The sequence below is a fragment of the Phalangium opilio genome, unplaced genomic scaffold (assembly GCF_054372755.1).
Source record: "Phalangium opilio isolate 3A_F unplaced genomic scaffold, DU_Popi_V2 ptg000042l_1, whole genome shotgun sequence".
In the NCBI taxonomy this organism is placed as follows: domain Eukaryota; kingdom Metazoa; phylum Arthropoda; class Arachnida; order Opiliones; family Phalangiidae; genus Phalangium; species Phalangium opilio.
The window spans coordinates 3,500,923-4,052,621 of record NW_028324166.1 but is presented as its reverse complement, the minus strand read 5'-3'; the positions used below and the strand labels follow the sequence as shown (position 1 = coordinate 4,052,621).

Sequence of the window (551,699 nt, the reverse complement as noted above, 5' to 3'; positions counted from 1 at the left end):
TAATTTTAATTAAAAAAGTTGTTATCTATCTCTATAAATATGTTATCATCCAATTTTTGTTAAGCCTTGGTACATTGCACGCTTTATTGCGCTAGCGTCATTTATAAAACGCCGATGACCGGAGAAAAGCTATGACGACATACCTCCCCCTTAAAATTTCCATATTCCGCTGTCTTTTTTGGTTAGCTCTGCTGAACGCAGCCCAGACCAGTGAAAGGTCTGATCGTAATCGGATAATATCTTCGTGTTTTCATGCTTTTTATGGTACGCATTTACTTTCAGTGTGTGTAGCCACAAATAAGCTTTGGTGTTATGTAACGTTAACAGTCATGTTGACAAACTAAGAAAATCGTTGAGATGAAACGAGAGGATAGTGTTTACATGGCAACCCTGTTGTGAATATGGCTTTGAACATAGAGGGCATACAGTTGAGGAGTAGAAAATTGGGCCTTTACAAACACGTAAAGGTAATATCCCTCCAAAGTTTTATCTCTTCATTTCCCGTTTTTCCCCCATCGGATGATTTTAATGTGTACAAGTATATCATTATTGGATGTAAAATGTCGTCTGATTTACAGTATATTTGCTATTCTTTGTATACTGCTTTAATATTTCATAAATTTTAACTTAAGAAACATTTCCATATCTGGGTAAATAAGTTTGTAAGTAGTCGTCTTGACTCGGAGAGGTAATATTTTGGTTTTCCCAACTTGTTTTATATAAAACAGATTTTATTGCATTTACACACGAAAAAGAACTATAAAGATTTACTTTCTAATATCGTTTCTCTGTTGATCGTTATAAAATTTTACCTTCGCCATAATTAAAAGCGCAATTAAAGCTTATAATTACCCTTTTATTCAGGGTGTTCCAAAAGGGGGTAGGGCCCAAGTAGAGCGGGTTCTATGGGCTATTTTGAGTTGAAAATGTTCTATGAAATTTTTCCCTAAAGATGACTGTATAATAAAACTAGCTTTCATTTGCATTTTCTTGCTTAAATTTCAGGGGTTAAACGTTAAACACTTCGATGAGAACTTGTTCACGGTGACCTTTAGGGCGAAACATCATCGAATATTTTATACTCAAAATCGTCCTACAACCCACTGCAAGGTTCATACAAACCTGGAAAACCTGGAAAAGTTTTTGAAATAAATTGTTTACTAAAGATTCGGGAGTAACTTAGGGAAATAATTTGTTGACTAGACTTTCAGGAGAAACTCAGGAAAATAAATCGTTGACTAAAATATCAGGGAAATAAATTGTTTAAAAATTCAGGGTAAGCTTAGGGAAACAAATTGTTGTCTAAAAATTCAGGGTAAGCTTAGGGAAACAAATTGTTGTCTAAAAATTCAGGGTAAGCTTAGAGAAATAAATTGTTGTTCAAAAATTCAGGAAAACTTAGGGAAATAAACTGTCGACTAAAAATTCAGGAGAAACTCAGGGAAATAAATTACTAAAAATTCAAGAGAAGCTCAGGGAGATAAATTTTTGACTAAAAATTCAAGAGAAGCTCAGGGAGATAAATTTTTGACTAAAAATTCAGGAGAAACTGAGGAAAATAATCCGTTGACAAAAAATTCAGGAGAAACTGAGGAAAATAATCCGTTGACTAAAAATTCCAAAAAAAAGCTCAAGAAAATTTGTCATTTTTAGTAAAATTCAGAGAAATCAGGGAAATTTCTCCAACTAAAAATAACCAATCCCTTAGTTATTATTGCTAACAATCACTTCATCAGTTACTAGGTGGGTGGTCTAGCACTTGGAACAGTCAGGGAAATCGGTTTTCCAAAAGTAGTTTGAACCCTGCACTGTACCACTGGGTATAAAAATTAAATTCAGACAATTTTTTTTAAACTTGCATCCATTTTTTATTGATCCAACAAAACAAATAATAATAAAATATTTTTATAATAATAATATATACAAAACATTTTAATTGACTTAAAAGACTCGCGGAAATCGGAACTTAAACCGAGAAATTATAACGAAAAAAACAAAAGGATATCGTTTACAGTTACAATACGCCTTGCCGAAGATATATGCGGGTGAACAGGTTGTAGTAGAGCGTACAAAAAAATAACCAGATGGAAATGAAAAATAACACCGAGGTTAAAGGTTTCCCTGATGTTAGTGTAGTGCGTAGCAGTAGTCGATGATTTGCGCGAATGAGTGTTAACTTAAAAACAAAATTCCCACGTTTATGAATATTTTACAGGCCGTTTATAACAAAACCCACATAACGAAGAGTACGTTAATGTTAAAACATATTAAGTATATTACAATTAAATGGCGCCATCTATGTTTAAACATTACGGCGTTACTATTGCCAATATCAAAAAGTCTTATTAAAAGTGATAACCTATAATGAACCGCGCCGTACCCCGAGCTGATGATTTTTTCGTTGTTTTAGCGAATAATAAAATTGTGTTAATTTTAGTCCGTTAATCGATTAATTCCGTTAATTGCTTGGTTCATTTATTTATTTGCCCGCTTGCTGTCTTCGGGCGGTCCTGGTTCCATAGGCGGCTTCGACAACTTGGTTACCTCGTGTAACATCATCGTCGGTTAAGAAGAGAGCATCTTCTTGTCCGATGTTTTGGTTAACGTAGTAAAAGTCTGGAGCTTGTTGGCAAGGGATTGATTCTTCGGGGAATCCGCAAGTGAGCGTCAATTGGTTGAAGATGGTTTGGTTTCCGCAGAAGAAACTCCATTGTAAAGTTTCTTGTTGTCCGTCAGCGTGGGTGACTGGGTGGCAAACGTGGAAGACTTTGCAGTCATTGGCGACATCGGCGTAATATCCGGTGTAAGTGTTTTGCGGGCAAGTGAAGGTTTGTTGGATGTTGCCAACGATCAATTCGGCTCCGTCTGGAAGGGCGTACGCTTGCCTTTTCGTCTGCAAGTACATTTGCGGAGTAACGAGTTAAATAGGTGTTCAATTTTTGAACTAAAATGTTTTCTGTTATTTACCCTAGTGACTGCCATGGCCAATGTGGACAAGCAGACAAAAACTATGATGAAGAGAAAAAACATGTTAGGATAATGGGTTCTTTCGTATTTTCAATGCAGCTACTTAACTACCATTCGATAAAATGGTAGTTGAAGTGATCATAAACTTAGTACTGTTGCGCGTTCCCTGGATATCTCTTCATAATTTTGTTTCGATTACGATTTAATCGATTATTATTTAAGCATTCGATTATTTATACCGATTATAATTTAGAAAGTATTTATCGTTAGGTAATAATTTTGCTTTAGTAAATATAAGTACTTCAAAAAAATTATGGCTAAAATAATTGAAAATCGTTGAAGAGAGCGTAGTTTTTAAAATTTTTAAACGCGTAGTCCGAAGTTTTAAATCTTAAACTGGTGCCAATATTATTATCCATCGTTAACTTCCTGGTTTTTAACCAACGGATGGTGAAAATATTTCAAAATGAAGCTGTCTAAAATATCTCTAATTTCTAACTCGATGAAAAAAGGTAGATCTAATCCTAAACCGTTTACAGGTAATATAGATTCAATACTAAAACTAAGTCCCTTTCGAGTAATTGTAAAAGTACTTACTGGCAAAGGCGAAATACTTCATCTTCAGTTGTATTTGTGGTTACTGAGGAATTTGAAAGAGAGAGTGGAAAGAATTAAAAAAAATGTTGATAAGTATCCAAGAAATTTCGATTTCGTTTAAATATTAATCCATGTATACCTAAAAAGTGCCCGAGGAGAGGTAAAAATCCAAGTGTTGTTTGAAGTTGGCACGTTTGCAAAACTGATAACTTTTTCCTTAAACATCTTCCTTTTTATACTCATCTTCCCGTTTCATCTTATTTGGCCTTTTTTATTTCGAGGTTACGTAAAATAATGGAAAGAAAAGAGAGAGAGAGAGAGAGAGAGAGAGAGAGAGAGAGAGAGAGAGAGAGAGAGAGAGAGGCAGAAGAAGATGATGTTGATGATGAAGAGTGGGAGGTGGAGTTGCAAGACCGGGAATGATTCCCTCTTAGGGAGGGGGCCACCTGGAGGGGATGGACCAACGTCAGGGAGGTAGGGGGGATATGGGGGTAAAGGGTCAAAGATAGTGAGAGAGAAAGAGAGAGAGGGAGGGTGACTAGAAAGAGAAAGTTGAAGGGTGAGATGCTCGCCGCCCGGAAAACTTCGTGACCTCATCCCTGCCTCTAAGTGTGTCACTACACGCGCGGATGCATCTTGGTGACCTCCGTACCGAGCAAGTCTTCTTTCTCGAATTTAGAGAACAGCTAAAGCATCTTCCTGAGAACTAGGATTAGGATTACTAGCCAAAAACTAACTTCACGTTTAACATGCAAAACAGCCTAAACAGGGAAAGCTAGTAACGGACTTCTATACTGTATAATTATGAAGTCCGAGTTTACAATCATAAACTGCTTTTGGGGAATAAATACATCAACGGATGATTTGTTTGCTTAATTTGATTGAATTTTAAGTCAGTCGTGACTCGAGTCAGATTTACGGCTACGGATGTATGTATGTATGTACATTTGGATGCTAGTAAATAGTGGCACCAATGACGTAACGTTTCGATTTTTTTTGGTTTTTAGAAAAAATTGAAATGATTTTTTTTTTTTGCAATAATTTGTCACTGAGGGTATTATATACTAAGGAAATAACAATGGGTGATACATCTTTTATGGTGGAATGTAAAGGACATGTCTTATAAGTCTGTCATAAATTGAAGGGTTTGTTCTTTGAGTCAAGATGAGCGGAAAGTGCCAAAGAATTTGGTTATGAAGATATGGGCTACCAAACATCTAGTAGTCCCTAATTGAAAGAAATAGTAACACATATGGAGTAAGACATAGCAGCCTTCAATTATCTTCAGTTTAAGAACGTTATTGGAACTTTAATCTAGCTGAAGTGTACTTTTAAATAAGTAGAAGTGTGCGTAAGCTTATTACTCCAAGGTTGGCTATTTTCATGCTTTAGGGGTCAATCTATGATTGGGGTCCGTACCACCGAAACAGTTCAAGACCGCATGTTCTTTAACGCTTTCCACTCAATTTGACCCAAAAAATAAACTTTAATTCATGGCAGACTTATCTGAAACATCCTGTATTGTAGACATTTTCTATTCTAGCTGTGTTCGAAGCTGTCCAAATATTTTGTCATTTTTTACATTGAAAATGGCTAACAATTTAAATACTTTGAATTTTATTTTTGATTAAAAGCAAAATCTTGTTATACATGTGTATTGAAGGATCACATTTTTCTGTATTTTTAGTAGACTTGAAACAAAATAACGGAATCAAGAGATACCAAGGGAAAGTTTGACATGGAAATGAGACGGAAACGTTTTTCAAAGGACAAGTTATTAAATTCTATTAAGTGTAAGAGCGAATGACATATAACTTCGTATGAAATATCCACTATTATTAAAAATGATATAATATAATCCGCGACGTAAAAAGTAATTGGTAAGGAATAACTATTAAGGGAACCCCAGTTCTCCGCAGCAGAGGGTAGATGGCGCGGTTAAAAGAGAGGCAGCGAGTATGACTTCAACTATTGAAGTTCAGCTTATTCTACGGATTAAAAAATTGGCCACTCCTCGAGTCTGCAATTTTTGAGAAAATCTGAACACAGCGGTAAAATACCAAACGGTACCCTGCTGTTGTATTATTACTATGTGAGCCTGGTCATAAATGAACACATTGAAGATGTAGAGCGTGTTGTTAATGGCGTTCAGCGAGCAAAACCAATGACGCATACCCAATCTCTTAGGTACGTGCAGTGAAGCCCCACCCCATGTGACGTCAACAAACACAGTAAGCCCATAGAAAAACAAACTGAGCTGTGCCCAAAAACATCTTTATTTATCATCAATTCGCCTTAATCCACGGAGAATACATTTGATTCTGACGCGCAAAACCCTAATTCGTAACAAACCATATATACCCTTAAAGTTGGATTATTACCTTGTGCTCCGTGTTATAAATGAACACATTCTTTGTGGCATCCCAAATGACGATTTCCCAATCCCAATTTCTCGGCCCGTTTCAATGGAATGTGAAAATAAACGTTTTTTATGCCAATAAGAAAGTGAATGCGTAGTTGCAGGCGGGAGATGTTTTTTGGTAAATAGTTTTTCCCCTTTTCATATAAAAGAGATTACCGCCGAGTATGAATAAGTCACGACGAGATAATGTGGGAAAATATTCTAAACTGGCCGCCGGTGAGCTTTGAATATATGTTAAGAGTGAGACGAAATTACCAAATGACCGGAGTTATTTTATTTAAAATATTTAAAATGCGGTAAAGAAAATATTTATTGTCTGGGGCTGAACTTTTTTTGGGGGGTTAACGGAGGAAAATTACATAGAAAAAGTTAGCAAATACTTTTTGAGCCTAATCATAATAAACAAGTGGTTTGCAAAACCGGCCGGAATACAGGATTTAAGTTTGAAATGGAAATTTCAAATTGGGTTTAGGGTACGAGCGACTTGCTTGCTGACCATTACTTTTATGTTAAACATAATACAATTGTTTTTGTTTTCGTTCGTACCACTGAGCTAGTTGGGTTTTTAATCACGTCGTGTATAAACGATGGTTCTTTTTCTTCAAAGTATATTAGTTGACAAAACATTTTATTGTTTTTGTTCAAAAGTAAATTAGTTGACTAAACATTTAATTGTTTTTGTTCAAAAGTAAATTAGTTTACTGAACAATTAATGGTTTTTCATCAAAAATAATTTAGTTGACTAATAAAATTAATAGATTTTCTTCAAAAATAATTTAGTTGACGAAACAATTAGTAGTTTGTTCCTAACGAATGGCTCAAAAGCAGACTTATTAGAGAAAAAACGAAACGTAATATCAGAAGTAAGATGAGACTAGAAGTGAAGGGCTCTAGCATTGGTAATAGATCCTGGCACTAGTGAACAAATTTGAGGATTTTATGCCGCTTCCATCGCGCCTTCACTACAGAGAAAAAAATTGGTCAAGTTCCAAAAATATTTCCTACCCCCTTCCCCTCAACCTAAAGCCGCGGAACACGGACGAAGCGGGTGCTTGAATCTAGTTCGGCCGTCTACGGCCACGAGCGTCTCACGTTTCGGAGGGAAAATTCAGAAACCGCTACTAGAGGGCCAACAGTTGGTGTGTTATCAAGAATATTCACTTTCGCCGAGTGAAGAATTTGCTTAGCTCAGTACTTCTAGTCTCATCTCATTTCTGGTAATATTAAAGTGGAACGCTGACGGGTCGACCAAAGAAACTGTTTCTAGTGAGATAAAGCGAGACTTTACGTTGTAAATTTCATTTGGTACACTACGGGGCTCACATATATCCCAATGCCTCACTTTACAACAAGCAAAATACTTTCAACGACAGTGCTTTGGCTTCTGGCATATTCCGTTTAAATGCACCATGAACATGTTTCATATTATTGGCCAAAACGTTTTCGTCATTATTCATTCAACGATAGTGCAAGGCTCCCTAACTTCTTATTGGCTTCTGGCATCTTCTGATCATATACATCATAATCATTGGCATAACTCTTAATTTTTCTTTAAGATTCATATTATTTGCCAATACTTTTTTCAAAATTAGTTATTCAACGATATGCCTTGGTGTATCAAAAATCTAACTTTTTACTTGCTTCTGGCATCATCATAAGTTTATAAGATATGTTCCATAAGAATGACACCTCCAATACTTCGCAATGCTAGAGACTTACAGCTCAAACTAATTCGAGAACGACAAGCAAGAATTCACTACACTCGGTGGTTAATTTTGCAGTCCATCTAGTTCCAATTTAGTCTGTACTAAGCCTTTGATAGCACCTCACCAGGCACCGCTTTACGAGAATCTATGACGTTTCACCTACGTCACTTTATGACAAACTCTAAGTAACCACTGACAAACTTATGCAACATAACTTATGACCTTTTGGCATCGTGAACTTATCTTGGTTTATACTCTAGCAACTTCTTCAATATTTTTAAAGAAATCCATATTATTTGCCAATACTTTTATGGCTTTCATAATACATCCTTTTAGTTTAATGTTTCTACTAGATTTTGATGCCTAATAGCTATAATTATTGAAATAGTTTTCGTATTGAATATCATTTCTTTATAATATACAGAATAAACGGGAATCTGGCAAGGTAAGTCGGTTTTTGCAAAAATAATAAAAAAAAAAAACCACAGTCGTTACCGTCGTAGCCTAGCATCTTCACGACGAAGCTCAAGAAGAACGCTGCCAAACAACTCTTCTATTGAGAAAAACCAGGGATCCAGGGCCATCCGCCTGTACGTTCATACTTTTACCCCATACCACCGAAGATTGCAAAAGTTTAATAAAGAATAAGGAGGGGGTGGAAACGCAACAGGATCAACAAATTCAACTTCGACGTCGAGCCAAAGTTGGCAATTAGTACTACCAAAAGAAAAAAAAACCGGTAATTTATATAAAATATTTTTGCGTTGAATAACTCCAGAAAAGAGAGGTCAAAAGTGGTAGTTTCTTCTCAGTTTCATATCAGAAGTCCATTATAAAACATTGAAAGATATTTGTTCATGCAGTATATTTCAATGATATTAATGGAGAAGTTCAGGTAACATAACATTATACCAGGGATAGATTTAATTTTAGAAGTAGGAATGGAGAACAGAGTAATCTAAGCGCGCGTCAAAGTCCCGGACCCCCTTCCCTATGACGGAGGGGTATGAAAGAAGATGCGGGTCATAGCGACAGAGGTAAAAAGGAATTACGTATTTTTCGCCGGCCCTGTCAGCAACGTCATCAAAACGTAGTTTAAGTGAGCCAATAAGAAAACTACCACTTCAGGGTATTGGCGCTGCAATCTCGCGGAAAACCAGGATTAGGTGTCCAGTCCCACTGCATGTAGAGTCTTTGTATCTTGTCATCACGTGGTGTCTGTGACGTATTCCAAATAATTTTCACCCACTCACCTAAAGATGCCTTCTTTACAGTCCCTTTTAGAGTATTGCCAGAAAAAAACAGCTAGAAAACATAATTAATCAAATTACTTCATGTAACGAACATCTTTTTTAATAAAAAACAATACGAATTAGGTGAATTGATACTAGAAATTTGATGTTTAAATATAAATATTTTTTTGCATCCTTTGGCAAGTAAAATAATACCTGAATATATTTTATTGGAACTGCCCATTAAACATTTAATTCGTGATTGAATTTAATTAGGTTAAGATAAGTCTTACCGTTTTATTCGACCATGGATGGATTATTAGATTGGCCCTAATAGTTTTAGAGAGAATCATTATGAAACGTAATCAAATATTTCTCAATAACTCTCTTTTAAAGTTTAAGTGTTCAAACTTCCATTTGAGAAAGTTACTTATCAAATGATTGAGCGGAAATATCTTTTAATGGTTAGTTAAGGAAATTATTATTTCAAATCAGATGAAACAAAACGAAGACATAAATATATTTCAAACCTTAATTTTTTCACTGTTCTAGTTGCTTTCGTTATTCAAGTTAATTCGCATCTACAATTATGCCAGGAGCTTCCAAAGGGAGAATGAAACAAAGTAATTTTGAAGAAAAACAATAAGATGGGTAAATATTTTTTAAAAGAAATATAACTAACCCTAACTCTAACCTTAAAGGCATGTTCAGACTAGACTAAAATATTACGGTCACTTTATTGAAGTTGCTTTGCTCGTTTAATTTGACTGTTCACAGAAAGATTCGCGGGGTTAGTTTGAAAATTTTCAATTTTGTTGGGCAGTGCAACTAGATGGCACCACAATAGCTCTAATGAGAGAGCTACGCTTTTAGCAGACGATATATGAAATGTTTTAGAATTATTGGCAGTATTTTTCATTTTGCATTCGGTATTTTTGCTTTTGCGGTCTAAAGACTGCGAAAGCGTTGTTGGTATTCATAAGTCTTAGTTCAATGCGAATCGTTTTATGTCGTCTGCTCTCAGGGAAATTAATCTACCAAGTGAAAATAAATTAACGAGGCGACCAACGGAAACGTAAGATTATACTCTAGCCTTAGCTATAACAACAACATAGAGGTGTCGTTTGTCTTAGGATATTGTCAAATATTACTTTAACTACATATTTTAAAATAAATATTTATATGAAAAGCATTAATTTTTAATATTTTATCCCATAAAAGAACCTTTGACCCGAAATTTGTATACTGATAAATACACTCCCTTCACACAATGTGTATCGTCATTCTTAAATTAATTCACATTATTATTGCTAACCTGGTAATTTAACTTTCATCTTTTTAAAACAGCGATTACAATTTTAACTTTGTTAAGTGTTGGAGGACTTATCAAATTAGTTTATTATATTAGATTAGGTTTGTTTAATTCTTCTTATAAACGCAAATTTAAATTTGACCTAAATATCTTAACACTTAGTTAATAGCTCCGGACGTCTTAATATTAGTTTATTAAATTAGTTTTATTTAATTTTAGAATTTGACCTAAATATCATAACACTTAATTCATAAAAACTCTTGAGGACTTTAATTTAGAATTAGTTTATTAAATTAGTTTTTATTTAATTAATTTATTGGATATTTATCCCCTTATATTCTTTTAAAATAGAGTTTAGCGTTTAGCAATTAGTATTTGATCTAAATATCATAACAATTAGTTCATAATAGCTCTGGAGGAATTTAGAATAAAATTACTTTATTAAATTAGTTTTGTTTATCGCGAAATGTGTTCGAGGGCCACCGTATAATTGCCAATTACAAGTTTAAATGGTTATAAACTTCCTTCTATTTCTCACGTGTTTTACCGTGTAGCGGTACTCAAACCATTAAAATGAAATATCGTCTTTTTTATATTGGCAAACCAGTAGTGGGTTTTTTTCGACTCTGCTTAAACACAGTTATCTAGTTTTCGTTGTTTCTTTTTCTGTTCGAGGTAATTTTTTTGGCCCTGACTTTTTGCCATAACGGATGTCAATCCGAGGGACCAGTCACTCAGCTCAAACGGTGCACCTTTCACTGAATTCGACGAAATTATAACTCGGTTCGATTAATCGATTAAAATAAATTTTCGAATATATTCGCAGTATTGTCAGTTTTCAGAATTCAAACCCTTTTCGATTAATCGATTAAACAATTCCAATTATATGCAGTATCATCAATTTTAGGAATTCAAACCCTAATCGATTAAAATAAATTTTCCAATTATATGCATTATCATCAATTCTTGGATTCAAACCCGGTTCGATTAACCGATTAAATTATACTTTCCAGGTATTCCCGATATTTTCAATTCTTGGAATTCTGACCCTTTTTGATTAATTGATTAATTTTTTTTTAATAATTCGTAGTATTGTCAATTCTTGGAATAAAAACCCGGTTCGATTAGGCCTAACCGATTAAAATAAATTTTCCAGTTACTCGCGATATTTTCAATTCTTGGAATTCAGACCCGGTTAGATTAATCGATTGAAATTTTTTTCCAATAATTCGCAGTATTATCAATTCTTGGAATTGAAACCCGGTTCGATTAATCGATTAAAGCAAATATAGCCTCCTGTGGCACCCGTAAAATTTTATCTAATCTTCTACACACCTATTTTACCTAGCCAACAGAACTCGTCCACCAGGGTGGAGCTAACCTTAGTGGGCAAGTTAACTCCACCCTTCGACTATAGGAGCATCTAGTGGCATTTGTTTAAACTAATTTACAGTCGAGAATTACTTTTGAGTCTCTGTCCTTGATAATGCGAAACTGTTTACTCGAAAACTCGTAATCGGAATACTAGGACTACGTGTGTGATTAGCCCCTCGTGCCAAGCTGCCATTCTGCCAGTCTTAATGGTAAATCGTCACTTCAACATTGACATAATGAAATAAGTAATTTAGGGTCAAACTTTAATATATTTTCAGTTACAGTGGCAACTTGACTATTTTGACAATAAATTTATGTTGAGTTAATAAATCACTGAAATGTTTTGCCTCATCGCATCGTTGTAAACGTTCAAGCCGGATCTTTATATGATGACGTAAAGGTATATGAATATGGTTTATTTACATGAAAAATTGGCAACCAGAAATTAATTTTGAAGTAAAGGTATTTTATCTTTTTAATTTATTCGAAAGAGCCTATTAAATATTCCTTCAAATTGAAACTTATCTATATATTTAAAAGTAGAGGTTTTGACTGACTGCCAGGGAGCCCAGTGGTCCTATAATTCCTATAAAATCTCTTATTTTTGAACCTGTCTTATATTATCCTATAATTTCAAGAACGGTCCCATCAAGAAGTGATGTCTAGTTTACTAGGGAGAAGGTATAAATTCGCCACATTTCTAGTTTTATCTCCAGTCCAAACATAGGTTAGGTCCGGAGTTAATCTCCGCCTCTAAATTACAACCAGCATCTCATTGGTTCTTGAAAACTCACGTCAGCGCAACGCGAATGACGAAAATTACGTATTTTCTGACTGAGGAGAGGCGAAATAGCTCGGCCTCCCCCCTTGTATTTTGAAAGGGGACTGGGACTATGGCGCGCGAATACTTAGACATCTTAAACCTTCTACCTAGTAAACTAGATATCGCTTCTTAACCAACAACGTGTCGTTAATTACGGGAGCCAGATGAAGTACCAAGTTTTCTTGCCTAATGAGGGAACGAAAAAAAAATTCAATTAATGGGACGCTATTTAAAGAGGATATAACATAATAAGTAACCACATCGTTCTCGTACTTCTCACAATTCGATTAAAATTCCACGATATCCCTCTTTTATCATGGCTTTTAACATTTTTAGCGATAGCTACTGAGTGGTTTATCGTGGTACTTCATCGCTAAAGGAGGATTACGTTTAATTCACTTAACTGTGTATAATGAATTAGGAAGATTTAAAAATATATCTTAACTTTTATTATTTTATTTAAGATTCCAGCATGTCCCAATCCAACTTGTAAATAGAATTGTAAGGCACAGACAATCTTAATTTGAAAACAGTGGCCCGGAGTCCCCAGTCTGGGAAATAAGGATACTTTTTAAACTAGTCCTTGGGGCCAGTGACCCCCTAGTGTCTGGAATTATAAACTGGTCTTCGGACTGGTCCTAGCCTTTGTTCTCCTATAGATTTGCAATTAATAAACTGGTCCCGAGGACCAGTAACCCCCACTTCTTGAATTAAAAAAACTAGTCCAAGCAATTAATAAACCGGTTTTGGACCAGATGAAGTGTGCTATTTCCCAGACTGTCCCGGACCGCAAAATGTCATAGACGTTACATTTTCCCCTCAAAACCACTCAAAGAACATACCCCTTAATTAATGCCAAACTTATCTGAAACAACCTACAGATAATAATAATATAACAATATTTCATTCATGTTTTAGATCATGGAAGATTGACATTGACCGTTATAAAACCATGTTGCGACAAAAACGAATACCCACTAAAGCTTCTTCCTGTAATTGCAACACCTTTAGACGTATCTCACGAGACCAGATTTTTAAGACCAAGAAAATGTGCTGTACATACAGCACTTACGGTCTCATTCGGGTCACTTTCAATTTAGCCAAGTTATTTCTAAACAATGCCCTTATAGGTTTTTCTCGTATCTGAATCTCTTTTGTCTTATTCAACAAGTAGGTTTTCTTAAATTTAAAAAGCATCTTGAAAAAAAGAAAAATAAGAAAATACTAACGAAAAGATTGTTTCCTTATCTCTCATCGCTTCACCTTAGAAAATGATGTTACAACGAGTAAGGTCAGAGTCAATACGTGAAGGCATGAAGATTCGACTAAATAAACCAAGTACTTTTGAGTTAACAAGAAGAGAAAATCTTGTTTAGCTATCCTAATTTCAATTATTCAAGCTTTAACACACAATGATTCGATATACTATTTATATAATTATTACCAGAAGCTGATAATAGAAGAAGGATGACACTCTGTATCCTTTTAATACTTCAGTTATGAAGCATGGTTCTTCCCAGGCTCATGCACTTTTTTGTTTTAGCTATTCTAATTTCAATTATTCAAGCGTTTAACACAATGATTCGATAGACTATTTGTATAATTATTGCCAGAAGCTGATAATAGAAGAAGGATGGCACTCTGTATCCTCTTAATACTTTAGTTTTGTAACATAATTCTTCCCAGGCTCATGCATGCACCATTTTGTTTGCTCTCATGCCTGCTCATCAAACTTCAGATGCATAGAAAATCGTAATGTGCTAGGGTGAATTTTATATCTGTTTGGTACTAAATCCTCAGAAATCAACCCACAAACCTTGTTTGTATTGACTCGGGACAAAAATCAACAAGCTTATAGATTAATGATAAGGGAACTATTTATCGCGTATGTGATTCGGTTTAGTAACCTTTTGCACTCCAAATGTAAAATGATGTTGGGAAGAATCGTGTTACAATTACCTCGCTTTGTGGTTGGTACACTTCTCTCCAAGAGAAGTATTATATACTTCAGTTTCAGTTATTACTTAAATAAACCGAAGAAGACCTCCGTGATGTTTGTTAGACATCGTGTTGTAACAATGAACGTGTTAAAGTATAACTAAATTTGGTTATGTTTACAGTTTAGTACAAAGAAAGTATCACGATGAGATGGTGCTATGGAAATTAGGGACTTTATTGCTATGTATTTAATTCCGATATGGCTCAGCTTTCCTAACTAAATCATCACATCGGAGATATTAATTAAAGTTTTGTAGTGATATCGAAAGTAGGCATGGGTTCAAAGTTTCTAGTTGATAGGATGACAATGAAAGTGGTTGGACGATTTTGAGTCAAATATGTTCTATGAAAATTTGCTTACAATGATTTCCAATTTAACTAAGGGGTCTTCCCTAAAACACTCAAATCATAACTCGAAAAGAGTGACCCGGACGGAAAAATGTTATCCAACGTTTTTGACTCAAAATCTCTCAGCGAACATTCCCCTTAATTTATGGCAGACTTATCAGAAACACCCTGTACATGAGATAAATATATGAAAATGAAATCAATAATGCATCTACGACCAATTAAGCTTCCTTAAGACACCTACGCCTTAAACCACTTTGCGAAGAGGGCTATAAAATTCAATAGAACGACTACTAACACCTGAGGCATTGGTTCAATAAAATTTTATGATCCTCTAACTTCAACTTCTAACGTGTAGGAGTCTTTAAGTTATGGTGAACCCCCAAAAAATAAAATATAAAACTCTTTACGTTAATAATACAAAAATGCAGCACAGCGTCGTCTTCTAACTAACAGTATCAGAAATACATAGATTTCTTCCACTTGGAATCTTTAACCTCCTTACTAATATCTGATTGAAGGTAAGGGGAAGGGCTTAAACCTTTGATAAATCGCCTGTTCCGCCTTCCTCGCGTTTCATTGGTTATTCACAAACACATAGGACTACCGTTGAGTTCATGACCTTTATAGCTGTCTCCTACTTCGGTTTGGGATAAGAACTTTAGAAAATTTTCCCGTTTTAGAAACTGTTCAACAATTCATGACTTAAGCGTTCAGGTATCACGTAATTGAAAATTGAAAAGAAATGTTATAAAAATTTCAAGAGAATATGACATTTATTCCCAACCAGGGATAGATTTAATTTTAGAAGTAGGAATGGAGAACGGTTAGTATTTACTTCAGTCCGACTCATAGCCCAGTATAGAGCCCCTCCTTCCAATCCGCCTCTTCTTCCATACCCCTCCGTCCGTGGAAGGGGGCCCGGGACTTTGAAGCGCGCCCACATTACTCTGTTCACCATTCCTACTTCTAAAATTAAATTTATCCCTGCAAACGGATTCTAATGTTTTGGATAACAATGTTGATGTTGGCATTAACATTTGGCTTTGACGCGCATAGGTCAAATGCCACGCGATTTCTAAGTTCAAATAAATTACACGTGACGTCAAGTTCGTCAACTCATGGGTGACGGATTCTATAACTCCTCCCCTTTAATTCAGGCAGAATGGCTCAGAAAATGACCTGTTAAGGATTCCAAGTGGAAGAACTCTTAAGTATTCCTGCTGTACATAGTTTGTTATAATACCATACTTTCAATGATTATGATGAGAGTGTAGAAGCAGGAAAAAAATAGCATTTATTTCCGACAAGTTTGTGGGAGGGGAGGCATTAAAATAAAAACCGGTCTTTTTTTTAGCCCCACGATTGCAAAGAGAAAGAAAAATTGGTAGAGAACAGAGAACAATTAAGTTTTTAAAAAGTCTTTATAATAAGGACTAACACTTACAACTACGGAAATAATAAAAAAAATCAACTCGTAATTACCGGTTTGGATGAGCAAATGTTAATATATATAAACTTACTAAGATATTTCTTTCTTTCTTTATTCTTCAATATGAATACGTGATTTTAGGCTTAACCCATTTATTCATTTTTCTAGAAGCCTATAGAACAGTTTTTTGGAAATTATTATAACTATCGTGGAATATTTGTTTTCAATATGGTAAATTGATATCATACTTCTATTGAAGTTAGGTTAACTGAAGAAATGAGTAGTTAAGAAATTGAAGTATCTATAAGGTAATTGTGACGTTATTTTTATCATAAGTATGATTATTCACATCAGAATTAAGGCTATTTTCATCAGAAGCAAGTTTGTTTTAACAAAACTAAGTTTATTTTTTGAAAACAAAGGTTATTTTCATCAGAAGCAAGTGTGATTTAACAAAACTAAGTTTATTTTTGGAAAACAAAGGTTATTTTCATCAGAAGCAAGTTTGTTTTAACAAAACTAAGTTTATTTTTTGAAAACAAAGGTTATTTTCATCAGAAGTAAGGCTTTTTAATAAAACGTAAGGTTATTTTCATATAAAGCAAGGTTATTTCCAAAAATAGCAAGGTTATTTTAAAAAATAGCAAGGTTATTTTAAAAAATAGCAAGGTTATTTTAAAAAATAGCAAGGTTATTTTAAAAAAAAGCAAGGTTATTTTCATAAAAAGCAAGGTTATTTTCATAAAAAGCAAGGTTATTTTCATAAAAAGCAAGGTTATTTTCATAAAAAGCAAGGTTATTTTCATAAAAAGCAAGGTTATTTTCATAAAAAGCAAGGTTATTTTCATAAAAAGCAAGGTTATTTTCATAAAAAGCAAGGTTATTTTCATAAAAAGCAAGGTTATTTTCATAAAAAGCAAGGTTATTTCCAAAAATAGCAAGGTTATTTTTAAAAAAAGGAAAAGCTATTTTCATAAAAAGCTACGTTATGTTCATACAAAGCAAGGTTATTTTCATAAAAAGCAAGGTTATTTTCATAAAGATCAAAGCTATTTTCATATAAAGCAAGGTTATGTTCATAAAAAGCAAGGTTATGTTCATAAAAAGCAAGGTTATTTTCATAAAAAGCAAGGTTATTTTCATAAAAAGCAAGGTTATTTTCATAAAAAGCAAGGTTACTCTCATAAAAGCAAAGCTATTTTCATAAAAAGCAAGGCTATGTTCATAAAAAGCAAGGTTACTTTCATAAATATCAAAGCTATTTTCTTAAAAAGCTACGATATTTTCATAAAATCAGAAGCGCATGACATACGAAGTGATTTTCTATTATGCATAACATAGCGGCCGTCTTATACGGAAAGCTTTTAACATCAAGGGGGGGAAAATGTCAGCCCCCTTTCCAACACTATTTTTCCTCTCGCGCCGAGAAATCCAAGCGGGTGGGGTTCGGGTGGCGTTTGTAGGAGCAGCCAAAACATTTCAGCGTATCTCGCCGCCTAGAAATAGTTCCCCTTATTCTCGCCAGACGGCAACCCTAATAAATCGATGCAGTTTTTGTCAGTATCCCCCCCATAGGTGGCTAGTGCCGACTCAAATAAAAATCTTTCCGTATGAGACGGGTCTACCAAAGAGTCTAGAAAATCACTTCGTATGTCATGCGCTTCTGATAAAATTAAGAGTTATTTTCATCAAAAGTAAGGTTGTTTTTATAAGTTTTACAAGAAGAAAGGTTAGTTTCATCATAGGATGTGGTTTAGTTAAGGGCTTGCTCATCTCGTTTTTAAATGAAGTTAATTGCTACGTTTGATAATTGAAATCTTCAAATTCGATAGATTGCGTTAGGAAACCAGTATGGCCGATGTCCAAAGGGACGTATCAGCGTAACAATCTGGAGCTCTTCGTTAACAACATAATATTCTATTTTAAACTCTCACAATGTACAGTCATACACTTGTATTTGAGTGCGTAACTTAGCCGTTATATTGTTCATTTGAAAATAGAAGGCTATTCTAATTAGGGAAATTCTTTCGCTTATAATGAGACACCCTAATTATCGATTCTTCCGCAATACCTTCCATTCTGTTTACGATGTCATTGTTAAGATAGAAATTATTTATGCATGATTATGCTTCATTCATTCATAATACATCATTAAATTGTTATACAACTAGACAGGTATATTTCCAAAATTCTTCATAGTGATAATTCCGGTTTCATTGCTATATGATAATCTCATTAACTAAAGGACCCTGTACAGGGTGTTTCTGAATGGTTTGTGAAAAATTAAGGGGGATTTTCTTTGGACGATTTTGAGTCGAAAATGTTTTATGACATTTTGTCGTCCGGCCCACCGTTTTCAAGTTATCTTTGGATCAACGTTTTGTGTAGCCGGACTACGTAATTAAATTACACCATTGTCTTTCAGTTTCTTTATAAATTAATTTGAAAACGGTTTCTCTTAGGTCAAAATGTCAAAGAACATTTTCCACTTCAAATCGTTCATAGAACATCCCTCCTAATAGATTAGACATAATGTTAATGCTAATGTTAATGTTGAAAGGGGTGACGCGTCACTGCGTCAAGCACCAATACCAAAGGGAAATTGTGCACCCCGAGCTAGTTAGACTGCGTAGTCTTGTAGCCTCGGTGAAACCGAGAATCCGATTGGCTGAGACAGTAGAGAACTGGTGAGGTTCCGTAGAATGCATGTCGAAATGCTCGAGCCTCAGGTCCGCGAGGTAGTCACAGCTGCAGAGGATGTGGGAGGAGGTTTCTTCTCCCTCCCTGCAGAATCTGCAGAGTGGGTCATCAACGATGCCCAATAAATGCAGGTTCCTATTAAGCCGACAGTGTCCAGCAAGGAAACTGGTAACCAGCCTGATTTTGTTTTTGGTGAGGGCAAGCACTTTCTTTGCCCTAGTAGTGGATGGTCCCGGGACAAACTCCTTGGCTTGTCCCGGGATATACAAGGGGTTGATACATTGCACTCACATGATACAAGAAGACTACAGCACAGGCGCCAAATAGCGAGATGGAGGGCGGAGTTTTACCCCCGTGTCTTTCCCTTGTAATCGACATCGAAATGCTCTATTTCGGACAGATCTTTTCAGAAACACCCTTTATAGCTGGCCACCCGAGCTCCCTTATAGCTGTTTCCTCTAATTAGACTTATCTTTAGTTATCGAATTAAATTTAGCATAATTTTTATTGTTTGATTATATATTAATATCTTATTGCCCCCGGGTGTTTTAAAGGACTAGAAACAGGGAAGTATTACAAAACACTAGATAGTCTTTGGGCCCACCCAAATGAAATATCTGCATGACGGATGTTCTTACTTTATTTACAGCTTTCACTTTCAATAAAATGACACTTAATTAGGTAGGAGTTAATTTTAAAACTAAAATTGGACGATCGAAATGGCTAGAGATTCGTCACCGTTCCAATTCTGAGAATAACTCAACCAAACCACGTCTAATGAACATGCATAATTTCCCTAATGTTCCTGATATCAACCGCGTAGTTTGGTGATGAAGATGTCCTGAACATAAGTGTTTTTGCCGTAAACATTCTCCTAGTTAATTTTTGTCAAATTGCAAAAATAGATAAACCATACTCTTATTTTAACTGAAAATGTATTCCGAGTGACGATGACGTCACGGAGAGGTATTACACTGGACGTGTCTGTGTGTCTGTCACCGCGTTAGCTGTTGACAAATCGGAGCAAACATGTTCGTGGAAAGCAATTACTGGCTACTACTCGTCTAGTCCCATCGTTAGGGTTAAGAAGTACATGGCGATGGGATACAGGGTTACGAGAATCGTCTAGCCTCCCAATTGCAGCGTTTTCCACCAAAGGTTCACGCAATTGAGGGTTTCCTTATCAATCGCCTTACATACCCTAAATTTTCAAAAATTGTTAAAGAGGCATACGCTTGAAACCAAAAGTCAACAATAGCTATGTTTAAAATGATAGTAGGAATTAAGTTTCTTAAAACGATTTAACTAGAATTAAGGAAAATTAATGATGATTAAAATAATCAATACCAACTATATTTATTTAATTATTTGAGAAAAATGTCTTTATTGCGTCTCAACTCGGAGAGGTATATTTTGGTTTCCCAGCTTGTTTTAATTTTAAATCTTTTTAACTGATATAAGAGATGCGTGTTTTTTAAAAAAAATCCGTGCAAGAGAGCGAGCTTTAAACGACACTCACAGGCGGCGCTAAATGATATCGCGTTCTAAATCACCTATCAGAAATCTCACTCGAGACTCGAGAGTCACTCCCTTGTTTTGTTTCCTTCTGAGTAATAAATTCCCGCGCTTTGTTCACGAATTATACTCTCGATAACTAAGACGATTCTCTAAAGGAAAGTCTATTATTTACTTGTATTATCATCGTATATATTTCTTTCATTTTCTTTAGTTGGGAAAACTTCATTTCAACATCCCCGTTTCATCCGCTTATAGAAAGGGAAATTTTACAAAAGATGGAGAATGTATACGCTATATCTTGTTTTACTAGTTTGCCTGAAAGCGAAAAGAAGATAGAAATTATGAGTTGGAGACAGCTCATCACTGAATGATTCGCCCTCATTGCTGAAAGAGGTTAAAGGGATAGTGGTGTCGTAATTCGACTATCTTAACGTTTGCATAAAGTTAAGTAGTTGAAAATGTCAAACTTCCGCAGCAAATATTATTATTATTATTATTATTATTACTATTTCAAAAAGTAAAATGTGCAAACAGGCACCGTTTCACTGAATGATGACGTGTTATCGGTGTCGACTTCTGGTGGTAACCAGATCTATAGCTCGGGACTGAGTTAGATCTCAGAGGGTAAGACACGTTTCCATCTCGCTTTCGGCGCCTGCGCTTTATGCACTTTGGGCCCAAAGAGTGCCCAGAGACGGCTATGGGTCACCCCCTTGTATGTCCTGAAACTGAGGGTTGCCTACCACCATTTTTACCCATGCCTCTGTACCTCCATCAAGTCTCCCCAACAGACTCGTAGCTTTCGGGGGGGTCGTACAATTTAGTCACCCTCCTTGTCATGAAAAAAAGCTAGTTCTTAAACAAAAAAATTGAAAACAGTTTTCAAAAATGACGCTACATGGCAGCTCTTGTCATATCCCTACTGAATCGCAAGGTACTCTGGGAGCCGTTCATCGCCGCTCATGGATGGCCCAGAAATATTTTTCTTCCAAACTTACATCATACCGCTTGCAATTACGTACTCGGTAAACATAGGAACGGTGTAGTTTTCTATAAGATTATTTAAATCACAAAAGATCCTTTTCAAAACATAGGATAATAGATAGCACCCCTCCATTATGGGAGTCGCCCTCTAGTGACATTTGTTTAAACTAAACCACAGCCAAGACTTGCTTTAATGCGCTTGCGGACCCAACCTTGAAAGACACTCACCAACTAAATACCACTTCTAAAACCGTCCCCTGGTGTTACTGATATGAACAGTTAAGTTTGGTAAAATTTGTAGGCGAGTTGTGACTGTGTATAAAGAAAACGAATGTTCAAACAAGCCATCCATGAAAGATATTATTTTCCAAGAGCTTGCGGATCCAACCCTGAAAGACTCTCACCAACTAAATAACACTTCTAAAAGCGTCCCCTGGTGTTAGTGATATGAAAAGTTTGGTCAAATTTGTAGCCTAGTTGTGACGGTGCATTAAGAAAACGAATGTTCAAACAAGCCATCTATGAAAGATATTCTTTTCCAATATTATATTCGACAAAAAATTTGATCTAAAAATTTATATATTCAAGTTATATGCTACTATCTCTTTAGAATCTTTAGGGCAGTGGGTATGTATACTTGTGGCCATAGTCTTTACGCTTCGGGTCAATCGAGGCCCGTAATTCTGAACCGCTTTTATGAAATAAACACGAAAAATATCTCTTTAATTCCGGGAAGAGAAGACCCCTCGATACAATCATTTAGTTGATGGCTACAACTGCTTGCGATTCTTGAAAACCAGTATTATATTTTGTTTTTCGTATCCGGAAGATATTGCGCTAATGTTAAACGATATGACCAAAATAACTCTACATTCTCTCTTTTATTCGTTGATGCGGGCTCCGCCCAACAGATAATTATAGAGTAATTTTCGTTATTTTGTAAAGAAACCTATTGTATTTTCAGGACAGAGATATGTAAATTGGGTACACCGATTTTGGCCATCTAAACGAAATAAAAATTTCGGACATCCGGTTCATTTTTATTTTAGGTCTGGCGCCATCTTGTAAATACAATGTGAAGAAATAATAAAAAAGAGAAAGTCGATGAAGGACTATCATGAAATACTTTTGCATTTAATTTATTTGATATCAAAATCGTTTTTACTATCAAATGTTTATGAAATATCTTCCATAAGTTTGACACTACCTGTACTTCGTACTGATAAAGACTTATTGAGAGCTAGTTCGAGAACGACAAGCGATTTGCAATAGATCTTCGTGTTAAGTCTGTACTAAGCCTAACACGTCTTGTGTCGTATGCCCTCAAACTTTGTCCCCCAGAAGCTTGGCTTACAAGAGTGCGTCACTCTCCAGACCGTGAAATAGGGGGTTTGGTATTGGGGAGCTAAATCTTTCGCCCAAGTTTCCACTCCCTCTCTTAATTCCCTCTGGTTTCAATATGATTAGTTTATGTTTAAAGAAGTGGTTTTAAATTTCAGAAATAGACAAAAAAATGCATATTTTGTAAAAGTCATCATGAGCGCAAAAGCTATAATTCCTAATGCCATTTTCAGTTGGCTAATAGCAATCTGCCACCATGGAGCAATATTACCATAAACAGTGATCCATTTAATGTAATTTTAAAGGAACTTATTTCTCAATCTAATAAGATTACTTCATAGAAAACGGCATAAGATAACCTTTTTTAAACATGACCTTTAAATCAACGCCCCTCTTCGCCACTATCTCCCTTTTTGGTGAATTGCAATTCTCTAAAAAGGTAGAATTTATCATGTTCGATGTTTTTTAAGGTGCCATACATCAACGTTATCTGACTCCATGCTGACTTTTAGAAAAGCACAAATTAGTTAATAACATCGAAGTTTATTGTCACGTCGTACTTGCTATTATCACATCGTTCATTAATAGCGCTGGCTTTGTTCAACATATTTTAAAATCATGATTCCTAGAGTTGTAGTATTTTTCGTTTTGTTGTCAGTTTTGATAAGTTTCGAACGAAGTGTTTGTTGCGATGGCTTATGGAACAATTTCATGACCTGGTTCGACCAGGCCTTCAACAACGCGTCCTTGGTTAAAAATGCTACTGACGACGACAACGCGACCATCAGGATGAATAGCAATGAAACATGGTCAAGTGTTATTTCGAGGCCGGCTCGAAATCCAGCTGAAGATTCTCTGGAAGCCTTGTTAGGTCCCATTGGCAACGCTAATAGACAATCTTCGAAGGAAGGCCACGAAGAAGATTGGACAACCTATTTCCAGTACATGCGTACCAAGGACAATGATACTTGCTTATCACGTTTCATTTGCGAGGTTGTGTCCAGGCCATGGAATTTTGGGGATTACGGATGGAAAGTTCAACGATTTTTCTTGTAAGTAGTTCGAGGTTTTCAATTATTTGGACGGGCTTTGTGCTATTCGCTCCTGATATTGTACAGAAATACTTAGGCAGTTAGAGTTACTAGGTATTCTAATTTAGAAAGAATTAGCTATATGTATTAGAGAAAGTACATAAAATTAGGGACCGTAGTTTCTTAATTTGTTAGAATTAAATGAAAGTGGAATTTTTTGAAGCTTCGCTGAGTTAAGTTTTCGGCGGTAGTTACGTAAATTTTTAGGTTTCAGACCAAAGTGTACATAAGGATATTAAAAGATGTGCTGGATCATCAAAAACCCCATGATAAATTTAACGAAAAACATTTTTTTTGTTTGTTTCTGTAACATTGCGTTAGGGTGTGGGTTCTTATCTACAAGGCCCTACCGGACCTCCTAGAATATCTATTTTTTGAAATAAAATCTTAGATACTTCGTTACTAGTTGACGAGTGGAGCAGGTTATTGAGTAATAGCTCGGACTGAAGTAACCGTGAAATGTTACTAGTTCTTGTAATGTTAAGTTGATAAATTCTCGATTCTATGAAATCCTGTGCAAATTTAATCTGACACGTTTTGAGTTTCGGTATTGAAATGGCTTGTCCAAAGTAATTTTACAGTATTAAGAACGCTAATTTATAAATTAAAGGTTGTACCTCCCGGATACTTCGGACGAAGCAGGCACGTATTACAAGAAAGTAGCGACACTTAGCGCCTTTACCTGGAACTGCGAATCCCAGTATCCAGTATGTGGTTTGAACCACACTGAAATTCATGCCCTGGGAACGGGACATATTTAGTCGAAAAATGTTTCCTTGACTCTCATTTTTATAAAGATTTCGTTTTATTCAATAAATAATTTAATAATTTCTGTAAATTCTAATAGTTTATTTTCTAAATTTCATATCTGCATTTGTTTTATTTATCAAATCATCTTCGTTTATGAGTTGTACTATAACCCTTTAATGCCTTAGTATGGGTCTGCCCTAGTGACTTATCGGCATTGTCCATGCCAGACGATAATCAAGAGACTGTTCCGCTCCCAAATGTGACTTTGTAGGTTCCACTTGTGTGTGACGTTAGTGTATGCTTCTAAAAACATGTGTTGCTGACGCAATACAATCATTTTTTTTTCATTATTTTAAATGCAAAGTAAATTGAACAAGAGACTAGATCTTGGGTAGAGGTCTCAAGTAAACTATATTTATTTTAAATTTTTACATGAGTAGAAATGATCTTAACGCTAACGAGTTTTAAGACGTACTAGGGGTGGTACTAGTAGTAGGAGATTGGCTTGAAGTTGCAACGGTTGATTCTGGTGCCTCGGTAGTTGTCTTGCTCTTTTTGCTATCCTTCTTGTCTTTCTTAGTAAAGAAATTCTTCACTTTCCCAGCTGCTTTGGACATTCCCTCTTTCATTGAATTCCAGCCTGATTTCACTTTCTCTGAAAAGTAAGAAGTTTTCAAACGTCAGCATCAGGTCAAAATTGTTGACTAATTAGGAATTGCCTCCAGAACCTGTTAATACTTACTTTTCACATCGCTGAAGAAAGATTTTGTTTTATCCATTATTCCCGGTTTTTCGGTTGAATTCTTGGGATTTCCAAAAGTTGCACTTCCTTTTTCATTTTCGGCAAAACTCGAGTTCATTGATTCCATAAAGTTGTCTCTCGACCCTCTTGCTGAAGCGGTTGTGGCAATTTGTAAAGTTATGAAAGCCACCAAAAGCACACAGATTGAGAAAAACAATTGCTTATTCATCTGCAAGAAAGCATATTATATTCCGGCGCAACAGAACGAGAAGGTGATAAATGAAATTGTTATTGTGTGACGTCAACATGTCCCAAGCGTCATGTCGTTTAACATAGTGCGGGTTTAGTGAATCCCGAACAAGGTGCCTTTCCTCCTGAACTCCGAGTCTAGTCAGGCGAGGGCAAGTGGGCGGGATTTATAATTGCACTCATAAATCCGTCCCACAAATGCCTTCTGCTTTCGCCAAGCCAAAACTGGAGTTAGTAAGGAGAGCCACCTAGTAGGGGATTCCCTGGACCCGCGCTATGCTTTAAATACTTGTACATGAAACTTTGATTGCGGACACAACACGGTTATCACTGGATATGTGGCTAAGTAATTTACAGACGATAAATTATCTGTAATTTACTAATTACCACAGTAAAATACTTTATTTTTTCCTTTAGTCAATGTTTTTTTGTAAAAATAACCAATGCGTTTTAGGTTCACTCGGGCAGGATTAAAGAAAAAGATTAGGAATTGTTATTTAAAATTATGGAAGGCAAACCTTATTTGTTGGCGGTTACGCTGTCGTTGTAAATCTAGAGGAAAGATTGACAGTGAAGTACTGGCGTTTTTCTGTTTGAAAAGTATAACTGTATAAATATGTATGTTAACTTTATTTAAACAGTTGTATTTACCAGCGGTTGGGAAACGTGATCTTAACATATCGTTAGTCTGTTAAGAACATTCTAGAACCTAATATTTTAGCTTAATCGTTGGTTAACCTCTAATTACGAGTCTTTTCGTTGAATTTGAAAGTTATAAAAAAAGGTTGGTTTCTTATGAAAAACATGATTTGGGTATCTCACCTAGTAATTATTGAACCAAATTCATTTTCATGATTAAATTCAGTTCAAAAGGTTTCTAATCGAGTTACAGGTAAAGGTAAAATTACCCAGAAATTTAGTCCTTCGACACAATAGGCCAAGCTGAATGAAATAATGTTGATGGATTTAATTTTTAAAATGAACCATAATTTTTAAGGACTCATGGTTATTTTGTTGTTGACCATTATCCACAGTGGGCAAGTGACCAGTACGAGTAATCCACAACTTTGTTTACAAATAATCGGTTATCCACCAATTTGTGGATAATGGATAGACAATGCCGAGCTCTCCTTGAACCAGACGGGGCATTCCAAGTCGTTACTCTTTCTCCAATTCAATAAAATGTAATTTCTTTCCAGATGGCTGACAGTACGCTACAACATCTTGGGCAATTGCTTGATGTTTTGCACAGCAGTTTTCATAATTTTGAGTAAAGGGTCTCTGACATCTGATTTTGTGGGATTGGTCTTGTCTAATGCTGATCGGGTAAGCGCTCCCAATGAGTCTTGAAGCGAGAAAATCAATATCTTTTCCGCTTTTGATACTAGAGTGATAGTGAAACGTCGCTAATCTAATTGACAAATGATAATTTCCCGTGAAATAATTTGTGCAGGTTTTCCTGTCAGGTGGAACAGTTAATTATTTTCCACTAATTAAGTGCTAATTTATTATTTTGATCTCACAGCTCTTGCAATATCTAAAACTTTTTATCGCTGCCACCACGGGTTTGGAATCAAATGTCGTCTCCATAGAAAGAGTTGACGAATACTATCGTTTGGAGTCCGAGGCCGAGTGGGAGATACCTGGATGCCAACCCCCATCTGACTGGCCTCAACGAGGACAAATCATATTCCAGGACTACAGCACCAGATACCGAGAAGGATTGGATTTGGTCTTGAAGAACATAAATGTCAGGATTGAAGCCGGAGAGAAGGTGGGCGTGGTGGGGCGGACAGGCGCGGGAAAGTCGTCGCTGACGCTGGCGCTCTTCCGTCTCATCGAGGGGGTTCGCGGTCAGATCGTCATAGACGGAGTGGAGGTGAAGGGATTGGCTTTGCCAGATTTGAGATCACTACTGACCATCATCCCCCAAGAGCCCGTTCTGTTCTCGGGCGCGCTCAGACTCAACCTGGATCCTTTTGGACAAAAAGATGACCAGCAACTGTGGTCCGCTCTAGAACACTCGCACCTGAAATCCTTCGTGGCGTCACTGGAGCAGGGACTAGATCACCCCGTGACCGAAGGAGGACAGAATCTGAGCGTTGGGCAGCGTCAGTTGGTGTGCTTGGCTCGTGCCTTGTTGAGGAACACCAAGATCCTGATCTTGGACGAAGCGACGGCCTCGGTCGACATGGACACCGACGATCTCATTCAAGAGACCATTAAGAAGGAATTTTCCAACTCTACCATCATCACCATCGCGCACAGAATAAACACCATCTTGGACTATGACAAGTTAGTTTACCTACCTGTTAAACCGACTTGCCAATGTGATTGCCTAATTTGACGTCTTTTAACTTTTCAAAGGGTGATGGTTCTCGATCAGGGCCGAATTGTGGAATTTGACTCTCCAGATGCTCTCTTGAGGAATGAACAATCAATGTTCTACGATTTGGCCAAAGATGCCAACATAATTTAGATCAAATATGCCTTACTTTTAATGTTCGTTACGAGTCTAACAAAACAATCTTTATAATTTATTTTATAACTAATAGCATAAGTCTACCTTACATAATAGACTTATGCTAATAGAGAAGCGTTACTTAGTGTTGTGTACTTAGGAAAAAAAGGACGTAATTTTTGGCTTGTTGAAGCTACTCGGTTCATAGATACTCTAGTATTATCATAATTCGTTGAGGTATAGACATTGTTATGTTAACGAAAGTTTGAACAACCCTTGGGTCATTTTGTCATAACGAAACTATACTGATAAAATTTATACACTTAAGTATAACGTGTAACGAGGAATTAAATATATGTATCTAGCATTAACATTCCTTTTGTACTTAAATTCTAGTTTAAACTTTTAATATAAAAGAGACACAGGGAGTCGTTATGGTGTCAAGATCATACTTGGATTGGATTGGATCTTAAGCTTATTTCAAAGTCCTCGTGGCGTCATGTAGTATTAGGGTATCCACCCACATTTCGAACTTTCATGCTTAATCAGTCGAAACAGAGGATAAACATTATCCGCGTCTTTTCTATTTGTTCCTGCTAAACGTTTCTATTTGAGTTAGATAAAAGTAAAATTATCCAGAAGCTTAGTACTTTGAGTCTTTGACACGATAGACTAATGCCGACGACATTGTATTTGTTCTTAAGATCGTTAAAAATTAAAGTAGCTTTTAGACCTGTTTGTTCAGACGACGGGCTGTTTAAATAGTGAATTTTCCTGTACATAATTTAACCTCAAGACTTAGGCCATAACGTAGTTACTTTCTGTGGAATTAAAATGGTTAAGTTAAGCTTCGTAATAATTTCTGTAGCTGTTGCTTGGGCCTTTGTGTTTGCCGATGACAAAGGCCCTTCATCAAGGGACATATTTTGTAGTAAGTAAAAGTAGTTTCCAAACAATAATTCATGTATATTTACAGTAGATAAAGTTTTTGTGTCAATGAATACAACTATGATTTTATTTTATGACATATGCTAGAAACTGAAAGTCTTTTGTTGTAATATCATTGGCTGAAAAATATCTAACCTCTTACAATGGAAAGGTTATGAGAAGTTGGATCGCCATTTATTGTCAAAGATCCTGTTCTCAAAGCTTATTTCATGCACTATGCCCCATATTTTGCTTGAAACCGATGTAGTAAAAGAAATTAAATTAACGACTTTACATTCTATAGAGCTATCTCAGTTGTGACGTCAGTGCCTTTGTAAAACGTCACGGGCTTAGCTTTGGCAGTGGGCGGCCATGTTTGGTACCCCTTTGGTTCTAAGGTCAAATATTAGGGGTGACGTCACACTAAGGCTTATGAAATAGCTTTATTCCAATGCTATTTTCTCTGTTAAAACTTTTTAAAATTGGTTTAATTGGGTGATTAGAATTTGTAAACGTTTACATATTCTAATCACCCAATTAAACCAATTTTCATCATATCATATCATATTTGTTCTAGGTTTCATAAGTGATGAAAAGAACCTGGATAGAATCGTGAAATGCGTCAAGACTTCCATGCCAGACGAAGTGACCACTAATTTTTAAATTACATTGCTCAAATGCTTTTCTTTTGAGTTGCAAGATTTATATGTAAACATCCATTTAGATAATGAAAATGAAGAAGGATTGCATGAAAGATGTGAATGAAGAAAATACGCCAAGAAGAGAGTTTTTGATTAAGAAGTGTAAACCTGAAAACAAAGAATTGTCAGACAAGGTAGGCCTAATATTTTCATTTGGAACTTCAGTTTCCGAGAGTTGTGCTCAGTGCTGGAATATTGTAGATTACAAGAAAGCAAGACGATAATGTTTATTATTGTTTGCTTTCAGTACGAACAATGCTCTCTCAGTGCATTCCAGGTAAACTTTTCTTTTGATCTGATTTATAATCGCGTATCCCTTCAGATTCTGAAAATTAGTTGAACCCAAATAATTGTTTTTACTAATTTTAAAACTGTCGAACCAAAATTCTAAATAAATTTATTCAACAGTTGATAGGGGAACCAAAGCTGAGGAATTTACTACGTCCATTTTATGTAAGTTGATTACCCAAGCTCGATCATTGTTGCTGTTTGAGCTATAATTAGAGAGAAGTATGTATCGAATGGATTTCGCGAGGCGTCCGAGTTATGGTTTTTGGCTGGAACTCGCGGATGAATACACTTCCCCGAAACATTTTTCTTCTCGTCTGTCCAATTTTAGTTAGATATATGACTGTAAGGTGACGCGTGTAAGAAAATTTCTCTCGATAAGTAGGCTCTTTTTAATAGGTTGAATTCAAATTTGGCGCCGAAAACCGTGTTTTTAGGGGGGAAAGGGACGCCGTACACTAGCTGGAGATACGTACTTCCCCCTATTTATCTCTGTTATAATGTTTAAAGTGTCCGTTATAAACAGCTAAATTTTTTGCCATCTAATTGTGACAACTTAAGGATCGTGTTGCTAAATGCTGAGCGCTACTTTTGATTATATTAATCTTTAAAATATTTTCAACAGGAATGTCTCGAGGGATAATTTTTAACCAAACATGCAATTTGAAATTTGTTGCTCAAACTTGAATGACAAATAAAGCCTGTAAGGCATGTCCGCATTTAACTTTTCTGATTATTTCACATATATTATTTTAGGCCTATTGAAATGTCAAAATGGACTTGACTATAAACAAAAGATTAGATGTTCTTCTAGATGTTCTAGATATCAATTTTACGTTAGTTGGACATTGATACAGTAAATCTGAAGAAATTCGATAAAATTTGTCTCATACACCCTTAGTTTCATTTTCGTATTTTTCGAATTTCGCCCTACAAATTGCTTCTGACGAAATTACTCTGCGCGATCGAGTTGGCTATGGCATACTCGATGGTGCTCAAACCCTGATGGTGCTAGGGTTAGCAGAGTGTCAAATCCAATCAAAGCGTTGTAAGCTAGTCCTTGTAATCAGTTAGCGGTGCGTGTTGATGCTGTACGTTCATTCATCATTTCGTTGGGACGTTTTTAAATCATAGTAGCGTGGTATGTAAACACAAATTCTTATAAATTAACAGATTTTATCCGAAAAATAATTTAATAAACCATAAAAGATGGCTTTGTGGGAAAGGAGTGTAGTTAATTTGACGGTTTTAAAATATTTTGTCCAAGGCTTAGCAGCATAATTCTTAGTAATGAATGATTTGAAGGTCCACCATGATACTGTCAGTCAGAAACAAATGTCTTGTGAAAGTTCGTTAAGTGATTTATTTTTGTAGTGGGCTAATTAGCGAGTTAGTTGCTCAAGGGCCATCTTGGTAGTACAATTTTAACAACCATATTTATTGCTGTTAGCTCATGGGCAATGTTACAGTAAGAAGTGTTGTTGTGGCAGGGTTCGGTGATAAGTTTGATTCTAGTCACAATCAGGCAGTTTGTTCTGTTCCAATATGAAATAAACGTGATAAAATAGTTGTAAAAATAGTTACGCAGTTCTAATATTCTCATATAAGCACCATTCTTTGCATATTAGTGGTGTTTCCCTGAAACCAACCTTATAGTTAATGATTGGTGGACCTTTACACTGTATAAATCGAAACTCATTACCACCACTATCTACAAACTGATTACCACCATCTTGACATAATCTTTAAGTTTAAAAGAGATACCACAACTTGGTTTTTACCATATCAGTAGAGATGACAGCTTAGTGATGTAAAGCAGCTAGACCATAATTTAAGGCCCACTGTTAGAAAGTCATTTCTTCCCACTTTGAAATGAATAATATTAAAAAATATAAGTAATCTCTTATTACAAAATAATTAGAATTTAATTAGTCTTAAAAACGAGGACTACTGCGCCGCCATTTTTAAAAGCGTCTGCTAGACAGAACCTCTTACCCTTATGTGATTGGTTAAAGCCAAACCCTTGTGGGTTCAGGCCAGTCTGGGAAATAAGGATATTTTTTTAAACTGGTCCTTGGGACCAGTGACCCCCCTAGCGTCCGAAATTATAAACTAGTCTCCGGACTGGTCCCAGCCTTGGTTCTCCTATAAATTTGTAATTAATAAAACTGGTCCCGAGGACCAGTAACCTCCACTTCTTGAATTCAAAAACTAGTCCAAGAAGGGCTTTTGTGGGCTCTTAACTTTGAATCCCTTTGGGTACACATATATTCAAAGTCGTATAGGACGATGATAGGGTCAAAGAAATTAATGTTGCTTTAGCCAGGATGTATAAACAACCCAATTGTCCACCTCCCATATTGGGGTGAGGGGACTTAAGGCCATTAGCAACTCATTTTACGCGGAATTGTAACCAAAGTCAAAGGCTACCTGGGTTTAGTGGCGCCATTTGTACTCCTATACCATCCTCCTGATACAATGTTGCAAAATCATTATGAAGTTTTAATGATTCTGTTTTCGTGAACATTTAAACAACTGTGAACATAAGACAGATTAGCAAATGTCTAAACGATTATTATGTATTTTTTAGGTTTTATTTGTCTTAGTAAGAACGATTTTGTAATGGCAAAAACGAAAAACGGTCATTATGGTTGAGGTGTACATTTTCGTTTTTATGGTGTTATAAGTTAATAAGATATGTTCCATAAGTATGACACTAATGCTAGAGCCTTACTGTAGTGTTCATTTTCGCGTTTATATGTAGTGTTCATTTTCGCGTTTATATGTAGTGTTCATTTTCGCGTTTATGCATAGTGGGTACTTTCGCGTTTATACGTAGTGTTAATATTCGCTTTTATACGTAGTGTTAATATTCGCTTTTATACGTAGTGTTAATATTCGCTTTTATACGTAGTGTTCATTTTCGCGTTTATACGTAGTGTTAATTTTCGCGTTTATACGTAGTGTTCATTTTCGCGTTTATGTATAGTGGGTACTTTCGCGTTTATACGTAGTGTTAATATTCGCTTTTATACGTAGTGTTCATTTTCGCGTTTATACGTAGTGTTAATTTTCGCGTTTATACGTTGTAACCTCCCGTAATAATCAAGGGACCTCCTGGGTTTCCACTCCAGGGGTGTACGGTTACATAGAGGATTAACACACAGTGTTACCTCTGACCTTTCCCCGTACTATATAAGCATCGACTGCTTATCCTATTAAGTCAGTCATTCTCCACTACTAGAATGTAGTAGTATGCTCGAGCATAGGGCGTCTTGCCCTGGTAATGGACTTCATCATTAATTAGTAATTATTATTATTATTTCTTTAATTGTATTAATGCAAGTCGGCATTATTTATTGTTTAATTAGTTAGTTAATAAAGTATGATTGAACCTAAGGAACAGTGTAGTTATTCTTAGTAGTAGCCAAAGCTTTTATGGCCACGTGGGGCGAGTTTATAAATATCGCAAGCGTGGTTACATAAATGGCGAGCTTGCCAGGACCGATCGACGGGTCCTAGTTTATTGTAACTTGCTTTGGCTATGCTAAGCCTTAGAGTGATCGGAGTTTGTAGTAATTAGTTGTTAGAGTAAAGTTAGGGTAGTGACGTTGCGGTTCCGCACTGCGGATTGGACTAGCCGTGACATGCACTATTGAGTCTGAGGGTCGCTCAAAACCTTCCTTTACAACAATTCACTGCGATCACAAAGTTCAACTCATACTCAACTTCTTCAGAAGCAAGTTATTACTTGGCTTATTTCCATGGGACATTCCCTACGGAGAGGAATCTACAGTCAGCAGTCAACGCCTACAGAGGACGATGCTGAGTCAAGCTCTTCAACGGAAGGTGGGAGTGCACACCACCAATCTGCGAAGACTTCCTCAACTACATCGTCTGATACGGCTGCTCCAGATCTGACTGGACGTATTCTAACATGGGAGGAAGAAAGCCAGGACGAGCCATCCGATGCTACAGTTCCTGCTTTCATCAAAACTCCTTATAACTTTAAATGATTAACCTAGTATGCTAGTTAACTGGAATCTTTTAACTATCTGTTACATTGTTTAAAGTTAATTACTATTATTTTGTTTTGTTAAAATTAGAAAATTTATGTAATTAAGTTTTCTGCCGATGAAGTCCAATCTTTGTCGTCTGGGGGGATGTAACCTCCCGTAATAATCAAGGGACCTCCTGGGTTTCCACTCCAGGGGTGTACGGTTACATAGAGGATTAACACACAGTGTTACCTCTGACCTTTCCCCGTACTATATAAGCATCGACTGCTTATCCTATTAAGTCAGTCATTCTCCACTACTAGAATGTAGTAGTATGCTCGAGCATAGGGCGTCTTGCCCTGGTAATGGACTTCATCATTAATTAGTAATTATTATTATTATTTCTTTAATTGTATTAATGCAAGTCGGCATTATTTATTGTTTAATTAGTTAGTTAATAAAGTATGATTGAACCTAAGGAACAGTGTAGTTATTCTTAGTAGTAGCCAAAGCTTTTATGGCCACGTGGGGCGAGTTTATAAATATCGCAAGCGTGGTTACAACGTAGTGTTCATTTTCGCGTTTATGTATAGTGGGTACTTTCGCGTTTATACGTAGTGTTAATATTCGCGTTTATACGTAGTGTTAATATTCGCGTTTATACGTAGTGTTAATATTCGCGTTTATACGTAGTGTTAATATTCGCGTTTATACGTGGTGTTAATATTCGCGTTTATACGTGGTGTTAATATTCGCGTTTATACGTGGTGTTCATTTTCGCGTTTATAGGTAGTGTTCATTTTCGCGTTTATAGGTAGTGTTCATTTTCGCGTTTATAGGTAGTGTTCATTTTCGCGTTTATACGTAGTGTCGTGTGCACCTTCGCGTTTATACGTAGTGTCGTGTGCACCTTCGCGTTTATACGTAGTGTCGTGTGCACCTTCGCGTTTATACGTAGTGTCGTGTGCACCTTCGCGTTTACACGTAGTGCCGTGTGCACCTTCGCGTTTACACGTTGTGTCGTGTGCACCTTCGCGTTTACACGTTGTGTCGTGTGCACCTTCGCGTTTACACGTTGTGTCGTGTGCACCTTCGCGTTTACACGTAGTGTCGTGTGCACCTTCGCGTTTACACGTTGTGTCGTGTGCACCTTCGCGTTTACACGTTGTGTCGTGTGCACCTTCGCGTTTACACGTAGTGTCGTGTGCACCTCCGCGTTTACACGTAGTGTCGTGTGCACCTTCGCGTTTACACGTAGTGCCGTGTGCACCTTCGCGTTTACACGTAGTGCCGTGTGCACCTTCGCGTTTACACGTAGTGCCGTGTGCACCTTCGCGTTTACACGTAGTGCCGTGTGCACCTTCGCGTTTACACGTAGTGCCGTGTGCACCTTCGCGTTTACACGTAGTGCCGTGTGCACCTTCGCGTTTACACGTAGTGCCGTGTGCACCTTCGCGTTTACACGTTGTGTCGTGTGCACCTTCGCGTTTATACATGGTGTCGTGTGCATTTTCTCGCTTGTAGTTCCGTTCGATTCAGATCATTCAGTTCAAAACCTGAGATGCTCTAATAACAAATTACTGGCAACCCTGAAGCTCGGTTAAAGTAAAGTAAGGGGGAAGGAAACTTCTCTAGCCCCCTTTAGCATTATTTGTTTTCGTTTTTGGCTGGAGTCCAAGGCGATAAACTTTTATACAGATGATTTTCAATGCATGCCGTACGTTTAAATGTTTGACAGGTGGCTTGACTACATGTACTAGCACATCATAATTTTCCTAACTGACACGAGGCACAATCTAACTGAACCGAATGATCTTCTTTTTCGTTAAAATTGCCTGAATAGAGTAGACTTCCGTTAGAGTAAGCGAGATTTAAGATTTAACGCACATTTAAGTTGAAAAGTACTTTAATTTGATACGATAATTGAAAATTGAATTTCAACAATAATGTAAGTTAATTATGCTCTAAATATTATGGGGAAACGTGTCGACCTTTGCCTGATGACTTTGGGTTCTCATTCGATTGTAGTTGAGTTGTTCATCTGCCTTAAATTATGTATTAGATTTGAGACGTAAGGTACACTTTTTCGTATTGGTCATGGTTACTATTAAAAAACCTTTTCAAAATAAGTGAAAGATTGAAAGGTTTTTAAACTTGCTGATTAGTCTAAATAAAAATTCGAACATTTTAAAATCAGATTTTTCTTATAACAGTAGTATTTAGAGGTTCATGGTTTTTCATGTGAAACCTTTCAATGTGTTTTTAAAAGTGATCTGTAGGGGAATTCGGGGTATTCTTATGTTTTTCATAATTCCCCCATTTCAAATTGATTTGTAATATTTGACTGAAATCACGCAAATATTATAAGATTTTATTATTTGATTTGAGCTTTTGTGTGTTCAATTGTGGATTCTTTAATCTGCCATATTTACTTCTTGATAATGTCACGAAAAACCTGTTTCAATGAATCAGAATTTTCGAAGATAATTTCAAATAACTAGAGTTTGATATATTTTTTAAAATTTTCGTATTGAAATCTTGGTGTTATAACTACCATTCTTACCCTTCAAATTTCAGTAAATATAATATATTGTCACACGTAGCCATTACATAAAATTACTTATCACTAGCTGCCAGAGATCAATTGATCTGATACCAATTGATTGAACAATCCGAATTTTGATTTTGAATGAAATACGGAAAGATTTTTAGTTTTCAAATCGCATCCAAAACTTTAACGGACCTCATTGGACCAGCGTTAAGTCTATGTCCCCATTCCACCGGGGTTGTTTTTTCTTTTGTCCAAATTGACCTTTGTTCGGAATAATTGCGCCCGTTGCAACGTCACAGTCACGTGACGGAGGGCACTCAAACCCCGCCCACAAAACCCACATAGAAGTTAACATGGATGGAAGATATGGGGGACAATGATTCTTATTAGCTTATGAATTCCGGTTAACTGTAGATTATTTTTGCTTTACAATTTCAGAATCAAAATGCAACCTGATCAAGATATAAATGCCGTAAAGTCTGGTGAGAAATATGTTCATATTCTGATTGGTTCTTTCTTCACAGGAATTTTAACATAATTGCGAATGTTTGAGCTAAATTAAGAATGAACTTTATTGTTTTTATTATTTTAGAAGAAAAGATGGAGGATGAAGCTAAGCCGACTGAGCTGGAGAAGTTCTGGCAAACGGTTCGAGACAATCCTTCTGATTTTACAGGCTGGACGTATCTGTTGCAATATGTGGAGCAAGAAGTAAGTTTGGTCTTAAACCAAGTCTCGGCATGCTGCAGTTTAGTTTAAAAAAATGCCACTAGATGACCCTATAATCGAGGGGTGGAGTTGACCGGCACTCTAAGCTTAGCAAAGGCTAGTTTTAGCTCCACCCTCGACATTAACGAGTTCTGATTGGCTCCTGCCTTGGCAATGGTTAAATTAGTGTGTAGAAGATGCAGTTTAGTTTAAATAAATGCCACTAGATGACCCTCTAATCGAGGGGTGGAGTTGACTGGCTTGTTAAGCTTAGCAAAGGCTAGTTTTAGCTCCGCCCTTGACATTAACGAGTTCTGATTGACTCCTGCCTTTGGTAACGGTAAAATTTGTGTGTTGAAGATGCAGTTAAATTTAAACAAATGCCACTAGATGACCCTATAATCGAGGGGTGGAGTTGACTGACCCTCTAAGGTTAGAAAAGGCTAGTTTTAGCTCCGCCCTCGACATTAACGAGTTCTGATTGGCTCCTGCCTTTGGCAATGGTTAAATTAGTGTGTAGAAGATCAGGGGTGCCACAGGAGCCAACATTTGGGTTTAACAATTAATTACTTTGATGTAATTAAGTTCTAAATAGGAATTTGATTTATATCTTACGCAGAATAATCTAACTGTGGCGAGGGAAGCTTTTGATGCATTTTTGGAAAATTATCCGTATTGTTATGGGTACTGGAAGAAATATGCGGATCTTGAGAAAAAGTTAAATACGCCTGAAAAGGCTGAAGAGGTGATTTTGACGATTTTTTGTGACAGGGGAGAGTCTATTTGCCTAAAACATTTTTAACGAATTTTATCTTGTGATTGTTATTGTTAGGTATTTGAACGAGGGTTGAAAGCTATTTCATTAAGCGTTGACTTGTGGGCGCATTTTATTAATTTCTACAAGACTCAAAAGAAAGATTGTGAGGATTACTATGAACAAGTCAAAGGGTAAGTTTCTAAACTCTTCTTTCATATTTTGTGAAATTTTAAATTTTATGACTGGGATTTTTAAATATTGCGAGCGGACTTTTGAAATTTTTTGAGCGGGTTTTTAAATATTTTGAGCGTTCTTTTAAATGTCGGGAACGCCTTTTTAAAATGTCGGAAACGCCTTTTTAAATGTCGGAAACGCCCTTTTTAAATGTCGGGAACGCCCTTTTTAAATGTCGGGAACGCCCTTTTTAAATGTCGGGAACGCCCTTTTTAAATGTCGGGAACGCCTTTTTAAGTGTCGGAAACGCCTTTTTAAGTGTCGGAAACGCCTTTTTAAATGTCCGAAACGCCTTTTTAAATGTCCGAAACGCCTTTTTAAATGTCGGGAACGGCCTTTTTAAATGTCGGGAACGGCCTTTTTAAATGTCGGGAACGGCCTTTTTAAATGTCGGGAACGGCCTTTTTAAATGTCGGGAACGCCCTTTTTAAATGTCGGGAACGCCCTTTTTAATGTCGGAAACGCCCTTTTTAAATTTGATTTGTCAATTTGAAGCAAAACTACAATGAATAATTTTAACTGCTAATATTAAAATGGCAATAGGATTTTTGAACGAGCGATAACGGCATGCGGAGGAGAATTTCGTTCGGACCGTTTATGGGATTTATACATAAGTTGGGAACAAGAGAATGGCAAATTGAAGGAAGTGACATCGATCTACGAGAGAGTTCTGAGTACACCGACGCAACTGTACATTCATCATTTTGAAAAGTATGTAACGATACTTAACATTCTTTTTTTATGATACTTTCACCTAGAATCAATCTCCTTCTCTCTGTCTCTCGATGTGTCAATTGAATTCAATCTCGGTATTCGATAAAAAAAATCTTTGGTCAGTGAGTCCTTTGTTTAAAAATAATTATGATAATCAAAGACTGTGAGACTGATTGTGATGGCTGGCTAAGTTTTATAATTATTCTGAGACCAAAAATATTAACGAGGAATCCGTGTAGGTATGTTTCCGTTTTGGTGCACATAACCCTGATTACAGCGTTATTGAATCGTAAACCCCGTTTAATAGACTTTAACCACGTGTCTTTAACACTTCTTTTCAGTGGTAATGTATGTGCAGATTTCAAGCAATTATTCAAAACTCCTAATTATGAATTTTATTAAATTTCCATGATCTATGTCATGTTAATCGTCTGCTCGTTTATGTGTAAAGGTTTCAGGACCACATCAATCTCAATCCTCCCAAAGACACACTAGCAACCGATGAGTTCTTACAACTACGACAAGAATTTCTTAACAGCAGAAAGAAACCGGTGGTAGGGTCCGATTCGACTCCCGATATTAATGCCGAAGAGGAAGAGACGGTTGGACTCGATTCGGGTGGTGACGCTTTGCCTCCTGGTGTCGATGCTGAAGATGTTCCTCCTGGTCTTACTACCACTGAACGAACCGAGAAAGATAAGGTATTAATGTATTGATGACGTGTTATTTTTAAGTTGAATGTGGTGTGAATTTATGACATTGGCTGGAAGTTTATTTGGGTGGGGTTTGTTTTATTGTTTTAGTCTAACAATGAAGAGACGGTTTACATCAGACGTAAAGCCATTCAGAAGAGGAGAGATCTCTTCAAGTTGAACGAAGAGGAAGTTGGAAAGAGATGGGTTTATGAAGAAGGGGTAAGCGTTTTATTGAAGGCTCCGCCCTCTGTAGTTCGTTTTATTGAAGGCTCCGCCCTAGTTGGTTTGTTTTATTGAAAGCTCCGCCCTAGTTGGGTTTTTTTTATTGAAGGCTCCTCCCTAGTTGATTTTTTTTATTGAAGGCTCGTCCCTAGTTGATTTTTTTTATTGAAGGCTCCTCCCTAGTTGATTTTTTTTATTGAAGGCTCCTCCCTAGTTGATTTTTTTTATTGAAGGCTCCTCCCTAGTTGGTTTTTTATTGAATTCTCCACCCGCTGTAGTTGGTTTTATTGAAGGCTCCGCCCGCTGTAGTTGGTTTTATTGAAGGCTCCTCCCTAGTTGGTTTTTTTATTGAAGGCTCCTCCCTAGTTGGTTTTTTTATTGAAAGCTCCGCCCTAGTTGGTTTTTTTTATTGAAAGCTCCGCCCTAGTTGGTTTTTTATTGAATTCGCCACCCGCTGTAGTTGGTTTTATTGAAGGCTCCTCCCTAGTTGGTTTTTTTATTGAAGGCTCCTCCCTAGTTGGTTTTTTTTATTGAAGGCTCCTCCCTAGTTGGTTTTTTTATTGAAGGCTCCTCCCTAGTTGGTTTTTTATTGAAGGCTCCGCCCTAGTTGGTTTTTTTTATTGAAGGCTCCTCCCTAGTTGGTTTTTTTATTGAAAGCTCCGCCCTAGTTGGTTTTTTTTTATTGAAAGCTCCGCCCTAGTTGGTTTTTTTATTGAAGGCTCCTCCCTAGTTGGTTTTTTTATTGAAGGCTCCGCCCTAGTTGGTTTTTTTATTGAAAGCTCCGCCCTAGTTGGTTTTTTTATTGAAAGCTCCGCCCTAGTTGGTTTTTTATTGAATTCGCCACCCGCTGTAGTTGGTTTTATTGAAGGCTCCTCCCTAGTTGGTTTTTTTTATTGAAGGCTCCGCCCTAGTTTTTTTTTATTGAAGGCTCCGCCCTAGTTGGTTTTTTTATTGAAGGCTCCGCCCTAGTTGGTTTTTTTTATTGAAAGCTCCGCCCTAGCTGGTTTTTTTTATTGAATTCTCCACCCGCTGTAGTTGGTTTTATTGAAGGCGGCGCGCTGTTGGTTTATTGCAGGTCGGACGCGTTAATGATTTGTTGGATATAATTTCACAAGTGCTATAAATACCAATTATTTTCAATGTTTGATAGTAAATCATGATTGGTTAAATTACAACTCTCGCGTGTTTAATTTCATTAGATCAAAAGACCGTACTTCCACGTTAAGCCTTTGGAGCGAGCCCAGCTTCGTAATTGGCGCGATTATTTGGATTTCGAAATTGAAAACAGCCCTCATGAAAAAGTTGTCATACTTTTTGAAAGATGTATGATCCCGTGCGCGTTATACGAAGATATGTGGATGAAGGTACGTTTTCGAAAAAAATGTGCATGTGCAAGTGAACGAAATGAATGTAAGCATGCAATTGTGTATGTTTTTTAGTATGCTAGATACATGGAAAAAATCAGCCCCGAAGCAGTTCGAAGCGTCTTTGAACGAGCTTGTCTGGTTCATTTGAAACAAAAGCCAACTGTTAACTTGGGATGGGTGGCCTACGAGGAAAGACATGGTTAGTTTAATTGTGTTTTTTTATGAGTAATTGGAAAGTTTTTCGCGAATCAGTTACCTTGTTAAGTTTGGCATATGAATACTACCCGATTAATCGCGAATACTACCCGATTAATCGCGAATACTACTCGATTATTCGCGAATACTACTCGATTAATCGCGAATACTACTCGATTAATCGCGAATACTACTCGATTAATCGCGAATACTACTCGATTAATCGCGAATACTACTCGATTAATCGAGCGAAACCTACCGGATTAATCGAGCGAATACTACCCGATTAATCGAGCGAATACTAGCCGATTAATCGAGCGAATACTAGCCGATTAATCGAGCGAATACTAGCCGATTAATCGAGCGAATACTACCCCCCGATTAATCGAGCGAATACTAGCCGATTAATCGAGCGAATACTAGCCGATTAATCGAGCGAATACTAGCCGATTAATCGAGCGAATACTAGCCGATTAATCGAGCGAATACTAGCCGATTAATCGAGCGAATACTAGCCGATTAATCGAGCGAATACTAGCCGATTAATCGAGCGAATACTAGCCGATTAATCGAGCGAATACTAGCCGATTAATCGAGCGAATACTAGCCGATTAATCGCGAATTCGTTATTCGATGCCAGAACCGATATTTTAGTGAAACATAACAAAATTTTCGTGTGTATTTTGTTAAGGTCATCACGACGAAGCATTGAAAGCGTTAGACAGAATTGAGAAGAATCACCCTGATCTTCTCGAAACAAAGCTAAGAAGGATAAACATAGAACGTCGCCGGGGCAATTACGATAATGTTGAAAAGGCCTACGCGGATTGCATCGAATCTGCCAGAACAGCGCACATGAGGAGTCATTTTTCCGTGAAACTTGCACGATTTTTGTACAAGGTATATCAAATATCAGATATTGGGCTGACGATAGCAAAATCTTCCTTCCGATATGTTATTTTTATCTTTTTTTCCCATAACCCCCAAACCACCAAAAATCCCGGAAACATTTTATCAGCTTCACGAGGAAGACACGAGAGGGACGAACCAAAATTTCGGGTTTTTTACATGATGAATAATCAAAAACACATGATATGAAATTTAGTTTCCGTTTTATTTGGTTATAACGCTAGGGTTTTTATGTGCAGCTTTTTTGGGTTTGTTCAAAAATGGCCCAGTTCAAACCAATGTTTCCGTACTTCTAGTACTACCACCCGCTTCTATCGTGAAAGGTAAAATGAGATAATAGAACAATTCGCGACAAAAAATATTTGGCTGGGGAAATTATCTACGAATTATAGGATATGGATTCTAATACCCCTTTTTAATTAATATTTATTTAATTATGTAAGGAGTGATTTTTTAATGTTGCGTTTTTTCTACTTTACTTTACGTTTTTTTGTAGGTCAGAAAAGATTTTGACAAGGCTGTAACGGTGCTTAAATCCGCCATTGAACGAGATCCGGTAAGAAATGAATATGTTATATTATAATTTAGTTTATTTTATATATTATTCTACTAACCATATTTTTCTAGCTGCAGTTTTATTTTATGAAATATTTATTTTTACGTGAAATTTGTATAGTTACATTAAAAATTAAAATTCAGTCGATGAGGTTTAATATTGGTGGTTTTCGCACTTTAACTTTGAAATTTATTTTAAAGGGAAATTAAATTTGCCATACAGACATTTTGCGAGCTAAATTTAATGAGGAATAGTTTCAAAATTTCAAATTTCTTTAGGTTTTGTAAATATCTATTGTCAGTTTGTAGAGTAAGCGTGCTCAGAATCTGAGGGTTTTTTTTTTGAGGCCATGTGGTAACGCAGCTTTACTATATTTTTTGGCGGTTAATATAATATCAGTGTTTATAGAAAATATACAAGCACCATAAGTCGACACAAATCAGTTATTTCTTCTTTTGTTCTATCAAAAAATAATCGCCTGTAGATGGCGCCCTGGTGACTGGGGGTTCACGTTTATAGAGTGTATTCTAGGGAATTAAATGGGCTGTTGATTAGTTATAGCTTTTTCATACTTAAGATATTAAAACCAGGGATTTTTGCCAATTTGCTTAGCGCCCTCTTGTGGCCTCTAGATGGCGCCCTGGTGACTGGGGGTTCACGTGGATAGGGTGTATTCTAGGGAATTAAATGGGCTGTTGATTAGTTATAGCTTCTTCATACCTAAGATATTAACACTGGCGATTTTTGCCAATTTGCTTAGCGCCCTCTTGTGGCCTCTAGATGGCACCCTGGTGACTGGGGGTTCACGTGGATAGGGTGTATTCTAGGGAATTAAATGGGCTGTTGATTAGTTATAGCTTTTTCATACTTGAGATATTAACACTGGCGATTTTTGCCAATTTGCTTAGCGCCCTCTTGTGGCCTCTAGATGGCGCCCTGGTGACTGGGGCTCACGTGGATAGGGTATATTCTAGGGAATTATATGGGCTGTTGATTAACTATAGCTTTTTCGTAATTAAAATATGAACGCCGGCGATTTTTGCCAATTTGTTTAGCGCCCTCTTGTGTAAATAACATTCGTAACTTTTCTATCAAACAGATTCTGAGTTCAGTAATCCCTTTCCTCGAGTTTTTAGACTTTAATTTAGATTTAACTTTAGGTTTAGAACGTAGTTTTGAAATGATTTTACTAAATTTGACACGAAAAAAGGATTGTAAAAGAGGTCTGGCAGTTTAATTTTCCCTTTAAGCATACGGAATTAAACAGTCGTGGTCTGTCGTTTTCCCGGACTTCAGTGTATAGCATTTAGACGCTAGCTGTTTGCAAAAGCATGGAAAGCGTAAGGTTATTCAATTAAAAAAATTATAATTATGTACAAGTATTGGTTACACATTCCGTTCTAAAATAGTTTGCTCTTTGTCAAATTGGTGGGTATTTTTGCTTCTCACAAATATTTACACGCAATTATACTTTTTTAAGCACGGAGAAATATTAATTTTTTGTTATTTTGTTTTGTTTCTTTGCCTTTGTGTTCTCTTTCTTATCTTTAGACCAATTCTCATCTACATATGCAACTTGTGGATGTGGCGTTTCAAAGACCGGAAATTGATGAGAAGGCTTTAGTGGAAGCGTTTGATGTTGCACTCAGCAGTGAAATGAACGAGGATGAAAAGCTCATTTTTGCCCAAAGGAAGTTGGAGTTTATGGAAGATTTTTCGATGGACCCCTTCAAGTAAGCAAGCATCTTGCTAACATTTTATGGTTTCAATGTTTAGTAATAAAACTGTTCTTAGGCAGTGTTATTGCTGTTTGAATAGTCCTAATTCTAGATAGGATTGAAATTTTTAGCCTCGATTCTTTTAGTCTGACATTTTTGATTTAATCTATTATTTTTATAGCCAAATATTCAGTATAGGATATTAATCGATTATTTTTATAGCCAAATATTCAATATAGTATATTAATCGATTATTTTTATAGCCAAATATTCAATATAATATATTAATCGATTATTTTTATAGCCAAATATTCAATATAATATATTAATCGATTATTTTTGTAGCCATATATTCAATATAGTATATTAATCGATTATTTTTTGTAGCCATATATTCAATATAGTATATTAATCGATTATTTTTGTAGCCATATATTCAATATAGTATATTAATCGATTATTTTATAGCCATATATTCAATATAGTATAATAATCGATTATTTTTATAGCCAAATATTCAATAGAGTATATTAATCGATTATTTTTAAACATATTTTAATCTAACATCCGGCTTCATCCTTTGATTATGCAGTTACCATAATTCCATTAGAACAAACCAGCTTTAAATTATGAATACTTTTAGAAAGTCTTTGCTTTTATTTATAGGATTCAGGAAGCTTTTGACGAATTTTACAAGTACTCTAAAAATTTGGGAGCATCAGTCAAAAAAAGGCAGTTGGATGGAGTGTAAGTTACGAACTTCAATGTTTTAGAGCCTAATTGAATGAACCCCATACCCTTATTACGTCGTTTATCTTCGTCGTTCCTTTGTTATTATGATTTGAAAGAACAGTACAAATTGCTGTCACTTTGAACTCGGTTTTCATAATTTTAACCATTGTTGATTAATTATTCTTAGTTTGGATGAATCGTTGACGAAAAAGGTGAAGGGCGAAGTTAATGGAAACACTGAAAGTGAGTCATTGATGTTAGCTGGAAATGTTAATGCAACTGGAGCAGCTGCGGCTGTACCACAAACTGCAGCTGTAGCCGGCGCTACAGCAGTGCCAACTGCAGACCCTAACAGTGCCGCTTATGCGGGCTATGCGCAATCTTGGGCAAATTATCCACAGGTAAGATAAAATGCCCAATATTTACGGGTAAAGCTTATAAGTTCAGTTACTTTATATAAGTTTTGGATTTTCTTAAATTTTGCAGTACTATAATCAGCAGGCATGGGGAAGTTATCCCGCTTCGTACTATCAGAGTCAATGAATATTTCTACCTCGTTCTGTTTAGGTGGCACTTTTTTATCACATACTTAGGTTATCATTCCACCTATTCTGTAAATTCCATTTTATTCAATAAAATTTCATTAAGTCATCTGAACTATTGAAGTTTCTTACGCTTGCTTCATCATCCCTAAAGAGACATGAAGCGGGAATATGTCTCTAAAGAGATCTTGCATAAAGCGAGAAAATTTCTGTAAAGAGACCTTGCATAAAGCGAGAAAATTTCTGTAAAGAGACCTTGCATAAAGCGGGAAAATGTCTATAAGGAGACCCAGCATAAAGCGGGGAAATGTCTCTAAGGAGACCTAGCATAAAGCGGGGAAATGTTCCTAATAAGACCTAGCATAAAGCGGGAAAATGTTCCTAATAAGGCCAAGCATAAAGCCGGGAAAATGTTCCTAAAGAGGCCAAGCATAAAGCCGGGAAAATGTTCCTAATAAGACCAAGCATAAAGTGGCAAAGTGTTCCTAAGGAGACCTAGCATAAAGCGGGAAAATATCTATAAGGAGACCCAGCATAAAGCGGGGAAATGTCTCTAAGGAGACCTAGCATAAAGCGGGAAAATGTTCCTAATAAGACCAAGCATAAAGCCGGGAAAATGTCCCTAAAGAGGCCAAGCATAAAGCCGGGAAAATGTCCCTAATGAGGCCTAGTATAAAGCGGCAAAATGTTCCTAATAAGACCAAGTATAAAGCGGCAAAATGTTCCTAATAAGACCAAGTATAAAGCGGCAAAATGTTCCTAATAAGACCTAGCATAAAGCGGCAAAATGGTCCTAATGAGACCTAGCATAAAGCGGCAAAATGGTCCTAATGAGACCTAGCATAAAGCGGCAAAATGGTCCTAATGAGACCTAGCATAAAGCGGCAAAATGTTCCTAATGAGACCTACCAAAATGTCCCTAAAGAGACTTAGCATAAAGCGGCAAAATGGTCCTAATGAGACCTAGCATAAAGCGGCAAAATGGTCCTAATGAGACCTAGCATAAAGCGGCAAAATGTTCCTAATGAGACCTACCAAAATGTCCCTAAAGAGACTTAGCATAAACCGGCAAAATGTTCCTAATGAGACCTACCAAACTGTCCCTAAAGAGACTTAGCATAAACCGGCAAAATATCTCTAAAGAGACCTAGCATAAAATGGCAAAATGTCTATAAAGAGATCCAGCATAAAGCGGGCAAAATGTCCCTGAAGAGACTTAGCATAAAATGGCAAAATGTCCCTGAAGAGACCTAGCATAAAGTGGCAAAATGTCCCTAAAGAGACCTTGCATAAAATGGCAAAATGTCCCTAAAGAGACCTTCCATAAAGTGGGGAGAAGGACCTTGCACAACTTACTATAAGGTAAGTTAATATTTCTGGATAGAAGATAAAACAATTAAGGTTAATGTTTGATGATGCATTTAATTACATTTTAACATTTTTGAGACACATTTTTTTCACAAAAAAGTTTTTTTTTAATATAATTTGTTTAAATACCACCTCATTGAAGGTTACAGATATATGTATAAATTTTAAAGAGTGAACATACCTATGTTACATTATGATTCAAATATACAATTACCAGGCGGCTAAGCCTATATCTTCATATAGTTAAATTTACTTTTAAATTATATAAAATTTCTTAAACATTATCATTAGTACGTACATTGTTAAGGATTGACTATGAATTAATTTGGTGGTGGAAATTTGGTAGTTCAGTTAACCCTTTGCATTAAGAGTCCATTGTTGACTGGGCATTCCTACTTTGCAGGATATAGCGGAGACGTATCCGTCTCGAGCCGTAGATCTGCTATCCAAGCACAAGCTGAAAGGAATATTCTGAAGGGCTCTTGTACTTTTAGACCAATGCCATTTCTGATTGATATAAGAAACATGATTTTAGAGATGCGTGTAACGAAAGTCGCGTATTTCCATGTATTAGCACATGCTAAAGTATATACCTGTGTGGGGTCACCAGTTTTACAAAGCGCCAGTATGACCAGGGAATGAGTTTGTGGCACTTGATTCGTACTAAGGGTTAAACATAGCTCTCCGTGCTTCAAGGTATTGTCTTTGGTTAAGGTCCAGTCCTAGATTTGAAAAATTTAGCTTCAAATGGACAGTTTAAGGCCACTTAATCCAGGGTTGCCACGGAATTTTCAGAACCATATTCCCTGACTTTTCCAGGTTTTCCCTGACTTTTCCAGATTTTCCCTGACCTTTTCAGGCCGAAAGTGTAAATGTTTACAGCACGTTTTAAGTGCTTATAATTAAATAAACTCGATCTACATTAAGTTTTCCAATGTATTTGTTGCACCAAAATGAATAAGAAACATTTTAACTATAAATAACAGTCTGAGAGATTTTTTTAAAGGCATTTACTTTATAAAAACAATTCTGGACATTTTTAAGGAGGGCTCTAGAGTTTTCTGTGTTAAGAGACGAGATGAGGAGAAACTTTCATTACTCTTTCAATAAAGACTTTTCCTTGACCTTTTCGGCCCATTTTTAAATTCCCTGACTTTTCCTTGACCTTTTCGGCCCATTTGTAAATTCCCTGACTTTTCCTTGACCTTTTCGGCCCATTTGTAAATTCCCTGACTTTTCCTTGACCTTTTCGGCCCATTTGTAAATTCCCTGACTTTTCCTTGACCTTTTCGGCCCATTTGTAAATTCCCTGACTTTTCCTTGACCTTTTCGGCCCATTTTTAAATTCCCTGACTTTTCCTTGACCTTTTCGGCCCATTTGTAAATTCCCTGACTTTTCCTTGACCTTTTCGGCCCATTTTTAAATTCCCTGACTTTTCCTTGACCTTTTCGGCCAATTTTTAAATTCCCTGACTTTTCCTTGACCTTTTCGGCCAATTTTTAAATTCCCTGACTTTTCCTTGACCTTTTCGGCCCATTTTTTAATTCCCTGACTTTTCCAGGTTTTCCCTGACCCGTGGCAACTTTGTAATCGTTTTCCAATGGAGTTTATAATGAGAGCAACAAATGTCTACTTAAAACCACCTATATTACCCTCAAAGTATAGGAATTTTTGCTTTGCGTGTACTATTGAAAACTAATTTAGATTTTATATCACAGTTAACGAACTATTTAAGCTTCCGAAACTTTCCAAAAGGTAAATGTAAATATTTGTAACCTCGATTTATTTACCTGGTTTCCGCCAGAACCATGGCAGTTAAATAAACCCACGCTTTGTCCATTTGTGTGTCCTAATGTGTCCAAGCACGTAAGCCCTTGTTGTATAGAACCATGGGCTAACACATTAGTTTGAGGAATTCTGTAAAGCATATTACACACTTCACATTCACTCAATTTTACCCAATGTTTGTTTTAAGGTTAAATTAATTGTGCTTTAATTGTTATTAAGATCGAGAAAGAAAATGTGCTTGAATTAAGTTAAGTGTTCATGCATTCACAAAAGAAGATATAGTAAAGATGCAGAAAATAGAATATTTCTTTATTAAACATGCGGTGTTTGAAATCACTTAACGTACTTAAGCTCAGGATAAACGTTTTCAAGATACCAGCTAAATGGTTTGCATTTTAGTTTTTCTCGTAATGCTATCCTTTGGCTTATGCTGAAAAGAAAAATTGTGTATAATCAAAAAATGTGTTCCTTCATTGTTAAAGAGTTCCACAAGTCCAGTAAGTCTTGCAAGCAACACGTGGAACCCTTGAAGAGTTCCACAAGTCCAGTAAGCAACACGTGGAACCCTTAAAGAGTTCCACAAGTCCAGTAAGTCTAGAAAGCAACACGTGGAACCCTTGAAGAGTTCCACAAGTCCAGTAAGCAACACGTGGAACCCTTAAAGAGTTCCACAAGTCCAGTAGGCAACACGTGGAACCCTTAAAGAGTTCCACGAGTCCAGTAAGCAACACGTGGAACCCTTAAAGAGTTCCACAAGTCCAGCAAGCAACACGTGGAACCCTTAAAGAGTTCCACAAGTCCAGTAAGCAACACGTGGAACCCTTAAAGAGCTCCACATGTCCAGTAAGCAACACGTGGAACCCTTGAAGAGTTCCACATGTCCAGTAAGCAAGACGTGGAACCCTTAAAGAGTTCCACAAGTACCGTAAGCAACACTTGGAACCCTTAAAGAGTTCCACAAGTCCAGTAAGCAACACGTGGAACCCTTAAAGAGTTCCGCAAGTCCAGTAAGCAACACTTGGAACCCTTAAAGAGTTCTACAAGTCCAGTAAGCAACACGTGGAACCCTTAAAGAGCTCCACGAGTCCAGTAAGCAACACGTGGAACCCTTAAAGAGTTCCACAAGTCCAGTAAGCAACACGCGGAACCCTTAAAGAGTTCCACGAGTCCAGTAAGCAACACGCGGAACCCTTAAAGAGTTCCACAAGTCCAGTAAGCAACACGTGGAACCCTTAAAAGAGTTCCACAAGTCCTTCAAGCAACACGTGGAACCCTTTAACCAGTTTCGGATGCTATACTTACTCCCCAATGTTGACCATTTTGGAAACAGGAACTGCTGAGTAATAATACTTCTTGTACTCGTCCATCCAAACTTCCGCTGCTCTTTTAGTATTTCTTAAGTACAAAATAATTAATCAATGACAAAAATTATTAGCCTAGGACTTAGGAGCATTTATTTTACCGTGCAAAAACGTTTCCACTACCACCAGGAAAGTTGTAAGGATGTTGCTTACGGAAAACGTGACCTACGCGACTGCAAGGAACAATTTCCATAGTTCCTCCGCATTGCCATACGCGAAAAGATATCTCTGTTGAATACACATAAATATGATTCGTATTTGTACAACCGATTTGATCCGCACTGCACGTCTTTACCTAAGTTTTCGCCTCCCCAGACATCCATTGCTGTATCGTATTTACCCAAGGTATTGAAGGATGTTTTGTTCATGACAAAAAGTCCACCCGCAATCATGGGGGTTCTAATTATTTAATGATACGGGTATGAATTTAATATCAATTTTGATAAAATATTGAATTTTGGGCCAAGTATCGATCAACTCACTTTATGGGTTTTGTTGGATCTTTACCTCTCGCTTGACGTTCTTCGGGAGACAAAAATTCCCATTTAAAGACAAGATTCCAATCAAAACCTAACGCAGGATAAAAAATCTGTTTTAAGTAACATAAGAACTATGACATTTCTATTGCCGTAATGCTAAATTTCTGAGGAGTTAATTTATTCCTGCAATCGTATCCCTTATTTTATGTTTCGATTAAAGCAAATATTGCAATTTTATGGCTTTGGTTTTCAATTTAGTTTATTGCTACTTTTTCCAAAATGTTGCAGTTTTTGACCGTTTTGTTTTCATCCTACTTTATTGCCATCTCTTCCAAAATATTGCAGTGTTATGCCATTTTGTCTTTAAACCAATTTACTGCCATCTTTTCCAAAATATTGCAGAGCTATGCCATTTTGTTTTCAAACTAATTTATTAACACCTTTTCCAAAATATTGCAGTTTTATGGCAACTAGCTGCTTTCATCCTAATTTATTGCAATCTTTTCCAAAACATTACAGTTTTATGGCTTGGCGAAAGCAGGGGGCATTGTGGGCGGGTTTTATAATTGCACTTATAAATCCCGTCCACTAGCCTTCGCCAAGGCTAAACCCGGACTCCCGGAGTTTGTAAGGAAAGTAAACTTGTAGGGGAACCACGTGACCCCGCGCTTTGCTTTAAATCAAAAACGTGAATCTGTTAAAGCTTTGAATAGGAATCATGTTCCGTGACTAACATGTCACAAATGTTATAAAACGCTAGCGTATGGATATTTATCGGATAGCTAAACGTACCTCCTCTTAAGTCTGAGGAAGCCCCATAGTATTTAAAATCATCCATGTTTATTACATCAATGACAGGACTAGCAATGCAAAATGGATTCTGGAAATTGAAATAATAAAAAAGAAGTTTTTGTGTTAAAAATGCGTTAAAAGGATACAGAAAACAGTATAGAAACCATCAATTATAATAAGAAGTGAGTACTGAGCAATATTTTCTGTTAGTTCATGAGAAGCAATTGTGTGATACGAAAAAAAATTACGTACCCTGCGGACTCTTTCCAACAATGGTTGTAGCCAATCAACATTGCACTCGCAATGACTATCAAGAAAAGTTAAAACCTCTGCTGTCGCTGCCTCAGCCCCTTTAACTCTCGATCTTACTAATCCTATGAGAATTAACAAAGAAAAATTAAGGTTGTTAGCCGGATGTGATTTATTCGACAAACAGAATAAGTTTTTTAATCGATTAATTCGACAGGGTTTGAGTTCCTAGAATTGACATAATTACGAATAATTTACTTTATTCGATTAATCAAACCAGGTTTGAATTGCGAGAATTGACAGTATGCTGAGAGTAATAAATTAATTTTAATCGATTAATCGAGCTGGGTTTCAATTCCAAGAATTGAGAATATTGGGAATAATTGGAGAATAAATTTTATTCGATTAATCGAAAATTGTTTAAAATCCAGGAATTGACAACTATGCGAATAATTGGATGATTTATTTTAATTGATTAACTTAGTTTGAATTCACAGTATGACGAATCATTAGAAAATTTATTTTAATCGATTAATCGAATTTGGATGAAATGCTCTGAACCAGTTTAAGGTGTTGTAGTATCATTTCATATGGGTTGTAGTTATTATACTTATATGCATCTTTTTGGCATAATATATAATTTTTTAAATGCCGCTGTGCCATTATAAATGTTGTATGTCTCAGCAGTGTTGAATGTACAATGAAATTTTACAAACCTTCCCGTTTATTGTTCCTTAAAATTCTGACTTTGTGAATCTTGGCTAGTTCTAGTCCATCACTTGCTGTGAAAAACATAATACGTTCATATGTGTTTTATATATTTCCATATAGTTCAGATGGTAAAAAAAAAAAGATTACCATCTCTACTGAAGTCATCAATCAGAATAATCTCTTTAATAAGCTTTTCTGGACTACGATTTAAGATGCTGTAATCGATTTTTAAAATCCTTGATTAAACTTTTATTATTATAACAATGTAAGGGAAACTAGATTTGGCAGCGACGAAACCTAAATTTAAATACTGAACTAAAATTTACCTGACTACTGTTCTTAATAATGTGGACCTCGCTTCATTATGAAAAGTAATTATCACACTTGTTGATGGTAAGTTATCAGGATACGATTTGGAAGAACATCTTAAAGAGAATTGTGCAGGTTATTTAGCTTTTTAACATGTCGCGCCTAATCTATACATGTGGCTAAATGTGCGCGTCAAAAGCAACTAAATTGCAATTGAATAACTTGAAATTAGATACATGGTGGTGCTAAGAGGGGAGGAGCTACGAGGATGTGACGTCTAAATTGTATGGCCTGACCTGACGACTTCCAATAAAGTCGCCAAAACCAAGGTGACGTCATGAGAAGGTTCGTAGCAGCAGACTATTTATTTGTTTCCATCCTAGTTTATTGCCACTGTTTCGAAAATATTAACGTTTTTGGCCATTTTGTTTTCATCCTATTTTATTCCCGTCTTTTTCCAAAATATTGCAGAGTTATGCCATTTTGTTCTCAAACTAATTTATTGCCATGCTTTCCAAAATATTGTAGTGTTATGGCTTTCGGTTTTCAACTTAGTTTATTGCTACTTTTTCCAAAATATTGCAGCTTTTGGCCTTTTGTTTTCATCCTAAAATATTGGCATCTTTTCCAAAATATTGCAGTGTAATGTCATTTTGTTTTCATCCGACTTTATTGCCTTATTTTCCAAAATTTTGCACTGTTGTGGCATTTTGTTTTCATCCGACTTTATTGCCATACTTTCCAAAATATTGCAGTGTTATACCATTTTGTTTTCAAACTAATTTGTTGCCATATTTTCCAAAATATTGCAGTGTTATGCCATTTTATTTTCAAACTAATTTATTGCCACCTTTTCCAAAATATGGCAGTTTTATGGCGACTGCTTTCATCCTAATTTATTGCAATCTTTTCCAAAACATTACAGTTTTACGGCTTTTGGTTTTCAACTTAGTTTATTGCTCCTTTTTCCCAAATTTTTCCACTTTTATTGCTCCTTTTCCCCAAATTTTTGAACTTTTATTGCATTTTTCTTTTCAGAAGCCTACAAAAATATATTACGCGAATACTTCCTGGGAGCAAAAGAATCTGCCCAAAGAAAAACAGCGCAACTCTCTTTCTGCACTTTTAGCCACTTGTCATTCAGTAGACGAAAACTGCAACAATATGTTTCCCCGTCTATTACCTTGCATGTCGTGTATCAGGAACATCTCTATTGCTGGGTATTTTGTCACTGGCAGCTTGGTTAAACTTATTTCTTATATAGGCATCACCACCGGGTTTGATGGCAGTTTTCTCAATGTAACCTTCTTCATCAAAATATTGCCAAGACACTCTCTTGTCTAAGCCAATAGGAGTTAATGCCTGAAAACTCCCAGTTTTCGCCTCTTCGGGAGAATATGTCAACTTCAAACGCAAACCTCTGTTTTCCGTGTCCTGAAAATTACACCAGTACAAAGAACATTTATTGAGACCAGGGATAGATTTAATTTTACGGGACGGAGGGGTATAAAAGAAGAGGCGGGTCCTTGTCGGCAATGTCATCAAAACATAGTTTAACTGAGCCAATAAGATAATTTAAACTTCTCGTTACGTGTTGGAGGGAGGAGCTCTAAACTGGGCTATGAGTCGGACTGAAGTAAAAACTAACCATTCTCCATTCCTACTTCTAAAATTAAATCGATCCCTGCTGGTGTTATTCTACTTAAAACCCAACTATCCAATTTAGCGTATCATAGAGGAAGTCTCAGCAGTGGTTTAGTTTAAAAAAATGCCACTAGATGGCTCCCATAGTCAATGGGAGGAGTTAAGCTTAGCAAAGGCTAGTTTTAGCTCTGAACATGCATGTTCTGATTGGTTCCTGCCTTTGGCGAGCTAAAATGGGTGTGTAGAAGATAAGCCTGCATAATATGGGTGCCACAGGAACCAGTATTTGCTTTAAGAACTGAGCCCCCCGCCCTCTCGTAAATGAAATCTAGCTTGACCTGATTTGACCTATGATGATATTAAAAATAACCATTACTATAAATTTCTATTGTCAGTGCATGCACTGTCGTCAGTGTGATAAATACATTAAAAAAGGGTGTTTTTAATTTCATTTCAACCTTCCCCTATTTCCTGAGTTCCCAATAAAAGCTTTTATTTATATATTTATATGCCCTCTCTAACCCTCAGAATGGTGCCTGGTCAAGCCCCTGTAAGTACCCATTTAAAAATTTCAGAGTCTAAGGGTTATGTACAGGCGCTTTGATGGTACAACATTATCAGTTGGACACTCAAAAGGGTATAAAATGTCAAGCACCATTTAAGGCAATTGCAGGTCATGTGATTCCCCTACAAGTTTACTTTCCTTACTAAGCCCCATATGACTAACCCCAGATCCTTGACAAAGGATTGTATCATAGTGGGCACCCACAAACGCCTCTTGCCTCACGCCAAGCCAAACTGGTGCTCGTAAGGAAAGCCAACTTGTAGGGGAACCACGTGACCCGCGCTTTGCTTTAAGGCTTTGGGATTGGAAAGGTATGAGACTGGTTTGGTGCAGAACTGAACCACCCCCTACATGTGATATTTTTGAAATTATTTTCCAATGTAATAACAAACCTGTACATTCCTCTTATGAAGATGAATATATGAAATCACAGTTATAATCCACGTGCTTAATCCAATTAGGAAAACCAAGTACTTTATTTTTCGCCTCATTTTTGACAAACCAAGGGTATTGCACAGTCATATCAGTAGCCTTCTTCAAAGCTTAACTCATTATATTATCAAATCAATAAGATTTATAATAGAGCACAATTGATGGACTAAAATTTCCATTATATATATGTAACAAAAAATTGTAATGATTAAAAAAAAAATCCTTTTTATTGTGGAGAAGCCAGTGCTTTAGCGTATTAAATAAAAAATATTTATATTTTTTTTTCTTCTGTGCGAGTGCGATGGCACATTAAAAAAACGCCATAAGTAACAGTGTCCCGCCTGGACCCGCGGCTCCCGCCTTCGTCTGTGGAAACATAGCTCACTCGATCACGCGCTCAACGATGCAACCTCCAACCAAGGTGCAAGTTTATAGCATTAATTTTGCTGGCAACTCTGTTACACTTTTGCTTGTAATTTTTTTTGGATAAATGCTTTAGAGTTTCTTCATATCATCTTTTCATATCTAAAAGTTTCTTCGTAACCCTTGCAGCACCGAGATAGTATAATGTGTTCCATCCCCTATCTTTGCTTACGAATTCTCACAGTTTATTTTTGAACTGCTCCACAACATAGCTCTGGAACAGTACACCCTTTGGAACAATATCGCCGGTTTCCATGGAGTAGTTTAGTTGAGTGAGAACAAAAGTTCCATTAAGAATGCCTTAATTGTACCTTGACTGGAAAATTTATTGAACATTGTCCACTGGCGTGTACATAAATAGTGTCCCATTTTCGTAGTCAAGCTTATGAAAACTTCGCAAAATATATTGGTCAAAATGTCTAGTGTCCCCCTTAGTTTAAAAAAAGTTATGGGACATTTTAAAATTTGTTGGACAATGCCCAGTGTCCTGTGCTTATTTCCGGCCCTGTTGAAAAATAACAGCCTTTAAACATAACCTCCGAATTGTTCTGCTACTGCCACGATTCACCTGAATAGGCTGAATCTCAAGCAGACAAGCATCGAAGCATCCGAATTCCGAAAACTGGAACTAAAAGCAGCGATGCACTACTGACCGACAGTATTTTATGAAGCTTTATAGGACTAATTGGAGTAAATTGCTTTTGCTGAATTTGAATTAATTGTGCCTTGTAAGTTTTACATTTAAAAATTTAATTTAATAATAATTTTTTTTATAAAGAGCCAGAAAGTAATTTTTTATTGTAAATTGGGCAAACGGGAAGTTTTCATTGTTATGGCGTACTGGTGTTGTTTGGGGCAGTCTGAGAAATAAGTATATTTTTTAAACTAGTCCTTGGGACCAGTGACCCCCCTAGTCCCCGAAATAATTAACTGGTCTCCGGACTGGTCCCAGGCTTTGTTCTCCTATAGATTTGCAATTAATAATCTGGTTTTGGACCAGAGGAAGTGTGCTATTTCCCAGACTGGTTTGGGGGGTTTCATCCCATCCAGCTCCAGGTCAAATGCCCTTGGCTGATGTTAATGCGAATCAAAAATTCCCCCCCTAAACATCATGACTCATTGGAAAACCCATGAGTTTATCAAACGCGCCATAAAAACACTATCTCAGCATTAGTCATGTTGAATTCATAGCATTAATAATTGGCTAGAGTTGTTAAGATAGCGTAGTTTTTTGTACTGTGATATTCTTTTTCGCGTATTGAAAGTGAACCATGTTCTCCTTACTCTTTCTTAATCCAAAAATGAATCATTGATTTCCTTTGTCCGCATTTACCCATTGAAGTGTTAGGTTAAGTGTCTGCAGGTGTGGTGTACCGTGTACCCAACATATTGTTGTATGGTTTTATCCAAACTTAGTATAGTTCAAATACAAATGTTTTGAAAGATGAGGTACGCATTTTGTTTTACGTAGGACACAAATTAAACCTTGTTTAGTAAAGGGTTAAAAGATGAAGAAATATAAACTTCGGGGTGCAAGTTACTCTCGGAGACTTTCATTGCAACACATGGCCAACCGACATTTTTACTTCATCCATCTCGCTTTGTTGTTGTTTTTAATTTGAGGGTCCTAAACCTAAACACGGGTATCAAAAATAGACCATCCCGTTAATTACGTGCAGAGAAGTCAATACACAGGGGCTGGGCTGCCATTTTAGATTATTTCACTGCTGCCAAGAGGCAATGCCAGATGGAGCCTGAGCTCACTACACATAAGAGCCGTATAGAGCTATCTCAGTTGTGAAGTCAGTGCCTTGGTGAAACGTCAATGGTTAGGTTTGGCAGTGGGTGGCCATGTTTGGTACCGCTTTGGTTCTATGGGCAAATAGCATGGGTGATGTCACACTAAGCCTTCTGAGATAGCTCTATTGCCTCTAGGGCCCGCCCCATGTTGTGTTTGTTTCTCCTCTGGGATTAATGGAATCAGTGTTTGAATAATAAAAACCACTTAATAATGAAACCCATCACTAAGATCTCCAATTTTGATGAATTTGAATTTTAGAATAATTTTATTTTAAAGATAGTTTAAGAAATTTATTGTTTCAACTTCAAAAGTATTGTTTAATAATATTTAATATTTTTTATGAAACATTTAAGAGCTCTTTTTTATTAATGACAATTTCTACAGTGCAAGCAACTGCTAAAGATAAAAACCCCAATAAAACCCGGTGGTCTGGGTATTTTTAATAAAACCCCGAATTTTTTAAAGAAACTCAATAAAACCCGGTGGGCTGGGTTGTTTTTAATAAAACCCCGATTTTCCCAATAAAACCCGGTGGACTGGGTTTTTTTAGTAAAACCCTAAATTTTTCAAAGAAACCCAATAAAACCCGGTGGGCTGGGTTTTTTTTATAAAACGTAGATTTTTTCAACAAAAACACCCCACTAAAACCCGAAGGGCTGGGTATTTTTAATAAAATCCCGATTCCCCCCCCCCTAAAAACCGGTGCGCTGGGTTTTTTTAATAAAACCCCAATTTTCCCAAAAAACCGAATTAAAACCGGGTGGACTGTGTTTTTTAATAAAACCCCGAATTATTTAAAGAAAAAACCAATAAAACCCGGTGGGCTGGGGGGGTTTTTTTTGTTAAATAAAACCCGGGTTTTTTCAAACCGGTGCGCTGGGTATTTTTAATAAATCTCCAATTTTCCCAAAAAAAATTCCAATAAAACCTGTTGGGCTGGGTATTTTTAATAAAATCCCAATTTTCCCAAAAAAAAACCTCTCAATAAAACCGGGTGGGCTGGGTTTTTTAATAAAACCTCGATTAAAAAAACCCAATAAAACCCAGTGGTGGACTGTTTTTTTTTTAATGAAACCCCAATTTTCCAAAAAAAACCCAATAAAACCCGGTGGGCTAGGTTTTTTTTTTTGTTAAATAAAACCCGGGGTTTTTTCAAAACCCTGAATGGAATAATCTACATGATAACATAAATATGTTTATTGATAATAACATTATGCCTTAAAACGTGCATGTTCTTCCAGATGATGGCTTTGGCTAATCCTTCCAAATTACTCAAAGTAAAGAAAAGAAAGCTAAAAGATAAAATTAAATTCTTGAATCAAGAAGATGAAAAACTTCAGCGAGTTATAACTCAATATCTTAACGAAGTAACTTAATTAATTAGCTAATTGTGAAAATTGAAAATTAGTGTTCAACCTGTAAAGAAATTTCCCCCGTTTAATCTTAGAGTCAAAAAAGAGCAAACACTTTACTAAACAGCGACAACATCACAGAGTTCAGTGAAAATTACGAAAACACTCTAATGTTGTTGGACACTTACCATAATGATCTCTTCTCAATACGATTGGCTCTTCTTGAAAAGCTCGAAAAACATTTTAAAATCCCTATCGAACTCGATACGGATTCTAGTGAAGAAGACAGTTACAAAACTGTTCCATCGAGGCAATTTTCTCCCGAAAGTACCAGTTCTTTGGTAAGTTCGTTGCTTAAGTCTTAATCTTCAAGCATAGCGGTGGTCCACTACAAGGTGACTCCAGTTTTGGCTTGGCGAAGGAAGGAGGCATTTGTGGGCGGGATTTATAAGTGGACTTATAAATCCCGCCCACTAGCCTTCGCCAAGCCAAACCCGGAGCTAGATCAGGAGAAATTTAACCTTGTAGGGGATCCACTGGACCCGTGATTTGCTTTAATTGTTTCGATTTCTCTATGCGGCTTTGGGACATAATTTACGTAAGACTTTTACAAAAGTGTTTTCTGATTAATAGTTCATTTTTAAAGTAATATGTAAGAGTGCAATTACCCCTTTACTTCTTGTAAAGTTACCACACATGTGGACCACTGTTGACACCCTTAAAAGCAAAGTGCGGCTCCAGTGGATCCCCTACCAGGAGACTTTCCTTAAGAACTCCAGTTTTGCCTTGGCGAAGGCAGGAGACATTAGTGGGCGGGATTTATAATCACACTTATAAATCCCGCCCCCGCCCACAAATGGCTTCGTCAAGCCAAAACTGGAGTTCGTAAGGAAAGTCACCTTGTAATGGATCCACTTGACCTGGCTCTTTGCTTTAACAATAGTTGTTTTGCACAAAGAACATTGTTAAATAACAAAATATTTAGTATCACATGTATGCTCTGCCCGATTTAGTATAACATTGTCATCTCTTTCATGATATCTTTAGCCTGCAAAAGAAAATGCCGCCACCAACAAATTCGCTAATTCTACCCTTAAGAATGAACCTCCTGAGGACAATACTTCAGCGGATGCTTCTCCGGAAACACACCTTAAGAATGAACCTCACGAAGACAATACTTCCGCTGATGCTTCACCGGAAAGACTTCAGTCAGACTCTATGCTCAATGCAAGAGAACCGGACTCGAATCACACGCAACCCAAAGAGGCGAACAGCAGCAGCTACCCAACAACCCCTCAACCTCAATACAATAATTTGAATTCGAGCAACGACTTGAACCTGGTTCAAGTTTCGTTCATCAACACCCATCATCAGAATCATTTCCATAGGTCTTTATCACCTGAGGAGAGAATTTCTCCGAATACATTTGTGAACAATGTGAACAGCATATTAGATGGTAATATGTTTGTTATTTTGATGCTTATTCGTCTGCTGTGCTACAAGGACCCTTCAATTTTCCCATTCGTCCAATCATATCGTGCTTTGTGCCGTCCGTTTTTACATGTGATCCCAATTTCCTTAACTCTTTCCAGAACCTCTTAGCTTCAATGAAGATGAAAACAATTATGAAGAAGTGCACGTCGCGCCGTTTAGCGAAGTAGCCGCTAGAGGCGCGACTATTGTAGAGGAATACCAGTATACCGTAGAAGAAGTTCCTAATGACGTTGGTGAAACCCCCCAGCTTAACCACGCCTCACCTAATAATTATGCTAATTATGAATTGCAATCAACCCATCAAACCGAGTTTCACACATCACCGCTAAATCCTAACGCACCCGCATTTAAAGCATCATTCACCTCTCTTCATATTGAAAGCGAACCTTTGCTAACAGGTACCAAGACTCTCTCTTTCATCCCTTCATTCAGTGGGCTACCCCTTAATAATCGATTTATGCAGGCTACCCCTTAATAATCGATTTATGCAGGCTACCCCTTAATAATCGATTAATACGTGCTACCCCTTAATAATCGATTTATACGTGCTATCCCTTAATAATCGATTTATACGTGCTATCCCTTAATAATCGATTTATACGTGCTACCCCTTAATAATCGATTTATACGTGCTACCCCTTAATAATCGATTTATACGTGCTATCCCTTAATAATCGATTTATACGTTCCATCCCTTAATGATCGATTAATACGTTCCATCCCTTAATGATCGATTAATACGTTCCATCCCTTAATGATCGATTAATACGTTCTATCCCTTAATAATCGATTTATACGTACCATCCCTTAATGATCGATTAATACGTTCCATCCCTTAATGATCGATTAATACGTTCTATCCCTTAATAATCGATTTATACGTACCATCCCTTAATAATCGATTTATGCGTGCCATCCCTTAATAATCGATATATACGTGCCATCCCTTAATAATCGATTTAAACATTCTACCCCTTTCAATTTATCATTTAAATTTGAATTCATTTCTGATACTCGGGTCCGCTAGCTTTAGTTAAGTTATTCAGTTCCAGTGTTATTTTACTTTATGCATGTATACATTTTTTTTAATGTTTTTTCAAAATGTTTTTCCAAATTGTAAAGAAAGCCAAAATTTAATGGAATGCGATGAATTTGTTTCGGATCTCGTCAGAGATGAACAAAATCCCGTGCCAGTTGTGACAAGTAAGTTAATATAGGCCTAGTTTTTTTAAAGTTTTGGTTAAGAATTGTTTTGCGCATTCCACTTAAGCCCTATCAGGGATAGATTTAATTTTAGAAGTAGGAATGGAGAACGGAACGGTTAGTATTTACTTCAGTCCGACTCATAGCCCCCCAGTATAGAGCCCCTCCCTTCAACACTTAACGAAAAGTTTAAATTATCTTATTGTCATGTCTCACTTTAACTACGTTTTGATGACGTTGCTGACGGGGACGGCGAAAGATATGTAATTCCTTTTTACCTCTGTCGCTATGACATTCCCGCCTCTTCTTTAATACCCCTCCGTCCCGTGGATGGGGGTCCGGCCGGGATTTTGACGCGCGCCCAGATTACTCTGTTCTCCATTCCTACTTCTAAAATTAAATCTATCCCTGGCCCTATTGAGCTGTTGTGATCTTTTTTCTCAATTGGTTTCCTAATACCACTGAGAAATTAATTATGATTATTCCTAATCAGATCAAACCGAAACAGTGACTAATGAAAATACTGTACCAAAAAGCACGGAAAAGAAAGTAGGGAAGAAACTTCGTGCCAAAGTAACTCACGTCAATAATCTTGTGGATTTTTACGTGAAATTCAAGCCAGACGAAGCAGACCGCCAGCTCAGTCAAATTTTGTAAGGCACCCATTTGACTTATAAATTGTAGTATTATTGTGTCAAAAAGTTGTTTCTAATTTCCAAATTCCAATTCAATATTTCTATATAAATAGGTCCAATTTTAGACCAACTCATCCTGCTAAGGAATTAAATGAAACATGGTTTTATATAGCGGTTATTCCACAACGCAAACCTTTTAGAGCTCAACTTATCTCTTGTAAGATTTTAATTTCTTCTATTTTATAGGCCAGTTTGAAAATGAAGGAAGAATACGGGGGCGGGGACTTAATTAAATTAACGAATGATTAAATTTACGTTCCAGATATTTCTGGTGATATTGCGAGGGTAAAGAATCTTGAATTGGGGCCCGAGTGTACAATTAGTATAAATCACTTATATGATGCTCCATCTGACGATATCTACAGTATTCCTTATGCTGGTCAATGTTCCTTGTACGAAGTGAGTATATCAAATTTGCGTCTACTCTATTTAATTCGAAGGAAAGGTTTAGGTAACTTAACATTATGCCTTAAAAGAATGGCCTTTTTCTAAATATAAAAGGAAATATATTTAAAACATCAAATTAAATTATCTCTTATTACAATATGATAATTAGCATTTAATTAGTCTTAAAGACGAGGGCTATTGCGCGATTTTCAAACTTGATTCTATTAATCGATTAATATGTTTTCCTATTGTTCACAAAATTGTCAACTCTTGGCAATCTAACCAGTTTCGATTAATCGATTAAAGGAAAAGTTTGGGTTACTTAACAAACCTTAAAAGAACGGCCATAATCTCTTATTGCAAAATGATTAGCATTTGATTATATTCGATTCGATTAATCGATTAATATACGTTTTTCTATTATTCACAAAATTGTCAACTCTTGGCAATCTAACCAGGTTCGATTAATCGATTAATATACGTTTTCCTGTTATTCACAAAATTGTCGACTCTTGGCAATCTAACCAGGTTCGATTAATCGAATAATATACGTTTTCCTATTATTCACAAAATTGTCGACTCTTGGCAATCTAACCAGGTTCGATTAATCGATTAATATACGTTTTCCTATTATTCACAAAATTGTCGACTCTTGGCAATCTAACCAGGTTCGATTAATCGATTAAAGGGAAAGGTTGGGTTACATAACGTACCTTAAAAGAACAGCCATAAAAAATTAAAAATAAATCTCTTCTTACGAAATAATTAGCATTTGATTAGATTCGATTAATCGATTAATATAAGTTTTTCTATTATTCACAAAATTGTCGACTCTTGGCAATCTAACCAGGTTCGATTAATCGATTAAAGGGAAAGGTTGGGTTACATAACGTACCTTAAAAGAACAGCCATAAAATATTAAAAAGATAAATCTCTTCTTACGAAATAATTAGCATTTGATTAGATTCGATTAATCGATTAATATAAGTTTTTCTATTATTCACAAAATTGTCGACTCTTGGCAATCTAACCAGGTTCGATTAATCGATTAATATAAGTTTTTCTATTATTCACAAAATTGTCGACTCTTGGCAATCTAACCAGGTTCGATTAATCGATTAATATACGTTTTCCTATTATTCACAAAATTGTCGACTCCTCGCAATCTAACCAGGTTCGATTAATCGATTAATATACGTTTTCCTATTATTCACAAAATTGTCGAATCTTGGCAATCTAACCAGGTTCGATTAATCGATTAAAGGAAAATTTTGGGTTACATAACGTACCTTAAAAGAACGGCCATAAAATATTAAAAAAAATAAATCTCTTAACAAAATAATTAGCATTTGTTGCTGTATTTGTGAAATAAATGTTAACACTCAAATTTGTAATTATCATTTAGTATAACTCTGTGCCTAATTGGAATACGCCTGAGCTTGTAGACACTTTCAAAGCAGTTGTGTGCGCAGATTATGTCTTCGTCCGACAATATAGGGAATTTGGTTTGGATCCGCTGATAGTAGATGTCTTTCTTCAGTTTAATGGTGTCAAAATTGACGTAAAAGAATACTGCAAAGTTAAGCACACGGAAAGGCCCCAGGCTTCATTAGTGCAGGATTCAAAGGTGCGCATGGAAAGGCCCCAGGCTTCATTAGTGGAGTCAAAGGTATGTAATGATTCGTGGTGTCCCGCGAGTCCCGCTTATTCGGTTTCGAGCTGAGTCCGAGTATCAAAAGAAATTTAATATCGTGTATCAAAAATTATTTTGAGCAACGAGTGTTTAGATTAAGTTAAAGGGAATGAGAAGCTTCGTTTGAAAAACCTCTGATTTATATAACAAAAGATAGAATTAATTAATTTCTGTGAATTCTAAAATATCAAGCTTTTAATTCTCCCTCCGATTTCTGCTGCTTATTTGGCCGCAATATGCATTTAAAAATACTTCATATGAAATGATTTGAAATCCACTTTTTATGAAAGGCTAAAACGTTTCCCCCTAGGCCGACGTCACATATATATTTTTCACTCGAGATGGTGCCACTCTCTGCTATCAGACCCAGAGTTTAGACTAGCTAGGAGCTCGAAACGCGTATAGGATTCCCGCGCTTTTTTTCCCCTCGCGTCATAGTGATGTCATCAAACGGGCGAACAAGCTCGACAAGACAAAATTATTGATACATCGAAACTGATATATCGAGTTTTCGTGATTTTTCAATGGATTTTAAAAATAGAAACTGGTTCAATTATATTAAAAACTTGATATTTTGAAAGAATTGACTCGAAAGTGTAACATAATACCACTTTCGTGCTAAAATACGATATGAAATTGTAAATTCGCATACCCTCTAATCGAATATATGAACTTTGCTCATAGTGTAATATAGGCTATTTCATTTTAATTTTACCAAATATTTTACACAATTTTTTTTTATTATTTAGGCTTTGGAAGCTCAACCAATTGAATCTCACGCATCAAGTATTACGCAAGGTCGAGATAGTAGCAGTGATAGGAGCACTCCCGAAAGCCAGTTTGATTGGAAAGCTGTGATTGATCCTGCATATTGGTAAGATATGAGCTTGTAGATGCAATAAATGCATCTATTGCGTTTACGTGCGATTAGGCGGCCCATCAAAAAATAAGTCGCGAGATTTTCCATCACAAAGCAATTAAGGCAAATGTTTGAATAGTGGTCCAGCTTAAGTGATTCAGTGTCCGAAGTATTTGATATTGAGTGTGTTCTATTACTTTTGAATGTACTTGTGAAAAGCATGGGATTCTTTTTAGTTTAACTTCGCGGTCTCCCAATTAGAGGACTTTCTAGTTTCTTTTATACAATATAGTATTTGTTTTTACTTTTGTGCTTTTGAGAGTTGCAAAAGTATTGGTTAGACCCTTCCTGGCTGGGTGCCGGCCATTTTCATCCCATTTTTTCGCGTGCAGTATTCGGAAACTTTTAAACAGTACTCAGAACATGTTTATTATAGAGATTATAAAATATTGAATGTTAGATATTGGAACTATGCATATTCTAGTATTCTATCATGTATTTTACTTTTGTGCTCTTTAGAGTCGCAAAAGTATTGGTAAGACCCTTCCTGGCTGGGCGCCATTTTCATCCCATTTTTTCGCGTGCTGTATTCGCAAATTTTTAAACAGTACTGAGAACATGTTTATTATAGAGATATTTAATGTTAGATAGAATACTATATTCTAGTATTCTATCATGTATTTTATGATTGAATATATCTTTTTCCGTATTCTCCCCCAGTCCACCTACCCATGGTAGAGATTCGAACCCAGTTACTTGCTTCGTGTCTTACGTTGAGAATCCCTCCTTTTTCTTCGTTCATCTTGTATTGGAAGAAAGTGGCGCTTTATTTTTGGATCAATTGCAAGACGATATGAACGAGTTTTACAACACCCTTCAGTTGCAAGAGCCAGTTTACAAACGAGCCGTCGTTCAATTAAGGAGTTTCTGGTGTTGTTTGAAACCAAATGACGTTGATGGTAGAAATTGGTACAGAGTTAAAGTTCTGTCATGCGTCAGCGAGGGTTGCAGCTCTTCCGATAGCAGTGGAACGCAAAAGGTATTCTAAAATATTACTATAGCATACTAACGAAAATGCGCGATTTAAAATTAACGGTTAGCAATTTTTAATTTCGCTTCTTAATTTTAAATGAAATTAATTTTAAATCGACAATCAGATGACATAATGTGTTTGTAAATTAAAATAATGTTATAGAGCGCCATCTGCTGACTATAATCTTAAGCAGGAACTTACAAGAAATATGAATTTTGTCGAAATTCGCGAGTCAATTGTTAAAATCCCAGAGAAACTTTTTCTCCAAATCTTTTAATCCAAAAACACTCGTGATTATATAACTTTATAAGGATATGTTCCATAAGTATAACACTACTATACTTCGTAATGCTAGAGACTTACAGCTCGAGCTTGTTCGAGAATGACAAGCGAGAATTGAAGTCCTACACTCGGTTAATTTTGCAGTCCATCTTCCTATTTAGTCTGTATTAAGCGTCTTACCAAAGGTATCAGGCATCGCTTTACGAGAATCTATGACTTTTCACCTACGTCACGGTCGTCACTTCATGACGAGCTCTCAGCAACCAGTGACAAATTTATGGAACATATCATAGGACCTTATGTTATTAGTATTGAGCTTAATAAGTTACTTTGGTTATTTGAAAACTAAGTGGGAAACGTTTATAGCTAGTGAGAGGCATTTGCTCTATAGAACACTGTAATTATAGCGCCAAAATAATGTAATTTTCTTCACCAAATGGTTATTTAAACTAGGCGGTCGTAATCATAAACTTAATTATGGATTATTTTGCCAGTTATTAATTGGCCTTATTCCTGATCAACGCCACCGAGGCGTAGCGGCGACTTTTGGAACTATAATAATACGGTAGCCAATTACAGGTGGCGCTGGAGTCGATGGACTCTGATGGAGATCCGTTATTTTCTATGTTTTGATTTTTACCGCTTCAACTTCAAAAAACATGTTTTAACTAATTATTATTATTAACCTAATAATCTCCAAATAGACCAAAATCGAATGAAAACTTACTCCGATAGTCTTATTTCATAATATTAGACAGAATAAGGAAGGTAAAATCAACTTTTAATACTTTCGAAACCATATCGCTTGTTAAGCCTTGGCTATTCACATGATTCAGAAAGATCAACAAAACATAGAAAATAACAGATCTCCATCAGAGTACATCGACTCCAGCGCCACCTGTAATTGGCTACCGTATTATTATAGTTCCAAAAGTCGCCGCTACGCCTCGGTGGCGTTGATCAGGAATAAGGCCAATTCACTTGTATTTATATTCAATTTCTCCGTTATGAAGTCGGTTACGAAGAAGTGGAAACGATGGAACATGGATCCTTCCACAATTCTGGAAGTGATGAGTGTGGATTATGGTTCAATATTCAGAGTTTCCTTGAAAGATTTATATCCTCTCGCAAAATCATTTGTACAACAACCAGCATTAGCTTTACCGTGTTCACTGCGTTATATTGCGCCGCCTAAAGGACATGATTGTTGGCCGAAACAATCCATCGATAATTTCATCTCGTTTGCAACGCTTGATTCACCCAGAAATCTAAAGATATTTCAAAAATACAGGTAAGAGTTTGAACCAAAGTGCCGGGTTAATTAATTTGGCTTGGCGAAGGTAGAGGTACCACGTGACTCGCGCTATGCTTGAAAACACGTTTTCACACGCTAGTGTTTTTGTTTTCAGCGCTGAATCAAACTGTATAGTAGATTTATTCAATGACAAGAATGAATCTGCCAGAATGTTTCTTATCCATTCTGAAGCAGCCACCGAAATAATTGAAGACCCAGGTAATTTTTATCGAACTGATGTTCAACTTAATTAATTTATCTATTTAATTAACTTCGCCTTTAAAATTATGCTCACTTTGATTGTGCACGCAGACATTGCCTTGCTTGACAACTTTGATCCGATGAAAACGGAGTACACGAGTGCTAGAAACAATTACGCCACTGACGTTGATGACGCTGGTGTTGCGCTAACAGGCTATCGTATGTGTTCATTTTAATTTTAATTTTAATTATTAACACCGGAATATATTAATTTGATTTGAAAACAATGCATATTCATCTGTTTAGTAACTTTTTTTAATCGGCAATTATTTTTCGTATTTGTTTTTCAAAATTATTTGAAATCAAATTTTCTTATCTCTTAATCGATTAAAATTTCCAAAAATCGATTTTTTTTTTTTTTTTATTAAAAATTTTTTTTTGAATTGGCTCAACGTGTTTGTTAAATATTTTAATTATGTTTGGTTTTTAGTGTTGACTTAAACTTTCTATTGGTATTTGAAGCAAATTGCGGGTCACGTGGATCTCCTACAAGTTGACTTTCCTCCTGAACTAGCTCCGGGTTTAAGCTTGGCGAAGGCTAGTGGGCGGGGTTTATAAGTGCACTTATAAATCCCGCCCACAAATGCTTCCTGCCTTCGCCAAGCCATAATTGGAGTTTGTAGGGAAAGCCACCTTGTAGGAGATCCACTGGACCCACGCTTTGCTTTAATCCATATCTTTTAAAAATTTGAAATGATCTTTTAAAAGGTGCCCAGGATGAGTCCTACATTTGTAAATACTACGCGAGAAATGGCAAGTGCTATAAAAGAAGCTGTCGTTACTATCACATCAAAACTTCCGGTGAGATAAAATTTAATTGTATTAATACTCGATTAATCTCGCCGTTTTTGACTATTAGAGAAATATTTAAATTAATCGCAGTGTTTGACTATTAGAGAATTATTCGATTTGTCGCGCAGTCTTAACTATTCGGTTAATCGATGAAATATTTGATTAACCTCGGAGTTTCGACTATTAGAGAAATATTCGATTAATCGCAGTTTTTGACTATTAGAGATATATTCGATTAATTGTAGTTTTGACTATTAGAGAAATATTCGATTAATCGTAGTTTTGACTATCAGAGAAGTATTCAATTAATCGTGGTTCTTGGCTAATAGAAAATTATTTGATTAACAGCGGAGTCTTGATTTATAGAGAAATATTCGATTAATCACAGTTTTTGGTCATTAGAGAATAATTCGATTAATCACAGTTTTTGGTCATTAGAGAATAATTCGATTAATTACAGTTTTTGACCATTAGAGAAAATATTCGATTACTCGTAGTTTTTTACTATTAGAAAATTATTTGATTAACAGCGGAGTCTTGACTTCTAGAGAAATATTCGATTAATCAAAGTTTTTGATCATTAGAGAAATATTCGATTAATTACAGTTTTTGATCATTAGAGAAATATTCGATTAATCGTAGTTTTTGATCATTAGAGAAATATTCGATTAATCGTAGTTTTTGATCATTAGAGAAATATTCGATTAATCGTAGTTTTTGATCATTAGAGAAATATTCGATTAATCGTAGTTTTTGATCATTAGAGAAATATTCGATTAATCGTAGTTTTTGACTATTTGAAAATTATTTGATTAACAGCGGAGTCTTAATTTCTAGAGAAATATTCGATTAATCACAGTTTTTGATCATTATAGAATAATTCGATTAATCACAGTTTTTGATCATTATAGAATAATTCGATTAATCACAGTTTTTGATCATTATAGAATAATTCGATTAATCACAGTTTTTGATCATTATAGAATAATTCGATTAATCGTAGTTTTTGACTATTAGAAAATTATTTGATTAACCACGGAGTCTTGACTTGAGAAATATTCGATTAATCGCAGTTTTTGACTATTAGAGAATTATTTGACTAACCACGGAGTCTTGACTATTCGATTAATCGACGAAATATTTGATTAATCGAATCCGGGGTTTTGAATACGGATTTACTAAGTGAGCTCTCTGAGCCTGGAGTAGCAATTTAAAATGCTACCTAGTTTTTGTTTTGACAGCAGTTATTTAGCAAGAGCATTATAGCGATCATATGTTCATGCCATGTATTAAAATCGGAAAAAATTCATATTTGACTGTTGCAGGAGATTGTACCGCCGATAAAGACATCCAGGCGGGTAGAATTCCTCTCGAATTACCTGCTGAAGGAATTCGAGTACTCGCGATGATTTCTTACGTTTACAATCCAGGATCTTTTTACATCATTTGTCCTTTCGGTGTAAATGACGCTAGCGTAATTACGAAGTCAACTGGTAAGTTTAATCTATCGAAAATTGAAATACATTCTGCATGGTTTAGCTGTGTTAGAGTTCAATAGCTACTATTCTCGCAATTAGGTATGGAACGAGTGGTAACATTTGAAAATTTAGGTATGACAATAATCACGCTGAACTGCTTTAAATAATTTGTATTTGCCGAAGTGTTTTGTTCAAGTATCGTATCATTTTCAAAAATTTCATGAATATTTTTATTTGTTTTCCAAATTTTATTATTTCACTACGTTAACACTTCATTCCCTTTAGAATCAGTCGAATTTGACCTGTTAATTAAACCAAGGCTTCATTTCATAATGGTTTCATAATTCACTAACATTTTTTAAAAAGGGACCGGTTTCCTTGTAGACGTTGACTACCATAACGTTTTGATAGCTTGAAATTTTAACATTATAACTTTGGTGTGTCTGTTTGGGAGTCGAAAGTATTTTGAAACTTGGCAATGAAAGGGGCTTTGTACAAAGGCTGCCGTTTGACTGGGTTTTGATATCATAACGGTGTTTCCATCTGGTGGAAAAGATCTGTAGCCCGCATGTGCCGTTGTAATTTTAGCAACAGCGCTACGTCAGTTTAATTGGAAAAAACTTAATCTATACATGATATGATTGATTTAAACGCTACTTTAAAACATTAAATATGACGGCTAGAACATGACAATCTGACCCCTTTGAGCCTAATCTCAACCTAGTCTAAACCTACCTACCCTAGCCCCCAAAATCTAAGCCTACCTACCTAAACTATAGCCCTAAAATCTAAGTCTGCCTACCCTAGCCCCAAAATCTAAGCCTTTGCCTACCAAAACTAGCCCTAAAATATAAGCCTACCTACCTAAACTAGCCCTAAAATATAAGCCTGCCTACCCTAGCCCCCGAAATGTAAGCCTGCCTACCCTAGCCCCCGAAATATAAGCTTACCTACCTAAAATATAAGCCTGCCTACCCTAGCCCCCGAAACATAAGCCTGCCTACCCTAGCCCCCGAAATATAAGCCTGCCTACCCTAGCCCCCGAAATATAAGCCTGCCTACCCTAGCCCCCGAAATATAAGCTTACCTACCTAAAATATAAGCCTGCCTACCCTAGCCCCCGAAATATAAGCCTGCCTACCCTAGCCCCCGAAATATAAGCCTGCCTACCTAAACTAGCCCTAAAATATAAGCCTGCCTACCCTAGCCCCCGAAATATAAGCCTGCCTACCTAAACTAGCCCTAAAATCTAAGCCTGCCTACCTAAACTAGCCCTAAAATCTAAGCCTGCCTACCTAAATTAGCCCTAAAATCTAAGCCTACTTACCTTACCTAACCCTGAATCCATAAGCCAACCTACCTACAGTAGCCCCAAATCTAAGCCTATCTAGTTTTTCTATCCGTCTATTGTAGTTGCTTAGAACATGTTAAAACTGCAATTACACAAATGCAATAATCTTACTTAGGTTATCCAGACAGACAAAAGAAGTACGACCACTTATCACAAGATTTGAAGTATGTTTGCGTGGGAAACACTTAAAGGGGCTGACCGGAGCTGTTGGGGTGAAGGGGGGTCAAACTGTTGGTTAGCATATTGCTTACCCGCCATTCCTTATGGCCAAAGAGCTGGGTGTTTTCCCCCTGAACTAAGGGCGGACTTCACCCCAACAGCGCCGGTTAGCCTATTTAACTATATTTTGACTAATAATTCTTCTAATGCTATTTTCAGCGAGTACTATCAAACTAGTTCATTTTTGGAGGACAATAATTTAGAACTGGCACTTTCGACTATTGTTGCGTGCAAATTTGAGGACACGAGCTCCTGGCATCGCGCGAAAGTCACTGGATTCACCGGTGACAATGTCAATGTGGTCTACCTTGATTATGGAAATGAAGCCTGCGTACCAAGGAGCAGTGTCAGACAAATAAAGCCTCAATTTATGAACCTACCTCAACTAGCTATTCATTGTGTCCTAGACAATGCCATTCCAGCTAATGGTAGCACTTGGACTAAAGAAGCCATGTAAGCTTGCTATTATATTTTTATTAGGATAAGATGTCTAATGTTTAATTAAATTTTAGGGAATGTTTCATCCAGAAAACTCAAGAAAAATTACTATACGCAAAGATCATGCGAATCATGTGAGTATTGGCATATAAGTTCGTAGGATATGTTCCATAAGTTTGTCACTGGTAACTTAGAAAATGGAGCTTGTTATGAAGTGAATGAGGTAGGTCATAGGTTAGAGGTATAGAGATGCCTGGTGAGGCGCTGACAAAGGCTTAGTAAGTTCAGACTAAATAGGAAGATGGAAGTCCTGCAAAATTATCCACCGTCTAACCATGGATAAAGAATGCGCGTGAGGAAATTTGTTTTCACGCTATAGGATCGGCAACTCCCTATCTCGAACGACAGATTATTCTGTATATACTCTGTTACAATATCGGTTGTCAGCACGCGCAAAGCTAGGTCTCTATGTAACGTAGCTTTGTACGTGCTGTCAAGAGACAAAAAAACTTCAGGATCTTCAGGATTTAAAATATCCGCGAGTTTTTTAGCTCGAGTGCATGCACGGACCTCTAGGCCTTAGTTTCAAATTCGTGTGAAATTAACTACAGCCTACAACACGTATTTGAAACTAAGGCCTGGAGGTCCGTGCACTCGAGCTAAAAAAACTCGCGGATATTTTAAATCCTGAAGATCCTGAAGTTTTTTGTCTCTTGACAGCACGTACAAAGCTACGTTACATAGAGAAATATATTTGCGCGTGCTGACAACCGATGTTGTAACAGAGTATATACAGGATAAGCTGTCGCCCGAGATAGGGAGTTTCCTATCCTGTAGAGTGAAAACAAATCTCCTGACGCGCATTCTTGATCCATGGTCTAACTAACTCGAGCTGTAAGTCTCTAGCATTACGAAGTATAGGAAGTGTCATACTGATGGAACATATATATCACTTATAAACTATTGAAAGATAGACAAACTCTGATAAACTTGTATTGTCTTTTTTGAACTCGGGAAATATTTCTCATAAAATGACTTCTAATTATTATTCTTATAGCAATAATACTTTATACGTGGATCTGTACACATCATCTGGCGAACACTATATCAATTTGAGCAACCTTCTAGTTAGTGAGGGGCACGCGAAATTGCCAAGATGCAATTCGCGTCTCAATGCCATGTTTATGTCAGATGAATACCGTAGCTCATCCGAGGAAGAAGGTGACTATTTTCCTGGTTAGGAGACAAAATAAAAGTTTAAAGACGTGTATTTAAATAACTTTGCAAGAAGAATGTTAATTGCTCCAATGGAGCCTGAATTAATAAATTTAAGCTGATTTTTAATGAAAATTCTTTATGTGCGAATTAAATATCTTTATTCTTTGATATATCTTGACTGGTTAATGAATGTATGTACATATTGGTAAATGCACTTTTGGAAGGGTCTGTCCGTCCGTAAAACTCAGCAGGACTGAGAATGAGTAGGCCTTAACTTTATTTTGTATTTTGGTCTAATATTTGGGAAAAGTGGAGTTGTTTCTAGTAACTCCACAACTAATATGTAGCAAATCGTAACATGAACATGAATGCACCGTGCAAGACAAAATTAAAGCAAGTCTCCCTAGATAGGATATCATTTTCGTCTAGTATTTGGGAAAAGTGGAGTTCTTTCTAGTAACTCCACAACTAATATGTAGCAAATCGTAACATGAACATGAATGCACCGTGCAAGACAAAATTAAAGCAAGTCTCAATAGATAGGATATCATTTTCGTCTAGTATTTGGGAAAAGTGGAGTTCTTTCTAGTAACTCCACAACTAATATGTAGCAAATCGTAACATGAACATGGATGCACCATGTAAGACAAAATTAAAGCAAGTCTCCCTAGATAGGATATCATTTTCGTCTAGTATTTGGGAAAAGTGGAGTTGTTTCTAGTAACTCCATAATTAATATGCATCAGATCGTAACATGAACACGGATGCACCGTGCAAGACGAAATTAAAGCAAGTCTCCCTAGATAGGATATCATTTTGGTCTTATATTTGGGAAAAGTGGAGTTGATTCTTGTAACTCCATAATTAATATGCATCAAATCGTAACATGAACATGGATGCACCATGTAAGACAAAATTAAAGCAAGTCTCCCTAGAAAGGATATTTATCTAAGGAGCCTTGATTAAAGGGACTCCCCCGTCATCTTTATTTGAACATTTATCCTTTAAACTTATGGAGAGTAACATGTATAAAGAATGCCCATGAGGAAATTTGTTTTTAAGTTATAGGATAGGCAACTCCCTATCTCCGACAGATTATTCAAGCTTCGGTCGTCAGCATGCGCAAACCACGGACTCTTATGTAACATGCGTGCTGACAAGAAACGAAAGAAATACTCAATTTTCAGGATTTAAAACTGTGCTGACAAATCTCGCCTAAACAGAGGTAAGGTGTGACGTCACAAGGAAGTTTGTATTAGCAGACAATAGGTGCCGCGGTCAAGCTAATGACGTCACGTATCTCTCTGTCTCCATGCTTTCTCACTTGCCTCTCTTTCTATATTTGACTAACAGGCAATAGAGCAGCAGTTCATAGCCAATTTCTATTCCCTTAAAGGGAGGGTGAAGTAGAAAATCAAGTGATTTTTAATCGATTCTTCTACTAATTATAAGACCAGTCTGCATAGTGAAACATTCAGGAAATACTTCTGAATGAATTTAAAATTCAAATTAGGTTCAGATTTTAAGGATCATTTTAAACAAGGACTGCCGACCAATCGCGTAACGCCCTGCCTTTTTATTAACAAAATTCTCGTGGCACGTTCCGTGTCTCGCGCCACGATTATCACGTTGCGCGCGAATTTTATCATATCTCGTGATAAATTTCATTCAACACGGAACGTACAACGTGAATTTTGTTAACAGGAAGGCAGGGCGTTACGCGATTGGTCGGAGGTGCTTATTTCAAATTATCCTTAAAATCTGAACCTAATTTGAATTTTAAAATCATTCGGAACTGGTATTTCCTGAATGTTTCACTATGCAGACTGGTCTTATAATTAGTAGAAGAATCGATAAAAAATTACTTGATTTTCCACTTAATAATAATAATCAAAGGATTTCCACACTAAGCCTTTGGCTTATTTACAGGTGGGTCCTTTTACAATGCATAGAGGGGTGGTGGCTAGCCCCTATGCCACAGCTAACCTACAGCGCCCTATACTAACTATTACCGTTAACCTCTGCAAGTTTTGATGGAAAGGAGAAACCGGGTTAGACCGCGGAGGAAAACTCCTTTAACCAGCGGGGAGAGAACTTGCAAACTCTACGCAGAAGGATTTGTTCCCAGACTTTCACCCGGTGCCACAGTCCGGGATCGAACCCGGGATCCTCTTGCTGCGAGGCGAAAGCGCTAACCGCTACGCCACCCCACCACTTCACCCTCCCTTTAATGAATTGTAGTGTTATGTTTTAATTTAATCAAATACACACGTGACAATAGTTTATAGAAAAATTTAATGCAGCAGAATAATTATACCTTGGATGGAAACATTACAAATGATAAGGTAGATATTTTTTTTCCAAATGGATTTTCTAAGACTGATTACTTAACGTAAGAGCGGCATGAATGTTTAAACCACGTATAATTAAAAAAAAACACATTTGATTAATTTGAAACAATCATCTATATTTTTACACTACTAAGGTACTCTTAATCCTTTCGTCTGGACTTGCTACTTCTATCCCGACTATCTTCAGTTGGTCTTTTACTGGCTTTCTTAGCTTCCGTTAAAAATTTATCCAAACCGAAAGGATCTTCTTCTTCTTCATCTTGTTTCTCGAACTGAACTGGACCATCGCGACGTGCGCTTCTATCGGTACCAGAGAACCCTTTATCGGGAACAAATCGACTCGTTTTAATCAAAGTATCAAGATCATTCTCGTAGGTTTCCTTTTCTTGAGTCGAACGAGTAGGTCTATATATATTTTGGCCAACAGTTTGATTGGACCTCCATGGTTTATCGTAAACGTTATAATCCTCCTCATCTCCGAATCCGCTATCCATTCCCTTTCTTTGGTTGAAAAGTCGTTGATCAAATTGAATTTCGTCAGCTCCGGAAGCCTTGGCACCGGGTAATCCCAAGGCGATTTGCTCGCTGATATCTCTTTCTCGTTGCTTCTCAATTTTGGATCTCTTATCAGGAGCGGCTCTTGCTAGGTTTCTTTCTCTTTGACGGTCCTTATGACGTTCGTATCGTAATTGACCCCTTTCACGGGCGTCATCGTCTTTATCATTACTTGAAGCGGCTTGAGATCGAATACCAACTCTCTCTTCTCGAGCTTTTTGAGCCAATTGTCTCAAATGTTCCTCTTTCTTCTCTTTCTCCTTTTGAGCTAGTTTCTTCTCTAATTGAGCCCTCATCTCCACGGCTTCTCTGGCTTTTCTATCAGCAATGTAAAGCGCTTCAGCGAGTTTAGCAAAGTTTTCGTTAATGTGGACTTGTTGTAACCCTCGGCCATCCGCAGCCAGACGTTTATCGAGAGGAATGGTGTAACCCTTGGCGTTTTTCCAGTTGGAAATGCAAGGAGGTATTCTCCATTCTTGTTGCTCCTTTACGGTTACTTTACGAGTAGGAGAATGCATCACCGGTGGAGGCGGAGATGGTGGTCCGCGAGGTATTTTCTTGTTAATTTTGAAACGTGGTGGTTCCATCGGATCTTTCTGCAGTTCGACCATTCGGACAATTCGCTGTTTAGCTCCCGAATTATAAGCCATTCCTTGTTGAGATGGAGTGTAACGGATGTATTGAGCCGGGCTTTGTTTTTCCGCGGCTCTTACTGGCATTGCAGCTGATATTTTAGATTGGGTCAGCTTCTCCAAAGCCAATCTGAAAAGAAAATATCGTAACGAATGATAAAAAATGCGTTTACCGGTCCAATATTCGTTTTTGTTATTAACCTAGTAGCTTCTGTGGTTTCTTCAACAACTTCGTCATCGGGTCTCTGCAGCTCGGGATCATTTTCATTTTTAATTTCGGATGGAAGTAGATCTTGAAACTTGTGGTATATAACTTTGTCCTTCTTCTGTCCTTGTCGGACAATTACGTCATACTTGATTTTTCCTGAAAAATTTCAAAATATTTTCTCCATTTCATTTCTACATAGATAATGTTGAAAGGGGTGGTGCAAGGTATATTGTGCACCATTATACTCTCTTTGGAAGATATGTAAAAATCTGGTTCAATAAACCAGAGTTTTTCCCATAAACTTAACTGGTTAATGTTTCATGTGAAACAGATTTATTATAATTTTCATTTTGGAATATTCTTTTTTTGTCTTAATTAGAGTAAAGGCACCTGCCCGCCTATGACTGTATTAAGCTTTATAGTTAGTTAACATTTAATGCCACTACTATAGTACTATTATTATTAAAGTAAAAGTCCAGGTAACATAATTAACATTGTACCTTAAAAGATAGGCCTTTTTCTAAATATAAAAGGAAAAATGTTGAAAAAAATTCTCTTATTTCAAAATAATTGGTCTTGCATTTAATTATTCTTAAAAATAACCCAAGGACTACTGCGCCATCCGACATTGGTTTAGTGGCGTCTGCTAGCCAGAACCTCTTACACCTATGGGATTGGTTGATTTCTCACACAGACTGAGATAGGTAAGGGCAGTCTGTGAAATAAGGATATTTGTTAAACTAGTCCTTGGGACCAGTGACCCCCTAGTGTCCGAAATAATAAAGTGGTCTCCGGAGTGGTCCCAGCCTTTGTTCTCCTATAGATTTGCAATTAATAAACTGGTCCCAAGGACCAGTGACCCCTAGTGTCCGAAATAATAAAGTGGTCTCCAGACTGGTCCCAGCCTTTGTTCTCCTATAGATTTGCAATTAATAAACTGGTCCCAAGGACCAGTGACCCCTAGTGTCCGAAATAATAAAGTGGTCTCCGGACTGGTCCCAGCCTTTGTTCTCCTATAGATTTGCAATTAATAAACTGGTCCCAACGACCAGTGACCCCTAGTGTCCGAAATAATAAAGTGGTCTCCGGAGTGGTCCCAGCCTTTGTTCTCCTATAGATTTGCAATTAATAAACTGGTCCCAAGGACCAGTAACCCCTCTTCTTGAATTAAAAAACTAGTCCAGTCAATTAATAACTGGTTTTGGACCAGAGGAAGTGTGCTATTTCCCAGACTGGGTAAGGGGTAAGAGTTTCTGAATAGCAGACGTCACAAAACTAATGGTGGATGGCGCAGTAGTCCTCGTTTTTTTGAGACTAATTAAATGTTAATTATTTTGTAACAAGAGATTATTCTTGTAGGCATAATGTTATGTAACCAAAACTTTTCCTTTAAGCTTGTGTTACCTATCAAAAAAATGAGATGTTAAAAGACCACAATCTAAACCATCTTATATCTTATTAGAATTAATGTTTTGTAATTAATTAATTAATGGGGTGGAATTAGGAATCCACATGGAGATTATACCTTGAGCGTCAAGTTGTACTGGAATAGCGTTGGATGATGTTTTCTTCTTTTTTCCAAGGTCTAATGGATGCTGGGCAACATGAACCTCAGGGTACGCTCCTCCATCACCATAATCTTCGTTAACTCGAGGTATCCATCCTTCTCGGGCTCCGTATGGCGGGATTACCCTGCTAGATGCCATCGTAATCAATTGTTTAGAAGCATTTTTATGGGATGCTTCTCTCTCAACATCTTCATAATCGAAAGATGGTTGAGTTGGAGGTGGTAAGAGGCTGTTTAACAATGCCATCTTGATTTCCGAGTCGTAAGAAAGACCAAGGATTTAAAAACCTAAAAATTACGGAATAAACCCAATAATAAACACACCATTGCATAAACCAAGGCCCATTATACCCAATCAACAAAAACTTACGAAAATGAATCCAATATTATGTTTATATATAGATGCTATTGAGTGCGTTTTTTAAAACGCACACAAAAAAGTTATTAAAAAATCGTAAAGATGATAGTTATTTAACTAATTACAAAAATAGCCTTAAAAAATAAGACCATAATCCAAATTATGAACCAATTCCATAGACCTAAATGGGCCAGAATCAGACTACGCTCCGTCATAGCCGACTTGATCATGCGTCGTGGTGTGCGTGATCGAGTGGGCTAAGGCTCAGCTCTGGACAGGTCCAACATAGCGCACTCAATCACACTTTCAGTGGATTCACCATGAATGCTGGATCCAGCTCAAAACAAGATGCAGCAAAGATAATATTTGTTATATTTTCTTTGTTCAAACTATTTGAATGTGTTTGGCCCGACGTTTGATCTTAGCTTTGACTATCATATCAAATGGACATGAACGAACAAAACAATGCCCCGGAGTCCGGAGCACCAAGTAGTACTACATTGGTGCATAGCCCACTCGATCACGTGCTAAACGACGCAAGTTGTATCGCGTGATCGAGTGGGCTATGATAGTTCTTAAACCTCTCTGTTGTCGGCACTACAGGCTCATTGCTTGTTCTGTGTAGTTTCTACTTGTTGTGTTGTGTATCTGTTACCGACGAGCCCGCAACGCAGCGTTGTGTGGGGCTGTGAGCCTGTGAGCGTACTGTCTGGGCATAATCCCATAGCATATGCAGTTTGTTTTCAATTCAAAGTATTCGGCGTTTGGCCTAACCTAGGCCTTGGCACAAGCTGAATAAATAATAGAATCGGTTGTTTTGTTGTTTTTATTTTTTAAAATTTAAATAATGGCTGCAAATATGTATAGAGTTGGTGGTATGTAATACTGTTTGTTATTTTTAATAGATATTTTCTTTATTATAATTGTAAGACTTTCCTGCGTAAGTTGTAACTGTTGAAATCTTGAAAAACCTTTGTGACAGAAGTGAACAATAGCATGTTTTACTGGCTATATTTAAATAAACATTTATTTTTTGGAGTCATTGCGAAATTATAATATACTGAATTTAATTTTGCAGATTATGTCTACTTTGAAATATCATCAACCTTACCTTATCAAATAAGGCGGATTGAAGAACTAATTAAGGTAGATTTTTATGCTTTGAAGTCATTTTAAACACTATCTGTGGCTCCTGATGAAAGCATTGAGAACGTTTTGTTTCTTTTAGACTCCAAATGGAAATGTTGAGGCCAAAGTCATGTGCTTCTATAGGCGGAGGGATATTTCAAGTTCATTAATGTCACTTGCTGATAAACATCAAAGTAATATATATAAGTTTTACAGAATGGAATAATAAATTATTTCCTGCTGGTTTTGTGTTTAGGGAAATATTAAAAATATTAAGGTGTCCTACCAAACACTAGTTTCCCAGGGGTAACAATATGTTCTTTACAAAATTCATATGTATATATGGATAGTTAACACACATTCTTGAAAACTGGGGAATTAATAATAAATGGCAAAGGGAGGGACTCTAAATCAGCCTTTCACTCTGTGAACTTTGCCACCATTATGATGGAAAGGGGAGGAGCCATCTTAAACGACATCTCCCTGGTCCCTCCCTCTTGTTTAGGGGAGGAGCCATCCCAAACTACATCTCTCTGGCCCTTCCCTATTGTTTAGGAGAGGAGACATCTCTCTGGCCCCTCCCTATTGTTTAGGGGAGGAGTCATTCTGAAACTACTTATCTCTGGCCCCTCCCTATTATTTGGAGGGGGAGCCATCTTAAACTACTTATCTCTGGCCCCTCCCTATTATTTGAAGGGGGAACCATCTTGAACTACTTATCTCTGGCCCCTCCCTATTATTTGGAGGGGGAACCATCTTGAACTACTTATCTCTGGCCACTCCCTATTATTTGGAGGGGGAACCATCTTAAACTACTTATCTCTGGCCCCTCCCTATTATTTGAAGGGGGAACCATCTTGAACTACTTATCTCTGGCCACTCCCTATTATTTGGAGGGGGAGCCATCTTAAACTACTTATCTCTGGCCACTCCCTATTATTTGGAGGGGGAGCCATCTTAAACTACTTATCTCTGGCCCCTCCCTATTATTTGGAGGGGGAGCCATTTTAGTGAAATGGGGAGGAGCCATATTCAACCACGCCCCTCTGGCCTTTCCCATTAACACAATAGGGAGCAGGCAAAGGGGTGAAAATCTCCCCTATTAAACATCAACATTCAGCTTATTCAATCAGATGCATTTCTCTACTAGCCTTCCACTCTGTTAAGCTTGTCGCCATTTTGGCGGAAAGGGGAGGAGCCTTATTAAACCACGCCCCTCTGGCCTCTCCCACTAACTCAATGTTGATCTCAATTTTGAAAACCAAAATATTTAGTGAACTGAAAACCAGTTAACGAAGATTACACTAAATTTTTGGCCCATTTAAATTTATTTATTCATAGGTGCCTTGGAAGAGGAGGAGGAACTTGATTTAGAGAGTCTATCTGAAGAAGAAAGGCACCAGTTGAATCATCGAGAGCTCTTCCTTTCTAGACAGGTTGAAGCCTTGCCAGCTACGCATATTCGCGGAAAATGCTCCGTTACTTTGCTTAATGAGACTGAATCACGATTGTCATACTTAAATAAAGATGTAAGGATAATAATCTGCTACCACGAACATTCTCGTGAGGTCACACATTCCTATATGTTGCCTCTGCTTTGGCGACCATATTGTCATAAGTCTTCAGCTTAGGCCATACAATTGACGTCATGTTCCCTTAACTCCTCACATCTCAGTACCACTTCATAGCCTCGAAAATGATGACCTTTGGAGTCTTATTTTTTTGTTACATTTACTCATGTAGGATGCGTTTTTCTACTCATTGGTGTACGATCCTCAGCAAAAAACCTTATTGGCTGATAGAGGTGAAATCAGAGTTGGACAAAGATACCAAGCTGAAGTTCCACCATCAACACTACCCAAACCAGGTTGTTATATACATCTTTCTTAAGAATCTAGGAGCAAGTTCAGAACTTGTTCAGGGTTTGTACTTAACCTAGATAAGTCACGGATTTGGAAAATAGAGGGATAACAGGGTTCATACAAACCTGGAAAACAGGGAAAACCTGGAAAAATCAGGGAAATAAATAGTTGACAAAAACCTCAGGGAAAACTCAGGGAAATTTTGGATTTTTAGTAAAATTCAGGGAAATCAGGGAAATTTGCGTCAAACAGGGGCCGAGTAATTAAGCAAAATGTTCATAAACATACCATCCATAGGAATAGCATTAGACCCAACTTTGGAGGCTCATAACTCTGGTTCAATTAGAGATACGGGGGTGTCCTTTGAGTATGTTATAGTCCAATTTATCCCCCATCCAACCATACTAAAACCTTACGGCTACGACAAACAGGGGCCGAGTAATTAAGCAAAATGTTCATAAACATACCATCCATAGGATTAACATTACACCCAACTTTGGAGGCTCGTAACTCTGGTTCTAGTATAGATACGAGGATGTCCTTTGAGTATGTTATAGTCCAATTTATCCCCCATCCAACCATACTAAAAACTTAGGGCTACGACAAACAGGGGCCGAGTAATTAAGCAAAATGTTCATAAACATACCATCCATAGGAATAGCATTAGACCCAACTTTGGAGGCTCATAACTCTGGTTCTACTAGAGATACGGGGGTGTCCTTTGAGTATGTTATAGTCCAATTTATCCCCCATCCAACCATACTAAAACCTTAGGGCTACGACAAACAGGGGCCGAGTAATTAAGCAAAATGTTCATAAACATACCATCCATAGGATTAACATTACACCCAACTTTGGAGGCTCGTAACTCTGGTTCTAGTATAGATACGAGGATGTCCTTTGAGTATGTTATAGTCCAATTTATCCCCCATCCAACCATACTAAAAACTTAGGGCTACGACAAACAGGGGCCGAGTAATTAAGGAAAATGTTCATAAACATACCTCCTTCCATAGGATTAACATTACACTATACTTTTTAGGTTCGTAACTCTGGTTCTACTAGAGATACCAGGATGCCCTTGGAGTATGTTATAGCCCTATTTGTCCCCCTCCTCCTTCGTTAACGGGAAAAACCTGGAAAATTCAGGGAAGTATATGGGGAAAAACCTGGAAATCTCAGGGAAATTGGTTTTCCAAAAGTTGTATGAACCCTGGATAAGTCAGGGATTTAAAGTTTTGTCCTAAAACGTCAGGGATATGCCAGGGATTTCGTTTGGTATATCAAACCATGCTTGGAGCAATGCTAAATATGGGCCAGGTGTAATTATGATGTGGTCTGTGTGGGTAAACACTTTAAAATGGTCAGGGATATTGGCAACATTTGGTCAGGGATAACCTGGAAAAGTCAGCTGGGATTTTCAATATAAAAAAGTGGGGTTATTTATACTAATGTTGATTTATATTCATTTAAAATGTGGTGAAGTTAGAAGCATTTTAATTTCTCGAAGCTCGCAACTTGTGGGTGTAAAGCTAAATTTGGAAAAGAGGAAATATCATCATCATTTATAAGGGATAATGTTGATTATTATTATAGCTGAGGATGACGACCGAAAACTGGAAGAGTTAGAAGAGCTGGTGTACAATCCTCATCACGGATTGCAAGATAGACAAATTGACCAATTTCTCATCATCTGCAGGTATTTATTTGTTCTATGGAGTAAACCCCTTTGTGACAAATTAACTAAAAACTGTAACAATATACTTTGTTCAATTTCATCATGAAGTTTCGCAATTTCAGCCATATTAATATCTGCAGAGTGTTGTTACATTATAGTTTGTTTTTATTCAAAAACTGATAGTATTCCTGTGTTTCGAAAATTGGCAATATTCAGTCCTTCAATGCTATATATTATTATAGTCTGTCAAACGAAAGAAGAGCCCTGAGAAATTCGTCCAAATTGGTGTCGCCACCATCGACCCCATAGTACTTTATCAACTTGTTTTGTTTTGTCAATAGTCGTCTGTAATATAGTCTGCTATAAACAGATAGGCTTAATCGCAATAGAACCAATACATTTTGCAATATATATTTAATATGTTTATGTTTCATGGTTTTTTACGATCATCGAGTATTAAAGAATATAAAACAAAATTAACGACAAGACACCAGTTTTATCTTTGTTGAACTAGCATTGCAATATATTTTAATGACATAAGTTAAAGTACTTGTCATATATTGCAAAATGTATTGGTTCTATTGCGATTAAGCCTATCTGTACATAGCGGACTATATTACAGCCGACTATTGACAAAACAAAACAAGTTGATAAGTAGTACTATGGGGTCGATGGTGGCGACACCAATTTGGACAAATTTCTCAGGGCTCTTCTTTCGTTTGACAGACTATAGTGTTAGAAATCGGTTTAATAAGTGATTATTTTTTAATTTTAATTTGATTAATCGACTTTCACGTTTTCATTTATCACTTTTCTCTCTCAGTCTCGGTTATTTAAATATTTTTCAATTAATCGAATTTGTTTTGACGAATGCGGTTTTCGATTGAACTTTTTAAAAGGAAAAGCGAACTTTTGATTAATTGAATTTGTTTGAGCTAAGGCAGTTTTCGGTTTATCGAAATTTACTATTCAAGTCGTATTCAAAACATTCTTCGAATATTTCTTATCTGAAACTTGTAGATCCGTCGGAACTTTCGCAAGGGCTTTGGACTGTTCAAGCTCAGTTAAGCAACCTAGTCTACATATGAGTGCAGCAGCGGCGTCTAGAGATATAACATTGGTGTGTTCTATTTTCCTCTTTATCATTTATTTGTATTTCCATTCATTACATGGCAAATGACAATTACATCGTTTTGAGAAACATGTTTCATAATAAGTAGAATGTGTTAAATTTGAAAGAACGAAAAACAATGTCTAAGATATTTACTGTTATTATAATTTGAAGTTTCACGCTATGGACCTATTACATAAACACAAATACAACATTACAAACGCAATTGCCAGCCTTGTTCCCGCAAGTGGTCCGGTGTTATGCAGAGATGAAATGGAAGAATGGTCAGCTTCAGAAGCTAATCTTTTCGAAGAAGCTCTTGAAAAATATGGCAAAGACTTCAACGATATTCGACAAGATTTTGTGAGTTTTCCACTTTTGTATACTGATCTTGTAGTATATTTCATTTAATATCGAGAGAAGTGTACCATAAAGCGGAGTAATTGTAACATGATTCTTCCCATCATCATTTTACATTTGGAGTGCACAAGGTTACTAAACCGAATCAAATACGCGATAATTAGTTCCCTACTCATCATTACTCTATTTGCGAAGGCTTAACTATTTGCCAAGGCCCATGTGCTTGTAGATTTTTTTGGTCCCACGTCAAGACAATCAAGGTTTGTGTAAGGTGATTGCTGGGAATTTAGTAAATACCAAACAGTTATAGAATTCACCCTAGCACGGTGTGGTAGTTGCCCATCTGAAGTGTGATGAGCATGGAGAGCAAACAAAATGGTGCCATGAGCCCGGGAATAATCATATTACATAAAACTTAAGCATTAAGAGGATACAGAGTGTCCTTCTATTATTAAGGGGTTAATTGTGATATAATGAAATCTGAAGGAAGAATTATGCTCTGATTTTAAACAGCTTCCGTGGAAAAGTCTGAAGAATATCGTAGAGTACTATTACATGTGGAAAACCACAGACCGCTATGTTCAGCAAAAGAGAGTAAAAGCTGTCGAAGCGGAAAGTAAACTGAAACAAGTTTACATTCCAAACTAGTACGTATCCCACTAACCACAAATATCATCCTAAGTAATATCATAAGATATGTTCCATAAGTTTGTCACTGGTAACTTAGCAATTGGAGTTTGTCATGAAGTGAATGAGGTAGGTCATAGATTCAGGGTAAAGCGAGGGAGGCCTGGTGAGGCGCTGTCAAAGGCTTAGTAATGCAGACTAAATAGGAGCTAGATGGAAGTCTTGCAAAATTAACCAACCGAGTGTAGGACTCAAATCCTCGCTTCCGAACTAGTTATCTCGAGCTGTAAGTCTCTCAGTAGCATTAGTGACGTCATACTTATGGAACATATCACTTATAAGCCTATGATCATAATCTTCAAAAACGCAACTACTTTAGCACAAAGACTTCAAATCTGGATGGCACTGGACCAGGTGCTGAAACTCCAGCTGTTGGTGGAAGACCCTGCGAGGGTTGTTGTGGTAAGACAATTAACATAAATGTGTTCATATATGTACCCACGCAGTTAGAGAGTAAGCTACTACTTCAAAAATTTGTTCGTTACTCTTTGTTTTAGCGACTAGTTCCAGTCAATGGTACGCTTGGGGACCGGCTCATGTGCAGTGTCGTCTTTGCCAGAACTGTTGGTCATTTTGGAAGAAATATGGCGGCTTGAAACTCCCGACACCGAGACTGGAGAGTCTGGATTTAAGCTGCGGAAACTCATCAGCTGATAAGGCTTCATCTTTATCCTCAATGCATTCGGGCTCGTCTCATAGACCACATCGATGCTCGGCAACAGGCTGTGGAAAAGTAAATTTACCAATAAATCTGCATGAATTGGCTAAAGAAGTGGTATGTTCTAAGACCTACTGAGTATCAATTAACACGCTTGAGTAAAGGTGGTGGTAGGTATTTGCATTGATAGTTTATTGCGAAATGACCAAGGCTTAAAATAAAAATATATGCCTTTTGGTACACTGCGTTGATAGTTTATTGCGAAATGACCAAGGCTTAAAATATATATGCCTTTCGGTACGCTGCGTTGATAGTTTATTGCGAAATGACCAAGGCTTAAATTATATATGGCTTTCGGTACACTGCGTTGATAGTTTATTGCGAAATGACCAAGGCTTAAATTATATATGCCTTTCGGTACACTGCGTTGATAGTTTATTGCGAAATGACCAAGGCTTAAATTATATATGCCTTTCGGTACACTGCGTTGATAGTTTATTGCGAAATGACCAAGGCTTAAAATATATATGCCTTTCGGTACACAAACTTTAAACAAGATTAAAAATGATATATCAGCAATTAGGACAGAGTCTCATTGGTTGAAACAACTCTGCAAAGGAGATTTAACACAGAAGATTCGTTTTTTATCATAGGAGTTCAAACTGAAAGCTCATTTAGCTCGACATTGCGCGACTGTTCATGGGATGGCGATTCGTTCTGGAAGTCCACGTCCGATTGTCAAAACTCGTGCCGCCTTTTATCTCTGCAGTACCAGACTGACTCGGTTTGCCAGAAGAATCTGTAGGACAATTCTCAAATCCAGAAGAGCAGCCAGAAATCCATTCCAACCCATTAATGTTGCAGCCATTAAGATTGAATGTGAGTTTTTCATTGATGACGTAGTTTTCTTTGAGGTTGGAACTTATTCAACTGGGTAAAAAAGTTGTTCTTGAACTGTTTGTTAACTTAGAAGCGGGTTTTTTGCTTTATCCTAGGTCAAAATAAAATCATTGAAGGTGTCGTACCAAGTTTCCCGAAGCTTCGAGAGCGAGAAAGAGGAAGAATTGTGGATATATCGCTTCGTCTTGGAACACCGAGTCTGCCGAGTCCTGATTGGTTAGTAGCAACCCCTAAAGACAAAATTCCGCAACCGGAGAGACTAGCGTTTCCACCACCTCCTAGAGGCGAAGGTAAGATTGTGTTTCAGCTGATGACCCAAGTCATTGTTCTTATAAACTAGCTTAAGCCATATTTAGCCTTACTCTAACCTAACTTAAGTTAACCTAGCCTGGGTCTAACTTGAGGTAGCTTAGCCTTATCTAGCCTGGCTCTAACTTGAGGTAGCTTAGCCTTATCTAGCCTGGCTCTAACTTGAGGTAGCTTAGCCTTATCTAGCCTGGCTCTAACTTGAGGTAGCTTAGCCTTATCTAGCCTGGCTCTAACTTGAGGTAGCTTAGCCTTATCTAGCCTGACTCTAACCTAAGGTAGCTTAGCCTTATCTAGCCTGACTCTAACCTAAGGTAGCTTAGCCTTATCTAGCCTGACTCTAACCTAAGGTAGCTTAGCCTTATCTAGCCTGACTCTAACTTAAGGTAGCTTAGCCTTATCTAGCCTGGCTCTAACTTGAGGTAGCTTAGCCTTATCTAGCCTGGCTCTAACCTGAGGTAGCTTAGCCTTATCTAGCCTGGCTCTAACCTAAGGTAGCTTAGCCTTATCTAGCCTGGCTCTAACCTATGGTAGCTTAGCCTTATCTAGCCTGACTCTAACCTATGGTAGCTTAGCCTTATCTAGCCTGACTCTAACCTATGGTAGCTTAGCCTTATCTAGCCTGACTCTAACCTAAGGTAGCTTAGCCTTATCTAGCCTGACTCTAACCTAAGGTAGCTTAGCCTTATCTAGCCTGACTCGAACCTAAGGTAGCTTAGCCTTATCTAGCCTGACTCGAACCTAAGGTAGCTTAGCCTTATCTAGCCTGACTCGAACCTAAGGTAGCTTAGCCTTATCTAGCCTGACTCTAACTTAAGGTAGCTTATTAAACCTTTAACCCGATTAAGCGATTTTCGCAGTTCTATTTCTCATTCATAGTTGGGTTTTGATGTACCCTACTCTGAATTGTTTCTCTGTACGATTTATTTTTTAGATGGACAGTTTCTTTTTCTGAGAACACCCGAGAAGGAAGAACCAAAGTTTTCAATCCACGGATCCCTGGGGAGCGCTTCCTCTTCAATCTTACGGAAACGGAACTATGAACAGAGTGGTCTATTAAGTGGAACAGCTGTCAATTTGGAACAGGAGTATACAATAGGTAAGGGGGAATATTTTTCTTTTTGTCGTTCTGTTAATTGTTATAGTTGTAAAGCGGCATTGCCTTCATTCACTCATTTTGATAAGAATGACTTTTGTTATGCTCATGCGTCATGCTAACCCTGGCACATACAATCCACAATTTTATTGAACAACTTTAAGTTATCGACTTTTAGATTGTTTACGCGTAAGTTAAAATATTTCAGAAAGTTTATATACTTTGTAATAGAGTTTAAGGCACTTCTTAAAACCGGCGACGTACGTTAGACAGTCTATGACGCTCGTTTCAAACATTTAAGCAAATTAACCGGCGAATACATACAAACTGTACGTCAAATCCTCGCCGATCCTTTCAAATCCGCGGTTAAAGTGTCATTTTTGGTGGCAGTGTAAAACTAGTTTTCCATTTTGATCATTGAGACTTGCCGGTGTCCAACTAATATATGAAATATGAACTGAAGACATTATATTACTTGAGGGCCAAAATCTTTAATGAACCAAATCCCCGAATGGAGGCTCAAATACTGATAAGTGTGGTATTGGGAAGTTTTTGCAACTTTTATTACTATTAGTGGGTCCAAGTTGTAGAAACAATTGTGGCTACTCCATCCATTAAAATGAAGTTAATCCTTACGAAATATCACAAAATTTTGATTTTCTATATTGCAATCTTGATGTCTTTGTTTTCATTCCTTGCTGGTGTATTGTACGCCTTTCATTATCTAATATATACGACTTAAAGTATTCGCTATAATCACGTGAAATCACATACACGCCCTCTTGACGCAAATGTTCAATTTTAGTATCACTAGATTATAGTAGCATAATTACTATCCTCAAATATTTAAGTGACCCCTGTATGTAGGAAGACATTTATGTTATGCAAAGTGAAAAAATCTGGGTTCAAGATAAATCAGTCGAGTAGCATATATAAGCGTCCATCGCAAATCAACGGCATTCAACAGTTAAGTGGCAAAGTTAGTAACTGCAACAAGCACTATAACTGCGAATTGCTTTTTTTTGTACGTAAATCATTTACCCTACACCAGGAAATAGAGAAGTGGTATTCGGAATCTTTTTTTCATGTCCACTGTGTAACGATGTTATTTCATCGTGGTAACGTAAAGATTCCCTGTCACTTCGATCTTTTCCTGTTTACATGTAATGCTTTAGCTTAATTCGCTATGCTCTAGACACAAATAAAACCTCACATATACTCCCTCATTTTTTGCTCTTAATTCGTAGATGTCAGACAATATACCCACCCCTACAAACATTTGATACGAACACATTTCTAATTACAGTTAAATCTTTAAAGAAAAAAAGGCGATCCACAATTCGAAATTAAAACATGTAAAAAACGTGTGAACCATAAAAATAAATCATAATTTTAACTCTTGAGCCCTATTTTCATTTTATGTTAGGTATAGGCTAACAAATTAGGCTTGTATACTAAGATAAGATGGACGGAATGAGTGTTTAACCTCTGCGCAAAGCATATGCGCACCACCGTCCCACTTTCCATAATTTTTAACTATAAAACAGAGCGTGTTTGTCTTTCTGGTAGCTAGTTGTGTTCTCGAACAAATTATGCTGGTATACTATGACGATAAGATGTACAGAACGAGAGTTTAACCTCTGCTCATAGAATATGCGCACCAGCGTCCCACTTTCCATAATTTTTAACTATAGAACAGAGCGTGTTTGTCTTTCTGGTAGCTAGTTGTGTTCTCGAACAAATTATGCTGGTATACTATGACGATAAGATGTACAGAACGAGAGTTTAACCTCTGCGCAAAGCATATGCGCACCAGCGTCCCACTTTCCATAATTTTTAACTATATAACAAAGCGTGCTGGTCTTTCTGGTAGCAGTTGTGTTCTTGGCAGCTTTTCGTGATGCCACTTGTTAATTCCACGAACAAATCTCAATACGTGATTGTTAGCTAGCAGAAACAGAGTTATATTGATAAATTCCTATCAGTTTTAAGCCTTGGCTGTTAGTTTTAATTCAATTGTCAAAGAGTCTCAAATCCTTGAAGATGCTAAGGTAATTGATATGTTTATGTGTAAATATTTGGGGTTTCTTTGTGAAAGACGACATTAAGTGAAACGATCATTGAACATTGACGCGCGACACAAATTTCATCATATTGTCAACTTTTACATCTCATTATGTCCCAGTGTTGCTCATAGCCTCTCTATATGAATTCTTGCGTCTATATTCTATCATAGGATCGACCTTTCCAAAACGTCGCCTAATGTCAAGCAGCGTTATAAAGTCTTCAGCTGGCGCAACTGCTCCTGATATATACAGCAATTTGGGAACCACAGTTCCAAGAGGTCCAAGCTCAACATTGTCACCCGGCCTTGTAATTGGTCGACCGACAACCCCAGTTAATGGAAGGGCCAAAGTTGCAACAATCACGAGAATCGGAGGTCGAAAGCAAATGATCTCTTGGGTTGATGCTCCTGATGATGTCTATTTTGTCGCTACAGAAACAACTAGGTAAATATTGGAATAGGGACTTGGCAGTACTACGTCAGGCTACCTCAGGGTTCATACAAACTTGGAAAACCTGGAAAAATCAGGGAAATAAATAGTTGACAAAAACCTCAGGGAAATTTAGAATTTTTAGTAAAATTCAGGCAAATCAGGGAAATTTGCGTCAAACAGGGGCCGAGTAGTAATTAAGCAAAATGTTCGTGAACATTCCCTCCATAGGATTAACATTACACTATAATTTGGAGGCTCATAACTCTGGTTCTACTAGAGATAGGGGGATGTCCTTCGAGTATGTTATTGTCCTATTTACCCCCCATCCAAGCATACTAAAAACGTAGGGCAATGACAAACAGGGGCCGAGTTATCAAGTAAAACGTAAACAAACATACCCTCTCCATAGGATTAACATTACACCCAACTTTGGAGGCTCATAACTCTGGTTCTACTAGAGATACGGGGATGTCCTTCGAGTATGTTATTGTCCTATTTTCCCCCCATCCAACCATACTAAAAACGTAGGGCAATGACAAACAGGGGCCGAGTTATCAAGTAAAACGTAAACAAACATACCCTCTCCATAGGATTAACATTACACCCAACTTTGGAGGCTCATAACTCTGGTTCTACTAGAGATACGGGGATGTCCTTCGAGTATGTTATTGTCCTATTTTCCCCCCATCCAACCATACTAAAAACGTAGGGCAATGACAAACAGGGGCCGAGTTATCAAGTAAAACGTAAACAAACATACCCTCTCCATAGGATTAACATTACACCCAACTTTGGAGGCTCATAACTCTGGTTCTACTAGAGATACGGGGATGTCCTTCGAGTATGTTATTGTCCTATTTACCCCCCACCCAACCATACTAAAACGTAGGGCTATGACAAACAGGGGCCGAGTAATCAAGTAAAACGTAAACAAACATACCCTCTCCATAGGATTAACATTACACCCAACTTTGGAGGCTCATAACTCTGGTTCTACTAGAGATAAAGGGATGTCCTTCGAGTATGTTATTGTCCTATTTACCCCCCACCCAACCATACTAAAAACGTAGGGCAATGACAAACAGGGGCCGAGTTATCAAGTAAAACGTAAACAAACATACCCTCTCCATAGGATTAACATTACACCCAACTTTGGAGGCTCATAACTCTGGTTCTACTAGAGATAAAGGGATGTCCTTCGAGTATGTTATTGTCCTATTTACCCCCCACCCAACCATACTAAAAACGTAGGGCTATGACAAACAGGGGCCGAGTAATCAAGTAAAACGTAAACAAACATACCCTCTCCATAGGATTAACATTACACCCAACTTTGGAGGCTCATAACTCTGGTTCTACTAGAGATAAGGGGATGTCCTTCGAGTATGTTATTGTCCTATTTACCCCCCATCCAACCATACTAAAAACGTAGGGCTATGACAAACAGGGGCCGAGTAATCAAGTAAAACGTAAACATACATACCCTCTCCATAGGATTAACATTACACCCAACTTTGGAGGCTCATAACTCTGGTTCTACTAGAGATAAGGGGATGTCCTTCGAGTATGTTATTGTCCTATTTACCCCCCATCCAACCATACTAAAAACGTAGGGCTATGACAAACAGGGGCCGAGTAATCAAGTAAAACGTAAACATACATACCCTCTCCATAGGATTAACATTACACCCAACTTTGGAGGCTCATAACTCTGGTTATATTGGCGTTACGGGGATGTCCTTCGAGTATGTTATTGTCCTATTTACCCCCCATCCAAGCATACTAAAACGTAGGGCAATGACAAACAGGGGCCGAGTTATCAAGTAAAACGTAAACAAACATACCCTCTCCATAGGATTAACATTACACCCAACTTTGGAGGCTCATAACTCTGGTTCTACTAGAGATAAAGGGATGTCCTTCGAGTATGTTATTGTCCTATTTACCCCCCACCCAACCATACTAAAAACGTAGGGCTATGACAAACAGGGGCCGAGTAATCAAGTAAAACGTAAACAAACATACCCTCTCCATAGGATTAACATTACACCCAACTTTGGAGGCTCATAACTCTGGTTCTACTAGAGATAAGGGGATGTCCTTCGAGTATGTTATTGTCCTATTTACCCCCCATCCAACCATACTAAAAACGTAGGGCTATGACAAACAGGGGCCGAGTAATCAAGTAAAACGTAAACATACATACCCTCTCCATAGGATTAACATTACACCCAACTTTGGAGGCTCATAACTCTGGTTCTACTAGAGATAAGGGGATGTCCTTCGAGTATGTTATTGTCCTATTTACCCCCCATCCAACCATACTAAAAACTTAGGGCTATGACAAACAGGGGCCGAGTAATCAAGTAAAACGTAAACATACATACCCTCTCCATAGGATTAACATTACACCCAACTTTGGAGGCTCATAACTCTGGTTATATTGGCGTTACGGGGATGTCCTTCGAGTATGTTATTGTCCTATTTACCCCCCATCCAAGCATACTAAAACGTAGGGGTATGACAAACAGGGGCCGAGTAATCAAGTAAAACGTAAACAAACATACCCTCTCCATAGGATTAACATTACACCCAACTTTGGAGGCTCATAACTCTGGTTATATTAGCGATACGGGGACGTCTTTTTAGTATGTTATAGTCCTATTTGCCCCCCCCCTCCTTCCTTAACATTTTCTCCATAGGATACTCCATATACGGGAAAAACCTGGAAAACTCAGGGAAGTATATGGGGAAAAACCTGGAAAACTCAGGGAAGTATATGGGGAAAAACCTGGAAATCTCAGGGAAATTTTTTTTAAAAAGTTGTATGAAACCTGTATCTTCCACTAGTGCTAAAAAACATACCAAACATGGCGCTGGGGGCGGAGTTAAGCCTGAATTGCCAAGTCCCTATTCCGCCAACCACCATAACTATGCTTGTTCAATTCTGGCAAGGCTTAACAAATATTTTAATTTATTATTTAGCTGTCCTACTACTACATATGGGTAATCATATTGCCGTTTTTATATTTTTCTCGTACAGATTAGTTCGAAAGCATTTAACAATCCCGGAGCTTCGCAGGGCTGCTCGTAGACCAACACGAAAACTGAACTTACGACTTCCATTCATCCCACCAAGTTCAACACTGGGCATGAGCAGTCGTATCGCTGGAATGGGCAATATAGTCTCATCAACGCTACCCCCTAGTTTAGGAGGTATTTTACCACCCGCTTTGAATTTGGGTGGTAGCATTGAGAGAGTTTCTAATCAGCTTTCGGATCCGGTTGTGGTTCTTGATTGAACTTTAATCCCTCCAAAAACCACGTGAATTTAAGAAAAAAAAATACTGAGAGAAATTGAACAAAATGCACTGACCTTTTCATATAATTTAACCAACATTTTTGATAGTATGTAAAGTGTATTAATTAACTTATATGGGTATCGTTAATTATACTTTAAAGTTCGTATTTTCACATTTCTTTCTTTGCTGGTTCGCAAAGGGTTATGATTTCCTGGCGGGTTTGCAAAGGGTTTTAATTTCTTTGCGAGTTTGCAAAGGGTTATGATTTCCTGGCGAGTTTGCAAAGGGTTATAATTTCCTGGCGAGTTTGCAAAGGGTTATAATTTCCTGGCGGGTTTGCAAAGGGTTATGATTTCCTTTGTGGGTTCGAAAAGGGTTATGATTTCCTGGCGGGTTTGCAAAGGGTTATGATTTCCTTTGTGGGTTCGAAAAGGGTTATGATTTCCTGGCGTGTTTGCAAGGGTTATAATTTCCTTGCGGGTTCGCAAAGGGTTATGATTTCCTTTGTGGGTTCGCAAAGGGTTATGATTTCCTTTGTGGGTTCGCAAAGGGTTATGATTTCCTTTGTGGGTTCGCAAAGGGTTATGATTTCCTTTGTGGGTTCGCAAAGGGTTATGATTTCCTTTGTGGGTTCGCAAAGGGTTATGATTTCCTTTGTGGGTTCCCAAAGGGTTACGATTTCCTCGCGGGTTCGCAAAGGGTTACGATTTCCCTGGCGGGTTTGCAAAGGCTTATAATTTCCTGGCGGGTTCGCAAAGGGTTTTAATTTTTTCTGAGTTTGCAGCAAAAGCGAAGGTTATGAAGACTGAAGGCATTTTTTTAAAAACTACGTATAGATGGCGACCATTTGAAACATCTCGTAATCTATAACTTAGATGTTTTTGCAAAAATTCTTCCGCGCAGCCTAGTTAAGTATTGTTCTTTTAATTCTTCAAACCTCGCGATGACGCTAAAAATGTGAAATATGAACATGTTTAAGTGAATCGAACATTAAAGCGATTATTAAATTACCTAAATTTGATACTGTGAGCTAAATATATCAGTTTAAAATAATATTCGGTGCTCAAGTCTTTCCCAAGCCCTTGTGCAAGTTTTAAGGACACTTGTATCTCATTAGTTTACTAGTTGAAATAAATTTATAACGTAATTAACTAAGACTACTCTAAAATTAAATTATAAGTTGGTTGGTCAAATACATATATGAAATGGTTTAAATTATTGGGTCGTTTTTGCAATTACACGCGAATCACGTTCGGTTCGCTACAAACCTTTTACTTCTTAATTTCCTCCCCCCCATTTTTTACGCATTTAATTAAATGAACTGAGAAGTATTTCAGTATAAGAATACACCCCTGTGCATGGTTTAATTTTATTATATATTATTGGTTTATAACATTTTATCAGAATGTATCGTGCACTAAGAATGGAACAATAAAATTTAAATAAAACTTACTTAATTGAAGTTTATATTATGGCGACTATAAGTCATAAGTATGGGTCTGTTGTAAGGCCTATACTATAAGCATTGTCCATGCCACTACGAAAAATACGCCGCCAGGAGACGCCCCTCTACCTTTTCCTGAAGGATGCTATGATAGCTTGCCTACAAGCAAGTATGGGACAGTCTGTTTTAAAGTAAGTCTCAATGTGGTTTAGTTCAAACAATTGTCACTAGATGCTCCCATAGTAAGCCTTTGCTGAGCCCACGCCTCTACGAAAAATACGCCGCCAGGAGACGCCCCTCTACCTTTTTCAAAAGGATGCTAGCTTGCCTACAAGCAAGTATGGGACCGTCTGTTTTAAAGTAAGTCTCGGATGAGCGGTTTAGTTTAAATAATTGTCACTAGATGCTCCCATAGTAAGCCTTTGCTGAGCCCACGCCTCTACGAAAAATAGGCCGCCAGGAGACGCCCCTCTACCTTTCTCTAAAGGATGCTAGCTTGCCTACAAGCAAGTATGGGACCGTCTGTTTTAAAGTAAGTCTCGGATGAGCGGTTTAGTTTAAACAATTGTCATTAGATGCTCCCATAGTAAGCCTTTGCTAAGCTTAGCAAAGGCTAGCTAGTTTTAGCACCGCCCTCATGGATGAGTTACGATTTGGTGTGGAGAATCTTCACACCTTGCCAACGCAGGATACAAATCAGAACTCGTCCACAAAGCCAGAGCTGAAATTAGCCTTTGCTATAAGCTTAGTGGCCCAGTTAGCTCCACCCCTCGACTTCAGGAGCATCTAGTGGCATTAAACTAAACCACAGCCGAGACCCAATTGCTTTAACAAGTGAATTTTCAATTGTGGATTACTATTTCAAGCTTAGCAATCTCTTAAAAAGTAAATAAATAATTTTAGTGTGTTTTTGAAACCAGGTTTTACCTTTTTATAATTTTAAATTAAATCAGAACATTTTGAATAATATTGTTTTATTTTTATGCAACAAAATCTCAACATTCTTAACGCTTGCATTGCGGAAGGAGAAGATATAAATAGCATGGGAGACATGTTTCATGCAATTTATTATACAAATATATCAAATATTGCATTTTTAAAACTTCATATTCTTAGGTAAACCACTTCTTCATTCGAGTCATTATCTTCATTTGTTGTTAATTGCATCATTGGAATGTGTGTATTCACTTGCATAATTTCACCCATAACTGAAGGAAGCTTTTGAACATGATCTACAGATTTGTACGCAATAACGTTTGGAATTATACTTTCATTAAAGTTCGCGCCTAATCCAATATTTTGTATCTCTTCATTGCAACTAGAGGAATGTGAATTTTGTTCATAGTGTATCGGGGAGTTAGAACCTAGGATTATTTCCGGCGGCGATTGCAATTCACGTTCGTGGTTTGTCATCAAAGTCTCGGTGTTTCCAGCAACAGCAATATCACGCGTCATACCTACCAATATCGGTAAATTAATGCCAGGAACACTTATCAATGTTGCAGACGCATTCAATTCCCCTCTTCTTGTATTTAGTTCTACTCTCTTGCACATTTTAATCCTACAACCATCTACTTTAATTGAACCATCAGGGTTTAGTCCTAATTTTGCCATTTGTTGCACAAATTTCTGTCGATTTTGCTCTTTTTTGCGGTAATCAGGGTCCATGCGCGCTCTTCGTTTACTTTCTGTATTTCTTTCTTGTTCCTTTTTCTTGTATTCGGGGTTCATTCTGGCATTTCTTTTCGACAATGTGTTTCGTTCCTGCTCTCGTTTACGATACTTGGGATCCATTCGTGCCCGTCTTTTTTGCGCAGTGTTTTTTTCTTGTCCTTTTCTCTTTAGTTCGGGATCTAAAAGTCTGCGTGATGTATTTGAGAAATAAATCAAGATAATTCTCTTACCCATAACACGCGTAAAAGCATTAAGAATTATTTTTTAATTAAGTTTAAAGCAAATGTTGGCTAATGTGGCGGCCCTACCATGCTGACTATTCTTCTACATGCATATTTTAATTTGCAAAAGACAGGAACCAATCAGAATTCGTTAATGTCGAGGGCGGAGCTAAAACTAGCCAATCCTAAGCTTAGAGGGCCAGTAAACTCCACCCACTCGACTATGGGAGCATCTAGCGGCATTTCCCTAAACTAAACAACAGCCGAGACTTGCTTTAAAGATAGAAGACAAACTATATGGGATGAGAGATTTAACTGCATGGCACATAATTTGAATGTGTAGGCATTTATTTTTAACGGAGGGAAGGGCATAAAGGCGCCATCTAGCGAATTTGGCGCCACCAATTATGTGAGTTCATACATAATGACCTATTGTGAGGAGGAGTTATTATGGAAGTGATCTCCAATTGGCTAATGTAAGGAATACAAAGGTGTGACTTCACAAGGTTCTTCCCAGTCACTGCAATTATTATTATTATTATTTCTTTTTAAATAGGTTAGTTTTTAGCCCATTTTAGCTCTTTATTGACAGATGATATAATTTTTCGGGATCAGGCAGATACCCCGTGAATTTTCAAGACGGAACCCAATTTACTTTTACCCACCTATTATTATTTCTTTTAGGTGTACATTTTTCCAATGTCACCACAGTTTGTGTCTGCTCATCTGACGTATTTTTGAAACCCTCTGTAATGCAACTTTGCTCCTTTGCCACATCGCGCAATTCTTCAACATAATGAAGCTCTTCTACCTCAGCAAAATAGTCATTAGCTGCAAAAGGCTGACCACTGTGACCAGTCACATTATCTCGTTGACAGCTAATTGCCACATTGGAGTCATCTACTATAGACGGTTTTTTACAAAATTTCGGTTGCTTAAGTCCCTTAATTTTAGAGTTATCAACTAATTTTGGGACACTACGTTTTTTACCCATGGAAAACTAAAATTAATTTTCAAAGTTCTAATCTGTTTCGCTCGGCCTATATATCTTAGTATTAATTTGTTGGACCACTTTTTTAATTCAAACCTCGGGCCTCACTGGTCCTAAGGACTACTTTAAAATACAGTAAGGGAAACTGGTCCTTCTGGCTAATTTAATTATAAAATTGAGGGCCAGTTTAATAATAAAAACCCCGGCTATTTTGCAGCTTGACAAAGCTTAGAAAATGTTCAGGAATAGAAATAAGTATAGAATAGTCAATGGTGTCTATGACCGATAACGATCGCCCGCTAGATATTCTGCTATTTTATTTTGAATTTGGCAAATTCTGGATGAATTGGGCGGCGTGTAGTGTTTAAAAACGATGTGATAAATTTTTTTTAATATAATGAACACCATTTTAATTAAAACGAAGTTTCTGGGAAACATCTATAGGTTATCAAATCCTGTAGAATCACTATCAAAATTATCATTTTCAAAGTTAGCCGTAAGTTGTGGTTGTTTTAATATTTTATCGGGGAAGATTCATATTCACATTGACAGTATATTCAAAACGCGCCCCGTTGCCAAAACCACGAAGTTATAGATATAATAGGGAATTAGTATCGTACGCCGCCATGATACTTATAGATGTATCATGAGCTTGTGTCATGTGACTTTATCGATATCAACGTCAGCGTCCCCTCCTTAGCCAATCAGGCTGTAAAGTTCGTGGCCATTTTGGCGGAAAGGGGAGGAGCTATCTTAAGTCTTATTCCAATGACCTTGCCCAATGGGGACTTGGCAGTACTACGTCATGCAACGTCAGGCTACCTTCCATTAGTGCTAAAAAACATACCAGGAGGAGGGGCTTATATAGCTTTCATTCTGTTAAAAAAACATACCATAATAGCGCTGGGGGCGGAGTTAAGCCCGAATTGCCAAGTCCCTATTCTGAAGTTCACGCCCACATCGCGAAGTCTCATTAATTGCACAATTGAGACGTGGAGATTAAAATTACCTCTGTAATCCCTTGGAAATTGTTAGTAAATTAAGTTAATGTCTTTAAATTAATTTAGGTTTTGAATGGGGAAATAGATTCAAATGATAAAGAGGCTGAATATGGCAAAATCCGCTCAACAAACATTAAGACCTACTATGAGACATTGCTCCAAAAAATACATCGAGGTGGCGGCGATAAATCGATCCATCGTCATACAGTCACCAATAAAAAAATTCTTATTCGAGAACGCCTTAAAATGATCTTTGACAAGGACTCTCCAACATTGGAGTTAGCTCCGTTAGCGGGAATGGAAATGGATTATGGGAGTGTACCAACTGCGGGTTCAGTTGCAAGTACGTTACTTAGGCTGAGAATTTGAATTAAAATTTAAAACTAATGAATAATAAATTAATATCCCAGTGGTTGGAAAAATTCACGGATTGTACTGTGCAGTGGGTGGCAATGACGCGACTGTTAAAGGCGGCGCAATATTTCCAATATCAGTCGTCAAAGGACTTAGAGGACACTCTTTATCATTTATAAACTATATTCCAAGTATCTATATAGTTGACAGTGCTGGGGCATTTCTACCTTTACAGGTAATTTTATATGCGTTTTAAATTAATTTATTTAATTACAATAGGGACTTGGCAAGTTGGCAGTACTACGTCATGCAACGTCACGCTACCTTCCACTAGTGCTAAAAAACATACCAGGAGGAGGGGCTTATATAGCTTTCATTCTGTTAAAAAGCATACCATAATGGCGCTGGGGGCGGAGTTAAGCCCGATTTGCCAAGTCCCTATAGTTTATTTGAAAAATTAATATTTTACATTAAATCTAGGCAGAAATTTTCCCAGATAGAAGACACGGTGGGAGAACTTTCCGTAACGAAGCTGTACTTTCATCCATAGGAGTGCCTCAGGTTAGTTGTATTTAAAATTTTCCCTTTATTTTGTGTGTCCACTATTTGAATAATTAATAAAACCGTTAGTTCATATTTCTAGCAATAGAGGGCGCCACTAATTTGTTTGGTGGCGCCACCTAGAGGCATACCTTATTTTACTTGGATATTAAAATTAGTTGTTTAAATCTCTCTCTGACTATGACGTGAGAATAAACACATTTATTTAAATGATTATTGTCACAGCTTTCCATAGTTGCTGGCAGCTGTACCGCTGGTGGTGCCTACGCGCCAACAATGACGGACGAATGCATTATTGTCAAAGACATTGGACTTATATATTTAGGGGGCCCACCCTTAGTAAAAGCTGCAACTGGCGAAATTGTAACAGATCAGGAGCTTGGTGGGGCTGATATGCACAGTCGGTATGTTTCATTATATTACGCCTTATTCCCGATATGTATGCCAAGGCTTAACGCGCTTTTTTAACTGAAAAATCGGGCTTCAGAGAAGGTTTTGAAATAACACAAGTCTACAAATCAAAAACCAGTTTATTAATTTGTTGGACCTCTTTTTTAATAGAGTTATATCGGTTACGGGGAGGGTGACATTAAACTCCGCCCATTCGCCATTTTGGAGGCAGAATTTAACATGAGCTCTATAGCCACCAGAAGGTGACTCCATCTGTTGGCTTGTTAATTTCATTGGCTGTAAAACCACTGACGTCTCACCCCCCTCAGCAAATATAACTCTATTCAAACCTCGAGCCTCTCTGGTCAGGTTCCATGGACTTCTTTAATAATTCCAGGGTAAAGGGACTCTGGTCTTTAGGACTAGTTTAATTATTCAAGACATTACGGGTCTTTAGTCTGGAGGATCAGTTTGGAAAAAAATGGTTATTTGGAAGCCTGCTTTAGAGTGGAAATGGTTTTGTAGCAGACGGGTATCATTTTGATCCAGAGTTGTCAGTTAAAAATCGCGCGTTAAGCCTTGGCACGTGTATCGAGAATAAGGTGGATTGCTTATCTTTACAGGAAAAATTTAATTTCATGCTAGAATTACATAAAAAACATGAATATTTCAAATAGGAACAATGTATCTATCTACAATATTAAAGAAGCTACAAGTTTTCTTACAGAAACCTTGGTGTAAGACTTTTCACAAAGGCTTAACGCGTGGTCCTGTAAGAAAACTTAATTGCTCATATCTTCTTTAATATTGTAGATAGACCTAAAGTTTCAATTTGAAATATTCATTATTTTATATGCTCCTTCGAATAAAAGAAATATTATTAGGCCTATAATCTAAAATTTTAATTTATAATTTAAGGATAAGTGGATGTACGGACCATTTTGCTGAAACTGAGGCTGAAGCTTACGATATGATCCGAGACATTATTTTGACACTGAATTTGGAAATGGATTATCCAGACGTTAGTAGTTGGAAGACTATTGTTGACCCACTGTTCGACCAAAGTGATCTGGGAGCCATTGCTGGAAAATTACTTATAACTAAAGAAGATACCTACAAGGTAAGTAATTACCAGCTCCTTTTACAAATACTGTATAGAAAATACCGGCAAATAAACTAAATTGCGTAGTTTGAGCAAGTTGCATGTCACTGATCAGAAAGTAGTACTTCGCGCCTTGGCAATCTCAGAGCAGTGAAAAGGGGAAACACTATTACAAAGGGTTCCTTGAGAAGTTGAGAGGTTCTTGTAGCTTAGTATTACTTCACCTTGCATTAAATATCTCCTTCATTTACCAGGAGCATGACGTTCGTTGTCTCTGACCTGTGGTTGTGGCGTTGTTCAAATTTTGTCCACCACGTGTCTGCCATCCATTGTCCGTTAAACTATCACTCTTGAGTCTTGAAGTGATCGTTTATCTACCTGGAGTTGTTTTTGACCAAAATTTGTGTCGTTTCTTTTCAGATTCTTGCGAGAATTGTAGATGGAAGTACTTTCAAGGAATTCAAAGCAAAATTTGGTGAAAATCTTATAACTGGATTTGCTTTTATCCACGGGTAATTTTCATTAAAATTAATTGCTGAGCTGACGTATGTCTGTTATCTCTCAGTTTTCGCAAATACATCCAATTTTCATGTAACAAAACTATTTCACGTATTTTGAAGAAGTATTAAAAACTTATAAGGGCCCAACTTAAACTGCACTAGGCCTATATACCTTTAATTAGCTGCAATCAAGAAGTGATATCTAGTTTACTAAGGAAAAGGTATAAAGTCGCCACATTACTAGCTTTATCTCCAGTCCAAACATAGGTAAGGAGTTACTTGTATATTGAAAGGGGGACTGGGACTATGGCGCGCGAATACTTGGCCATCTTATACCTTCTTTCTAGTAAACTAGATATCCCTTCTTGCTGCAATATAATAACATTTCGCGCTTGTTTTTAGCCATTTGGTTGGTATATTAGCAAATTGTGGTTCACTTTCGTCGGCGGATGGCGAAAAAGGAGCTCATTTTATCGAGTTATGTGACAGAAGAGGCATTCCCTTAATATTTCTTCAAAACTCAGGAACACAACAAAATCAAGAGGATATATCGAATAATGGTACAAGTACAAAAAAAGTCCCCCAAACTGTCTTAAACTTGGCATTCCGGTTTAGGTACTATATTAAAGAACCGGGCCAAAGTTATAGCTGCTCATTCGTGCGCATCTGTTCCGAAAATATCCGTTAATATTGGTGGTTGCTTTCAGGATGATAACTTTATTATGGTATGTGTTTTTTGGCCTATTTTTTAGCAGAACTGGGTCTAAAAGTCTATTGTTTGAATCAACTCAATCCTTCTTAAGGCTCTTTCAGACGATCCAACTTTTTGACTCAGCTTGATGAGTCAACTCGAGTTGAATCATCTAGTTGGATCGTGTGAATGGACGCTGGACGAGTTGAGTCACCAAAAAAGTTGGCTAGGAAAAATTGGATCAGTGATCCAATTTTTGCTGACCCAACTTTTTAAGTTCATTTCTCCAGCCAATCAAAATGAATTAGAAAAAAAGCCTTTTTCGCGGGTTATTTCGTAAGTGCCAAGGTAGGTGGCGCTTAAAAAGTTCCATTTGGCGGTAAAAGTTTAGTCCTGTGAATAGGAAGGATTTATTTGACTTTTCCCTTCAAAAGTTGGGCAAGTTGATACAACTTTTTGACCCATCGAGCTGAGTCAAAAAGTTGGATCGTCTGAAAGAGCCTTTATTCCCGATGCGTGGGTCGAGGCTTAACGGGCTATTTTTAAGTTTTAACAGACAAATCTGGGTCAAAATGATGCTAAGCCTTGTCACATGCATCGGAAATAACTATTCCTTATTACTTTTCCATTTTACTAGTGTGGTATGTCATTCAAGCCAAATTTCATATTTTCGTGGCCACTCGCTCAATGTTCCTTGGAATCTGTTAAGGACAACAATGTAATTACATGATTTCTTCTTGCTCTCATGATCGTTTTGTAATGTTTGGCTTTAGATCAGGTTACACAATTACTGTACAAATAAAGTACACTTTGATTTTGTATTTATCCATTTAGATCATGGAGCAGGTTACAAAACCCAGTGATTACACCGATGCTTTGTTTGAAGATACGTCGTCAGCTTTCTACAGAGCTTCTCGTGTTGAAATCGATGCAATAGTACTTCCTGAAGACACCAGAGAGGTAATTATGTCATTTTTTAATTTGAGAGGGAAAATACTGTATCTCTGAGATCACGTAAAAGAGTAATTTTTACCTCTCCGAGTGACGATGACGTTACGGAGAGGTGTTACATTGGTCGTATCTGTCTGTCTGTCTGTGTCAAAACAGTAATTTTTACCTCTCCGAGTGACGATGTCGTTACGGAGAGGTGTTACATTGGACGTGTCTGTCTGTCTGTCTGTGTCAAAACAGGAATTTTTACCTCTCCGAGTGACGATGTCGTTACGGAGAGGTGTTACGTTGGACGTCTCTGTCTGTCTGTGTCAAGACAGTAATTTTTACCTCTCCGAGTGACGATGTCGTTACGGAGAGGTGTTACATTGGACGTGTCTGTCTGTCTGTCTGTGTCAAAACAGGAATTTTTACCTCTCCGAGTGACGATGACGTCACGGAGAGGTGTTACATTTGACCTGTCTGTCTGTCTGTCTGTGTGTGTTTGCCTATGTTTGTTTCTGTCACCGCATTCGCAGTTGGTAATTAAATCGGAGCAAACGTGTTCGCAATTTCTGGACCACGTTCGCAGTTCACAGAAAGCAATATTGGCTTCTACTCCATTATCAATGTTAGTGTTAAGATGTACGCGGCAATCTGCTAGGGTTACATGAAATGTCTAGCCTCACAATGGCAGAGCTTCCACCAAGGTTTAAAATGATTTTAGGAATAATGTTTCTTGAAACGACTTAACTAGAATTAAGGTAAATTACTGACGATTAAAATAATTAATATCAGTTATATTTATTTAATTATTTAAGAAAAACCTCTTAATTGGGTCTCGACTTGGAGAGGTTTATTTTTGTTACCCAACTTGTTTTCAATTTACGCTTTCAGCTCACACTTCAACATTTGAAAAGGGATTTTGCAATTCATGTATTTAATAAAAATTAATCGCTAAGTTTGACGTAAATGTAATTACAGACACTCAATATCTGTCTACAAATCATCAAGTCAGGAGAGAATATTAAAAAACTATCAAGTCAGAGAAAAGTCAGACTTCCCGTCTTCAGAATGTAAATGACATAAAATTGTACGGGGAATCTTGCCTCCTCTGAAATGCAATCTATCATATTTGCTGCACCGTGGAGTTAATGCAGCAAATTTCAAGTGATTTATTGAATATTACAATATTCAGGTTAATTGGGAGAATATACATGATTACTTGAAGTACATAATTAATTGAGATTAATGGTTAAATAAAGAATGATACAATTTATTTTCTATACACTTTGGACTTGTGTTTCTTTTTTGTGCCGGTGTATGTTTACTCACTCTAATATGCAGGCTTATCTTCTAGGCTCAATTTTACTTTTTAAAGGGCGGGAACAAATGAGACTTAATGCGTTGGGGCGGAGCTAAAAGTAGCAGTTGCCAAGTTTAGTCCAATATACAGTATGAAGGGGCTGTGGGGCAACCGATCTTCTTTAGTTCAGCAAAGCGGGTGGGTAAATTGACTGTATGGAAGTCATCGGGGGGGGGGGGTAAAAATTATTTAAAATACGTCATTGGCACGTGACCTGACCAACGAGAGGCGTGGTTCAAAAAAAACTTTGTTGTTTTATTTCGAAAACAATCACTTCGGGGAATTTGCTCTGCACTGTCGCGGAGGACTAATTGTTCAGCCTCACTCCATGTAGAGTCTTTGGATCATGGCTTCGCGTGGAGCCTGTAACGTATTTCAAATAATCTTTACCCACCCGCCGATGCCTTTTTTACAGTCCTTTCAATGCATAATGTTAAACACCATAGCAAAGAAAACAGTGTTTCAAGGTGGATAAACGTAAGCATCGCATTACTAAAATTCGTTAAAATACCTTAGTTGTACGAAGCGGTGCTTTGTTTGAACTAAATAGCGAAAGTTGGGGCGCATTAATACATAATGTTAACCTCATATTGTTACCGTGGTTGTAATAAAGGGAATTTTCAAGTGAACACATAATTTTTTTAAGATCACACATTTTCAGTTGAAATCGGCCATATCATTTCAAATCATTGTTCTTAAAGAAGTTGAGATAGCTGTAACGTACGTAAGAGGCTCGCATTTCCCTGAGAAAAACCAAAATCGAAATCCCGTAACCCAATCCCAAGACGAAAAAGCCACTCGAGCATTGATAAAGTGTTAGAGGCGTGAATGAGGAATCTCTGTAGTTTTCAGCGTATTCTTCGTCTGTGAAATCATTATATCGCATGCCTTCAACTCGCGATCGAATTAATATATCATCCGTCCATTTTGAAATTAGTCCCGATTCAAGTTGAATGATAATCCTGTTTACAAATAAATAAAATGCAAGAATGTTTTCTTCTTGTGAAATTCATGAAATCTTGCCTTTAAACGAACAAACTTACACTTTATCAATTTTTCGTTTGAGGTTGGATTTTTGGGAGATTCCCAAAGCAAGCAGCATCGACATCAAACTATCGCTAGCGACGTGAAATCTGTGAAGAGCGTTTTCTCCCATCTCCAAGAAAATATCAGTAAACCAAAATCTCAGCCAAACAAAAGCGTAACGTTCGTTTAACATGCGTATAGGAGCGTCTTTGCGGTTTTTTGACGGTGATCTTGTGTGTGCTGGGTATTTGAGTTTTAAATTGTTGGTTCCAGCTGCTATCTACGGAAATAGCAAATTTTATCATTATCAATTTTTAATCCACCTTATTCCCGATGAATGCGTCAATGAAGGCTTATCGCTCGATTTTAACTGACAAATCAGGACCAAAATGAAGCGTCGTCTGCGTTATAGTCGAAAAAATAACCAGATTTATGAGTTAAATTGGCGCAATAAGCCTTGGCCCTCGCACTGGGAATAAAAAATAAGGACACCTTATTGGTAACTTTTGGTTAAGTTTGCTATTAATTGCTATCCAAAGTACATCAAAGCTATTTAAGGCGAATGCCCACTGGTGTCTCATGTGCCACATTGAGCTACCCTTGACATTTCGAGCTACCCTCTAGAGAATCTGCCTGAATGGCTAATTTGGCATTCGAGCATGCCCAATCAACTTACTTCTACGAGATAATTCATGACAAGCCCTGGAAGTGATCCAGCGTAGTAATGTTTCTCGTTCACCAACTCTACTAGTGTCTCGAGCTTATCAACGGGTTCGCCTTTGAACGGAGACGTCATAAAAGATATCAAAGTTCCACTGTACGTCACTGATAGAATTAGCATGAAAAACGACCACGAGAAAACTGCCATTCGCCATGACATTCTTTTAGTTTTTATTCTATCGTTGTACAGGCCTAAAATTAAAAAGTTTTTAATTACGCAAATTGGGCTCGCTGCGAACGAATCTTTACTTGCCTGGTGTTACAATCTTGTCAATTACATCCGGTATAAACGCGCGTGATTTTCTATTGGTTCGCTTTCTTCTCAGAATGGATGTCATATAGCTCATGAGAATACCGAAACATATCACCGTCAAAACGCAAAAACACCAAACCTATAAATAAAGATGTTTCCAGCATGTATGTGTTTAAATACTAACGTATTATTAATTCCCAACTAGGCTAAAAAGGTGGCCACCAAATATGTGATACATTCGCGGACGTTAGGGGGCTCTAAATCGAGTCGGAAGTATAGCCAGGTCACGTGGGGGAAACTATAGCTCTCAGGAGTATTCCCTGACTGGTTACTTTGAAATTTCGCCCATGCGCAGAGAGAAAAAATACAAATTGCCTCTCACTCACAAGGGGGGGATTACAAGTCATATTTTTTTTTCTCTAGTGAACGGGCGCCTAACAAAGCGAATGGCCTTCTGGAAAATAAGAGATGGGAATCCATAGTACGTTAGTGTCCATGTTTCCACTCAAATACGGTTTTCGTAAGTAATGAACGGATTTCAAATTCAATTTAGAAAAATTAATAGAATTAAGCATGTTTTTTTAAACTAGAGGTCCTTATGTGGCCAGTAAATTTAGTAAATTTAATAATTTAACTAGTTATTTAGTTAGTCGCAAGTGCAACTTACCGCTACGGAAAACGGCTTTATTATGATAAACATTTTGCTAAGGTATTCAGGAGCTCGTGTTGCAAATGTAACTTCTTCATAAAGTACAGGAATTGAGAATGGTGTCGCCAAACTTCTTTCGAGGGACATGTGAAAAGGAGGTGATATGTCGATTTCCTTTGAATTATACAATGATAATATTAATATTTTTCCCTGAACAAAATTAGAAACGCTATTTCGGCCCCTCATAGATAGAATGAGGTTGCATGACATAGTACTGACAAGTCTCTATTGCAAAGACTTGAATGGAGTATTCTTTCTATTCAAAATCTTTTCATACTTACATTTCTTGTCAATAATCCCATCACACTTGACCAAGATCCGTTTTCATCGCGAATTCCAAAGCCTTCTTCATCACTCATTATGAATTTTGCTCTGGAAGGAATTGCAGTATTCATAAGCAAAGTTTTTACCGGGAGGCAGAAAATGTTTTCAGTTGAATATGAAACAACGTGAATTACACGTCGCCCGCTCTCATGGGGCCACATATTCTGCAATTTTTATTTGTCTTTGTTTAAGACTTACTTCCAATTGTAATATTGCAGAATGGAATGTATTATTTCTCCATGGTTTCCAAGTAGACCCGTGATATTGCCGTTCGAATTAAACTTAGGAACGCAATATGGAGGAAGCTAAGGATGAACACACATCGTTATGAAAAACACCAATATTACAAGTATGGAGAGTGTTGGCTGAAGAGTTTTGTCAATTGGAAACCAGTGTATTAAAGTCTAGTATAGATTTGATTGTTTTTCAAACGCAACGAAAACTAAAAAGTGGTTTCTAGTCATAGATTCTGAACTGATTTGAATAATGTGAAACCATTTTCTCTATAGTGTTAAGTCAAAAGACGAATTTGTAATTCAACAAATTAACCAAATCATTATATAAGTTGAAATTTTACTGGTTTCTAAATGACACCTGTTAAATTCATTACTTTCGTTTGCGCTTAATACTGACCATTGAAAATCCAACTGTAAGTACATCATCATTGGCGGGAGCGTTTATGTTAGCCTCCATCCTTTAATTTAGCACAGACGTAATGGAACAAAAATCCAATGTTCCATTCAAAAAGTGTTCTGTGAACAATAGTCGCTTTAAAAAAGTATGAAAACTTCGAACAAGCAGATTTTATTCGCCTAATAACTATAAAATAGTAGGAAAACCATTTTAATACTTAGCAAAATCTTTGGGTTATTTTTTAATCGATTGTAAAAAGTTAAGTTAAGAAATTTAACTGAAAAATATCTCCATTATTCGCTGTTGATTGGCTCGAAAAAACCGTCATGTGCTCTTTTATTTTCAAGTTAGACATAACCACCTACTTATGTTTAGAACTTTCACCAGAAGTGGTATGAGACTAGAAGTATTGAGCTAACCAAATTCTTCACTCGGCATTAGTGAAAAGACTTGATAACGCAAGAGCGGTTGGCCCTCTAGTAGCGGTTTCTGAATTTTCCCTCCAAAACGGTGAGACGCTCGCGGTGGTAGACGGCCGAACTAGATTCAAGGAGCCGCGTCGTGTTCGGGCGCTTTAGGTTGAGGGGAAGGGGGTGGGAAATGTTTTTGGAACTCGACCAATTTTTCTCTCTCTAGTTTTAGCGCGTGGGAATCGGCATAAAATCCTCAAATTTGTTCACTAGTGCCAGGATGTACTATCAATGCTAGAGCCCTTCACTTCTAGTCTCATACCACTTCTGCTTTCACTAAACTCTGTATTGTCGCTATTCATTATCGACAAGACACTCAACCGCTATATTCACTAATTATTTCATAAAATCAAATAAAACTTACGGTTCTTTTAAGAAAATTATGGCAAACTTTAGAAACAAAAGTTCACCGTTGAAACTGCTCTCTCAAATGAAGCTGACTCCGTTATTTAACCGACGTCTGCATTATCGTCATTTTCATTATTAGAAATATGTTCGTTATTATTTATTAAATCTTCTCAATTTCTTTCATTAAGAATCTCTATATTTACGGTCACTAATAGCCTTATCATAAACAAAGAACTAATATAGTTATTTCCTAACATAAGTTTATTATAAAAGTTCAATAAGTTTGACTCTCGTTACTGAGACCTCGAATTTATTTATAACAAAGTTTTTCATTGTTTCTAGAAATATATTGGCCTAGTTGGTAATCCGAAATACGTTTGTATTTAATATTTATACATATCCATGGTTAAATCCGGCCACCCATATTGCTATGGAATATTAGGAGCTAGATTCTACAGCAAAACTGTCATTCCTATTAATTAATCTAAAAATTCCGTGCGTTACAACGAAACGTGAAATGCCAAACTTATGGAGCTAGTAATAGAAACTTACTTTCAATGGTCAACACTAAGAAGGAAAGACACCGAGACCAAAGCTACACGCGGTGATACAATAACACACTCTGTGGATTATTAATATGTTTTGCCAATTTTGTTTGCGAAAGAATAGAAAAAAACTTTTCCCAAGATTAAGTTGTTTCCAGATAAGTGAATGTAAATATACGTGATCGAAATAAAATCTCGATTCTAGTCAGGGCGCCCGCGTAATAAAAATGCACCACTTTTAGCCGAGCTGGATCGAGAAAATAGTAAGATGGAATTAAAAGTGAAGTACAATCAGGAGTTCATAATAACCCCCCTTCGGGGGGGAAGTACGAAACTTGCCATAGAGCTAATGGTAAAAATCGCGAACAACAAGATTTTGTCGTTGCGCATATAAAGGACTAGCCTGTTGATGGACATACAACTTTACAATTGATTGTAGTAGTATCTATACTCCTTGGTTTTCGTTCCAAAACTTGGCTGGGAGCCTGGGATCTCCGTCGGTAAGAAAAATGGCGAGTATGTGGACGTAGAAACACGATGGAATTCTTATATTAAAGATACTGCGAATAAATTTGTCCATACCGTTTTAATTTAACAACAAAACATTAATGACGATCGTTTAAATGTTTTTTAGAAAACTAGAAACCATCGCAAAGCCAACTTCTTAGCCAAGGCTTAATGTACACCGCGGCTGACAGCGCCGACAGACGCGACTCGCGAGCCATTTTCGCTCCCAACCCCAAAATCACAAGATAAAAATAGTGCTAACCCGGAATATGGGAAATTAATGCGCGTGGGGTAACTATTTCTTTGGGAGTTAAGCGGTGTATAAATCCGCTGAGCTTTACGGCAAAACTTTGTTGTTACGGGCTTTTTAACTAGTTTCGTACTTCCCCCCCCCCCGAAGGGGGGTTATTATGAACTCCTGGTACAATCCATTAAGTATGGGCGGGGCCTATATAAATTAGAGCTCTACTGGGTAGTGGGCATGCGTGAATTTCGTAGTCATTATCATTGTATTGGGAATGGGCAAAGTCTTTTCTGTTGAATCTCTCTGCTGAATCGTCCCTTGGTTGCAGTTACTTGGCATTGCCCAATCACTACTCCAGGAAATAGTAACACTACTACAAAATAAAGTTCTTGGCGAGCCCCTACATAAAGGATTGTACATCTCTACGAAAGATGAAGCCTAAATGGCGCGAAGGACATAGCTTCATCTCTATGGGGCATACTCTTCGAAGCATTCCATTATCAGAACGTATCACATGATCGTTGTTTAAAAGGCGGAGTAACGGCAACACCGTCACCATAGAATGATAAAATATGACCAAAAACGTCAATAAAACTTACCAAAACATCTGACTTGATTTTAAACCAATTTCCATTTGCCAAAATGATCGGAAATCATTTTGATAATTTCCACTCTTTATTTGGCGGTCTCATTGACTAAACCAAGTCAATCAGCCCAAACTACGTAATCTAAACCGGGACAGTTGCTCCTGCACTATGTATTGAATGACTGAAATGATATTAAGATAAAATTTATTAATGGAACATATTACGGGATTTTAACACGACGGAAATGGAATACCAATATTCCGAGAAATCAATATTGACTGGGGAGATAATGTACAAGACAGCAGAAAAACAATTTCAGTCAGTAAACGAGCTTGAAAGGGGGCGGAACTTAGAGAACAGTCCCATCTTCACTTTCTTGTCAACGGCCTTGTTGGTTCGAAAAATCTCGAGAGAATAATGTTAAACTCCATAGAGTGGTTATTGTTTTTCATTTCCCATTTAAAAGGTTTCAAAGATATTCTAATACTTAAAAAGATTCCTCTTGAAAATAAAGCTAATTTTTTAAGCTTTGATCGTTAAAAAGTTTAAGTTTTTATATCGGAACTATACATTTAAAAATTTATATTTTCACTTTGAAGTATTTGGGCTTAGAATATTATTTTTTCCAATGACCTTATATAAATGTAATAATTTTTTTCTGATAATATCAAAAGCAAATATAAAACCAACAAAAAGTGAATCAGTGGAAATTCCTAGTTTTATAGTTTTTAAAAGGCTGGTATATGTTGTTTACCTGTCCAACATTTCTGTTACACAACATCCCCGATGAAAATTTGGAGAACAGAATTGAAGAATAAAACTTTGTGTATCGAATAAATACATTTATTTATATATTACAGTTAATCTCCTTATTCTCTGCAGTTTGAAATGTCAGAAGACTGAAGTCCGTTTCTGCCCTTTTTGCACTGAAAATGTGGACATACATTATAAACTTCTTTAAGATAAAACCAAATGTATTAACTATGTAATCAGGTCTTTAATTTTAACTTAACTAACTTCATACTTTCCAATTAATCAATCTTACCTTAAAATTACTTCCTTTTCAACTTGTGTTAAAACAAATGGACTTAAAAGTCGAATATCAACTTCTTTTATTGGACCTAATTTTGAAAAGAACACAAACAACATCAGAGCGATAACTTTGGAGTACCTAGCACAAAGTAAGCGTATGCTATAAACTGACCAAGTATCGAAGAAAACACAACTACAAAAAGACACGCCAAACTGAATGAAACAACTGGAAACCAAAGTGAACTGATACCGTAAATGGAACCAGCAGTTGTTCTATCAAAATGGGTGGGAACGGAATAAGACACTAAATGTTGAAATTGAACTTAAAAAGATACGAACTCGTGTAATTTCTCGTAAGTTCCATTACTATCTGTATAGTAATCAAATGTAGTTGAACTGTTAAGAATTAAATCATCACAGAGTTGTGGCTTGGAGTGGACGAACTGGGGTTTGTGAGGATGGTACAGATAAGACCCAACAGCCATCCAAGTACTAAACACCAAGGCCAAAAATATCGATATCTTACACGCCTGTTAAAAATTCCGGAAGATTAAAAGACTTCGTCTATTAATGCTAAAAATATCGTATGTAAGGTATAAATTGCACATTGCACATATCTGTTATTTTTAATCCAAGGACTACTTATTAAAAGTATATTTATTTATCGTCCATGTAAATACTTTATTCGAAAATATTTCAGGGTAATTTGGCAATGTTTAATTTGATGCAAGAAATCGATAACATGGGTATAATCATAACTTCATAAGATATGTTCCATAAGTTTGTCACTGGTTACTGAGAGCTTGTCATGAAGTGACGTAGGTGTAACGTCATAGATTCTGGTGAGGCTGCTGTTAAAGGCTTAGTACAGACTAAATAGTAAAATGGACTAGAAAAACCGCGTGTAGTCTTATGAAACTTATCTTATAAACTTGCATTAAGGCGTTGAAAGAAGTGTCAGGGTTATTATGTTCAACTAAACTATGTCTTCAGTAAATAAATTTTTGTCAAATACTTTACCATCAAATTGCACTTTCTGTAAAAGAATCCGCAAAATAGAATTCCGGCTGTTGGTCCAACGAAGGCTCCCATGACTAACAGTAACACTGAAAGTACACCACCTATGAGTGGCACTACTGTTGCTATGATTACAGTTACAACTCCAAAGATTCCAGCTAAAATTATGAAAACAGTTAGTCATATTTATTTTAAAACACGATATTGACTTGAGACTTACTTAATATTTTGCATAGCAGGACGGTTTTCTTTTGGTCATTTTGAAGAGAGGGCTTCAGCGGAAGGATGAAGTCCTCAAGAGCATTCGCTGCTAAAGAGTTAATGACTGACGAAGCGGTACTTAGGGCCGCGCTGACAACCCCAGCTAATAAAAGACCCAACAATCCTGGGTAGTCTTTTAACTGTTTTGCAGCGACATAAACTAAAATCTACAAACAAAATAATGATTACGATTAAAGTTCAGAAGTAAAATTAATTATTCGACTTGAAATAATCAAGTGTCCTGCGTAAGCATTATAGACATATACTAATTTAAATTTTTAATTTTTGTCTAACATTGAAGCTAGAAATATTTATACAGACACATTTTGTCGCTGGCTATTTTTCACGTGACCTGATTAAGGTACCATAATTAAAGTTACAATAATTTCTAAATTGTGCACCAATTATTTACGAATTAATTGACAAGCGAATATGGATTTCATTGACACAAAAAGTCACAGCGCCATAAAACGTATTTACATCATAATGGTCTATCAGAGTTGTTGCAAAAATGTTCCATATACCTTGGGCATCTTGTTTATAAACTAAAATAGTAAAGTAATAACTCTGCCTTTTCTTTCTGCCTGGTTTGATTTTTTGGGGGCTTAGATTTTGATTGAGACAATTTGTACTAACCATTACAGTAATCTGTTATTTAACTAATTAATAAAGGTTTTACTTGATCGGGAAGACGAACTCCAGAGTTAGGTAGTTTGAACGGATTACATTGAGATATTTCAGCGAACACAGCGACACTGACCAATATCAAAAGACCCATAAGTATTAACACGAATACTTGGCTCAGTAAGAATGAACTTGAATAATCAAAAGAATAAGAGATGAAATTAACTATAGTTCTCAGACCACGCTAGACCAAGCAATAACTGAAGAAAACGCAATTTCACGCATGATCAGTGTGATAGAAAGAGAGTCTCCTTGGTTGATCTTTCCACTTACTTTCTAGCCGTTTTATAATCTTTGACGCAAAGGAATCGTTGAGCTGTAGCCTGAGAGCAGACGGACATAAAAAACCCAAACATGAGTCCGTAGGCAACATTACCCCACACTGAGTACTTGTTATTCAAGTCCTCGCTTATTCTAACAAAAATTTTAAAATAATTATTCATTAAATAGGTTAATAGTTAATAACAAAATAAAACCTGAAGTGTTGGTCCATTTCTCCACTGAAAGTTTGAACCCAAGCATTGCTAAAACCAAAATCCGTGTAGGCGAAAACTGTCACTAGAATGACGCTAGTAAACATTAGAGCACTCTGGAAAACGTCTGTGTACACCACTGCGCGGAAACCACCCTGTTAAACCGAATATGTTACTGTTGGGAACTTAAGGCATCTAGGTCATCGGAACTTACAATGACGCAGTACATAGAACAAACCAAGCCAGTAACCATTACCACGATCCAGTAAGATATCCCCGAAACGGTTGTGATTGTAATTGCAGGAACGTAAATATATGCCCCACATCGAACCAACTGAAAGATAGCGAATTGGTTGGCAAATGCATTTAAATTACAATTTTTCAATTGGTTCTTACATAGACTAAACAAAATATGAAGGAGTAAAATTTTCTTAAAGATCTGTCAAATCTCCACTCGATGTACTGTAAACAAAATGCCATATCGATATAAGTGAACTAAGTCTTTAAGCGGCTTGGTTTATTTTTAGTAGTTTTGATATAGGTAACTCACTTCGTACACACTAGTATAAGACATATTGTGAAAAACTGGTATAACGTAAAATGCCACTGGTATCTGCACTATTATGCTTGCAGCGTTCAAGAAGTAAACATTCATCCCATTGGCGCAGGCTTCACCGACCATCGAGGTGATACCATTGGCAGAGATCATGGTAGCGAACGTTGATAACGCTACTGGGATAGCGGACATTTTCCGATTGGCCAAAAGGAAGTCCTCAACTGTCTTCTTGTTACTACGTTTGGCCACCAAGCTGATAAGGACACAGATAATCACTGATCCAATCGCCACCACGATATCCACGCTCGACGCTTTCATCTCCTTTATCAAATACAATCAATGATCAATCTCAACTTTTATTACATTTTAATTTTAAAATATGGTCGTCATTGGATGGAACATTTGATGTTTTTACCTTAGATCTCACTAGAAAGTAGGATATATACAGGAGGTCTTGGTAAGTATAAATTAAGGGGGATGTTCTTTGGGCAATTTGAGTCAAGTTTTATGAATGGATTCCGAGAAACGCTAGTAAATTATAAATTCACTCACTTTAGTCTTCAATATTCTTTACTGTAGCTTGTAATAGTTTTACAGCTTTCACGTGAAAGCCTTTCATTATATTAAACATAAGCTTCACGGCGAAAAATGCAAGCCTACGCGATAAAGGTCTACAACAACAACATTTGATAAATTGTTTCGAAAATTTTGTAAATGTTCCGCTACATCTGATTTGCTCATGGTACAAGTACTTAGAAATGTTCTCTACTAGTACCACATGTAGTATAGGTAATATCGAAACACCTCGTCGCGACAATTTACCTTTAGGGAACTATTACATTGCGTTTTAATCAGATGGCCCACATCGTACCGTATTTGACAGGCGTACAAAAATATATGAGAATAACACTTCGTTGCGCTACATTTAACTGTGCTAAAATGATAACCCGTAATCCTAACTTCAATTTTTTTACCTCTGTTATAATAATAAATAATATAATTTACAAAGAGAAAAAGTGAGTGAGTAGCCCCTCGATGTTAAGCCCTTAACAGCGCAATCCTTAAGCAAGTAGTCCACTTAGCCTTGCGAAACCGTATCGTTACTGTTTTGAGTTCGTAAATCATCCGAAAGAGGGCGCCCATTACCTAAGTCCGAAAGCATCGTTTAAGAAACGTTATCAGATGGCGTTCTGTTCGTATTTGGATACGTGACGTTACGTTAACGATACGGTTTCGCAAGGCTTAGTGAACTACTTGCTTTACTTTAACAAATTTACATCTGTTATAATTATAATAGTGCGACCCAAACAAAAAACTTGAATGAGTAGCCTTTCGATGCGAAGACTACCAGAGCTAAAATGATGCCTAACCATTACCATCACTTTATAAATGCCACCTTAAAAATATCTCCTATGCAAAAATATTGGCATTTTTTAATTGTCTGGGTGCGCACGTGTATCGCAGGTAGCAATCACACGTGTAAATATGAATGAATGAATGAACGAATGATTTAATGACCTTTTGTTAAATACAATCCCTTTTAAATCAGGGAGGAAAATTCGTCCAATGTGACCACGATGCCGTTGTTAAATGGGGCCAGGCCACGGCTTAACCTTTAACATATCAAAATGCAAAGGCAGCAGGGCGACAGACTAGCACTCGATAGAATTTATGGTGACATTAACACACGCAACAAGCTATTTCATTACTCACAATTCTGAAGTGAAAGATGCGACGCGTATTTGATTTTGTTATGTTACATTACGTATATAGTATCTACACACGTACATCTGAACGGGGCTTATCCAATTTCCTCCGTTTCGTAACCAAATCTAATCAAAAATAAAATTGAAATCAATGACCTTTTGAAAATAGAATCTTTTTGATTATTGTCTCGTAATGCGATATTTCTTTTATCACAAAGCAATTATTATCTCTTATATCTGCGCAATGTAAGTGCGAAAGTGAAATTATTGTTTCCGATTACTGAGGGACAAAGTTTTTACTGCGACAAATTTGGTGTGAAAATATTGAACCTTGATATCAAAACAAACGAAGAAATGCCTTTTGTACCGATATCGTTTTCACTTAAAAAAATTTTGTTAAGCAAGGTTCAGACAAGATTCGGATAGGTCTACCTGCTTTTCAGTGACTAAGTTTGGTGGAAAAAGACATGTCGGTGACCCTACCCTATACGTTCTGACCACCCCGAGCTCGCCGCAGATGACGACCACCACGACCCTTCCGTCACCTCCAAGGTAATCCTCGTTGCCTTTCCTGCTTCATCATTAACCGAAATCACTGCCTCAGGCTACGTATGACTGGCAACACTTACCTGCACACTAATACACGTAATACAAACCGTGTAATGGATCTTCTGGAATACTTGTATCATTTCAAACATGGTTAAACAGACCTTGTTAAAATGCTTATTTCTTTTTGAACCCAAAGTTACCGAAAAAGATCAACCATAGCCTAAAAGAGGTTTGAAGTTTTCCTTACTATATCAGGAACAAGTCTTACAATTTCCTTTTTCAACCTCGGAGAAGAAGAGAATGAACGAAACGTTCAGTACAAGTGGGACTGAAACTACTAAACAATCCATGGAAGCCATAAGGGACCCATTATTTTGGCTCATGTGTTTAACTGCCTGAAGTTTAAATTAGGAAAACTTTTCAAGCTGACACCATTAGTGCGATTTTACGCGGTGAAGCTGTCATTTGATTTTGAAAATGTGCGCTACAACGTTTAGTAACCCACCTAATTTTAAAATTACCTTTTGGGCATTTTCACAGCATCTCCCTCACTCATCTCTGGTACAGCTTCGCTGAGATGGTCCTGCGTACTGAAATAAGGTAGGCCTAGGTTCCACGATTGAGAGTTTAAGGCAGTTCCCCCGAAATTGGGGCCATTTCGATCCCCATATTACACGTCTGAAGCAACCCCAAGACTGTCGTATAGGCAATAGAAATAATTGCAAAATATAATATTTATATATAGCAGTTCTTTATTTCACCCAAGAAGTTCTGTCTGGAAACACTATATCCATAGCACATTAAAATATATTATCACGTGTTGTTTTTACACTTTCCGTGACGCATAAACGAATAAAACAAATTACACCAGTGATGATGCAAACAGTAGTTGTGTTTTTTAAGTGCAATAGCGGTTGTTCATTTTCACAAATGAAACGAACAAAATCAGAATTTGCTTCTGTTTAATACCTTCTCGACTTAGGAACGAATTTGCGACATCTTTCGTAACTCTGTTGTTTAAGTTTCATCATTTCCAAGTGTCTTTTTTCGCTAAATTTTCTGATAAAGCTTGTGGCATTGATGATTAGTCTGTCCTCCTTTGATCTATAGCTTCTGTCAATGTTTCCCATGATGACATACTCGACGTTCTTACGTAATCTTGGACACGCGCAAGGGTTCGAGGACGGGATGAACAAATATTCTCTGGCGTTGAGAACCAAGTCTGTGGACACTTTATACGTTTCAATAACATTGACGTCGTACATCATTTCTTTCATTGTTGCTCGTTTGTCGGGATACCAGTTGGTGTTCAAAATTCTGCCTTGAATGACTGGAAAAGTAAAACAATTTCATGCGACTTGGGTTGAAATTTCTTGCCACAATAAAATGACTAAATGGTTACAGGGATAGATTTAATTTTAGAAGTAGGAATGAAGAACGGTTAGTATTTACTTCAGTCCGACTCATAGACAACCCAGTATAGAGCCCCTCCCTCCAACTCGTAACGAAAGTTTTAAATTATCTTATTGGCTCACTAAAACTGCGTTATGATGACGTTGCTGACGGGGACGGCGGAAAAAAAATTAGTTCCTTTTTACCTCTGGAGCTATGACCCGCCTCTTCTTTCATACCCCTCCGTCCCGTGGAAAGGGGTCCGGGGCTTTGACGCGCGACCAAAATTAAATTTATCCCTGATGGTTATTAGTGCAATTAGATCTTACCAAAATCACTAGTGCAAAAGTTTTTCAATCGATCTTTGACACGAACGCAGCGTGGACATTTTCCTGAAAATAAATATGTACAATGTGAATAAAATGAAAACCCACACTAACGTAGTCAAAACCAGTCTGGGAAATAAGAATATTTTTTAAACTTGGTCTTGGGACCAGTGATCCCCTATAGTGACCAAAATAATAAACTGATCGTTAAACTTGTCCCATCTTAGTTTTCCTGTAGATTTGCAAATAATAAACTGGTCCAGATGACCAGAAACCCAATTCTTGAATTTAAAAACTGGTCCAAGCAATTAAACTTATTATTCATTAAGACTCAGTTTGCGTACGATTCCTATTTGTTTCAAAAGCAAACCTAGCTGGCAGCCCATCAAAGATTGAAATATTTACCTTTCTTCTGGTCCTTGTTTCGATCACTATCAGGTCTATTTCGGTCCCGTTCATTTTTGATTTTCCACGTCGTTGTATTTTGCCCCGAAGCTGGAGGATACCGTTCATTCCATCTATTTTTGTAGGGATTTGGTGTTGTAACTTCAAATTGAGGTGGAGTTTGACGGTATGGTTTCTCGTAACCGCTTGATGCTGTGGTTCTTGGGATTGTGTTCCTTTCATAAAAAATACAACATATCTTAACATTTAACCTACAACGTCTGCAGGAGGCGAAAAAATTAAATGCATGATATAATTAAGGCACCTGGTGAAAGGACTGTATGGTAAAGAAAGCATGGGCAGATGGGTAAAAAAACTATTTGAAATAAGTCACAGGCCGGCACCACGTGAAGCCATGATACAAAGACTTAACATGAAGTGGGACCTGAACCTAGTCCTGGTTTTCGCGAGACTGAAGCGCCAATTCCTTGAAGTGGTTAGTAGTTTTCGAAATAAAACGAATGAAGCTTCTTTGAACCACGCCTTTTTTCGGTCACGTGCCTATGATGTACTTCAAATAATATCTACCCACACACCGATGCCATCTTTACGGACCCTTTAAATCGGTAAATGACTCGCATCTCTAGGTCTAATGTTTGTAACTGCGAAATCTTTATCAAAATAGCCCGGTTTAGTATGGGTAATTGCTTTCAAACCATTACTAACCTATCGGCGATTGATTTTGAATCAGGAATAACTTCATTATAACCTGGAGGTAAGTTAGGTTTCGACACGGTTGGACGAGACCTTGAGTTAGGTGTTGGCCTGTAAACTGGGTAGCCTCTACCTCCACCGTTGGCTTTAGTACGATACTAATAGAAAATTAGACGTGAATTGCTTTGAATACTACAGATTTGAAAGAAGAGGATTTAAACACACTTACTTTCCTTTGATTATATTTTGAAACTAAGTACTGATATTTAATTCCGTTTGTGCTGTCAACAATGAAGGTTGCGACAGTTAAGTTTTCAAGTATTGGTCCACTTATGAATATGCTCTCATCGTGTCCAACACGACTGTAGTTGGCGAAATAACCGCCCAGATCGTACGTCCCAGGCCAACCGACTGTCTTGTTGCCGTTGATTAAAAAATTTCCGTCACGGTCTTGAAGAGCTAAAAAATTATTGCGGAGTTAGTTCATTTTGAATAAATACCAAACATGATTTTTTTTTGGAACAGATTTTTAAAACTGCCAATATTAGGCCTAAACGATACTACTTAAAGACCAATTTGCGCTAAAACTAAGGCAGAACAGGTACTAATGTCTAACCAAAACAGAAAAGATTCCGAATTGGTAATCTCATGATACTTTTGCCAAGGCCTAAGTGTAATCACGCATATGTCTTGAAACATATCCTTTTTATCGCGTTCCCTACTCTAGTTCACTGAAACTTGGGCCAATGAGACCCGATGTCGTGTTTTGCGGGATAACTTTGAAAATACCAAATTAAAATGTTCTAATTCATTTTGGATATACAAGCCAATTTTCTATATTGGTTTAAAATGAAGACACACACTTAGTTGAGTTTTATGTACATTTTTACGATTCTTAACAAATAAAAAGTTTTTTCATCCACTCACACTTTCTTAAAATAAATAATCTAATTGTTTTTAACAAATAAACGAAAGAGATATATCAGGTAAGGCTAGTAAAAATCATAAAACTTACACAAATGATTTGACGTATTGTCAGTTATTAAAATGTCGTAAGCTCCTTCGGGAAGACGTACGATCTCTTGATAATTCTCGGCTGAAAAGTGGATCACTGAAGACCATTATGGTCGATTTTGGGTGAAAGCCATGCATTCTTGTGTATTAATAGCAGATAAGTAAACCATGGTAGAGAATACTTACCTGAATTCCACGAAATCGGCTTCTGCTTAAACGTTCCCCTAATTTGGTGACAAGTACTGTTGTGGCCACCACATACACCGCATTTGTCAAATTTACGATTTGAGCCGATGATTGAATCACAACCAACTGGCTTAAATACAGAAAATATAAGAGCATTAAGGATGCTTAATTTTAGAAAATAATACTAGATTAGTCTTCAAAACGAAAGGAATGAAAATAATTGAAGGTGAAAATCTCTCCAAAAAAATGAAAAATAAACCTAAGAAATTTTGAAGGAAGGGTTTGATGGCTATTTTGTGAGATTCATTCAATTTAGTGCTCATTCTAAAATAATTCGCACAGCTAATCTATTTCAATAGTGGTTTAGGGTGCTACAAGTTTCCGTATATGATTTCTGATCAATTTCTAAAACTCTGGTTTGTGACTTGAAAAGGTACACTTTGCACAAGACAATAACTACGAAACTGGTTGAGAACCATGGACAATGGTTCTAAAGAAGGCTTTCCATGTGCAGTTAAAATACAAAGCCCACGAGAGTGTGGCGAGCCCGGAACGCTTGCGGTAGTTTTTGTGACCTCTAAATCTTCCCAATTTTTCCAACCATGGTCTAGCTCGAAAAAAACCAACAACATCGATTCATTCTAAAACCCAACAATACCAAGCATCGACCATCCAAGCAGACATGGTTCGTTGGCCCACATTTGGTTCCGTCTTCCACTTTTCCAAAAACATACGTTTCAACGAGATCCACCGATTTACATTTTAACTGACAGTCGTTGTAATCTGCGTACGATAATTAAGGATAAATGCATCTTCTAAAATTTAACGAGACTTTCACTTGGTAAGGCACCTGGTAACGGAATCCATTTGTTGCTAACTTTCCCAGCTATGTTATGACCGTTTCGTCTCGCGCATTGTTCAACACGGTAATCGCCTTTTGAAAATTGACATGGCTGAAAAGAAAACGAACTTTCTTATAATTTTGTACTGAAGTAAAATTTGAAGCGTTCGTTCTTAAAATATTCAGATTGCAAATATCATAGGTTCCATAAGTATGACTCTTCCTATACTTCGTAATGCTAGACTCACTGAGAGCTAGTTCGAGAACAAACTTATGGAACATGTGACAAACTTATGGAACATGTCTTATGAAGTAATGGTAATTGGTAGGGTAATTGGAACCTGCCCTTGAGACAAGTTTAATTATTCATGACACCAGGGGTCACAAGTCTGGATGACCAGTTTGGAAATCCTTATTTAGAAGCCTGGACTTGTAAGTAGAATGACAAATGAACACTCACATTGGCGTTGCAAACGAGGAACTCTTGGGTTGGCCCATCACAGTTTCTGTGAAAGAAGATGGCGCATTCTTATCATTAATGTTGAAATCAGCATGCTAAGGACTATATAAACCAAGTTACCATACTTACATTCCATAACAAGTCCGTCTTCTGGTACTTATTCCTCCCTCGCAAGCTCTAGTACATTTTGACCAATAGGACCAAGAAGAAAAGTCTTTAGAAAGAGATTCACGAGGCTTCGTTATCGAATTACTCCTCGGTCGATATTGTCGATTGGCAGATTGCGCTTTCACGATAAGATGTTTATCACCTATCTGGTTACTGACACTAATGGGATCTGGAGCAGACTGTAATAAACCACCAATACAGTGATTAACTACTTCTATGGGGACAGTTGCTTAATAACTATCTTACAAATACATGCAAAATTAACAAAATACGCACTCACCAAAGTGAAATTGAAAATGATGAGAAAAGAGATCGAAAATGTGGCGAACCATTTTAAGAAATTCGTGCCAGACATGGCAAAGACTTTTAACTAAAGAAATGGGGAAAAAAATTATTTCATTAATCAACGCTTCAATATACTATTGGAAAAAATGAAAGAAAAACGTTTCCTCATTTTTTAACATATATTAGTCAGAATTAAAATTATTAGAATAAATAATTATTTTTTAAAAGGGTGTATATTGATTTTTAGTCGCGCTTAATCAAAGAGGGTATAAAGTGGGGGAGTAGAAGATTTGGGTGGAGTGTTCTCGCTTTGAAAATTTACCCCTAAGCTTCCGTTATGCGCGCGCATCTTTCTCTGCCCTCTTATTGGTTTAAATGCGGTGAACCGGATATTAGAAGGAAAATGTAACAAATAAATAAAAATGAAAAGCGAGAACTAGCAAAATGCCTTTCCAAAACTACTACCTTCTACTCCCCTTCTTTATACACTCTTTGGTTTAATTAATAAGACAGTAGTGTAACACTTTCAATTTGATCTATTTGAATCAATTTCCTGTATTCAGAATTGAAAAAAAAAAAATTTAGGATAGCGTTCAAAGATTACAAAATTACCGGTAAAAATTAGTAACATACTCAAGTTGATTTCTTAATAAAAAATACATAATTTTATCATTATATCTTTAATCTAAAAAATGAAATTCACACCGAAGGGCGAGATAGAGACGGTAGCTGTAAACCGATTAGGATTAGGCGTAATCATTTTAGCACTGTCAAGGGCAGGTTTATTTTATTTATTTATTTGCTAGCTAAGGCCAACCAGTATCAAATATCTGTGTGAGTTTTTTTAAGAAACGAACATTTTTTTTACAACTTTCGATATCAATAAAACTTCGCTTAATTAGGGGTACAGCGTTGTATACCGACTCCGCTGAGTGACTGGTCCCTCGCAATGATACTTCCAAATAAGTTCCAACCCAGCCGTAATACCAGAAGGGGATAATACAAGAAGGATGACACTCAGTATCCTCTTAATGCTTTAGTTATGTCAGAAGTAGGAATGGAGAACGGTGGTTAGTATTTACTTCAGTCCGACTCATAGCCCAGTATAGAGCCCCTCCCTCCAATGCGTAACGAAAAGTTTAAATTATCTTTTTGGCTCTCTTAAACTACGTTTTGATGACGTTGCTGACGGGGACGGTGAAAAATACGCAATTCCTTTTTACCTCTGTCGCTATGACCCGCCTCTTCTTTCATACTTTGACGCGCGCCCTGATTGCTATGTTCTCCATTCCTACTTCTAAAATTACATCTATCCCTGGTTATGTAACATGATTCTATAACAGGCTCACCCCTTTTTGTTTGCTCTCCTACTCATCAAACTTCAGAGGGGGTGAATTCTATAACTGTTTGGTGGTACCAAATCCTCAGCAATCAACCCATAAACCTTGATTGTCCTGACATGGGACAAAAACACACCAGCGCATGCGCCTTGGCAAATAGTTAAGCAGTGCTAATAGAGTAATGATGAGTAGGGAACTATTTATCGCGTATGTGATTCGGTTTAGTAAACTTGTGCACTCCAAATGTAAAATGATGTTCTGAATAATCATGTTACGATTACCAGACTTTGTGGTACACTTCTCTCGAAGAGAAGTATTATACACTTCTGGTAATAGATTCTGAAGACGCCATTTTTAATTCCCAAAATATACAGGACGATAAGAATGAAATCGTGAATCTTTTTTCGGCAATTAAGCTGCAGCGCCATCTTGGAGTGAAATTGGAACTTGCAAAATTACACAAAATTCCTTTAAAAATCAATTTCATTTATTGGATTTCAGTGGTGAATTTCACTTTCAGACCATTAATTCGGAAGAAAACCGTTCATCCGGTTGAAAGCTTTTCTTTCTCCGGATTTGGTTTTTTTATATTGGAAATGAGAACAGTAATTCTTTCAAGCCCATTTGCAAGCCTTTCCCCTCCGTGGCAAATTGAATTTGTTTTCTCGAATGTCGGAAAATGAGAGCGTGGTCCTTGAACAATGTTGCGGTCTTGTATTAACTGTAATGGATCGAGCGGAGTTGTCTTAGGGATTCGAAAACATTTAGAATACAAGATTGCTTCGCGATGCTTCGTTCCAACTATTCCCTTTTAAAATCCTTTCAACGTTAGAAATTTAACGTCTAAAATACATTAAAGTATAAGAAAGTAGTTAAATGAAAAGCGCTCTACAAAGCGGAATGACCCTTGAGTGTCAGATAGAGGTCTGCTACCTCACACAAAAAGCTTCCTCTGCAGAGCCTAAGTGACCAGTAACGTTTACGATTTATTCTCTAGTCTGAGGCATGGTTTTAGGCTCTCAGAGATTCCCATCGCTAAGCCTAAGCCACAGCAAAAAAACCCACACGTTATCTCATTGGCTAACTTTGATGTCGACACTTCCTAAAAACTATTCCTAGATTCTCGTAAAGCGACGCCTGGTGAGGCGCTGTCAAAGGCTTAGTACACACTAAATATGAAGATGTACTGCAAAATTAACCACCGAGTGTGGTCAATAGACCCAACCAACAAATCATTTGAATTTTCATAACGGCTCAGATGTTGTGTTTGGGTTTTGAGGCGAGAAAGGGATAACCCGATTGGCTTGATTTTGCCATGCGCAGAACCTGTTTTACCCCAAGAGTCAGTCTCTATCCAATCAGAAAGACAAGGGACTTATTTTCGTCGCTCAACGAGAGATGGTACTACAGTCAAAGTCGTTAGTCACGTGATCCTATCCCTTAGATGGAGACGAGACCTAGCCAACTTGCTTATTTGTTGGTTGGGTCTATTCTCCTTTGTCGTTCTCGAACTAGCTTGAGCTGCAAGTCTGTAGCATTACGAAGTATAGAAAGTTTCATACTATGGAACATACCTTATAAACTAACGTTAAAATTTATAGACCGGATCTATTTAAAATTAGATCTTTTGATGCCACCGAAAATATTGCATTTAATATTTCCAGCTTTGATAGCGTTTAATCAAGTAACGTTAGTGGGAGGTTTCTAATTAAAACCGGTCAAAATTGACTTTACCAGACATAATTTCAGTGATGAGAAAGCAACTTTAAATATAGAAGAGTCTTTACAAATTAAACTTGGCCACGGTTCTTTCCGTTCATTGACCTTATTTTTAAGAGCATCAATTTCTTCTTTGAGCCCCTGTACATACATACATACAAGCGACGTTGATTATGGCTTCCACTTTCCATACTTAATAGCTCTCTCTCTAATTTTGTTTACATAAGGAAGCGAGCGTCATTCAAGGTGCGTGGGTTTACTAAATAAAGCCAATATAATATGACTATGAAAGAAAGGTTTTTCACTAAAGTTTTATCCAAGTTCATGAAACAAGGACTAAGTGTATCTTATATTTCCATCACTAAGCGGTAATGAAATAATTCTATTATGTAAGGTCTCCGTAAGGAATAATCATAAATTATTAATATACCATTAAGTTTACATGTCTGAATGGGTTCTATGATGGACTAGTATGTCCCCCTGCAACCAAAAATATTTCACCCCATTTTGGAATTAAATTATATGAGACACTACCGCCGTGAAAGCGTTTCCTTAAGTTTACTCTAAGTATGACAAGAGAGATTGGTGATTCCTGGCGAGGTTTTGTTTCCATAATTTTCTACCCAAAATGCCCGCACAAGAGCATGATCTTTTACTCTGTTTTTCTTTCGAAATGTTAAAACATTATTTGCGTTAGGGGTGGAAAAATACCGCGTGATTCTTTTAAAAAAACTTAGGTTGGAGATAGCGGGAGGAAAATCCCACCATTGAAAGAGACACCCTAAACTAAAAATTCCTCCCAAGAGAGTTAGATCACCCCCATATATACTTCTCTTAGCCACTAGAGAAAGAAAAATCTCGCGTGGATTTTTGGCGCCCAATCTCTTAGAAGTGCTGAGGGGGCAGGAGTCGTTCCACCAAAGACCTAATGATGGCCACTTAAAGAGGTTTATTCGCTTATGATAACATGGAAATTAACCAAAATTCCTTAAGAAATTTAGCATAACGGCAAAGGGAAGTTTTATACTTATTGATAAGACGTAACCCCATTTGTGTCGCACAGACTACCATCTGTCGAACAAAAACATAATTATTACCCATCAAAGTAAAACATTTTTCAATCATTACGTAATACGCTTAAAGCTTAGAGTAAGTGAAAGCTGTTGGCAGCTGATCAGAGTACTTTTCCAAATTTTTGTATATATTTTTGGAAAACTTTGACAATTTGATTGACATTTTACGCAGCTATATTTTGTTTACTAATTACGTCTGTGTCCTATTTTCAAGACAATTTCCGTAAACTACTTCCGCGTATGATCACACTCCAGGAGATGGAAACTAATTTCGTTCCAAAGTCAACCCATTAATCAGAAATGCTATTCAAAATACGAATAAAAGAACTAAAATTTGTCAGCTGTATCATTAACCCTTAAATAGATATGAATGGGGTTTTATCTTGGTTAAAAATACAGGGTGTTTATGAAAGGTCTGGCAGAAATTAAGGGGGATGTTCTTCGAGCGATTTAGTGTCAAAAATGTTCTACGACATTTTGCCGTCCGGGTAACCGTTTTCAAGTTTGAAGTTACGTTTGGAATGCTTTACAGATGAGCCCTTAAATTTAATGAAGAAAGTGAAAGCCAACGTTAATTTAATTAAGGGATCATACGTAAAACACCCCAAACATAAGAGGTGTCCCGGACTGAAAATATCATTGAACATTTTCGACTCGCAATCATAACCTTAATATCTGATAGACCTTTCATCACCCTGTATATCTTTAATTCTGGCCAGTACTATTGTAACTTAAGTCTCGTATTTTTGACCTCATTCAAATGTTCAAAAGGTAACTTAATTAATTTCATTCATAAAAGAACTATAATAACTCAAAAACTGGCCAAGCTACCCGACGTTACCCGAGGGATTTAAGAGACTCGAAACCATGAAGAATATCTTGTCTTTGTAGACACTAAACACTAAATACTTATTCGGCCCAACCTTACCAAATATGCGCATGCATGATAATGTTTTATGAAGAATCCAGCCTTTTTTTACAACTTTTCAAAATGTACAAGAACATTTTCTACTCAAAATCCCCCAAAGAACATCCCCCCTAATTTATGTCAGATTTACCAGAATCATCCCGTTTATAAGAAAATAGATTTATCAAAAATAGTAACTATAATCTAATAAAACAAAAAGATTTAATAGGCGATTTAGTAGATCACCATTTTTATAATGACAAAGAAATGAAGTAATTTTACTTCACTGAATTTTAGTCTCGATATGTTATTGGCACAAAAATAGCCTTAGAATAGATCATTTCATTAATTACTTTTAGAGAAACCAACACTCTGGCGGGAGGCCCTTCTTCTTAGGTTATTTTTTTAATTAAAGTTTATTGGTGACTTTTCTGCCATTAACAAATACCGTGTACTACCTCTAGCGGTGCTTCTTGAAACTAGGGAAATTACCCAAGAAGGTTATCTCCCCCACCCCTGTGGTGTTCGCTTCTCATATGGAATTAATGGAATGGTCTACGGTACAATACCAATAGAAAATTCGATAAAGGCTGAATAACCTCTGTTACAAAAATAAACTAAGAACTATTAAAGTAAGAAGAGTCGATTCACAAACAGACTCCTTTGAGAATTTACGATGTTCACTCGATATCAGGCAGGGAAGCCTTCTAAAAATAATTTCACAGAGTCGTAGAAACCAAGACGTGGTACCAAAGTCGACAAAGGTAACGACTGTCTCGCCTATCACTTGAAAAACAATTTTTCTTTTTTAGATTTTTAAAAATTTCGCGATATCTGTGAAATCCAACGTCATTCCACAGTGGCAAACCACTTGCGCAAACTGAATTCAGACCAACCATACATTTAGGGAATGAACGAGTTCTCAGTTTTCGTACATACACGAGTTCTTAAGTATAGGCACTTTTGACAGAGACAACAATTACAAGAAACGAGCGCTTCCCATGCAGCTTCGAGGTTTCGGGTTATCTCTCAATGGGCACTTAAGCTTAGGCTTTTGAAATTCGCGTGCCAGCAATTTTTTAGATACGTGTTTTCAAATTTTGGGTTGCTACTGTTATAAGCTGCAAAGGGTTATGTGACATTCACCCATTGACAATAGTTTAAGAGATTTCACGAAAATTAATTTTTTTCGAGTCACGGCCATGTTGGAAAATGTCGAATAAAATTTTCTTTACGCTAACTTTTAACTATACCAGGGATAGATATAATTTTAGAAGTAGGAATGGAGAACAGAGTAATCTGTTTCGCGCCTCAAAGGGGGGGGGGAGTATGAAAGAAGAGGCGGGTCATAGCGACAGAGGTAAATAGGAATTACGTATTTTTCGCCGTCCCCGTCAGCAACGTCATAAAAACGTAGTTTAAGTGAGCCCATAAGGTAATTTAAAATTTTCGCTACGTGTTGGAAGGAGAGGCTCTGTACTGGGCTATGAGTCGGACATAAGTATATACTAACTATTCTCCATGCCTGCTTCTAAAATTGCATCTATCCCTGACTATACTTATTAACAGTAGTATATAATACTTCTCTTCGAAGGAAGTGTACCACAAAGCTGGGCAATTGTAACTTGATTCTTCCAACATCAGAGCATTGGAACAGAGTTTCTAAACCGAATCACATACGCGATAAATAGTTCTCTCATCGTTACTCTTATTACCGATTAACTGTTTGCCAATGCGCATGCGCTTGTGGATTTATGTCCCACGTCAAGACGAGGTTTGTGGGTAGAACGATTGCTGGAGATTTAGTACTAAGCACATGTGGAGGAGGACATATCAGAGTGCTCATCTTGTTTTGACAATTTCAATAGCCTCCAATCTAAGAACGGAAATGAGCCTTTATCTAGCATAAGTGTATGTGCGTTTAGAGGTAGAAGTGTGTCTAAACTGAAATTGTAAAGTAGTTCAAAGTGAAATAGCACAAGAGTGGACAATTTGAATGACAATACATTTAAATAACCATGTAAACTTGATACGAATAAAATAAACATTAACTTCAAACCCTTGTTTATGTTACCAAAAACAACTGATGGAACATTGCATATTACTTATTAAACCAATATACTGGCATTATACAACGGATATAATTATTCGTGTCACTTAAGTATACCTTCCTAAAGGACCCGGTAGCTTGACATCGTGAGAAAAAATAACCACACCGGGTTCCGTTTTGATCTTTATGGACCAATGACTTTTAAAGAAACATTGTATAGCCTAAGTCTCTCGACTTGCACCGAGTGTATTTCAAGGTTACAAAGCGCTATAACATCGAAAGTTCACTGCTACAATGTATTGAGACTGTCAGTTTGAATATTTTTTCATCGTTGAATCTTTGGGAAGAAACGTCTCTGATTTATACGTATTTTTCATTGGAAGTTAAGGAAACATCTTTTGAAAAGTGTTTACATTATAGTTGGCAACTGGGATGTTTTTTCTAGGTTATTTTTAGTTTTTTAAACTCAAATCTTTCGCTTATTCGACAGTTCCCGGGCCGCGCACGTGTGCGAAAGTAAGTCGTCAACTCACCAACCACATGATGATTCGGATTTATAAGCATATATACGATGATCAAGACCATATTAAATACATGCCACAACTCAAAGGGTCGGTTCAAAAATTGACATTGGATTTACTACTAGAGAACATTAAAATTGCATAACCTCACCACATTTTTGTATACAAGTGCTGTCAAAAATTAAGGGACAATTTAGAACTATATTTTGATTAACTCTGTACTATAATTTAAATGTTAAACAAGGTCATTATATTAGATTAATAAAGACTGATCCAATAACTATTTGTAGACCAACAATAAACTTAGCTACCACGTTGCAGTTATACTATATTAAGCCCATTTTCGAGTTTAAATGTTTTTGCTTTTGTAAAACTTATTTAACAAAAGAAATAAGTCAAATTTATATGAATTATTATTTATTTTTTATTTTTTTTCAAGTGAAACCGTTTAGAAAATTGCCTTTCATCAGCAGAATCCCATGAAAAAAATATTCTGAAAAGCAGAATTTATTTACTTTTGTTAAACGTATTTAACAAAAGAAATAAGTCAAATTCATATGAATTATTATTTCCTTTTTTATTTTTTTCAAGTCAAACCGTTTAGAAAATGGCCTTTCATCAGCAGAATCTTTTGAAAAAAATATTCTGAAAAGCAGAATTTATTTATTTTACACGTTTAATAAAATTTAACGTTCATCATAAACTTTTTCAAAAATTGCTTACAAAACTGCTAAACGGTAGCAGAGCGTGGTTCGAATATTATTAACGAGCCCGTTAAATATAAGGGAATTAGGCCTAACGTTGATAAGCTCCATATAAACTGTAGCTCAAAGTAGAGAATCAGTGTCGGGATTAGCTACTTATTTATCTGTCAAACGATAATTTGTACACTAATCTAGCAAATTAGTCGAACGTACGTTTCTATATTTGGACACAAGTTTATGCCTTCCATTTCACCGCGAGAAAATTTATAAACTTGGGAACTTTCCAAGACGTGCGCGTCTAGCGAATATAATATAAACACAGACGAAACATAAACAATTATAAAATTGAAGGTTTTTGGAGTTCGCCTATATCGATGAAGGTAAACTTAATTTATAAATATAATTTGAAATATTTATGGATTTAAAGTATAGTATAAAATCTCCGTACTCGCTACTTTGTAGTAAATTTCAATCTATGTAAGTCCTGACTGACTGAATCCAGCCCAAACGGCTTTACTTAGAAGGCTGAGATTATGCAGGGACGTTACTCTTAAGAAGTTGGCACGCAGTATGAAAGGTTTTTCGAATCCGTCACCATCTTGAAAAATGGCGGCCAGTAATGTAAATAACCTTTATGTAAAAAACGTGCGTGCGTTTCAACCGATTTCTCTAACATTTAGTACACTGGTTCTCCATTGCCTGTATATGGGCTTTGTGGCTTTTTGGCTTCGATTTAACGCCATCTTTTAAAATGGCGGCCTGAAGAGTAAAAACCTTTATTACGGAATATTGTCCGTGCGTATCAATCACTTTCACTAATATTTAGTACACTGGTTAACTATAACTTTTGGGGGTCAATTTTCCGTCATCTTTTAAAATGGCGACCATAAAAGTTATCAAAATATCCCGAACGAACTTACAGGCAACGCCAGGTGCCTTTTTTGCTCATTTAGTATAAAATCCCAGTGTTTCGCTACGGATTTTGTGAATATCGATGGTTGTATAAGAAAGTTAATGCAAATAAATAAAAACCTTTCGGTATAGGTTTAAGTAATTATGTTTGTTTTTTAGAACAACATACTAAAAGGCGAGAAAGATTTATATTTTTAAAGATAGTAATCTCTAACATAGACGATGAGGAAAAAATTACAGGGTGAAACAGATCAGACAAACACTTCTTGGGGAAAAGTGTTGCTGGACTGAAGACAGGAACACAGACCTAATCGGTATCATAAATGTCAGAGCTATGACACTGCTAAAACTAGCCTTTGCTAAGCTTAGAGGGCTAGTAAATTCCACCCCTCAATTATGGGAGCATCTAGTGACAATTGTTTAAACTAAACTACACCACAACCGAGACTTGCTTGAAAGCTTGTAATAAGAAATAAGAATGACGGATCTGACTTTACGAGTAGTACAGCGACGTTTACTCAAAATAAGTGTTCGTTTGATCTGTTCCAGCGTGTATACTGTATTAAGCCGTGTTTATATTGCAATTAGTGTCGTTGTACTTTAAACTATAAACAAAGGTAAGGAATAGCGTAGTTTAGAAGTTCAAGTAACTCGCAATTTTCAAAATGGCCTTGGATTAAATAAGCTTTCTTGGTACTTAATTAAGGGTGGCATGCTTTCAAACGAAGGTCAAATAGACCCGTAAACAGAATAAAAACCGCTCAGACTTTCACATCAAAATTAGTAATTTAATCTTATCTCAATTATGTACACCTTAGATATATTTTTTGGGAAAAGTGCTCCATTTGTTTGTTTTTTCTTTATGCACGCGGCCACAATTCATTACAGAATACCATCAAATTGCATGTTTGATATCAGTAACACTATAAATAATAATGATTATTTGTTTATCAATTTAAAATATTATCCTTGTACTTCTTGAAAGCTATATTAGCAACTTATACATTAGGCTTTAGGTCCGTTCACACTAGAGCAAAATCGTACGTTCATTTCACTGTTCAGAGGAGAGAGTGAGGGCTAAAAGAGCTCTTGGAAATTCTTAATAAGTCGTCGCTCTAATAATACGTTTTAAAACGTAATGAATTTGCCCGTCAGGGATTATTAAGGCATTTAGCGAAGAACGATTCGCTAATAGTTCGAGGCTACGTAATTGAAATTTGAAATATGTGATCATCATATTAACGATACATTCTTAATCACAATTTAGGTACCCATTAAAGGAATCAAGTCGTATTAGATAAAACCCTATGAACTGTATTAAATGTTTTTAGCTATCTATACGGTGAGGGTATTAGTTTGATCCGCGATGATGAAGAAGATGTAGTAGTAGTAGTAGTAGTTGTTGTTCGGAATTCCACGCAAAAATTCGTATTAGATAAAACCCTATGAACTTTATTAAATGTTTTAAGCCATCTATACGGTGAGGGTATTAGTTTGATGCACGATGAAGAAGATGCAGTAGTAGTAGTAGTTGTTCGGAATTCCACGCAAAATTGTGAGTGGAAATTATATTTATAACTTGAAAAGGGATTGTTTCAGCCTTGAAAAATTCATATTTACCAATTACAATTGAATTTTTTTTTATTTTAACTTGGATTAAAGCATCTTTTCTTATGTTTTCGGGCGTTGTAACATAACAGCATTAAGTATGACACTCAATAAAATAGTGTTTAAGAGTTAAGCATGATTCCTGCAAAACAGCTGCTTTTCTGAAGGATTATTTGACAAAACGTCAATAGAAGCCAAAACTCAGATAACAACAGCTATTGATGGAAGTGACCCCTGGTTATGTTAAACCAAGAGGTATATAGCGATTATTTAGCTAACTACTGACCATATAGGAATTAAATCGCATGAAAATTTATTGAAAATGGGGGAGTTTGCCATCTGAGTACATAAAATAATATTGATGGGATGATTTGGTTGGTAATGTCTTGCAATATCAGCAAATATTTTGTCTCTTGGTATCCGTTTTCGCTTGTAGAATCTATGGGGGTGTAATTAAGCACCAGGATTGTTGTGGCTGAGGCCGTCTTGTTTTTCAGAGATCTTAGGTTCAACTAACCCGCGCAATACCTTTAGAAACGGTTTCAGTTTTTATGCCCGGGGTTACTTCAAAAAACCACTACAGGAATATGAAATTACCAGCATTTATGTATCTTCATTTTAAATTAAGGGTATTTTAAATGAATATGTTAATTTAAATATTAGATAATTGGTTTATACCATTAAAATAAGCGTATAAAATAATTAATATTGAGATATTTAGTTGACTTACGGAATTTGATTACGTGATAGGCCTACAAGAGACAAATCCGTCACGTGGTACTAGTTCACCAATAGAATTTTATACCCCAACATCATCTGCTTCACAGATAGGCTTAAGTAAGTCATATCTTCTTTAATATCAACATAAGTTTTTAAGACATGTTCCATAAGTAATGACACTTCGTAATGCTAGAGACTAAATTACAGCTCGAGCTAGTTCGAGAACGACAAGTGAGAATTGACTACAATCGGTTAATTTTTGCAGTCCATCGATTCCTATTTAGTCTAAGCCTTAGACAGGCGTCGCTTTACGAGAATCTATGACCTACCTCCATCACTTCATGACAAGCCCTCATTAACCATTGGCAAACTTATGAAACATATCTCATGAAATTATGTATTGTGGATAGACACATTGTTCCAATTTCAAATATTCGTTATTTTAAATTATTTTTCAAAATTGAACATTTGATAAAACGTAGCGTAAGCGTTAACTTTAAACAAAGCTTTCCTCTATTTCTCTCTAGGTTCTATGTAGATCAAAATTATTTTGTAAGGCCTTCCTATATCAATTCATCTTTCTAGAATGCTTTGTATTTTGAGAAGTAGTTTTTACTTTTGACAAATTACTAGCTTCATTGCCTTATTACGGATTTCTCTGTTCACTCCCAAGTCATATCACGAAAAAATACGCTAGTTTTAATGGTTGTAGCTGATTTCAATAGAGGGCTTGTTTTTCGAGGTTTATATTCAAAACTTTTACAATATTTGTAGGGTAGCTATGCTATAACGCATTGTAAAATGCCTCAAGAAGTCCAGCCAGATAAGGAAGAGTTTCTAGTCCCTAATAAACGTGTCATAATTTGACAGCACCTCATTACTCGTCATCTATGAGGTACATTATTCTATGACAAGTTTGCGTTAAGCCTTGTCAAACATACATACTTTTAGAGAACTAGATTGAACTAAACTATACTAACCTTTATCTACATCAAGCTTGAGGCTTTTCTACAGGTGGGTCATTTTATAGTACCCAGTGTGCACCAAATGAAGCCACTATCGAAGTGTACGTCTAAAAACAAGATGCATTTGCAAGAGTTGAACTTTAGGAGTTTTAAATGCGTTGCTGACCCCTGTGACCCCGAAGTTAACACCAATCAATTAACAAAACCATTTGTCAAAATCGGAGATACCTGTACGCGAGCACGTACGAACCCAATGATTTATGAAACACCACCTAATGAATTAAAAGTTGTTAAAATTTTTATAGGTTTTTTTATGTGCTTTAGTTCTAGGCGATGCTAAATCTAAGAATGAAACCAAGAAGTGATATCTAGTTTATTAGGGAAAAGGTGTAAGATGCCTAAGTATTCGCGCGCCATAGTCCCAGTCCCCCTTTCAAAATACAAGGGGGGGGGCGTAAAAGGAGGCCGGGCTATTTCGTCTCTCCTCAGTCGGAAAATACGTAATTTTCCTCATTCGCGTCGCGCTGACGTGCACGAGTTTTCAAGAACCAATCAGATGCTGGTTGTAATTTAGAGGCGGGGATTAACTCCGGACCCTATACGTTTGGACTGGAGATAAAACCGGAAATGTGGCAAATTTTTACCTTCTCCCTAATAAACTAGATATCACTTCTCGATGAAACTAAATCTTTATCAAGTGTTCCTATGAAAAACTGCGAGAGGCTAGTCACTAGCTCAGAGTGACTGTACTAAAGCAATTATACGAAATATTTAAAAACCCAACCCCTTTTAACAGCACCATAATAGACCCTTTTGAAAAATCGGGGGTTGAAATAGAGTTTGATATCACTACACACAAAGAACTTTGGTGGACTGACAACTATCGTCTTTCGATCCATGCACACACCAATCAATACGTAACCCCTATGGGTAGCAGATTCTCTGAGAGTGATTATCCCCTCGGGAAACTGTTGAGCGCAACAGGAAGTTCGATTAATAATTTAGATTTAGTGGATTAAGTACCTCGGGCGGTTGACAATCATTATTTCTAAGAGGTAAGTCGATCCCCTCTAATTTAAATTGGGGTTTCAATGCGGAATTTCAAGCGGCCCCCGTTGCTTTGACTATAGCTCTCGAATAGAGAGTGGGGCCTCTCACTTATAATTCCCTCTCATTAATACATTCCGAAGGCATTCGTTCGTCGCTGTCTCTTTCAAGAAAGATCGACGCGGCAGCAAAAGAAAACCCGAAACCATAACGCGTCCTTTTAAGAATGAAACAAGAATGTTCTGACACTTCAAACGTTTCTCATATTCAATAGCAGCATTTAAAACTGCGTTGGAGGTCTGGCACATTAAACCTACTATCTAACTTTTTTCTGTCACTTTGCCAAACTACATATATATAAGCATCGTTTTCCAAAAAGTGTCGTAGGACCATTTTGAGTCGAAAATATTTTATGAGTGACATTTTGCCGACCGGAAAACCGTTTACAAGTTGTGAATGGAGTCTTTTACGGATGACCCCTTAAATTTAATTATGAAACTGAAAGACAATGGTAAATTAATTAAGGGGTTATCCCTAAAGCACTCAAATCATAACTCGAAAGCACGGGCCCTTGTGGCAAAATGGAAATAGAAGTTACATTTTCGACTCAAAACCGCCCAATGAACATCCCCCTTAATTTAAGGCACACTTATTAGAAACACCCTGTAAATGAAGAACTAATACCTAACATTAGAAGTATATAATACTTCTCTTTGAGAGAAGTGTACTGCACAAAGTAATTGTAACATGATTCTTCCCAACATCTGAACAGTTATAGATTTCACCCTGCACGGTGCGATGCCCATCTGAAGTTTGTTGAGCAGGAGAGCAAACAAAAAGGGTGCATGAGCCTGGGAAGAATCATGTTAAGAGGATACAGAGTGTCATCCTTCCTCTATTATCCCCTTCTTCTAACATGGGTGGTTTCGAATTTTATTATAATCTTATACTTCCCACGGTAGAGGTCGTAAACTGATGAGAAAACGGAAGATTTTGTGAGATTCTTAATATTTCTAAAAAATAATTTATCTTTATGTTTACGGATCATATCTAGTAATAATTGCATTTTACCAAAATTTCCGAGGAATTTTTTACACTAGCTACTATGAGTGTTAATACATTGCGATAAGGAAACTAACTCACTACACGTACTTAAAAATTACAGTTGAATCCATTTGGGCGCGAGTCTTGGGTGTAACTAAAAGGTTGAAATGAACAAAACCATATCGCGAGGCTAAAATGAAACCGTTATCACGAGAGCACGACCGAGAAACAGTAGGGAGACTCTATATAACGGAGTTTTTGAAGATACGTAAACTGTAATTTTGGTCCCTCGGTTATCGCTACATTTCTGCCATCAGAGACAGTCTTTCAGTTGTCTTTTTAGTAAGACCCGTATACCTTTCCAACAATTATCGGAACGCCTTGACCTAGATGCGCATAAAGCTGCGTTCACGAAATTACCAATATTTTTGAAAATTGTTTTACCAGAAGATGAACTACCGATGCAAATTTTGGGAGAAACAAATACTAAACCACAGTTCTATCAGAAATTCATGGTAATTTATTTTTTCACATGTATCTAGTCTATGAGACCATGTTGCTTTGTGAGCACATTATACTGCGTTTACGTGACTTAAAGGCCGGGAAACGGCGAGAAGGGTTCTTGTCAAACTGAAAACCGTGCATCGAACTAACAATGGGCGACCGTGCTTCAAACTTTTTAGGGGTTCTTGTCAAACTGAAAGCCGTTCAAAGCGGTTCTTGTCAAACTGAAGATAAACAATGGACAGTCTCTTAAATTGTGTTTCCCCGACTTTTTGCATCCCCCATTTAAGAGACTGTCCATTGTTTATCTTCAGTTTGACAAGAACCGCTTTGCACGGCTTTCAGTTTGACAAGAACCCCTAAAAAGTTTGAAGCACGGTCGCCCATTGTTAGTTCGATGCACGGTTTTCAGTTTGACAAGAACCCTTCTCGCCGTTTCCCGGCCTTTAAACAGCGTGAACTAATAAGAAATTGATGGAAAAATGGAAACCGAAGTAAAATTAGCTAGTGTTTATAGTCACTTGCAGTCTAGTAGTCTAAGTTTTACTCTAAAAGGTTTTGACTCTGAGGGCCAAAATTTGTTGGTAACTTACCATTGTACAATTACGGTATGATATCAATCGATAATTTACCGACTCACCACTCTAAGCCTATTTTCAGTGAAAACTCGGTTTAAGAGAAGGATCTATAGGCTTGGCATTCAACCTTCTGTAAAATTAAAACTCCCCATATAGTGTCTCCCTTTAAGATGGATGGATGGATGAAGAGCGGTTTCTTAGAGAAACGCAAAAAGTCGGCGCTCGACGGCGCGTGTCAAAATGTTAGAGGGGTGGGGTGGAGGGGGGAGAGGGAAATTGCAGATTGTGTGGGTTCGCAAAGAAAGCGGCACAAACTACTTTCAAGCCTTATCAAAACATCGCTTAAGATCGCACTTCCTAAAAAGAAAGACTTGAAAAATGAATTTTCAAACGATTAATGCTTCTCATTATTAGAAAAAAAATGTCACTGATAAAAACAACCTACGGGTTTATTAAAGGGCAATTTTTAAGATTTGAGATAAAACATTTATAGTGCAGTACATGACAGAACTTGTCAAAACTATTACTTGAATTGGACTTCTAAACCTAACATACAGTTAATAGTAATCATTGTGTAGACTTTATTCAACGTATCTAAGCGGACGAGCTATAAACTAATCATAATTCACGCCGAATTTTAGCTTATATCTCGCTTCGTTTTATATTGCGAACGCTCGACCAACCAATGAAATCACAATAAGAAAGGAGTCATAATTAATTAAGGTTTCCCACAGTTCGGTTCAAATCAGTTTTGGACTAAAACTGAAACTTTTCCCTAAACTAAAACGGAAAATAAACGGAACTGATCCGAAAACTGAACTGTGGGAAACCCTAATAGTTATAAAGCATGACGGATAGTAAGTTCTCAAGTCCGGCATACAAAACTCGCGTTTAAATTAACATGGTAGGTATTTGAGAACAATAATTTCTTTAGGGGATCATAGAAGAAGGATGACACTCTGTATCCTCTTAATACTTCAGTTATGTAATGTTCGTGATTCTTCCCGGGCTCATGGCACCATTTTGTTTGCTCTCCTGCTCATCAAACTTCAGATGGGCATCGCACCGTGCTAGGCTCAATTCTATAACTGTTTGGTTGTACTAAATCCTGAGCATGCAACCATCCCACAAACCTTGATTGTCTTGGCGTGGGGCAAAAACACACAAGAGCGCATGTGCCTTGACAAATATATAAGCACTAATAGAGTAATGATGATAAGGAAACTATTTATCGCGTATGTGATTCGGTTTAGTAACCTTGCTCCAAATGGTAAGGGATACTGGGAAGAATAATTTTGCATGTGATTTTGCTTTGAGATACACTTCTCTCGAAAAGAAGTATTTTATACTTCTGTTCAAATTTAAAATTTTTCCAATGTATCCATATTAGGAATGAATAATTATATAATAATTTAACTCCATTTTCAAGCGTATAGTTTTAATCTTCCGGGGCATATTTATATAACCATTTTGTCACGCTCTGTCAAATTTCTTTCTCTGTTTACTTTTTATCATTAGTTTTATAGTTTTGTTTTTTAGCTGTAGTCTACGCCATAGCCACTTTTAAATTTTATCAAGTAGATTTTTTTCATTCGTGAAGTCGTATATCATCTAATAAACGATAGTTTGAGAGAGGAAAAAAAAGCCTTCAACCAGCTGGGCCCTATAGGCAATTAATTGCGGAAACGTTCCCAGTACTTCGCCAACGCATCAACACCTACTCAAGTAACTAGAGATGTACTCAAGTTTGAACTTTCAAACACCAAAGTTTTAATTTCACAAATGTGTAAAAATGTCGTTCAAGATATATCTTAGGGCTACGAATACTTCACATGTCAAAAAATTCAACTTAATTCACTTTATTAATATCGTGGGTTTCTTTTTTCTGGTTGAACAGCGTTGTCATAAGTTCATAAGATATGTTGACCATAAGTTTGTCATTGGTTACTGAGAGCTTGTCATGAAGTGAATGAGGTAGGTCATGGATTCTTGTAAAGTGATGCCTGGTGAGGCTCTGTCAAAGGCTTAGTACAGACTAAATAGGAAGATGAAAGTCCTGCCAAATTAGCCACCGAGTGTAGTCAATTCTCGCTTGTCGTTCTCGAACTAACTCGAGCTGTAAGTCTCTAGCATACTTATGGAACATATCGTATAAACTTATGGTGTTGTATTTGAAACTTTCCAAGTTCAATACAGTTTCAATTTGCAATTTTACTAAATTTTCACGAAGGCGTAGGCGTTTTTTTTTCTTTTTAACAAAGTTTAATTAAACTTTTGTAATGATGAGCAAAATTTCAGTTGAACCTACCATGACAGCCTCTCTATAACTCACGGGGATTGAAGTTGTTGGGTAATTTAAAGTCAGTAACTTACAGGTACCACCATAAATTACCGACGCCAAGATACAAAGACCCCACATTGAGTGGGACTGGACACCTATTCATTGTTTTTCGCAAGATTGCAGTGCCAATTCCCCAAAGTGCTAGTTTTCGAAACCACGCCTTTCCCAAGTCACGTGCCTATGACGTGTTTCAAATAATCTCTACCCACAAAGCTTCACAGACCCTTTAAAACACCAGGTCATCGCCGGGTAGTTTTTGCTAGAAATAAATAAACGAAAACTCAAACTCATCGATAAAGGTGCCAATATTCCAATACAGGTGATTCACCTTTAGTTCACCGCAAAGGGCTTACATTTCTAAGAAAACTTAAAAAACAAATTATGAAATCCCAAATATGCCTCTTTTTTTTAAACTTTAAAAGTTCTGCAGGGATCAAGCGTCAAATTATTCACTAAAAGCCTTCAACTCTAAGCCGGTCTCCCCATATCGGTTTCCGACTTAAGCCTTGGTCTAGACGCTTACTATGGGAAGGGTGTAACCAATATTTCGGCTTTCCTTTAAGCAATATTGGGAGACATAATTGGATTCATTCTAAGAATAACACTCGAAAATATAACAGAGCCGAAGGGAAATACCTTCATTTATCAAAGAGCTAAAAGAGTACTGTTCAATGCACGTTCCCCTTTTGAGTTTAAGATCCATTTGAACCTTGAAAAGTTTTGGTGTATATAGTTAAAAGGGCACCATAGAGGTCAAGGGTGCGGTTGACGAATTATTTAAATTGCGAAGGTAGTTATTACCTGTTTTCACTTTTTAGTGTAGAGTAATTTACAAAGGGATTCTAGAGCATTCTGAATGGATCCCAGTGTCTTCAGAAAATACATTTCGGAAAATGGTTTGTTTTCGTTATGTACAGCCTTGGTACAGTACCAATTCATTTATTTCTGAATTTGACCCAACTGGATGATTGATATCAGTAATACCAGAAGTATGTAATACTTCTCTTCGAGAGAAGTGTACTGCACAAAATGGGGACTGTAATTGCAACATGATTCATTTTACATTTGGAGTGAACAAGGTTAATAAACCGAATCACTTACGCGATAAATAGTTCCCTCATCATTACCCTATTAGCACTGCTTAACTATTTTCCAAGGCGCATGCGTTTGTGTATATTTTGTCCCATGTCAAGACAAACAAGGTTTGTGGGTTGATTGCTAGGGATTTAGTACTAAACAGTTATAGAATTCACCCTATAGTACGGTGCGATTGTTACACATCTGAAGTTTGATGAGCAGGAGAGCAAACAAAAAGGAGTCTCTCGCCTGGGAAGAATCATACTACATAACTAAGGAATTAAGAGGATACAGAGTGTCATCCTTCTTCTATTATCCCCTTCTGGTGTCAAAAGGACCCGATATAAAATAAATTTATTTCAAAAAAGAAAGATAACGAAAGGTCTGACAACAAACAATTGAAATAACAAAAAAACTCCTAATTGCAATGCAAGTACAGCAACTATGACATGGTTCAAGTGTAAACGGATATTCCTTGGTATCATAAGTTCATAAGATATGTTCCATAAGTGTGTCACTGGTTACAAACTGGAGCAGGTGAAACATCATAGACTCTCTTAAAGCGACGCCTGGTAAGACGCTGTCAAAGGCTTAGTACAGAATAAATAGTAAGTTGAACTGCAAAACCGAGTGAAGGACTAACTATCGCTTGTCGTTCTCGAACTAGCTCGAGAAGTAAGTCTCTAGCATTACGAAGCATTACGAAGCATATGAAGTGTCATACTTATGGAACATAACTTGTGTTAGTATATTTTCCTTGCCCAAATTTAGGAAATCTTGATGAGAGAGAAAGAGCACCACGGGAGTCTTTGAAAAGAAAGTTCCGCAGGAAGCAACTAATTAGATTTTAAGTTGTGTAATTTAGGAACACTCTCGCCCCTGAATATTCAGTATCACGCAGTGTCGCGTGGTCATAATGAAGCCTTCGACACGACCGCCTAATTGCATTCCAGACAAACTAATTCACTCTTAAACACACAAATGAGAGTGTAATTCCATTTCCAGCTTAGTGTAAAATACTCGTAACTCCAAGTTGGTCATTTCATACCCGGAAGTCTGTGTTTTATCTAGTGAAGTTCTGACAGACTGACCGATACATGAACGTCCAGCTCAAAATAATTTTAATTTGTATTTGTATTATGGCTTTAGGTGTTTGATTTCCCGTCAACAAGTAAAAAAGATGTTTCTGACGGGCTAACGGGCAACACCGAGTGCCTTTGCTGTTAGCTAAGATTTTAATAATATACCCGAAATTTGGGAGTAACGTACTTTCTTCAATTAGATCGCAATTATTATTTTGTCCACGCGCACTTGATAACGCTAAAGCGGAAGAACATGCAATCTTAATACACGTAAGAATTAAAGTAGTGTTCAATAAGGACGTTTATTCACGACCATAATTGCGTTTCGGGGTCTTGTTACCTTCATAAGTTCATCTGAAAGTTTGGGTACTGGTAGCTTAGTGGTGAATAAACGTGGAGGTAACGTAACTAACACAGAAAACGTTTCCAACCAAGCATTGTCAGACTTAGAGAAAACGCATTATAAACTTAAGTCTCTAGCATGCACTAACCACTAAGTAGCACTTTACTCGAATCAACGCAGGCATTTCAGGCAAATCTAATTACTGCACCCCATCAGTGTTAGTCGCACTAGATGTAAGTGAAGTGACCTCCAATGTACGTGAACCGACTTCTTTTTTAAGGCCTTATTGGGACATATTCACGCGTTTCCTTTCTGCGACATTAATTTTAAAATCAAGGGTGTTTCTGAAACGTTCGTCAGAAATTAAGAGGGTGATTTCCTTCGTGCAATTTTGGGTCAAAAATGATCTATGACATTTTGCCGTCTGGGCCACCGTTTTCAAGTTATGTTTGGAGTATTTTACGGATGACCCCTTAAAGTTAGTCTCGGCTGTGGTTTAGTTTAAACAAATGCCACTAGATGCTCCCATAATCGAGTGGGTGGAGTTGACTGGCTCTGTAAGCTCAGAAAAGGCTTTAATCTCGCCCTCGACATTAATGAGTTCTGATTGGTTTCTGCCTTTGGCGAGTTGAAACGGGTGTGTAGAAGATCAGCCAAATGAGCAGACATTTGCTTTAAAATTAATTACTAAACTGATAGACAATGCAAATTAAATTAAGGGGTCTTCCCATCCGTAAAACAACTCTAATCATAACTTGAAAACGGAGACACTTAGAGCAAAATGTTTAAACTCATTATGCGTGACGTCAGGGGTGACGGATTTTACACGTCCTCCCTTTGAATTCAAGTAGAAAGGCTCAGAAAATGATCTGTTAAAGATTCCAAGTGGAAGAAGTCTATGTAGTCATGTAGATAATAACAACTAACAGTTATTGACAAGCCGCAAATGTGTGGCTCCATCTTTAGGTTATATAACGAGGCGTTAAATTATTTGTCTCCAAGTTTATTCCCGTAGCAATTTATCATTAAATAATAGCATAGTTGTAAGACGAGCGGAAAATTAGTCTTTATGTATTTAGCCTTAAATTTCGCTCGTTCACCTACTTGATGGATGGCTTTTTTCTATCTTTTTACCTCTCCGAGTGACTATGACGCCACGGAGAGGTACTACACTGGACGTGTCTGTGTGTCTGTGTCTCTGTCACCGCGTTCGCAGTTAGCAAATCGGAGTAAACGTGTTCGCAGAAAGCAATATTAGCTTCTACTCCATTATCATCGTTAGAGTTAAGATGTAGGCGGCGATCGGCTAGGGTTACGAGAAACGTCTAGCCTCCCAATCGTAGGGCTTCCACCAAAGGTTCAAGCAAATGCTGGTTTCTTATCATTTACAGCGAATCAATCGCCTTATAATATACCCTAAATTTCCAAAAATTGTTCAATTGAATTCAAACGTCAACAATAGCTATGTTTAAAATTGTTTTAGGAATAAAGTTTCTTAAAACGATTTAACTATAATTAAGCTAAATTAATGATGAATAATTATGTTTATTTAATTATTTAAGAAAAACCTCTCAATTGCGTCTCGACTCGGAGAGGTGTTCATTTTGGTTTCCCAACGTGTTTTTTTTTCAGGACGGAGAAACTAGGGTGCATTCAAGAAAAGAAGCGGTATACCAACTTTCATGATATTTTCGAAATATTTGGGATCTTTGTGTATTGCACCAAAGGCACCGTCTCTTTATAATTTATGTTAAGACTAGGAAAACAGTTTTCTTTCACGCCTTTCTATTGCAAAGGAATAAAAAAGGCAACAACAACAACAATAGAGATCTCTCTAATTTATTGACACGTGTCGGCGCCAGTTCTATTCTATTTTAACCAAGTGTTTTATATTAAGCTAAAGAATTATTACACATATCACTATAGAGGCTCTGACAAGGTGTCGGTCATTAAAGAGAGTATGAAATGGTCTGACAACCCATTTTTTAAGTAGATCTATATTGATAAAATAACACCAAATTCATTAAAACCCTTTTAAACTTTCAAAATTTGAATTCTAAGCCTAAGACATTTTTTTACGATAAAAGCTAAGGTAACGCTAGTGAACAATTAGCAACCAACACCTCACGTGCTTCATACCGCCATTTGATTTAAGTTTATCTTGTTTTAAACATAAATTAAGAGTGAATTTTGAGATCTAACGAAAAATCCACAAATCCATCAAAACCATGTATGCAAAATAGAGAAAGTAAGCAGAAAAACCAATGGAGTTAAAATTCCTGCACGTTTTATGTTGAATGGCCGTCCTCTCGGTTGGACTCTGTTGTTGCTTGTTTAGGAAAAGAGACTCCTTATGGCTAAGTAGCAGTAATATTTTTTCTATTGCCATGCATGATTAACTTTACTGTTTTATTTTAACACAAACCTACACATCTAATTGAGATATACAGAATATCATAAGCTAATAATACTCTTCATAAGTATAAGTTGAAAGGATGTTTGCCACGAAAACCCATCCTTTATGAGGGAGGGACAGGACCGGAAATAAGCACAGGACACTGGACATTGTCCAATACAAATTTTTAAATGTCCCATAATTTTTTTAAAAAACTAAGCGTCGAAAATCCGGAACAGAAACCATAGCCTTCTACGATCTCCATCTCAACCTGCAACTAAAGGTAGCGAATCGCAGTAGGCCTTTCTTCAAGTCCGCTCTAGTTTGAACTAAAACGTTTCAAACGAACGTAGAGCAAGCTAATTTTCTTTGCATGTACAACGCTGACAATATACCCCTACGGCAGACCAAAACTTATATATTATACGGTTATAATCATAAGACACCATGACTCAATTCGGTTCCGATTGAAGGAGAACCGTCAAAAAATATAAAACCACATAATTTTCTTCGCATAGAATATGACACCTACTATAGTCCCATACTTATATATATTATACGCTTATGGCGAGACAAATACGAAATGTTAACGGTACCACATTGTAAACAGTATATTTGGGAGCGTAAATAATTATCTCATTTAAAACTAACACAGTATAGGTCTTACCAAGAAGTGATATCTAGTTTACTAGGGAGAAGGTTTAAGATGCCTAAGTATTCGCGCGCTATAGTCCCAGTCCCAGTCCCCCTTTCAAAATACAAGGGGGGACGTAAAAAGAGGCCGGGCTATTTCGCCTCTCCTCAGTCAGTCGGAAAATATGATTGTAATTTTCGTCATTCGCATTGCACTGACGTGAGTTTTCAAGAACAATGAGATGCTGGCTGGTTGTAATTTAGAGGCGGGGATTAACTCTGGACCTACTATACGTTTGGACTGGAGATAAAGCCAGATTATAAATGTGGTACGAATTTATACCTTCTTCCTAATAAACTAGATATCACTTCTTGGTCTTACACGAGGTTAGAAAAACAGACAGACTTAACATGGTATATGATAAGGGAATAATTTGGTCGATATCTAGCAGACAGGTTTTACGTTTCGTACATTTACACATACGCCACAAATCCAAAATATCGGGTTTAAAGAGTATCAGCTTCTTCATTTAGATATGGTTAATTTATTAGACACTGAAAAGTCTTTAGAGGTCAACTTGTTTCGGATTTCCGAAATTTAGACTGAAAGGTGTAGTAAAATGATCCTAGAATTATTTGGGGTTCAATTTGTTGACATCTTCAAAAACGGCGGCTCAAAAATTGGAAAAACAATAGTCGCGACTGTCTGACGACTATCAACGCCGTGCGAACCTTTATTACTCGTATCAAAAGTATATGAATTTAAAAACCAAAGTACACTTCATTAACAATTCGCTGCCTTTGGCTGTAGACGACATGTATAGAGTAATGGCAAGTATTCAAACGTCATACCCTTCTATCTCATAGTTCATTGTCACCCCCTAATGGACGCTTACAGTATCCCTTTTTAGAAAGACGTGCGCAGAAGTAGGGATACTCCGTCTACACCCCTCTCTACCACCACTAATCTATATATACTGAGAAGAAAACTACCCCCACTCGACCCCCCTACACGAACTAACCAATCAGGGAATAGCTTCTTGACGTCATAGGTTTATAGAAAGTAGTATGTATATGATGCTGGCGATCCAAACGTTAACTTTTGGTACTAGAGCTAGCATCCGCTACTTTAAGAGCCTGTTTACGGCTTGTTCCCTGTGCCACGGCTGGGAGGGGGGTTGACACTATTCTGAGATAAAGGAGAGCATCTCTTATTACACAGAGCAAGCAAGTTTCAATGAAGTGCACTTTTTGATTTTAAATCCATATACCTTTGCTCGTATCCATATAAAAGCAAAACTTATTCGAACATTTAAGTATCTCTTCCATAAAACCCCTTTTCTACTGATAAATTGAAATCTTAAATACTCTTAGAGTACTCTGTAACCTAGTTTTACGGAATAAATTAGAATTGCGCGCCAAAAAATGTGACAAATTCAAGTTAAACCGGCAAAGATAAAATAAAAATATTTTTAAACAGTTTTGTGGTGAATAATTTTGTGTAGACTGGTGGTAGAAAAAGCCGGCCCTTTTAACATATCTATGACTGCAGACAATTATTAAAATTATTTATTTTTATTTATATCATTTATTCAGTAGAGATGGTACGTTTAATTTTAATCAATATTTCAGGTGTTTTATTTATTATGGCAATGCTAACTCTAGATTTTATTTTGTTTCACGAGCCAGGTTGAAGTGAATTGCACAAATGTTCCTTAGCTTCCCCACCTGGGTTCGACCAGATGGTTACAAAAAAGGGCTGAATGAATTTATTCAAGTGGTAGTACGCTGTGATGAAATTCTGGTGACAGTTATTGTATTTTGATTTTGATTGCGGGACTATATGTAGAGCCTTATCTAACATTGTGATGTCACTTAATATCAGATTTGACAGTGCATGGACGATACTAGGGAGTTTTAGAAGGTAACCGGAACAGTTGGATATGCGTTCTATAATCCGCAATGGGGATTGTTCGATTTTGAAGTGAGAATTCGGGATTTTTTAGATTTCGAAGTGAGATTTCGGGATTTTTTAGATTTCGAAGTGAGATTTCGGGATTTTTTCGAGATTTTGAATTGATATTTCGGAATTTTCAGATTTCTGACGAACTGTACGGATTTTGTATAACGTCCGACCCCTTTAGCAAGTGGTACATGAAATTTTGAGTCATTTTCGAATTATTCTATAGCGGTCTAAGTATAGAGAAAAATACTTTTATAAAAGTATGCCATTCTTTATGGAATTATACTTTTAATTTTGAGTAATGCAATGAGATTAAAAAAAGGCCAGGTCTGTTGTATAAAGATTAGCAAATAACCAAACGCATGATCTTATTATCAAGACAGTGCAATTCTTTCTTTCAGTTTCTAACATCAAGGTTGAACCTCGACCTTTCATCAATAAATTAACTAAAGCTTCTTAAAATGAAGGATTAAAATAACATCACATAAGTTGACGATATAATACCAAAGTTTTTGATAATATCCATTCATAGTATTAACTAAAAAATAATATCAAAACACCGACGGACATCTTTCTTATTTTTGTAGTCAGTTTGCGCATCGAGGTCGATGTAATTTGGTCTATTTTAAAAACCTTAAAGGCATCGGAACGTTCCTCAGACTGCAGGGGTGGGGGATTGTCTGGGGTTTAAGTAATGAAGGAGGGGGGGGGGGTATGAAACGTGAATAAGGTTTTACTTATGCATATTCATGGTTTAACTAGCTACGTTTTTGAAATTGAAAAATAATTGAATTGATTTTGTTTCTAGAATTCTTTTTCCGAAAACGGCTTGAGAGGTCCAGCGTGGTTTGGGCTCTTAGTGTTCCAGACTCCGGAGAAACTATTGTCTATTATAAGCGTGGGAATATTTTGGCAGCTTTGAACTTTAGACGTTTCCACTGATCTTAGACTGTTAGGCTAATCAATATTTTATTAAAAATCGGTATTTTTTATTGTTAACTATTAAATATAACAACAAGAACTGTGTTGACGGTGAAGAATAATACTGAGAAGTGAAAATTCAACATAACAAGAAATTATTGCAGAAGGGATTGCGCCTTGTACCAACGGCCCTGATTAAAAATTTAAGGTGGATCGTCCAATTACAGCATTTTTACACCCTGTTTTACAGAAACCAAACCACGTGTATTTTTGAACCACCAACTGCCTTCATTTAAAACAGAGAAAAGATGCCAAATATAGTCAAGATATAACTAAATTTAGACTCTTTCACCCGAGTTTTAACCCCTCAAATTTTGAATTTTCTTCATGCAAAACCGTGGGAAAGGTGCCAAATCTTAGCAATATCAAAAATATCATCATTCATTATCCTCTAAACACAAACCACTAAATAAAAATAAGAAAGAAATTGGAAGTAAAAACTCACCTTGAGCTAACTGACTTCAAATTAGTAGAAACTGTAGCATCAATATTAAAGTCATGAATATCTGTCCGAAATTAATTATATTAATCTATATCTGACGGCCGGATCACACACAAACACGCACAAGACGATAAACTTCCGAGTCCACCCTCTTATCGCGTGGTTTACAAGAAAATGTGCCTCTCAAAAATCTTTTCAATGTCGAAAAAATAAAAAAATTAAAAAAATAAAAACCAAAATCGAGTCTATTAATATTTTTTTAAGGGAAATGGTTCGACCTTATACGCGATGGATTCAGCTCGGTTTAAAGAGTTCTAATAAGTACTTTTTGACGTATAAATATCTGCACGTGTGTGCCCTTCTGATTCTCTTTCTTCTCACCGCGTTACGCCACGAGTCTCTCTTGAGACATCGGTGATCCCTCGTTCTCGAGATCGAAATAAAACTGGTTGAAGACTTCGTTTAAAAAAGAACACGAGATGTAAAAAGGCTTTTTGGTCTGTCAAGATTGAACCACACGCCGTTAGCGCCGCCTTACAGAGCATTTTTTTATTTTGTCCCATACGAATCTTCACGCCATGGACTTTGGAGTTAAAATGAGGACTGGTAAATTGCAATACTTTACTGTGACACGAAACAACTGTTGATTGTGTTGGTTATACAAGGTGTTTCTGAAAGGTTTAGGCCTATCTGGGGGGTGTTCTATGGTTGATTTCGAGTCGAAAATGTTGTATGACGATGGACTGTTTTCAAGCTGAGATTGTTGCATTTTACAGATAGCATTAAGGACAGTGTTCTTTGGATGATTTCAACTCGAAAATGTTGTATGATATTTTGCCGTCCGGGCTACCGTTTTCAAATTGAGATTGTTGAATTTTTGGGATGACTTTAAGGACAGTGTTCTTTGGACTATTTCGAGTCAAAATTGTTAAATGACAATTTGCCGTCCGACCATTGTTTTCAAGTTGATATTGTTGTATTTTAGGGATTACTTTAAGGACAGTGTTCTTTGGACGATTTTGAGTGGAAAATGTTCAATGACCGAGTGTTTTAACTTTAAGAAAGTGGAAAGTTGGACTAGTTTCCTGTCTATGTAGACACTGAACAGTCCCAGTCTCTGGGCTCGTGCATCATCATGTGGTTTTTTTAGAATCAAATATTTTTTAACTACTTTCAGATTCAATTAAACGATGCTTAATTAATAATTAGAGCTTAATCTAAAGCTAGGCTGCGTTCAGTAACCGGCATCAAAAACATCGATGACTAAAAGATGACATCGATGTCTTACTGAACGGTTTTTCGGGTCTTTGGGCGTGACGTCATGATGCTCATCGGATGCCCATCAGAAAAATCATCTGTGAGAGGAGGTTTTTTTGATGAGCATCGGATTCATGACGTAAATTTCGTCATTTTGCGCCGCGACAAAAAAATGGGGGGAACTACATCCCAACCTCCACCAATTTAAAGTAATGCAGAATTGACAAATATTATCCTTATGGATAATAATACTTAAAACCAATATATTATTTCGGTAAAAAAATGGATTCTGACAGAATTTTGATTTAATTGATAAATTGAAGTACAATATCTTTATAAATAGTTCGGATTTATTATTTAAGCCTCTGCGGTAACGTTATCATAATATCGTCGCCATTAAGAAAAGCATCGATTACACAAAATTGTGCCGTTCAACAACTGCAACGTCATCATGACGTCAAAAGAACACCGATTTCATTTTCCCAAACATCGATGTTTTTCCTGATGAGTGTTACTGAACGCAGCCCTAAACTGTTTCCCGGGTAAAGAATAGAACTTTATTTACAGGCTCAATGGCTAGGGGTTTGCCTCAGTCCCAACTTTGAGAAGAACTGAACCAAACCACTTCAAATTAACCTTTCCCCTAGTGTTAGGTCTACCAAAAACGGATTTATGGGATAAGAACGTCGGATCATAGCTTTAGCCTCTAGTACCATCCTCGCATACTTTATTGAGAAACTTCGTCTGCTTATATTTTGACTCCACCCACAAATTAGATCTCTAGAAGTAGCTATATACAGAATTTGTGGGTGGAGTCAAAATATAAGCAGACGAAGTTTCTCAATAAAGTATGCGAGGATGGGGAGTGAATTCGCTAACTCCGACGTTCTTATCCCATAAATCCGTTTTTGGGTCTACTGATATGAACCATGCAGTTCGATAAATGAAACTCGGAAATTAACGAATTGTGAAAGAACAAACATGCAGAAAAAACACTTTCTTTATAAAATGATGGAATTCAGCACCCCTGATATTATAAATCTGGATCAGTGCTACTCACTACTAAAGAAATCGCGGCTTAAAGTGAAGATAATAGAAACTGGTTTATAGTATCAATTTAGTTAGATAAGAAAGCTACGTTCAAAATTATTCCACGAAGGTGCCTTGCGACCGATACGAACGTGAAAGAGTTTGAACATAAGTTTGTCATACTTACTCTATAAGTGTGAAACTTACACTATTTTGAAATGCCTTACTGCGAGCTAATTTGAGAAGAATAAGGCTAGAAGACGGCAACCACCATTGAACCAAACCTAACTCTAACATAACCCAACCCAACCTAACCCTAACATCACGCAAACAAACCTAACCCTAACCTAACCAAACTTAACCCTAACTATAAACTAAACCTAACCACAACCTGAACCTAAACTTAAACATAACTCTAATCCTAACCATAACCTTACCTAAACGATGACACCATAAACACAATGAGGAGTCAAGTAGTTTTCTTACCCCCTACAACCATATTTAGATGGTACCAGAGACGGTACTAACCCTTTGAAAGTACCTCACCAAGCCTCACCTTACGAGTCTATGACGTACGACTAGCTCTCAGTAACTGGTTTCAAACTTATGGAACATACCTTATGAACTTCTGGTTTGAAAAATCCCTGAAAAATCCCTCCATCCGAGATAATACTAAATTTTTCTTCAAATTCTTTAATATTTGTTGCAGTTACAAATATAATATTTGAAATGCATGAATTATTCATCAGTGCCGGTCACACGAGCGAAACAAACCTATTAATAGAATATGAATGTTAATCGTGTATTATTAGTTAATTTTGAAGCGACACAGCATTTCACTTATTAACTATGTCTGATGTGTACATACAAGAGCTCGTTGAGTAGCTGTATACATTTCATTTTCCTAAAACCGAATTAAACTATGTGTAACAACAGAACAATTGCATAAAGGTAAAAATAGAAATCTTACATGAGCAGTTACGTGAGCCCTATTCTCATCAACACAAGTATCATCCTATGAAAAATGAAAGAATTTCTTAATATATTAATTTCGAAGCATTAATTGCCTACTTTTATCCATGGAAGTATTTACATACGTTTATGATCAAACATTAAGTTTATATGTCTGTATGGGATCTACAGAGGACTAATCTGTCTGTAATCCGTCTCCCTTAACATGGTATTAAATTATACGAGACACTACCTCAGTGAAAGCCTTTCCTTAAGTGTACTCCTAGTATGACATGCTAGAGGTGATAAAAAAAACCTTTCCTCGATTCCCGGCGAGGTTTTCTATACGTATTTTTCACCCCCGAAATGTCAATACAAGAATATGATTGCTTAAAATAGCATCGTAAAAACCCTAAACTGTCCTAACTGTCTTCTGCACAATTTTAAATTAACTTTTGACAATAATTACCGCAGGCCTTGATTCCCCACTGCAAGTTGATGCTATGTACTCTTCCATGTTAATTTCTCTACCAGTCTCACGTTTTAAACAATTCATGAATGTGTCAATATACTGAAATATAAAGAAATAATTTTAGAAATTAGATACTTGACTCAAGCATTTTTAACAGGAGTCTCATAAATAATTTCGGATTCCTTTGACACTTGAGGTCGGTTGCCCACTGAAATTATTTCGGTTAGCCCACACCAATGTCGAACTTTCCCCCAAAAACTCATAACTTTCCTCCCTCGGAAAATGCATTAATCAAAGAATATATAAAACAATAACAAACCATATCCAAATGAGGACCTAAAGTGGGAAAATGAACTTCTTGCAGCCTTAAAATGTTAAAACAGATTAACGTATTCATTATGTCCCTCGTCACAGTTACTGACCTTCTATCTAACAGCTTACAATCAAAAAATAAAAACCCTGCCTATAAATAAGAACCCTTTTAGCACAATTGTCATTTGCCTAACATCGACGAGTTGTTTAAAGTTGCTAAAATATTTCCAAGCCAAAAGGACAAATATGTAAATCAGTAAACACACCTCAGAAGGATAGTTATCAGTCTGACATTTGGCGATTTCTGTTAGGAGCGCTGGGTTTTTTGCAATTGGATCTAAGAAGTAAACCAACATAATAAACCGTGTTATTTCCATAAGCGTTTAATCTCATTTACACACATTAAAACAATCCAATTAACTGAAGCTATTTAACTTTACTTACCACATATGCCGCTGTAGCTGGCGTTAACTACAATTATTCCAATTAATAGTAGAAATATAACTCCAAAATTATTCATTATGCTAAATGTAAGGATGTATTATATCGCGACGTTGAGACAATTATAAATGATATGATATTAAGTTCTGGTTCTTTATATTTCTTGAAATTTCCTAATACCGGATGAAGTTTTATCAAGCCAAGAGGTGTCACCAGGAAACTGAGTTTTCCTTTTCCGTTGGAATTTTAATTTTTTTTTTTTTAGTTTTCAAGATTATGATTTGTTTGCATTAGCTTTCATCTAAAAACTATAACATTAAAGGGACTGTCTAGAAATTAAATTGAAATACGTCACAGGCACCACGTGACGCCAAGATCCAAAGACTCGATCGACATGGAGTGGGACAGAACACCTAGTCCTTGTTTTTCGCGAGATTGCAGCGCCAATGCCCCTAAGTGCTAGTTTTCGAAATAAGTCCAACTTAGTTTCTTTGAACCATGCCTTTTCTTAGCCATGTGCCTATGACGTATTTCAAATAATCTCTACCCGCTTTCTGGTGCCTTTTTGGAGACCCTTTATAATTTTATTTTGCTTCACAAAATGTTTGACAGATTACAATGTGAGCAATAGTTACATTTAATTAAGAATTGCGACATAGCTTTGACATGTTAAATTCAAAACTTAATGTATTCTTCTAAACCTATCTCATTTACAAAGATTAAAGGTAAGCAAACATATAGACAAAGCTTATACTGATACGTTAACTACAATGATGTTCCTAAAATATTGAACGAGGACAGCTTCTCGTACTGTTTTACATCATACATTTGAAAAGTCCTGAACGTGAACTAGGGGCTAAACACTATGAGTAAACGTTGCGAATGTTGTAACTTTTATCTTACTAAACGCAATACTACAATCCCTACTACATCGTGAAACTGTAACTTAAGAATTACAAGTTCAGTAGTGTCATGAATTAAGTTATGGGTAGGACATGGATAAGCCGTTACAAATTGTAGGTTCTTTTCTTTCAATCTGCATCATAGTTTCGACAAACAGCAAATACGAGACTGCGCTCATCACGACGCTACCGACAAATGCCGGTGTTATCGGAACGCACCTCAAAAAAGAGAATTCGCAAGAGATGGTATTCATTTTCGTGAACAAGAATATTTCAATCGCTTGACCATTTCGTGTTGATTTCTTGGGCATTAGTGTCCGGAGATGACAAGCGTTGACCAACCAATCACGACTGCAACTCATTATAGACAAGTACCCGAATAGGAGAGCCCAGATAAACATTGGTTGCAAGATTATCGAGGCGACACCGAAGGTCCACTCATTCCTCCAGCCGATCACTTTCTGGCAGATCAAGCTGAATGTGACCATCAGCCACAAGCATATCGGCCAAGTTAGTTTGTAGTCCAGTTCCAATACATTGGCGCACAAAAGTGTGTGTTGCTTCATTTCATACTCAATGTTTGGCTCGCCTTTCGATAAACGTTCAGCTAGATTTCTCAAGGAACATATCAAATTGTTGACAGCATAGAGAACAGTCATTTGAACCAAGGAATTCAACAAGATGCCGTAACGATAAATCAAGCTATTTGCAAGGGCTACAGTGAAAGCTAACGATTTGTGTGACTTCAAGAAAGATATGTTGGGCGCTTGTCTCTCCATGTAAATCATTAAATCATTATCGTCGTAAGAACAATGTTCCACCGTTCTAATAATAATGTTAATTAAGTTGTAAAATATCAGCATCGGTACGATAAAGTTCAGTGCCCGTAAATTAGCGTTACACGTCGGAAATGTTAAAGTTTTCAAAACGGTGACGATGAAGTTTTGGTTAAAAAGCGCCAAAGTAACGACGTAGGCCGTTGAAAACACTAGAAAGTTATTGAAAACTCCAACGAATATAACTTCCAAACGCCCCGTCGCTTTTTCATTTAAAAGTCTAATTACAGTTCTACACACGTAAAAAGCGCAATACAAATAAAGACTAAATGCAGTTGCGTATTTTGGGAACCAACATCTGTTCTTTCCGTAGCAAAACAGTCCTAACGCATTGTTGCATTTCAAAAAGAGATTGAGAAACTTATCTTTTACGACGAACATTTTCGAATCGACGCACTATCTATTCGGTAAACTTACACAAATTCGCTCGTTCAAGTCGAGCTATATGAGAAGTATTTTATTGAAATCGTTAATGGCCTATTTATGCTTCGAGGAAGGTTCTTCCAAAGGTTTTTGTTATTATCTTTTCCAGGACACGCCTAAGACAAATTTTAACAAAGACTGTATTTTTATTTCAATATATTTTCTCCATACACGTCACACGTATTATCAAATGCAAATAAAAATGCGAATAAGTGCTACGTGTGATTTATGCTGCCTCAGACACAATGAAACTGCATCGATCAGCTACCGTTAACCTCAGCAAGTTTTTTAATGAAATTGAAGCGAGACTTTGCGTGGTAAAAATCATACTGGGCACATTAGGCATTCATCCGAACCAGTGTACCACTTTCACTTATGCATATTTGCTATTGACACAATACAAATAAGTTTTGGATATTAAAACTGGGCGTAGTCAGGACCAAACATTTGTTATGACGTTAAATCAATAATAACTGAGATAAATGGGGGCGCATATTATAAGTGTATAAATGTTCAAAAGTCAGTAATTTATGGAAAACCATTATGACCCTACATAACAAGCTTATGGTTGAATGTAAAGGCAAATCCCTCGAGAAGGAATGTGCATTTCTTCATGGCTTTTACAAAAGCGCAGTTTCGAATAATGTACGCATGGCTGAGATCCGAATTGCGTACTGACACAATGCAGTACCATAAAGAAAGTGTATTCAATATTGCAAAGTTGATTAAATGGATTTTGTTAAGTTTCTCTGATTATGTACCGAGTGAATAGTAAACAGTGATGTTATTTGATCTTACTCAAATTTATTGAGGATAGATTAATGAACAAATTTTAAATACAATTTCAAAGTGGTAAAGATACAATTTCAAAGTGGTAAAGATACAATTTCAAAGTGGTAAAGATACAATTTCAAAGTGGTAAAGATACAATTTCAAAGTGGTAAAGATACAATTTCAAAGTGGTAAAGATACAATTTCAAAGTGGTAAAGATACAATTTCAAAGTGGTAAAGATACAATTTCAAAGTGGTAAAGATACAATTTCAAAGTGGTAAAGATACAATTTCAAAGTGGTAAAGATACAATTTCAAAGTGGTAAAGATACAATTTCAAAGTGGTAAAGATACAATTTCAAAGTGGTAAAGATACAATTTCAAAGTGGTAAAGATACAATTTCAAAGTGGTAAAGATGAAATTTCAATGTGGTAAAGTTACAATTTCAACACTTACTCTCCATTCTACTCTATCTCTTTGGTTAAGCTACGCTGTCATTGATCGCACTTAAAACTTAATCTATCAATTTACGCGAGCTTTAAATCATGTAAATATAGCAAGTACAAAAAGAAACATTAAAAATAATATTACCCATAAATACGTTAGTAACTACACAACTTGGATTGCAGAATAGCACAAGGGTACGACAATATATTACTAATTTCTTTCAATTTGCGTCATAGTTATAACAAACAACAAATACGAGACTGCGCCCATTACGAAGCTACCGAGAAATGCCGGTGTTATGGGAACACACTTCATGAAAGAAAATTCGGAAGAGATGGTATTCATTTTCGTGAACAGGAAGGTTTCGATGAATTGCTCATTTCTAGTGGAATTTTTCGGCGTTAGCGTTCGGAGATGACAAGCGTTGACCAACCAATCACGACTGCAACTCATTGTAGACAAATATACGAAAAGGATAGCCCAACTGAAAACCGGTTGCAGCGTTATCGAGGTGGTGGCAAAGGTCATCACTTGCCAGGAACCGATCATATACTGACAAATCAGGCAGAATGTCACGACAACCCATAAACATATCGGCCAAATTAGTTTGCAGTCCAGCTCCAAGACATTGACGCACAAAAATGTGTGTTGCTTCGATAAATTCAAAGTGTTTGGCTCTTTTTTCGATAAACCTTCTGCTAGATTTCTCAAGGACCATATTAAATTATCTACAGCAAAGGCAACAGTCATTTGAATTAGGGAATGCAACAAGATGCCGTAACGGTAAATCAAGCTAATTGCCATCGCTAAGATGAAAGCGAAAGACTTGTGCGATTTTAGGAACGTCATGTTTAACGCGCGATTTTCGATAAAAAGCATTATATCATTATCGTCGTAGTTCCCATGTTCCGTTATTCTAATTATAATGTTAATTAGATTGTAAATTATCAGCATCGGTACGATAAAGTTCAGTGTTCGTAATTTGTAGTTTGACGTCGATAATGTTAAATTTTTCATGATTGTGACGATGAAGCTTTGGCTAAATAGCCCCAAAGAAACGACGTAAGCGTTGGAAATGATGTGAAAGTTACTGAAAACTTCAAGGAACGTGACTTCCAAGAGCCCCTTCTCTCCAAAGTTTAAAATCCTATATACTGATCTACTCACGATAAAAGCGCAATGAGAGTAAATAGCCAACGCAGTTACGTATCCTACGAACCAAGTTCTATTCTTTCCGTAGCTCAACAACCCTAAGGCATTGATACATTTCAAATAAAGATTAAGAAACTTATCGTGAATTTCGAACATTTTCGTATCGGTTTAGTAACGAGGAATAGTGGTTCACTTTGAAAAGTATACTCGCTCAAGTCAAGATAAAAAAAACTCTTACTAAGTCGTTTATGAATCCAGAAAAGGTCTTCGAAAGCTTTTTTGTTATAGTGTTTACAAGACACGCCAAATACAAACATAATTTGTTTATGTTATATTTATTTGCCTTTGGTACTATTCCAATAAATTTAAGTTATTAAAATATGGACGTAGTCAAGATAAAACATTTGTTATTGAATAATAATGGATAAAAATAGATGGAAACAAAACAACACGATATTTCTACCTGAATTTTGCGTAAACAAAAATTAAAGGTCAATATTTTATGAAAGATCTAAATGAGCTTAAAAGTACAAGTCCTATGAAAAGGGTTTCCTATTGCGCAGTTTTTCATGACCATGTTTTATGAAAAGCCAAGTTTCATAAGAATGTCTGGCTCATATCCGAATAGACCATTTTGATGTAACTAAGTGGGGGAGATACGGGGTGAAACTCCGCCTTCTATCTGACTTTTTAACGCGTGCGCTGTAATCATTTTGTATCTTGAAAGTGCGCAGAGGCGGCAATGTATCAACCCCCTTGCATGTCCCGATACTAAGCTTTGCCCAGCCCTTTTTTACGTCGAAAAGGTCTATTGTGTTTTTTTACAAGGTAGGGTGTACTGTCATGGGCAGGAAAAGCAGTTACAAATTGCAGGTTCATTTCTTTCAATTCGTATCTGGGAGCACGGCAGTGCTTCCAGCCAAGTCGAGCACTGACATCCTTTTCTCGAAGCAACTCGTGGCACTTTTAAGCCCACTGTAACTTCGTGATGGTTATAGGTAAAAGTCTGAAATTTTGCTTGCCGCGAGGACTGTCAATCCTAGCCATAGTTTCCAAATTTCAAGATCCTACCCTATATACTTTTCGAAATATCGCAGGTTAAGTTTACCTTATTTTGTCACTCACTCACTCACTCACCGAGCATCAAAATTCTAAGGTACTTCTAGAGGAGATAGAAACTTAAAATTCATGATTTAGTTTTCATTTATTTTATAAAGCACAGAAAAATTAAAACATCCCGAAATTTTTATAAAATTGTTCTTTAGTTCTTTATTTTCAACAGAAATAGTGTGTGTTCTTGTTGGCCAAACATGAGCGTTTAGAAAAAGTCTCTCATGTTTTAATAAAATAAATTTTCTGATGAATCTACTTGGGCACGCCAGACGGCGCTCACAAGTTAACTTATATTTTTTGAAGACTCTTACTGCCAAGGCTACCCAACGCGATGTACTGATATCGATTGTCAACCACAAAGATGCTAACCACATCAATGGTGGTGACCATGGAATTGCATCTATTAATAACATAATTGTCTACTAGAAAAATAACACTGGAACTTAAACAGAATATAGTGGAAAGATCAATAAATGATTTTTTTTTGGTTATCTTATTAGGTTTCCATGTTTAGTGTGTATAAAATAACCCACTCGAAAATCATGACTTGTGATGGGTGGGTATATTAGATTTAATACATTTTTTGTTTGTTTATCCAACCAATATTTTATTTACGTTGCTTGTTGTGGACAGTTAAGAATAAAAGAAGATTTGCATGTCGTTTTACATATATAGTTTGTGTCAATGTATTTAGCTTTTGTAAGGATTGTTTTGAGCTTCATTTCTATATCGCTCTAACGTCTCTTGGATTACTCATCCTGATTCTGTCACGTCAGCCCTCAGTTTTGGACAATTTAAAATGTTACTACGTCGTCATCTCAATATTTAACTTAACTTATTTATTTACTTAATTCACTGTAAGACTTCATACTGCGTTTAATGTATAAGGGTGGTTTTTTGATTGGGTGCAATTGATTATTGTTTAACCCCCATTCTCCCTTGTCTCCAAAGCTGCGTGGCAAATTGCTCCTACTGGCCCAAGAACAAAAACAAAAAAAGCTTGTGTTAACGCTCAAGTTTCGACAGTTTGGCGAAAGCAACAGTTGGCAACAATAAACATTTTCCCTTGTATTTATCTAAATGATCCCTAGTCGGGGGATAAGCGTTTCCTTTGTATTATATTTTTTTCTAATGTGTTTCATATGGTGCTTTGCCACGAGCATTAATTCTCCAAGGAGGACTTACTATTGGATAGACCAAAGTATGTCTTTATTAAAACTGTCATCTCTTCAAGAGATCTAGTTGACATTGAACTCGTTAGCGTTTGACAACGTTACATTTTGACGAAAGAATCAATGACGTCATGTTACATCGTCCAATAGAAGTGTTTCCAATTCTACTGCTTTCTCCTATGATAACACCCTATGGTATATAAGAATTTATGTAGCGGCTCTAGTTTCTTGGCATTGGCTGTCTAAAATACTTAACTACTCAATTTGATTTGAACTCACGCAACAATTTCTACTCCGTTGGCAGTGCTCCTTGCTAGTTATATAACAAACTGAATATTGGTAAGTGTTGAACGATTTTGTTAGGCATTTGCTTGAAAAACTACAAAAATCCTACATTTTCATTTAATTTTTTGACGCCATGGGATACTCAGTTAGACTTGCCGTGACCGAAGTAAATTATTTCTATTAATTTTTTGTTCATTGATTGTTTAAATCGAAGTTTGATGTGCAAATTCGGAAAGTTAAATTTCTTGTGTTGAAAATATTTCAGGTTCTTCTTTGGTTGAACTTTGTCGAACATAATGATAAGCCATACTTTACGGAGGCATTTGGTAGTGTGTTGAACATTTTAGTTAGCAGACTAAAGTAAGAAGTAATAATTAACAAAATAATGCACTCTATGTTTACAAAATACCAATACAAATACAAATGACCTATTTATAACTTACAGTAGTTTAGTTATGATTACTCAATTACCTAGTAAATTACCAACCATTTTAGTCAGTGATCTTAATACCTAATTAACAAAAATTAAACCGTAATTAAGTATGCACAAATTTTTTATAGGTAATTAATTTGCTAAATTAACATATTAATTTTTTAGCTAATTTTTATTACGCTAACTTAAATGAAAGTTATATCACCAATTATGTTTCCATAACTATAATTGAACCCTAATTAAGTTTGCACAAAGTTTGAATAGTTCTTAAACCATTTTTGTAATTAATACTCGCCCAATAAACTCGAATTTATTTTTAACATTGTTTAGCACGACAATGGCTGATGTGAAAAGTACTGAAAATATCATGGACTTCGGCCAGATTACTGGTCCAAATAGTGGAACTGGATTGATTGGATTTATTATGAGAAATGTAATAGTTAAACTTTTATAATATACATTTATGTCAAATTAACAGCTAAAGATTTTTCTCCACACCATGGAAATAAATTAGTTTTTGGTTTATTGTTAAGAGTTAAGACCCATTCAGATTAAAGTAAAATCTTACGATCCCGTCGGTCGCCGCGTTAATATTGTTTCAGTCGCGTCATATATCGTCTGCTAAAGCATAACTCACTTGATCATATGTCAATAAGGCATGATCGAGTGAGGTATGGCTATGAAAAGGCACTAAGGAGGTGGTGCCATCTCGAAACTGGCCAAAAAAATTTCAATTTTCAAACTAAACCCGCGAATTTTTTACGCAGTCGTTGACACCGACGTGAACCCTAAGATTTTAGTCTCTTCTGAATGGGTTTTAAGGTTTAACCCTTATATTATCTGTTTATCTCAGGAATCTGATTTAGGTGCATTTCCACTGATTATGAGCTACGACACGTTCCAATATACGGACTTTCTCGGTTACATCACCGGCCCCATCTGGACGATATGTTCCGCAAAACCGATAAAGACAACCGATGTCAGATTTGCTGCAGCAACAATTTTTACAAATGAAGTAAATTATACTTTTTGGTTTGAAAACCGCACTTTATCTTTGATAATTAATTTTTATTTTAGATTTGGATCTGCATCATCGTAATAATACTAGCCGTTCCAATAATTTGGTACACTGTCTGCAAACTCTTCAACTATCGCCATGACAAATTTGGGGATATTTTATTCGAAACTTTCTCAATTTTCTTATGCCAAGGTACATGTATAATAAATAAATAAGCAGCAAAGGCACCCGGCGTTGCCCGTCAGCCCGTTGGAACATTAATTTCTCTTTGGGTCGCCATTTTTAAATATGGCAGCAAATCGAAGCCCAAAAGCCATAAAGCCCGAAGAAGCAGTGTACTAATTATTAGTGATATCGGTTGAAAAACGCGAACGTTATTTCATAAAGAATGTTTTTTAACATTTCCCCGCCGCCATTTTTCAAGATGACCACGAATTGGAAAAAAATATATCTTAGTGCATGCTTACCACTGCGGTGTTTGCTTCTCTGCGGGATTTAATGGAATTGTCTATAGTTCTAGCAATAATCTTTTTTTGGTTTATGTATTTTTTCTTAGGTTCCGATTATGTTCGATCCAATATTGTTCACATCTTTTTCTGGGGACTATTTTCAATTGCTTCTTTCTTGATTGTAATGAGCTACAGCGCCATCCTTCTGTCGAAGATACTTCTAAGTGATAAGCCAATATTCATAGAAAAAATTTCGGATATATTTCTAAATCCCAATTTGAAAGTTGCTGTGGGATCGGAAAATATGGGCAAATACGTAATGGTAAGAGAAAAAACATTTAGAGAGTGTTACCGGACGAAAAAAATCTGTTAGCATCTTATTTGGCGGTTAAACATCATGAGCTCAGCTCTCAAAGACCAGTTCATCACCTAATCCTGAGAGATAAAGGGAGTAGGCCACCAATGCTGACTGGATTGTAGGAAGAGAACATTGGGTCTTCAATGTTGGGTTCAGTGAACCTATGACCTCGTCTCAACACCCCATAAGAGTCCCACTGCGCAAGGGTCAACTAATGGGGCATATAGTTTAAAGAGATGCACAATGATTTATGTAGGGTGTTTCAAGAACTATATTTTGAATTAGTAGTGTTACTTTTTAGAGTAGTGGTTCGGTAAAATCACGTGACATTGTTCGTAGAACGATAGATTCAACGGAAATGCCAGTGTTCTGATAACGCTACGAATTTCACGCATGCCCAGTAGATAGATGGAAGATAAGCTTGATATAGGCCCGACCCTGCATAACATATTGTACAGTACATTCCGTTATTTTGAAGTCACCGAGTGACGTAAAATTTTAATTTTGCGCAATAGAGTTCACAATACAACCTAGCTGAATTTTACACGGCTAACTACTCCTAGCTTAACTAAAATGATAGTCATTAATTAACCTTATCAGAATTCTAAATCTGAAGAAATGATGAAGCTAGCGGAACAAATAAACAGGACAGTTGGATTTCTATCGCATAATGATGTACCCATAGGAGACATGATGGAAGAAAATAAGGAGGGGAAGCTAGTAGTAATCGTAGACAAAAATGTGCTACTATTTATCCACGATCTTTTGGATTTATGCGATCCCGAAAGCGACTTTCGATTTTCCAAAGAAGTCATTCACGAACCAATGTTCCCGTTTGTCATCAGAAGAGGAACACCCGAAAAGGAAAAACTTAAAATAAAAGGAATGTAAGTGTTACATCGTGTACCCTCCTACTGAAATAACAAATCATATTTGAGGTTTTTTTTACTTAATAATGCCCCCATAATAAAGTCGCTAGTCCATTTGACCAGGGAGAAATGAGGTAAAATGGAGTGGAAATGAGGATGGGCGGCCTGCAGTGACAAAACTCTTCCAGTGTACCTCACGCACGACCCTACCCTTCGGTAGGCGATTGTTAAGTGCTGTCGCGTAGCGCCATTGTATTTGTATGAGAACTAGCTTTATTTTTAAGGTACAGGGGGCGTCCTTTACGATTCCGTACTGTACGACCCTACCTAAACGCTTAGAATGCTGGGGGACTTCAGTGCCATTCCGTAGGTGGGGATACAGGGGCAACGATAAAGGTATGGGGTGACCACTCCATCCCTCTCTCCTTCAAGATTTGAATGTGACGTGGCAACGCAAGGTCCGGAGGTGGCGCAATGTTGAACACGACAAGAGATAAATTATTCGTGACGCAAAATTCATTATACATAATGATTAGTCTAGCTCCTCCCTCAAAGCCCGCCTAGATACGTCGATGAAATTGCTACACAATGATTCTTATTAGCTTATGAATTAATCAGAAGTAAATAGGGGAAAGTACGTTTCTCCAGCTTTAGCTAGTGTAAGGCGTCCCTTTATTGTAAAATCACGCTTTGCGGCCCAAAATTTGAATTCATCCAATCAGAGTGAGGCAACTTTTCCAGGGAAATTTTCTTTCATACGCCACCACTCGGTCATATAGTTAACCAAAATCGTTCAACTGGAAATTAGCATAGGCCTACATAATTTGAAATAGTTTTTCGAGATCGCCGTTTTCTTTAAGGTTCTGGAACATATTTTTCCAATTTTCATATAATGAGACCGACTTGAATTCCTCTTTAGCCTTTTCTATATTATTCAGGCTAGTTGTTAAGCTTAGGCAGAGGCTTAAGTTCATTTTAAAATTTTACGCATCTGATACTTATCACAAATAAATTAATATAACCAGTAAATATTAAGCTTTATTATTCTATTTTTTTATATAGAAAACATTCAGTTATTACTATTTTCTTTTGGTTATTATTAAAAACTTACGAGAACAGGATATCAAATTATACGCTGTTACCAGGGCCAGGCAGTCGGCTCCGTAGTCCGTAGCTGACCTGACTCTTGAGTTGAATATGCTAGAATGAACAGGAGCAGACGAAAAGAAAATAGTTTCGGGGAAGTGTATTCATCCGCGAGTTCCCGCCAAAAACGCGGTAGCGGAAAGGCGCGAAAAAAACCATAACTCGACGCCTCTCGAAACCCCCTTATTTACTTCTGATTAATGATATTATTAAACTCTTTCAGATTTGATAGATACAGAGATTCAGGTTGCATCCAGTGGGACATAAACATTCGGAGCATTATGGGAAGCTTGTGCACTAGCGATCCACCATATGAAGAGCCTGTTAACAAAATATACATCACCAACCTCATTTTCCCATTCATCATTTACGGTGCAGGCATTGCAATTTCAATACTTTCAATGGTGTTCACGCTGCTAACTTACTACTGCGCTTAGACGACTGCTAACAGAACATAGAAGAGCATTGCACTTCTCTATTTAAACTACATTGCATTATAGAACTAAGCTTATAACATTTATTCTATTATAATATCAAATTAAAATCACTGAACTGAATGATTAACTTAAAGAACATAATCTGCTGTACAAGTATGAATAAAGATAGCAAAATTTCTCCTTGAAAATATTGTTGAAGACTTATTTTCGTGGATCATTTGGGGTTAAACAAATGGATGAAGAATGCATAACATATCTAAGAATGTATAGTAATGTAATGCGTTCAATGGAAAAAATTATGAAGCTTTTGGTGTGACCAATTTGGATGCGCAAAACTCCTATATGGCCGGGGCCATCTTGTTAATTTTTTATTCGGCAGACAAGAATAGAAAATTTCGCATAAGCGCGCTGTAGTCGCAGCTATAAAAAAATTCATCACCACTGCCGAGCTTGGAGAGACTTCTAATGTGAACTTTGGTGGGATATAAGCTTCTGTTCTTAATTATCCTATGACAATTTAAGCTCAGTACCAAAACAACGCGAATAAAACCCAAAACATAGTTTAATCACCATAGCAACGGCGGTAAACATTTAACACGGACAGGTGCGGTTTTAAGTCAAAATTTCCCCAAACAATTACCCCAAACTGATCGATGCTCAAATGAAACAACACATACAGACAATCTTTGTTTGGATTATTTTATACTGCGCTTAAAATTAATTTCAGAATCGCTGTAGCCAGTAGGGTTCAGTGCAGTGTTTTCCATCCGGTTTGCAATAATCCTTAGTAAAAATCTATAATGAAGGGCCGTGTGCAAAGTTGATGTGGCGTTTCAATGTTTTCACGGCGAAAAGTGAACACATCGGTTCTAAATTATAAATTTATAAAACGTTCTGGGAAAAAAGCAATGTGTTACTAATCAAATAACGAAATAATAGTGCCGATCTTACGCAAAACTGTTATAGTTCAACCAATAACGTATTCAAGGAGACCACTTAGTTCCGACAGGTATACATAGAACGAATGGGACTCATTGTGCCGCAATATTTCCCATGTTAATTTCTATGCGGGTTTTGTGGGCCGGGCTTAGGTAATATCAGGCACACGTCATAATTCTGACGTCCTTTTAACTGTGATTTCATTGGTTGTTACCAACCAGGCGCGTCAACGCACGCAAGGTTCAATGTGCAGTGAGATAAAATATTCGCAAGGTAAAATTCATAATGCATAATGAATTGACTAGCTCCTCCTACAAAACCCGCCTAGATACGTTGAGACGTTGCCTACGGGATGAGAATTAAGGCCAGTTCTCCGTAGGGTTTTCAGACTGTATTTCTGACATTTTAGTTCGCCTTTAATATCCACTAGGCGAGCTCTTAGCTATCCCTTCGGTGACGCGACGCTTCCCCAACATATCTGTTTTAACTATAGGCGCCGAGCGAGGCGCAGCGTTCGCCACCTAGCGGATTTTAGAAGAACAAATTGGCGGGAAAATGACCGCGTCTTTAAATGAAGCCATAGGCTTCTTGTGTAGTTAGTTGTAGGAATTATTACTGAAATTTCCTAGAAAGGGTGAAATTTTAAGTTTTCGAAATTCTAGAATTCATTGCGTTAAAATAAATGAATGGATTAACGCGCTTAAAGAGAAAAAGTAACTTTTTAGACAATCTTATCTAATCCCAGCACCCAAATTCCCAAATTAAATGTATAGGTAAAGTACAGTTAACCTCAAAAATGTCTCTGTCTAGAAGCACTTGCTAGTTAATTTAATTAACTCACAACATAAACATTTACATAGATGGTAATATCATAAACTTGCTTGGTTACAGAAGTTTCCCTTGTACACTCTCCAGTGACTACGGTATTTCGTTTGGTTTACTAGTATCTCTTTACGTTAAAAATATGTTAATTTTTTTATTAGATTTTAGACTATTCGAAGAGTAGAATCCCTAAAATCATTTTGTAAACCTTCTAATGCTAAAAATCCGACGTATTTTACAATTGTAGCGCTCCCCATCTTTAAATTGCCAATCTACCATTCGCGAATTTCCCGCCAAGAGTTTTCAATTCAATCCGCTAGAGGCGCTGCTTGCTACTTTACCTCTCAATCCTCGGCGCGTATAAAGAGACGAATAGAATATAAAACCTCTCTGGTAAAACCTTTTAAAAAAAGGTGGGGGGTCTTTCAAAAAGAAATTTCGGTTGGCGTTCGTTTCATAGAAAACTATTCGGCTTTTGTTCTCGCGCTGTATACGATTGTCGATTCACTAGTAAAATTATTATATTAAAATTTCGTGTTATTTAAATCAGAATACATCTACATGTCTGCAATATAGTTCTGCAAGATAAAATCTAAGAACAATAATAAAATTCTTAAAACCTCAATGAACCAAAGCAAATTTGAATTTATGAATGACCCCTTTAAAGAAGGATAGCAAAGAGCGCCAGCACGCGAGGAAATATATCAAAGAACGATTCTTCCCGATAGGTTAAAATCCCCCACCTTCAGCCAAGCTTGAACTGGCATTAATTCTCATCCCGTAGGCAACGGTTAGTGGAAATCCCTTCGTAGACAAAGCTTAGATTATTATTATTATTATTATTATTATTAAATGACTACATAATAATTCCAATTAGCTGTATATATTCCTAGCTGGCTCCAATCAATATATTGCTACCATGAGCAGCCGGAAATAGAAGTTACTTATCTTTACAAGTTGGACGCTTTGTATTGCACTATGGGGTACTCGCTCAGATTAGCCGTGACTGATGTTTGTAAAATTTAATATATTTTAATTGCTTCCCATCTTTGCGGTGGGTACAATGATGGGACATGATATCATTTAACAAATTAATTCACTTTAAATCACAGGTCCTTCTATGGTTGAGTTTGACAGACCTTAATGGCAAGCCATTCTTCAATGACGTATTTAGTAGTGTCATGAACATATTAACAAAGAAAATGAAGTAAGGAGTACTGGGCTAGGCACTGTAAGGGCAATATTTTAAAATGCTTAATTTTTAATTTGTAAGCACGACAATGAAAGATGTAAAATGTACCGATGGTGCTCTGGACTATGGAGAAATTACTGGACCAAATGATGGCACCGGAATGATTGGCTTCATAATGCGAAATGCAAGAATTTAGAAGTGATAGATGTTATTCTTCAAATTAATAGATAATTTCATTTGTAGGAATCTGATTTGGGAGCATTTCCAATGCTAATGAGCTACGATTTGTTCAAATACATGGACTTTATTGGTTATATTGTTAGTGCCGATTGGACCATTTCCTCCGGACCACCAATAATGAAAACCGACGTCAGATTCGCGGCTGTAACAATTTTTGACAATGAGGTGCTTTTGTATACTATTATCAATCATACCTTTGTCAAGGAAAACTGTTCTGATTTTGACTATCAACTTTGTAAACCTCGACTTTCATTCATATAATGATAATATCTTACTTTCAGATATGGATCGGCATCATCATAACTCTATTTTCTCTGCCTTTTATTTGGTACACTGTGTGTAAACCTTTCAACTATCGCCATGACATATTTGGAAATGTTGTATTTGAAACTTTCGCAATTTTCATTTGCCAAGGTACCCCATTTTCATATTTTACAGTAACACAAGTTACGACCATAATAATAAGTTTCTAATATTGTCTATTATCGCATTATGTGTATCTTGCTCAGGTTCAGATTACGTTCGGTCCAAACTAGTTGAAGGATTATTCTGGGGTTTCTTTATGTTTTCTTCTTACATGATTGTACTAAGCTACAGCGCCATCCTCTTGTCAAAGATAATGTTAAGCGATAAACCAATCTTCATAGATAAAATCTCGGATGTATTCTTAAATCCAAATTTGAAAATTGTGTTGTCAACAGATAACATGTTGAAATACGTTAGGGTAAGAATAGTTCAGTTGTTATATTCAAGTTGAAAATCATTTGATAAATTATGGAACACCGTAGAGTATGAATAACTGTTGTAATATCTTACAAGGATGGAAAGTAGTGTTTATGAAGCGCTCCTAAACACGCTTAAGTTACAGCCCATAATCTACCTCATGCACGCAATTGACTATCATTCAATATAACAGGATGCACAAAGTGAAGAAATGATTAAGTTCAAAGAACAAGTCAACAGAACTGTTGGATTTCTGACATATCAAGACTTGCCAATAGGGGATATGATAGAAGAGAACGAAGCCGGCAAATTAGTGGCTGTAATGGACAAGAACACTCTCCTATTCCTTCACGAGGCTTTGGATATGTGCAAACCCACACGAAACCTAAGATTTTCAAAAGAAAGTATTCTAGAACCTCTGCTCCCGTATGTAATCAGAAAAGGAACGCCGGAAAACGTCAAGTTAACGGTCAAAAAATTGTAAGTACTATTATAACCTTATGGTTTACAATCATGGATATGCAGAAGTACTAACGTATTATGCTGGCGACCAAAAATATGCGGTATACCAGCGGATGTGAGGTGGTCAAATTTGAGCCGGAAGTAGCTGGATCACGTGGGGTAAAGGACTTATAGTCTCTGGAGAATCCTGAGTGGTGGGTTTGAAATTTCGGCCATGCGCAGAGAAAAAAAAACACGAATTTCCCTCTCACCCACAACAATGGTAGGAGGGGTGTTACAAGTCATATTTTTCTCTGCTTAACGGGCGCCTAAACGTAATGCCTTGTACTCCATTATACGTTAGTATTTCTATATAGGTCGATAATTAAGAAAATATTTTCACTGGTCACTCAAAGGTCACAAATATCACAGTTGTATGTTTCCCCTAATTAAAATATATTTACTTTAGCTTTGACCGGTACAGAGAATCAGGCTGCTTGCAGTGGGACATCACCATACCGAGTATCATGGGTAGATTGTGCACGAGCGACTTACCGTATGAGGAACCAGTAAACAAAATATACCTGACCAACCTGATTGTTCCCTTTATCATATACGGAGCGGGTACATCACTCTCGATACTGTCACTTGTTTTCACCTGGCTGACATATTGTCATACAGAAGAATGAACTGATTCATTCCTCATAAACACCATCTTGCAATTAACGTTAACGACTATCAGAAAGAGCCAATCCCCTAGTAAGATAACTAAAACATTACTTAGCCAAGAGACAGAACTGATACATAAATAATTATCTCAACTTAATCTCATAAACACCGACCGCTTTATCAAACCTCTCAATCAACGTTAACCATCTCGTTGTGATTAACATATCAACTTTTGCTTATCACTAAGAGCCGAGTCTAAAGTATCATTACTAAAAAAATTTTAAAAAATAGTCGGACGACCTTCAAAATTGTAAAAACAGAACTACATGAATTTCTTCCACTTGGAATCTTTAAGACCCTATACTATCTGATTGAAGGTAAGTGGAAGCCAACTAAAAAAATTTCAAGAATAATAATGCTCATATTTTGTAACGTTTTTCGTGATTGAATTTGATTAGACAATAAGTAAATTTTCCATTGTATTTTTATTTTCTGTAAAAGTGACTTGTTTCGACGATAGTCTAGAATTTAGTCACCATTGTTCCTTGCACGGTCACGGTATGGTTTAACTACAACATTGGCACATTCCTAAATGAAAAACCTTTACTTTAGAATTTGGAAGAAAAATAGGTGTCATTTAATTAAGTTCAAGCAAGTCAGGAAAAAAATTATTTTATCCTTATTGTCCCAACCAACAAATAAACAAGTTCGCTTGGTCTCGTCTCCATCTAAGGGATAGGATCACGTGACTAACGAAATTGAGTGTAGTACCATCTGTCGTTGAGCGACGAAAATAAATCTCTTATTTTTCTGATTGGATTAGAGTCTGACTCTAGGGGTAAAACAGGTTCTGCGCATGGCAACATCAAGCCAATCAGTTTATCCCTTTCTCGCCTCAAAACCCGCGAACGAGATCTGAGCCGTTATAAAAATTCAAAAGAATTGTTGGTTGGGTCTATTAGGTCTAATAATAGTAAATTTGTGTTGGCCATCACATGACCGGTGTTAGTTTTTTATAACATGCACATTATATTCTACATCACCCAGTCGTCTAATTTTCACACTAATCTTAAGTAATCTTCCTTTGTTTCTCAATTTTATGATTCCTTATTTCCACTCCTATCTTTGTTTGACTGTCCAATTCTGACTTACGAGGACCGACTTGTTATGAACTTATGATTATTTTTATAATATTCTTTAATAAGGACATGGCAATTCGGGCTAAGCTCTACCCCAGCGCCATTATGGTATGTTTTTAGCACTACTGGAAGGTAGAGTGACGTTGCATGACGTAGTACTGCCAAGTCCCTGTTAATCTAAACTGAAAAACACACAAACCTCTGATCTCTCGAATGACGCGCTGATATTCTCAAATTCCTGAAACAAAATGTTAAAATATTTTATGTGGTTATCATATTTTGATTTCTTGTTTCTTAAGAATTATTATGCAAATATTGTAATGTAATATTGGAAATTTCGTCTGAGAAGATAAGCATTTTTTTTGGATAGAAATAATCACGCATGCGTAGTTAGGGCTAAAATTCTATAACTAATTGTGACTGTGAATCAAGCACAAACAAATCACTTTCTGAAAGATTTAATACGCCGCAGTTCTTGAGAAACAAACTACTTTAATCGCAGTTAATAATGTTGAAGAAAATATAAATAAATAAAATTAACTCACACTAGGTGGAGCATTTTTTTCAAAGCATTTTCGAGCCTGTAATATTTATACAAAATTAAAATTGTTAATACATCTTTGCGGTAACAATTTCTAGAGAGTATGATATTTATCAAAAATAAAATATTAAAATGAAAAAAAAATGTTTTCAAAAAATGTAAATCTTCAATCCCAGTCAAAAATAAAAGCCACAAACGAATAAAATAAAATACCGTTAATTTTTCATTTACGAGAATCTTACAACTTATATTATGAAGTAAAATCAAAGGTACCTCGATAAAAAACAAAAGTATACTTCATTGAAGTTTGTTCTAGCTGTGTAATATGAGAAACCCCCATTTATCCCCAGAATAGTATCGACCCCCTCTGCGTATTGTTACCTTCACGACCGTAGCACAGGGAACATTCGTGAATAGGCTGAATATAGTACCAAGGATTAACGTTTGCATCGCCACAATAGAGTATTATTTCTTTATAAAAATTTAAACTCAAGAAAGCTCTTCACTGATTGGTCGGTTGGTGTAAGGGTTTAAAGAAGGGCTCATCGCTTTACGTGGCGTCTAGACTCTAGAGCCAAAGACTGGGAACTATGAACAAATCATACTTTTTGTTTTTATCTATGAACTTGGGTAATATTTGACCTACCTTGTCCATAAGTTCATCATCATTTGTGCAAAACTTGTTCAAGTATTCCTCCAGTGTAATTGTGCGTCCATGTGACTGGGTTGCGCAATTTAGAGCTATGTTCACAATCTGCGTAACGAAAATAGTCATTACAGTTAGAAATTGTAAAGAATGGAAATATTTGTTACATTTTGATGTTGGTGGAAATTAACTAAAGCATTTAATTATAGTTTAAGTTTCGCTTCACTTACACGGCTTTGTACATTTGCACGATAACAATCGGCAACACGTTTAAGCACATTCGCTTCGGCATTTATGTAAGCTGAAAAAAAAAATATGAAATTGTTGAAAAGATTTCGCGTAAAGATAATACAGCCATTGTCATTGATTTTATATCCGTAACTATGTTTTTAGCGACCTCTAACGAGCATTGTATGGCTGTTACGGAGACATAATTGAAAATCTAAAGGCTCATTAACTTTCTTAGATTGGAGTCTATTGAAACTGTCAAAACAAGATGGGCAGGCTGATATATCTTACTCCCCATGTGTGCCGATTTCCTTGTTTTAAGGGCCAATCAATGTTTGGGAACCCGTACCTCGGAAACTAAATGTTTCAGACCCCATATTCTTTGACACTTTTCACTCTGTCTGACCCAAAGAACACACTCTTTAAATTATGACAAAACTTATCAGAAGCGCATGGCTCGTGGATCAGAACTCTGCTAATTAAACATCAAAGGGGAACCATTTAGAGGGTGTGATGATTAAAATTCTCCAACGGGTACCCCCATTCAATAAACTGTTGGCAATAAAGACTGCGTGGGACAATTACTTAAAATTAATATCACATAATTTTAAATTGATATAATGATTTATAAATTAACCGTATATATTACATTTGTTGCAAATAATATTTCAACTTACTGCAATACGGAGACTGGGTTTGCACCATCCAGTTCTGCAGAATGAAAAGCATAGTACACGCAAACAAAATCAACTTCATTTTGTCTTCGTTAAGTTTAATAGCGAATCAAAAATGAGCCTTCACTATTGAAAAATGTCCTTATATAGTATACATATACCGGATGAAATAAAATGCAGGAAACAGCATAACACGATATTTAGGGTAATCTCGATTAAACACATTAGAAATTTTTAATGAAGTTTTAATCTACAAATTTATCGACAGTTTATTACCTTATCTTTGGAAGTAATTAAAATTATATAACCACTCAGAAACTTATCATTGTATTTTATAACGACCTTAGAAATAATAATGTTATTATATAAAGATAATTAAATAATTTTAAGCATTTAAAAACCTACCTCGTTAGAATTTTTCTTGAATGTATCGACAACAGAAAATTTATTGTAAAAGTAAAGATCGTTGCTTAACTTTGCGTAATATTAAGGCAGCTGTATAAATAATTTAAACAGCTGGGGACAGATTGAGACGACAATCTTAAGTACAATATAATTTATACTTCAGATTGTCATATGTATAAACAAACAATGTTCTAGTTTGACCACGAATACATACAGCTATATTTGGAATCATTATGCACAAAAATATAATGTATGTTCTGGCTTTGTCCACAACGCGTCACGCCTCATAATTTTGACGTATTTCTAACTATGATTTAATAGGTTGGTGTAGCAACACGAGGTCCTAAGCATGTGCAAGGTGCAAGGCGAAGGGAGATAGAATATTCACGAGATAAAATGTTTCACTGTATATAATTAGTACAAAAATCGAAAATGTCTTTATCTTTCCTCTTTAATCTACCTTTGAAGTGATACTGAACAGTAGGTATAAGTTATTTCAATTGACAAGCGTTAAGAATTTAGCCTAGTGATTTAGTTTTGCTTTGACCTTTACCACATCAAATTTTGATATTTGAAATCATAAGTTTATAAGATATTGTTCCATCAGAATGACACTTCCTATGCATCGTAATGCTAGAGATATACTGAGAGCTAGTTCAAGAACGACATAAGAATGACACTTCCTATACATCATAGTGCTAGAGACTTACAGCTCGAGCTAGTTCGAGAACGACGCGAGAATTGACTACACACGGTTAATTTTGCAGTCCATCATCCTATTTGGTCTGACCTAAGCCTTTGACAGCGCCTCACCCACATCACTTCATGACAAGCTCTCAATAACCAGTGACAAACTTATGAAACATATCTTATGAACTTATGTTAAAATCAGCCTAAAGTAAAGATGGGGCTGAATTTATTGGAAAACTGTCACTTCTTCTTCAGTTCAATTGCTATATCGCGAGATCAATTTACACAGTGTTTGCTTATTACACAGATTATAACATATCACCGAAGAAGGTTTTCTTAGCTAGGCTTAATATACACGTGCCAAATGGCTCATTGGGCAATGGCAAACACACTTCAGTTAATTAAGAAGGGTCGAAATTGCGTGTCAATGGGCACGTAATGATCTTAGTACAAGTGCATACATTTAAAGGGTTAACTCGATTTAGAAGGCGTTTTTATTTTCTCCGCTACGATCAATACTGAATAATAACGTGTTTCTTTTACCTTATGAAGAACCAGGCAAAATCATTTTCTTAGAACTTCGCGTATTAGAATGTTGTTTCTTAGTTGCACCTAAAAAAGACATAGTGATACTAAGGTTACGCGGTGTTGGTGCAGGTTTCATGACATGTTGAGGGTTTCAGTATACTTGATTCCAACTCTGCTATGCTTCACTTCATATTTTTTTACTTTGTAAGTATTGTAAAGAGAAAATTTATGCAAAAGAAATAAGAGATAGTGAGATTTTAAGAAGAGAGGGTAGGCGACTGTCCTTTGGGAAAAACAGGCGTATGGATACCAAAGTGTGTACGGTGGTAAACCGAATTGCATTCACCAGTTTTGCATAACAATCAATGTCTCAAAATCCGAACTATTTTCGTCAGAGAGAATTTAAAAAAGATTGGGCATAATTTTAAAGTAGAGCGATGATTGGTCGATCATAGATGCTAGATATAAAGCAAGAATTTTCGCAGTAAATATCATACCAAAAACTATACAGAATGTTTTTCATTAAACTCAGAGCTTCACTATCTGTTATTTTAATTTGATTTTGGCTAATGAAACTCAACAAATACTATTGAGCTGCGTGCAATCTCAGGGCAGTGCATTTTAATTAGCTACAAGTCTCTTTGACTTTTGTGGGTCAAACCAAGAACCCATGTAAGATCTGAGAACTTTCAAAGATAGAATTATACTGCAGAGATGTGATATCATGTTTTGTCCAAACTAATCGCGGTTTCAATATAATTCACCGCCATATCGGAAATTTAATGACACAGTGAAAGTATACGTTCTCATGGAAACTTAACATGCAGACCCACACGTTCTCAAGTCTTATACGGGTCCTTAGTCAAGTCCTTCAATTATAATATTATTTGACCAATATAAAATTAAAATTAATTCCTGGGTTATTACATGTTTTACATGATTATGTAAAATATGTAATAAATAATGTTTTATTATATCATGTTCTTAGGATACTCGCGAAAACCATAGCTTGGCAACAATACAAGCCTACCACATGCACCAGCGACGTAAACTACACTTTACCAAGTAAGAAATCTTATATATCCATTTCATCATTTGCACAGTTCATGTTTATTTATATACGTTTTATTTAATTATCTCACCAGGAAAGAGAATTGATTTGGACATTGCTCTATGGGTCAATGCAATATATGACATATCCGAAGGCAAAATGGTACGTCTTTATCGCTTAAAATTACTGAGCGATTCTTTTAGTCATCGATTGTTCAGAGTAACTCCATCGAGTAATCGTAATTAAATACCTTCATTTTTGTTAGCAATTTGGAATGCAAATAGATTTGCTTGAATTTTGGGAAGACCCGTTTATGAAATTCAACACTGATGAAGCGAAGAAAACACACGGTTCTCTGTTAGTTCCAAAGGAAGTGGTTGCCTGCATTTGGAAGCCCGATACGTTGTTTCAAAATGCCAAGGATGTCATGTTATACACGGATACAGCACCAAATATTGTTTATAAAGTAGTGTTGCCGGATGGATACCTCATGAGAAGAAGTAGGTGAGTGAGATTTGGCCACGCGCTATGTAGCCAAAGTTGGTCACAAGATACAGATCTTTTCCATAAGTTCATAAGATATGTTCCATAAGTTTGTCACTAGTTACAAACTGGAGCTTGTCATGAAGTGACGTAGGTCATAGATCAGAGATAAAGCGACGCCGGGTGAGGCGCTGTCAAAGGCTTAGTACAGGCAAAATAGTAAGATGAACTGCAAAATTAACCACCGAGTGTTGTCAATTCTCGCTTGTAGTTTTCGAACTAGCTTTCATACGAAGTGTCAAACTTATGGAACATATCTTATAAAATTATGGTGACACGGATATTATGTATTCATCCAGTCTAATTACTTTGCAAAAAGATAAACAAATGAACTTCACATTGAATCTTCACATTTTTTACTATTTAAAATCATCTGTTAAATTGTTTATAAATTAGCTGGCCCTCGTTAAGAGCTACCGTTACCAATGAGGTAGGTTTGTAAATCTAGGTATTTGTCTTACAATACAGGTACAAAATAACTGTAGCATGTCCTATGCGGTTTCATTATTACCCCATGGACTCGCAAGTGTGCAAACTTCAAATTTGTTTACGTAAGTAGCTTTATGAATGACCTTGTTTGACCTAGAATAGGCCTAATATAATTTAAGCAATCAGTTTTTCAGAAACTTCTCCCGAAAGCGGGTTAATCTTGTATATGTCCCTCTCTTCAGATCGCTCGAGAAAAAATCACGTGCATTTGAAATGGTCCGAAGACTTTAACATATTCGAACTCGATGATCCCCCTGTGAACTTCGCAATTAGTCCTTTGCCAAAGACAAAAAGTGAAAAGCTGAACGCCAGTGAGTTGGTTTTTTATAAATTGAACATTGTAATTAATTGTCAAGCAAACTAAACTAAGCGAAATAGATTAACGATGTTTAGGTTAGTTATTACGCCTATTATAGAAATAGAGAAGAGTAAATGATAGAGGTCATTGGATAGAAAGTCGGTTTTGAATTTCAGTTCCTATTATTTCTATAACTGACTTCCTCGTGATCACCATTTGAAGACATTTACTGAAACAAGTTTATTTCAGAGGTCAATGTCACAACAGAATTTCTCTTTGCCAACTTCCTTTTCGACCGCTCACTGAGTGCCAGCTTATTCAACACTTACCTCCCAAGTTTGTTAGTGGTGTCACTATCGATGGTATCCTTTTGGTAAGTGTAGTTATTGTATAAATTCCTAATGTTGGTGATCTATTCTGTCACATATTAAAATTATGCCTGATAATCACAGCTTCAACTCAGTTATAGACCATTCCATTAATGACATAAGAGAAGCAAACACAAACAGGATCGGAGACGCGTTGTTAGGTTATTTACCTGACGCCAAGAAGCACCGTTAGAGGCAGTGCGAGTAATGATCGAGCGCTCCGTCTGTTGTTGCTTCTTGGCACGAATGAAATAACTTCCGACGGCAGCACTGCCCTGGGCGTTGGTCTCATCACAAGGGTTTAATGGAATGGTCTATTGCTTTTTGTTGTACGTCACAGGTTGGACGTTGGTGCTGTGCCAGGTCGAGTAACATTGGGAGTTACATCGATTTTGACTTTATCAACTCAAATAGTAAGAGCGAGAAGTGGACTCCCAACTCTCAATTACATGACAGCGATGGATGTTTGGCTACTCTGCTGCCTCATCATGGTGTTCCTTTCTCTGATAGAGTTCACTTTAGCCAGCTCCTACGTCAGGAAAAAAGCAGCGGTAAATAATCCTAAAGAGATTTTGATATGGAATATCTTGTGACTTTGTATCGATTCTATCTGCATAGTGAAACATCCAGGAAATAGCTACGAATGATTTTAAAATTGAAATTTTTTTGAGATTTCATACATAATTTTAAATTAGCACCTACGACCAATCGCGTAACGCCCTGCCTTCTCGTAAACAAAATTCCCATGACTCGGTCCAGTGTCAACGAAAATTGGGTCTAAAACATTTAGTTTCGGAGGTACGGACCCCCAAAACATTGGCCCCTAAAATAACGAAATTGGTACACGTGAGGAGTAAGACATATCAGAGGGTTCATCTTGTTTAGCCATTTTAAGCACACTTGTACCTTTAAAAGTACATTTCAGTTGGATAAAGGCTCATTAACGGTCTTAGATTGGAGGTTATTGAAATTGTCTAAACAAGATTGGCAGGCTGATATGTCTTACTCCCCATGTGTGTCAATTTCTTTGTTTTAGGGGCCAATGTTTGGGGCTCGTACCTTCGTAACTAAATGATTTAGACCCCATGTTCTCAGACACATGTTCCCGGACTGTGGCACCGGGTGAAAATCTTGGAACAAATCCCTCTGCTTAGAGTTTGCAAGTTCTCTCCCCACTTGTTAAAAGGAGTTTTCCTCCGCGGTCTAACCCGGTTTCTCCTTTCCATCAAAACTTGCTGAGGTTAACGGTAATAGTTAGTATAGGGCGCTGTAGGTTAGCTGTGGCATAGGGGCTAGCCAACACCCCTCTATGCATTGTAAAGGGGCTCACCTGTAAATAAGTCGCGAGTTGACTTAGTGTGGACATCCCTTCCTAGACCAAGCTTAGAAAAAAAAAAACACTTTTCACTCTGTCAGACCCAAAGAATACACCCTTCATTTTGTGACAGACTTATTAGAAACACCCTATAGCATTAATTGTTTTGAATTATTACTCATTGCGATTATATTTCTTGATAGATGGCAAAACTTAAAGAAGCCAAGGAAGCACGGGAAAAGATACTAGCCTTACCACCACGTATTGAGGTGCCTAGAATCAAGTCAACCACAATTCGAAGCCGATATCTCAACCGTTTTTCGCTTCGTTTCAACTTGAATAAATTGCGGAAATTCAGGGATCCTAATGGGATACAGCCTACTAAGAAAAAGGCTACAGATAACATTTACGACCGAGCCTCGAGAATAATCTTCCCATTGACCATGGTTGTTTTTAGTTGCTGCTACTGGTTATACTATTTAAACATGGCTGAAAAAGAGAAACAAAGAATTCTTGGATCAAGCTGAATACCTTATAATTTATCAAATTGCTTAGCGTATAAAACAAGTAACGCAACTCAATATTTTCGTACTAGCTACAGTACTCATGTTTTTTTTTTGAAGTCGCTAAGGCCATATTAGAGATGGCACAATTGTTCAGGTACATTAAGTTCTTACCACACTATAGCTAAAAAGATCTTTTTGTGTATCCAATGTCCACCCACACTCGCATAATAGTAAAAGTGAAGCTTTTAGGAGTGGTTTGCTTCAGTTACTCAAGACTGGGTCCGTGAACCATTAGCCATTAAGCCTGCAAAGATAGTCCTATTCCAGACCCTTAACATTTTATCTTTATGGTTGATCCCCAATAAAGCACCACGTTTTGTTTAATTTGTCTTTAAAACAACATCACGCAGATAGTTGTTAGTAGAAGACTAGAGTTTAGTATCAACATAGACCCGAAACTTTTCCTGACACCTTTAAATTCAATTACGGTTGGAGGCCTAGCAACTTGAGCACTGTACAGCTATTAATAAATGAAAAAAATTTCCACGTAACGCATTATAAAATATGTAACTGAGAGACAACGCTGTATCACAAGGAAATGAAAAATATTAGAAACAGTCTTATCAGTGATTTTTAATTGTTCGTGCCGAACGTTTCGGGTATTGAACCCCGGAAGTGTTTAAATAGATTTTTCGACTTGAAACTATTTTTATCACTGCTTAACTTCCAGGAACATTGAACTTGGTGATTAACGTTTGATGAGAAATGAAGATTTCTTCACTATCCGATAACATTATTTCACGTATCAGAAAAAATCAACTAACGACTGAAGTTCAAATGTGAATAGCAAACCAGGCTGCCTAGAATAATTATGAAACCTAATTTTACCGGTTACATTAACATTATTTTTATTTACGTTAATTTGTAATGTTCTGATGACATAACGGAAGTGGCACAAGGAATCCCCATCTCCACTGTGTAAGAAAGAAACACCAACTGGGGGGAGGATAGTTAACTGTGCTCGCGAAGCTTGGCTTTGAAGCAAAATCTAACGCCTTGGATTCACATAAAGGACTTGTGTTCAAATCCTTTTTTTGCCTCTTTGAAAGATGTACAATTTAAAGATGTAAACATATTTGTCTTTTGTAGCACAATCAAATCCAATTCAAAATAAACTTATTTGCCAAAGAGTGTTTGTAGACTTACTGGCTTGTTTTGAGTATCAGCATAAGTAACCATATGTAATTAAATTCATGGATATAATGAATAAATTCATGGATATAATGAATAAATTCATGGATATAATGAATAAATTCATGGATATAATGAATGAATTCATGGATATAATGAATAAATTCATGGATATAATGAATAAATTCATGGATATAATGAATAAATTCATAGTGTTGAATATAAATGGTATTTTAAATGAAATAAATTCACTGAACAACAGCAAAAGTTTTATCATCAGTTCCAATCGTTTCCAAATGCGTAAATAGCTTTGAGCTGGATTCTCACTTAATTAAAAATCTGAACAGAATTTCGAATCTGAAGAAGAGATTTCTTACGTCTGATTCGCATTTGACTAAATTTTGCAGCGATGGATACTCAGATGGTGATTACGTGTCCTTGTATATTATCCATATAAAACAATTGCCATTACTCATGTATTCGAAAATGCATTATCATTGTTGGAGTTCAAGGTTTTACGCCGAACTAAAAAAAAAGAACAAAGAAAACGTCTATTTGTATTATAATACAGAGTGTGAATCAAGCTTAGAGATAAGATTGTCAAAATTGTCGACTTGAATATCGCAGATAATGAATTGTTGAACTTAGTTCTATTCACTTTAATTTTAAGTGCAAATAGCTTTTATATCTTCATTGTTTGTCAAGCTGGTTAGTTAACTAACGTGTGTTAAGATAGCGCGATTCGTCAAAATGGTAGGCGTTACGAACGGCAGTGAAGTTGAGGTCGGCCCGTATAGTATTTTTGATAATATAACCATTGGTAGCGATGAAGTCAGAGTGGCTTTGATCGCATTTCTTTTGACTACAATTGTACTCTACGTTACCAAAGAAATTAGGAAGAAGAAATATAATTTGCCACCTGGACCCCTTGGTTTACCCATTTTGGGATATATGCCCTTCATTGGGACGAAACCTCACAAAACCTACTACAAACTCAGCAAGAAATATGGAAACATATTTGGGTAAGGGATTTTTTCTTCTCAGTGTCTGTAGGAAAATTAGATAATTAATTGCGCAAGTCTTTTGCACCCTTCCTAAGTACTGGGCAAAAAGGGTATTAGCAGCTAAACATATTCCATGTTAATTTCTACGCGCATTTTGTGGGCTGGGCTTGAGTTTTCTCTGTCACGTGTCATAATTCTCACCTCTTTCTGTGATTTCATTGGTTGGTCGTCTGCTTATATTCCTATAAAGTCGCTTGCCCATATGACTGTTACGTAGCAAAGCTAGGTAACGCTCAGCGAGATACATACTGATTAGTCAGCTCCTCCCCTCAATGCCCGCATAGATATGTTGAGTAAATGAATACAAAATGTTTTCTATTAGCTGCATGCATTTCTTATAAACATATTTTTTAGAATGTATTTAGGAAGACAATACACCGTAATCCTGAACGACATTGGTTCAATAAAGGAAGCTTTTTCAAGCAATGACTTTTCAGGCAGACCTGTCGACGTCTTCAAATTTACTGATAAATACGACAGTATGTTCATCTGCGAAAATCCTAGCAGTACATGGAAAACGAGTTTAAACTGATTGTAATATATTGTAATTCAGATATTATAAACATGAATGGAAAGCCCTGGATTGAGCATATGAGATTTAACAAAACCATTTTGAGGGAACTTGGAATGGGAAAAGGCAAAGGAGAAGAAATTATGAAGGTAAAAGATAGTTTATAATTATAATTAGGACGGGTAAATAATGTTTGAGTGCAAGCGACGTCGTGATGAATTCAGCAATAGTGTGAAAAGTACTTTTCATACTCACCGTTGTTAGGTAATAACGAAAAGAGTTATGTTAGTTAGTTCGTTAGTTAGTGGGGTCGTCGGATGCACGCGAAAAACAAGCGGGGCTAGAAACGTGTTGAGAGAAGATCCGCAACCAGCTTCATATACTCTTATTGGTAATGGTGTTCACTTCCCTTTGCGAGGCGTCTGTCGATACTAAATTCTGATTGACTAATTCATGAGAAATCCATTATGCAACATACCTCTTAATTCCTATCACTAGGAAGAACTGCAGCGAACACTTTCTAAATTGGAGGCGCTATCACCGGAGCAAGACGTTGATCTTTGCCAGTTCTTGTCATCGGGTATGGACAACGTCATTTATTCCATGGTCTGTGGCAAACGTTACGATGAAGGAGAACCAATGGCCAAAATTCTCCACGATTACCAAATCTATATGCAGCGCTTCATTTCTTCATCGGCACTCCACGGTTATTTTCCATATTTGAAAAATCTGTGGTTACGGTTCGCCCCATTAATGAAAGGAGCTACTAAAGCAATTAACAACTTAGAAGATGCTTTGTGGTAACTTTGAATTTCATTACTATAAAGCTAGGCCTTGTGAAACAGTGTCATAAATGTAAAGTCACTTTCCAAAATCGTCCGTGATTTTGTCGTTTCAAAAATTGTGTTCCAACTAAATTTCATCTTCTCAATAAAATTTCAGTGACGAGATTGAAACTCACAGAAAATCATTGGATGAGAACAACTTAACCGATTTCATGGATTACTCGCTAGCCGAAATAAACAGAAGAAACGGCGAGGATTTGTTCAATTGTAAGATGAACTAGCCAAGGCTTATGATATCAGGATTTACTGATGATTTTCATTGCACAGACGACATACTGAATGGGACTTCGCAGATTTTGTTACTGGGTGGAAGTGAAACTACTCGCGTAACCTTGGAATGGAGTTTTATGCTATTGGCGAAACATCAAGACATCCAAGAGAAAACGTTTCAAGAAATTAAAAACGTTTGCGGAACAGAAAAGCTGATCGGTTGGAGTGACAGAGAGTCACTACCCTACCTTAACGCGCTAATTATGGAAATTCAAAGAAGGAAAATTCTTGTACCCCTAAATGCAGTAAGGAGGTAAGTATCAGCATAACCCGATAATGGTTAAGTGTGGGTCTAGCGCAGCCGGGGTTTATAGTAAACCGAGACCTCCTGCGATTTCCTTAAATGCTAAGAAAATAATCCACAGGATGGAGGCCGCCCTCTTAAGTTTTTCCCTCGCGCCAAGAAGCCACGCAAGACGGAGCCCGAGGTCTCTACACGCGGGAGGGTAGCCATCTCGCACTGCCTCTAGTGGTGGTTCTTGCCGCAAGGCAAATAACCCAAGAAGGCGGTGTTTGGTTATGAAATTGTTGGGATGGTCTATCACAGGAGGACATGTCGTTGGTTTGAGGCAAATTCTGTTTCAATGTTCTCTTCTTAATATTTCAGAACCCAACGAGACACTACGGTGGGAGGCTACGAAATACCCGAAAACACGACTGTTATTGCCAACTTTTGGGCCGTTCACATGGATCCAAATATGTGGGAAGATCCTAAACAATTCAAACCTGAACGTTTTTTAATCAAGAATGGAACCCAAGCCAAGGCTCCTGAAAATCATATTCCATTTTCTTATGGTAAAGAAATGTTTCTAAATCAGTTGATATTGTTCATTATAAAGAAATTCAAGATGTTTTGAAGTTTAATTTCATCTCGTTTCAGGTCAGAGAATGTGTCCGGGTGAAAGACTGGCCGCCATGCAGCTTTTCTTAAGCTTGAGTAATACTATTCAAAGATTTAAAATTAAGCCACCGAAATCTGGTGTGCAAGATTTTACTGGAGAATTGAGACTTGTTTACGTACCAAATCAACCGATTGTTCGATTTGAAAAACGTTGAATACACCTATATATCCTTAACATATCCTAGTTAATCAAGTGATGTACGACCAAATTTTAAATATTTAGCATTTTCCAACTTTATCTCTTAATGTGTCCAATTCAAAATGTATATGAAGTACTTTGCCTGTAGTAGTCAACTATTTATGTCAGTAGAGGTCAGTCCCATTTCGTTTTGATCTGTTCTGGCATAGAAGAGCTTATTTATCGACAAATATGTATATTTTAATTGCATTACTATGAAAAAATAAAAATGCAACGGAAGAAGCATGATGCTATACAGGTTTACAATTTTTCGGGCTTCCTATTCTAGGTTTTCAGTCAGGGATTATCCACTAGGCACTGTAGGCACGTGCGACAATCAGGTTTTAGTGTGTGATGTATCAGGCAAAGAAATGTGGCTTACATGGGAGGTGACGGTAGTGGTGTTGGGGTTAAGTTATATCCGGCGGACACAGGGGTCGGGGCAGTCGGCACCTATAGGGTAGATCTCCGACATGTGTCGTATTCACTGAAACTTTGTCGCCTAGAAGCATGGCTTACAAGAGTGCTCCACTCTCCCCACGTTTGGCTATTATCGGACCCCGTTTCGTTATCCAAAGTTCAAACTTTCCATATTATTTTAAAAGTGAGAAATCGAGAAGAAAAAAGTTACACAAAACAACAACAGATTTTATCTTCTGTCCCATTTGTCATTATTTGTTTAGATAAATCTAGATTTTCGAAATAGCCGATAAAAAAATCCTTGAACTTAGCCCTCCTCACTTGAATTTGGTGGATAAAATATTAAAAACATTTTGATCGCAGCATTTACTTCGAAATGGTTTGTTAGCGACTCCTTGTTGGAGATCAAGGAAACCACAGAAAACGTCTATTTGACGTTTCGTCGTGTTATGGGCGGAGTGTGAATCAAGCTTAAAGATAAGATTGTTAAAATTGTCGACTTGAATATTGCAGATAATGAATTGTTGAACTTAGCACTATTTACTTTTATTTCGACGATGCATCATTAAAAACAATTAGCAAATACCTTTAACATCATAATTGTGTGTCAAGCTGGTTAGTTAACTAACGTGTGTTAAAATATATCTCGACTCGTGAAAATGATAGGTGTTTCGAACGGTAGTGCAGTCGAGGTCGGCCCGTATAGTATTTTGCAAAATATAAGCATTTATAGCGGTGAAGTCAGAGTAGCTTTGATCGCGTTTCTTTTGACTACAATTGCACTCTACGTTACAAAAGAAATTAGAAAGAAGAAATCGAATTTGCCACCCGGTCCAGTGGGTTTACCCATTTTGGGATATATGCCCTTCATTGGGACGAAACCTCACAAAACTTACAACAAACTCAGGGAGAAGTATGGAAACATATTTGGGTAAGAGATCTTTCACGTTAAAAAGCAAATAATTAAGCAACTACTTATCGCGTATATGATTCGGTTTTGCAACCTTGTGCACTCCAAATGCAAAATGATATTGGGAAGAATCATGTTACAATTAATTCGCTTTGTATTACACTTCTCACGAAGAGAAGTATTATAGATTTACTGTGATATATCAGGGATAGATTTAATTTTAAAAGTAGGAATGGACAACGGTAAGTATTTACTTCAGTCCGACTCTTAACCCAGTAAAGAGCCCCTCCCTCCAACACGTAACGAAAGGTTCAAATTATCTTATTGGTTCACTTGAACTACGTTTTGATGACGTTGCTGACAGGGACGGCGAAAAATACGTAATTCCTTTTTACCTCTTTCGCTATAATACGCCTCTTCTTTCACACCCCTCCGTCTAGTGGAAGGGGGTCCGGAACTTTGACGCGCACCCAGATTATTCTGTTCTCCATTCCTACTTCTAAAATTAAATCTATCCCTGGATATATCAAGTACTTTCCATCGGGAAATCAACACAAAAATTAATAAAATACATTTTTCCCATTAGAATATATTTAGGAAGACAATACACCGTAATCTTGAACGACATTGCCTCAATTAAAGAAGCTTTTTCTAAAAATGACTTTTCAGGAAGACCTTCCGATGCCCTAAAATTTACCGATAAATACGACAGTGAGTTAAATAGATTTTAAAAATCTACGACCATAAATGAAAAAAAACTGAAGAAACTAATCGTTTTGATATTTCAATGCAGGTGTTTTTACTTTAAATGGAAAGCCCTGGATTGAGCACATGAGATTTCAAAAAACTATTCTGAGGGAACTTGGAATGGGAAAAGGCAAAGGAGAAGAAATTATGAAGGTAAAAGATAGTTTATCAATTAGGACGGGTGAACCACATCTGAAGAGTTACCTAGATTTTGTGAATTACGAGATTTGGCTATTACAAAGATAATTTTCTCAAAAAGAGAGGCCGGCGAAAAATTTTTCGTCAAGTTTTTATGTAGCCTATATACGTTATCATCAAATTGACTTTCATAAACCTAGACAGAGGCTCACAGTTCTAGCAAATTGTTGCGTTCGCTAGTTTAGTTCGAGCTAATAATGCGACAACGCAGGGTTTTAGCTTATTTTGTCAGTAGATAGGTTCCATAACTTTGTCACTGGTTACTGTGAGATTGTCATGAAGTTACGTAGGTGAAACGTCATAGATTCTCGTAAGTTCCAAGCAATTCATGAATGGGTCACGGAATATTAAATCTCCTTAGTTTTCTCACAACTCATGCTAAACTCTTCACGCTAAATGTTTTTCATTTCCAATTCCAGTTAGAGCTGCAGCGAACCCTTTCAAAATTGGACGCCCTATCACCGGAAGATGACGTTGATCTATACCGGTTCTTGTCATCGGGTATGGACAACGTCATTTACTCCATGGTTTGCGGTAAACGTTACGATGAAGGAGAACCAATGGCCAAAATTCTCCACGATTACCAAATATATATGCAACGCTACATTTCTGCGTCGGCAATACACGCTTACTTTCCTTCTTTGAAAAGTCTGTGGTTGAGGTTTGCTCCATTAATGAAAGGAGCTACGAAAGCAATTAACAATATGGAAGATGCTTTGTGGTAACTTACAATATTATCACTACTAAGCTTTTTGGTTTCACATATTCCATCAATATACAGTGCAGAGATTGAAGCTCATAAAACATCATTGGATGAAAATCACTTAACTGATTTCATGGACTACTCTTTGACAGAAATTAAAAGAAGAAATGGCGAGGATATGTTTACAGGTAAGTGATGTTTTTAGCTGTTTTGGTTTGCACTTTTCTTTACTGTTTATTTTCATGGCATAGACGACATCCTGAATGGAACCTCGCAAATTTTACTACTGGGTGGTAGTGAAACTACTCGCGTAACCTTGGAATGGAGTTTCATGTTATTGGCGAAACACCAAGACATCCAAGAGAAAACTTTTCAAGAAATTAAAAACGTTTGCGGAACAGAAAAGCTGATTGGCTGGAGTGACAGAGAGTCTCTACCCTACCTTAACGCGTTGATTATGGAAATTCAGAGAAAAAAGACCCTTTTTCCTCTAAATGCAGTAAGGAGGTAAGTATCAGCATAAGTTAGCACCGGGCTTTTTCCATGCGAGACAAAATTCAAGAGGCAGTTGAGCAGAATCGAGGCATTACCTGTGATTTCTCTCCGTTATCAAATCGGGTTACGGGTAGGGATAGAGATAAAAGTAAGCGATGGTATCTACTTCCGGTAAATTTGCCACCAGGAGAAGCTCACACATTATGCAGCGTTCAGGTATAGACCGGTTAGTATGCCCATGCGTATGTCAGCATTTCTGAAGACGTCCTCATCTCCTTCGTGCTAATGGACGGCACTTGTCACCTTAACTCCGTCTCTTAAATTTACTGTTAGCTTGTCGTGGAGTGTCTAAAGATCGTATGATGGTGAATTGACGCAAATTATATAGGAGAAAGCACGAAAACCCCTACTCTAGTGCTAGTAGTAGTAAACGAAGTTAACCGAAGTCCCATTGTCTTTTCAATAAACAAGTTACTCATAAGCCAACTTATTTAACCCACATTCTTCCACCCCGCTCTCAAACTGTCGAACCAAAGACGCCACCTAACGGTTGAATCGTCTGTCAGGTGATAATCACGTGGTTCTCATTTTAATGTTTCAGAACCGAACGAGACACTACGGTTGGTGGTTATGACATACCGGAAAACACCACTGTCATTGCCAACTTTTGGGCGGTTCATATGGATCCAAATACGTGGGAAAATCCCAAGCAATTCAAACCTGAACGATATTTTATCAAGGATGGAACCCAAGTCAAGACGCCTGAAAATCATATTCCATTTTCTTACGGTAATAAATACTTGATTAATTTTCTATACCTCAGTTAATGTTGTCATTTATAAAGTAATCCAAGATGTTTAGTTTAATAAATAATGTTCCATCCTATTTCAGGTCAGAGAATGTGTCCGGGTGAAAGACTGGCCGCAATGCAGCTTTTCTTAAGCCTGAGTAATATTATTCAAAGATTTAAAATTAAGCCACCTAAATCTGGTGTGCAAGATTTTACTGGCGAATTAAGACTCGCATACGTTCCAAAACATTCAATTGTTAGATTTGAAAAACGTTGAAACCGTCTAATTTTCCTGGTGAATCACATAATGCGCAACCATATTTTAATATTTAATATTTCTTTTTTCTTGGAATTATTTCTTTTAACAATATTAGTCTAAAACACTTGAGCTTTTGATTTGCCAAAATTTTGAAACTTTGTTGATTTCAGTTGTTTGACAGATTAACCATATACAAATTATAGTACACCTCGCTCACTACTTAATTTTCGAAAAGGTCACAACTGATGTAATTCATATTTTGAAGTTTATAAAAGTTTGGCGTCTTTTACCAATTCATAAAATAGTGATTGTTCGTTCTTCAGAAGATTTTTCGGAGAGTCCAATTCTGCTAGGCATCCTTGCTCCAGAACCAGGACCCTATTACGATACATTTATAAATACAGAATTCATGACTGCACAATTTACTCTAAACCCAAATCAGATTAATTTATGAAGAATGTCGGAGCATAGCTTTAATTTCTGATACCATTCTCGCATGCTTCATATAGAAACTTCGTCTGCTTATGTTTTGACTACTATGAAGTACGTATAACGCGACGTCGAGTGGTTAATAATGCATATCTTATCTCTTGGACAACAATGGATCCATATAACTCAAATAACATAAATTTTGGGGCCAACAACACTTAATTAGTTAAAAGCAAACAACTAGATGTATATTATTGTGTCATTCCCATCAAATAACATACCTGTCATAATCCATGATCGTATTGATTCTATGGGCGATGGTTATGATCGTCGACGATGCAAATTCCTTTCGAATCGTCGCTTGAATGAGAGCATCCGTGTCCATGTCCACCGAAGCCGTCGCTTCATCCAATATTAAAATCGTCGTGTTTCTCAACAGTGCACGAGCTAAGCACACCAACTGACGTTGACCAACACTAAAAGGAAACACGAATTCACCATTTCAGAACTTGAATCGAAAATTTCCTATAGAATTCTCGATGAATGTTTAGCAAATGTTGTCATTATGTATTTACCTCAAGTTTTGTCCACCTTCGCTGACCGCGAAATCGAGTCCATTTTCGAGACCTTTGACGAATGGTTTCAAATGGGAATGTTCGAGAGCGGACCAGAGACTTGGATCGTCGTACTTTCCAAAAGGATCGAGATTGATCCTCAATGTGCCGGAAAAGAGAACGGGGTCTTGGGGAATGATAGCTAAACGCGATCGCAAATCGAATAACCCGATATTAGCGATCTTCACTCCGTCGATTACGATTTCGCCAGTTGCTGCCTCGATCAGACGAAATAGGGCTAACGTCAGAGATGACTTTCCGGCTCCCGTTCTACCAACTACACCGACTTTTTCACCGGCCTCTATCGTGAAATTCAAATCTTTCAATACAAGATCCATTCCTTCACGATATCGGGTACAGTAGTTTCGAAAAATTATTTCTCCACGTTCAGGCCATTGGGGAGACAACGGAATGTTTGGCTTATGCCATTCCGCTTCGGACTCTAAATGACAGTACTCGTGAACTCGCTCCGCACACACGATCTGCGTTTCCAAACTGGTTATTTGGACCACACTGTACTTTAGAGTACTTACTTATTAGCTGATCAAAGAAAAAAATTGATAATTAAGTATAACATCCGATCCACATGTATAGAAACATATTTGAAAATGTTTTTATGGAATATAATATTAATTCAGAGAGGTGTATTTTCTTACACCTATTGATGCATTCAAGACAAATCCGACCAAACCAGGTGAAATAGTTCCTTTGCATAAAACAATAAATAGTGACGAAGAGAATACCAAGAAGTTTGCCAATATATTGAATCGAACTGCACACCACCTTTAAGGATTACCATTATTCAAATCGTGCGTAGTATCGCAACAAATCATTGAGTTAGTGTCATTAAATTTTGACAAACAATATTTACCTTTGACACATGCTCATCATGTAATTGGCTGCAGTACTCTCGTCTAGAAGCTGAAGAAACTTGGTGTCGTATTTATTGCTCGCGTTGCTAGCTCTGATGACTGAAGAGCCGGCAACGGATCCAGACACGTGGGAAAACAGAAATGAGTTCTTCGTTCCGTAAATTCTTTTCAATTGACGATTTGAAGCCATGAAAAAACGCTAAGTAAAATAATGTTCAATATTCACTCAAGAAGAAGTTTGTCAAATCCACAAAAATCTCAAAAAGGTAAAGGGCCGGAACCAGACTTAGAAATAGCACACGTCCACTGGTCCAAAACCAGTTTATTAATTGCTTGGACTAGTTTTTTAATTCAAAAAGTGGGGGTTACTGGTCCTCGGGACCAGTTTATTAATTGCAAATCTATAGGAGAACAAAGGCTGGGACCACTCCGGAGACCAGTTTATTATTTAGGACACTAGGGGGGTCACTGGTCCCAAGGACTAGTTTAAAAATTATCCTTATTTCTAAGTCTGGCCGGAACTGGCTTATGCTCTTTTCCTTTAATTTGCGTTCTTACCTGAAGCAACGTATTCGCAATAAAAACCACGGCAAATGCAATTATGAAAAGAGGCAGTCCAATTGAAGCTGAAACGGCCATTACAGCAGTGTTTATTATGATTAGCATGCAACTCCTCATCAAGTCCGGTATCTGTTGGTCCAGATCGTCGATATCTTGCGAGAATCGATTCAGTATTCTACCAGCAGGCGTCGTATCAAAAAATGAAATGGGACAGCGCAGAATGCATCTCAACATATCAGTGTGCAGCACTTTGGATGCCTTCAGAGTGGTAAACAAGGAGATAACACAAGCCAGGTGCAATGTAGCACTTACACAGAGATTTAACACGCCGTATACTGTAACACGGGTTGTTCTTAAATCGGGGTCAACAGCTTCGCCATTTTTAGAGTCATCCCCCCATAATGCGAGCCAGTAGACCATTGCCTGATATACCAATGGACAGACTAAATTGATGAGAAACAACCCGACACAGCCTACGATTCCCATGGCGTTCGCATAATGTCGGAAGACTGTAAGCGATGTCTATGAAAAGTATAATGATTAGGCCCGACTTGGGACCTTTACAACACTAAGGCCAAATTTGACCCCAGTGTAAAACAAACAAATAATTTGTCAATTCTTCAAAATGCATACATTTCCTTCTTTTAAGACCTCCTTAGTAATGAGTTTGGCTTTTTCATTATCTGTTCCCTTCTTTTTAACATCATCTGTCTTAGATACTTCCGAAATAATTCTGAAAACAAAAAATACATTCATTGAGGTCTGCACTTCAACGTGAAAGCTCGGAATGCACAAACTAATGGAAAGGAATTCACTAATATCAGACGTGTTTAGAGCGCAAGATTCGGGTGGGTCTTGTAGACAAGGACAACTCAAGTCCTCCACTCAAATCTTCTTCGAAGCTAATTTATCAACTTACTGCAGCTCTTCTTCTTCCGTTTCCTTACAATCTTTCATATGTTGAGCGAAAAAATCACTAACTAGACTGCTTCTGCTCATGATTTCATCAAAAGTGCCTTTTTCTATTATCTCTCCGTTGTTCATGAAAAATATTTGGTCCACATCTCGAAGAAATGTTAAGCTGTGTGTCACTAAAACTCTGGTCTTTGTATAAATGAATAAATTGACCAGATACTCGATAGAACCAAAGAGGGTAGAAAGAGGGGGAATAGAAGCTAGCGGCTTTGGCAAGGCATTTTGGGTGTTCTCGCTTTTCTTTTTTATTTATTTATTATATTTTCCCCCTAATATCCGGTTCACTGTATTTCAACCAATAAGAGGGCAGAGAAAGATGCGCGCGCACACCGGAAGCTTAGAGGTAAACTTTCAAAGCGAGAAGACTTCAGCCAAGACTTCCACTCCCCCTCTTTCTACCCTCTTTGATAGAACAGTTTTCTAAAGAAGTTTTTAAGTGTTGTAGGCCTACTTTGTTTTTAAGAAATCCATTTGGTCCAATCACTCTGTTGAAAATGTGTTTGCCAACGTGTGAATCAACAGCACCCAACGGGTCGTCCAGTAGATAAATATCATCATCGTGGTAAATTGCTCTCGCCACATTTACCCTTTGCTTTTGTCCACCACTCAAGTTGATACCCTTTGAAACGCGGGTTAATAATGATAAAATAATTGCATTGACCAACATACTCTTTCTCCAATCTCCGTGTCGTCTTGAGCGGGGAGGGTCTTGAGATCAAAATCTAAAGCGCAGCTCTCAATGACATTCTTATATTTGTCGTCGTCGAAATCGTCAATGAACAAGATATTTTTTCGAAACGAAGTGTTTTCAATCCACGGCTGCTGAGTGACGTACCCAACTTTACCGTTTACTTTCACTTGACCATCAATTTTATCCATTTCGTTAACCAACGCGGATAAGAGAGAAGACTTGCCAGAGCCCACTGGGCCCACAACGGCAACTAATGCCCTATGAGGCACTTGGAAGTTTATGTCCCTCAGACATGCTGGTTCATCTTCTTTCCAGCGGAATGATGCATTCGCAACTTCAATAGCTAAAAGAAGTTTACTTTTATTAATGCATCGCAATTTAATTTGAAGCGTAGTTGTAAACACTCGCATAACTCAGTACCAGTTTACTTAGTATGAAGCCACAGTGTTAAAAGCTAGCCGTAGAGAAGTAAAATATAACCTCTAATTAATTAACTGTATAGCAATTACAATTTTTTATTCTGAGGTAATATTCTAGTTTCACTTCAATGTGCATTGTTTGTTTTCCGTGAAGCTGATGAAAGATTATATTTACCGTATTTTCCATCATTTGAAGTTTTACTTTTGTCAGTATATTCATCGGATTCAGTGCAATTCAAAACTTTACTAATTCTTGAGATAGAAACTTTTGTCTAAAATAAATTTGAAAATAGAACGTTATGTAACATTCTCTATTTCTCAAACGAAGTAAAGCAGTGCCAGTGCAACAGTTTCTCGTGGTCAATCCCATTACCATGTTTGAAGCGAGTTTTATATGAATCAGGTGTTTTAGCCTGTCTCTGGCAGGCAAGGGAGGTAATGTTTAGTTGAGACATGGAGAAAGTAGAGAGAGTGTAGAGACAAAGCGGGAAAGAGAATGGCAACTTCTTCCAAAACCCTCAAAGTAACGACTTTCAACATTATATCTCACCCGTAAGTTGGATAAACAGCCTTGGAAAGAAAATCAGACTGACATCCCTCTCAGGGATTTTATAAATCCTATCTTTCCATACTGATGTTGTTATAAAACTGTAATTAAACTGTGCTGGCACTATTTTCCTTCTGAAAAGTGACATGTTCCGAGTTTAACTAACCAAAGCAAAAGTCTGAATTAATTGCGGTATATAATACACCATTACGGTTACTATGCGAAGTAACTGAAGTGAAACGAAGGCTTTCCTAGTAGTAAGAACGTTCGCATCGTCTATCAGAACAAAAGTGGCAAAACAGCATAGACCAGCCTTAAAACAAAATAATTAATAGGTCAGGATAATAACACAACTCCAAGGTATGAGCTTGCTATGCTATGGAATGTAGAAGGAATACATAGAATTCCTCTACTTGAAATCTAGACTTTGACTTTGAACCTTGGTGTCACGTGTTGCCTGTGACGTATTTCATTTAATTTTTAACCACCCACCGATGCCTCTTTACAGTCCCTTATAAGTGTCAGATTATCTCAGTTAAACCTTAGATTATTGAAGCCTACGATAAAGCCTACGATAATTTTTATTTTCCTCTTATATCGTTGCCTACGATAATTTTTATTTTCCTCTTATACCGTTGCCTACGATAATTTTTATTTTCCTCTTATATCGTTGCCTACGATAATTTTTATTTTCCTCTTATACCGTTGCCTACGATAATTTTTATTTTCCTCTTATACCGTTGCCTACGATAATTTTTATTTTCCTCTTATACCGTTGCCTACGATAATTTTTATTTTCCTCTTATATCGTTGCCTACGATAATTTTTATTTTCCTCTTATATCGTTGCCTACGATAATTTTTATTTTCCTCTTATACCGTTGCTTACGATAATTTTTATTTTCCTCTTATATCGTTGCCTACGATAATTTTTATTTTCCTCTTATACCGTTGCCTACGATAATTTTATTTTCCTCTTATATCGTTGCCTACGATAGATTTTATTTTTCGTTTGGCAATTTAAGTTGCCGAATTCTCTCACCCGAGAGCGCTGTTAGCTAGACTTAAGGAATTTGAAATATTCATTGTCGCGCGCGGTTTGGTTCAGCTCGCAATGCCATCTTACGGTAAAATAGAGCGAGAATAAGAAGTCGCGTTTTTTAAAAGTCGCCTCCTTCGAAAATAGCGCGCAATTTTAACGTAGGCAGCGCTTGTATGAACCTAAATATCTACCCATATATCCTTGTTGACTAAACTGAACTAGATTTTAAGGCAAAAAATGAGCTAGTCTGTTAGAGCTGCTCACTATATTGTGTTAAATAAACGAAAGAAAAAAACACATCCGAACCCATGCAAGTAAAGTGGAGTGTACACTCAATGAACCCACATGATAAACCCCTTCATTTGTGTCCTAAATGGGGACTTACTACAATAGGTGCAGTAGTCGAAAGCCCGAAACTGAATCCAAATAAATGTGCTCGTTTCTTCAAGAAAGAAATTTCTTCTTTCCTTAAACTGGAAACAATTTCTTGGAAGGAACTTTCCCAAGCGTACAGTTTCAAAACTCGAATTCCGTTCAGTATTTCACTCATCATTTTGACTCTCTTGTCAGTTATTTTCATTTGCAAAGTCTGTGAAATAAGGCAAGATATACGAGCTTAAATTGTTCAACAATAATTAGAAATGCAAATCTGATTTATCTTTATCTTACTTGAATGTTTTCAGATTTTCTGGTAATAAAAATAGAGATTGGAATAGTCAAGAGAAAAACCACTAGGCCTATGAAAGAAGAGACACCAATTTCATTGTACAATAAGTAAAAACATAGAAAAAGGTGGACAGGGATGGACCACAGAAATGGTATTTGCGTTGAAAGAACAATGAATCGACTTGTATCGATGTAAATTGTGTTCAAAATTTCTCCCATAGTCATATCACTTCGATCGATATTAGACAAACGTAAAACCTGCGATATAAATAAACTAAATCATTGATTGGTATTAACAGAAGTGAGATGAGACTAGAAGTGAAGGGCTCTAGCATTGATAGTAGATCCTGGCACTAGTGAACAAATTTGAGGATTTTATTCCGCTTCCCACGCGCTAAAACTATAGAGAAAAAAATTGGTCGAGTTCCAAAAACATTTCCTACCACCTTCCCCTCAACCTGAAGCCGCGTAACAGGGACGAGGGTGCGTGAATCTAGTTCGGCCGTCTACCGCCGCGAGCGTCTCACGTTTTGGAGGGGAAATTCAGAAACCGCTACCAGAGGGCCAACCGTTGGTGTGTTATCAAGAATATTCACTTTCGCCGAGTGAAGAATTTGGTTAGCTCAGTACTTCTGGTCTCATCTCACTTCTGGTATTAATGTACTACCTAGGAGATGTAAGCTGAAAATTGACCTTTTTGTAAAGGGCATGCATTGTTGCCGATTTCAGTCTTAGGCCAAATTTAGTTGAGACAATGCCCACACCTTCCAGTAACAAACAATTAGCCATTCCAGTGACTCCTATTAGGCATGCGTAGAATACACCCTTCCAAAGAGGTTCGTCGCTCGAAGCAAATGAAATAAGTAAACTAAAAGTATAGAGGTTTTCATTTGTCGTGGCATATACAAAGTAACTGAAAGTACCCTATTATGGATGGAGTGGTGTAAAGAAATATATCTGCCAAAACTTGCAAGATGGCGCCAGCCAAAACTAATTTCCAAACTGTTTTAAAACAGGCCATTTCGATGGAAATGAAACCTTGCTTATTAGTATTGCTTCGTCTTCCCTTCAGGAGGCTTTCCATTTCTACCTCTTCACAGTCACTAGAGATATAAGTTGAAATAACTAAGAAAAAAAGGCTAGAAAATGCCAATAGAATGAATCTTGACACGTACTTTTTGTTTGGTTTATATTTCAAATAGTTTTCAAATTTCCGCGACACAGTTAAAGTTTTGTCCGAATCGTTCAACTCATATACATCCGATGGTGTTAGAGTAGTCTTCCAACCATTCCATAAAGCCCTGAAAAAGATAGTTTCTTACAGTTAAAATGAGTAATTTATGACCTATGAACTTTCAAAGAATGTTTTTTAGAAGTGGTCGGATATAAGTGTTATCCCCGGCCCCAGGGTTCCTCAGATTGTAGCCACATTGGCTTGTGCACTATGACGCAATACAATAGTTTGAGCTCGTGGAAAACTAAATTGGCTGTTCATAGTTCTTTGGTTTCATATGGATCCTTGTAGTACATAATTGATGACTCGCAAAATATTTAGCGACAGCCTCAGACTCCAACCGGAATTATTTAGTTTTTAATAAATTTACCTGGTGAGCCACGAATACACGATACGTGAACAGAAAGACGCAGCTTCTTCCGGTGATTTCTAAATTTATGGAAAACGAAAACGTAAATAGTTGTGCAGAATTGAAAATGAGACGAAGGCAATTCCAAAAGAATTGCTCCACCGTTACATTTTTGGGTTTGTTTTCATCGGAAGAGCCCTCCGACATGGCGTTTAGGATAAGCATCGACAGTACCAAAGGGAGGTTAACTGATTTTATTACAAGACCGAAATCATCCTTTCTGCCACTCTGATGAAAGAGAGTACGGCCATTTAAATGGGCTTCTCAAAAGTAAGCTATTTACAGACCTCCAAGTAGTTATCCATGATGCTTGATCTGAAGATAATGACGTCACTAATTGCCGACAGGGACCAGAATAGAAGATGTATCCCAGACGAAACAAGCCCTCCTCTTCGACCAAAGCAAATTGCAACTAATAGTGCCAATACCTGGTAAAATAGTTTACGTTATATAACTGGCACCAGCAGGGCCAACGAATTTCTAGTAGTTGTAAATTGCTTTCTTAATTGCATATAATCTTACTAAAGTTCCAAATTTTATTGCCGCTGCCACGTTCTCAACCGTCTGAAAATCGTCGTGATAAACTTGATTTGCTAGCTTCATTGCACTTAGAGTTGCCAATAAAATCAAAAAAACCTGAAACATTCAAAGAGTATCATTAGTATTTTTTGGCAATTGATAAGGTGAACTTATCATACGTTTAGTTTTTTGTTTCAATGATTACTTTATTTAAGGACAGCTTATCATCAATGGACTTACTATTTTCGTAATAATGAGTATGGAATAGGGCAAAGGCTTCTGAATGGTTCTGGAAACTAGGCCTACTTCCAATGGAAACAAGAGCCATAATACTCCACATGGCACCCAGACTAAGACGGTGTTTTGGAAGCACGGCGTAAAATCAGGGTTGTCGGTGTACCATGTGATGTTGGCATCCTGAAATCGAAAAAAAAAAAGAAAATTGATAATCAACGCCCAGACCAAACCGCTTTACCTAGTAGGGTAAAATTTTGCAGGGACGCTAGCTACGTTTTAGTTGTAGGTACGCACTAAGAATACTATTTTCAATGCACCAGAAATGTAAGAAAATCTTCTTTATAGAATAAAGTTTACGCGTTTCAACCGATTTTAGTACGATTAGGCTATGTACGGGCCTTACGTCATCTTTTTAAATTAATGGACTTCTGATATAGGTTAACTACTAAGTTGAACCAGAAGTAGGATAAGGGACTAAAAGTATTGAGGTAACCAAATTCTTCACTTGGCGAAAGTGAATATTCTTCAATTCAACCAACAGTTGACCCTCTGGTAGCGGTTTCTGAGTTTTCCCTCCAAAACGTGAGACGCTCACGGCGGTAGACGGCCTTACTAGATTCAAGCACCGGCGTCCGTGTTCCGCGACTTTAGGATGAGGGGAAAGGGGCAGGAAATGTTTTTGGAACTCGGACAATTTTTTTCTCTAAGTGTAGGCGCGATGGAAGCAGCATAAAATCCTCAAATTTGTTCATTAATGCCAGAGCTAGAGCTCTTTACTTCTAGAATAATCCTACATCTAGTTGAACTTAATGCATTGAACGATTTTCAAATTTAATGCGTGCTCTTCCGTTTTGAAATCATTTTGTATTTTACATGTCAGGTAATACAGGCTTTAATGAGGGAAAGGAAAGCTTTCTCTGCAGCGAAGCATTACAATAAATATAATTTAAACAACGCTTATATTCGTTTAATTTACCCAAAAGGAAGATTGGCAAAAGTTATCCAAAAATTGCGACGACATTCTTGAAACCAAATTAAGCTTTATCCGTTAATGCAATTATTTTTATTATATTAAGAAGACTCTTACAGCCTTCTCCCAAGTTATAAGGCAAACTTCCCTTCCCCGAATCTTTTTATGGCATATCGCTTAAACTATCTTGGTTAACGTACATGATTTTATTTTATTTTATTTAGGTTATTCTGTTTGTAAGTGATAAATAGTTAACATAATAACGATAAGACGCTATCACACTTTCTACAAAAATACTTTCTATAGCGGTGAAGCGAAGCAAGAGTAGGGGTAAACAACCTTTCAAGCCAAATTTGCAACCGTGTTCTTGGAGAGGTAGATTCGATCACTAGCGCCACTACCGTGAGAAATTGCCTCTAGCAATAAAAGTAGTTTGCACGAACAATTGGAGAGTTGGTGGTACCGGTTAAGGGAACTTATGATCTTGACGAGTTCAGTATCTATAATACTTAAAACAAAAGGCATTCGTCAATTTTATGATTGTGATTTACCAAGAAGCGATATCTAGTTTATTAGGGAGAAGGTATAAGTTGCCTAAGTATTGGCACCCCATAGTCCCAGTCCCTCTTTCAAAATACGAAGGGGGACGTAAATGGAGGCCGGGCTATTTCGCCTCTCCTCAGTCGGAAAATACGTAATTTTCTTCGTCATTCGCGTCGCGCTGACGTGAGTTTTCAAGAACCAATGAGATGCTGGTTGTAATTTATAGGCGGGGATTAACTCCAGACCTACGTTTGGACTGGAGATAAAACTGGAAATGTGGCGAATTTATACCTTCTTCCTAATAAACTAGATATAAGTTCTTGGATTTACTCTTAGTGTGTTTGTTCTTTGTACAAAATATTAGGACAGATAACCCGGAAAGAACGGCGTTTCAACTGATTTTAATCTAACTTCTAGTTTGTTAGTTGAAGATATATGCACTTAAATTTTTTTGATATGCTTCAGCTTATATAATTTCTTACATAAGAGGTTCTTTATCATTTACAATTTTATCGAAAAACTACTGAGCCAATTCAATAATTCGATGCTTAACTTGGGGTTAATCATAAAGCTTAAATGTTAAGGTTAAGACTTAATTGCTAGGTATTCGCGAATCCAACCTTTTCGATATCAACCAAATAACTTCCAAAAATCTTCAGACGGTATAATATTCGATACAGATGCATAGAACGTGTTTTCATGGAATTTTAATTTTAATTCAGTCAGGACCAGATATAACTGAACTCAAAAACATTCCGATCACAGCAAATGAAATGGTTCTTTTGACCGCAGTATACATCTCAACATATCAGTGTGTAACCCTTTGGATGCCATCAGTGTCACAAACAAGGAGAGAAATTGTGACCCTGAAAATTCATGGTCTAGACACTTGAATGCAGAAAAATAACAATCGTTACGATTACGGATGTAAATAAGTTCCTGCGAGATAACCCGGAAAGAGCTGCGATCGACATAATTGTTATCTAATTTCTTGTTTTATTATTATGCAAATATATGCGAACTTGAAATATTGTTACAATCTATATTATGTTATTGAATAACTGCTGATAGAAATGTTACATTGTAGAAGAGTTTAAAGAATTATGGCAAATAGCATCAACACTTGAGATAAAAACTTGTTTTCGCAGTTTAGACATGCATTTTTATAAACAATTACATTTCTCTGTAAGCTTAAAGGTTAATTTTAGATTCATTGCTAATTTTTGTAAGTTGTGTAGTTTTAGGTGATATTTTCATGTTATATGTAATTATTACTTTGTTCAATTATTCAACTATGTAACAATTTACTTAACACTTTTCAAATATTTAGCGGACACCTTGCTACAACAAAATTTTACTTCTTCAAGTAAGAAAGTAGGCCCTTCTTGATAATAACCCACACCCTACCGTAATGTTAATGAAAAACAAATCACAGTTCTTTGCAAAATTCTGCAAATCCAATATATGATGCGTTGTAAATTGTATAATTACCACTGAGTTGGTGTGGCAAAAAAAAATTAAAAATTAAATAAATAATTCCTAATTTCCAAGAGGGATTTCTAAGAGATTTTTACACTCGTGGAGTGACCCGCCGCTCAGTCGACTTCAAATTCTGCAGCAACACGATTGCCAGGGCTATGCAATGACCAATTAAAATAATCCACACCGCAGCAGCAATGTTACTAAACGAAATTGGTTTCCTGCTCTGATCACGTATGATTTTGGGAACACACTGTCGACCTTTGTCTGATTCCTGCATTTTTAAGTGATGAAATATCCCTGATTCCGTAAACGCAAATAATCTGTAGCAGAAATATGAATTGCTTAAAAATATACGTAATAAGAAATACTGACAATTTTAAAAATTAAACTTTAAGCGTCAAATAGTGTTCAAAGGGTATGGGCAGCTTTTAGAATGTTTTATTTCACGTATGTCTTTCATATGGACCATAGTCAAATAGAGGGAATTATTGGGGGTTTTTGGCTTTTAAACATAATTTTCTAGGTTTCAGGAAAACCGCTTGAAGAATTTCAAACTTGAACCTTTGGATGCAAGTACAGACTGACATCTGTCTCAGGGATTTTTGGATTTTATAGATTTATAGTGCAAAATCTATTTTGTGATTTACACCAAAGGTCTGGCTGAGGTGAAACTGTTGAAAGCGACTTACATAAAAGTGAAAGCATTTTTAATGCTCGGTTTCAACCCTTTTCTTATGACGTACATATAGGCATTTGCAATGACACCTTTATCCGACAATCTCAATTGCTTCACATCCTCGCATATTCCATATTTATGAAAGCCCTCAAGCATCGGCAATTCTGGCAATAAACAGGCTGTCTCGCCCATTATCGTTGTCTCTATTATACTCATCATATCCACATTTTCAAAAGCTAGCACCAAATTGTTTTCGATTGAATGCTTCCAGACAGCCTGAACGTCCTCCGAAAGAGAGGTCTGTAAGCATATTTTCATTATGCAATAAATAATGTAAAAAGGGAATAATTTGCTGTGCTATTGTGTGTCAGATTCTCCCAGCCGAACGCTTCATCTCAACACGGGCCTCCGGGGCCTGTGATCTCAAGTTTTATAGGAATTGTAGTCTCTGAGGGGGGAGCGACAGTTCGGTACCGGTTTTGAAAGAGGTGCTGAAGGAGAATTCGGTCTCTCCGAGCATAGAGGATGAGACTTCGGAACCGGTTTTGAAAATAGTGCTGACGGAGAATTTGGTCTGGTCTCTCCGAGCATAGAGGATGAGGCTTCGGTGCCGTAGTTGAGGGTACAGAGCCAACTTTATAGGTATGGGGGTTTCAACTCCATCCCTCTCTCTGTCAAGCTCTTACACCCGCCTATCTTGGCGCATAGGCTCAGTCTTGTAAAGACATTTTTACCCATCCGATTGACACGGAGAGGTATCGCACTGGATGGTCGTGTCTGTCAGGGTGTGTGTATGTGTTGTTGAGTTTAAAGAAATGTTTCCCTTTTCCCGAATGAGTGGGTTTGAGGATCGATGCAATCTACGTCACAACTATCAGCTCTAGTCTATGGCGAACAGAAGGAGGGGTCTTATCTTATCAGGAAGTAAAAGACTGTGGAAGATTTAACTCCCTGTGCCTTCCTCAGTATGAAGTGTGCGCGTAAAAGGCGTTATCTAAAATTACTTTTACGGTTCTCTCTGATTTGGTAAATAAATTAGTGTCACTATATCAGTTTTGCCTGATACTTTCAATAGTTCTATTTTCCCAATAATTGTTTGCATGTTTTATAAATTTAAATTTAACTTTCTCTATTACGGCCCATGACTCCAGAGTTCGAGCAGACGATACTAGAGTAAGTAGCCAAAATTCAGACCTATTTCGAACTCCCCCAATTACCCCCTCTCTCTAGTTGCAGAGAAATTGTTACCAATTTCAATCTAACAAGGGTTTATTTTTCATCATGATCTTGTCAAAGGTTTTGCAGCTTAACTGACCTGCATTTCTAACGAAGCCGGGCTGTTATCCAAAATTAGAAGCGATACTTGAGGGTTAGCTAAGACATCAGAGAATGTTTCTAAAATTTTCGGTAAATGCGGAATCGTTAGTGATGACAGTAAACTAGAACAGCATGTCCATGTAAGAATAGCGGATGGAAAAATCCAGAAAATCCAAAATATCCTTTCGGTTGTGAAAGGTGAACTGTAAATTCCTGAAATTTACCAGTAGAAACATCCTTTGTTAATCCAGAAAATTTCAAATGGATGAGTGTCAAGTACCATTTTGTAATAGGACGGCTATTTCCTGGAAAAAAATTTCCTTGATGCGCCACTTCTTTTTGAAAGCGTTGCTCATCAACAAAGAAACGCGTTGAGCGAATTTTAAGGAAAAGTAGAAAAACATTATTGATCCAAGAATGTAAAACCAAACCTTAAAAAAATCAGAACAGAAAATAATTGTAAATTTTTTGGAATACTAAATTAATGGTTGACGGGTCCAACATTTTCAAAAAGGACCAGAATCTTTTGCTAAACTGAAATTTTTGCAAAAAAAAATTAAATTAAATAATAAAAAAATGTTAATATTGAAATATTAAATTAAACGCGAAATTTATAAAAAATAATTAGGTATATCTATTTTGAAATAAAATCCAATACTAAAATCATTAAAAAAATTAAGAAAACTTTGAAAAACGTTGCGCTTCATTTAAGAATATTGGACCCATCTAGACTAATTATGATAATATTTACTTCATTAGAAAATATAAATGAAGATCCACCTAAACGTTTTGTACCCTTTTTCAATTCAGTGGATAATATTTTCCAATCTTCGTAACCCACAGGAATTGTTATATCAGCAAAATCCAAATATTTCTCATTGGGACCAAGAGGGTTTAGACAAATATCCGACTCCTATCGTGGATTACGATTAAACAGGGTTTAAACACTATTGAATACACTTCTCAAATTAACTTACATTACGTAATATTTGCCCAATAACTCCTGTAAAAGTTCCATTTAAATAAGTCCCATAATCTAATGATTCCGACATTGATATGTTGTATCTGTGGATAGGTTTGGAACATTTTCTATGAAGCATTTTGGTATTAAAAAAACCCGCAAATTTAAAATGTTTTCTGAATGATTTAATCAAAAAAGCATTGAAAGCATTGACTTATTATAAGAAAGGACATGACTCGGGCATTTCTAGACACACAATAGTTCGTTCACTATCTATCTCACATTATCCCGTATATTAATAGAGAAGAAATCCTGAGTACTCGGAATGCTATGACACTAGTGTCTTCTTGTTTATTGATCAACGGTTATAGCGTGGAAATGGACTTTAATTCCCAGAGAAAGTTAACACTTCTAATAGCTATTTAAGTGTTTATCATCATCAAGTTCAATCACTTATCATTTACTAACAACGAAAGGAAAAATAATTGGGTAGGTAATATTTCTCTCAACTCGGAGAGGTAATATTAAGGTTTCTCAACTTCTTTGATTATTTCTGGTACTCGTACCGCTTTAAACCATTGATATTGACAAACGTTCATAGATAAAAACAAAAAGTAAACGTTGTTCTCAGTTCCCAGCCTTTGGCTGAAGACGCCATGTAAAATGAGAAGCAAAATACCCTCCTTTAAACCCCCACATGAACCAACCAGAGAAGAGATTTTTGGAGGTCCAATTTTTACGATGGCGATGCAAACGTTAATTTTTGGTAATAGAGCTAGCATCCGCTACTATAGTGACCCTATTTACGGGTGTTCCTTGTACTACTTTCGTAACACACTAGTAAGAGGGTAAATAACGGTTTCTTATATTACATGATGTGAGAAAACTTCCATGAAGTATACTTTTTGCTTTAATCTATGAACTTCTGTTACTGACTATAATTTATATGATATTTCAGGGTAAACTTCCTCAGCGTTTTGCAATGAGTTTTACTTTTAACTATTAGTAGTTATTGATATAATACTTTCCCCAATATAATTTTTTGCTTTTCATCTCTAGCAAAAGGAACTAAAATCCCATTCCCAAGCTGATTTTCTAAGAGAACTTGCCCTCCTTATAGTTAAAACAGTGAAAAACAGCTTACTGAAAAGAATATACTTGAACAAAGGCATTGAAGATTGTAGCTAAGTGTCCAACGTATTGTTGCGTTTCATCGTCGAAATCAAAGTAAAACGGCACCTATGAGATACAATTTAAAACGATTAAAAACTTGATTAGCGAAAGTAGATTTTGGAATTTTATTAAGATATCAATACCTGACAGGCTATGAACCTGACGAAATCCGACGGAAGTGGTTTTGAACTGAATTCCATCATTTTAATTAAGAAATGTCAATTAAATCGTTCAGTCTTGAGTCCCAATTTAATTTCTTTATCGATGTGAAATTGTTTTTAACATAATATCATTCCATTTAACACTTTCGAATGCAATATGTGGTCTTCAATGTTTAACAAAATTAACAAAGGTTCTTCACATTAATTTCGAGTCTCTCCTATTTAAAAACCTGGCATTTCGCTGCACTTAAAGCTTTCTTCCCAACACACCACGATCGTTGTTTATTCGAAAGCTGAAAATATTTTTCTACTTCTAGTACTAATAATTGATTTCGGAGAAAGTCGACCGTTTGCTAAAACTAATTATATTTTTGCCGTGTGTTATAATGCGGAAAGGGGTAACGCTTATAAACTTCTCAGATTATGGCTAGCTTAACTCAATTATAAGCCAAAGCGGTACGTTTTTGTTTAGCTATATTACTTTCTGCAATTACACGCTTCGTGAGACTCGTAATTAATCTCTTAACGACATTTTAATTGCAGCCTTAGTAAGTTTTCGAAAAGAACAAAATTATCTAGGACAATCATTGGTTGAAACTAGACTAATTTTCCCTATTCACACGCAGCTTTAGCTTACCACGCAAGATTTTACTTCCCTACTGCTAGTGCCCGCCTTCTTGCTGTTCATTCGTCATTTTCGGTGATGCTTTTACGATAAACTATTTTGGCAACATCGTCGTAATTAAAAAAGGCTAAAGGTCAAGACTGGTTCCCTCATTTTAAGAAATATGAACTAGACCTCATAGTATTGAGTTTCAAATTCCTTCATAACGAAACGTGGACTAATCGATGTAAGATTTATTTCCAAGTGATTCTATTGATCCCAAATGATTTTATACGACTCGTTCGTTAGGGTTACAAAGTCACACGAATTTATTCATTGTAATCATCAGTAGTAAATAAGCTAAGGCTAATGCCAGTTTAATTTTGAATTGTAAATAGAGTGATCAAGGATGCGCGTAACCAATGAAACTCGATCAGCGCGTCAGCGATCTATCTGAACCACAATTTGAGCTGTAAGAACAGACAGTCCAAGTCTTCTTAACTATTCCTTCTCAAATAAACAAACTTCTTAAACTACTATTTTTGCACGAAGAGAAATTGCACGACCTTATTAGTCATGGCTCGTTAAATCCGTCTTCATACGTTCAGCAGAAACCGTCTTCATATGTTCAGCAGCAACCGTCTTCATATGTTCAGCAGAAACCGTCTTCATATGTTCAGCAGCAACCGTCTTCATATGTTCAGCAGCAACCGTCTTCATATGTTCAGCAGCAACCGTCTTCATATGTTCAGCAGCAACCGTCTTCATATGTTCAGCAGAAACCGTCTTCATATGTTCAGCAGCAACCGTCTTCATATGTTCAGCAGCAACCGTCTTCATATGTTCAGCAGCAACCGTCTTCATATGTTCAGCAGAAACCGTCTTCATATGTTCAGCAGCAACCGTCTTCATATGTTCAGCAGAAACCGTCTTCATATGTTCAGCAGAAACCGTCTTCATATGTTCAGCAGAAACCGTCTTCATATGTTCAGCAGAAACCGTCTTCATATGTTCAGCAGAAACCGTCTTCATATGTTCAGCAGAAACCGTGTTATATTTTCCTCCTAATATCCGGTTCTCCGTATTTCAACCAATAAGAGGGCAGAGAAAGATGCGTGCGCACACCGGAAGCATAGAGGTAAACTTTCAAAGCTAGAACACTCCAGCCAAGGCTTCTACTCTCCCTTTTTCTACCCTCTTTGGCCCCTGTAATGTTATATTTCAGCCATTTCAAATCACTAGAAAACGTTTGAAACTGTCTAGTGTACTGTAAAAGTGCATGGTGTAACCGCGCTTGGGAGATTTCCAAACTCGCCCCACGTGGCCATAAAAACCTTGGCTAATACTAAAAATAAACTTCTCGTACCTTAGGCTCATTCATACTTTTATTAAACAAAATAATAATTAAATACCGACTTGTATTTACTGCAACTAAAGAAATTAAATGATAATTACTATTGAAGATGAAGATGAAGATGAAGTCCAATCAAAGCCCTAAGCTCGGGCGAACTACTACATTTTAGTAGTGGATATTGACTGACTGTTTAACACTAGCAGTCGACCCTTTCATATTTAGGGAAAGGTCAAAGGTAATACAGGGTGCTGATCCTCTACACCATGGAGTAGAAACTAGGGAGGTCCCTAAACCAGGCGGATGTGTATCATACTTACATAAAAGTGAACGCATTTTTTATGGTCGGTTTCAAGCCTTTCCTTATGACGTACATATAGGCGTTTGCGATGACGCCTTTATCCGATAATCTCAATTCATTCACCTCTTGGCATATTCCATATTTATGAAAACCCTCAAACATCGGCAGTGCAGGCAATAAACAGGCTGTCTCGCCCATTCTGGTTGACTCTAATATACTCATCATATCCACATTTTCATACGGTATTACCATGTTGTTTTCAAGTGAATTCTTATATACAGCTCTCACTTCCTCAGAAAGAGACGTCTGTAAATTGGTGAATAAATTTGCAGTTATTGTAAACCTTGTCAGACAAGGACTGGGTTCGACTAAAATTAGGATAAGGGACTAGTAAGATAAGGGGCTAGAAGTATCGAGGTTAAGGGACTAGTAAGATAAGGGGCTAGAAGTATCGAGGTAACCAAATTCTTCACTTGGCGAAAGTGAATATTCTTGATAACACACCAACGGTTGGCCCTCTGGGGGCGGTTTCAGAATTTCTCCTCCAAAACGTGAGACGCTCGCGGCGGTAGACGGCCGAACTAGATTCAAGCACCCACGTACGTGTTCCGCGGCTTTAGGTTGAGAGGAAGGTGGTAGGAAAGTTTTTTGGAACTCGACCAATTTTTTCTCTCTAGTGTAGGCGCTATGAAAGCGGCATAAAATCCTCAAATTTGTTGACTAGTGCCAGGATCTATTACGAATGCTTACTTCTAGTCCCTTATCTTACTTCTGATAATAACTAATACCAATTACACCACAATAATAACTATGTTTCAAAATTGATTCTATATTACTTGCTGTTATTGTCAAAAGTTTAAAACTTAACTGACCTGCATTTCTAACGAAGCTGGGCTGTTATCCAAAATTAGAAGGGATACTTCAGGGTTAGCTAAGACATCAGAGAATGTTTCTAAAATTTTCGGTAATTGCGGAATCGTTAGAGATGACAGCAAACTAGAAAAACATGTCCATGTAAGAACAGCGGACGGGAACATCCAAAAAACCCAAAACATCCTCTCCGTTGTAAAAGGTGAAGTGTAAATTCCTGAAATTTATCAATAGAAACATCAACTGTTAATACAGTACAGAAACTTTCTTGTAGATAACTGTTAAGTAGGCCTACCATTTTGTAATAGGACGGCTATTTCTTGCAAAAAAATGTCCTTGATGCACCACTTATTTTTGAAAACGTTGCTCATCAACAACGAAACGCGTTGAGTGATTTTTAAGGAAAAGTAGAAAAATAATATTGATCCAAGAATGTAAAACCAAACCTTCAAAAAAAATCAGAATAGAAAAACAATTGTACATTTAAAAAGAAAAAAAGGAAATTAATGGTTGACTGGTCCAACATTTATAAGAAATCCCAGAGGTTTAACCCATGTGGAAATGCTAATTATTTTATAAGAAGAATTAATTGATTTATTTGTCAATACATATCCTGTTATGTTTAGAAAAAGGATGTTCTTTTAAGGCATAATATTATGTTACCTGAACTTTTCCTTCAAATAAATTATGAAATTTCAAAATAAAATCCATAAGAAAATCTCGCTTTAAATCATAGAAAAATATTTGAAAACCGGTGCCCTTCATTTAATTAAGAATATGGGACCAGTCGAGAATAATTATGATAATATTTACTTCATTAGAAAATATGAATGAAGATCCACCTAAACGTTTTGTACCCTTTTTCAATTCAGTGGATAATATTTTCCAGTCTTCGTAACCCACAGGAATTGTTATATCAGCAAAATCCAAATATTTTTCATTGGGACCAAGAGGGTTTAGGCAAATATCTGACTCCTATTGTGTATTACGATAAAACAGGGTTGAAACATTATTCAACATACTTTTGAAATTAACGTACATTACGTAATATTTGTCCAATAACTCCTGTATAAGTTCCATTTAGATAATGGCCATAATCTAAAGATTCCGACATTGATATGTTGTATCTGAGGAAAAGTTTGAAACATTTTCACATGGGACAATAAGGGAGGGACATGAATGTAGCACCTCGACTTGTTTTTTTTTCGGTCTGCTACTACGAACACTTCCGTGACGTCACACCCCCCTTCCTCTTTCCTCGGTTTTGGCGCCCATATTGTCATAAGTCGTCAGCTCAGGCCATACAATTTAGAATACCAATATTGACGTCACGTCCCTGTAACTCCTCCCCTCCCAGTACTACTCTATATGATTTAAACACCCCCCTCCAATCAAGAATTATGAGCAATGATACGAAATCTGAGAGAAATAGGCGTGCTAACTGTGGAACAGCTCAGGTCCGGTGACCGCTAGAAAATGGGGGAGGAATACTCGGAAAAATGGCAGGTGGTCTACGTCAGACGAATCACGTAGACCATCCACCGTTTTTACGAGCATTCCTCCCCCATTTTTTAGCGGTCACCGGACCTGAGCCGTTCCACAGTTAACGTGCCTGTTTATCTCAGATTTCCAATTCTACAACATCATCCCTGCCCCAGTCTTGTGATAGACAATGAAACTCGTATTTTTCTCTTTGCTTATAGACAAACTTCAAACACATTAATTACCAAGTAATAACTTACTGAAAAGAATATACTTTAACAAATGCATTGAAGATTGTAGCCAAGTGTCCAACGTATTGCTGCGTTTCATCGTCGAAATCAAAGTAAAACGGCACCTATGAGATACGATTTAGCAGCTCGATTAATAACTTGATTAGCGAAACTAGATTTTTTAATTTTATAAAGAAATCAATACCTGACAGGCTATGAACCTGACGAAATCCGACGGAAGTGGTTTTGAATTGAGTTCCCTCATTTCAAGAAATGTCTATTAAATCGTTCAGTCTCGAGTAGCAAATTTAATTTTCTTATCGATGTGAAATTTCTTTTAAACATTATATGATTTCATTTAACACGTTCGATTGCATTGCGTGGTCATCAATGTTTAATAAAATGAAGAAAGCTTCTTCCCATTAATTTGGAGCATCTCTTCTTTCTAAAAGCTGGCATTTCGGTGCACTGACCTTCCTTTTCACCTCACCATGCACGGTCGTTGTTAATCCTAACCCTGCTAATATTCTTTAACCACTTATACTTAAAATAAGAGTTCAGAATGAAACGTTTCCAAAAACCAATTATATTTTTGTGGGAAAATGTAACGCTTTTAAACTTTTCAGATTTATGACTAACTTAACTCAATTATAAGTTCAAGTCAAGAAGCGATATCTAGTTTACTAGGGAGAAGATATAAGATGCCTAAGTACTCGCGCGCCGTAGTCCCAGTCCCTCTTTCAAAATACAAGGGGGGGACGTAAAAGGAGGCCGAGCTATTTCGCCTCTCCTCAGTCGGAAAATACACAATTTTCGTCATTCGCGTCGCGCTGACGTAAGTTTTCAAGAACCAATGAGATGCTGGTTGTAATTCAGAGGCGGGGATTAACTCCGGACCTACTATACGTTTGGACTAGAGATAAAGCTGGAAATGTGGCGAATTTTTTTTTTTTTACCTTTTCCCTTGTAAACTAGATATCGCTTCTTGCAAAAGTGGTACTTTTTCCCTAGCTATATTACTTTTGGCAATTACACGCTTCGTGGCACTCGAATATAACTTCTTACCGTCATTATAATGGCAGCCTTAATACGTTTTGGAAAAGAACTACAATAACTAGAACAATGTATGGTTAAAACTAGGAGTACCTTTTCACGTTCATTCGCAGCTTCATGCAGCTTACCACGTAAGATTTATTTTCCCTTCTGCTATTTCCCGCCCTCTTTCTGCTCATTCTTGTTCCTTGGTGGTGCTTTTATGCGCAACTATTTTGGCACCATCGTCGTAAGGAAAAAAGGCTACGGGCAAGGCCGGTTCCATCATTTTAAGAAATATGAACTAGTTCTCATTGTGTCGAGTCCCAATTTCCTTCTTAACAAAACGTGGTTTAATCGATGTAATTTTTTTAAGTGATCCTATTGATGCCAAATGATTTTATACGACTCGTTTGTTAGGGTTACGTAGTCACACGAATTTTTTCATTGTAATCATTGTAAATAAATTTTGAGTTTGATTAAACGACAGATTAAAACCCGGCACTTTGCTGAACTACTCTCACTACACATTGCTTCATTTAACCGATGTTGTTAGTGCTAGAATTGTGAATGGCTTGTTTAAATATAATACGTGTAACGAAGGTAAATCGTAGAAAGTCAGCGGTCCATCTTGCCTTAAACTAAACCCTTTATCCTCTAAAACATAGTGCGTGAAACATTATTTGATCACCTGTTTAGTATTGGCTTGTTAACTCGTGGTTAAGAAAGGTGATTGGCTTATCTTGGGTAAACTAAAACCCTAACTAATCATTAGGGCTTACAAGGACTTTCTCAAGCCTTTTATTGAAAAGTATCTGGTAGCACTGCTATTGTTGATTCCGCTCTCTTTATCGTGCTGAAATCTACTTTTTTCTAGGAGACTACAAATCAATTTGCCCCATCTGTTTTTGCAGTTAACCAAGGGGCACTTCGAAAACAGTTTTCACACACCATTTTAAGATATACTGATGTTTTTGAGTTTCGGAGTTTCGTTTCAGTTTTAGTAAAGTTGTTGTCGTAAAAACTTTGTAGTAAATATTAACAAAATAAAAATGCTTTCCACATCAGCAACGATAAACTTTTAGCGGGTAGAGTACGTGTTGTGGCTTTTAAACACGCGCGTGACTTGGAAAACGTAACATAATTATTGTACGCTTTTATTTAGCTTAACTTCTTGTCTGGGTCGAAATTTGTAAAAAATATTTAACCCACTTATCGAGCGATTTCTACCAAATTTGATGTGCCTTTTTAAATGTGATAACTAGGTATGCGTTGTTTTTAAATTTATTACTTAAGTTTAAGGGGTCTTCCGTAAAACACTCTAATCTTAATCTTAATTATAGTTTAAGGTGTCCCTTGAGGCAAAATTTTACAGAACATTTTGGGCTCAAAATCGCCCATAGAACCCACTGTAATTAATTAACTTCATGGTCTACTTACGTAAATTACGATAAATATTAGAAATACTGGTTTAAATTGGTTATATTATGCTATTATTATTCAAAAAATGTAAAATTTTCGTTACACGCCGTATGCTATCAGATCTATAAAGGTTTGAATTTATAGAGGTGAACTTTCACATCGCAATAACATCTGACCAAACTTTCCCACTCTTCTGAGGGATAACCTAAGCTTGCCAAGGATTATATTACGGCGAGTTGACAATACCTCACGCGACACGATCACTAGGCACAATTTAAAAAATTTTCATCGTTCTAAACATGAAAACCTTGTAGTAGTCGTAATTAACGAAGTGCTTTAATTATAGGTGACGCGTTGTCCAAACGTATCACGTCAATTCAACTCATTTAGATCAGCACGTGCGTGATAACTCATATTTCAGTTTCGCTTTCTGTTCTTGAAACTTTACAGGTGTTTTAATAAAGTCCATTAAAAGAATTAGCGGAAGTTATAGTTAATTAATTAAAGTGGTTTAGTATTTTCAAATTGCGGAGTTCGAGAAAACAGTAATTAAAATCAAGTTTTCTTCTAGTACTTTGAATAAAAATAGAGCGTAAATGTTTAATAAGGCTGGTTTAGTTCTTTAAGAATTACCAATAGTTTTCAACCTAGCTTCACCAACTGAACTCAAGATGTATAATATTGTTCTAGGATCAAAGTTTACTTTGACTTTGGTTTCTGCATGGATATGTACAATGCTAACGTAATATGGATTCCCAACTAGGCCTAAAAGTAGGCAACCAAATATGCGTTACATCCGGCTGTTAATTGAGCCGGGAATAGCTATGACACTTGGGAAATTGGAACTACATCTCCAAGCACTGTTGAGAGTATAAACACGTGAAAGCTATGCTACGATGTGTAGAGACACTGGTCCAAAGGCCCAATTAATTATTTTAGATGCTAGAGGTCACTGGTGCAAAGAATAGTTGAAAGAGTCCTTATTTCTAAGACAAAATCCAAGTGAATTTCACTCGCGTGGGGTGGTGACCCGCTGCACAGTCGATTTTAAAGTCTGCAACAACAGCATTACTACGCATTACTAGTGCTAAACATTGACCAATCAAAAGGATCCACATGGCAACACTAATGTTGCTAATCGAAATTGGTTTTAGGCTCTCATCACGAGTGATTTTGGGAACACACTGTCGACCTTTATCTGATTCCTGCATCTTTAAATGACGATATATGCCTGATTCCGTAAACGAATATAATCTATAATTGAAATCCAATTAAAATTTATTACTTAAAAGGTTAAAAATACTTAATATGAGAAAGCGAATAAGCCAAGCGTAATAACTTCGTTTTCTGCCAATTTTTCATAATGTAGCCTCAACAAATCACGTAGTACCAGAGTAGTGACGTTTACTTCCTCTTAAACCGCGTTCACACCAGAAAATAGACAATTCACCGCAAAATGTTACATTTCAACCATTCTAAATCACTAGAAAACTGCTTGAAACTATCTAGTGTAAACGTGGTTTTGACGAAGTAGCGCGAATTTTAAACAATTTCATGTCATATTTTACCCCGAAAGTGGTATTATGTTACACTTTCAAGTCTCTACTTTCAAAATATCAACTTTTTAATATATTTGAACCAAAGTTTCTATTTTTAAAATCCATTGAAAAATCACAAAAAGTCAGTTTCGATATATCAACAATTTTGTCTTATCGAGCTTGTTTTTCCGTTTCATGACATCACTATGACGCGAGGAAAAAAAGCTCGGGAATCGTATAGGCGTCTCGAGCTTCTCGCTAGCCTAAACTCTGGGTCTGATAGCGGAGAGAGTGGCACCATCTCACGTGAAAAATATATCTGTGACGTTAGACTACGGGAAACGTTTCAGCCTTTCATAAAAAGAGGATTTCGAATAATACACCACTTTGACATTACCTAGGGCGCCACAGCGGGCTACTGCGAACTAGTACTTATTAAGATGGGCAGGGAAAAAAACCGCGAGGGGTTGCGCTTTTGCTAGTAGGGGTAACAAAGAGCAGTTTCTAGTCTTTCCCCTTGCGGCGCTTCGAGCGCGGGGCATCGGGCATGCGCGCAACAGAATGTCGAAGTGGTGTATTGAAAATGAAGCTTTTTCAAATGCATATTGCCAAATAAGCAGAAATCGGAGAATTAAAAGCTTGATAATTTTGAATTCACTGAAATTAATTCTCTCCTTTGTTATATAAATCATAGGTTTTTGAAACGAAGCTTCTCATTCCCTTTTATAGCCCAACTTTCAATACATCAATTTATTTTTAAAATAATTTTTTTTACTAGAACGAAAACCCCACGGACGTGGAACATACTTACATAAAAGTGAAGGCGTTTTTAATGGTCGGCTTCAAGCCTTTCCTAATGACGTACATATAGGCGTTTGCAATGTCGACGCCTTTATCCGACATTCTCAAGTCCTTCACTTCCTCGCATACTCCAAATTTATGAAAACCCTCAAACATTGTCAGTTCAGGCAATAAACAGGCTGTCTCGCCCATTCTGGTCGACTCTAATATATCCATCATATTCATATTTTCCATTGTTTGTACCAAATGGTTTTCGAGTGAATGCTTCCAGACAGCCCTAACTTCCTCAGAAAGAGATGTCTGTAAAATGGTGAATATATTTTCACAATTTGTTAAGCCTGTCAGGCAAGGGAGGTAATGTTGTCGAGTTAAATTTTTTTAAATGTATACAGTCTCGAAGAGTTTGATGAAGAAGTTCGGTTTAATCAAAGTCCTGACTGACTGATAATCAACGCCCAGCCCAAACCGCTTGCCCTACAAGGCTGAAAATTTGCAGGAACGTTACTCATAAGTAGTAGGCGCGTACTAAGAAAGATTTTTCCAATCCGCCGCTATCTTAACAAATGGCGCCCAGAAATGTAAAAAATCTTCTCTATGCAACAAAGTCCGCGCGTTTCAACCGATTTCATAAATACTTAGTACACTGGTTTCCTTTAACCTATAGACCGGCTGAATGGTCTTTTGGGTTCGATTTGTTGCCATCTTTTTAAATGGTGGCCAGAAACTTAAAAACCCTTCTTTATGGAATAATGTCCGCGTGAAAACAACTAGTCAATTATATTTATTTAATTATTTAAGAAAAACCTCTTAATTGCGTCCTGACTCAGGGAGGTTTATTTTGGTTATTTGTTCAATTTTCTACACTATTGGCCGAATTTCAATCTTGTACCTGCCCCCCTCCCTCCCTCCCCGGAAGAACAAAGGACCACCTACATTTATTACAGTTGGCCGCGTGAAAACAACTAGTCAATTATATTTATTTAATTATTTAAGAAAAACCTCTTAATTGCGTCCTGACTCAGGGAGGTTTATTTTGGTTATTTGTTCAATTTTCTACACTATTGGCCGAATTTCAATCTTGTACCTGCCCCCCTCCCTCCCTCCCCGGAAGAACAAAGGACCACCTACATTTATTACAGTTGGAGGTATTGTCTGTCAGATTTGATTCAATTATACACGCTGTAATTATAAAAAGTTAACTGACCTGCATTTCTAACGAAGCCGGGCTGTTATCCACAATTAGAAGCGATACTTGAGGGTTAGCTAAGACATCAGAGAATGTTTCTAAAATTTTCGGTAATTGCGGAATCGTTAGAGATGACAGCAAACTAGAATAGCATGTCCATGTTAGAACAGCGGAAGGGAACATCCAAAAAACCCAAAACATCCTTTCCGTTGTGAATGGTGAACTGTAAATTCCTGAAATTTACCAACAGAAACATCAATTGTTAATACGGTACAGTAAATTTTGTTTTTATTAACTGTCAAATACCATTTTGTAATAGGACGGCGATTTCTTGCAAAAAAATGTCCTTGATGCGCCACTTATTTTTGTAAGCGTTGCTCATCCACAAAGAGACGCGTTGAATGGTTTTTAAAGATATGTAGAATAATATTATTGATCCAAGAATATAAATCCAAACCTTATAATAAATAAACAGTTACACATTTTTATGGAATAAATTAAATTGGGGAACAGCGGATGGATTCGACATTTATACAAATCCCAGACTCGATTTCGAATTATTTCGCGAAATGTCTGACGAAAAACGATAAAATCCCGGACGAAAATCGATAAAATCCCTGACGAAAAACGATGAAATCCCTGACGAAAATCGATAAAATCCCTGACGAAAAACGATGAAATCCCTGACGAAAATCGATAAAATCCCTGACGAAAAACGATAAAATCCCTGACTAAAATCGATAAAATCCCTGACGAAAAGCGATAAAATCCCTGACGAAAAACGATAAAATCCCTGACGAAAATCGATAAAATCCCTGACGAAAATCGATAAAATCCCTGACGAAAATCGATAAAATCCCTGACGAAAAACAATAAAATCCCTGACGAAAAACAATAAAATCCCTGACGAAAATCGATAAAATACCTGACGAAAAACGATAAAATCCCTGACGAAAAACGATAAAATCCCTGACGAAAAACGATGAAATCCCTGACAAAAAACGATGAAATCCCTAACGAAAAACGATGAAATCCCTGGCAAAATCTATGAAATCTCTGACAATAATCATGAAATCTTCGACAATAATAATGAACGAAAATTCTATTGAGAACATCGAACCAGCAGAAAAGAATAATTTCTAGGCAACTAAATAAATTATGATAATAACTACCTCGTTTGAAAATATGAATGAAGATCCAATTAAGCTATTCGTGTCCATTTTCATTTCCGTGGATAATATTTTCCAGTCGTCATAACAAACTGGCATTGTAATATCAGCAAAATCCAAATATTTCTCATTGGGACCAAGAGGGTTTAGAAAAATATCTGACTCCTATGGTGGATTACGATTAAACAGGTTTGAAACATTACACTTTCGAAATTAACTTACATTACGTAATATCAGGAGTTCATAATAACCCGAAGTACGAAACTGGTTAAAAAGCCCGTAACAACAAAGTTTCACCGTAAAGCTCAGCGGATTCATACACCGCTTAACTCCCAAAGAAATAGTTACCCCATTTTTTAGCGCCCACGCGCATTAACTTCCACACTTCCGCTTTACGCACTATTTTTATCTTGTGATTGTAGGAGCGAAAATGGCTCACGTCTGCTTCTGTCGGAACGGTGTAAATTAAGCCTTGGCTAAGAAGTTGGCTTTTAGTCGGGGTTTCTAGTTTTCTACAAAACATTTAAACGATCGTCAATAATGTTTTGTTGTGATATGTGTGAGTGAGAATTCCGTGGTTAAATTAAAACAGTTTGGACAAATTTATTCGCAGTATCTTTAATATAAGAATTGCAACGTGTTTCTACGTCCACCATATCGCCATTTTTCTTTTTGACGGAAATCCCTGCCAACGGAAGTTTTGGAACGAAAACCAAGGAGCATAGATACCACTACGATATACTGTAAGGTTGTATGTCCATAAACAGGCTAATCCTTTCTATGCGCAACGACAGAATCTTGTTGTTCGCGATTTTTACCATTAGCTCTATGGCCAGTTTCATACTTCCCCCCCGAAGGGGGGTTATTATGAACTCCTGGTAATATTTGTCCAATAAGTCCTGTAAAAGTTCCATTTACATAACGGCCATAGTCTAACGAATTCGCCATTGATATATTGTACCTGTGGAAAGGTTTGAAACATTTTCATTTGTGACAATATGGGTGGGACTCTAGCAGAGTGTATGGGAACCCCGGTACCCAAGATCTAAAATGTAATCAGAATTTTTCGGGGTACCAGGAAATTAATTTTTCACCTGTTCCAAAAACAACCGTCTGATTCGTCTCAAATATAAAGTTCTACTTGACAAAGAGCTGAGGATAACAACTAAAAAGACTTCAGTAACAGAGACTATTCCTTGTCTTAGACCGTATTACACCTCCCTAGGGTTCAAAATCGGTAAATTACTATGGTAATTTACACGGTAATTTACCAGGGTAACTGTAATTTACGATTTTCCCGGGTAAATTTCGAAAACGGTAATTTCCCTGGTCAATACCGTGGTAATTTAGCAGGGTAACTGTAATTTACGATTTTCCCGGGTAAATTTCAAAAACGGTAGTTACCCTGGTCATTACCGTGGTAATTTACGGTATGTTATCGATTGGGCGTGTTATCAAAATAGCATTGTCCAAAACGGCTTTTTCATAAAAGCGTTTGCCATTATAGCCATTTGTCGTTTTAGCGCATTTTGATTACAGCGTTTATATCTTGAGCGTACGGAAGTACGCCTTTTCCAAAATATTGTTGTTTATCTTCATTAACTTCCCAAAATAATATGCCTTTTCCAAAAAATTATATTTTATATTTAGTTCCGATTTAACATTACTCCTTTTTGCATAATATTGTTCTTTGTCCTATATACTTAATATAATAGAGATTTCCCTCCCTATCAATCACAGTTTGGGCGGAAACAGCAACCGCTGTTTTGGGAAATAGCGCTGTATTGAGAAACGCGAAAACAGCAACCGCGGTTTTGCTTCCACGAGGTTTTGCAAACCGCTGTTTTGGGAACCGCTTTATTCCAAAACGCTCTTTTGAAAACCGCTCAACTACCCGTGAACCGTAATTTACCAGGGTAACTGTAGTTTACGATTTTCCCGGGTAAATTTCGAAAACGGTAGTTACCCTGGTCATTACCGTGGTAATTTACACGGGTATTTCATTTTACCACTGTTAAAGGATGCGCATCGAAGTACGGTACAATGTGGCTACTATTACGAGCCCAGCCCTTGGGTCGTCTTTTTTTTCTCTCTGCTCATGTGCGAAATTCAACCGCACCAATCTAAACTAAACCCTTCAACCTCCAAAACATAGAACATTTAATTTTCCATTACTCCCTGTGGTCACCAATGTGCTAAGGTTGTACAGGACGTGGCCTAGCACTAGTAAAAAAACAACTTACTTGAAAGAATATACTTTAACGAAGGCATTGAAGATCGCAGCCAAGTGTCCAACGTATTGTTGCGTTTCATCGTCGAAATGAAAGTAAAGTGGCACCTATAAGATATGATTAACCATGCACGATTAATAACTTGATAAGCGAAACTAGATTTTGGAATTTGATAAAGAAATCAATACCTGACAGGCTATGAATCTGACAAAATCCGACGGAAGTGGTTTTGAATTGAGTTCCCTCATTTTAAGAAATTTGAACTTTGATTTCAAAGTGTCGAGCTCTAATTTCCTTCTTAACTAAACGTGGTTTAAATTAATTAATCCATATAAGTAAAATTTATTTCTAATTAATCTTAAATGATGCGTGTAATCAAGGTAACTTAATGAGAGTCAGTGCTACCTACACCTTGCTAAGAACTAAACCATTCAACCTCCAAAACATGGAACATTTAATTTTCCATTACTCCTTGTGGTTACCAATGTGCTCAGGTTGTACAGGACCCAACAAGGATCTAAGGCTATACAGTGGCTCGTATACACTACAAAATTACGAAGAGTGCTTTACAAACTTGAGAAATGCCTGGCCAATTCAATACACGCCAAAATACAGTGACCACGACACTTTAAGGTGGCATTTTAAGTTTAGTATACATTTTTACTCTTTCCGTAATTCGTAGAAAATCAACACAACTAGAAATAAACCCTTGGAAAATGTTACAGAACGTTTTCGACTCAAAATCGCCCATTGAACCCACTGTAATTAATTAGCTAACTTTATCGTCTACTCACGTTAATTACGATAAGTCTTAGAAGTACTGGTTTAAATCGGTTTGTATTATGCTATTATCTTTCAGCAACAGTCCAAATTTTGTTACACGCCCTATGCTATCAGATCTATAAAGGCATAAATATGTTCCACTTTCACACTGCATATAACATCTGGCCAACTTTCACACTCTAATAAATTACCTAAGCTTGGTAAGTATTATATTGCAAGAGACAAGATCAATATTCTAACAAGTTACGTGAACAATTTTTTAGCTAGGTGTGGTTGTGGTGGTCAGGGCTTGTTAGTTTCGTATGCGCTAATGTAGTAACAGTATTCATGTTTTCTAACTCTCTAAGGTAATATTCCAGATGGCCCAACAGTTGGGGTAAATTAATTAAGTTCTTACCACGCCTAGCTAAAAAGGTCTTTCGTCTGTCCAATATCCACATACAAACCATAAGCAGACACACTCACACATCATAAACGAAAAAGTCTTCCAAATTCCTCTTTCAAACTGATTACAACTATAAATATGAGGCGCCGAACGCGCCATCATTATTTTTCGTACAATTTACAATTTTTTTTTCAAACAATTTATAAATTTTTTTAAAAACAATTTATAAATTTTTTTTTCAAACAATCTATAAATTTTTTCAAACAATTTATAAATTTTTTTCAAACAATTTACAATTTTTTTTCAAACAATTTACAATTTTTTTTTGCAAACTTATGAATTTTTTTGACGATACCAGTGTTGTTTCTTTCCCAATGCTTCCAAGAGCCTGAAGAGTATCTTTTCTTAATAAGAGTCCATAGTAACTTGTTTTAAGTCCATTCGAAGTCGGAAAATTGGCAATTGCTGTTAACTCATACCTTAGAACTAATGTATTCCCTTTCGCAATTTTTTCACATTACGAGCTTCAACGTGGTAGCGAACTTTATCTTAATCGGTTTCTAGCCACACTTGTTAATGGCGTACCCCGGCCACAAACATACATACAGACACACACACAAATCATGAGCGCTAAGCTAGGTCTGGTTAAATATCCACACCTAGCAATAATAAAAACCTTACAGTAGTCGAAATAAAATGTTTTATTCATAAGTTACGCGTTCTCCGTACCAGTCACGTAAATGCAGTTTTATAGATCAGCAAGTGCGTGACAACTCGTAATTCGCATTTTCATTCATTCTGAAACTTGACAGGTGCTTCAATGAAGTCCAATAAAAGAATTATTGGAAGTTGTAGTTAATTAAAGTGGCTTAGTATTTTGAAATCGCGAAGTTTGAGAAAACAATAAATAAAACCAAAACTTTCCTTCAGCTACTTTGAATTAAAGTATTGTGTAAATTTTTATAAAGCCTGCTTTAGCTATTTCAAGGGAAAAATTGTTTTCAAACTAGCTTTACCAAACGCACTAAAGATGTAGGCCTACAATTGCTTTTCTAAAATCAGAACTTATCTTGACTTTGGTTTCTGCATGGTTATGTATAAATACTAATGTAACATGAATTGCAAACTTCGCCAAAACGCTGACCACCAAATACGCATTACACACCAGCCGATGTGCGAAGGCTAGACGAAAGAAACTGTATATCTTCGGAGAATCATGAGTGGTGGGTTTGAAATTTCGCCCATGCGCAAAGAGAGAAAATTCCTATTTCCATCTCACCCAAAATGTGGGGTGAGGGATTACAAGCTATATCTTATCTCCGATGAACTGTCGCCTAAACGAAATGACATGTGGAACCATGATGGAACGTAAGAAACGAGAATCCATAATACGCTAGTATTTACACATGGTTTAGGGGGTAATTCAACATAATCATTTCAGTAAAAAAAAAGGACCTTTGACCTTAAACACCTAAAAAAAGTGACCGTTGCTCTTAAATACCTAAATCACTAGCGATTGGAATCGAAGATCTGAACCACGAACTATTTGCCTCAAATACCTTAGCCAAGTTAGCCACTATGTGAAATTGTGAAACTGTAATCCATGCGTACCCTAATGTACGGCGTTGGATGACGGATTTTTCCAACGCTAATGTTCTATATAAATAATAAAATGATAATCCCAGATTTGATTTTAAAACTCTTTATAATATTTTGTTCCTGTAACATAACCTTTTACAGTGGAATATTTGGATTTAATATAATTCAAATTACCTTTCAAGAGTTGTAATAACCTGCTGTAACATATTGGTTTACAACTGGTGACAGGTGAAATTTAATTTAACTGTGATATTTTTTATATAAAACAATAAAGTTTACCTTGAAAAACATCAGTTTTAATTAAATTTTCTAGGTGCTTATTAAAGAGTTAATCCAATTATGATAATTTGCAACTTTGGTATAATAACCGTATTTTCCCGGCTTGGCGCACTCGTCTCCCCAACTGACAATACCCGCGATGTAACTCCGCCCTTCGTGTCGAACAGCCAATGGACCTCCACTGTCTCCTTGGCACGAGTCTCCAACTGTGCCTTTCTTATTACCAGCGCAAAACATATTTGTCGTCACCTGAATCGTCTGCATAAAATTGAATTGAATTTTAGCATTCTCTTGGCGTCATTAACAATATAACGTTTCATTGAAAAAGGGTCTGTAAAGTGGCATCGGCGAGTGGGTAAACATTATTTGAAATACGTCATAAGCACGTGACTGAGGAAAGGTGTGGTTCGTTTTATTTCGAAAACTAGCACTTCAGGAATTGGCGCCTCTATGTCGCAAATAACAAAGACTTGGTTCTAGTCTAGTCCCATTCCACGTGGAGTCTTTTGTACATTGGAGTCACGTGGTGCCAGTGGAATCTTTCTACATTGGGGTCACGTGGTGCCAGTGGAATCTTTGTACATTGGGGTCACGTGGTGCCAGTGGAGTCTTTGTACATTGGGGTCACGTGGTGCCAGTGGAGTCTTTGTACATTGGGGTCACGTGGCGCCAGTGGAGTCTTGGTACATTGGGGTCACGTGGCGCCAGTGGAGTCTTGGAACATTGGGGTCACGTGGCGCCAGTGGAGTCTTGAAACATTGGGGTCACGTGGCGCCAGTGGAGTCTTGGAACATTGGGGTCACGTGGCGCCAGTGGAGTCTTTGAACATTGGGGTCACGTGGCGCCAGTGGAGTCTTTGAACATTGGGGTCACGTGGCGCCAGTGGAGTCTTTGAACATTGGGGTCACGTGGCGCCAGTGGAGTCTTTGTGCATTGGGATCACGTGGCGCCAGTGGAGTCTTTGAACATTGGGGTCACGTGGCGCCAGTGGAGTCTTTGAACATTGGGGTCACGTGGCGCCAGTGGAGTCTTTGTGCATTGGGGTCACGTGGCGCCAGTGGAGTCATTGTACATTGGGGTCACGTGGCGCCAGTGGAGTCATTGTACATTAGGGTCACGTGGTGCCAGTGGAGTCATTGTACATTGGGGTCACGTGGTGCCGGCGAGTCTTTGTACATTGGGGTCACGTGTTGCCAGTGGAGTCTTTGTACATTGGGGTCACGTGGTGCCGGCGAGTCTTTGTACATTGGGGTCACGTGTTACCAGTGGAGTCTTTGTACATTGGGGTCACGTGTTGCCAGTGGAGTCTTTGTACATTGGGGTCACGTGTTGCCAGTGGAGTCTTTGTACATTGGGGTCACGTGTTGCCAGTGGAGTCTTGGAACATTGGGGTCACGTGGCGCCAGTGGAGTCTTGAAACATTGGGGTCACGTGGCGCCAGTGGAGTCTTGGAACATTGGGGTCACGTGGCGCCAGTGGAGTCTTTGAACATTGGGGTCACGTGGCGCCAGTGGAGTCTTTGAACATTGGGGTCACGTGGCGCCAGTGGAGTCTTTGAACATTGGGGTCACGTGGCGCCAGTGGAGTCTTTGTGCATTGGGATCACGTGGCGCCAGTGGAGTCTTTGAACATTGGGGTCACGTGGCGCCAGTGGAGTCTTTGAACATTGGGGTCACGTGGCGCCAGTGGAGTCTTTGTGCATTGGGGTCACGTGGCGCCAGTGGAGTCATTGTACATTGGGGTCACGTGGCGCCAGTGGAGTCATTGTACATTAGGGTCACGTGGTGCCAGTGGAGTCATTGTACATTGGGGTCACGTGGTGCCGGCGAGTCTTTGTACATTGGGGTCACGTGTTGCCAGTGGAGTCTTTGTACATTGGGGTCACGTGGTGCCGGCGAGTCTTTGTACATTGGGGTCACGTGTTGCCAGTGGAGTCTTTGTACATTGGGGTCACGTGTTGCCAGTGGAGTCTTTGTACATTGGGGTCACGTGTTGCCAGTGGAGTCTTTGTACATTGGGGTCACGTGTTGCCAGTGGAGTCTTTGTACATTGGGGTCACGTGGTGCCTGTGACATATTTACACACCCGCCAATGCCTTCTTTAAAGTTCCTTTATTTCGCAACCCAGATTAAACTTTTATCAATATCTTACCTTGACGTCATTTGACGATTGGCAAACTGAGAAGTCAACTATAGGCAAGTCTATCTCCTTGAGAACATCTGATGTACTACGGCCGCTGTTCGATGTTTTGCCCCATCCAGTGACGGTACCAAAGGCATTTTCTCTTTGAAGAATGGTCTTAATAAGTTTTGGATCTCCATGGCATAGAGGCAGGATGCTCGAAGAAAATTTCACCGACTCTTTTAGTTTCAATAGCGCCAAATCGTTATCGAAAGGTTTATAATCGGGATCAGCGAATCCTTTCTTATCTGGTTTAATATTATTTTTGCGAAGAACAAATTTAGGGTGAATGATTATTTCATCAATAGAAGTTGAAAACTCTCCCGGTTCGTATTTATTTACGCGGGTTTTGCCAAGTTTAAGCACAATATGCTCCTTGGAACGTTCTTTTCCTTGATTATCGTATAAACAATGAGCGGCGGTAATAATCCAACGGTCGTTCAGCAGGGTACCACCGCAGAAAAGAGAATTTATTTCAGAGTTCCACATCATGACCTAAAATTAAACACTTTAATTGTATCAGAAGTAAGATGAGACTAGAAGTGAAGGGCTCTAGCATTGGTAGTAGATCCTGGCACTAGTGAACAAATTTGAGGATTTTATGCCGCTTCCATCGCGCGTACACTACAGAGAAAAAAATTGGTCGAGTTTCAAAAAAATTTCCTACCCCCTTTCCCTCAACCTAAAGCCGCGGAACACGGGCAAGGCTCCTTGAATCTAGTTCGACCGTCTACCGCACGAGCGTCTCACGTTTTTGAGGGAAAATTCAGAAACCGCTACCAGAGGGCCAACCGTTGGTGTGTTATCTAGAATATTCACTTTCGCTGAGTGAAGAACTTGGTTAGCTCAGTACTAGTCTCATATCACTTCTGATTGTATTTATTAAGTACTAGTTATAGAATTATATAATACTTCTCTTCGAGAGAAGTTAACATGATTCTTCCCAAAAATTAACATTTGGAGCAAGGTTACTATACGCGATAAATAGTTCCCTCAAACAAACAAGCCCCTTTCTCGAATATACAGTATTTAAGAATAATGAAATTAACATGGTTTTAAATGAAGTAGCCTACCTGCCATGGGTGAGACCCTGGTTTAGCTTCCGATCCACCAATGATCCTTCCAAAGCTTTTACTGAATTCACCCAAGCGTCCGCAAACTTAAAAAAAATTGTTAATTTGAAACTGTGTTTGCAATGGAAATTGATCTTGAATTTTCTTCATCAAGATGGAACTAAAAATTACGTTAGAGGGAAATTTTAAGTGTTAAACATGAGTTTCGGTTTCTAGGTATTTTTCTAGTGATGGCCGACATCGAAGTTTTACTGGAACCGATACCGATTTTAACCGAAATTTAATCTCGGCGAGCAACCTATTATTTGACCCAATAAAACCGATATCGAACGATTACCAACCGATATTGACTATAATAGGGTAAATCGGTGTTTCCCAAACACCCGTCGTCAAATTTTTAGGTAAAATTTTAAATTTTGAGTCAAAAAACATAAATATTTTCACAGACAAAATTAACATAATGTATTACTGATGAAAAAGAGTGTTCTCTGATTTGCTGTTTTGTGTAGGGTCATTTGCCTCTCATTTCACGTGGCATCTACAGCCGAAATCTGGGCCAAGAATATTAAATACAAATGGACTAGAATGGAGATACGGCACGTGGTTCTTTTAGAGCAGCGCCTCTCTAGCGCCACATCGCGACCAATATTGAAACTTGTTCGACTCAAACCATAGCCATATCAGAATTTGCGAGTCGAAACGTTTCGGGATTCTCCCGCTAGGGTCAACGAAGAAGAACGGGAGTTTTATCTTATCATTCCAGTACATCTGTGTTTAATGGTCTTAGGTCAGGGAACTGTGAACGAAGTATACTTTTTGTTTGTATCTATGAACTTTTGCTAGTAACAACATACCTTCTTGGGCATTTTCCCTTCTTTTGACAATCACAATTGCCGATGCGGTTTCTTCGCATCGGCCATCATTTGTTCTGGCGATGCAAGTGTAAAGACCCTCGTCAGTGGCTTCAAGCTTACTAAGGCTTAGCACACCATCAGATATATCAAACTTTCCGTTCGATACCGTTTTCAATAACTTTCCGTCTTTTTCAAACGATATAACAGTATCGTCATTAACTGTTTTACAAGAAAGTATTTTGACATCAATTCCTTCAGTTACGGTGACATCTTTAGGTACAACTCTGAACTCTAAATAAAGAAAAGAATTATTTATCAATTACTTGGATGACCTTTTGTATAGAATATAAGTTCACGTTATACGGACAAGAGAATAACCTCTTAATAACCGGTTACAAGTAGGGAATGTATCAACTAGATAGTAGCGCGTTAAACCTATCGACCATTTATAAAAAAAACTGGAAACTCTTGTGCTATTACACTTTGAACTACTTTTACACTACCAGTTTAGGCACACTTCTACCTTTAAAAATACACTTCGAATAGATAAAGGCTCATTAACGTTCTTAGATTGGAGGCTATTGAAATTGTCTAAACAAAATGGGCATGCTGATATGTCTTACTCCTCCACACCTGTGCCAATTTCCTTGTTTTAGGGGTTAATGTTTGGGGTCTAACCCCTTGTTCTTTGACACTTTTCACTCAGTCTGTCAAACCCAAATAACACACCCTTTAAATTATGGCAGACCTATCAGAAACACCCTGTAAACTTGATAGTAATATTTTCGAACGATTATATGGTGTTAGGTTTCATGTGTAAAATAAGTTGCCTCTTTCAATAATCTTGATGAATCACACTTACTGATACTGCAATTCTTTGCACTAACAGGTTGAAAATCTATAGAAACTGATTCACTTGCAGTAGCATTATCTTTAGAATCTATTTTGCAGGAATAATTGCCGGAATGGAGTCTATTCATCTTATGAAAAACTAGTGATGATCCTAAAATTGAAACTCCACCGGGTAAATTGGTTTCTTTTAACTCCACGTTTCCTTTAAACCTGAATTGTACATGTTAATGAACACCTCAAATTACCAATTTCAATTTTGCATGTTGTTCACCAACCATTTAAGAGGAACTGTTTTGCGTGGAATGCATGTTATGGCGTGTTTTTTTCCTTCCAGCACTGTTTTGCTTGGAGAAACATGAATAAACGAGCTTGAGTTTGACAGATTAGATGCCTGCCAACGTGCATCTGGAAATACAACTCACATTAAGACAAATTTCGCGTCAGTATTCCTTAAAATTACTAGGAAGTTTTGCAACTCTCTCATAGCGTTACAAACAGACAAGCAGACGAAACTGTACCTTTCGTATTACATTACGTCAGAGATAGATGCAATCTTAGAAGTAGGAATGGAGAACAGAGGAGTCAGGGCGCGCGTCAAAGTCCCGGACCCTTTTCCACAGGACGGGGGGGCGGAGTATGAAATAAGAGGCAGGTCATAGCGACAGAGGGAAAAGGAATTACGTATTTTTCGCCGTTCCCGTCAGAAACGTCATAAAAACGTAGTTTAAGTGAGTCAATATGATAATTTAAAGTTTTCATTACGTGTTGGAGGGAGGGGCTCAATACTGGGCTATTAGTCGGACTGAAAGAAATACTAACCATTCTCCATTCCTGCTTCTAAAATTACATCTATCCCTGATTACGTACTAGAATCAGATGTTTTAGGCAAAAAGGTGTAAGTTAATTCAAATCCTTCAAGTTCAAATACAGCATCGCTATAAAACGTCAGAAGGGCAACGTTAGATGAAATCCCTTTAGACTGGAAACTTGATCCACAAATTCTCCATTGTATATCTGTTTTAGTAAACAAATGTATAAATTAGAAGACCTACAAGTTACAACTAATTATCATTATAAAACAAAAAACTCACTTTGATTTATTTTATCTTGAATTAGAATGTAATCGTCAGTACAATTGTCAGATAATTCTATACTAAGTTTTTCAAAGGAAAATTGAATGGTGGAATTTTCTGGCCCTTCCAAAGTTATTTCGCAAAATGTTTCAGATGGATAATTGGCCGGATAGTTTGGACTTTTAACGGAACCTCCGTTTTCGCGTGTTGTCCAGATGCAATCTTAAAATATAACAAGATCAAAAATCATTTTGTAAACCGTCCTCGTGCCACGATTTTAGAACTATCAAACCAGTCCTTTTTACGATTTCATTATCCATGGAATAGCGTGCCCTGCCTTTTTACGTGCATTACACTAAATAACAAACTAAATAACTGGATATCAGCGCATAACTCTCCGTTGGTTATTACATAACCACACGGAGTAAATCGTAATTTTTCTTTGTTATAACGAGTTTTAATAAAAATGTAATAATTTTAGAAAATGAAGTTTTACCTCCGATATTTCCCTTCTCATCCATAAAACCTCGAGTAGAAAAAGTTGCTTTAAATCCAAAATCATTCAGGGCTGCATCAGAGTGAAACTTCAGGTGCAGTTGATTTCCCCTTGATTTCAAAGATGGTATTCGCTTCGGCCTACAAAACCTTCCCAGTAATTCAAGCCCTAAAATAAAACGGTGAATGAAAATTATCTGGAAGATTTAAAGATTAATTGGATAGGACTGTGCGAGTCTTGAATTTTTGGTTTAGAGTCGAGTCTTGAGTATCACAAAATCTCTTAACGAGTATCAAGCCAAGAACTAGGCTCGGTACTCGATCGAGTACTTGCACAGCACTATAATTACTAATAAATCTTTGCGTACTATTAGAAGGTCCGTCGTACACCTCAATATAATCAAAGTCGCAATTGTCAGACTTTTCCAATCGAATATTGAGAAATCTCAAAAAGATAATTTTGTTAATTGGTACATTAATATCGTAGCTGCATGTCGTGTTGAAAGGATAGTTTGCTACGCCATAGTTGGGACTAGATATGACACCATTACTTTCATGAAATACTTTAGAACATGGAGAAGTATCTGTAAAAGATTTAGTAGTTTCAATGAAATATCATGCTCAATAAATTTAAGAAATTAAAAAATTAAATTTTACTTGGCTTTGGTTTTTCAACAAAAAGTGAAATATTGAAACCCTTTCTCTGAAACGTCAAATCTGAATTGAAAAACAACCGTATTTTTGGCACCGTAATTTCTATTGGCCATCGATGTTTTCTTCCACACAATCGTTCAACTAGTTCCTGGTTGGTTTCCATATTATATATACTGAGGTAATCATACCTGAAAATGTTTGTCATTTAAAAATCAAATAATCGAATTTTCATTAATTGAACGGATAGTAGCGTTTAATTTAGACTACGTTTAGTTTTTCATAGTTCAATCTTCAATACTAGTAAATGTCAAATTTGAACACATGATAAGTGATTTTAAGTTCGGGCATAGCGAAGCTCTTATTTTTTATATTCAATTCAAATTCAAATATCTCGATTAAAATTTTAGTGATAAATTTATACGCTAATGTCTCTTAATGAAAATAACTTACGAGCAATTTATACTCTCTTCAATGTCCAGGTCAAAGATAAACAGTGTATAATTTCTATCCGATGTTAAATACCAATTGCAATCTAAAGCATTTCCGTAATTGTTAGGATAACCTGGACTTGAAATCGTTTCTCCAATGCCCTTGACTGTCAAGTGAAATTCACAATCTCTTGCTATAAATAAAATAAAGAAATGTATCTTGTTTCACTCCAAACGAAACAACACACACTATATTTTCATTTGTAAATTAAGACTATGTTAATTATGTTTTAGTACTTACGTGATTCAAAAAGAGGTTTACCCACACCAGCATCGATTGAATAAACATACCTTAAAAATATTATCAACACATTGATGGAGCTAGTCAAAGATTTAAGTAATACTTCAAGAACTTACTTGAGGTAAATAACCAAGAAAAGTATAGCCCTAATACCCAAGCAACCGAAACTGTTGAAGGGATTAGAGTTTCGCATCTCGAAAGTGTGCTTCTCTAGTCTAAACTACTGATACTGAACTAAAACTAAAGGCTTTTATAAGTCGAAAAAGTCAAGGTTTGAAAATAACAGATATCTTTGTGATTACATATTGAAATATCAAAATTGGTTCCTTGATCGAATCTGAACAAGTTGCGTTAAGTATTACTAAAAACCTTCCACTTCAATTTTGGCTTATAACTCACAGCCAAGCTAACCGGAGTTGAACAGTTGTTTTAATGGTCTAGAACCTGGGGAGAGTGTACTGTCTACTCAAACACAGAACACTAAAGAGTCTTTGGGTCCATCCGTTTGAAAAATGTTGTTATTTACGACTTTCACTTGCATTAAAACGATGCTTAATTAGCGATCATTCTTGAAGTGTTTCTACGATCTAGAGTACTAGATTCTAAGCAAGCTTAATCGCTTGAGGTTGCCTTGAGACGAACTCAGCGAAACCACTTCTAACGAACCCTAATTTCTCATGTATTACTGATATCAAGCATGCAGGTTTGTTTATGAATTCTGTTCATGAACGAATTCTGTGCATTAAAACCAAAAAAAAAAACCATTTTCTCATTTTAGATAAAGTAAATGTTTTCAATGCATTTGGTATTTTGGAATGCTATTGTACTCCATCTATAGCTTTAGTAGTTTTATCAAATACAGACCTTTTGTCTCTGAGCTAACAAACCAGCCTGATTTTCATCAAGCCAATACCCTTCGGGTTTTGCGGAATAAACTCTGATAAAGATTCTATAAACACCATTAGAATTATGGTTTTAATTTCGAAAGCGTAATGCTATCAAACACGTGTTCGTTGATAAGTTATGCCATATATCCATAATGTGTAAGTGCCTTACAATTTTGTCGTTGCCTCTGCGAGAAAAATTAAAGACGGAATGCTGCACCACCTTCTTTAAAAGTTTCTCCTAAAAGCCCTAACATATGCTTAATTTGCTGTGATTTTCTTAGTCCAGTCAGCTATGGGTAGAGATAACAGTGGAAGTTAAAACGGTAAGTTTTCCTAGTATATATACTTCAACCAATACTTTTAGAGACTATTATAAGCTTATGCTTATTCATATTTTATTCAATAATATTGATTAGAGCATAGAGGGCCTCAAGAGTAGAAAAGGAGGTCTACTATCGTGGGGTGAACTAGCTAGCATATCCAAGGCGTATCTATATCGCGAGTTTGGACTCTCACAGTTTTCGAAATAAGTCTAATGCTAATTGAGCAACTACGGCCACTAAGCCCCTTCAATGAGAACTAATGGGGTAAAACTCTGCCTTACATCTTGGTTTTCGGCGCCTACGTTCTTGGCGTTTTGGATATAGAGAGTGCGCACCCCCTCGGGTTGTCGCCCCGTTAGAGCAGAGCAAAAGGCCTTGCCGTGGCGGAGGGTGCCCGAGTTCGGTGTGCCGGTTAGGATGGTTCCTTGGTTCGACCTTTCCTGCCCCGTTCCGCGAAAACTTGCTCGGCCGCCTCGCCCCGTCCGGGTGTTGCTATGGCTCATCCCCAGCTCTTGGCAACTCTCTGGGGGCCGCGGATACATTCCTGGACTGTATGGCACTGCTGTGCTCGGAGGGTACTCCCCCGTCCCCTCGAGCCTTCTGCTGCCTTAGTTCTTCCCTGTCACCGACCACCTCCTGGCTGGGCTCGCTGCCGCCGGTATAGCGCTCTCGTCACCTGCTCTCTCTCCATTTCCACTCGTCCCTCATTAGGGTATCGGTTTAATTCCGAGACTGTTTAATATTTAACCATCTTCGGTTTTTACCCCGAAATTCTTCATAACTTACAACTGTAAAACGCGTAGATTACGGTTCATGTTAGCATCTGTTACGTTAAACATGAACAAATTGAAATGAAGATATTTTATTTCAGGAAAACATTAATAGCAGTACAGATACTTTTCACTAATAAAAATTCATGAATTAAATATTACTCGGCTTTGGATAGTTTGGACTTTTAACTGAACCTCCGTTTTCGCGTGTTGTCAGATGTAATCTTAAAATATAACAAGTGCAAAAATCATTTTAGATTTTAGAACTATCGAACTTTAACCAGGCCTCTTTACTATTTCATTATCCATGCGTGCGCTGCCTCTGTACGTGCATTACACTAAATAAAAAGCTAAATAACTGGGTATCAGCGCATAACTTCGTTGGTTTTTACATAACCACACGAAGTAAAAACGTAATTTTTCTTTGTTATAACGAGTATTAATAAAAATGTAATAATTTTAGAAAATGAAGTTTTACCTTCGATATTTCCATTCGCATCCATAAAACCTCGAGTAGAATAAGTTGCCATAAATCCATAATCATTCAGGACTGCATTAGAATGAAACTTCAGGCGCAGTTGATTTCTATTTAATATCAACGTTGTCATTCGATTCTGCCAACAGAGTCTTCCCATTAATTGAAACCCTAAAATAAAACGGTGAATAAAAATTATCTGGGACATTTAATGAATGATTAATTGGATAATAGAACTGTGCGAGTTTTGATTTTTTGGGTTTTGTGTCGAGTCTCGAGTTTCACAAAATCTCTTAACGATCATCAAGCCAACACTACAACAACACAACAACAACAAGTACTTGCACAAGAATATAATCACTAATCATACTTTGTCTACTTTTAGAAGGTCCTTCGTACACCTCAATATAATCAGAGTCGCAATTGTCAGACTTTTCCAATCGAATATCGAGAAATCTCAAAAAGATGTCTTCGTTAATTGGTACAATTATATCGTAGATGCACGCCGTGTTTAAAGGATAGTTTGCTATGCCATAGTTGGGACTTGATATGATACCATTACTTTCATTAAATACTTTAGAGCATGGAGTAGAATCTGCAAAATATTAATACAGATTCAAATATCACGTTCAATAACACTAAGAAATTAATAAATTAAGTTTAAATGTCAACTTACCCGGCTTTGGTATATCTGTAAAAAGTAAAATATTGAAACCCATTCCCTGAACGGATGGATCAGAATGAAAAAACAGTCGTATTTTTGGGACGGTAATTTCTATTGGCAAATGGCGTTTTCTTCCACACAATCGTTCAACTAGTTCCTGGTTGGTTTCCATATTATATATACTGAGGTAATCAAACCTGAAAATGTTTGTCATTTAAAATCAAAAAATCGAATTTTTTTTAAATTGAAAGGATTGTAGTGTTTAATTACGACTACGTTAGGTTTTGATAGTTCAATCTTCAATACTTGAAAATATCAAAATTGAGTACGTGATAAGTAATTTTACGTACATATTCTAGAAAACGGCCGTTACCCTGATGTCATGCGTAATGTATTTTAACTTAGAAGCCACGTGACATTGAGGGAGCTAAGGACCTACGCGTTTCAAACCCAAATGTAAACAAGTTCTGTACTTGTTCTGAACGAGTACACTTAAGCCACGTTCACACTTACATGGGAAACCGGTTCGAAGCGACTCAAATCGCTTCCAAAGTTAGGTGTGAACAAAACTGATACTCGAGAAGCTAATTACAAACGCGGTTTCTTGAAGTTGCTTCGCGAACCAACTTAAAGCGGCTTTGGAAGCTAGTTTGTAGTTTTCAGGGATATTTCACCTGGGATGAGACTAGTATTAAGTGTATTTTCTCCGGCCTTAGCAGACAACACCAACGAAATGATAAGCAGACAGCACTAAAAGAATCGTCTTAGAGTGTGAACCGAGGAGCGATTTCAACTGCCTCGGTTCACACTCTAAGACGATTCTGTTAGTGCTGTCTGCTTATCATTTCGTTGGTGTTGTCTGCTAAGGCCGGAGAAAATACACTTAATACTAGTCTCATCCCAGGTGAAATATCCCTGAAAACTACAAACTAGCTTCCAAAGCCGCTTTAAGTTGGTTCGCGAAGCAACTTCAAGAAACCGCGTTTGTAATTAGCTTATCGAGTATCAGTTTTGTTCACACCTAACTTTGGAAGCGATTTGAGTCGCTTCGAACCGGTTTCCCATGTAAGTGTGAACGTGGCTTAAGAGTCGATGGTTGGCCTATATATATATATATATATATATGTAAATAACCAACGAATGATGATGTAGCGGTTTAAAAATGTTTTAAGCCCTTCCCCTAACCTTCAATCAGTTGTTAGTATAGAGTTTGATACCGCTTGAAGAACTACAAGTAAAAGGAATCTATGAATTTCGGTTGATTTATATATAGGGCATTTCAAAGCCTTTGATTTTTTATGTTCAATTCCAATTCTAATATCTCGATTAAAAATTTAATGACAGTCTTATACGCTACTGTTCCTTTAATGAAAATAATATACCTGCAATTCATGGTCTTTTCAATGTCAAGGTCAGAGATAAACAGTGTATAATTTTTATCCGATATTAAAAACCAATTGCATTGTAAATTATTTCCATAATTGTTAGGATATCCTGGACTTGAAATCTTTTCTCCATTTCCCTTGACTGTCAAGTTAAATCCACAAGAAATTGCTACAAATACAAAAAATAAAATCTTCTTTCACTTCAAAAAACAATACAAACACTATATTTTCAATTTTAAATTTCTTAAAAAGATATAGCGGCCTGGAATATTTTGGTTTTTTAATTGAAGAGCGTATAAAATAATGAATATATCAATTAGAAACATGTTGCTACGGCTACCTACAATATTTATGAAGATACGAGAATAATTAAGTTTTCGTAATGGCGTGTAATGGATACTACGTGTAGGTCTTTACGAGAAGTACTCCTATTGGACGCGTAGTACCAAATGACGGATTCGTCCAATAAGGGTACTCCAAGTGCTTTTACGGGGAAACCAACGCGTAATGAAACTTAATTGCTTGTATCTTCTTTATTATTGTAGAAAGAAACATGGTTCTAATTGATACATTCATTATTTCATACGCTCTTTCAATTAAAAATTAAAATAATTCTAGCCCCAAATATCCCTTTAATTAAAAAATTAACAAATATATATTTCGGGTATTCCAATAAGGGTGGTATTACCAACGCACTCACATGATCGATTTTGAGTCGAACATGTTCGATGTCAAATGAGTTTATCCTAAGGGCATGATTGAAGTGTTTAATAGCCAACCCCCTTGTCTTTCAGCTTTTTACGTGAATTTAAGTGGTCATCCTGAAATACTAAACAATCTTAACTTGTTTACGGTGGGCCTTGGGGAAAAATTTCACGGAATACTTTTGACTGAAAACTGCCCATAGAACCCACTGAACTGGGGTCTTACCACCTTTTCGAAACACCCTTTGTATTTATGTAAGATCTGTAGGAAATTGTGGGAAGTGTTCTTTGGGCAATTTTGAGTCGAAAATGTTCGATGACATTTTGCAGTCCGGGTCACAGTAAACAAGTAATGATTGGAATGATTTATAAATGACTTATTTAATTTAATTAGTATTGTCTTTCAATACCTCATAGAACATTTTCGACTCAAAATCGCTCATAGAACACTCCCATCATTTCTAACAGGCCTTTCAGAAACACTTTGTAAATAATTAAGTGACGATTTTAATTATGTTTAAGGACTCACGTGGTTCTCTCACACGAGCATCAATTGAATACCTTTAAAAATAAATATTATCAACACATTGATGGAGATAGACGAAGATTTGAGTGATGCTTCAAGAACTTACTTTCCATAAGAAAGCAAGAAAAGTACAGCCCCAATCCTGAAACACAGGAAACTGTTGAAGGAATTGGATTTATGCATCTCGAAAGCGTGCTTCTCTTAACTATATAGGCCCAAGTCGAATAAGTCAAGGTTAGAAAATAAAAGATATTTTTCTGATTACGAATTGAACTATCAAAATTGGTTTCTTGATCGATCGAATTTCAACAAGTTGGGTTATGTATTATTAAAAATGTTCCATTTCAATTTTGGATTATATCTCACTAGCCAAGTTGACCTTCCTTGACCGGGACGACTTTCTCATTTTAGTCTATAAAGTAAATATTTTATGCGTATTTGTTATTTAAGTATGCTGTTGACCTCCATCTATTTCTTTAGTAAACCTTTTGCCACCAGCCTGATTTTCATCAAGCCAATACCCCTATCCGTTTTTGTGGAGTAAATTCTGACAAATATTTTGTAAATACGGTTTGAATTACGGGTTTAATATTAAAGCATAATGCTATCAAACACGTGTTCGTTGACACGTTGATCTCCATGATGTGTAAGCATAGGCCTACCTTATAATTTTGGCGTTGTTGTCTATGCGAGAAAAATTAGAGACGGAGCGCTGCGCCATCTTCTTTGAATAATTCTCCTAAAAGTACTAACAGATGCTTAATTTGCTGTGATTTTCTATCCTTGGTCGAGTCAGCTAAGGGTAGAGATAACAGTGGGAGATAATTTTATTTTCCGGTAAATTCATCAAAAGGAGACGCCTATTTCACGAGAAATTCGCCACCAGAAGAAGCTCCTCTATCTCTTCAAAAACGGTACGTTCGACCAATACTTATAGAGGCTATTATAAGCTTATGTTTATTTATTTTTCTTCAAAAATGTCGATTAGAGCGTGGAGGAGCTCAGTAGTAGAAGTGGAGATGTATGGTGGGGTGAAGTAGCTAGTTTTGACTAAGAGGGTGGGAAAAAGTGATCGAAGACGGGTTAGTTTCGTTCCTACTAGTCACGTGGGTTACTGGTTGTATATTGAGTTACTCTCTCTCCAGAACAAAATGTACAATTTCAAAATAAGTGTAGATCTGATTGCAAAACTAGAGCCAATAAGCCTCTTCGATGTAACTAATGGGAAAGACACGGGGGTAAAACTCCGCCTTCCATCTCGGTTTTCGACGCCTGCGCTCTTGATATTTGGGTACAGAGAGTGCGCAGAGACGACTATGGGTCAGCCCCCTTAATCTCCCAAGTGTTACTGATATCAAGCATGCAGTTTTGTTTATGAAATTCGGAAGTTAACGAATTCTGTGCATATAAACAAACCACTTTTTCATTTAGATAAATGTTTTCAACTTTTAGAAATGCTATTATCAAATACAGATTTTTAGGTATCCGAGCTAAGAAACCAGCCTGATTTTCATCAAGCCAATACCCTTGCGGAATAAACTCTGATAAAGATTCTATAAACACCATTATTAGAATTTTGGTTTAAATTTCAAAGCGTAAAGCTATCAAACACGTGTTCGTTGATAAGTTATGCCATATATCCATGATGTGTAAGTATATGCCTGCCTTACAATTTTGGCGTTGTCTCTGCGAAAACATTTAAGACGGAATGCTGCACCACCTTTAAAAGTTTCTCCTAAAAGCCCTGCCATATACGTGCTATGATTTTCTTGGTCCAGTCAGCTAAGGGTAGAGATAACAGTGGGAGATAATTTTGGTTTCCGGAAAATTCTAAAACGGTAAGTTACCCTAGTAAATATCCTTCGACCAATACTTATGGAGACCATTATTAGCTTATGTTCATGTATATTTTATTCAATAATATTGGTTAGAGCATAGAGGGCCTCAAGAGTAGAAAAAGAGACTATCATGGGGTGAAATAGGTACAATATCCTTACCGGGAGTCTAGACTCCCACAGTTTTCCAAATAAGTCTAATACCAATTGCGGAACTACAGCCACTAAGCCCCTTCAATGAGAACTAAGAGGGGAAGACATTGGGGTAAAAACTCTGTCTTACATCTCGGATTTCTGCGCCTGCGCTCTAGCGTTTTGGATCTAGAGAGTGCGCATGGGTCAAACCCTCTTGTAGGTCTCGATACTGAGGGTTACCCCCTTTTTTACATCGAAGAGGCGAAGAGGCTAATAGAAGTTTTTTATCCAAGTTGTCAAGTTCGTAGTGCGAGTTTGCTTTTTATACAGATTGCAATGTGATAAACGATAACCACGTTTTTCCACAATATTTCCTGTTCTGTTTGTTCGAGTTAAGATTCACGGTTGTCTGACTAAAATGGGACAACAATTCCTCTCCATTTCTACTCGTCTCTGATTATCTCTAAGTATCGATTTAATTCCAAGAATGTTTAACATTTAACCATCTTGAGTTTTCACCCCGAAATCCTACTTAACTTAAAACTGTAAAACGGGTAGATTACAGATCATGTTGGCATCTGTTACATCAAAAATTAATGAATTAAAATGAAGATATTTTAATTTAGAAATACATTAATAGCAGTACACATAATTTTTACAAATTAAAATTAATGAATTAAATATCACTCGGCTCTGGGTTAACTGCAAAAAGTGTAATATTGAAACCCTTTTCCGCATGCGAATAATCTGATTGAAAAAACAGTCGTATTTTTGGGACGGTAATTTGTATTGGCAAATGGTGTTTTCTTCCACACAATCGTTCAACTAGTTCCTGGTTGTCTTCCATATTATATATACTGAGGTAATCAAACCTGAAAATGTTTGTCATTCAAAATCAAATAATCGATTTTTTTTTAATTGAAAGGATAGTAGCGTTTAATTACGACTACATTTAGGTTTTGATCGTTCAATCTTCAATACTAGAAAATGTTAAATTTGAACACATGATAAGTAATTTTAAGTATATATTCTAGAAAACGGAAAATACAATAGACCCGTCACATCTCTGTATCTGGAACAGGTAGATTTCTTCTACTTAACAAGTCTATTTCTGTTTTCTAGGCCTTATGCTTGAACTAAAAAGAAGGTGTTGAATCCGTTAACCTGATGTCATGCATAATCTATTTTAACTTAGAAGCCACGTGACATTGACGTAGCTAAGGACCTACGCGTGTCAAACCCGAATGTAAACAAGTTCACTCTACTTGTTCTGAACACTTAGAGTCGACCGTCGTCCTATATTTATGTGCATAACCAATGAAACGCGATGAATGACGATGGTTTAGAAAAGTTTAAAGCCCTTCCCCTCACCTTCAATCCGGTTTTAGTATAGAGCTATATCAGTTGAAGGAGGAAAACGTCACGGTTGGGCCTGCCAATAAATGGAGCCGGATTTCACCCTCCCTCCGTACGAGCCGCTAAAGAACTCTATGCTAAATTTCCCGCACAATCTGGCGCCTAGGCGGAGACTGGAAAAACCCCGCCTCAAAAGCTCCTTCCCCCCGAATTGAAATAGCTCTATTGAGTCTGTTACCGCTTAATGTTTCCAAGTAAAAGAAATGTATGTATTCTTGTGGATATATATAGGTCATTTCAAAGCCTTTGATTTTTTTATATTCAATTCCAATTCTAATATCTCGATTAAAAATTTAATGACCACCTTAAACGCTACTGCCTTTCAATGAAAATAATATACCCGCAATTTCTGCTCTTTTCAATGTCAAGGTCAGAGATAAACAGTGTATAATTTCTATCCGATGTTAAAAACCAATTGCATTGTAAAGCATTTCTATAATTGTTAGGATATCCTGGACTTAAAATATTTTCTCCAATTCCCTTGACTGTCAAGTTAAATCCACAAGAAAATGCTACAAATACAAAATAGAATAAAAAATTATATCTTCTTTCACTCCAAACTAAACAATACAAACAATATATATTTTCAATTTTAAATTTGTTTAAAAAGAAAATTTTCTTTTTTAATTAAAGAGCGTATAGCGACACACTCTTTAAATAATTAAGTGACTATTTTAATTATGTTTAAGGACTCACTTGGTTCTCCCTCACCAGCATCGACTGAATGCCTTAAAAAGTAAAATATTATCAACACATTGATTGAGCTAGACGAAGATTTGAGCGATGCTTCAAGAACTTACTTTCCGTAAGAAAGCAAGAAAAGTACAGCCCCAATCCCGAGACACAGCAAACTGTTGAAGGAACTGGATTTATGCATCTCGAAAGCGTGCTTCTCTTAACTATACTAATACCATGCTAATACTCAACTGAAACAGAAGCCTTTTATATAGGCCCAAGTCGAATAAGTCAAGGTTAAAAATAAACAGATATTTTTCTGATTACGTATTGAACTATCAAAATTGGTTTCTTGATCGATCGAATTTCAACAAGTTGGGTTATGTATTATTAAAAATGTTCCATTTCAATTTTGGATTATATCTCACTAGCCAAGTTGACCTTCGTTGACATTCTCATTTTAGCCTATAAGGTAAATATTTTAAACGTATTTGCTATTAAATAATTCTGTTGACCTCCATCTATGTCTTTAGTAGACCTTTTGTCTTTGAGCTAGTTATCCAGCCTGATTTTCGTCAAGCCAATACCCCTCCGTTTTTTGCGGAATAAATTCTGAGAAATATTTTTGTAAACACCATTTGAATTACGGTTTTAAATTCAAAAACACACACTTTTACGTTGATAAGTTGATCTCCATGATGGGCGTACAATTCCTCTATTTCTACTCTTTCTTGATTAGAGTATCGGTTTAATTCCAAGAATGTTTAATATTTAACTATCTTGTGTTTTTACGCCGAAATTCTTCGTAACTTAAAACTGTCACAGTTCATGATAGCATCTGTTACTTTAAAAATTAATAACTTGAAATTCTGGGAATAAATTAATAGCCGTTGAGATACTTTTAACTAGAAGTAAATGTATTAAATTACGGTTTGATTTCAACAAAATAACTTGCCTGATAACATCAAAATAATAAAATCTGCACGAACGATTTGTCTTAAATTCTCGATTGAATATAAATTTATTGGTAGTATCATTTTTAGCTATTAGGGCCTACCTATTTGCCGTGCTCGCAATTGGAAAACTATTGTTTTATTACTTATATCCCTATATTTATTTTTTCCTGGATAAATAATAAATAAGTAAAGCCGATCAATATCAGTCCCTGACTACAATTTTGTTCAAGCCCAAGTTTGTGAAGTGCATGACCGTTTAATATTAAGCCTCAAAGAAAGAAAATTGCTCGAAATTGGGTATAATGATAGAGAACATGCGCTTTTGAATTACGCCATTATACTGTCCCTAAACACGAAGGTGTTATCGAAGGATCCCTCATTCTCTCAAAAAAGCAAGCAAAATTTTGTAATTTCACAGTTTTTTCCAAGATTTGTAGTTCCCTCTACAATTACCAACTTTTCGTGAATATTTCATTATATTCATTTCAAAATCGGTTTTGGTCGTTAATTCGAAGCTTAACCGAGATTTCTTGGGTTTCTCATTGATTTCGTTATTCATCTCAAGCAATTCACGACTTTATTTGAGATTTCTTCTTAAAAACGTCTGCGAAACAATACGGTATTTCGTGTAAATGTCGAACCCCTCTGAGGTTACACTTTACAGTACGTAATAGACTATTGCATTAATTCCAAAAGAGAATCAAACGCCACTGTAGCGGGGATATCACCTTCTTGGGTAACTTCCCTGGGGTCAAGAAGCACCGCTAGAGGCAGCGCGAGTCGGCTAGCCTCTCTCCTTGTGGCTCCGTCTGGCGTTGCCTCCCGCCTGCGTGTTGGTTTCTCTGCAAGAAATTAATTGAATAGTCTATCCATATAATGTTTATGGAAGTTTCTCACGGCGAAAAGCAACACGCAAAATAAACGCTTTGTTTTTGTTGCAATTTATTTCCCAATACTCGTACCTCATCATTAATTTGACAGGTAGAAATTATACGTGAACTTTTGTTTGCACAGCAGTTAGTTCAGTAAAATAAATAAACAACGCTAACCATAAGAAATATTGATCTGGATTATGACAAAATGTCACAGATTCGCCTTCGGGGAAGGCAGAACAGCGTTTGAATTCAAAGCTAACTTCGAAAAATTAGAGCTCAACATGTATGATCTGCGATTTGGAGTAATTGAAGTAAGAATTTCCTTTAATTCAATTTAAATAGTTTTAATTACGATGGCGATACGTAAGTGATGTAATTAATAAGAATTCGAATCGTAAATGAATAAGGTTTGACGTTTAAAAATAGACAAGTGTCATGAGGTTTTAATATTTTTATTTTCTTTATTGTTTTGAGATGTAAAAGTTTTGTATAAATATGGAGAAGATAAAGGGATTAGTGAGCCACCCGTGATGGACGGACAGCTAATAACTGGGAAATCATCGTAGTAAAAATGGAGAGTGTTCCATACGTTTGAAGAAGGTATACACTAAACGCCATCGCGTTGAACTAACGTGTAACCGATTACTAGCTGTCCGCGCTACATGGTGTCTTTGAACGACTGTTGGGTGAATCTTCTAAATTTTTCATCTCCAACGCTAATACTTCTTGGTAACATTAACATACATTCCTACCATTAGAAAGGTCAAATTTTGAAATTATTTTGAACATTTTCAATTGTGTTTTTACGTTATAAGTAATAGACATGTTTACAATTTTAAGACTTAAATGAGACTGACCCATTAACTTCAATTAAAAATATCTATGCAGCTTATTCGTGTTTGGCTAGGACAACTTGGATTAAATTCTTACTGGGAATAGATTAATTTTCTCTAATGCGATTGCCACGTACAGTAAATAATATGACAAAGCGTTGATAAGCAATGCATTATATTATACGATAAAAATGGAGTATTGTTGAAGTTTGAGTATGAAGAGTACAGTTTGACTTTCGGAGTCAAGTTCCGAACTATGAAAGTCTATCATAAATTGACTTGAAATTTTATGATAACGTTGACTATTGCGCTTATTTTAACTATCCCAATCGAGGAAAAATAATTGCTTCATCCGTGCAACCGCCGGGTTGAAAGTAGGACTGAAGTGCGGTTCTCCAAATTTCTTTGGAATTTTCAGACTGCTGACGACGCGGCACAAACCGTCCTGGCAAACGTCCCGGCACAAGATTTCCTAACGACATCGGAACAACAAAAAATTAGTCAAACCAAGTGTGAACAGTTTGTCACGACCGCTTCACGACTTGAAGTTCCATAGTGTGTTTGAGGCTGAAGTGTAAGAAAAAGACACTAAGCTTAAACTTTTGTCACTGATTTTCAAGCCTCTAGACGAATTACGTTGATGACTTACCACCCGTAACTGGCTGACAACTTCATTTTGACCAATTAACTCGTTTTGTTACCATAATTTCACTGATCCGAAATTTGATGATCAGAAAATTTGGAACACTGAATGAGAAAAATCAACGATGTATTGTTCTAATAAATACAGAGTTCTGAATCCGATCAAATTTGTATTGAAAATTATTGGATTACTACCGAAACCACTATGTTCGAAGAAAGAGATTGTGCGCAAGAGATACCTGAAGCGAAAGATCATCAAAGTGTTGTTCATTTTTTCACGTCAACCAAAAAGAACGTTATTTCTCCTATTGTCCACGTTATTCTACCTTCTGTACATGTTTGGATACTCTGCTTGGTATGCCATGTACCAGCGTAAGATGTCAGAGTTTTTCGTCAACGTATCCGAATTAACGCGAGTTTGTGTGTGCCTCTTTACCTTCAATGTTCTTGTGATTAATGAAGACGATATAATTCAGTGTGCTAAAGCAATCTGTGACTTCAATCTTCCAGTTCGACAACAAGCACTGCATGAACGGATCTCTAAAACAAATAAAGGTATATATTACACCTGCATGCGATCGGTGCCATAATGTTAAAACTAGTTCTTTTAGCTCTGATTTACATCCAGATATGATTTACTTGTTAAGCTACCCATGGTAAAGTTCAGGTAACATAACATTATACCTTAAAAGAACGAACTTTTACTAAATATGAAAGGAAAAATACAGAAAAAGCTTTATTACAAAATAATTAGCATTTTATTAGTCTTAAAACCGAGGACTACTGTGCCGCCATTGCTTATGTGGCGTCTGCTAAACCGAACCTCTTACTCCTACCTTACCTATACCTCTCTCAGCCTGTGAGAATTCAACCAATCCCGTAGAGGAAGAGGTTCTGTTTAGTAGACACAATTAAACCAATCAATTAATTGCTTAAAACATTTTTCCTTATGTTTTTCGGAAAAGGCCGTTCTTTCAAGGTATAACGTTATGTAACCCGATCGTTTCCTTTATGGGACTCTAAAACTAAGTAGTCATTGGGTCCACAAAGAAGAAATATCTGCATGACGGTTTTTTTTAGAAACCTTTTCCAGAACTTTCAAATTTAATGAAACTATGCTTAACTAGAGGTTAATTATGAAGCTAAAATCTTACTGGTCAAACAATACATATTTAAAACTTGGATCATAGTGATCAAATAACGTTATTCATATCAGATTGAATCAGCTAACGCTGTAAAAATATGATTAAACAAATTTCGATAAAACGTTCAGCAAAATGAATGCATTTTGAATAGAACAACTTTTGATCACACGTTTTCGAAAATGTTAATTATAATTTAAAATTTCAGGAAGATATAAAAACTGCCTTAAACTGGTTATCATGACCATATTATTCTATGCCTATCGCACGGGATTTCATTCGAACAGAGTACTTAGTCAACTAACAATGGAAGAGTACTCATTGTGGTACTTTTTTGGAAGTACTTACATTCAAGAGGTGGAATGGCTCGGTAGAACAATCGCTTTTTTTGAAGCAAATTTTTTCGTTTTCGTCACGAGTGTTCTCGTGCTTGTAAACGTTTTCGTCATTGTCGTTTGCGATGTTTTATACGACAAACTAAATATGTTTAAGAATGTTCTTATGAGCTTCAAACCGGACAATGACGAACAGTTGGTCAATTTGGCTCGTAGACACACGGACCTTTTAGTTCTGGTAAAGAGAGTTGAAGATTCATTCGGAATACTTTACATTTTCTGGGTATTCGACTGGATGGTTGCTTTCTTCATAGAGGTTCCTAGATTACCCTTCATTTATAGAACGGGTAAGTCTATCAACAATAGGTGAATATATAAAGTATTTGGTCTTGCTCAACTTGTCAAAAAATAAGAAAACGTCATCACAGTTGCGCGCAATTTTGCACGAGACATAAGTCTAGATGTAGAATGCTCGTGAGGATTTTTTTTTCAAACTAAAACAAATTTCCTCACGTGCATTCTTTCAATGATCTTACGAATTTGAGCGCGAGCGTCATTTTTCCACACTAGAAACGTCACTCGTGACGATTTGTTATATTTTTCAATTAGCTCCTCCTACTTTATATATTTACCTATTACTTAAGATTGAGAAGATGTTAAAAGGGGCACAAATACATTTGATTTTATCGATATAGGTGATGTGATTGGCGTATGCTATCTGTCAACACATTTTATATTCCATTTTGCAATTTCATTGATGGTTTCGTTCGCACTCGCCAGACTGAATGCTCAACAAGAGGAATTTATTACCGCTGTCCAGAACCGAACATCGGAGGTGAAACGTTGCAAGAGGCCCAAAAATGTTACGCTTCTGTTGTATCTTTCTTATAAAATCAGGCGATCATCTCCAATCCAACATTTGCGAACTTTTAAATCCTACGTATTAACGAAAGATTTCATAATCGGAGTTTATTCAGGGGTTCTCAGCTTTGTTATATTTGCGCTTGGAGAAATTCAAAATGATACATTTTGAAAATTTAAAAACTTATATGGGCTTACACTGTGACCGCAGTAATCTACTGTATATCTAAATCGTAGTCCTGACTGACTGACTGACAGACTGACTGATAATCAACGCCCAGCCCAAACCGCTTGCCCTAGAAGGCTGAAAATTTGCAGGAACCTTACTCATAAGTAGTAGGCGCGTACTAAGAAAGATTTTTCCAATCCGCCGCCATCTTAAAAAATGGCACCCAGAATGTAAAAAAAATCTTCTTTATGCAACAAAGTCCGCGCGTTTCAACTGATTTCACAAATATTTAGTACACCGGTTTCCTTTAACCAATAGACGGGCTGAATGGTCTTTCGGTTTCTATTTGTTGCCATCTTTTCAAATGACTGCCAAAAACTTAAAAACTCTTCTTTATGGAATAAAGTCCGCATGCAAAGTAATTAAAAATGTTCCGACGGGCTGACGGGCAACGCCGAGTGACTAAAAATATTAGTCATCAGTAAAATCTACTCATTCTTTATATCATTTTGATGGAAGTTCATATTACACGCGAGTGACGCCGCGGATAACAGCTAGTAATTGATAAACGTTGAATGTATTAAATGTTATATGTTTTTTAAAAGTTCAAAACTTTAGGTTAATCACATTAAGTGAAATTTAGTCCCACGCAATTTTATGTCTATTTGTAACCAGAACTTCACTGTTACCAGAAGAAAATAGGGGAAGTACGTATTCGTACCTTTAGCTAGTGCAAGTCGTCCTTCTCTCCCAGAAACAAGCTATCGCTTTAAATTGGCCAATCAGAGATAGGCAGAGAACCGATAGAAATTTTTGAAGGTGCGCCACCATACCGTGAGAAACCGAACTACAGAGTATAGACGACGATTTCCGTCCTTCTTTCGCCCGGGTAGATTGACATTGAAAGTTATCGTTCAATTAAGAGTTAAAAATGGATAGTTCTGTCCAGTGTAATTTAGTATATCGTGAAACTAGTGACAAGAAAAGCCAGACAAGTTTTAAAGGCAAAACTAAAGGTATTCAAGTAGATTTTTCGCCAAATTCGAGTGACTCGTTAAGCCTCGGCCATAGTAAACTCAAGAAGTCAGGTACCATATCAAAATCAGCATTCAGCTGGATAGCAGACGAACCTTCGAAGAAAATAGTTTCTTGTATTCATCCGCGGTTTCCCGCCAAAAAAAACAGATAAAGTGACGTCTCGCGAAATAGCTTCTTCCCCTATTTTCTTCTGTTGTTACACATCCTTAATACGTTAATATAATATCCATGTAATATTATTTTAGTCCTCAAGAATAAACAAGTAATTAACGCATCTGTATAACAGATCCTACTTTTGAGTTAACGTTCACCTACGTTAATTCTCACAGTTTAGTTTGGGCAATTGGAATGTGAAATGGATTAACTGAAGAAATAGTTAAGGGAAAAGTCTAAATTAAATTCTAATCTTTAAAACATGTCTATTACTTAGTACTTATAAGTACGATAATAATTTTTTGAACAGCTTCTGTATTTATAGTACCTTCTGGAACGTTAGTAAATTTTGCCCCCTCAAAACAAAATATCTAAATATTTTCGTTACCGGAAGTTGATGTTAGGTTAGTGTGACGTTGAAGGTGAAAGGTATTGAAGAAATGAGGCTTAGTCTTAGACCCCATCCAATCTGAGAAACGTTCATACGCCTCTGTTTGACAAATTTGTTTATTTCTTACCATAAGTAACATAATAATTAGTAAGTTACTTATGTTTTTACAAATTGAAGTTATTCACAAAATTTGCAAAAATTAACGAAAAATTTCCAGAGATTCGTAAATTCTTTAAAAAATACGTTTATACCGCATTTTCACAGTTGAATTAGTTTAGAGATAGCGAATTCAAAGTTTGCAAATCAATTGATTGAACACAGGCGGAAATTAACGTTCAACTAAAACATTAATATACGGTTTTTTTTCTAACAGGAAACCGTGGGTATAGAATCGACTAATAAGTTGTACTCAACGGTTGCGGAAAGTTATAGAAAAAGGTTCAATTTAAGGTAAGCCTTCATTGTCATGACAGAAAAAGCAGACGCGCCACGAGCGCCGCCATCTGTAAGTGAGCAGTGTGGTTCGATTTAGCAGACGCCACTAAACCAATGGCGGCACAATAGTCCTCGTTTTTATAACTTATTAAATGAAAACTATTTTGTAATAAAAAATTATTTTTTTTTCCTTTTATATTTAGAAAAAGCCAGTTTTTTTAACGTATAATGTTATGTTACCTGACGTTTTCCTTTAAAATGAAGAGTTTTTTAGAGGCTAATCCAGGACCCCATGAATAATAAATAATGCACGAGACTTTATATGGCTGAAAAGTGGACGAGAAACCCGAACACCCTTATGGTCAATATCTACTATTAATACCATATTAATTTTATGTCGTTAGTGTTGGATATGTTCCCATCCCTCAAGAGGATTTAACAACGATTAGGGACCAGGATGAATTACCAGAGGTATGAACACTCCATCACTACTAAGTCAATTTTACGCCACTCAAACCATAATTAAATCCAACCAGACTATGGACTTGATGCTGTATCCGTTGAGAGTGGAGAACTTCAATTCTTTCAGTACGAAACGTCGCATAACGAGCGTTTTTGACACTGTGCAAACCGTCATTATCTCGTCGGTCCCAAAAATGACTAAAAATCCATCTATGTCCTTACTCGATATGGAAGGCACGGTAAAATGTAGATTGCAATCAGCGCCGTCTTAACCATTAATTGAGCCCCATGAAGATAGCAACCCAATAGACCATTTCGATGTAACTAAAGGGGAAAGACACCGGGGTAATATTTTGCCTTTCATCTCGCTGTTTTGACTCCTGTGCTGTAGTCTTTTTTATTATGAGAGTGAAAAAGGACGGCAATGTATCAACCCCTTTGTTCGACCCGATACCAAGGGTTACGTCGAAAAGGTCTATGGATGAGATTTCGTGGCTAAACATGAACGCTGGATCTCCAAAGGAACTATAGAAAACGTCCATCTTCCACTGTGAAAGCCGAGTTGTCTCTAGAGTAGTGTCAGGGGAAGGGATGGGGATGTGAACTGCAGACCAGTCAAGGCCAGTTGGTCTATTGTGATTCTTCATAGACCTATAGACCCAACCAACAAATAAACAAGTTGGCTTGGTCTCGTCTCCATCTAAGGGATAGGATCACGTGACTAACGAAGTTGATTGTAGTACCATCTGTCGTTGAGCGACGAAAATAAATCTCTTATTTTTCTGATTGGACTCTTGAGGTAAAACGGGCTCTGCGCATGGCAAAATCAAGCCAATCCGGTTATCCCTTTCTCGCCTCAAAACCCGCGAACGAGATCTGAGCCGTTAAAAAAATGCAAAAGATTTGTTGGTTGGGTCTATTGAAAAAAGTACACGTACAGTTTTTTATAATTTCTTTTTATAAGGCAAACGTGCTATAGAGATGAATCTATCCGTTTCCGGTCCCTTTAGACATGCAGCGTTCATGGGCTCATATACATTTGTTTGAATGGGGGGCTGTAGTGCTGTTCAGACGGCACATACTACCGCAATTCACCTACAGTTGTTATAAAATATAGTAATTTCCTATTTTGTCTTTAACAATAGTTCATGTTAGCTTGGATAACGAGTTTATTCGCGGTATCGATTGCCATGGCTTTATCAACACCCAGAAATCAAGGTTGTCGATGGTTTCTAAATATTTTTGCCGAGATGTTGTGGGAAAACCTTCTACTTTTTTTCTTTGAACGTAAGCTAAGTTCTTTGGTAAATAAATATAGGAGATGGAATACGTCTGAAATTGATCCTCGACTCATTTTACAGCGTACACAGTCGTACAGAGAGCAATAGCGTGGCGCATTGCTGTCACGGCCTGGTTAATCGCGACCACGTTCATTTTTCTTGAGACATCAGGGAAACTAAAATCAGATTTCACAGAGAAGGTGTACGATACAGTGGACACCGTTGATCAACTTATGAGTCAGGATTTTCGCAACGTCTTGTTCCTGGAGGGTTCTGACGAATTGGCTTTCTTACGCAGAGAAGTAACTATTAGAAAGAGGTTTGTGAATACCGACTGAATAATTGCCTGCGGTTCTTCTGTAGGCCAACACTAATTTCAACCGACACCGCAAATTACTTAACGAAATACCACCCAGCTCATTGGTACAGATGCCAAATCTGATTTATGGACAGCAATTCACGAACATCATCGAGGGTGATCACAGGAAATTCTTGGTCATAAGCGCTATGTTTATGAAATTTGTACTGACAGAAAATTTGGAAATATGCAACAAACTACGGTATGCCAACAGATACTACTTCTCACCGCCCATCGAGAACAACCTTGTGTTTTTCGGAATTTCCTACAATTTCTCACGATCGAAGAACCTGGAGAAAGTCAACCTCATGTAAGACTGACTTGGTCCATCTCAGAACTTATCTATTAAAACTATCACAGGAGGGAGGAGATACGTATTTGCATGATTTTACCATAAAAACCTATATCGGTTACCTGCACCCAGTAGGCCATTGCAATATAATTAAGACACGGGTGGTCAAACTTTGTCTTCCATCTCGTTTTTTTGGCGCCTGCACTGTAGTCTTTTTGTATCATGAGAGTTCGCAGAGACGGCAATGTATCAACCCCCTTGTATGTTTCGAGCCAAGAGTCAACGACAGACTGTGCCTGAGTTCACTATAGAGCTATATCAGTTGAAGGGGGGAAACGTCACAGTTGTCCCTGCCACTAAACGGAGCCGGTTTTCATCCTCCCTCCGTGCGGGCCGCTGAAGAACTCTATGCTAAATTTCCCGCACAATATGGCGCCTAGGCGGGGACTGGCGAAACCCCGCCTCAAAAGCTCTCCTTTCCCCACGAATTGAAACAGCTCTATACGAATGAGGCTAGCCGACTCACACTGCCTCTAGTGGTGGTTCTTGCTTTTATGTTGGAGAGAGCTTGTACTGATGTGATGTCGTGAAACGTCATAGATTTTCGAAAGCAACGCCTTGTCTGGTGCTATCAAACCCTAAGCACTGTCTAAATAGGAAAATGCTCGAGTCGTTCTCGAACCAGCTTCCATTTGACTGTAGCTTTATAAAATGTTGTACTCTTTTTAGGGTTGAGATATGGTCCGAATGCTTATACTTACTTGCCAATGTTTTCAAATCTCAATATTGCCTGGATGTCATCAAATGGAACAAGCCTCAGGACGCTTTTGCACCGATATCAGTTAAGGATATCGAAAGCTTGATTTTCCTTTATGCTATAGGCATCACCTTCTCCTTCTCGGCTCTAACACTTGAAGTTTTTCTTCCTTTTCTGACTTTGTCTAAGAAACCAAAAAGTTCAAAAAAGATTTTCAGACGCCAAATTGTGATTTTCCATATATAACCGAATTTATCATCAAGGCTAGCAATCTCAATAATTGTGATATCTTACCACAAATAAGGGGAAATTGTAGAAAACTATGCAACTTTTTTCTGAAAAGTCTGTCAGAAAATAAGAAGGATGTTCTTTGGTCGATTTTAAATTGAAAATGATTTATGACATTTTGCCGTCCGTTATCAAATTAAGTTTGGAGCGTTTTATGGATGACCCCTTAAATTTAATTAGCATTGTCTTTCATATTCTTAATTAAATTTAGATGGTAATAAGTAAAACACCCCAATCCTAACTTCAAAATGGTGGTCCAGACTGACAAAACTTTCAGAAACACCGTGCATATTAAACACACAGTTAAGCTTTTGCCATTTTTAAAAATTTATCCTAAGCAACTGCTGACTTTGGTGAAAGGGAGCCCTTGGCTTAACAAAAACCACTTTAACCTAATTTACTTTGAAACATATTAACTTATAATTAAATATTCAAATTCTATGAATTTCACCCTTTCTATGTTTACTTTGTTTCGATGGATTGTGAATACAGAATAACTTTTGTAGAGTACATGAATTTTGATGTTTCGAGCGATTTGATAGAGTTGTATTAATTGTTCCTACGTTATTTGAGGTATATTAAATAACTATTGGTATAGTGTCAGCAGAAAATTATATTTTATAAAAATATGTAATGCATCTAGTATGTTGTTTCGGATGATCTTCGCTTCAATCTTTGATTAAATTTATATTGCATAAGACATGTAAAATGTAAAAATATTTTCGAAGACACGACTTCCAAATAAAAACTGAACCTATGTTTGCTCTAGAAAAAACTAATTTTTCGGGTCATTCTTGTTATCTCACACAATAAATATTCATTCATCGTAGCATTAATCACTCACCAAGATCAAACATAAGAAATGTTTTTTTGGATATTGCGCTTGACAACAGTGTCTTTTGCAAACGATATTATAAGAGTTTCGTTGTTTAACTATTTTTCAATTACACTTTTATGTGTTTCTTTTAATTCTAAAAATAATAGAATAATTTTTGAATCACGTTATGATATTTTTGTCAACTAAGTCTAAGTCAGTAACGACCAATTCTAAGTGATCTCTTCGAGGTCAACTGACCTTAAATTCAAACTATTACTAGATGTAAATAAATTGAAGTGTAATGTTCTATCAAAATAATAAAGTGTCTAATAGTAATAATGTGAACGATCTGTGGCTTTAATACGGACTTGACCAGCGTTCATTGCGTTTACTTTAATAGGAAATATAATTATATGTTTTTATATTTTATTATTTTAATACTTATTTCCTGATATTTTCTTTGTGAATAAATAATTAATGAATAAAGCCGATCAATATCAGTCAATCACAATAATTTGGCTCAAGCCAATTTGACGAAAAAATAATTCAACTTAACTTTCATAAGGCACAAAAAGTTCTGTTTGAAAGTTGAGGAAATGGGTATCAGCGTGCTAGCAAGTTAACTTGCCGTTTAACTCAAATGCCGTAGTGATTTCTTCTCAAATACTTCACCTGAAGCGCACGAGATTTCCTGTAAATGTTGAACCCCTCCGGTCTCACGTTTTACACTGAGTAGGACTTCAATTCATAAAATATTTAATGAAATTTCTGACATCGAAACGCAACACGCGGCATATTAAATTACTTCCTCAAATTTTTTGTCATATTTGACAGGTGGAAATTATACGTATGCTTTGTGGAAAAAATAAAGAATCGATTTTGTCATTGATCTGGATTTTGATTATAAGCAAATATCGAATACAGAATTTGCGTTCAGAGAATGCGGGAGAGCGATTGAATTCAAAGGTTTGCTCCGAAACATTTGAGTAAGAACAATAAGATCGATATGTTTGATCTAAGGTTTGGAATAATAGAGGTAAGGATATGCATTATTTCAAAATGTATAAAATTTAAGGTATATTTGCATGTTGCGAGGGACTTTGCCCCTCGGCTATAATGTAGAACATTAGTGTGCTTAGTATACATTCTTGCAGGAAACCGTGGGTATAGAAACAACAAACAATTTTTACTCTTCGGTGACGGAAAGTTTTAGAAAAAGATTCAATTTAAGGTAAATCTCCATCGACATTTTTTTTAATTTCAATTTTTCATTAATTTATTTATTTTTTGTCAAGATTTAATATTATATTAATTTTACGTTGTTAGTGTTGATTTGGTTCCCATTCCTCAAGAGGATTTGACCACGATTCGGGACCAGGATGAATTACCAGAGGTATGAAAACGCCATGACTAGTAATACAAGAAGTAGGATTAGGACTAGAAGTATGGAGGAAACCCAGCCTCTAGGCAGAAATGAATATACTGGAAAAGACATCAGCATTTGCCCCTTCCCCAGCTGAACATGGCCATTGGGGAGGGCCTGTAAGGAGGGAAGTGGGCAGTAAAACATTCTGGCACTCGACTAATTTACTAATCAGAACGCTACGCACGAAGAAAGTCTACCAAAACAGAGAGGGGGACGCGATTCGGTAAGTTTTCCCGGGGCCTGTGTTACGGGGCCCGCGATTTCGTCATTTTCTCAGGGGCCAGCAAACTCTTTCCACAGCATTGTCCAAAAACACTCAAATTTGTTCACCAGTGACATTATTGCCTTCTGATTATACAAATTAAAAATTACACCTTCATGCCTTTCAAACCGTAGACAATAGACATGATGCTGCTACCCTTGAGAGTGGAGAACTTCGTAAATCGTCGAATAACGAGCGCGTTTGATACAGTACAAAGCGTCATTGTCTCATCAATCCCGAAAATGACGAAAAATCCAACTCTGTCCTTTCTTGATATGGGAGGCACGGTAAAATATTAATTGGAATTAATTTCTTATTGTTAAAAAATTTAATAACACGCTGTTTTGGCAATTGCAACAGTTCGTGTTAGCTTGGATGATGAGTTTATTTGCCGTGTCATTCATCATGGCTTTTGCCACTCCAAGAAAGCAAGGTTGTCGAAGGTTTCTCCATATTTTTATCGAAATGTTGTGGCAAAACGTCTTAGTTTTCTTCTTCGAACGTAAGCTAAGCTTTTTCGTGCGGGAGAAGCATATGTAATTACGAGAGATTTACTTCACAGCGTACACGGTCGTTTTGAAATCAGTTGCGTGGCGCATTGCTTCCATGGTCTGGTTAATCGCTACCACGTTCATTTTTCTTGAGACATCCGGAAACCTTAAATCGGATTTCACCGAAAAAGTGTACGATACGGTGGACAACATCGAACAACTCGTCCGTCAGGATTGGCGAAATGTCTTGTTCTTAGTGGGGTCCGATGAGCTAGCTTTCATGTGCAGAAAAGTGACTATAAGACGAAGATTAGATTAGTGAATATTGCCACTTGAATAACTGACTTCCGCTCTTCGTTAGGTATCTTCTAATTCGAAGGGACACTGCGAACGATTGAAACGATTACCACCAAGCTCAGTATTGTCTTTTGAAAGTCTCATTGTAGGAGACCAATTCACGAGTATCGCGAAAATCGAAGGAAAAAACAGGAAATTCCTCGTCATATCTACAATTGCCATAGAAATTGCGCTGTCGGCGAATCAGGAAATTTGCAGCAATTTACGATACGTCAATAGCTATTACATATCACCGCCCTTCGACAACAACCTCGTGTTTTTTGGAATTTCCTATAATTTCTCACTATCAAAGAACGTCGAGAAAGTAAACCTCGTGTAAGATTGACCTGCTTGAAAATATGGTGGTATAAAAATCATTAGGTGCAAGCATAAGTATCATAATTACCCCTCAGCTGCATGATTTCCTCAGAACCCAAAATTACTTATATTATTTAAGTGATACTATTTGGAAAGTGTATTGGGGATTCCACAAGATTTTTTTTATATAATTTAAGATTTAATATGGACATATGTTGTTCAAATTCACTGCATGATTTTATTGGTAGCTAGTAGTAAAACAGATTTGCAAAGACTGATGAGTGATGAGAAGTGCTGTCAAAGGCTTAACACCGTGAAGGAAGAACTTAAAAACCCATTCTCGTGAACGGTGAAGTTATAACACAAGCTACCAGTAAAGCTGTTGCAATACAAAATATTGTTTGTGTTTTACATAAGTTATAACTTTATGGTGGTACTTCAATCTTTCAGCGTTGAGACATGGTCTGAATGCAAACTTTTATTTGGCGATGTTTTGAAACCTCGGTATTGCCTAGATGCCATAATATGGAACAAACCACATGACGATTTTGCACCGATATCAGTTAAGGATATCGAAAGCCTGATTTTCCTTTATGGTACAGGAATCACGTTCTCCTTCTTGGCTTTAACACTTGAAGTATCTCTTTCGTTTGTGATGTCATGCAAAACATCAAACAGTTCAAAAAGGTTTCTAAGGCGCCATCTATGAATTTTTCTGCATAACTGAATACACACGACATCTAACAACAGAACCCGTGTAATTGTACGAAATTAAAGTCATGCTAAATTTTAAAATTCAAGTAACTACACTGAGTTCAGTGAATGAAAGGTTTCAAAGATCTTGAATTATCAAAGAGCCTAAAACTAACTTTGAAAATCTTGGCTTTAACACTTGGAGTAACTCTTTCGTTTGTGATGTCATGCAAAACATCAAACACTTCAAAAAGGTTTTTAAGGCGCCATCTATGAATTTGTCGGCATAACCGAATGCACATGGCATCTAATAACAGAACCCGTGCAATTGTATGAAATAAAGGTCATGCTAAGTTTAAACTTCAAGCAACTGCACCGAGTTCAGTGAATAAAAGATTGAAATTCCAAAGATATTGGATTATCAAAGAGCCTAAAACTAACTTATTAATTACTCAAGATCAAATTTAAGGAAACCAATTTGTTATTAGCAAAATGTGTCATATTCCAGCTGGAATGAACACAGGTGAACAATCGGAAATACGCCATTAATGATCTTGATTTAAAATTCTATTACTTAATTTTAATTATTAGATAAATTGGAGTTTTTATTTTACGAACTGTTATGCAATTTACGACAAGTGATTTTGAACTTACTAATAAATAAGGGCCGCTAGAATATAAATTTTAAAGAAAAATTTTTAACTTTAAATTTGGCACGTTTTAGCAATTAATTTTTTCTCGAAAAATTACATGTTTTTTATAAAGCTTAACTTTCAACTCTGAAATTGCTCTTGTTTTAGCACTTACATAATATCACGTGATTACTGAATGAGAAATGAAGCGTTACGATGATGATAAGTGTCGTATTTAATTGATATTACGTTGCTTGTTATGATATATATTATATAACTCTTGTTTTTGTGTCAGTAGAAACTAAATTTCATAAAATAAAATGCAACGCAACAGTACCTGCATGGTTAATTCTTTTGGATTATTTCTTTACATTTGTCAGATTTATAGAGCAATAATTAAATTTGCAAAAAGGATATAAAAGAAAGCATAGAAAAACGTGTAAATTATAAAATTTCTTTCGTAAACACGAAAACCCCAAATCAAACTGGAAATATACCGTACCTAAGTTTGCTCTAGAAATTTATATTTTCAGGTCGACGTTATTATCTTAAAATAATATTCATTTATCGTTCAATTAATGACCTAGGAATTCAACGAGAGAGTGTCTCAGATTCTTATACCGTAAGTTGAATATTAATTTTGAAAGTATTTCTTTCTGTTTAGTTGATGATATTGGTTTATATTTAAAAAAAATTAAATTTTTATAAATTCAAATTTTAAAATCTTAGCTATTACCCGTGACTTATCTGGTGTATAATTAGTATTTAAACAGAAAGGTTTTATAAACCGCTAAATTATGAAGTATACAGTATTTATATGTATTATACAGAGTCTTTTTTATAAGTCTGCCGTAAATTCAGGGGATGTTCTTTGGTCGATTTTGAGTCGAAAATGTTCTATAACAATTTTCCGTCCGCACCACTGTTTTCAGGTAGTGATTTAAGTATTTTACGTATGACCCCTTAAGTTTAATTAAGAAACTGAAAGACAATGATTTCTAATTTAATAAGTCTGCCATAAATTAAGGGGGATGTTCTTTGGGCAATTTTGATTCGAAAATGTTCTATGACATTTTGGCATCCTCGCCACTGTTTTCAAGTAATGATTTAAGTATTTTACGGATGGCCCCTTAGTTTTAACTAAGAAACTGATTAAGACAATGATTTCTAATTTAATTAAGGATTCATCCCTAAAACACACGAGTCATAACTCCAAAACAGTGGCCCGCACGGAAAAATGTCATAGATGTTACATTTTTGACTCAAAATCCTACAGAGAACACCCAACTCAATTTATGGCCGACTTATCAGAGACACCCTGTATATAAGATCTATCATCTACTGGTGACTAATATTTTACTAGTACATAATTATCACATATATCCAACCATTTGGTTAGCGCACGTCGCTAAATCAGTCAAGCGGAATTTTTTCTTTCCACTTTATCCAATTAAAAACATTAAGAAAATAAAATACAGCCTATATTATTCGGAATAGTGTAGCTTTATATGAAGAAAGATATTTTTTGACTAGCAAAATCACATTGCTACGTTATATAACGTTAATTACTATGAATATAAATCAGGGATAGATTTAATTTTAGAAGTAGGAATGGGGAACGATTAGTGTTTATTTCAGTCAGACTTCTAGCCCAGAATAAAGCCCCTCCCTCCAACACGTAACGAAAAGTTTAAATTATCTTATTGGCTCCCTTAAACTACGTTTTGATGACGTTGCTGACGTGAACGGTGAAAAATACGTAATTCCTTTTTACCTCTGTCGCTACGACCCATCCGCCTCTTCTTTCATACCCCTCCATCCCGGGGAAGGAGATCCGGGACTTTGACGCGCGACCAATATGCCCTGTTCTCCATTCCTACTTCTAAAATTAAATCTATCCCTATATAAATATAAAAAAAGGTTCTTGACTGGGTCTAAGATAGTAAAAAGCGGGCAGAATTTAGTCATAGAATTGATAAGCACTCAACAAATTTGAAGATAAAGACAATTATTAATAGTATGTATAAATGCGTTATATATTTCAAATTATAATTATTCCTTTGTTTGGTAAAGATACTTGTAGAAGGCCTCAAATTAATTATTAACGGCGTCAGAAAGATTACGTTTAACGTTACGTGTTTGTCAGCGAACAATAGTGTATTAAAATTGTTCCCAACGCTTTGTGAAGTATTTCAATTATAATAGTAAGGCCGCTTGTCATCGAAAACATACAAAAGCCTCAACTCGAAGATTTAATTATAGCAGAAGTGAGATGAGACTAGAAGTACTGAGCTAATCAAATTCTTCACTCGGCGAAAGTGAATATTCTTGATAAGACACCAACGGTTGGCCCTCGGGTAGCGGTTTCTGAATTTTCCCTCCGAAACGTGAGACGTTCGCGATGGTAGACGGCCGAACTAGATTCAAGCACCCGCGTGCGTATTCCGCAGCTTTAGGTTGAGGGGAAGGGTAGGAAATGTTTTTGGAACTCGACAAAATTGTTTCTCTGTAGTGTAGGCTGGCGCGATGGAAGCGGCATAAAATCCTCAAATTTCTTCACTAGTGCCAGGATCTATTACCAATAGAGCTCTTCGATTATAGTCATTGAAAACACATGTCTAGTGTTGGGGAGGGAGGACCTTTTCTAATTTGTTTCTCGTCAATTTTATGTCAATAAATATACACACATTTCCAAGGTTACCGAAACTCAGTTCTTACATGCCTCATTTAATATGAAAACAAGTAAGTGTACGTACCTAATGAATTAGCGACCACTATAATGAAAACCGTGGTCTTGTTGTTTATTAATACAATTACAGGTAGGATTTTAGTTAAATTTTCTTAATGATATACAAATTCTAATTTTAAAAACGCCCATATACAAATTGTGCTCCACCATTTAAGTTAATCAGCATTCAGTAATAAAGGGTTATATTAATATTGTCCATTAGCATGTCACCAACGCCGTAAAATTGTTTACGGCGTGTTCACCAGGGCGTATGAAATTTTTTACCTATCCGAGTGACGATGACGTCACGGAGAGGTATTACACTGGACGTGTCTATCTGTGTGTGTGTTGTGTGTCTGTCACCTCGTTCGCAGTTGGCAAATCTGAGCAAACGTGGTCGCAGAACGCAATTTTTGGCTTCTACTCCCATCATTAGGATTAAGAAGTACGCGGCGATGGGCTAGGGTTACGAGAAACGTCTACCCAACCAATGGCAGGGCTTCTACCAAAGGTTCAGGCAATTGCGGCTTTTCTATTCTTTTAAAGTGAATCTATCGCCTTATATACCCTAAATTTCCAAAAATTGTTAAAGAGGCATACGCTTGAATTCAAACGTCAACAATAGCTATGTTTAAAATGATTTTAAGAATAAAGTTTCTTAAAACGATTTAACTAGAATTAAGGTAAGTTAACGACGATTCAAATAATAATTAATATCAATTATATTTATTTAATAATTTATTTAAGAAAAACCTCTTAATTTCCTCTCGACTCGGGAGAGGTTCATTTTGGTTTCCCAACTTGTTTCAAAATATTTCGTAAACGTTTTGCACCCACTGCTCCCTACCTACCTATAATTACTATTTCAACGATTAATTAAAATTTAGTATGTTTGTTTTTCTAGATTATTATATAACAGACGTTATTGCGCGTGACATCAAGGTTAGACGTTATGAATAAATAAATAAATTTAATGTCATACTCTCTTAAAACAAACGGCATACATAGAGCTAACGGGACAGTTTAGTTAATGCATCTCTCCTTGCTTAAAATTAGGTTTGCCAGTCGCAGATAGCTTTTAAGTTATGCGCTAAAATCTCGCCTAGATACTTTGGTATAGTAATATCATAAACTAGTAAGTCAAATTTTGGTTTTTCCTCACGTTTCTTTTTTCAAATATCCTCGTTTCAAAATTTTGTGAATTCCAATTTCTGCTTCAATTTTAATCTTAATTATTTTATACTGATGATAATGTTTCTGATAAGTCTTCTTTTAGTCAAACTGACTGGAATGTGTTAAACATTTTGTAACTACAGAATTTAGTTAAGAACATATGGACTACTAGCTGTTACCCGCGGCGTCGCTCACGTGTACTAAGAACTTCCATCAAAATGATAAAAAGAATGGGTAGATTTTTACTGATGACTAATATTTTTGTAGCACCCTAAGACCGAAGGCACTCGGCGTTGCCCGTCAGCCCGTCGGAACATTTTTTTATTACTTTTCACGCGGGCATTATTCCATAAAGAAGGTTTTAAGTTTTTGGCCGCCATTTAAAAAGATGGCGACAAATCGAACCCGAAAGACCATTCAGCCCGTCTATAGGTTAAAGGAAACCAGTGTACTAAATATTTGCGAAATCGGTTGAAACGCGCGGACTTTGTTGCATAGAAAAGATTTTTCTACATTTCTGGGCGCCATTTTTTAAGATGGCGGCGGATTAGAAAAATCTTTCTTAGTACGCGCCTACTACTTATTAGTAACGTTCCTGCAAATTTTCAGCCTTCAAGGGCAAGCGGTTTTGGCTGGGCGTTGATTATCAGTCAGTCTGTCAGTCAGGACTTTGATTTATATAGATATAGATCAAACCTTTCCTTGAGATGACCTCAAACGACAATACCTCTAGAAACTATGTTAAATTTGTACGAATAAAAGATACCTTAACTTGAAAGCGTGTTCATGCTAAGTCCAACTAAATTTCCCAATTCAAAACCTAAGGTTTATAATAATTTTTAAAGTTACTCGCTATCGCCTATTGTGACTATTACAAAGGGCTTTTCTGCTATAAATTCGAATTTTGTAAAAGCCCACACGATATAATGAAAACCCGTTGAAACGACCCAACCCGTACCATGCATGCCCGTACTTAAACATAATATTCTAAGCTTTCTCTAACACTACCCAGCTCTCGGCGTCTACTTTCAGCACATGCGTAGATTGGCGAATGTTAAACACAGTATAGGTTGAGTAGGTTAGTAAGAATTAACATTTTAAAAGCAACCAGCTGGTTTTCTCTTAAAAGATGAGGATACCGAATGACGTTTAGAAGTTTACTTTAAAAAAAAAATTGCCGCTAAATATCACCCTTGAAATATAAATTAAGAATAGTATTTAATTATAAAAATTTCATTCATTGAGAGATTAATTAAACCATTAAGCTTCTCATTTTCAAACTGGAAAAGGTAATGTGGCTCATAATTTGTAAGATTTTAGAAGTTTTCCAGCCAAATTACACATTATTGAAAATGCTGGTGAAATAATTAACTTATTTTTATTAATGGACCAAAGATATACGGTTGTTACCGGAAACCTAAGCTTACCAATCAAGTTCAACCAAACCTAACCTTACCTAATACTATTGGGATCACAAATAACGAAATTTAACCTGGCCGAATTAAACTCGCTTCATCTAGTTAAATAACGCAGCCTACGCCATCATAAACGACTACCGTTTTTGCATCCCGGCAGACCCGGCTGTACAGCTCTTTAGAGAACTGCTGTATCGGGTAAACTGCGTTTTCGGAATAACCGCTATTATGGGGTCTGCTAATACGATGGCTTTCCAGATTAATGTATTATAATTTATTTTTTTAGAGTCAAAGTTCATCCGTTCTAAAATGTTTTAAAAATTACGGTGGTGCTAGCGAATTAAAACCTAAATGCAAATTTTCGACCCAAAATTACAGCGTTTACGTTCGCAGCATGCAAAAGCGCAATCTATCAGATTATCGGCTTTACATGGAGCTCTTTAGGAAAAACGTCCTATCAATTTTTTTATTTTTTAGTCACATCGTATGATGGTTATCTAAGATAAGGCTCTTAGTTTTACCTGCCCTGTAGTAGTTGTAGTAGTAGTAGAGCCAAAGTACGCCTTTGGCACTATCAAATTTTTCCTTGATCATTTTTGAACGTCGAAAGAAAGATTTTTCTTTTACGATCATTCGAAGTGGCTACTATTATGAGCCCAGCCCTTGGGTCATCTTATTTTACTTAGTTTTACCCAAAGCAGACCCCTTATTTAGTTACTGACCTTTCAGACACACGCTGAATTATATAAGACTAGTTTCACCATTTCTGTTTCAGGATACCAATATGAGTGGCTCGTTGGGATACGTTGACTACACCATAATAGGTCTCGTTCAGCTCATTTGTATACTAATTGGTGTTTATCATGGTCGTCAAAAGAAAACTTCGCAAACAGTTGAAAGTTACGCGTTGGGAAATCGTTCTCTCTCGCCACTAGCAGCTGGTTTATCTTTAATGGCTACATACGTTAATGCCTTTGCTATGGTTAGCCATGTTTCCGAAATGGTGGCTTTTGGACTGATTTATGGTACTTGGAATGTTTGTCTTAGCATCGGACCATTGTTTGCAGCTTACGCCATTGTTCCCGTTTTTCATCGTTCATCGTACATAAGCATTTACGAGGTAAGTAAGTTCTTATAGAACTCTTTGTTTAGCTACAAATTGGGCAGAAGCAATGTTTGACGAAGACAATACATTTTGTATTTCAGATTTTAGAACGAAAATATGGTTCGAGTTTCAGGCAGTTGTTTACATTGTTTTATTTCATACTTCAGGTAAATATTGAGACCAGGAATGCATAAAGCTAATTGGAATCATTGTGCATTCATATATATCCCATTTTAATCTCAATGCCGGTTTTGTGGGCAGGGCTTTAGTACTATTCGTCACGCCTCCTAATTCTGACATCACCGGTGATTAGCATGAAGAATTTTACCTTATCTGCACCTTGCACGCACAACCGATCTCGCGTTGCTGCCAACCAATGAAATCACAGATAGAGAAAGACTTCCGAATTATGACGTGTGACAGATAGTACTGAAGTCCCGCCCACAAAACCCGCATAGAAGTTAACATGGGACAAACGGGGCACAATGGTTCCTATCAGCTGTATGTCTTCCTGTACTAGTTATAGGCGCACCGTAGATCGGATTGGAACCGATTTATCTCTGCCATTGCATAGAAAATCCGTTTATAGTTGAGAATTGTAATGCTTGGTTTGTAATTTCTTATAATAAGTTCCTAATTATTATTATTATTGCAGCTTATCTATGGCGGCATATTTCTATTTGTTCCATCAATAACACTGTCAACAATAACTGATATTCCATATTGGGTTTCAACGACGGCGCTCGGATTGATATGCGTTGCATACTCTACCACGGTAAGTTGAATTAGGTCCCAATGTTCAATGAAAGGGCTCTACAAAACAGCTTTAACCATCTCTAGAATAAATTCAATTTAGCTATATACGTAACAAAATAGTTTTCTTTCGAATCTGGAATTTTAAAAAGTTCAGCTAGCTAATTGGACCAAGTCATCTTGCGACTTATTGCCCCTTATCTAACGCCTTTACAATGCATAGAGGGGTGGTGGCTAGCCCCTATGCCACAGCTAACCGACAGCGCCCTATACTAACTATTACCGTTCGTCTTGCTACTAGTGTTTTCCAAAACACTGTTCTTTGGGGTAGTCTGACCCAAATAACGCACCTTTTAATCTATAGCAGATTTACCAGAAATACAGTGTATTCTTAATTGCAATATTAAACTTGCATTTGCCTATTTCAGGGTGGGATCAAAGCGGTTATTTTTACTGACGTTTTCCAAGCGATTCTAATGATATCATCGATGCTTTTAATCACCGTTAATGGTGTCATTGAAAATGGTGGATTGGCCAATGTTTTACTGATAACGAGGGAAAAACAATTTGCCCGATTCAAGTTAGTGACGTTTAAACATTGACAAGAAATAGGCGAGAAAATGTTTTCGCCTATATAAGCTTGACCCATTAATGGGCAAAACTAATATTAATGCAATAATTGAACGACGTTTCAACAGTTTTGTGGGAAATCATACGGACAAATACACTTTCCTTCCATTGTTTTTAAATGGAGTAATATCGTCGCTTCTTCAGGGCTCAGTTTCTCAACACGTACTGCAAAGGATTCTTGCAGTTAAAAATCTCAATGAAGCTAAGAAGTGAGTTGCACAGCGAATAATATACTAATTGTCTTGAGAACGAGTGACTGGGAGAGACTTATTTCAAAAGCGGAACAATACGGCGTCCCCAGGTCACCATGAATAGTTGTCAAAATTCGTTTTACCGCTTTTTAATCCAAACCCCAAGCCTCAGTGGTCCAAACGACTGCTTCAATAACTTCAACTTAAATGCATATTTTCAGAAGAACGATGACACTCTGTATGCTCTTAATACTTAAGTTATGAAACATGATTCTTCACAAGCTCACCCTTCTGTTTGCCGTCTTACTCATCAACCTTCAGATGGGCGTAGGACTGTGGGGTGAATTCTTTAACAGTTTGGTACTTAATAAATCAGAAATCAACCCAGAATCCACGTCTTGACGTGGGTCAAAAAATCCACAAGAGCGTTTTGGAAATCAGTTATGTGCTAATAGAGTAATGATGAGGGAATTATTTATCGCGTATGTGATTCGGTTTAGTAACCTTTCTCCAAATTTTCTCATGTTGGGAAGAATCATGTTACAATTACCTGGAATTGTAGCACGCTTCTCTTGAAGAGAAGTATTATAAACTTCTGATATTGCAAGGGGCACTGGTAATTGGGACTAGTTTAATTATTCAAGACACCAAGGGTCCCTAGTCTGGATGACCACTGGGGAAAAAAACCTTATTTTGAACCCTGGTTAAGACTGCTATCCCACTGAAAACACTAGTTTTTCAGTGTATCAGAAATTCAGAATGAAAGATTTTCTCTCGGTCCTGTTTTAGTTTTATTTTAAAGCTCGTAATTTATTTTCAGGGCATCATGGATCGCATTTTTCTGTTTGTGTTTGTTTCATTTATCTCTTCTAACCACGGCCATCGTGGTATTTGCGTACTTTAATCAGTGCGATGGTGATTTAGGAAAACCCAAAGAAATCTTACATAATAACGAACAGGTATCTTAGATAACTCGGTTACTAATACCCATCTACATAAACACTAAATACAATTAAGCAAAATTTATTTACAGGCTGTTCCACTGTACATTGTCAAAGTATTGACGAAATATCCCGGATTTGCTGGAATTGCCATATCGGGTATATTTAGCGGATCTCTGTCAACCATGTCATCAACAATTAACTCATGCTCGGTGGTTATGATAAATGACTTTTTGCAGCGTTACGTATCAACGGAAACGTACAAGAAGTACTCTGTCTTGTTTTGCAAAATCGGAAGTAAGTTTAAAATAGTATTCCGTCCCAGGGAAATGGGGTCCGGGACTTTGACGCGCGCCCAGATTACTCTGTTCTCCATTCCTACTTCTAAAATTAAATCTATCACTGATCCTATTCATAATTTCTATTTCAGCCGTTTGGTTCGGTTTGATGTCTATAATATTTGCTTTGTGTATGCCTCTCATGGGTGGCATTATGCGAACGTTTCAAATAGTTCTGGGAGGCATTTATGGCCCATTAGGCGCTTGCTTCTTCCTCGTAATGTTTAAGAGGTCTTTAAACAATAGGGTAAGATACATACAACACGAATAATTTTAACATAAATTAGAAAATTTTTAACCTGAGATAATATTCTAAGGCGGTATTGTGCTCATTAATTTTGTCAATGGCGTTTGTCGCGTGGATCGCATTTGGTTCAATATCAGTTACGAAAAATGTAAACTACACAAAGCCATCTGATATTGATATTTGCCATACAAATACAACCAGTTTCATACCATACGAAACGTTTAATCACACTTTGGATTATGATGTAAACATTGAAAATGAAAGGTGAGGACTTTCAGTATTTTAAATATAGTTATAAGTATAATTAGCTTAATAATAATATTTCTCTTCGAGAAAAGTGTACTGCACAAAGCGGGTACTGTAATTGTAACATGATTCTTCCCAACATCATCCCTTGGAGTGCACAAGGTTACTAAACCGAATCACGTACATACGTGATAAATAGTTCCCCCTCATCATTACTATATTAGCGCATAAGTATTTGTCAAGGCGCATGCGCTTGTGGATTTTTGTCCCACGGCAAGACAATTAAGGTTTGTGGGTTGATTGCAGGAGAGCAAACAAAATGGTGCCATGAGCCCGGGAAGAATCATGTTACATAACTAAAGTAATTTGAGGATACAGAATGTTACCCTTCTAGTATTACCAGAAGAGAAGTATTATATACTTATGGTATTACGTACTTTTGTGGAATTTAAGCACTTTACAGAATATGTGAAAGGAGTGTGTCAGAATTAAGCTCTAGCGCATTTCATTCATCGTAATTAAAAATGACTATTGACGCCTTATTTATTTTCAGTTCTGAAGCTGAACCGGGAGTTATGTTTTTGTACCGATTGTCACCAGCGTGGTACCTGTTCATTGGATTCACTCTCTGTTGCATTTTATCCATTACATTTTCCAGCCCTTTCAGTAAGTGCAACTTTCTTTTACCAAAACCTGACGTGACAATTCATAAACACTTGAGACTACTTAAGAGGGTCAAGGGGTCATTCTATTTCTACTCTAAAATTTCGAGTCACCTTAATATCTCACGAACAAATAAATTCAAAACCCTATGAGTCAAAATGTTTTTTTAACTGTCGGGGCTTGTAACATTGACATACTGTGTGCCAATTTCCTTCTTTTAGGGGCCAATAATTGGGGGCCCATACACTCAGACACTAAACCATGTTCTTTGACATTTTTCACTCAAATGAGTGTCAGACCCAAGAACACATCCTTTAATTTTTGACACACTTATCATAAACACCCGATATTTTATAATGTACGCGAACCTTAACACGTTATGGGGTGTTATACAAACTTGCCTCGTTGGACACCAGACAGTGTATTGCTTGAATAATTTTTCGTCCTTGTTTCCCAAATGTATTGATACAAAAATACTGTTCTTATGGCGGGCAACACCATATAGCACCGCATTACAGTTCAAAAATAATTATCTCAGATCATCTGATAAACTGGAAATTTAATTACAGATAATCCAAAAACACCAAAAGAGCTTCTGAGCCCATGGATATTAAAGGCAGAGCACAAATTTTCTCCTATAAAGTAAGTTACAAAAATTTGGAAATCAAATTATCTCTCTGTGTATAGGCCTAGTTGAAATGTTTGTTATTAGGATTTATTTATTCCTACACCTCGGTAACCTTAATGACTCATTGTACCCAATTTTAGGACTAAAGACGCTGATGAAAAGGAAATAGAATTGGTATGCAATTCTGACTGCTGACCGATCACCACCATTCCATCGAAAATAGTTTTTTTTTTTTTCATTTTTGTAGAGAATAAAATTATGTTTAAAATTATATTTAAATTGTACATAGCCTATATTCGGCTCAAAGCCCCAATTAATAAAAACATAATGACAAGTTCATTCCCACGATAATATTTCTGAGTATCTCTTACCCACGACTTCGTTAGCCTGTAATCAGTATTAATTTTTAATTAATTTTCGCAAAGCAAACCAGAAAACCTGAATCGTAAAAACAAAACGTATAGAAAGGCCGTAAAAAACAGCTAATTTAAATGAAGAAGCGTTCAAATTATCCACGAAATCGTACAAAATATAATTAAATATAAAATAATAATTTAGGTAACTAATCGAAAGCCAAACAAAAAAATCAGAAGAATATTTATGCGAAGTTAAACGATTAGAACGGCGGTTAAAGAAATACTGTTATTATTAGGTTTAAACTTACCTCTCTCAGTTTTCCCTCGAAAATGAAGGAACGGTGTAGTTTATAGGGTGCAAATGCATACGTCTGTCTTTCGGTAAATTCAACAACTTTTTTAAAAAAAAATTCGATATCTTTTTAAGTGAAATTAAAACGTACCCTCCCGTTGTACCTTTGGCAACAAAGTTCTTTACACAATAGGCCAAAAATGATGTCAATGTCCTAATTTTTGGGAAAGGGAAATGGCGAAAGCATTATGTTTCCGCCAGAGTACCTACAGACCGAATAGAGTCAATAGGTCAAAACTCAAAAAATGACGTCAAAATCCTATTTTTGGGGAGGAAAGGAAATGGGGAGCACATCATATTTCCGCTATAGACCATATAGCGTCACTAGGCCAAAATTATGTCAGTGTCGTATTTTTTTATTTGGAAAACGAAATGGCGAACCAGGGATAGATTTAATTTTAGAAATAGGAATGGAGAACGGTTAGTATTCACTTCAGTCCGACGTATGGCCCAGTATAGAGCCCCTTCCTCTAAACACGAAGCGAAAAGTTTATATTATCTTATTGGCTCACTTACACTACGTTTTGATGACGTTGCTAACGGGGACGGCGAAAAATACGTAATTCCTTTTTACCTCTGTCGCTATGACCCTCCTGCCTCTTCTTTTATACCCCTCCATCCCGTGGAAGGGGTCCGGGACTTTGACGCAAGCCCAGATCACTCTGTTTCTCCATTCCTACTTCTAATATTAAATCTATTCCTGGCCGAACGCATCATGTTTCCGCCAGAGTATATATCATTGAGTTGAGAAACATACCACTAGAGTGGCCTTTGCGTTAAGCTGCTTATTGGGGGAATGGGGGACAACTTTTAAAGCACTGGGACGGACGGACAGGCACCAAGTTTATCAAACGATGGTGTCGCCATCTCGAAAACGAACTTTAAATTTCCGCCTTTTACATGTATTCTTGAAATTAGTCAAATTTCCCGCCTTTTCTGTTAGTTCTCTTTTTTGCACCGGGATAGCGCCACAAGCGCGTGATAGAGTTCATTTTGGTCTACATCCTTGCGGATGAAAGGCCACTCTAGTGGTAATTTTCTCAACTCAATGGTATATATAGACTGATTAGAGTGAATAGGTCAAAAATGACGTCAACGTTCTATTTGATATAGTTCCGAATGAATTTAGCAATACTGTTCTGATATCGAAATTACAAGATTTCTTTTCATAAAGCATGGTTTTCATCAACCAAAGTTTAACGGAACCTTAGAAGAAAAGAAAAATTTTCATTTTTCTGTGGTAAATTCTAAGAAAACAAAAGAAAAGCGAAGCATCGGCGGCAAACCGTTTTCACTGCAATTCATAATTTGAAAGAGACCAAGGCTTACCTTTCATGTTGAAAATGCAACAATAACAACCCATCAATTTGGTTTAACTTTATTGTCTTTGTAAAAACGTTCAGTTTGACATATTAATAACGATTAATCCGATCTTCTTAAACAAATTTTTCGAGACTAAACAAATTTCTCGAGAGTTGACCTAAACGACACCTACGACATCACGCGTTCGTCGCTTTCTATTGGCCACGGCTTTCCTCCCGTATTTGCGGAAAAATAGAAAAGCTATTCACCGAAATTGCGCCAAGATACCTCTGAAAATCGGCGCGGCACGCGAAATTTCCAGCCTTTTGGGCTAGTGAAAACCAGTCTTTAACATGAGCAATCAATCTTCTATTTGCGGAAACGATATCTACATATTAAAGCCGCGCGTGTTTATGTTACCGACAAAATTTCACGATTTAAAACCAAAGGTTTAACAAATTTTTAAAATTTATACGCTATCTCTCATTGTGACTAATAAATACAACGTATCATACATGAATCTGAATTTTGTAAACGAACACAACACTCCTCACGCCGTTAAAACAGGTACGTGACGATGTAGTCTCTAAACCCGTTGAAACTTTCAAAACCCGTAATTAATCATTACAACATTCCCTCCCTCTCTTTGTTTACAGTCAGCACATACGTAGCTTCACGAATTCTTAAGCGTTAGTATAGGTCGTTGCTTTGAGTAGGATAGTAGTACTAACTAAAAATTTTAAAACAACCAGCTGAGTTCGCTTAAAGATAGGAATATCGAATGATGTTTAGAAGTTTGCTAAATTTCCACTAAATATCGCAACAGTCCTTGATATATAATAAATTCAACTTTTCCATTCCGAATATTTCGTCCATTAGTGTGTATCGAGAGATAAATTTCGAAATCCATAAAGAATTATCATCAAAATGGAAAAGGTAATGTGGCTCGTATTTTGTAAGATTTTGGAAGTTTTAGAGCTAAATTATACATTGTCATAAGTTTATAAGATATACTAAAGGCTTACTGAGAGCTAGTTCGAGAACGACAAGCGAGAATAGACTACAATCAATTTTGCAGTCCATCTTCCTATTTAGTCTGAACTTACTAAGCCTTTGACATCGTCTCACCATTCGTCGCTTTACGAGAATCTATGACGTTTCTCCAACGTCACCTCATGACAAGCTCTCAGTAACCAGTGACAAACTTATGAATTGAACTAAAGGATTTTTTACTGATCATTTTTATTATTTTATCAAAGATAATAATAATAATCGAAGTGATCTATTTATGATTTTAGAGTCAAAGTTTACCCGTTCTAAAATGTTATAAGGATTACGGTGGTGCTAGCGAATTGAAACCGAAATGTGAATTTTCCACCCAAAATGGCAGCGTTACAAGTTCGCTGCATGCAAAAGCGCCATCTATCAGATTATCAACTTTTTGTGGAATAATACTGGCGTGTTTGAGCGGAGCAATGTACGGCTTCACAGCTGCGCTTGTAAAAATTGAAAATACTATTTACTCAGGTATGTTATGATTTGGTTTACAATTATTTGCCTAGCTAATACGTAAATGCTTTACGTGACTCTTCTATTTTCAGGTGAAATAACGCTAATTAGGTTTGTATTTATTACGCTCTACTCGTTACCGATGGCAATTGCTTCACGAGAAAGATTCTTCCTGGAAAAAGGAACATTTCCTCTCGTGTTATTTTGTTGCGTAACTTGCGCTGGTTCAATTTCTTTCCGATACGAGGCGTACCATCAGTTGCAGATCGCCGAGGCCAACTTGATCGTATTCGGTTCCCCGCTGCTTGTTTCGCTTCTAGGAATATGCTTTCTTAAGGGTAATTTTGAACTAGCAGTTACGGCTTGGATAGTACTGTCGCTTACATGATCTAAATTGGAGAGGTTTAGTTTGGCTTTTGGAATCAGGGTTGGCAAGAATCAGCCAGACCGGTTTTATCAATGGAGAAAATTCCAGGGTTTAAACCGTTTTGTTTTTAATTAATGTATTATACTTACGAGAGACTCGTTGTTTAGCCTGAGTAGTAGCATAACTTTATAAGATATGTTCCACAAGTTTGTCACTGGTTACTGAGAGCTTGTCATGAAGTGACGTAGGTGAAACATTATGGATTCTCGTAAAACGATTCCTGGTGAGGTGCTGTCAAAGGCTTGGTAAAGACTAAATTGGATGATGGACTGCAAAACCGAGAATAGTCAATTCTCACTAGTCCTTTTCGAACTAGCTCTTGTTGGTTAAGCTAAACCGGTTTTAGAAAAACAGGCTTTTTGCAACCCGGATTCGCAAGAGACATCTTCGCTTTCACGCCAGACACTAGAATTTAGTTGGTGAATTACCAAATAAATATCAATGAAAGTTCATATATTTAACAGAAAAAGTCAGCACTACTCTGTGGATATCCCTGATTTCGTCGACAATCGGAATTGTACTAGTCACTAGAATACCCACCTTGGTGGCATCAAGTGATGGATTCAATCATGACAGGATTATCGGATTGATCAGTGCATTTTTGTCTTTAGTCTTAATGGTCCTTTTCTCCTTATCCCTTGGCAAATTGAAGCAATATCATTACACTGTTTTGACCTTTCATATCGGTTGGATTGGAATCTTACAGACGGGAATTGTACTATACTTTTCCGGACGAGCAACGCTTTTGGATACAACTAAATACGAGCAATTTTTAACCATGTTTTTGAGTTTTCTATCATTTCTGGCGATGATATCTCAAACTACTGCCATGAAATTTGAAAGCGCTGGTTTAGTCACGCTTTGTCAGGCAACCGTTGATATTCTAGTCACTTTTTTACTCCAGATTATTTATTTCAAAGAATCCGCCGATTTGATTTTAATTTTTGGAATAATTTTTATTTTATTTAGTGGAATTATCTTATTTTTTGGTAAATGGTACTCTGCAAGAAAGTCTAAACTTTAAATTATATCATGTTTTAATGAAAATTCAGATAACATAACATTCTACCTTAAAAGAACGGCCTTTTTCTAAATGTAAAAGGAATTTAATATTACAAGAAAATAAATGATCACTTATTACAAAATAAATGGCATTTAATTAGTCTTAAAAACGAGGACTACTGCTTCGCTATTGGTTTAGTGGCGTCTGCTAAAACGAACCTCTCAGCCTGGAAAAATTCAACCAATCTCGTTGGAGTAAGTGGCTCCATTTAGCAGACGCCACTAACCTAATGCCAGCGCAGTGGTCCACATTTTAAGACTAATTAAATTCTAATTATTTTGCAATAAGAGATCTTTAATTTTATCAATTTATTTATTTTTCTATATTTTTTCCATTTATAATTAGAAAAAGACCGTTCTTTTAAGGTAAAACATTATGTTACCTAAAATTTTCCTTTAAATGTTTAATGTTACAACCGATATTTTTTAAAATTGAGGCCCATGGAAGCTTTTTAAATTTAATAAATGTGCCTTTTTACAAAATTATTTTGAAAACACTTATGTTCGCATGAAAATAAAATGCCAAAAAAATATAAGTATAAAAATAATGAAGATGATTTTATTTTCTGGCTCTTTATACAGAGGTATCCAAAGAAATACAATTTCTATTAATATTCCGTTCACCTCTCCAGCAATACACCTTAATTGAACATAGTAGTTCCATAAACGTTTTTCTAAATTTATGACTCATAGCAAAATAGACGAAAAAGGTCACGGAATTGGTGACTAACATGGCAAATCTTGAATCGGCCCAATCCGACAAATAACTGAACCAAATATCATTTTCAGGTGATACAAGTAAAACAGCACAAACAACAGAACCTGGCATAATGGCCAATACGTAAAGAACCAAGATTACAAGTAACATGAAAGTTATTTTGCGTTCATCACTACTCGAGTCCAAACTCTGTTGTACGTTGTTCAGATGTTTCCGTTGAAGATGGGCTCTCCATAAGTTGACCAGTAACACCGAAGTGGTGATTATCGTCAGGATACAGGGTATCGTGGTTTCCAATAAAATTACACCGGACAGGATTTGAGTATTTAAATTTTCCGAAGCTATTTTCGACAACTCGATGCAAAAATACCACGTAGTTTCGAATACTGTAGGCAGAGGAGAAGCAACAAGATACATATCTCTTAGAAAATAATCTCAACTATTCGAAGTATGCAGTTTCTCAAAGAGTTAGTAGATTCCAGAAGTTTTTCTCATTAGCAAGAAGGTAATTAGGATATTTTTTACTTTTGTACTCTTTGGAAAAGTATTGGTCTGACCCTTGATGGCTGGATGAACGCCCTCTTCTCCCCGTGTATTTTGGCTATCGTCAATGCTACTATAGCATAAGTTTATAAGATATGTTCCACTACCTATGCTTTGTAATGTTAGAGACTTATTGAGACCTGAATCACCTTCCCATTTATCTGTACTAAACCTTTGGCAGCGCCTCACCAGGTGTCTATGATGTTTCACTTATGTCACTTCATGACAAGCTCTCAGTAACCAGTGACAAACTTATGGAACATATCGTATGAAATTATGATTATAGTGATATTGGTCTGACCCCTGCGGACCTTATTACAGTGATTAGCCTCTAATGACTATGGGTACCTTTGAGGCCTTGAAAAACCTTCTTGCTAATGAGAAGAAGAACAGTCTTCCATTTCCATGGACTATAACAAATTTATATAAAGATTTGTTGTCACCTGTTAAATTTGATTGCTTATCGGACATGACCGTAATAGTGAACTTCATTGGTTGATTAGCAAACAGAAAAGTTATTGAAAATATTAATGAAGTAACAACTACCGCAATTAGAGCCAATATTGCCCGTCTTCTTGTGCACAACTCAACCGAAGCGAGAGGCCTACTCACGGCAATAACTCTAAAAACACTTACAGTAACTGTTAACCAATTAGAAGCGCAAATCGCGAAACTAATTACGAATTCGTTTAGGTAGTCCGTTAATGCCCAGGTGTAACTGGCGTGACCTGACTTCATGTAAATGAAAACTAAGTAGGGCATATACGTAAGGAACATAACGATATTGACGCCTTCTAGTGAGGCGAGTAAGAAATTCAATGGAGAATTCATTGATGGTCTTGTGAAAACTGTGACGTTTATAACATTACCGGCAACACCAATGAATAAAAAGAGAGCATAAATCCACGTAGGTACACCAATTGCGGAAATGGCATATGCGTAAGATTGGTTACGAAGGAATTCATTGTATTGGTTTAAGGTAATATTCCATTGAGGGTTAAGATAATTCTGTTCCAATAGTGTCCTATACTCGTAGCTGCTTGAAGACATGCTTTTACTGCCCTGCTACAGCAGCTACATCGACATTCAACTTTAATGGTCTAAATTGAAACACATTCTTCACTTTTATAATGTTTAAACTCACTCGTTGGACTTTTCACCTTCGACTTAATTCATTCATTGCGATTTAATGCATTAGATTCACTAGTTGCGATATTAACGTTGAGATTCACATTAGTAAGTTGAAACTCACTCCTTGCTATTTTGATGTTATAACTCATTCGTCGCTATTTTCACGTTGAAACTCATTCGTCCCTATTTTTACGTTAAAACTCATTCGTCGCTATTTTCACGTTGAAACTCATTCGTCGCTATTTTCACGTTGAAACTCATTCGTCGCTATTTTCACGTTAAAACTCATTCGTCGCTATTTTCACGTTAAAACTCATTCGTCGCTATTTTCACGTTGAAACTCATTCGTCGCTATTTTCACGTTGAAACTCATTCGTCGCTATTTTCACGTTCAAACTCATTCGTCGCGATATTCACGTTGAAACTCATTCTTCGCAATTTTCACGTTAGAACTCTTTCGTCGCTATTTTCACGTTGAAACTCATTCGTTGTTCTTTTAACGTTTCAATAGCTCGCTTGAATTTCAACATTGCATTTTCTCGACTAAACGTAAATACCGAAATACCTTATCATCATATAAACTATTTCCATAATTAGTTGGAGTACATCCGTTTTCAAAACGCAAGTACGCGATAAAATTCTCTTAATCTGATCATCTCATTTCCTAGGTTAGACGCGTAAGCTACTAATGAACCCCTTCTTAAGTGAAGGGCAGAAAATGAATGCCAAATCTTTCACATAAGGTGCCAACAACTCTAGTGTAGTAGTATTTTACAACACATTTATATGTTCGCAATAGCATATGGAATAGAATCAAGGCACAAAATCATTACTTTTAATACAGATATATTTTTCACCAACCCCCGTGCTTTTGTCAATTAACGTTTTAAACGTTTATGAGGAATTGGTCGTGAAAAAATAAAATTGTGTTGGTGGAGCATGCACTTTCAGTTAAAACTAAAAATAGATGTTACTGCAAGATAAGTTAAGGCGCCGTCAATTGAAAATGAGGAACTGACTGCGTTGTGGAAACTGTGCCAGTTTATTTATACACTGTTTTAGGGGAAGAACTGCTAAGCGATGAGAGTTTTGAATGAAATCTTGTCACGCTCCAAGTTCCACGTGTTAGTTTTAATGCGATTAAGTTTCGGGTGCGATAATCAAAACGACCTTCTGCTTGAAATACACCGAAATGAGGTGCCCTTCAACCTTTTATAAATAATGCGTTATTAAATATCCTTTCAAGAAACACTTTTTTCAATTACAATAGGTTAATTACATTCCATTTTTGTCTCAATTAATCGAAAGACGTTCTCTACACATGTAAGAATTATTTCTTGTTTAAACTTTAAGTAAAAATTTTGTTTAAATTCATAAGAAAAACCAAAATTAATTTTCGGAGGATGGTCAAATGCTTAACACTCTTAGGTTATTAGTAACGAGAGGTAGTTTTAAATCGATCAACTAAAATTCGAAAAAATGTGATAATTCGATCAGCAGTTACTTGATGAAAATCATAATTAATAAAAAGGTACACACATGCACTCTTCAAAACTTAGCTACACAAATTTATATCTAGATCTGGTGGGTTTGACAATATTTATTGGCGAATATAACATTAAAAAAAAAATAAAACAAGTTCGATTAAAATTTAACATAGATAATTAAAGCGACCAAATTTTTAACGTTCTATTATGTACAATTTTGAAAATATTGTAGAATTATTCCTAAGCATGACACTACCTATACTTGAGCGTAATGCTAGAGAGTTACTGAGAGCGTGTTCGAGAGACTTGGTTTTGCAGTCCATCTTCCTATTTAGTCTGTACTAAGCCTTTGACAGCGCCTCACCAGTCGTCGCTTTATGAGAATCTATGACAAGCTCTCAGTAACCATGGAAACTTACGGAACATATCTTATGAACTTATGTTAGTAGTAATAGGACATGTTTTATGGCATGTTTAAAATTTAAACCCCTTTTATACAGAGGGATCCAAAGTAATACAATTTCTATTAATATTTGGTTTACCAGGCAAGCAATACACCTTAATTGAACATAGTAATTCCATAAACGTCTTTCTAAACTTATGACTCATAGCGAAATAGACGAAAAACGTCACGGAGTTGGTAACTAACGTGTCAAACCTTGAGTTGGCTAAGTCTGACAGATAACTAAACCAAATATCATTTTCGGGTGATACAAGTAAAACAGCGCTTACAATAGAGCCAGGCATAATGGCTAATACGTAAAGAACTAAGATTACAAGTAACATGAAAGTTATTTTGCGTTCATCAATACTGGAGTCCAAACTCTGTTGTACGTTGTTCAGATGTTTCCGTTGAAGATGGGCTCTCCATAAGTTGACCAGTAACACCGAAGTGGTAATTATCGTCAGGATACAGGGTATCGTGGTTTCCAGTAAAATTACACCGGACAAGATTTGAGTATTTAAATTTTCCGAAGCTATTTTCGACAACTCGAGGCAAAAATACCATGTTGTTTCGAACACTGTACAAAGAGGAACAAGAAAATATTTTAGAGAAAATATTCCCATCTATTCAAAACATGGATTTTCTCAAAGGTTTCATTGTTTCCAGAAGTTATTTCTCATTAGCAAGAAGGTTTCACTTTCATAGAAATTTTTACTTTTGCACTCTATCAAGTTGGAGAAGTAATGGTCTGACCCCAGCTGGCTGGCTGGCTAAAGTTAATGCCATTAAAGTAATATACTTTCCAGAGATGTGTAATTAGTTTCTGTTGATAATGGATATTTCACAGAACTCTTATTAACCTTCTTGCTAATGGTAATAACTAACAACAGAAGATAACTTAGCCTAGACTTACTTTGAGAACAAACATCAAAACAAACGAACCAATTTCTTAAATATTCATAACATTTTTTTTTCACCTGTTACATTTGATTCGATATCTGATGTGACCGTAATATTGAACTTCGTAACTTGATTCGCGAAGAAAATAGTTATTGAAAATATTAATGCCGAAAGCAGTACCGCAATTAGAGCCAACACTGCGCGTCTTTTGGAGCACAACTCGACCGAAGCTAGAGGCCTACTCACGGCAATAACTCTAAAAACACTTACAGTTACTGTTAACCAATTAGAAGTGCAAGTCGCGAAACTAATTACGAATCTGTTTAGGTAGTCTGTTAATGCCCAGGTGTAACTGGCGTGACCTGACTTCATGTAAATGAATATTAAGTACGGTATATATGTAGCGAATATAATAATGTTGACGCCTTCCAGTGATGCCAGTAAAAAATTTAGAGGAGATTTCATTGACGGTCTTGTGAAAACTGTGACATTTATCAGGTTTCCAGTGACACCAATAGATAAGACGACAGCAAAAATCCACGTAGGTACTCCAATTGTAGAAAGTGAATAGGCGTAAATTTTGTCTTGAAGAAATTCAATGTATTGGTTTAAGGTAATATTCCATTGTGGGTTAAGATAATTCTCATCCAAAAGTGTCCTATACTCGTAGCTGCTTGAAGACATTGTTTTACTGGCTACGTTAACTAACAACTTCAGCTCTACAATTTCAAAGTTTAGCTTCTCTGGTGAAAGTTGAAACTCACTCGGTATGGTTTCAATGTTCAAACATACGGTTTTCGGTTGCCATGTTCAAACGCACTCCTTTGGATTTAAGTCCAGCTTAGTTTATTCATTTCTATTTTATGGATCAGATTCGCAAACTTTCAAACACACTCTATCAGATTTCGAAATATAAATAGCTGGTCTTGATGTAGAACATTTCAATCATTAATTTGATTATACTAATTTTGAACGCCTAAGCACGCTATAAACTTTAATTTAACTTATTAATTTCCGAATTTGAATGTGTAAGCTACTAATGAACCCCTTCTTAACCAAAGGGCAGAAAATGAATGCCAAAATTTCTCATTAGGCGCCAACAATTGTAGGGTAGTAGTAGTAGCAGTATTTGACAAAACATTTGTATATTCGCAATGAGTTTGGTAATAGAATGAAGGCACTAACTCATTACTTTCAGCTCAAATATGTTATTGATGACCCACACTTTTCTTCATTAACTGTTAGTTCTTGAACAGTGAAGAGGAATTGGTTGTGCATCTGTTACTATGTTTGTAAGGGTGGAGCGCTTTCAGCCAAAAAAACCTTATATCAATAAACAAATGCGTCTGTACGATAAGTTATTACGCCATCAGGGGGCGATCGGGACTGCGTCGTGGAAACTGTGTCAGTTTATTTAACCACTATTTTAGGGGAAGGATTGCTACGCGACGAGAATTTTAAATTAAAAGTTTCCACGCTCCTAATTTGATGGATACGTGCCTAATTTCATTGAATCTATGAAATTAACTGGTAAGGTGCGATAATGGAAACCGTCCCTGCTTGAAAGACACCGAAACAAGATGCCCTTCCTTTCAACTCTTTAATAAATGATTTATGATTATAAATTTCCTTTCGACAAATTCTTATAGAGATAACTATCAACAAAGGCACCCGATGTTGAATGTGTTGCTAGAAGCCAATAGACCACTTCGATGTAAGTAAGGTGGAAAGACAAGGGTGTAAAACTTTGCCTTTCATCCCTCTTTTAGGCGCGTGCGCTGCACGCTTGAGGCACCATGAGAGAACGCAGAGACGACTGCTGAACCCCCCTTGAATGTTCCGATACTGAGGGTTGCCTATACCTCCTAATTTACATCGAAAGGTTTTTTTTTTAAGTACAGATTGCTGTCTATGTTTGTTATTCAAAGGCACGAAGATGGTGGTGTTAGAAGCCAATAAGCAAGATTGCTGTCTATGTGGGTTATTCAAAGACTAGAAGATGGTGGTTTTAAAAGCCAATAAGTACAGATTGGTGTTTTTGAGGAGTTGATTGGAACGCTAAACTTAGCAAAGGCTAGCTTTAGCCCAGTCCTCATGGACGAGTTCTGATTGGCTCCTGCGTTTTGCAATGTAAAATTTGTGTGTAGAAGATCACAGTCAGAATGTTAGGGGTGCCACAGAATGGCCTTGAAAAATTCCAGTTTTCCAAGTAAAGTGGGTTGGATTTTCGGTTGATGATCATTTCACTGATTTAGGACGAACACTTTTCAAACACAGCGAATTTAAATAGTTTCTAGATTAAAATTATGCAAGCTAAATGCTTCTGTGGGTTGCTTTTATCACATACATTTCTGTAATCTATAACTTTCGCCACGGAGCTTCTATTTACAGGGAGAGGAAACTCAGACTTTCCCCCTAGCCCTTAGCGTACCTCGGTTCTACGCAACGCTTTCGCTCCTCTCGTGCACCCCAGCCCATGTAAACAAAGTCTGACGTCATTTTCTTGGTGGAACTTCAATTGGCCATATGTCTAATCAGCGCCACTAGCGGATGGTCTGAAAACTACTCCCATAGAGTCTAGGTATATTTAAGCGGGTTTGCAGAATTTCCGTCAGATGGCGCGGCGTTCGAGCCACCTGGCGGAAATTCTGCAAACCCGCTTAAATATACCTAGACTCTATGGGAGTAGTTTTCAGACCATCCGCTAGTGGCGCTGATTAGACATATGGCCAATTCCTTGCCATTAAATGATGATTTGTACAGTGAATCGCTTCTGCAGCTACGGTATACACATTTCTCCTTCACCTTGTGCTAACTATTAGACTGGAATCGCAGTCCATTCAAAATTTAAAAATTAAACCTTTAACACACCAAGGCTTATGCCTTTCAACGAACGAGTGAAGTCGGCCATCTTTGTTGATTACATAGGCTCCCTTTTTTGCCAACGAAAACCGAGGGGGGGGGGTTAAAATACGTGCCCCATTCTATGGACAAATAGTGTCTACGTTTCCTAAGAGCGTTTACAGTGTTAGAGGGGGAGGAAGTTTCCTCTCCCTTTCGCATCCTGTTTATATCCCGGTACTCTCTCCTTGCCGTGGTGGGCGTTTGCTGCAGTGTATATAACGTTTTAGTTTTAATTTGTGCTTCGGGAGAAGGATCTCTGTAATCTGTAACTTCCACCTCCCATTTATAAAACTCTACTTCTAAAGATAAAATCACGCGACTCCCTGGCGTGGTTAATATAACGTTTTAGTTTTAGTAGAAAGATGGTAATGTACTTGCTGTTTCTTAATTACCGCTAATTAAACGAATTAAATAAAATTATAAAAAGCTTTCGGTCATTTAAACTTTTAAAGTGAGCGTTTCTATAAGTTCCGTAATTAAAAGAAGTATATAGGCCTAGTACGATGAAGAAAATAACTAGAAACGAACGTCTCCCAACTAATAATGATAGGATTAAAAATAACGTAGCAAAGATGTACAATGTGGATGATTTAACTGCCAGTGCCACGAAACTGTCCTTGGGAGAAACTGGAAGCAAGATAAATCGATCAGTAATTCCATCAAAATATGCAGAATCAAGTTGGCTTTGGGCTAAAACGTCGCCGTCGGATCAACACTACGAGCGTTTAAGTGACAAAAATGGAGGCAAGTGGTTGATTTTCTTGGACCATGTAAAACGTGACTCCCAAGGACTGACCACCCTGGACAAGGCTTGGACTTTGATCGTACCAGCCACCTTGAATGGAACTTTCTACCAATCAAAAGCTTCAACGGCTTTTAAAGAACCATACGATTTTGGGACGGAAACCAATGGCGTAATTGTCATTTACACCAAAGATTGTACGGACTTGGACGATGTCCTAAAGACAGCCGTAAATGCCTACACTCTCCTACAGGATCTACTGCCTCCCAAGTACTTCTTACGTTACAAAACAAATGCCGCTAGCGAAGCCGGATTATACCCCGATCAAAACTGCAAGAATGTCACCAACTATCGCTACAGTAAAAGTTATGGTTTGCAGCAAAGAGATTCAAAAGGATGGGTTACCCCACCACACTTGAAGTCCAAGGTTGGTGCTTCAGGGCAGACACCATCACTGGGGTCTCAGTTTCGAGCACCAGGGCGTTTCAATCGAGACAGCTCGTGTAGAACCAAGAGCTGGGACAAGTCCTAAGTGTGGATTCTATAAATTGATCTCCACTCTAATTGCTCAAGTAGAGGTTTTTTTAGAGAGTACTAACCAAAAACTATGTAACCTTAAAACAAAAACTAATGGAAACTTTTAAAATTTTAATAATTAGCCACTTTTAGATAATACGTTGACGTAGTATGTAATATTTTAAAATGTTTCGTTATTAATGTAGTTTAATTAAATAATGTAACCAAGAAACCGTTCCCTGCTTGAAATACACCGAAACAAGATTCCCTTCTTTTCAACACTTTAATAAATGATACGATAATAAATATCCTGTCGACAAATACTTATAGAGATAACTTGCAGCCAAGGAATCCAATGTTGTATGTGTTGCTAAAATCCAATTTACCACTTCGATGTAAGTAAGCGGGAAAGACAAGGGGGTAAAACTTTGCCTTTCATCCCGCTTTTTAGCGCCTGCGCTGTAGGCTTGGGGGATCATGACAGTGCGCAGAGACAGCGATGAATAAATTCAGTAAAGGCTAGCTTTAGCTCCTCCCTCACGGACGAGTAACAATTGGCTCCTGCCTTTGGCAAGGTTAATTTTGTGCGTAGAAGATCAGCTAGAATGTTAGGAGTGCCACAGGAGCTGACATTTGCTTTAGCAGAATGGCCTTGCAAAATTACAGTTTCCCAAGTAAAGTGGTTTGGATTGTGCGTTGATGTTCACTTAGTTAGAACAACAGCTTTTAAATCACTGCGAATCAGGGTAGGAAATAAGACAGGTTTACAAGTCCAAAACCAGTTTATTTATTCCAAAACCTGGGGTTAGTGGTCCCAGGGACCGCTTTATTAATTATCGTTTTTGGAAAAAATAGACGGTGGGACCAGTTTATTAATTCGGGGTTCCTTATTAGAATTTTTCTAGCTCAACTCATCTTCTACCAATTCTACTCCTAGGTAGTTAGTACTCCTTGTATACAACTTCCCTACAAAAGTTTTGTTGTCTATTGACTTTTGATCTTGACTAGCGTCTATACTCTAGGATGAGTCTCTTGTAGTCGACAGTCTAGACCATAGCCAGTACTAGTTGTCAGTAGTCGTATTAGGCAGTAGTGTATGGTCACATTACAGGATTTTGATCTGGCTTAGTGGGCTTACTGATAGCGAGAGAAGATATTGCCACCGAATTTATGTAAAATGCAATAAGGAATAAGGATAGTTCAGAAAAGGATTAAGATCTTCAAATATCATTAGACATGTTGATTGATATTTAGTGGCAACTAGTTGAAAAATTGTGATAAGAAATAAAACTTAACTGTTCTTAATTTTGATACGCTACTTTTTCCTACAGTAAAAAATTCAAAATCAATTAGAATTTTCAGTTTCTTCACTTTTGTGTCTTTACGTGCTTTTTATTCTCACCATTTTAGAAATTTAATTTATGGTGGGACCGGTAAAATAATAATTAATGCGAGGGTCACTGGTCCCAAGGACCAGTTTAATAATTCCAACATGAGGGGTCGCTGGTCCCGAGGACCACTAACAAAATTCACCTTAGTTTCAACCCTGCAGTGCGAATGTGGATAGAGTTTGCTGTGCGCATGATCGAGTGGCCTATTGATTTCAACACAAAACTCAGCAGTTATGGTCTTGTACTCTAATTTTGTTTCTTAAAAGAAACTGTACCTGACAACTTGTAAGATAGATTACAATTATGAACGCAGGGAGAAAAGAGATAAGATGGAGTAAAATGATGACGGGCGACCTGCGGCACTATAACTCTCCCAATGCACCTTGCGCAAGCCCCTACCCTTCGGTACAGCGTGTGAAATAAGGCGGTGGCACAGGGCAAATGACCAGTTTAAAAATTGCCTGGACCAGTTTAAAAATTAAATCGGAGGGGGGTCAGTGGTCCACAGGACCACTAAGAAAATTCAAGGGTTTCCAGAGTCCAGACATTAGCTAATATATTTTAATTATCCACTTCTTCAATTTAGCAGACGACGCGCCCTGGTCAGTGGTCATGGACCAGTTTATTTATTCCAGGCAAGAGGGGCAGACTTAGAAATAAGGATAATTTTTAAACTAGTCCTTGGGACCAGTGACCCCCCTAGTGTCCTAAATAATAAACTGGTCTCCGGAGTGGTCCCAGCATTTGTTCTCCTATAGATTTGCAATTAATAAACTGGTCCGGAGGACCAGTAACCCCCACTTTTTGAATTAAAAAACTAGTCCAAGCAATTAATAAAGTGGTTTTGGACCAGTGGACGTGTGCTATTTCTAAGTCTGCAGAGGGGTCGCTGTTTAAAAAAATCCTTATTTCCCACCGTGCTTCGGTAGGCGATTGTTAATAGCTGCTGCGTAGCGCCACCAGAGAGGAGAGAAAGAGGGAGAGAGAATCAGTATAGGCAGCCGTGACCCATGCGTGGTGAAAACGGGGGTAAATCTAGGGTACACCGTGGTGCCTATGCGTTGCTTTCTCGCGCACAGTTGAGGTAGGGGGTGACAGAGATCAGGCGAGGAGGTCAATCCCCCCTTGCGCAAAGGATGTGAGTCCTAAAACTAAACGTACCGAAAATTGTTTTTACTACCCCCCTACTTTCCCATTTTTCGGCGGATTTTATAAAGCGCGTTTCTATCTCCCTCTTTCTCCCCTCTCTGGTACTCCCACCTACATCACCGAAGTCCTCCCAGCATCCTCGGCCTTACGAAATCGTAGCGGACGCCTGCTCTGTCTTAAAAATATAAGCTATTTCTCATACAAATACAGTGGCACCAGCAGAGTACATAGGAAATGTTATGGGGATACTAGTTCAAGATGAAAGCTAAATCATTTGTACTTTGCACCTTTCGCCTCCTGTTTATATTCCTCTTATGCGACTCCCTGGAGTGAAGGGTGTATGCCGCTGGGAATGTAACGTTTTAGTTTTAGTTTGTGTGTCAGGAGAAGGATGGTAATGTACTAGTCTTTAATTTGTTTATTTATCATCACAAATAAAACGAATTAAATAAATATATAAAAGCTTTGGCCATTTAAACTTTTAAAGTGGGCGTATCTATAAGTTCCTTAATTAAAATAACTATACAGTAAGATGGAGAAAAAAACTAAAAACCAACTTCTCCCTACTAATAATGATAAGCCAAAGCATAAGGAAACAAAAGCTCGGATTCAAAATAAGGTGGAGAAGACGTACGATGTGGATGATTTGACTGCCTGTGCCATGAAACTGTCCTTGGGAGAAACTGAAAACAAGATGCATGGAGTAACTCCATCAAAATATGTAGAATCAAGTTGGCTTCGGGCTAAAACGTCGGATCAACACTACAGTCGTTTAAATGACAAAAATGGAGGCAAGTGGTTGATTTTCTTGGACGATGTAGAGCGCGACTCCCAAGGACTGACCACCCTGGACAAGGCGTGGAGTTTGATCGAACAAGCCACCTTGAACGGAAATTTCTACCAATCAAAAGTTTCAACGGCTTTGAAAGAACCGTACGATTTCACGAAAAATACCGGCGTAATTGTCATTTACACCAAAGATTGTAAAGACTTGGATGACGTCCTAAAGACAGCCGTAAAAGCCTACACTCTCCTACAAGATCTACTGCCTCCCAAGTACTTCCTAAGATACAAAACAAATGCCGCGACCGACGCTGGATTATACCCCGATCAAAACTGCAAGAACGTAACCATCTATCGCTACAGTAAAAGTTCAGGTTTGCAGCAAAGAGATTCAAACGGCTGGGTTACCCCACCACCGTTGAAGTCCAAGGTTGGTGCTTCAGGGCAGACACCATCACTGGGGTCTCAGTTTCGAGCACCAGGACGTTTCAATCGAGACAGCTCGTGTAGAACCAAGAACAAGTCCTAAGTGAGGCATATAAATTGATCTGCACTCTAATTGCTCAAGTAGAGGTACTTTTAGAGAGTATGCTGACCAAAAACTATGCAACCTTGAAACAAAAACTAAAGGAAACTTTTAAAATTTTAATCATTAGTCACTGTTATATTTTACGTATGTATTATTTTAAAATGTTTTGTTATTAATGTAATTTACGTTAATGAGGCGTACCAGGAATACTTTTTTTGATGCTAAGAATATCTGGTAACATTCTCGCATAACTTGCAACATAAATTAAATCGGCTAATATTTGTTGTAACACTTTTATTTGGGGAAACCGTTACTCTATTCAGTAAAATAGCTGAAAGTTGAAGTACGATAAATATGTCATCAAAGATGGCCAGATTGACTAACGTTTTCACGAAGTATGCGAGGATTAGTCTCAATATATTCTTAATAACTTGAATTAGTTTTTTGTCCTGTGTACACATAAGTCGAAATAAAGAAATATTTCTTGCCTTCAAAATGCAGAACACAGAAGATTATAGACACTAGTAAAATCTCTCCACAAACGGATAGAACTACAATCTAGAGTTCTGTCATTCATATTTCCTTGTTTACTCGTTATATTGGCACACTAATATTAAGAAGCCAAGGCGATACGCGAGTGTCATGGTAGTGTTTGTCGATAAAGGACGTATTTGCATATCTTTAATTGTTCAACTTTGACATTGTACTGATAATTAGATCTTGAGAACTGAAGATCGCGTTTATCTCCCCGAGTGTTGATTAGGCTCTTATAACTAGCCGCTCTTAAGAGGTAAACTTGAGTGATAAATTATTCAAGATGATTTTAACTATGAATCTGGAATGTACTATCTTAACTTTCAGCGCATTAAGTACCTCAAAGGATTACGGAGGTATTAAGCAATAAGCTGCTCTAAAAATGTTCCCGGTAAGTTGTTGTTTGTCCTAATATTTATTTTTCTAAAGAAAATTTGACGAATTAAGTTTTATTAGTGTCCGTTTGATTTCCAATAATATTTTCAATTACTTGGTTCTGTTGCTTGATTTATATTACTTTAAAAACCAATTAAAAGATAATATAATTTTTCCCCAAACGCTAATAGCATAAGTTCATAAGATATGTTCTTGCATAAGTTTGTCACTGGTTACAAACTGGAGCTTGTCATGAAGTGAATGAGGTAGGTCATAGATTCGGGGTAAAGCGACGCCTGGTGAGGCGCTGTAAAAGGCTTAGTATTGTAGACTAAGTAGGAAGATGGGCTGCAAAACCGAGACATGTAGTCAATCCTCGAACTAGCTCTCAGTAAGTCTCTAGCATTACAACATATCTTGTAAACTTATGCTAACAACCTGCAAAAACAATGTTTATGGTAAAAGAGTAAACTTATTGTTTTTATCTAGCTGTGTGATTATATAAACACAACATTGTTTATAGTTTTATAAATGGAGGGATGTGTGTCACCTCAGGAAAGTATGTGGGTTTTCTGGGTATGCTTTTTTATGGAGATCAGATATAAGGATAACAATTTTGGTGAGGAACAATATGTCCTAAAAGTCCCGAGCCTTAAATTGGGAAATACTTCGACTTCTATGGCGTCACCGACCTCTTGGCCAATACTTATAGCCCAGGGATAGATGTAATTTTAGAAGCAGGAATGGAGAACGGTTAGTATTTACTTCAGTCCGACCCATAGCCCAGTATAGAGCCCCTCCAACACGTAACGAAAAGTTTAAATTATCTTATTGGCTCAATTAAACTACGTTTCGATGACGTTGCTGACGAGAACGGCGTAAAATACGTAATTCCTTTTTACCTCTGTCGCAATGACCCGCCTCTGCTTTCATACCCCTCCATCCCATGGAAGGGGGTGGGGACTTTGACCAGCGCCCAGTTCTCCATTCCTACTTCTAAAAGTAAATCTATCCCTGCTAATACCATTTATTTGGGTTTTTATTTTCAAATAAGACTAGCTTTTTCGGGTTAAAGTACCCAAATTACCCTTTCCTAGCTATTAAATTCAAAACGTCAAGACAAACTTGAAATATAAAAATTATTGAAAATGAGAGAGTTAAAGACAAATAATACGCGGAATTCATTTTGTTTTACACGATTCACTGTATTTACGAAATGAAATACGGTAAATACACCTGCTGCGAACAAACAAAAGTCAAACCATCATCGTTATTCGACTTCTGTAAAATATTCATTTCAACACGCGATATATGATGATATCAGCTTTCTAGTTTTCATTGTCAAATATAACAAAGACATTTTAAATCAATAGAGTTAAGGTATTACCGGACTCGTTTTTGATCGGAAAAGGAAGTCGATATTAGTGTTTATCATTAATCAAAAACTAAATAATTTCTCTAATTTAATCTTTACAACGCAACTGGAAATAAGCCTTGTACGATTGACCTTAACCAAACCTAACTTAACCTAAGTTTGATCAAATGTTATTATTGTTTTTGACTAAGTGTGCTGCACACGAATGTCGATTTGTTAAGTAAAAATATAACAGTAATTTTTCGATTAAGTAATTTCAATAACCAAACCTATTATTTTATATGTTTAGAACGGAATTGGTGTCCTTTCCCTCTTAGGGGCGATGCTAGTCATCTTCTGCTCTCTACTGTTTTCCTCTGAAGTCAATGGGGACTTCAATCATTTGAGATACAACCGCACAGAAGCTGATTATTATGGGCTAAGTAAGTTATCGCTCTTAAAGGTATGTTTTATATTCAATTTACTACGTTACGCAGAAACTCATATTCTGCACATGTGCTCATGCATTTTGATATAACTCGCTTAAGGGGAGAATGATATGGGAAGAACCCTTTTTTAATCGCATTATACTCATAAAGTAAGGAGGAAATCACTTACAAACCCTAGAATAACAAACGTTCTGTTACCGTTTCGAAGCTCCAAAAATGGACGTGCTAATACTTAAATGTGTTATTTTATAATAACCGCAATTTAGTGATCAGCTGAAAGTGTTGCGTGGTGTTGTTTTTAGAATGGTTACATTACACTATGTGTTTTTATGGTCGCTTATGAAAAATTAGCGTTAAACTTACCACGTCAACTTTAGAAATTTTGTAAATTGAAAATTAACTGAAAGTTTTTGGTGAATTTTCATGTTATTTAATGAATTAACTGCGTTTAAAAAATGTTTCTCGAGCTGTTTAAATACTAGTAATTAATTTCTAGAATTATATAGTCACAATCATTCCACTTTAATTATTATGACCTTCCAAAAACATTGAACGTCATCATGATATGTTCACGAAACATAAACTAATTTCAGGATATTGCCCTGATGCCAGCAATCGAACGCATGACTTCTGCGATATCCAGCGAGATATTATTTGGCGCCTGAAGAGGAACGGGTATTTGTGGGGTTCCAGATGCAGATCGAATTTACGAAAAACTAATGCCACTATATGCGGAGCCGTGTTAAAAGGTGATAACATAAATTTGTCATCTATCATTAAGTTTCGATGTCTGAATGGGATCTATAGAGGACTAGTCTGTTCCCCAGCAGCCTCACGTCTTTGATCAACCATAGCCCACTCGATTCGCGCTCACCGACGCTGCGCTGCTCGCGCTATAGATGCAGGTGGCACCGGGTGAAAATCTGGGAACAAATCCTTCTGCGTAGAGTTTGCAAGTTCTCTCCCCACTTGTTAAAAGGAGTTTTCCTCCGCGGTCTAACCCGGTTTCTCCTTTCCATCAAAACTTGCTGAGGTTAACGGTAATAGTTAGTATAGGGCGCTGTAGGTTAGCTGTGGCATAGGGGCTAGCCACCACCCCTCTATGCATTGTAAAGGGGCCCACCTGTAAATAAGTCGCGAGTTGACTTAGTGTGGATATCCCTTCCTAGACCAAGCTTAGAAAAAAAAAATAGAAAAAAAAATGGGCTATGGATCAACATACCTAATGTTCTGTCCAAAATAATTGCAACTCCGAAGCCAAAATAATAATCCAAATCCCGTATACACTAAAAAACTTACCAGAATCCCATTTTCTGAAATAAATGAGTATATATCATCAAATCTACAGTGCATTTTGAAGAATTTCAGTTCTCCCAGTGGTTCTCCATTAACGCAATGCGGTATCACTGCGAGAAACAACTGGCGAACGACAGTGTTTGATACTGGTCGGCTCGCTTCGGCCGGGTCAATAAAGCTAACCCTTGGCCTAATATAATCAGATTCCAACTTAAAACCATATTAATGTCTAAGGAATTTGTGACAAATCTGTTTTCAAATAACCGTATCAAATTTCTGGACGGTTTAAGTGTATTTTAGTCCAAAAATCCAAAAATTAATAATAATATAAAGGCGATAAAAATTAGGTTCGATTTCTACCTTGCGAACACTCGCGTATTTGAAAAGCATCGACTGGTCGACTCATGATCGAGACTGAGTCACGGCACAATATATTATCTCAACGCGCATAGCTTTTGCGCAACTCAAGCGATAAAATTGACGTTCGATCAGAGTCCAACTTCTTAAAAAAACTAGGAAAAATAAGTCAGTTTAGACAAGTTTTGGAATGTAAAGCAGTAAAAAATTTTATGGTGAAACAATTCTGCATTTTTTGTCAGACCCGGATATTAAATAAATCCTTCTTTCTAAAATGAAGAACTTTAAAATTAAATAGACCCTTTTCAAAGGTGACAAATGTAGGGGGATTGGGGAGGGTAAAATAAAGACCGGTGTTTGAGCACCTTGCTTAACCAGGGAAAATTGTCAAGTGTTGCCTCGTAGCGCTATTGTATTTGTATGAGAACTAGCTTCTATTTTTAAGACAGAGGGGGCGTATTTTACGACCCTACCTAAACGCTGACGATGCTGGGAGGACTTCGGTGCCATAGATGAGGGTAGGCAACGTCATAGGTATGGGGGTTGCCTCTCCTTCAAGACATAACGCCTTTGTTGTCTCTATACCGGATGTTTCCTATATCAAGCAGACGACACTGCGGCCCCTCCCCTTATCTATTGATTTTTAATATAAATGCATTTAATAGGATCCTATGACGTGTGTCATGGTGGAGACCCTGATGAAAACCAAGCAAACTGTCACCTAGATTGTCAAATTTTAAGCCTTGACTCCCACGGAGACTGCACAGTTGGAAATCATCCGAGAGAAAGATGCATATGTTATAGCAACCGCACAGAAGAAATACTACCTGAAGTGATTCCTAAGGCTAAACCCAGTCCAACTCCAATCGCCAGTACACCTAGTGTAGTTCCGAATGATTCGGAGTAAATAACAAGCTACTAATAATTATGCAAATCAAATGCAAACTTATTAATTTTCTAAACTGTAAATTGCACCTTCCATTGAAATAATAAAATGTGAACCAAAAATTGTTAAAAGTGCTCATTGTGTTGAATACTTTGAAAACGGTGACCCGGACAGCAAAATGGCCTAGAACATTTTCCAAAGACCATCCCCCTTAATTTCTGACATACCTTTCAGAATCACCTTGTAGATATTTTAAGCCTTACCTTGCTAGTAACTCCATACAGCTCTAGAAACGTTGCAGACCTGTAAACGCAATTTTCAATCATTTCTAACCACTTCCAAAACTAGTTTGATAATCACAAGAAATTTAGTGGACGTGTGGGGTTTTCTATAATTCCATCACGTAGTTTTTAACAAGTCATGAATTTTTCACATGAATCGATGTCGTCACTAGCTCTCTTAAGTTAAATGGTATTTTAGTCTCCTTGACGTGTTTTTTCCTCGGAGTGCAGCAATTTGAGATGTTTATCTACTTCACATCGGTCAATATACTTCAATTTAAAAAGCCAAGCCCATAAGATTGGTATGGAATTATGTTTGTACACAATTTAATCAGAGAGAATTTATAATAAGGAGTAGAAACTGAGGAATATTATGTAGCTCAAAAATCACGTGATCAACAAAACTGGCCAGGTCTATTTCCGGTGCTATTTTTTTAGGCCCCTCCCTCTAGGGCGGGTCTAGAATTTCGTGGGAGGGTCTAGGAGAGATGGACACTACCTTTTTAGGGAAAGGGAAACGTCTGACTTAAAATAACTACGAATGGCGCGAGTCATACTCGAAATCGCGAACCCTTATTGGGTAATTGTACAACCAACAGTGATTGAGGGCAAACTTTAAAATTAAAGGAGAGTCATGAGGCCGGAAATTTACCTGGCCAGTTTTAGCGTCACAGCCTACTTGTTTGAGCTACATTGTATTTAGCACTGTCAAGGGCAAGAGCTTCCACTCCCTATTATAAATTCTCTCTGATTTAATACTTTCTTTTTTTTAATTTTATCAAGAGTTACTGTCAATACTATTTCAATTCGGATGTAAATCGAGCAGCTACGTGTTTCTTACGCTTTATTCCATTGTATGCTTGTCCTCTCGTAAAAATTAATAATGTGTATATATTTGTCTTAGAATTTCGCCACTTGTTTTATCGCATTTTAAAGATATATAAAAGATCGCCATTCTCCCTAGAAAGTCATTCTAATTTCATCCACAGGATCAATTGGAAATCTTTCTATCTGTTCATCATGAAGTCTTTCGTAAGTACAAGTTCTTTAGTGTCTTTTTTTTTGAAGAAAGTTGTCCATGTTCGAACCATTCTTACAAGGCAACAAAGTTTTCACAGAAAAATAGATTTTTCTGTACTGATTTCGAGATTTAAATTGGAAATGGTTTCTAGTCGGCTATTTCTGGCCTTAACAAAGGATAGAGAGGTGGCGGATTTGCAGGAAATCTAACTTTATCCCTACCCTGACTCGACCAGTAATCCAATATAGTTTATAGTATAGAGTATTTAAAATACAGTATGTGCTATACCGTAAACACAATACAGAATTCAGTGTCCAGAATACAGAATTCAGTATCCAGAATACAGAATTCAGTATCCATACCCGTTAATCATACCGAGTTGTTAGCAAGTTGTAGAATCTGGTAGATCTCATTCACCTGTGAAATTAGAGTATTCTAGGTCAATCTTAGTTTTAATTTATGATTACAGTTCAAAACGTCTCTCTCGAAGACTGGGTACTTTTAACCACTTAACTAACTTCATTCTCTGCTCTGTAGGTTATCACTATTATCGTTGCTTTGGCGATTGTTACTCGCAATGTCGCTGGAGACATTGGCATGAACGAACTTCTCGGTGGTCTTCTTGGTGGTGCACTCGGTGTAGGTGGAGAAGGAGTTGCTGTTGATGGTTTAGGACACGAAGTTGGAGTCGACGGTTTAGGTCACGAGGTCGTGGACGTCGATGGTTATGGTCCCGGAGTTGACGTTGGTGTTGACGGATTGGGGCACGGAGTTGACGTTGGTGTTGATGGATTAGGTCACGGAGTTAATGTTGGTGTCGACGGATTGGGCCACGGAGTCGACGTTGGTGTTGATGGGTTAGGACATGGAGTAGGTGTAGATATTGGAGGTGAGAAGGGTGTTGGACTTAATCTCGGCGGACTTGGTCTCGGTGGATTGGGACTTGGAATCAACAAGGCCCTCACTATCCCCATCCCAAAACTGTATTTGAACAAAGCCATTGGTAATGAGAACTCCCTCCATAAGATAATTTATAATAAACTATACTAATCTCTAACTCTGAAAGGTTTCGGCCCTGGCGGATTATCTACTGACGGTTCAATCGGGTTGGACTTCGGTAAAGGAATTATTGGTTTGAACCTTGGAAAGACCATCGGCAAAGGAGGCATTAACTTGCGATTGGGAAAGAACCTTGGACTCGGTGGATTCAACTTGGGGTTAAACAAGAATATTAATCTACCTTTCCCCAGTATTGGACTTTCCAAAGGAATCCAAATTGGAAAATAAAAGTGAGTCGATATACATGTGACCAAAGGGAATTATAGCGAGAGAAGTGGGTGCGTAAGGCCTCGTTTTCAACACCCGCGTCCTACCTAGAAAGTATTAGTTCCCTTAGCAGCCGTAAGGCAAACCCAACTGCATAGGCCCCCTTTTGAAGATCATGCCACTCCTCTTGTTATAATTCTCTATGAAAATACGAAAAATTTACTGGAAACTAATTATTAGTTTTGTTAGCGCTTAATTATACAATTGGTTTATATTTTATTCTACAATAGGTTTTTCATTTTTTTTTCAGGTTATATTGCCGTGAAGATATAATTTATCAACATATTAATATATTTGGTTTTTTTATGAACTTATGGTAAAATCTATGTTTTTATTTGTTACTGATAAAATAAAGAAAACATTAATTACTATTAATCTTTGTTCATTTTCATAATTGCGCCGTTAAAAAATTAAGCTCATTCTATTCTAATATGATTAAATCTTTAATAAGCTTATGCACAAAGTTAAACAGGATATTTAAGCCTATTTTATGGTCTATTCAAGTCAGGAACCGGTTTGACACTAGTTCACAAATATTTGAAAAATGCCTATTATCCCTTTCTACTATTTTTAGAAACCGTAACTATTGGTTCCTTTGACTTTGTACTTATCTCTTACTTCTTTACCTGTTCAACGAAACAGAATACTAAGGATTCATTTAAACTTATGGGTAAAGTTTTTAAATACTATATCTCTTAAAGTTGTTATTAGGTTTTTGAGAAAGATACTAAAAGTTAAAGTTAATTAATAACGTAACTTTATGTTGATGTTTTGAAAAGCATTAGTTGAGTGTCCCAGGTTCGAAAGAAGGTTGTGAAAAAAATTACTTCAAGTTCCATTACCAGACAATTAATTTATTTAAACAAATTTAAAGTTAAATAATTAATTTGTATCCTTGATTCGTGAGATCAAGATTTCATAGTACTCTGGCTTTTGTTGGGCATGAATTTAGCAATAAGAACTTCTAATCACACCTGACTAAGCTACTACAATATTTCCACCAACAAGTGGCTGGACTCAATCATGGGCCAAGAATAGTAAGAGGACTAGGCAGTCCCAAGCTTCTACGAGCAAACGATTTCGTCTTTCCAAAAAAAACAGCCATCCCGTATCAGCGGGGGTTAAAATAGGGAGAAACCGGAATTGGGGTCAAGCATTTCCGGCTACGGCCAACTTTGCGCGATCTCGGTTGGCCGTATTTCGGAGTGTTGCCCTTTAAAAATGGCGATTTTCCGAATTTATCTTGTTGAAACCCAAACCTTTGGCCAAGAATAGTTAAACGGTACGGCAAAAGGATAAAGTTAAGTATTTTAATTTTTCAAGATGGTTAAAAAGAAGCTCTGCGCTTTATCTATCTGTAATAGTTTTAGTCGCTACTTTCGTAAACCGTACATAAAAACCAAGCCTTTGCTATGCAAACAATGGGCGGATTGTCTGGCTAAATTTAGGCTCAGCTGCTATTGCCTTGTCACACTCACGCATGCGCTGAATTTGGAATTATATTTTCCGGATTTTTGAGCCACGTGATTTGACCCCAAAGAGTGACGAAGTTCCGGTTTCCGATAAATTGAGCCGATAGATCGCGCTACTAGTGGCCGTTTTTTCCGTTGGACGCCTTTTTGCGACCCTGCCTAGTCCTCTTACTATTCTTGGCCCATGACTCAATTATGTCCAACCATGAAAAGCGTGCTGGAATTTTTAAACAGCTATGTAGGGCCCACAAAATGCTACTCCAGAATCAAAATTTTCTCCTCCAAGTTATACCGAATAGCGCATATTTTAACATGGGTCAAAAATACGTTTCTTCAAAAAGTTCAGAAGGGAACTAAGTTTTGACAAAAGTACATAATATAAAGAAAAATAAAGAATATTCTACGCCTCTCATTAATTGTATTGCGACCCGAGCTTAAGTCTTAGAAATTTTGCAAGCTGTTTATCTTCCGTCTCCAAACAGTGACGTGCTACAGTATGAAGGTACTGCCGGCCCCTATACATTAATCCCTAAAACCAGGAAATTGGCACACATGTGGAGCAAGACATATGAGCCTGGCCATCTTGTTTGAACAATTTCAATATCCTCCCATCTAAGAACGTTAATGTGCATTTATCTAGCAGAAGTTTTCTTTTAATGGAAGAAGTGTGCCTAATCTGGTAATGTAAGGTAGTTCAAAGAGTAATAGCACAAGAGTGGACATTTCAAACAATACCTCTAAATAACAATGTTACCTTGGAACGAATAAAAGAAACATCAACTGGAAACGTTTGTACTATTACACTTTGAACTACTTTTACATTACCAGCTTAGGCACGCTTCAACTTTTAAAATTACACTTCTGCTATATAAAGGCTCATTAACGGTCATATATTGAAGGCTATTGAATTTTTCTAAACAAGATGGGCAGGCTGATATCTTACTCCACATATGGGCCAATGTTTGGGGACCCGTACCTTAGAAAACAAATGTTTTAGACCCCACGTTCTTTGACACCCTTCACTCAGTCTGACTCAAAGAACACAACCTTTAATCATATATATATATAAAATGGTGCCCTAAAAAGTAATGAAAAGGACGTGACAGGCTTAAGGCCAACAGTGGGTACCTTTGCTGTTGGTATATATATATATCTATAGATATAGATGTCTATGATATTAGCAATCTTGATGTACATACTGACGTCTTACGCGTGAACTGCAATCTGAATGAAATTATTCTTCCTTAATTATCTAAGTTCTAATGAATTTCATCAAATTACTATTTTAATTTTTATTTTCTCAAAAAAAAGACATCGCCACAGAATATATTATAAATATATATTTTAAAGAATACGCTTTGAATATATTAATAGACACTATGACCATTAAAGTCAGCCACGAATGTGTCCTATAGTATTTCCTTTGTCTTCAACTAGTGCATTTTATTTTCCAACGCTGATTCCCTTGGATAGACCGATGCTGGGTAGTGGGAGACCAATGTTCTTGTTAAGACCCAAGTTGACGCCTCCAAATCCAAGATTTTTGCCCAATCTCAAGTTAATTCCGCCTTTGCCGATGGTTTTTCCGATGTTGAATCCAACGCGGCCCTTTCCGAAATCGAGTCCAACTTCTTTGTCGAGAGAGAGTCCAGCGGGACCAAAACCTTTAGGAGTTTTAAAAAGAATTAGTATTTTAATATAAGGAAGTAAATTCTGCTTTGCTACAGCCCTGGTTAATCTGTCTAGCCTTTTTCGACAGTGATTGAAATAGTATTCATTTGTATTACTTCATATTGCAATTAAACGGTATCACAAGTCACCCGCCAAACCAACCCCTCTGTCCAATCATGGACTCTATATTTTGAGATAGAGACTCCATGGTCCAATCAGGCTTTTGGTTATTGAGAACTTTTCCAGCGCTCTTATTACGGTGACTTGTGAAACCCTTTAGCCCAGGAATCATGAGTAAGTAAAGAGAAAAAACTTTAGTATTTACCGATGCCCTTGTTGATGTATACTTGTGGTAAAGGAATGGCTAAGCCTTTGTTTAAACCGAATCCCAAGCCTTTTCCGAGTCCGAGTCCACCGAGCCCGAGCCCGAGTCCTTTGTCAAGTCCAACTCCTCCAATGCCTTTATCAACGCCACCACCGATTAACCCTCCCAAGATATCATTTGCACCAATGAGACCGTCAGCGTTGCAACTGACGAACACCAAAGCGACGGCCAAAGCTAATCCCTGGATGGTGGAGATACATAGAAAATTGTAATCCAATATTCATTAAAAAAAATTCAAAGTTTTTCTTACCGAAAAATACATGGTTAAATTCAGCTTCTTGTAATACTGAGTTGTTCAAAGTAGAATGGATGAAGTTGTTGTGATTTTCAACGGAATTGAATTTCTTTATATATGCCAGTAAAAACAGCTTTGCCCGAATTTATGGATTACTAACTAAATATTCATATTGATTTTTCGAGATAATCAAAAATACCCTTGACGTATTAAAAATTTAAATTCTTTAAAGTCCAAATACAACTTCACTTGAAATATAATTGTAACTATGAGTTGTTTAATTCACTATTGATGAGTTTATTGATTGATTATTAATTCACTTGTAACTAACGAGGCATCCGTAATCGTTGCATATCCCGTACACTCTACTAAAGCGATTGATAACATGTAATTTTTAAAAATTTTAAATTTTATTAAAATTCAGATTCAAATTTAAAATTTGAACTTATTTTTTTTCCCAGAAATTTAATGATACAGTTAATTTTACGCTCATCAAAACTACCCTTGGGTAGTAGTAACGTAACGCTAAAATACTAAAACTAATATGCACTACGCACGTGTCGAATAAAAATTATGGGGTTGCATGTGGCCTTTAAGATAATCCGGAAATTCCTTAAATTGAAAAGATCAAATTGTTTGTATAACATCTTGACACTTTGAAAGACGTAGAAGTCACCCTATTAATAATTTCGATGGTTCATAGCAACAAAAGTTGATTACTGAGAGTACAACACTTAAAATGAACAAAATCCCCACCACCCAGAGATAAGCGTTATACCAGTTCTACCCTGTCCTGGTAAATATAAAGTGACGTCGTAGAGTTTGCGTAATATTACGGAATTGTCCATGTTTTTATAACTATACAGTGTGTTTCTGAAAGGTCTGTGACAAATTAAGGGCAGTGTTCTTAGGGCGATTTCGAGTCGAAAATGTTCTAAGACATTTTGTCGTCAGGGCCACCGTTTTCGGGTTATGATTTGAGTGTTTTGGGGATGTCCCCCCCCTAATTAAATTAATAATCATTGTCTTTCAGTTTTTTAATTAAATTCAAGGGGTCACTTAAAAAATACTCCAAACATAACTTGGAACATTGACCCGGACGCCATAGATATTACATTTTCGACTAGGTGTCCAGTCTAACTCCATATGGAGTTTTTGTATCTTAGCGTCACGTGGTGATTATGACGTATTTCAAATAATTTTTCCCGCCCACTTATGTCTTCTTAATCCCAAATCCTTTAAATATAGGTTTTGTTTGAAATCAAGAAGGGATATCTAGTTTACTATGGAGAAGGTGTAAATTCGCCACATTTCTAGCTTTATCTCCAGTCCAAACGTAGGTCCGAAGTTAATACCCGCCTCTAACTAACAATCAGCATCTCATTGGTTCTTGAAAACTCACGTCAGCGCGACGCGAATGACTAAAATTACGTATTTTCCGATTGAGGAGAGGCGAAATAGCCCGGCCTCCTTTTACGTCCCCCCCTCTTGCATTTCGAAAGGGGGACTGGGACCATGGGCCAAGAATAGTAAGAGGACTAGGCAGTCCCAAGCTTCTACGCGCAAACGACTTCGTCTTTCCAAAAAAACAGCCATCCCGTATCAGCGGGGGTTAAAATAGGGAGAAACCGGAATTGGGGTCAAGCATTTCCGGCTACGGCCAACTTTGCGCGATCTCGGTTGGCCGTATTAAAAATGGCGATTTTCCGAATTTATCTTGTTGAAACGAAACCCAAACCTTTGGCCAAGAATAGTTAAACGGTACGGCAAAAAGGATAAAGTTAAGTATTTTAATTTTTCAAGATGGTTAAAAAGAAGCTCTGCGCTTTATCTATCTGTAATAGTTTTAGTCGCTACTTTCGTAAACCGTACATAAAAACCAAGCCTTTGCTATGCAAACAATGGGCGGATTGTCTGGCTAAATTTAGGCTCAGCTGATATTGCCTTGTCACACTCACGCATGCGCTGAATTTGGAATTATATTTTCCGGATTTTTGAGCCACGTGATTTGACCCCAAAGAGTGACGAAGTTCCGGTTTCCGATAAATTGAGCCGATAGATCGCGCTACTAGTGGCCGTTTTTTCCGTTGGACGCCTTTTTGCGACCCTGCCTAGTCCTCTTACTATTCTTGGCCCATGCTGGGACTAGGCGCACGAATGCTTAGGCATCTTATATCTTAATTCTCTCTAGTAAACTAGATATCGCTTCTTGTTGAAATAAACAATTTCTTCGATTTTGAAAATGCATATCTGATTGAATCTCCGTATAAAAATTACTTTATTTGTTCTCAATTGTAATAACTAAGTTTCCAATTAGTGTCAGTAATCTAAATACATAATATAAATACCACAAGGCAACAATAAAATCATAACTTTGTGGCAGAACCTACAAATAAGCATTGATTACTTGAATGGATGTAGTCAAATATTATGTAAAAATATGTATTATTCGAGAGTTGAATTAGAAATGCTTTCAATAATTTCAGGCGGCTCAGTTATTTCTTCGGTTCTGTTGCTAAAGCAGATGCATCTGTCCCTGGGTTTGTTACCAACTGTACAGTCCCCAGAAACATCCAGGCTCAGTATTTGGCAATCAGTGTGACAATTCATTGAATTTTCATCGGGGTCCCCACCATGGCAAACTTCGTAGGAACCTAAATATTTATTTCCGTTGTTTTAAAATTGTTGACTCATTTCCTACGGAAATGTACACATATTGGGCTAGTTTTTGGTCCTTTTAACGTTATTGGGGCATCGATGAAATCATTTGCTTTGGTCCATTAATTTAAATTATGTAAAGACGATTAACAAATTCATTTAGGTGGCAAAATAAGCTTGGGTAAGCCGATGTTTTTAATTAGATTTTAAACCTTGATCGTCGTCGACAATTATTGAAATTGAACCATTTTCAACATGTTCGTAATAAGCGACAACTTTACAATAGACCATTTCATTAATTCCAGAAAAGAATCAAACACCACAGGGGCTGGAGAGGTCACCTTCTTGGGTTATTTTCCTCCTTGCGCCTAAAAGTATTTGAGGTAGTTAAATTTGGCTATCCTCTTATGTGTAGTGAACTCCTGAGTTATGAGCCTTCAAAATTGGGTGTAATGCTATTCCTACGGAGGGTATGTTAATGAACCTTTTGCTTAATTACTCGACCCCTTTTTACTCGATCCCCAAGTTTTTAGTATGGTTGGATGGGGGGCAAATATGACTTCCACGTATCTCTAGTAGAACCAGAGTTATGAGCCTCCAAAGTTGGGTGTAATGCTATTCCTATGGATGGTTTGTTTTATCGAACATTTTCCTTAATTACTCCGCCCTGTTTACTCGATCCCTAAGTTTTGTATGGTTGGATGGGGAGCCAATAGGACTATAACCTACTCAAAGAACTTCGTGTTGGCGTTAAATTGCTTGTTTGGGTATTCATTAACTTACATTGAAACACGCTGCAATAGTCCAAATTTTAATGTTTCACCTTGAAGGGACAATTGACAAATAAATTATTTCCCCAACTAAAAAAAATTCGCCTCGGGGTGGGGGTAATCGTAGGTCATTTTTCGACCCAAATTGACCCCAACAACCACCATTTATGAACCACAAGAGTATATATATTTTTGGCCACGTTAATTTCTAGTGACGTTTGAGAAATTTGAAGTTAGGTTATGTTAGATTACCTCTTAAAACAGCACCACAAACAGAACCATTAATTCGTCGCAGGTTTCCTCGGCATCGTGAACCCCATAAGTATTTGTTCCTTTTCAGTCTCCAGATGATGTCACGTTTGATATCGCAATAATCATGGCGATGGCCATCAGGACACATTCCTTAAATTGTAATACAACAATTTAGCATCGTAATTTCAAGAAGTTCTTAACGTTCCTTGGAAACCTTATACTTACTTATACCATAATAGTCTGGGTTGTTGTATTCCAAGTGATCAAAATTTCCAGTAACTCCGGATGTAAAAAGGAGCGAGACGAATAAAGCCAAAGAAGCTGCCACGATCGCCGCAATTAGACACCTCTAAGGAATAATTAAAGTTTAATTAATGCAATATGCATTGGCGAATACTGTTTTTATTTCTTTCGGTATCGATATGAATACCAACTACTTAAATTTTGCAAAACCGATTATCGATTCGAGAAATTCTTTTCGATCGATTATCGAGTATTTAGGCTAGCTAATTTTTTTTATATTTCGATTATTTGTCGAGTTCTCGGCAGCTATTCTAGACGTACGAGTACTCGATTGTCGACTATTTTCTGTGATTAAATGACAAAATACTAGATAATTGTTTGAGGGAGCGCTTCATCTAGTATTTAACGAAATTTTTTTGACTATTTATCGATTATTGATCGAGTATTTATAGAGAAATTTGATTATTTATCGAGTATTTATAGAGAAATTTGATTATTTATCGATTATTGATCGAGTATTTATAGAGAAATTTGATTATTTATCGATTATTGATCGAGTATTTATAGAGAAATTTGATTATTTATCGATTATTGATCGAGTATTTATAGAGAAATTTGATTATTTATCGATTATTGATCGAGTATTTATAGAGAAATTTTATTATTTATCGATTACTAGCCGTTACCCGCGGCGTCGCTCGCGTGTAATAAGAACTTCCATCTAAAATGATATAAAGAATGTGTAGATTTTACTGATGACTAATATTTTTGTAGCACCCTAGGAGCGAAGGCACTCGGCACAGTCCGTCAGCCCGTCGGGATATTTTTTTTATTACTTTTCACGCGGACATTATTCCATAAAGAAGGGTTTATAAGTTTTTGGCCGCCATTTAAAAAGATGGCAACAAATCGATCCCAAAATACCATTCAGCCCGTCTATAGGTTAAAGGAAACCATTGTACTAAATATTTGTGAAATCGGTTGAAACGCGCGGACTTTATTGCATAGAGAATATTTTCTTACATTTCTGGGCGCCATTTTAAAAGATGCCGAAAAATCGAACCCGAAAGACCATTCAGCCCGTCTTAAGGTTAAAGCAAACCAGTGTACTAAATATTTGTGAAATCGGTTGAAATGCGCGTACTTAATTGCATAGAGAATATTTTTTACATTTCCGGGCGCCATTTTTTAAGATGGCAGCGGATTGGAAAAATCTTTCTTAGTACGCGCCTACTACTTATAAGTAACGTTCCTGCAAATTTTCAGCCTTCTAGGGCAAGCGGTTTGGGCTGGGCGTTGATTATCAGTCAGTCTGTCAGTCAGTCAGTCAGTCAGTCAGTCAGGACTTTGATTTATATAGATATAGATTGATCGAGTATTTATAGAGAAATTTTATTATTTATCGATTATTGATCGAGTATTTATAGAGAAATTTTATTATTTATCGATTATTGATCGTGTATTTATAGAGAAATTTTATTATTTATCGATTATTGATCGAGTATTTATAGAAAAAATTCATTATTTATCGATTCAGTAGGTGTCGAAATTCGCACCATGACTAGTGCGCATGATGGTTACGCGCATCACGTGACCACGCAAATCCAATTAAAAGAATAGCGGGTTCTTCATGCTAGCTTAGGCCTTAGAAGCAACGCCGCCTATATTACGTGCTCACTGCACATGCAGTGATATTTTTTTAATTTTATCGTGCGTTAACTCGACTCCCCCAAAGGCGTTAATCCATCTTAAACACTTATCTAGTAGAGGTTTAGGTGTAGGGAAAGAGTAAATACCCGTTCCCTATACTTCAGTTTTATCTAAGAACCATAATTTACAATTAATAAAAAATATAATAGTGATGAATGTTCCGTTAAAGCACTAAAAAATAGCAGCGCGTGAGAATATAGGGTAAACAGTTGAAGCGTAGACAATTGGACCTTTACAAACACATAAAGGTTACACTCTCCAAAATTTATACACTTCATTTCTGGTTTTTTCCCCATTGACTGATTCATGTGTCCAAGGTACATCCTTATTGGATGTAAAATGTCGTCTGCTTTACTATATATTCTCTATGCTTGGAATACTGCTTTAATAATTCCTAAATTTTTACTTAAAAAAAAGAGAAATAATTCCATATCTAGGTGAAAAGGTTTGTAAGTAGTCCTCTTGACTGGGAGAGGTAATATTTTGGTTTTTCCAACTTGTAATTTAAAACAAGATGGCCCAAGGGCTGGGCCTCAATAGTAGCCACATCGTTATCTATTTAATTAGTACATAAATAAAAAGAAAAGAAATATAAAGACCAAAAGATATAAATTCAGAAGTATCCGACCCCAAAAATACAGAAGCATCCGACCCCTCAAATAAATAGGCCCCTCTCTCATTCCCGACCCGCAAGCGACCCGGCTTCGAATCCCGGCTGCGACCAGGAAAATTTTTAATTAAAATAAAATCTCTAACCGAGCTCAGCTCCACCTATGGGTGGGTTGATATACGATAGAGTTCATTTTAAGCTAAAAATTAACGATAACGAAAGCTAAAACTACGGCCACAACTACTACTACTACGGCTCGGGTCAAACTAAGAGCCTCATCGTATACTACGATGTGGCTAATGAACGAATCAACATGATTATTCCCAAAGGAAGGTCTAACGTTATCATTTCTGTTTTGTTCTTTTCCAAGATGCTAATAACGAATTTTTCTTGGTTAATGCCTAAATGAAGGTGCCCGCAAATTTAACACCATCGCGTCCAGCTTCCTAAATAGCTAAAGCAATTTGGGTTTGAACTAATTAGCGTTCATCATCATTTTGTCAGTTAGTTATAGGGGTATAGATGTCCTGTAATTGCATTTGTCTACGTCTCGACTTCCGAACTCCGGGTTACGTCTGCGAGTGCGTGATAATATGGATTTTTTCCGCCCCCCCTACATCACCCCCTTAATCCATTATAGATCCTTTCAATCTAAGCTAGCGTAAACCAATACACAGAGTGAGCCGAAAGTTAAATACACGTTTAAATAATCAGGTTTAGGTTTTATAATGAAAAGAAAAGATCATGGATTTGAACTAATTAGCCTAGCGTTCATTATCATTTTGTCAGTTAGTTATAGGGGTATAGATGTCCTGGTGTAATTCCATTTGTCTATGTCTCGACTTCCGAAGTCCGGGTTACGTCTGCGAGTGCGTGATAATATGGATTTTTTCCGCCAACCCCCCTACATCATCCCCTTAATCCGTTATAGATCCTTTCAATCTAAGCTAGCGTAAACCAATACCCAGACCTTTGGTTCTCAACAGCGTTAAACAGAACCCAAAACCGTACGTAAGGTCTGCCCGAAATGCCCTATTATAAAGTACTCGTCTCCATGGCATTCAGGCTGAAAACCTGGTGGCTGAGCACTGGTACTGGGAATTTTGTCATTGATCGGTGTATCTTTTTTCGCCGGCGTTTAGCAGTCGTTACACTCGCGAACAAAAACATTAATAACGCGATTGCTAAATCAGGAACAATGTAGATATCATACCAGTACGCGTTGCAATAACCGTCTCGGCTTAATACCCGCATCCAAATACGCGTTTATTTTTCTTTGAATATTCTTAATTTTGAAAGCTAGGTTGCGTCGCGAATAGAGAACGATGTCACCACGGGTTGGACTGGGAAAAGTCACCTTGTTAGGCTTAGGCGTTCTATTATTATTAGTCGGACTTACAGTTTCCGAGACCTCGAAAATTGACAATGTTAACGCCGGTGACGCGACCTCGGTTCAACCGAGAAACGTCGAACGTCAACGGCAGCCCACGAGTTTCGTAACAGCTGTTTACCATCCGCGACAATTTGAGGTGGAATTGAAAAATACTCTAGTCGAGAAGAGACGCTTCAAAAGAATCGAGAGGAATGCCGTTCCCGATTCAGAAGGCATTGATACCAGGTCACCCAATTCGTACGAATTGTCCAGGACACCCGTTAGACTATCATCCCCGCAGTCCTTCCTTGGGTAAAATTCATTATATCTCATTTTTGTCCGAAGACCTTTGGCGTTTGTCAAAATAATAACGTTATCTTAAGGTAGTTTTACGAGTATGCGTTTGCTGTGATAAAATAGAGGAAAAACAGATTAAACAGCTTCTACTCGCTCCGAGGGTGACAATTTTCTCCCTTTTATTTTTAGGTATTTCGACGTGAAGACGGATACGATAATACGAACCCACGATTCTCGTTCATTGGGAGCCGAATATCTGAACGAAACTGAAAAATCATCGAATAATGATTGCCTTCAATGGTGTTGGGAAACACCACGATGTAACGTTGCTGTTTTCGCTGATAAAGTACGTCGTTTCAATTAATATTTAATTAATCTATTCTTTAATTAGGTATATCTATTAAATAATTTTAGAATTCCGGGAGTTGCTATCTATTCGATTGTGGTCCCGTTAACTCATTCAGGTTTGTCCTAAAAGTACGAGGGGATGGAAACCTGTTCAGATACTTCTAACTCATTCGCCGAAAATATGTAATGGATTTTCAGTCGCGATACCAAGGCGTTAGGTCAAGTATCTAGACCCAAGAAAGTTTCCACCCAAGTAAAATATTTTTAAAATTATCGAGAATAACGAATGTAATATTTAGATGTCGCTTTACATCTCATGGGAATTACAAAAGTTCAGTTTTGCAAGTTCCGCCATCGCAATCATCAGGAGCCGAAAGAACTTCGTACGACTTTGCCCAATGGAAGTCCCAAGTTACCCACGAAAATGAATTGGCCAGTTTAAGATCTCGCAGACCCAGTACCGCGGTCCCTACACTACGTCCAACCGTGGGCACGCGGGGTGAAGAATTGGCCGCCGCTAGATACGATCTAGCTACGGTACAACCACCAATACCATCTGATATTCCGCATTCGTTAAAACAAGAAACTAAAGGTTAAACGTATCATTTCTACAAACAATTTAAGACGAATATTATAGTTAACAATTGCAAATAAATTATTTTGTAGACCAATCTCATTGCAAACACTATCAATTTCCTTGCCGACAAAACGAAGAGTGCATCGCGATCTACAACGTTTGCGACGGTATTCCCCAATGTCCCGACGGCAGCGACGAAGCCGAAGACCTCCATTGTCCCAAAAGCAACAACCCGTTAGAAGAGATCGCTGCTAAGAGCGAGTCACCCGTCCCTTCGCCGCTTCCCGTCTCACCATCAACCTCAGCACCATATTCTAGAGTCGTCCCAGCACCCCCTAATCGCGATAAACAACTCTTACACCCATCCTCCCACCTCCAATCAAACTCGCGTCCCGTCATGAACCGCTTACTAAAACCGAATAACTTTGATTCGGCCGAAGAACGACCACGAGTTAGAGGCTCAAATCTGGACCAGGACATGACCACTTACCAGAAAGAGCTCTTGGACAGTCACTTGAATGTCCCGTTGAACAGAAAACCGTCCATTGAATCGAATCTATTAGAAAACATGGACAAACAACTCGAGGAATCCAGAGTGGATGGAGGTGGTAATTGGAATCCTAATTACCCAATGAGAGACGCAATTAGAGACTCCGAAGATTACACGCCCAATAATCCGAGAGAAACAGATGGCGAAAGCAGATTTGTTCCAGCGCAAAATGCCAGACCTTTTAACAGCAAACACAGTAGTTTCGTCGCGGCCAACGCCGGATCGTATCGACAACCTCAACAACAAGCACCAATATCGAACCATTCCCCTAGTTACTCGAATCCTCAATGGAGTAGCTATAACGATAACTTAGAAGCCGGATCAAGAGCTTCGTCTTTGGATACGCCAAATCAGAGAAAGAACGCCGGTCTGTCGGACCTCGAATTCAGTCGTTACGATCCGCCCTTGTATCGTGAAGGAGCCATGACCAATGGAGGTGTCAATATCGACTCGGTCTATAGACATCAAATTGAAACGGACGCCGCTGAGGGAGGGACAAATTACGGACCATACCGAAACAACGATGATCGCTACTGGCCGTCAAACGACCGACAAATGTCCAAATATCCCCCCAAAGACGGTAAATAAACCCTTTCAAAATTCAGGCCAGGCTAAAGTAGAGTCTGATGTTTCTTAAGACGCAACATCTGGTGGTATGTGGACCACCAAGACGGTAAAGGACTTCTGGTAACTTTGAAGCCTAACGTCTTTGCGTCCACAAACACACCGGATGTTCCATCTTAACCCTAAGTCAAACGGACGGTACAACATTCGACCCCCTTTTGGAAAAAAATAACCCGAGCTTATGTCCTTACAGAATCCCAAATGGTACCATCTGACGTCGAGACGCGCGTTAAACAGAGTTCATTTCTTAACGGGTATTTTAAAACTCTTATTAATAACTTGTCCGCCAAAAGAGAAAATTAATTTTTGTCGTGTATTTTGATTAATGGGGAAGTTACGGAGATGGGCGACCTTCTTATAAAGGTCAACAACGCGAAGATTTCAAGAGCCGACATCAAATACCCGTTTATCCGGATAGCGTCAATTCCGGCATACCTCACGACCACGGACCGGTCGTACGACCACTAGGTGGGCACATGGATGAAAGATTAAAAATAGTCAAACTGATTTCTTTCGTCCATAGTTCAAAATGACGAAAGCCCGGAAGACGCAATATACGAGCCTCAGGCAGAGCTACCTGTTAGGACTACGTTGCAGCCAAAAGGTAAAGCGTTCGTAACCTTAGGGAAACAACAAATGTTAAGGGATAGGAAATTCTGGGTCTTGCAGATTATACGATAAAACACCGAACGACCGAGGATCCAGCTTCGACAACTGTTAAACAAGCCGAGGTCATTAGGTCAACCATCAAACCAGCGGCGACAAGCAAAATGAAACAGCAGCTGCATACCGCGCACCCAAATCCAGTTCCGGGAGCTAGGGCCGTTTCTTTAATTAGCGCGGAAAGTGGTATGAGCATCGCGGAGTTGAAAAGGTCGGGCAGAGTTCACGCCAGGGAGTCAAATAGCGCCGTTCTGGCCCTAAGTTTGGGCCTTTGCGTTACGGCCGTACTCTTGGTCCTGGTCGGTTGCAGAATGAGAAACATTCGAAAGCGATTAGCGCGACGCGGTCGTTCTTCTTTGACGCATGACGCGGACTATCTCGTCAACGGCATGTATCTATAACGTTAATTACTAATTACAACGCGTCAAGGAAATCCACTCAAAACACGATTCGTTTTGTCAGTCCCTTTATCTATCAAGAAATAGTTACCAGTATTAGGTATGGGTCAGTCCGTGTTATTTGAAGCAATTGCGTTACCATTTCTGTCTTGGCGAGTTACCTGTCTTATTACCCATCCACTTCTCTAAAGTCCTTACACTCTACGGGATTTACGAGAGGTTTTTTTGTGGGCGCTGCCATAACCTGTCGGCAGCCTTTACTTAGTGGCTGACATTCCCTGTCGTCGAACGCGCTCCGTAGCCATGATAGACCAAGTCTTCGAAAAAGGGGCGGTAACCTCGTAAGTCCCGTATAGACGAGAGAAATATTCCCAGTGTCGCTTTTATCATTTCTTCCCATGATGGTAACGTTATTGATTGAACGAATTTCGAGACAGGAAATTGCAATATTAATTTGTGTAGGAGCCCCCATTATGTCTAGAGATGTATGAATATTTTAATATTTTGTTATAGAAAGCGAAAATATTTGTGGTTAAGTATTAGACATTGAGACGTAACATTTTTAAATCAGCGTTTAAATCGAAGAATTTGAATATTCCAGCCTGTATATGTGAAATTAACATTTTCTTCTAAAATATTAACACCTGCGTTTTCCCATTTGGTCTTCTTTGTTACTTTCCTTCCAACAAGTTCACATCAGTCTGGGAAATAAGGATATTTTTTAAACTAGTCCTGAATAATAAACTGGTCTCAGGACTGGTCCCCGCCTTTGTTCTCCTATAGATTTGCAATTAATAAACTGGTCCCGAGGACAAGTAACCCGCACTCTTTGAATTAAAAAACTAGTCCAAGCAATTAATAAACTGGTTTTCGACCAGAGGAAGTGTGCTATTTCCCAGACTGGTTAACATTACGCCGATATCTTCCAACTATGAAATATACAGGTTGTTTCCAAAAGGGTGTTGCTCCAAGGGACACCCCCTAAACAACTTCCGATTAATTGGAGTGTTTTAAGGATGACTCCTTCATTAAATTAGCATTGTCTTTCAATTGATTACGTTAAAATTAAGGGATAAAACTTGTAAATAAACCATAACTTGTGTTAGGAGATGTCCTTTTTGGAGCCAAATTCGGACATGAAGTTACAATTGGGACTCAAAATCCCCCATTGAGCCATCACACTGTGATTCGGTCCTACCAGCACCCTTTTTATAACATTCTGAATATTACGTAACTGAGCTCTTTAACAATTAACGTTTATAATTTTAGAATCAAGATAACGCAATAATTTTAGAATCAAGATAACGCAATAATTTTAATGTCATTTTGTCAAAGAAAATCTTTAAATTGTGTCAGGAATCTTATCATCAAGTTTAATGAAACCCCATTTCATTCTTTTACGTTTGACTTCACTTGACCTGAAATACAAAGATTACAAAATATCAACACAAGGGGCATCTATAAATAAAAGTCTCTAACTGACTGATTGACTGGTAATGAAACCCTGAAATTGACGGGACGTTCATTTAATAATTTTAAGTAGTATGAAAACGCACTAATCAGGAAAGATTTGACTCCCAATGTTTTACTAGCATCTTGCGGAATGCGACAAAAATTATAACCCCTAAACCTTCCTTACAGTGTTGATTATACCTTCAAAGCAGAAACTCAAGCGGCGGAGCAAACTTAGATAGAAATAAACACACATATGGCACTGGCGTATCTTTCTCGCTGGTTGTTTCTAAGTCATCGTATATATGTGATACCATAAGTTCATAAGATATGCTGGCCATAAGTTTGTTACTGATTACTGAGAGTTCGTTACGAAGTGACCTAGGTAGGTCATAGATTCTCGTAAAGCGACGCCTGTTGAGGCGCTACTGTCAAAGGCTTAGTAATGCAGACTAAATAATAATAGAGAGCTTTCAGTTGGAGGAGGAGCTGGGTCTCGTGACATAATTTACGCTGCCATATATTGGTGGGTATAAAGCAAGAATGAAGCTGAGACCACCAATATGGCTACCAGAACAGCGGTAAGACTTGGAAGGATGTGACGTATTGAAAGCTCTCTATAATATGGACTACAAAACTAACCGAGTGTAGTCTGTAATTCTCCCTTGCCGTTCTCGAACTAGCTCGAGCTGTCTCTAGCATTACGAAGTATATCAAGTGTCATACTTATGGAACTTATCTCATAAACATATGGTGATACGCCTTTTGAGAAAGTCAAGAAACTTGTCTTTATCTATGTTGAAAATTAAGTAACAGTTCCAAAGGTCATCGAAGGGGCCCAGCTATGTTGCGGACAGCCTTAAGTCGGTGCCACACATCTCGTCGTATTCATTTCCCTCATAGCCAATCTTCTTGTGGCTTTGTTCGGAGACGGTAATCCTTGGGGAATACTGACTGCCAAGTAGTTCAATTAAGTTTTTAGCGCGTCCAGTTGAGGGGTTTAAAATGGGCGCGTTTCAGTTTGTGTCGCAGCGAAATAATCCGCGAGTGGATTCGGCTTTTTCGTGGTTCATGGCAATTTCCGTTTGCGTATTTGCCGTTTTAGTGGCGGCTTTTCCCTGGTCGTCCGGTGTCTTATTTGTTTTGATTCAGGACCACTACGGAATTAGCAAACAACGGGCCGCTTACCCGCTGACCACTTTGAATTCGACTCAACTCATTTTAGGTAAAAAGGAAATAATTTTTCGATATTAATGAAGTTTTCAATCGCGTTTAACTCTTTCAGGTATTTTTAGTGGATTTTTCGTCCATCGATTGAAAACGAGGAAAACATTGACACTGGCCGTATTTTTATGCGTTCTTGGGTCAGTCATGTCCGTTTTCAATCCTCTAAATGATCCGGTGACGTGGCTGACAATATGCATGACTATTAGAGGTATCATCTACCTGTCTATATCTATATAAGTACAATTAAGTCGTTACTGGCTCAGTCCAAACCGCTTTACCTAGAATTAGGCTGGAAATGGGCGGCGAAGTTACGCTTTAAGTATTTGGGCAAGACAATGTCGCGAGGGGAGCCCTAATAATTTCAAAATAATTTCGTTACAATGTTGGTTTTCCGTTAGGAATGGGTTCCAGTTTGTTCGTCCCAGTATCGATGCAAGTTGTTTCCGGTCACTTTGAAAAACACCGAGCCAAAGCCTTAATGTTAGTGTATTCGTTCGGTCCAGTAAGCGCTTTGATTCTCCCGTACGTCATGCGAGTCTCCGCGGAGGAATACGGTTTAGAGTCATCATGGCTCATTCACGCTGCCCTCTATATTCAAGCCTTACCATTGGCTATGATTATTGGACCACTAGAAGAAATTCAAGCTCCCCCAATCGCGGACTTGGAGCGTCGACCTATCTTTGACGAAAACTCCAATAGCGCAATTACTCTCGACGAGAAGGAATTGAAAGTTACGAGGACATCGAAAGATGGTCCTTTATCCCTTTTGAAGAAACTACTGAGAGTGAATATCTTTTACGTAACCTGTATCGGACACTTTATAACCTTTTTCACCGCCGTAACATTCAGAACGACCGTTCTGGACTACGGACGCGATATCAACTTGGAGACGACTCTGAATAATCGTATCTTTGAATTGATGTCCTTCGGTGATTTAGTCAGAATTCCAATTGCCTTGGTCATCGACAGAGCTCTTTGTTCCAAGGAAAATATTTTAGTTTTCGGGTTTTTAATTACCGTTTTAGCTCTACTGTTTTTAACTGTAGCTACAAATTATTTGTACGTAATTGTAGCATGTTTTTATAACGTAGCCTACGTTATTTGCGTGACGAGCCTAGCTCCTCTATTCGCCACATTAGGCACCGAGAACGTAGCCGTGTCCTTTGGAATATCTCTTTGTATCCAAGGCGTAGCCCAATTATTTTTACCATTTTTAATCGGTAAGTTTTTCAAAGACATTGTTAACGTATATCGTTAATTACTTTTTAATTTTATTTTAGGTCTGTTTCGTGATTATTACGGAAGTTACGTTTATTTGTTTTATATGTTAGCCTTACTTAACGCGATCATGGCCAGTGTGTTTGGCATCAGTTCAATCAAACATTGGTTTCCAACTAACAAATAAATAAATAAACGATTGAATGTCAATAGATAGTTTTCACACATGGAGGTTTCATACCATTTACACCAGCAGGCCAGGCTACCTGGAGGACAAAAGCAGACGGGTTTTTGTCCTCCAGATATCCTGGCCTCCTGGTGTAAAGGGTATGAATTCTCCATGTGTGAAAACTATCGATATGATGATGATGACGCAACGCTTTTCAAGGTAAATTGAGAATTTTAAAGGGTTCCAAAACTGACTCGCGCAGAGAGTTTCAAACCATCTAGCCAATATGGTTATACATTCAAAGAAAATCAGCCAGCCGCAATGGCGCTAGCTTCACGGATCGCAATAATCAATGATACTATATACCAAAGGATTGAAAGGAAACCGATTTTTAGACTTTCACTGCTGCCGTCTATCTCAATCTTGACTATCTCCGTAAAAATATTTATCTGGGATCTTATCTCTAAGCTCTAGAATAAATGTCATCAATTTTATTAATTTGATCTAATTTTTTTTTATTTTAAATTTTTAATTAGAATGACTAATTTTTGGTAATAATAGATGTCGCTAGTATCCACAGAACTTACTCTGATGGCTTTTATTTCTCACGTTAATTCTATGGAGAGGACGTTAATGAACGTTTCGCCTATTTACTAGAGTCCTAATTGTTGTAACCGCAAGTGTTTGGTATCGTTGGGAAGGGGATAAGTAGGGCAAAAACATAGTCAACGGATTTCCCAGTACTACCTAACAGAACCAGAGTGGAGGGATCTGTATTGGTAGGAATTACAGTAATGACTCGTCGGTAGCTTATCTAGTGCTTTTCTGACGATCTCCCAACCAACCCCAACTTGCCTTTATCGGAAGCTCATAAGGAGCTCCCACGTCCTTCGTTGATTATAGAGAGGTATTACACTGGACGTAACTATGACCGCGTTCGCAGTTGGAAAATCGGAGCAAGCGCCTTCGCAGAAAGCAATTTTTTTTTTTTATTTATTTGCTACTAATAGTACATATAAGCCACTAGGGCTAGGTTAGTACCTCAGAAAAAAAAGAGCTAAATTTAAATATCAGTGTAAAAAAAAGAGTTAAATTTAAATATCAGTATAAAAAAGAGTTAAATTTAAATATCAGTATAAAAAAAGAGTTAAATTTAAATATCAGTATTAAGGTAAATTACAGTGAGAGGACAAGTTAAATTTTAAAGTAGAAAGGGCAAGTTGAATTTAAATTAAAAGGGGCAAGTTAAATTTAAATTAAAGAGGGCAAGTAAAATTTAAGATTACTGAAGTATAAGTAGTTATACATTAAAGAGGGAGGAAAAAAAATGTGGAACAATCCAATATAAAAAAAAACATTAATGGAAATTTATGAGCTTCTTTATAAAAATGAGATCTTAAATCAGGAATGAGTGACCATAAGGTGGAGTTATTGACTAGTGCGTAATTTATCGAAGTGGGAAGAAAGGGCGGCACGGAATTTAGGTTTATCAGTTAGGGCTATGATGGACTCAGGGAGTGCGTTCCAATCAGTTATTACGGAGTGAGTAAAGTGTTGTAAACGAACAGTGGTGTTGACCCTAGGTTTAAGTAATTTGAGGGAGTGCCCGCGTGTAGAGTGGATAGGTGCGGGACTAAAGAAGTTACTGATATCTAGGGCTAGTTTATTATTGAAAAAGTCATGTAATAAGCATAGGTTGTTGATGCGATGACGGGTTAGGACTGGGTCAATGGAAAGTTTTGACAGTCTAACAGGGGCGGGCAGGTGATCTAGCTTGTGAGCCAATTTAGTGATCCTGTTTTGAGCTTTTTGGAGGGTTGTAATACCATTACAGGAGGAAGGGGTCCAAATTGGGGATGCATAGTCTATTAGGGGTAAGGCTAGGGAATTATAAATTGTCTTAATTAGTTTTGGGGACCGAGTGGAAAAGTTACGCCGAACTAACCCAGAGATATTACTTAGGCGTTTGCTGACTTTATTTGTGTGTTGAGAGAATTTCAAGTCAGGTTCTACAATAACACCTAAATCTGGCTCTGACAAGGAGGCTTTAATAGGGCTATCATAGAGTAAGTATGTGTGACGTGGGTTTGATGAGCCTAGGTGTAGGACTAGGTTGGCTTCTATTCCCATCGTTAGGATTAAGAAGCACGAGGCGATCGGCTAGGGTTACGAGAAACGTTTAGCCTCTCAATGGTTGGACTTCCACCAAAGGTTCGCGCAATTGTGGGTTTTCTTATCTTTTATATCGAATCAATCGCCTTATATACCCTAAATTCCCAAAAAAATGTTAAAAAGGCATACGCTTCAATTCAAACGTCAACAATAGCTATGTTTAAAATGAATTTAGGAACAAAGTTTCTTAAAACGATTTAACTAGAAGTAGAATCAAGGTAAATTAATGGCGATTAAAATAATTAATATCAATTATATTTATTTAATTATTTAAGAAAAACCTCTTAATTGCGTCTCGACTCGGAGAGGTTTATTTTGGTTTCCCAACTTGTTTTTTATGAATCGCTTTAAATTAAATATTTTGAAGTGTAAAACTGAACACTATTCTTAAAAAATCATCCAAAATCTTATATGTTAACATTTCAACAAAAGAGAAATTAATTTGATCCCTTATTTATGATTTAAACAATTTAATATTAACTCACCGGGATCATTGTCGCCAATAGAAACCGCACGCACTACGATCGAAAAGAACAACGATAACTCCCTGTTTGTAGTTATAACCCGACAACCAAAATGATTATGATGATAATTTTGAGCCCGACCTAGCTGTATCGATATAAGAAAATAAATATAGCCAAGGATCCTTGAAGACATTGTTACGTAATTCGAACTCTAAAACATAGAAATGAATTAAAGCGCTTCAAAGGGATGACGTCAACAAACACAATAGGATAATTGGATAATGAAATCCCAAAGTTTAAGTTGAGCAGCGTGACAAATTTAACATTTTAATATCTGTTAACAATTTTACTTGAAATTCACGTATGATGTATTTCAACCAAATGCACCATTATACCACGAGAGTTTTAGTTATCAGAGTTCACAAACTTTGTTAATCAAGGCGTCGGCAGAGGGTAAAAATTATTTGTAATACGTCACAGTCACCACGTGACGCCAAGATACAAAGACTCCACATGAAGAGTGACTGGACACCTAGTCCTTGTTTATAGCGATATTGCAGCGTCAATTCGCGAAGTGGTAGTTTTCACACCACGCCTATACTCAGTCACGTGCCTATGACGTAATTCAAATAACTTTTACCCACTCTCCGATACCTTTTTTTATGGATCGTTTAAATTAAAGCAAATGTCGGCTCCTGTGGTGCCCCTAATATGCTGGGTTATCTTCTACACACCAATTTAACCTTGTTAAAGGCAACAACCAATCATAACTCATCCACGAGCTTTTGCTAAGCATAGCAGTTCCTCCACCCGTCGACTATAGGAACATCAACCATTTCTTTAAACTAAACCACAGCCTATTGACTCGATTTAAGCGGTGGACATCGCGGAAAATATTCCTATTTGAAATCTATTCGTTTCGTTTCGTTTGTTTCAACGCGTGTCTTCATCATTTGTTTCAATGAACGTTTGTAACGTTTCAGTGATTGGCAATGAACTGGTTGGATCTATTTCCTAATATATTTTTGGCAAGCATCTATCAGTAAGCGAAATGCGCGTCTGTTAAGATGGATAGCATCTTCTAATCGAATCCAATGACATCTAGCTATTATTTAGCTTCGGGAACGAGAAAGAAGCTTTTCGCTTTTAAACAGGAAGAAATTATACTGTAGATCTTTCCCCAATGGCTTTTGCCATCCTTATTTTATAGGATGCATTCTTTCTGATACCATATCAAAGTCATACTTAAAAATATAGTAGCGTTTAATTTCGAGTGCCATAAGGTTTTTACTTCTCCGAGTGACGGACTGACGATGACGCCACGGAGAGGTATTACACTGGATGTGTCTGTGTGTGGGGGGGGGATGGTGCTTGTGTGACTGTCCACACATGGCACACCACCAATGCCACTCCATCTCACATTACTCCTCAAAGGTTTCAAAAACCGAAAATAATACAGGAATACAGCTGGTGGCTTGATGGAGCGATGATGTCATAACGATGCTGCCATCTGGCGGAAACCTCAGTAGCTTGATCTTGAGAGGTAATTCCTCTACATAGCGTAGCGTTTGCGATGCCGTAACCCTACCAATGGGGTTACATCATTGCAATGTTGTCTCATTAAAAAATTATTTCAGTTACGAATTATAGAAGTGAAATAGGCAAAAGACTTAATATAAATTTGCAAGGTATTCTAGAGGGCCGGTAGGCCCTTCTAGATAAGATCCCACACCCTCCCGTAATGTTAAATGAAAATTCACAGATTTTAGCCGATTTTCCCATAGGAATAACATGGGGTTTTTGGTGCTCCTGTACATCGAATCATTTAAAAACTACATGCAAGTTAGCTTTCGGAATACATTTAAATTAACAAGTAACTATTCAAGGTGTGCCTTTTTCAAGTTTCATCAAATTTAATTAAGTCTAAGTATGTTAATTTAATTAAAAACGTAAGTACCTCAAAAGATTATTCTACAGCAGACGACGCTAATTGTTCGTTACCCTACAGTAGACGACGCTAATTTGCCATTTCGCCGCCTTGAAACTTTAACTTGATATTTTTCAATAAATATAACACTATATTTATTAAAAACTTCTCTGGCGGGTCTAATTTTCGTTTAATTATGTGTCTCGGTTGAAATTCTATACTTAAGATACCTTTTTAATTTATATTTTAGATGCTAGTTTCGACCAAGGCTTAAGTTGCCTTACTTAGGCCATGGATTTATAATAGAAGCTTACGCTTCATGGATATTTCCCTGTAGCCTTCAGTAAGGCATTTTGATTTTAAACACATTTATGTCACAAAAATTCGCGCGGGTGGGGACTGGGGGGCTGATGACGTAGAAATTGAGGCAAACGTTTTTCTTTAGGCGTGCGTGCGCGCGCGCTATTCAAAATTAGAACTCTGAATTTGCCTCAAATTCTACGTCACAAACGCGCGTGCCAGGCTGGTACTATTTCAGACGAGGAATAAATGTTGTGCGCGTTTTAAGGTGAGTGAAATATCCAGGAAGCGTAAGCTTCTACTATAAATCCATGCTTAGGCAGACTATTGAGTGAGTCTATGCAATGGGTGATTGTAAAAGCTGGAAGGATAGATGGATCAGTGTTGGAAATAAGGATATTTTTAAAACTGGACCTGTGGCCTAGGTATTTTAATTAAAATAACTGTCCACGGTGCCAATCACTGTAAACGTACAAGGGCAGTGCACGCAATGTCATGGATAATTGCAATCGTAAAGTGGACTGTAAAAGATACGGCTTTGATAGTTTAAAATCGTGGCAGGTTTGTTTTGAAGTTGACTATAAAGCTCGGGTTCCAAAACAAATTGTGAGCCGTATCATATAAGAATTAGTAGAAGTGTAGAACCATTTTTAACCTCGTCCTAGAAGTGAAAAATTTCGCATTTCAGGCAAATATTATTTTATAATAGATTAATACAAATAAAGACTGAAGGAACAGATATTATATAAAAAGGACTTGGTTTGTCCAAGCCTAAAAAACAAAACGATAAGAGTTTTTTCCAGTTGACTGAAGCGCGGATATTTTATTTTTCTATATAATTTTAAAGACAATCTGTATTTTACTACTCTTTAATTCAATCTCCAGATTTTACTGGTAATGGATTTATTTCCTATAAATTAATTGAAATAAAAAATTACTTAACTCAGATTTTTCATGATAAAATTTTACGAAAATGGAATTGTTGTTGAAAAATCTGAGATAAGATATTTTATTTCAATTAATTTATAGGAAATAAATCCATTACCAGTAAAATCTGGAGATTGAATTAAAGAGTAGTAAAATACAGATTGTCTTTAAAATTATATAGAAAAATAAAATATCCGCGCTTCAGTCAACTGGAAAAAACTCTTATCGTTTTGTTTTTTAGGCTTGGACAAACCAAGTCCTTTTTATATAATCATGGGTAAAGGTTCTAGTGAAGAAATTAGCGACCTTCCATGATTATAACAATCTTTGTGGTCTCTTTTGCTATCTCGGTCATCATATTTCTAATTATTATCTTACTTGCTTATGTAGATGAACAAATTTTCGAAATCACACTCTTAGGATAAATACAAATAAATAAATAAACATTTACAGTGCTGATTTCTTGTAATTAATTCAAATGATTCGAACTATTTAATTTCATTTCCTTACTTTCAATCCAGCACTTTGACCGTAGTTAATTATGCTGAGATAAGCATTATCTTTTGTCGTCTTCAAAATAATTGCTTAACTTAATGTATAAGTTCTTCAAGTACATCTTTAAATGATTGCGTACTTGTGGTTTTCATTTATATGAATAAATTTTGTCTGTTTTAAAAACTACAATATTTACTACGTTGAAATGAATATACTCGTTTAAGTTGCCGCCGCAACCAAGCTCAATTTCTAATTAGATAAATCTACCAATATCACCCCGATTATCTTCATTAACATAGGCAAGGACAAGGAATCAATATTGCTCAATTGAATTTAGTTCGTCTTATATTAAAATGTCGTGGAACTTTGGAATTTTGGATTACGTCGTGATCGCAATAACGCAAATTGTTTGCATTATGATCGGTTGGTATTACGCCAAAAAAGGACGCAAAACAATGGAAAACTACGCATTCGGTGACCGTTCCATGTCTGTATTTCCCGCCGGTATGTCACTAATGGCCACCTACGTCAACGCCTTCGCTATGGTCAGTCACGTGTCCGAAATGTTCATGTATGGACTACATTACGGCGTTTGGAACGTTAGTCTAGGCTGTGGTACTATTTTTGCAGCTTACGCTGTATTGCCAATATTTCATCGTTCGAAGTATACAAGTATTTATGAGGTAAAACTAAATTGAACTAATTACTCGAGGTTAATGAATAATGTGGTTAGTTCGTATTAGGTTCTTGAGAGGAAGTATGGCTCGGCCTTTCGACAAATATACACAGCTATTTATTGCCTAATTCAGGTACGTTATTCTCGAACGAGTGTAAGGTTTCCTTGAACATTTTTCGAAACGTTTCGTGTTACCTTGAATTTCTAAAATACAGCTTCTTTACTGCGCAATCGCATTGTACGTTCCCGGTGTTGTTCTATCAACAACCACTGGTCTTCCCTATTGGATATCAACTGTTGTCTTTGGAGCAATATGTATAGGGTACTCTACTTTAGTAAGTGCCCCAGCTCTTCTATTTAAAGGGTCTGTAAAGTGGTCGGCGGAGCGTTGAAGTTCTGCTGCTGACGTTAATGATTGGGGAGGGTGTTCGGATGACTTTTTCAAAAAAGATTCTACGGTCCGCCGACTTTTTACAGTCCCTTAATGGTTCCGTTACAATTGCAGGGTGGTTTCAAAGCTGTGGTTTGGACCGATGTGTTCCAAGCATTTTTAATGCTTTTATCAATGATGATAATAACGACTAGTGCCATTGTTGAAGTCGGCGGATTGCAAAACGTTGCGCGAACAATAAATAGTACAGAATTTCTAAATTTTAGGTAACCTGAAAAAATTAAAATTATCTTCAAAGTCATTATTTTAAAAAATAATTCAACAGCTTCTTTAGTGACCCACATGATAAATACTCCTTATCAGCAATAACATTAAACGGGTTAATATCAAGTATTATATACAGCTCGACAAACCAACATATACTACAACGAACGTTATGCGTCAAAAACTTGAAAAAAGCTACAAGGTAAAGGTTGCAACCTTGGGTTAACAACGATTCAGAATTCGTAATAGTGACTCAACGGCCACCAATCCCCTAAAAAATCATTCTTTCACAGGGCATCCTGGATCGCCTTCTCTTTCCTACTTATTTTCCACGCTTCTCTTCTTACTTCCGCATCTGCGATATTCGCTTACTTCAAACACTGTGACTCAAACGGAAACAGTAACATGCCGAATTTCAAATCAAACGATCAGGTATTTTATTGGGTGTTATAAAAGAAAATTATTTTCCCATGTAATCTTTGCTTCACGATAGTGTTCTGAACGGTATCTTGATCCCATTCAGGCATAGACCTTAATTGTAGATAATAGACTTATGGTTCATCCAATCACCTCTGCTTTATGATATCTTTCGAGACATTAGAACAGTTTTGATTTTTGGAGATTATCATAGATTTAGTAGTGGCAGGGATAGATTTAATTTTAGAAGTAGGAATGGAGAACAGAGTAATGTGGGCGCGCGACCCCCTTCCACGGGACGGAGGGGAATGAAAGAAGAGGCGGGTCATAGCGACAGAGGTAAAAAGGAATTACGTACTTTTCGCCGTCCCCGTCAGCAACGTCATCAAAACGTAGTTTAAGTGAGCCAATAAGATAATTTAAACTTTTCGTTACGTGTTGGAGGGAGGGGCTCTATACTGGGCTATGAGTCCGACTGAAGCAAATACTACTAATCGTTCTCCATTGCTACTTCTAAAATTAGATCTATCCCTGGTAGAGGTTTATTGCTATAATAGCGTTATGTTGGCAGGTAGTTCCAGTTTTTATTATTCGAGTGCTAACCAAATATACTGGACTTGCGGGTCTGGTTGTATCAGGCATATTTTGCGGATCTCTGTCCACTCTCTCATCAACGATCAACTCTTGCGCCGTTGTAGTTACAAGTGACTTTTTTCAACGATACGCCAGCAAGAAAATCTATAAAAAATATCACCTCATCGTATGTAAAATGGGAAGTGAGTGACTACTGCAGTGCCTTTATTCAAAATGTTCTAACGTCCATTCTGCTACTACTATTTGCAGCTGTTCTTTTTGGTTTATCATCGATCTTATTTTCACTTTTACTACCGTTGATTGGTGGAGCTATTCATTTTTTCATGATAATACTTGGAATAGTTGTTGGACCGTTCGGAGCCTGCTTTTTAATTGTCATGTTTCGACGCAACGTAAATGTTAAGGTAACTATTTACATTTGTAAATTTTGATATTATGTATGACACTTCATATTGCCTTGACGCAAATTTTTACCTCTCCGAGTGACGAGGACGTCACGGAGAGGTATTACACTGGACGTTTCTGTGTGTTTCTGTGTGTGTCTGTCACATTCGCAATTGGCAAATTGGAGCAAACGTTACGAGAAACCTCTAGCCTCGCAATGGCAGGGCTTCCAAAGGTTCACCCAATTATCATTTATTGTGAATCAATCGCTATATATACAATAAATTTCCAAAAATTGTTAAAGAAGCATACGTTTTAATTCAAACGTCAACAATAGCTATGGTTAAAATGATTTAAGGAATGAAGTTTCTTAAAACAATTTAACTAAAATTAAGGTAAATTAATGACGATTAAAATAATATCAATTACATTTATTTAATTATTTAAGAAAAACCTCTTAATTGCATCTCAGCTCGGAGAGGTTTATTTGGTTTCCCAACTTGTTTTAGATAGCTAGTTACTAATGATCACACGCCCATTCCAGGCCGTACTGTTGTCAATAGTATTATCAACTGCTTTTGCCAGCTGGGTTTCAATTGGTGCATCAACGCAAAATATCACTTACAAAAAAACTATAGACGACCCCAATATTTGTTCAATCAGAAATAATTCAATTAGTACCGAGTATCCCTCGTTCAATAGTTCATTAAATAATGAGAGTCTAGAAACTCAAAATACGTAAGTAAGAGAAGAAGTATATAATACTTCGTTTTGAGAGACGTGTACCACAAGGCTGGTCTAATATGTCACATTCAGTCTAATTAATTTTATAGTTCGAAAATATTTTGGCTTTACAACATATCACCTGCCTGGTATCTTATTTTCGGATTTTCAATCTGCTTTTTCGGATCCATTATATTTTCATTGCCTTTTAGTAAGTTGATAATTTGATTCCTCCATTCACCGGTATATAAAATTGTTCTACCATACTTTTTACTTGCAGAGAGTGAAGCAGACAGTCCATTAGATATCTTGAGTCCGTGGGTTTTGTCTAAAGATGAAAAGAAAAGTCTCAGATCGTAAGTTGAAACAATTAAATGGGTTTCCAGCTGGGATTATTTCCCTTGTATTTTCGTGTGTTAATTCTTTATTTTAGGGCTGTGAAGACGAAAGAGGAAACTAGTATAGATTTGCTTCAGAATGTGGCGGCGTAATGGTCTTTAAATTGAAAAGAAAGATGCTTATAAAAATGAAAAAATTAAACTTTACCTACATGTTTCTAATATGAACATTTTTAATTAAACTTCACTAATGTTAGAATGCGGAGAGTATTATATTCTTGTATTGTCCTATCTTGCACGGACAATTTCTGATCAAAGGAATATTTTCATTCCGTCAAAGTTTACTCATACTTTACTCATTTGCAAACCAATCTAGCAGAAAGAATCTACTTCATTTAATTTTCAGGTATTTGCATCTGTATTCACGAATTCCAAAATTGAAAAACAAAGGTTTAAATATTTCCAAAATTGAAAAACAAAGGTTTAAATATTTCCAAAATTGAAAAACAAAGGCTTGAGAAATTGCAAAATTAAGAAAAAAAGGCTTAAGGAATTCCAAAATTCAAAAACAAAGGCTTAAGGAATTCACAAAGTCAAAAACAAAGGCTTAACGAACTCCCAAATTCAAAAACAAAGACTTAACGACTTCCAAAATTCAAAACCAAAGACTATTTCCAAAATTCAAAAACAACTTTAGACTTAACGATGTCCAAAATTAAAAAAAAACTTTAGACTTAACGATTTCCAAATTCAAAAACAACTTTAGACTTAACGATTTCCAAAATTCAAAAACAACTTTAGACTTAACGATTTCCAAAATTCAAAAACAACTTTAGACTTAACGATTTCCAAAATTCAAAAACAACTTTAGACTTAACGATTTCCAAAATTCAAAAACAACTTTAGACTTAACGATTTCCAAAATTCAAAAACAACTTTAGACTTAACGATTTCCAAAATTCAAAAACAACTTTAGACTTAATGATTTCCAATTTATATTTCGCAGAACTATCAATTACGAAGTAAATTATTTGAAGTATATAAATAAGAGTTCAAAATCCATAAATATTTGTTATGCTTAGAGTATATTCTGCCAGTGCTCTATATTAAACAAAATATTGATGGGAGCCTCCCGGTATTTTTACCGTAGATGCGTACTGTTGTGAACGACCTTTTTCTGTTACATTGATTTACTAATGAAGCAGTTGTCTTGGCTTTATTAAAAACGGGGATTATTCTTAGGCATGGTGGCTCTTCGTATATTGTACACGTATTGTATTGTTTACCCTAACCTGATACACTATAATAATACGAGTTGCAATATTTGTTCTTTAGATAATTTCTTCGTTAAATAATTGTATAAGTGAAAGTAAAGGTATATTCTGTATTGTCTCTGAGCCCAATACGAAATAAAGTTATATATAGCTTTCAGTGCCTTCAATAATTCACCCAAGATCAGACAAACGTTTGGGTTTTTCTTACTTATTATAATTAATGGTTGATTCGGCAATGTTTGTAATACAGTATTGATAAAATTGGACCTTGTCAAGTTCTTACCACGTAGGATCAGATTGTCTCTTTAGGCAAAAATTTACACGCTCGAAGGTTGGTGTCTTATCGTTTTTTTTGCGCTTTTATTTTAACAAAGCCGTGTAGATATTGGTTTAAACTCGGTTTCATCTTAGTAGTAATCAAACTTTCCGACGTAATAAAATTTATTTTAGAGGGGGAGAAGCTTGGGAACGTGACGAAAATATTGGTAGTCAAAATTAGATTGCCAAAGCCGATTATTTCCAAGATCGAGGTATGACATAACGACAAGATTCCTATAGCTATCTCTATTAATTTATAATATTCTATATACGTGCCTGTATATATATATACCCCTAGTCATTAAGCCTGTAAAGATAGTCCTATTCCAGGCTATAAAAGGAAGTAGTACTTGAAGAGCACCTGACATTCTTTTTGTTCTTCCAATTTTCCAGTTTAATTAAATATAGTGTTCGCACTGTAACAATTTAACAAAATACTCGAAACAGAATTAAAATTTTAATTTCTTCAAAAGAACAAGTTCCACATTTTACGAGAAATGGCGTGGAATTTCGGGATAATGGATTACATCGTCATCGTATTGACGCAAATCTTCTGCGTTTTTATTGGCTGGTTTTTCTCGAAAAAAGGAGGCAAAGGCATTGAAAATTACGCCTTGGGTGACCGTTCAATGTCCCCTATTCCTGCCGGCCTTTCACTTATGGCAACGTACGTAAACGCCTTCGCTATGGTCAGTCACGTGTCCGAAATGTTCATGTACGGCCTAGTTTTTGGCGTCTGGAATATTTGTATCGGATTTGGTCCTCTTTTTGCCGCCTACGCTGTTTTGCCAATATTTCATCGGTCCAAATATATAAGCATTTACGAGGTAAAATTTAAATCCAATAACTCGAAGATCTAAACTATTGAAATTTGTAAAACGAAAAAGATATTTTGAGTTCCTTATTTTTAACCATAGTCGTTGACAGGTTCTAGAAAAAAAGTATGGATCACTCTTTCGTCAAATCTACACAGGACTTTACTGTCTCATGCAGGTACGATTTTATTTTTCATTAATAAAAGCATAAGTTTATAAGATATGTTCCAAAAGTATCACACTACCTATACTTCGTAATGCTAGAGACGACAAGCGAGAATTGGCTACATTCGGTCAATCTTCCTATTTATTCTGTACTAAGCCTTTCACAGCGCCTCACCAGGCGTCGCTCATGGATTAACTAATACATGGGAAACACGGTTAGTGAACAATCCCTAGCGTTAGTTAATCCATGCGTTGCTTTACGAGAATTTATGACCTACGTCACTTCATGACAAACTCTCAGTAATCAGAGACAAACTTATGGAACATATCTTAAGATAAGAGGGATGTTCAATTGGCATCTTATTTTTTGTATTCTTTGAAATTAATTAAATGCGTAGGTCCTTAAAGTACTTCTTTTAATGATTGCATTCTTGAAAATTTTCAGTTAGCTTTCACCGCCATTGTATTGTACGTCCCCGCTGTTGTCTTATCAACAACCACTGTTCTTCCCTATTGGACATCCACAGTCTTCTTTGGATTAATATGTATTGCCTACTCTACCTTAGTAAGTATTTAGTTTAATCCCGATTAACCATCCATTTTAGGGCCCAATTTAATAACAGTTCTCTTTGAAAATCTAATTACAGGGTGGTTTCCAAGCAGTTGTATGGACAGATGTATTCCAAGCATTTTTAATGCTTATATCAATGATCATAATAACGACCAGTGGCGTAGTTGAAGTTGGCGGTTTGCAGAACGTCGTGCGAACAATTAACGACTCGTCGTTTTTGAAATTTAGGTAACTGTCACTTTGTCTTTTGAGTTTTCGCTCTTGTTTCATGTAAGACCATGGATATGTATAAATATATGGTAAGACAAAGTTATTGCGCGCTAGCTCTTACTGTGCTCTTCTTAGACTGATTTCAATTCGAATATTTAATAGAGTAAGTTTGAAAATATTTCGAATTATTGAAATAAGATGTTATTCAGTTTTTGTAAATGATTTTAAGAGAACAAAAATACCACAATTGAAAAATTTTCTTACAGTTTCTTCACTGAAGCGGGAGACAAATATTCATTTTCTGCATTAGCTATAAACGGTATAATCTCAGGTGCTTTATACGCCAGCACGAATCAACACATAGTGCAAAGGACTCTCAGCGTTAAGAATCTAAATAAAGCTGTAAGGTATTGTATCTAGCCATTTCACGTTAACAGAGATATTGTTATTCTTTAAAATTCACATTTGTATTTTGCTAACAGAGCATCGTGGATCGCCTTCGCATTCCTACTTATTTTCCACGCTTCTTTGCTTACATCCGCAGTCGCAATATTTGCTTATTTTAAACATTGCGACTCAAATGAGGACAACAAGATGCCGAGTTTTCAGTCAAATGATCAGGTAGTCTTTGTGAAAATTGTTAATGATCTGGTACTCTACATTAAAGTTGTTATTGATCAAGTGCTCTACATTAAAGTTGTTATTGATCAAGTACTCTACATTAAAGTTGTTGCTGATCAGGTACTCTACATTAAAGTTGTTATTGATCAGGTACTCCATGTTAAATTTGTTAAAGATCAAGTAGCCTATATGAAATTTCTTAATATTCAGGTAGCTTTTATGAAATTTCTTAATATTCAGGTAGCTTTTATGAAATTTCTTAATATTCAGGTAGCGTATATGAAATTGGCTGTAAATTTCTTAAGAACATGTGTTATTCAACCACCATTTAGACCCCTTACAGACCAACTTCTTTATTCTAATTTTGGCTCTATTGATAGGTGGTTCCCGTATTCATTATTCGAGTACTGACAAAATATGCCGGAGTTGCTGGGCTGGTTATATCCGGTATTTTTTGTGGATCTATGTCAACTTTGTCATCAGCTATCAACTCGTGTGCCGTTTTAGTTACAAATGATTTTTTTCAAAGGTATGCAAGCAACGCTGTTTACATAAAGTACAATCTCATCGTATGTAAAATTGGAAGTAAGTGTCTTAATTACTTCATAAGGACTATACTTAATTGTAGATAAGCTTTGATTAACTTTACATTGCAGCTGTTGGATTTGGTCTCGCATCAATACTATTCGCTCTTATATTACCATCTGTTGGTGGAGCGATTCCATTTTTTATGATATTACTTGGAGTTATTGTCGGCCCTTTCTGTGGCTGCTTTTTCATTGTCATGTTTTGGCGACGTTTAAATGTTAAGGTATGTATAACCACATTCATCAGCAACGGTAAGCCAATTAGTACAATATTCATTTAATCACTCTAAATATGCAATAGATGGTGTTATTCTCAATATTGTTGTCAACCACCTTTGTGGGCTGGGTTTCAATTGGCGCTGCTACTCAACATATCTCTTACAAGAGGACCACGGACGAACCCATTGTTTGTTCCGTTGGGAATCAGTCAATAAGAACAGATTCAAACATTGGCTTCGATGATATCGAAAACACGTCATCTCACAAAATGTAAGTATCCGTGAATGAGTTCGGAGATAATTCCTATAGGTTTCCCTACGCAAATAGGTTTTATAGTTAGTAGAAGAATCGATAAAAATTACTTTTCACTCTCTTTTTAACAACACCATTGCTACAATCTAAGTTCTGATTACACAGTGTGGATTAGATCAGTGCCCAGAATTCATCAACAATGTCGAATTCATCGTAGTAGTTTTACCCAATTGTTAATTGAATGCCCAAGGGTTTTAAAAAAGGACTACGATTAACTTTGAAGCGTTCTACTAATTCTGCGCACTTTCATACTGCCCACACTGCATAATCCACATTGAAATTACTTCAATCACACAGGTTGTGATGACACTGCAATAAAAATAAAATTGAAATAAGAGGAAAATATATCAATCCATTTTAGCAAAAAGGGGATAATGCAACTCGATGGATTATTTTGAAATCTTTGTTTTTTTCTAGTGCCGACATCTTTTGGCTTTACAACATATCTCCTGCCTGGTATCTTGCTATTGGATTTTCCATCTTTGTTGTTGGATCCATCGTATTTTCTTTGCCTTTTCGTAAGTTGCAGTTTCGCCTATGTTGGGGAACGAAATTATGTCATTTCGAAGAGTCAATATGTTTAGTTTGATATGTGTAGTTTTGGACTTAAATATTTCCAAGTGACATATATCGAAATATTTCACAAATAGGAAATGAAACGGATTGCCCGATAGATATCTTGAGTCCATGGGTTTTGTCAAAAAAAGAGAAAAAGACGCTTATATCGTAAGTCACAGAGTTTCAAATTGAAACGAAAACAATTTCATATCAATTAGCTATTTAGGCTAATTAATAATGAAGAATTGATTGACTAAATTATTGTAGGAGTGTCGAGACAATGGAAGAAACTAGCCTTGATTTACTGCAGAATGTGTCGGCGTGATAATTTTGAAATATAGAAAGAGAACTTATACCATTAGCACTCGTACTAAAACAAAACATTTTTCATGAAATGTACCATTAATGGTTTAAAGTGAATTCAAATGTTATGTGCTTTGTTGGAACGGATATTTTAAATTGTTACGATTATATTCCGGAATTTTCGTTATATCGAAAAGAAAATGGAAAGGTTCATAAAACCATTTTATTAACAACAAATTAACTGAACTTTAAGTTGAAGGAAATGGGGGAAAATATCTCTATGCATTTTAGTAATAAACGTTATACATAGCGATCATGCCTTGAAAAATTTACCCAAGATCAGACTAACGTTTTGGTCTTTAATTTAAACCTTACTTCTTGATACGGCAATATTTGTAGTACAGTATTGATAAAATTTGACCTTAAAATACGTAATTCTCACCACGTAGCACCAACTTGTCTCTTTCAGTATAATCTAGACGTTTGAAGGTTGGTATTTTACAATATCGTAGATCCGTTATATCGTACTTACAGCCGATAGGAATCATTGCGTAGCCATTTTCTCAAAGTATCTAGGCGGATTTTGTGGGAGGAGCTAGACTAATCATTACGTATGAGTATGACGAATATTACCTGGCGAATAATCTATCTTGCTGCGCCTTGCATCTTGCAAACGCGTAGGGCCTCGTGTTGCTACCGACCAATGAAATCGCAGTTATAAAAACGTCAGAATTGTGACGTGTGATGAATAGTACTCAAGCCCGGCCCACTAAACCCGAGTAGACATTAACATGGGAGTTATGTGACGCAATGATTCTTGTTAACTGTATGTATTCCAGTTTTTTATGTTTATTATCTGTTTTGACAGAGGCGAGTGACTAGGTTTTGGATTTTAAACCAGTTTTCTTTCTAATCAATATCTTTGCGACGTGATACAATTAGTTTAAGAGTGGGAGAAGAAATTTTTTTTGTCAAAACTGTATTGCCAAAGCTCAGCTGACACGAAAACTTTCTTATATCTTAATCTTTCTAAACTAGCTCACTATATCACATAGAAGATAGTTTAAAGGAAAAGTTCAGTTAACATAACATAACATCATACCTTTAAAGAACGGCGTTTTTCTAAATATGAAAGGAGAAATATTAAAAAAAAATCCTTTATTGCAAAATGATTAGCATTTAATTTGTCTTAAAAACGAGGGCTACTGCGCCACCCGCCATTGGTTTAGTTGAGTCTGCTAAACCGAGCTTAACCTCTCTCAGCCTGTGAGAATTCAACCAATCCCGTTGGGGTAAGAGGTTCGTTTTAACAGACGCCACTAAACCAATGACGGACAGGGCCGGAAATAAGGTAAAATTCTTATAGGACGTGTGCCCAGTGACCCCTCCTTTGACTGGAAAATATATAGGACACTGTCCTCTGGAGTATCCAAAAATATTGTCGAAACTTAATAGTCAAGCTATCTCAACTTAGGAAAAATTTATTGGTCAAAATGTAAAAATTACCCCCTTAATATTTTAAAAAAATTATGGGACATTTTCAAATTTAACTGAACAATGTCTTGTGTCCTGAGCTTATTTTCGGCCTTGATGACGGATGGCCCAGTAGTCCTTGATTATTTTTAAGACTAATTAAATGTTAATTACTTTTTTATAAGAGATCATTTATTTCTTAATATTTTATTTTTCCTTTTATATTTAGCAAAACGCCGTTCTTTTTAGGTACACCGTTATGTTACCTGAACTTTTCCTTTTAATGAAATTCCAGCTACTTGGTGGTGAAAGAGTTTAAAATTACTTGCCCATCTGTCTGTCGATCCTCACTAAGGGAAACCTTTTATGATAGGTGTATGGTTGCAACGAAAAAAACTTGAAACTTCTTTAATATTAAACGTTAGTTGACTTAGAATCGTTCGTGTTGTGAGGCAGGTGCAAACAGGTAGAAGCTCCTGTTTTATTAACTGTAACGGCAGAATAAATTACTTGAATCAGAGTTCAAATTCTAATTTCTTTTATAGAATAAGTTCAAAATATAACAAAAAATAATGACGTCGAATTTCGGGATCATGGATTACATCGTCATCGTATTGACTCAAATCTTCTGCGTTTTTATTGGTTGGTTTTTCTCGAAAAAAGGAGGAAAAGGCATTGAAAATTACGCTTTGGGTGACCGTTCAATGTCCCCTATTCCTGCCGGTCTGTCACTTATGGCAACGTACGTTAACGCCTTTGCTATGGTGAGTCACGTGTCCGAAATGTTCATGTATGGACTAGTTTTTGGCGTTTGGAATATTTGTACCGGATTTGGTCCACTTTTTGCTGCCTATGCCGTTTTGCCAATATTTCATCGTTCCAAATATATAAGTATTTACGAGGTAAGACTTAAAACTAATAAGTCAAAAACCTAAAAATATTGGAATTTATAAAAGAAAATATTTTGATTCATAGTATATCTTAAAACAAATCGTTGACAGGTTCTAGAAAAAAAGTATGGTTCAGTCTTTCGTCAAATCTACACAGCACTTTACTGTCTCGTGCAGGTACGATTTTATATTTCATTAATAAGAGCATAAGTTTATAAGATATGTTCCATAAATGTGACACTACCTATACTTCGTAATGATAGAGACTTACTGAGAGCTAGTTCGAGAACGACACGTGAATTGACTACACTCGGGTTTGGCAGTGCGTCTTCATATTTAGTCTGTACTAAATCTTTGACAGCGCCTCACCAGGCACGAGAATCCTACGTCACTTCATGACAAGCTCTCAGTAACCAGTGACAAACTTATGGAACATATCTTATGAACTTATGATAAGAGGAATGTTAAATTGGTATTATTTCGGAGTGCCTAGGACTTATCTTTTATAACCTTTGAAATTAATTAATGTGCATGTCCTTTAAGTACTTCATTTAATGATTGTTTTCTTGAAAACTTTCAGTTAGCTTTCACCGCCATTGTATTGTACGTCCCCGCTGTTGTTCTCTCAACAACCACTGTTCTCCCCTATTGGACATCCACAGTCTTCTTTGGCATAATATGTATCGCCTACTCTACCTTAGTAAGTATTTAGTTTAATCCCGCTTAACCATCCATTTTAGGGCCCAATTTAATAACAGTTCTCAGTGAAAATCTAATTACAGGGTGGTTTCCAAGCAGTTGTATGGACCGATGTGTTCCAAGCATTTTTAATGCTTATATCAATGATCATAATAACGACCAGTGGCGTAGTTGAAGTTGGCGGTGTGCAGAACGTCGTGCGAACAATTAGCGACTCGTCGCTTTTGAAATTTAGGTAACTGTACACTTTGTCTTTTCGCTCTTCTTTCATGTAAGACCATGGATGGTAAGACAAAGTTATTACGCGCTAGTTCGCACTGCACTCTTCTTAGACTGCTTTTAACTCGTATTGAAATAAGATGTTCTTCAAGTTTCTGCAAATGATTTTAAGAGAACAAAAAACATCACAATTGGAAAATTTTCTTACAGTTTCTTTAGTGATCCTCAAGGAAAATATTCATTTTCTGCGTTAGCTTTAAACGGTATAATCACAGGTGCTTTACACGCCAGCACGAATCAACACATAATGCAAAGGACGCTAAGCGTCAAGAATCTAAATAAAGCTGTAAGGTATTGTATCTAGCCATTGATCAAATTAACAAAGATATTGTATTCTTTAAAAATACACGTTTGTATATTTTTTGGTAACAGAGCATCGTGGATCGCCTTTGCATTCCTACTTATTTTCCACGCTTCTTTACTTACCTCCGCAGTCGCAATATTTGCGTATTTTAAACATTGCGACTCAAATGAGGACAACAAGATGCCGAGTTTTCAGTCAAATGATCAGGTAGTCTGTGCGAAATTTGATAATGATCAGGTACTCTACGTGAAATTTGTTAATGATCAGGTAGTCTATATGAAATTTGTTATTGATCAGGTAGTCTATATGAAATTTGTTATTGATCAGGTAGTCTATATGAAATTTGTTAATGATCAGGTAGTCTATATGAAATTTGTTATTGATCAGGTAGTCTATATGAAATTTGATATTGATCAGGTAGTCTATATGAAATCTGTTATTGATCCGGTAGTCTATATGAAATTTGTTAATGATCAGGTAGTCTATATGAAATTTGTTAATGATCAGGTAGTCTATATGAAATTTGTTATTGATCAGGTAGTCTATATGAAATTTGTTATTGATCAGGTAGTCTATATGAAATTTGTTATTGATCAGGTAGTCTATATGAAATTTGTTAATGATCAGGTAGTCTATATGAAATTTGTTATTGATCAGGTAGTCTATATGAAATTTGATATTGATCAGGTAGTCTATATGAAATCTGTTATTGATCCGGTAGTCTATATGAAATTTGTTAATGATCAGGTAGTCTATATGAAATTTGTTAATGATCAGGTAGTCTATATGAAATTTGTTATTGATCAGGTAGTCTATATGAAATTTGTTATTGATCAGGTATTCTTTATGAAATCTGTTATTGATCAGGTAGTCTATATGAAATCTGTTATTGATCAGGTAGTCTATATGAAATTTGTTATTGATCAGGTAGCCTATATGAAATTTGTTAATGATCAGGCAGCCTATATGAACTCGGTTCAAAATTTTTCAAGAACATGGTTTATTCAACAGCCATTTTAGCCCTTATACACCAACTTCTTTACTATATTTTTGGGTGGGTCTATTGATAGGTGGTTCCCGTATTCATTATTCGAGTACTGACGAAATATGCCGGAGTTGCTGGGCTGGTTATATCCGGCATTTTTTGTGGATCTCTGTCAACTTTGTCATCAGCTATCAACTCGTGCGCTGTTTTAGTTACAAATGACTTTTTTCGGCGGTATACAAGCAACACTGTTTACGTAAAGTACAATCTCATCGTATGTAAAATTGGAAGTAAGTGGCTTACTTCGTAAGGACTACACTCAATTGTTAGTAACCCTTGACTAACTTTACAATGCAGCTGTTGGATTTGGTTTAGCATCAATTCTTTTCGCTCTTATATTACCATCTGTTGGTGGAGCGATTCCATTTTTTATGATATTACTTGGAGTTATTGTCGGGCCTTTCTTTGGCTGTTTTTTAATTGTCATGTTTTGGCGACGTTTAAATGTTAAGGTTTGTATAACCACATTCATCAGCAACGGTAAAGCAATTAGTACGATATTCATTTATTCGCTCTAAATATGCAATAGATGGTGTTATTCTCAATATTGCTGTCAACCACCTTTGTGGGCTGGGTTTCAATTGGCGCTGCTACTCAACATATCTCTTACAAGAGAACTACTGACGAACCCATTGTTTGTTCCGTTGGGAATCAGTCAATAAGAACAGATTCAAACATTGGCTTAGATGATATTGAAAACACGTCATCTCGCAAAATGTAAGTATCCAAGTATGAGTATTCACAGGTATTTCCTATATGTTTCCCTAAGCAGATAGGTTTCATAGTTAGTAGAAGAATCGATAAAACATTATTTGAGTTCCCTTTTCACCCACCTTTTAACAACACCGTTGCTGCAATATAAGTTCTGATTACACAGTGTGGATTAGATCAGTGCCAAGAATTCATCAGACGTTTCTGAAAAATCGGCAAAAACAATGTGAAAATTCATAGTAGTAGTTTTACCCAATTGTTAATTGAATGCCCAAGGCTCTTAAAAAAGGACTAGGATTAACTTCGAAGCGTTCTACTAATTATGTGCACTTTCATACTACCCACACTGCATAATCCACATTGAACTTCAATCACACAGGTTGTGACGACACTGCAATAAAAATTTTTTGAAAGCAGAGGAAATTTTATCAATCCAGTTTAGCACAAGGGCATGCAAGATTTTGTAATTTGTTATTTATTCTAGTGCCGATATATTTTGGCTTTACAACATATCTCCTGCCTGGTATCTTGCTATTGGATTTTCCATCTTTGTTGTTGGATCTATCGTATTTTCTTTGCCTTTTCGTAAGTTGCCATTTCGCCTATGTTGGGGAACGACATTATGTCATTTCGAAGAGTCAATATGTTTAGTTTGATATGTGTAGTTTTGGACTTAAATATTTCCAAGTGACATATATCGAAATATTTCACAAATAGGAAATGAAACGGATTGCCCGATAGATATCTTGAGTCCATGGGTTTTGTCAAAAAAAGAGAAAAAGACGCTTATATCGTAAGTCACAAAGTTTCAAATTGAAAAGAAAACAATTTCATATCAATTAGCTATTTAGGATAATTAATAATGAAGAATTGATTGACTAAATTATTGTAGGAGTGTCGAGACAATGGAAGAAACTAGCCTTGATTTACTGCAGAATGTGTCGGCGTGATAATTTTGAAATATAGAAAGAGAACTTGTACCATTAGCACTCGTACTAAAACAAAACATTTTTCATGAAATGTACCATTAATGGTTTAAAATGATGGACAAATGTTATGTGCTTTGTTGCAACGGATATTTTAAATTGTTACGATTATATTCCAGAATTTTCGTTTTATCGAAAAGAAAATGGAAAGGTTCATAAAACCATTTTATTAACAGCATATTAACTCAAATTCAAGTTGAAAGAAATGGGGGAAATTTTCTCTATGCATTTTAGTAAAAAAAACTTTATACATTGCGATCAGTGGCTTGAATAATTTACCCGAGATCAGACTAACGTTTTGGTTTTTTAAGACAAATTTAAACATTATTTCTTGATACGGCAATATTTGTAGTACAGTATTGATAAAATTTGACCTTAAAAATGGTAATTCTCACCACGTAGCACCAACTTGTCTCCTTCGGTATAATCTAGACGTTTGAAGGTTGGTATTTTGGAATATCGTAGATCCGTTCCATCGCATGCTTACAGCCAATAGGAATCATTGCTTAGCCATTTTCTCAACGTATCTAGACGGATTTTGTGGGAGGAGCTAGACTAATCATTACGTATGACCAGAAGTGAGATGAGACCAGAAGTACTGAGCTAACCAAATTCTTCACTCGGCGAAAGTGAATATTCTTGATAACACACCAACGGTTGGCCCTCTGGTGTCGGTTTCAGAATTTCCCCTCCAAAACGTGAGACGCTCGCGGTGGTAGACGGCCGAACTAGATTCAAGGAGCCGCGTCCGTGTTACGCGGCTTTAGGTTGAGGGGAAGGGGGTAGGAAATGTTTTTGGAACTCGACCAATTTTTTCTCTCTAGTTTTAGCGCGTGGGAAGCGGAATAAAATCCTCAAATTTGTTCACTAGTGCCAGGATCTACTAACAATGCTAGAGCCCTTCACTTCTAGTCTCATCTCACTTCTGGTATGACGAATATTACCTGCCGAATAATCTATCTTGCTGCGCCTTGCATCTTGCACACGCGTAGGACCTGGTGTTGCTACCGACCAATGAAATCGCAGTTATAAATAAGGTAAAATTCTTATAGGACGTGTGTCCAGTGACCCCTCCTTTGACTGGAAAATATATAGGACACTGATCTCTGGTGTGTCCAAAAATAGTGTCGGAACTTAATAGTCAAGCTATCTCAACTTCGGAAAAATTTATTGGTCAAAATGTAAAAATGACCTCCTTAATTAAAAAAAAAATTATGAGACATTTTCAAATTTAATTGGACAATGTCTTGTGTCCTGTGCTTATTTCCGGCCTTGATGACGGATGGCGCAGTAGTCCTTGATTATTTTTAAGACTAATTAAATGTTAATTATTTTGTTATAAGAGATCATTTATTTTTTTAATATTTTTCCTTTAATATTTAGCAAAACGCCGTTTGTTTTTAGGTTATAATGTCATGTTACCTGAACTTTTCCTTTTAATGAAATTCCAGCTACTTGGTGGTGAAAGAGTTTAAAATTACTTGCCCATCTGTCTGTCGATCCTCACTAAGGGAAACCTTTTATGATAGGTTTATGGTTGCAACGAAAAAAATTTGAAAATTCTTTTATATTAAACGTTAGTTGACTTAGACTCGTCCGTGTTGCGAGGCAGGTGCAAACAGGTAGAAGCTCTTGTTTTGTTAACTGTAACGGCAGAATAAATTACCATGATCGGAATTCATATTTTAATTTTTTCAAAAGAACAAGTTCCACATTTTACGAGAAATGGCGTGGAATTTCGGGATCTTGGATTACATCGTCATCGTATTGACTCAAATCTTCTGCGTTTTTATTGGCTGGTTTTTCTCGAAAAAAGGAGGCAAAGGCATTGAAAATTACGCTTTGGGTGACCGTTCAATGTCCCCTATTCCTGCCGGTCTGTCACTTATGGCAACATACGTTAACGCCTTCGCTATGGTCAGTCACGTGTCCGAAATGTTCATGCATGGACTAGTTTTTGGCGTTTGGAATATTTGTATCGGTTTTGGTCCTCTTTTTGCCGCCTACGCTGTTTTGCCAATATTTCATCGTTTAAAATATATAAGCATTTATGAGGTAAGACTTATATGCAATAACTCGAAGATTTAAAAATATTTAAATTTACATAAAGATAATGTTTTGAATTCCAATAATTTTAACCATAGTCTAGCAGAGTTTACACTCTATTAAACCATTTTCAAAATAATAATTGCATTTGCAAACGAAAGAAACATAAAAACCCATTGAATTTCGATCTTTCTAAAACGGTTGAAAACGGTTTCAAAGTGTCTAGCGTAAACATGGCTACTAGTATTTCTTCCAAAAAAAAAACTTTGTAGGTTCTCGAAAAAAAATATGGCTCACTCTTTCGTCAAATATACACAGCAATTTACTGTTTAATTCAGGTACGTTTTTATATTTCATTGATGACAGGAATGGCTATAATGGCTCAAAAGCTTCGTAGTAAGAAATGTACAATGAGTGGAGCGTAGATTATTCTCCTTCTAGCTTTTTTTAATGTGTCAATCATAGATATAGTAAAACTATAAAGGGTCTAGATCCACTTCGCTGGCTTAGGCTTAACGAAAAAACGCGGAAGGGGCAACGAGCAGACAGCCGCTATTTTCTGGGGGTAGCCGTATAAAACGCCATCTATCGGGAACTTTCGAAACTAAATTAAGGGATGAGCTTAGAGTAGTGGCACTCTATGTTAACCCCCTATAGGGCATAATAAGTCAAACCCTCGGAGATGCCATTACTCCATTTTATACGAGCTAAGAGCAGAAAAACGTATTTTATAAATTTTACACCTGTAAAATCTTTTAAAAAACACTTGGAACTTGTATTTCTACTTACTTTCGAGGAAATACCACCGTTTTCTGAAGGTAAGAGTCTTTATTATACATTTATTAGTAATGAAAACATTTAAGGCGAGCTAAGCCTTGGTCTTGTAAAACACGGCATGGATGTACTAATAACTATCGTTACTGGATAAATTACTGAGGGTGAAACGCGGCCATTGTTTTTCCTCCATAACCACTAGCGCAGGCTGGCGAGAAAAGTGCGAACTTATGACCGGAAGTTCTTCGGTGGGACAAACGGTAGTTTTTTCCGGTCTTTGTTCATTGGCTATATCGCGATACGTATTTACATTTTTTCCCGCCAAGTCGTGAACAGCAGACAGCTACAAATTTCAGCCAATGAACGACGACCGGAAAAGACTACCGTTTGTCCCACCGTAGAACTTCCGGCTGTTTTTAACACCCGATGCCTCCCCACCCCCCCTACGATTTGGTAGCCAAAGCGCGAGCTTTTTTCAATGCACGGTGGAAGGTACGAGAGATTTATCCAGTAACGATAGTTATTAGTACATCCATGACGGCAGGTTAGTGATTAGCATCGTTTTCAAATTCAAAATCACTAATCTGCCGTGTTTTACAAGACCAAGGCTTAGCTCGCCTTAAATGTTTTCATTACTAATAAATGTATAAAAAAGACTCTTACCTTCAGAAAACGGTGGTATTTCCTCGAAAGTAAGTAGAAATACAAGTTCCAAGTGTTTTTTAAAAGATTTTACAGGTGTAAAATTTATAAAATACGTTTTTCTGCTCTTAGCTCGTATAAAATGGAGTAATGGCATCTCCGAGGGTTTGACTTATTATGCCCTATAGGGGGTTAACATAGAGTGCCACTACTCTAAGCTCATCCTTTAATTTAGTTTCGAAAGTTCCCGATAGATGGCGTTTTATACGGCTACCCCCAGAAAATAGCGGCTGTCTGCTCGTTGCCCCTTCCGCGTCGACCTCCCATTGAATTGTGTATCTACCCTTTTAAATATATCTATGGTGTCAATCAATCAATAGCTTATTAAGTATTACGTGTCTTTCTTCAACTTCGAAATCAATGCTTATATACGTTCTTTAAGTACTTCTTTTTACTATTGGATGCTTACCAACTTTCTCAATTCAGGCACACTCAATGAATCATTGGGGTTCTAAAAAATAATAAGAAAGCTTAAAGGGATGTACAATCCGTTATGTATGGGCGGGGCGTATATCAAACTTATCTTCCATCAAATATAGCTCTACTGAGCATGCGTGAAGTTCGTAGCATTATCAGTGCATCATCTACCGTAGAAACAGACGTTCAAGCAGACGACAGCCTAATCACTACTCCAGGAAATAGTAACACTACTACTAAAAAATATAGTTCTTGAGTCTTATAGACACGCCCATACATAACGGATTGTACATCCCTTTAATAACTCTTCTAGAAAAAGCTTTAGTTATAATTAAATCAGTTAACAAACACTCAAACTAATTGAGATACACTCGATTCAATAAATTTCTTTTATGATTTGTCTAAATAAAATATTTTCAGTTAGCTTTCTCCGCTATTGTGTTGTACGTTCCAGCTGTTGTTCTATCAACAACCACTGTTCTTCCCTTTTGGACAGCAACCGTCTTCTTTGGCATAATATGTATCGCCTACTGTACCTTAGTAAGTACGAGACACGTGTTCAAATCTTCATCAGTTTAATCTCGCTTAACCATTCATTTTAGTGCCACAAATTAACAATTCTCAGTGAAAATCTAATTACAGGGTGGTTTCCAAGCAGTTGTATGGACCGATGTGTTCCAAGCATTTTTAATGCTTTCATCAATGATCATAATAACGACTAGTGGCGTAGTTGAAGTTGGCGGTCTGCAGAGCGTTGCGCGAACAATAATTGGCTCGAGTTTTTTGAAATTTAGGTACTTCGTACACTTTTTAAGTCTTTTGAATCTGATTTTGTGCGGCTTTGCACACATTGAAACTTTCTTCCCAATTATTGTGAATTTTACATCATATTTGTAAAGATGACGCCACAAATACGTTAAATTTAATCAAATGAAAGGTCAATGGTAACTGACAATGCGTGGAAATTTTCTTAGTTTCTTCACTGAAGCGGGAGACAAATATTCATTTTCTGCATTAGCTTCAAACGGTATTATCTCCGGTGCTTTATACGCCAGCACGAATCAACACTTACTTCAAAGGACGCTCTGCGTAAAAAATCTAAATAAAGCTGTAAGGTACTGTGACAGAGAATTTCAAATAAACAAATACAACTTGGTACTTGTTAGCAAAGCACATTTTATTTTGGTAACAGAGCATCGTGGATCGCCTTTGCGCTACTACTTATTTTCCACGCGTCCTTACTTTCATCCGCAGTCGCGATATTTGCTTATTTTAAACACTGTGACTCAAATGGAGATAATAAAATGCCGAGTTTTAAATCAAATGATCAGGTAATCCTTTGTCAATTTATAAATGCTGAAGTGTTAAAACAGTTATCCAAATTGAAATTCATTCAAAATTCCCAACAGTGTTTTCGTTTGTCCGTAAACGTTTTTCATTCTGCCCGTAAAGACAACCTTGTTTAAATTTGTTCTGTGTCTATTTGAAGGTGGTTCCCATATTCATTATTCGAGTACTGACAAAATATGCCGGAGTTGCTGGGCTGGTTATATCCGGCATTTTTTGTGGATCAATGTCAACCTTGTCATCAACTTTTAACTCGTGCGCTGTTTTAGTTACAAATGACTTTTTTCGACGGTACGCGAGCAGCGCTGTTTACACCAAATACAATGTCATCGTATGCAAAATAGGAAGTAAGTAACTTATTATTTTTAACTTAACTCAATTGTTAGTAACCTTTAATTAACTTCACATTACAGCTGTTATTTTTGGTTTCGCATCGATTCTGTTCACTCTTATATTACCATCTGTTGGTGGAGCACTTCACTTTTTTATGATATTACTTGGAGTTATTGTCTCGCCTTTCGGTGCCTGCTTTTTACCTCTCCGTGTGACGTAGTCCAGGAGAGGTTCTGTAACGGCCGTGTCTGTCTGTGTGTCTGTCTGTCTGTCTGTGTGTGTGTCTGTCTGTCTGTGTGTGTGTCTGTCTGTCCGTTGTTACACCCACGTGACCGCGTTCGCAGTTTGCGTATCGGAGCAAACGTGTTCGCCATTTCCGAACTGCTTTCACAGTCACGGAAATGGCTCCTCTACTTGAGTTCTCACACCACCAATCTTCTGGTCTTTGTCCATACCACACGGACACTAGTCTGTTCTTACTGGCTGCTAATCACCACCATCTTCTGGTCTTCGTCCATTCCACGTGGACACCAGTCTGTACATACTGGCTTCTAATCACCACCATCTTCTGTTCTTTGTCAATCCCACATTGACACCCGTCTGCACTTACACTGCCTTCTAACACCACCATCCACTGGTCTTCCGTCTATTCCACATAGACACCAATCTGTATCATTGGCTTCTACTCCATTATCATCGTTTGGTTTTAGGATATACGCGGCGATCAGCTAGGGTTACGAGAAACGTCTAGCCTCCCTAAGGTAGGATCGCTACCAAAGGTTTTCGCATTTGCGGTTTTTCCTTACTATTATAATGGAAACGAATCGTATATATACCCCAAAATTTGAAGAAAGCGGGAAGAGGGGTACCCTTCACTTTAAACGTCAATATTAGCAAAGTTTGAGAAGATAATAAGTATAACTTTATTTTAAACGATTTAACTATTATTAATGTTAATTATTGAAGATTAAAATAATTAAAAATAATTATATTTATTTAAATATTAAAGATAAACCTCTCGTGCAAAGAGAGAGATTATCATTGCCTCCTATATCTACCAAGGCCCGTGCATGCGATATATTTCCTTCATTGCCTCCTATATCTATCAAGGCCCGTGCATTGTGATATATTTCATTCATTGCATAAACATAAGCGAGATTGTTTTGGGAAAAAAATACTGCTTCCACTAATGCGTTTATACTCCTTGTTACTGTTGTATAGAGTAATCATGATAAAAGCTTAAAAAATTACGAGAGGACAGACCTTTTTTATCCTCATTCAAAAATATTTTTTGGGGCTAAGACTGCTTTAAAAAATCCAAACGGTTAGGCATTGGTAAAAAAGACAAATGATATTTTTCAAATCTTATGAGATAACGCCCACCTAGTTGAAAATTGCCGTTTTTTATCCGCGGGAGCCATTCCTTATGAGAATTTCGATGCTAGTAGGTTGTCAATTAAACTACCGGTATATTATTGTTGTTGGAAATTGGATATTAAGTCAAATTAAGTGGTTGTAAAGAGCCAGCAGGTTTTTGCCACTTCTTTTTGTGAGTATTTGATTTTTATATGTAAAATGGAGGAAGATAATGTTGAGAGTAAGGATGAAATGCGGAAGCGCAAAGCGCGGGAAAGGATGAGGGCAAAAGGTCGACGTTTTCATTGGATACTTAAGGTTATATAATCTTCTCGACACGGAGAGGTAATATTTTGGTTTTCCCGACTTGTTAATCGTCATGTTTAAGCGTAGTTTAAACGTTAAGGTATTTGTAACCTCATTCGTAAGCAACAGTAAATCAAGGAGTACAGTATTCATTTATTCGCCGAAGATGCATTCCGCTATGAACACATATGGTTCAAACACTTGTTGATTTACTATTGATATATTTGTATATTTATAAACTGGGGTATATGCCTATTTATCGCGAAAGCAGTATAGTTTTATAATCATTTCTGTAATAGATGGTGTTATTCTCAATGTTGTTGGCATTTACCTTTGTCGGCTGGGTTTCAATTGGAGCGGCTACTCAGCATATCGCTTACAAGAGGACCACGGACGAAGCCATTGTTTGTTCCGACGGAAATTACTCAATAAGAATAGATTCAAACATTTCGTTCTATGAAATACCACCTCACAAAACGTATGTATCTATTTAATGTTGTAAACGTATGTGACTTTACCTATCCATTTTAGCACAACTCGGTTGATAATTGTGTAATTTATGATTTATTCTAGTGCCGACGTAGACGTATTCTGGCTTTACAACATATCTCCTGCCTGGTATGCTGTTTTTGGATTTTCCATCTTTACAGTTGGATCCATTATATTTTCTTTGCCTTTTAGTAAGTTGATAATTATGTTTTATCCCTTATTGATTCCATTTCACCCATTCCCCAATCCCCATGGAATGTTTTATCGAAATACTTTTGCAAACAGAAAATGAAACGGATTGCCCGATAGATATCTTGAGTCCATGGGTTTTGTCAAAAAGAGAGAAAAAAGCTCTTAAATCGTAAGTCACGAAGTTTCAATATCACATCATTTTAATTGTGATTAGGCTAATTAATTATATTAATTTGTTGTAGGCCTGTCGGGACAATGGAAGGAACTAGTCTTGATTTACTGCAGAATGTGTCGACGTGACGATTTTGCAATATAGAAAATCAAAAGTATGAGAGCACTTATTCAATTTCATACCATGCACATTTTTGGGTTAAAGTGATAGATAAATGTTATGTTTTCGCACAACTGAAATTTAAATTTTTATGATTGTATTCGAGAGTTTTTGTTATATCGTTATGAAAATGAAAAGATTCACTTCTCACTAAATAAAGTAACGTATTTCTTCAACAAGGTTGCGAAAGCGAATGTTAACCTTACTAAAAATCCATGTCATCAAAAATACCACCTTAGAGGTTAAAACAATATTTATTATTATTAAGCACAAAGCGGAAATAAAACCTACAACTAAATTAAATTCAGTTAAACCAAAAGTTAATTAAAATTAAATTAATAGCAAGAACAAAGCAACGAATGCCAAAATGGGTCCAACCAGGAATAAAATATCAACAACCGTTTTTCTCCTTACACAAAAACACATTTTTACCTTAGGACTCAGTTCATCGCTTTCAATATTGTCCACTCGCGGCCTAGCAACGTAACCGTCTTTCTTAGCACGAAAATATTCCCTACATGTACATGCAGTCCTGCACCGTTTCGGTGTCAAACGCCAATGAAATTCCAGTTGATCATCAGTGTTAGCAAGGGAAGAGTCTGAATTAATGGTGCTACTTTGGAATTTCCAATGACCGCGTGTCATAACCGAGGTCGAAGTAGTTGGCGCAAAAACGTCCGGCAACTTTAATTGCCTAAATTGACTTTCTACGACTAAGACGCGACTTATTACCTTTCCATTTAGGATATATTCATTGGGTAAACGATGACACGCTGTAAATTCGAGTAATTCCAAAAGAAACTAATTAAGAGATGGTTTTTCTAAAAAAAGAATGTCTGCAAAAATTAACACTAGGCCTAGGCATAAATGTTTCGGAGTAAAATATACCTCGAAGTTTTTTTTGTTTTTTTTTCATATACCGACAGCCTACTGTCAGATTAATAATTTAACACCTTCGGACTCGGACACTAACTCATAACAAGAAACCGAGACTAAAATCTTGTCTCTCGCTACCACTTGTGTGTAGAAGTTTCACGAAATAAAAATTCAGATGCGAAACTTTGTACTCCAAAAGGACTTCAACCCTCTTCTCTCGATTTCGTTTTACAACGATTCGTATTAATAAAAATCGTACTTACGAAGTAAAGTCCGAGCCATTGAAAGTTACGTCTTTGCTCAACTAAGTAATAACTCTACAAGTCACTACGAAACTGTTTCGAATTCAGGTCACAAATAAGAAAATTTTTCGAAGTCAATTGATTGTATAGGGCTGAGGCTAACTTGTATCCCGCTGGGGTTCAAAGTTCAGTGATAGGATTGGGATATTATGAGAAGGGGTGCGAGTAGAAATTAATGAGAAGTGGTTTGGGAAGAAATTTTGTAAATATCTCACATACCGCGGTGCTAAACTGAGACACATGGGTTTTTGAAACAAGTTAGGAAGCCAAAATACACCTCTCCGAATCGAAACGAGATATCTACCCACTTATGAGATAAACGCGGTGACATACACACAGACACGTCCAGTGTAATACCTCTCCGTTACGTCATCGTAACTTGGAGAGGTAATAAAGAGTAACCCTATATAAATATGAAAACAAGTAACCCCGCCAATTATATAGCTACACAAACTTCAACTTCTGGCACTTATATATTGGTGTTCCAATTTACGAAATGGGTGTTCCATTTTAGAACGTACTATTCCAAGTTAGGCCTGAAGTAGACTTTTTCTAAAACCCATTTAGCTGGAGAATTATGCGTCGTAGCCGTCTGAAAAATGGGTGCAATAGTTCAAACTTTATGAAACGTATTTGGTCCTAAAATATCTGATTTTCAAAAAGTTTGAATGTGTTCCAATGGCTACCGACTATATAGTGAAAACGTATTACACTCCGTAGGTCACTCATTGTAATATTTTCTCTACTTACACTGCAAATCCCGTTTCCCTGACGATTTAAGAGAAAACAGCTTGAACAGTTTTTCAATGCTAATTCTTGTACAGTCACCTCAAACGAAATCTTTCAATAGAAATTGAAAATTTCTCATCTGAGATGACTTTACTTTTATTCAATACCAGACTTGTAAGTCTAAGATCCACGTATAAAAATTATAAGTAACATTTACAAAAATTTGAATTTGAAAATGCAATTTTCACATGATCTTTGTAAGCGATACTAATTTCACGAGGCGAAACAAAATTATAGAAAAAAAAAATGTAACACAATCTATAAATATTTTCACCATATTTTTGGCATTTACAAAAAAAATCTCTATAATTATATCACAAAAAACCTAAATTGAAAATTAACAACACTATTTGACGAATGATTTATTCCTGGAAGATTTTAAGTCACTTGAAATAACGTCTGATTAATCAATATTTTCCATCATCGACTGGCAACTTCGGTATCAGTTGAACAACGGCGACATCTGTTGCCATTTTGGTTGCTGTGTCTTAATAGTTCTTGAATGTGCTGTACAATTAGATCATTGGCGACTAGAAACAAATACAAATGAATAAATATATTCATTCTGTTCCTTTTTTCAACACTTCTATGAATTCAATCTTCATTACAAGACAAAGGTATTTTAAATTGTCGAGCTTGACAAACGTTAAGATGGAAGCTGGTAGGATTATCATATTTTTCTTTCAAACAAATGGAAACCTTTTTCTCATGTGTCTGCACATGTCAAAATTCAGGCATTTTTAAAGACAGCTCATTTACAAACTGGCAATGTACACTTTCATTGCTCTTGAGGAAGATCTGAAACCACTGTACTTCCTAACAACTGTGCTACACAAGTTCAACTCATCTACCTTAAAGACTAAAAGACTACTATGAAAACGTGTGCTATGCCATTACTATAGCAACAAGGTGTAGTCTAGACCATGTCATTTTCTTCAAAATGTCGCCAAAACATTATATAATAAGCCAATTTTAAAATACACAGTAACACCAGGCCTATATAGAGACTGTGCAATATTATTGGAGTGCGTCACAACTCCCGGCAATCAACTCCATGTGCAAGCTTTTACTCTCACTAAAGGTAATACCATCCATATAGAAAAACCGTCCTCTAACTAACCTTCATTATCAGCTCCACGTGGAATAATAACATCAGCATATTTCTTGGTCTGAAAATAAAGTTTATCAAATCAGAGAAAGCTTTTGTTTCCCTTGGTAGGTAATCTTACGGGTAGACAAAACTCCTCAAAGGCAGGTTTCACAAAATTTGTGTATTGATTCAAAACTTGTTCCAAGTCCCTACCACGTTCCTTGACATCCCTCAATACTAAAAGAGTAAATAAAAAAAGGGGTTTGCAACCATAAAAAGACAACCGAGATCAGTTTCTCAAAACGCAAATGACAGAACAAATTTGAACTATTCCACACCAAATGGGATTACTAAAGAAGATCCCTTAAGTAACGCGGCATGTCTCTATCACCTCTCCCGTTATCTAAATGTAAAGTTTTAAACGGGAAATTGAAAATACGGGGATTTTGGCTTGGGTCACACGAAAACCAGCCAGCCAGTCAGAAGGGGTCTAATCAAAACTTTTGCTCCTCCGAAAAGAGCGCAAAAGTAAAAAGATGGGCATGATACAAACAAGTACGTGTCCATGACTAACCATCTCATCATTCAAAATTGACGTATCGGTTCCCAATTAATTACCTCTTCGAGATAGTCTTGTATCAGGATCAGTATCTACAAAGAGTTTCATATGGTAGAGGACTCTAAGTTCAGGGAAGTAGAATGCCAGAATTCCTTCAAACAGAACAACGTCCGCGGGATAAATTGTTATCCACTCATCCTTCTTCCTGCACAATCAATATTCAAGGCGAATATAAATTTACTCTCGATAAAAACCACCTTCACACTCAGATGCTAACCTTGAATTAGATATAAAATCATACACAGGCACCTGAACCACTTTTTCATTTAGAATATCTTGAAGCGTTGTTGTTATAAGTTCGTCATCAAATGCATCTAAGGTCAAATTATGACAAATCTTTCAAAATTTGTCTAAAATCTCAGGGATTGTCGTCGGTGTTTTACCTGGATGATCAAAGTTGTATTTTCCCTTAAAAGCTAGGGCTTTCTCTTCATCGGTTAACTCTTTGTAGAAGCTATCTTGGCTAACACATACTACTTGTCTTTGTTTGCGATCAACAGAATCTTGGCCCAACTTCTCCATAATTTTTTGGCAGACAGTTGACTAAATAATTACGTATATACTTCAGTACTTGAATAGGAAGTGTGTTTTCATTTTGAATAGTGATACCAAAGCCCGATTTGTTTGCTCAATTATCAGTAAAATAAAATTCTTGTCTAACTACTTTTATAGGCAGAAATTCATTATATGAAATTTTTAGGTTTCTTCCAAGATTATTTTCATGGATAACTCAAAATTTCACTCCACATTATACAAACTCGAACTTTGGTTAAGAAATGAAGTGTAATGAAAACTATGCCCACTAGGACTTGGTATAGTGCCGACAATAGTAGCAAATAACAATTTTGTGCATTAATACTGTACTGGAGTACTTTTTTGAAATATATGTAGTATCAAATACTGTATGACTTAGTCCCACATGGCTTGGTAAATAATCTAATTGGTGTACTTTGAACACGTGAAATAGGGACTTGGCAGTACTAAGTCATGCAACGTCAGGCTACCTTCCACTAGTGCTAAAAAACATACCAGGAGGAGGGGCTTATATAGCTTTCATTCTGTTAAAAAAAACATACCATAATGGCGCTGGGGGCGGAATTAAGCCCGAATTGCCAAGTCCCTATTATAGTTAGGCCTAGGCATGTAAAAGTGCCAAAGCTGGAGATCATTTAAAATTAATAATTTTAATCCGCTTCATTCTTCACGCGTGGGTGGGCCAAGGCTTATCGCTGCTACCATCTTTCTCATGACGTCACACCCTCCTATCTATTACCTCGGTTTTGGCGGCCATATTGGAAGTGCTTAACTCAGGCCATACAATTTAGACTACCAATATTGACGTCATTGTCCCCGTAGCTCCTCCCCTCTCAGTACCACTTATTTTTCAACTATAAAGCAGACGACGCTTGATTTTGATCAGAATCTGTCAGTTATCGCTACTACTATCTTTCTCATGACGTCACACCCTCCTATCTCTTGCCTCGGTTTTGGCGGCCATATTGGAAGTCCTTAACTCAGGCCATACAATTTAGTCTACCAATATTGACGTCATCGTCCACAGTCCCCGTAGCTCCTCCCCTCTCAGTACCAATCAAATTTTCAACTATAAAGCAGACGACTCTTGATTTTGATCTAAATCTATCAGTTAAATTCTCGCACGCGTGGGGAATAACGTGGATTACAATTTATAATGTTCAATTCAGAATAGGGGCGCTTTTCAAAAAGAAAAAACGTACTGTACTATCTTATTTCTCAAGAAGTAATTGAGGGATTTTGGGTTTGAATGGGGGTCAATTATGATGCAATCTTCTACCACACTTAGTATTAGCTCCTTTACTAAGTAGTTTACCTTTCCAGATGCAGTTCCTCCTGATACTCCAATAAGAAATGGTGTTTTACCCGGTGTTTTTGGGAATGAGGAGGCACCATTACTCTTAAGGTTTGGCATTATTTACTTCTGACAAAAGCGGGGCCTCGGTCTTTGGCCTAATTAAAATTGGGCTCTAAATAGTTTAGCGGGCTAGAATATCTCGATGTTGAGCTTAATTCATACAGAATTTACAGATTTTGAAAGAAGGATGAAAATTTATAAATTTTTAATTAAAGCTTCACTTAGTTAATAATTATGCCATGTGGACATGACACGATTCACCCAACACAACCTTAACTGCACTTCAGCAGTGACTCCAGTGGCAGTGAGGAGTGAATGAAATTATGATGAAAATGAACCCTAGAGCTGCTCAAATCCCTATCCCGGTGAGAAAACACGGACCCCTGCTTTAGATTTGGACTCGTAATTCGTAAAATGCCAGTCCACAGAGTCACGGACTCTCTGAGAGATATACACTGCATCTCGCACCATGTTTCTCATTTCTCTTGTTTATTGGTTCATATTTATCGACTGCTTATGATTATTCATAGCCGACTCGATCACGCATTCAGAGACCGCGCACCAGACTTAGAAATAGAACACGTCCACTGGTCCAAAACCAGTTTATTAATTGCTTGGACTAGTTTTTTAATTCAAAAAGTGGGGGTTACTGGTCCTCAGGACCAGTTTATTAATTGCAAATCTATAGGAGAACAAAGGCTGGGACCACTCCGGAGACCAGTTTATTATTTAGGACACTAGGGGGGGTCACTGGTCCTAAGGACTAGTTTAAAAATTATCCTTATTTCTAAGTCTGCCGCGCACAGACTCCAAGCCAGGGCCGGAAATAAGCACAGGACACAGGATATTGTCAAATAAAATTATAAAATGTCCCATAATTTGGTTAAAAACTAAGGGGGTCTCTGGAAGTTTTGATAGCTTGACTATGGAGATGCGATACTAGTTTTTCACACTCCAGTGGACAATGTCCTATAAATTTTCCAGTCAAACAGGGCACTGGCAGTCTGGGAAATAGCACACTTCTTCTGGCCCAAAACCAGTTTATTAATTGCTTGGACTAGTTTTTTAATTCAAGAAGTGGGGGTTACTGGTCCTCAGGACCAGTTTATTAATTGCAAATCCATAGGAGAACAAAGGCAAGGACCAGTCCTGAGATCAGTTTATTATTTAGGACGTTAGGGGGGTCACTGGTCCTAAGGACTAGTTTAAAAAATATCCTTATTTCCCAGACTGGGCACTGGACACATGTCCTATAAGAAATTTTGTCTTATTTCCGGCCCTGCTCGTGAATCGTTCTTAGAACAAAATGAACCCCGCGAACCAGGCTGCGAAATAGCACACTTCCTCTGGTCCGAAACCAGTTTATTAATTGCTTGGACTAGTTTTTTAATTCAAGAAGTGGGGGTTACTGGTCCTCGGGACCAGTTTATTAATTGCAAATCTATTGGAGAGCAAAGGCTGGGACCAGTAAATTATTTCAGACACTAGGGGGTCACTGGTCCAAAGGACTAGTTTAAAAAATATCCTTATTTCCCAGCCTGCCGCGAACATGAACTTTAAAATAGCACCATCTATCGCCGCTAAGCGGAAACACGCGTTTCCCATTTTCTTTCCCAAAAAATAGAACTTTGACGTAATTTTTGGCCCTTGCTAAGCTTAGCTGGTCAGTCAACGGTTGTCCACCCTTCGACTTCCTTTCAAACCCCAAAAAAAATCACAAAACGCAATGATTTATAGAAAGATTTACTCGAAAACACTACAATAACATAATTTATACAATTTTAATTTTATTAGAGGTTAAACTTTCAATAAACTTATTTCATCTTCTTTGTTCGCATTACTGGATTTTGATTCGCTTAGAGGAACCGGGTTTTGGGAATATATATAAATAGCGTATGAAACAATAGCGATAGACAATGCTGTCATGTAATCTATGGAAATTCCAAATATAATCCAACATAAAACGGCGGTGAACAATAACTCTAAAGCACTCGCGAAGGTCTTTAGGATAGAATTTAATTTCTTCAGGAAAACTGATGTGACTATACCGCAAAAAGCATTGTTGATTACAACAAGTAGTACAATAGGTTGTAATAATATCAGTTTCAAGTTTTCCGGAGAGAGTTCGGAAAGTGATAGGGACTCTTTTCTTATCATTAATAAGAATATGTTACATAAAATGGAATCGCAATACATGAAAACATTTTGCACCATTAGGTTAACCTCCTTGGCTTTATCACCGTCAGTGGTGACAATGTCACCAGTTTGATATTTTAGTAGATATTCATTGTAAACGCCAGCAAAACACGAGCAGAATACCTAAAAAATAATTAATTTCTCGAAATTATTTGAAACTATACTTAAAAGCACATCTTAAAGGGAGCCAGTATGGTTCAAACTGTTTGATATTATTTGCTTTAGAATGGTAAAGTACTCGCAAAAATGTTACATTTCAGTTAATTTTGAATCAATTTTCACATTTTGGTCTAAAAATTCAAAATTAATTCGATCATTTTTATCTGCATTTACTATTTTCCGAATTTTACGCCTAAAACCGGCCGCCAGTCTGATTGGCCAAAGCTTCAGCCAATCAACAAAAGGAACGCGATAAAACTCGGCCGCCAGTCTGATTGGCCAAAGCTTCAGCCAATCAACAAAAGGAACTCGATAAAACTCGGCCGCCAGTCTGATTGGCCAAAGCTTCAGCCAATCAACAAAAGGAACGCGATAAAACTCGGCCGCCAGTCTGATTGGCCAAAGCTTCAGCCAATCAAGGAAAGGAACGCGAGAAAACTTCGTAGTGAATTTTTGGCCAAGGCCCAACCGAAATCGCGCATTTGGTTTTCTAAGTTGGTTGATTGAAACTTTGACCAATGAGAACTCTGTTGGGTTTTTGCTTGAAAACTTAAACGAAATGAATACAGTTTAATTCCTTTTTGGATTTTTCAGGCCTAATATTGTAAACCTTGATAATCTAAATCAAAATCAACTCAAATGCTTTGATGAGTTCTATTAACGATTTTGAGGCCATTATAGATCATTCCTATAGAGCTATTTCAGAGGGGGTAATGGCTACGTCACCAATGCAATTTGCCCATAGAGAAAACCCTCACAAAATGTCCGCCCTACACTCAAAGGCAGGCCCAATTTTCGTAGCAGACGAAATTTTTCCCCCACTGAAATAGCTCTATTATTCCACCAGACAAGCAAACATCGCAGGGAGGAAACCGCCTTATTGGGTTATCTCCCACGCGTCAAGAATCAACTTAGCGCCAAGCGACTGTGTAATGGTCTATAAAGCTAATAAAATCAACTTGTCCGAGGTGGTATTGCTCCCTTTAAAGGCAATGGCACGCGACACACTCATTACCTGTACTAATAAAAGTGATAAATTGAATAACGGATTATATGTTTCCAATGATGGCGTTTTTTCCGTATCATTAACTTTTATTTTAGGTGAACTCTGTTTTTCTGGGAGTGGAAGTTGTTTAATAACGCAGCCAATAGTCAGAATTATTAAGGAAAACCATTGCTTTCGGCTTAGTTTTCTTTTAAACAGAATCTGGAATAGATTCCAAGTTATTTACTACTAGAATTCCTCTACTTATGTACTATGTATGACGTAGTTGCAGCTAAACATTTATGAGTTAGTTTCTCACTTGGTAAATAACACCAGTAACCACTACTCGAAATTGTAGTAGAAGAAAATACGTTGTCGGGTCGAACGCCGCCAAATTTATAAATGCCAAATTGTTGTACATGCAGTATAATAGAGCCGGAACCATGTATAAGGCAAAGACTATATATGCACAAAAAGTTTCCCATAAATGTAATTTCTTTTCAATAGACAGTTTTGTATAGCATATTTGTATTGGGATTTGGGAAAGGTGTCCATTGTGAGTTAGACAATGAAAAAACAGGATATAATAGATGGCGCTAGAGGTCACCATAGTCATTCAAGTAATTTCTGGCTCCATCTACAGTCGCCTATAGAGCTATTTCAATTCGGGGGGAAAGGAGAGTTTTTGAGGCGGGGTTTCGCCAGTCCCCGCCTAGGCGCCATATTGTGCGGGAAATTTAGCATAGAGTTCTTCAGCGGCTCCGTTTATTGGCAGGCCCAACTGTGACGTTTCCCCCCTTCAACTGATATGGCTCTATTGGTAATTCAATTTTTTTTAATGTAATTTCGATCTAGATGGTATATATTATCTTTAAGATTCGTTATTTAGTATATTTAACTTTCAGAGATGGCTATATTTGCAATAAGACAATAATTTGTTACAGCAAATGTCAGCTCCTGTGATGCTGGCTAATGTTCTGCCCATCAATTTTACCTTGCCAAAGGCAGGAACCAATAAAAACTCGCTAACGAGAGCAGAGTTATAATTAGCCTTTGCCAAGCTTAGCAAGCCAATCAACTCCACCACCCCTCGACTAACTATACCATAGATGAGACTTGATGCAATGGATTTATTTTGTTGTTCAAGATTATTGCTTGACACAATAGACTCCCAGGCACCATTTGTACTCATGGTATGCTTAAGCCCCACCCACAATCCTTTACCAAGCAGTAGATAAGCCAACAGTAGAAGAGACTGGCCAACCTACAACCCAATGCAACCTAAAGTAGTTTCTTGTGGCGCCCCCTAACATGGTGGTTTATCTTCTACACACCAATTTTACAGTGCAAAAGGCAGGAACCAATCAGAACTCGTTAATGTCGGGGGTGGAGCTAGAACTAGCCTTTGCTAAGCTTAGCAGGCCAGTCAAGTTGTTGGGGACATCTAGTGGCATTTATTTGAACTAAATGACAGCCAACACTTGCTATAACTTACCTTTTCTATTTTTATAAATTTCTGAAAAGAGTTGTGAAAGTGACTGGCTATAAGGAATAAATAAATAATTAAATCAACATTGTGTTTTTCACTACCACTTGCCCCGCCCCCCCCCCCCTATCTCTTGCTATAGTCCCTTTTCTGTGTTACCTCTTTAAATAGACTGAAACTGCAATTAACAGTTTGACAACTTCTGTGAGTAAAACAGCTGTGGTTGTATTGTAATTATATTTGTTGCTTTCTGATTTTGTTAAAGTAACCAATATACCTGTATTGTACAAAAAAATGTTTTTTTATTTATTTATTTCGGTTTGGCTTTGCGTAGTGCCACATTGACGAACAACAGGGACTCATGGAGGTGTGTTTAGTATTATACTTGCCTTGGTTGATAAACAATGCCATATATATGACAAAGATAATGCCAAATACCGGAGATGGAAATAATTCCTTTAAGAAACTCATTTTGGCCTAACTTTCTGTCGCTATCCCATATGAATATTTAAAAACAAAAAAATAAGTTAACCCCGAAATTTAGGTGATCCCATTGGATTGTGAATAATTAAACATAAACAAACAAGTGAAATTGCAATAGTCGTCTGCTTAAAGATATATGCCGGTTACGCTATATATAACCATAGCCAACTCGATCACGCACTCGACAACGCAAGCTGCTCGTCTTCAGGGCCGGAAATAAGAATAAGGGACCCCGCTGTTTGACTGGAAAATTTATAGGACATTGTGACTGGAGTGTGCAAAAATAGTGTTGCATCTTCATAGTCAAGCTATCAAAACTTCGGAAAATTTATTGGTCAAACTGTCCAGTGAGGCAGTGACCCCCTTAGTTTTTAAAAAAATTATGGGACAATTTAAAATTTTATTGAACAATGTCCAGTGTCTTGTGCTTATTTCCGGCCCTGCTCGTCTTCGGAAGTTCGGATATCTCGGGACTGATGGTGGTGGTCCGGACTTTGGTGCCGCACACCGACTGAGGAGTCCAAGGACTCCCCTGTAGACCAAAATGACAGCTCCCAATACAGTAAGCAGACGACACGGTAAATCCGTGTTTTTTTCTTGTTGAAATCACATGTTTATCAAACAGTCTCATGAAAAATTCAGTCGGTGGAAATAAAATTTCGAAATATGATTTGAAATGGCATCCTTTATTGAAGATTATTATTGGGTAATTATCGATTTAATGTTTTGAAATATTAGGGCCTTATACAAATTTATATTGTTTAAATTTTAAGAAATATTTGTTAATTAAATAAATGTACATCTTCTTGTAATCTACCCACTCCACCCCCATTAACAAATTTTTCAGGTTTAATAAAATGATTTTTATTGCTGGTTGTATGTATCAGAATGTTAACTATTTTGAGCTTAACTGCCTACAAGAATTTTAACTATTGAGCTTAACCGTCTACAAGAATTTTAACTATTGAGCTTAACCGTCTACAAGAATTTTAACTATTGAGCATAACCGTCTACAAGAATTTTAACTATTGAGCTTAACCGCCTACAAGAATTGTAACTATTTTGAGCTTGACCGCCTACAAGAATTGTAACTATTTTGAGCTTGACCGCCTACAAGAATTGTAACTATTTTGAGCTTGACCGCCTTTAAGAAATGTTAACTATTTTGAGCTTAATCGCCTTTAAGAAATGTTAACTATTTTGAGCTTGACCGCCTACAAGAAATGTTAACTATTTTGAGCTTGACCGCCTTTAAGAAATGTTAACTATTTTGAGCTTGACCGCCTTTAAGAAATGTTAACTATTTTGAGCTTAATCGCCTTTAAGAAATGTTAACTATTTTGAGCTTAACCGCCTATAAGAAATGTTAACTATTTTGAGCTTAACCGCCTATAAGAAATGTTAACTATTTTGAGCTTAACCGCCTACAAGAAATGTTAACTATTTTGAGCTTAACCGCCTATAAGAAATGTTAACTATTTTGAGCTTAACCGCCTACAAGAAATGTTAACTATTTTGAGCTTAATCGCCTTTAAGAAATGTTAACTATTTTGAGCTTAACCGCCTATAAGAATGTTAACTATTTAGAGCTCAACCGCCTATAAGAATGCTAACTATTTAGAGTTCAACCGCCTATAAGAATATTACCTATTTAGAGCTTAACCGCCTTTTAAGCACAGTACACTGGACATTGTCCAATAAAATTTCAAAGTGTCCCATAATTTTTTTTTTTTTTTTTTTTTTCATCTTGACCAATAAATTTTTCCGAAGTTTTGATATTTCAACCATGAAGATACCACACTATTTTTCATTAATACTTTTTTGTTCACACTCCAGTGGACAATGTCCTATAAATTTACAGAGCCTGTGGCGGGGGTCCAGTGGATCCCCTACAAGGTGGCTTTCCTTCTGAACTAGCTCCGGGTTTATTTTGGCGAAGGTTAGTGGGCGGGATTTATAATTGTGCACTTATAAATCCCGCCCACAAATGCTTCCTGCCTTTGTCAAGCCAAAACTGGAGTTAGCAAGGAAAGTCACCTTGTAGGGGAAACCACTGGACCCCTACAAGTTGACTTTCTTCCTGAACTCCGGGTATAGCTTGGCGAAGGCTAGTGGGCGGGATTTATAAGCCCACTTATAAATCCCGCCCACATAGCCTCCTGCCTTCGCCAAGCCAAAACTGGAGTTTGTAAGGAAAGTCACTTTGTAGGGACCCGCGCTTTGCTTCAAAGAATGGTACCATCGACTTCCTTTGATTTATATAAACACTGAACTTATTGGTTTTCATTTTAAATAAATCTTCCCAAAGTTCAAAGTTCATACAATTAAATCCACCCCTGGTATTATTTTTACGTTCAGGTTGTCATTCTCATAATAATGGCGGTTCTTGGAATATCAGCCATTGCGGTATGGACATTACATCATTGTAGGTAGGTTAATCGTCTAAATTTATTTAACACAGGTGGTTTTAACTCTTATGTGAACTTTAACCCTTTGAGAGTGACCTTAAATTAATATAATAGCAGTAAAATAAAATAGAAAATAGACCAGTTTAGTTTATAAAAATCCTCTTCTTCCCAAGCTGCTTCAAAAGACGTGGGCGAGCGCAGAGGTAGGTCCAAGAGACACAAAAATGCACCAAAGCCCCGCCCCCAGTCGCACTACTTAATCTTTTCCCCTCTTACCCTACGCCATTATGCAGCGCCTCATTGCTTAATTGCAGCGTTTTTTAGGGATTTACCAGAGCTTATTAGCATTTTTAACAGCATCTAAGTTTATTACGCTTTTTCATGTTATGTTAAAGGAAAAAGTTGAGGTACGACTATTCGGCCCTCGTAGAGGAATCTCTCTTAAATGATCGCTTAGAATTGGATAGAAAACAACAGAGAGACGCAGTTAGAAGTAAGGAATATTTCAGCTTAAAGCAATTAAAGCGCGGGTCACGTGGTTCCCCTACAAGGTGACTTTCCCCCTGAAATCCGGGGTTAAGCTTGGCAAAGGCTAGTGGGCAGGATTTATAAGTGCATTTATAAATCCCGCCCACAAATACCTCTTGCCTTCGCCAAGCCAAAACTGGAGTTCCTAAGGAAAGTCAACTTGTAGGGGAACCACGTGATCCGTGCTTTGCTTTAAAAGGACTTAGGGAAGATCTTGGATGGGTAAAAATTATTTGAAATACGACACATTCACCACGTGACTCCAAGATACAAAGACTCGGCATGGAATGGGACTGCAACACCCAGTCCATGTTTTTCGCCAGATTACAGCGCCAATTTCCCGAAGTGGTAGTTTTCAAAATAAAACCAACTAAGTTTCTTTTAACCACGCCCTTCCTGAGTCACGTGCCTATGATGTATTTCAAATAATTTTTACCCATCCACCGACCTAAGACCATTAACAACCCTCGGGACTCGCAACGCAATAAGATCCTAGTATTGAAATTTCCGCCTTTTAGGAGTTACGGCTGTTTTCGCGACAAGGGTGCCACCAAGCGGCAACGGATAGAAACTTATAGGGTGTACTGAACTTCCGGTTCGGGATATCGCTTAAAAAGAAGAAACAAGATCGTCTTCTTCTAAATTCGGAGGCCGAGGCCGCAACGGTTTAACTTCAATAATGTCCAATGTACAGTTATGATAAAATAGCAAAATAATATATCGTTAAATTTCAAAAACTTACACATTAACATTTTCATTCTCATCTTCTTCGTCGTGATCCGCCATTTTTAAATAGCAAAGAGGAACATGTAAACCGGAAATTCAGTACACCCTAAAAGTTTCCCCAATATACCGCATGGGTCGCTATGATCGCGCGTAACAGAAAACCACGAAAAGTAGAAAGCTTGCGTTGCGAGTCCCGGGTGTGGTTAATGGTCTTAGCACCGACGGCCTTTACAGACACTTTAAAGCAAGTCTCGGCTGTGGTTTAGTTTAAAAAAATGCCACTAGATGCTCCCATAGTCGAGGGGTGGAGTTTATTGCTTAGCAAAGGCTAGTTTTAGCTCCACCCTTGACATTAACGAGTTCTGATTGGTTCAAGGTAAAATTCGTGTGTAGGAGATTAGCCAGGATGTTAGGGACCCCACAAGAGCCGACATTTGCTTTTTAGTTAGATGGTCAAACCTTTTTAAAATAAACACGATACATTTTTGAATTGAATAGGTTTAGCTGTTATAAACTGTCAATATTACCTTAGAGGTTCGACTAGGTATACTTTCATTTCTCAACTGAACGAATTAGGTAAGACTTCCAGCAATCTGTTGATTTGCATTTGTTCAAATTGTTCAAAAACACGTACTCTACCACTGTACAGGAAGTAGAGTTGAAAGAAACTGGTTCAAGGTCTTAGATGGCAACACGAAAACGGAAAGACTTATGAGTCTCACCCCCATCAATTTCAAATCCTGCCCATTTAAAATCAACGCGTCATCGCAACAAGCTCTATTAGAATTGTTTCTAATGCTTCAACATCCCTACGTCTACCCAATTTTGGATTTTGACTTCAAAATGCTTTCAGATCAACTATTTGCCATTGTTGTTATGCCATTGAATGAGAAGGGTACTTTGAAAGATCTCATTTATCATGTAAGTTTCTAGTGAACCCGGCGGAGTTCAAAAGGAAGGCGACCCTTGTACGAGGGGCTGATCACTTGCGGAATCAGATTTCCAACATCTTGAAATTTTTGAAATCTTGGGTGAAATTTTGAAATCTTGAGTGAAATTTTTGAAATCTTGAAATTTTTGAAATCTTGGGTGAAATTTCGAAATCTTGAAATTTTTGAAATCTTGGGTGAAATTTCGAAATCTTGAAATTTTTGAAATCTTGGGTGAAATTTCGAAATCTTGAAATTTTTGAAATCTTGGGTGAAATTTCGAAATCTTGAAATTTTTGAAATCTTGGGTGAAATTTCGAAATCTTGAAATTTTTGAAATCTTGAAATTTTTGAAATCTTGGGTGAAATTTCGAAATCTTGAAATTTTTGAACTCTTGGGTGAAATTTCGAAATCTTGAAATTTTTGAAATCTTGGGTGAAATTTCGAAATCTTGAAATTTTTGAAATCTTGGGTGAAATTTCGAAATCTTGAAATTTTTGAAATCTTGGGTGAAATTTCGAAATCTTGAAATTTTTGAAATCTTGGGTGAAATTTCGAAATCTTGAAATTTTTGAAATCTTGGGTGAAATTTCGAAATCTTGAAATTTTTGAAATCTTGGGTGAAATTTCGAAATCTTGAAATTTTTGAAATCTTGGGTGAAATTTCGAAATCTTGAAATTTTTGAAATCTTGGGTGAAATTTCGAAATCTTGAAATTTTTGAAATCTTGGGTGAAATTTCGAAATCTTGAAATTTTTGAAATCTTGAAATTTTTGAAATCTTGGGTGAAATTTCGAAATCTTGGGTGAAATTTCGAAATCTTGAAATTTTTGAAATCTTGGGTGAAATTTCGAAATCTTGAAATTTTTGAAATCTTGGGTGAAATTTCGAAATCTTGAAATTTGTGAAATCTTGGGTGAAATTTCGAAATTTGAAATTTTTGGAATTCTTAGTTGAAATCGTGAAATCTTTGGAAATCTCAGCTGACTTAAAATCTTGGAGAGTTTTAGTTGAAATTCGGAAATTTTATGAAATCTTAGTTGAAATTTCTGGAAAATTTATGAAATCTTAGTTGAAATTTCTGGAAAATTTATGAAATCTTGCTTGAAATTTCTGGAAATTTTATGAAATCTTGCTTGAAATTTCTGGAAATTTTATGAAATCTTGCTTGAAATTTCTGGAAATTTTGAAATATCTGTTGAATTCAAGAAATTTTTCCAACTTCGTTTGAAATCTTACGAAATTTTGGTGAAATTTTTGGAAACTGTAAAAATTTCTGAAATTTTTGGAAATCTTTCGAAATCAGTAGGAATTTTTTGAAATCTGAAATCGAGTGTACAGATTTTTTGGAAGTGATCAGCCCCTCGCCCTTGAAGGGGATCCATCCACTTGACCCGCGCTTTTCTTTAATGTTGTGCTTAATGTTGCGCGTCATATATTTTGCGTTCAGAGTAATTGCCAAGATGATTGGCAAGACAAATATCGATATCATGGTGAAGGCCTTGAATTGAAGCAAATTCAAAGATTGGGCAGACAAGTTTTAGAGGGTTTACTATTTTTACAAGAAAAAGGGTATCCACCTTTTTGCCATTTACATTCCGGGAATGTTATCATTCAAAATGGTGTCGCTAGGTATGAACTAGCGGATAAAGTCGTGTGCTTAAAGAAGGCATCGGTGGGTGGGTAGAAACGTCATAGACACGTGACTGAGGAAAGGCGTGGTTCCAAGAAACTTAGTTCGTTTCATTTCAAAAACTTTCATTCCGGAGAACTGGCGCTGCAATCTAGGTGAAGGCTTTGTATCTTGGCGTCACATGGTGTGGTGCCTATGACGTATTTCAAATAACCTTAACCACCCGCCGATGCATACTTTACAGGCCCTTTAAATTAATATTTTAAAGTTTTATGACATCTTTTTTCTGTTGATGTAGAATCACTGCTTTAGAAAATCCTCTGTTAGGTCACAGTCCAAAAATTATGACCGTTGCGCAAAAACGTTTGAAGGACAATAAGGAAGGAATAGACGCAGTGTGTTTTGGTAAAATATAAGAACCTAAGCCTATTAATTAATGATAACCACACCGAAGTAGTCGTCTAGTAACTTTTTAAAAATTCTACGCTGTTTCAAGGTCACTTACTTTTTGAAATGTCTTCGGGTTATGAGCTTATTCGAGCACACCCATCGGAAAAAAATTATAGAGATGTATCGCATCTTCCTCAAATAGTTAAGGTTAGTGATGGGGTTAGTATAACAGGGTTCATACAAACCTGAAAAACAGGGAAAACCTGGAATAATCAGGGAAATAAATAGTTGACAAAAACCTCAGGGAAAACTCAGGGAAATTTATAATTTTTAGTAAAATTAATGGAAATCAGGGAAATTTGCGTCAAATTAACAGGGGCCGAGTAATTAAGCAAAATGTTCGTGAACATACCCTCCATAGGATTAACATTACACTAAACTTTGGAGGCTCATAACTCTGGTTATATTAGAGATACGGGGATGCCCTTTGATTATGTTATAGTCCGATTTGTCCCCCATCCACCCATACTAAAAACTTAGGGCTACGACAAACAGGGGCCGAGTAATTAAGCAAAATGTTCAAAAACATAGCCCCCTCCATAGGATTAACATTAGACTATACTTTGGAGGCTCATAACTCTGGTTCTACTAGAGATACGGGGATGCCCTTTGATTATGTTATAGTCCTATTTGCCCCCTCCCCCCTCCTTCGTTAACATTTGCTCCATAGGATACTCCATATACGGGAATAACCTGGAAAATTCAGGGAAGTATATGGGGAAAAACCTGGATGGAAATATCTCAGGGAAATTTGTTTTCCAAATGTTGTATGAACCCTGTATAATTATCACTTGAGCATTCAGTGTAGTAATGCGCCAATTAACAAATGAATTAGGTTCTCAAATACATATTTGATCAAGATCAAAGATATCCAACAATTCAGGAAGTGAGAATAGTTCTTTTAAAAAAAAAAAAAAATTAAGATCTTGTTTCCGGTTCTTATTAATCACTACTTCCTTTTGATAGTTGTCTTGTTTGGATTTTTTTCGAAATATTGATTTACGTGAACTTAGATTATCTTCTACAATGGTAAACGTCTTTTATCATGAGTTTATAAGATATGTTCCATAAGTTTGGTTTACAAACTGGAGCTTGTCATGAAGTGATTGAAGTAGGCAGTGTTGTTCCTTAGATTTTTGGGAACGTACTTTCCCCAATAGTAAAACGTACTACCCCAATGGGAGGCTTTTTGAAAACGTACTTTTCTCCCTTTGGGGGTATAAAAGTTTCCTTCGCCCTCCACGAAAGGCCTTTGGCGCCATCTTGCGGCGTAATTTTCGTCCCATAGACGCTAATGTTAAAAAATGGAATTTGAAAATGTACTTTTCGTACTGAAGACTTTAAAATCTACTAAAAAAGTACAATTGTACTACCAAGAACAACACTGGAAGTAGGTCATAGATTCTTGTAAAGCGACTCCTGGTGAGGCGCTGTCAAAGGCTTAGTAATGCAGACTAAATAGGAAGATGGAAGTCCTGCAAAATTAACCGAGTGTAGCAGTGTTGTTCTTGGTAGTACAATTGTATTTTTTTAGTACATTTTAAAGTCTTCAGTACGAAAAGTACATTTTGATGTTTGAAAGTACATTTTCAAATTAAATTTTTTAACATTAGCGTCTATGGGACGAAAATTACGCCGCAAGATGGCGCCAAAAGCCTTTCATGGAGGGGGAAGGAAATTTTAATACCCCCAAAGGGAGAAAAGTAAGTTTTCAAAAATCCTCCCATTGGGTATTACGTTTTACTATTGGGGAAAGTATGTTCCCAAAAATCTAAGGAACAACACTGGAGTGTAGTCAATTCTCGCTTGTCGTCAGACTTATGGAACATATATTTGCCTTATTTATACTTTGTCGACATTTCTATAAAACAAATACGAATTGTATCATAAATAGCCAGTCTTCCATAACAAAGTCAGCCCAGCATCCAAAGCCTTGTTAAAAGACATCAGAAAGCAGTTCAAACAAAGAAAGTATGGGTGAAATAATTTATATTTTGACCCTACCTCCCTATTCTCTAAATTACCTCCCTATTCTCTAAATTACTCTTACATTATTTCCTTCCAATTAGCAAAAGATCCCAATCCGCCTCGGCTATTGAAACCGCCTCTATAAGTAGTCGCGACTCCAGCGAAAGTAAAAGTGCCACTAGAAGTAAACAGCGAGCGGTGTCAGGATCTCAAACTCTTAATACCCTCTCAGATCTCTACTCTTCATTACTCCCCGAACACTTAACAGGAGCATCCGCGAAAGGCGGCAACGAGAGAAGTTCAACTCCTTTGCAACCCCTTTCAACGGCTCCGCAAACTTCCCAGACCCCTGGTAGTCTTAAATACCCCGATTTAGCTCGAGCTGCTGGATCTTCTCAAATCACCACGGGTAGTCAAAGCAACACGAGTGGTTCCACAGAATACTATACCCCGCCGGATACTCCCTTATTGGGTAGAACGAGTGAAACCGAAGATCTCTTTGCCACGCCCCTTTCTCATAGAGAACGGCTTTTAGCCGAGATTAAGGAGAAATGGAAAACAAAGAAAATGGGGGAGTTTGATCCATTGGATGTTTAACTTGATTAGTATACTTGATCAAGTTTTAATAGTTACTGGTTTATACGTTAATTATTATAGTTATCTAAGCACTGTATGGGTTTAGAAGGTTGTTGGTGTCACTTTTATATTTTGAGAGGCGTTCTGCCTTAATAGGTTTAACTATCTTGGGTGTGCGAATTTCCGAATTGGTTGGGCTGAAATCTTTGGATAATAAATAACAGCAATCGATCGGAAATTTGATTTCAATAATCGATTAGAACAATTCTTATTCAAATTCAAAGAACTTATCCACAAAAATTTCATTAATCTAGCTATATATGATTAATCCATTTGCGTATGATTAATCGATCTGGAAATTTATTTGCTTAACCGATCGGGAAACGTATACGATTAATCGATCGGGAAGCTTGTACCATGGATTAATCGATCGGGAGACTTGTACCATGGATTAATCGATTGGGAAGCTTGTACCATGGATTAATCGATTGGGAAGCTTGTACCATGGATTAATCGATCGGGAAGCTCGTACAATGAATTAATCGATCGGGAAGCTCGTACAATGGATTAATCGATCTGGAAGCTTGTACGATTGGTTAATCGATCGGGAAACTCGTACGATGTATTAATCGATCGGGAAACTCGTACGATGTATTAATCGATCGGGAAACTCGTACGATGTATTAATCGATCGGGAAACTCGTACCATGGATTAATCGATCGGGTAACTCGTACGATAGATTAATCGATCGGGTAACTCGTACGATGGATTAATCGATCGGAAAATCGTACGATAGATTAATCGATCGGGAAGCTTGTACAATGGATTAATCGATCGGGTAACTCGTACGATAGATTAATCGATCGGGTAACTCGTACGATAGATTAATCGATCGGAAAATCGTACGATAGATTAATCGATCGGGTAACTCGTACGATGGATTAATCGATCGGAAAATCGTACGATGGATTAATCGATCGGAAAATCGTACGATAGATCAATCGATCGGGAAGCTTGTACAATGGATTAATCGATCGGGTAACTCGTACGATAGATTAATCGATCGGAAAATCGTACGATAGATTAATCGATCGGGAAGTTTGTACAATGGATTAATCGATCGGAAAATCGTACGATAGATTAATCGATCGGGAAGTTTGTACAATGGATTAATCGATCGGAAAATCGTACGATAGATTAATCGATCGGGAAGCTTGTACAATGGATTAATCGATCGGGTAACTCGTACGATATATTAATCGATCGGGAAGCTAGTAAAGTGGATTAATGGATCGGGAAACTCGTACGATAGGTTAATCGATCGGGAAGCTTGTACAATGGATTAATCGATCGGGAAGCTTGTACAATGGATTAATCGATCGGAAAACTCGTACGATTGATTAATCGAATCTATAGATAAACCTGTTCTATTAATCAACCTATAAATATTTGATTAATCATTCAGTCCGGAAACTAATTGAGATTATTCTGTTTTTAAACTAATCGCACACCCTAATTAACATTATGTTACTATCTGAAATTCAATACTTTTGTTAATGGGATCCAAAGCACTCCTTTAAGCACACTCTCCTATTCGTATATTTACTCATTGTTAATTGCATCGTTACTTAAAATATTGTTATAGTTATAAATTTTTAGTTTAAATTTCGCAATAATAGAATTTGTAAGTTTTTATTTATATTGATTTTTATTATATATTTTTTCATTTTGAAAAATTTTAAAGAGAAAGTCAAATATTGGGCAACGTATAGTTATTAATGGGGCACGTGAAGAGTAATGGACCAATTTTGGGGGGTAAAAGGTCACCTGTGACATGTGACGTCAGATTCTCTGCAATCTAGTGTCCGTATAACATAATTTTCGTCCTACAAAGAAGCGATATCTAGTTTATTAGGGAGAAGGTATAAGATGCCTAAGTATTGGCGCGCGCCATAGTGCCAGTCCCCCTTTCAAAATACAAGGGGGGGGGGCGTAAAAGGAGGCCGGGCTATTTCGCGCCTCTCCTCAGTCGGAAAATATGACTGTAATTTTCGTCATTCGCGTCGCGCTGACGTGCACGAGTTTTCAAGAACAAATGAGATGGTTGTAATTTAGAGGCGGCGGGGATTAACTCAACTCCGGACCTACTATACGTTTGGACTGGAGATAAAGCTAGATTATAAATGTGGCGCGAATTTATACTTTCTCCCTAGCAAACTAGATATCGCTTCTTGGTTCCTACCTAAAGCATCTTCCCAAAACACGAGGGTTTATAGTCTAAATTCGATATCTTCCATAAAATAGGTACGTGTAGTGATAGTTTTAGAATGTTTCCCCTATTATGAACAAATACACATAGTTAGGATACGTACAGTTTATTTTATCTGCATTGAGTGATAAAATTTGGTCGTGTTTCGACCTTAATTAAGCAAAAGAAAGGATTTTTAATAAACAAAGTTTAGGCCTAGTACATGCTAGGTATGGGTTCTTGCAATGTGAAATAAAACGCGGAACTTTACGGGATTAGCGTCATCTGTGGAACATGGATTAACTAACGCTATGGATTGTTCGTTCCCCTAAAAGATAAAGTATGCATATTCCAAATGCACCCTAGCAATAACTACTATCCCTAACAGGAAGTTATAAGAAAATTGGACCAAATATCACGTGTCCCATGACGTCAGAATCAAAATCCCGCCTAAATTGGGCGCCGCAAAAACTATTTATTTTGACTAGAGATGGCGCTATATCTACATCCGTTTTGGTCCAACAAATTTGGGGGAACGAAGAGAGGAATCAAAGAGAATATAGGGGAGGAGTGGAAAGAGGGGAAAAATCTTGTTGCTCTTTTCTACCGCGCATCTTCAATGCGCAGGACCGAGGCATTTCCGTTTGAGACATTAAATGATATCGTAGGTGGCGCGACTGAGCCGGAAACTCCCTCGTACCACTAGTAAAATTTAGGGGCAACATTGTAATTTAGCCTTGTGGAGCGGGGGAGCTTCAACTCCTCCCCCTATATTCTCTTTGGAGGAATCAAGGAATAATTCGGAACATGTAGCTGGCGATAGCAATACATGGGAAACACAGTTAGTGAACAATCCCTAGCGTTAGCTAATCCATGTGTGGAACATGTGCAAGGGCGGGGCTAATCTTGAACCAGAGCATGCGCGATATTTCACCCACAAATATGTATAGTTGCAGCTAGCCTTTAAAGCAAAGGGCGACTTTCCTTCAAATCCCAGTTTTGGCTAGGCGAAGGCTAGTGGGCATTTGTGGGCGGGATTTATAAGTGCACTTGTAAATCCCGCGAATGAACGAAAAAGTTTTAGTGCGGCTTTTGGACAAGAACTATGCTGATAGTTTATTATAAACGTTTACCGTACTTAAAAACAAAAACCAACGTTATTTTGGAATCAAATATACTGCACTTCAAGATTTTATAGAATTTTATATATATATAACACATGTTTTATAATATTCTTTTAGAATATCCATAGAGAAAGGTTTTAGGTAAAATTGAGTGATATAGGCAGTTAGCGTGATGAAAAATAGGATTTTAAAGTTATTTAATTAACTACACTAATTTTATTGAAACAATAAAGATTGACTCGAAGGGTTTTAGTAAATTTGTAGTCACTTTAGAGAGTCGTGTTCAGACACACTTTTGCAACCTACCAAAGTTCGTATGTATTACGAACACTAACCAATAGAATCAGTCTTACCATGGTGTAAGAAAATTAAGAGAAAAAACCCACTAGATGGCGCCTTAAACTAGCAGTGCAGGTTGTTTGCAAAGCATTCAGCGCCATCTGGGTATCCAATAGAATCAGTCTCACGATGGTGTAAGAAAATTAAGAGAAAACCCCCACTAGATGGCGCCTTATACTAGCAGTGTGCAGTTGTTTGCAAAGCATTCAGCGCCATCTCGGAATCCAATAGAATCAGTCGCACCGAATATGGTGTAAGAAAATTAAGAGGAAAAACCCCCACTAGATGGCGCTTTAAACTAGCAGAGTGCAGGTTGTTTGCAAAGTATTCAGCGACATCTCGGAATCCAATAGAATCAGTCTCACGATGGTGTAAGAAAATTAAGAGAAAAAACCCCACTAGATGGCGCCTTGAACTAGCAGAGTGCAGGTTGTTTCCAAAGCATTCACCGCCATCTGGGAATCCAATAGAATCAGTCTCACGATGGTGTAAGAAAATTAAGAGAAAAACGCCCACTAGATGGCGCTTTAAACTAGCAGAGTGCAGGTTGTTTGCAAAGCATTCGGCGCCATCTCGGAATCATGTTAATATTAAATACGATACAGAAATGAAGTCAAATTTGACATTAGACCCGATACGTCTGAACACGACTATAGTATGTCCCACCCAGTTCTTCCAACACAACAAAATATCCCACATTTACATAAGAATTAAACTGCAGGAGTAGAAGTCGTAAATTACATGTAGAAAACATTTTTAGTAGTACATTCCGCCATTTTAACACATTTTTACAATCATGGATCATTTTTTGAATTAACGTCTTGAAAGTCTTTATAGACTCGTAGTTCTGAAGTAGTAGAGACATAATTAACAACGCATCATTTAGCCCAACGTACTTTAATTAACGAAATCATAACGATGAATTTGATAAGGCAACTTAAACTTGTGAAGTTGCTAGAATTTGCCACTGCTTTGGCAATGGCGCCAGCGTCGCTTGTGAAGGAAACCTTTAGTAACACTTCTTTTGAAGCAATTAATTAATCTGATTAATTTAAGGTTTTTCTGGCAATTTTAGTGAATTAATATTAACATTGTTCTTCTAGTTCTTTACTTCGATCGTTTTAAGCACTTTATTAATTGCACCTTGATGTTTAAAGCTGCATTAATCACGTACTAGTAACAGTAAGGATATATTCAATTCAACAATCATTCCATAGTTTATAGGCAGCTATTTCAATTTGAAAGAAACTACACTCAATTCCATACTTTGAAACAATTTATTCGGAAGGAAAATTATGATTGGATAATTTTATTGTTTTTGAAAAAAAAAAAATTCAAATTCATTTTTGTTCTCGAAGTTTAATTTTCATTGCTTTGTAATCAATGGTACATTCATTATTGAAATTTGAAAAAAAAAAACCACCACTAATAAAATCAAATATTTTTGATACTTGTAACCATTATTTCTAAGATTATAGACGTCGTAGATCATAAGATATGTTCCATAAGTTTGTCACTGGTAACTGAGAGCTTGTGATGAAGTGACGTGGGTGAAACGTCGTAGATTCAGGGTAAAGCGACGCCTGGCGAGGCGCTGTCAAAGGCTTAGCTGATGAAGTGACGTAGGTCATAGATTCAGGGTAAAGCGACGTCGCCTGGTGAGGCGCTGTCAAAGGCTTAGTAGAGAGCTTTTAGTAGGAGGAGGAGCTGAGTCTCATGACATAATTTACGCTGCCATATTGGTGGGTTTAAACCAGGAATGAAGCTGAGGCCACCCAATATGGCTACCAGAACAGCGGTAAGACTTGGGAGGTACTACTATCCCATCTGAAAGCTGTCTATAGGTAGATGGACTGCAAAACCAGGTGTAGTCAATTAATTCTCGTGTCGTTCTCGAACTAGCTCGAGCTGTAAGTCTCAAGCATTACGAAGTGTCATACTTATGGAACATGGTATTAGACATAAAACGGTTAAGCCAACTGCCGACATTGCATGGTTTAGAGAAAACTACTTCATTGATACCTCTAAACTTCAGAAGCCAGCCGAACTTGTGTTTGAAACCAAAGAAATCACCTAGAAACACCCACAAGTCTCTTTGAGCCGTTTAACTACGTCACGTCTTCATCACTCGATCGTGTTTCGGAGATCAAATTACTATTTATAAATATGTATTCAATAATGTAAGAATGACAATAGAATAGACGGGTTTTATTGGTTTAGACTTTATCTTAATTCGTAACAAAAAACATCGGTAGTAATAATCATAAATTGTTGTTGGAAACAAATTTACAATTTCGAGTACTCGGTGATTCATTAATTAGGGTTATAAAATATAAAAGCAATTAAGCAATTTGAAGTATTCACAGTGTAAACTAAAATTAAGCCTTTTCGATCGGGGACAGTAGCAATTCTTAAACTCATCATATGATGATCTAAATAAGGAGTTTAATTACTAAGAAGAAGCAACCTGATAATACTTAATTTGCTATTAGTGATTATGAACAGTAAATGTGCTTAGTAAATAGTTTTTGTTTGATGTTTTGTTTTATGTGAATTAGAAACTTATATTTCACATTATGAACTAGTCTTTCAAATTACAGATGTACAATCTCCACCATGAATAACTTTCGAGACCAATACCCAATTCTTTACATTGTTTTTTCGATTTCAAAGTCACCCACCCAAACACAAAGAGTCAAATTATGAGGTGGCGAATACATAAATTTTCATGAGTCAGGAGCCATTTTGAATTCATTACAAAACCATAAAACTTCCAAAATAATGAAAAATATTGTTCATGTTTTTTTCTATATCATTTAGTTCAATTAAAAAAGTCAATGTATGTAATCCTAACATCTTTACATGTAATTACACATAACATTAAGAATAATAAGGTGGTCTAAAACCTTCCCCTCCTGGTCCATGAGGTAAACCTCTTGGTGGCATGTTTCCATGCGCCGGTGGAGGTCTCGGAGGGCCTTGTCCACCCCAATTTGACACATAATGCGGTTCATCGTACGAATTTTGCGGAAACCGTTGTTGCATGGGTGGCCTGGGTAGTTGATGAGGTCTTATCTGAGACGGGTTATAATTGGGAGGTGGAGGTGGATGGTGTGGTGGTCCGGAGAACATTGGTCCCGGGCTGTGAACTATGGGAGGTGGAGGTAGGTGAGGAGGCTGGCTAAAACTCTGTTGACCCATGGGCGGGGGAGGTTGGGAATACTGGGGAGCTGGTTGGGAATAATGATGAGATGGCGGGGGTTGTTGGTAAGGGTGTTGTCCCTGTTGGGGTTGCATCTGTCCTTGTTGAGAAGGAGGTGGTTGGCTTTGATGGGACTGCGGAGAATGCGCCTTATATGGGTGAACGCCTAAATGAGGGCTCGATGAACTATCATCTTGAATTGGTACAGTAATCAAATTGGATCTAGTACTAACAACGGGAATCGGGCTCGGGTACTGGGGATGTCCCGGAGGAGGGTGTCCCGTTTGTGGATGTCCAGGTGGAGGGTGACCGGGTTGATTTGGAGAAGGATGAGGAGGGTAATTGTGAGCAGTTCTTTGCTGTGACGGAGGAGTTTGCGCTATTAAAGGAGCGCCTCCCGAGCTAACCGGCACCATTTGAGGTGGCATGGGTAAAGGGTGATGCTGAGGAGGTAACATTGCCGTCGGTCTCTGATCTTGATTGACGACTAAAACCCCGCCCGTTTGAATGTCCCTATAATCCGGAAGATGGTGCATGTGACTCATAGGGTGAGAAGCCGGGGGAGTATGTCCTTGTTGTAAATGAGGAGGGGGTGTATGCGAAGCCTGAGCAACTGTTTGCGAAACTAGAGCTTCGGAAGCGTGGACCAAGTGATTTCTCGGGTCTCTTATGTTAACGATGTGTGTTGTTGCACTGCCTGGACTTATTTGATGGGGTAAAGAAGGGGTTGCGGTCGTTGTTGTGGTGGCGGCAGCGCTGGTAGAAACGGCTTGTCGCAAATGGCGATGGTTTATATGCGCCTGAAGATAATTAAGTTTTAATTTTCTTTATAGTTATGAAAGAACTAAGTAAATATACCTGTAAATCTCTTTGACTCAAATAGGTACGTTTACATCCCCCAACAGAATGCCTAGCCCCTCCAAATGTACATGTAAAAACTGTTCCTAATGCACTCTGTTCAACTCTCGTAACTTTATCTTTGCATCTATACGAGACAAAGATTTGTTTTTACTGAAGCCTTTATAAAACCCAAAGTTTTTCAATTAGAGAGTTGTACCTTGGGCATGTTTTCCCACATTTTTTGGCGCATTCCAAACAAAATACATGTTTACATGGAATCTATTTAAAAACATTAAAGTATTTGTCGAAAAAAAAAAGAGATAATTCTTATTACAGAAATCATAATTCCATAACTTATGATCCATAAGTCTGCCAATAGATAACTTGAACTTCCCATGTTAAACATGTATATAGAGATGCAGTCATATGAAACCCGTATGTTCAAAAACTATTATGTAGATCGCAAATTCAAGTTAAATTATATTAACCCGGCAAACGACAATGTTGTTCGTCACACCAAGGCTTAGTTATGGTAAGGACCGAGTGTTAACTTTATTACTGTTTAAGTGTTCATTAAAGGGACTGTAAAGAAGGCATCGGCGGGTGGGTAAAAATTATTTGAAATACGTCAGAGGCACGTGACTAAGGAGGGGCGTGGTTCAAAGTTTGTTTTATTTCAAAAACTACCACTTCATGGAATTGGCGCTGCAATCTCGCGAAAAACAAGGACTAGATGTCCAGTTCTACTCTATGAGGAGCCTTTGTATCTTGGCATCACGTGATGTCTGTGACGTATTTCAAATAATTTTTACCCACCCATAATTGATGCCTTCTTTGCAGACCCTTTAAGTGCTTCGATTAGTTCCGATCTGACTAGGTCTTAGTATGTATTAGCAAACTGTTGGAGCATAATTTAGAAACTTTCGCAAATACTAAAATGAATACCATTCGTCCATAAATCAGAATAGGAAAAGAACATTTTTCGCAGCAATGAATCATGGGATTAACCACTTTTTCACCGATTAAATTAACTTTATGACCCCATTTTAATTTTTTATTTTGATGTAATGGTTCTGGTGGACCTCTTTCCAGTGTGGTAAATGTCGGTGTTTCAAGTTTTGATATATCATCATCGATATCAACTGTGGTTTAAAATTATAAACACGTGAGTTTAATTGATTGGACTATTTGTAAAATGCTGCAGCTTGCAAACTAGACTTGTCAACTTTTAAGGGCACGAACGGAAGTAATAGCCCCTTCCAAAAAGTTTGACTGCCTTGTGCACCTTGTTGTTTAAGTTCTTCGCGCATGCGCACTTGGAGCTAAAAAACGTCATATCTAGGTTGTGAACTAGGCTATGCGGGGAAACTACTTCCTGTTTGTAGGAAGAACTGAACTGACTCAGACTAAGAACATTTTTTCAAAACTTTTTGGAAGGGGCTATTGCGCATTTAACAATGAAGAACTTTCACCAGTTTTTTTTAACAAGAAAGCAAACATTTCAGAGGTAGAGTTACTGAATGGTATGAAAATTCAAAGCACAGCTTTGCTGCCACACGTTAAAGACTGCTTTCCGGTTGCACCAAATGCTAAGGTGCTAGTTTTAGCTCCATGCTCATGGATGAGTTGTGATTATGAAGGTAAAATTGACGTGTAGAAGCCTAGCTAACATGCTAAGGGCACCAAAGAAATCGTGCTATACTTTAAAAGAAAAACTTCAGCTAACATAACATTCTACCTTAAAAGAACGGCCTTTTTCTAAATATAAAAGGAAAAATTAAAGAATAAATGATCTCTTATTACAAAATAGTTAGCATTTAATTAGTCTTAAAAACAGTCAAGGACTACTGCTTCGTCATCCGACATTGGTTTAGTGGCGTCTGCTAACTCGATCCACATATCCATAAGGGATTGGTTGAATTCTCACAGAGTCACAGGCTGACAGAGGTAGGGGTAAGGTACAGTCTGGGAAATAGGAATATTTTTGAACTAGTTCTTGGAATCAGGCCTCAGGGGCCTCAGGGGCCTCACTAGTATACAAATAATAAACTGGTCCTGGGACTTGTACGCCCTTAGTTTTCCTACAGATTTTCAATTAATAAACTGGTCCCACAGACCAGTAACCCACACTTCTTGAATTTGAAATCTGGTCCAAGCAACTAATAAACTTGTTTTGAACCAGAGAAAGTGTATTATTTGGTATCCTGGTAAGATAGGGAGGTCATAGCCAACTCGATCACGCGTGTAAGAGGTTCGATTTAGCAGACGCCACTAAACCAATGGCGGATGGTAGAGTAGTCCTCGTTTTTAAGACTAACTAAATGATAATTATTTTATAATAAGAGATCATTTATTTTTATTTTAATATATTTCCTTTTATATTTAGAAAAAGGCCATTCTTTTAATGTATAATGTTATGTTAACTGAAATTTTCCGTTTAGTTTAAATTTAAGCCTAAATATAAATTTTAAATTGATGTGCACATGTTATTTTTTCTCGCACTATACCATTCAAATGTAAACATAACATTTTTTCAGTCAATTTCTTAAACTCTCTATTTCAAACACCAACTGTCAATTGCCAATTAATGGCAAAGCCTAGTTTGCTTAAAGCCATATCGCTGATATGACTAATGTTTTTACATGTTTTTTCGGAGGATAAACCGATTCCCAAATCAATCTCTTCAGCTTGTCCTTCTGTCACTCCTTCTTCTTCCTCTTCTTCTAGAATTGCCGCAGCCACAGACTTCCTCGGAGCAGCTTTGCGACCTCGGCCCCTTGCCCTCCCACGCCCTCTTCCTTTCCCCTTCAGTTTGGCGGTTATACTTTTTCCAGAATAAAGTTTCGAATTTTTGGAAATTGCAGATTCTTGATTTTCTAAGAATAATGGTAGCAAAAAATTTGAAAACAAAAACACCAGTCGGCTTAGGTCTAAATAATAATAAATAGAATTTAGGTTATTTTATCGTTAGGAATAAACAAAGTTCAACAAACGAAATAATTATTGACATTTACCGTAATTAAATTATAACTGTTAAATTATAATTTGAGCTCACCATTAACATCCAAAATTTCGGTAATCCGACTCTACCTTGTTTCAGCCATTTTTATCTAAAATTTTCTTAACGTCTAATATCGTCTGCTAGTCGGCTTTTGAACTTTTTTTTTTTTTTTGTTTTATTAGAGATATCTGGGCCAAGTGGGATTAGCCGAGAGGCTTTCCTCGGGCCCGTGGCTTTTGAACTTGTTTTTTTGCCGCGTGCACCTATCGGTGTCAGAGTTTTGCACGGGTCGAGTTTTTCAGGCCCCGGCCCGGTATTTAGCATTTCGAAAAAGTCCAAAACCCGGCTCGGGTCCGAGTGTATAGTTGGTTTTCCGGCCCGACCCGGCTCCGCCCGACACATTGCATGAATTGAACAGGCCCGGCCCGTTACACCTAGATCAGTTGTAATTTTATATATTTGTGTCTCCATAAGTTTTGACATAACATCAATAAACTGAATTCATCTTTGCTTTATTCGTGTATTATTCATTTCTTTTGATATTTGTTTGTCACAACGTCACATTTGTTCTTAGAAGCTTATACTCATTTAAATTATCTTTAATTTGGATTCTGGATTAAAGGAGAACAAGTACGGCCCGGCCCGAATTTTGAAAAATGAACATAAGCCCTGCCCGGCCCCTTAATATACAAAATTTGAAAAGCCCGGCCCGGCCCCTTAATTTACAAAATTTGAAAAGCCCAGCCCGGCCCCTTAATTTACAAAATTTGAAAAGCCCGGCCAGGTCCCTTAATTTACAAAATTTGAAAATCCAGACCCGACCCGGCCCGGCCCGATAAACTTTGGGAAGTCCGGCTCGGGCCGGCCCGTGCAGGACTCTCTGCGAGAGATACAGGACATTGAGATAATATCCTAATTTGACTCAAATAGAAACCCTTATCAAAATATTAACCCTAAAACGGTATTGCCTTATCTAATTTATGTTAAGTTAGGCACGGGGAGCTTCACTTTAAAATTTGCCCCCTTTTTATTTTGAGAGCAGATGCGTGATTGAGTGGGCCGTTAATGGGACCATTTTCAAAAAACGTCTGGTTGCTATTCCGTCTTTCTGGCAATCTGGCGGCAATAAAAACCGTTTTTGTGTTATTAATATTTTAACTGTATTGCACCCTCTTTGATTGTAATTTCTATTTAACTTTTATAACAGATTATTAATATTAAATTAGGATTAGATTTATTGTTTTATGTAATTTTTGGAACGATATAAAATTTGGTCAAAAAGGTGCAATGAGTGTAGAAATGACATCTCCTAGTTTGGTTTCAGAGGTGCTCGCTGCAACTGGTAAGCGAAAATTGCGGTTTAAAAGGGTCGTAAAATTATGTTAAAATTGAAATAGATAGAAAAGAAAGTGCATTCAGATAATTTAGACAAATTAATCCAATGTTGATTTCAATTTTCAGCCTCACTGGAAAAAAACAATTTGCAAAGCCAGTTTATAGAAAGTTGCCGTAGAATTGAAGAAATAAAATATGAAGTTTCAAAATCTGTTTCGAACATCAGCAGTGAAATTCACGCGGTTGTTTCCGGTGTTGAAGAGCATTCCAAGGAATTGGAAAAGCTTTCTGTTGAAAGTGATTTCATAAAGAATGACATTCAAAATGTATGTGCAACAAAGCACTAAAAAAATGCGTGAATGAATCTTCACAGATATGACATTGGTCAAACTTAAATTTTGTTGCAGCTGAAACCCCAATTGCTGGCGGTTGTAAATCAAAGTGACAAAGTTGGCCAAGAACTTCAAAAAGCAACAGTTTTGTCAGATATTCTGAAAGTACTCGTGGAAACGAATAATTCATTCTGTGAATTTGATGTTCATTTGAAAAAGGGTAATTTCTACGAAGCTGCCATGATAATTGGTAATTATATTTTATGATCTAGTAGTTGTGTGGGCAAAGGGGTGGAAATCTCCCCTATTAAACATCAGGCCCCTGTTTAGTCAATCAGGAGAATTCCCATGTATAAAGTTCACCGCCATTTTGCTAAAAAGGGAGGAGTCATCTTAAACCACTCCCCTATGACCTCTTTCTATAAGAACCCAGAAACACTGGTGCTGGTTTTGACATCAGGCCCTTGTTTTGCCAATCAGGAGAATTCCTCCATTAAACTTCCCATGTGTAAAGTTCACCGCCATTTTGACTAAAAGGGGAGGAGCCATCTTAAACCACTCCCCTATGGCCCCTTTCTATGAGAACCCAGAACCACTGGTGCTGGTTTTTACATCAGGCCCCTGTTTAGTCAAACAGGAGAATTCCCCCGTTAAACTTTCAATCTGAGAAGTTCGCCGCCATTTTGACTAAAAGAGGGGGAGTCATCTTAAACCACTCCCCTATGGCCCCTTTCTATAAGAACCCAGAATCACTGGTGCTGGTTTTTACATCAGGCCCCTGTTTAGTCAATCAGGAGAAACATCCACTCTGTAAAGTTCGGCGCCATTTTGACCAAAAGGGGCGGAGTCATTTTAAACCACTCCCCTATGGCCTCTTTCTATAAGAACCCAGAATCAATGGTGCTAGTTTTGACATCAGGCCCCTGTTTAGCCAATCAGGAGAAACGTCCACTCTGTAAAGTTTTCCGTCATTTTGACTAAAAGGGGCGGAGTCATCTTAAACCACTCCTCCATGGCCTCTTTCTATAAGAACCCAGAACCACTGGTGCATGTTTTGACATCAGGCCCCTGTTTAGTCAATCAGGAGGATTCCCCCATTAAACTTCCACTCTGTAAAGTTCGCCACCATTTTGACTAAAAGGGGCGAAGTCATCTTAAACCACTCCCCTATGGCTTCTTTCTATAAGATCTCAGAACCACTGGTGCTGGTTTTTACATCAGGCCCCTGTTTAGTCAATCAGGAGAAACATCCACTCTGTAAAGTTTTCCGTCATTTTGACTAAAAGGGGCGGAGTCATCTTAAACCACTCCTCCATGGCCTCTTTCTATAAGAACCCAGAACCACTGGTGCATGTTTTGACATCAGGCCCCTGTTTAGTCAATCAGGAGGATTCCCACATTAAACTTCCACTCTGTAAAGTTCTCCGCCATTTTGCCTAAAAAGGGAGGAGTCATCTTAAACCACGCCTATATGGCCTCTTTCTATAAGAACACAGAAACAATTGTGATGTTTTTACACCAGGCCCCTGTTTAGTCAATCAGGAGAATTCCCCTATTAAACTTCCACTCTGTGAAGTTCGCCGCCATTTTGACTAAAATAGGCGGAGTCATCTTAAACCACTCCCCTATGGCCTCTCTATGAGAACCCAAAACCAGTGGTACTAGTTTTGACATCAGGCCCCTGTTGAGCCAATCAAGAAAATTTCCCTTCCACTTTGTGAAGTTCGTCGCCATTTTGACTAAAAGGGGCGGAGTCATCTTAAACCACTCCCCTATGGCCTCTTTCTATAAGAACCCAGAACCACATTTTAGCCAATCAGGAGTATTCCTGCACTAACCTACCACTGTAAATTTCGCCGCCATTTTGACTAAAAGGGGCGGAGTCATGTTAAACCACTCCCCTGTGAACTCTGCCCATATGAACCTAGAATCACATTTTAGCCAATCAGGAGTATTCCTGCACTAACCTACCACTGTAAATTTCGTCGCCATTTTGGCGCAAAGGGGAGGAGTCACAGAAATCACAGCTTTTATATGTCGTGCAGTAAAATTTAGAGTACCCTATTTTTAAATTTTTGCAGAAAAATGCCTTCAAAATGTCAAATCATTGAAATATTGTTTCACTGAGAGTCTTGACATTATAAGCGCAATAAACGCTGAATGTACAGTAAAAAATGAGCGTCTAAAATACGAATTGGGATCCATGTGGTCCAGAATGTTTCTATGGAATTGTGACAATGACACTGGTGTTTATAAGCTATCAATTTTCGGTGCACACGATGACAGCAAAGCAAAAGCCATTTCTTTTTTGAAAACTCTCGCTAAACTGAACCTTATAGAGCAACGTTTAAAAAGCTTCGGGACCAACTTCCTAAATTATTTAGTGAAACCGATACTTTCCAAATCCGTCTCGTTAAATACCTCAAAAGAAAATGTTTATTTGGAAATTCAAGTATCGGAAAATAATCGTTCCAGAACAGATCCAGAAGAAGTTTTTAAGAATCTGAGTGAACTTTTTGATTTTATGAATGAGAACTTTTTAAACATCGTGGTTTCCACTCCATTGTTTCAAAATGAAGTTCCGTTTGCTCGCATTTTCGGAAAGTGTCTTTCCAATGATTTTTGCGAAGCTTTGATAAGCGAGGGTCTCCTTGAATCCACGCAACGTTTAAGGAGTGAAGCTTACACCACCATCGCCGAATGCGCAACGAATTTACAAAATCAGCTGGTTGATATTGAATTTTTGGATGATGATGCGAATGTTTTTGGGCATGCTCAAAATTTCAACAGCATTATTTCAAACAAAATGTGTCAGGTATGTTCCTACTAAACGTCAGACCTCTGCTTAGACAATTAGGCGCATTTCCTCACTAGTCTTCTAATATGTAAAAGTTTGCCGCCATTTTGGCGGAATGGGGAGGAGCCATCTTAAGCCACACCCCACTCAGTATCATTGCTGGACAAAATAATAAAAATGTCCCTACTAAACGTCAGAACCCTGTTAAGCCAATCAGGCACATTTCCCCACGCCTCCCACTCTGTAAAGTTCGGCGCCATTTTGGCGGAGAGGGGAGGAGTCAATTTAAGCCACACCCCATTGGCCTTTCCCTATCAGTATCATTGCTGGACAAAATAATAAAAATGTCCCTACTAAACGTCAGAACCCTGCTTAGCCAGTCAGACGTACTCCCCCACTCTGCAAAGTTCGCCGCCATTTTTGATGGAAAGGGGAGGAGCCATCTTATGCCACACCCCACGGGCCTTTCCCTAACAATATCATTGTGGCACAAAATAATAAAAATGTCCCTACTAAACGTCAGCCCCCTATATAGCCAATGAGGCACATTTCCCCACTAGCCTCCCACTCTGCAAAATTTGCCGCCATTTTGGCGGAAAGGAGGGGAGCCATCTTAAGCCACACCCCACTGGCCTTTCCCTAACAATATCATTGTGGCACAAAATAATAAAAATGTCCCTACTAAACGTCAGCCCCTATATAGCCAATGAGGCACATTTCCCCACTAGCCTCCCACTCTGCAAAATTTGCCGCCATTTTGGCGGAAAGGAGAGGATCGAGCCATCTTAAGCCACACCCCACTGGCCTTTCCCTAACAGTATCATTGTGGCACAAAATAATAAAAATGTACCTACTATAGGTTAGACCCCCCTGCTTTTCCTATCAGGCGCATTTCCTTACTAGCCTCCCACTCTGTAAAAGTTCGCCGCCATTTTGGCGGAAAGGGGAGGTCCGAGGAGCCATTTTAAACCACACCCTATTGGCCTTTCCCTATCAGTATCATTGCAGGATTAAAGAATTCCCTGTTTCACCTCTATAGATTCTTGATCTTACTCCAAAGGAAACATATCATTTCACATGTGATGTCTATTCCTAACAACGTATTACATTTTAATTTTAGGAAATATTTAGTCTAGCAAGGAAAACAATGAAGAAAGAGCTACATAAAACATTACGAGTTCATCTTAAAGCCTCGGAATCGGTGTCAGAATTAGATGATGACGAATGTTCCGCTCTGTGCGCCAAAAAAATAAGCGAAGTTTATGATTTTCCTGATTGTGTTATAAGGTTTATTATAGTTTTATTATATCATTACAATGCTACTTACACAAGTAGTAGAAGGCGTCCTAATTTCATCTGTATGTAAATTATAACATTTGTAGCTCGTTCATTGAAGAATTGCTCAAACAATTAAAAGAGCTGTCAATTCAAGCATCATGCTGTAAAGCATTAGCTGCCCCACGTCTTTACTTTGCTGCTAGATATATTTGCGAATTGTTTTGTGACATAGTGCCTATATACCATCAACATAATATAGCCATGTTTCCGCAGCAAACTGGTAACTACATTCATTTTCCTTTTCTTTAGCATTATTTTACGTGGTTTTTTTTTAGCAATTCACCACAATAACTGCATGTATTTGGCCCATGAACTCCTTATGTTGTCAGCAACATGGCAGTCTCAAAGTGAACTCAAAGTTCAAACTAGTGCCGATGCGCAATTAAACATTGGAAATGAACTGGTGATATCCTTTGTTGACCTTTCTGATAGACTTAAGTCTATTGGAGCCGCGGCGCTTTTGGCTCAAATGAAACGGCAAAAGCAACAACTTATGGAGTTTTTACAAGATGGTTCAGGTGATAATTGCAACTTTTTATAAAGCGAATCTCGGTTATGGTTTAGTTAAAATAAATGCCACTAGATGGCGCTCCCATAGATGTGGGGGTGGAGTTAACTGTCCCCCAAGCTTAAGAAAGGCTAGTTTAAGCTCCGCCCTCGACATTAACGATTTCTGATAGGATCCTGCCTTTGGCAACGGTATGATTGGTGTGTAGAAGATTTGCCAGCAAGATAGGGGCCCCAAAGGAGCTGACATTTGCTTTCCAGAAAAAATCAATAATTCATTCTGTTGAATTTATTTTTCCCCAAATAGTTTTTCGCAACTTAACTACGATAGCTGATTTCTTACCAAAGGGTAAAAGAGCACTTCATCAGTGTCTCCATCAGTTAACATCTTTAAGGCAGCTTTGGATCGATGTTTTACCACCTGACGTGTATTTAAAAGCAATGGGAACACTGTGTAACTCAGTTATCGAAGAAATGATCTTCCAAGTTACATCACAGGAAGATATAACGGAAAAAATTACCGAACATCTGGGAACTCTGTTTGAAATATTGTTGTCGGATATGCCTCCTCTATTTCAGGTAAAGTGGTTGCAGGTCTCGGCTGTGGTTTAGTTGTGGCCACTAGATGGCGCTCCCATAGATGAAGGGCGGAGTTGACCTGCAGGCTAATTTTAGCTCCGCCCACGTGGTTCCTGTCTTTGTTAATGTAAAATTGGTGTTAGCAGCAGGTCTCGGCTGTGGTTTAGTTTAAATTGTGGCCACTAGATGGCGCTCCCATAGATGAGGGGCGGAGTTGACTTGCAAAGGCTAGTTTTAGCTCCGGCCACGTGGTTCCTGTCTTTGTTAATGTAAAATTGGTGTTAGCAGCAGGTCTCGGCTGTGGTTTAGTTTAAATTGTGGCCACTAGATGGCGCTCCCATAGATGAGGGGTGGAGTTGACTTGCAGGCTAGTTTTAGCTCCGGCCACGTGGTTCCTGTCTTTGTTAATGTAAAATTGGTGTTAGCAGCAGAACCCTGGGACTCCGGGAGTCGGAATTTGAATGCTTTAGAATGTTTGAAATTTGGCAATGTATCAAGTTTCCAAAATTTGCAGGTTAAAAAATATGAGACTATATCCGATTTGAGTCTTTGCCAAAAATATGTCTCAAAGTGGACCAAGTTTCAAGAACTAAAATGGTTAATAGTTTCGAGTCTTCGGGATATTGTTGAGAGATGGGCTGAAGGAGCAGGGCCATTAGCAATGGTTTTTACACCCGAGGAAGTGAAACAACTTATTCGCGCGTTGTTCCAAAATACTGAACGAAGATCCGCGGCATTACATAAAATTGTTAGTTTAACAAATTAATATATGCCAACCATATATATACTTTGCCCAAATTTTATAACACTTAACACAAGTAAAGTAAAACTAATGGTTAATAAAGTGGTTGTTATGTCTCTTCATTAATTTCCTTGGGCAGCTACAAACTTCAAAATATATGGGTTGTTGACATTACTGAGTCAAATAATTTAAGTAACTTATGGAAACCAACCATAGGCCATAGAATGATGATAATTTGTGCATAAATCTTTGTTTTCTAACAATTATGCGACGTTTATGGTGAGTTGGTGACATATTAGCTTTCCAAAAGATCAATAGGGATAAATAGAAGACGACAAATGTATAGTTGGCTCATTTGATATAAGATTATAAATGGGCATTATCTGATAAGGTTGATATCTCGAAGTTACGTGTGTATCCTTTGTGCTTAACTTGAACAACTTAACGCCAACTTAACGCCAACTTTCGCCAAGATTAGAAACAAGTTGCGAAACCAAAATCAACCTCCCCAAGTTAAAATGAGGGTTATCTACCCGCCTAAGAGGTTTTTCTTAAATAATTGAGCATAATTATTATTTTAATCAACAATAATTTAACCGAATTCTGGTGAAGTCGTCTTAAGAAACATTATTCCGAAAATAATTTTAAACATAGCCATTGTTGGTTGAAGTTTGAATTCGAGTTCATGCCTTTTTAACAATATATGGCACTTTTGGGTAAAAGTTGGCTCATTTCGGATAAGTGAAAAAACAAAGTGAACCTTTGGTGGAAGCCCTGCCATTGGAAGGCTAGACTTTTATCGGTACCCTAGCTACTCGCCGCGTTCATCTTGACCCTAACGATGTTAAGGAGTAAAAGCCAATATTGCTTTCTGTGAAATGCGAACGCGGTCCAGAATATTGCGAACAGACACACAGAAATGTATAGTGTAACACCTCTATGACGTCATCGTTATTCAGAGAGGTGCCAATATTGTTTTCTATGAACTGCGATCGCGGTCCAGAAATTGCGAACAGACACACAGAAATGTCTAGTGTAATACTTCTCTATGACGTCATCGTTATTCAGAGGTGCCAATATTGCTTTCTATGAACTGCGATCGCGGTCCAAAAATTGCGAACAGACACACAGAACGTCTAGTGTAATTCCTCTCTATGACGTCATCGTTATTCAGAGAGGTGACAATATTGCTTTCTATGAACTGCGATCGCGGTCCAGAATATTGCGAACAGACACACAGAAACGTCTAGTGTAACACCTCTATGACGTCATCGTTATTCAGAGAGGTGCCAATATTGCTTTCTATGAACTGCGATCGCGGTCCAAAAATTGCGAACAGACTCACAGTAATGTCTAGTGTAACACTTCTCTATGACGTCGTTATTCAGAGAGGTGGCAATATTCTTTCTCTGAACTACGATCACGGTCCAGAAATTGCGAACAGACACACAGAAACTTCCAGTATAATACCTCTCCATGACGTCATCGTCAGACTTAGAAATAAGGATATTTTTTAAACTAGTCCTTAGGACCAGTGATCCCCCTAGTGTCCTAAATAATAAACTGGTCTCCGGAGTGGTCCCAGCCTTTGTTCTCCTATAGATTTGCAATTAATAAACTGGTCCCGAGGACCAGTAACCCCCACTTTTTGAATTAAAAAACTAGTCCAAGCAATTAATAAACTGGTTTTGGACCAGTGGACGTGTGCTATTTCTAAGTCTGGTCATCGTCACTTGGAGAGGTAATGAGGATGAAATCATTATCGGCCAAAATGGATTTGTGCAATCTTAGATTAAGTTTGAAACCCTTACATAATATAAAACCCCCAAATCACTTTGATAATTCCATTTATTTTTCCAAATACAATATTCATTAATTATATATTACTAATACACATGTGATAATTAACTAGAATTGCAAAATGTGAAACCTTCATATTCTTTTAAATTATAATTATGCGTGTCGAGTTTTTAGTTAGACATTTAATCAACTTCAGCTCCGGCAGCTTCGAGAATAGTCTCGAAAGCAAAAGGGCTAAAAATGTAACCGGTTCCCGAATAGAATTTACTTTGAAATTCAACCCTAAAAATAATTGAGAAATTGCATTAAATCAAATCAAACAAAAATTTGCACCTTTTGAGAAGCAACTACATTCGCAACTTACCAGTGTAGACGTAAAGCGTGCAGGAAAGCTGATAACCCTTCCATAATAAGCAGGACACCGATGGTTAGAACACCCCAGGCTGCAAAGATGACGAAAAGAATGATACCGCCAGTCCATCCGGCGCTTTGAAGTCCAATTTGCATGACCATAGTCCACAATACTTCGGAAAGCTCTGCAATAAGTTACGGTTATCATTTAAGAGATTGTAATTTTCAAATGGATGAGGTTAACTTACGGGCATGAGCCAAACTAAGTGCCCACAATCGCAAGTACGATGCTGTGTGAGAGATAGATCCGAGACAGTATTCGATAGTGTGAATAGCTTGATGGATAAAAATGTCTCCAAAGTTGAACTCCTCCTCTTCGTGCGCGCCTCTGGTCGCAGCACCATCTGGGTTGTGAACTATTTCGCCTTCTTCGGCGTTTGACTCATTGGCATGCATCTGAAAATATTCGACTTGCTATAATACTTGTACTTCATTCTTACTTAAAGGGACTGTAAAGAAGGCATCGGCGGGTGGGTAAAAATTATTTGAAATACGTCAGAGGCACGTGACCAAGGAGAGGCGTGGTTCAAAGAAGCTTAGTTCGTTTTATTTCGAAAACCACCACTTCATGGAATTGGCGCTGCAATCTCGCGAAAAACAAGGACTAGATGTCCAGTTCCACTCCATGAGGAGTCTTTGTATCTTGGAATCACGTGATGTCTGTGACGTATTTCAAATAATTTTTACCCACCCGCCCATGCACCCCTTTGCAGTCCCTTTAAGACTAAATTCATTCCTCGCGACTATGAATGAACAGCAAAAGACTAGGTGGAGTACACACTTGTAGAAAGGAAAATCTCTTACCATTGCTGGTCGCGCGAGCCACTGTTTGCGCAGGATGATAGGTTTCACAAACAACATCCATGGAATGCAGAGAACAGCTGTGACGACTAAGATACCTTGAATTACGGGCTAAAAGAGAATCGAAACAGATTCATAAAAGAACCATTTCATAAACGCATCTTTTCTTACCTGTCCAGTATACAATTGTGCCAGATAGCAGGGCTTCTCAGGGTAACTAAACAAGAACATGTTGATAAGAAGAATTAGCAGACTTTTGGCGCAACCAGCTTCGCTAACATCCGAGTGAACCCATTTGGAAAAGATCAGGATGACCAAATATCCGAAAATGAAGAGCAAGAAAATAACTTGCGGGATGAACTCGCAGAAGATGTTCAAAGGTTTGCGGAAATATCTAAAAGAAACAATATATACGAACTCTCAGTATGGCAAATTGCATCTTGCAATTAATTATCTGTACTAACGTGTGATTCCAGAAACTGAGAACTACACCAAAAACCATCTGAGTTACGCCAAGTACGATGGAAACTTTCATTTTGTAAGAGTTCAGGAACAAAATCTTATTTGCAGCCAATTGCCAAACCTGAAAGTAATTGTTGCACAATCTGTCAATCTGTTGTTAATTTTCTACAGCAGATTGCTAGTGATAATTTTCTACAGCAGATTGCTAGTGTTAATTTTCTACAGCAGATTGCTAGTGTTAATTTTCTACAGCAGATTGCTAGTGTTAATTTTCTACAGCAGATTGCTAGTGTTAATTTTCTACAGCAGATTGCTAGTGTTAATTTTCTACAGCAGATTGCTAGTGTTAATTTTCTACAGCAGATTGCTAGTGTTAATTTTCTACAGCAGATTGCTAGTGTTAATTTTCTACAGCAGATTGCTAGTGTTAATTTTCTTCAGCAGATTGTGAGTGTTAACTTTTAACATACCGGGTCGATTCCAATTGGATAAGGATTACCGTAATAGGTAATATTTGGATCCAGTTGCATCAACTTATCGAATGGTCTGTCAGTCTCGAACTTTACTTGCCAAGACGATCCAAAAATGTTGAAAGACTTTGAAAATACATCATTGTAGACAAATCCAGTGTATATAGAGAAAGTCCCCATCAACAAAATGATGTACCGTCCATTGAAGAATGTATTCCAAATCTAAATATAACCCATTAGGAAAAATACTTGATAGTTACGGTAACGGAAAATTCGAACCTCGTTATCAGTTTTTTGCGAAGCCAAGCCTTTCTCTTTCAAAACCATCCAAAGGGCGAAAAGAGCCATCAGAAGTCCGTGTCCGCAATCTCCAAACATCACAGCGAACAAGAATGGGAAAGTGATAATAGTATACGGTGCTTTCGAAAAAAGGGATTAGAGATATAAAACACTGTATAACTGATAAATTTAAATGTGAAAATTCACAAACCTGGGTTAACTTCTCGGTAAGCAGCCACACCGTACGCATCAACGATAGCCTGAAAGCCTCTGGTGAATTTATTGGTTCTGTTGTAAGTTGGTGGCGTTTCTTTGGTGTCCATTCGGTTCAAAATTGATGGTACACTACTGCCACTGCGTTCCTGTTAAAACATAATGAACATTGTGCAGAATATGAACACATCTTTAGACTTACAGTGCCACGACGTAAAGCCAGTTGAATTTTATCCAAATCAGAAACGGCGCACCAACACTCGGCAATAAGACATTTTTGAGTGACATCCAAGTTGAAGAAGTTCAAAGTATGGTAAATAGCCTTGATTTTTCGAACTTTAACAAACCAATTCTTGATATTTTTCGCAGCTGCTACCAAAACTCGATGTCGATGGTCTTGAGTTTGTTTCAAAACCTGAAATTAAATCATATTTAGGTTATTTGTATTTTGTGCACGTAATATCGATAATATATACAATGTTCAAATCCTCAATGCGAGTCATAACACCGTTTGACATCTCTCTACGGTCAGCTGGAGTCTCGGGACATGGATATAATGTGGCTCTAAATCTAATCACAAAATTGAACATAGAAAATCAAGAACATTTACACTAAAATGAACAAAAATCAAACCAAAGTGTACGAAAATATTTACCCTTCACAAATTTTTTTAACACGGGACTTCAATTGCTCTCCTTGAAAGAAAATAATGAAGACTGACTTGAAAACTTGGTCTCCCTGTTTAGTAAAAACCGTAACAGGTCAAATCTCCACGTCAATTTCCATATTCAAAGATGAAATCTTACGGTAACAGGGTCTTCCAAAGGTGCATCAATTTCAGCTTGACGAAGGAAAGCATTGCCTCGGCAGACTCTCCAAAGCATTCTCTCAAATGCTGGTAATCTCTCACGAAGAATTACTCCAGATACAAAACTGTTCAATGATAGTTACAGTATGGTATAATTATCTTGGAAATGGCAATATTAATTCCGGATGAAACTTAATCATCCACCTATGAATTGTCTTTCCGATACATTTTAAAATAACTTGGCTAATGTGACCAAAACAACAAATGTGGTTGGTCTCTGGGTTATAACATAACCTACCCAAGCTGAGCCGGAGTTGAATGTAGTTCGTGAGCAACCAAAGATTTTTGGATATTTTCAGTCTCCAAGGCGGAATGCTCTTGCTATATAAAATGGGATTAGAGTTAATCATGGCAGCACACTTGAGCACGCAAGTTGATAACCATTTTGTACATTTTTGCTTTTACTTTGAAGCATTACTGAGGTTGAAGACACTGAAATCGATTAATCTTAATTAATCGATTAATATTGATAATTCGACCAAACTTTATATCACTGCGAAACTTTGTAAAAAAATAGCAACCCTAATCACCAAGTTACAACGTTGCTGTCGCACCTTAAAAGCGCTCTAATCAAAGATTTGAACAACGAGTTTAAAAAATTGATAGTGTAGATTCATGTGCTGGGAAAGATGACGTTGTCGTACTTCCCTGTTGTGGTTGTGTATGTGTGGGTGACAGGAGGGGTAACATGCACTGGGATGCAGTTTTTGGTGATTTGTAAAATGAAAACTGGACTGGGAATGCAAGAGCTGGCAAGCCATGTTCATGTAACATGTTGTCCCTTTGCGGATTCTATCATCACTAAGGTTTGTTCAATTAAAACTCATAAAACATTTTGGTGTATAATTTTGTTTGTACATCAAAAACAAGTAGTTTTTTGTGAAGGGTTGTAAATTTATTTAAAATTGTGGCACTAGACGCGCGCGTGGAGCACATTTTCACAATATCTTGCAGCGATAGCCTAGTCGTAATATAATGAGTGCTGTTGGTTACAGCGTACTATAATCATACGCAGAGACCCAACCAACTATTCTTAGGAACTTTGCCATATTATCCCAATTTGCAACAGGGAGACATTTGCCTTAAGCAATTATAAACACAAAATTAATTAGCCTACATCTAAATTTAGAGAAAATTAACCATTAGTTTAGCGTGAAGTGTGAAAAATATTAAAATTTATTTGGTTATCAGTGCTGCCATGATTAAAAAAATGTCTAGGTGCAAAACCAGAGACAAAAGGGTGGAAAATAATCCCAATTCCTCAAATTATCCGCTTAATTGATACTTGACGAACACTTCCAAGCACTTGGCGAATGTTTGTCAATTTTCTCTGAGAGATTAAAAATTGTTCGTGCAGAAAATATCATTTATCCCGATGCACGTATTCGCCTTACACATTCTTCGCCAAGCGAGGACATAGACTTATTTCTTTGAGGAATTGGGGCTTTCGTTTTAGGTATAAAATTGACTCGCTAAAAGCTAGTTAAAAACTGAAACACTACTAGGATAAAAGGCAATAGATATACAGAAGGAAAAAGAGGGAAAGGTCAAAAGTCTCACCCTAATTTAAGAGCTTGTCCACCAGCTTTAAGCCCTTCTTCTCCCAGCAACGTTATGTTCTCTTCTTGAACACTCGGATCGTGCATCTGAACACGATTAGAATCCGCCTGATAAACAAATGTTTCTCATGGTAAACAGAAAAAGCATGCAAGACCAAAACAGATCTCGTCATCTCATCAGGCCGAAACCAATTAAAAATAAAATAGTGGCATGCAATTTCTACTAAAAACTAATCTAAGCTTGTAAAAATTTTGCGTTAAAAATATTTGAAAGAGTTTTACTATGTGCAGGATACGAACTGCGATAAAAGACTGAGTTCAAGTGTTGAGAAAGTTACAAATTTGTGTCTTGAGAACCTGCTGCAATTTCCTGATGTCTTAATTACCAGCTAGTTACACTAGCGTGAGTGTTAAAGTCTACATTTTGCGCGAGTTAGTCAATACTAACTAGTACTATTTATCTAAAGCGGTGCATTTGTGCAGACAACAGCTTCATGCGTGTTTATTACAGCCAAAGGAAAAATGAAAATTGCTGGGTTAATTTCAGGCCAAGCTTTAATTGAGACTGCCATTAAGTAATGTTTCCTTCCCCACACTTCAAATTGAAAGCTCTCTATTGTGTTCACAGGGAACGTTCGACGATCTACGCGTCTACATAGCAACTTTCACTGTCAAGTGCCAATGTCATGTATCATCGAAGAAAATCTTCTTTGCAGACCTATCCTACAATCCGTTTTGTATTCACGTTAACATTATAATTCCATGGTAGCTATAATCATTCATATGCTGATATGATATGCAAACGAAAGCTGGCAGGTGATACATGAATTCATGAATACAGCCCTCTCCCCATTTTGCCTTTAAGTTCAAGCATTTTGTCATTAAAATTCAGCCTCAACACAAAGGTGCTTGCTTATATTTAGCACCAAGTATTAAACTGCTTTTCATTTACAACTACAACTTAAATTTGCCTCCGCTTCGCTGCTTGATTAGAATTAGTCTTTGATATCAAGCAGTAAGCTTATGGAACACGTTTCTCCATTTACCATATGAATATTGCTGGTGTACCGCTACAACTGACAGAAAATTTACTTTTCCCCCTGTTAGTTATGGTTCTGTTTTGAAATTCGGCTTTTGAACAGAATATTAACAATTACACTGAACAACGTTAACGTTAGTCTTGTAAAATATGAATTTTCAGTGAACTTCAACCTCTTGTAATGAATGAACACAAATGGTTAACATTCTAATACACCATGCTAAATATTAACCATTAACCACAACACCACAAATGAGCTTGCCGTGCTAAAAACCTAATCTTTTAATTTAAAAATAAACTAAAACACATGGTATTATTTTGAACTAAATAATATTTGAAGGACACAAGTACGTCATAAAAATCTTAATCAACATCCCCATGAATAAAACTTAACTTATAACAAAAGTACATAACACATTTAAACATTATATGACAGATATTGTTATAAATGAACTGTGATGAAGAAATAATGTACCTCGTCAAAGAATGCTTGAGTTTTTCGCAAGATATGTTTCAGTTCAGTCAGTTCTAAGAACGTTTTCTTCAAAGCCTCAGCGTTCGTGTTCACCTCTTTCAGTTCATTTTCAAGTTTTTCAAATGTTGCCTGAAATGAAACAAAGTCTCGCGTGTTTTAGTAACATGACGTATTGATAACTTTTCCCTTGGCGTTTCTAAAATACCTCAAGATCGATCATTTCTCTGGGTTGCGGAGCTTCTGGGTTATCACCAATGTCAAACATGGGAATAGCGTCTTTCTTAATCTCCTTTTCCAAGTAACCTTAATTTGCAGGAAAAATGTTGTTTATGCTTTACAAAGAATGGTTTTTGGAAATTAAAGAAACACTAACGAAGTTTTCTTTCCATTTCATCACAACGACGAACTTCATTAACAAACTTTCTCTGGAAAGCATTGACATCGGGATTGAGCTACAATGAAACAAATAATAGGTTTATAGCCATATTTTTATGTAAGGTGCTAAAAGTGTAAATTTTGTTGTTCTAAAGGCACTCCAATGAGATTTTCTAATAAAAAACATTGCGTGGGCGGCACCAATATTAAAATTAAAGGTAGGTTATGTTCCGTTAAATCAAAATTATTCCTGATGCATGTGCTTATCACGCGACTTTTAACTGGCGAATCCGTTCAATATGATGCTGAGAAGTAGATGACGCATCATTTTGACCTAGCATTGTTAAGGTAAAATCGGGTCATAAGCCTCGGCACACGCATCGGGAATAAGGTGGATGGGGGGGGTTTAAAGGTTGCCATTTTCTAGTCAGATGCGCTTACAGGTGACTCACTATAAGAGCAGAGGCTATCACAGAGTTTGCGCGTCTGATCATGCTTAACCTCTCTAATAAGTATACATCTTCGGCATTTGGGAGAAGGCTTAACCTCTCTAAAAAGTATACATGTTCGGCATTTGAGATTATGCTTAACCTCTCTAAAGAGTATACATGTTCAGCATTTGAGAGTATGCTTAACCTCTCTAAAAGGTATACGTGTTCGGCATTTGAGAGTATGCTTAACCTCTCTAAAAGGTATACATGTTCGGCATTTGAGAGTATGCTTAACCTCTCTAAAGAGTGTACATGTTCGGCATTTGAAAGTATGCTTAACCTTTCTAAAAAGTATTGTTCGGCATTTGAAAGTATGCTTCACCTCTCTAATCAGAGTACATACTCGGCATTTGCGACTATACTTAACTTCTCTAAGTCTAATCAGAGTACATGTTGGGCATTTGAGAGTAGGCTTAACCTCTCTAATAAGAATTTTAATTTTAACTTACATCTCTAAATTGCACCAAACCCAATTCACCGAGTTCGGAAACGCAGGCGTATGCAGCTTCTGACTGCAGAAAGAGTTGACTTAGGGTCATCTCTTCACTTCGGAATAAGGACCCCATGGCTGGGAATTTCTTATTCTAACTTTCACTAAAAGCTATATAAAACGATAAATTAGAATAACTTAATTATTTTCTTGAAATCTTTTTATTAATAATAATAAGTAAAGTTTTAACCTACTTTCACGGCTCTGCCGGGAGAGAGTAACTACCGATACCTATATCTTGAAGGTAATCACGAGACTAAAGAGGGCGGAGGGCGATCGATATCCAGACGCGTTGCCAGATAAAAATTACATAATTATCGTACCAAATCCGAAAAATTATCGATTTCAACCAAAATTATCGTAGGGTCTGAGCGCCTCCAAAATATCGGTAAAACCAATGCGAGTGTACTGATTCACCTTGTATTTACACTAAAATCAGTACAAGGGTTCGGAGGGAGATAGATAAATAACGTCTCCAAACGTTTCTCACATCTAGCCTTTGGCCTTAAGTGTATTATTACAATGGGATGAACATGTATCACTCTCTCCTATTTCGCCTTTTTCTACACCTAGCGAGACTTTTGTGCCAGGATTAGTTCAATTTCCCGCTAAATTCGAAATTATAGTACAATTATCGTACGTTTAAAACGAATTATCGAATTTAGCGTACTACAGCGTCAAAATTATCGTACGCCTCGAAAAAAAAGTACCACAGCCCAATGGATCACGCAAAGGTGGATTTTTTTTTTTTACTGCTCCTATCCTATCTTCTCATTTGGCTCCCGGACCCGGAATCCATGATATTTTTGAATAATTTCGGAGCAGGTGAAGCAGTTTAAAGAAAAATCTCGTTATTTAAAGCAGCTATCATATGGAAAAACATTTCTCGCATGAGTGGCTTGAGTGAGCAAAACACCAAGACCAGTAGCAATGCTTATGTCTGACTCTGTATTAAATTAGACGTCATCATTCATGTTCAGCGGTGCGCATAGCTGCGTGAGTTCGTTCTGACCGCGTTACCAGACGTACGATAATTATAGTACAATCCGATAGTTTTAAGAGTTTTTTTCGAAGCGTACGATAATTTTGAACTGTACCTAGAGGCGGTAATGGTTTTACCGCTATTTTGAAGGCGCTTAGAGCGTACGATAATTTTGGTTGAAAATCGATAATTTTTTGGCTTTGGTACGATATATCGTTGATAATTTTTATCTAGCAACGCTTTTCTGACGTTGCTCAATTGCCAAATTTTACCATCTGCTGCTGCAGCTCTTTAAATTGTTGTCAAAGGCTTAAAAATGATTTGACGTTGGTTTTGGTCATATGATTCGTATCAGATTCGCGAAATTTATCGAGGTGGTGTTAGAAAACTTGGATTTTTGATTAAATGATCTGACACTTATTTAATATAATAGACTGTAAGTGTTGGTATTTTATTATTCTAATGTGTAAACGCATTATTTATCAATTAAATTATAAATATAGGCCTTAAAAATTTTGAATCCTTGTCATTCTAACTAACTTATGCTATAGCAAAACCTTAACATGAGTAAATAGTTTCCTATTAATGGCAAAATAATCGCAATTATATGAAAACTAAGCTCACTTAAACCAAATTTTAAACGTCAAGCCCAATTTCTAGGGGAACACTTTAGCAATGTAAATAGTCTGGGTTGTTCCCAGACCCTTCAAATAGCTCTATCATATTTAAATTTAATTTAATTTAATGTTTAGCTTATTAGAAGTGTGATGTTTTCTGCGTTGAAGAAGCTTGTGGGTAATAATGACAATAAAAACCAAGAAGATGGTGTCAATTCAACTCAAGGAAATGGTTCCAATAGCAAATCCAATGTTCGTCCTGGTGTGCAAACCATGGGGCTCAGTTTACAAAGGAAATTTGCTAGAGGAGTGCAATATAACAGTAAATATGATGTCATTTGTGACGTTTTAAAGCAAAACCACCCCTTTTTTCTTTATTGATTTTTCCTACTAATTATGAGGCCTATCTGCATAGTGAAACATCCAGAAAATACCTCAGAATGATCTTAAAATTCAAAGTAATTTGATATTTCATAGATAATTTGAAATTTGCACAAAATTCTCCATGCATGTTACATGTCAAATGACATTTGTTGATAGATTTAATATCAATTGCTTGTGATGTGACAATCATGGTGCTAGATATAGAATGTGTCACAAGAAGGCAGGGTGTTACATGATTGGTCGGAGGTGCTAATTTCCAATTATCTATAAAATCCCAAACTAACAGAAGAATTGATAAAAATCACTTTATTTGCCTTTTCACCCTCCCTTCAAAGGAAAACGCGGGTCACGTGGTTCCCCTACAAGTTAACTTTCCTTATGAACTCCAGTGGGCGGGATTTATAAATGCACTTATAAATCCCGCCCACAAATGCCTTGGCCAAGCCAAAACTGGAGTTTGTAAGGAAAGTCAACTTTTAGGGGAACCACGTGACCCGCGTTTTGCTTTAAAATTAAATTATAGCAATTATGTTTAATATACTCTATATTGAGTGGCATAATACGAAAAATTTTCGTTTTGTTATATTTTTACATTTACGCCATCTATTGATGTGATTTCTAAATAAAATTTCATTTATTGCTCTGTTTAATTTAATTACAGTGAAAATAATTTTGAAAGGGGATAGAAACGTTGGTAAAACTTGTCTATTTCTGAGACTTCAAGGTCAAAAGTTCAAGGAAGAATACATACCTACTGAAGAAATTCAAGTATGTTTAGTAGTTCCTGTAGTATGTTTCCCGATGATAATATCAGTGTTTCTTTGACCTAAAACCATTAAACACAGATGGACTTACTATTATTATAAGGTAAAACCCCCGTTTTTCTAATGGCATCGTCTGCCGATTCCCCTAGCGGGAAAGTCCTGAAACTTTTCGACTGATTGATAATGTTATGGGCCTATGGCTATGGTTTGAGTCGAAAAAGTTTCAATATTGGTCGCTGTGTGGCGCTAGAGGCGCTGCCCTAAAATAACCACACGCCACCCGTATCTCCATTCCAGTACATCTGTGTTTAATGGTCTTATAGCTTTGACTGACGTTTTATTCATTTTGCTATTCTGAATAAAACATGAGACTAAAGGCTCTTTCAGACGATCCAACTTTTTACTGACTCAACTTTTTAATTTCATTTCTCCAGCCAATCAAAATTAATTACAAAAAAAGCCTTTTTCGCGGTAGGGTTATTTCGTAAGTGCCAAGGTAGGTGGCGCTTAAAAAGTTCCATTTGGCGGTAAAAGTTTAGTCGTGTGAATAGGAAGGATTTACTACACTTTTCCCTTCAAAGATTGGGCAAGTTGATCCAACTTCTTGACCCATCGAGCTGAGTCAAAAAGTTGGATCGTCTGAAAGAGCCTTAATTCTGTTAACAGCTAGTCTGTGTATAAATGCGTGGATTGATAATAGGGAAAACTCCTTTAAATATTCGTAGGTAACCAGTATCCACTGGAATTATAAGGCCACAGATGACGTGGTGAAGGTGGAAGTATGGGATGTGGTTGACAAGGGCAAAAAAAGGAAGAAGATTGATGGCCTGAAGCTTGACAATGCTATTAAAGAGGTAATGTTAAAGAAAGTCTCGGCTGTGGTTTAGTTTAAAAAAATGCCACTAGATGTTCCCATAATCGAGGGGCGGAGTTGACTCGCTCTCTAAGCTTAGCAAAGGCTAATTTTAGCTCCGCCCGGCGTCCTCGACATTAACGAGCTCTGATTGGCTCCTGCCTTTGGCGAGGTAAAATTTGCGTGTAGAAGATCACAGTCAGAATGTTAGGGATGCCACAATAAGTGTTGGAACCTGGATAAGTCGGAAATATAGCAAAATTGGGGCGGGGTCTTTGTTAGCTATCAGGGATTTTCAATAGGGACTTGGCAGTACTACGTCATGCCACGTCAGGCTACCTTCCACTAGTGCTAAAAAACATCCCAGGAGTAGGGGCTTATATAGCTTTCATTCTGTTAAAAAAACATACCATAATGGCGCTAGGGGGCGGAGTTTAGCCCGAATTGCCAAGTCCCTATCCGATTAGAAAATTTTGTGCAAAACCCTTATTATAAAGCATAGATCTAAATTAAAGAATTTCTATGGGTGTTTTCAGGCCCTGGATGAAGAGCCCGCTCTTGATGCAGAATTCATTAACGTTTATAAAGGAACTCATGGCGTCATTATGATGCTTGACATAACAAAACAATGGTATTTAGTAATTACCATTCATGGTTGAAATTTTCCACTTTTGGGTCTTTACTAATAAAATTAAATATATGAAAAGGACTTTTGACTATGTGCAAAGAGAGCTTCCAAAAGTGCCACCTGAAATCCCCGTTTTAGTTCTATCGAATCACAGAGATATGGGTCATCATCGCTGTGTAACTGAAGAACAAGTTAATTACTTTATTGAAAGTCTTGAAAGGTATTTACAACAGGTTGTTTAATTTAGACTTTTTTTTAAACTTTTAGTTTAGACTTTTTTTTTAACTTTTAGTTTAAATTTTTTTTTACTTTTAGTTTAGACTTTTTTTAACTTTTAGTTTAGACTTTTTTTTTACTTTTAGTTTAGACTTTTTTTTTAAACTTTTAGTTTAGACTTTTTTTTAAACTTTTAGTTTAGACTTTTTTTTAAACTTTTAGTTTAGACTTTTTTTTTAAACTTTTAGTTTAGACTTTTTTTTTAAACTTTTAGTTTAGACTTTTTTTAACTTTTAGTTTAGACTTTTTTTTAAAACTTTTAGTTTAGACTTTTTTTTAAACTTTTAGTTTAGACTTTTTTTTTAAACTTTTAGTTTAGACTTTTTTTTTACTTTTTAGTTTAGACTTTTTTTTTTAAACTTTTAGTTTAGACTTTTTTTTAACTTTTAGTTTAGACTTTTTTTAAAACTTTTAGTTTAGACTCTTTTTTTTACTTTAATTTAGACTCTTTTTTTTAACTTTTAGTTTAGACTTTTTTTTTAACTTTTTTTTCAGACTCTTTTTTTTTAAACTTTTATTTTGGACTCTTTAACTTTTAATTTAGACTCTTTTTTTAACTTTTAATTTAGACTCTTTTTTTAACTTTTAATTTAGACTCTTCTTTTAAACTTTTAATTTAGACTCTTTTTTTAAACTTTTAATTTAGACTCTTCTTTTAAACTTTTAATTTAGACTCTTTTTTTAAACTTTTAATTTTGACTCTTTTTTTTTAACTTTTAATTTAGACTCTTTTTTTTAAACTTTTAATTTAGACTTTTTTTTAAACTTTTATTTTAGACTTTTTTTAAACTTTTAATGTAGACTTTTTTTTACTTTTAATTTAGACCCTTTTTTAAACTTTTAATTTAGACTCTTTTTTTAAACTATTAATTTAGACCCTTTTTTTAAACTTTTAATTTAGACCCTTTTTTAAACTTTTAATTTAGACTCTTTTTTAAAGGATTAACAGTCTGTAAATTTTAATTAATTAATTTGTTTAATTTTTTTGTCACCATTTTAGGCCACCTGGGGCGGCTCAAATACGATGCGCCGAATCTTCTATGAGAAATGGCTTTGGTTTGAAGTTTTTACACAAGTTTTTCAATTTACCCTTTCTTCAGTTACAGGTAAGTTCCGTGTCTCTACTGAAAGTTGTCCCTGCTGGTGAAAGTGGTCTATACAGTTTTCATGTACTCAAATAGCAGTGTATCATTTTTCTTTTAGAGGGAAACTCTATTGAAGCAGTTAGAAATCAACACTCAAGAAATTAATGCCACTAATGAAGAGCTAAATGTATTAATGGAGATGGAAGACCAGAAATACGACAAGTAGATTATCTTTTTTTATTTATTCCAATTTGTTTCATGTAACAATTGAGTTTGTAGTCATGTTAGCGGTAAAGGGGATGAACCATTTGAAATTTACAATTAACTATTTATTTTCCTCAGTTTCATTGATAATCTCAGTAACAGGCGGCGGCAGGTTGCCGAGTTTCATTCTCCATCAGCCACAGGAAGCGGATTCTCTCCTGAAAGTGCCACTCTATCACCCCACCAAATTACTTCATCTGCAGGTAAGTCTTGCACATAGTACCTGCGGTTTTAGTAACCGCAAAGGAAACCAATTAACATGTTGCGATTGAAGCTAATGCACAATAAAACATAGTTATGCATTATTCTAAACCTCTAAAATTGCCTCGATTAATCGATTAATTTTCCTTAATCTCCTCTTAAACTAAAACTTTTCCTATATTTGTTGCTTTAGTCGCCTCTAAACCATCAGTCGATTAATTTTCCCATGTTATTCGCCTCAAAACGATCAGTCGATCTTTTCCCATGTTATTCGCCTCAAAACGATCAGTCGATCTTTTCCCATGTTATTCGCCTCAAAACGATCAGTCGATCTTTTCCCATGTTATTCGCCTCAAAACGATCAATCCATTAATTTTCCTTAATCTCCTCTTAAACTAAAAATGTTCCTATATTTGTTGCTTTAGTCGCCTCTAAACCATCAGTCGATTAATTTTCCCTTATTATTCGCCTCAAAACGATCAGCCGATTAATTTTCCCTTATTATTCGCCTCAAAACGATCAAACGATTAATTTTCCCATGTTATTCGCCTCAAAACGATCAATCGATTAATTTTCCCTTATTATTAGCCTCAAAACGATCAAACGATTAATTTTCCTATATTACTCGCCTCAAAACGATCAATCGATTAATTTTCCCTTATTATTCGCTTTAAAATGATAAATCGATTAATTTTCCTATATTAGTCGCCTCTAAATCATCAATCAATTATCCTATATTAGTCGTCCCTAACCTTCAATCGACTAATTTTAATCGATCAATAGATTCGAAATGAGTGAACAGTGAAAGTTTCGAGTACTTGCTAACCACTATAACTTGCCGGAAATGGAAATAGATTTTTTTATAACATGGATGTTCTTCTACCCCGCTATTGTAACAGGTCCAAATAAGCCAGCTGGTATGAGTACTAGTAAATCAGCACCGGTGATGTCATTAAATCATAACCAAGAATATAATAAAATATCGCCTAGGAAAGATATTCCGCAATCTTTTCCCAGCAATGAAATCGCCCCAACTGTTGCTGAAAAACAAAAAACCGTTAAAAATACAGACACCTTACCTCCTTTAACAATTACTTCAGATACCACCGTTATGCAAGTTAGTTAACTTTTTAACTTTATCGGCAATATTGCCAAGTAGTCATTATACTGGTTATACTTATTGTAGGGATCAAACGTAAAATCTTCGAGTACAAAAACGGGAAATACGGGAGGTGGTTTTATGAGCCGAATTTTTAATAGAAACAATAATAGTGAGTCTCCAGTCAACGAAGTCGTCTCAAACGGACCCGAAAATGACGTAGCGACATCGAGTCCTAAAAAAGGAGCTCCAGCAGTGACCGATGTTGAGGAATTTGTACCTGAAGATGCCCTAGATGCAAATTTCGATTCGTTCTTAAATGATGCCGTAGAAACAGGCTCAACGTCCAAAAATATGCCAATTGAAACGCTAAGGTAGGATTATTTTAGTTTTTGGGGGTAAAAACATTGAAGACAGTCCCATTATGTGTTTGACCTAAGACCATGGACTGAAATGGAGATACGGGTAGCGCGTGGTTTTTTTAGGACAGCGTCTCTCTAGCGCCACTTAGCGACCAATATTGAAACTTTTTCGACTCAAGCATAACAATGGGTCGAAAAGTTTCGGGACTCTCCCGCTAGGGGTGCTGCTGTCAGGCGATGCCATTAGAAGAACGGGTTTTTTTAGCTTATCATTCCAGTCCAACGGTTCATTTAGGGCAGCGTCTCTAGCGCCACTTAGCGACCAATATTGAAACTTTTTCGTCTCAAGCATAGCAATGGGTCGAAAAGTTTCGGGACTCTCCCGCTAGGGGTGCTGCTGTCAAGCGATGCCAATAGAAGAACGGGGTTTTTTAGCTTATCATTACTGTCCATCTGTGTTTAATGGTCTTAGGTTTGACTTGAAGTTTATTAATTTATTAGAGTTTCGTTTATAGCGACGAAGATGACGACGATGTCCCCAATTTGGGTGAAAGAATCAATCCGTTAGTTACTGGCTTCCAAGATGATTTAGATCCGGAAGACTTCTTCAAAGGCAGCTCGGACTTTGGGAGGTTGAGTGGGCCAGGGGGTTCAAGTGCAATGGTGCTTCCAATCATGGAAGATTCTGAAGAGGAAGAGTTGGAGGAAAATTACAAGCGTGAAATCTCTCAAGGTACGTGCTTGGACCATAGACAGAAGGAAGCAGAGGGAATAGTCGGCTCCCTATTGAACTCTTTTGAAGTTTGAAAGGGAGAGAATGGGGGTTGGTTCTTTTAGGGCAGTGTCTCTCTAGCGCCACTTAGCGACCAATATTGAAACATTTTCGACTCAAGCAAAGCAATGGGTCGAAAAGTTTCGGGACTCTCCCGCTAGGGGCGACAACAGGCGATGCCTTTGGGAGAACGGGTTTTTTAGCTCATCATTACTGTTCTTATAAGAACGGTGGTCGTGGTCTTAGCTTATCATTCTAGTCCATCCATGGTAAGTGGTCTTAGGCGACATCTTCTCTCTCCTTCCTGGAAACGGGGGGAATTGTAATTTAAGCCTTTTTGGACCCCGCTGTCTAGCATACCATTCAGTAGCATACCAGCTAGTATTGATATTGTACAATCGTTTTTTGTTGCTAGATAATTTCATGAAGGAAGACAAAATAGACATGATTGTAAAGGTAATAATTACAATTTTGAATTGAAATGCAGAATTTTTAGTGTTCAACCGTGCTTTGTAAAATAAAATCAGAAGTTCGTAGATATGAGCTTTTGATAATATCTGCGGCTGAGCATGAGTGTTGCGAGTCGCGCAAACCGAACTTACAAATCATTCAATTGCCATTTTAGAAAGATGACGATTACGAAAATGAAATAAGAGCCAGTGACATAAGTCAGTTAGAAGGTGCTATTGGCGCGAATTCTGACGAAGTGGATGAGACTGTCCCTAGTGAAGGGATTGTTTCGCCTTCTAGTGATAGTGGTTGTTCTTCCGCAAACCAGCCAATTAACAGTGTAGAAACTACATTCATCTCTTTAGATAACGAAGATTTTAGTTTCCTCGAAAGTGCTTACTCTTCCAAAGACAATAAAAATAGCAAAGTTAGCAAGGATTCTTCAGTTTTATCAACTTCCTCTCCAACTCATAGTAGCAGTTGTAGCCCATTTTCCGAAGAAATCTCATCTCAGACGATAGAACACGCTAAACCCAGTAAGGGCTCTGGAAGCTCATCCAGAAAAAAGAAATCAAAGGTAACTTAATTTCATGTGTTAACTATTCTTGCGAAAAACATTGGCAGCGTTGTGGGATAGGTCAAAGGGGTAAAAATTCGATTACTGATAAGTCAAGAGATTTGGAAAATAGGGGGATAAGTCGGGGATTAAAAGTTTTGTCCTAAAATGTCAGGGATTTTGTTTGGTATATCAAACCCTGCTTGGAGCAATGCTAAATATGGGCCATGTGTAATTATGAAGTGGGCTCTGGTAAACATCTTTAAATGGTCAGGGATATTGGCAACATTTGGTCAGGGATATTGGCAACATTTGGTCAGGGATATTGGCAACATTTGGTCATGGATATTGGCAACATTTGGTCAGGGATATTGGCAACATTTGGTCAGGGATATTGGCAACATTTGGTCGGGGATATTGACAACATTTGGTCGGGGATATTGGCAACATTTGGTCGGGGATATTGGCAACATTTGGTCGGGGATATTGGCAACATTTAGTCGGGGATATTGGCAACATTTGGTCGGGGATATTGGCAACATTTGGTCGGGGATATTGGCAACATTTGGTCAGGGATATTGGCAACATTTGGTCAGGGATATTGGCAACATTTGGTCAGGGATATTGGCAATATTTGGCCAGGGATAAGCTGGAAAAGTCAGGGATTTTCAATATTTTCGCAAAACCCTAAGTACGATACAATATATTTTATTAGGATGAGGAGAAAAGTAAGCGACGTTCCAAACACAACAACAGTGACGAAGATTCCACCACCAAAGACTCTTCGAGCAAAAAATCCGAAAAATCCAAGCATAGTAGTAAAAAAACAAAGAAATCTAGCAGTAACAAAAAAACTGTCTCGAATTTTGATAATGACGGCTTTGATTCCAAAGCCTTACAGTCGGAAAATGAACGCTTGGAAGCTTTTCTCGCTTCCGCGGATGACGATGTCCCCCAAAATTCAAATAATAAAGTTCTTTAAATGTTAAAAGGAAAGTCAACGTAAGTGAACAACAAGATTTATGCTGTAAATTTCAGTCTTATCCCCCCTGCCCTTATTATAACTTAAGTTGGCAAATTTTAACCCTTGGTAGTGCCTTTTAATTTAGTTTTAAATGTCATTTAGTTAATTAACTTATATATTCATTGGTTTCTTTTGCAAATAAAAAATTTTATTACAAAATTAAACATTTCTTGGGGTTTTTGTGGTAAAAGTGTTTTACCAGGAAAGCGGGTACTTTGGTAAGCTCGCGACACTGGCGCCATCTTGAACTCGTAAAAGTAAGTCTCACAAATGACACAGCTGTGGTTTAGTTTAAACAATTTCCACTAGATGCTCCCATAGTCGAGGGGTGGAGTTGAGTTGACAGGCACGCTAAGCTTAGCAAAGGTTAGTTTTAGCTACGCCCTCGACATTAACGAGTTCTGATTGGTTCCTGCCTTTGCCAAGGTAAAATTGATGCTTCAAAGATTTGCCACGGCGCCACAGGAGCTACTTTAAAAGGATTTGATACATGTTTGGTTTTTTTTTAAACTTTTGAACACCATTTACAAGATGGCCGTTTATTAGAAGTCTTTGTTAGTGAGCACATACTAAGTAATTTTCGACTAATAATAAAGCAATATGGGCTGATTAATCGCTCAGAACTTGAACTTAAAAGATCAACAAATTGTGTAATAAGGGCTTTATTAATAATTTTAACTATTTTACAGAAAGGTTTGTATAAAAATATTTATTTTTCGGAGGCTTGTGTTAATTAAAACGCAGCTTTAAGGCGTTGATTTTCTTCCCTTAACCTGTAAAGTTCATCTTCTAAATTTTGATGACCTTCACATTGTTGACGTAGTTCTCGGATTTCCTCCTATAGTTTTCAAAACAGAAAGCTCAAAATTAATATTTACGCTTTTAAAGTCTCATAGTTGGGCATTGTGAGCTTCAAATGCCAATTGCGGGCCCAATATAAAACTATACCTTGAGATCAACAAAATGCTTCATTATTTGCGTGAAGAGATACATCTGATTCGAGTGCATTTCTGATTTAGCTTCCTTGATTGATGCAGTTACATGAGAGATGACAATTTGTAAATCATCCTAAAGATAATACTAGCAGTTTAGAATATGTTTACTTGCGCAGGATTTCTATTTAGTACTGTTCTAATAATTGGGCACAAATGACAAGGATCCAGTACTATAGAGAAACCCCGAATTTAAACCTGAGGGACTAGCAAGAGAGAAAATAATACCATTTATGTCTAAAGGGCTGGGCATCAAAGATGCTCCAATTTTGCCTTCAAGTAATTCTTTGCCAACCCACATAAAGCAAAGCTCGGGTCCAGTGGATCCCCTATAAGATGACCTTCCTTGTGAACTCCGGATTTAGCTTGGCGAAGGCTAGTGGGCGGGGTTTCTAAGTGCACTTATAAATCCCGCCCACAAATGCCTCCTGCCTTCGCCAAGCCAAAACTGGAGCTAGTAAGGAAAGTCACCTTGTAGGGGATCCACGTGACCCGTGCTTTGCTTTAAAGGTGCTGTCCTTTTTTACGGACCCGCTATGCTAAGCTCTAAGAGCAAGATCATCACTTGTCCCTTGGCCCCTTTAAATTTTTCCGCATATATGAGAGGTTTTTATTTCCCTAGCTTGCTAGCCCCTTGAACAAGTAAGTGATATAAACCTTCAGTAACGAATTGGAGTCTTTACATTCAACATTTACAGTTGGTTGTTTCGCCAAATGATCACCTCTTTCTTCTTGAAACGCGCCATTTGTTACTGTAAAAGGGAATTGTAATCTTGCGACCATTTAGCATGATAACCATTGCATGGAATGGGCTATAGTTTCTGCATACCCAAATAATTCAGCAAGTCCTCTACTGGATTAGTTGTAATTTGCTCTTTTTCAACTTCCATAGGAACGGGACTTGTATCAGTCTCGGAATATGGGGATTGTGGGATTACAGTTTCCTTGGAATTTATGACAATTGGAAAATCGCAATAGGTTTGGGATGAACTTGAATTGATAGACGTTGAACATTCTGACGCTAAAAAATTGTTTCAAACTCAAAATTTGGCACAAAAACCTAACCTGACCTAACAAAACCCAACATGGGTTGTCGATTTGCAGACATATCTCTGAAAACTGCTACAGAAGTTCAATATTACATTTTGTTTGCCAAGACTTGTCGTGTCTTTCCGATTCCTTATCCATAGATGATTTTCGCGGTTCGTTCATAGCTTTGGCTTTATTTTTTTCCACAATCAAAGTATTTGGCTATAATAGGAAGGTATAATTGTATTGTAATTATTGGGCCAAATTTTTCCTAATAGAGTTATACTTTGGTGACTGCAACGTTTTCGCATTTGCTTATGGCAAGGTATTTTACAGGGCCATTTTGAGCGTGAAACGATTCGCACGGTGCTGTGCTAGTAATGTTGTATCTTTGTATATCTCCTTTACTTCCACCAACAATTATATTGGTTCCATCGTGTAAAATATCAACAGCCCATAAAGGTTGGTTGCACGTGTAGACGCGAGCTTGTCTACAATTACAATTTAATAATGTATTTATGAATTGTGGGGTTATGTTAGTCGCTTGTTGGGGGTTAAAATGTTTTTAAAGCAAAAGTAGGTTACTGTGGTGCCCCTCAAATGCTGGCTAATCTTCTACACACCAAATTTAGGGTTGCCAAAGACAAGAACCAATCAGAACTCGTTAATGTCGAGGGTGGAGCTAAAAGAAGCCTTTGCTAAGCTTAGAAGGCCAGTCAACTCCACCCCCGACTATGGGAGCATCTAGTGGCATTTATTTAAACTAAACCACAGTTCATACTTGCTTTAAAGCAAAGCACGGGTCACGTGGTTCCTCTACAAGTTGACTGACTTTTTTTTTCCTGAACTCCAGGTTTAGCTTGGTGAAAGCTAGTGGGCGTGAATTATAAGTGGACTTATAAATCCCGCCCACAAATGCCTCCTGCCTTCGCCAAGCCAAAACTGGAGTTAGTAAGGTCACCTTCTAGTGGAACCAAGTGACCCGCGCTTTCCTTCAACCGACCATGGTGAAGTTAAGAAGAACTAAAAGCGAGATTAGTCAGCATTGAGGATTTGCCATGGAATACACAAGCAATTTGTGGAACCCTGTGGAACCCTTAATTTCACATGCATTTCAACTCAAAATATCGCCAATGTACTAAATATAATTACTTTTTGGCCCGAAAATCGACTACAAAAATTTTCTTATCCATTCCTACACTGACAGCAGTCGATATATTTGGTAGAATAAACTTGACAGCCATAGCCGGAGCTTGATGACAATTTTCCAAACCGTATAATAGTTTATTGGCATTGACGTCCCAGAGATTAATTCCACCATCATCAGAAACTGAGACTAATTTTCCTTTTTTAAAGTCTAAACTTCGTATGTGCTAAAAGAATCAATTGGTATTTTTAACTACTTTTATCATAAAGCTGAATAATGTCTTATTACATCTGTGCTTTCACCAATCAATGGTCCAGTAGCTACATGACTTTTAACATTATAGAGATATATCTGGCCATTTAACGTTCCAAATGCCAGGTGATTATTAGAACCAAATACTAAACTAGTAATTTCGCTGTCTTTACTCTGAAATTACGCGTAATTTTTTTTTTAAATCTCTCGATTGATAAAATGTTTTTGGCTCCAAATGCTTACGCAAAATGTCTTTTCTATTCTACATTGCTGAGTGTCCCAATACAGAACTTCCCCACCCGAGGTTCCTATCGCTAAATATCTCAAATTGACATTGTCATAACTGGCGCATGATACTTTGACCCCAATATTAACTTTAGAGTTAACAACACTCTGTCTTTTAAACTCGCTGAAAATAATGTTTGAACTGCTTGACGGAAGACTAGCCAAGTTACAGCTTAGCTTATTTATTAAGGAATTTATTTAGAAATTATTATTATATTATAAATTGCGCAATAATAAAAAGGATATCATCTAATGACCAAGAAACGCTGTTAAAACCTGATGATTCAACTGGCGGTAAAAACTCGTGGAGTAATGTAAAGCTTGAGAAGTCCCAAATTTTCACAGATTCACCGCAAGACACGAATTTATTTTCAGCAAAACTCATTCTTAAAACTATCAATTAAAACCACCTTTCAAAAATAATACCAAAATACGGGTAACTGTCACGAAAATGAGTCAACACTGTCTCAAAATAAAAACAGTTTCCGCGCCAAAATGAACATTTTTTTTAACAAATTTGGAGTTTAGTTCAGTTCAAAGGGGTTTTCTTGTGAGCTGAAATGCTCCATAAACTTGACTCCATTCGATGGCATTTAAATTGGCAGCAAAATAACTACAGTGTTTTTATCTAAATCCATGATAATTATCTTAGTTATTTCACTGTTTTCTTTCCAAGCTTTTGTCCAAGACTCAGAAGTTCACAATTCATAATTTTTTTCAATGGCCTCTGGCACCATCGAAGCCAAATCAAAAAAAAAAAATTTAACAAAATAAATAAAAGTTTCCCGTATGGGATTTCGGATTGGGATGCAACTGTTAAAATAGTACTGCATTCAATTTTTACGTTTAAAAAATGGAAGATTCTTTATTAATAAATAGTGATCATGAGGATGAAGAGGAGATTCTAACGACAGTCGAAGTTTTGAATAAATTTCAAGAAGTGAGTTTACAGTTTTGATTTACAAAGCATGAAGCATGTTTGTTTTAACTCGATGTTGACATAAGTTTACGCGCGAAAAATAATTGCTTGTACTTTTGGGAGTTTTCAAGAATAGCTCCTGGTGACGGATTTTAAAAATTTTTTTTTCTTCTGAAAGAGAAAAATGCGACAAAAATTATGGTGCAAAAATTTTTTGGGGCAAACAATTATTAAGGAAGATAGAGCTAGTTTTAATTTTAATTGCCCTGGGTAGAAGATGGCACAATTTATGCTATAAAAAATGTCGACTGCTTATTTTCGGCTAAACCTAACCTAACCTAACCTAACCACACCTAACCTAACCACACCTAACCTAACCACACCTAACCTAACCTAACCTAACCTAACCTAACCACACCTAACCTAACCAAACCTAACCTAACCTAACCTAACCTAACCAAACCTAACCTAACCTAACCTAACCTAACCTAACCTAACCTAACCTAACCAACTGTAAACATGAACGTTTTGGAAAAGGTAATAAAAGTAAGGTAATATAGCTTAAATTGTTCTGTTTTCTGTCCAGAGCAATTAAAATTAAAACTAGCTGTATCTTCCTTAATAATTGTTTGCCCCAAAAAATTTTTGCACCATAATTTTTGTCGCATTTTTCTCTTTCAGAAGAAAAAAAAATTTTTAAAATCCGTCACCGGGAGCTATTCTTGAATTTAGCCGTACTTTTTACGGTAATAGCAGCTCTCTACCCTTAACTACATAAATCTGTATAAGGAAATAACATGGGGTGCCACTAGTCAATTTTATTAATCCAAAATAGAGTCGATTTTTCGGAAATACGGAAGTAGAGACCTAGACCTAATCGATTAATGGGAATAGAGTAATGGCACCTCCCTGCCCTTAGCTACGTTATCTCCTATGAGAAATTAACATGTAGTGCCACTACTCTATTGAATTAGAACTTTTTTTTTTGGAATATCGTTTAATCATTTGATTAATTTAGCCAGACATTCTTATGTTTTCTATGATTTATAAACTAGGAAAGCAATATTTGCTGTTTTATTGAATCTTGTACTCTGTATTAAATTTTTTTTACTTGATTATGGTTTTTAATTTAACATATTGCACTTTGGCTCTAAGATACCTTGAATTTAATCGAATATTTGAAGTTTGATTAATCAAATAAAAATGAAACGTTACGTAGAATATATGCAAAATTTTGCCACAGAATTCCTTGCATATGCAGTTTTTTTTATATTAATTTTCTCAGATATGGCTGAATGAAAAATTTTGCCCGGATCTCTTACCTTTTGAAGAGGATCTTGTTCAATGTTTAACCGATCAAATTGCTCATATGAAAACTAATTTGCAAGGAACGAATGTAGAAGAAATTAGGAAAACAGTTCATCAGCTAGAGGTACAATGTTTTGACCCCTCCCCCTTCTTTGCACATAAAATGAATATAAGTAAATAATTTTTATTTATTACTAGCTTAGTAGAATCACCTACATGTTATCAAATTATCTACAAATTAGATTAGAAAAGGTGATTATTTTTGGTCTGTGGTTTTTGGAATATGAAAACCTTCCAATGACTTCAGGATATATCTTTGAACTTGTTGATTTAGGTTGGAAAACACGGAGCGAATCTAATTCAAAGAGAAAATTCTCAGACTTCAGAGGCTGGGTCTTTAATGTCTGCAGCTGAGAGACGCTATGCTTTAGAGTCAGTACCGCATAATTTTTGTTGTTCAGAATTAGGTAGTGGGAAAGGGGTGAAAAATAAGGCCCCTGTTTTGCCAATCAGGCGCATTGTCGCCATTTTGTCAGAAAGGGGAGTGGCCGGTCATCTTCTGCCGCATCCCTCTGGTCTCTTCTTATAGAACTACATCAGTTGAAAGGGGGGGGGGAACGTCACAGTTGAGCTTGCCTATAAACAGCCGGTTCTCACCCTCCCTCTGTGCGGGCCTCTGAAGACCTCTATGTAAAATTTCGCGCACAATAAGGCGCCTGGGCGGGGACTTGCTAAACCCGGCCCCCGCCTCAAAAACTACCCCTCCCTCCTAATTGAAATAGGGACTTGGCATTACTACGTCATGCAACGTCACGCTACCTTCCACCAGTTCTAAAAAACGTACCACGAGGAGGGCCTTATATAGCTTTAATTCTGTTAGAAAAACACCATAATGGCGCTGGGGGCGGAGTTAAGCCCGAATTGCCACGCCCCTATTGAAAATTTGAAGTGGTTTACTTACTCTTTATCCAAACAAAAAATTTAATCCTGCTTTAATTTATCATGTGAAACATTTGCATTCAGGTACATTTCATTAACCGAGGAATTTTTGAAAAGTAGTGTAGTTGAACATTTTCCGGCTAACTTACAGAATTTCGACCTTTCAAAAACTGGTAATGAGACACCAGTCAATTTATTATTGACCTATTCATTATTGATTATTAAATATCTCCTTTATTATTATTTTAGCATCAAAGCCAAATTTAGATAGCTATATTTTTCTACAAGTTAAACATGACACGGGAGGTGTAATTATCGAGGAACAAGCTGGAAACTTTGTTACGTAAGTATACTCAATACTGGCTCCTGTGCTGAGCAAATTCAAAGATAGTGAGTGCAGAACAAGAATGACCAAATTGTTTTCATGAAAACCTTGAGCTATTTTTTGAATGATTTTCAGTGAAGAGATTGTGAATTTTGAGAAAGGTGGTCAACATATAATGCGATATAAGCCTGTCTCTGGATTATTGAAAAATGGGAAAATTAGGCTGATATAATCAAATATTAACTTTATATACGAGCGTGCTACAATCTCAAGACATTTTTGAACTTTTTTGGAGAGCCTGTGCCACCCACCAGTTTGGTAATCATGTTTTAATTTAATCATGAAGTATGGATTACCACTGTTCGATTATTCAAGAACTATTACCATCAAAAGTGGATACTATTCGTCCTTTTCGATTCGAATAGTCTTAAGTGAATGTAAAAATAAAATTGTTTAAGAAATTTGACTGGAAAACATTAATTTAAACGTGTGCTGCAATTTTTTCGCGTAAACTTGAAAGAACTAGGCGTTGTAAGCAGTTTTACCTCTCCGAGTGACGGCGACGTCACGAAGAGGTATTACAATGGATGTATCTGTGTGTCTGTCACCGCGTTCGCTGTTGGCAAATCCGAGCAAGTAAAAATAAAATTGTTTAAGAAACTTGTCTGAAAAAAATTAATTTAAAAGTTTGCAGCAAATTTTTCGCGCTAATTTGAAAGAGCTAGGCGTTGTAGTAAGCAGTTTTACCTTTCCGAGTGACGGCGACGTCACGGAGAGGTATTACAATGTACGTGTCTGTGTGTCTGTCACCGCGTACGCTGCTGGCAAATCAGAGCAGTGAATGTAAAAATAAAATTGCTTAAGAAACTTGTCTGAAAAACATTAATTCAAACGTGTGCTGCAATGTTTTTTGCGCAATCTTGGAAGAAATAGGCGTTGTAGTAAGCATTTTTACCTCTCAGAGTGACCACGACGTCAAGGAGAGGTATTACAATGGACGTGTCTGTGTGTCTGTCACCGCGTACGCTGGTGGCAAATCGAAGCAGTGAATGTAAAAATAAAATTGCTTAAGAAACTTGTCTGAAAAAAACATGGATTTAAACGTGTGCTGCAATATTTTCTCGCAAACTTAAAAGAGCTAGAAATTTAATTAAGAAAACCTCTTAAGTGGGTCTTGTCTCGACTCGGAGAGGTTTATTTTGCTTACCCAACTTGTCTAGTTATTTCATAAACGCTCCATTATGTATTGGCATATTGAAAATAATTTTGAATTGAAATAAGCAATTTGTTTGAGGAAACTTCTCTTTAAACTGCTTTTATTTTGAAATAAGATATTCGTAAAACATATCTCCTTTTAATGTTTCATTTAATTATGTCACTGTAAGCTGGAGTAAATCTCTTTCATTACAATATCGTCCAAGGGTTTCGACACTGACGAATTCTTTTGTTACAACAGAATAGAAATTCCTAAACCTAATGAAATTTATGCGCGCTAACAATACTGTATAATTACAATGGAAAGAATTCGGAACTATTCATTTTTGCTTAAAAAAAAAAAAAAAAAAAGCTACAACAAATATAATTTCCGAAAAAGCGAAAGGCATTCTGGGTTAAAGGTCCAGTGGCAGTTTTCAACCTGAAAATTCAAATGTGGCTGCAACCGACAATACCAAGTAAATTTAATGGCCGCTGTCTATAATAATAATAATAATAATAATAATAATCTAAGCTTTGTCTAAGAAGGGATTTCCACACCAAGCCTGTGGCTTGTTTACAGGTGGGTCCCTTTACAATGCATAGAGGGGTGGTGGCTAGCCCCTATGCCACAGTTAACCTACAGCGCCCTATACTAACTATTACCGTTAACCTCTGCAAGTTTTGATGGAAAGGAAAAACCGGGTTAGACGGCGGAGGGAAACTCCTTTAACAAGCGGGGAGAGAACTTTTAAACTCTACGCAGAAGGAAGAACGCTAATAAGAAATGCTAAACTCTTCAGGTTTTTCTGGTTCATTTGCGCGTGCGCGGGACCCTTAGAACACGTTGTCGGAGTCCGAAACGTATTTAGAAAAGGCCTTTGAACAAGTTCGGAAACTGTTCTTCATATTTTTTTAGTATAAATCCATTTCAAATTGACAATAATAATTCAAACGCAATTAACGTTTTCCCGGTTGATTTGCGCGTGCGCGGGACCTTTAAAACAAGTTCCCCGAGTCCGAAACATTTTTGGAAACTGTTGTTCATATTATTTTTTATTTTTAAATCCATTTCTAATTGAAAATAAATTTCAAACTCTACTGTACTACACATAATCATAATTAAATCCATTTAGTTAACAATAAAGAATTCAAAAGTGTCGAATCGATTCCCTAGGCCTTTGTTCTTCCTAATTATACAACAAATAAAGAAGCAAATCCTGAATCTAAAAAACTCATTCTAGAAAATATAATCATTACTATAATTTATTACCTTTTTTCAAAAAAATAACTAAAGCGCATGCGCATGTCTAACAAATCCAGGATTGTATAAACCAAAAAAAAAATGTTTTTCTACAAATTGGTTTGTATCTTTTTGTACAAGTTCAAGAACGAAAAGAAAAAAAAAAAAAAAACATGAAATGGAACTTAAAAACACTACTCAAAAATTTGAGTATCAAGCCCACTCACTCTCGCTTCTCCTCTATAATATCATCTATTCTCGCCAACTCTCAAATTTCCGAGTTCTAAAATTGACTGAGTGAAATATTCAGGAGCTATATACTATGTCAAATTAATATTATTTTGTTTTATGTATTCTTTGCGAAGAAAAGTATTTATTACAGTTTCTATCTAGGTCTCGGAGGAAAATGAGGTTCCAGCATTTCGATGAATAATTTATTCATAGAGACTTTTCCTTCTTGGCGAACTTGACACCAAAATGCTCGAATTTCCGTCCCTAATTGCCTTAACAAAGGAAAGCAAAGTAACAGTTCACTGTAATGATGAACTACCGCCGATGCTGGACAGGAAGCTACGACACACTCGTAGAGAGTCGAAAGAATGTGCTGCCTTAAAGTTTGCACAGACGATTGATTTTCTAGTTGTGTGTCTGAAAAATGAATTATTAGATTTCATTTAGCGTAAGTTTTAAATGCTTAGAAATGTGAAAATTGAGCCTAAGATTCGAAAATGAAGCCCGCATAATGGTGGCTCCATCTGGTGGCATATATGGTAACTTCTTGGGGCCGGAGCTGGCCGTCCCCATCCCCTACAGGCACGTCAAACGGTGTCTGCATGACAGGTTGACTGTCATACAAAACCAGCTCTGGCATAACATGGAGGGCCAGAGACAGACAAAACTTTTTGTCAATGGTCCCTGCAGGTCTCGTGCCAGAGACCTAATTTCGCTCAGCAGATGGTATATAAGGCTGGCCACCGATCTTTTGACCGGGCACTGTCGGCTTAATAGGCACCTCCATCTGATGGGTTTTGCCGACGACCCTCTCTGAAGGTCGTGTCAGGAGAAGGAAGAAACATCCGCTCACGTACTTTGCGAGTGCGACTGCTTCGCCTCGCTTAGACTAGAATATTTTGATTCACATACTTTGGAACCCTCGAGGGTCTCCTCTATTACGGTGGAGCGAATTCTTCGCTACGCTGCAGCTACGGGCCTATTCAAGGCCTGAATATGAGGATGCACAATATGCCTTTGGCATCGGTGCTAGGGCGCGTACCCTCCTCAACAACAATAATAATGGTAACTTCTTGTCGGCTTGTACTTACCAGAATTTGTAAGAAGCAAGGCTTTCAGAGCGAGATATTCATCCCGAGCTAAAGAAAGTGTGTCCAGTCTCTGCATAAGTTGAACAACCGCTAAAAATATATCTTCAAGACCACAATCCACAGCTTGCTGTTCATTGAGAGTCCAATTACTGGCAAATGTTAGGGTAACGGGAGTGTTGGAGCTACTTGTATCATTACCGGATGTTTGAAGTGACCTTAAAAGAAACCACAAGGGTTTTGTCCATAATTTATCGAGACAATATGAGCTTCAAACGCTATTATACCTATATGCAAGCAGAAGGGCTAATATTTCAGACCATGATGTTTTCAAGAGTCTCATTTGATCATTGAAAGACAAACGAGTGAATCCGGGGATTTGTTTGGCCCAGCAGATGGCGCCAACGAGTTCGCGATCGATTACGTCGCTCAAAATTGTCATGACTTTAAGGGTTGGATCCATACTTGAGTTGTTAAGCAAATCTTGCCTAGCTTGAAGACTTTCAGGTTCGCAGTTTTGGAGAGCTTCCAACAATTTATCTAACAAAAGAAAATCATGCTTTGAAAAAATAAATAAATGCGGACTATTTAAGCACGAATTTCAACAGCCCAAAAGTAACAAGAAGAAAACTGAACCAGAGATAAAAAAATTTAGTCTTCAGAGTTCAGAACCACAAATTTATAAGATATGTTCAAGAAGTATGACGTACACTTCCTAAACTTCATAATGCTAGTGACTTACAGCTTGAGCTAGTTCGTGAACGAGAGCTAGAATTGACTACACTCTGTGGTTAATTTTGCAGGACTTCCATCTTCCTATTTAGTTTATACTAAGCCTTTGACAGAACCTGAGTCACCAGGCGTCACTTCATGACAAACTCCAGTTTGTAATCAGTGACAAACTTAAGAAATATATCTTATGTCAGAACCTATGCAGGGTTCGTAATGCCCAACTTCCCCAGGTTATTCCTGACATTTTAGGTGTTTAACAGAGCCCACTCGATCACGCCTGGCCCATATTTTATCCAGGTTATGTACCTTCAATATGGAAAAATTCTATAACCTACCGTCTAAAGCTTGCTTCTTACATGGCACCCCAACAGCTGTTGTGAAACTGGAATCTGAAACTTTTCTGTACTTTTGCCGACCACCTCTGACTCTATCTAGACGAACACCTTGTAGAGATTGAATAGCAGTGATAATTTAGCTAATGGCTGCAATTTCTAAGTAATTCTTTTTAGTTTTACCTTCTTTTAGCATTCCCATGGCGAGGCACTTAGTGAACCTGCATGCTTGGCACGCCTTTCGTCGTCTCTTATTGATTTCGCATTCGCCAGAGGCTGGGCAAGTGTATTCGATATTGCCTTGTATCGTTCTTTTGAAGAACGCTTTGCAGGCTTCGCATGACGCGACTCCGTAATGGAAACCCGACGCAACATCGCCGCAAACCAGACAAACCCGCTGACACGAAACGCCCCCAGCATCTGACGTCGAACTGTTACACTTTTGACTGGAACCATTAAGTAGGGACAAACTATCCTCCAAGCTTACGGTGCTTGAACAAAACATGTCATGATCTATTTCGACGCATGCTGGACTACCAGCCGGGCTTGAATGAGAACTGCTCATGCCTTCAGTTCCGTCATAAAACTCCTGAAAACACCAATAAGATTCAATATACGGTGTACAGGGTTCATACGACTTTTGGAAAAAGGATTGCCCTGAGTTTTCAGGTTTATCCTACATATTTCCCCGAGTTTTCCACATTTTTTCCCATATATTTCCCCCGAGTTTTCCAGGTTCTTTCTCATATATTTCCCCCGAGTTTTCCAGGTTCTTTCTCATATATTTCCCCCCGATTTTTCCAGGTTCTTTCTCATATATTTCCCCCGAGTTTTCCAGGTTCTTTCTCATATATTTCCCCCCGAGTTTTCCAGGTTCTTTCTCATATATTTCCCCCGAGTTTTCCAGGTTCTTTCTCATATATTTCCCCCGAGTTTTCCAGGTTCTTTCTCATATATTTCCCCCGAGTTTTCCAGGTTCTTTCTCATATATTTCCCCGGAGTTTTCCAGGTTCTTTCTCATATATTTCCACGGAGTTTTCCAGGTTCTTTCTCATATATTTCCCCGGAGTTTTCCAGGTTCTTTCTCATATATTTCCCCCGGAGTTTTCCAGGTTCTTTCTCATATATTTCCCCCCGAGTTTTTCAGGTTCTTTCTCATATATTTCCCCCGAGTTTTCCAGGTTCTTTCTCATATATTTCCCCGAATTTTCCAGGTTTTTTCTCATATATTTCCCCCGAGCTATCCAGATTTTCCCCCATATATTTCCCCGAGTTTTCAGGTTTTTTCCCTTATTCCATATAAGAGTAAAAACCTGGAAAACGCAGGGAAATATATGGGGAAAAATCTGGAAAACCCCATGTAATAACAATGGGTGTGGTTTTTTATAGTTGAAGCAACCCCTTCAGAGAAATCAAACCTCAGAATTTTTTCCTCAATATTACTAAAAATTTTAAATTCCCCGAGATTTTTGTCAACTATAATCCCCTGAGTTTTCCAGGCTTGTATGAACCTTTGGTATAACTGGTTATATTACACTTAAAAGACCAAGTTTGATATAATAGATATGGTGCCATAAACACAACAGAACTTGGGGTAGCGCCATCTATAAGCCCCCTGTTTTTGATGAATTTTCCCCTAGATGGCGTGCATCAACACAAAGTTTCTCAATAGACCATTTATGGTTTGGTCTATAACAATTAATAATTCCTTCACAAAATAAGTTTTTTGAATTCTAATTCATCACAGTATTGTGACACATTTAAAAGGGTATCACTGGGTATTACATGAAAGGTGTTAGAACAGAAGTTTGTGCCATTACCTTAGGCAAGCCAAGAGTCAGAATATCAGGTTCAGAATTGCTGCTATTGCTCCCAATCCCGCTATTGCTTGTCGAATAGGTTAGAGGGGAAGGAGGTGAATTTTTGCTGAATTGATTAGAAGATGATTTTGCAACTTTTGTTCGCTCTTCAATTTTGATAGTAATCCCATGGGATGATCTAGCCTGATTCATATTTTTCTTCATTTAAGACAAATTCCTATAACGATTTAATTCAAATTGTGCCAATTAATGCCCTATTATCGTGCAATTAAATAGGAAAACATTTTCTTCTGACTAATAGCTTGCCCACTATGTAAATTATTTCCACATTTCTACCACAATTTTTACAAAAACTAATACACATTAGTTATAAAACCGGTAGATTTTACTTTTAATGCACACGTTTCCGATTCACTGACATAGTTTACGCACATTTTTTAAAAAAAGGCCTGTTTTCATTTACCTTAATTGCTAATGTACATACAAATCTAATGTAAATATAAATAACTGATTATGGTAAAATAAGAGTAGACATTCGTATTGCCCCCATTCACTAATAACAACGTATTGACAGGATTTCAAAACAAATTAAAAATCGTTCACTTTACATCTACTTTAAATTATTTAGGACCCAATAAGGCCTACACTATCGTTTGCAAAATGCAAATTGTTCTAATATTGACCGAAAATAGACCAAGGTTTTTATTTTAAGTGATATCCTTGCGTACCTGTTAAAGCCCTCGGATGTTAATTTAAATATATATTTTAAGTAAAACTATGTACATTAATTCAAATTTTTAGTTAAGTAATAATTTTTAAGTTACCCTAAAAGCTGCTAGCACACACGGTTTTTAATAATTACGCACGATAATTGGAGCTGGCTTAGCCTTTGCTTCTTCGAGGCATTAAAAATTTTTAAGCTCGACTGTGGCGCCCTCACCATAAAATCGTCTGCTTCCACCAAAAGTAGAACGGTGCCTCAGCACCCCCACCCATCCTCCTTTCCCATAGCCAGAGTCCCGGGATTCCGGGAACTCTTGTTCCGGCGGTTTTGGCTTCTTGGACTAGATAGTGATCTTGTAGTTTTCAATCATGAAACCCCATAGACTTTGGGCTATTCATACTCCATCCCGATTCCTTCCATCAAATGTTTAGAGAGAAAAGAGAAATCCCTTGAGGTCAAAATATCCTTGAGACGTTCCAAGTCAAATTTTGTCTTAAATCGAGGCCAGGATGCGATTAATTAGGGAATGATTTGGGGTTTAGTCAGAATAGTGGGTCACTACCTAGGAACTCGGGGTATTCAACACCAGATAGCCCAAAAGTCATTTATTCAATAAAACTTTGTGGTTTAGAACTTACAGGAGTGTACCACACACCCCGGGCTTGTGCTCCGCGTACCCGACCGCTCAAATTGGGAATGCAATACACATCTCGTACTTTTATGTGATAATTATTTTAATTTCTTCAAGTAATATTAGCGTATTTTCTTTATAAAAGATCATCAATCATTTCCTTAATCTCGAAAAGTAATTTGTCGGTTTAATTTTAAAAGTTTTAGTAGAGTTTTAAGCAGTTCATACATAATTGAGCCTTACCAACACAACTGTCATTTCCGAAAATGAAACGCGTACAGTCGTCGTCGGTCCGTTTAGTTTTGTGGTGCGTATGCACTTACACGGGAAATAGTTTTGACGTTGGATTACGAATATATTAAAAGGAATCTTTCTTAAAATTTAATAGTAAGTTCCTAACATTTATAATTTTAATATAAATATGTTGTTTCATAAATTAGAAGCAAACTAATTGGATTCATAATAGTTGAAAGTTAGGCCTCGCCTTTGTTAATTGGAATTTATAATTAACAAGGCGGATGCGTCACTTTTCTCATTAAGATTTTCTTACACTTAGTCAATATTTAAAGTAAATATTTATTGAATAACATATTTATCTTCCATTTCGTCTATTTAATACTTGTTTGTGCTAATATAGGCGTAGGAATGTTTATTTATAAGTGAAATTTGCGTCAATCGTAGCTAGGCTTATTGACAAATTTGCTTGTTAAAGTTCACGCAAGGATTTATATAGCATTTTATAAATAAAAAACTTCCTAGTTTGATCCGGAAACTCAAATGTTAGAAAAGTGAGATAAATTCCCTAGCGGTGACAACAAACATTATGTAGATTATGAACGTAATATTAGGAAGCATCCGCTAGGGAATCGATGTTGCGTACCTTGGCATTAGTGAAGCTAGTTTCATGTAGTTTATCTTCGGCGGAGATCGTCCGTAGAAACCCGTTAGGAGAAAATTGTATGGCGTTTTGAAGACCTATGCTCTATTAAATTTTTAGCGATATAACAAGACAGGACATAAGCAGTTACTCTTAAAACGAATAGGGAAGCCCCGGGAAAAACGATTCTGTGTAAAAACCATAGAAATTATAATTATTATGGAAAATTCTTATTAGTAAAATTCATTCTCTCTAGACATGGACAAAATAAAGTTGTTTTTGTAGTATAGGAAATAGGTATTCATTATCCTTGTAGGAAAAGGCCGGGTAACATAACATTATACCTTAAAAGAGCGGCCTTTTTCTGAATATAAAAGGAAAAATATTAAAAATAAATAAATGATCTCTTATTACAAAATAATTATCATTTAATTAGTCTTAAAAACAAGGACTAATGCGCAGCCATTGCTTTAGTGGCGTCTGCTAAATGGAACCTACCTTACCCAGGGCCGGAAATAAGCACATGAGACTGGACATGGTCCAATAAAATTTTAAATTGTCCCATAATTTTTACTGGACAGTTTGACCAATAAATTTTCCGAAGTTTTGATAGCTTGACTATGGAGAAGCGACACTATTTTTGCACCCTCCATTGGACAATGTCCTATAAATTTTCCAGTCAAACAGGGGGGGGTCACTGGACACATGTCCTATAAGACATTTTTCTGATTTCCGGCCCTGACCTTACCCTTACCTCTCTCAGACTGTGAGCAGGGCCGGAAATAAGCACAGGACATTGGACATTGTCCAATAAAAGTTTTAAAATGTCCCATAATTTTTTTTAAAAACTAAGGTCACTTTTTCCGAAGTTTTGCTAGCTTGACTATGAAGATGCGACACTATTTTTGCACACTCTAATAGATAAAATCCCATAAGAAATTTTTCTTATTTCCGGCCCTGCCTCTCTTCAGCCTGTGAGAATCCAACCAATCCCTGTAGGGTTAAGTGGTTCGATTTAGCAGACGTCACTAGACCAATGGCGGATGGCACAGTAGTCCTTGTTTTTAAGACTAATTAAATGCTAATTATTGTATAATTGGAGATCATTTATTATTATAATATTATTCCTTTTATATTTAGAAAAAGGCCGTTCTTGTGAGGTTTAATGTTATGAACCTGACCTTTTCCTTTGAAAATATTTACATTTCTTCAGCTTTTGAATTCTGTTGAGGGTCGTGCGGCTTTAGATTAACATTGTCTACGTTTCATTGTATTTTCAGTACCTAACGATCTGCTCCATAAATATGATAAAAACCACGTGACAATATCGAAGCACTGTCGGGAAAACATTATGGACGCCACTGGCAGAAACCAGACTCAAGGAGTGGTGGTTTTAAACCCAGCCATGAAGCCATTCGTGTGTCACGAATGCGGGGCGGGTTTCCATTGCACGCCATTCCTGGAAAACCACCAAAAGTTTCATACTGGCGAACATCAATTCATCTGCACAACTTGCCATTACACCTTTGACAACCCGAAAACATTGAAGACTCATATGGTGGTGCATAGAAATCAATCGTGTCCAATTTGTTATAACAACTTTAAGGACATTAAAGATTTAGAGGTACACATGCTTCAGGCGCATCAAAATGTCGCGAATATTGTTATCACTAACAACGTAGAGAGCGCGCCGCCATTAGAAGTAAAACAAGAAGTGCTAGACGAAGGTGGATGTTCGCTTCCCGATGACGAATCAACCGGAGAAATATATCAGTGCTCCGACTGCGCAGTCGTCACTCGACACGAGTCCGTTTTCTACAACCATGTTAAGTTCCATCGCGGGGACTTTCCCTTCATTTGCAACGTTTGCAATAATTCTTTCAAGCATTTTATGAATTTTAACGAACACAAAAGATCAAATCCAGGAGAAATGGCTCCGGAGAGCCGTCGAGTTTTCAGTGGTAATAACCTGAAATGCGAATACTGCGGAATATTTTTCAGATGCAAACCTTTTATCGACAATCACTTGAAGTTCCATTTGGGTATACACCCCTTCATGTGTAACGTTTGCTACTATTCGTTCGACGAACTAAAAACCTTGATTCGACACAAGCAAATTCACGGTTTCGAAATGCTTTATACCTGCGGTTTTTGTCCAATGGTCTTTGTAAAAGAATCCGATTACGATAAACACCAATTGATGCATTATCAAGGAAAAGGAGATTCTATGAAATTTTCCGTCCTTCCTGACTCTCACAATGATTTTGTAGGTGATCCTTCGGAAAAATCGAACCAGACATTGACATCCCAAAAAGAGTCTTATTACATTACAAACGTTGACTCAAACTCCGCACCCGAGGAACAGAGCTCAGTGGTAGCCGAGCAGCAACCACAGAATAGTATCTTCTTATCCCAACCGGAAAATTGTAACGGTGAAAGCTTCATTACACCCGACGGCGTTAATATGGTCCTTATACCAGTACAAGCCATAGTAATGGACCCTGAAGGCGCATCGAATGCTGGCGGAGGAATCCATGCTGATAAAAATAACGCATCCACAAATAACGCTAAACCCGTCACAACTACTGGCACTAAGAAGACTGCGACCAAGAAAGGGGCAGCTGCTAAAGCCGCAAAGACCCCCAAAAAGGCTACCAACGATATTAACCCCAACAACGAGGAATTCAAGTGCATCGATTGCAAAGCGGAATTCCGATGTCAAGCCTTACTCGACAATCACATGAAATATCATACTGGTGAACATCCTTTCATGTGTCCATCCTGCCACTATACTTTTAACAACGTTGGCACTCTGACAAAGCACAAGTATATTCATCAAGAAATTAAACCCTACGAGTGTCACAGCTGCCACGGAACCTTCCGGCGACAATTTGAGCTAGACCGGCATATGAACAAATGTCATCGAGCTCCCAGGAAATTGTCCCCGAAAGCAACCAAAAAAACATACGCCACTGCTAAAAACGCGGCCTCAGCCCAAATGCCGACTGAATTTTTTGACGCGTTGAGTAAGGCGAGAAAGGGCCCAAACCAAGAAGGTTCCACTGACAGCCCAGAACCTCAGCAACAAGCCCGTAACACGGAAAACGCTTCCACAAACAGTCCCAAACCGACTGTTGAGCAGCCTTCGTTTACTCAAACCTTTGTGTCCGAAGCGGATGGCAGAGCTGGAAATAAAATGCAGAGTATCCAAAATGTGGTTTTAATTTCAAATTTAATGGGGAATGATGACAATGGTACTGGTGCCAATGGCGTACCAGCTGGTGTCAATTACGTCGTCATGCCGGCGAACGCTGTTGAACAGGGTGGCTGGAACTACGCCGCGTCATCACAAGCTATCGTCGAAGCTACTCAACATAACTTAGTCGGCCAAGCACTTCCCGATACTGTAGCGACTCAACAAGCTCTTTTTCAAAATGGAAATTACTCTTACGTTAATTTGCAACCCGCTATTAAGAACAATGCCTGTGTTGAATGCGGCCTAGAATTTCAAAATGAATTCGACCTCGATAATCATTTACTTTCGCACACCGGTTTCTCGTACATGTGCGAAATCTGCCATTATTCCTTTGACAGCCTGGCCAATTTGAACACACATGTAAAACTTCACGCTGAAGAGCTGTCGAGAAATAATTGCGAGCAAAACTTCGAGCAAGTTACTTACGATACGCGTCAAGTAGCAACGGCGCAGGTTGTCAATCGACAAGACGTTGTTCATCCCAATATGGCCTCTGACCAATTTAAAAAAATGGATATACTTACGGCTTCACTTTTATCTTCGAATATCGTTGGTATGGTATCGGGAGAAGAAACCCGCATCGTTATAAATCACGAGGGATCAGCATCTATCATTCCATCGCAGTTACAAGGAGAGAGTGGCGGTTTTCGAGATAAGGTACAAGCCGCCGCTGCCGCCACAGTTAGCGCAAATATTCCAAGTACAGCCTCTAGTTCTTACTCCAATTTGACCATTTCAAACGGACTCCTGACTCAAACTTACGGGGTTATATCGAAAGGTAATAATAACGAAACTGCTAATACGGCTCAATGGCAATACAACGTTAATTCGCAACGAGCCAATCAGCAACAGGCAGGGTTTAAGAGAGATATGACTGAGACGGATGTCTCGAAAAATCGTAATAATAACGTTAGTGCCGAGAAAGATGGTCGAGAAATGGATAAAGAAGGAAACGAAACGACAACCAAAAATATCAATTTGGATAATTCTAACGTAGAACATCTCGTTCTGAAACAAGATTCTTCGTCGGAACAAGCTTACGAACAAGTCGGAGATAAATCTTACGTTGCACTTCAACCCGCGGCACCTTTACCAGTTAAAGGCTGCAAAGTTGAACTGGAAAGAATTACTTTTGAAAATTTGGAAAATCGCGTACGATGGGGTGACGAAGAAGGTGAGGTCGAAACACCCATCGAAGATTTTAAAGGTCCAGTTACAAATACGAACGAAGATGCCCAGGCAAAACGTAATTTCGCAAGTACTCCACGCGCGGCTGATGTTAATTTTACGGCCAAGAAAGGACCAGCCAAGAAACGAACTAATACCGGTAAACAAAAATCACCCGCTAATAAAAAGAAATCCAAAAATTCGAAAATAAACTCTTGAATATCGTTGGGGAATTATTATAAAAGGGGGTGTATAAATCAGGAACATTTTTTGTAAAGAATTATATTACTAATAATAAATATTTCCTTTGTGGCTTTTGGCGGTATTATAAGAAAAGGTAAATATAGTGAAAATGGCTTCTTTTTTTACCTCATCAATCAATATATTAAGGGCTATAGGGGTCATCATATTTTAAAAGTCCAGTTTTTAATATTTTTTTTTGTGTAATTTAACGTAGATTATGTTCGAACTATTAAAACCCTAAATATATATATAATTTTATTAATTTAAGATTACTGAATAAAAGGTATATTTTTAATTCAAAAAAAAAAAAAACCAATGTTTTACACCACTCGTGAATGAATGAATGAATTTTCAGGTAGGTTGCCAAATAATGTTGCAATTTTTAGCCTATCTACGATATCTTCTGACGATGTGGGTCAGAGGATTTGATTAGGCGCTGCACCTAGCTGGGGGGTCTTATTAGTGCCCTCCAATTGTCGCTCATTGAACCTGCTAACCCGCCGTCAAGGCACACCGCATCGGCCAGAGGGTATTAGTTTCGCATCGGATGGAAGTTGAAGGAATGGGGATCAGGCGGTGGCCCTGGACAAATTAGCTGGGCCGGTTTTAAAATTAAATGTTTGAGGGTCTACTGTCCCTGTGGCCTCTTCATTATTTGAAAACATTCCAAGGTTACCACCATTTTAAGTAGCCAATGTCCAGTTTTTTTTATAAGTGCTTGGGCTCTACTGGCGGCACCACATGTCCAGTTTATAAAAATTCCTTATTTAAGCCTGGCCTCTCCGCTTTTGCGTCAAGCGCGTGAGATACCGATACAATTCTGCCGTTCAAGTTACCCTTCAGTCTTTGACTCTGTTATCTCTACCTCCTACGTGACAAGACGAAGACGGACATGATTCAAAGGTCCGTTTTTGTTGCTCAACTTGTTAAAGTCTGGTCTCCCAATATAAGGTCATTTTTAAACAACGTTTTTAGTTTCCTACAAATAAAAGTATGAAGCTTATTCGTGGTAAATTACATTAGACATTCAGGGAAATCCTGTAGAGTCAGGGAATTTTGAAATTAAATGTTTGTAGCAATACTGTATGTATTAAGTACTGAATTTCATTAGTGTGCCAATAATGTATTTAAGAGATATTTATTCAAAAACACGCAAGCTAAGATAGATAAGAACAAATCATGGAGGGGAAATCGAAAGGAGACGAAAAGTAAGTAAAGGCTTTACCAGACCATAGCCCACTTGATCACGCACGCTGGCTGCACGCGCTCTAGAAGCCCGTCCAAACGATTTTTTTTACATGTTAACTCGCGAATGCGGCGCGTCACATAGGTTCGGTCTAAACTTTCAAACCCGTCTGGTTTTAACATGGGCGTCTATGGGAGGGGACCAGTTTTTTCAACGTTTTTGGCCCAAATAGTGCATCCACTGGTTCAAATCTCTTGAATTTTTAATGATACGTGTATTGAAAGGTTTGATATTATCCTGTAAAATTTAAAGTCTTCAGCTATAATAGTTTTTTTTATAAAAAATAAAAATCATCACATAGTAGAGAAATTGAAGGACGCCCTTAGTTTTTAAAAAAATTATGGGTCATTTTAAAATTTTATTGGACAATTTCCAGTGTCCTGTGCTTATTTTCGGTAGGTAGCGGTTGAATTGCACTCACAAATGACTGGCAACACTGTAGTCTGCATATAATAATATACTTATTTTCCATGAACAAAAAAAAAATTCCTATCAAAAAATTTCCGAATTCGGCTTAGGTCCTGGATAACGGATATAGTCCTCATGATGTTCAAACTTCTAAATAATCAAATCCTCTGATAATAAAAATTCCTTGATTAGAAGGTTACTGACCTCTATCTAGGGTGTTTCTGATAAGTCTGCCATAAATTAAAGGGTGAAAAAGGTCAATGAACATGGGTAATAAAACATTTAGTTTCGGAGGTACGGATCCCCAAACATTAGCCCAAAAACAAGGAAATAGGCACACACTAGGAGTAAGACATATCAGAGTGCTCATCTTGTTTCGACAATTTCAATAGCCTCCAATATAAGAACGTTAATGAGTCTATATCTAGCAGAAGTATTTTTTGAAGGTAGAAGTTTGCTTAAGCTGGTAATGAAAAATAGTTCAAAGTGTAAATAATCATATCTTTTGAAAATTTAATATTTACTGGTCAATGATCAAAAGATAATTTAAAAATTTATTGTTGTCGATTTCACAATGTTTACCAAGCCGGAATTTCAGTCTCTATACTTCTTACGAAAGTTTCGAAATTAAGGACTAATTAACAACCGTCTAGTTTGACCTCTCTGGCTTTAGTTTCAAAGTTCGAGATCTTTTGCCTAACCTGGATTTAAATATCAAGTTTTGTTGACTTAGCTTGTCCTTTCATTAAAGTTTTCCAAGTCTCTCAAAGACTATAATGTTTACTGTAAAATAATAATAAGCAATACGTTTTTCGGATGAATTACACTTGGATTGGTTGCGATTTCACAACATCTACTGAAAAGTTGCAATTTCCTAGAAGATTTTGAATACTTTTGAGCTCGTTTGGGTTTTTCAGTTACAATTTCAAAATTTATGCAACTTGTATCAATGCTTGTATACAATAGAGCCTATTTTCCCAAAGCCAGAATTGTGAATTTCGCCTGGTACATGTTGCTAAGGAGGAAAATTCAATCAAATAATAAAATCATAATTAGCACATAAATGTAAATAACACATAAATTTTGCCTTAAGTTCAAAAGCGCAAAATGTGAATGAATTTACATAAATTGGTTTGTAAAGATTTGTAATTGATATAATCACCAAAATCTAGTTACTTATTCAATTCTAAAATGGTTTATTTTACGATGATTGGGTTCTCTTCTATTGAGTTAATTATGTTACGCCGAACGACAACGTGTTATTTACACCTTTGCTTAAAACAACCCATTTAGAAACGGTGACAATGTGGCAAGATTATTTGCTAGTTATTTTTGAAAACTTTCCCAAAATCATACAAATTTGAAAATATTCCAAGTCGCTCAAGGACTATATGTTTTCTAAAAATGAACCCTTTCATTTCGTAAAGTGTTTACTTTAATATTAACACTATTGTTATAGATTAGTTTGCAGGAAGTACGAAAGATCAGTTCAAAATGAGTTTCGAAATACGATATTAAATTAGAGAGGCTCTAATGATCAAGAAAATATTGTTTACTCTGATAAGACAATAAAAAAAAATGCAGAGTCGTTTTAGACATAGTCGAGAATCATGCACTATAGACCATTCCATTAATGTAACTAAGAGGGGAAGACACTGGGGTAAAATATCGCCTTCCATCTTGCTTTTCTGCGCCCTAGGCGTTTTGGGTCCACAGAGTGCGCGGGGACAGTTATAGGTCAATGCCCTTGTATGATGCGACACTGAGGGTTACCTACCCCTTTTTCATATAAAATAGGCTTAATATAAACCAACACACACAGGTGGCAGACCCTCTAAGGTCATTGACCTTGAGCCAAGAGTCAACAACCTCAGACAGAGCCTGAGTTCACTACCCTCCAGAGTTACCCTACGTACAAGGTCACCAAACAAATATCAAAATGGTGGGCATTTATAAGACGCTAATTGTTTAAGAGAGCGTGAAAAGGTCCAAGCATAACGTGGTACCACGTCCGACCTTGGTGTCTGTGACGTATTTCAAATAAATTTAACGATCCGCTGATGCCTACTTTAATACCCTTTAAAGGCTAGCGAATTCTAGCCCACTCGCACTGCCTCTATCGGTGCTTCTTTGCGCGAGAGAAATAACCCAAGAGGGTGACCTCCCCCACCGCTGTGGTGTTTTCTTCCCTTCTAGAATTAATGGAATAGTCTATTGACCTCGGTGAACTCCGGAAAATATTAATGCATGAACCAGCAGGGAACTAGCGAAAAGACCGCTGGAAAATTACTTATCTTTTGTTTGCTAACTTTGTAGTTCGACTTTGAAACATCGCTTGTGATCTCTACTCGGTTTATATTGATTCTAGCTCTCTATAATTAAACAGCTTTACCACTTTCACTCTTATCATTAAAGGATAATAGTATTAATCTCCCATGGTACCAAAAATTGGATATAAAGGGCGCGAGTTTCTGTATCAGAATCATTCTCGAGCTTGACGTTATTCAGTCTAGTACGACCGCTACCAGAGCAGAACGACAAGATGTCTCCCATCGCCGCTTTTCTTTTAACCGTTGTCGGTTTGTCCGTCGCCGTCATCAGTGTTCAGGCCCTCAAATTCCAAACATGCCGTAAGTTTTCAATAAATCCATTTTAATCTTAAAATTGGTATTTGTTACGATATGTGTCTTTTAGTATATATGAATAGCGTTTTACCATATTGCTAGTTAAAGATTTATTTTTAGTTTTTACGCTAAATTATATACGCGGTAACAATTTAACACGTGTCATAAGTCGACTTTAAAAACCTATTTTAGTCGAGAGCTTTAGATTTTTAGAACCACGAAAATATTATTTTAAAGATAAATCTTTCTAAGAATTCAAAACGTTGTTTCCAAAAAAATATTTTTTGGAATGGGTGCGTGTACAAAAATAGTAATTAAAGCTTTATAGACCCTTTCGACGTAAAAAGTGGGTTGGCAACCATTAGTATCGTGACGCACAAGGGGGTTGATACATTTCCTTCTCTGCGCGCTCTCACGATAAGAAAAAGACTATAGCGCAGGCGCCATAAAGCGAGATGGAAGGCAACGGTTTTCGTTTTCCCCCGCGTCTTACCCTCATCGAAATGGTCTATTATCGTGCATTCCTGATCAGTTTACACTAGTTTTCTTAGTGGTCAGTTTTGTTTAAACCAATCTTATTAAAATCAAGTCCTTTTTCTTATCCATTCTTCTACTTATTATAAGACCAATCTGCATAGTTAAACATCCAGGAAATCTCTCTGAATTATTATAAAATTCAAATTAGTTTGAGATTTCAAGGATATTTTGAAATTTACACCCCTGACCAGTCGCGTAACGAACTGCCGTCTTGTTAAAAGCAAATCATAGATAAAATTTTTTAGAACAGCTCAAAACCATTTTTGGCTTGCGAAGTGTTGGCTATATAATTTTTTGTGTCTTTGCCTTGGTTTGTAGACAATTTTTTCTAAAACATTTTTATTTTTCGTTATTTAGCAAGCGCCGGTGGCACCGTTTTGAGGGTTGACATTCCCCAATGCAGAAGCGACCCTTGCACCTTAAAACAGGAACAAGTAATCCAGATCAAGGCCGTCATCAGAGCTCGTGAGTATTTTACAACAATAATTACTATTCGACCGTTCTTCTTATGATGCAACTATGCAAACCTTCGCCATTATGCTTACCAACGGCGGTCTTGCATCACGAAGAAAATATTGATTCGCTTGCATTTGCAACAAAAAAGAGCATGCAATAGCCATTTAAACTTGTCACGTTTTAAAAGCAAAGGTGCAGCCATTTAAAAACAATTTAATTTTTAGAAAGACCCGCTACTAGCATCAAGACATCCATTTCTGGTACCCTAGAAGGACGTAACTTGAACTTGCCCGAAAACGGCACCGACGTCTGCGCTGCCAGATTAGTGCAACCACCCTGCCCCATCGTACCAGGAAAGGTCTACACTTACACAACAGACTTCAAAGTCCAGAAGTACATCCCAGCTGTAAGTTTGCATTAAATTACTTTTTATCACTTCATCTCTGAAAGAATGGTCCCAGATGTAAGGGTGAATGGGGAGAGTTGGTAAAACACAGGGTATAGTCGATGCTAGAGACTCACTGAGAGCTAGTTCGTGAATGACAAGCGAGAATTGACTACACTTGGTTAGGTTTGCAGTCCATCTTCCTATTTAGTTTGTATTAAGCATTTCACAGCACCTCACCAGGCGTCGCTTGACGAGAATCTGTGACCTACCTCATTCACTTTATGACAAGCTCTCAGTAACCAGTTGACAAACTTATGGAACATATCTTATGATATTACGTCATAGTACTTTTCTACACGACGTTTTAATATTTGTTTTTTTTTTTGCCTGTTTTCAGAAAACCATTCAAGTCCTGTACCAGGGACTTGGCGAAGGTGGCAAGGTCATGGCTTGCGCTAAATTGAACGTTAAAATTATCAAGAAATAATATGTTTTACCTTTTTTGTAAAATCTATGTCAATTAATTTGTGTAACATAGCAAATAAATGTACCAATGTTTGGTGTTTATTTAAATTTTTCTTAAATTACTTTTGTTTATTATCACATTATTCTAAGTTAACCTGGCTTAAGTATGACCCAAATATCCGGAGCTTAGTTCAAATGGTGAGTTCAGTGGTTTGCAAGTCATTCCACGAGTTTAGTTAATAAGCGGCCTCTCTTCGCCCCGATCTTATTTCAAAGGCATTCAAAAAGGGTGGTAGAACCGAAACACTGCAAGTTCTATGGAACACTTTGGGTAGAAAATGTTCTATGGCGTTTAACCGTCTGGGCCACCATTAACAAGTTGCGATAGCACCTTGAATTTTAATTAAGAAATTTAAAGAATGATAACTAAATTAAGCGGTTATCTGTTAAACGATCCCATCATAAATCATTTATTACAAATTATAATTAATACACGTAATTGTAAATAGCACGAGTGTTCCCCAAATTTTCTCTTCAAAATATTGTGATTATTGTCCATTTCTAAAATCTAATGTATAAGTTCTAAGTTGGTTTATAATGTCCAACAATATGTGGTTGATATACTTCAATGCCTAGTTACATATTCAAACTATATTTGTCTATTTTATGCAATTTTAAAATTATTGTTTATTGGGAACTCTTGAATTGAGTTAATTATTTTGTGCAAAACACTCCCGTGTAAGTGAAAACCTTAACTATCATCAGAAGTATATAATACTTCTCTTCGAGAGAAGTGTACTTACCACAAAGCGGAGTATTTTTAACAAGATTCTTCCCAACATCATTTTATATTTGGAGTGCACAAGGTTACTAAACCCAATCACATACGCGATAAATAGTTCCCTCGATCGTCATTACTCTATTAGAGCTTAACTATTTGCCAAGGTGCATGCCCTTGTGGGTTTTTGCCCCACGTCAAGACAATCAAGGTTTGTGGGTTGATTGTTGAGGATTTAGTACCGAACAATTATAGAATTCACCCTATAGCATCATCTGTAGTTTGATGAGCAGGCAGGAGAGCAAACAAAAAGGGCTCCCTAGCCTGGGAAGAATCATGTTACATAACAATAGTATTAAGAGTGTCATCCTTCTTCTATTATCCCCTTGTGTTATAATTAATTTTCCAGAAATCTTCCATTGGACCCTATGGGTTGTCACGTAGCTTTGTGCTAGCATACGTGCATTTTTTAAAACGCACGTCCGTCCGAGAGGCGCTCTTATCAGTCAAGTGTTTACTTAGTTTTATATTAACAATAATGTTTTAAATTTTTTCCAGAAAGTACGAAAGATCAATCCCCCAAAGTTCGAAAGAGGTTTGGAAATACGATCTTAAATTAAATTTAAAGACGATAACTGCGGAACTGTTATGAACAGAGTGAATAAATAGTGCAACACTGACGTCATCAGGCAACGGAAAATATTATTGGGTTAAACTGTAGGCAATTGGCGCAAAAGCCCACTAGAAATAGACCTTTTTGACCTAGAAAAAGGGGTAGACAACCCCCAGTATCGGGACATCAAGGGGGCTGGTTGATTCATTACCGTCTCTGCGCACTCTCATGATACAAAAAGACTACAGCGTAGGCGCCAAAAAGCTAGATGGAAGGCAAAGATTTAACCCCCATGCCTTTCCATCTTAGTTACATCGAAATGGTCTATTTCGACTTTGAATCGATCTCTACTCCGTTTATATTGACTGTATATTGATATATATTAATATATTGATTATATATTGATATAACGAAATAGGTTAACCTCTTTCATCTTATCATACAAGGAGATCAGTATTTATCATTGGACTAGCAAATAAATAAAGGTTTGGAGTTCCTTTCCAGGAATCATTCTTGAACTTGACATTATTCAGACGAGGCTGTAAGAGAAGAATCATAAGATGTCTCTAGTTGCCAGTTTTCTTTTGACCCTGGTCGGTTTGTCTGCTTTTATTATAGGTATTCAGGCCCTCAGATACCAATCGTGCGGTGAGTAAAACTCATTAAAATCTAACAATTAATATTTGCATAAATTGGTAATGTACCATTAAGTTCCCATGTATGAACGGGATCTATAGAAGACTAGTCTGTCCCTCTTCAGCTTATAATCCGTCTCACCCCAACATGGTGTTAAAATATATTAGACACTACCCCCGTTAAAGCCTTCCCATTAGTGTATGAGTGGTGATAAAAAACTCCTCGATTGCCTGCGAGGTTTTCGTTTAGTAATTTTCTCCCCCAAAATGTCTAGACAAGAGCAAGATCGCTTAAAAAAACCATGGTAAAAAAACTCGTTCGTCTTTTGCCCTGTTTTTCTTCAACTTTGCCTCAGCTAGCTGTTGGAGCTAGCGGGAGAATAATTCCACGATACTTAAAGGGGCTGACCGACCCCCTCTCCATTTCTACCCACCCGCTATGTTAAGCTCTATGAGGAAGATCGTCGTTTGTCCCATGGTCCGAACAGCCCCTTTAAACTAAAATTGCACTAACCCCCAAGAGAGTAAGGCCACCCCATATATACGTCTCTTTTGAGCCGTTCGTGCCGTTCGTGGTTTATTGGTGCCACTAGGAAAATAAACAGTCGGATCTTTTAGGCGCCCTATTGCTGCTTCTTGCCCCTTCTCTAAAGTGACATGTTAGCCCATGATAGTTTTATGATTTGACCGGCTCTAAATATCCAGGAAAACGTTTTAATTAGCCGACCATAGTTTCTTAGGTTTGCCGACTTTAGACCGTCTGATGTTTATCCTTGTGCCCGACTGTTAAATGCCCTTCTAAAAGTACTTAAGCTGGCCTAGGGTCATAGGTTTGCCACCTGTAAAACGTTTTCTCTATACATCTTTTTTGTAAATTTTAAAGTCCTTGCCTTGATCTAGAACATTTTCTTCTATATCTAGATGGTACCAATGTTTTGAGTGTTGAAATTCCTCAATGCAGTAGCGACCCTTGCGTTTTAAAACACAACCAAGTAATCCAGATTAAAGCTGCCATCAAAGCCAGTAAGTATAGGCCTAGATAATTTTCAATAAGAATTACTGCTCCAATCGTTCTTCTTGTGGTGCAAGCCACCACCATAAAGGCTTTATGACGCTTACCAAAAGCCGAATTGATCGAGGTTATGGTGATCTAACGCTATGCGAACTAATCGAATCCACATATATTGAGTTTCTTCTTAACTATTTATACATTGATCGCGATTCTGTCGTTCGAAATAGTTTTTTATTCTATAAACGGACGGGTTTGCGTTATAGTGAGACCAATCTTATAGAGTTTTCCATTGGAGTCGCCCGACAGCGCTCCGAGATGGCCCCGTATTTTCTTGTTATGTCAGCGCTCTAGCTCTGAGGATCGCGGATCTAGTTGCTCCCAATGAAAGACGAAAGTTTTTTCAGAGCGGTTTTGTGAAGTCATCAGGTTCTCCATTTCTCACGTCGGGGCGGTTGGGAGCAAACCGGGAGAGAGCGCCTGGGCCAATGGAAGACGAGCTTGGATCACTCCATTGGAAAACTCAGCCCGATAATTTCAGTTTCTACTGGGAAATAAACTTGTCGTGTTCAGAAAGCAAAGCTAGGGGGTATAAAACGTATTTTTTTCTTAAGGAAGTCGCGCATCGAGCATCAGGACCGTAATTACTGCATTGATTGACGGTCGTGTTTTGAATCTACCCGAAAACAACACCGACATCTGCGCTGCCAGGTTAGTGCATCCACCCTGCCCCACCGTACCAGGAAGAACCTACACGTACACAACCAACTTCAAAATTCTAAAGATGATCCCAGCTGTAAGTTCGCAATAAATTTGCTATTATCACCAGTTCACCACCTCTCACAAAAAATGAGTCAGACAGTCACGGATGATCTCTCCATTGCCCCTTCTAATCAGTCCTCCAAGGTCAGGGATAATTAAACATATCGGAAGTCGATTGTTTGAAGTTTGACATTGTTTACTGAAAACCAATGGTGACTTAGTTTAGTTGGCAAGGCATTTTCAAAGTTCTAGTCTCACCCCAACACATTGATAAATTCTATGAGACACTACCGCCGTGAAAGCTTTCTTAGGCGCGGACGTAAACGAAAGGGGCAGGAGACGTTCCACCAAAGACATAATGATGGAAACTTAAAGAGGATTATCCGCTTATGGTACTAGTTCTTTCTCTGCACTAAGTTTTAATTTTTGCTTGTTTCCAGAAACCCATGGAAGTAACTTACAAGGGAATCACCGAAGGAAACAGAGTCGTTGCTTGCGCTAAAATGGACGTTGTAATTAAGAAAAACTAAAATGTTTTTTTCTACAACCTATGTGAATTCACTTTGTAACAAATAAATTTCCCCATTATTTGGGTTGCTAAACGATTTCAGTTACATTTATAAATTTGATATTTTAAAGCTAATTATGTGTGACTCTTTCCTTTTTATTACGGGTTTAAGAGCACATATTTTTGTAACTAAATGTGTTAAACCATATCCACTAGCCATATTTCCTCTTCTTGCTCTTGGACGTATTTAGGAAAAAAACTAAATTGGCATAGTCAAATAATTCAGTCGCTTATATTGTGGCAACCATCAAATTTTTGGTTTAATTTGGTAGAAAGCTGTATCGAAGCCGATATATTGAAAGTGTTTAAAATCGAAATATTTTCTCCAAACTTCGGTTTTGGGGTTAGCCATGAGGGATGGGGTATGCTGCCACAGTAGCGAGAATGAGAGATTCATTTTCAACTGGGCCATTTATAAAGGCTGGGTCGCTGTCATTCATTGTCCTTTTAAACGTTTCTTGAACTTTCTAAAAGGGACTCCAACAAGGGTTTGCAAATGCGATATTAATTTAGAGAGATCACAATATTTTTTTCTCTGATAAGAAAATAAATTATTGCAGAGCCGTTATAAACGCGGAGTCAGGAATCGTGCACCTAAAACGTCAGCATACTAAGGGTAATATTAATCACCCGTTTTCTAGTAGCATGGCCGCGACAAAAAATATAGACCCTATTTTCAAATGCCATACCAAATGCTTAGCCTTCTTAATTTCACTTTGAAACGTCTTATTTTCAGTGGAGATCTCTACTCGGTTTATATTGATACTCGCTCTGTACTTAAATTGATTAACCACTTTCATTCTTATCATGGAAGTATATTTATTTATCATTTACTGGCTATTAAATTAATATGAAGGTTTGGAGTTACTTTCCCAGAATAATTTTTGAACTTGACGTTATTCAGACCATTCAGTAAGAGAAGAAGAACACGATGTCTCCCGTTGCCACCTTTCTTTTGACCTTGGTCGGTTTGTCCGTTGCTATCATCGGTATCCAGGCCCTCAAATTCACCCCGTGCGGTAAGTTTTCAGCAAACCATTACCACCTTACAATCGATATCATGAATTTAGTGTGTATGAATAGCATTTTTCCTTATTGCCATATTATAAAAGATACCACAATGTAGCACGTCCCCCACCAACATAAAAAAAGACCTTTGTCCTTCTCTTAAGTGACATGTTGAACCATATCGTAATTACCTTAACGAGTTTGGTATTGTTCTACATTACGAAACTAATAAACACGCCCTACCCTACCACCAACCACACCTAGCTAATACGGAAATGTTAATTTGCGTGACTTGTTACGTCTTTGCCTTAGTTATTGTCGATATTTTGATCTAAAATCACTTTTTTCTTTATCTAGGTGGTGCCACTGTTTTGAGTGTCGAAATTCCTCAGTGCAAAAGCGACCCTTGCGTCTTAAAACATGAACAAGTAATCCAGATTAAAGCTGTCATGAAAGCCAGTAAGTATAGATAATTTTCTATAAGAATTAGCCTACAACTCAACAGTTGTAGGTTTTGCATAAGCTGATGACTTACGACTTAATAGCTATCTGTGGACGTTTGGCAGAACGTCTCCGCCCGTTTTCTTTTACGGTAATTAAATTTTGATTCATTATTATTATTATTATTATTATATTTTTTTCAGAATATCGCTCTACGAAGATCAAGACATCCATGTCTGGAGTGATTAACGATCGTACCATGAATTTACCCCTAAATGATACCGACGTCTGCGCTGCCAACTTTGTGCAACCACCCTGCCCAGTCGTTCCTGGAAGAGTCTACACTTACGCTACTGACTTCAAAGTCCAAAAGTTCATTCCAGTTGTAAGTTTGCATTGAAATAGATATTATTAGAAAAGGATAATAGAAGAAAGGTGACACTGTATCTAATTCTTAATACTCTAGTTATGTAACATGATTCTTCCCGGGCTGACTCTTTTTGTTTCTTTTCCCGCTCATCAAACTTCAGATAGGCATCGTACCGTGGCGTGAATTTTATAACTGTTTGGTACTAAATCCTCAGTAATCAACCCACAAACCTCCCTCGTCTTGACGTGGGACCGAAATCCACAAGCGCATGCGCCTTGGCAAATATTTAAGCAGCAGTAATAGAGTAATGATGATTGAACTAATTATTGCGTATGTGATTCGGTTTAGTAACCTTTCTCCAAATATTCCAATGTTAGGAAGAATCATGTTACAATTACCCCGCTTTGTGGTACACTTCTCTCGAAGAGAAGTATTATTCACTTCTGATATTATCACCTCTTCTCTCAAAAAATGAGTCAGACAACCAGAGCTGCCCCCCTATTGAAGGAGGAAGGTTTGATTCTGGAGTAGCATACTCTATATCGTATCTTTACTTCTTCCATGATCGCATGATGATGTTACAAACTTACGAACCTCTTTTTATGAACTTTCGTCTGTTTTTAGGGACATATTGAAGTCACTTATAAGGGAGTCGCCGAACGAAACAGGGTCATTGCTTGCGCTAAAATGAACGTTATTGTTGAGAAAAACTAAAATGTTTTTCATTTTTGTACATCCAATGTCAATTTATTTTGTAACAAATAAAAACAAATAAAACTGTGGTTTGGGTTTGCTATAAGTTTTTATTTTGTATGGATGGATATATTTTCTTTGAAAACTTTATTAAATGATAAGAAGTTGAAATATTTATGAACCGAAAAATTAACGACAGTGATAATTTTATTAATACTAACAGACACTTTAATAAGTGTTGCCAGGAAACAATGCCTTTTTTAAATTTTTTATTTTAGAAATTATATTTTCAACGCCATAAAAATCCGTAATATCTAGTCTCTAAAGCGGAATTGCATTAAAATCAATTTAGTTTTAAATTTTGAATTTGAATTTCCCACAAATATTTGGTGTCGTCAGACTCGTCACTCAACTGCGAGCAGGCTGCCCATAAGCCCAGACTGGAGATCTGTTGGTGACAATCCCCACCACAGCTATTGATGTAGTACATAGCGTGATCAAGTAGGCTATGGTTTTACGCATTTTAACTGTCGTCTGCTTAAGTCGTCATTGGGAAAATCATGTGTAATCTGGATTATCTCATCTGTAAAGAGTTTCGTAGTCTTACGTCATGTACTTTAGCCGAATAATGACAGTTTTGTTATTAATTGCGTTGCCTTAAAGATGTTATTTCGTATTTATCATAATTTCGAAATAGAAAGTGATAATCCTTTAATTTGCAGCCTTGGTTGTTTCTACTTTACTACTATTTACACCTAAATAAATCAAAATGTTGGAAGGGCTTGCGGCATGGGTATTAAATACCTACGTTGGAGAATATTTGGAAAACCTAAATACGGATCAGTTAAGCATTGGCCTTCTCCAGGGTAACTATTAAAATTAACTATTAATTTTTTTACTATATGTGTATAGTACAGAGTGTACTGTTTAACCCATGCATGGACTGACCAACTGCACGCTAGCTTTCCATTTCTTAGCCATCTCGGCAATTAACAGAAGCCTTCTTTGGGCATCAGCCCTTTAAGATTGCTATATCTCAGCCTGAACCCTCTGTTTTTCATTAAACTTAACCTAACCTAACTAACATACGTCCCTATTACCTAAATAACAAGATTAAACTACCACACTTAATCATACCTTTAATTAACATCGCGTACTAAATCTAATCAATTTATTTAGAGGTGCCTAATATAAATATAAATATAGACATGACATGGTAGACTATAGTACCAACTAAACTTGATAAAAGGAATATAACCTTTAAGGTGGTCTCTAACCAAGCAAGAACCCCACAAGACCAAAATCCTGTCAAAATTCTTAATTGTTTATTAAACCAAATACTGTAGTGCATTATTGCTAATAAAATTGGTGTGGATTTGTTTTATCTGTGCTTTTATCTAAGCTTCTATAGAGTAGTGGCACTCAATGTTAATTTCTCATAGAGCGTAGAGTAGCCAAAGGCAGGCAGGTGCCATTACTCTATGCAATGGCTGATGAAATTTTAAAATTTCTCATAATTTTTTTTTAAAAAAACTATGGGGATCATTGGACATTTTGACCAATTAATTTTCTGAAGTTTTGATAGCTTGACTATGATAATGCTGCACTATTTTTGCACACTCCTCTGGACGATGTCCTATGAATTTTCCAGTAAAACGGGGTTTTTTTCCCTTATTTATGGCCCTGGTCCCGCTTAATAACTTTAAAGTAAAGCACGGGTCCAGTGGATCCCCTACAAGTTGACTTTCCTCCTGAACTCCGCGTTTCAGCTTGGTGAAGGTTAGTGGGCGTGGTTTATAGGTGAACTTATAAGTCCCGCCCACAAATTCCTCCTGCCTTCGACAAGACAAAACTGGAGTTTGTAAGGAAAGTCATCTTGTAGGGGAACCATGTGACCCGCGTTTTGCTTTAAAATATAACCCATTGATTAATATTTCATATACATATGAAGTGTTAAAGCGAGTCTCGGCTGTGGTTTAGTTAAAAAAAATGCCACTAGATGCTCCCATAGTCGAGAGCGGAGTTAATTGGCCTCCTAAGCTAAGCAAAGGCTAGTTTTAGCTTGCGCCTTGTTTTAGTTACTTTAAAATAACACCCATTGATTAGTGTTTCATATACATGTAAAGTTTTAAAGCAAGTCTCCTCTGTGGTTTAGTTGAAACAATTGCCACTAGATGCTCCCGTAGTTGAGGGGTGGAGTTGAGTGGCCTGCTAAGCTTAGCAAAGGCTTAGTTTTAGCTCGTGCCTTTCTTTAATAACTTTAGAATAACTCCCATTGATTAGTAATTCATATGCAAGTTAATTGTAAAAGAAAGTCTTGGCATGCTGCAGTTTAGTTTAAACAAATGCCACTAGATGCTCCCGTAGTTGAGGGGTGGAGTTAAATGACCCACTTACAGGGCTCCCATCAGGTCCCTAAAAGTCCCTAAAGTCCCTATTTTCCTACAAGGTCCTTAATCTACCCTAAAATTGGTATTTGGTCCTTAAATCACCCTATTTTTATAAACCTCAGAAAAAGTATAAGGGTGACCTGAAAATGTCTTGTCTGAGATTTTAGCAGAGCCCCAAATTTGCGGAGCTCGCTTCGCTCGCTCCGGTTATTTATGATTTACTTAATGTTAAATTTAAACGAATTAATTGGGTGATTTTTATAACAATAACAACTCTTGAAAAAATTATTCGAGTGAATTTAGCTTAGTTTTCATCATGTACGTTATTGCAAATGGTCAGAGAAATTTGTTCAAGTTAGTCAGGGAAAACCTGGAAAAGTCAGGGAATTTCATTCCAAAAATTTTGTACGAACCCTGTAAAGGCCCAAATTCTAGTTCAGTGGATTTTTTAAAAAACAGTAAACATGATAGGAAAATAGTTACTTCTAATCTGAAAACCTTCTTTATACATTAGAGCTATATCAAGTCTAACCTACCGCTCCCTTAGAATAAGAATATAAACAAAAGAAAGTCAGAAATAATATCCTATTTTGTCGAAAAAATAGAAAAGACTAATAGGTTCCTAACTGTTTGTGATATTTTCACAGAATAGATATCATTTTGTTTTACCAGTGGTCCCTTTTTGGTTCCTACTTTTAGAATTTTGGTCCCTATTTTACCCTATTTTTATCGTGAAAAGTCCCTTTTTCCCCTATTTATTTTTGAGATTTTGGTGGGAGCCCTGCACTTAGCTTAGCAAAGGCTAGTTTTAGCTCCGCCCTAGGACGTTAACGAGTTCTGATTGGTTCCTGCCTTAGGCATGGTAAAATTGGTGTGTAGAAGATTAGTCGCATGCTAGGGGCGCCACAGGGGCCGACATTTGGTTTAACGTTGGAAATTAATACTTATTAATCATTATTCATAAAGGCTAAAATATATATTTTAATTTAATTTTTTAATAGGGGAAGTTGAATTGGAAAACTTGCCGCTGAAAAAGGATGCTTTAAAGTATCTAGGTTTACCTGTTGAAATAAAATCTGGTAAGAGTTCTGATCAGGTGGACGCCTACTTTTATTTTACCTTGAAATAATATTAAAAAAAAAATCTGCCCATTTTGTGCAATTGCGTAAAAAATAAGTCATTTGAATCAAAAAATATTTTTTTTGCCTGGATACTTAGTTGAAACAAACTTAGTTCAATTCTAGATTACCAGTCCCTTTTTATTAGGTATAATAACTTATAAATGTGTTTATTTGCTCATCTTTTAAGCATAAGACAATTAAACACAGATATGCAAAAACCCCCGTTCTTCTAATGGCAGCGTCTGTCGTCGCCCCTAGCGGGAGAGTCCAGAAACTTCTCGACTCATAGATCCTGTTATAACTATGGTTTGAGTCGAAAAAGTTTCAATATTGGTCGCGGTGTGGCGCTAGAAAGCCGCTGCCCTTAAAGAACCACTTTTCTGTATTTAATGGTCTTAGTTTTAAGGCACAGTGGTTTCTGTAGAAGTGTTTTTTGACACACAGGTGTTTTTTTTTTGCACTTATTATATGAAATTATTTTCAAAAGGTTTTGTTGGGAAAATTCGTCTACAAATACCAGTTTATAGACTTCGAAGCGAACCATGGGTGATATCGGTCGAAAAGCTTTATTTAGTTGCGGGTCCGTTGGTCAATGAAAAGGTAAGAATTTACCCTTGAACCAAGTTTGCAACTCAGGGTTGCCACAGGTCAGGGAAAAGTCAGGGAAAAATCAGGGATTTTCTAAATTGGTTCGAAAACGTCAGGGAATGTTTAGAATTTGAGGAAAGTCAGTGATTTTCATTAAACTTGCTAAAATCAAGGATGTTGGGGGGAGGTTAAATCGGCGCGCTAACTGTGGAACGACTCAGATCCGGTGTGACGCTAGAAATGGGAGACGAATACTCGGAAAAAACGCGTGGGGTCTACTTCAGGCGAATCAGGATGACCGCCCGCCATTTTTCCGTGTATTCCTCCCCCGTTTTCTAGCATCCCACCGGACCTGAGTCGTTCCACAGTTAGCGCGCCTATATATATCCTTATATATCTGCGGTTCAACCATACAACTGGGTGATGTTTTAAACGCCGTTTTAGCGATAGTCGCGTTTCATAAAATGAGGTTCAAACAGTACCCCTTCTTATATTTAGAACAATGAAAATATGGCCTAAAAACTCTAATAGAAAATTGTAGGAAAGGTCAGGGAAAACCGGTGTTAGGATAAGTTTGGGAATTTTAATCTGAAAATTTCCTCCCGGCAACTCTGCGAGCAGAGAATTGCAAAAATGAAACCAAAATTGCAGAAATTATAATTTATATCTAAGATTTGATAATTTAAGGCAAAGTGCGGGTCCAGTGGATCCCCTATTTGTTGACTTTCCTTGCGAACTATGGGATTAGCTTGGCGAATGCTAGTGGGCGGGGTTTATAAGTGCACTTAGAAATGCCGCCCACAAATGCCTTCTGCCTTCGCCAAGCCAAAACTGGAGTTCGTAAGGAAAGTCACCTTGTAGGGGATCCACTGGACCCGCGGTTTGCTTTAAGAAAAACAGGAAAATTTGTTTTATATCAAATTAAACTTTCTTAGTACGATGAAGAGAAAGAAGAGCAAATTCATCAAGATTCAAAACTAAGCCAACTTGATGCTCTTGAAAATAAATGGAAAGCGGAGAATGAGTCCAAGAAAGAATCATCTTACTACGCCTATTCTTATTCGTCGTGGCTCTCGTACGGAACCTCGTTTGTTTCAAATATTATTGAAAACATTCAGGTGAGAATTTCGTTCACCGATGGATTGAAATTGCGCGTGAAAAAAAGTGCAAAGATTTATTCACTTTGTGGCAAATAATTTCGTTGCAGCTTAAAATTAAGGATGTTCATATTCGTTACGAAGATTGTCATAGCATTCCTAATACCGTGTTTGCCGCCGGAATACTTATAAGTAATTTCTCAGCTCAGAGCACGGACGAAAGTTGGGTGAGTAAAATGGGGTTAACATATCATTCTTCGCTTTGTAATAATAAAGTTGACTGAAAAATTTGAATAATCTTCAGGAGCCAAAATATGTTCTTCGAGATAGTACGGACATTATGAGGAAACTTATGGAATTGGATAATCTGGCAGTTTATTGGGATACTAGCGCCACCATTTTGGGAAACTTAGACGGACCGGAATTCACGGCTGCTATGCAAAAACACACTCAAAACTGCGTGACAACGAATGGATCAGTTATCAATCACGAATATTTATTAGCGCACGTCTGTGCCAAGGCCCACGTACAAAGAAATTGTTCGCCGCAACCTCTAAGGCAGAAAATGTCTCCCAGAATCATTTGCGATTTGCATTTCGAGAAAATACCTCTTAGTCTCACAGAGGTCTGTTATACAATCCCTTTAAAGCAAAGCCCGGGTCACGTGGTTCCCATACAAGGTGACTTTCCTTACGAACTCCGAACTCCGAGTTTAGCTAGTGGGCGGGGTTTATAAGTGGACGTATAAATCCCGCCCACAAATGGCTCCTGCCTTTGACAAGCCAAAAGTGGAGTTTGTAAGGAAAGTCAACTTGTAGGGGAACCACGTGACTTACGCTTTTAGTTATTACAATTTTAGTCAAAAGTTTTTGCATATCAACGTACAAAGGCTTATTATTGTTTATATCCTTATATTTGCAGATGCAATATAAACAAATGGTTGATTGGATGAAAGAATTTAAACACTTGGGAACAGTTCTAAAGTTTAGGAAGTGGAAACCAACCGAAAGTGTTTTTGAAAAGTAATATTTTTCACTGTATTTTTCAAAGCCAAGCAAAGCGCGGGTCACGTGGTAAGGACTTTCCTTAGTTAGTCCTTACGGCACTTTAGTTATCGCTTAGCAATTAAAGCCAGGAGGAATTTGTGGGCGGGGTTTTTAAAGCCACTGCCAGGAGGAATTTGTGGGCGGGGTTTTTAACAGGGTTCGTACGGAACCTGGAAAACCTGGATAAGTCAAGGATATGAAAATTAGGGGAAAAAGTTAGGGATAAGTCAGGGATTTAAAAGTTTTTCCTAAAAAGTCAGGGATACGTCAGGGATTTCGTTTGGTATATCGAACCATGCTTCGAGCAATGCTAAATATGAGACAGGTGTGATCAAGAAGTGGGCTCTGGTAAACACCTTAAAATGGTCAGGGATATTGGCAAAATTTGGTCAGGGATAATCTGGAAAAGTCAGGGATTTTCAATGTAAAAATTTCGTACGAACCCTGTTTAAGTAACAAGAAAGGGTTGAATAGACTAAGGCTTAACAATTGCGTGTTATTTAGTCCGAGGGCATGGTGGAAATTTGCTATTATGACTCATTTGGAAGAAATTCAGAAGAAAAATATGAAGAATACATGGAAATTTGCCGAGGATAGAGCAAAGAAAATTGTAGACTACGTGAATATTTATAAATTTCATCTGACAAAACTGGAAGGATTAACACCCGCCATGAAAGTAAATTTTAAAGCTAAAAACTTGCGTAATGTTTTTATGATAATGAATTGGTTAAAAATACGATTTTTTTCGACTTTATTAAGGCTAGCAAAGACGACCACGAAAGAGATCTTGATTTCGATGAACTTTGCATTCTGCGTCAACTTGTGTTGGATCAATTAGAAGAGGAAACGAAGAAAACGTCACAGGAAAATATGACAAAAGCCGAAAGAGGACGGGGTGTTTTGCAACATTGGTTTCCCGGTTGGTCAGGATGGTATTCCGCCTCAACTGATGAGGCGAACAATGAAAATCAATACAAATCTGAAGATGAAGACTTCCGAAGTCATTTAGGTATGTAAATATGTTGTTTATTCATGACAATATTCATTATTGAATTTGTTTTTGAACAATGTTATGTTTTTTAATCATGTTTTTAAAACCGGGAAAAATTTAATATCTGCCTCTTCAGCCAATCAATATTGTACATTTATCTTTTATTTTGCACGTCTTTGTTGACACAGTAGTTTTTTCTGAAGTAATTTATGTTTTATAATCATGTCTTTAAATCCGGAAAACTATCTGCCACTTCAGCCAATCCATTTTGTACATTCCTCTTCCATTTTTCGAGTCTTTATTCACAAAGACAGTTTTTATTAATCCAAGTGGTATTGTTGAATGCGTGCACTGTTTTTGGCGGCAAGGTATACAGAACTGTGTAGCTATATTATTATTAACTATATACAGCAGGGGATAATAGAAGGATTACACTCCGTGTCCTCTTAATGCTTAAGTTATGTAACATGATTCTTCCCGGGCTCATGGCACCATTTTTGTTTGCTCTCCCGCTCATCAAACTTCAGATGGGCATCGCGAATGATATAATAGAAGAACGATTACACTCCGTATCCTCTTAATGCTTAAGTTATGTAACATGATTCTTCCCGGGCTCATGGCACCATTTTTGTTTTTGCTCTCCCGCTCATCAAACTTCAGATGGGCATCGCACCGTGTTATTAACTATATACAGCAGGGGATTATAGAAGAACGATTACACTCCGTATCCTCTTAATGCTTTAGTTATGTAACATGATTCTTCCCGGGCTCATGGCACCATTTTGTTTCCTCTCCCGCCTGCTCATCAAACTTCAGATGGGTAACTATCGCACCGTGCTGGGGTGAATTCTATAACTGTTTGGTATTTACTAAATCCCCAGCAATCAACTCACACAAACCTTGATTTTCTTGACGTGGGACAAAAACGCACAAGCGGCAAATATTTAAGGTCTAATAGAGTAATGATGAGTATGGAACTATTTATCGCGTATGTGATTCGGTTTAGTAACCTTGTGCACTCCAAATGTAAAATGATGTTGGGAAGAATCATGTTACAATTACAGTCCCCGCTTTGTGCAGTACACTTCTCTCAAAGAGTAGTAGGCCTATTATGTACTTGTACCATGTATCATTGTCGACTGAAGGTGTAGCGCGATCCCATGTGTAGTAAGCTTTATGGAATAGCTAGATCCGTGGTGCGATAAGTAGTTTCTTTGAATTCTAGCTCTGCAACAATTGTACGGTCTAAAAAGTTGGAACTTTTGTTTTTAGAGGGAGAAATATTCGATGTACTGGACACCGTAGAAAACGATACATTACTGAAAAGGGATACCGTATTTGCGCGATTAAACTTTTCCCTTCAACAAGGAAGTTTCGTACTTGTCGGTTGCCCGAAGAAAGATCTTTCCAGAAATTCTCCTAGAGTCCTTGACGATTCAAGTACTTCCGAGGGTATCTCTAGAATAAGACCATTCATAGAGTTAGAGTTCTCCGATGTCAAAACTGTCCTTGAAACAAGACCAAGGAATGGGTCTTATTTATTTGAAATCAAACTCGGGGCGCTATTCCTTAAGGATAAAGTTATTTCCAATCCAATATTTCCTAACATTGTGTTTCCTCAGAGTAAAGTAAGTTTGGTGTACAAGTTAAAGAAAAGCAAGGGTCACGTGGTTCCCCTACGAGTGAACTCCTTCCTGCTGAACTCCAGTTTTGGCTTGGCGAAGGCAACAGGCATTTGTAGGTGGTGCACTTGTAAATCCCGCCCACTAGCCTTAATTTGCCGAGCTAAACCCGGAGTTCGTAAGGAAGGTCAACTTGTAGGGGAATTACCACGTGACCCGCGCTTTCCTTTAAAGCAAAGCACGGGTCACATGGTTCCCCTACAATTGAACTCCTTTCCTACTGAACTCCAGGTTTGGCTTGGCGAAGGCAGGAGGCATTTGTGGGCGGTACACTTGTAAATCCCGCCCACTAGCTAAACCCGGAGTTCGTAAGGAAGGTCAACTTGTTAGGGGAATTACCACGTGACCCGGCGCTTAGCTTTAAGCGTTATGTTAATTTGAACTATGTTTAATTACAGGAAATTGGAGTTAGTTACTCGAAAAATGTATCTTACGGTATTAGCTTCGCGAGTCGGCCATCTTTAATCAAAACCTCCGCTCCTAATCCTTTTAATATGCTTTTGGATTCTGGACTAGCCAGAATGGATAATGAAGAACCTTTATTTGAATTAGTCTACGAATTTAAACCGTTTAATTGTAAAAGCGATCATCGATTAGTTATAGAGACTAAGTCTCTGGACATGATTTACAATCCGTTAGCTTTGAAAGCTTTGGTCGAGTTCTTTTCTTTAAGTAATTTTAGAGATAAGGACAAGGAAACTGTGTTGCTTTCGAACGCTGCTCGAACCCATTACGAAAATATTAAGCAGCAAACGAAGCGCGATTTGAAGTTGAAACTCGACAAGATTTTGGAAGGAGAAGATAAATTTGTAAGTGTGAAATTTAATTGTGTCATTTGCTTAGATTAGATTATTTTTGGAAGGGGGCAAGAATTGGCTGTTGAAAGTTTGGTGGTTAAATTCTAAGAGAGATGAGATGATATTTGACTCTTGCCAATTCGATGCCTAGCTTAGTTGAAATGCTTTCAGTGGTGTGCGAGTACTTGTTAAGTTCGAATATCGTGCCGAGTACTCGACGCGATACTCGATAACAACATATTGAAATACTGAGTACTCGACTCGATACTCGATAACAACGTATTGAAGTACTGAGTACTCGACTCGATACTCGATAACAACGTATTGAAATACTGAGTACTCGACTCGATACTCGATAACAACGTATTGAAATGCTGAGTACTCGACTCGATACTCGATAAGAACATATTGAAATGCTGAGTACTCGACTCGATACTCGATAAGAACATATTGAAATGCTGAGTACTCGACTTGATACTCGATAAGAACATATTGAAATGCTGAGTACTCGACTTGATACTCGATAAGAACATATTGAAATGCTGAGTACTCGACTCGATACTCGATAAGAACATATTGAAATGCTGAGTACTCGATTCGATACTCGATAACAACGTATTGAAATACTGAGTACTCGACTCGATACTCGATTACAACATATTCATATACTGAGTACTCGACTCGATGCTCGATTACAACATATTCATATACTGAGTACTCGACTCGATGCTCGATTACAACATATTCATATACTCAGTACTCGACTCGATGCTCGATTACAACATATTCATATGCTGAGTACTCGACTCGATGCTCGATTACAACATATTCATATACTGAGTACTCGGCTCGATACTCGATAACAACATATTGATATACTGAGTACTCGACTCGACACTCGATAACAACATATTGATATACTGAGTACTCGACTCGACACTCGATAACAACATACTGAAAAAAAAAACTGGATACTTTCCCTAAGCGTAATTGTTAGGCATAAGGCTAAAGTGGTCTATTTATTATCAGCAATAATGTTAGGTTAGTCAGGTCATAAACCAAGGCGCAAATTTTTTCAGCCCGAAGCTGTTCGTTGGGAAATCAGTTTGGACATAAGCGCACCACAAATTATAATACCTGATAATCTACAAGATAAAAACGCAACCGTAGTCATCTTTGACTTGGGACGTCTCAGGTTTTCTAGTTCATCACACTCAATTAGAAATAAAGAAAAACAAGATGAAGATATAGATGATTCCGATGATGGTTAGCTTAAATATATGCGGGAATGACCTTTACCCTAGCGTTTATTGAATAACTAATAACTTTAAAACTTGCAGATGAGTTCAAAACACCTTGCTCAACTCCAGTTAATGAAGAAGAAGATCTAGAGTCCGAAATGAGTTCGTACGTTACGAATTTGACTAGTTCTGTACTGGAAGATAGTCAAACAGGCGGGTCTTCCTCTACTGAAAAATCCATACGGGAGAGGCTATATGAAAAGTAAGATCTATGGTTTGGTTATTGACATTGCTTATTCTACCATCCCGTTAAGAGGTCTTGCCTATTATACGAAATTAATCGGGTTATAAGAAATTAATCTGGTTATAAGAAATTAATCGGGTTATAAGAAATTAATCGAATAATAAGAAATTAATCGAATAATTAGAAATTAATCGGGTTATAAGAAATTAATCGAATAATTAGAAATTTATCGCATAATAAAAAATTAATCGGATAATAAGAAATTAATCGAATAATTAGAAATTTATCGGGTAATAAGAAATTAATCGAGTAGTTAGAAATTAATCGAATACTAAGAAATTAATCGAGTAGTTAGAAATTAATCGAATACTAAGAAATTAATCGAATACTAAGAAATTAATCGAATACTAAGAAATTAATCGAATACTAAGAAATTAATCGAATACTAAGAAATTAATCGAATACTAAGAAATTAATCGAATACTAAGAAATTAATCGAATACTAAGAAATTAATCGAATACTAAGAAATTAATCGAATACTAAGAAATTAATCGAATACTAAGAAATTAATCGAATACTAAGAAATTAATCGGATACTAAAAAATTAATCGAATACTAAGAAATTAATCGAATACTAAGAAATTAATCGAATACTAAGAAATTAATCGAATACTAAGAAATTAATCGGATACTAAAAAATTAATCGGATACTAAAAAATTAATCGAATACTAAAAAATTAATCGAATACTAAAAAATTAATCGAATAATAATGAATTAATCGAATTGTAAGAAATTAATCGAATAATAATTAACTACTATGAACTTAAGTTTCTTATGTTATAATTTACATTATTAGGTATACAATGGAACTTTGCGATATGCAAGTGTTAGTGGGTCGAGCGAAGGACAACTGGAAATTCGCTCAAATAAGGGGAACCAGTACTATGCATATATTGGATAGGTTTTCCATATCAGTTAATTTAGAAAGGTACCAAGTTAAAAATAAATGTACTTTCATATGTACCTGAACTGGAACATTTGCCATTAATGATTTTGATGTGTATCATAGACGACTTATATATTCGTTGGATCCATTATGGCCCGCTATAACTATTTCGGGAAATCTTCCAAAAATGGTGTTACACGTTAATGAACAAAAAGTACAAGCGCTTTTAACGTGCGCTGATATTGTCAGTGCACCCATTTCAAGAGTGTCGCAAAGAAAAATTTCGGAGGTTGTTTTAGACAACCCCATTTTTGATGAGACTCAAAAGGAATCGAACAATTCCACCTCACCTGAAAGGTAATTATAAAATGTTATTCAATTTCGTTTAAGAAGTAACACAAGTCACTTGAGCAATCCATTACATGTTGAGAAAAGTGTACCATGCACAAAGCGGGGACTGTAATTGTAACATGATTCTTCCCAACATAATTTTGCATTTGGAGTGCACAAAGTTACTAAACCAAATCAAGTACGCGATAAATAGTTCCCTACTCATCATTACTATATCTATTAGCGCTGCTTAACTATTTGCCAAGGCCCATGCATGCGCTTGTGGATATTTTGTCCCACGTCAAGACAATCAAGGTTTGTGGGTTAATTGCTGAGGATTTAGTAAATACCAAACAGTTATAGAATTCACCCTAGCACGGTGCCATAGTTACCCATCTGAAGTTTAATGAGAGGGAGAGCAAACAAAGTGGTGCCATGAGCCCGAGAAGAATCATGTTACATAACTAAAGTATTAAGAGGATGCAGAGTCCCATCCTTCTTCAGTTGTCCCCTCCTGATACCGCTAGTTTTGTGGGGAATTGCTCTGAAGTTTGATGAACATAAGAGCAAACAAAATGGTGCCATGAGCCCGGGAAGAATCATGTTACATCACAGTATTAAGAGGATACAGAGTGTCATCCTTCTTCTATTATCAATTCTGATACTGCTAGTTTTGCGGGAAATTGCACTAGTTTTACCCTTACGATCAGCAAGCGACTTGTGGTACCCTTTAACGTTTGTTTGAAGGTCCAACACTTGTTTATTCTTTTAAAAGTGACCCCATTGATGCTAAAAAGGAAGTTTCCGCTGCTACGGTTTTACTACTGACACAGTTTTGCGTCGATCAAATGTCTTTCGAGGTTCAGAGCCGCGGTAAGCTTATATAACTGTTAATGCTGTGTTAGCGATGGATACCTGAGTCTCCTACGTCGCAGTATAGAAAGTTTTACGTAAAATGTTACAGTCATGATATTTGTTAGGCCTTTTTACGGAATTACACTGAAATTTCTTAGTTTTGATGTTGAATACAGCCTTTGATACGTAGCATCAGAGGATTAACAATAATTTTTGGACAATTGTTTAAATTGTTATTCGCAGCACGAAGCATAGCTGAACTACAAGTCACTGGAGTAAAAGCGACGCTGACAAAGAAACCCTTCGAAACGTCGGTGACACTCTGCATTCATTCTCTTCTTTTAGTTGATGCTATTCAGACTTATGGTCCTGATTTTGAGTTGCTAATTGCATCTCATAAAAGAGTGAGGTAAGCTTGCTTGAACTGAGTATTTCTTTATTTCTTAGATAGTTGAAATTTCATCAGTACTTTTTAATGATAGTTGAGATTTCATCAGTACTTTTTAATGATAGTTGAGATTTCATCAGTACTTTTTAATGGTAGTTGAGATTTCATCAGTACTTTTTAATGGTAGTTGAAATTTCATCAGTACTTTTTAATGATAGTTGAAATTAATTCGGTACTTTTTAATGATAATTGAAACTACTTAAGTACTTTTTAATGATAATTGAAACTACTAAAGTATACTTTTTAATGATAGTTGAAATTAATTCGGTACTTTTTAATGATGATTGAAACTACTAAAGCACTTTTTAATGATAATTGAAACTACTAAAGTAATTTTTAATGATAATTGAAACTTCTTCAGTAATTTTTAATGATAATTGAAACTACTTCAGTACTTTTTACCTCTCCGGGTGACGATTACGTCACGGAGATTTATTACACTGGATGTGTCTGTCTGTGTGTCTGTTAGTGTTACCGCGTTCGCAGGACTTAACGGAGAGGTATTACACTTGATGTTTCTGTCTGTGTGTCTGTTACCGCGTTCGTAGATAGCAAACCGTAGCAATGTTCGCAATTTCGGGAACGCCTTCTCAGTTCACAAAAAGCAATATTGGCTTCTTCTACAATATTGTCGTTAGGGTTAAGATGTACACGACGATCGGCTAGGGTTACGAGAAGCGTCTAGCGTCCCAATGGCAGGGCTTCCACCAAAGGTTCACGCAACTTCGACTTTTCTTATCATTTATTGTGAATCAATCGTGTTATATACCCTAAATTTTCAAAAATTGTCAAAGAGGCATACACTAGATTTCAAACGTAGCAATAGCTATGTTGATAATGATTTTAGGAACCACCTATTTTTAAAACGACATAACTAGAATTATGGATTACTGACGGTTAAAATAATTAATATCAATTATATTTATTTAATTATTTAAGAAAAACCTCTTAATTGCGTCTCGACTCGGAGAGGTTTATTTTGGTTTCCCAACTGGTTAATGATTGTTGAAATTACTTCGGTACTTTTTAATAGTAGTTGAAATTTCTTCAGTACTTTTTAATGATAATTGAAACTAGTTCAGTACTTTTTAATGATAATTGAAACTAGTTCAGTGCTTTTTAATCATAATTGAAACTAGTTCAGTACTTTTTAATGATAATTGAAACTAGTTCTGTACTTTTTAATGATAATTGAAATTTCTTCATCATAGTATGGACAGCATGAGTGGCAGCATTAAAGACAGCGAACCCAACTCCCCTACATCCCCCGCAAGTCCAAATTATCAAATATCGCCTCCAACAAACGTGGCTGACCCGGCAGCTTCAACCGCTTTACACGCGGCTTTGAACTCGCTTCAGACTGAGTCTAGAAGAGATTTATCTCACAGACATATTACATTGGAAACTATGGACAACGACGCTTTAATATCCGTCGAATTTACCCTTGTTCACGGGAAACCGGAAGTCCCCGAAACCCTTAAACTAATTTCGGTACAATTTAACAATCTGGATGTTATCGCGAATCAGGAAACCCTCGTTGAACTGGTCAATTTTGTCCGGAGAATTGGTGATTTGAAAGGAAGACAGACCATACTGTCCCCAATTACTCCTGAAGAACGCAAAGTGGTTCAAGATTCCTTAGATCACGAAGCCCAGTCCTCCGGTACTCTTAAAACAAAGACCGAGTTAACCTTCGACTTCCATAGGCTAAATATTCTGCTATTAAAAGCAACTTCTAAGAAAAGAAGTTCATCAGGTTTAAAAATTGCAACTGCAACACTTAGCGGCGCAAAAATACAAGCGTCCCTTGGGGATAATATCGAAATTACCGGAGCTTTAGGGGGACTTCAAGTAATCGATCTTATAACTGATAATACCAACCATCAAAGGATGTTAAGCGTTGGACACGATCCATTAGCTGATAAACCACCTGATTTAATAACCCGACTTCATTCCGAGGTTTATAAATCATTCGAATCGACTTCCAGCAGTACAAGGGAAAAAGCCTTAACGTTTAAAGTTAAACACGAGAAAAATGGCGATAGCGCTAGAGAAACTGTCGCGGTTAATATACGGATGGCTTCAGTCTGTTATACACATTTACCTAAACCATTATCGGAGCTTGCGTCATGCGCAGCTGAAGTTAAGTACTATATTAATTCCGTGGCTAATAGCATCAAATCCGCCGCTACTGAAGTTGCCAAAGGAATTGTCGGACGTTGGCCGGATGTTGGTGGTATTTTGTACGAAACGTCTTTTGATATGGACGAAGGAACGATGAAGAGTGATAGCTTAAATAGTCACACTGCTAGGGATAAATCAGTCGATGTTCGACTGGATATCTTGCTTCAAACTCCCGTTATCGTGTTACCAACATCTCCCCATAATCCCGACGTGTTAGTCGCCCATCTTGGCAGGATTTCAGTTCAGAATGTGAACTCGGGTGCTATGCAAAGTCAGGAATTTTCTCTGTTTAGTTGCGATCCGTATCGTGCTGATACGCTTTTCGTTGAAATACGGGACATGAACCTTCATTCTTTAAACGTTGAAGAAAATATTAAAAAGCATTGCACAGACGAAACGGGTGGCAATCCCAGTCTCTTACCCATTCAGGATCTATATTGTTGTAAGAAATACGGAATTCCAATTCTTCACGACACTATCATCGAGTGTTCTGTCGATAAGATCGTGTCCTTCAATCAATCGTTTAGTTCCGCAACGGGCGAAACACTTTTCGACACATTTGAGGACAATCTGTTCAATAATAAAGAAAGTCATCTACTACAAATAAAGGGGCAGGTTGTAACGCCCTTGAAAGTATCGTTGATCAAGCAACAGTACGAACAAGTTTTAAAAATTTTGGATAATCTTATGGTGTCCGAGAAACCGGCCGAAAAAGTTGACAGTCAGAAAGACATTTCCTCTTTGGATGTCCTTATGGAGGAAGAAAAGGAATCCTTGATGGAAGATCCTGTTCAAAAGACGTTTATTAATCTACCTAAAAGCCCCGAAATTACTACGATGGTTTCGATTAAAACGCTCTTCTCAATTCCTGAATTTACGATACAGTTGTCTAGTGATCTCGGGGAACGCGAGCAGGGTCTTGTCAAGCTTTCTTTCCAAAATTTCACATTGGATTATAAGAAAAAGGAAGAATTTGAGACTCATTTTCAGGTGCTGCTCGTTTATGCTGTTATTAGTGATATAAAGGTTTGGAAGGAACTTATTCATACGTTTAAAAATACTTAGGTGACACTACATGGGCTTATAATGGAAGACCTAATCGAGCCTCTTCAGTCAAAACACCGATTGTTGATGGCATCTGTTTCTAGAGATGCGGTCCCTGCAACCAGTTACGACATGCAGTTCAAATCAGAGTATTTATCCAATTCTTGTCCGGATATGAGTGACCATGAATCTGTTCTTGTCTTATCGCATCTCTCGCTACCTGATAACCTAAATACTCAAAATATGTTTCAACTTCAACAAACGAAGAATAAGCGACACTTTAGTAAGTACTGTTTTGTGTATTAATGTCTTACCAATCATTGTTTGATGGTAACTTGTTGGGGTCATTTCCATTGTTATATTACGAAAAACTAAAACCCATGTTATTTACTCTGTCCGTCTGTTAGTAACACTCTGACAGTGTTGAGTTTGGAAAACATTAGTATTAGTAAGGTTACTTGAACCAGAAGTGAGATGAGACTAGAAGTGAAGGGCTCTAGCATTAATAGTAGATCCTGGCACTAGTGAACAAATTTGAGGATTTTATGCCGCCTCCATCGCGCCTACACTACAGAGAAAAAAATTGGTCGAGTTCCAAAAACATTTCCTACCCCCTTCCCCTCAACCTAAAGCGGCGGAACACGGACGCGGGTGCTTGAATCTAGTTCATATGTCTACCGCCACGAGCGTCTCACGTTTTGGAGGGGAAATTCTAAAACCGCCACCAGAGGGCCAACCGTTGGTGTGTTATCAAGAATATTCACTTTCGCCGCCAAGTGAAGAATTTGGTTAGCTCAGTACTTCTGGTCTCATCTCACTTCTGCTTGAACTAATTGAAATATGAGACAGTTTTTGTGCAAACGCCGTCTTCGTCAAAATGAAACTTACACATTATTGAAATTGGGGGATTGCTGTTTACTGACCGGCTCTTTGATTAGACATAACACACAATCCTGGAAGACCACCAAAGAAGCTAGCCGGAACTGGAAGCTACCCTAGCACCCCTCCTCCATCACCGACGGGAACGAGCCAGAGTTCTACTCGCGGAAGGTCTACAAATACATCAGCTATGAACGCCTTGGTTAACATCAACGTTCTAATGATTGATCCAGCATCACCAAATTTTAAGGATAAATATAAATCAGTAAGTCTGCGAGGGTCAAATGTCATTTCACTTCTTTTTAGTACTACTAATCGTTGTTAACTTATCTAGACTCAAAAATTCATTGAAGTTGATTTCAATTGCTTGGAGACAACTATTAACTTACAAACTTGGGTGATGGTTTTGGATTTCTTTGGAATTGGCGCCGATAGTGCATCAGCTTCAAATTCGTCCGCGAGGGATGAAAGTAATTTGGATAGGTCAGCGTCTATGGACACCATTCACGATGGTAAGACTTACGCGTTGGTGTCTGCATGACGTACGATTTTTTGACAGTGACTTAAGCTACCTTTTGTATGGATTAGAATACATGCACCTCAACTCTGAGATCGAAATAAATGTTTCAAGTTTAACGCTGATATTAAATAAACGGGATTATGAACTAGCCAAAGCTAACATATCCAAGTTTTCGTCGCATATGTCGTTCCGGGATATGAATACGTCAATCCAGGGTCGTATTGGTAGTATGTCACTTTCCGATCTCACATTTCCAAATGGATTGTACAAGGAAAGGTTTCGCACCACTGGCAAAGAAGCGCTACATTTTGATATATTCAAGTGAGTGAACTAAAATAGGTTTTATATTTATTCTTGATTACTCTGAAGAGTTTTAGTAAGTGGGCGACAGTTGCGGGTATTACCAGAAGTATATAATACTGCTCTTCGAGAGAAGTGTACCATAATTGTAACATGATTCTTCCCGACATCATTTTACATATGTAGCAGGGTTATTGAACCGAATCACATACGCGATAAATAGTTCCCTCATGATTACTCTATTAGCGCTTAACTATTTGCCAAGGCGCATGCGCTTGTGGATTTTTGTCCCAGCCGCGTCAAGACAATCAAGTTTTGTGGGTTGATTGCTGAGGATTCAGTAAATACCAAACAGTTATAGAATTCACCCTAGCACGGTGCGATAGTTACCCATCTGAAATTTGATGAGCTGGAGAGCAAACAAAAATGGTGCCGTGATCCCGGGAAGAATCATGTTACATAACTAAAGCATTAAGAGGACATAGAGGGTCATCCTTCAATTATCCCCTTCTGGTATTACTATATTCGTTAACATTATAGGTACGGAGTTGCTGATCCGGAATTAAGAAGGGATTGTGACATCAGAGTAAAGTGCTCTTTGCAATCTGTACAGTATATTCACACGCAGCGTTTTCAATCGGAAACATTAGCTTTTATTCAGTACTTTAGTCAACTTCAAGATTTTATGGCCCGAATTAGAGCCGCAGCTGCAGGAAATATGGTATGTGTTTTAAGTCTTATTAATATCATAAGTCCATAAGATATGTAGGCCATAAGTTTGTCACTGGTAACTTAGAAACTGTAGCTTGTCATTAAGTGAATGAGGTAGGTCATAGATTCAGGGTAAAGCGAGGGAGGCCTGGTGAGGTGCTGACAAAGGCTTAGTACAGACTATGGAACGTATCTTATAAACCTGTCCGGGTTAATTTTATTAACTATTAAAGACATCAGTGGTTTTAATTGCATTGTTATAGTTAAATGCAACTATCTCGAGGGGTTCTAGAATATTATTGGATATAAATGCCGGCTCTCCAGTTATTGTTATACCTCACAGCCACGAATCTAGTAACGTTTTAGTTGCCGTACTGGGGAAATTGACTGTTAGAAACAAGTTTTTGTTTGCTGGAAGTCCCGAAACGATTAGTAAAGTGTCTCGAGTTATATCGCCAGACATAAGGTATAAACATGATAAATGTTTGCCTTTGAATTGTTAAACATGATATTTAAATATCTATATATTATTGCAGTTATTGCGATTCAGAGTTAGATGGCAAACAAAGCGTCATGTCCCAAAGTCTTTACGGAAGTTTCGATTTCGACACTCGTTCTCAAGAATTTGAGCCTGCGAACTCAAATTTTATGATTGATAAATATTTCGAAAAACATGTTCAAACGCCCGATCATGTTTGCTTATTGGATGTTATGTTTGTCGAACTTTCCAACATGGATCTTTATTCCGCTTGCAGAATTTCTAAAAGTGTTGATGATTATAGAGAAGGTGACATTGAAGGAATTGAGTTTCCATCTTTTATAATTCAAAGAGAGGTAAGATACTAGTTTTGTCATAACCCTACTGTACTTTAAATAAGTATGTTATTGTTACGCGTCCTTTGTAAATGGGTAGAGGAGAGGCTTAATTCTTGGCGGATTTGCGATTAGAAGTTGTCATTGTGGAGTTATGTTTAAGCATAGCGTGTGTCCAGTGGATCCCCTACAAGGTGCATGGCTTTCCTCCTTTACTAGCTCCGGGTTTTGCTTGGGAAGACTAGTGGGCGGGGTTTATAAGTGGACTTATAAACCCCGCCCACAAATGCCTCCTGCCTTCGCCAAGATTAAACTGATCTTCGTTAGGATAAGCATAGCATTGTGTCCAGTGGATCCCCTACAAGGTGGCTTTCCTCCTGAACTAGCTCCGGGTTTAGCTTGGCGAAGACTAGTGGGCGGGATTTATAAGTGCATGTATAAATCCCGCCCACAAATGTCTTCTGCTTTTGCCAAGCCAAAACTGGGTTGGAGTTCGTTTGGAAAGTCACCTTGTAGGGGATCCACTGGACCCTCTCTTTGCTTTAATGAGACTTGAACGAAAAGTTTGACTCTTATTGGGAAAAGTAGTTGAAAACCATTATCCTTTGTTGTCTGTTTTTAGTACGAACTCTGGTGCTTATTAAGAAACATTAACTTTCCCATAGGGTGGTGAACTGTTGAAAGAGAAATTCATGTTAAGAGTTCAGGTTGAACGCAACTTAGACTCGGAGATGAGTCATTCTGGTGAGTTTACAGAAATAATTAAACATTAAAGCAATTAAGTCTCGGCTGTGGTTTAGTTTCAAAAAATGCCACTAGATGCTCCCATAATCGAGGGGTGGGGTTAACTGGCCCTCTAATCTTAGCAAATGCTAGTTTTAGCTCCGTCCTCGACATTAACGAGTTCTGATTGGCTCTTGCCTTTGGCAACGGTAAAATTTTTGTTAGGGGTGCTACCACATGAGCCGACATTTGCTTTCGATTCTTTATCAGTCTAAATCAGGGAAACGTGTATCTTTTAGTTCCCGATATGACAATGCAAGGAATGGTCTCTTCAGTGCATTTCGTTATTGATCAGTCCCAACTAAAACTTGTTTTGGGAATTCTAAATTACAATTTGGGAGAAAGTACTGATCAATATACGGGAACGACTGGAAAGATGGAGGAACCCGTCTTCCAAGCCATTCGCGCAGGTCGATCTTGGACCTCTATGGCGATTAATCTCGATCTGGTCAATGTTACCCTTGAATTAGTCAAAAGTCACAGTCGCGTTGATTGCGCAAACTCGGGATCACCATTGGCTAAATTTGATTTTATCAAGTCGAGGTTGTCCTATGAAAGCTTTTCTGATCAGGCTCGGGATATCGATCTAGTGTCGCATCAAATTAGGGTACTTGATACCAGATACCAAAGTAAGAGAATTGAATCTAAGTTCATAAGGTATGTTCCATAAGTTTGTCACTGATAACTTAGAAACTGGAGCTTGTCATGAAGTGAATGAGGTAGGTCATAGATTCAGGGTAAAGCGACTTCTGGTGAGGCGCTGACAAAGGCTTAGTAAGTTCAGACTGAATAGGGACTAGATGGACTGCAAAATTAACCACCTAGTGTAGGACTTCAATTCTCGCTTCTCGCTTGTCGTTCTCGAACTAGCTTGAGCATTACCAATCATAGGAAGTGTTATACTTATGGAACATATCTTATAAACTTATGATTATGTTAATTAATGGGATTGTGGAAAGTTCAAACTGGTTGATCTAACTTTATGTTAGGCGATCCGGTAAATACACGACCAAATGTATTCACGCATATTCTCCAACCTTCTAAAAACGATGATGAGAATTCTCTACTGCAAGTTGAAGTTCATTATCGAAGGACAAAGGACTTAATGCGATTAACTGTCCTATTAAATAATATGAGAGTCATGGGGGTTTTTGATTGGTTAAAGAAAGTCTATGACTTCATAACTGTGTCTCCTGAAGAACCACCAGGTAGTATTTTCCGAGTTAATATATTTGGACAACAATGTAGTTGAAAAGCTGAGTATCTTATGCTTATTGCTTATTTTGTGCAGGGTTTAAGTCTTCACATCTGACTTCCAGTAAGTCGTATTATGGTTCATTTCAGTCCAGTCCGCAAGAATGTCTGTTGGTAAGATAATGTGTTCTTCAAATATCAAAGCGATGTCAAATTGTTCACGCTATTTTATGAACAGCCTCAGAATCAGTCATCGTTTGAGATCAAACTGAACGTAACTGATACCGAGTTAGTTATAGTTGAAGATCCAGCTTTATGGGATACTAATGCGGTTATCCTTAAAGTAATGTTAAAATCTATGAGGTTTTATCGTGTTAAATCGCAACACACAACTAAATTCGTACATATTCGGAATTTTAGGCCACTGCTGTCCTCTCATTTCGTTCTGGCTACGCAGAAAAACCTCTATCGTGTAGTTTACAAAGCCTAGAAGTTTTCTCGGCTATTTTAGGAATTGAAGATGAAACAGCCTTGTCCATTATCGACCCTGTAACTGTACACGTAGAAATAACCGGAAAATCCAGTACTTTAAGTAGGAGTTTGTTAACTGCTGAGAATATCGTTCATACACTCGAGGTGATAATTTTTTGAACGGTTATTTTCAACAAGGATAATTACAAATGTTTTGTGTCCATAGATTTCCATGCCAAATACAAATCTTCGTCTTTCGTACCATGATATCACTATGTTTTTGCAAATCTTTGAATCGTTTAAAAAGCAAACTGGATTTAACTTCGAAAAAGGTTATGATACCACTAGTGCTGTCCTTGATCCCTACTCTGAATATTCTGGTAGGAATTAACAGTTTTAGGTTAAATTAAAGTTATTTCAAGGAACGAAATTTGTATTGTAAGGTTGGATTTTAGAAAGATTACGTTCAACTATTATTAGGTTAACAGTAATAGTTAGAATAGAACTTTTCATAATGTACTTAAAGGGACTGTAAAGAAGGCATCGGCGGATGGGTAAAAATTATTTGAAATACGTCAGAGGCACGTGACCAAGGAGGGGCGTGGTTCAAAGAAGCTTAGTTCGTTTTATTTCGAAAACCACCACTTCATGGAATTGGCGCTGCAATCTCGCGAAAAACAAGGACTAGATGTCCAGTTCCACTCCATGAGGAGTCTTTGTATCTTGGCATCACGTGATGTCTGTGACGTATTAATAATTTTTACCCACCCGCCGATGCCTTCTTTGCAGCCCCTTGTAACCCATATGATATTGCAACCAAGTCCTGTTATGTTTTAAGTAAAATTTCCTACCCTGAAATAACATTAACAAACCATTAACTTTTACTAATTAGTAGAAACATATTTTTAACTTAATTAATTTTACAGTTCACATAATTGATAACCTTCAATCACTCGGATTCAAAAGAGAAGATTGTTTAAGAGCTCTTCAGGCTTCTGATGGGAAACTCGATGATGCCGCAATTTGGCTTACCAAAAACGCTACTGTAGCAGACGAAACGACGTCTCCCCAAGCTGTTACACCCGTTACTTATGTTGAAGAGAAAAGTAGTCTTAATTTGCAAGCCATTGAGGTCAAAATAGAGTGTGGTAGTTTGTGTGTTATTGATGATTGTGACGCTGATGTACCTCTTATTGATATCACTCTTTCAAGTAAGAAATGATTATCAATTTCTTTTTACTTACTTAATTAAATTAGCTTAAATGTTATTTCTATTTTTAGATCTATATGTACATCAAAAATTATCTGGTACTGAGAAAGCATCGACTTCGTTTGTACTCAGCGCCGATTATTTTAATCGATCAATATCAGGCTGGGAACCTTTCATAGAAACTTGGAGGTACGTGTGTTGAATTTTTAAAAATGTATGAATATCAGTAGTTAATACCACCCTGATCAGTTGGATATCCAAGATGGCTGACATGCCACATTCGAAGTGTTAAGTTTATACAACTACCCAAAAATATATGAATATCAGTAGTTAATACCACCCTGATCAGTTGCGTATCCAAGATGGCTGCCATGCCACATTCGAAGTTATAGTTTATGCAACTACCCAAAAATATATGAATATCAGTAGTTAATACCACCCTGATCAGTTGAATATCCAAAATGGCTGCCATGCCACATTCGAAGTCTTAAGTTTATACAACTACGCAAAATTTTAAAAATTTATGAATATCAGTAGTTAATACCACCCTGATCAGTTGGATATCCAAAATGGCTGCCATGCCACATTCGAAGTTTTAAGTTTAATCAACTACGCAAAATTTTAAAAAAATATATGAATATATCAGTAGTTAATACCACCTTGATCAGTTATATATCCAAGATGGCTGCCATACCACATTCGAAGTTTTCAGTTTATACAACTACGCGAAATCTTAAAAAAATATATGAATATCAGTAGTTAATACCCCCTGATCAGTTGGATATCCAAGATGGCTGTCATGCCATATCCAATTTCAAGCTTAGCACACGCTATGCAGCAGAGAATAATTAAGGGGCGCCATTAGAATCCTAATGAAAACTAACTTTACTTAAGTTAGATTACCAACCCTTAGCACCCCACTTAATTCAAGTTTACCGCAAAATGGCCCCGAAACTAATTTACCAAGTACGTTTCTTTTTCAGCTGTTCCGTTAACTGGGAGAAAAACGTTCTAAACACATCCCAGCTTTTACTAAACTTAGAGGCGATTGATACGTTGAACATCAATATCTCACGAACACTCTTAGAACTTTACAGTACTGTTAAAATGAACTGGATTGAAGATTACTATAAATTTGGGTCGAAAAACCAAGAATTGGCATCTTCTAATGGTCATCATCGAAATAGGCATCCTTTTATACCATTTGCACTGAAAAATGAAACTGGTTGCAAGTTATGGTTCAGTTGTCTTACGACATCAAATGAAAAGTATTCGTATTTTAAACACCGGTGATGAATGCGCAAGTACTTATCGCTCTTTGGAAATTTTCAGGCAAGAATCAAGAATTAGAAAAACTTCGCGTTCGTCGGCTTCCGAATCAGAATCTTTATCTTGGACTGAAGTTGCAAATAATGAAACAGTGCCGTTTTCTTTCGAAGGAACCGGTAAAATAAGACACATGGTGAGTTTTAATTGTTAACTTCTTGTAGCGACTCTTGGGCAATGTAGCAGTGACTTGTTTTAATTTTTTGGCCTTTGTACATTGAACTTAGGAATAACTATAATGCGAGCATAACTGCATAGCAGTATAGTGCGAGCATAACTGCATAGCAGTATAGTGCGAGCATAACTGCATAGCAGTATAGTGCGAGCATAACTGCGCAGCAGTATAGTGCGAGTATAACTGCATAGCAGTATAATGCGAGCATAACTGCATAGCAGTATAATGCGAGCGTAACTGCATAGCAGTATAATGCGAGCGTAACTGCATAGCAGTATAATGCGAGCGTAACTGCATAGCAGTATAATGCGAGCATAACTGCATAGCAGTATAATGCGAGCATAGCAGATTTTGAAATCTTCAACGTTTCTTTACTACACGTTTTTGCAGAAATCTCAAGAAATTAAAATCCACCAACTTTTAGTTCGTGTCGACGGTTGGCAACAAGTATCTCCAGTATCCCTGAATAGAATTGGTGTTTATTTTCGTCACGCCAAACCTCAGCTAAAACGTTCTGCATCTGTTGTATGTAGAGACGTGTAATCGTTTTTGGAATTCATTCATATCACCTAGGCCTATAATCACTTTTTTCTTCTTCTATTTTTCATAGTATGTTGAGGTTCCTCCAGCTAGGGTAGTTTTTGACGTATCCTTAGAAGGTAGCGCTAAGAAATTAGTCACTGTGCGCTCGGCTTTACTTTTTAAGAATAAACTTAGGGATACTATGGAATTACACCTTAAAAATAGCTCGGCCTTTGCCGGAGGTAAGTGGTGTCAAAAATAGGTCCTTTTCCCAAAAATCATGGCTTATTAATACACTTTTTACAATTCAGTGTCGCAAACCATCTACCTTATTCCCGATTCTACTTTACCTATTCCCCTAAACTGCGTTTATTCGCACATATGGGCTAAGCCTTGCGATCATTACGTTGCGTTATCGACTAACAATATTAATTGGCAACAAGTAACAAGGCCTAACGAATTAACCGGAGGGATCCATACTTGTCTTCCAACAAATTCAGGGGCAACTCCTTACAAGTATGAACACACATTTTAACGTGTATTATTAACATTTTTTAGGCCTACATAAACACGTCATTACATTTTATTTCATTTTAGTTTCTGCGTCATGGTTAAAAGGGAGAATTACCCAATTGACGCTAATACGAGTAATAATCAGATGTATGCAAGTCCGGGACACAGAATTAGTTTCATTCCTCCGATGGAAATCGTTAATCTTTTGCCTTATGAACTGCATTTTTATTTGCGGGACCCGGAGATTAAAAGTTACATTAAACCGGGGAAAAGCGTTCATCTTCATAATGTAAGTATTTTATTTTAAATTTATTTTTGAAGTTTAGTTCTTATTTAAGGGATAGTAATGTTTAATGCAGAGTTAAAAATACTTGAAAAAAGACTAAAATTTTGCCTTATAAGTATTTTTTTTCCTGTTTTTTGTACCTACTCCTTGTTTTAACCGTCGAAATTAATTTATTTTTAATTTTAGCAATTTAATTATTTTTCATTTTAGCAATTAAATTATTTATCATTTTAGTAATTTAATTATTTTTCATTTTAGTAATTTAATTATTTTTAATTTTAGCAATTAAATTATTTTTAATTTTAGCAATTAAATAATTTTTAATTTTAGCAATTTAATTATTTTTAATTTTAGCAATTACATTATTTTTAATTTTAGCAATTTAATTATTTTTAATTTTAGCAATTTAATTATTTTTAATTTTAGCAATTTATTTATTTTTAATTTTAGCAATTTAATTTTTTTTAATTTTAGCAATTTAATTTTTTTTTAATTTTACCAATTTAACTATTTTTAATTTTAGTAATTAAATTATTTTTAATTTTAACAATTAAATTATTTTTAATTTTAACAATTATATAATAGACCAAAATTAAATATCTTTTATTAAAAATTAAAATTTTAGGGATAATAATGTTTAATGTAGAGTTAAAAATACTTGAAAAAAGCGTTATAAGTAATTTTTCATTATTTTTTTGTGCCTACCTTTTTTTTAACCTTCGAATATTTTCAATAAGTTATATTAATATTAATTCCTCGCAATTAAATTATTTTTAACTTAACCCAATTAAATTAATTTCAGTTGGACATTAGGGAGCAGCTAGTATTTCGTTTTACACTCGAAAATTTCTGCAATTCAGCTGACTTAATCATAAATCGAAGTAGCCACGATTTTACAGTCAGACTGGAAATGTATGACACTGAAGACCGCCTCTTGACATTAACTGCTAAAGTTCTAGTGTTGCAAGGGGGAGCCATGAAGGTAATCTAATACTATTTTATAGTTACAATATAACCCCATTACACGTATAACCCTTTAGATGTCAATTTATGCGAAATTTTGGATGGTAAATCATACGGGTCTTCCACTTGTCTTCCGGCAAGATGGTACTCAAGGTGAAGCTGCTGGCCAGTTTAAGGAGCACGAAACTGCTCGTAGCGTTACTCCTCTCCTATTTTCGTTATCGGATAATGAAGCCTCGGTTATGTAAGTGTGTTTAATTATTATCTTTTACTTTTTACTACAGTTGGTACGTATTTAAACGTATAATATTTAGGTGTAATATGAGGGTCGGCAAAACATTACATCACGATGGAGCTCCACAATGGTGTTCCCGGTTTCATTTGGAACAAGGAATTAGTGTACGTCGACTTCGAGTCACGCCCATGGATTCCAGACCTGACTGGGTGTATATTATCGGTATTGACGTCAAACCTGGCAAAGGGAAATACCGTGATACCCAGATTGTCACGTTGTCACCCAGATTCTACATGAGTAATAAAAGTGAACACAAGCTAGAGTTGGCCCAAAAGTTTGCAATTAAACAAAGGGATTTGGTACGTTATATTTTAATTAATGTCGAATTACTTTTGAATTAATGTTAATGTACGTACAGGCAAAATCACATCATGTAATGCCCAACTGTAGTCTGCCTTTTCATTGGCCGAGAGTGGATTTAGATAATCTGCTATGCGTTAAAATGTCAGATATACCTGATTGTCATTGGTCAGGTGGTTTTGAAATTGAAAGGATTAGTTCATTTCATATTAATATGAGGTAGGATTGCAATTTTATTTACACAAATTGAAACTTGTGCAAGGTGTGCGAACTGTGGTGCAAATATAGTAAATCCCATTTCGATTAATGGAAAATTTAATATTAATGTTAATTTGATTTGATTGCACTAAAAGCGGGTTGACAGGGTTGAGATAAACTTAGACAACTCTTTAGTGCTTAAAATCGAGAAAGGTGAACCCTTAACCTATATACCCAATAAGGAGACTTTAACTTATCAAGTGATAGAAGTGGTTCCAATATGGACTTTTCCCTTTGACCAAGGCCTAGAGACCGACACTTTGAAACCGTTTTAAACCGTTTTGGAAAATGTAAGAAGGAATATTATGCTGTTAAAAGCAGCTGGAGATCTTTCACGATAAAATGTGAATATTCTTTTTCAAAAAAGATTAGGCCTTTGTAAATCGATTGAAAACGGTTCCAAAGTGTCTCGAGTAAACGAGGCTTAACTAACTTAGTCTTAGCTTATCTATCAATAACTTCGCATAAAATTACGTTAGAATGTTATTGGTTGATAGAGCTGCCAGTTCGCGAGCTATATAGAGCTATCTCAGTTGTGACGTCAGTGTCTAGGTAAAACGTCACGGGTTTAGGTTTGGCAGTGGGCGGCCATGTTTCGTACCGCTTTGGTTCTATGGGCAAATAGCATGGGTGACGTCACACTAAGCCTACCTGTTGGCTAGGCCTGAAAAAACTTGCTCGGTTATTAAACGAGTCCCAGCCAAGTCAGCGCCGTACAATTTTTGAATATTCGCACGTCACTATGAAAACTGATGCACATAATTGTCTTATAATAATATTAATTAATATTTTTGTTTGTAGGGATGGACAAGGGCAATCACAATTTTTAAGAGTTGAAACTCTTCTTCAAGGAGCTACATTCTTTATTATTTTCACGGATGCTGATAAAATGCCACCACCTTTCCGTATTGATAATTTATCCGAGGTTTCGGTTACTTTTTATCAAACCAATGTCAGAGAAGAAAGATTAGAATCTTTAATCAAACCTCATACCTCAGGTAAAATGTTCTCATTCGTGCATTACTCTGATAATTCTAATTTTGGTTAAAGTAAAGTGTTCTCATTTGTGCATTACGCTGATGATTCTAATTAAGGTTAACACTTTATTGTAATTTTTAGTTCCGTATGCATTTGATGAACCTTCATTACCACCGTTAATTACTGTGTCGGCTCCTGGAGGGTCAACCGACACTTATAATATGGATGTGTTTGCTGAAGGGAATCCATTGTATTACGAGAACTTTATTTATATTGCATTTACGGCTACATTCCAAAAGTATGTTTTACAGAATATTCTAGAATTATTCTTTATAGGTATTTAATAAGGTTTGTGAAAATTTTGCATTTTTTTGTAAGGAATTTCAGCAATTGCAATGGAAAAGATGATATTTGCGCATTGGAACTTGTGTTAGATGTTCATCAGAGTAGAGTCTTCCTTAATAGAAAGGCAAGTTAATCACTCACTTAATCTTTTAGTTCTTTAAGTGGGCGTTGTATTATGGTTTAATATTTTCCCATCCTTAAAACAAAGTCCGGGTCACGTGGTTCCACTGCATGTTGACTCTCCTTACGAACTCCAGTTTTGGTTTGGCAAAGGCTAGTGGGCGGGATTTATAAGTGCACTTATAAACCCCGCCCACCAGTTTTGGTTTGGCAAAGGCAAGTGGGCGGGATTTATAAGTGTACCTATAAACCCCGCCCACCAGTTTTGGCTTGGCAAAGGCAAGTGGGCGGGATTTATAAGTGTACCTATAAACCCCGCCCACCAGTTTTGGCTTGGCAAAGGCAAGTGGGCGGGATTTATAAGTGTACCTATAAACCCCGCCCACCAGTTTTGGCTTGGCAAAGGCAAGTGGGCGGGATTTATAAGTGTACCTATAAACCCCGCCCACCAGTTTTGGCTTGGCAAAGGCAAGTGGGCGGGATTTATAAGTGTACCTATAAACCCCGCCCACCAGTTTTGGTTTGGCAAAGGCTAGTGGGCGGGATTTATAAGTGCACTTATAAGACCCCGCCCACCAGTTTTGGTTTGGCAAAGGCTAGTGGGCGGGATTTATAAGTGTACCTATAAACCCCGCCCACCAGTTTTGGCTTGGCAAAGGCAAGTGGGCGGGATTTATAAGTGTACCTATAAACCCCGCCCACCAGTTTTGGCTTGGCAAAGGCAAGTGGGCGGGATTTATAAGTGTACCTATAAACCCCGCCCACCAGTTTTGGCTTGGCAAAGGCAAGTGGGCGGGATTTATAAGTGTACCTATAAACCCCGCCCACCAGTTTTGGTTTGGCAAAGGCTAGTGGGCGGGATTTATAAGTGCACTTATAAGACCCCGCCCACCAGTTTTGGTTTGGCAAAGGCTAGTGGGCGGGATTTATAAGTGCACTTATAAACCCCGCCCATAAATGGCTCCTGCTTTCCCCAAGCTAAAACTGGAGTTCATAAGGAAAGTCAACTTGTTTTACTTTAAAAACAGATATAATACGAACTTACCTGAAGTTTAGTAGTTCATTACCTGAGCTAATATTAATCGTAATCGCATTTAGGAACCAGGTAAAAGGTCCCAATTATGGCGAATGACAAGCACTGGAATGATTCAACATGAAGGATCCAGTCCACCGAGAGATTTGCGAAAACCTCATACTGATAATGGTGAAATGAGATATTTGGACATTGCCGAACTTGGACTTCGGCCGGGTGAATACGTTCCGCTTAGACTTCGAAAATACGACGAGAGGCGAAGTTTTACCCAAACATGGAAATTCACGGAAGATGGCCGATTATGCTGCAAACATCCAAATCTCTATGTTCAAGCAAAAGACGGCTTTGCAGGCCTAAAACCTGGTGAGAATATTGTATTTTCTATAATTATGATTTTAATTGGGCCAAATGTTATAGGTGATAGTCTAGTCGGTGATGGTTCCACTTGGAGCTTATGTAAGGGCAAAATTGGTGGTGTTAATAATGTTATGCCAATTAATACTAATCATTCAACCTTAATGAGATAATAGAGTTTAATTTAATTATACGCTATTATCTCTAGAATTTTTGCCATTATTGCTTGAAACGAGCTTCGTTTAATCATAAGTTTATAAAATATGTTCCAAAAGTATGACGCTAGTCCATGTTCCTATTTAGTCTGCATTACTAAGCCTTTGACAGCTCCTCACCATGCGTCGCTTTACCTTGAACCTATGACCTATCTCATTCACTTCATGACAAGCTGCAGTTTCTAAGTTACCAGTGACAAACTTATGAAACATATTCTTTGAACTTATAGTTTAATTAACACTTGAACACTAAACTATTAATAGCACATCCCTAAATTATTTGAGCGTGTTTCCTAAAGTAACCCAAAATTCCGGCGTGACACCATCTTTCAGTTTGAAGCTCATTTTCTAAAGACCGTTTTGATTTTCTTTCTGACAGGTAACGATGTAGTCTTAGGACCACCTCAGCATGTATGCTACGCCACTTTGGAGAATGGCATACCTTTTGAACAAGCAATTTCTAGTCAAAAACTCAGGAAAGGTTCTGGTATGCTAAGTGTTAAAGTCATCAATGACGGACCCACCAGAGTTCTTCAGATTAGTGATAAGATAAATGTACGTATGTTTTACCCTACATTTTTTCCGTTGCCATTCTGTTCTCTCTAGACTGAAACTTTGCGAGTTTCGGCTGTGATTTCGTTTAAAGAAATGCCAGTAGATGCTCCCATAGTCGAGGGGTGGCGTTGACTGATAAAGGGTAGTTTTAACTCCGCAATCGTGGGCCAGTTCTGATTGGTTCCTGCCTTTGGCAACTTTAAGTAACTGTCTAATAGCTGAGGTAGAAAAGTAAATTTAATTAGTGATGACTTAATTTTGGGTAGTTGTATAATCTTAAAACTTCAAATGTGGCATGTCAGCCATTTTGGATATCCAACTGATCAGGGTGGTATTAACTACTGATATTCATATATTTTTTAAATTTTGGGTGGTTGTATAAATTAAAACTTCGAATGTGACATGGCAGCCATTTTGGATATCCAACTGATCAGGGTGGTATTAACTACTGATATTCATATATTTGTAAAATTTTGGGTAGTTGTATAATCTTAAAACTTCGAATGTGACATGGCAGCCATTTTGGATATCCAACTGATCAGGGTGGCATTAACTACTGACATTCATATATTTTTTATTCAACTCTTGCTTACAGAGAAAAGAACCTACAAACAAGGCATTATCTGATTGGGTGATAGTTGATGACAGAAGATCAAGCCTTACAGAGGAAAGGGCTTCAACCAGTTCATCTAAATCAGTCAAAAGTTTGGCGTCAACTCCTGATTTAGAGACTGAAACCGTAAAAAGAAAACTTGTCGTATGTTTAACATAAATAACATATTAAAACTTCAATGGTTTTAAATTATGACTGTATAACTTACACATCAGGTGCTGTTAAATTTGACGGGTGGTCTGGGAATATCTATAATAAATCATTATGGGGAGGAGCTTATCTATGGCTTATTACGCAACATCATGGTCGAGTATTCCACGAGTTCAGCGGGAGACACATTCCAAGTCAGCGTACAAAATGTTCAAATTGATAACCAGCTAAGGGATGCTGATAGAACGGCCATCTTGTATTTAACTCCTTTGAGTGAAACGAATAATATTAGATTCTTGCCCGCTTTTTGTATCGCTGTACAGAGATCGGCCACACCCCAAAAGAACGCGCAGATATTCAAGGTGATTAAATTTATACGAAGATAATTTGTTTGGATTGGGATTAATTTTGTTAATTAATTTTCACTTAAAGCATTTAATTGTTACCGTGAGAAACATTACTCTTCTTATGGAAGAGAAGTTAATGCTGAAGTTGGTCGAATTTTTGAGGCTTCATGATAATTCAGAAACGGAATATCTGGATGAACAAAATATGCTTACCTCAAAGTAAGTATTTTCTATTTAAGGTCGAGCTAAAGCCAACTTGGGAAGGGGGGAGGGGTTTTTCATATGCCTTTAGTTTCTGCTCATTTCGAAGCAAGTGTTTCAATTAAAAAATTTCAAGACTTTACAAACCGAAAGAAAACATTTCAAAGATTACAACAAAATTGTGTAAAAACTTTTATTTTTGAAATTACATTAAGTTAAATGACATTAAATTTAAAGTTACTAATTCCAATATATCTTGTCTTTCCGTCGTTTAAATTGAATAAAATTTTGCATACACGCGCATTTACACCTACGCTAGTGGTTAATTGAGACACTTTTGGAAAATGTCAATTATTTAACTAATTAAGTCACTAATTAAATTAATTTATTCGCTTAATTAGTTACATAATTGACATTTTCCAAAACTGTCTCGATTAACCACTAGCGTAGGTGTAAATGCGCGTGTATGCAAAATTTTATGCAATTTAAACGACGGAAAGACAAGATATATTGGAATTAGTAACTTTAAATTTAATGTCATTTAACTTAATGTAATTTCAAAAATAAAAGTTTTTACACAATTTTGTTGCAATCTTTGAAATGTTGTCTTTCGGTTTGTAAAGTCTTGAAATTTTTAAATTGAAACACTTGCTTGGAAATGAGCAGAAACTAAAGGCATATGAACAACCCCTCCCCCTTCCCAAGTTGGCTTTAGCTCGACCTTAAATTGATGGTGGTTTTTTGGGGTTTTCACTGCGCATGCGTTTTTATTTGGTAAAGGGCGTAATTACTCACAGATACCCCGATACACGATTACGTGTTAAACTATATTACATTTTTAGACTTTTGAAAAAATGCTCGAAAGGTTGAAATTAATAACCAATTTGTAAATATTTTAGGTCCTTATCTATTTCTTGTCCACAAGGACAAAGATATTACTTCAGTACGTTACGATTAAGCCTTCCCCAAGTTCGTTTAAGTTGCGTTACCGCCTCCCTTTTACCATTGGAACTGCAAAGGACAAAGAAGAAAATGGGGTGGACCCTTATCCGCTTTGAAGACGCTGTTGTAAACTTAGGTAGGACTAAAGTTGTTCTTAAAATACTTAGTGTTAAACGCGGCTTACGTCAATTGGTCTTACAATTCTTCTCAGATCCATTTGAAGTATATCATCCATTTGAAACTCTACCATTTATTTGGGACAGCATTAAAGATCATTACCAAAGAGTAAATATTACTTAAAGTAGAAAATATTACTTTAATTAGAAAATATTACTTTAATTAGAAAATAGTACTTTAATTAGAAAATATTACTTTAATTAGAAAATATTACTTTAATTAGAAAATATTACTTATATTAGAAAATATTACTTATATTAGTAGCTATTACTTATATTAGTAGCTATTACTTATATTAGTAGCTATTACTTATATTAGTAGCTATTACTTATATTAGTAATTTTGATAATTATATGAATAAATGTTAATGACATTAATTGTAATTGCAGCAATTAAGAAGCCAAGCAGCTAAAATATTGGGAGCTGTCAATTTCTTAGGAAATCCAATAGGTTTAATGAATGATGTCTCAGATGGACTAACTGGTCTCATTTATGATGGAAATGTTGGTGGACTTATCAAGAATGTAGCTCATGGACTATCCAATTCGGCTGCAAAAGTAATTTATTATTCATGCAGTGTTTAATTTGACAATTGTTATCTCTTGCCTCGGGCTTTGGCGACCATATTGGGTGCATAAGTGGTCAGCTCAGGCCATACAATTTAGATTACCAGTATTGACCTCACGTCCACGTAGCTCCTTATTACTACTCTATTATCCCTTTAGCAAGGAGTAATACTTAATAAGTTAATACTTAACAAAGATACGCGTATTCGTCTTAATTTGCAGGTTACAGGAACCCTATCAGATAGCATTGGCATGGTAACTATGGACGACAAGCATCAAACCATTCGAAATCGAATTAGACAAGAAAATGTCGGTAGTGGTGGTGAACATTTCGTGGCTGGACTTAAAGGGCTCGGCTTTGGTCTGTTGGGTGGTGTTACCAGCATAATTACTCAAGCTTATGATGGAGCCACTAATGAAGGAGTTCCGGTGAGTCCATTTTATTCTTATCAAGGGAAAACAATAAAGTCTAGTTTAGACACGTACTTCTCTTCGAAAGAAGTTTACCATGCATAAAGCGGGGACTGTAATTGTAACATGATTCTTCCCTACATCACTTTACATTTATAATAGTAAGGTTACTAAACCGAATCACATACGCGATAAATAGTTCCCTACTCATCATTACTCTATTAGCACTGCTTAACTATATTTGCCAAGGCCCATGCATGCGCTTGTGCGTTTTTATGCCAGCCACGTCAAACAATTATGGTTTGTGGGTTGATTGCTGAGGATTAAGTGCCAAACAGTTATAGAATTGACCCTAGCACGGTGCTATAGTTACCCATCTGAAGTTTGATGAGCTAGAGAGCAAACAAAATGGTGCCATGAGCCCGGGAAGAATCAATGGTGCCATGAGCCCGGGAAGAATCAATGGTGCCGTGAGCCCGGGAAGAATCAATGGTGCCATGAGCCCGGGAAGAATCAATGGTGCCATGAGCCCGGGAAGAATCAATGGTGCCATGAGCCCGGGAAGAATCAATGGTGCCATGAGCCCGGGAAGAATCAATGGTGCCATGAGCCCGGGAAGAATCAATGGTGCCATGAGCCCGGGAAGAATCATGTTACATAACTGGAGTAGTAAGAGGGAACAGAGTGTCATCCTTCTATCGTCTTTTGGTGGTCGCTAAATGCCGTTTTGTTTTTTTTGACAGGGTTTTTTCACCGGCATTGGCAAGGGCTTAGTCGGCACCGTTACCAAACCAACTGTGGGGTTTCTTGATTTTGCTTCTGGAGCCGCGAGCGCTGTAAGAGATACCAGCAAAAGAAATAAATACGCGCCACCTCCAAGATGTAGGAAGCCCAGGGTTTGCGTGGGTAGAGGGGGTCTGATTCAAAGGTATTCTGATCAACAGTCAAGGGGTCAGGAATTACTTTACACACTGAACAACAGGAATTACGAGGAACTGTAAGTTAATAAGACGTATACTTAAAAATTGAAGCGACACGGAAAATTGTCAACTTGTCCGTCTGCTTCAGTATGAAATTTCGGGATGTTGGAGGGTATTTTAGTATGCTGGTGACATTTAGGCCATGTTGATTGGTACTTTAGTAAGTTGGTAATGCGTAGGCCATGTAGGCCGGTATTTTACTAAGCTGGTGACGCTGAGGACATGTTGGCGGGTATTTTAGTAAGCTGGTGACGCTGAGGACATGTTGGCGGGTATTTTAGTAAGCTGGTGAAGCTTAAGCCATGTTTGCGGGTATTTAACTAAGCTGGTGAAACTTAAGCCATTTTTGTGGGTATTTTTGTAAGCTGGTGAAGCTTAAGCCATTTTTGCGGGTATTTTTGTAAGCTGGTGACGCTTAAGCCATGTTGGCGGGTATTTAACTAAGCTGGTGACGCTTAAGCCATGTTGGCGGGTATTTTTGTAAGCTGGTGACGCTTAAGCCATGTTGGCGGGTATTTTACTAAGCTGGTAATACTTAGGTAATGTTGGCGGGTATTTTACTAAGCTGGTAATACTTTGGTAATGCTGTCGGGTATTTTTATGATACAAGCCCCTCCCAGATCTAGAAGTATCATTGCAGCACAACTACAATTTCCCGTGTCACATCCATTATTCCTGGTTTGACCCATTTCCGCAAACACTTGTTATATTATGACTTTGTCTTAGGTGTATCGCGTACGAACAACTTACGTCCGATTTAAGAATTCTTATAACAAGTCACCAAATTCATATAGTCAGTCTAAATCCTCCATCTTCAAACGTAACGACTCTGGTAACAACGGCTCAGTTCTCCGAGCTGATTTGTTGTCAGACAAAAGAAGTGAATTTGGGCGAGAAAAACTATTATTTGGAGCTTGTTATGAAAGCCGATAGTATGACTAGCGCCGCCCTAACCTTAACGGGAGATTCGCATAGTAAGAAAGCAAAAGTAAAGTGTAATTCGGAACAGATTAGTCAAAAGGTGAGACGCATATGCCGTTTTTTGGTGCAAGTTTTAATTGGTTTTTTTACACCCAATTTTAGGTCACGCAACTTATTAATTATGCGAAAAATCTGTACGAAGAAAAGAAGTGTACCGTAACGGTAGGCGACGAAGCTCAAGAAAAAGACGAGCAATAATGTGTGTTAATTGAATTATTTTTACTATGAATACTTATTGCTTCATGTGTGTAAAAAATTTAAGAAATATTGTTTTGATCGACTGATAATATATAAAATATGTATAAATTATAGATATTTAATTTTATGAACAAAACCAAAAAAAAAAAAAAGGATTTCAAAGCTTTAAATTTCATTATTTCGCAATAAATATACAGGATTTTATTGAATCTAGTAAAAAAAAACCTTTGTTTTACATGAAATTTTTCAGTTATGGAACATTGTAGGCTTTCCTCGTTCAGCGTGGCCAACATGAACGGTAGGGCATTGGCTAACACCTAATATCATTACTGTTATCGTAAAGTAAATGTCCGTGGCGGTTTAGTTGAAACAATTGCCACTAGATGCTCAAATAGTCGAAGGGTTGAGGCGGAGCCTCCGAAATGAACTAGGCCCATGCGTGTTGTGAAGCGAGAATATTTTTTTAACCAATTTAGTTCGCCGTGGTTTTACGCTTGGGAGCGCTTATATTACCGTAAAATAAACAAAGTTCCACCCCGTGACCCTGTCGACTGCTTAAGTATTTGGGCCAAGGTCGCGGATTGTAAGTGTACGTTTTTATTACTCTTACTGAATTATTTTAATTGAAATAATTTATTTTGTGGTCATCAATACAATCTAACCGAAATATTCAATAAAAAGTGAATAGCCCAAAAACATTTACGTTAATTTTAGGATGAAACTTTTCTCTATCATAAAAATTTTATGACTGACCCCGAAAATATCAACGATAATTTAAGGAAGACCCCTGTCACAACGGTAATATAAGCGCCATCTCGTACACATTGTAATCGCGCGCTATCGCTGATTCCCGAAAACACACGACTACGTAGTGTCACTTAATTCAATAAATTTATTAATATAGAAAACCGGTTAATTTATATATACAAATAAATAACATTTAAACAAGTAAATAAAGCTAATTTATATAACAAAAGGTATTAACTGATCTTGATCCCGGTACCGCTCCAACTGCCCTGATTCCTGGGCTACCTTTGAATTATATCAAAAGCGGATTATGCTTCACACATAAAGTACGTAAGTCCCACTTTTCCATAGCTTTGGCCATTGATTTCATGATATTCCCGAAGTAAAAACTAAGCAGACGAACAAAAAAGCTTTTAACCAATCATGAGCCCCCTAACCATAGATAACCTCTTTAATGTCAGACCAATAGGCGACGGATATTACTATTTTCTTGCATGGGACCTCGACTCTACCTCGCCGTCGCCATAACCGGGAAGCCCGGGAAGGCGAGTTTGCGGTATCGTTCGTAGTCGTTATAAAATATTTAACGTTTTAAAGCTCAAGTTTCGAAATTTTTTGAGACATTTACTAGGTCTTCAACTAAATATTATAAGATTTTCATTAAATTTCAACAGAAAAATAGCTCTGCGAATAAAATTAGACACGAAAAGTCGAAAACTACCCTAAGCCTTGGCTAGATATCAGCGGCTGAGGCCGAGCGGCGCATCTCGAGCCGCCGGCGGCCGGGCTTGCCGTAACGGCGAGAACAGAAAAATACCTCGTTAAAAAACAGATGCACGGAGTCTTAAATAGTCCAAGCAAAAGCTACCCAGATTGATAACAACTAAATATTATAAGATTTTCTTTAAATTTCAACATAAATATAGCTCTGCGAATAGAATTAGACACGAAAACTACACTAAGCCTTGGATAGATATCAGCGGCTGAGGCCGAGCGGCCCATTTCGAGCCGCCGGCGGCCGGGCTTGCCGTAACGGCGAGAGCAGAAAAATACCTCGTTAAAAAACAGATGTACGGCGTCTTAAATAGTCCAAGCAAAAGCTACCCAGATTGATAACATTTTAACGCCTTACTCCCAAATAATCTTTGATATTGTGAATAGTTTTATCTAAAGAATATTTTAGACACCCTACTCAGTCTCTATAGTAGTTCTCGAATTTAGGTACGAGGTAAATCGGTTCTTTAGACGGAAGGATCGAATGGATCCGAAGGAGCCGCGTTACTGAACTATTTCCCTCCGCGTAAGGGGAGGTTCTTTCCTAGGAGCTCAGAGAATATCGTGTAGTTCCCCCAGGCACATGTTACGTACTTCATGTGTAAAGCCTAATCGGCTTCTGATTATATCCCCTCGGGCCCCCGGTGATCGGCCAATCCCGGCTCTCGAGCAGACGACAGGTCTAACGTTTAGCTTCCTGGGCCGTCTAGCGGGAATCCCTGGTATCGATTATGTCGCTCCCCCTAGTGGTGAACTCTTGTAACGGGCTCCCCGTTACAACATTATTATTATTATAAATTATAAATTATTTTCCTTAACAAACTGGATATTTCCCCACATAAAATTTGACATGCATGGGCCTAGTTCATTTCGGAGGCTCCGAGATACCACAATGGCGGCCTCACCCCTGTGTATTGGTTTCTCAGTATGTAATTTCCGAAATGGCCAATAGAGAGAGGCCAGGGGGGTGTGGTTTAATATGGCTCCTCCCCTTGGCGGCAAACTTCACAGAGTGGAAGGCTCGTGGGGGAATGTATGTGATTAGTTAAGCAGAGTCATGACGTTTAAAGGGGGATATTTTCACCCCTTTGTCCACTAACTATAAGGGACGCCAACAGAACCACACTTTGCCATGATACTCATGGATACTAGCCTTAAAAATTCGCCAGTAATCAAGTAATATAAAATTGACCAAGGGTTTATTATGATTTATTGATTTTAATGGGTTGTGATTACAGTACAAAATGCATGAAATATGAACACCAATTTATTATGTTTGCTCCACACCACTAGTTAAGTTTTGCGTAACATCAGTACATTCTCTCTCTTTTAAAAACACTCGTTTAAATTTAATTTTCTTGGTTGTCTGATCGTAATACTCTAGTTTTTTGGAATCTTCGGATTCTTCCGAGACTTCTTTCAATAGAACTAAGGTGCCAACACTTTCATCATGGTCACCGGAAAAGAACAAATCTCCAATTTGCAACATTGGTTCTTCGGTTTCTAATCCCAGTATTTTGCAAATTTGGTTTTCAAGATTTAACATTCCTTTGTCAATTATTCCTGAAATTTCTGCTACGATAAGGACTTCTTCTTCCTCAAATTCTTCGCCATCTTCATGATTATCTTCCATGGAAGTCATTGTTTTAACACACCTATTTAAGAAGGTAATGTTTAGGTTGCAATGATATGAATTGATTGTTTAATCGTGTAGGTGTAAGTAGAGGGACAAAAAATTTATCTCAATAAGGGGGTTAAGATAAGTTCAGAGAAGCCTCCCATCTCTATCTATATAAATCAAAGTCCTGACTGACTGATAATCAACGCCCAGCCCAAACCGCTTGCCCTAGAAGGCTGAAAATTTGCAGGAACGTTACTCATAAGTAGTAGGCGCGTACTAAGAAAGATTTTTCCAATCCACCGCCATCTTAAAAAATGGCGACCAGAAATGTAAAAAATCTTCTCTATGCAACAGAGTCCGCGCGTTTCAAACGATTTCGCCAATATTTAGTACACTGGTTTCCTTTGACCTATAGGCGGGTAGAATATGGTCTTTCGGGTTCGATTTGTTGCCATCTTTTTAAATGGCGGCCAAAAACTTAAAACCCTTCTTCATAGAATAATGTCCGCGTGAAAAATAATAAAAAATGCATCCCGACGGGCTGACGGGCAACGCCGAGTGCCCTCGCTCCTAGGGTGCTACAAAAATATTAGTCGTCGGTAAAATCTACCCATTCTTTATATCATTTTGATGGAAGTACTTATTACACGCGAGCGACGCCGCGGGTAACAGGCAGCTAGTGTAATCATATATCTAAAGAACTCTCGCTAGATGGAGATATAATATACCTTGCTAAAAGTTTTAATTTTTCGCTATAAACAAACAGTTTTAATGCTCTTTGCAAAAAAAAAATACGAAATTAGTGCAGACGACACTGTGTCTCTAACTTACAGCCAGCGTGATCCAGTGGGCTATGATGTGAAAGAGCATGGGCTTGGTATTCATTTACCCAACTGGTAAGTGGTAAGTAGTGCGAGAACTCCAAAGTTCAAACTTAAAAAATATTAATATTAGGGCATGAAAATTTCAAACTATTAACCTTTGTACTTTTCCCACAAACTAGTAGTAAAATGTACTCCGTTCTCCACAGCACCATGGTCAGCGCCACACGACAGAATGAAACATTCGTCTGCATTAAAATTTCAACCAATCAAATTGCAGGCTGTTGTTTTCAAAATTTTTTGCTGCCTTGTGAGCGGTGAAGAGAGTCGACATTCGACAGTCTACGATATGGATTTAATCATTAGATTAAAAATTAGTTTAACTTAGTTTAGTAATAATCGTCCAGCGAGCGTGAACTCCTTTTATACTTTCGCCGTAAAATGTTCCCTAAAGCCAAAGTAAAACGGTTTAATGAGAATATCGGTAATATAACTCTTTGAACCATATCTCTTTGTTTGTATTTATTTATAATATTATAATTTAAGTTTAAGTTTTATTTGTCGTTTTCCGTGTATCTGTCCCGGTAACCACACTTTACAGGCCTAGGCCTTCTGTGGTTGCCTGTAACGTCTGTTACTAAATAAAAGTATTATTATTATTAGTTTGTTGAACTTGTAGCCCATAGACTTGAAAATGTCTTAACCTTTGTGTATGATTGATAATTTTAAGGAGTTTAGAAAAGCCAGGTTTTAAAATTTTGCCTGCAATCTAGACTGAGGGCACTGAATTTAAATTAAATGCCGAATTGGCTCTATTTCTAATATTTTTAACCCTGTATAATGGGCCCATCATTGCCTAAAGCCCTCCGTTTTCTGCCATTACCTTAAGGGGGTGCTAAATGACTGAAATCTGGGTACCCCTTTATGTGTGGCTATAAATTGGCAATATTTAAGGTTAATCTGTTTATAAAGAAGGCAAGTAATGTTCTGGTCTAACCCCAAGCTCTAGCTTGACAATTGGTTTGACCCATTACTTTGAAACAATCATCATATACCGCATTCGGTTGAAAATTATTGATAGTGGTTTGTTTATCAAGACCCTCTTCGTTTTTTCTCAACCCAACTAGAGCGTCTATAGACAGAGTAGAGGCAATAGGCCAAAAAAAAGACTTTAAATTCCGTTGGTTTTTTTTGGGGGGGAAGGGGGGACGGAAACGAATCATGTTTCCGTTTATTGGCGATAGATGGCGCTGTTTTAACCGCTTTATGTCGGCATAGAACCAGTTTCGGAACCAGTCTGGGAAATAAGGATATTTTTTAAACTAGTCCTTGGGACCACTGACCCCCTCTAGCGTCCGAAATAATAGGGCCTTTGCGCGTGACGTCAAGTTACCTTCCCCCTTTCCTCTCCCCTTGCCGGCTGCCCGCTCTGGCCACGATAGGACGCAATGTTGACACCCCCTGAAAACCGGTTTTTCGCCCCTATTTCTTCCCCCTTTTTACTCTGGCGGAAACACCCTATAAACTGGTCTCCGGAGTGGTCCCAGCCTTTGTTCTCCTATAGATTTGTAATTAATAAACTGGTCCCGAGGACCAGTAACCCCTACTTTTTTGAATTAAAAAACTAGTCCAAGCAATTAATAAACTGGTTTTGGACCAGAGGAAGTTACGAAACTAAGTTGGAAACGCTAATAACGCCACCTATCGCCAATAAACGGAAATATGTTGAGGTCGTAAGATTTTCTTTCCCATTTAAATAAATTTTGACGTCATTTATGGCCTATTATTATCTCATATTACGTATTATACGCTTCATAGTGAACGCCTGGAAGATTTTAGGCTGTCTTAAAGGAAAAAGTGTCGGCTGTAGTTTAGTTTATACAAATGCCCCTAAATGCTTTCATAGTCGAGGGATGAAGACTGTGGAGTTAACTGACAGCCGAGACTTTCTTTTGAATAAAAGACATCTTCTATGTTGGGCATTTCATTATCAGTATCATCTCGCAAAAATGGTGTATACGAAACACTTAAAATAAAATACAGAAATCATTTGTCAATTACGGGATACTTCATTCATTTTAAAATTTCAAACAGGGTGTGCTCCAGGTGTTGGATCGTACGACCCTAAACTAGAACCCAAAGTTCCAGGCGCTGTTTTTGAGAAAAGTGAACGGTTTAAAAGCGTTCCAAATGGTAGTGAACTTAAATTATTTGCAATATGGAATTAAGCCTTTTTTTAATGCAATGTAATATAATATTAATTTCTGAAGAACCTGCAGAAGTTACAAGTACAACTCTTTCGCGTTCTTCCCAACGAAGTCGCAGCTCAAATACGTCTTCCGTGTCCTCAATTTCCAAATCGGCTAGAAAGAAAGTCAAGGTTTGTTGCCTCGGATACAAATTTTGTTCGAATCAAGTTGCTGTAATTTGCTAGTAGTGATCATTTAATTTTTAGCAGTAACATCAACAGGGTTCATACAAACCTGGAAAACCGGGAAAACCTGGAAAAATCAGGGAAATAAATAGTTGACAAAAACCTCAGGGAAAATTCAGGGAAATTTGCGTCAAATAGGGGCCGCGGAATGTTCATAAACATACCCTTCATAGGATTAACATTACACTAAACTTTGGAGGCTCATAACTCTGGTTATATTAGAGATACGGGGATGTCCTTTGAGTATGTTATAGTCATATTTCCCCTCCCCCTCCTTCGTTAACATTTGCTCCATAGGAAAAACCTGGAAAATTCAGGGAAGTATATGGGGAAAAAATCCGGAAATCTCAGGGAAATTTGTTTTCCCAAAGTTGTATGAACCCTGTAATCAAAATGGGAGATAATATTTTATGTTGAACGCGTTCTAGCAAACTTTCAAAAATAAAAGTTTTCAATTTGCCATTTACGATGACAGCTTATATCCCTAATATCTTGTTCTTTCGTACAAATAGGAACGATTGCCTTCGGACTATGAAAATGTACCCGTTTTTGATGAACCGTCCAATGAATTGATAGAGTAATTACATTTTTACTCGAAAGAATGTGTTGTGTTGAACATTTCAGTTGCTCTATCATCAATGATAAATTTCGCGTACTGATTGAAACGTTTCGATTTTCCCAAATTAGGAAACTTAAGAAGGAAAATGCCGTTTTGCGAGAAAGAGTGAGAAATTTGCAGTCATCGCTATATGCAATGCAAAAGTAAGAAAATATGCAGGGTGGTTAAATATTCTGCATTTTAAAGTACGGTTTAGGGTTAAGGTTGTTATCATTTGAAGTGGAGGGTTTGAATTTTAAAGTTCCAATTGATTTCTTTAAAAATCTTGGACCGAAATATTTTTATTCCATTTTAAAATAAGAAAGTTTTAGATGTATGCGTGTCCTTTGTTAAAAGAAATAATTTATAGGCACAAACCTATATGATATTGGTATCTGTGACTGGTATGGCACCTTAACAGCTATATTGGTTTGAGGTACATAATTTCGGTTCCAGTAAAACTTCAATATCGGCATTGGTATTGACATATCATTTAAGTAACGATATCGGCCATAACTAAGAAATATCTATAGTGGTTTAAATTATATCTGGCAACATCTTGCAGGAAGCCATACAGTTAAAACCCCCATGCTTTTCCTAAGGTGAATTTTATTAACATTAAAAGAGTATGTGGGTACCGATCCTCTAGGATATGACGACGTACCCTTTAACTGCTGTTTCAATTGAGCAAACGCCTATCGCGAGTCGCACATACTTTCAACCAGAATTCAACCCCAGTAGACAGTGTGTCTATTTTACTTTCATTTTGCGATATATTTTCGATTTTCAAATAACAGATTTAAGGTGTAATTCATAAACGTCGGACGCAACGCAATTTAGTGCAGGCAAAGGCAGGGCGTCGTGCGCAAAAGACAGGACTTTGCGCACGACGCCCTGCCTTTGCCTGTACTAAATTGCGTTGCGTCCGACGTTTATGAATTCCACCTTTAGCTTCTTGGGCTGAATTTTCATATTTTTAGTATTTAATTAAAAACTAATTCATTCAGATTTGTTACGATAATTCTAAGTATTTCAAACGTTTCGAAATCTTATGTTAGTCCGAACTAAACACTGACTGCACTGTCTTGAATTTCCAAATGATTGCTAAGATTTTAAAATGATTCCTATGATTAGTAGTTTAATTGATTTTGTAAACCATAGTTCAGGCCTTGCATACTGCTTAGTAAAACCCTAATTATATCGTCTTTACCGTGACCTTTGGGTCAAAATCTCCCATACAACTATTCCACCATTTTTTGGAAATACACTGTATAATAATAAAGAGTAGAAACATTGTTCATGTAAGTTACTAACTCCCAATATAATTTTTTTGTAGGCGCCAGTCTTTTTCATCTCCCCCGAATTGTTGCTCATCACCTTTGCTCAGATTCTTTAGTCCATCTCCGTCACCTGTCCCAAAGGTTAAGCGTATCAATAGTAGGTCAGGCTCAGTCACAGCCATTGCTGGTATTACCAATAATGCTCAATCCATAGCTATTCAACCAGCAGAAAAACATGTAATTATTTTAAAGGAGAAATTATTACTCGTATCTAGAGATGTGAGTCGGTAATTTACCGTCCGTAAATTACCGGTAATTTACCAAATACCGCGTAAATTACCGATTTATATGTTACCGTAATTTACCGAAAAATTACAAAATTACCGAGGTAATAAGCCTGTTAAAAGATAAAATACCATAAATTACGGTAATTTTTGTAATTCCAAAATTTTAATCGGTAATTTACCGGTAATTTTAATCGGTAATTTACCGGTAATTTTAATCGGTAATTTACCGGTAATTTTTCGGTAATTTACCCGGTAAGTTACCATTTTTTAAAAATTAGTGTAATTTCACATCTCTAATCGTATCAGTAGCTGTTACATGGATTTCTAAGTAGCAATTTATTTAAGGTATCCATTACAATTGATAAAAGTCCCGTAACAAAAGATCAAGTGTGTTCGACAACGCAACAGTTAACTCCTGAAAATCGCGAATTTATCGAAGCTAAACATACCGCGTTGATAAAATTATCAAAAGCCGATGACGAAATTTATAGGCTTATGGAACAACTTAAAGATTACGAACAATTTAAGGAAAAATTCGTGGTTTACGAAAAAGAGATGTTAGAAAAGGAACTAAAAAACCAGGAGTTAAAAACTGAACTCCAGGAAAATCAGGCGTTTTTCAGTACGCTGAAAGAAAATTTCCAGGAACAGAATAGTGTTTTAGAGATTGAAGTTTCTAAGTTGAATAAAATGGTTTCTGAGCTTAATGAAGAGATATGCTCTCTGAACAAAAATAGTATCGTTAAAGACGAAAATATTGAACAGTACAAAATGAAATTGGAAACTGAAGTTCAAGAAAAACAGTCTTGGTTCGATGCTTATCATACGTTGAAAAAAACTTTAGATGACCTTACTGAAAGCGTTCAGAATGAAGAAGCCAAATTTAGGGACGAAATTCAGTCTTTAAGACAAGTTGTTGCCGAAAATATCGAAAGCGTTGCGCAGTTAAAAACGCAAGCAATCGAGGCTGAGGTGCAGCTTCGAACAAAGCAGTCTTCGCTTCATGACTTCGATCGACAAACTACCTCCCTCAAGGAACAAATTTCTGAACTATATGAAGAAAATCATTCATTAAAAGAGGCACTTGATCTCGGTAGTGAAAATATTGAACAGTTGAAAACTAAGGTGGTCAACACTGATTTAGAACTTCGTGAAAAGCAGATGTCGTTCGATGCATTGAAAGAATCCTCGGAGTGTCAAATTTCTAAACTCATGGAAGAAGTTTCCCAAAGTATTGATGAAAGACATTTACTAAAACAATCCGTTGAGTTCAAGGACAAAGAAATTGAGCAATTGAAAAGTCGTGTTATCAAGTCTGAAATGGAACTTCGAGAAAAGCAGTCCTCGTTCGATACGTTGAAAGAATCCTCGGAATGCCAAATTTCAAAACTCCAGGAAGAAGTTTCCCAAAGTATTGATGAGAGACATTTACTAAAACAAAGCGTCGAGCTCAAAGACATAGAAATAGAGCAATTGAAAACTCGAGTCATCAACAATGAAATTGAACTTCGAGAAAAGCAGTCTTCGTTTGAAGTGTTGAAAGAATCTTCGGAAGGCCAAATTCTAACCCTCGAGAACGAAGTTTCCCAAATCAATGATGAAAGACATTTACTAGAACAAACCGTTGAGCTCAAGGACAAAGAAATCGAGCAATTGAAAACTCGAGTCATCAACAATGAGATTGAACTTCGTGAAAATCAGTCTTCGTTCGATACGTTGAAACAATCTCTGAAATGCCAAATTTTAACCATCGAAGAAGAAGCTATCAAAATTAATGATGAAAGAAATTTACTAAAACAAACCGTTGAACTAAAGGACGAAAAAATTGAGCAATTGAAAACTCGCGTCATCAACACTGAAATTGAACTTCGCGAAAAGCAGTCGTCTTTTGATGCGTTGAAAGAAACAGTTCAAGAACAAATCAATAAGCACAATGACACTGTTTCAAATCTTCGTAACGAAATTCTTACTTTAAAGAGTAACCTTTCGCAAAAGTGTGAAAGTGAAGAGCAATTGATGATAAAATATGTTGCGCTGAAAGAATCAATTGCCAAAATGAAGATAGAACAAGAAGATAATGCTCAAAAAGCCAATGATGAAATTGAACTTTTAACAACTGAAATGGAAGATTATCGTAACCAAATTCGAGAAAAGATTGATTTAGAAGAGGAGTTGAAGCGTCAACTTTGGGAAGTTAAGAAACAGCGCGACGATACGATAAACGAGATGAAACAAAATGAAACATTGGCTGAGGAAAAATACGCAAATTTGAAAGAGAAATTTGAAAACTCTTTCAATGATCGAAAACAAATCGAGGAGAAACTTAATCAAGAAATTCAAGATTTGAACTGCCAATTATTGGAGCTCGAAAGGCGCTGTTTAAATCTGAAGCTACAGGCTGAAACAACTCAACAGCTTCAATACGAAAAACAGGAATTAGAAGAACAATTTTCGATGGCGAACGATGAAGTCAATAAATTACAAGAAATGAAAGAACAATTAACACGCGAAAACTACGAATTACAAAACGAAATAACAATTAAACATTCCGATAATATAACATTAAAAATTGAGTTGGATAAACAAGGGGATCTTATTAAAGAACAAGACGATTGTTTGGTTAATTTAAAATTAACCCTTGAAGAGAAAGACCGTGAAATTGAAAAATTACAAGCTGATATTGAAGTTTCGGTTAATAAATATGAAGAAACCTTGAAACACTCCTCGAATTTGCAATCGACGATTGAAACCCTGAAAGAATCCGAGATTTGCCTGGCAACTGAAATTAACAACCTCCGTTCTGATCGACAAACATTAAGAGACGAAAACACGGAACTTATTTTAGAAACAAGCAATCTTCAAGATGTAGTATCGCAGAAAGATGTTTTAGGGAATTGCTTATTGGAGGAGATTGACGCCTTGAGACGAAACGAGAAAGAGCTACAAAGATTCGTCGTTGAAAATCAAGTATTGAAAGATGAGCTCGAAAAGCAAACTGAGAAATTTGCAAAACAGATGAATGAATATGAGGAAAAAGTTAATGACACGTGGAGGAGACTAATTGAGAAAAATAATGAAGTTAAACACAAGTCTGTTGAAATTGAATCTTTGAAAGATGAATTGAAGAATGCCATGGAAAAGACCGGTGACTTTGAAAAGTAAGTGATACTTTTGGGTTGCCAATAATCTGTGAGTGAGAGCATCTCAGGTTTTTGAAATAGAATGAATTGAATAATAAGTTTATAAGATATGTTCCATAAGTATGAAACTACCTATACTTAATGCTAGAGACTTAGGCCTACAGCTCGAGCTAGTTCGAGAACAACAAGCGAGAATAGACTACACTCGGTTAGTCAACTAAGCCTTTGACAGCAGCGCCTCACCGAGAATCTGACTTTACCTATACTTAATGCTAGAGACTTAGGCCTACAGCTCGAGCTAGTTCGAGAACAACAAGCGAGAATAGACTACACTCGGTTAGTCAACTAAGCCTTTGACAGCAGCGCCTCACCGAGAATATCACTTATGTCATTTCATGACAAGCTCTCAGTAACCAGTGACAATCTTATGGAACATGTCTTATGATTGAATCAAATAGAACTACAACCTTTTCAGTCTGTTGTAGATAGAGGTTGAATTGCACTCACAAAAGACTGGCAACACTATCTTTCGATTCAAAATAGTTCATTATATTGTAGATCTTATAATTTCGTAATTTGTTTTTAGGTGGAAGAATCTGTATGAAGAGCTTTTGGTAAAAGTGGAACCATTTAAGGTAACTTATCACAGAAAGAACAGCAAATACTAAATATTGGATTTAAATAAATGTATCCGCGTAATTGATAATTGAATATGATACTACTATACTTTTTGATTACAGGACCAGCTGGATGCTTACGCTCACGAAAGAAGTTTGTTAGTCAATGAAACAGACCAGGCTCTTAAGCAATTGAACGAACTCCAAAAGAAGTATTCGGAATCAATGGGACATAGTAATCATAAGCAGAAAATTCAATATCTTTGCCAATTGCAAAGTGAAATAAGGGACCTACGAACCGTAAGTCCAATGCATTTCTACCTACTTCTTTCTAAAAAGGGGATTAGTGAATCTTTGAAAGTTTTATGAACAATTTTAGTTTACCATTTTTAAGTTAAAATTCTTAACTATAATTAATTTAAAATGGCGTGGTTTTTTGCAGGAAAATGTAAAATTGAGGGACATGAATTACAAACAAAGCTTGATTATTCAAAAATATAAGCCTGCCGAATCGAGTGCCTCTGCCAAATCCAAAGCCAAAAAAACTAATGTACCTCTAAAGGAGAATACTCCCAGTGCCTTTTTTTAATCTGAAGAGAAACCAAAAATATTTTAATTTTTAAGTCTGTTTTTATAATGTCTTCGTAAAATTTTTTGGCATTATTTTTTGTGTGTGATTTTGTTTTATATCTAATTCGTATTAGCGAGAAATTTTGTTTTTTAATTAGAAGTGACTTTGTATTTAATTAAAATTTAATAAAGTCACTCCTTCGGGAGTTTTTATCAAAGTAAATTTTGATTGAACTAAAATGGCAGTGATTAATTTTGCAAATTCACGCATTGCAATTGCAACTTGAGACGAGTTAAAATTAATAATGGTAAGAAAACGTTTTAATTTTGCACAAGTCAGAAGTCCAGAACCGATCAAATATTTTTGAAAACCTATTGGACATGGTTGTGCGCAGATCAATAGGATAGAGGGCGCAAAGCCGTTGATCACGCATTCAATATTGAACGGCTTTTTGTACTCAATGATGATAAACAGTATTATGAACAAGGCAAAGAGGCTATGCACGAAATAATACGCACTTTCGTGGTAGGGTAGCCGTTACCATGGTAACCGTGGAACAACAGAGCACGGTTTCTATTTTTTTCTTTTTTTTTATGTTTTTGCGTGTCTCCGAAGTACTCAATAGTCACTCATAACTTATCTATAGCTATATAAGTCAAAGCCCAGCCCAAACGGCTTTACCTAGAAGGCTGAACTTTTGCAGGGACGTTACATTTAAGTAGTAGGCACGCACTTAAAAAAATTTTAAATTCCACCGCCATCTTGAAAAATGGTGGCCATAAATGTAAAAATAAAGTTCTTTGAATATCGCTAATATTTAGTATAGGGGTTATGGCTTTTGGCCTTCGATTTTCTATCTATAAGTGTTCAGAATTTTCCGTCATTTTTGGAAATGGTGGGCAGAAACCAAAAAAAATGTCCCGACGGGCTGACAAAACACCGGGTACCTTTGCTACCAGTAGCCCTGTGTATTTCTGAAGTGGAAAAGCAGCTTTTCACTATTTTGTGTTTCTTTTTTTTAATCCTTATTTTGTCTGTCATACGCCATAGGGAATAGTTGCCTACATAAAGTTCATATTTTGGCGGGGAAAAAGCAGAGATCAAGGGCTTTCTTCCCTCCCGCGAAAAGAGTTTATAGATCTCTCTGTTGCGGCATTTGCGTTAAATGTGCTTGTGGCCATATACGGGACTTACGAGGTTACCGCCCCCTTTTTGGAGAGTTGTTCTTCCAAGGCTATGGAGCGCGTTCGACGACAGGGAATGTCAGCCACAAACTAAAGGCCGCCGACAGGTTATGGCAGCGCCCACAGAAATACCTCTCGTAAATCCCGTATACCTTTTCAATTTATATGTTTATTTACATTATACATACAGAAAGCTCATTATCTGCGAAGGAAAAGATCGCAATTTTTAGTTTATGTAGTATGTCCCTCCTTAGCATACTGGAAATATTGACGATTGTAATTACTTTCGCAAAGAATGCATTCAATTCCAAAAATAATAGTTAATTTGACAAAATGAAATTGATAATGATATAAAAACTACATTTGTTACGCTACTTAGCTTTACAGACTGAAAAAGAAAGCCTTGGTTTTGAATTATCGTCATATTGCTCCGCCATCTCTAGAACAAAAATTCAGAATATGGGCGGGAATATTCGCCTCGTCGGCCATGTTTCTTACTGATTTAAACACACACTGATAGTTAGAGGCCAAAGGGGTGTGGTTTAAAATATCTCCACCCCTTTCCGCCAAAATGGCGACAGAGTGAAGGACAAGTGGGATAATGCGCCTGATTGGCTAAGCGTGGCCTGACGTTTAAAAGTGGAGATTTTCACCCCTTCGCCCGCTCCCTTTTTATCAGAAGCTAAGGCTTTGTTTCTTAAGAAATTACTGGAGTCTTTTTACAGTCAATTCTAAAATTTTTCTAGGCATACATTGATTACTAATCACATTTTGGAGTGTTAAAATTGCAAAGCTTGGGAATTTTTTTAATACTCCTAAGACAAGTACTTAATAAACAAACTCTGCTCATATTTAATTCATTAACGCTCTAGCTACCGAAATTAAGGGGTAAACTATAATCAAAATTTCATAGATGAAAAAAATATACTTCGTTCACAACTCCCAGCATTTGGCTATAGATGCCATCGATGCCATGTATAATGAGAAATAATTTTCATGGGATAATGCATGCAACAGGAGAATCGGGTTATTTAGAAAACAGACACGTTCCTTTATTATCGTTATGAATGTAGCATGGCAGTTAATTGCGACAATAGATGATTACTTAAATTGTAGACGGTCACTTTCAACGGATTTTAGTCGCGTTGTTGGCTGCGTTCAGCGAGAAACACGCATCACATACCTGGCACCTTTATGAAGTTGACATAAACATTAAACCCATCGTAAAACAAGTTGATTCGTTCCAAGATAATTTTAGAATCCATCTATTCGCCCAAATGCAGCTGAAAATGATATAATTTTATTGGACACCGTCCAGTATCATAATTAAAGTCAAACACGAAATGGGCCGTCCACTTATAATATTCGAGAAAGAAACTATGGTAATAATTAGTTTATTGTAGCACTATCGATTAAACCATGAATCTATACAACCAAAATACAACACAGAGTCACGATTAAACGCAGCGCGCGTTATGCTAAAACAGTTTGGAATTCAACGTAGTAAAACATTTTGAAATAGTGTATTTTCAATCCCAACCATTCTCGACAACCATAACTCGAAGGTGTTATTACCGAACCAAATTTCTACTATTTGTTCAAGAATGAAAACAATTCGTGTTTCCTTTATCGAGGTAAAATAAAAGTATGTTTGCGCTAAAACTATTTTATTAAAGTGTTTTATTTGATCGTTTAGGAAGCTTCTATTTTAGATTATTCGCAAGCGATTATTGATTTCTTTTTACCGTTTATTGAACGTTCATCGAATGTTTCGTAAGTTAACCGTACGTGTTTACAATTGGTCTGTTTTACAAAATTGCGTTTCTTGGGTTGTAGCATTAAATTACTTCTCTTTGCTCAAACCGATATTTTTGACGATAACGGATCATTGAACGATCCAGAGGTGAGGAATTTAGCTTGTTAGCCACGTTATTACCTCCATTTTTAAATTCTTTATGTGTTCAAACCTTCAGAAATTGGACAATTCGCATATGGTATATCATGGAGTTTCTTTACAACACATAACTAACTTTGAAGGATGGTTTCCATCCACGGTCATGTTTGAAGCGAACGTTTTCATTTTGAGTTCGCCCCCGCTTGCCAGTGATAGCTATTCCTTTGATTTTCTTCAAGGCGATACATTGGTAAAAATCACACGCCTGTTACCTTCTTTACGGTTTAAGGCAGTTGCGTTATAAATTGCAGGTGTTGGAACTTCTATTCGGTTTCATTATCATCATTGCGCTTATTACGACCAAATGGGGCGGGATCTCTATCGCCAAAGGAATTTGCGCCATGTTGATACAAATGTGGGACCTCTTTTTCATTTATTTTTACGAGCGTAAGTTCAGGCTTTAAAATATTCGACAATATTTGTAAATATTACTATCCATACGTCAGCAATCGCGAAAACCTCTAGAAACATATCTTGGAGATTGGCTTGCGGTTCCTGGATTTTAGGAGCGTTATTTTTGGGGGCCGTTATCTCTTGTACTTTCAAATCGGACGTTTACTCCGTCAACTACTTGTTCATTGATATTTTGGACGATTGGAGATTGAAAATCAAGACACCCATGTGGGTTTTGAGTGGATCGAGCGTCTATTACGTTTTGAAAGAATACGTAAGCGCTTGTCTATATCGGTCTGGTCTCTTCTTCGTTTCGATAACCGAACACAGTTTATCAGCGTAGTGACCTCTAAGCTTGATTTGACCTTCAATAAAGTGACCGATAATTTTTCCCATAAATTGCATCTATCCCTGCATGCCATGAACTAATTCTAAAATATGTTTCACTATGTGTGACAGGTGTCCAGATTTTCCGGTGACGAAGTATCGAATCGAGTGAAACTCGGAAATTATATCGATTGTGTTGGTTCGGAACTATGGGAAAAAGTAGTGGCGGGGGATTGGACTTTATTTGTTGACGACTTCATCTTAAAGTTAGCCCATATCTTCATAGATACTGAAGATATTGCAGAAAATAAGATATTTTATAGCAAAGGCGACATTTTACCAATACCAATGTTCATTTCAATGAGTCGTGCGGCCAAAAATGACCCACAGATTTCGGAAATTATAAATTATCAGTAAGTACTGTCATAATTACCCCTATTAGTAATTATGGTACTGTAGTACGGGCGCTCGAAATCGACGATATTTCAAATTATTTCTGGTAAATTACAGCACGTCTATATTTTACGAAACTAAGTGTGTGGAAAACACTTTGCTGATACCGTCTTACAAGATGTCGAAATCGAAATGGGTCAAACCTCTGCGAGATATAGCTTCGGTAACCTTGATGGACACTCAACTTGCCTTTCGGTTGTTGGCCTGTGGTTACGCGTTTTCTATATTAATATTGATACTCGAAATTCTGCTGCCACATTTTATTAAATCGTGCTTTGCAAAAGTATCGAAACATTAAAGGGACTCTAAAGAGGTCTGCGAGATATAGCTTCGGTAACCTTGATGGACACTCAACTTGCCTTTCGGTTGTTGGCCTGTGGTTACGCGTTTTCTATAGAGTGCTGTCAGTTGTGACGTCAGATCCAAGGTTAAACGTCACGAGTCTGCCTTTAGCAATGGGCGGCCATGACAGTTACCGTTTTTTCTTTATGGGAAAACAGCATGGGTGACGTCACACCGGCGCTTCTGACAGCACTCTATATTAATATTGATACTCGAAATTCTGCTGCCACATTTTATTAAATCGTGCTTTGCAAAAGTATCGAAACATTAAAGGGACTCTAAAGAGGTCGGCGGACCGTTGAATTTCTTTTTTTAAACAAGTTGGGAAAACCAAAATATTACCTCTCCGAGTCAAGACGACTACTTACAAACTTATTTACCCAGATGTGGAAATGTTTCTTAAGTTAAAATTTATGAAATATTAAAGCAGTATACAAAGCATAGCAAATTTACTGTAAATCAGACGACATTTTACATCCAATAATGATATACTTGTACACATTAAAATCATCCGATGGGGGAAAAACGGGAAATGAAGAGATAAAACTTTGGAGGGATATTACCTTTACCTGTTTGTAAAGGCCCAATTTTCTACTCCTCAACTGTATACCCTCTATGTTCAAAGCCATATTCACAACAGGGTTGGCATGTAAACACTATCCTCTCGTTTCACCTCAACGATTTTCTTAGTTTAACAACATGACTGTTAACGTTACATAACACCAAAGCTTATTTGTGGCTACACACACTGAAAGTAAATGCGTACCATAAAAAGCATGAAAACACGAAGCTATTATCCGATTACGATCAGACCTTTCACTGGTCTGGGCTGCGTTCAGCAGAGCTCACCAAAAAAGACAGCTGATTTTGGAAATGTTTACCGGTGAGCTCTGTCGTCATAGCTTTTCTCCGGTCATCGGCGTTTTATAAATGACGCTAGCGCAATAAAGCGTGCAAGGTACCAAGGCTTAACAAAAATTGTAGGATAACATATTTATAGAGATAGATAACAACTTTTATAATTAAAATTAGAAAATAACATATCTCTTAAAATTCTCGCGTGATCAACTGGTTTCACGCCAATTAAATAGCTATAGTCCCATAAAGCTATTTGTATTAATTACTCCATGGTTTTTTCGCCAAGCTGAGAACTACGCGTATTACGTCACGTTATCCAAAAAGCCGACTATTTTCTTTGAAGACCGCGCTAGCTCAGCGCTAAGCCTAATTATTTAAAAGTGTATTTAACTTTCGGCTCACTCTGAACCGTTAATGTCTCTGCATACAGAAACGAAAACCAAACCCAAACCCAAACGTTTACTTTTTGGTTCACTAGGCCTATTGACAAATAAAAGTTCATTTGACCAACATAGCAGCGTTGTGCTTGTATTCACTGTGACTTTAGAAAGGATTATGCTATAAACAAATGTAGTATAGCTTAAGTAATATATAAACATCCATTTTAAATAATAATATTAAACAAAATCTTTGGAATATCAAAATGAAACGGAGCTTTAAAGCTACAAAAGTACTAAATGCATCATAATTACGAAAAATATTTCCACATATTCATTTTATATTATGGAAAACGGGAATATTAAGGTTCTGAAGGATTTCTTTACACATCAAAACAAAACGAACTTCTAACGCAGCGCACTAGTGTTACAACGGACGGACACATATAGACAAACACATAGACTGCTGTTTTACCCTTTCCGTATTAATTTTGAGTTGAGAGACATGATTATCTTAAATATTAAAATAAATATAATTAATATTAAATATTTTCTTCGATAGTTGTTCGCCTTATTGAGCGTTACATCGTTTTGAAAAAGAACAATTAATTATTCTTGAGAGACTTGACTAATATTGGCGTTTGAAATGAAGCATACGCCGGTTGCTTCGCCTTCATCAAATAGGTAGTATATAAGGGTGTCGAATCGCAGCTATGGATAAGAACAGCGCAATTGCGTGAACCTTTGGTGGAAGCCCCACCATTGGGAGGCCGGACGTTTCTCGTAACCCTGGCCGATCGCCGCGTATGTCTTAACCTTAAGGAGTAGAAGCCAGGTGTACAGACTGGTGTCCATGTGGGATGGACAAAAACAAAGACCAGAAGATGGTGGTGTTAGAAGCCAGGTGTACAGACTGGTGTCCATGTGGGATGGACAAAACAAAGACCAGAAGATGGTGGTGTTAGATGCTAGGTGTACAATCTGGTGTCCATGTGGGATGGACAAAAACAAAGACCAGAAAATGATGGTGATAGAAGCCAGTAAGTACAGACTGGTGTCTATGTGGAATGGACAAAGACCACAAAATGGTGGTGTTTGAAACCAATAAGTACGGATTGGTATTCATGTAGAATAGACAATTGACTAGTCAGATGAAGTAATAGTGGCCAGTTGATTTGGGGATAGATTCGAGTTTTGAAATTTCCGGGAACTGTGAATACGGTCCGGAAATAGCGAACACATTTGCTTCAATTCGGAAACTGCGAACACGGTCCCCTGGGGTGTAAGTCAATAACAACAGACAGACACACACACACACGCCCCCACACACACACACACACACACACAGACACGGCCGTTACAGAACCTCTCCTGGACTACGTCACACGGAGAGGTAAAAATCTCACCCGACCCATCCTCCCCTCTCTTGTGATTGGTTGTGATCCGCCCTGCTTCGGCTTTTCCCCAGTTCTGACCCGCGAGAGTCCGAGACCCCCGCTGCGTTTGCTAGAAGGAAAGACTTTCGTTTTGCTCACCCCCCCCCCCGGATTGTGACGTCAATAACGACGTTTTCAAAAAATATTTCCAACGGTCCGCCGACTTCTTTAGAGACCCTTTAATTATACAATTTAGAAACTTTTTTGCTGAACTTTCCCCGCAATTGGAAAGGATACTTCACATGTTTGGAAATTGTTAGATACAATAAAACGAAATGTTCATGGAATCGTTATTCTTTTTATTTTTGTCAATTGTATGTTTATAAAATATATTTTTCCATAACGTATGTCCTTTTTTTGCTGAACTTTCCCAGCATTTGGAAAGGATATTTCACGCGTTTGGAAATTGTAAGTTACAATACGACGAAATGTTCATGGAATCGTTATTCTTTATATTTTTGTCATATGACAATGAAATATATTTTCCCATAACGTGTGTTTCTATAATTAACATTCAAAGACACTGTTTTTATAAACAGATCGATTTTAACGACGTCGAAAGTCCATTCATATCGGAAGTTTTTGAATTGTTAATGGAACTTGCCTTTAGCAAAAAGGGGAAGAAAACGGTGGGGAGGGGGAGGAAAATTGATTTACCCTAGCCTATCGCCGATTCGCCGGTGATCGGTGGTACTTCTTAATTCTAAGTATGGGAGTAGAAGCCAAAAATTGCCACACACACAAACACACAGACACGTCCAGTGTAATACCTCTCCTTGACGTCATCGTCATTAGGGGAGGTAAAAAAATATTTTGGACGGGCTTCTATAGTCTATAGAGTGCTGTCAGAAGCGCCGGTGTGACGTCACCCATGCGGTTTTCCCATAAAGAAAAAACGGTAACTGTCATGGCCGCAGACTCGTGACGTTTAACCTTGGATCTGACGTCACAACTGACAACACTCTATACTCCATAGTGTGCTACCACGAAGCTAGGGGGGAAAAACTGTGACGTCAATATTGGGTCCCGAATTTGTATTGCCCAAGCTGACGACGTCTCGCGACTGCCAATATGGTCGCCTGAAAATAAGGTAAGAGATAAGAGCATGTGACGTCACTACAAAGTTCGTGGTAACACACTATAGCGTGCTGTCAGAAGCGCCGGTGTGACGTCACCCATGCTGTTTTCCCATAAAGAAAAAACGGTAACTGTCATGGCCGCCCGTTGCTAAAGGCAGACTCGTGACGTTTAACCTTGGATCTGACGTCACAACTGACAGCACTCTATAGTGGGAGTAGCCAGTGTGATCGAGTGGGCCGTGTCTAAAATAACTCATTTTTATCTCCTCTATCAAAATTCAAAAGTCGCTGATTTCTACGTCAGAAATTAATTACAACTAAACGCGAGCGCAAGATCGATTGGGCTATGATGAAAACCAAAAGTCCGGGACTGCCAGTGCCAGCTGAGAAAATGTAGTCTGCTAAATTTACCGCTGTGTGTGTTGTAAAGCCGTTTTCGCGGACGTTACGTATTTCGAAAGAACCGGTGTTTAAAGTTAAATTTTAAGCAAATTTAGTTAAATAATTCATCATGGCCAGCACAAGTAGTGCCAAACCTCAGAAAATCCCGAAAGTTGCCAAGGTGAGAAATATTTTTTTACTTAATTGCTAATTTACCTATGAAGACAGGCATGATGTACCCTCATTCTGGACTAAGATCAATGAGAAATAAACTCTTTTGATAAACTAATTAGAATTCCAGGAGTAAACCCCTTCGGGGGGTTCATTACATGACCCTCTGCATATACTTTTTCCATATTATTTCAAGATTATAGACTAATATAACCTAACTAAAACAAATGTAGAAACAATAATTCGTTAACATCATTAGGAGCAGTGGTGTTTCATAACCCACTGTTTCGTTGTTGCATTTTTTTAAGTTTTGCTCGTAGGTTCTTGGAGTAAATAACGACTAGATACCCTTTTATTCTAAATATCCAAAATGGATTTAAAAACCATTTCCCTTAGCACTATAGAGCTATCTCAGTTTTGACGTCAGTGCCTAGGTAAAACGTCACGCGCTTAGCTTTGGCAGTGGACGGCCATGTTTGGTACCGCTTTGGTTCTATGGGCAAATAGCATGGGTGACGTCACACTGTTTCTGATATAGCTCTATTTTAGTTCATCTTCACAAACTAAACCTGGCCATTAAAGCAAGTCTTGGTTGTGGTTTAGTTTAATCAAATGCCACTAGATGCTCCCATAATCAAGGGGTGGAGTTGACTGGCCCTCTAAGCTTAGCCAATGGCTAGTTTTAGCTCCTCCCTCATGCACAATCATGTTCTGATTGGCTCCTGCCTTTGGCAAGGTAATATTTGTGTGTAGAAGGTAAGCCAGAATGTTAGGGGTGCCACAGGAGCCAACATTTACTTTTTAACAAAACAGTCACATTGCTCAAGCTGAACAGTAATTTTTATGTGTTTCACATTGCTCAAGCTGAACAGTAATTTTTGTGTTTCACATTGCTCAAACTGAACAGTAATTTTTATGTGTTTCACATTGCTCAAGCTGAACAGTAATTTTTATGTGTTTCACATTGCTCAAGCTGAACAGTAATTTTTATGTGTTTCACATTGCTCAAGCTGAACAGTAATTTTTATGTGTTTCACATTGCTCAAGCTGAACAGTAATTTTTATGTGTTTCACATTGCTCAAGCTGAACAGTAATTTTTATGTGTTTCACATTGCTCAAGCTGAACAGTAATTTTTATGTGTTTCACATTGCTCAAGCTGAACAGTAATTTTTATGTGTTTCACATTGCTCAAGCTGAAACAGTAATTTTTATGTGTTTCACATTGCTCAAGCTGAAACAGTAATTTTTATGTGTTTCACATTGCTCAAGCTGAACAGTAATTTTTATGTAATTCACATTGCTCAAGCTGAACAGTAATTTTTATGTGTTTCACATTGCTCAAGCTGAACAGTAATTTTTATGTGTTTCACTAGAAAAAATAAAGCCACCAATATTTACATTAATTTCCTCTTTATGAAGTCTAATTCCTCAATTTTTTTCATTTAGGTGAAAAATAAGACACCAGCGGAGATCCAAATCACAGCTGAACAACTCTTAAGAGAAGCTAAAGAAAGAGACCTTGAGATTTTACCTCCAGTAAGTTCGTCTAACCACAAAAATTAGTAAAGATACAAGACATTTGTATTTACTAAAACTGTATTCAAATTAGCCTCCGAAACAAAAAATCTCGGATCCTGAAGAACTCGGAGAATATCAGCTTAGAAAAAGAAAGGCATTTGAAGATAATATCAGGAAAAATAGGAACGTTATAAGTAACTGGATCAAATATGCGCAATGGGAAGAGAGTCAAAAGCAAATTCAGCGGTATAAAATAAAAAGCAATGCAACAAAAGTTGTGCAGAATATTAACTATTTTAACAACCCAACAGAGCTCGGTCCGTTTTTGAAAGAGCCCTGGATGTGGATCACAGGAACGTAACACTATGGTTGAAATATGCCGAAATGGAAATGAAGTAATTAACTTAATTTAATTTAATTTCGTCTCGGATGGGGGTAGTATTATATCAGCTGAACTATTTTTAGGAACCGTCAAGTTAATCATGCCCGTAACATATGGGATCGAGCCGTTTCAATCTTGCCAAGGGTTAACCAGTTTTGGTACAAGTATACGTATATGGAAGAAATGCTCGGAAATATTCCCGGTGCTCGACAAGTATTCGAGCGTTGGATGGAATGGGAACCAGAAGAACAGGCCTGGTATACCTACATCAATTTTGAGCTTAGGTACAAGGAGATTCAACGTGCCAGAGCCATTTATGAAAGATATATCCTTTTTATTTGGTTTGGTTTATGAATAATGAACATGAGTTCTTTCTGGGCTCGGTGGGAATTGTTTTAAAGGTCCTGGTTAAACATTTGGGGTATTGGCCTTGGTTTTTGGTGTGATATTATAGAGAGCAGCATCAAATTGGCGTCATTGTGTGAGTGATTTTGGTAAGGTTAACTGACCATAGAATAGGCCTTGTTGAAAAGGTTTCTGAACTCTGGAGGACTTGTTTTAAAGTTACCGTGTACGCAGGTCTCAGCCGGGTAAACGTGAGGGCCTGAGGTTTTGGGCCTTGGTTATTGGTGTAATATTAGTGAGAGAAAACGGGGTTTTATTGGTCATTATGTTGACGTGACTGTGTGACGGAATTTGGTAGGATCGTCTGCCTTAAGAGTTGAACTGATACTTGTAAAACTGCCATTAAATGCACCTGGATAAGTCAGGGATTTGGAAAATGTGGGGATAAGTCGGGGATTTGGAAAATATGAGGATAAGTCAGGGATTTGGAAAATGTGGGGATAAGTCGGGGATTTGGAAAATGTGGGGATAAATCGGGGATTTGGAAAATGTGGGGATAAATCGGGGATTTGGAAAATGTGGGGATAAATCGGGGATTTGGAAAATGTGGGGATAAATCGGGGATTTGGAAAATGTGGGGATAAATCGGGGATTTGGAAAATGTGGGGATAAATCGGGGATTTGGAAAATGTGGGGATAAATCGGGGATTTGGAAAATGTGGGGATAAGTCGGGGATTGGGAAAATATGGGGTTAAGTCGGGGATTTGGAAAAATATGAGGATAAGTCGGGGATTTAGAAAAATATGAGGATAAGTCGGGGATTTGGAAAAATATGAGGATAAGTCGGGGATTTGGAAAATATGAGGATAAGTCAGGGATTTCGAAAATGTGGGGATAAGTCGGGGATTTGGAAAATATGAGGATAAGTCAGGGATTTGGAAAATATGGGGATAAGTCGGGGATTTGGAAAATATGAGGATAAGTCGGAGATTTGGAAAAATATGGGGATAAGTCGGGGATTTGGAAAAATATGCGGATAAGTCGGGGATTTGGAAAAATATGGGGATAAGTCGAGGATTTGGAAAATATGAGGATAAGTCGGGGATAAGGAAAAATATGGGGATAAGTCAGGGATTTGGAAAATATGAGGATAAGTCGGGGATTAAGAAAATATGGGGATAAGTCGGGGATTAAGAAAATGTGGGGATAAGTCGGGGATTAAGAAAATGTGGGGATAAGTCAGGGATTTGGAAAAATATGGGGATAAGTCGGGGATTTGGAAAATATGGGGATAAGTCAGGGATTTGTCCTAAAACGTCAGGGATATCAAACCATGCTTCGAGCAATGATAAATATGGGCCAGGTGTGATCAAGAAGTGAGCTCTTAAAATGGTCAGGGATATTGTCAAAATTTCGTCGGGTATAAGCTAGTAAAGTCAGCTGGTATTTTCAATATAAAAATTTCGTCCGAACCCTGGTATTTGCATAATACATTTCCTTAATGAATTCACACTTGTGACTGTTCACCCTCATGTGAAAAACTGGACCAGGTTTGCTCGATTTGAGGAATCTCACGGATATATCACTAAAGCGAGGCAGGTATTCGAAAGGGCTGTTGACTTTTACGGAGAGGAGTATATGGATGAGAAGCTCTTTATTGCCTTTGCCAAATTTGAAGAAAATCAAAGAGAGGTAATTGTTCTGAATAATGTTACTACTACGTCATGCAACGTCAGGCTACCTTCCACTAGTGCTAAAAAACATACCAGGAGGAAGGGCTTATATAGCTTTCATTCTGTTAAAAAAACATACCATAATGGCGCTGGGGGCGGAGTTAAGCCCGAATTGCCAAGTCCCTATAGGCCAGACCTTTCACGTACTTATCATTGTTATTTAGCACGATAGAGTGAGAGTCATATACAAATACGCTTTGGATAAAATACCAAAAGAAGAAGCTCAGGAACTGTTCAAGAATTACACTATACATGAAAAGAAATACGGAGACAGAGCTGGCATAGAGGATGTCATTGTTAGCAAGAGGAAATATCAATACGAAGAAGTAAACAGTTCTTTCATTAAAAAAATGCCATATCAAAGAGAATTTCACGAAATCCTGAACTCCAGGCGAGTATTATTTATAATTGTAATATGTTTTTATTTCAATTATTAATAGGAGGTTAAAGAGAATCCGCATAATTACGATGCGTGGTTTGACTACTTGAGGTTGATGGAAAGCGAACAGGATGTTGAAGCAGCCAGAGAAACGTATGAACGAGCTATAGCCAATGTTCCACCTGCAAAAGTAAGTGAATTAACCTTTTTAATTGTAATTTTACCTCTCCGAATGACGATGACGTCATGGAGAGGTATTACACTGGACGTGTCTGTGTGTCTGTTACCGCGTTTGCAGTTGGCCAAAAGGAGCAAATCTTTTCGCAATACTGGTTTTCTTATCATTTACTGTGAATCAATCGCCTTATATACCCTAAATAATATTAAAAGAGGCATACGCTAGAATTCAAACGTCAAAAATAGCTATGTTTAAAATTATTTTAGGAATAAAGTTTCTTAAAACGTCTTAACTAGAATTAATGTAAAATACTGGCCATTAAAATAATTAATATCAATTATCTTTATTGATATTTAATTATTAACGAAAAACCTCTTAAGTTGGTAGATAGCCCTCGTCTCGACTTGGAGAGGTTTATTTTGGTTGCTGCCCAACTTGTTTCCATTCGAAATATGGAAGTTTACTACATTGCCGTTCTTTCTTTCTTACTTTATTCTTTAGGAAAAGCGATATTGGAGACGATACATTTATCTCTGGATAAATTACGCTTTGTACGAAGAGTTAGAAGTTCAAGATTATGAAAAGACCCGGGAAGTCTACAAGGCCTGTTTAAAACTAATACCTCATAAAGTATTCACGTTCGCCAAATTCTGGTTGTTAGCGGCGCAGTTTGAAATCCGACAAAAATCTCTCACCGCTGCTCGCAAACTTCTTGTAAGTATCTCTAGGCCTACATATTTAGCATATTATAAGTTTTGGGAAAGAGGTGCTAGTTAACATTAAAAAGTAAATGTCACGCGTTTGTTAGCATTATTCAATTAAAGGGAGAGAAAAGTAGACAGTGACGTGTGGGTTATGATCCTTTAAAGGGATGTACAATCCGTTATGTATGGGCGGGGCCTATATCAAACTTATCTTCCATCAAATATAGCTCTACTGAGCATGCGTGAAGTTCGTAGCATTATCAGTGCATTGGGAATAGAGTAGTGTCGGCAGAGAGGGGCGTAGACTGTTTATCCCTCCCTCTAGGCGCGCTTTTGTAAGAGGGGATACTGTACGCGCCTGGTAGGGGGGATGACACTGAGCTAGAGCTAGATGTCAGTTCTACGTATGCAAACGTCATACCCTTCTATCTCTTAGCTAAGTGTCATCCCCCCAACTAGGCGCGTACAGTATCCCCTCTTAGAAAAGCGCGCCTAGAGGGAGGGATACACAGTCTACGCCCCCCTCTACCGACACTACTCTATGGTATGACGTTTGCATAGTAGAACTGACATTACTCTATGGGCATCTACCGTAGAAACAGACGTTCAAGCAGACGACAGCCTAATCACTACTCCAGGAAATAGTAACGCTACTACTAAAAAATATAGTTCTTGAGTCTTATAGACACGCCCATACATAACGGATTGTACATCCCTTTAAGATGCATTGTCAAAATTTGTCACAAACATTTTGTGCTATTCATTTAACATTAGAATAAACATTTTTTTCAGGGAGCCGCTCTTGGCATGTGCCCGAAAGACAAAATTTTCCGTGGCTACATTGATTTAGAAATTCAGTTACGAGAGTTTGATCGATGCAGAATTTTATACCAAAAGTTTTTGGAGTTTGCCCCTGAAAATTGTACAACATGGATGAAGGTAGTGAACATTACGATTATCTTGACACTAAAATGGTAATGCTCGTTTTTCATTTTAGTTTGCTGAACTGGAAACCATTTTGGGGGATTACGATAGGGCAAGGGCGATTTACGAGATTGCAATCCAGCAACCTCGTCTTGATATGCCGGAAGTTATATGGAAAGCTTATATTGATTTTGAACTCGAACAATCCGAGTTCGATAGAGCCAGACAAGTTTACGAGCGACTGCTAGAGAGAACGCAGCATGTTAAAGTTTGGATTAGTTTCGCCCAGTTTGAGTTTACTTACGGTGGTCAAGGTTTGCTGCAAGCGAGAAATGTTTATGAAAGAGCCAATAAAGCTCTTCGTAGAACTGATGAGAAAGAAGAAAGACTAATGCTTCTTGAAGCGTGGAAAGAATTCGAGGTAAGTGTGTTGTTTAATAGTTGAAATTTAGTAGCTAATAAGTTAGTTTTGTTCTACGGAAACGGAATAATGAAATAGCAGTATAACTAGGCGATGGTGTCGCCATCTGGTGGGAAAAATTTGTAGCTCGCCTAGTCTGTCAAACGAAAGAAGAGCCCTGAGAAATTTGTCCAAATTGGTGTCGCCACCATCGACGCCATAGTACTTTATCAACTTGTTTGGTTTTGTCAATAGTCGTCTGTAATATAGTCTGCTATATACAGATGCTTTAACTTATGTCATTAAAATATATTGCAATGCTAGTTCATCAAAGATAAAACTGGTGTCTTGTCGTTAATTTTGTTTTATATTCTTTAATACTCGATGATCGTAAAAAACCATGAAACATAAACGTATTAAATATATATTGCAAAATGTATTGGTTCTATTGCGATTAAGCCTATCTGTTTATAGCAGACTATATTACAGACGACTATTGACAAAACAAAACAAGTTGATAAAGAACTATGGGGTCGATGGTGGCGACACCAATTTGGACAAATTTCTCAGGGCTCTTCTTTCGTTTGACAGACTATAGTTAAAAAAATTATAACGTCCTTCAAGGTGTCGCCAGAGATTATTTAATAGATATTTTCGTCAAAATATACTATTTTTGAGCATCCAGGACCCAGATTTATTGAAAATTTTAACAAAATGAAAGTGTTGAGCAGAGAAATTTAAATAGTTTTTGAATATCTCTTAATCCAGATGGAATATGGGGATGAAAAATCCTTAGAAAATGTTGAGAAGCAAATACCAAAGAAAGTTAAGAAGAGAAGGAAGATTCAAACTGAAGATGGGGTAAAATACTTAATCCTTATCTTTCTGGTATTTTAAAGCCCGAGTCTTTATTATAAATTAAACATACATTTATTTATTACAGAGTGACGCTGGTTGGGAGGAATACTTCGATTACATTTTCCCATCGGATGAAGCTGCTCAACCTCATCTCAAACTTCTCGAAATGGCCAAGAAATGGAAACAAACTCAGGAAGATAAGGAGGAAGTTGAAGAGGAAGGAAATGAAGAGAAAATGGATCAAGGGGAAGATGGCAAGTACAATGACAGTGACGACAGCGATTCTTCTAGCAGTTCTGATGGTGAAATGGAACAAAGTAAACCCGCATTTAAAGGTGCGGATATTCCGTAAATTATTGTCAATCATGTTGTACAATTATTTTTTAAATAAAATCTGTTTTAAAAGAATAAATTTAATAATAAATGTGTCATCGTTATGATTTTGTTCTTAATTTTATATTGATTTTGTGAAATTTAAATAGTGCAAAAGCGCTTGGCAGACAGTCCGTGAGTTGGGTCTGAAATATAGCCATATCATTTACTGCACTACTGGTCTAGAGTTACTACTACTTTAACGTTTTGTTCAGTTATGAGCAGGAGTGGAAATAAGCAGAGGACAGTGGACGATAAATTTTTAACAGGCAATCGTTTAGAAAGCTGGGGGTTTACAGCAAATTTTAAAGATACGAGATGGAATTTAATAAATGTGTCATCGTTGTGATTTTGTTTTTAATTTTATATTGATTATGTGAAATTTAAATAGTGCAAAAGCGCTTGGCAGACAGTCCGTGAGTTGGGTCTGAAATATATCCATCTCATTTACTGCACTACTTGTCTAGAGTTACTACTACTTTAACGTTTTTGTTCAGTTATGATTACAGGAGCGGATTGCGGAAATAAGCAGATGACACTGTATGATAAATTTTTAACAGACAATCGTTTAGAAAGCTGGGGGTTTACAGCAAATTTTAACTATACGAGATGGAAGGCAGACTTTTAACACCTTGTCTTTCCCACTTAGTTACATCGAAGAGGCTTATTTACCAATGATGATGGAGGGAATTATATATAGTATTCTCTCTGAGGTTATAAGCCCGGAGTCCCGGAATTGTAATAATGTGACGAGAAGGTAGTGTCTACGTCATAATCCTCTGATCGTAAATTTTCGAAGATAAATTAGTTCATTTCATAGCACATAAAGTGTGGAGAAACGAAAAAAATCAAATCTCTGCTTACTTAATATTAAAATTTTTCTAAAAAAAAAAAACAGATAATTCATATAGGCCTTGGCTTTTTCGATAATGCGGTTTCTGAACAATGACTTTACTGATTTCAATTTTTACGTGTCGTGACTAATCTTCATTTCAAAAAGTCGACTTATATATAACCTGATATATTTGGGGTCAACAGGGTCAACCTAAACGCTTTTTATATCGCAATTAAATCAATTATTTTTTGCGCGTACTTCGGAAGGCAGCTTGCCACAGTACCTGGGAATGGTGGGAAAATTTGTTGGATAAAAATTACTTTAAACGGTCAGGAAAAAACCTGCGAAAAACTGTAAATGCAATTGATTCCAAATTATGCTTTTTTACGAAATGAGCTGCAGTTTAGAGCATGGGCATCACAGCTAGAATAGACTAGTGACGGCAAAAAGAGTAGTAAACTTTGTACCCTTTTCCAGTCACGCTTTTTTAAGATACCGTTGGCGCACAGCGTGCTTATAGCTATAGAAAGTTGTGACGTTAACGTATAGCCCTAGCTTTACTTTAAAATCGAAGCAAACATCGTCATTGTTTTTTAGAAAAATAATTAGTCACAGAAGTTATCGGGGAGTTCTTGGGTTCGGTCTATTATACGTGGATAGCCAAAATAGTTTGAGACTTGTTTCGCCGCACGTTTTACGACTACGCTCGGGAATTAGCGTAGATACTACAATTTTACGGACATTAAGGAGATTATGGCACGAGGAAATGTTCCTCGAATGAAAGAGATGGAACTCAGAGACTTGACTGATTTTGATCGTCTTCTTCAACCCCAATGTATCTTGTACATAGATACCACGTCGAATCATGTTAATGAGGTTGTACGCGGTAAGTACCGTTTATTTTCAATATTCGGTTTCATTGAAAAGTATTGCTTTTATTGATTCACAAAGCTTAACTACTACGAATGTTTCTCAGTACTAACTAAATGGTTTTAAGCTTCGAAAATTGCTTTACAATTGTTATCGGAAGTTTTGATATAAAAAGGGCACAATTTTAAGTTGCTTTAGAATTTCGTTACTTTAATTGAACAACGTTACTTATTAGTTCCATACAGTGATGTAGAATTTTTTCGTGTTACCAGATAAAATTTTTATCGGCCGAGTTTTGGTTGACCCATATCGTAAGGAAGCCATTACTTTCGTGGCAGAGGATCCCAAGGGAAGACGAACCATTAGAGTTTTGCTTTACAATAACCCCTTCGCGTTGTCAATGTTTTACGTTGGCGCTATATTTGTAATTGCTAATCCATGTTTCAGAGCTTCAACAGAAGGAATAGCTCAGGTTAAGTTGTTAATTTACTCTTAATCGTATGAAAGTGAGAATGAAGCCCAAGATGAAATTGTTTTTGATGATACCATATTGCTAAAATTTTTCATTAAGAACAGGATGTAATGATATCGGTTAATTCACTCAGATTTTAGCGACCGAAGTATCATCAAGAAATTACTGGCTTCATCCTCAATTTAAATAATTTGAAAACTTAATGATGATAATGTTTTTATAGTTGGTTAGTGACGATCCTAATTACTTTACTTTCATATCGTACCGAGAGTACGATTACCGATTTCCCGATTTGAAATGGAAACCCATGGAAAACCAGAGCCATGCTGGTTACGCTCCTGATTATCGTATGAAACTAGAACTACAACGTCTACGCGCCGAGGGCAACTCGCATTTCGCGTCGAAAGAATACCCGTATGCCATTATGAAGTACACTATGGGGCTTCAACTGAACCCTAAGGACGAAACGTTACTCTGTAACCGCGCCTTATGCTACTTTCAATGCTGCCACTACAAAAAGGCCTTGAAGTTCGCGTCGCTATGTTTGGAAATAAATCCTCGCCATATCAAGGCGATTTACACAGTGGCCAAAGCTTACACCGCGTTAAAACGGTACGAAGAAGCCAGGGAACTCCTGGAAAATAAGTTGAATACGGGCGACAGCCCAAATCGGCATTTAGAGAAACTTCTGGTATTTATTAAGAAGCTGATCGCTCAGAGGGATTTTGGAAAATACGATATGGTGGAATTTCTCCGCTCGTATATAAGAAGCGAAACGACTTTTCACGAAATCGCCGATTACGTTGGACAAGTTGAAGTGAAGGACGTTGACCTTAATAAGGGGCGTGGTTTGGTTCTAACGGAAGACGTGAAACCAGGAACGTTACTGCTCTGCAGCAAACCCTACGCGATGGTTTCGGGACCATTATCAAGATCTTATACGGATGCCATTGATAAATTGTCTAACCATATTGCTAAGATAGTTAAAACCGATCTTGAGTCTGCCCGGGAGCTTTACCAATTGTCTGCCGGAAGGCAATTGGGATACTTAAAGCCTAATGATGATTTAAAGGTTGATTTGGAAAGAATCAAAGGTATGCTATAGTCCGCTACTACGAACTTTCTCGTGACGTCCCCTATCTTTTGCCTTGGTTTTGGCGACCATATTGGAATTCGTCATTTTAAGCCATACAATTTGGACTACCAATATTGACGTCGTGTCTAATTTGAAGCAATATTACTTGTGTAAAATTGTTATAATGTTCAACGTAGAGGGTAATATGATATTAATTTTCACTATGGCTATCAAATCTAGGTATCGTTACTATCAACATGACCAATGTTACTTCCGTCTACGACGTAGTTAGCGTCTTTGGTCTGTGGTTGATGAGATCCTACATCAACAGTGATTGTTTCAACTTCAACTGTTCTTCTACCGTATACGGAAATGTCCTTCAAATTCGGAGTTTAAAACATTTAAAAAAGGGTGAAGAGCTTCTATTACCCTACAATAGGATGTTGGAATCGTTGTCTAGTCGTAATCAACACGCGCTGAATCTGGGTTACGTCTGCGATTGCGCCTTATGCCAATACGAAAGGCAAGAACCAATCAACAAGCTCGAAACGCGAGAAAAACTATTGTCATTTTTTCATCAAAGTTTTTTCGAGATTAAAAACACTGAGGTTCTCGACGATATTATTTCGAAGGTTAAGAATTTGTCCGTAAATTCACCTTTCTTAGATCATTACTTGTTCAGACCCCGTTTCCGCCTAGCCGAAATTCACTATCGAAACTCAAATTACGATAAAACTATAGAAGTGCTCGAGGAACTCTTGAACAGCTGGGAGAAATCTGGTATCCATGACTTAGTTGAGGTTTGCATTGCCAGTTTGAAGCTGTTCGAGTGCTATGTCTTTAAAAAGGAATACGCAAATGCCATCCAATCGAGGAAAAAGCTATTTGAAAATTTCAATCTGGCTTTTGGTACCACCGATAAGGCCTTGATGGAATTATTGTGTTCAGAAATTGGCCGGTTGTTGAACTTGCTTGACATTCACAGCCGCATTGAGGAACTCGCTGGGTGATCCGCTGATTTTTTTTTCATTAACTTCGTTGTAATCTACGTTTTGTTCGTTGGGGGCAAGATATAATTGAATTATACTGAGTTTAGTGAAATAAATATTGGCAGTTAGATCAAAGGTAAACAGTTTTATTCTCATATTGGTTTCATTTACTTCATTAAGTATACAGAGTGTTCGTGAAAGTTCTGAAACAAATTAATGGGCGGGGGGAGTTTCTGAAATGTCTGGAACATATTAAGGGGCGGTGTTCATTTGATAAAACCAGAAGTATATAATGCTTCTCTTCGAGAGAAGTGTACTGCACAAAGCAGGGTAATTGAAACATGATTCTTCCCAACATCAGAATTAACATTCGGAGCAAGGTTACTAAACCGAATCACATACGCGATAAATAGTTCCCTCATCATTACTCTATTAGCCCTTAACTATTTGACAAGGCGCATGCACTTGTGTGTTTTTGCCCCACGTCAAGACTAGGTTGGGGTGATTGTTGAGGATTTACTATCAAACAGTTAAAGAATTCACCCCACGGTGCGATAGTTACCTATCTGAAGTTTGATGAGCAGGAAAGCGAACAAAAATGGTGCCATGAGCCCGGGAAGAATCATGTTACATAACTATAGTATTAAGAGGATATTCTGTTATTCCCGTCTGATAAAACTTAGTAAAAACCGTCCAATGAATCATTGCCCCAAAGCGCGTCGTTTCAAAGTTACTGGCCCTCAAAAAGTGGTCCCAAGAACACGGAAATAATCTGAGATGTAAAAGCGTAAGAGCGAAAAGTTGAAAACGGTCAAACGTGGCTGCAATGAGAACTTATATGTTTATTTAGCGAATTATTGCTGCACTGTCAATTGTCACTCTTTAAATCGCGTGCCAAGCTATCCGACCTTATTTGCCGTGAATTCAAATTTGCCGTAAATGTTTGTTTCCGTTTCCGCCTTTTGCTGGATGTTCCGGAACACGTGGAACTCACTGCGGAAGAACTTATGGGTACGACAATTCTGGCAGTGTATCGCGTTCGATATTCCCGTCTAGAACACGGTAGGAATTCTCCAATAAACATTTCGGATATGAACGCGATGATGGAGGTGGATATTCCAAAAAACCATAGAACGAACGGCCCAGTAACGTTATCAATAGACAGCACTCTTTCATGATCATTTTTGGGCTCTGACCAGGAGCATTTAGACGCGTTAAGTTCCATGTCCCGCACAAATTTCAAGACATGACCAGCGTCCATGTAACGATGCATTCTGAACCAAATGAAAGAGAATTTTGCATAGTATATTTATGAATTACATTTATGAAACTACTGAAGGTTTTCATTAACCTCTCTAGTACCTAATTACATTGTTATTACGATTTATTATTTTATAGTAATTTGGGTTAATTTACCTGTAGTTTATTTCCTCTCCAATCCAGTCAGGTAATCCAAAACGTAAGCTCATTGTCATCATCCTTTCAAAGTAGTGCTCCCGGGAAAAGTGAACTGTTCCGGGTTTACAGACTCTACCAATTTTTGACTTCAACGCAAACGGTGGGCCAATAATCACCGCTTTTCTGTTTAACATTTCGGCGATATGATCTGGATTCGCGTGAATCCTCAATGGTACCAAACCGCCAAGGCGTTCTGCTTGTTCAAAAATTAAGCGAGGTTCGCTTCCCGGGTCACCATACTGAAATGGCAAACGCAATTACCTATTATTTATACCAAGAACCCAGAACTATCAAATAATTTGGGGGGGGGGAGCGTGTAGTTGCGTGACCGCTGGGAGCCTCTCACAATAAATTTTGCTACCGTCAACTTATGTTCATAGAACCAAAAAATGGCATATGCTACCAGAAGGGGATAATTGAAGGATCACACTCTGTAGTCTGTATCCTCTTAATACTTTAAAACTTTAATTATGTAACATGATTCTTCGCCTAATTTGTTTTGCTCCTGCTCATCAAACTTCAGATGGTTATCGCACCGTGCTAGGGTGAATTCTATAACTGTTTGGTACTAAATCCTCAGCAATCAACCCACAAACCTCGTTTTGACGTGGGACAAAAATCCACAAGCGCATGCGCCTTGGCAAATAATTAAATGCTTTCTAGAGTAATGATGAGGTAACTATTTATCGGGTATGTGATTTGGGTTAGTAACCTTGCTCTAAATTTTCTGATGTTGGGAAGAATCATGTTACAATTACACCTCTTTGTGGTACACTTCTCTCGAAGAGAAGTATTATATACTTCTGATGCTACTTACTGCGAAAAAGTACGCGAAAGACGTTCTTGCCATGATTATTGGCTTGAGATTCTTGAATTTTAGAACGTCCGCTAAACTATCCATCTTTATGTACTCGTTTGAAATAGTCATAGCAGCGGTCAATTGACCACTAAACAAATTCATGAGGACCATCATAGAAAACGTCCAAGTGGCTAGCAATATTCTCCAACTGTCATCGGGATTTGAGAAAGGCACGGCTGTGTGGAAAAGTCATTCATATATTAATTTTATACCCACATTCTGTTATTTCTGTTGTCTTTGATTACAAGCACTTACACTGAAAGGCAAGGGTTCCGAAGAAGGCGAAGATTGTCCTACTGACGTTGTAGGCCTCTGCTTTTTTATTTATTGGCATCATTCTCATTGAATTCAAACGAGCTTTTCTCGTTCTTTTCCTCCAAAAACGTTCACTTATCAACGAAAGACTCGTAACTAAGATAAATGCCGCGACGAAAGACATCCAAACCTGCAGATTCAAAATATTCAGGTTAAACCAATAAACACAATGACTATCATCTGCAGTTTCAAGCGAAACTCTGGGTCCATTGATGTCCCAACAATATGAATTCCCTAGTGCACAGCAGGTTAGCAGGCTATAACTCCGCCCTAATACACTAGGTCTCATTGGTTCCACCATGGTAGGGGTGCCAATGGACCCACGCTTTGCAATAAACTTCGAACAATTTGTCGAGATCGTGTAAACACCCTTTTTGATTCCATAATTAAACAACAGTCTTAAACGATCTGTGACTGTAATAATTTTAATACGAACATGGTTTTGAAAGTGATTAAGCGCCGCCAAGGAGTTGACGCTGACTTTCTCAGGTTCTCCCGACATCATGATTAAATCAGCATTGACTAAAGGTGCGGTCGGTATCGATATTTCCATGCGTTGAGGCGAAGGTGCCGCTGGCATTAGGAACAAATCAATTTCCTAATAGATTTCGTGTTATTTTATTTATGATTGGACAAATGAAAGTGATCTCACTTTTCTCTGTATCATTCCTAAGCACCCAGTCCATTTAGCACCGTTCCAAAATCCCATTTGAGGGTCATCGCACTCGAAAAAAATATAACTGAAATAAAATGTATAGCTTTATGCTTTATGACTAACACTTATACTGGGTGTTTCTGATAAGTCTGCCGTAAATTAAAGGGCGTGTCCTTTGGGTCAGACTGAGTGAAAAGTGTGAAAGAACATGGGGTCTAAAACATTTATTTACGGAGGTACGGGCCCCCAAGCATTGATTGGCCCCTAAAACATGGAATCTGGCACACATGGGGAGTAAGACATATCAGAGTTCCCATCTTGTTTCGACAATTTCAATAGCCCCCAATCTAAGAACGTTAATGAGCCTTCTTTTGCAGAAGTATAGGGAGAGGGCGTTTGTCAGGGAGGGAAAGAACATGCGACGTCATTTTATACCTCTACTTAGGGGAGCGTTTGTAGGCGCGAAACTGAAATTCCCCCGTTAGGGGGAAGGAATCGAGGTAAGAGATATAAGCCTATGACGTGGCAAGAATGGGTTTGCCCTCTCCCTATATGTTTAAAGGTAGAAGTGTGCCTAATAGACCTAAAAATAAAATAAACAAGCTGGCCATATACAGGGTGTTTGTGAAAGGTCCATCAATAATGAAAGGGCGTATTTATTGGGCCATTTTGAGTCGAAAATGTTCTATGACATTTTTCCGTTCGGGCCACTGTTTTCAAGTTATGATTGGAGTAATTTACGGATGACCCCTTAAATTTAATTAAGAAATTGAAAGACAGCGCTAATTTAATGAAGGGGTCATCCCTAAAATATTCAAATCATAACTCGAAAACCGTGGCTCGGACGGCAAAATGTCATAGAACATTTTCGACTCAAAATGGCCCAATAAATACGCCCTTTCATTATTGATGGACTTTTCACAAACACCCTGTATATACGCCCGTTAAGGGGCAGATTGAAAATGAAGCAAGCGCCATCTAGTGAACAGAAATACAAACTCAAAGGTGGCATTTTTTCATTGGCTGAAAACATTCTGACACTAAAATTTTGCCTCTGCGCATTTCTAAGCGAACCAATAAGATTACCCCTCATTCGTGAAAGCCCGGTTTAGAAACTCGTAAGGCCGTTGTAAATTTTGAATGAATTTATTTTTAGGTGTATATTAGCTTTTCCCTGCTAGCCCTGATTTTTAAGTTTCATATTAATACGGAAAAATGCTGTAAAGGTCCGTGAGTATTGAAGTATTATTTTATTAGTATGTGATATGAATTTCTTTATCGTTTATTTACCTTAGTTTCATAACTCTGGTTAGATATCTGATCATATCGACGACTAAACCTTTCAATTTTCCTGTCGGTCCCTTGTGCATCATTGGTGCTGACTAAAAAAGATAAGTTGAAATAGATTACTGCTTAGTATTTTAAAGTGACTGTAAAGAAGGCATCGGCGGGTGGGTAAAATCATTTTAAATACGTCACAGGCACGTGTGACGTCAAGATACATAAACTCCGCATGGAGTGTGACTGGAACGCCCAGTCCTTGTTTTTCGCGAGCTGACAGCACCAATCCCCCGAAAGTGGTCGGTAGATTCGAAATGAATCGAATTAAGTTTCTTTGAACCACGCCTTTCCTCGGTCACGAGATTATGACGTACTTAATTTTTACCCACCCGCCAATGCCCTCTTTATATTCTCTTTAAAAAAATAAACTGAACATTACTTCAATGCCACCTATTCTGAGGACAAATTCGCTGCCTCTAACAGCACATTCAAAAACTTTCGTCACATTCTTAGGTAAATGCGCGTTCTGGAAAAATTAAGTAACGCTGATTATAATCTAGGTTAATTTTCCGTAACTAACAGACATTCAGTTGCGCGTTACTTGTTAAAGTAAGCAAACTTACGAAAATTGTAGCGCATATGGAATTTTGACATTGGTAACAGGCAGGATATAACACCCCTTGTGTAGTATAGTTAGATGGTGATTGCATTTTACGAAATTTGTGTGATCTTCACCATTTGCATAGACCTAAAAGTAAACGCGATTGTTGCAGTTTAAGCTTCAAACATCAAGGACTGATTGTTAAACCTAATGTACACATTTTATTTGTGATACTAACATTTATTTTAGTCTTTAAATCGCGATACTGATGACGAAATAAATCGGTATACCAAACTACAGATCTTTGAAATCGAATGGACAGTTTGAAATAACCAAGGCGGCTTTAATTTCACCAATAGTTCTAAATTATTTAATTAAATTATTCATACTAATTACAGATAATAAAAAAATAACAAAAATTATTTAAGTTATATTTACTTAGCTCGGGTCTGAGCTTTAATTTAATTATCAGAAAAACTACTTAATATCTAATAGATAATCTGGTGAAAAATGGAGTTTTTCCTATTTCATATTTATTTTTATACCTTGGTTTCACGAATCTGCAGTTTAGTATACCCATTTGTTCCGTCGGCATTCTCACGGCTTACAGATAAGTTAGAAATGTTTTGTTCTCTTCAATACTGCGCAATACTAAACTCTATTTATTTAGTTGGTAGCATGTCGGTGCGACAAAGTTCGCGGAACTGTTGGTCCACAGACAGTTACTTACCCCAAATTCTAGCTAAATCCTCCACCACTTGTACCAACCTCACACACTTCCCTGATTGATCGCACACCTCAAGGGTCAACCCAGTAACTAAAAGAACTATTTTCTTACTTTAGCCAAACAATTATTTCCATATTTATACGCTATTTCAATTTACGATACCATTGCCTTTTCTTCATGAACTGGGGACATTTTCTAATTCATTATAACGGTTATATAAAAAACCTCAAAAATTAAAACTCGTTAACTGTGTAGCACTTTATTAATGACTGTCTATTGCTACTATGTGGATAAAAATCCGAGTTTTTTTGTGAAGGTAATTCTACCTCAATTATTGGACGCAAACAACGCGTTTGCTAACTTCATACTTAAACCATTAAAAGTTTTTACTATACTAACCAGCTGCTGGTGCTTCCAAACCAACAACAATGAATATGGGATGTTTCGTTTAATGCATTTTGAAGGTACGAGATACCAGAAATTTATAACTTAAAACACTACCTAGAGTTCGAGTGTGTTTTGGTTTCGGATTCTCATTACATGAAATCGAAAGTGAAGTAAGTGAAACCGATCCTTGCGACGCAAAATCAGGAAGTCTCGCTTTGTCTCTAGGTTCTTTGGTCGACCAATCAGCGCTCTACTTTAACATTAGGTTATCTTTTTGTTACTTCCCAACGAAAGTAGTTTGGCTTTTCTTTTGAGCCATTGGGTCCATTTGAATATTTTTAGTTCTTGAATATTATCATAGTTTACGGAGTTCAAACCTATTAAATGTTATTTGGTTTGCTCTTTCACTCGTGCGAGTATTAAAGGGAGGGTGAAGTAGAAAATCAAGTGATTTTTTTTATCGATTCTTCTTCTAATTATAAGACCAGTCTGCTTAGTGAAACCTTCAGGAAATACTTCCGAATGATTTTAAAACTCAAATTAGGTTCAGATTTTAAATAAGGACCTACGACCAATAGCGTAACGCCCTGCCTTTTTATTAACAAAATTCACGTGGCACACTCCATGTCTCGTGCCACGATTGTCAAGTCGCGCGCAAATTTTATCAAATCTCGTGATAAATTTCATTCGACACGGAAAGTCCCATGAGAATTTTGTTAATAAAAAGGCAGGGCGTTTCTCGATTGGTCCTAGGTCCTTATTTAAAATTATCCTTAAAATCTGAACCTACTTCGAATTTTAAAATCATTCGGAAGAATTTCCTGAATGTTTCCTTTTTCAGATTGATCTCATAATTAGTAGAAGAATCGATTAAAAATCACTTGATTTTCCAGTAAATATTTTATGCTTGGCTCAGAGACGACGTGGTTACGCTCTTCTTACTGCCTCAATAATTGACTCAATTCCTTCAACACTCGTGATTATTTTCAGCTCAGATTTAAATGTGGTTGCTGTAACACGTATGCTTCAAAATGTAGACTTCTGGCGATTTAACGTATCGAATGTTTTCCTTTTATTATTTTGGACAAACAATGAAGTCACGGTTAACGACTATAGTCATGCTAAGTTCAGATAACCGCAAAGGTGTTTGTTTGAGCAAACTCGATTTCGATATACGGATCATATTTTGAAAGTTCCAGACCGACCTTTATATTTTCCTTTTAACGGTAAATAAAAAGTTCCAGACCGACCCTTTTATTTTCGTTTTAACGCTAAATACACATTAAGATCTAACTAGGAGCGTGTCACCAACGCTAAAACAACCAACTAGGCATAGTAAAAATATTCAAAATTTTCTTTTCTGATAGTGGACTAGTTACACGTGGGACAACCTTTTCTTTGTCTGATAGCCACAATTATTCTTGGTCGTCTGACCATGGATGTGTATAAAAACTAACGTATTATGGATGGTAACTAAGCCTAAATATGAGCACGAAAATGTGGTACGCCAGCGGGTGTCAGACGAATCTAAATCGAGTCACGTGAGAAAAAGGAACTATATCTCTGCCGAGAATCCTTCCTGGGTGGTGGGTTTGAAATTTCACCCATGCGCACAGAGAGAAAATACGAATTTCTCTCGCTCTCAAGTTTGGGAGGGGGGGTTAAAAGTCTTAGTTTTTCTAGGCGAAATACCTTATGGACCGTCAGAGATGGCAATCCACAAAACATCAGTATTCCATGGTCTGACTCGTCTTTCAGTCCACTGTCGTTCAAATAATTACTCCATGACGTTTTAATATTACTGTCACGAAATGACTTTATGTTTACTTGGCACCATAAAAAATACAAGATAACTAGCAGCCATAGTTTCTAGTGTTAATTTAAAATCGATCATCCTTAGGTCTAAATTACTTAAATGATACATATTATAAATTTAGAAAACCAAGATCAAACCGATATGGGCTATCTATTAATGGTTTCAAAAAGCACGTTTCGTCTTCTGTATTCGTGAGTGATAGCAAAAGTTCAAAGATAAAATAATAAAGTGTACTTCGTTGCTAGTGCCGTGTAATATGAGAAACCCCCTTTCGCCTCTCAGAATAGTGTCGACCCCCTCTGCGTTTGATTATCTTCACGACCGTGCAACAGGGAACATACGTAAATTGGCTCCGTATAGCTGCCTATGCAAGATCTAGTACCAAGAATTGACGTTTGCATCGCCACTATACATTACTTTTTCAAGAAACCTTTGACCCCTAAAACCTCTTTTTTGATTGGTTGGTTCGTGTAGGGGATAAGAGGGTCGTTTGCTTCCCATTTTACCTGGCGTCTACAGCCAAAGGCTAGAATCTGTGAACGAAAGTATACATGTGTTCTTATCTATGAAGCCTGTTAGTTTTTCATTTTTGTGAATAAATTCATGATATTATGGCTCTTAGTCTTAATGGTAATAAACCTATGTCGAAGCTAAATCTCTAACCCGCTGTTGCTTCAATATTTACACTTGAATTGATTATCACTTACTTTTTGTTTGGCGGCAACCTTCAGTTTTATATTGTTTTTCGCACAATATTACAAAGCACGTTTTAATGTAAGTTTGCTAAGCTATAAAGGAGCTATGTTAATAGTATTCATGGCCTTCAAGCGCAGTATTGCTATGGTTTAAAGGGAGGGTGAAAAGGAAAATTAAGTGCCTTTTTATGGATTCTTCTAATAATTATAAGACCAATCTGCATCCAGGAGATAACTCCGAACGATTTTAAAATTCGAATTAGTTTGATGGGTCATGGATAATTTGGAATTTGCACCTCCGGATAATGGAAGAGGTATGAGGTTAGAAAACAATTTGGTGACGCCACAAAAAACAAAGGGAACGCCATAATTGTACGAAATCTTTCTCTAGTAGCGGATCTTTTCTTAATCAAACTTTGTTTTTCATCTGTATGTATCTGATCTACACAAACACAAAACACAGGTATATTCAAAACCACTGAAAACCTTCTCAAATGTTACCTACGTATTAACCAATACCTCAAAATCCCAAAAATATTTAAAAACTTCACGACATTTTTTACCAGCAGTAGTTTCGTCGTCATTTTGAGATGAATTAGCACCGACAAACCTCGTATTCCATCAAACTTGGCACACTCAACCCAAATAACTACATATATGGCAAACGTACGTGATTTAACATTAAAATATTCGATTTTACTGGGAGCATGCGTAAATGAACAGCTGTACATTTTAAAGTACTGTTCTTCCTGGTCAACCCACTCTAATTCTAATAATAATACATCGGTCGATTCGTTTTGTGAAATTTATGTCATGAAACGAGTAAAGACATTACGGTAACTTGGCGTCACAAAAATTGATCACAACATTGGTCATTATACTTTAGCTCGAAAATCATTAAGTCTAAACTCTTTTATTATAGCATTATTAACATTAAAGTAAACGCCAGCTGTGGTTTAGTTTAGGCCAATGCCACTAGATGCTCCCATAGTCGAGGGGGTGAGCGGGCCGGTTAAGCAGGGAGAAATGAGGTGAGATGGAGTGGTTATGATGAAGGGCGACGTGTGGCAACGAATCTCTCCCAGGGTACCTCGCGCGCGGTAGCGCCATTTTATTCGCAATATGTACCCTACCCGTCCCTTAGGAGGGGGTACAGAGCCAACGTTATAGATATGATGTAGCCACTCCATCCCTCCGCTCTCCTTCAAGGCTTAACTTCTCAAGGCTAATTTAGGCTCCTTCCTCGTAGACTAGTTCTGATTGGTGTCTTTTACAAGTTAAAATTGGTTGGCGCCACAGGAGGGGACAATTACTTTAAGAAGTTTGGTTTTATTTTGGTAAGATGTCGTAATTGAATTTTCTAAGCACGTTTTACATTCGGTATTGGCGTTAAAATAAACCATTAAATTACGAGGACGTTAAATTGCAATGCTTTTTACGTGATGTTAGTTCATTAAATTTACGAAAATTAAGAGTACTTTTTCGCCAAGACGTTTCGAGTTAAATTATATATTTCGAAGTTAGCTTTTTCTTTGCAAAAATCGTTTTTTTTGTACCTGTACTTTTTGAAATAAAGAATAAATAGACCATTCCATTTATCACTTTCAGAGAAACCAACAGATAGGCGGTAGGTCGCCGCCTTCTTAGGTTACTTCCATCGCGCCTAGAGGCAACGCCAGACGGAGCCCGCGTTCACTACACGCGGGAGGTTAGGCTACTCGCACTATCTCTAGTGGTTTTTCTTGGCGCGAGGGAAAGAACCCAAGAAGACGGCCCCGCCCCAATGGTTCACGCTTCTCTTCTGAAATTAATTAAATGGTCTATTACATAAGGAAACGCTAGTTCTTCCAGAGCCCCAGGCAGAAACTGGGTAGTGCCAAGAGAGTCAAGAGGGGGTCAAAGGCAGTTTACTCTACAGGTATAATTTTTATCAACACTCAACTATGAAAATCTGACACAAAAACCCTCGATCTTAACATGTTAAATTTGTCCCTTGGAGCTATGTTATGCCCTTGTGATATTTCCTAAACATTGCTTAAATATTATACTTCTATTGTTGCATGCTAAGTAAAAGGATTATCGTGTTAGTTGGGTCGCTAGAAAAACAAACTTATATAAAGTTTGAGAATTAACAATTAAGTTCTGTTTTTTGTTACGTAAAAAAATAATACTGAATGTTACATCTAATATTATTAAAGTGAGCTTAAATGATTGATGACTGGTGCACTTTATATTGATATTAATCGTTATTTGAATCAGGGAGAGGTGCAATGAAGATGCTTACACCATGAATATGAATAAATACTAACGTATTATGGATTCCCATCTCGTACGTTCCACTATGCATTTCGCTTACGCGCCCGTTCAATAGACACGTATGGTTCACAAGAGGTCCCACGCACAATAACCTGTTATTGGATACGTCTTTGATTTCCTCACTTTTCTGAGATTTTTTTCTTTGATTTTCTCTCTTTTCCCTGATTTCCTCGTTTGATTTCTTCACTTTTTCTTGATTTCCTCGTTTGATTTCTTCACTTTTTCCGTGATTTCCTCTTTTGATTTCTTCACTTTTTCCGTGATTTCCTCTTTTGATTTCTTCACTTTTTCCGTGATTTCCTCTTTTGATTTCGTCACTTTTTCCGTGATTTATTCTTAGATTTCTTCATTTTTTCCTGATTTCCTCTTTGATTTCTTCACTTTTTCCTGATTTCCTCTTTGATTTTTCACTTTTTCCTGATTTCCTCTTTGATTTCTAATCTTGTTTGAAGTATTTCTCAATACTCGTTTGGACACATCTTAAATTTTACGCAAAATTATTTAGAATTTGTATTTTTAAACCACGCTTGGTTACGAGAATGGAAAGCATTTTAACGTCTCGTTAGTAAGGTCTTTCTTGCAACATAAATGTTAAACTCCTTAAGGCTTTCTTCGGTGGAAAAAAGGAAAAATGCACATTATTTGACGCGTGCGAAGCAAATTATAGGTGATTTCACCCTATGAATCGACGAAATTTAACACTGAAACGTACTATTCCCTATGGAAATAAACCTAGATTTTAATATTGCTAATGTTAGAGAGTCGCTATTGTCGATCCAACGCAAATGAAAACGTGGCAGGAATATATGAACTAATCTACGTTTGAAACTTTCTTTTTAAGCAAAGTGCGTTTAACAGTTTAACTATTGTGGATACTAATTATTTTATACCATGAAAACGGTGGAAGCAACTTTAGTGAGAGCGAAGCTTCAAGCTTGAGTGAATATCCGAGAGGGGTCTAACATTTGAGCTTCTCAAAAAAAAAATCGGCGAAATAAAGAGGAAGTATCGAAGTCTTTATGTAAACTTCGAAAGATTTTAAGAAATCACCAATTCTTTTTGATAAAACATGGAAATAATCCGTGAGCCTTATATTTATCAATCTTATTAATTGCGTTAATGAAGAAGTGTACTATTAAATGAGTAGAAGTGTGCCGACGCTTGTAAAGTAAAGCCAGATGTATATAATACTTCTCTTCGAGAGAAGTGTACCACAAACCGGGACAATTGTAACATGATTCTTTCCATCCTCATTTAACGTTTGGAGCACGATTACTAAACCGAATCACATACGCGATCTAAATAGTTCCCTCATCATTACTCTATTAGCGCTGCTTAACTATTTGACAAGACGCATGTGCTTGTGGATTTTTGTCCCACGTTAAGACAATCAAGGTTTGTGGGTTGATTGCTGGGGATTTAGTACCAAACAGTTATAGAATTAACCCCACGGTACGATAGTTACCCATCTGAAGTTTGATTAGCAGTCAGGAGAGCAAACTAGAAGTTGCATGAGCCTGGGAAGAATGATGTTACGTAACTAAAGTATTAAGAGGAGGAGGAGTGTTATCCTTCTTCTATTATCCCCTTCTGGTAAAGCTAACTAATTCACGTATGTGTTTATTTTCTTCTTTTAGGAGCCATTCTATGTTTTGGAGCCCATATCTCCGTATCGAGATTCGAGATGTTCTTTGAGACTTTCAACTCAGTTTGACCCCATAAATACACCTTTTAATTTATGGTAGACTTGTCAGAAACACCCTGTGTACTCGAGATATAACTAGGAAATGTCAGAAAGTTTTAACGACGATATAATAAGTGCCTTGCTGTTCGTTAAAAGCCAGAGTTTTGTTTTTCTAATCGATCGCCAACCTTAATTTGATAAAGAAAGTTGAAAGAACTATAATTTGCTACCTAGGAACTTAATTAAAATATCGTGCACGCTTGCTTAACCCTATCGTGCATAGTTTACGGAAACAAAGTTTGACAGAAGTTTATTAATATTTTCCTTGGAAGTAAACGCGTACGTTCCAGGGATTTGACATCGAATTTACACTCTGATAGGGGGTTTTTCCTTTCCCAAAAGTGTTGCCAGAATGTTGGCGAGTCAAAAATTGCGCAGATAAAGGCTAGCAGTTCGGTTTGAAATGGTATTTGACCAATTTGGCTCACAGTGGGTCTGACAAAACTGCAGCACTAAAAATGGAGGCATTTTCTGTGCCCCTTTAATGGAAACAATATACAGGTGGTTTTTGATAAGTATGCCACAAATTGAAGAGTTTGGTCTTTGGTTATGCTGAGTGAAAAGTGTCACATAACATGGGGTCTAAAACATTTAGTTTTGGAGTTAAGGGCCCCCAAACATTGGCTGGCCCCTAAAACAAGGAAATTGGCACACATGGGGAGTAAGACATATCAGAGTGCTCATCTTGTTACAGACAATTTCAATAGCTTCCAATCTAAGAACGTTAATGAGCATTTATCTAGCAGAAGTGTACGTTTAAAGGTAAAACGAAGTGTGCCTAAGCTGGCAATGTAAAGGATACTGTTCAAAGTGTAATAGCACAACAGTGGAAATTTTCAACAATACCTTTAAATAACGATGTTAACTTATTACGAATAAATTAAACAATAACTTTAAAATCTTGTGTTGTTACACTTTGAACTACTTACATTATCAGCTTAGGCACACTTTTTCCTGATAACAATGTCACCAGTAAAACACAGATATTTTTCTAAATACTCATATTTTTAAAACATAATTGTTCAGCTATAGAACACGTACTTTCAAATACGAAACCACTTTAAGAAAACTCACCTTCTCGTAGCATTTTACAATCCGTTGTTACTGACCGTCTGAAATTCCGACACACGTTTAACTAACTCTAAAATAATTCTATCGACATATTACACGTACACCTTACAATAGCTTACACGCATTAAGAGTGTAGCTTCCACCATTAGCACCAATCCCACCGCTGCACGGTTAAAATGTAACAAATTATGTAATATTGATTGTATAATCAATTTTACTTCATTCTTAACACTTCAGAGGGATACATGGTATTCAGTTGGAACGCAGTTAGTTGGTTACGAAGCCGATATGCCGTGCGTAGCTTAAATATCAGTCACCAAACTTGTGACAAGTATGCAAACAATCTCAAATTGTTTGCTAAAATTAGAGAGGCTATAAAAACGGCCCTTGAAGAAAAATCGAAGAAGTTTATGCAGCTTGCTGTTGCTAATATTAATGCCTTGAGTCATACGTTTATTATAATAAGTCATTGAACTTCGTATTGGTTCGGCGAGACTTCTCTAGGAGTACTAGCATGAACCATTAATACATACATCCAGAAGTGTACAACGAAGCGGGATAATTATAAAATGATTCTTCCCAACATCATTTTACATTTGGAGTGAACAAGGTTACTAAACCGAATCACCTACGCGATAAATAGTTCCCCCTCATCATTACTCTATTAGCTTTTAACTATTTTCCAAGGCACATCCGCTTGTGCAGATTTTTGTCCCAGCCACGTCAAAGCAATCAAGGTTTGTGGGTTGATTGCTGAGGATTTAGTAAATACCAAACAGTTATATAATTCACCCCACGGTGCGATAGTTACCCATCTGAAGTTTGATGAGTATTATAGCAAACAAAAAAGGGTTAGCTTGAAAGAATCGTAATACAAAACTAAAGCATTAACATGATACAGAGTGTCATCCTTCTACCATTATCCCCTTCTGGTATCTACAGTGAAACTCTGATATTTGGTTATAGCTTTACGATAAAACTGTTCTATTCTTTTATCCTATATAGAGAGAGACACACACAAAAGACAAGGTTGACCTCTAGCGTTTGAAATTTAAGAGGTCAAATTCCATCTTTGTCGAAAGCTTAAATCGCGTAGTCGGTGACAGATTAATCCGAAGGCGGTATTGGTAACAAATATAAGCGGATCAGTAGCGAGCGTAAAATCGCTCTTAAAAACTTAAGCTCTGAAAACCAATTACTCTGGTGACACCGTCCTGCACGTGCAAAGGAAATCCTTTTCGATCTCGTCGCCAAGAAAAAAAGCGAGGCGGTCGTGAAACCAAATAAAAAAGAAAAAACGTGTCTGAGGTTTTGTTTATGCTGTCAACGAGCAGGAGTCTTGATAAATGAGATGCTTTGGGTGACTCCTTTTAATCCATCAATGACATCTTCACCCCTCTAACTTTGCTTCATCCAAGCTCAGGCCGAACAAATACCAACAAACACATAATCCTTTTTCTATAAAACACAGATTTATTATAGGTTTTATTTTTTCTTTATTTATTTATTTTTTTTGATATAGTTAAATAAAATATATTATTAAGAGTTCAAACAAGTTAATTTTATTAGTTCGTTTAGGAATAGGTGACTCTAAAAATCTACAACGTCACTTTATTGGGAACCATGTTTACTACTATTAGAGTTTAAGATCCGAAATGAATAGATCATTCCATTATTTCCAGATTCGTTGCCTCTTGGCGATAGAGAAATAACCTAAGATAGCCTTTCCCATATGTGTTGGTTTCCCTGCAAGTAATTAATGTAATAGTCTAGCAGTTATAACAGGGATAGATTTAATTTTAGAAGTAGGAATGGAGAACGGTTAGTATTTACTTCAGTCCGACTCATAGACCACCCAGTATAGAGCCCCTCCCTTAAAACACGTAACGAAAAGTTTAAATTATCTTATTGGCTCAATTAGACTACGTTTTGATGACGTTGCTGACGGGGACGGTGAAAAATACGTAATTCCTTTTTACCTCTGTCGCTCTGACCCGCCTCTTCTTTCATTCCCCCCGTCCCGTGGTAGGGGGTCCGGGACTTTGACGCGCGTCCAGAATACTCTGTTCTTCATTTCTACTTCTAAAATTAAATCTATCCCTGGTTATAATGACAGAAATAAAATATCTCAATACCATTGGATTAAAACGAGGGGCTTCCCACTCTCGGTTTATATTATGTTCACAGATTGGGTTGAGTGAAGGGCCTATCGGATTCAAATTGATGCGGAATGAATAACATACCGGGTGTGTGTCGTACGCTACTTTATTTTACAGGATCTTCATCATTGATGTTTTAATACCATTTATTTAAAATAAGCGGTGAAGAAGGGTATCTATCATTAGTTTCGAAACATTTCTAATGAGTGACGTATCATTTGGCAACGGGTAAATGGGTGCCCGGGGTGGCAGTCACGCCCGGGTTTTTCCTTTCCTCCACTTTGAAAGAAGCCGTGTTCCTTCAACTCCGACCGAAATGTCTCAAATATCTCTACCCCCCCCCGCCCGCGAAGGGCGACATACAAGACAGAAAGAATGAAACAAAAATATATATATTATAGTTAAAAACATATTAATGAAAAGTATGAACTACACTTCTCATTGTGATAACGCTAAAAGGAAGGATAGTTACCATTAAGGCTCATTAAGATTCGACTAAAATCTTACATTAACGTCGGTGAAGTCGCTTTGCTCGCATAATTAGACAAGTGTCAACAACTACGTACGTATAAGATTTGCAGGCATAGTTTGTAATTTTTCAGTTTCGTCGGGCAGTGTCGAGATGGCACTATGTCGTTAGCGCCTTTTCCTTAGGCATAGCTTACTCGATCATGCCTTACAAACGCATGATCGAGGTAGCTATGCTTTAGTTGATGATATATGAAAGGTTAAGGGATTCAAGATTTGCTGGTTTAGGCCTAACGGAAATCATGTTTTACTCAAACACGTACCTTCATTAACGTAGTTCATTGAGTGCATGTCATACTTTTTGTGGTTATGCTACTTATCCTTGTACGAAATGCATGAACTATCTTTGAAGTGCCTAATGCTGAGACTACCGATGTCAAGAAAATACGTATCCCTGTGAATGAAAACTACCAACCACTTCGGTGAAATGGCGCTGCAATCTCGCGAAAAACAAGGACTAAGTGTCCAGTCCCATTCCATGCGGAGTCTTTTGTATCTTGGCGTCTGTGATGTATTTCAAGTAATTTTTACCGACTTTCCGATGCCTTCTTTACAATTTCTGTATAGGGAAACAGCAAAAGGGGCCGGGCTTCAGACCGCTCATCGCAAATACATCTACATGGTGGTGTATTTTATGAAGTAGAAGGTTAGTGGTGGAGTAAAGATGATTGGTTAAGCAGAGGTCTGACGTTTTGTAGGAGGGGTTTATCCCTTACTGCCGTGTTCCTATAGGCCAAATGATTATGCTAGTTTCACACAGTCAGTATACCGTGGCTTTTTAATATACTTATAAATCGTAGTATAGTATTATGACCTAATATTGACGTAACAATTTTTTCATATTAACTTTATCGAAAAAGCTCTGTGGTTGAAAGAAGCACGATTTGGTTATTTCACTCTTCATCTATTTCTGGCTATCCATATTACTAATATGTCATCACCACATTCCCCTAGTATAAACAACACCAGCCAATAAGAATTCCTCAGCCAGTGTTTTTCGTTGTTTTAAGATTCAAGACTCGGGAAACCCCAATCCCAATTTAGAAGGAAAAAAAAAACACCCCCTCTCGATCCAACGTGGTGGTGGCGATGGTAAACCTTAAGCGTACTATAACTACTTGTCGACGACTAAACACCGGACTAACCTAACAGATCCGCCGCGTCTCAATGCTTGTCAAATTATATAAATGAATAGTAAAAACAGTAACAACCGTTTTAGTTTCTCTATGGATTTTCAAATATATCCTCATGAAAATCCAAACCAATACCAAATAAATTACAATTGCGAGAATGGAACCACTCACCTGTTTCAAACGTACGCGTCATCATCCATGTATTCAACAAGTGGTGGTACTTCCGGTGGGAATAATGGCATGACGTCGTCATTCTTTACGTCACATCCGGTTACCTATGATTACGGCTGTTTCGGTAACCCGTATAATTTAGACGCTACTATTTTCTCCTGTAATCCCATTGTTACTGATGAAACTGTCAAGAACGATAGCGAAGATACGCAATTGTCAAATTTGGTGAATTCTTTCATGCAATCTGAACAACGCGGTGATGAAATAATTGCGGATATTGCCGAATTGGAAGGTGTTGAAAGTTCACCGCGCGTACGTGTGACAACTCCGACCACGACGAACCTTAACGAAAGTTTAGAAAGTATTGAAGAGATACATGCACCCGAGGAACAGTTTCAGTCGTGCAATGACAGCAAAGAAACAACAGTTGTTGATGATAATGAGTTAATTGTGGATCCAGATGAGTTTTGCGACTTGAGGAATGAAACAAATGGTATGATATTCGTTTTAGTAAATGAAGTTTTTTTGGGGCCAAATGAGGGACGGATATAGCTTATCCATTTTGAGTATGATCCAAAATTTTCCTGAACCATTTTGATTTTGATTGAAAATTGATTTCAATTAAAAATGGCCTGATCCAATTTGATTTTGATCCAAAATTTTCCTTATTTAAATTTATTTCAATTAAAAATGGTCTGATTCAATTTGATTTCATTTAAAAATTTCCCCGATCCGATTTGATTTTGATCCAAAATTGCCATTATTTCGATTTGATTTTGATCCAAAATTGCCATTATTTCGATTTGATTTTGATCCAAAATTGCCATTATTTCGATTTGATTTTGATCCAAAATTGCCATTATCCGATTTCATTTTGATCCAAGATTGCCATTATCCGATTTTATTTTGATCCAAAATTGCCATTATCCGATTTCATTTTGATCCAAGATTGCCATTATCCGATTTTATTTTGATCCAAAATTGCCATTATCCGATTTGATATTGCCATTATCCGATTTTATTTTGATCCAAAATTGCCATTATCCGATTTTATTTTGATCCAAAATTGCCATTATCCGATTTTATTTTGATCCAAAATTGCCATTATCCGATTTTATTTTGATCCAAAATTGCCATTATCCGATTTTATTTTGATCCAAAATTGCCATTATCCGATTTTATTTTGATCCAAAATTGCCATTATCCGATTTTATTTTGATCCAAAATTGCCATTATCCGATTTGATTTTGATCCAAAATTGCCATTATTTCGATTTGATTTTGATCCAAAATTGCCATTATCCGATTTCATTTTGATCCAAGATTGCCATTATTTCGATTTGATTTTGATCCAAAATTGCCATTATCCGATTTTATTTTGATCCAAAATTGCCATTATCCGATTTTATTTTGATCCAAAATTGCCATTATCCGATTTTATTTTGATCCAAAATTGCCATTATCCGATTTGATTTTGATCCAAAATTGCCATTATTTCGATTTGATTTTGATCCAAAATTGCCATTATCCGATTTCATTTTGATCCAAGATTGCCATTATTTCGATTTGATTTTGATCCAAAATTGCCATTATCCGATTTTATTTTGATCCAAAATTGCCATTATCCGATTTTATTTTGATCCAAAATTGCCATTATCCGATTTTATTTTGATCCAAAATTGCCATTATCCGATTTTATTTTGATCCAAAATTGCCATTATCCGATTTTATTTTGATCCAAAATTGCCATTATCCGATTTTAATTTGATCCAAAATTGCCATTATCCGATTTTAATTTGATCCAAAATTGCCATTATCCGATTTTATTTTGATCCAAAATTGCCTTTATCCGATTTTATTTTGATCCAAAAAGTTCCCAGATATCTTTGATTTTGATCCAAATTTAGCCCTTAGCCTGACTAAATTCTATTCTGGTTCAAAATTTCCCGATCAAGTTCGATTCTGATCTGATCGTCCAGGTTCCTTATTTTATATTTTCCCACTTGATATCAGATGGGTTCAGCTAAAATGAAGCTGGGTCCATTATTAATTTTCAAAACGATAATGAATATAGATCGATCAGTAAATAGTTTTTATCGATCTTATCAAATTATTTTGATCCAGTTGAAATGTGATTCTATGTAATTTGATAACAGTTTGATGAATTCATAGAAGTAATTTTCTTCATGGTATTATACTTTAATTTAGACAGTTGTAAGATTTGAATGTGAATAATTTTGGAAATTAAAACAAGCAGTTATTTGTTATATCATTAGGAATAAACAAAGACAATAATGGTAAACCGAGGAAAGAACGTACAGCCTTTACGAAATCTCAGTTGCAAGAATTAGAACAAGAATTTACACACCACAACTATCTAACAAGACTTAGAAGATACGAAATTGCAGTGTCGTTGGATCTGACAGAACGACAAGTAAGATTATACGATCACCAATTACTAGGCCTACATTACCAACATGTCTGTTGTATCGTTTAGGTAAAGGTTTGGTTTCAAAACCGACGGATGAAATGGAAAAGAACTAAACGAAATCAGAGAGACAAAACAACTCGACTTCAAGAACCCACTGAATTTCAAGAAGAACAATTTTCAAATTCGTTCGGTTTTTCGTCCCTCAGTCCTTGAAGTGGTTTCTAACGCTAATTACATAAACTAAGTACAGTTGTGACAATTATCGAGAAGTGTTTTCGAATTTCCACCCAAAGTGTCATTGGTCGATATAACTTAAACGAAAAAAAAAATTAGGTTAATTAATATGTTCGGGCAGTGTTATTTTTCACTGTCCGGGTTTACGTATCATGTAGCTTTAGCTTCGGTGGTCCTCCATTTACTCTCAAGTATCCCAAAAAAAACGATAGTGTGCACTAAAGGGGCTAGCGAAATTTCCTCCCCCCTCCCGTTTCATAACTTTAACCGCGCTTCAGGATCGCCAGTAATTTGTTATTAGAGCATCTCAAGTTTGGAACTGAATGATTTGTTTCGAAAAGAACTATAACCAGTTCAGTTTTTTGCAGATAGCGTTTGAATTGCACTCACAAACGACTGGCAAAACTTGCCTGCACACTATCTAAACGTAAATTACTTTTCAAGATTATAATTGTTTCGTGCTAGAATGGTTTTTAATGTGAGTTCACTAGAGAGATGTTGAGCAGACAAATGTGTAAAATAATGTGACACTCACGTGAGTGTGACATGGTGTATTGGCGATTGCATGGTGCCTCGTTTGCCATGAAACCACGGTCAACCGTACTCCGTAATCAAGTGCAATTTTAGATTTTAACTGCGGCAACACATACATATCCTGTCACGTGCAAAGGTATGGCCTTGACAACCCCAGTTTGAAAGCAATGGCGAGGGAGAATTTTTACAGTGGAAGCCACCCCTTTGCCTCTCATTTTAAGATTGACTCCATGATTTCGCGCAACTAATGGACATTTTGAATAAATCACAATTTCGTCACGTTGTTTTAAATATTAAATAAAGAAATATACTAAAAAATATTTTTATTGAACAAAACTATTTTGATTACAAAAACAAGGTTATTTTTCATGAGAAAAAACATGGTTTGGATAAGTGATATGTGAAAATTGAGCATGATTAACTGGTTTTGAGTCATTAATGACAAATTTTTAGACGCCTGACAAAAATCCAGCAAATTGTGAACCGGAAAGAACTTTGACAACAAATTTGGAATTGTTGTCAACATAAATTGAAACGTACTGACCCTCCTAAAATAAAAGTTAATGGACTTATTTATCTATTAATGTAAAATTAATTAATGTTTCCTACCTCCAAATAAAGAACACCGTTTAAGGATATTGTAAATTTTCTTCCCAACTCTAGTAACTCCGTTGATTCCAGTGATCTGTTATCAAGTTACAAATCGTGTGTCGCAATATACAAAACTGTTCCATCAAAAATGAGATCCAACTTACATGTTCTTTTGGCACACAGAATCAATACACAAAAGCGCTGTAACGACGTCACCAGGACCGACGGACTTGTTTCTCGTGGCAGGTGTACGGTTTAATAAATGAAGGCTGACGTAAAAGACGTAGAATCCTTTTTTCGTAATTTTGAGTCTTCCTTCCTCTGCCGATTCCGTGTCACCGCGTTGAAATGCACCACCCATGAAAGGCTACAACAATTATAAACCATTAAAGACACTATAAAGCAGGCATCGTCGGGTAGGTATAAATTATTCGAAATACGTCATAGTATGGGCACGTGACTGAGAAAGTCGAGGTTCAAAGAAGCTTAGTTAGTTTTATTTATAAAACTACAACTTCAGGGAGCTGGGCCTGCAATATCGTGAAAACAAGTCCTAAGTGTCCTTTCACCATTGACGTCACGTTGTTAAAATAATTTTTACCCACCCGCCGTTGCCTTCTTTGGAGTCCCTTTAAAGGCACGGTAAAAAGGTGTCAATGGATGGGTAAAAATTATTTTAAATACGTCACTGGCACCACGTGACGCCAAGATATAAAGACTCCAAATGGAGTGGGGACTAGTCCTTGTTTTTCACCAGACTGTAGCGCCAATTCTTTAAGGTGGTATTTTTAAAAAAAAAAGACAAAAACAATTAAGCTTCTTTGAACCTCGGTCACATGCCTATGACGTATTTCAAATAATAACCCGACGAAGCCTACTTTACAGAACCTTTAAATGTAAATATTAATGAATAATTAAATGACAGTTATACTTGGTTTAGTTTTTTAATTTCCACAAAGGTTTTCTTGCCTACTCTGGTATCGGTACTTAATCGCCATATAAATGCAATAGGGATTCGTGGGTAAATTGCCGCGGGGTTTATGTTGATTAAAGGTGGTAGGTTCAAGGTTTCATTAGCAGCCGCTTCTGATGTGCAGTTTTCTTCGCACTATGGAAATATTCTAAAGCTTTAACTGCATTAACTAATGATGGACGTTTCTCGCTTTATTGACAAATAGAATAATGTAATGAGATATATCAAGAAATTCAAGTACCTTTCCATCTATTAAAATTTGCGTTCTTCTTTCAGTCACGTCTGCACAGAAAATGAAGAGTAATTATTATTTAAATCACTATATTCATGAGGATATTGACCAAATATTCATTGACAATTGTGCCACTTGATGTAACTTCGAGGGAAAAATAGGTTGGTAAATCTTTGCCTTCTATCTCGAATTATGGCACATGCTCTGTAGGTTTTTTGGATCATAAGAGTGAACAGAGACGTTAAGGGATCAACCCCTTTGTATGTCCAGATACTAACGGTTGCTTACCCACTTTTTTCCCACCGAAATGGTCTATTTGTCTATTAGATAACATTCTTGAACCAGGAAATACACAGGCTATTTCTGAAAGGTCTGTGGGTCCAGAGAGTGCGCAGAGATGGCTATGGGTCAATCCCTTGTATGTCCCGATACTGAGGGTTGCCTGTGCCGTTTTTTACATTGAAGAGACTTATTATATTTCAGCTTAAAAAATTGATTTATGGGGTCATCCGTAAAATACTGCAATCTTAATTTGAAAACTGTGGCCCAGACGGCAAGACTCAAAATCGCCCTATGACCATCCCCCTTAATTTCTAACAGACCTTTGAGAAACACCACGTAGAAGTGGCATTTATTGACACCAACCGTTTAGTTTGATCCTAACACAGTGCAGTTTCTGGTTGAAGGTATAACTCAAATTTGCACAAACTTTCAAAAATTGTTGAGGTCTTATTTTAATTTTACTTGATTAAATACAATACCACGAACAAGATCTCGGAAATTTTCAAACATCTCCTGCTTGGTCACGTTAGCTCCCGATGGTCCTCTTGGACCTCGAGGACCGGGTGGTCCAGGAGGACCTGGTGGGCCAGGCTGAAATATCAAATACGTTGGGCTATTACACAACCTGGGGTACGCGGGCCTCCTAAGTCTTATTTCTTTTGATTATATTATTTCATTGGTAATTCTCCTAAAGGTTTTTACCAAGTATCGACCACCACTTCGAACACGCTGTCTGGCTTTAACCAGTTTCTTGCTTTGAGCTTCAGTTCTTTCGCTATGTCGTAGAAAGGTCTGCCAGGTTCTCCTTGGGTCAAATGGCATAGGGCGTCGCTATAAGAAGTGGTGTGTACAAAACTTACCCAATCAATATTTATTTTTCAGGAACAATTTCCATAAATTATAGAAAAAGGTTAGAGTAACTTCCTAAGGAAATCCGTTATCTTTAAAAGTACTGATTGATTGACTGACTAATAATCAACGCCCAATGCAAATTACTTTACCATGGAAGCTGAAACTTGCTTTTTAGGGACCTTACTCTTTATTTTTTTATTCGAAACATCAATAGTTCCAGACATGATAACTTCAGAATAATTTAACTATGTTTATAGTAATGCCAGTTGCTTAGTCAGTGAATCGTTGTACGTAATTTGTTCTATGTGTTAACTAGTCATTTAATTTCTCTACAAGCTCCTTTTACAAATTTTAACTACGTAACACCAACTCGATTGTTACCAGCAAAATATCCCACCCTGTATAATAATTTGAAACACACCACAATCATTAATATAATCGAGTAGAATTAATAGAAGAATCGATTTGAATCTCGAATATTATCAACCAAAACTGATAAAATGATCGATTAGAATTAATAGAACGATCGATTAGAATTAATAGAACGGTCGAGTATAATTTATAGAATGATCAATTTGAATCACTAACAGAATCCACTAGAATTATTAACATAATAGATTAGAATCACTAACAGAATCCACTAGAATTATTAACATAATAGATTAGAATCACTAACAGAATTAACTATAAATATGAAGAAAAATTAAGATCAAAATGAACTACATATATCAACAAAATTACTAACAGAATCGACTAATTGAAAAATCAACAAAATGATTAACAGAACCGACTAGAAATGTCATCACTTACCATATTTCCTGCCGGTTTCCAAACAATCCCATCAGCTAAACTTGAATTGTTCGCGGCTTTTAACACAATCTTGGAACGATTTCCACGAAAGAGGGCGGTTGGCAAATCAGATCTAGATCGCGCACGTGTTTTCGGTTTACCCTTCCTTTGCGGTACACTCATTGCAAGTGGCAACATCACCGCTGCCACGATGATTAAAATTATTACCCCTTTCATTAATTTCCAAAATTCTAGTACTTCAAAGTGAACCGTATTTTCGCGCGCATAAGTGCACGAGAGACGAGGCAAAAGACACGTGATAGAGGCAAGTGAATGTTAAGTAGCGATATCCCAAAATATATGCTTTCACACTCAACGCCTCGAGGTTTCTGCGTGGACTTCTTCGGGACCCGTTTTTCACTTACCCGTCGCCTTTTCTCGACCACTCAACTCCACCTCTTTTCTTTGTATCTCTAAGCATTGTATTCCAGTACCGCGCCTCTTGACAGCTGAACCTAGGAGGTAAATACGTGGGGTCTTGGAGGAGCTAACGGTTGCGATTTTCAATGTCCATAGTTTCCCCAAAATGGTTTTCTCTAACCGATGAGCACGACAGTCCAAGCTTCGATTAAGGGGAATGTGTGTGGAAACAATTGAAGGAAGGGACGTTCTAGAGTCACTAGAGGCGACGTAACACTGGTTTCTATATTTTCCCAATACGACTCCCTGTTCTATATCCTCCTTGAGTGAAGCTGCTGAACTTTGCTTCTGTCAAACAAGATCTGTATCATAACAACCCCATCGGAAACGTTTTAAGAGCGCGAACGTGTTGAATGCTGATAGCCCAATTTTAACTGATTTAATATCTGCTCTAGTTTTTCTCGGAAGAAGTAATGTAGGAAATAGAAGTGCGACTTCCACCATTAAGGCTGAAAACAGTAGACATGTATTATATTGGCCTCGGATGGCACTATAGACCATTCCATTACTTTCCATGAGACCTGCACACAAACGCTAGACGGAGCTCAAGTTCACTACACGCGACTCGCAGTGCCTCTGGCGGTGCTTCTAAGCGCTAGAGAAAAACCTAAGATGGGGGAATCTCCTTCTGTATGTTTGCTTCACTGCAGGAATTATTGGAATGGGCTTTTACTATATGTTTTGAAACATTTTATTTTAGAAATTAATATCGGTTTATAGCAGGCATAAATTTGATTTTCACTGAATGGTTTTGTAATATCCCTAACTTCGACGTTCCATTGGGGGCTTGCAAACAATGCGAATTATTTTAATTATTACATGAAAATTCAAATAACAATTAGAGCACTGAGTTCAAAAACTTCTAGTTTAAAGAATGTTAGTATAACAAGCAAAATGAACCGAACTGCCACCTGGCGAATTATAATTAGTTTATTTTCCTTTTTTTGACTTTCATGGTGTGTTTACATATAAACGCATCCATTACCCGAAGAATTTTTGAAAGTCGTTTTTTATTCGAAAATATTCTGGAATTTCTTTGGGCGGAATTTCAGCTGTGTTTGTCGATATCTCACGTGTTGTAACAATTTACGAGGACGCCACTGAGGCGTTACTCTCAATACAAGTAAAAGGAAAGCAGAGATACTTCTCACTGTTGAGATATGTATCCTCAAATCACCCACATTTCCTAGAGACCTAAACCATTACATTAAATACTTGTAGGGAAACCAACACACAGGGGTGAGACCGACATTGGGGTATTCTTCTTCACGCCAAGAAGCAACGCCAGACAGAACCCGAGTTCACTACTCGCGGGAGACTAGCCGATTCGTACTGCCTCTAGCGGTGCGTCTTCACACGAGGGAAATAACATCGTGGTGTTTGCTTCTCTTGTGGAATTAATTTAATGGTCTATAGCTATTGACCCCCAAATAGCCGAGTTGTAGCTTGTAAACTTTCGCCGGATGCATATCTCCATATCTCCTATAAATAAATGATCTCTGACGGAAGCGGTGTTTACTGAAAACAAATGGGATGGTACGTTGTAACGTTTCACGTTCAAGTGTTGACAAGCGCACTTGGAAAAGTGAGGCGTATTAACACGTAATGCTAAACCTCATAATAAAGAAAGTAGTCATTATCAGCTTTGCTTTTACTCGAGTATAGGTTAAAGAAATGACAGTCATGCTCTATTATGCCCCGGGGATCCTTTCCCCGAGAAATCCCATTCTTTAGAAACACGTGGCCAACGATAAAATGCTAGTGTCAGCTCACAAAGCTTTGCCACTTTCTTTCAGACGTTCATCAGGGGAGAAGTGTTGAAGGTAAGCAGTTACAAGGAAATATAGACCATTTCGATGTAAAAAAGGTGTTAGGCAACCCTCAGCATCTTGCAATCAAAGGGGTTCACTCTCATTGAATCCCCAAACCTACAGAGCAGGCACTATTAAGCAACTGATAAAGGGGAAAGACACTGGGGAAAACTTTGCCTTTCATCTCCCTTTTAGGCGCCTACGCTGTATTCTTTTTTCATGATGAGGGTGCGCAAAGACGGCAAAGTATCATCCCCCTTGTATGTCCCGATAATAAGGGTTGCATCCCCTTTTTGCGTCGGCAAGGTCTATTGACGATCATTCTTTTTTTCACAAACGAAATAGATACTTCTCTCCAGAAGGAGGGTAATATAAAAAGGGCCCTTGCAAAAAAAAAAAAAATCAGGTGTTCTTTAGGTGTACCGAGTCTGTTTATAGAAGCAAAATAAAATTTCACGGTCAAATATTTCGTATTCTAGGAATTTTAAATTCAATTGGTAAGTTGGTAACTTTTACATTTCGTCGAAAATAAAATTCCGGACTCTTGGTAGACTTTTGAAATTATGGACATTAAATTATAAATATTTCTTGATTTTAAATTCTCCCGAAATAGGTATAATTTAGGACTTTGGACTTCTAATTTTTTTAAACAGTTATCCTTGTAAAAGCCTAGATTAATTTGTGTCTTTTTAGATAAGATATTTTTTATAGTTTTTATTTATTTTTAAATTCCACATTTTTTGAGCTATTAGAGGAAATATTATTTTTAAGGGTTGGTTTAAAAATTTTTTAGATAAACCATTTCTGTTCTGCCCTTCATCTTAAATTGTCTTGAAATCTTTTAACTTCTGATTTTGAAACTCATTCGAATATCATTGTAGCATTTAGAAATTATGTCTGGTATGACAATGACTTTATCTCTTTCATCCAAGGACTTGATCTCAAACTTTCGCAAGATACTGGTAATTATGACTTTCGACTTCAGTATAGAATATCCACGGCCTATATTAGTACGAGTAACCAACCGGCATTAGTAAATTCGTGCGCGTGTATATCTGAACACCAGTATTACCAATACAATTCCTTGGCCCTGCTGAAAATGCCGCATAGGCTAAGGGGTGCCTTCTAGCGGCCTGACCATTGGGCAAAAACCGGTCTGGATCAAATCTCTCTGGATTTGGAAAACTCTCCTGTCTACGGTGTAATGCCCACAAGTACACGTAAACATCTGTGCCTTTAGGAATGAAGTGGTTGCCTAAAATTTTTAAAATCCTGTTAAAATTCAATTCAGGGATTTCTGCTATAAACGTGGTTTTCGTGTTATTTTTTTCCATGAAGTTTAATAATGAACCTTTAGTTAAGTTTTTAATGCGCTGCGATGATGTATTTAGTATTTACGGCCTAGAGTGAATAATTTAGTTTACAAACCACTTGGGACCTACCTATCTCCAAGTCATTGATGAGTCTTCTTCCAATTAGTGGAACAGATGGATAAAGCCTTTGAGTTTCCTGCAACGAATAAATAAGGATATGAGAACTTGGGAACTAGAATAAAGCAACGTCGGATGGGCAATTTATATTTGAAGTACGTCACAGTCATGTGACCATAATTTTTAGCAGTTTTAATGCCTTTGAACAGAAGTCGTTGCGAATTAAAACTTTTGGCAATTTTAAAATCGATACAATATACATTTTCCACGAAATAAAAGGGGGTAGGCAACCCCCAGTATCGGTACATAAAAGAGGGGTTGATACATTGCCATCTCTGCGCACTATCATGATACAAAAAGACTACAGCGCAGGCGCCAAAAAGCGGGATGGAAGGCAAAATTTTGCCCCTCTTCGTTAAATCAATATTAAATGGGATAGCTCGTCATGACGTAGAAGAACGGCTGTATCAAAGGCTTAGTAAAGACTAGGTAGTGAAAAGTACCGAAAAGACACCGCGTCAATTGTCGACAATCGTTCTAAACTTTTCTCTCTGTAAGACATGTTGTAAACAATACCTGAAGCACACAATCGAGGTATCTCAGATCCTTCATCTGTTCCATGGTAATATCCTCTTCACTGTTTTCACCCATGACGGAATTAATTTCGGAAACCAACCGTTCTTGAACATCCGAATGCAAACCAATTAGATAGAGAGCCATTATTAAACCCGCTGCAGTTGTATCGTAACCCTGTGTTTTTAAGGTTCAGTTAAGGAATGATGCGTTTCTCGAAACACGGAGATGACTTACTGCTCCGACAAAAGTGATCACTTGATCACGAATCTCCTTGTTTGTTAGAATATCCTCTGGATTTTCCACCTCTTGTGAGATTAACCATTCAACAAATGTGTATTTCCTTTCGGTGTTGTCGGTATTTGGTTTAACATCGCCATTTTGCGTTCTGACTTTCAGAATGTTGTCCTGTAGACCAGGCATGGAAAAATATTCATTCATTTTCAACCCTTCTTGTACAAAATTTAGTTTTTGCAAACAACAAAATATTGTTTCAATGAAACGGTAACCCTAACCAAACTAAACCTTAAGTCAAAAATAACCCTTAGCTTGAATCGAGCCCAACATGTTCTAAACTGACTCTCCACAAATGCAATACGAATACATTGTACATTTTCTCAAAAAGGCGAAAATAGGTAGCTTCATTTGCGTGTCCTTTAACAAAGGTGCATATATAAAAACATAAAGTAAACTTCGTTCACAGTTCCCAGCCTTAGGCTGTAAACACCATGTTAAATGAGAAGCAAACGACACTCCTTTCAAACTCTACATGAAGATCAAAGGTTTATGGAAAATAGTGCTCCATGGTGGTGATACAATGTTAATTATTGATACTACGAGATGGAGCCTATTCACGCATGTTCCCTGTGCTACGAAGAGGGGGTCGACACTATTCTGAGGATAAAGGGGGGTGTCTCTTATTACACGGTGCAAGCAATCTTCAACGAATTATACTTTTTGGTTTTTATGTATGAACTTTTGTTGTAACTGTAGATATGTTACTATATGAAAAATGCAGACTTACTGTGAACACTTTGTTTAACATTGAAATAGATTTGAGATATTTTCTTCCAAATTTAGTAAAATTTAAAAGTAAGTTTATTCTCCACCACGGGAAAGTTGATTTCAGCATCCAACCACTAAGACCACTGTCAAATCGAAATTCAAAATTTCTAATGCGAAGGTTCTAGTATGTTGAAATGGAAGTGGTCATAAGAAACTTGCCTGTTCACGGCTTCTATTGTATCGTTAAATCCATCTAATTGACTGTTTAATTGGATTCCAGAAGATACCTCTATTAGAAAATGGCATTAGCTGTGTTAATATGTGAATCAGAAATTAGTGGCCGAGCGAGAGAGTGTTTGTAACTACTACAAAATTTCCACCGATTGAATTCACGTTTGCCTGAGTACGTGGCAATTATGGAAGTGTCAATGTTTTTAAAAATGGGTCTGAAATATATTGTTCTCGCTCGACCGAATAATTGTACCGTAGTTCTTTGTTTAAGATATGCGCACCTATTATGCAGTCAAATGCGCATCTAGTTATTGGGGATCTTATATCAATGAATGGAGCATTGACAGCTTCCTCCAAAGACGCTGTTAATATTTTCGTTCTGTGAATAACAATGGGAAGATAGTCTCCTAGACGCTTAACGTTGAAAGCCGGTTGACACATTCGTCTTTGCCTTTTCCACATTTCACCGTCACTGTAAATAATATTACAATGGTTACTGAAAACCCCGGGTCTTTGAAATGTTTATGAAATTACGTTCGTGTCATATCATTCATACCTTGTTAATAGTCCTTTTCCGATCAAGTCGTCCGCATAACCGTAATCAGATGACTTATTGAGCTCCTTGCTATGGTTAAGTAAAACCTAAAAACGCATTATTAATTATCAACCTCTAAAATATACAAGGTGTGTCTGTAAGTTGCCATAAAATAAAGGGTTTACTTGTTCTTTGAGTCAGACTGAGTGAAAAGTGTCAAAGAACATGTGGTTTAAAACATTTAGTTTCGGATGTACGAGCCCCCAAATATTTTCCTAAAAGAAGGAAATTGGCATACATGTGGAGTAAGACATATCGGAGTGCGCATCTTGTTCAGACAATTTCAATAGCCTCCATTCTAAGAACGTTAATGAGCAGGAGAGTACGTTTAAAGGTAGAATTGTGCCTAAGCTGATAATGAAAAGTATGCTGTTCAAAGTGTAATAGCATACGAGTGGACATTTTGAACAATACCTTTAAATAACGATCTTAACTTAACGAATAAAGTAAACGAGCTCTTACTCTTTGAACTACTTAAAAGTACACTTCTGCTAGATTAAGGCTCATTCACGTTCTTAGATTGGAGGCTATTGAAATTGTCTAAACAAGATAGGCACTCTGATATGTCCTCCCCATGTGTGCTAATTTCCTTGTTTTGGGTGCCCGTTCTCCGAATCTAAATGTTTTAGACCCCATGTTCTTCGACACTTTTCCCTCAGTCTGACCCAAAGAACACACCTTTCAATTTATGGCAGACTTATCAGAACACAATGTATATTTAGAGTATAGCAATTAATAATACCTGCGCGTTATCGGGCGAAAATAATATTAATCGTTTATGTAACCCAAAACATATCCAAAACATCCCTTCCTTTTCAAATAATTTTGTCATACCAAGGAAGATTTGCATGTAATCTGAAAAATAAGTTTCACCTTTTTAAAAGCCAGCAATAAAAAATAAAAAACTTTTGAAATATTGAACCAGCTATAAGTATTCAAATCTTTTTGAATTTTTGAACTAGTAATTGTACAAATTTTTAAATAGTTTGAAATATCTAGCGAAGTTAAAATACTCTTGAAACTTTGAAAGGCAGTGTCAGCAAAATTATAAATTCTAAAATACTTTAGAAACATAGAGGAAAGTTGAAATACTAAAATACTTTTGAAGTACAGAGTCGGCAAAAGAATATATTTTTAAATAATTTTGAAATACCGAGGTAGAAATAGTATAAATATTTAAATGGTTTCGAACCACTTAACCCGACATTGTATAAATATAAATATTTAACTTACACCATGTTAAATTCTTGATATGTGGCACAGGCGATCGTAGTTTCATATAATGAATTTGACCAAAAGGTGTATAATACTGCGGACCTGGTGCTGTTGTTTTAAAATTACCAAGATACCAATTTAAAGGAAAAAAAAGAATTTTGAAGAAGATTTTTGCAATTGCGTCTATTAAGATAGCGAAAAAACAGAAGCTTTTCAGAAACACATTCATCGTCAAACCTATTTTATACTAAAATGCGAACAATTCATTCGCCAAGTGAAACTTTTAAATAATGAATAATCTTTTGAAATGCACGTCTTATATAACGTATTTTGTGATAATGACATAATATTTAACCTTAAATAACATCGCAACAAAAAGTATGACACTGAATGAAATGCTTTGTCACCTTTCCTCAAACCGATTGCAGTGGGACGTAGCTGAAAATGGCTCCTCCCCTTTTCAACAAAATGGCGGTTAAAATGATCTATAAGTGGAATTCGACTGATGGGCTAAGATGGGTCGTACTGAATTTTAGTATATTTTCACCCAATTGCCCACTCCTTATTTCGCTTCACCATACCAGGAAGCAGGGCCATCTGGAGGACAAAAGTAGACGGGTTTTAGTCCTCCAGATAGCCCGGCCTCCTGGTGTAAATGGTATGAATCCTCCATGCGTGAAAACTATCTATAAGAGCTTTATTATTACGGCAAGTGTCACACTTTTTAATATTATGTTACTTTTGATTTAATGGATAATATCTTCACTAAAATGGTATGGATAAATATACTCATTTTTAAATTACTAGAAAAATGCTATTAAGAAAATGTTAGAGGAAGTTAAGAAGGTAATAATTCAAGTGGAACAAATACTTTCACCTTTAACCCAGGGTTTCAATGAAAGATAATTTAATTCCATTGTCATTAATTCCTATGATTTCTTAACAATTTAATTTCATTAATCGTATAATGTGTAGGCAAAGCAATTAGGTAATTACGTAAGGGAACGGACAGTACCTTAAAAATTAGGATACTTAATTAATGTTCTCTTTGAAAACAATGAAATTCGACCAAATTTTATAAGACTTTATTGAGTTGAACTTTCATCAGCATTTAGCATCTTTAACCAAATCATAAAATAAGGATTGAGCATTGTTCATGAGATTTTTAGGCGAGTCAAACTCCACCACTGTTCCTTGGTTCAGAACCATCACCCTGAAAAAAATCTAGTTGTAAAGGTGGTTGAATGTGAGTTGTGTTGGGCTATATACCTGTCATAGTCCATGATTGTGTTAATTCTATGCGCGATGGTGATGACTGTAGATGAAGCGAATTCCTTCCTGATTGTCGCTTGAATTAGATCATCAGTGTCCAAGTCCACGGAAGCGGTCGCTTCGTCCAGTATCAGTATTTTACTGTTTCGTAGTAATGCTCTTGTCAAGCAAACCAACTGTCGTTGCCCCACACTATATGTTTGAAAAAAAAAATTTCTCCTAAAAGCTTTAATACATGTCCATGGTGAAACGTACGTGTAACTAACTTTACCTTAAATTTTGTCCACCTTCGGAAACTTGGTGATCCAGTCCTTTCTCTAGCGAATTAACGAAAGTCTTCAAGTGTGAATGTTCGAGAGCAGTCCAAAGGCGATCGTCCGTGTATTTGTTGAAAGGGTCAAGGTTGAGCCGCAATGTACCCGAGAATAGAACGGGATCTTGTGGAATTATGGTCAATCGAGAGCGCAAGTCGAACAGTCCGATTCGACTGATGTCCACGCCGTCGATGATAATCTCGCCGCTTGCCGGCTCGATCAGGCGGAATAACGCAAGTGTTAATGACGATTTTCCGGCGCCCGTTCTACCCACCACGCCCACTTTCTCGCCGTCCTGTATCGTGAAATTAATTTCCTTTAAGACCAGATCCATTCCTTCGCGATATCTAGTGCTGTAGTTCCGAAATTCGATATCCCCTCTTCGTGGCCAAGACGAAGGCAAATCCACTTCCGGTTTATGCCACTCTGCTTCTGGTTTCAGTTTTAAGTATTCATAGATGCGCTCAACTGACACTATCTGCGTTTCTAACCAAGTTGCACTTGTGATCAATTCTCGAGCACATTGAGCAAGCTGCGTATTGGAAAAATAGTTGCTGAAGTGGGACAAACATTTCTCAATGATAGGCTTAATGATTTTCGTATCAACGCCAGCAAAAGGAACTATAGCTAGGCAGTATTGCATTTTTTCCTACAAAACGTTTCAGCTTCACAGACTACATCTGTCAATTTTAAGTGTTATTAATAATGAAGATAAGGGTTATAGTTAAACTAGTGTAGGGGAAATAATCTTCAGTTATACGTTAGTTGTGTCGTGGTTTACAACTGTTGATAAATATTTTTGGATATTATAGCAACATGATTTATAAATGGAGCTTACACTGGCTGCATTTATCATTACAAAGCCCACTAGTCCTGGAGTTAATTTTCCCTTCCCAAGAATTGAAAACATTGATGAAGAGAATAATAGAAACGTTCCGAAAATATTGAATCGAACATTCAGCCATCTACAAATAATTTTAAAGTTAAAGAACATTATTAATGCCACTTTCAATTGGCTTTTTGCATAGATTATTTTGTTGAAACTGGATATCAATAATGGTAGATTGGTAGGAACTAATGGAAATCAGAATAGACTTATTCACACAAGCCTAGGTAATCTGGGAGACTTTCATTTCAGCACATGACTCATGAACATTTTTACTCCATCTCACCTCTTTTAGTGAGCACGTACGAGAAGGAGGCTCAAAGAGACCAAATTCTCTGTCAGTCAAACCCCCTCCCCCTTCTTTCAAAACCGTTACCGAACTGTGATTCTGTATCAGAATTTAGCACATGCGCAATCGGCGCAACAGAATGCCGAAAATCAGAGAAGTTTCTTTACGGCCAATATATAGTGCCACGCTGATCTGTGAGGCTCTAACCGCCTTTTCGTATTTACACTTTTTGAATTTCCTTAACAGATCACTTGACGTTTGGCTCCTCGGCTGTGCCGTTATAGTTACCTTACCCCTTCCCTCTCTGACTTTTTCCTCCAAGGTAGGCGCTAATTAGCGCATGCTCAGATCTTGAGAATTTTACGACCTTTCAACCCCAGTGCTACTGATGAAAAGTTGTACTATTTAAATTTTTGATATTGAACAGACCCTTGGGACATATTCATCATGTATTGCGAAGCGTTAACGTTGTCTAAAAGCTTTCGAAACTCTGCCTCAAACGTTTTCTCGGCGCCGCAAGCCTTAATGACGGTTGATCCGGCTATGGCCGATGAAACGTGGTTATACAAAAACGAACTTCTGGTTAGATTGATTCTTTTCAACTGACGATTCGAATGCATTAAAAATCGCTAAAACAAAAAAGGTAAAAGTTTCTGTCACAAAAGAACCCAACTATAACGTTATTATTTGCACCTAACTTACTTGCAGAGCTGTGTATCCAATTAAAACCATAATAACGGGTATTATGAATATTGGAATTCCGATACATGTTGCTGTGATAAATGCCATTAAGGAAAGTAGGGAGAAAGTAAACTGTCTAGTATTTAGTGCTATTTGTCGGTCCATCGCTTCCAAATCCTTTGATAACCGATTTATAATTCGACCAGTAGGTGTTGTGTCGAAAAAAGACATAGGTGAGCGAAATATGCATCCCAACATCCGAGAATGCCAAGATCTGGCAACCTCGATCGTCGCGTAAACTATAACTAGCCAAGAAGTCGTCGCGGTGACAACTTGTCCGAGCCCGAGCAGAGAGAACCCCCAAAGTCGAACATTTCTTTGAGCTGTGGCATTTTCTTTCGAAACCAGTATGTCGTCTTCGCTCCACAATTTTAGCCAATATGTCGAATAAACATTTAAAACTTGCACCGCGATTGCAGTCAGGAGAAAAACGGCACTCCACGAGATACCAACTGCACGAAGGTATGAAGAGTAAACCGACGAAGAAATCTGTTCAGGGAAATCTTCGTCATTTCTTTTAACAAAGATTGAGAAAAATGGTTTAATACTCACAGATCCTTTCACTATCTTTTCCTTTGTAACTAGTTTCGCCTTTGAATTATCACCGAATTTTCTGTCTGCTGCGATTTCTTTGCTTTTGTTAAGACTGTATAATGAAAATGATAAGCAGAAATGTACCAACTTAAGATATTGAGTAATCAGTCCCAGGAGTAAAGAATTACAGGCTGATTACGATACTCCTGGGCTCAATGTACTCAAATTACTTTTCACAAGACTTCTCTTTCCCCAAGACTCCATCATCGTGGACTCCTTCATTTTTATCATCATCGTTCATGTGTTGCACGAAATAATCTCTGGCAATTCCTTCTCTGCTCATTATTTCATCGTAAGTTCCCTTCTCGATGATTTCACCGTTATTCATGAAATATATTTCATCCACGTCTCGTAGAAACGCCAAGTTATGAGTAACTAGCACCCTGGTCTATATGGAATGTAGAGTGTTTGTAATGTGCATGACACTGTTAGGTTTGCTACGTTGACCATTATTTAATTACTTTGTTCTTTAGCAGGCCATTTGGTCCAATGACTTCTGTAAACAGATGTCTAGCAACGTGTGCATCAACGGCACCCAAAGGGTCGTCCAAGAGGTAAATATCCTCAGATCGGTAAATTGATCTGGCAAGGCTGACTCTTTGCTTTTGGCCACCACTCAAGTTAATTCCCTGAAGCGTAAAATGGACGACGTCGTATTAATGAAAATCAATCTTTGTACGGAAGTTCTTCATACTCGCTCTCCTATCTCAGTCTCGTCATAAGCCGGCAAGCTCTTTAAATCGAATTCCAGTGCGCAGGAATCAATGGCTTTCCTATATGGTGTTTCGTCCATGGAATTCAGAAACAATATGTTGTTGCGAAACGATGTGTTTTGAATCCAGGCTTGTTGTGTCAGATACGCAATAGATCCCTATTAACGACGAATTATTAACCAGAATTATGAATAATGTGTCTGGTTATTCAAATAGCTCTAGCCATCGTCAGAGGAGAGCCCTCTCACGTATGGTTCTTACCGACACGTGTATTTGTCCACTGTTTTTTCGCATTTCACACACCAACGCAGAGAGTAAAGATGATTTTCCCGCACCAACTGGACCTACTACAGCGACGAGTGATCCTCTTCGAACTTTGAAATCTATATTTCTTAAAACAGAACCTTGTTCTTCTTCACTCCAGTCAAATGTACCATCACGAATATCGATTGCTGATGGTGAAAATGACAAATTGTGAAAACTGTTTTGTTTCAGTTTGCTAGGCAGATGTTATTTGATTCTTACTGTATTCATTATTACCAGCAACTCCCTTCACAACGTAGTTCTCAGTTTCATCGCTGTTCAAGATGTTACTAATTCGATCGACAGAAACTTTCAACTGCAAATAACAGCAATAGTTAGATAGGTATTTAGGCGTCACGTGACATTCGTAGCTTAATAATTTTATACGCTCACTCACTGAAATATAATGTCTCATTACATTTGGAAGAGTTCTTATGGGAGCGTTCATTAAACTAATTAACTGAAGAGTTACGAATGCCTTTTCCGATGTAAGAACGTGGTTCTCGTCAATCAAAATATACGTAGCGAAAGTTGATATAGTGATCTGTAATATTAATATGAAAAATAAGCCATTGGTACCATGGTATCTTGATCGTTTCAACGATGGATGAAAATTTATGTACGGTGTACGTGGAAACTTTCGCGGGCGACCAGCCTACATACTTCGTTTAAAGCCTAAGTGTTACGCTGGGATTTATACATATATCTGTTTCACCAGATTCAGACCATTCATTTTCTGGAAAAGAAAAACTATATAAAATACTTACCAAAATTGGTGTTAATAGAAGCGACCCAATCGTAATAGCTTGAATGTTGCACCTCTTCTTCTCAAGCTTTAGTTCTTCTTGGCGTATTAAGTTTACAATTTTTTGGAAGGAATTTTCCCAAGCGTACAACTTCAGGACGCGAATACCAGTAAGAGTTTCATTCATCATTTTAATCCGCTTGTCCGAAATTTTCTTTCTCTCAATCTGTTGTTGAAAAATAGCATCGTAAATGAAAAATGATCAAAAATAATTTTATCAAAGAATCCAATCAGATTAAAGATTAAGAGTCGAGAAAACAAAATAAAACAGACTTAGGAGCGAGAGTGTCACCTAAATGGACTGTTTTATATTGTTTGTATTAGTTAGTGAAAAATACTTTTTCTCACTATGAAGTGAATATTGAGTAGCAGTACCGTATTTGAACTTACCATTAGTTTCGTCCTAAACTCTGAAATGCGGTAATTAAAAGGTATGGTAATGGCAATTATGAGTAAATTCGGTAATGCCGCAACTCCAACTTCCATGTACAAGTAGCAAATGGACAGGATGATGGGTATCGGAACGAAAAGTATTCCCATTACATTTTTAATATTTAGCAAGGCGTTCGAATCAACGTACATGGTGTTCAATATTTTTCCAACACCCAAACGACGTCGCTCGCTGTAGGACAATCGAAGCACCTGCAATCACGAAATCAAAGCTTTATTGTATCTGAACCTTTTGTTTCTCGATTGTGTTTTCATGGCAAAGAGAATCAAGGAGAAATGCGGAAAGACGGAGTGAATATGACGATGGGCAACCTTTGCACACCCTACCCTACTTAGGCTATTGTTAAGTGCTAAAACTTGGTATATTCTCTTTGTTCATGATAAGAAAAGTCTGACAAATAAGTTTCTACCTTCTTATACAATGCGTAAATACTTGCTGATCTGAGTCTAATTGCTAGTTTGCTGAAAAAAATTGCGCTAGCTTCCATTAAAAGAGATTCCATTAAGCCAATGATGGACATGACGCAGGCGTAAAATATTCCCTTCCAGTACGGCTCGTCGTTCGAAGCGAATTCAATTATACATCTATTTTGAAAATGAAGGCAAAATTAGTTCCCTCGAGAACAGTAAAAAATCACTTACAAGCTTACTTCAACAGCTGAGGAGTTCCGAACGAAATTACATGCGAACAGATTTCGAAGAAGCATGCGCCAGCCATGTACGTCCCACCCGTTTTTATTAAAGCCAGAATGAAAGATTTTGACCTTTTTATGGAATGGTGCTTATTTCCTTCTTTAGTCAGATCTTGCAATTCGTTTTTGTTGCTGAAAATTAACAAATACTAGCAAAATTTCATGCATAAAACAAGAAGTATACTTCGATCACAACACTCTCTTTTCACTAGCAAATTTACCATAGACCGTTTCGATATAACTAAGAGAGGAAAGACAAGAGGTTTGCCCTCCATCAACCCCCTTGTATGTATACTGAGGGTTGCCTACCCTCTTTTTTACGTCGGAAAGGTCCATTTCATCACTACATTTAAATACCTTTTGGAATCTTTCTGGTTCTCCCAGTGTTTCTCGAACGTTTTGCTTACTGTTAAAGCTTCTTCCGAAAAACTCAATTTGTAAACGTCGGATGGCTCCATTGACTTTTTGTAGCCATTCCACAGTGCACTTTAAAAGATATATAACGTAATATACTCAATCCAGAGATCGTTTTATAACCTTATAAATACATAAGTATGGGCCTACTTCGTTTCTATCATAAGGTCGTGTAGTAAGCCTTCATAATTACCCAGTAAGCCACGAGTACAACAATCGGGAAGGAATTGAAGCGTGTTTTTCCGGAGACTCCTGTTCAATAATATGAATGAAATGGATGAGAATAAGGACAGGAAAGTGTCCGATAAAGTTTTTAGAAACGTAGGTGGGGGTGATACTGGACATACCTTTTAAACTATGTCCATATATAAACACGGTATGAGATTCATGGAAGCCTTTAACTTATTGGGAAACATCATTAACTTATGTTTACGTACCTGATTTATGAGGGTTTCATTGATGTTTTGTTGATGGAAAGATGGTTTCCCCTCGGATAACAAGCTAAGAGATAAGACTAGCAAGATCAGTGCGTAGTGAGCTGTGTCCAAAGTCAATCTAACGTAATTCTGCGTAAACGTTCAAGGGTTAAACATTAATTGTCAATTGGATGAACAAGCGACAAAGTTCCTTTGTAGATTCAGATAAATTAGTATTTAAAATACCATGAATACATTCAGCTAATATTAATCATTGTAGCGTTGAACCTTGCACACTCGGCTGACCTCGTGTTGTTACGAACCAAGGAAATTACAGTTAAAAGACTTCAGAATTATTCTAGCCCGGGCTACAAAACCCGCATAGAAATTAACACATTACAGATGGAGGCACAAAGATTCATATATGCTGAATGTATTCCAGATGTTACTTGTGATCTTACTGATATGTCCGTGGTTTTCGTGTTAAAATTCATTAGTGTGGATCTGTAGATAATTGTTTCCGCGATGACCATAAGAAACCAGAACAAAAAGTGCATGCTGGATGACACCACACTACGATTCCTTCCATAAATCTGAAGCATTAACGCTAAACTCTGCGTCAAAAATAATTAGATTAAATTCACAATTTGAATTATTACGTTGATTTATTTAAGTCGTTAACTTACGAAAGTCGCGAAATGAATAATTTCCCTCAGGTTACTTATCAATCCAAACTCAATTTCTAATATAAATTTTATGGTGCTGATTGCTGCGAGCCCCAGACAGATTACCTTTAAATCATTCACAATTCACAGAATTTTTTTCAAAAAAGTAATACAATTAAGAGTAGATTTTTATTGCCTTAATGTATCGTACACAGATTATATGGCATGAGGGATAGATTTAATTTTAGAAGTAGGAATGGAGAACAGAGTAATCTGGGCACGCGTCAAAGTCCCTGACCCCCTTCAACGAGACGGAGGGGTGTGAACGAAGAGGCGGATGATAGCGACAGAGGTAAAAAGTAAATTGCGTATTTTTCGCTGTCCCCTTCAGCAACGTCATCAAACGTAGTTTAAGTGAGCCAATAACATAATTTAAACTTTTCGTTACGTGTTCGAGGGAGGGGCTCTTTACTGGGCTATGAGTCTGACTGAAGTAAATTCTAACCGTTCTCCGTTCTTACTTCTAAAATTAAATCTATCCCCGATGGCATATTATAGAATGCAAACTTAAACATTGAAGGAGAGAGGGATGGTTTGGAAATCTCCATACTTATAACATTGTCTACGGCACCGAAGTCCTCCCAGCATCTTGAACGTTTAGGTAGGGTCGTACAGTATGTAATCTGTCTTAAAAATAGAAGCTAGTTCTCATACAAATACAATGGCGCTGCGCGGCAGCCCTTAACAATCACCAA

At 37.1% G+C, this 551,699-nt stretch overlaps 68 protein-coding genes, 4 long non-coding RNA genes and 1 pseudogene across 89 annotated transcripts; 42 read left to right on the top strand and 31 right to left on the bottom strand.

The window, feature by feature from the left end:
• Positions 1–2,136: 2,136 nt before the first annotated feature.
• LOC149678491 (uncharacterized) lies at positions 2,137–3,857 on the bottom strand. The gene is made up of 4 exons (XM_089837157.1): positions 3,704–3,857; positions 3,565–3,607; positions 2,968–3,008; positions 2,137–2,893 (listed from the first exon to the last, which is right to left on the bottom strand). Exons 2-4 carry the CDS (start codon positions 3,584–3,586, stop codon positions 2,480–2,482), a joined length of 477 nt encoding a protein of 158 aa, XP_089693283.1. The 5' UTR covers positions 3,587–3,607; positions 3,704–3,857; the 3' UTR covers positions 2,137–2,479.
• Positions 3,858–20,506: 16,649 nt separating this feature from the next.
• On the top strand, positions 20,507–24,682 carry LOC149678490 (uncharacterized). Its single transcript, XM_089836436.1, has 3 exons — positions 20,507–21,053; positions 23,413–23,806; positions 24,456–24,682. The coding sequence occupies exons 2-3, from the start codon at positions 23,466–23,468 to the stop codon at positions 24,604–24,606; spliced, it is 492 nt and encodes a 163-aa protein (XP_089692562.1). The 5' UTR covers positions 20,507–21,053; positions 23,413–23,465; the 3' UTR covers positions 24,607–24,682.
• Positions 24,683–24,987: 305 nt separating this feature from the next.
• LOC149678489 (uncharacterized) lies at positions 24,988–26,736 on the bottom strand. 2 transcript variants are annotated; one of them, XM_089836433.1, is made up of 5 exons: positions 26,409–26,736; positions 26,238–26,338; positions 26,105–26,175; positions 25,338–25,566; positions 24,988–25,250 (listed from the first exon to the last, which is right to left on the bottom strand). In XM_089836433.1, exons 4-5 carry the CDS (start codon positions 25,564–25,566, stop codon positions 25,060–25,062), a joined length of 420 nt encoding a protein of 139 aa, XP_089692559.1. In that variant the 5' UTR covers positions 26,105–26,175; positions 26,238–26,338; positions 26,409–26,736; the 3' UTR covers positions 24,988–25,059. The 2 variants fall into 2 exon arrangements, with proteins under 2 accessions (XP_089692559.1, XP_089692558.1); XM_089836432.1 differs by having other exon boundaries at positions 26,238–26,408; positions 26,495–26,736.
• On the top strand, positions 26,736–28,088 carry LOC149678488 (ATP-binding cassette sub-family C member 2-like). The gene is made up of 3 exons (XM_089836431.1): positions 26,736–26,912; positions 27,112–27,881; positions 27,954–28,088. The coding sequence occupies exons 1-3, from the start codon at positions 26,826–26,828 to the stop codon at positions 28,063–28,065; spliced, it is 969 nt and encodes a 322-aa protein (XP_089692557.1). The 5' UTR covers positions 26,736–26,825; the 3' UTR covers positions 28,066–28,088.
• Positions 28,089–28,711: 623 nt separating this feature from the next.
• Positions 28,712–30,687, top strand: LOC149678487 (uncharacterized). Of its 2 annotated transcripts, none has more exons than XM_089836434.1 (6): positions 28,712–28,978; positions 29,552–29,619; positions 29,699–29,809; positions 29,877–29,952; positions 30,084–30,128; positions 30,589–30,687. In XM_089836434.1, coding segments are annotated over exons 1-6 (399 nt in total). In that variant the 5' UTR covers positions 28,712–28,881; the 3' UTR covers positions 30,591–30,687. The 2 variants fall into 2 exon arrangements, with proteins under 2 accessions (XP_089692560.1, XP_089692561.1); XM_089836435.1 differs by having other exon boundaries at positions 28,720–28,978; positions 29,923–29,952.
• A 295-nt stretch (positions 30,688–30,982) lies between these two features.
• On the top strand, positions 30,983–45,976 carry LOC149678486 (pre-mRNA-processing factor 39-like). The gene is made up of 16 exons (XM_089836430.1): positions 30,983–31,104; positions 36,951–36,994; positions 37,105–37,223; positions 37,840–37,965; positions 38,053–38,168; positions 38,755–38,922; positions 39,377–39,626; positions 39,729–39,839; positions 41,042–41,206; positions 41,282–41,408; positions 42,096–42,304; positions 42,810–42,869; positions 44,421–44,602; positions 45,254–45,334; positions 45,507–45,720; positions 45,806–45,976. Exons 2-16 carry the CDS (start codon positions 36,958–36,960, stop codon positions 45,860–45,862), a joined length of 2,022 nt encoding a protein of 673 aa, XP_089692556.1. The 5' UTR covers positions 30,983–31,104; positions 36,951–36,957; the 3' UTR covers positions 45,863–45,976.
• Positions 45,977–47,312: 1,336 nt separating this feature from the next.
• On the bottom strand, positions 47,313–55,907 carry LOC149678485 (polypeptide N-acetylgalactosaminyltransferase 2-like). The gene is made up of 15 exons (XM_089836429.1): positions 55,521–55,907; positions 54,103–54,353; positions 52,937–53,035; positions 52,758–52,825; positions 52,616–52,681; positions 51,903–52,024; positions 51,651–51,738; positions 50,862–50,949; positions 50,675–50,778; positions 50,481–50,607; positions 50,321–50,413; positions 49,365–49,448; positions 49,021–49,147; positions 47,823–47,951; positions 47,313–47,736 (listed from the first exon to the last, which is right to left on the bottom strand). The coding sequence occupies exons 1-15, from the start codon at positions 55,617–55,619 to the stop codon at positions 47,581–47,583; spliced, it is 1,701 nt and encodes a 566-aa protein (XP_089692555.1). The 5' UTR covers positions 55,620–55,907; the 3' UTR covers positions 47,313–47,580.
• A 650-nt stretch (positions 55,908–56,557) lies between these two features.
• LOC149678484 (uncharacterized) lies at positions 56,558–74,003 on the top strand. Of its 3 annotated transcripts, XM_089836426.1 has the most exons (22): positions 56,558–56,711; positions 59,026–59,151; positions 59,232–59,477; positions 60,184–60,592; positions 60,729–61,028; positions 61,753–61,833; positions 62,327–62,486; positions 62,582–62,685; positions 62,791–62,927; positions 64,321–64,584; positions 65,358–65,482; positions 66,188–66,506; positions 67,796–68,073; positions 68,192–68,295; positions 68,389–68,496; positions 69,046–69,138; positions 70,455–70,622; positions 70,707–70,739; positions 72,074–72,122; positions 72,337–72,630; positions 72,690–72,749; positions 73,673–74,003. In XM_089836426.1, the coding sequence occupies exons 2-22, from the start codon at positions 59,026–59,028 to the stop codon at positions 73,854–73,856; spliced, it is 3,642 nt and encodes a 1,213-aa protein (XP_089692552.1). In that variant the 5' UTR covers positions 56,558–56,711; the 3' UTR covers positions 73,857–74,003. The 3 variants fall into 3 exon arrangements, with proteins under 3 accessions (XP_089692552.1, XP_089692554.1, XP_089692553.1); XM_089836428.1 differs by lacking the exon at positions 60,729–61,028; XM_089836427.1 differs by lacking the exon at positions 70,707–70,739.
• A 2,107-nt stretch (positions 74,004–76,110) lies between these two features.
• Positions 76,111–79,709, bottom strand: Bx42 (Puff-specific protein Bx42). Its single transcript, XM_089836425.1, has 4 exons — positions 79,517–79,709; positions 79,105–79,434; positions 77,573–77,735; positions 76,111–77,501 (listed from the first exon to the last, which is right to left on the bottom strand). Exons 2-4 carry the CDS (start codon positions 79,391–79,393, stop codon positions 76,325–76,327), a joined length of 1,629 nt encoding a protein of 542 aa, XP_089692551.1. The 5' UTR covers positions 79,394–79,434; positions 79,517–79,709; the 3' UTR covers positions 76,111–76,324.
• A 408-nt stretch (positions 79,710–80,117) lies between these two features.
• MTA1-like (metastasis associated 1-like) lies at positions 80,118–96,542 on the top strand. Of its 2 annotated transcripts, XM_089836423.1 has the most exons (16): positions 80,121–80,379; positions 80,583–80,650; positions 80,733–80,826; positions 81,974–82,161; positions 82,376–82,499; positions 84,091–84,193; positions 85,193–85,292; positions 85,458–85,646; positions 86,157–86,290; positions 86,650–86,732; positions 86,828–87,063; positions 87,642–87,867; positions 87,984–88,178; positions 89,129–89,293; positions 91,527–91,800; positions 94,832–96,542. In XM_089836423.1, the coding sequence occupies exons 1-16, from the start codon at positions 80,352–80,354 to the stop codon at positions 95,088–95,090; spliced, it is 2,466 nt and encodes an 821-aa protein (XP_089692549.1). In that variant the 5' UTR covers positions 80,121–80,351; the 3' UTR covers positions 95,091–96,542. The 2 variants fall into 2 exon arrangements, with proteins under 2 accessions (XP_089692550.1, XP_089692549.1); XM_089836424.1 differs by lacking the exons at positions 91,527–91,800; positions 94,832–96,542 and adding an exon at positions 90,597–90,693 and having other exon boundaries at positions 80,118–80,379.
• Positions 96,543–97,491: 949 nt separating this feature from the next.
• On the bottom strand, positions 97,492–99,649 carry LOC149678481 (uncharacterized). The gene is made up of 2 exons (XM_089836422.1): positions 99,095–99,649; positions 97,492–98,395 (listed from the first exon to the last, which is right to left on the bottom strand). The coding sequence occupies exons 1-2, from the start codon at positions 99,421–99,423 to the stop codon at positions 97,639–97,641; spliced, it is 1,086 nt and encodes a 361-aa protein (XP_089692548.1). The 5' UTR covers positions 99,424–99,649; the 3' UTR covers positions 97,492–97,638.
• Positions 99,650–99,690: 41 nt separating this feature from the next.
• On the top strand, positions 99,691–106,244 carry LOC149678480 (uncharacterized). The gene is made up of 12 exons (XM_089836420.1): positions 99,691–99,916; positions 100,488–100,764; positions 100,832–101,010; positions 101,256–101,336; positions 101,562–101,740; positions 102,645–102,846; positions 103,249–103,340; positions 103,731–103,888; positions 103,944–104,053; positions 104,657–104,737; positions 104,854–104,979; positions 105,934–106,244. The coding sequence occupies exons 1-12, from the start codon at positions 99,818–99,820 to the stop codon at positions 106,027–106,029; spliced, it is 1,680 nt and encodes a 559-aa protein (XP_089692546.1). The 5' UTR covers positions 99,691–99,817; the 3' UTR covers positions 106,030–106,244.
• On the bottom strand, positions 106,238–110,951 carry LOC149678479 (ionotropic receptor 21a-like). Its single transcript, XM_089836421.1, has 9 exons — positions 110,815–110,951; positions 109,981–110,099; positions 109,546–109,652; positions 109,305–109,395; positions 108,982–109,137; positions 108,315–108,453; positions 108,018–108,253; positions 107,359–107,621; positions 106,238–107,277 (listed from the first exon to the last, which is right to left on the bottom strand). The coding sequence occupies exons 2-9, from the start codon at positions 110,038–110,040 to the stop codon at positions 106,992–106,994; spliced, it is 1,338 nt and encodes a 445-aa protein (XP_089692547.1). The 5' UTR covers positions 110,041–110,099; positions 110,815–110,951; the 3' UTR covers positions 106,238–106,991.
• A 2,878-nt stretch (positions 110,952–113,829) lies between these two features.
• LOC149678478 (sodium-coupled monocarboxylate transporter 1-like) lies at positions 113,830–118,484 on the bottom strand. The gene is made up of 11 exons (XM_089835876.1): positions 118,418–118,484; positions 116,699–117,025; positions 116,545–116,610; positions 116,363–116,482; positions 116,152–116,303; positions 115,949–116,089; positions 115,671–115,806; positions 114,951–115,158; positions 114,734–114,888; positions 114,053–114,243; positions 113,830–113,986 (listed from the first exon to the last, which is right to left on the bottom strand). The coding sequence occupies exons 2-11, from the start codon at positions 117,020–117,022 to the stop codon at positions 113,830–113,832; spliced, it is 1,650 nt and encodes a 549-aa protein (XP_089692002.1). The 5' UTR covers positions 117,023–117,025; positions 118,418–118,484.
• A 1,207-nt stretch (positions 118,485–119,691) lies between these two features.
• Positions 119,692–152,142, bottom strand: LOC149678477 (ADAMTS-like protein 5). Of its 2 annotated transcripts, none has more exons than XM_089837155.1 (13): positions 151,682–152,142; positions 124,725–124,814; positions 124,406–124,623; positions 124,277–124,322; positions 123,826–123,928; positions 123,634–123,758; positions 122,976–123,105; positions 122,791–122,886; positions 122,005–122,234; positions 121,788–121,933; positions 121,083–121,297; positions 120,681–120,743; positions 119,692–120,289 (listed from the first exon to the last, which is right to left on the bottom strand). In XM_089837155.1, the coding sequence occupies exons 2-13, from the start codon at positions 124,797–124,799 to the stop codon at positions 119,922–119,924; spliced, it is 1,815 nt and encodes a 604-aa protein (XP_089693281.1). In that variant the 5' UTR covers positions 124,800–124,814; positions 151,682–152,142; the 3' UTR covers positions 119,692–119,921. The 2 variants fall into 2 exon arrangements, with proteins under 2 accessions (XP_089693281.1, XP_089693282.1); XM_089837156.1 differs by having other exon boundaries at positions 122,791–122,871.
• A 2,493-nt stretch (positions 152,143–154,635) lies between these two features.
• On the bottom strand, positions 154,636–154,945 carry LOC149678476 (uncharacterized). Its single transcript, XR_016366268.1, has 3 exons — positions 154,935–154,945; positions 154,833–154,868; positions 154,636–154,738 (listed from the first exon to the last, which is right to left on the bottom strand). It is a non-coding gene; the product is annotated as an uncharacterized LOC149678476 (long non-coding RNA).
• Positions 154,946–163,376: 8,431 nt separating this feature from the next.
• On the top strand, positions 163,377–167,953 carry LOC149678475 (uncharacterized). Its single transcript, XM_089835875.1, has 8 exons — positions 163,377–163,409; positions 163,509–163,603; positions 164,007–164,109; positions 164,530–164,691; positions 164,754–164,886; positions 165,251–165,465; positions 166,102–166,388; positions 167,740–167,953. The coding sequence occupies exons 1-8, from the start codon at positions 163,377–163,379 to the stop codon at positions 167,951–167,953; spliced, it is 1,242 nt and encodes a 413-aa protein (XP_089692001.1).
• Positions 167,954–170,189: 2,236 nt separating this feature from the next.
• LOC149678474 (uncharacterized) lies at positions 170,190–173,453 on the top strand. The gene is made up of 8 exons (XM_089837152.1): positions 170,190–170,725; positions 170,827–170,921; positions 170,988–171,090; positions 171,150–171,311; positions 171,428–171,560; positions 171,656–171,870; positions 172,063–172,349; positions 172,780–173,453. Exons 1-8 carry the CDS (start codon positions 170,693–170,695, stop codon positions 172,997–172,999), a joined length of 1,248 nt encoding a protein of 415 aa, XP_089693278.1. The 5' UTR covers positions 170,190–170,692; the 3' UTR covers positions 173,000–173,453.
• Positions 173,450–176,417, bottom strand: LOC149678473 (uncharacterized). The gene is made up of 6 exons (XM_089837153.1): positions 176,211–176,417; positions 175,536–175,606; positions 175,306–175,413; positions 174,664–174,699; positions 174,318–174,356; positions 173,450–173,567 (listed from the first exon to the last, which is right to left on the bottom strand). The coding sequence occupies exons 1-6, from the start codon at positions 176,287–176,289 to the stop codon at positions 173,508–173,510; spliced, it is 393 nt and encodes a 130-aa protein (XP_089693279.1). The 5' UTR covers positions 176,290–176,417; the 3' UTR covers positions 173,450–173,507.
• A 2,278-nt stretch (positions 176,418–178,695) lies between these two features.
• On the top strand, positions 178,696–180,349 carry LOC149678472 (glutamate-gated chloride channel-like). The gene is made up of 6 exons (XM_089835874.1): positions 178,696–178,895; positions 178,976–179,043; positions 179,147–179,385; positions 179,893–179,975; positions 180,096–180,224; positions 180,330–180,349. The coding sequence occupies exons 2-6, from the start codon at positions 179,041–179,043 to the stop codon at positions 180,347–180,349; spliced, it is 474 nt and encodes a 157-aa protein (XP_089692000.1). The 5' UTR covers positions 178,696–178,895; positions 178,976–179,040.
• A 117-nt stretch (positions 180,350–180,466) lies between these two features.
• LOC149678471 (glycine receptor subunit beta-type 4-like) lies at positions 180,467–183,588 on the top strand. Of its 2 annotated transcripts, XM_089836419.1 has the most exons (4): positions 180,467–180,584; positions 180,920–181,130; positions 182,098–182,461; positions 183,131–183,588. In XM_089836419.1, the coding sequence occupies exons 1-3, from the start codon at positions 180,571–180,573 to the stop codon at positions 182,419–182,421; spliced, it is 549 nt and encodes a 182-aa protein (XP_089692545.1). In that variant the 5' UTR covers positions 180,467–180,570; the 3' UTR covers positions 182,422–182,461; positions 183,131–183,588. The 2 variants fall into 2 exon arrangements, with proteins under 2 accessions (XP_089692545.1, XP_089692544.1); XM_089836418.1 differs by having other exon boundaries at positions 182,098–183,588.
• A 684-nt stretch (positions 183,589–184,272) lies between these two features.
• On the top strand, positions 184,273–192,184 carry LOC149678470 (uncharacterized). The gene is made up of 17 exons (XM_089835873.1): positions 184,273–184,613; positions 185,010–185,134; positions 185,209–185,315; positions 185,665–185,966; positions 186,109–186,218; positions 186,279–186,534; positions 186,889–187,076; positions 187,162–187,332; positions 188,144–188,240; positions 188,424–188,711; positions 189,277–189,401; positions 189,484–189,590; positions 190,055–190,356; positions 190,417–190,526; positions 190,590–190,845; positions 191,435–191,622; positions 191,725–192,184. The coding sequence occupies exons 1-17, from the start codon at positions 184,342–184,344 to the stop codon at positions 191,898–191,900; spliced, it is 3,180 nt and encodes a 1,059-aa protein (XP_089691999.1). The 5' UTR covers positions 184,273–184,341; the 3' UTR covers positions 191,901–192,184.
• LOC149678469 (ATP-binding cassette sub-family C member 1-like) lies at positions 191,959–202,117 on the bottom strand (annotated as a pseudogene). The gene is made up of 23 exons (XR_016365982.1): positions 202,073–202,117; positions 201,100–201,276; positions 200,863–200,976; positions 200,628–200,768; positions 200,449–200,568; positions 200,302–200,360; positions 199,873–199,998; positions 199,621–199,800; positions 199,391–199,565; positions 198,701–198,955; positions 198,417–198,620; positions 197,157–197,303; positions 196,619–196,715; positions 196,003–196,367; positions 195,785–195,952; positions 195,278–195,462; positions 194,992–195,091; positions 194,356–194,880; positions 193,797–193,996; positions 193,582–193,708; positions 192,887–193,465; positions 192,593–192,787; positions 191,959–192,260 (listed from the first exon to the last, which is right to left on the bottom strand). The product of XR_016365982.1 is annotated as an ATP-binding cassette sub-family C member 1-like (transcript).
• Positions 202,118–203,612: 1,495 nt separating this feature from the next.
• Positions 203,613–207,157, bottom strand: LOC149678468 (uncharacterized). Its single transcript, XM_089836417.1, has 6 exons — positions 207,062–207,157; positions 206,836–206,997; positions 206,365–206,515; positions 206,083–206,297; positions 204,781–205,067; positions 203,613–204,411 (listed from the first exon to the last, which is right to left on the bottom strand). Exons 1-6 carry the CDS (start codon positions 207,134–207,136, stop codon positions 204,180–204,182), a joined length of 1,122 nt encoding a protein of 373 aa, XP_089692543.1. The 5' UTR covers positions 207,137–207,157; the 3' UTR covers positions 203,613–204,179.
• A 2,396-nt stretch (positions 207,158–209,553) lies between these two features.
• Positions 209,554–215,454, bottom strand: LOC149678467 (uncharacterized). The gene is made up of 9 exons (XM_089835872.1): positions 214,399–215,454; positions 213,423–214,331; positions 213,248–213,342; positions 212,545–212,632; positions 212,319–212,480; positions 211,801–211,951; positions 211,508–211,722; positions 210,692–210,941; positions 209,554–210,047 (listed from the first exon to the last, which is right to left on the bottom strand). The coding sequence occupies exons 2-9, from the start codon at positions 213,480–213,482 to the stop codon at positions 209,554–209,556; spliced, it is 1,515 nt and encodes a 504-aa protein (XP_089691998.1). The 5' UTR covers positions 213,483–214,331; positions 214,399–215,454.
• A 9,266-nt stretch (positions 215,455–224,720) lies between these two features.
• LOC149678466 (uncharacterized) lies at positions 224,721–225,356 on the top strand. The gene is made up of 2 exons (XR_016366267.1): positions 224,721–225,132; positions 225,206–225,356. It is a non-coding gene; the product is annotated as an uncharacterized LOC149678466 (long non-coding RNA).
• Positions 225,357–225,672: 316 nt separating this feature from the next.
• On the bottom strand, positions 225,673–231,893 carry LOC149678465 (coagulation factor IX-like). The gene is made up of 8 exons (XM_089837151.1): positions 231,694–231,893; positions 231,470–231,616; positions 230,878–231,007; positions 230,613–230,812; positions 229,751–230,041; positions 228,897–228,982; positions 227,794–228,318; positions 225,673–225,900 (listed from the first exon to the last, which is right to left on the bottom strand). Exons 4-8 carry the CDS (start codon positions 230,728–230,730, stop codon positions 225,673–225,675), a joined length of 1,248 nt encoding a protein of 415 aa, XP_089693277.1. The 5' UTR covers positions 230,731–230,812; positions 230,878–231,007; positions 231,470–231,616; positions 231,694–231,893.
• A 2,335-nt stretch (positions 231,894–234,228) lies between these two features.
• Positions 234,229–239,470, bottom strand: LOC149678464 (procollagen C-endopeptidase enhancer 2-like). The gene is made up of 7 exons (XM_089835871.1): positions 239,394–239,470; positions 236,685–236,869; positions 236,379–236,603; positions 236,012–236,179; positions 235,550–235,586; positions 234,418–234,502; positions 234,229–234,288 (listed from the first exon to the last, which is right to left on the bottom strand). Exons 1-7 carry the CDS (start codon positions 239,468–239,470, stop codon positions 234,229–234,231), a joined length of 837 nt encoding a protein of 278 aa, XP_089691997.1.
• A 7,029-nt stretch (positions 239,471–246,499) lies between these two features.
• LOC149678463 (uncharacterized) lies at positions 246,500–251,655 on the top strand. The gene is made up of 5 exons (XM_089835870.1): positions 246,500–247,209; positions 248,005–248,478; positions 248,827–249,122; positions 251,117–251,193; positions 251,583–251,655. The coding sequence occupies exons 1-5, from the start codon at positions 246,780–246,782 to the stop codon at positions 251,653–251,655; spliced, it is 1,350 nt and encodes a 449-aa protein (XP_089691996.1). The 5' UTR covers positions 246,500–246,779.
• On the top strand, positions 251,484–254,565 carry LOC149678462 (uncharacterized). The gene is made up of 5 exons (XM_089837150.1): positions 251,484–251,649; positions 251,715–251,879; positions 252,786–252,927; positions 253,002–253,222; positions 253,284–254,565. The coding sequence occupies exons 2-5, from the start codon at positions 251,718–251,720 to the stop codon at positions 253,590–253,592; spliced, it is 834 nt and encodes a 277-aa protein (XP_089693276.1). The 5' UTR covers positions 251,484–251,649; positions 251,715–251,717; the 3' UTR covers positions 253,593–254,565.
• A 19,296-nt stretch (positions 254,566–273,861) lies between these two features.
• LOC149678461 (uncharacterized) lies at positions 273,862–274,585 on the top strand. The gene is made up of 2 exons (XM_089837149.1): positions 273,862–274,185; positions 274,260–274,585. Exons 1-2 carry the CDS (start codon positions 274,134–274,136, stop codon positions 274,553–274,555), a joined length of 348 nt encoding a protein of 115 aa, XP_089693275.1. The 5' UTR covers positions 273,862–274,133; the 3' UTR covers positions 274,556–274,585.
• Positions 274,586–276,230: 1,645 nt separating this feature from the next.
• On the bottom strand, positions 276,231–276,791 carry LOC149678460 (uncharacterized). Its single transcript, XM_089835868.1, has one exon. The coding sequence runs from the start codon at positions 276,789–276,791 to the stop codon at positions 276,231–276,233; it is 561 nt and encodes a 186-aa protein (XP_089691994.1).
• A 7,279-nt stretch (positions 276,792–284,070) lies between these two features.
• LOC149678459 (uncharacterized) lies at positions 284,071–285,358 on the top strand. Its single transcript, XM_089837148.1, has 2 exons — positions 284,071–284,149; positions 284,278–285,358. Exon 2 carries the CDS (start codon positions 284,288–284,290, stop codon positions 285,056–285,058), a length of 771 nt encoding a protein of 256 aa, XP_089693274.1. The 5' UTR covers positions 284,071–284,149; positions 284,278–284,287; the 3' UTR covers positions 285,059–285,358.
• A 4,117-nt stretch (positions 285,359–289,475) lies between these two features.
• LOC149678458 (uncharacterized) lies at positions 289,476–294,279 on the top strand. 3 transcript variants are annotated; one of them, XM_089836416.1, is made up of 5 exons: positions 289,476–289,684; positions 289,756–289,819; positions 291,468–291,600; positions 292,200–292,355; positions 293,925–294,279. In XM_089836416.1, exons 2-5 carry the CDS (start codon positions 289,811–289,813, stop codon positions 294,164–294,166), a joined length of 540 nt encoding a protein of 179 aa, XP_089692542.1. In that variant the 5' UTR covers positions 289,476–289,684; positions 289,756–289,810; the 3' UTR covers positions 294,167–294,279. The 3 variants fall into 3 exon arrangements, with proteins under 3 accessions (XP_089692542.1, XP_089692541.1, XP_089692540.1); XM_089836415.1 differs by lacking the exon at positions 289,476–289,684 and having other exon boundaries at positions 289,740–289,819; XM_089836414.1 differs by lacking the exons at positions 289,476–289,684; positions 289,756–289,819 and adding an exon at positions 291,235–291,393.
• A 1,040-nt stretch (positions 294,280–295,319) lies between these two features.
• On the top strand, positions 295,320–297,148 carry LOC149678457 (uncharacterized). The gene is made up of 4 exons (XM_089836413.1): positions 295,320–295,458; positions 295,985–296,450; positions 296,514–296,736; positions 297,024–297,148. Exons 1-3 carry the CDS (start codon positions 295,447–295,449, stop codon positions 296,732–296,734), a joined length of 699 nt encoding a protein of 232 aa, XP_089692539.1. The 5' UTR covers positions 295,320–295,446; the 3' UTR covers positions 296,735–296,736; positions 297,024–297,148.
• Positions 297,149–299,522: 2,374 nt separating this feature from the next.
• LOC149678456 (uncharacterized) lies at positions 299,523–300,684 on the bottom strand. Its single transcript, XM_089836412.1, has 3 exons — positions 300,552–300,684; positions 300,242–300,482; positions 299,523–299,909 (listed from the first exon to the last, which is right to left on the bottom strand). Exons 1-3 carry the CDS (start codon positions 300,561–300,563, stop codon positions 299,689–299,691), a joined length of 474 nt encoding a protein of 157 aa, XP_089692538.1. The 5' UTR covers positions 300,564–300,684; the 3' UTR covers positions 299,523–299,688.
• A 2,106-nt stretch (positions 300,685–302,790) lies between these two features.
• On the bottom strand, positions 302,791–318,400 carry LOC149678453 (uncharacterized). The gene is made up of 4 exons (XM_089837147.1): positions 318,332–318,400; positions 304,442–304,565; positions 304,217–304,366; positions 302,791–303,190 (listed from the first exon to the last, which is right to left on the bottom strand). The coding sequence occupies exons 1-4, from the start codon at positions 318,338–318,340 to the stop codon at positions 302,982–302,984; spliced, it is 492 nt and encodes a 163-aa protein (XP_089693273.1). The 5' UTR covers positions 318,341–318,400; the 3' UTR covers positions 302,791–302,981.
• LOC149678455 (uncharacterized) lies at positions 307,859–312,265 on the top strand. The gene is made up of 9 exons (XM_089836410.1): positions 307,859–308,463; positions 308,638–308,794; positions 308,863–308,912; positions 309,096–309,388; positions 309,463–310,503; positions 310,741–310,801; positions 310,882–311,015; positions 311,071–311,151; positions 311,217–312,265. Exons 1-9 carry the CDS (start codon positions 308,105–308,107, stop codon positions 311,609–311,611), a joined length of 2,571 nt encoding a protein of 856 aa, XP_089692536.1. The 5' UTR covers positions 307,859–308,104; the 3' UTR covers positions 311,612–312,265.
• LOC149678454 (uncharacterized) lies at positions 314,101–316,295 on the top strand. Its single transcript, XM_089836411.1, has 4 exons — positions 314,101–314,285; positions 314,346–314,495; positions 314,686–315,507; positions 315,568–316,295. The coding sequence occupies exons 1-4, from the start codon at positions 314,132–314,134 to the stop codon at positions 315,690–315,692; spliced, it is 1,251 nt and encodes a 416-aa protein (XP_089692537.1). The 5' UTR covers positions 314,101–314,131; the 3' UTR covers positions 315,693–316,295.
• Positions 318,401–322,312: 3,912 nt separating the features above from the next.
• Positions 322,313–325,209, top strand: LOC149678452 (putative sodium-dependent multivitamin transporter). The gene is made up of 9 exons (XM_089835867.1): positions 322,313–322,558; positions 322,703–322,768; positions 322,851–322,970; positions 323,141–323,292; positions 323,352–323,492; positions 323,584–323,722; positions 324,279–324,483; positions 324,551–324,705; positions 325,195–325,209. Exons 1-9 carry the CDS (start codon positions 322,313–322,315, stop codon positions 325,207–325,209), a joined length of 1,239 nt encoding a protein of 412 aa, XP_089691993.1.
• LOC149678451 (uncharacterized) lies at positions 325,078–326,087 on the top strand. Its single transcript, XM_089837146.1, has 4 exons — positions 325,078–325,423; positions 325,519–325,619; positions 325,689–325,764; positions 325,842–326,087. The coding sequence occupies exons 1-4, from the start codon at positions 325,209–325,211 to the stop codon at positions 325,897–325,899; spliced, it is 450 nt and encodes a 149-aa protein (XP_089693272.1). The 5' UTR covers positions 325,078–325,208; the 3' UTR covers positions 325,900–326,087.
• Positions 326,088–327,856: 1,769 nt separating this feature from the next.
• LOC149678450 (putative sodium-dependent multivitamin transporter) lies at positions 327,857–331,752 on the top strand. Its single transcript, XM_089835866.1, has 12 exons — positions 327,857–328,165; positions 328,266–328,331; positions 328,764–328,883; positions 328,966–329,117; positions 329,366–329,506; positions 329,582–329,870; positions 330,101–330,305; positions 330,377–330,531; positions 330,609–330,796; positions 331,256–331,356; positions 331,489–331,564; positions 331,664–331,752. Exons 1-12 carry the CDS (start codon positions 327,857–327,859, stop codon positions 331,719–331,721), a joined length of 1,860 nt encoding a protein of 619 aa, XP_089691992.1. The 3' UTR covers positions 331,722–331,752.
• Positions 331,753–333,762: 2,010 nt separating this feature from the next.
• Positions 333,763–335,000, top strand: LOC149678449 (sodium/iodide cotransporter-like). The gene is made up of 4 exons (XM_089835865.1): positions 333,763–334,074; positions 334,174–334,239; positions 334,643–334,762; positions 334,845–335,000. The coding sequence occupies exons 1-4, from the start codon at positions 333,766–333,768 to the stop codon at positions 334,998–335,000; spliced, it is 651 nt and encodes a 216-aa protein (XP_089691991.1). The 5' UTR covers positions 333,763–333,765.
• A 1,377-nt stretch (positions 335,001–336,377) lies between these two features.
• LOC149678448 (uncharacterized) lies at positions 336,378–336,975 on the top strand. Its single transcript, XR_016366266.1, has 3 exons — positions 336,378–336,619; positions 336,687–336,841; positions 336,919–336,975. It is a non-coding gene; the product is annotated as an uncharacterized LOC149678448 (long non-coding RNA).
• A 2,836-nt stretch (positions 336,976–339,811) lies between these two features.
• On the top strand, positions 339,812–343,925 carry LOC149678447 (putative sodium-dependent multivitamin transporter). The gene is made up of 9 exons (XM_089835864.1): positions 339,812–340,141; positions 340,231–340,359; positions 340,405–340,470; positions 342,446–342,565; positions 342,668–342,819; positions 343,000–343,140; positions 343,218–343,356; positions 343,515–343,719; positions 343,786–343,925. The coding sequence occupies exons 1-9, from the start codon at positions 339,812–339,814 to the stop codon at positions 343,923–343,925; spliced, it is 1,422 nt and encodes a 473-aa protein (XP_089691990.1).
• Positions 343,926–345,433: 1,508 nt separating this feature from the next.
• On the top strand, positions 345,434–346,568 carry LOC149678446 (uncharacterized). The gene is made up of 5 exons (XM_089836409.1): positions 345,434–345,467; positions 345,667–345,845; positions 345,941–346,047; positions 346,142–346,217; positions 346,291–346,568. The coding sequence occupies exons 1-5, from the start codon at positions 345,441–345,443 to the stop codon at positions 346,346–346,348; spliced, it is 447 nt and encodes a 148-aa protein (XP_089692535.1). The 5' UTR covers positions 345,434–345,440; the 3' UTR covers positions 346,349–346,568.
• A 1,788-nt stretch (positions 346,569–348,356) lies between these two features.
• Positions 348,357–352,276, bottom strand: Uck (Uridine-cytidine kinase). Its single transcript, XM_089836408.1, has 7 exons — positions 351,905–352,276; positions 350,439–350,598; positions 350,273–350,369; positions 350,055–350,200; positions 349,576–349,673; positions 349,467–349,515; positions 348,357–348,876 (listed from the first exon to the last, which is right to left on the bottom strand). The coding sequence occupies exons 1-7, from the start codon at positions 352,001–352,003 to the stop codon at positions 348,767–348,769; spliced, it is 759 nt and encodes a 252-aa protein (XP_089692534.1). The 5' UTR covers positions 352,004–352,276; the 3' UTR covers positions 348,357–348,766.
• A 1,397-nt stretch (positions 352,277–353,673) lies between these two features.
• On the bottom strand, positions 353,674–357,393 carry senju (UDP-galactose transporter senju). Its single transcript, XM_089836407.1, has 6 exons — positions 357,162–357,393; positions 356,932–357,049; positions 356,782–356,828; positions 355,606–355,745; positions 355,317–355,508; positions 353,674–354,265 (listed from the first exon to the last, which is right to left on the bottom strand). The coding sequence occupies exons 1-6, from the start codon at positions 357,241–357,243 to the stop codon at positions 353,744–353,746; spliced, it is 1,101 nt and encodes a 366-aa protein (XP_089692533.1). The 5' UTR covers positions 357,244–357,393; the 3' UTR covers positions 353,674–353,743.
• Positions 357,377–371,643, top strand: Slob (Slowpoke binding protein). Of its 2 annotated transcripts, XM_089836406.1 has the most exons (13): positions 357,377–357,961; positions 359,614–359,684; positions 360,059–360,156; positions 361,416–361,493; positions 361,567–361,838; positions 363,298–363,479; positions 363,779–363,885; positions 363,977–364,077; positions 364,766–364,816; positions 364,897–364,959; positions 365,825–365,901; positions 366,000–366,064; positions 366,131–371,643. In XM_089836406.1, exons 1-13 carry the CDS (start codon positions 357,932–357,934, stop codon positions 366,493–366,495), a joined length of 1,560 nt encoding a protein of 519 aa, XP_089692532.1. In that variant the 5' UTR covers positions 357,377–357,931; the 3' UTR covers positions 366,496–371,643. The 2 variants fall into 2 exon arrangements, with proteins under 2 accessions (XP_089692532.1, XP_089692531.1); XM_089836405.1 differs by having other exon boundaries at positions 366,000–371,643.
• Positions 371,644–372,373: 730 nt separating this feature from the next.
• Hakai (E3 ubiquitin-protein ligase Hakai) lies at positions 372,374–377,631 on the bottom strand. The gene is made up of 6 exons (XM_089835863.1): positions 377,493–377,631; positions 376,871–377,104; positions 375,174–375,370; positions 374,446–374,507; positions 374,247–374,373; positions 372,374–374,188 (listed from the first exon to the last, which is right to left on the bottom strand). Exons 1-6 carry the CDS (start codon positions 377,629–377,631, stop codon positions 373,067–373,069), a joined length of 1,881 nt encoding a protein of 626 aa, XP_089691989.1. The 3' UTR covers positions 372,374–373,066.
• Positions 377,632–378,303: 672 nt separating this feature from the next.
• Positions 378,304–384,961, top strand: Zw10 (Zeste-white 10 kinetochore protein). Its single transcript, XM_089836404.1, has 9 exons — positions 378,304–378,571; positions 378,691–378,890; positions 378,972–379,146; positions 380,978–381,711; positions 382,814–382,980; positions 383,076–383,251; positions 383,307–383,549; positions 383,846–384,117; positions 384,632–384,961. Exons 1-9 carry the CDS (start codon positions 378,517–378,519, stop codon positions 384,881–384,883), a joined length of 2,274 nt encoding a protein of 757 aa, XP_089692530.1. The 5' UTR covers positions 378,304–378,516; the 3' UTR covers positions 384,884–384,961.
• Positions 384,962–386,689: 1,728 nt separating this feature from the next.
• On the bottom strand, positions 386,690–394,879 carry Vha100-1 (V-type ATPase subunit a family protein Vha100-1). 3 transcript variants are annotated; one of them, XM_089836401.1, is made up of 19 exons: positions 394,787–394,879; positions 394,552–394,703; positions 393,610–393,688; positions 393,442–393,539; positions 393,237–393,365; positions 391,724–391,830; positions 390,102–390,228; positions 389,951–390,033; positions 389,772–389,865; positions 389,498–389,710; positions 389,294–389,444; positions 389,083–389,222; positions 388,804–389,025; positions 388,336–388,454; positions 388,043–388,265; positions 387,875–387,982; positions 387,259–387,466; positions 387,024–387,195; positions 386,690–386,941 (listed from the first exon to the last, which is right to left on the bottom strand). In XM_089836401.1, the coding sequence occupies exons 2-19, from the start codon at positions 394,666–394,668 to the stop codon at positions 386,842–386,844; spliced, it is 2,490 nt and encodes an 829-aa protein (XP_089692527.1). In that variant the 5' UTR covers positions 394,669–394,703; positions 394,787–394,879; the 3' UTR covers positions 386,690–386,841. The 3 variants fall into 3 exon arrangements, with proteins under 3 accessions (XP_089692527.1, XP_089692528.1, XP_089692529.1); XM_089836402.1 differs by having other exon boundaries at positions 391,724–391,809; XM_089836403.1 differs by lacking the exon at positions 391,724–391,830 and adding an exon at positions 390,402–390,484.
• A 754-nt stretch (positions 394,880–395,633) lies between these two features.
• On the top strand, positions 395,634–405,073 carry LOC149678439 (rab-like protein 6). The gene is made up of 15 exons (XM_089836392.1): positions 395,634–396,010; positions 396,327–396,513; positions 397,237–397,343; positions 398,065–398,193; positions 398,729–398,823; positions 398,900–399,040; positions 400,097–400,202; positions 400,300–400,403; positions 400,524–400,648; positions 401,546–401,763; positions 401,833–402,119; positions 402,623–402,840; positions 403,295–403,335; positions 403,505–403,906; positions 404,601–405,073. The coding sequence occupies exons 2-15, from the start codon at positions 396,342–396,344 to the stop codon at positions 404,865–404,867; spliced, it is 2,412 nt and encodes an 803-aa protein (XP_089692518.1). The 5' UTR covers positions 395,634–396,010; positions 396,327–396,341; the 3' UTR covers positions 404,868–405,073.
• Positions 405,074–405,555: 482 nt separating this feature from the next.
• Grip71 (WD repeat-containing protein Grip71) lies at positions 405,556–409,210 on the bottom strand. Its single transcript, XM_089836393.1, has 10 exons — positions 408,861–409,210; positions 408,573–408,787; positions 408,366–408,503; positions 408,083–408,303; positions 407,217–407,421; positions 407,044–407,152; positions 406,731–406,922; positions 406,559–406,653; positions 405,858–405,977; positions 405,556–405,747 (listed from the first exon to the last, which is right to left on the bottom strand). Exons 1-10 carry the CDS (start codon positions 408,997–408,999, stop codon positions 405,643–405,645), a joined length of 1,539 nt encoding a protein of 512 aa, XP_089692519.1. The 5' UTR covers positions 409,000–409,210; the 3' UTR covers positions 405,556–405,642.
• A 173-nt stretch (positions 409,211–409,383) lies between these two features.
• On the top strand, positions 409,384–412,972 carry Sld5 (DNA replication complex GINS protein Sld5). The gene is made up of 7 exons (XM_089836397.1): positions 409,384–409,554; positions 410,819–410,965; positions 411,040–411,093; positions 411,176–411,273; positions 411,865–411,953; positions 412,030–412,123; positions 412,241–412,972. The coding sequence occupies exons 1-7, from the start codon at positions 409,468–409,470 to the stop codon at positions 412,335–412,337; spliced, it is 666 nt and encodes a 221-aa protein (XP_089692523.1). The 5' UTR covers positions 409,384–409,467; the 3' UTR covers positions 412,338–412,972.
• Positions 412,973–414,547: 1,575 nt separating this feature from the next.
• ERR (estrogen-related receptor) lies at positions 414,548–419,714 on the bottom strand. Of its 3 annotated transcripts, none has more exons than XM_089836395.1 (7): positions 419,570–419,714; positions 418,746–418,962; positions 417,109–417,514; positions 416,929–417,036; positions 416,149–416,401; positions 415,865–416,079; positions 414,548–415,190 (listed from the first exon to the last, which is right to left on the bottom strand). In XM_089836395.1, the coding sequence occupies exons 2-7, from the start codon at positions 418,947–418,949 to the stop codon at positions 414,928–414,930; spliced, it is 1,449 nt and encodes a 482-aa protein (XP_089692521.1). In that variant the 5' UTR covers positions 418,950–418,962; positions 419,570–419,714; the 3' UTR covers positions 414,548–414,927. The 3 variants fall into 3 exon arrangements, with proteins under 3 accessions (XP_089692521.1, XP_089692520.1, XP_089692522.1); XM_089836394.1 differs by having other exon boundaries at positions 419,474–419,661; XM_089836396.1 differs by lacking the exon at positions 418,746–418,962 and having other exon boundaries at positions 419,570–419,706.
• A 629-nt stretch (positions 419,715–420,343) lies between these two features.
• On the top strand, positions 420,344–425,753 carry LOC149678435 (uncharacterized). Its single transcript, XM_089836391.1, has 2 exons — positions 420,344–420,487; positions 422,258–425,753. The coding sequence occupies exon 2, from the start codon at positions 422,329–422,331 to the stop codon at positions 425,617–425,619; it is 3,291 nt and encodes a 1,096-aa protein (XP_089692517.1). The 5' UTR covers positions 420,344–420,487; positions 422,258–422,328; the 3' UTR covers positions 425,620–425,753.
• Positions 425,754–429,764: 4,011 nt separating this feature from the next.
• Positions 429,765–431,875, top strand: LOC149678434 (NPC intracellular cholesterol transporter 2-like). The gene is made up of 4 exons (XM_089836398.1): positions 429,765–429,927; positions 430,816–430,923; positions 431,139–431,320; positions 431,700–431,875. The coding sequence occupies exons 1-4, from the start codon at positions 429,840–429,842 to the stop codon at positions 431,787–431,789; spliced, it is 468 nt and encodes a 155-aa protein (XP_089692524.1). The 5' UTR covers positions 429,765–429,839; the 3' UTR covers positions 431,790–431,875.
• Positions 431,794–433,498, bottom strand: LOC149678433 (uncharacterized). Its single transcript, XR_016366080.1, has 2 exons — positions 432,571–433,498; positions 431,794–432,158 (listed from the first exon to the last, which is right to left on the bottom strand). It is a non-coding gene; the product is annotated as an uncharacterized LOC149678433 (long non-coding RNA).
• Positions 433,499–433,644: 146 nt separating this feature from the next.
• Positions 433,645–436,169, top strand: LOC149678432 (mite group 2 allergen-like Ixo r 2). The gene is made up of 4 exons (XM_089836399.1): positions 433,645–433,806; positions 434,715–434,816; positions 435,417–435,598; positions 436,005–436,169. Exons 1-4 carry the CDS (start codon positions 433,719–433,721, stop codon positions 436,092–436,094), a joined length of 462 nt encoding a protein of 153 aa, XP_089692525.1. The 5' UTR covers positions 433,645–433,718; the 3' UTR covers positions 436,095–436,169.
• Positions 436,170–436,971: 802 nt separating this feature from the next.
• Positions 436,972–438,750, top strand: LOC149678431 (mite group 2 allergen-like Ixo r 2). 2 transcript variants are annotated; one of them, XR_016366079.1, is made up of 6 exons: positions 436,972–437,151; positions 437,498–437,599; positions 437,785–437,966; positions 438,112–438,255; positions 438,329–438,465; positions 438,576–438,750. XR_016366079.1 is itself a non-coding variant. In XM_089836400.1 (4 exons), the coding sequence occupies exons 1-4, from the start codon at positions 437,064–437,066 to the stop codon at positions 438,663–438,665; spliced, it is 462 nt and encodes a 153-aa protein (XP_089692526.1). In that variant the 5' UTR covers positions 436,976–437,063; the 3' UTR covers positions 438,666–438,750. The 2 variants fall into 2 exon arrangements, 1 of the variants encoding a protein (XP_089692526.1); XM_089836400.1 differs by lacking the exons at positions 438,112–438,255; positions 438,329–438,465 and having other exon boundaries at positions 436,976–437,151.
• Positions 438,751–439,180: 430 nt separating this feature from the next.
• Positions 439,181–476,561, top strand: Vps13D (vacuolar protein sorting 13D). 2 transcript variants are annotated; one of them, XM_089836386.1, is made up of 60 exons: positions 439,181–439,309; positions 439,367–439,510; positions 442,036–442,113; positions 442,643–442,755; positions 443,679–443,861; positions 443,951–444,067; positions 444,145–444,465; positions 444,762–444,862; positions 445,391–445,562; positions 445,646–445,895; positions 447,150–447,505; positions 447,958–448,368; positions 449,436–449,622; positions 449,697–449,859; positions 450,700–450,831; positions 450,913–451,146; positions 451,895–451,992; positions 452,218–452,383; positions 453,634–455,596; positions 455,672–455,933; positions 456,589–456,794; positions 456,864–457,041; positions 457,118–457,370; positions 457,890–458,070; positions 458,324–458,526; positions 458,597–458,894; positions 459,539–459,617; positions 459,896–460,285; positions 460,646–460,864; positions 460,948–461,024; positions 461,089–461,193; positions 461,271–461,486; positions 461,548–461,701; positions 462,248–462,532; positions 462,603–462,720; positions 463,515–463,799; positions 463,864–463,993; positions 464,423–464,557; positions 464,643–464,796; positions 464,866–465,070; positions 465,152–465,356; positions 466,156–466,335; positions 466,394–466,560; positions 466,631–466,910; positions 466,970–467,130; positions 467,971–468,167; positions 468,289–468,445; positions 468,526–468,616; positions 469,711–470,008; positions 470,594–470,769; positions 471,365–471,526; positions 471,598–471,894; positions 471,965–472,098; positions 472,980–473,158; positions 473,234–473,307; positions 473,589–473,756; positions 473,988–474,194; positions 474,920–475,173; positions 475,883–476,177; positions 476,240–476,561. In XM_089836386.1, exons 2-60 carry the CDS (start codon positions 439,414–439,416, stop codon positions 476,333–476,335), a joined length of 13,053 nt encoding a protein of 4,350 aa, XP_089692512.1. In that variant the 5' UTR covers positions 439,181–439,309; positions 439,367–439,413; the 3' UTR covers positions 476,336–476,561. The 2 variants fall into 2 exon arrangements, with proteins under 2 accessions (XP_089692512.1, XP_089692513.1); XM_089836387.1 differs by having other exon boundaries at positions 439,221–439,236.
• A 2,477-nt stretch (positions 476,562–479,038) lies between these two features.
• On the bottom strand, positions 479,039–480,314 carry LOC149678429 (general transcription factor 3C polypeptide 6). The gene is made up of 2 exons (XM_089836390.1): positions 480,206–480,314; positions 479,039–479,511 (listed from the first exon to the last, which is right to left on the bottom strand). Exon 2 carries the CDS (start codon positions 479,496–479,498, stop codon positions 479,127–479,129), a length of 372 nt encoding a protein of 123 aa, XP_089692516.1. The 5' UTR covers positions 479,499–479,511; positions 480,206–480,314; the 3' UTR covers positions 479,039–479,126.
• A 282-nt stretch (positions 480,315–480,596) lies between these two features.
• Positions 480,597–489,464, top strand: LOC149678428 (uncharacterized). Its single transcript, XM_089836385.1, has 10 exons — positions 480,597–480,782; positions 482,393–482,491; positions 482,569–482,678; positions 483,245–483,309; positions 483,420–483,494; positions 484,667–484,847; positions 485,243–488,055; positions 488,624–488,672; positions 488,778–488,954; positions 489,097–489,464. The coding sequence occupies exons 1-10, from the start codon at positions 480,740–480,742 to the stop codon at positions 489,241–489,243; spliced, it is 3,759 nt and encodes a 1,252-aa protein (XP_089692511.1). The 5' UTR covers positions 480,597–480,739; the 3' UTR covers positions 489,244–489,464.
• A 2,595-nt stretch (positions 489,465–492,059) lies between these two features.
• Positions 492,060–494,180, top strand: LOC149678427 (uncharacterized). Its single transcript, XM_089837144.1, has 8 exons — positions 492,060–492,182; positions 492,246–492,312; positions 492,383–492,553; positions 492,615–492,750; positions 492,810–493,030; positions 493,216–493,496; positions 493,594–493,849; positions 494,165–494,180. Exons 3-7 carry the CDS (start codon positions 492,401–492,403, stop codon positions 493,832–493,834), a joined length of 1,032 nt encoding a protein of 343 aa, XP_089693270.1. The 5' UTR covers positions 492,060–492,182; positions 492,246–492,312; positions 492,383–492,400; the 3' UTR covers positions 493,835–493,849; positions 494,165–494,180.
• Positions 494,181–498,025: 3,845 nt separating this feature from the next.
• On the top strand, positions 498,026–506,028 carry crn (pre-mRNA splicing factor crn). The gene is made up of 13 exons (XM_089836384.1): positions 498,026–498,190; positions 499,629–499,718; positions 499,792–499,946; positions 500,012–500,095; positions 500,166–500,407; positions 501,942–502,120; positions 502,326–502,487; positions 502,602–502,730; positions 503,220–503,432; positions 504,215–504,361; positions 504,420–504,767; positions 505,515–505,607; positions 505,690–506,028. The coding sequence occupies exons 1-13, from the start codon at positions 498,140–498,142 to the stop codon at positions 505,954–505,956; spliced, it is 2,160 nt and encodes a 719-aa protein (XP_089692510.1). The 5' UTR covers positions 498,026–498,139; the 3' UTR covers positions 505,957–506,028.
• A 1,199-nt stretch (positions 506,029–507,227) lies between these two features.
• LOC149678425 (uncharacterized) lies at positions 507,228–510,358 on the top strand. The gene is made up of 4 exons (XM_089836380.1): positions 507,228–507,697; positions 507,954–508,153; positions 508,377–509,247; positions 509,469–510,358. Exons 1-4 carry the CDS (start codon positions 507,565–507,567, stop codon positions 510,236–510,238), a joined length of 1,974 nt encoding a protein of 657 aa, XP_089692506.1. The 5' UTR covers positions 507,228–507,564; the 3' UTR covers positions 510,239–510,358.
• LOC149678424 (ionotropic receptor coreceptor Ir25a-like) lies at positions 510,348–524,368 on the bottom strand. Its single transcript, XM_089836381.1, has 10 exons — positions 524,146–524,368; positions 515,409–515,533; positions 515,225–515,311; positions 514,795–514,886; positions 513,502–513,589; positions 513,286–513,447; positions 512,790–512,979; positions 512,493–512,710; positions 511,634–511,914; positions 510,348–511,491 (listed from the first exon to the last, which is right to left on the bottom strand). Exons 2-10 carry the CDS (start codon positions 515,493–515,495, stop codon positions 511,086–511,088), a joined length of 1,611 nt encoding a protein of 536 aa, XP_089692507.1. The 5' UTR covers positions 515,496–515,533; positions 524,146–524,368; the 3' UTR covers positions 510,348–511,085.
• A 334-nt stretch (positions 524,369–524,702) lies between these two features.
• On the top strand, positions 524,703–531,967 carry LOC149678423 (uncharacterized). The gene is made up of 3 exons (XM_089836383.1): positions 524,703–528,626; positions 530,409–530,566; positions 530,630–531,967. The coding sequence occupies exons 1-3, from the start codon at positions 528,017–528,019 to the stop codon at positions 530,774–530,776; spliced, it is 915 nt and encodes a 304-aa protein (XP_089692509.1). The 5' UTR covers positions 524,703–528,016; the 3' UTR covers positions 530,777–531,967.
• LOC149678422 (adipolin-like) lies at positions 531,638–535,441 on the bottom strand. The gene is made up of 8 exons (XM_089836382.1): positions 535,072–535,441; positions 534,112–534,240; positions 533,889–534,000; positions 533,137–533,177; positions 532,854–533,030; positions 532,087–532,289; positions 531,941–532,016; positions 531,638–531,879 (listed from the first exon to the last, which is right to left on the bottom strand). Exons 1-8 carry the CDS (start codon positions 535,285–535,287, stop codon positions 531,781–531,783), a joined length of 1,053 nt encoding a protein of 350 aa, XP_089692508.1. The 5' UTR covers positions 535,288–535,441; the 3' UTR covers positions 531,638–531,780.
• Positions 535,442–538,178: 2,737 nt separating this feature from the next.
• LOC149678421 (cytochrome P450 4C1-like) lies at positions 538,179–540,487 on the bottom strand. Its single transcript, XM_089837143.1, has 5 exons — positions 540,369–540,487; positions 539,582–539,752; positions 539,348–539,521; positions 538,414–538,850; positions 538,179–538,343 (listed from the first exon to the last, which is right to left on the bottom strand). The coding sequence occupies exons 1-4, from the start codon at positions 540,474–540,476 to the stop codon at positions 538,743–538,745; spliced, it is 561 nt and encodes a 186-aa protein (XP_089693269.1). The 5' UTR covers positions 540,477–540,487; the 3' UTR covers positions 538,179–538,343; positions 538,414–538,742.
• A 2,993-nt stretch (positions 540,488–543,480) lies between these two features.
• LOC149678420 (ATP-binding cassette sub-family C member 2-like) lies at positions 543,481–547,425 on the bottom strand. The gene is made up of 9 exons (XM_089835862.1): positions 547,417–547,425; positions 547,181–547,357; positions 546,948–547,115; positions 546,657–546,874; positions 545,854–546,406; positions 545,581–545,780; positions 543,934–544,530; positions 543,660–543,854; positions 543,481–543,603 (listed from the first exon to the last, which is right to left on the bottom strand). Exons 1-9 carry the CDS (start codon positions 547,423–547,425, stop codon positions 543,495–543,497), a joined length of 2,226 nt encoding a protein of 741 aa, XP_089691988.1. The 3' UTR covers positions 543,481–543,494.
• A 1,978-nt stretch (positions 547,426–549,403) lies between these two features.
• Positions 549,404–551,495, bottom strand: LOC149678419 (ATP-binding cassette sub-family C member 3-like). Its single transcript, XM_089835861.1, has 6 exons — positions 551,466–551,495; positions 550,741–550,893; positions 550,301–550,429; positions 550,057–550,115; positions 549,807–549,935; positions 549,404–549,581 (listed from the first exon to the last, which is right to left on the bottom strand). Exons 1-6 carry the CDS (start codon positions 551,493–551,495, stop codon positions 549,404–549,406), a joined length of 678 nt encoding a protein of 225 aa, XP_089691987.1.
• Between the last annotated feature and the right edge of the window lie 204 nt (positions 551,496–551,699).

What these genes read in the sequence shown, in the direction of transcription:
- LOC149678491 (XM_089837157.1), bottom strand. Translation starts at nt 3,586, where the DNA reads ATGAAGTATTTCGCCTTTGCCA. An exon ending in GAAGTATTTCGCCTTTGCCA is followed by an intron (nt 3,009 to 3,564) that starts GTAAGTACTTTT and finishes TCTTCATCATAG; the next exon opens with TTTTTGTCTGCTTGTCCACA. An exon ending in TGGCCATGGCAGTCACTAGG is followed by an intron (nt 2,894 to 2,967) that starts GTAAATAACAGA and finishes ATGTACTTGCAG; the next exon opens with ACGAAAAGGCAAGCGTACGC.
- LOC149678490 (XM_089836436.1), top strand. Translation starts at nt 23,466, where the DNA reads ATGACCTGGTTCGACCAGGCCTTCAACAACGCGTCCTTGGTTAAAAAT. An exon ending in AAAGTTCAACGATTTTTCTT is followed by an intron (nt 23,807 to 24,455) that starts GTAAGTAGTTCG and finishes TATAAATTAAAG; the next exon opens with GTTGTACCTCCCGGATACTT.
- LOC149678489 (XM_089836433.1), bottom strand. Translation starts at nt 25,566, where the DNA reads ATGAATAAGCAATTGTTTTTCTCAATCTGTGTGCTTTTGGTGGCTTTC. An exon ending in TTTCTTCAGCGATGTGAAAA is followed by an intron (nt 25,251 to 25,337) that starts GTAAGTATTAAC and finishes CTTACTTTTCAG; the next exon opens with AGAAAGTGAAATCAGGCTGG.
- LOC149678488 (XM_089836431.1), top strand. Translation starts at nt 26,826, where the DNA reads ATGTTTTGCACAGCAGTTTTCATAATTTTGAGTAAAGGGTCTCTGACA. An exon ending in TCTTGTCTAATGCTGATCGG is followed by an intron (nt 26,913 to 27,111) that starts GTAAGCGCTCCC and finishes TTGATCTCACAG; the next exon opens with CTCTTGCAATATCTAAAACT. An exon ending in ACCATCTTGGACTATGACAA is followed by an intron (nt 27,882 to 27,953) that starts GTTAGTTTACCT and finishes AACTTTTCAAAG; the next exon opens with GGTGATGGTTCTCGATCAGG.
- LOC149678487 (XM_089836434.1), top strand. Translation starts at nt 28,882, where the DNA reads ATGGTTAAGTTAAGCTTCGTAATAATTTCTGTAGCTGTTGCTTGGGCC. An exon ending in AGACTTCCATGCCAGACGAA is followed by an intron (nt 29,620 to 29,698) that starts GTGACCACTAAT and finishes ACATCCATTTAG; the next exon opens with ATAATGAAAATGAAGAAGGA. An exon ending in GCTCTCTCAGTGCATTCCAG is followed by an intron (nt 29,953 to 30,083) that starts GTAAACTTTTCT and finishes TTTATTCAACAG; the next exon opens with TTGATAGGGGAACCAAAGCT.
- LOC149678486 (XM_089836430.1), top strand. Translation starts at nt 36,958, where the DNA reads ATGCAACCTGATCAAGATATAAATGCCGTAAAGTCTG. An exon ending in AACGAACCGAGAAAGATAAG is followed by an intron (nt 39,627 to 39,728) that starts GTATTAATGTAT and finishes TTATTGTTTTAG; the next exon opens with TCTAACAATGAAGAGACGGT. An exon ending in TTTTCGATGGACCCCTTCAA is followed by an intron (nt 44,603 to 45,253) that starts GTAAGCAAGCAT and finishes TTTTATTTATAG; the next exon opens with GATTCAGGAAGCTTTTGACG.
- LOC149678485 (XM_089836429.1), bottom strand. Translation starts at nt 55,619, where the DNA reads ATGAGGCGAAAAATAAAGTACTTGGTTTTCCTAATTGGATTAAGCACG. An exon ending in TTATTAAGAACAGTAGTCAG is followed by an intron (nt 52,826 to 52,936) that starts GTAAATTTTAGT and finishes AATCGATTACAG; the next exon opens with CATCTTAAATCGTAGTCCAG. An exon ending in TGATGACTTCAGTAGAGATG is followed by an intron (nt 52,682 to 52,757) that starts GTAATCTTTTTT and finishes TGTTTTTCACAG; the next exon opens with CAAGTGATGGACTAGAACTA.
- LOC149678484 (XM_089836426.1), top strand. Translation starts at nt 59,026, where the DNA reads ATGATGGCTTTGGCTAATCCTTCCAAATTACTCAAAGTAAAGAAAAGA. An exon ending in TAGAGCTCAACTTATCTCTT is followed by an intron (nt 62,686 to 62,790) that starts GTAAGATTTTAA and finishes TTTACGTTCCAG; the next exon opens with ATATTTCTGGTGATATTGCG. An exon ending in CGAAATAATTGAAGACCCAG is followed by an intron (nt 68,296 to 68,388) that starts GTAATTTTTATC and finishes TTGTGCACGCAG; the next exon opens with ACATTGCCTTGCTTGACAAC.
- Bx42 (XM_089836425.1), bottom strand. Translation starts at nt 79,393, where the DNA reads ATGGCATTGTTAAACAGCCTCTTACCACCTCCAACTCAACCATCTTTC. An exon ending in AGTACAACTTGACGCTCAAG is followed by an intron (nt 77,736 to 79,104) that starts GTATAATCTCCA and finishes GAAATTTTTCAG; the next exon opens with GAAAAATCAAGTATGACGTA. An exon ending in GAAACCACAGAAGCTACTAG is followed by an intron (nt 77,502 to 77,572) that starts GTTAATAACAAA and finishes TTTTCTTTTCAG; the next exon opens with ATTGGCTTTGGAGAAGCTGA.
- MTA1-like (XM_089836423.1), top strand. Translation starts at nt 80,352, where the DNA reads ATGGCTGCAAATATGTATAGAGTTGGTG. An exon ending in ACGATATTCGACAAGATTTT is followed by an intron (nt 85,647 to 86,156) that starts GTGAGTTTTCCA and finishes GATTTTAAACAG; the next exon opens with CTTCCGTGGAAAAGTCTGAA. An exon ending in GGAACAGGAGTATACAATAG is followed by an intron (nt 89,294 to 91,526) that starts GTAAGGGGGAAT and finishes ATTCTATCATAG; the next exon opens with GATCGACCTTTCCAAAACGT.
- LOC149678481 (XM_089836422.1), bottom strand. Translation starts at nt 99,423, where the DNA reads ATGGGTAAAAAACGTAGTGTCCCAAAATTAGTTGATAACTCTAAAATT. An exon ending in CCTAAAAGAAATAATAATAG is followed by an intron (nt 98,396 to 99,094) that starts GTGGGTAAAAGT and finishes TACATCACGCAG; the next exon opens with ACTTTTAGATCCCGAACTAA.
- LOC149678480 (XM_089836420.1), top strand. Translation starts at nt 99,818, where the DNA reads ATGAACACCATTTTAATTAAAACGAAGTTTCTGGGAAACATCTATAGG. An exon ending in TATCATTTTCAAAGTTAGCC is followed by an intron (nt 99,917 to 100,487) that starts GTAAGTTGTGGT and finishes AAATTAATTTAG; the next exon opens with GTTTTGAATGGGGAAATAGA. An exon ending in CTAAAGAAGATACCTACAAG is followed by an intron (nt 102,847 to 103,248) that starts GTAAGTAATTAC and finishes GTTTCTTTTCAG; the next exon opens with ATTCTTGCGAGAATTGTAGA.
- LOC149678479 (XM_089836421.1), bottom strand. Translation starts at nt 110,040, where the DNA reads ATGGAGGCTAACATAAACGCTCCCGCCAATGATGATGTACTTACAGTT. An exon ending in TAAAGCCGTTTTCCGTAGCG is followed by an intron (nt 108,454 to 108,981) that starts GTAAGTTGCACT and finishes CTTTATTTATAG; the next exon opens with GTTTGGTGTTTTTGCGTTTT. An exon ending in AAACGAAAAATTGATAAAGT is followed by an intron (nt 107,278 to 107,358) that starts GTAAGTTTGTTC and finishes ATTTGTAAACAG; the next exon opens with GATTATCATTCAACTTGAAT.
- LOC149678478 (XM_089835876.1), bottom strand. Translation starts at nt 117,022, where the DNA reads ATGAAAGCGTCGAGCGTGGATATCGTGGTGGCGATTGGATCAGTGATT. An exon ending in CTTATACTAGTGTGTACGAA is followed by an intron (nt 116,611 to 116,698) that starts GTGAGTTACCTA and finishes TTTTGTTTACAG; the next exon opens with TACATCGAGTGGAGATTTGA. An exon ending in TCATATTTTGTTTAGTCTAT is followed by an intron (nt 116,483 to 116,544) that starts GTAAGAACCAAT and finishes GCTATCTTTCAG; the next exon opens with TTGGTTCGATGTGGGGCATA.
- LOC149678477 (XM_089837155.1), bottom strand. Translation starts at nt 124,799, where the DNA reads ATGTCTGGCACGAATTTCTTAAAATGGTTCGCCACATTTTCGATCTCT. An exon ending in AGACGGACTTGTTATGGAAT is followed by an intron (nt 124,323 to 124,405) that starts GTAAGTATGGTA and finishes CTTCTTTCACAG; the next exon opens with AAACTGTGATGGGCCAACCC. An exon ending in GCCGATTTCGTGGAATTCAG is followed by an intron (nt 122,887 to 122,975) that starts GTAAGTATTCTC and finishes AATGGTCTTCAG; the next exon opens with TGATCCACTTTTCAGCCGAG.
- LOC149678475 (XM_089835875.1), top strand. Translation starts at nt 163,377, where the DNA reads ATGGGATACTCAGTTAGACTTGCCGTGACCGAA. An exon ending in TTAGACTTGCCGTGACCGAA is followed by an intron (nt 163,410 to 163,508) that starts GTAAATTATTTC and finishes AAAATATTTCAG; the next exon opens with GTTCTTCTTTGGTTGAACTT. An exon ending in CAACAATTTTTACAAATGAA is followed by an intron (nt 164,692 to 164,753) that starts GTAAATTATACT and finishes TTTTTATTTTAG; the next exon opens with ATTTGGATCTGCATCATCGT.
- LOC149678474 (XM_089837152.1), top strand. Translation starts at nt 170,693, where the DNA reads ATGGGGTACTCGCTCAGATTAGCCGTGACTGAT. An exon ending in TTGGCTTCATAATGCGAAAT is followed by an intron (nt 171,091 to 171,149) that starts GCAAGAATTTAG and finishes TTTCATTTGTAG; the next exon opens with GAATCTGATTTGGGAGCATT. An exon ending in CGCAATTTTCATTTGCCAAG is followed by an intron (nt 171,561 to 171,655) that starts GTACCCCATTTT and finishes TATCTTGCTCAG; the next exon opens with GTTCAGATTACGTTCGGTCC.
- LOC149678473 (XM_089837153.1), bottom strand. Translation starts at nt 176,289, where the DNA reads ATGAAGTTGATTTTGTTTGCGTGTACTATGCTTTTCATTCTGCAGAAC. An exon ending in AACCCAGTCTCCGTATTGCA is followed by an intron (nt 175,607 to 176,210) that starts GTAAGTTGAAAT and finishes TTTTTTTTTCAG; the next exon opens with CTTACATAAATGCCGAAGCG. An exon ending in CGTCATTCGAGAGATCAGAG is followed by an intron (nt 173,568 to 174,317) that starts GTTTGTGTGTTT and finishes TTTTTCATTTAG; the next exon opens with GAATGTGCCAATGTTGTAGT.
- LOC149678472 (XM_089835874.1), top strand. An exon ending in TACCTCATGAGAAGAAGTAG is followed by an intron (nt 179,386 to 179,892) that starts GTGAGTGAGATT and finishes CTTACAATACAG; the next exon opens with GTACAAAATAACTGTAGCAT. An exon ending in CAAACTTCAAATTTGTTTAC is followed by an intron (nt 179,976 to 180,095) that starts GTAAGTAGCTTT and finishes CCCTCTCTTCAG; the next exon opens with ATCGCTCGAGAAAAAATCAC.
- LOC149678471 (XM_089836419.1), top strand. An exon ending in ACGTCAGGAAAAAAGCAGCG is followed by an intron (nt 181,131 to 182,097) that starts GTAAATAATCCT and finishes ATTTCTTGATAG; the next exon opens with ATGGCAAAACTTAAAGAAGC.
- LOC149678470 (XM_089835873.1), top strand. Translation starts at nt 184,342, where the DNA reads ATGGTAGGCGTTACGAACGGCAGTGAAGTTGAGGTCGGCCCGTATAGT. An exon ending in AACTTAGAAGATGCTTTGTG is followed by an intron (nt 185,967 to 186,108) that starts GTAACTTTGAAT and finishes ATAAAATTTCAG; the next exon opens with TGACGAGATTGAAACTCACA. An exon ending in AATATGGAAGATGCTTTGTG is followed by an intron (nt 190,357 to 190,416) that starts GTAACTTACAAT and finishes ATCAATATACAG; the next exon opens with TGCAGAGATTGAAGCTCATA.
- LOC149678468 (XM_089836417.1), bottom strand. Translation starts at nt 207,136, where the DNA reads ATGTCGGAATCATTAGATTATGGGACTTATTTAAATGGAACTTTTACA. An exon ending in TTGGGCAAATATTACGTAAT is followed by an intron (nt 206,998 to 207,061) that starts GTAAGTTAATTT and finishes AATCCACGATAG; the next exon opens with GAGTCGGATATTTGTCTAAA. An exon ending in CATTTATATTTTCTAATGAA is followed by an intron (nt 206,516 to 206,835) that starts GTAAATATTATC and finishes GATTTTTTTAAG; the next exon opens with GTTTGGTTTTACATTCTTGG.
- LOC149678467 (XM_089835872.1), bottom strand. Translation starts at nt 213,482, where the DNA reads ATGAGGGAACTCAATTCAAAACCACTTCCGTCGGATTTCGTCAGGTTC. An exon ending in CATTCATATTTTCTAATGAA is followed by an intron (nt 211,952 to 212,318) that starts GTAAATATTATC and finishes TTTTTTTTGAAG; the next exon opens with GTTTGGTTTTACATTCTTGG. An exon ending in CAGCTTCGTTAGAAATGCAG is followed by an intron (nt 210,942 to 211,507) that starts GTCAGTTAAGTT and finishes ACCAATTTACAG; the next exon opens with ACGTCTCTTTCTGAGGAAGT.
- LOC149678465 (XM_089837151.1), bottom strand. Translation starts at nt 230,730, where the DNA reads ATGAATAGACTCCATTCCGGCAATTATTCCTGCAAAATAGATTCTAAA. An exon ending in AAGGGAAAATGCCCAAGAAG is followed by an intron (nt 228,983 to 229,750) that starts GTATGTTGTTAC and finishes ATTTTTTTTAAG; the next exon opens with TTTGCGGACGCTTGGGTGAA. An exon ending in AATCGTCAAATGACGTCAAG is followed by an intron (nt 225,901 to 227,793) that starts GTAAGATATTGA and finishes AATTTTATGCAG; the next exon opens with ACGATTCAGGTGACGACAAA.
- LOC149678464 (XM_089835871.1), bottom strand. Translation starts at nt 239,470, where the DNA reads ATGCATAAATCCAATTCCTTCAACAGTTTCCTGTGTTTCAGGATTGGG. An exon ending in TACAGATATACCAAAGCCGG is followed by an intron (nt 236,604 to 236,684) that starts GTAAGTTGACAT and finishes AATATTTTGCAG; the next exon opens with ATTCTACTCCATGCTCTAAA. An exon ending in ACCTTCTAAAAGTAGACAAA is followed by an intron (nt 236,180 to 236,378) that starts GTATGATTAGTG and finishes GTTTTATTTTAG; the next exon opens with GGTTTCAATTAATGGGAAGA.
- LOC149678463 (XM_089835870.1), top strand. Translation starts at nt 246,780, where the DNA reads ATGTATTGTTCTAATAAATACAGAGTTCTGAATCCGATCAAATTTGTA. An exon ending in GATCTCTAAAACAAATAAAG is followed by an intron (nt 247,210 to 248,004) that starts GTATATATTACA and finishes TTAAAATTTCAG; the next exon opens with GAAGATATAAAAACTGCCTT. An exon ending in ACCCTTCATTTATAGAACGG is followed by an intron (nt 248,479 to 248,826) that starts GTAAGTCTATCA and finishes TTATCGATATAG; the next exon opens with GTGATGTGATTGGCGTATGC.
- LOC149678462 (XM_089837150.1), top strand. Translation starts at nt 251,718, where the DNA reads ATGGACTTGATGCTGTATCCGTTGAGAGTGGAGAACTTCAATTCTTTC. An exon ending in TCTACTTTTTTTCTTTGAAC is followed by an intron (nt 252,928 to 253,001) that starts GTAAGCTAAGTT and finishes CTCATTTTACAG; the next exon opens with CGTACACAGTCGTACAGAGA. An exon ending in TGGCTTTCTTACGCAGAGAA is followed by an intron (nt 253,223 to 253,283) that starts GTAACTATTAGA and finishes GTTCTTCTGTAG; the next exon opens with GCCAACACTAATTTCAACCG.
- LOC149678461 (XM_089837149.1), top strand. Translation starts at nt 274,134, where the DNA reads ATGTACGGCTTCACAGCTGCGCTTGTAAAAATTGAAAATACTATTTAC. An exon ending in TGAAAATACTATTTACTCAG is followed by an intron (nt 274,186 to 274,259) that starts GTATGTTATGAT and finishes TTCTATTTTCAG; the next exon opens with GTGAAATAACGCTAATTAGG.
- LOC149678460 (XM_089835868.1), bottom strand. Translation starts at nt 276,791, where the DNA reads ATGTATCTTGTTGCTTCTCCTCTGCCTACAGTATTCGAAACTACGTGG.
- LOC149678459 (XM_089837148.1), top strand. Translation starts at nt 284,288, where the DNA reads ATGAAGAAAATAACTAGAAACGAACGTCTCCCAACTAATAATGATAGG.
- LOC149678458 (XM_089836414.1), top strand. Translation starts at nt 291,346, where the DNA reads ATGTTATTATTGTTTTTGACTAAGTGTGCTGCACACGAATGTCGATTT. An exon ending in AGCTGATTATTATGGGCTAA is followed by an intron (nt 291,601 to 292,199) that starts GTAAGTTATCGC and finishes AACTAATTTCAG; the next exon opens with GATATTGCCCTGATGCCAGC. An exon ending in ATGCGGAGCCGTGTTAAAAG is followed by an intron (nt 292,356 to 293,924) that starts GTGATAACATAA and finishes TGCATTTAATAG; the next exon opens with GATCCTATGACGTGTGTCAT.
- LOC149678457 (XM_089836413.1), top strand. An exon ending in GTATTTGAACAAAGCCATTG is followed by an intron (nt 296,451 to 296,513) that starts GTAATGAGAACT and finishes TAACTCTGAAAG; the next exon opens with GTTTCGGCCCTGGCGGATTA.
- LOC149678456 (XM_089836412.1), bottom strand. An exon ending in ATACATCAACAAGGGCATCG is followed by an intron (nt 299,910 to 300,241) that starts GTAAATACTAAA and finishes AAACTCCTAAAG; the next exon opens with GTTTTGGTCCCGCTGGACTC.
- LOC149678455 (XM_089836410.1), top strand. Translation starts at nt 308,105, where the DNA reads ATGTCACCACGGGTTGGACTGGGAAAAGTCACCTTGTTAGGCTTAGGC. An exon ending in TTGCTGTTTTCGCTGATAAA is followed by an intron (nt 308,795 to 308,862) that starts GTACGTCGTTTC and finishes AAATAATTTTAG; the next exon opens with AATTCCGGGAGTTGCTATCT. An exon ending in GACTACGTTGCAGCCAAAAG is followed by an intron (nt 311,152 to 311,216) that starts GTAAAGCGTTCG and finishes TGGGTCTTGCAG; the next exon opens with ATTATACGATAAAACACCGA.
- LOC149678454 (XM_089836411.1), top strand. Translation starts at nt 314,132, where the DNA reads ATGGCAATTTCCGTTTGCGTATTTGCCGTTTTAGTGGCGGCTTTTCCC. An exon ending in TTCGACTCAACTCATTTTAG is followed by an intron (nt 314,286 to 314,345) that starts GTAAAAAGGAAA and finishes TAACTCTTTCAG; the next exon opens with GTATTTTTAGTGGATTTTTC. An exon ending in AATATGCATGACTATTAGAG is followed by an intron (nt 314,496 to 314,685) that starts GTATCATCTACC and finishes GTTTTCCGTTAG; the next exon opens with GAATGGGTTCCAGTTTGTTC.
- LOC149678453 (XM_089837147.1), bottom strand. An exon ending in CCCAGACTATTATGGTATAA is followed by an intron (nt 304,367 to 304,441) that starts GTAAGTATAAGG and finishes TTACAATTTAAG; the next exon opens with GAATGTGTCCTGATGGCCAT. An exon ending in TTGTGGTGCTGTTTTAAGAG is followed by an intron (nt 303,191 to 304,216) that starts GTAATCTAACAT and finishes ATAAATATTTAG; the next exon opens with GTTCCTACGAAGTTTGCCAT.
- LOC149678452 (XM_089835867.1), top strand. Translation starts at nt 322,313, where the DNA reads ATGTCGTGGAACTTTGGAATTTTGGATTACGTCGTGATCGCAATAACG. An exon ending in TACATTACGGCGTTTGGAAC is followed by an intron (nt 322,559 to 322,702) that starts GTTAGTCTAGGC and finishes AGTTCGTATTAG; the next exon opens with GTTCTTGAGAGGAAGTATGG. An exon ending in CTATTTATTGCCTAATTCAG is followed by an intron (nt 322,769 to 322,850) that starts GTACGTTATTCT and finishes TCTAAAATACAG; the next exon opens with CTTCTTTACTGCGCAATCGC.
- LOC149678451 (XM_089837146.1), top strand. Translation starts at nt 325,209, where the DNA reads ATGATCACACGCCCATTCCAGGCCGTACTGTTGTCAATAGTATTATCA. An exon ending in TATATTTTCATTGCCTTTTA is followed by an intron (nt 325,620 to 325,688) that starts GTAAGTTGATAA and finishes TTTTACTTGCAG; the next exon opens with AGAGTGAAGCAGACAGTCCA. An exon ending in GAAAAGAAAAGTCTCAGATC is followed by an intron (nt 325,765 to 325,841) that starts GTAAGTTGAAAC and finishes TCTTTATTTTAG; the next exon opens with GGCTGTGAAGACGAAAGAGG.
- LOC149678450 (XM_089835866.1), top strand. Translation starts at nt 327,857, where the DNA reads ATGGATTACATCGTCATCGTATTGACGCAAATCTTCTGCGTTTTTATT. An exon ending in TCGTCGTTTTTGAAATTTAG is followed by an intron (nt 329,118 to 329,365) that starts GTAACTGTCACT and finishes ATTTTCTTACAG; the next exon opens with TTTCTTCACTGAAGCGGGAG. An exon ending in AACACGTCATCTCACAAAAT is followed by an intron (nt 330,797 to 331,255) that starts GTAAGTATCCGT and finishes GTTTTTTTCTAG; the next exon opens with TGCCGACATCTTTTGGCTTT.
- LOC149678449 (XM_089835865.1), top strand. Translation starts at nt 333,766, where the DNA reads ATGGATTACATCGTCATCGTATTGACTCAAATCTTCTGCGTTTTTATT. An exon ending in AATATATAAGTATTTACGAG is followed by an intron (nt 334,075 to 334,173) that starts GTAAGACTTAAA and finishes AATCGTTGACAG; the next exon opens with GTTCTAGAAAAAAAGTATGG. An exon ending in CACTTTACTGTCTCGTGCAG is followed by an intron (nt 334,240 to 334,642) that starts GTACGATTTTAT and finishes GAAAACTTTCAG; the next exon opens with TTAGCTTTCACCGCCATTGT.
- LOC149678447 (XM_089835864.1), top strand. Translation starts at nt 339,812, where the DNA reads ATGGCGTGGAATTTCGGGATCTTGGATTACATCGTCATCGTATTGACT. An exon ending in GTATCGCCTACTGTACCTTA is followed by an intron (nt 342,566 to 342,667) that starts GTAAGTACGAGA and finishes ATCTAATTACAG; the next exon opens with GGTGGTTTCCAAGCAGTTGT. An exon ending in CATCGTATGCAAAATAGGAA is followed by an intron (nt 343,720 to 343,785) that starts GTAAGTAACTTA and finishes TTCACATTACAG; the next exon opens with CTGTTATTTTTGGTTTCGCA.
- LOC149678446 (XM_089836409.1), top strand. Translation starts at nt 345,441, where the DNA reads ATGTTTAAGCGTAGTTTAAACGTTAAG. An exon ending in AGCGTAGTTTAAACGTTAAG is followed by an intron (nt 345,468 to 345,666) that starts GTATTTGTAACC and finishes TTTCTGTAATAG; the next exon opens with ATGGTGTTATTCTCAATGTT. An exon ending in GAGAAAAAAGCTCTTAAATC is followed by an intron (nt 346,218 to 346,290) that starts GTAAGTCACGAA and finishes AATTTGTTGTAG; the next exon opens with GCCTGTCGGGACAATGGAAG.
- Uck (XM_089836408.1), bottom strand. Translation starts at nt 352,003, where the DNA reads ATGCCAAACCTTAAGAGTAATGGTGCCTCCTCATTCCCAAAAACACCG. An exon ending in ATACAACTTTGATCATCCAG is followed by an intron (nt 350,370 to 350,438) that starts GTAAAACACCGA and finishes ATTTGACCTTAG; the next exon opens with ATGCATTTGATGACGAACTT. An exon ending in GATTTTATATCTAATTCAAG is followed by an intron (nt 350,201 to 350,272) that starts GTTAGCATCTGA and finishes TTGATTGTGCAG; the next exon opens with GAAGAAGGATGAGTGGATAA.
- senju (XM_089836407.1), bottom strand. Translation starts at nt 357,243, where the DNA reads ATGAGTTTCTTAAAGGAATTATTTCCATCTCCGGTATTTGGCATTATC. An exon ending in GTTTCAGTCTATTTAAAGAG is followed by an intron (nt 356,829 to 356,931) that starts GTAACACAGAAA and finishes TATTCCTTATAG; the next exon opens with CCAGTCACTTTCACAACTCT. An exon ending in TTACTGGTGTTATTTACCAA is followed by an intron (nt 355,509 to 355,605) that starts GTGAGAAACTAA and finishes AATCTATTCCAG; the next exon opens with ATTCTGTTTAAAAGAAAACT.
- Slob (XM_089836405.1), top strand. Translation starts at nt 357,932, where the DNA reads ATGGCATCCTTTATTGAAGATTATTATTGG. An exon ending in TTCTCAACTGAACGAATTAG is followed by an intron (nt 361,494 to 361,566) that starts GTAAGACTTCCA and finishes ACCACTGTACAG; the next exon opens with GAAGTAGAGTTGAAAGAAAC. An exon ending in ATTCAAAATGGTGTCGCTAG is followed by an intron (nt 363,480 to 363,778) that starts GTATGAACTAGC and finishes CTGTTGATGTAG; the next exon opens with AATCACTGCTTTAGAAAATC.
- Hakai (XM_089835863.1), bottom strand. Translation starts at nt 377,631, where the DNA reads ATGTGTCGGGCGGAGCCGGGTCGGGCCGGAAAACCAACTATACACTCG. An exon ending in CAAAACTCTGACACCGATAG is followed by an intron (nt 377,105 to 377,492) that starts GTGCACGCGGCA and finishes CATTATTCTTAG; the next exon opens with AAAATCAAGAATCTGCAATT. An exon ending in TTTATCCTCCGAAAAAACAT is followed by an intron (nt 375,371 to 376,870) that starts GTAAAAACATTA and finishes TTTAAACCACAG; the next exon opens with TTGATATCGATGATGATATA.
- Zw10 (XM_089836404.1), top strand. Translation starts at nt 378,517, where the DNA reads ATGAGTGTAGAAATGACATCTCCTAGTTTGGTTTCAGAGGTGCTCGCT. An exon ending in AGAGGTGCTCGCTGCAACTG is followed by an intron (nt 378,572 to 378,690) that starts GTAAGCGAAAAT and finishes TTCAATTTTCAG; the next exon opens with CCTCACTGGAAAAAAACAAT. An exon ending in ATATGCCTCCTCTATTTCAG is followed by an intron (nt 384,118 to 384,631) that starts GTAAAGTGGTTG and finishes CAAAATTTGCAG; the next exon opens with GTTAAAAAATATGAGACTAT.
- Vha100-1 (XM_089836401.1), bottom strand. Translation starts at nt 394,668, where the DNA reads ATGGGGTCCTTATTCCGAAGTGAAGAGATGACCCTAAGTCAACTCTTT. An exon ending in TGAAATGGAAAGAAAACTTC is followed by an intron (nt 393,540 to 393,609) that starts GTTAGTGTTTCT and finishes CTGCAAATTAAG; the next exon opens with GTTACTTGGAAAAGGAGATT. An exon ending in GGACAAGCTCTTAAATTAGG is followed by an intron (nt 390,229 to 391,723) that starts GTGAGACTTTTG and finishes ATCATTGAACAG; the next exon opens with TTTTGTATCTGGAGTAATTC.
- LOC149678439 (XM_089836392.1), top strand. Translation starts at nt 396,342, where the DNA reads ATGTTTTCTGCGTTGAAGAAGCTTGTGGGTAATAATGACAATAAAAAC. An exon ending in CTTGACATAACAAAACAATG is followed by an intron (nt 398,824 to 398,899) that starts GTATTTAGTAAT and finishes ATATATGAAAAG; the next exon opens with GACTTTTGACTATGTGCAAA. An exon ending in CCAAATTACTTCATCTGCAG is followed by an intron (nt 400,649 to 401,545) that starts GTAAGTCTTGCA and finishes CTATTGTAACAG; the next exon opens with GTCCAAATAAGCCAGCTGGT.
- Grip71 (XM_089836393.1), bottom strand. Translation starts at nt 408,999, where the DNA reads ATGAGTTTTGCTGAAAATAAATTCGTGTCTTGCGGTGAATCTGTGAAA. An exon ending in TGATTGGTGAAAGCACAGAT is followed by an intron (nt 408,304 to 408,365) that starts GTAATAAGACAT and finishes TGATTCTTTTAG; the next exon opens with CACATACGAAGTTTAGACTT. An exon ending in CAAGTCTTGGCAAACAAAAT is followed by an intron (nt 406,923 to 407,043) that starts GTAATATTGAAC and finishes ACAATTTTTTAG; the next exon opens with CGTCAGAATGTTCAACGTCT.
- Sld5 (XM_089836397.1), top strand. Translation starts at nt 409,468, where the DNA reads ATGGAAGATTCTTTATTAATAAATAGTGATCATGAGGATGAAGAGGAG. An exon ending in TACAAATTAGATTAGAAAAG is followed by an intron (nt 411,094 to 411,175) that starts GTGATTATTTTT and finishes TTGTTGATTTAG; the next exon opens with GTTGGAAAACACGGAGCGAA. An exon ending in CAAGCTGGAAACTTTGTTAC is followed by an intron (nt 412,124 to 412,240) that starts GTAAGTATACTC and finishes AATGATTTTCAG; the next exon opens with TGAAGAGATTGTGAATTTTG.
- ERR (XM_089836395.1), bottom strand. Translation starts at nt 418,949, where the DNA reads ATGAAGAAAAATATGAATCAGGCTAGATCATCCCATGGGATTACTATC. An exon ending in TGACTCTTGGCTTGCCTAAG is followed by an intron (nt 417,515 to 418,745) that starts GTAATGGCACAA and finishes TGGTGTTTTCAG; the next exon opens with GAGTTTTATGACGGAACTGA. An exon ending in GCCCTTCTGCTTGCATATAG is followed by an intron (nt 416,080 to 416,148) that starts GTATAATAGCGT and finishes GTTTCTTTTAAG; the next exon opens with GTCACTTCAAACATCCGGTA.
- LOC149678435 (XM_089836391.1), top strand. Translation starts at nt 422,329, where the DNA reads ATGGACGCCACTGGCAGAAACCAGACTCAAGGAGTGGTGGTTTTAAAC.
- LOC149678434 (XM_089836398.1), top strand. Translation starts at nt 429,840, where the DNA reads ATGTCTCCCATCGCCGCTTTTCTTTTAACCGTTGTCGGTTTGTCCGTC. An exon ending in CCTCAAATTCCAAACATGCC is followed by an intron (nt 429,928 to 430,815) that starts GTAAGTTTTCAA and finishes TTCGTTATTTAG; the next exon opens with CAAGCGCCGGTGGCACCGTT. An exon ending in CAAGGCCGTCATCAGAGCTC is followed by an intron (nt 430,924 to 431,138) that starts GTGAGTATTTTA and finishes TTTAATTTTTAG; the next exon opens with AAAGACCCGCTACTAGCATC.
- LOC149678432 (XM_089836399.1), top strand. Translation starts at nt 433,719, where the DNA reads ATGTCTCTAGTTGCCAGTTTTCTTTTGACCCTGGTCGGTTTGTCTGCT. An exon ending in TAAAGCTGCCATCAAAGCCA is followed by an intron (nt 434,817 to 435,416) that starts GTAAGTATAGGC and finishes TTTTTTCTTAAG; the next exon opens with GAAGTCGCGCATCGAGCATC. An exon ending in TTCTAAAGATGATCCCAGCT is followed by an intron (nt 435,599 to 436,004) that starts GTAAGTTCGCAA and finishes GCTTGTTTCCAG; the next exon opens with AAACCCATGGAAGTAACTTA.
- LOC149678431 (XM_089836400.1), top strand. Translation starts at nt 437,064, where the DNA reads ATGTCTCCCGTTGCCACCTTTCTTTTGACCTTGGTCGGTTTGTCCGTT. An exon ending in TAAAGCTGTCATGAAAGCCA is followed by an intron (nt 437,600 to 437,784) that starts GTAAGTATAGAT and finishes TATTTTTTTCAG; the next exon opens with AATATCGCTCTACGAAGATC. An exon ending in TCCAAAAGTTCATTCCAGTT is followed by an intron (nt 437,967 to 438,575) that starts GTAAGTTTGCAT and finishes GTCTGTTTTTAG; the next exon opens with GGACATATTGAAGTCACTTA.
- Vps13D (XM_089836386.1), top strand. Translation starts at nt 439,414, where the DNA reads ATGTTGGAAGGGCTTGCGGCATGGGTATTAAATACCTACGTTGGAGAA. An exon ending in TCCCTACTCTGAATATTCTG is followed by an intron (nt 461,702 to 462,247) that starts GTAGGAATTAAC and finishes TTAATTTTACAG; the next exon opens with TTCACATAATTGATAACCTT. An exon ending in CCGGTAAAATAAGACACATG is followed by an intron (nt 463,994 to 464,422) that starts GTGAGTTTTAAT and finishes ACGTTTTTGCAG; the next exon opens with AAATCTCAAGAAATTAAAAT.
- LOC149678429 (XM_089836390.1), bottom strand. Translation starts at nt 479,498, where the DNA reads ATGACTTCCATGGAAGATAATCATGAAGATGGCGAAGAATTTGAGGAA.
- LOC149678428 (XM_089836385.1), top strand. Translation starts at nt 480,740, where the DNA reads ATGTTCCCTAAAGCCAAAGTAAAACGGTTTAATGAGAATATCG. An exon ending in CCGTCCAATGAATTGATAGA is followed by an intron (nt 483,310 to 483,419) that starts GTAATTACATTT and finishes TTCCCAAATTAG; the next exon opens with GAAACTTAAGAAGGAAAATG. An exon ending in TTCAACCAGCAGAAAAACAT is followed by an intron (nt 484,848 to 485,242) that starts GTAATTATTTTA and finishes AATTTATTTAAG; the next exon opens with GTATCCATTACAATTGATAA.
- LOC149678427 (XM_089837144.1), top strand. Translation starts at nt 492,401, where the DNA reads ATGGTATATCATGGAGTTTCTTTACAACACATAACTAACTTTGAAGGA. An exon ending in TTCTTCAAGGCGATACATTG is followed by an intron (nt 492,554 to 492,614) that starts GTAAAAATCACA and finishes TATAAATTGCAG; the next exon opens with GTGTTGGAACTTCTATTCGG. An exon ending in TCGGAAATTATAAATTATCA is followed by an intron (nt 493,497 to 493,593) that starts GTAAGTACTGTC and finishes GGTAAATTACAG; the next exon opens with CACGTCTATATTTTACGAAA.
- crn (XM_089836384.1), top strand. Translation starts at nt 498,140, where the DNA reads ATGGCCAGCACAAGTAGTGCCAAACCTCAGAAAATCCCGAAAGTTGCC. An exon ending in AGTCAAAAGCAAATTCAGCG is followed by an intron (nt 499,947 to 500,011) that starts GTATAAAATAAA and finishes ACAACCCAACAG; the next exon opens with AGCTCGGTCCGTTTTTGAAA. An exon ending in AGATTCAAACTGAAGATGGG is followed by an intron (nt 505,608 to 505,689) that starts GTAAAATACTTA and finishes TATTTATTACAG; the next exon opens with AGTGACGCTGGTTGGGAGGA.
- LOC149678425 (XM_089836380.1), top strand. Translation starts at nt 507,565, where the DNA reads ATGGCACGAGGAAATGTTCCTCGAATGAAAGAGATGGAACTCAGAGAC. An exon ending in CAACAGAAGGAATAGCTCAG is followed by an intron (nt 508,154 to 508,376) that starts GTTAAGTTGTTA and finishes ATGTTTTTATAG; the next exon opens with TTGGTTAGTGACGATCCTAA. An exon ending in TGATTTGGAAAGAATCAAAG is followed by an intron (nt 509,248 to 509,468) that starts GTATGCTATAGT and finishes TATCAAATCTAG; the next exon opens with GTATCGTTACTATCAACATG.
- LOC149678424 (XM_089836381.1), bottom strand. Translation starts at nt 515,495, where the DNA reads ATGCAATCACCATCTAACTATACTACACAAGGGGTGTTATATCCTGCC. An exon ending in ACCAGAGTTATGAAACTAAG is followed by an intron (nt 513,590 to 514,794) that starts GTAAATAAACGA and finishes ATTTTATTTCAG; the next exon opens with TTATATTTTTTTCGAGTGCG. An exon ending in CTTTCGCGTACTTTTTCGCA is followed by an intron (nt 511,915 to 512,492) that starts GTAAGTAGCATC and finishes TTGCCATTTCAG; the next exon opens with TATGGTGACCCGGGAAGCGA.
- LOC149678423 (XM_089836383.1), top strand. Translation starts at nt 528,017, where the DNA reads ATGAATAGTAAAAACAGTAACAACCGTTTTAGTTTCTCTATGGATTTT. An exon ending in CTTGAGGAATGAAACAAATG is followed by an intron (nt 528,627 to 530,408) that starts GTATGATATTCG and finishes TTATATCATTAG; the next exon opens with GAATAAACAAAGACAATAAT. An exon ending in TGGATCTGACAGAACGACAA is followed by an intron (nt 530,567 to 530,629) that starts GTAAGATTATAC and finishes TGTATCGTTTAG; the next exon opens with GTAAAGGTTTGGTTTCAAAA.
- LOC149678422 (XM_089836382.1), bottom strand. Translation starts at nt 535,287, where the DNA reads ATGAAAGGGGTAATAATTTTAATCATCGTGGCAGCGGTGATGTTGCCA. An exon ending in GGAAACCGGCAGGAAATATG is followed by an intron (nt 534,241 to 535,071) that starts GTAAGTGATGAC and finishes CACTTCTTATAG; the next exon opens with CGACGCCCTATGCCATTTGA. An exon ending in AAATTAAAAAACTAAACCAA is followed by an intron (nt 532,290 to 532,853) that starts GTATAACTGTCA and finishes TAATTGTTGTAG; the next exon opens with CCTTTCATGGGTGGTGCATT.
- LOC149678421 (XM_089837143.1), bottom strand. Translation starts at nt 540,476, where the DNA reads ATGCTGAAATCAACTTTCCCGTGGTGGAGAATAAACTTACTTTTAAAT. An exon ending in TGATCACTTTTGTCGGAGCA is followed by an intron (nt 539,522 to 539,581) that starts GTAAGTCATCTC and finishes TTAAAAACACAG; the next exon opens with GGTTACGATACAACTGCAGC. An exon ending in ACCTCGATTGTGTGCTTCAG is followed by an intron (nt 538,851 to 539,347) that starts GTATTGTTTACA and finishes TATTCGTTGCAG; the next exon opens with GAAACTCAAAGGCTTTATCC.
- LOC149678420 (XM_089835862.1), bottom strand. An exon ending in GAAGGTGGACAAAATTTAAG is followed by an intron (nt 543,855 to 543,933) that starts GTAAAGTTAGTT and finishes TCAAACATATAG; the next exon opens with TGTGGGGCAACGACAGTTGG. An exon ending in ACAATCATGGACTATGACAG is followed by an intron (nt 543,604 to 543,659) that starts GTATATAGCCCA and finishes GATTTTTTTCAG; the next exon opens with GGTGATGGTTCTGAACCAAG.
- LOC149678419 (XM_089835861.1), bottom strand. Translation starts at nt 551,495, where the DNA reads ATGCCATCGGGGATAGATTTAATTTTAGAA. An exon ending in ATGAAACCCTCATAAATCAG is followed by an intron (nt 550,116 to 550,300) that starts GTACGTAAACAT and finishes ATTATTGAACAG; the next exon opens with GAGTCTCCGGAAAAACACGC. An exon ending in AACCAGAAAGATTCCAAAAG is followed by an intron (nt 549,582 to 549,806) that starts GTATTTAAATGT and finishes GTTAATTTTCAG; the next exon opens with CAACAAAAACGAATTGCAAG.